At 44.5% G+C, this 506889-nt stretch overlaps 7 protein-coding genes, 1 long non-coding RNA gene and 1 pseudogene across 20 annotated transcripts; 4 read left to right on the top strand and 5 right to left on the bottom strand.

Moving 5' to 3' along the window:
* The first annotated feature begins 29777 nt into the window (after window positions 1-29777).
* On the top strand, window positions 29778-64889 carry F9 (coagulation factor IX). Its single transcript, XM_080989499.1, has 16 exons — window positions 29778-29923; window positions 38149-38312; window positions 38766-38793; window positions 40631-40744; window positions 42241-42369; window positions 43713-43885; window positions 45438-45552; window positions 46640-47178; window positions 48644-48767; window positions 57681-57844; window positions 58791-58815; window positions 60098-60211; window positions 60808-60936; window positions 61735-61949; window positions 63147-63261; window positions 63619-64889. Exons 1-16 carry the CDS (start codon window positions 29857-29859, stop codon window positions 64167-64169), a joined length of 2766 nt encoding a protein of 921 aa, XP_080845625.1. The 5' UTR covers window positions 29778-29856; the 3' UTR covers window positions 64170-64889.
* A 488-nt stretch (window positions 64890-65377) lies between these two features.
* Window positions 65378-142973, bottom strand: MCF2 (MCF.2 cell line derived transforming sequence). 4 transcript variants are annotated; one of them, XM_080990060.1, is made up of 30 exons: window positions 142468-142970; window positions 133652-133720; window positions 132693-132807; window positions 125350-125440; window positions 112378-112497; window positions 110974-111090; window positions 109222-109375; window positions 106758-106878; window positions 105577-105691; window positions 105031-105150; window positions 104388-104579; window positions 102367-102558; window positions 101851-102022; window positions 98839-98927; window positions 97144-97232; window positions 96705-96771; window positions 95378-95493; window positions 95166-95235; window positions 92438-92530; window positions 89525-89617; window positions 88377-88502; window positions 86641-86862; window positions 83774-83866; window positions 77545-77623; window positions 76612-76675; window positions 75610-75716; window positions 75079-75191; window positions 73813-73925; window positions 70773-70873; window positions 65378-67373 (listed from the first exon to the last, which is right to left on the bottom strand). In XM_080990060.1, the coding sequence occupies exons 1-30, from the start codon at window positions 142589-142591 to the stop codon at window positions 67333-67335; spliced, it is 3378 nt and encodes a 1125-aa protein (XP_080846186.1). In that variant the 5' UTR covers window positions 142592-142970; the 3' UTR covers window positions 65378-67332. The 4 variants fall into 4 exon arrangements, with proteins under 4 accessions (XP_080846186.1, XP_080846187.1, XP_080846189.1 ...); XM_080990061.1 differs by lacking the exon at window positions 109222-109375 and having other exon boundaries at window positions 106758-106882; window positions 142468-142973; XM_080990063.1 differs by lacking the exons at window positions 132693-132807; window positions 142468-142970 and having other exon boundaries at window positions 133652-133709.
* A 6512-nt stretch (window positions 142974-149485) lies between these two features.
* Window positions 149486-162770, top strand: LOC308468126 (centromere-associated protein E-like). The gene is made up of 13 exons (XM_080990110.1): window positions 149486-149528; window positions 150427-150507; window positions 150588-150706; window positions 151159-151281; window positions 151563-151644; window positions 151746-151813; window positions 152431-152496; window positions 154110-154161; window positions 155569-155656; window positions 155961-156090; window positions 159648-159782; window positions 160724-160859; window positions 161973-162770. Exons 3-13 carry the CDS (start codon window positions 150635-150637, stop codon window positions 162059-162061), a joined length of 1041 nt encoding a protein of 346 aa, XP_080846236.1. The 5' UTR covers window positions 149486-149528; window positions 150427-150507; window positions 150588-150634; the 3' UTR covers window positions 162062-162770.
* A 164-nt stretch (window positions 162771-162934) lies between these two features.
* LOC308468137 lies at window positions 162935-168013 on the top strand. Its single transcript, XR_013981479.1, has 2 exons — window positions 162935-164967; window positions 165589-168013. It is a non-coding gene; the product is annotated as an uncharacterized lncRNA (long non-coding RNA).
* A 3525-nt stretch (window positions 168014-171538) lies between these two features.
* Window positions 171539-272123, bottom strand: ATP11C (ATPase phospholipid transporting 11C (ATP11C blood group)). Of its 9 annotated transcripts, none has more exons than XR_013981475.1 (30): window positions 244967-245146; window positions 237372-237491; window positions 232327-232416; window positions 229386-229466; window positions 229095-229202; window positions 228312-228440; window positions 223993-224096; window positions 222063-222113; window positions 221684-221748; window positions 220130-220211; window positions 217856-218006; window positions 217549-217746; window positions 215458-215598; window positions 215029-215186; window positions 211378-211449; window positions 210487-210560; window positions 209431-209534; window positions 207655-207836; window positions 206219-206473; window positions 204639-204813; window positions 203900-204002; window positions 203546-203691; window positions 202292-202351; window positions 200678-200805; window positions 196883-197018; window positions 194171-194236; window positions 193853-193956; window positions 190584-190737; window positions 180681-180885; window positions 175005-175141 (listed from the first exon to the last, which is right to left on the bottom strand). XR_013981475.1 is itself a non-coding variant. In XM_080990058.1 (30 exons), exons 1-29 carry the CDS (start codon window positions 272005-272007, stop codon window positions 180684-180686), a joined length of 3366 nt encoding a protein of 1121 aa, XP_080846184.1. In that variant the 5' UTR covers window positions 272008-272123; the 3' UTR covers window positions 175005-175141; window positions 180681-180683. The 9 variants fall into 9 exon arrangements, 8 of the variants coding, with proteins under 8 accessions (XP_080846179.1, XP_080846183.1, XP_080846178.1 ...); XM_080990058.1 differs by lacking the exon at window positions 244967-245146 and adding an exon at window positions 271981-272123 and having other exon boundaries at window positions 180681-180785; XM_080990054.1 differs by having other exon boundaries at window positions 180681-180785.
* A 15326-nt stretch (window positions 272124-287449) lies between these two features.
* On the top strand, window positions 287450-292004 carry LOC308468132 (uncharacterized protein). Its single transcript, XM_080990124.1, has 3 exons — window positions 287450-287472; window positions 288268-288394; window positions 291013-292004. The coding sequence occupies exons 2-3, from the start codon at window positions 288273-288275 to the stop codon at window positions 291557-291559; spliced, it is 669 nt and encodes a 222-aa protein (XP_080846250.1). The 5' UTR covers window positions 287450-287472; window positions 288268-288272; the 3' UTR covers window positions 291560-292004.
* A 104394-nt stretch (window positions 292005-396398) lies between these two features.
* Window positions 396399-398135, bottom strand: SOX3 (SRY-box transcription factor 3). Its single transcript, XM_080990137.1, has 2 exons — window positions 398010-398135; window positions 396399-397901 (listed from the first exon to the last, which is right to left on the bottom strand). Exon 2 carries the CDS (start codon window positions 397867-397869, stop codon window positions 396871-396873), a length of 999 nt encoding a protein of 332 aa, XP_080846263.1. The 5' UTR covers window positions 397870-397901; window positions 398010-398135; the 3' UTR covers window positions 396399-396870.
* An 8372-nt stretch (window positions 398136-406507) lies between these two features.
* LOC308467877 (enhancer of rudimentary homolog pseudogene) lies at window positions 406508-406915 on the bottom strand (annotated as a pseudogene). Its single transcript has one exon. The product of its transcript is annotated as an enhancer of rudimentary homolog pseudogene (transcript).
* Window positions 406916-472519: 65604 nt separating this feature from the next.
* LOC308468121 (uncharacterized protein) lies at window positions 472520-484001 on the bottom strand (the record flags this gene model as incomplete). Its single annotated transcript, XM_080990098.1, has 6 exons — window positions 472520-473524; window positions 477720-477868; window positions 478705-478804; window positions 480284-480358; window positions 481513-481614; window positions 483758-484001. 6 exons carry the CDS (start codon window positions 483999-484001, stop codon window positions 472893-472895), a joined length of 1302 nt encoding a protein of 433 aa, XP_080846224.1. The 3' UTR covers window positions 472520-472892.
* Window positions 484002-506889: the final 22888 nt, after the last annotated feature.

Raw genomic sequence — 506889 nt, 5'->3', positions numbered from 1 at the left:
ACATACATTTACAAAGGAAGAATAGTAATAGTTGACCATATACTTCTGCCGCACAATTTCAATGAGACATTGCTTATTTTTATTGATTAATTGATTGCATTGCATTTATATTCTACCTTTTTCTCTGAGGAGCTGAAGGAGGCATGCATGGTTCTCCTCCCTCCTCATTTAATCCCCACAACAGCCCTGTGAGGTGGGTTAGGTTGAGAAGCAGTGACTGGCCCAAGGTCACCCAGTGATCTTCATGGCTGAGTAGGGATTCGAACCCTGGTCTCCCAGGTCTTAGTCGAACACTGCAAACTTTTTACCATACTAGCTCCCACATCTCCACCCTCTCCCCAGATGCTACAAGGCTTAGAATATTTTCATATTCTGGAATACTTCCTTTTACTCGGAAATGGAATGAAGTGGTTTTGGTTGGTAGTTAATAAGATTGCTGCACAAGTACGCCATTCAACTCATTATTACCTATTTTTCATTACAACACTCCAAGTCGTTGTTCTAACGGAATATTTAAATGACTGAGAACCAGGCGCAAATCCAATGATGTGAAAAAGACAGGGCAATTTAAATTCTCTTGAATTTTTTAGGAACCAATAAATCATCTGGGTAACAAGATGAAGCCTGCTGGTACACAACCATACATAAAATAATATTCTGTATATCTTTTTTTTTAAAACCCTCTAAGCAAGCAGTGTGGGGAGCATATTCATAACTCCTTTAAAACCACAGTAAGGCAACTTTCACAAAGTTCTCGCCCTAATTTTTCAGTGTGTATTTATTAACGGCTGTTGTCTTTTATTATTTTTATTACAGCGGTACCTCGGGTTACATACGCTTCAGGTTACATACGCTTCAGGTTACATACACTTCAGGTTACATACACTTCAGGTTACAGACTCCGCTAACCCAGAAATAGTGCTTCAGGTTAAGAACTTTGCTTCAGGATGAGAACAGAAATCGGGCTCCGGCGGCGCGGCGGCAGCAGGAGGCCCCATTAGCTAAAGTGGTGCTTCAGGTTAAGAACAGTTTCAGGTGAAAAAACGGACCTCCGGAACGAATTAAGTACTTAACCCGAGGTACCACTGTATTTTAAAGAAGACTGAACACTAAAGCACAAGAGCTATAGGGTTGCCATATTTCAAACAGTGAAAATCTGGACAGAAAAATTGTTGAGCTTTTTATTTTTTGGCACTACTTCTGAATGCAGTATTCCGGATATGTCTAGGAATTTCTGGATGTATGGCAGCCCTGTCTAGTCTATTATCACCAAAACCTAGAACCCCGCTCTCATGTGTGAATGGTGACACTTTCCAAGATGGAATTGTGCAGTGATATTTGGATTTCACTGGATAACACTGAGACTTAGCAGGAGGAAGTTGAGAGGCAGCAGGCAGGTGGGGACGAGGATGGTGGGGCAGAATATCATTTCCCCGAAAGGCCAGCTTCCACTGCCTCCAAGTATTAGTCCAAAACAGCAAGGACAGACTATTTCTCTACAAAGCTTTCCTTCCATTGCCTGCTTTCACCTACTCTAATACTATCCAGAAGTTTTCAGACATAAAGCATGTCCTATAACTTCCTCATCCATTCCAAGGTGAACTTAATGGCTGAGTGCAGACTATTTTTTAAACACACACACAATTTCCCACACAGCACTAGTCTACCTACCTACCAATGTTGCATCAAAGCAAGTGTTGTGCCATGATTCCCAATGCTGATTCCTATCATTGCCAAAAAAAAATCTGATATTTTGGGAAAGAGGGTTTATTGTACAAATCACTCCCCAATCCACTTTAATTACACAACCTAAACTGGGTGAGTGTATGGCATGTGACTAAATCCCACCTGAACACAGTGTCTGTCTGCAAGTTCCCCCAGCACTTCTTTAACCAAAAAGAATAGAACCAAGTAAATGTTGACTAGGCTTCCAAGACGGGGCTGGATTTAGGTTTGCTGAGGCCCTCAGCTACTGAATGTAATGGGGCCCTTTATATGTCCAGCTGTCCTTCGTCAACAACAAATTGTTGCTGTTTTTTGTTTTGAATATATGCTATATGGTAATTTATGCACCTATTAGGTATCTGAAGCCATTTGCACATAACAAAATATGTATTTTTCCATAATGGGGATATTTTGGTTCAAACCTAACTTATTAATGTACCAAACGCTGACATGTTTCCAATTTCAAGTCTTTCAGCTGTTTTCTGCACAAGATGGTTTACAAAAAGTCAAGATATAGAAATTGCTTATTTTAAAAGATTGACTCTCTGTAAATGAGGGTTTCATAAATAAATGTAATCTAAATCTTTAAAAAAAACAAAACAGCAAGGAGACAATAGGGAGCTCAGGCATGGGGTGTGGGAGGATAAGAAAAGCACAGCGATCCTTGGTATGAATCTCTCTTTTCTTATCTGTAGTATAAAAAATCATTCCTATCCTTCACATATTGTCCAAACGTAGTTCAGGATGATTGCTTCCAAACATTGCTACCCCAGACTTGACAAAGGGATCAGCATTAATCTCATAACAATGGGGAGGATTTCTTTTAACCAAAAGAAAAAAGAAAAGAAAATCAGCACTGAAAGTCAAACATGATCTAGTCTTCATTGACCTATAATCACTTAAAGCATGCCAAAGTGTTCCCCTGGGTGCTTTGCCTGATGGAAAGAGGCATCTTCGGTTATTCCATGCAGCTGGCGTTTATTCTTAGCCCAGAAGGCTCAGAGAGCTTATATTATTGATTTGATGTACCACAGGACCAGTCCCTTGGTACTTTTCAACCTCAGTGTGTTAAGTCTGAATAATTGCAAACACTTCTGGTTCCGTGCCACAGCGGTGGCTCTACCTGTGGAATGTGCCTTCCTACATGCAGAGACGTAGTAGTAGTAGTAGTAGTAGTAGTAATTTATTTATACCCCATCCATCTGACTGGGTTTCCCCAGCCACTCTGGGCAGCTCCCAACCAAATATTAAAAACATAATACAGCATTAAACATTTAAAACTTCCCTAAACAGGGCTGCCTTTAGATGTCTTCAAAAAGTTGGATAGTTGCTTATTTCCTTGACATCTGATGGGAGGGCGTTCCCCAGGGCAGGCGCCCTCTGCCTGGTTCCCTGTAACCGCACTTCTCGCATACATGTGGACACAGAAGCAAACAAACAAAATCCCCACAGGGACTTAGCAGCTCTCTTTCTGCAAACTCAGATCCACTCAGCATTGCTTACACTGACTGGCAGCAGCTCTCTGGGCCTGCATGGGGACACAGGAAGCTGCCTTATACTGAATTAGACATCTGATCCATCCGGTACAGTGTTGTCTACACTGACTGGCACTGGCTTTCCAGCATGTCAGGAAGGGTTCATCCCCCCTTCCCTACTTGGAGATGCTTGGGACTGAACCTGGGGTCTTCTGCACACAAAGCATATGCTCCGCCACTAAGCTACAGCTCTTCCCTGAGCCATCAAACTGTTATGAGGTTGTGGGGTGCGAGACACCATAAATCTATGGGTCCAATAAAAGTCAGAATTAATCGAGGCTTGGGGAGTTAATCAAGGTTTGGGGAGCTTCCCCTCCTAAATCAACTAAATAAATAAAAATACTTAACTAACTAACCAATTGTGCCACCAATTGCCCCCCTCTATCATAAAGCCTGCCCCCCAACCCCTGGCTACGCCCATGGCCTGGTGATAGCTCACTGACTGTGGGTCTTTAGGGGAACGAAGTCTGGGAGTGACCTGGGAGATGAGTCATTGTGTGGACAGGCAGAGTCCCCCCAACCCCAGGTGACTCCCGAGTGGAATAAGGACTCAAGACAACGTGCTATGGGATTAAAATTGGCCACAACTTTATCAAGTTTCAGAGGAAGGGAGACCTTGGCTCAGACATTGGGCATTTATCCTTCCCAGTCCCCAGGCGGGGATCTGGGCGACTTCAGGGTTATCCAGAATGTGTGGGGATTGGGCTGGCTCTGGAGAACATATGTTCAAGTAAAGAGCCCGCCCCCCATTTCGCCGGCGTATGGCCAATGCCTCCCCTCAAGACCCCTTTAACGGGGAACCCTGGGATCACCGCCGCAGGGAGGGTGTGGGTCACCACTTCAAGCCCCCCCCCCCCCATTTAAGAAGATAGACTAAAGGATTCTGCCCAAAGCCTGAAACTGCCAAAGTTGGGCCATTTTGCTATGGGGAAGGCAAGACCTGCCAATGAAGGGAAATTCCTTTCCGACCCTTCAGCAGTGACCCTGACGTAGCAGCGCCCACCTACCTGTGGAGAAGAGGTTAACCTGCAAAAGAAGTCTTAACTGAGGGAGGGGAGGGTGGGAGAAGCTCTGAAGCCAACTGACACTTAGCAGGTAAGATTCACCTTCTGTTGTGTGGGCAGGGCGGTGCCTCCTCTTACCTGGCCAATCCCCTGGCAACACCTCCCCAGGCGGGATTGGGCGATTGGTTGAGGCAGGCGGAGACCTCCAGGTATCCAGCCTGGGGAGGGCGAAGCCAGCCCGTACTACCGGGAGCCGCACTGGGATCCGGGGGGGGGGGGTCCTCCGGCCACGCAAAAGGCGCCTCCATTTGATGTGGGGAGCGGTCATTACACCAGAGCATTAGCAGGTGAAGAATGTTTCAAACCAGCAAACGGATGGAGCACTGTCCTGAGCAGAGAGATAGTCAGAGATTATGGGAGTTGTAGTCCAATGGTGATGGGAGTTGTATCACCAAGGCATGACGATTCCTGCAATGGAATGCATTTCCAGTCTCCCTCCTGATTTTCCCCATTTTCTTTGTCATTCAGATTTGTTTTGATGTGCATAAATTACTTTCTCTAGTTTAAGATTAAAAACGCCAATCAAGAGTAAATAAATTTTAAAAGCTTATGCAATCAGGAAATTCTCAGATTTGTGCCTGTCTGTTAAGGGAGAAAAGCAGGAAATAATGCAGGGGGGGGGGGGGAGATGAATTACAGTCGGTAACAGCTGAAATCAAAGCAATTTGCCGTGTGTTTCACAAGAGATCAGAGAAGCTCTCCAGAGGCTCAATGAGGGGGAAATGGAAGGTAAAGCTTTAGCAATAAAGCTCAGAGACAATAAAACAATGTTATTAATGGGAATATTGGGTTGGGTGGGTGGGTTGGTTGTTTAGGCATGAAAATGATTGTATCTTATTCCCATTTCCTGTTGTATAGTTACGTATTAAGATTAACAGAATAGTCCTGAGCATTATTTAAATTAATTAAAAGGTTGGTTAAAAAATAAATAAATCTAGTTCTTCAGCCAAAAACAGGTTCCGAGGAGATAGGGCACAAAAGGAAAGCAAGTTGGGAAGGAGAAGGAAAAAAGAAAACTTGGTCACAGTTTCTGCATTGCAGAGTTCTTGCAATGACTAGAGGGTTTTCAGAGAGCAGCCAAAATGTTCTGGTGTTGAAGCAGAGATGATGGAAAGGACATGAAGCACCATCTGTCTCTGATAGCCTGGTGAAATGGCTGTTGAAGATGACCACTGAAGGAGGACCACAAACCCAAGTCTCTCATAGTCCCACATGCCAATGGTAGGTGAAGCCCAAGGCAAAAATGGGTGAAGAAATTAATACAAACTTTACCTTTTTTACTGTAGGCTGTTTTCTACACATGTTCACACAACCCTCCCTGTCCTCCACTTAGGCAAGCAAGAGGCATGATCAGAATTCAAGGCCACATTCCAGCCAGGTGAAAATGTTCCATGTGCAAAGCAGGATCCATGAGAGATATGGGCTAGTGCCAGAAAGAGAGACCTGGAGGGCTGCATGTGGCTCCTACGTAGTGAGCTATTAACTATGGCTCACTGTGACGCACGGACGAGACCACAGCATCATTTGCCGCTACTATTCCCACCACTCTGAAACTGAACAGGCTCCCTTCCCTCCTCCCTCCTCCCCCCTCCCCACTCCTGACTGCCATATTAAATGGAAAGTAAAATGTTTGCTTTCTCTAAATACGTCAGAAACTTGAGCATCATTGTCCTTGTGCCGATTTTAAACAAAGGGTGGTAAAGAAGATCTGCCAATTTGCAGCAAGAGAGATCCTGAAAGCAGCTCCCATTCATCTCATTGTATCCCAGAATATCTTTGCAGTCATAGTTGGGGGAATCTTTGAAAGAAGAAGCGGGAGGGGGAGAGTTGACAGCTAACCCTTCCGCCTTGCGCTGCAGCAAAAGAAGAAGAAAAGCTTTATGGTTTTACAGAGCATAGCTAATTGAAAGCAGGAAAGAGACATTTGCTTGTCATCCTTGTCTCTCTCGCTCTCTTTGGTTCCAGCTTTTGGGCTGCTGTGAAAGGATGGATCATATCCCCAAACGAGGAACATATTTCCTGTTGCTGCTTTGAAGTCAATGGGAGGCGGCTGGGTGCAGAAGGCTAGCATCAAAGGGTTGGCTTGCTGGCATCTATACTGCAGTAGAGTTATTTTCTGCATTCGGATGACGACACCGGGGAATGTTGTTTTATCGTCAACATTTTTCATTGTAGGAGCTATTACAGGCAAGGGAGAAACATGATTAGATGGAAATTTTAGGCTATATGTCTACAGGTGGGTGGCTTCATCTATATTCAATACCCTGCTGTGCTATTTGAATGCTGGTAAAGCAGGGGTTGCCAACATGGCACTCATGGGTGCCGGTGTGTCCAGCAATACCTCCTGTGGTACCCTTGAAAGTTCTTAGTAAATATCTCCCCAAAAATCCACCTCACTGTTTGCTTTTCCTCCTCAATTCCTGATCGCATTGGCTCAGCTTCCCCTACAGTCAGCATGCCTTTGGTCTATGCCCCCTTATCAATGGAAATTTTAATGACTCTCAAGGAGAACTTTCATAATTGCATCCAATCACATAGTGAGTCTTTTTTTTTTCCTGCCCATGTTACTTGGCATCTACCACTTCCTCCCTCCATTGCTGGGTCCTGTGAGGGACAAGCCTCTTAGCCACAAATTTATATTTATCAGAATACAACAACACCCTCTTGGAGGCCCACCCTCCCATCACAAGAACATAAGATGAGCCTCACTGCTGGTGGACTACCTAGGTGGCCCACAGAGTTCAGCATCTTCTTTTCACAGAGGCCAACCTGTTGCCTATGGGGAACCTGCAAATGCTAAGTAGGTGTCATGGCCTGTGAGGAATTAACTCTTTATTGCCAATAGTACACTTACAAATTAGGAAGTAAAGCATGTTCCTCGGTCCTACGTCTCTTAGCTACCCCTAGTTGTGCACATGATGAGGCAGCTGCCACAACAGAGAGACCTCACACATACCCCATTCAGCTTATGTATCTCCTGCACCCAAGCTGCTGCACTATGCCTTAGTATAACCTGCTTTTGCTCCTCCCTCTTTGATCGTCTTCTGGTCCTGGGAGACAGTGGAGCAGAAGAGATGGGGGCAAGAGGAGGAGGTGTAGCAGCCCTTGACTCTACACCAGACCACCCATCTCTCCTACCTCCTGTACCTGCATTCCCCCCCCCCGCCTCTCATCTTCCTGCTGTTACAGGCTCCTCCAGTCTCTGACCCTCTTCTCCAGGTGCCCACTCCTTCAGTATCCAACCTCCTCAGTGTCCAGCCAGCCCCTGACAGTAAGATCCAAGCACAACAGCACTCTCCCCTTCCTGTGGCCTCCAGCAATTGATATTCAGAAGCATATACTGCCCTTGACAGTGGAAGCAAAACATAGCCATCAGAATTAGTCACCACTGAGCAGAAGCAAAGCTTTCTTTCTGTGAGCAAATGTGGCAGTAAAAAGAAAAGGAAGGAAGGAAGGAAGGAAGGAAGGAAGGAAGGAAGGGGCTTTAAGGGCCAGATTTGGGCCCCAGGTGAGGTTCCCAACCCCTGACAAACATAGTGCAAGAGGGATACCAGGGTTTGCACAAGACTTCAACTGTTGACCAGGGGGACAGCAATCAACTTGTGTGCCACCTCAGCTAATGGAAGGCATTGCGAGGAGACAAGCCACATCAGCCAAGGTAGCCTCTTTGGAGCAGTAAAGTCAGAGCAGCTGAAATTCTCCCCTGACCCTCCCAATCTGGTCTGGCTCTGGCAGCCAATAAAGGTCCCTGTTGGCCTTATATGCAAAGTCTCCTAGGCTTGGTCCCAATCTGGTCAACTTGTCTCTGACAGAAGAGCCTCTGCCTTGCCTCTCCTTACAAGAGCCTTGCAAGGGAAGCAGAGAGAGCTGAGAAAGAGTCACTGGTCCAGGATCACCCAAGTGAATTTTGTGGGTCTTCTCTGGCCCAACACAGCACCATGCCGGCTTTAATATGACTTTGGCCTCAGCTGGCTGGCCTCAAAAAGCAGCATCAGCATCTTTTGCAATGTGGAGTTTGCACGTGGGCAGGTGGGCAAGGAGGAAATAACATTCATGCATATATATGTATATGTGGGATTAGCATCTTCAAGCATTTTCTGATCAAATCTCCCCCCCCCCCAAAAAAAAGAACTTGGAGACGGCATTGATTTTTCTCCTCCCTGGCACCGATGCATCCCTCATGCATGAAGGAAAGATTCCAACAGCAGATGCCGGCAATATTATTAAACATGGCTGAGTTTAAAATACCAACAGCGTGCTATTTATAGCACAGGCAGCACCTCCCCCCTTTCTCAGTTTAGAGATAGCTTATCAGAATGAAATAAATAAAGGCAACAGTTAGGGCTGAGAACGAGCTCTCGTCTCTGTTTCCATGACATCCGATCTGTTACCTTCATCATCCCAAACAGAATTTGTGATCGGCCCCTGGGATAGCTGACCGTGGTCCTTGTTGGGTTGATTCGGAAATATCCTGTGGCCATTATGGTGAAATGGCTTCCATGAAGCCCTGGAATGAAAAGACTTCTTTTTGTTCAAGGATACAGAGGGGAATTTTAAACATCTTTACTGATTGATTCTTTTTAAAGAAAGCATAACCTATTTTTAGAAGCGCCTGCTTTGAAGGTGCATTATGGTGTTGCAGGAAAGGCATGTCATTGCTAACCGCATGAAACAGGCCTGTCACTGGGAAATGTGAAACTGTAATTTAGGCCAGCAGCAATGGGTATATTACCCTGGAAGGAAGCAACAGGGAGAGGATAGATTAATTCGGTTCCTCTGAGTGAAGCCAGAATTCAGGTAATCTAATTAATTTAGGGCACAACTCCAACACAACATTTTCTCCTTCTTGTATCTCAATAAAATTAAGAGGAAGCCTGTGCAACATCCTACTGGAATTGCTTCTATAGCACTGAAAAGAAAATATGGCATTTCTGTCTCTTGGTCATATACCACTTCACTGCCTGACTCAATTATACAAATACAGTGGTACCTCGGGTTACATATGCTTCAGGTTACATACGCTTCAGGTTACAGACTCCGCTAACCCAGAAATAGTGCTTCAGGATAAGAACAGAAATCAGACTCCGGCAGTACAGTGGCAGCAGGAGGCCCCATTAGGTAAAGTGGTGCTTCAGGTTAAGAATAGTTTCAGGTTAAGAATGGACCTCCGGAATGAATTAAGTATGTAACCAGAGGTACCACCGTATAATCCAAGCAATTGCTTGGAAGAAGGACCAACTAACTGTTCCAGTGATGGAAAGGGGAGGAGCGTTAGAGAATTGTTTGCCAAACAGTTTTCTGAAGTGCTTTCCACTCTCCATTAAAAAGCTTGCCTAGGCTGCCTGCCACCTTTGCTGCTTGCTTGCCTGTCTGCTGGTCTGTCATCATGCTGGAGTTGTCATGGCCACCTATTGGCAGCCATGGGAACCACAGCATGATACCCCGGTGTATGCATTTTTGTACCCATCATTTGACTGGAGAACTGCATTGCAGAATTCAGAGAGATGTGAATTTTGAAGATATGTTTTGGTTCTCACATTGTTTTGGAAAATGCAGATTAAGTAGGCTCACCTTTAAATGCAAACTGATCTGAATATATCCCTCCATATTTAGTCATAACATAAAATGGTTGCTCAAAACGTGCAGCAGAACACAAAATTGTTGCCGCATCTAAAAGAGCAGCAAAAGAGACAGCGCCAAAAAAATATATTTTGGAAGGCACCTACCTCACTCACCCTCACCCACAAAGAACTTCTCCTCAGTTCAAATGGACAGGTGTGGTGAGGATCCACTCCAGGCATTCTGTAAAATGTGTAAATGGTTACCGAATTTTTCGCTATATAGGACGCACTTTCCCCCCTCCAAAATTAAGGGGAAATGTGTGTGCGTCCTATGGAGCGAATGCAGGCTCCTTGGCTTCAGCGATAGCAAAGCAAATCCTCCGAAGCGCAGGAGATGCTGGGGACTGAACCTGATGCCTCCAGAACCCAGCTGGAACTCGCGCTGCGCTGTGAAGGCTTCAGGCGGCTATCCCTGAAGCCTGGAGAGTGAGAGGGGTCAGTGTGCAGCGCGAAGCCGCTGGAGTGCGGAGGGAGCGCTCCCTCTGCGCTTCGGAGGCTTCGCGTTGCTGTCGCTGAAGCCAAGGAGCCTGCATTCGCTCCATAGGATGCACACAAATTTTTTAATCTTCTTCTTGTTCTTTTCTTTTATATTTTACCTTTCATTTCTTTTCTTTATTGTGAATATTGTTTTGTAGAGGTGCAATGGAAGGGGCTCCGTTTCTCCTGCCACTTCGCTGAAGGGGCGCTGAGCAGAGAGGGAGAGAATTTTTTTTCTTGTTCTCCCCCTCTAAAACAAGGTGCGTCCTATGGTCGGGTGCATCCTATAGAGCGAAAAATACGGTAAGTGGGTGTAATCAGTATAGAAAAAGCTAAGCTGCTGCAAATGCTACCTGAGCAGGAAGAGCAATCATGCATTGTGGATTTTTGAAGCAATATGTTTGGAGACCTTTTTTCAGATCCATCTAAACATTTAAAGCAGCAGTGTGCCACAACAGTTATGGCTTCCCTCAAGGAAGCTCAGAAAGTGTAGTTTGTTAGTTGGAAACTGCAATTTGTTAACTGTTGAGAGTTGGTAGTAGATCCCCTGTTCCCCTCACAAAACTACAGATACTTAGTGCAACTTTGAGTTGAGTACAACTCTGGGGCTGCCCAGCTGAGCTGCAATGTAAACACCAGGTTCCCAGTATAGATCCAGGGAACTGGTTTTATTTTTAAAGGTAGGTAACACAAGACTGCCTACCCCGCTTTACCATGATGTATGAACTGAGCTAGTCTGTTAGTTGATATAGGACTGTGAAGCTAGCACAGAAAAGGGAAAAGAAAATTTTGGAAATAGAATGGCAAGGTTTTCTGCAGCACCACTGAATGCATGTGATGGGACCGTTTCTGGAGCTTAGGTATTTAGCAATTGTGGCTAAATTTGAAGTGTTCATTCTCCAGTGAGGTTTAATCTAAGGCTGTGATACATGTGTAAGAACGACATACCCTTTCATCTCAGTCTTCAGGGGCAAGCCAAATCCCATTAGGTTTTTCATCTTTGAGCTAGTAGTTCCAGTACCTCTCTCTGGCAGCTAGTCACTACACAGCCATTGTTGTCATGATTTGCTTAATATGGGAGGCTGGGGGAAGATGCCTGGGTTCTCTTCAGCAGATGTGGGGAAACAGCAGCAGGTGTGTACCTTTCCACAGCCTGGTTTAAACCTTTTCCCTACCAGCTCACCCCTACTATTACCTTTTGCAGAAAGAGGCATTCATTAACATTCTGCTCAAATATTCCATTACTCAAAACTGACCCACACAAACAACTAAGGCTGCACATTATTTTCTTAAATAGATTTCTTAGATGCATTTGTCAGGACAGAAGGCAGCTTACAAAACAACAGAAATTTGAAAACAGAAACAACAACAGCTTACCTGTATAATACTAAAACCCATACCACCCTGTGAAAATTAACTGAATAATTACCTGCAACTGTAACCAATTAATTAGAGGATGAGCCTTTGGCAGGTGCTACCTTGTGGAGCTCTTCTACTGACAGGGAGTTCCACAGGGCAGAACATGCCACCCTAACAGTTCAGCTCCAACTCAGCTGAAACTCAGGGTCATGGGACACTACCAGAAGTGCCCCATCAGCAGATTGTTGTGATGCAGCCGATGGAGTACAAGGGATAAGGTGGCCTTTAAGGGCCCAAATTGTTTAGGGCTTTGCAAATAAACACCAGAACCTTGAACCTAGCTTAGTAGCAAATCAGTAGATGTTCTCTGGGCAGATGAACATCCCCCTCCAATACTTGATTGCAATGCTCCCTGCGCACCAAGAGCACATGCAAACAAGTTGTGATTTGTGCTCTGAAGCACCCTTGATAATTAGGGGAAAAGGCTTGAGTGCATTGGGAAATAAAACTAAAGCCACTAGAGAATGACTCTTGAAAGCTGCTTTCTGTGTGTGTGTGTGTGTGTGTGTGTGTGTGTGAATGTGAATGAATCATTTTGCCAACACCAACCTATACACCCTGCTGAGAGTTAAAGCCTTTTGCTTTATGGCTTGTGACTGCTCAGCTTTTTCCTTTGGAATGGAGTCGGTGCTTAGAAGTAAACTGCAAGGCTCACACTTGGCTGCTATTTCCACGGAGAGCACTTGGACAATTCCCTTTCCTTGTTCCCCCAACGAAAAATTACAGAGTAGTTTTTATTCAACACTGGAGTCTCTGTGGTATGGAAGCTAAGCAAACAAGATGAGGACATTATCAGACACCAGTATGCTGGAGATGACATGTCACAAGAGCCCTGCTTGATCCGATGAATGGTCCATCCATTCCAGCATTCTGTTAATCAGATGTTCCTAGGAATCCAGCAATCAGAACATGAAAGCAAGTACTCTCTCCTGCTGCTTGGCTCCCCAACCGCAGATATCAAAATAAAGTAGCATTTGGGGGAATATTCAAGAAATGCATTTGAGCATTCAGAGCCGGAATGATGAATTTGTGGCCTTCCAGATGCTGCTGGAGTTGCAATTCCTATCATCCATGACCACTTACTGTACTAGTGGAGGCTGTTGGAAGTCCAACAACATCTGTATGAACCATGGGTTCCCTACCCAATTTAGAGTATGCTCAAGATCGAGCTCTTTGACAAGCTTTGCCAACCTGGTGCTCCTCCACTAGCCCCAACCCGCATGGCTGTGTTTTCTGTGGCTGATGCACAAGTAGTAACCCAAAAGATCTGGAGAACACAAGGTTGGCAAAGGCTTATCTAGGATAAAATTCTTTGTTAGCAAGTCCAGAGAAAAAAAGCCATCTTGACACTTTACTGTGCAAAAAACTGAACAAAACAGTGTATAATTTGAGGAGCAATAAATGGAGAGCTTTTGTCTTTCTTACATCAGGCCTTGCACTTAGCAGGCCAGCTTCTTCATGAGCTAATGACCCCCTAAGTATAGGTAACAAAGAAAGTGGCTCTGTACCAGAGGGCAAATGGGTGGGGGCCCCTCCGTCAGGTTTGAGGTGGGGGTGGGTGAGTGAGTGATCTAGGCTAGGAGCAAGCAGCAGGCATGTTATGTACTGAGTTGAATAGGATCCAAAATGCAGCAGTCTGATTGGTCCTAGAACAATAGGATTCAGAATGCAGCAGTCTGATTGGTCCTAGAACAATGCAGCAGTATGATTGGTCCACAGGAGCCACCCAATCCAGCTCCAGATGGAAGTGAATCCACTATCTGATTGGCCTACAGGAGAATCCCGGAATTAGCCAATCACGTGTAGCCCATTGTGTAAATAATGTATATAAAGCAGATATTCTGGGGAAACTTTCATTCCTCCTCTCCACTATGAGCTGAATAAGGAGCATGAAATCCACTCTCGACTCCGAGTATATTTCAAGGCAGAAGCCTGAGAGGGGGAGCCATGCTTGATTTCATCTTGAAACCAAGGGTGTGACTATGAGAGAAGCAAGACCTTCTTGGGGTGTTAACGCTGTGAGCCCCTCCATCGTTCACTCAGGTCTTATATTTGTGTAAATAAACCATATATCATCAAAGCACCACAGTCTCTGCTGTGCTGCCCTAATTCCAAGGAAAACGAACCCTAGGTAAGTGCCAGGAACCCCTGCAATCTCACACCTCTTGGAGATTGAGGTGACATGCAACAATATTATTACGAGACAAAGGAGATGATGGAGAGAATGGTGGCTGCAGTAGACACAGGCAGCAAAAGGCTCGGCTATGCAGAGGCAGCAAGCACTATATCAGCACCTCCTCTTTCTCCTCACCTGATGATTTTATTTACTCAGATTTTAGCTTACATTCTCCTGTTTCATTGTTTGAGTTTGCAGCTGCTTTTACCATGTCAATTCTTCATCCGGCTCCCTTTCAACAGCAGGCTTATCCTGTGTCAATCCTTTCTGCAGCTTGATCCATTTTAGCTATCAATTACCTTATAATGCCATTTTAATGGTAGCACTTTGCTGTCGAGCGCCGATGTGCTGATGCGATCTGCCATTCTTCACAGGCTCAATTTGGCTGTTTCAGATTTTTGTCTCGGGAGCTTGTTCTTTTTAATCATGCTCTCAAAAAACCTTGCCTAAGGTAGGTGATCATGGAGACACGACATTTTGCTGTAGTGGTTAGCAAAATGTTAGGAAAACAGGGCCATCAAAAATAAAATAATAAAAAGCTGATGAGCTATGCATTTTTCAGCCAGAGTGCCACATTTCCTCCTGGGCTACATGCTGAGGTAGCTGGGATCTTAGTATCATAGAATCGTAGAGTTGGAAGGGACCCTGAGGATCATCTAGTCCAGCCGCCTGCAATGCAGGAATACAGAGCTGCCCCATAGAGGGTTCAAACCTGCAACCTTGGCACTATCAGCACCATGCTCTAACTTATTGAGCTGTCCAGGATTAGAGGCAAAAGTGGGCATAGCAACTGTACCCCAGTACACTTGCCTGTTTTCTTTACACACTCCTCTCTATTCTCCTTTCTGGCAAAGAAGTTCAGAGAACATATTTCTAACCAGGTAAACCCCAGGGGTGCAAAACAACAAGGAGTATGGCCACTGAGGGGTGTGGCCTAATGAGATTTCTGAGGGTCAGGCAAAGGTGTTTGAAGAGCCTGAGATAGATCCAACTAGCCTTAGAGGATATGGAAAAGGTTCCCTGCAAGTACAGTGTTTGGAAATGACCGTGCTATTCATTTTCTTGATTTAGCCATCATGAAATGGCAATAGCTTGCAGCACACCAGGAAGAGGTGCGCAGACTGTCCAAAATCACTGCCTGCCTGCTTTGTCCTGGCTTCGTGAGCCTGATTTCCTGTCCCCCAGCTCTTCAATAGCAAGCCATAACTCTCTTTTGCTCTGACAGAACACTGAGTAGCTAAGGAGCTCCCAGCTGGTGCCGATTCAAGGCCCGTTCCATCAAGTGTGTGTGTAAGCAGAGCACAAGGAGTCTCCCCATGGGCACAGAGTACATCCACTCACTGACAGGCTCATCCAAGAGTGACCTTGCATGCAAGGGCCAAAAAGCAAGCCACACATCTAAAGAGCAGAGCAACAAATCACAATGTGGTGTTTTTCCTCCAGTGTTTGTCCCCAGTGTACAGCTTATTCTCCATTTCAAAATGTGATTGTATTTCTAGACTGGAGGAGTGCCTAACTAGCAGGTTCAATCCAGACCGTCTCCAGGTCTGAGAGGTTAAAAAAAAAAAAGAAGTTGACCCGACAAGCCCTAATTCTGCTCACCCTTATGTCATTGTGCCAGCTCCCTAATTAAGCACCCTAGTGCACTCTGTTCAGGACCAAGTTAACCATGATATCAATCACATAGTTTGCTCATAAATGCAGAATCAGTGGAGGACAAAGAGCTGACGCACCTCATCTGCCACACTGGGATCTGAATCTCGATTGAGCCACCTGTGAAAGAAAAAAGACTCTGAACATCAGGGCAAACCACATAACATAACACATCCTTTGTCCCCGACTTCCCCAGGTTGTCTCATTGTTTGGGCTGGGCTTGCTGATCCCTAATGTCCCACACGCCTAAGCCCCTGGGGCTGCTCTTGTTCTCTTTCTGAGAATGCCATTACTCTTTCTTTTTCATTTAGAGCAAAGTACCCCCTTCCCCACCCCTGTAGTGTTCATGCGCACAGTGCTCTCAGACGAAACCATTAAGCACTTACGCTGACGCCGAACGGCATCTGTGTATAATCAAATTGAACTGAGTCATTAGATCACATAATCAAATAATATTTGCATAATTTGCATCATTTAGCCAGATCATGGTGGATTTACGCAATTTGACTTTCCGCATCACAGCACTTGGAAGGATGATTGTTTGACTTGTAGTGAGGCCTCACAGGGACCAGGACAGCTATTGCCTCTGAAGCCAGCTCTCCTGGTGTTGGGGGAATCAGAGGGCTTGTTCTGCCTCAGGCACTGTGTGCCAAGTGCTGGGAGGATGGAGTTACCACTTTAATTGCATGGCGAGGCTACAGGTGGCCAGAGACTGTGGAGATTGGCAGTGTTAGGCTTGCCACACGTCAGGAAAATTCCTGACATGTCCTGGTTTCCGGGTGTAAAAATGGTGTATGGGGGGAATTTTGCCGAATCAGCAAAATGTCAGGGAAAACCCAGATGTATCGCAATGTGATGGGAAAAGCAGTGAATTCAGCTCCAAAAGCTTAACTTTGTGGGTTTCAGGAATTTTACTTTTTGAAATATGGTAACCCTAATGGTAAAGGTAAAGGGACCCCTGACCATTAGGTCCAGTCATGACCAACTCTGGGGCTGCGGCGCTCATCTCACTTTATTGGCCAAGGGAGCCGGCCTACATCTTCCGGGTCATGTGGCCAGCATGACTAAGCTGCTTCTGGTGAACCAGAGCAGTGCACAGAAATGCCGTTTACCTTCCCACCGGAGCGGTACCTATTTATCTACTTGCACTTTGACGTGCTTTCGAACTGCTAGGTTGGCAGAAGCTGGGACCGAGCAACGGGAGCTCACCCCATCACGGGGATTCAAACTGCTGACCTTCTGATCAGCAAGTCCTAGGCTCTGTGGTTTAACCCACAGTGCCACCCGCGACCCTATGGCAACCCTAGGCAGTGTCAAAAGGCAGGGGTCCAGAAGTGCAGTTCTTGCTCTTGTGGCGGGTTCAGAAGTGCAAGTTCCCTTCATAATAGTCCAGCCACAAACTCCTCATAGTCACACACCCTTTTAAGTTAATGCAACCTGCTAAAATTATACAATAATCTTATAATTATACAACAATTATAATTAAAGATGCATTTCAACAATCAATGCAGATCTCCATATGTTGCCTTTCAGCTAGATCTAATGTTTTCTGTGCATGTACATGATTTGGAGGCAGGGACACAGGTGGCGCTGTTGTCTAAAACACTGAGCCTCTTGGGCTTGCTGATCGGAAGGTCAGTGGTTTGAACCCGCATGACGGGGTGAGCTCCCATTGCTCTGTCCCAGCTTCTGCCAACCTAGCAGTTCGAAAACACACCAGTGCAAGTAGATAAATAGGTACTGCTGCGGCAGGAAGGTAAAAGGTGTTTCTCTGCACTCTGGCACTCATCACAGTGTCCAGAAGTGGTTTAGATACGCTGGCCACATGTCCTGGAAAGCTGTCTTTGGACAAACACCGGCTTCCTCGGCCTGAAGCAAGATGACTTTCACACTTTTACCTAAAGTATTCCAATATCTTCTTTCAGTGACTTAAGCCACATTGTCCTTTTTAAAAAAATATATTTTTTATTAAATTTTTCAACATAAATTTATACAAAATTAAACATCCAATCCTCACTTAGTCATTCTTTTAGACTTCCTTCAGCATGTCTGACAATTCTCCGTATTATCTCTTCATCTCACATTTCTCAATTTTATATTGCACTCTAATATTCTTAATTGTATCATATTTTTTTAAGCAATATTTCTATCAATATTTTTCACAGAGCTTCTTGAAAACCAACAAGTATTAATTGTTCATCACATACATTTTTGATATACTCTGTAAATTTCTTCCAGTCGTCGGTCAATCTCTGGTCTCATTGGTTCCTAATTCTCCCCGTTAGTCTATCCATTTCTGCGTATTCCATCAATTTCATTCTCCATTCTTCTCTCGTGGACAAAGCCACATTGTCCTTGAAGTTTCACTGCAGACCATTTGGACCCCTTTCAGTTGGGTTCCAGGCCCCACCATGGATGGGACTGAAGCCGCCCTGGTCAGGCTGATTGATGAGCTCTGGTGGGTTAAGGGTAGAGTTGAAAGCTGTTTCCTGGTTCTGTTGGATCTCTCAGTGGCTTTTCAAGCCCTCAACCACAATAACCTCCTGGACCACCTAGGAGGGCTGGGAGTTGGGGGCACTGTTATGTAGAGGCTCTGCTCCTTCTTCCTGAGCCATGTCCAGAAAGTGGGGGGTGAGTGCTCAGACAGCCCATGGGTGTTCCCTTGTGGGGTGCCTCATGGCTCTGTCCTCTCTCCCCCCCCCCCCATGCTTTTCAACATCTATATGAAACTTCTGGGAGAGATCATCAGGAAGTTTGGGCTGAGTATTCACCAAAGTGACAGAAAATATGAATGCAATTTAAGCTGGCAGTGAATCTTATAGTACATAAACACCTAGATCTAGCTATTCTTAAAAGCCTACAGAAAGTGAGCATGACAGTTTTGCCACAGAACCCACACTAATAGCAAGGCAATAAATAGAAGGTGAAGAGTATACCTTCACTTAAGGCAGATTGTGTGTTAATATCATGAGGAACTTCCTTGTTGGAGCTTGGAGAGCTAACCAATCATTGAAAATATAGGGTTTGTACTAATTTTAGCCGATGTATTCTAATGGAGAAGGGAGGGAGACTTTTAGATGAGCAATTCCTATAATTTCAATATTTCTATTGTTCTGTTGCTTCTGTCTAGAGTTTCCTGCCTATTTCCCATTTTGTTTATTCTGCTTAATTAAAAGTGGAAAGAATATAATCCTAGTGAGCAATGACTCCACTGGTTATCCTTGTTTGTTTCCTGTCTTAAAGCTAATTCACTGTTTGTCCATGTGGACACCATCATTTCACAGCAGGTGTTGATTAGATTTTGCTGGTAACTAGATTGCATGTGCTGCTATTTACGCAAAGTATTAGGAGTCTAGGATGTCTCTTGAGCCCTTCCAGGATGTGTTTGAGATAAGGCTGGCATCAGGGTCAATAAAGTTCATGATGGAGATCTTTACACGTATTATTCCTTGCCAACCTTTACTCATTGTATGATATACAGTAATAAACCACACACACACACACACACACACACACATTAGATTGACCCACACCTAGGTTCTGGCTAAGGTTCTGTAGGTTCTGGCTAAGAGGAAGGTGATGCAGACATTTTGCATGGAACTGCAAATTCTACTTTGGATCAAATCCTAAGCCAGTCTTCCTGATGCCCATGAGGAACCGACTTTTCTTCTTTGCTCCTTGGTTCTCTCCCAAGTACATAGAATCATAGTAATGTAGAGTCGGAAGGGATCCCAAGGGTCATTTATTCCAACCCACTGTGATGCAGGAATCTCAACTAAAGCATCCATGACACGTGGCCATCCAACCTCTGCTTATAAACCTCCAAAGAAGGAAAGTCCAAAACCTCCTGAAAAAGTCTGTTCCACTGTCAAACAGCTCTAAATCTGCAGTGATTTCCTCTCTGCTCCAGAGAGTTTGGTTCCAGGCCTCTCTTACACCTTCTCCCCTTGTTCTATTTTCAGCTGATGGGCTTCGCAGCTCAGAAGAGGAGCAGTAGCAAAGTGCCACCCCTTCAGGAAGCCAGGCCAGTGAGCAGGTGCGCCTCTTTGGGGGGAGTGGGATGGGAGAAAACTAGGGCGGCAGCTTAGGGTATTAGATAGGCAGCATCTAGTAAGACTATAGGAAGAGCTATGTCAGATCCAGAAAAGACCTTCCCTGAACTGTAAACCTAACTTTAACAATTTCAGTGACTGTTCCAGGATAAGGTATTTTTCCATTGTGTCCTGGGAACTTGCAACAAGGTGAGCCAGAGGAATGAGAAGTCTGTAGCCTACATGAAAAATCTGGCTGCCCAGGCAATTATAGTGAGGGAGATGCTGCAAGAGAAATGAAGGCAAGGAATTAGGGGAAGAGTCATATGGAAAGGAGAAGACTTGTAGGTTCTGGCTAAGAGGAAGGTGATGCAGACATTTGCATGGAACTGCAAATTCTACTTTGGATCAAATCCTAAGCCAGTCTTCCTGATGCCCATGAGGAACCGACTTTTCTTCTTTGCTCCTTGGTTCTCTCCCAAGACATCACTGGAAAAAAGTTATTTCAAAGAACCTAAGAAAATCTTGGGACTAGCAATGGAACTAAGGTATATCTTTTTTTCAGTGGGTGGGTGATAATGGTGGTAGCAATAAGGAATTTACATTGGGGCAATTTTGCACAGAAAAGGCAGCCCCTGAAAACTTCCCTCTTCATCTTTCCCATTTCCTGAAATGTGCATTCAAAATTGAGGCAAATAGTATCATTACACATGCAAGGAAATGGCTGGGAAAGATCCCTGTCTGAAATCCTGGAAAGTCGCTATTCCTATGTTTAATATGAATATAAGCTAATAGAAGTGGGGGCTTTTGAACCCAGCAATTTCCCCTCTTTACTAGCTGTAAAACCTTCCATTTTGGTCCAGAAAGATGGGTTTGTTTGTTTGAGCAAATGATTATATTTTATTTATTTTGTTTCTGTTTATTAAATTTTGGTGTGTGTTTTAATAACCCCCTCCCTATTGTTGTGAGCTGCTTTGAGAACATGTTGGAAAGAGGGCATATACGTGTCCATGTTAGTCATCGAGGGGGAAGATTACCTTTCCTGCTCTGGCTCAACTGAACTGATTGTTACAAGCTGAAAGAAAAATATTGATTTGTTAAGGGATAGTGTAGAGTTGCTTTTAATTATAGTTTCTCTTCAAGGCATCAGCCTTTTTGAGATGTCCCAGACAAGTGCCTTTGGGAGCACAGAGTCTTGATTGCTTGGCCAAATAAATGAAAAAAGGGGGCATAAACTGCTTATCCCTTCCAAGGGCTCCCATTAGATTGCAAAAGGATTAGCCAGTGGGGCATGGTGTACCTTATTGCCCGCCTCAGATCTATGAGGTCCTCTTGAATCCCAGAAACAGCACCTGTAGCGTCGAACTGATTTATGACATAGAAGACGTAGGATGTGTTTATGCCAGCTCCAATTTTCATACCCTCACCCTCCAGATCTTCCTATACTGTGTACATAAAAAAGTGCCATGCTGCAGCTGTGTCCCTGCCATGAGGTTTGTGTGCAGCACTGCAGCAGGGTGACAGGTAGCCCAGGGTGACATGTTTAATGAGGGGAAGCTGCTTCAGAAAACCACTCTCTGAAGTGCCTCTCTTCTTTAAAACAGGCGGCGCTTCTGGCTGGTTGTGAGAGGAGGGGATTGATATGGCAGGGATAGATGATGGGGTGAACAAGGTGCAAAGCGGGGGGGGTATAATGTTGGGGGAGTTGGCCAGATGTGGGGGAAAGGGGGTTGGTTAAGGGCTTGGTGGGTAGGCGGGGGACTGAAGCAAGCGGATGGCAACCCTCCATGTGTCTGTGCATCCATATCCATCAAAACATACTTCACAGGCAGAAAGTCCCACGTTCATTTCCCAGTATCGCCAGATAAGGCTGGGAGTGACGCATTTCTGAAACCCTGGAAAGATGCTGCCAGTCAGTGTAGGCAGAATTGTGCTCTACTTGGAAATGTTGGAGACTGAACCTGGAACCTTCTGCATGCAAAGCATGAGCTCTAGCAGTGAGCTACAGCCCTTCCGATAAACTCATGTGCCCCAAGCTTTTTAAGCAGTTTTGGCAAACCTACGTTAGATGCCTGTTAGACCCCAATTGCTGAGGAGACGGCTGTGTGAGAGACGGACTGGGAGAAGAATGGGAGGCGAGGTGGTTCTATATTTTGCATCCTGCACACAGCCAGTGCCATGCAAGATTCCTCTCCCTGCTGCCACCGCCAACATGTAGCCTAAGCAATTATTTCCCCCCCTTTTAAGATTCAAATACATAGAAGTAGGTCATCTCACTGTGATTAAAATTGGGGGGGGGGGGGCGGGAGAAATCTCCAGCCATGCAATCTCAAATTGCCGGTTATGGACAAGGATTTTTTGTTGTGACATTCGCCACCAGGGGGCATTAAAACAGCTTTGCAAAGTTAACAGCAACAGAAATAGAATGGAAATAGTACAGTGACAATTCTGGATTAAATAAATGGCTGTGGATTAGAAATGGCAACAAACAAAACTGCAGCACTGAATGAGTGTTTTGATCAGGTTAGATTACAGATACTTTAAAGCAGATCCTCATCACCCAGAAAGTAAGTGAAAGCTGCAGGATGTTGCTTTTTTCCTTTTTTCTTTTTGGTGGTGGTGGTGGTGGTTGTGATGTTGCTTCTTAAACTCTAGTAGGCGTGTGGATGGATCTGCCAGTTTCAGATCTCTCCGTTTCTCATTTTCCCATTCTTAAATTCAGTTCTGAACGTTTCTACAGCACTGTGATGTTTACTCATGAAGATTCTTCATTTTAGTATGAATTCCACCCAACAAACACTTTTTTGTGCGTGCAGTTTTGAATCATGTGCACATTTCTGCAAGCAATTTGTTCTAGTAATAATGCATTACTGTAAGTTATTTTCCCATAATATTCATTGTTGAGCACACTTTTACGTAATATATGTTTTTGTAAGCACTGATTGGTGGGAGAACTGCATTGCAAAATTCTGATAAGTGCAAGGCTTTCCCGCCCCCCCCCCCCCATCTGGAACTCACCAGAACTCAGTTCTGGCACCTCTCAGGTGGGCGCCATTCCATTATAAGAGAACAAGGGCGGTCCTCATGATGAGTTCTGGCACCTCTCTTTCTAGAAAAAAATAGTGCTGGTACGTGTAAATTTAGAAGGATGGCTGTGTTTTGCTTCTTGTATTGCTTCAGAAAGTGCAAATTTGATAGGTTCATCTTTAAATGCAAACTGGACTGAATTTCACCCTACCCCTATGCATTAGGCACTCACAATGGAACAACTACACTATGCTCACTTTTTAACATTGTGAACAAAAAATTACCCACCCACCCCCTTTTATGGTTACTCTGCTCAGATTCCTTTTCCCACCCCTCACAAAATCCAAGTTAATGGAATAGTGGTGCAGGTGGTTGTGTTATCACACTGTGGATTATGACTGATGGTGATTAATCTATTTATTTATTTATTTAGCTATTACAAACAGGCTCCCCTTTATTGTGAAAGCAGTCAGTCCCGGAGCCAGATTTCCTAGATTGCTTTTGCCATATCTGTCTCTATGTTCCGTCCCTTCTCTCCAAGAGTCAGCTCTTTCCAAATACAACTGCGTTTGCATCCACACACACAAACAACCCTGCTAAATTGCGACTGGGAGGGTTAGAGAATAATGATTGAGAGTAAAACCTTTTAACCACAAACTGTGGTCCCAATCAAAATTTCCCTCTCCAACATTTGGGGCTGGAGAAAAGGGATTTCCCTGATTGTTACAAGTTACTTGTCAACTCTTCTCCGATGAAAATAGGGATGTCCTATTTATTATTATTATTATTATTATTATTATTATTATTATTACCCCGCACATCTGACTGGGTTGCCCCAGCTACTCTGGCCAGCTTCCTACAATAGAAACATCATAAAACATCAAACATTAAAAATTTCCCTATACAGGGCTGCCTTCAGATTTTTAATAATAATACCAACAACAACATTTATACCCTGCCCAGCTGGCTGGGTTTCCCCAGCCACTCTGGCCAGCTTCCAGCAGAATATAAAAATATAATAAAACATCAAATATTAAAAACCTTCCAATACCAGTTGTATAGTTCCTTATCTCCTTGGCTCGGGGATCATATAACTCCACACCCTCCAACATTTCTCCAATGAAAATAGGGACGTCCTAAGGAAAAGCAGGACATTCTGGGGTGAAATCAGAAAATGGGATGGCTTCTGTAAATCTGGGACCATCCCTGGAAAATAGGAACACCTGGAGGGTCTTCAAGTCTGGAAGTGGAACCATTGTTCAACTTCCAGCTTAAAGGAGAGCAACCAATGATTTGGTGCTGACACGTCAGGAGTGGGGAATCTTTTTCAGCCATTTTTCAAAACAATTCTGGGCACTTTTAGATAAAGACAAGGACAGTGTCCCAGCTGCTGTTTAATCATTAAAAATGTCTCTGTAGGAGGAAGTGAAAGTTGGGACTTGTCAGTGAATGCCAACTTGTTCCTTAAACTGTTTGCACAGAGTCTAGGGTTTCATTTGCCTGTTTTTCTTTCCAGATGAGACAGTTACCAGCAGATTAAAACAAAATCTGAGAATGCATTTGCTTTCAGGAAAAGAAATAGGATAGAACATTATTAGCTCTCCAGCAGAATGCACCATTTGTGATGAATTAATAATTGTATTTACTCATCTCATTGGGAATCTTTCAGGCATCCTGGGTTTATTCAACAAGGGAAGCTGCCTTTGCACAGAAGAGTTTCAAAGCCGTGTGTGTGTGTGTGTGTGTGTGTGTGTTTCAATTTAATTTTTGTAGAGCCAGGCAAGGATTATGGGGTTTTTCCCCGATAGTTGCTTCCTGTAAATATTGGACAGGAGATGATGAAAGCTGGATTTGTGTTGTGAGTTCATCTGCAAGCCTAATTAAAAGAAAATAAGGAAGAGAGGAGGGGATGGTCTGTTCCCCTGAAGACAGACCCGCCTCCAGAGAACTTGGTTAAAACAACTGGCCCAGCTCATTTGATGTGCTAATTGCTGAACCCAGGGCAAAAGAGGGGAACCTGGTGCCCTTCAAATGTTGTAGGATTGCCTGCAAGAAGCCCTAGCTTCAGTCCCTGACATAGGGCTGGGGGAGACTCTTGCCTGAAACTCTGGAGAGCCATTATAGTATTTATTGTCAGAGTCACCAATACTGAGCTAGATAGGCCAATAGTCCAACTTGGTATAAGGCAGCTTCCTATGTAAAGGACTCAGCTAGATCTGCAAAGAAAAAGCGATTTACAGTGGTACCTCGGGTTACAGACGCTTCAGGTTACAGACTCCGCTAACCCAGAAATAGTACCTCGAGTTAAGAACTTTGCTTCAAGATGAGAACAGAAATCGCGCGGTGGCGGTGTGACGGCAGCGGAAGGCCCCATTAGCTAAAGTAATATCTCAGGTTAAGAACAGACCTCCAGAACGAAGTACCGTATTTTTCACTCTATAGGACACACTTTTCCCCCTCCAAAATTAAGGGGAAATTTGTGTGCATCCTATGGAGTGAATGCAGGCTCCTTGGCTTCAGCGATAGCAACGCGAAGCCTCCGAAACGCAGAGGGAGCGCTCCCAGTCCCACCAGGAGATGCTGGGGACTGAACCTGATGCCTTCTGCATGCTAAGCAGTTGTTCTACCACTGAGCTATGGCCCTAGCTCACAATATTGCTGTCAGGATAACATGGAGAAGGTGGAGGCTGAAGTGTGTATGCTCTGTGGAGGAAAGGTGGGATAGAAGTATAAGAAGGAATAAAGTATGTAAACTAGCCTATAAGGGAATCAACTACAGTATATTTTTAACTTACTCTCCTAATAATTTGTATAGAAATTATAAAAGTGGTATATAAATTTTGTTAAATAAAAAAGAGGAAATGTTCAGACTTTCAAACAGTATGTTATGCCTGAGCCTTCATTGCTGAAACTCCCAACAGAATTTTCATGCTCACAAACACCTGATGAAGGAACCATTGTGACATAACCCACTCAAGCAGAGTGAAGGGGCAACAGGCTGTAGTTGGGGGCTCCCATCTATTCAAAAGCCACAGAAAGTCTTTTCATACTGCCTGAGGAATTAATCCCTTATTTAACGTTCATAATTGCTGGATCGATTTAACAGGACTGGAGCTAACATTTGCTTGCATTGATAGGGAACTGCCTGCTGTGTCCTCCGCTTTGAAGTCACCCTGGTCTTTGGGCCTCCAGCACCTTCTTCAGCATGTCCAACCCATCTAAGAGGCGTATGATACTGGTGTTCCACTGGGTTAGGAAGAAGCCCCTGACAGAGAAGCCGTGCTCTACCATCTCGGCCAGACCTTCTGCCTCTGCACCGGCTTGCAACACTCCTCACATTTCACCCTACTTCACGAGGAGCAAGACACAACCCGCTCCGCTCAGGAGGTCCAGCAGGCGCAAGGTGCTGTGATTGCCGAATCTCACCGAGCCCAAGTTTTTAAGATCCGTCATGGGCAGCGTTGGCCGGAAGAGAGCCCGCAGGCATGGCAAGCAAAAGAAGACTCCAGCGGGAACAGGAAAAGGGGTGAGGGCTAGGCTAGAGGCAAGAAGGCTCCAAAGCTATTTGTGGGGTGGAATTGCTTTGGAAGATGCCTTCTCACAATCTCTACCCTTGAACCACGTAAGGACATAAGAAGTGCCTGCTGGATGAGGCCACATTGGCCTGTCTAGTCCAGCATCCTGTTCTCACAGTGGCCAACCAGAGGCCTGTGGAAACAAGAGCATTCTGTATTCCCTTCCTGCATCTTCCAGCAACTACTATTCACAAACGTTACTGCCACTGACTGTGGAGGTAGAGCATAGCCATCGTGCCTAGTGGCCATTGATAGCCTTTCCTGCATAAAACCATCCAAGTTGGTGGCCGTCATAGCCTTCTGTGGGATTGAGCTTCCAGAGGGGTAGCTGAGCATGCCTGCTGCAGGAAAAACAGGCATTAAAAGCACATTTCTCCCAAAGAATCCTGGGAATTGCAGTTTGTAAAGGGTGCTACAAATTGTAGCTATGCGCTAGAAGGGTAATCTACAGTTCCCAGGATTCTTACAGGAGAGAAGCGATAATGCTTTTAATGTATGGTGTGTACACAACCTCAAATTAGCTCCACCAGCTCCATAATACTAGGGCAAATATTATAATGCATATTGTTGTTGTTGTACTTTTATAAATATTATAAAACCCATTCCTGCAAGCCATGTAGTCTTGAATAAACACAGTCACCGATCCCATCATTAATTGTTCCTACTAGGTGGGGAGGGGTGTTGGATCTGCTTCCCTGCCTTGAAGAAAGGCGCAGGTCAGATGTGTGCCCAGACTTGGCCACGCTTCACAAGAGAGGTGTGTTGGTTCAAGGTCCCCAAACCCCTTCTTCCAGAGGCTGTGTTGAAGTTTTCCATCACGTGGAACACAAACTCGCAGAACTACCTCGAGGCTCAGGCAGTGGTGGAAACCCTCCTCAAGCATGAGACGCCAGAGAGCCTCTTGCAATACGAAGGGATCAAAGCAGCTGTGGAGTCTCTCCTACCATACACGGCACTTCCAGAGTCTGGGCCGGTTACTGCAGGCCTCCATGTTCCTTGATTTCATGTGACAAAACATGAAGTTGCCTGACGCCGCCAAGTGCGAAGAGGAGATGGACACGTAATGAGCTTTATTTATTTATTTATTTATTATTAATTTTATTGAGTACAAATTAGAAAAAAATACAAATATACAAAAAAAGGAAAATACATGTAACCAATAGAAAATTAGAAAACATTTTACCTCTTCTGATATTTACAATTATTTGCACCTCTACAAAACAATGTTCACAATAAAGAAAAGAAATGAAAGGTAAAATACAAAAGAAAAGAACAAGAAGAAGATAAAGAAAAGGAAGAAATAAGATCAAGAATGAGAATTTTAAGAGTAGATAAGTATTCACTATACACAGCCATTTCCAATCTATATTTATGTTCAATTATGTATTTTCATCACATCCTTATGAACGCACCTTGTTTTAGAGGGGGAGAACAAGAAAAAAAATTTCTCCCCCTCTCTGCTCAGCGCCCCTTCAGCGAAGCGGCAGGAGAAACGGAGCCCCTTCCATTTCTCCTGCCGCTTCGCTGAAGGGGCGCTGCGCAGAGAGGGGGAGATTTTTTTTTCTTGTTCTCCCCCTCTAAAACAAGGTGCGTCCTATGGTCGGGTGCGTCCTATAGAGCGAAAAATACGGTAAGTTCTTAACCCAGGGTACTGTATAGGCGTTGTATATGCAATATAACATTGTGCCGCCAGGTGGCGCTGTGGTCTAAACCACTGAGCAACTCTTGGGCTTGCCGATCAGAGGCCGGCGGTTTGAATCCCCACGACGGAGTGAGCTCCTGTTGCTCTGTCCCAGCTCCTGCCAACCTAGCAGTTCAAAAGCATGCCAGTGCAAGTAGATAAAGAGGTACTGCTGTGGTGGGAAGGTAAATGGCGTTTCCATGCGCACTGGAACTTGTCACGGTCCTCCATGCGCCAGTCCTGCTGGCCACAAGAACCAGAAAGCTGTCTTTGGACAAACCCCGGCTCCCTCAGCCTGAAAGTAAGATGAGTGCTGCAACTCCATACAGTGGTACCTCTCGTTACAAACTTAATTTGTTCCGGAGGTCCGTTCTTAACCTGAAACTGTGCTTAACCTGAGGTACCACTTTAGCTAATGGGGCCTCCTGCTGCCGCCAGAGCATGATTTCTGTTCTCATCCTGAAGCAAAGTTCTTAACTCGAGGTACTATTTCTGGGTTAGCAGAGTCTGTAACCTGAAGCATCTGTAACCCGAGGTACCACTGTAGACACCTTTGACTGGACTTAACCCTCCAGGGGTCCTTTACCTTTTTTACCTATAACATTGTGCCACCAGATGGCGCTGTGGAGTCTCATTTCTCTCCACCTGTTTTCCCTGTTTAAATCTACGACACGTTTAATTGAAACATTTCTTTGATGCATCTAGATCAAGCCTAAGTATCCCTTTGATGAAAACGTTGAGAACTAGAATCTTACTTAAGGGATGGGCCATTGCTGAGTGGTAGGGCGTCTGCTTTTCATGCAGAAGGTTCCAGCTTCAATCCCTGGCATTTCTGATGCGAGAGGCTGAAACTCTGGACAGTCACTGCCACTTGGGGTGGACAATGCTGTGCCAGATGGAGCAATAGTCTAATGTGGTATAAAGTAGTTCCTATGTTGCAGCACTGGAACATGAGTAACGCAGGGCACGCACCATCGTTTGGAAATTTAATTAGCTGCCCTTTGACAATTATCAGTACAGACTAATGCAAATTAAGCCGGATCAGGATTGCTGGGCTGTGATCTATTGTATCATGGAAGCTTTCCTTCTCATTTTGAAATGCAAATCCCAGAAATGAGGACTGAGTTGGAGGAAGTTAAATGTTTTATTAGATACTACAACAAACAACCAAAGTGGAAAATTAATATGCTTGTTTCTATTATTGCAAAGGTTTCTTGAACAATTGTTTGTTGGAGAAGGTTATTGTGGATATTGGTTCTATCTGTTTGCATCCAACAAATTATTTGCTTCCCTTGTTTTCTCACATTTGCATATACAGAAAACAAATAATAATTACGACTCCTGCAAAAGTGGTTAAACTATCCCTCTTACCATAGAACTCTGGGAGCAGTAGTTCTCTAGGGGGGCATCATGGTCTCCTAACAGCTCTCAGCAGCCTTAACAAACTGCAGTTCCCATGATTCTCTGGGCAAAGCCATGGCTATTTAAAGTGGTATGATACTACTTTGATGCTCTGGTATGGTCGTGGCCTTAGTCATTCCCCCACCTCCCCAATTTTCCTCTCATAATCAGACACCCTAAACTGTAGTTTACTTAACTTGTGCATAAATCGGCACCACCTGGAAATATTCATTCAGGGACCTTAAAGTAAGAAATGAACTGAGGGTTGAGCCCAAAATGAAATAACTTTTTACATAGGGGCATCCATTTCGGAAATGTCCTGAAATGTCTATCCAGCAACCTAAAATTTAAATATGACCTTGGAGTCAAGCCAAAATCAAAACAAATATGTACTTGCACTTCGGACCCCTAAACCAAGAGACTTCCCAGTCCACAATTCATTAGCAAACCAGCCGTGGTGCTTTTAAGAAGATGGCACTCAGCTTCTTCACCCTTGCTGCCTGTCTCCTAGGATGCCTCTTCTACGCTGAATGTGAAGGTTAGTTCATTTTAAAGCTATCTGGCCGCCTGTGCTTCTTCTGACTTGAAATGAGAGAGGAGCTCTGGCATTGGATAGGGGACAAAACATTTACAAGCAGCATGAAATCTTTAAAATCCTAGCTTCTAAAGAAAACTCAGCTGCCAGAGGAGTATCATGCAGGACCCAACTTTCATTAACAGCTAGAGCAGGGGTCAGCAAGCAAAGGCACAGGGGCCAGATGCACCCTACCGGGCTCGTTAATCCGGCCCGCAAACCTGGCAGACCCTGCCGCCCACTCGGTTAGTCCCCGCGCTAAACTGGCACTGCGCGGAGACCGACTTTCGCGACGCTGGCGCAGCTTCGGATTGGCTAAAGGAAGCTCCTGCAGCCAATCTAAAGCCGTGAGTGCCTCTGCGTGATGCTGTTTCCTTCCCGCTGAGGCAGGCCTGTATGGCCAAGAGCCGAGCGGAAGGAAGCGGCGGCAGCGGGGAGGCTGCCTCCGCCACCCAGGCCAGTGGCATGGGCACTGCACCCCATGGAATCCTAAACTGGCATAACCTGGCCCTTGAAACACCTGGGACAGTCGCAGCCACACCTAAAGCTGAGCTCTGCTGGTCCCTGCCTATCAGGGCAGAAGGAGGGGGCAGCTTTTCTGCTGCAAGAGCAGCAGCCCAGCAAAGAGGCTGGTATCCAGCCCTTCTGGCAATTACTATTACTTATTAATTTAGGTAAAGGTAAAGGGACCCCATTAGGTCCAGTCGTGACCAACTACGGAGTTGCGGCGCTCATCTCGCTTTATTGGCCGAGGGAGCTGGCATACAGCTTCCAGGTCATGTGGCCAGCATGACTAAGCCACTTCTGGTGAACCAGAGCAGCGCACGGAAATGCCATTTACCTTCCCGCCAGAGCGGTACCTATTTATCTACTTGTGCTGGTGTGCTTTCGAACTGCTAGGTTGGCAGGAGCAGGAACCAAGCAACGGGAGCTCACCCCGTCGAGGGGATTCGAACCGCCGACCTTCTGATCGGCAAGTCCTAGGCTCTGTGGTTTAACCCACAGCGCCACCCGCTTCCCCACTTATTAATTTATTTGCCACTTAATCCCTACATCATGTTCAGTGCGCCCGCCTAGGATCCAGTGGGTTCTTGGCAGGGTAGTAATATGTCATGCTTTACAGAGGAGCACACTTTATTTGAATGAGTGCTTTATTTGAAGAAGAGTCACTGGTCCAAATTCACTTTAAAGACTAAGAATTATAAGAAGGGTACCCAGCAACAGTTAGCGCTTGTGGGCTTTGCCATGGGCTTCCCCATCTTGGCAAGATGGATCGCATTCAGTGCCGGATTTACGTATAAGCTAAACAAGCTACAGCTTAGGGCCCCACTATCTTGGGGGCCCAAAAAAGAATTTAAAGGAAAAAAACCTGGATGTACATTTCCAAAATATAAGATAAAAAACAAATAAAATAAAACCTACATACAGCAACAGTGTTTTGTGTTGTGTAGGCTCCTATGATGTAAGTAATGGGCCCCACCTGCTAGCCTGCTCCCTAAAATATCACTGGTTTGCTCATTTCTATATATAGGGGGCCTACATTCAACATGTGCAAATGACTTTAGAAATCTATTAGGTCCACAAATGACCATATAGCGTATATTCAACACACAAAAACTGCGACAATTTGTTGTTGACAAAGGACAGCTGGATATATAAAGGGCCCCATTACCTTCAATAGCTTAGGGCCTTGTCAAACCTAAATCCGGCCCTGATTGCATTTATTTTTAATGCAAATTTTATGCAAGTTTCTCCTCTCCCCCCCACCCAGCAATTAGTTTGCACTAATGGACACAAGGGATGGCGCTGTGGGTTAAACCACAGAGCCTAGGACTTGCCGATCAGAAGGTCGGCGGTTCAAATCCTTGCGACGGGGTGAGCTCCCGTTGTTCGGTCCCTGCTCCTGCCAACCTAGCAATTTGAAAGCACGTCAAAGTGCAAATAGATAAATAAGTACTGCTCTGGCGGGAAGGTAAACAGCGTTTCCGTGCGCTGCTCTGGTTTCGCCAGAAGCGGCTTAGTCATGCTGGCCACATGACCCGGAAGCTGTACGCCGGCTCCCTCAGCCAGTAAAGCGAGACGAGTGCCGCAACCCCAGAGTCGGCCACGACTGGACCTAATGGTCAGGGGTCCCTTTACCTTTACCTAATGGACACAATGGCAGCAATCTCTCCCAGATAGCCACACCTCTGGTGAATTCATGGCAGCTTCTGTGGCAGCAGAACTCCCCACCCCTTCCCGATGACCTGATAAGAGTTGAAATAATTTTTTTAAATGTCCACTAGCACATTAAGAGACCAACTAAGTTTGTTCTGGGTATAAGCTTTCGTGTGCATGCAAACAAACATGCTACTGGACAATTTATTTATTTGTTTATTTATTTATTTCGACTGCGTCAGACCAACACAGCTACCCAACTGAATCTGATAAGACTTGGGCAGTCTCGCACAATCTTAACCCCCTTCGATAGCACAGAACAGGGATTGAAGTTGTTATCTGTACACATTTCATCAGAAGTAACTCCCACTCTGCTGCATAGGGTTTCTTCCCAGGTCCGAAGAACAGATATTTCTAATCTAATGTGGTCTTTGTCTCTATTAGAGTACGGATTTAAAATTGACCCACTTGCGGGGCGGATATGCAAGGAAGAAGGAAGCAGCTCCATTAAACTTGATGTCATAGATAAGGTGTAGACTAATAATAATGAAGAACAACGAACTCTGACAGCCAATGTAGTCTAGCGTCAGATTAGGACCTGGGAGACCAGGCTTCCAATCCCAACTCTGCCAGGAAGTCCAGTTTGTGACCCTGGGCCTATCACTGCCTACCAGCCTTACCCACCTCACAGGGTTGTTGTTGGGATTAAATGAGGAGGAGGAGGAGGAGGAAGAGGAAGAAAACCATGTACACCAGCCTGAGCTCCTTGGAGGAAAGAAAGGACCATGAGGGTCATCTAGTCCAACCCCTGCAATGCAGGAATCTTTTGCCCAACGTGGAGCTCAAACCCACAACCCTGAGATTAAGAGTCTTATGCTCCATTGCCTGAGCTACCCCAGGAGACATTGCCATCAATCAATAAAATAATTTTGATGTTGGAGTATGAAGCCAAATGGGTATTTTTATTTTTTAAAGGAACATCTGCAGAGAGTTCTCATTAAATCAGCCTTCATAATATCAGCTTGTTGCCCCCCTGATGATTTGGACTGCAACTCCCCTCCCATGCTAGCTGGGGCTGATGGGGATTGTAGTTCAAAACATCTGGGCAGCACCGGAGGTTGAGAAAGGCTTTGATCAAATGGATATTTTGTGTGGGTTAAAAAATTGGGATCACCTTAAAATATTGGGTTCCATGAGGTACATTGGAACCTGTCTTATACAGAATCAGACCATAGGTCCATTTAGCATAGGTCCAGGGTTTAAGACAGGGGGTTCTCCGTTCTACCTGGAATTACATTGACATCAAAATGTCAACCCGTCTTTCCCCTCTATTTTCCCTTTCTGGAGTAAATCTGGTAAATTAAAACAAGATTTGAAAAACCCTTGTTGTCAGCAACCCATTTGCATCAGAAAGGTCCCTTGGGACAGAGTAAAAAAATGCAAGAGTAGCCTTGTTTTTGATGAGGAGAGTTGAGCCCCTGTTCGCTGCAGTCAGCAGGACTAAAGAGCATATAACTGGCTCTACAGAGTGTGCTTCCGTTTTGGCAAATAAGCCATGGGTGGCAATCGGAAGTTTAATTATTACCTTAAGTCAGAGCATGGGGTAAAAAATGGACCCCAAAAGACATGGTCAGTCTGACTTCAGCTTCGCATCTGTCTTTGGATTACTCCAGGTCTGCGTTTTATAATCTTGGCATTTGTTGCTCATGAGATGTAGAATAATGTAAGATTTACATTTTACACGATGCATTTCAGTAGTACAAAACTCACAACTTTATTCTGCACTTGGGTTAATATCTGCAGGACAATCTTATCTTGGTGGAAGAGCAAATGGTTTACTTTAGAGGAACAGCTGCAGCCCAGAGGTAGAGCACCTGCTTTGAATGCAGAAGGCCCCATGATCAGTCTCTGGGATCTCTGGGCAGGGCTGGAAAAAGACTTCTGCATGAACCACAGAGGGATAATAACAGCACCTGTAGACAATGTTGTGAATATGTATGTGAATAGGTATCAAACTTTATTTCGATCATAGACCAGCATAAGATAAAACATATGGATAAACTGAACACGTAAGACTGAAAACAGGTAAAAACTTGTAATTAAGATGTGATTATATCATACATGGGACATGGGTGGCGCTGTGGGTTAAACCACAGAGCCTAGGACTTGCCAATCAGAAGGTCGGCGGTTCGAATCCCTGCCATGGGGTGAGCGCCAGTTGCTCGGTCCCTGCTCCTGCCAACCTAGCAGTTCGAAAGCACATCAAGTGCAAGTAGATACTGTATTTTTCACTCTATAACACGCACCCGACCATAACACGCATGTAGTTTTTAGAGGAGGAAAATCCGTAGGCATGCCACCCGTAGGCATTTCCTCCATAACACGCACAGACATTTCCCCTTACTTTCTAGGAGGAAAAAAGTGAGTGTTATGGTGCAAAAAATACAGTAAATAGGTACCACTCCGGTGGGAAGGTAAACGGCGTTTCCGTGCGCTGCTCTGGTTCGCCAGAAGCGGCTTAGTCATGCTGGCCACATGACCCGGAAGCTGTACACCGGCTCCCTCGGCCAGTAAAGCGAGAAGAGCGCCGCAACCCCAGAGTCGGCCACAACTCGACCGAATGGTCAGGGGTCCCTTTACCTTTATCTCATACATACTTTAAAAGATAGAAACAAGGACAAACAGTTAAATGCAAGTATAAGGGAGAGAGCGTGAAGGAGCACAGGTCTTGCATTTGGGGTCTAGTTTGTGGCACAAACAATCCTAGTTTCCCTTCAGAATGTATAATCTTTCGGGGGCCACTAGGGGGCGTATTGGAAGATGGCCGACAATACCATCTCTGCGACCCACACGGGGTAATTAAGAGGCTGTTATGGGAGTAGGCAGCCTCCGTTGTTGCCCCAAGGAAATGGGGAACACTGCCCTTGCCTGCTGTGCCCATAAATCACCCCCTAATTCGAAAGAAGGGGGTGAGGGCCCTAGGCAAAATGCCCCCGTGTGGACATCGGCTCTCCTGGACGCTGTCTCTGATCGCGCACTAGTTGCAGCAATTTGGAATAATTAATTACAAAAGAAGCAAATGCACATATTTCAAGTGAAGAAGGGGAGTGAAGTCTGCTAATTTAACTGACCTCTGAGAAAGAAGACGACGGGCTGGAGAAACAGGAATATTTTACGATGAAAATACACCAAAGGCGGGGTATGTTGACAACGGGGCTGAATGGGGGGGGGGGGGAACCTTTTTTACTTTCCTTCTATGTGATTTACAAGAACCCCTCCTCATTAGAACCGTCGGTTGAACTGACCCAAGCAGGATGATTAAGGTCTGTGTGGAGATAAACTTTAACCAAAAGTATGCTTTATGGAGACCGAGAAGCAATAAGAGCTTTTGGGAATGGCGCAGCAATTAATTCGGAGTCACCATCTTGCCAAAGGATTTATAGCCGGGAGGAAGAATGGATTTGTTTTCAGACTGCATTCCTAGTGAATCTCCTCAGAGGTTTTGAGAAAGGAGGCAGATTGGTGAAGATTAATGACGCTAAGACTGTTTTGATGTATGGAAGTGATGTTATATGGAAAACGTCTGGATATGGCTACTGGATAAAAATAATAATATCCACGCAGGATTACAAACTGTTCTAACCAGCTTGCGGAGATTATCAGAGGTCACAAAGAGAAAGGAAAACTATATGAAAATAACAACAAGAGATGTGGAAAAATAATAAGAAAGGACTGGATAGTACTGTGAACATCATAAGGTTAGATTTGTGGACATTAAAACAGCAGTAAGAAGCAAGAAGTTGATTGGATCCCTTCAGAACTTGAAATATGGGTACCCCCAACAAAAATTTAAAATTCGGCTGTGTAATTTGGAATTTATGTAATTTGGTTTGATTTGATGTGATTGGTCGGTTAATAAAAAATTATTCTTAAAAAAAAAAGAACGTATAATCTTTCACTGTTCTAGCTTAAATCAGCACTTTATTCAGAATCATAAAGGTTAGGGGGGAGCGTTTGCGCATAGTTAAACTGTGGGCCTCATTCCCACAGGATGTAGTAGTAGTAGTAGTAATAATAATAATAATAATAAATTATTTATACCCCGCCCTCCCCAGCCAAGACCAGGCTCAGGGCAGCTAACACCAAACATAAAATACAGTTTAAAAAACAAACAAAAACAATTGATTAAAATACAGCTTAAAATGCAGCCTTGTTTTACTGGCGGCCCATAAATCAAGACCATAATGGGAGGAAACATCAAATATTCACCAGGGCCAGCTATCCTGTTGGTCCTACATGGGCCAGCAAAGAGCGGAGGGAATATTTATATACAGGATCCCATATAAGGGGTTCCATCAAAAAAAAGAAAGAGGGAGTCAGACTGAGTCCAGACCAAAGGCCTGGCGGAACAGCTCCATCTTGCAGGTCCTGCGGAAAGATGTCAAATCCTGCAGGGCCCTGGTCTCCTGCAACAGAGCTTTCCACCAGGTCCGGGCCAGTGCTGAAAAGGCCTTTGCCCTGGTTGAGGCCAATCTAACCCCCTTGAGGCCCGGGACCTCCAAAGTGTTGTTATTTATGGACCGTAAGGTCCTTCATGGGGCATACCAGGAGAGGCAGTCCTGTAGGTACGAGGTCCTAGTGATGATGGCCGCCAACTTGGATGGCTTTAAAAGAGGATTTTAAGAGAGGGTGGCTTTTAAAAGAGGATTGAATAAATTCATGGACAGGCATGCCACCATGCCACTGCGATTGAGGGGGCCGGGCGACGTCATGCATGCACACTGCGGGGTGCAAGGACATGTCATGCGGATGCCCCATGGCTTGCATGTTTGGCACAAGCATAGCCCACAGCATGTGGGCACAGACACTGCTGAACTTTGAGGGGGCCTGGCATGCCTGCTCATGGAGGATAAAGCTATCAGTTGCTACAAGCCATGAAGGCTATGTTGCGCCTCTACGATCAGAGGCAGTAATACTCTGAATTTAGCTGCTATTTTCCAAAAGAGGCATCTGGTTGGCCACTGTGAGAACAGAATGCAGGACTAGATGGGTCATTGGCCTGATACAGCTGGACTCTTCTTATATACTTATAAAGCAGTAGTTCTCAAACTTTTTTTTCCCCTGGGCCACACTGTCAAGGTAAATTAATTTTTTTAATTAATAAGAACTACATTGGAAAAGGGACACAGGTGGCGCTGTGGGTTAAACCACAGAGCCTAGGACTTGCCGATCAGAAGGTTGGCGGTTCGAATCCCCGCGACGGGGTGAGCTCCCATTGCTCGGTCCGTGCTGCTGCCAACCTAGCAGTTCAAAAGCACATCAAAGTGCAAGTAGATAAATAGGTACCACTCTGGCAGGAAGGTAAGCGGCATTTCTGTGTGCTGCTCTGATTCGCCAGAAGCGACTTAGTCATGCTGGCCACATGACCCGGAAGCTGTACGCCAGCTCCCTCGGCCAATAAAGCGAGATGAGCACCACAACCCCAGAGTCAGCCACGACTGGACCTAATGGTCAGGGGTCCCTTTACCTTTACATTGGAAAACAAAACAAAAAAGCTCCTAGAAGTGCTTGATTAATAACATAGAACACAACTACAGTGATACCTCGGTTTAAGAACAGTCCTGTTTAAGAATGATTCAGTTTACAAACTCCACAAAACCGTAAGTAGTGTCCCAGTTTGCGTACTTTACCTCGGTCTAAGAACAGAATCCAAACGGTGGAAGGGCACCTGCTGCGGGAGGCCTCACTAGGGAAAGCTCGCCTCAGTTTAAGAACGGACGTCCGGAACGGATTAGGTTCGTAAACCGAAGTACCACTGTACTTTAGAATGTGATCATGGGACATCCCTGGTTCGATTCCCAGCATGGCCTGGTAGCGCTGGGAATACAGGGCTGGGAGCAGCACCAGTGATGCAATGGAGAGGGCAGGGAGGCCCCCTCCCACTCATACAATTCCAAGGGACGGGGTGGTGGTAGTGGACAACATTGGAAGCAGCCTTCTCAGTGGATTTCTAATTTCTTTTCATGTTTAAGTTTTTGTTGACAAGAATGAGGCAAATGCTCTATTGCACCGACATAAGAGGCACAATACTGGCTTACTGGAAGAAATTCTGCAAGGAAACCTTGAGCGCGAATGTATTGAGGAAGTATGTGATTATGAGGAAGCAAGAGAAGTCTTTGAAGACGACTTGCAAACGGTAATTGTGAGATCTCAAATGCTGGTCACTGAGTGCTTTGGCGAATGAGCAGGTGGGTGGGAATGTTAGTAATGTTCTTTACTAAACGCAACTAGGACCACATCCACAGCAGGGACTTGAAGCACCAGGACAGCCCCTTAACAGTCATGGCTTTCCCCCAAAGCATTCTGGGAACTGTGGTTTGGGAAGGGTGCTGAGAGTTGTTAGGAGGCTCCTGTTCCCCTCCCAGAGCTCCAGTTCCCAGAATTCCCTGGAAGAGGGATTGATTGTTAAACTACTCTGGGACATATTTCAGAAAAGATGGGCAGTGCTGACCTATGGTGTGAACCTGCCAAAATGCTTGTGAAATGCCTGGATGTCAATATTAAAGTAATACGAATGTTCTATAAACCTGTTTGCTGTTTATCTGCCTGCATTTACCATTGAGGTTAATGTTAATAATTTTTCTTGTAGATCACATTTTGGAATGCATACGCTTACGGTAAGCAGTATCTTTTTGTCTGACTTTGGTTACGTTCACCAACCCGGCTGCCTTCACCCACCAAATGCCTTCACTAACCAGATGGTTTGGACACCAACTTCCATCAGTCGCAGCTGGCATGGTGTGGGGCCAGTGAGTTTTTTGGTCCACAGTTTCTGGAGCGAACTAGGCTAACACAGGCTGCCACAGTATTCTGCGTTCATCAAATAGCAGCCCACAGACCACTGAACTGTTCTATCTATTACATGGAAGAAGTGTGAATATGCCTAGCATCACACTGAATTTCAACAATGATAGCTACAATCTCCCATGGATTTGCTTTGAATTATTTTTGACAGTAGGTGGGTGGAGACAGGTAGTCCCCAGTCTTGGTTGCAAACTACAGCAAAGACTGAAGCATATGCAGCCACTCATCCCTTGAACAGTGGTGAAAGGAAGGGGTGCGGTGGGTGCGGGCCGCCCCGGGTGTCATCACTGAGGGGGGTGACAAAAATATGAGTTTTAAAAATTTGGACTCACAAAACTTTTAGTTCAGTCAAGAAACATAATAAAATGCAGCTGGCACTGGGTGCCACACCGCAGGGGCTGGCATTTACCAGGGGGCCTGCAGCATGCCTGAGCCATACAATACGATACGATAATCTTTATTGTCATTGTCCCATACAGAACAACAAAACTGGGGGGGGGGGGGGAATCTACATAAGACATTCAAAACCCAACAAGCCTGCTGTCCCAGCTATCCCAACCTAGTTAGCCCCCTAAAAAGCCTGATACCCCATTTTTAAAATACAATACACTCCCATAGAGACTCCTTACACTGCATTTAAAACTAAAATCACATTTGGATAGAAACTGTTTCTCAGGCGGCTAGTCCTAGTCTTTATAATCCTGTAACTTCTTCCAGAAGGCAAAAGCTGAAAGAGATCATTTCCAGGGTGTGCACTATCCTGTGCTATCTCCGCAGCTTTCTTATGGCACCTGGAAGCATAGATTTGATCCAAGGTGGGAAGAGTACACTCTCCTGGGAGTGATGTGGTGGCTTGGGCGCCTGCAGGCTCTGTGCTGCCTGAAACAGCAGCATGGGGCTTGCATCTCCCCGCTGCCTCTCCCTCAGCTGAGGGGCGGCAACGGAGAGGCTCCAAGCAACACACCCCGCCCCCATGGGTGGCTCGTGCCGCACTGGGCACCTAAGCAGCTAGCTACGCCACTGCCCTTGAAACTATAAGGGTTCATAGACTCTGATTCTGCTAGATTCCACCATTGATGTCCCTATTCCCCAGATTTGTTTACCAGAGCAGAGGTTCCTTTGATTAATGAGAAGTTTAAGCCCATCACTAAACCATAATTTAGCATGACATGAGTGAAGCAGCTTGAACCTAGAGCTCTTATGCTCTCCTCTCTTCTCCTTGGAAGAGGAGGGGACTGGAAGAATCTGCTTGCTGGTTTAAACTGACCAGAGTTTCTCATTGCATCCAAACAAGAAATGACAATTAGTTTAAACTCTGCTTTGCTGAAAAAAGCCAGATACTAAACCACAGTTTTATTTCTGACTTGTTTTTAATAATAAGGCATCATTTAAGCCAACCTCAGCTATCTCTTATTTTGGATGTGACATTAAACCATAGCTAGCATTAAGCAAGGGAGTGCATACTTCCAATGTCCTCTTTGCAGTGGGGCTGGAGGAGAAGGTGGGGGGGCATGCTGCTCCTGACTCACTGCCCTGCGTTTTCTTTTATCTTTTGCTTCTGCGGTAAAAGGCATTGATAGCCATTTGTAGATCACAATATGACTCATGAATATCCTTAGTTACAGTTACAATTGAATCTTTATTTCCAAGGTGGCGAGGGATGCAAGTCAAGGCCATGCATGAATGGTGGAACATGTCAATGCAAACCCAGTGACTACCAATGTCTGTGCCTAGATGGATATGAAGGAAGGAACTGTGAGATTGGTATGTTAATGGGGAATGGGTGCTCAGTTGCCTGGAACCACGAATAAACCACTGAGCCTCTTGGGTTTGCTGATCGGAAAGTTGGCGGTTGGAATCTGCACAATAGAGTGAGCTCCCGTTACTCTGTCCCAGCTCCTGCCAACCTAGCGGTTCGAAAGCACGCCAGTGCAAGTAGATAAATAGGTACCGCTGTGGCAGGAAGGTAAACGGTGTTTCCATGCACTCTGGTTTCCATCACAGTGTTCCGTTGTGCCAGAAGCGGTTTAGTCATGCTGGACACATGACCCAGAAAACTAACTGTGGACAAACACCGGCTCCCTCGACCTGAAAGCGAGATGAGCACCGCAACCCCATAGTCGCCTTTGACTGCACCTAACCGTCCAGGGGTCCTTTACCTTTACCTTTACCTTTGATAATAATAATAATAATAGCAACCTAAACAAGTTAAGGTGTTCTTTTTTAAGTAGGGCTGTAACAACACACTAGAAAGCGAACAGCAATGCTAAAAGGTGGACCTCTTCTGGGTGGCTGTTTCATATTTGAAGTGTCACAAGGAGGAATTGTTCTGCATGCTCCAAAGCTGAGTATTTAGGAACACTGAAAACAACAGGTGCTTCAGTTTCAAGAGAATGGTGTGCAAGTTCTTCTACGCTCAATGGAACTTAAAACAACAACGTACAGTAAGCCATTCCAAAAGAAGTTATTGGAGCATTCCAAATCATTTGCCCACAGAAAAGAGTAGATGCATCTGAAAGGCAATACATGGCTATCTGCACTGATCATTTTGCAATGCATCCCTAATTATTATCATTGTATAATTATAAGATTATTGTATAGTCTTAGAATATGGTATAATCTTAGAAGGGGGTGTGGCTCTGAGGGGCAGGGTGTGACTATCACAAAGGGACCCTACGCTTCTGAATTTGCCGCTATACTACAGGCTGTGGATCTGTGCCAATGATGTCATCAGCATAAGACAATTTTTTAGATCTCAATGATATGATGATGCAATAAAGTTGAGGAGGAGTGGGGTGTTCTTTTGCAGTAAGGGTCTGATCCAGTACCTTGGTTTTAGACCTTACTGACTCAATCTGAATTCCCACAATCTTGGGTTATCAAAGTCTCTTAAAGCATTGTCCACAAATAAAGTGTTTGCTCTTCTAATGTTGTTGGACTCTAACTCCCATCGGCTACACTGGCCAGAGGTGATGAGTTCCACAGTGCCTTGAGGGCACCACACTGACTAGCCCTAAATTACAGGGTTGTTGTGAGGTTAAAACTGAGGAGGAGGAACCATGTATGTTGCCTTGAGCCAACAGAATGAAATGCAAGTTTTAAATGGAGATCATGAGATTACCATGCCAGTGTGAACCAAATCAAAAAATGTGGTTGATTTGGGGGCATCCTTGTTGCACCTGTTTCATGCCACAACTATGTTCTTGTATTTTGGCAAGTTTCAAGTAAAATTTAATTTAATTTCAACACCCCCCCATCAGACCTTACATGCTCAGCGAAGAATGGAGGTTGCAAGCAGATATGTGAGAATGGCCCTACAGGGAAGGCAGTCTGTTCCTGTGCTCCTGGGTACAGACTGATGGAAGACCAGAAGAGCTGTGAACCAACAGGTAAAAGATTTGAGCACTGTTTAGTAATGTTTGACCTATGCATCTTCTACCCTTTTAGCAGAATAAAACTCCAAACCTGGTGGGAACAGGTTCCATTGAAATAAAAGGTTCTTCCCTCCCAGGTGAGGGATTTGTTTGCAGACTACCCAAATCTGGGTGGAATGGGTACTAGCCAGTAGCTACCTGCAGTTGTCATACCAGAAGGTTTGCTAGTCAGTTGCATCTGGGATGGGATGGGATGGGGAGGAGGCTTTACTTTTTCCTGCCTCTTCATGAAGTGCTAAAGAAGCCTTAAAAAAACAAGTGAAAAGTCGGGGGGGGATGTTTCTTAGATCTCAGGCTGATGTACTATTTTGCTATTAATTATATTTTTGTCTTGGTATGTGAAATATACTCGGAGTCGAGAGTGGATTTCATGCTCTTTGTTCAGCTCATAGTGGTGAGGAGGAAGAATGGAAATTCCCCCACAATATCAGCTTTATATACAATATTTACACAATGGGCTGCACGTGATTGGCTAATTCCGGGATTCTCCTGTAGGCCAATCAGGTTGTGGATTCACTTCCACCTGGAGCTGGATTGGGTGGCTCCTGCGGACCAATCATACTGCTGCATTCTGAATCCTATTGTTCTAGGACCAATCAGACTGCTGCATTTTGGATCCTATTCAACTCAGTACATAACAGTATGTTTATCATTAAACTTTAGTATGAATTGCTAGTGAGTTGCTCAGTCTTGGTGGTATGCAATATACTGTAATGTGAGACAGCCTGTGGTAATGTTGAGTCTGTGCTTATTTTAAATCTTGCTGATACGTTCCAACTGCAATGTGCTGCAATGGATTTCCTTACTACTGGATTCTTTTCTGGCATTGTTGTGAGCTGCTTTGGTTCATAGCTGCATGGTAGAACACCTGCCTTGCATTCAAAAGGTACCAGCTTCAATCTGTGGTATATCCTACTATGTCTCAGTCAGTGGAGGCAATCCTGAACCCAATGGACAAATGGAGAAAGGCCCTAGCTCGGTGGCTGAGCACCTGTGATGCATGCAAAAGTCCTATGTTCATTCCCCATCGTGTCCCAGGAGTGCTGGAAATGCCTCCTGTCTTATTTCCTGGAGTGCTGTTGCCAGTCAATATGGAACTGATCCAATGGTCCAATTTGACATAAAGCACCTTCTTAAGTTTATGGCTTACCCTTGAAAAGCGGACACACAAATGAGCCAATGATGCTTGCAGCAGCAGCCTCACATCAAGGAAAGGCTAATCCTCAAATTCTGGCAGGTGCGCTTGTGCACCGGAGCCTACTTTCCAGCGCATGAGTGATTTTGTAGTTTCTCCACAGTGCCCTTTCCATGCGGGAGGATTGGAGCTCCAGAGGCACTGAACAACAGAAGCAGCAATGCTACCAATGACCCCAGAGACATGTCTGTCAATAAAGCCCAGATTCCTCTCGTGGGACCAACGCCTCCCAGGCCAATCAGCACAAACAGCAGGAAGGGGGAAGTTCCATGGCAGGTAATGCAACAAGAGTTCGCTGTTTTGCAAATGTGGTAGTTATAGAAGGCCCCCCATCAGGCAATCTACAGGAGAACCATTACCTCTAGTTAAAGGGGTGGGAAACATTTTTCAGTCTCAGGGCCACATTCCCTTCTGGGCAATCGTCTGGGAACCACATGACAATGGTAAAAGGAGTTTGGATTACTGCAATGCATTATACATGGAGCTGCCCCTGAAGACAGTTCGGAAACTTCAGCTGGTGCAGAATTCAATGGCTCACCAGAACAAGACAGTTAGTTTCCAGGCCAAATTCAAAGTACTGGTGCTCACTTATAAAGCCTTAAACGAATCAGGACTCCTATACCACAATGACCACCTCTCTCTGTATGAACCAGCCCAGACCCCAAGATCATTCTCTGAAGCCCTTCTTCATATGCCTCTTCCATGAGAGGTCTGGAGGGTGGCAACATGAGAACAGGCCTTTTCTGCAGTGGCTCCCCATCTGTGGAATGCTTTCCCCAAGGAGGTTCCGCTAGTGCCTTCATTATACACATTTAGGTGCCTGGCAAAACATTAATCAGGCCTTTGGCCATTAAATACTCCATGGCGTGTTAAAGTTGTGAGGTGAGGGAGACTGATACTATAATCATTATGTTATTATTATGCTATTATTATGCTTTTTATTTTTGCTTTAATTATGCTCCATGAAATGTGTTCTTAATGTTGTACACCGCCCGGGACCTTTTGATAAAGGGTGGTATAGAAATTGAAATCCAAGTTAGTGCCTATGTAAGACCAGTTGAATTTTTCAAATTCCAAAAATGATGGGTGCTAAAAAGTTGTAACATGACTTTGGAATTCAAAGGTTATTTTGGTTAAATTAATATAATTTAGTTTTGCCTGGCAAGTAAAATGTGTGTAAAATTGCATAGAAATCATTAAAATGATTGCCAAATACTTGCAGTAAATTGTTGCTGTTGTTTAGCATTACCTGACATTTTCAGAAGGTCAGATTAAAATTCTTTGGTTTTCTGAAAGCAGTTTATGTTCTTCTTCCTCAAATGTAGACTTGCCCAGTCACAAAAATAACAGCAGAATTGAATTCCTCACACCCAAAAATGTATTTTTCAGACACCTCACTGAAGAAATTGGCAAAAATTAAGTTTCCCTACCTAAAATGACATACCCTACCATCACAGCCTCTTGTGGGAGAGAATTCTACATTTTAACTAAATTGCTTCACTTTATTGCCAGGCAAATCTGCATAGGATTGTATCCTGAAACATTCACTCAAGCCTCCCTGATTCTTCATTTCTATGCAATTAGGCATAAGTAAATACACTTTACCTGCTACTGTATTTCTCTCTGTTGTTTTTTTTTTTTATATATAAAAAAAGTCTTTTGTTTGGGTTCTCTTCCATTTCTTCTTTGCAAATTTCAGCGTGCTGCTGCACCATCCAGCCTTTGCTGCCCTCTAGAGGCAGCTGCCATTAACACTACCATTGGGCTGTAACTGCATATGTACTTTAAGGGGTCGATCCTGATCTCATACTGTTTCCTTCGCTCGCAGGTTTATATGCTCAGCTACGAGAGAAAAGAACTGTGTGGAGGCACGATCATCAATGAGCAGTGGATTGCCACCGCAGCACACTGCATCGAGTATGGGCTACACACTGTTGTGGCAGGTAAGTGATAAAACAACTTTGAGGTGTGGCTGGAATTACCTTTGGCTTCATTTTTGCCTAGAGTCTCAGTAGGGCTGGTAGAATGATAAAGCTGGATACAGGTTTATTAGGGGCCTTATTCTGTTCCTAGACTTTGGGGTGGGGTGGAGAGAATGTCATTGAGCATGTACAAAGTACATTCCCTTTCCATGGGATCATTATTTATGTCCATCTATTTATTTTCCTTTAACAATGTTAATGTGCCATTTGATTGTAAGACAACCTCTAAGCAGCCCATAAAAATCTTATCAAAAATTGTTGATAAGAAACAGATAACTTAAAATATTCAAAAGACAATCAAACTTGAACCAACAGCTTCAAGATACAAGAAATGAGGTTCTGACTAAACATACAGAAAAAACAACTTCTGACAGTAAGAGCTGCTCAACAGTGAAACAGTCTCCCTCAGGAAGTTGTGGCCTCTCCTTCCTTGGAGGCTTTTAAGCAGAGGTTGAGTGGCCATCTGTAATGGATGCTTTAACTGAGATTTGCAGGGGCTGGACTGGATGACCCTCCGGGTCCCTTCCAACTCTCCTATTCTATGATCCTAATCAACAGTAGCTGAAAAGAAATAAGTATCTTAGATTATAAATATGTTGCATCCAGTCCATTAGCCTGAGGCTGATTTACTGAAGAACAGAATTAATATATCCATGCTCTCCAGTTGCTTGAAAACAAAGAACTCACACAACCAAGATGGATGCCCACAGATTAGCATATACACAGACCTGTAATAGTATCTCTTTCATGTGACTGAGCCAGCAGATATACAGTCCACTCTAATGATTAACCTGTTAGGCTGCTCTTCAGCAGAAATATACATGCAATGCTTCACAGTTCAACACAGACACGACACATTGCAGAGTTATTTTTTCCATTTCAGTGTATATTGTATACTTAACACTGGTGCCTTGAGTTCAGTGCTGGACTCGTTGCTTTAATCTGACACAGCCTGGAGCATGCTGTGTTGACAACTAAGTGTATGTCCAGAATGCCAAATTTCCCGTTTAAAGAACCTGTGTATATCCAATGGCTCTTTTATCATCAGGTGAGCACAATACGGAGGCTTTTGACCGCACTGAACAACAACGTCGGGTGGTGAAGGCGATTCGCTACCCCGCATACAACACTACCCACAGGTACCACAATGACATTGCACTTCTTGAGCTGGATTCACCGCTGGAGCTGAACTATTACGTCACCCCGATTTGCATCGCAGGCGAGAAGTTCACAAACAACCTTCTGCAGCATGGATCAGGCACGGTGAGCGGTTGGTGGAGGCCAAAGGACCAACGAAAAAGAGCCAGTGTTCTCCAGGTTCTGAACGTGCACCGTGTTGACCAGAGCACTTGTCAGAGGGATGGCGAGTCTACCCTTTTGCCAAACATGTTCTGTGCTGGTGTCTCTGCCACAGCTAAGAGAACGCACCAGGGAGGCAGTGGCGGCCCTTATGCCACAGACGTGGAAGGCACCTGGTTCCTAACAGCCATAGCCAGCTGCTGGGAAGAATGTGCATTGAAGGGAGATTATGATGTCTACACTGAAGTTGCAGACTACGTTCAGTGGATAAGAAACACAACAAAGCTTGCATAATTAAGTCAGGGGCTAGATGACTTCAGTTCCTTAAAATAATCATCTCATGGTAGTGTAAGGTAGGGGGGGATATACTCATCCTAAGGCATTGTTCTGAATTTGTTTTCTAGAATTAAAAACAAAGAAGCATAGGAATTGTTGTCCAGAAGAGTAAGGAAAGGTAAAAGGTCGTAGAAGGCCAATATTTAGTATCACAAGACACACCATTGTAAAACAAAGCTCTGTAAAGTACTTTGGGAACTTAGCATTTTAATGCACTTACCATGCTATCAGCACTTTGTGCATTTATTATGTGTATCAGAATGAAGTGCCATAAAACCACAAATAAATTACCGCATTAAAAACAGCACCATTTTGAATTCAAAACTTCACAAAACTCGCCACATGGGACAAAAAGTTCAGTGTGTATGTGTGTGAGAGACTCTTTCAACAGATAGATTTAACACATATTTACAAATATGCTAACAGTATAGTTTATATTTCAAAGTGAGAGGAAATTTTTTTGGTGTAGTTTGGAGTACCATAGTGTTATGAGTTGATGGGCAGGAGAGTCGGCTGAATGCCCTTTTAATTCCTGGATCCAGCAAGTGTTTAAATCTAGAAGTTGGAAACTGGAAGCAGGCTGGGAAGCCAGAGAGACAGAGCCATGCCTGATTTCTGTTAGAATCCAAAGCTGTGGATTCTACCCAACAACCTCCCCCCACCGCCCCATCATAGCCTCAGGTTGTACATAAAGGTAAAGGGACCCCTGACCATTCGGTCCAGTCATGACTGACTCTGGGGTTGCATCACTCATAAGCCCATGAGGCTCAGTGGTTTTGACCACAGCGCCACCCGTGTCCCAGGTTGTACATATGTATGTGTAAATAAACCATATATTATAGGGAAGCCACAGTCTCTACTGTACCTCATTCCACAGGAAACATGAAGCCTGGGTAAGTACTTGAAACCCATGGAAATTTGCAGCTGTTAGGTATTGGGGTGTGGGATTTGTATTTCCTGGAGTGGGACCTGTGACCACAGCTGAAGTGAAAGGAGGAACAGCAACACCCCTTGAGCAGGTCGACTCCAGCAACAGATGAAGCAGTGAAGCCAGCAAGACATGGGGCGGCTTGAGCACATGATCCAGCGACAGTTTGCTGAGGTGAAGCAGCTGCAAACAGTGTGTATGAAAGGCTTCCTTGGAGAGAAGGGTGTGACTCCATGCAAGTTGAGGGCCCGGCTGAATGAGATGCTACAGGGGGTTGAGAATGACCTAGGACCCAGCTGCAAGGCACCCAGATGGAAGGGGTGGCCGAAGAGATCCATAATGTGGGTGGGCAGCTGAGGTAGCTGAAAACAAGGGGGGAAGCCGCATTGGGGAAATGTGAGGTGGCTAGAGCTGAGAGGCTGCTTCTGATTGATTTCTCCACTCCCTGGAAGCCTGTTGTGGAAAAGAGGTGTGTGGGAGAAATTGTAGGTGTGTGTGAACATGCAAGAGGAAGAGCCAGTGCCTGAGGAATTGGCAGTGAAGGAAAACATGCAGGAAAATTCAGAGACCTGCGTGCAGGCACCAGGGGAGCAGCCGGGGTCTGCTGAATTGGGTGAGATTAAACCCTCCAATGGGAATGTAAAGCTTTTAAAAGTCTTAAGATTGCAATCCTAGACCTGTCTACTCAGAAGTAAACCCAGTGGAGCTTTCTCCCAGGTAAACAGATATAGGATTGCATTCTAAGACAGTACATTCAGGTTTGCAGAACCAGGCAGCTTCATCAGTAAAACTGCATACAGACCTAGCAAGATGAGATTAAAAGGCTAAAATACTGTTGCACCCCACTCTCTGAGCAGTGTGAGATTCCAGGGGTTCCAGGCGCTTACCCAGGGTTTGTGTTTCCTTCAAAATGAAGTACAGCAGAGACTGTGGTCATTAAAATATATGATTTATTTACACACGTATACAATCTGAGCCTATGATCACGGCAATAACACTCCAAGATGGTCTTGCTTCTCCCATAGCCACAACCTTGGAGTCAAACAGAAATCAGGCATGGCTCTAACCCTCTCCCTTCCCAGCCTGCTACTTCCAGCTACTTCCAGCCTTTGTCTTTCTAACTACCACTGAGTTAAGGAAGGAGGGTCCACCCATTTGTCTTCTGGCACTGAACCACTTCCTTTGTTTCCTTAATAGCCCGTACTTAGGCCATTACCTTACCAGGAAGCTAGCCTGGCTAATCTAGGAACTAAAATCTTTCCTTAGATTTTTAACAATTGCTGTACCCAGGAATTAGAAGGGTCCTGTCTTACAGACTGCTGTTTCCCCACCCAACTCATAACAATATGTTGTGTGTGTTCTGGTTGCCTAGACAAAGTATTTAGGTGTGAAATTTTAAAGTGTGTGTGAGAGAGAGAGAGAAAGAGGGAGAGAGAGACTTATTATTATTATTATTATTATTATTATTAAATTTAATATAGACATGCCTATCTTTAAAACTGTTGGAAGCCAAATATTTGCCGCCTGATAGCATCCCATCATTCAAGCGATAATGGATTCAAGGTATCATTTTCTTGTTGAGTGGTATAATACTGTTGAACTAATACATTAGAGGAACTTCAGAAGGCATTAGCAATTTAGCATTTGTAGATGCATAATGTACCCTGCAATCAGATGGCAGCTTCGCTTTAGCTCAATAAGTGTCTGCTACAACATCACCACCCAAAATAAACACGCATGTTCTTTTGCAAGCTTTGCAGTAAAACGGTGGTTCAACAGCCAAGACTGATCGTTGAAAAGAGTTCCAGCTCTCCTACAGGAACAAAACTCCAGACTTTGGGGACCATTTCAGTAATCTAAAGGTCACCAACTTGGTGCCCGTGAAGCCTCTGAGCCCTGAGCTCCTCACCCCCACTCCCTTGCCCCCTTGACCATGAGAAGCTGAGGGTGCTTGACATTTTATCCCTTGAAAAATACACAGAGGTGAAGGAGGAAGGAGGAAGTTTGTAGTTTCATTTTCAGTCTAGTCCAGTAACGTATTCCATAGAGAAAGATGCATAGCCACAGAAAACTCGTGAGTGGGCAGCTTGCCCTGATGAAGGTTTGAAGCTGACCAATCAGTTTTAAGCCTCTGGTCTCAGGCGGTCTCTCCACCACCTTGTGACTAACTACAGTATACGTTCTTAAAGGACCAACCCTCTGGACTGGTACACTTCCTTCAGTGCTGGGCTGGTAAGGTCTTGACGGGGGGGGGTGTTCTTCAGGGGAAGGTCTCATGGGGGTCCACACTCTGTCCCTACAGATGCAGAAGGTCAGTACAGGCTGGTCCATTAGGGCAGTTCGGACACAGTACACTGCCCCAGCGACCTGAAATCTGCCCTCAGCCAGTGCCCTCCTGAATAATAATAATAATAATAATAATAATTTATTATTTACACCCCGCCCATCTGGCTGGATTTCCCCAGCCACTCTGGGCGGCTTCCAACAAAACACTAAAATACAATAACCTATTAAACACTGAAAGCTTCCCTAAACAGGGCTGCCTTCAGATGTCTTCTAAAAGTTTGGTAGTTATTTTTCTCCTTCTTGCTTGGATCCAAGTGCAGGGGCTGGGGCTGGCTGCCATCTTCCTCTTCCTCCTCCTCCTCAACCTCAGTGTTGCCCTTATAGTACTCAGCAGCAAGGAGGATGGGGACAAAACTAGACTACTGCTGGCCTCCCTGCTTTCTGCCCTCCCATTGGAAATCAGCCATCACTGCAGGAGGCTGGGGGGGGGGGGGGCTCATGTTCATCAGCTTCAGCTCCTGTTTTCCACTAGCAGACTCACAGCCCTGCACCTGGTCTGATTCCTTTGGGTGGATCTAAACACAGGGAAAAACACACACTATAAATAAGTTATAAATCAAATTGTTATAACAAAAGAAAAAAATTCCTACATAAAATCGCCTAGAAATTTTTGTGCTCTTCAGCGCCATCTGGTGTTGCATGTTTATAACGCTGGGGTTTGTTTGGGTTTTTTTACTAATGTGGCTGAGTCCCTTCACTGGAATGTCTGCAGCTCCTGACTCACAAGCCTTGGCAGCTGCTGGATTCAGAAGTCATGACATTTACAGATGCTTTTCAAAGCCCATGATTAATTCTACTTTTAATCAGATCACTTGGAAAAGCAATGGGTGTGCATGAACACATTCTCTCATTCTGTTTCTCCTGGGAGGAGGCTGAGTAACCAGGGTGGTGCCTGTAGCACTCACCAAAAAAATCCAAATGTGCCTTTTGCCTTAAGAAGGTTGGCAACTCCTGCACTAATCCCTGTCTTGGATTCTGCCTTCAGTCTCGACACAGCACTTTCTCGGTTTATTGATGCCATCACAGATAAGCTTTGCACACAAAAAAGTAATGAATTATGTAAATTAATTAATTAATTAATGGGATGGGACCATTCTACCCCAATGCAAGCTTAAATAATTAAGATAACCAAAGAGTACAGCCTTACTGCAGACAGGAGCATTGCTGTTTGGTGCAAATGTAGATTTTGAACTCTGTTGCGGCATGTGTGCTCTGCAAAAAGTACAAAGTAAACTAAGAAGAACAAAGGCAGCCATGCACATCAATAAGAAGAAAAGTCAGCCAGCAGCTGGTAACACCTTTATTAAAGGTAAAGGTAAAGGGACCCCTGACCATTAGGTCCAGTCTTGGCCGACTCTGGGGTTGCGGCCCTCATCTCGCATTATTGGCCAAGGGAGCTGGCATACAGCTTCTAGGTCATGTGGCCAGCATGACTAAGCTGCTTCTGGCGAACCACAGCAGTGCACGGAAACACTGTTTACCTTCCCGCCGGAGTGGTACCTATTTATCTACTTGCACTTTGAGGTGCTTTCAAACTTCTAGGTTGGCAGGAGCAGGGTCCGAACAACGAGAGCTCACCCCGTCGCTGGGATTCGAACCGCCTACCTTCTGATCAGCAAGTCCTGGGCTCTGTGATTTAACCTACAGCGCCACCCACGTCCAAACCAAAAAGTCACAAAAAACACAACATACTTCCGGATTCTCTGGAGTTCTTCCTCAGGTAAAAGGTTACACTTGATAGGAGGTGGTTGCATGAGGGGAAATGATAATAAACACAACAGTAGAATAATTAGTTAAAGCCATGAGATGGCTCACAGATTTAGTCTAAAGCCCCATGTGCACTATGCATTTAAAGCACCACCAGTCCACTTTAAACAGTCATGGCTTCGCCCAAAGAGTACTGGGAACTGTAGCTTGTTAAGGGTGCTAAGTGTTGCTTGTAGACTCCCCACTATTCCCCTCCCATAAAACTACAATTCTCAGAGCGGTCAATTCCTGTTCCCAGGGCATTCTGAGGATTACAGCTCTGTAAATAGAGGCCTCCTCTCAGCACCCTTAACAGACTATAGTTCCCAGGGGGGATCATCTCCTTGAGGAGGAGGCATCTCTCTCTTAGAGTGGCATAATACTTCTTTAGATGTATAGCGCAAATAGGCCCCAAGACAGAGATTTCAAGCTTATTCCTTCTGAAGTGCTGAGATCAGCATGCTACATATTTGGATTACTGGGATCAAGAAGGGGGAGATGGCAGTGCTGCTCCATTTATTTGAGAAATACTCAGTTTATAACCCCATTCTTTCCCAAATGAAACCTGCGTAGGCAGGGAATAAAAGTAAGGAAAAGCATGGCAGTCTTCCCTTCCCCTCTCTAGCCTTCTGATGCCTGATGATGCAGCAATGTTGAGGAGGAGATGGGTGTGCTTCTGGGTGATGGGTCTAATCAGGGGTGTCAACTTGAATAAAATATTATGGGGGGCAAGTAATTGATGACAAGATGCAGCACACGCACGTGCACACACCATTTGATTGGCAATGCCCATCAGTTTTGGGGGGCCCCTCAAGTATTTTATTGGAGGGACTTCAGCCCCTAAGAGTTGACTCAAATGCGTCTACTCTAGTGCCCATGGTTTATAGACCTTATTGACTCACAAGCCAAGATAGTGAAAACTCACTTTGGGTTCTCTGTGAGCTCCACCAACCTGGTGCCCTCCAGGTGTTGCAGAACAACAGCTCTCCTGACCCCTGTGCTGGCTGGGGTTGGTGGGAGACACCAGATTGGCAAAGACTGGTCTGAAGACTGCCATGCTTCTCCTTACTTCTATTCCCTGCCTACACAGGTTTCATTTGGGAAAGAAAGTGTAGAGACCAACGTGCTTTGCATAGGTAAAATTTGCATCCACTGCCCCACCCACTTTGGCCACCAGCCCTGCCCACTATTTGCATGTGGGCCTTGTAAAGTTACCTAGCAGAGAATCTGAGAAAAGATTCCCCAGCCCTGCTTTTCAGAGACCCTAGCCCTTTGTCTGTGAGGTTTTATGTCATGGCCATGCTGAAACTGGTGTTTCAATATAGGGGAAGCCATTTTAGAAACTTCCGGAGGTGTCCACCCAGGGACTTCCTTTTAGAAGATGACCTCAAAGCTGAGCCCAAAACAAAACAAATATGTACTTGCCCTTTGGACCCCTTAAACTGGTGGCTCCTAGTCCACAATACATTGTAAGCAAAGCAGATGTGCTGCTTTTAAGAAAATGGCAAACAGCTTCTTCGTGCTGGCCATCTGTCTCCTGGGATGTCACCTCTGTGGCGAATGTGCAGGTGGGTTCATTTTAAACCGAATGAGTCACTTGAAATGAGACCAGGGTCCAGTAGGCAGATATGCGATCAATAATTTACAAGGGAGGAGAAACATTTCACTCTTGTCAAATGTTTTTTATGTATAGGATCTTTTTCTCTTTTTTTTAATGTAGTTGCCAGAGGAATAACATCTGTTGACCCAACTTTCATTAATTTAAAGAACTGAGGGGTGGTGGCGGCTTCATATAGCCTTCAGTTCACAGTGTAGTTAAATTAAGAAATGCAATATCTCGGTGCACATTTTGACAGATATGATTTAGCGCCTGGCTACTGTTTTATGAGTAGCTTTGATTTGTTGATAATTTTAATGTGCTTTCATTTTTTAAAAATGATACTTGCACTGTATATTTTTGATGTGTATTTATTAAAACATATATATTTATATACCACTATTCATTACAAAAATATCAGAGCTGTTTGCAATTGTACAAAAAGAAGCCTGCTACAAAAAACATGTAAAAAAAAAAGTTGAAACCAGAAATCAGCAAACCGTTGTAGAAAGATGTATTCCTAACTGCCTTCATAAACCTGTGACCAAAGAAAAATTTCAGGAGGCATTTAAACATTGAAACAGAAGGTACCTGTTGAATCACTAGAGGCAGGGTATTCCACAGGACTCAGCTGATGACAAGGAAGGCTGATTTTCCTCTTGTCAAATGAGCCTCTCTGACTCAGAGGACAACTGACTGCATTCCTGCAGACGATCTTGGCGATCAAGTTGGGATATAAGGGTTCGGGTAGTTGCTTAGGTACTTTACCTGTTCAGGGCTTTGCAAATTATTAAAGGAACTTGAACGTGGCTCGGTAGTAGATGGGCAGCCAATGAAAATGTTTTAACAATGGTGCCTCATGATATCCATCAGATGCCCTCTTCAGCAGTCTGGCCGCTGCCTTCTACACCAGCTGGAGTCCTGGGTTCTGGCAGAAGAAAAAACAATTAATATAAATAGATTAAACAAGGAAGAAGAAATTGTGACAGTTCCAATTAACCAGAGGCTGCAGTGTTGTGTTTAGAGTGTTGGACTAAGACCTGGGAGACCAGGGTTCAAATCTCCGATCAGCCGTGAAGCTCACTGGGTGACCTTGGAGTCAGTCACTCAATCTCAGCCTAGCCTAACTCAAAGGGTTGTTGTGCAGATAAAACAAGGGGGAGAACTATGTGTGCGACCTTGAACTCCTTGGAGGAAAGGTGGAATGTAATAATAATAATAATAATAATAATAATAATAATAATAATTTTTTTAAAAAAAATTGCATAGACAAATAATGATGAATGAAAATAAATATAATTATTTCCACATTTGGCATATAAGCCTGAACAGATATTTAAAATGCAATTTGGGATATTTACAGGGAGTTCACCTTAAAAAATGAATACTATTTTGTGTGGTTATTTCAAATTTGGCAGCTGATTCAAACCTTGTTTATGGAATAGATTAGGAATACAGTAAAAAAAAAAATGCATAAAATGTACTTTGATGCTTCCTTTTTCTGCATTTTAGGATGTGCATCCAGTTGCATACTTCAGGCACAATTCAGCCAGAGTTATACATGTTTAAGTCCTGTGGCTTTTGATGGATTTTGATGGGCAAGTTAAACTCTTGCTTGAACTTCTCCCACTGAAATCAGTGGTATGAATGACCACATAACTAGCTGTGTGGCTCATTCCTTAGCTTTGGCAAATAAGTCATAGGTCACAACCGGGTGTTTAATTATTACCTTAGTGAGAGCAGAGAATACAGGGACTGAGGGAGCCTCCTTCAATAGGATTTCTGTATGGCCAACTGCCTTGGATTGTGACAGTTCTGTTTTTTACAGTTCGTATCATGCTTATGATCTGTGCAACCATCCCCTCTGTTTCCGAAATAGGGTTGCCATATTTCAAAAAGTTGTTAAGCTTTTCTTGACAAAGTTCTTGGGTGGGTTTTGTTTTGTTTTTGTTTTGCCAAAGAAGTTGTTGCGGGCTTTTTTGTGAAATCTCAACAACAACAGAAATGAGTTTTTATAGCTGCCACGTGGCCAGATCTTCCTCAAGCGATTTCCACCCAAATGCTCCTTTGGGGTGGAGGTGCTGAATACTGGCTGTGTCTGAAAAATTCCAGACATATGGTAACCCTAAGAAGACAATGCTGTTATACAGCCAATTTGGAGGAGGGCGGGGTGAGAGGGTCTGGTGTAGTATTTTTATCTACCCCATTTCAAGAAGGAAAACACTTCTCTCATAGATAAGCAGTGGAGAACCTCAGGCCTGGATGGGGGCAAATGCAGCCCCCCATGTCTCTCAATTCGGCCCTCAGATTCTTCCCCAGGCTCCACCACTCACCAGCCTTGCCCTTGAGTGTTTCTGCCTGGCTGGAATGTGTCCTTGAATTTCAACCATGCCTTTTGCTTGTCAGAGTGGATGGAGAGAGGAATGCAGTTGAATGCATCCCCCTTTAAAAAGGTAAATCACATATTTTGCTCCACCCACTTTTTCTCTGACTCCACCCACCACTTACATGTGGCCCCTGGAAAGCTGCCTATGAGGGATGCAGCCCCTGAGGCGAAAATATTTCTCCACTCATGGAATGGATGTCACAGGTTTGCATTTTCAACACTCCCCGGTGTTGCAAACTCTCTGCAACCAGAAGGCCAACACTGAAGCAAAGTGGCTGCACTAGAATCTCCCAGCCTGATGGAGTCGCTTTCTACTTGCAGAGCATTTTTGACACATAGGAGCAGTCTGAACTTGTATCTCCAGTCTGCATTCTGAACTAGGTTGGGCTGGTCTTCTTCCACCTCATTTTACTGCACTCAGCCTCAGTAATCCTTACAACACACCTGTAAGCTAGGGTAACATTAATGGTGTTGGCATCCATCTGTCTTGGGACACCTTCAGGGGTAAAGTCAAAACTGTTGAAGAGTTACAGTGCCTGCTGCAGCTATAGACACCAAAATGAGAGAGACATTTTTTTATTGCAGTGGGGCGTCTGGTTTCACTGGTGCAGATGAATCATGGTTTTTCGTCTCTCTGTGCCCTCCCAGCAGCCATTTCTTCTATGGTCATTGCTGTAGATGCACAACCTGACTGTCTGTCTCCAGGCACTGTGTCTGCAAGGGTGGGGTTGATGTAGCCAGCCTTCATGTCACATTTGCAGACATCTTTGTAAAGCAGAGCTGGTCTGCGAACAGGCCTGGTGCCTGAAGACAGGTCCCCATAGAACTCATCCTTGGGGATCCTTGGTTTTGGTCATCACATTCTCCCATATCCTTTTGGAGAGGTGAGCCATTGCCATCGCTGCCTTGCCACTTGTCGAGCTCAGGGTCCATGGAAAGGTTAGACAGGTAGACAAAACTGTCTACCACCTCAAGGGTGTGATCACCAGTGCTGATACCTAGTGTGCTGGCAGTGTCCTGACCCAAGAGGCTGGTCTTTGTCAAGCTGATGGCGAGACCAAACTCGAGGCAGGCTTGGGCAAAACAGTTGATGAGTCTCTGGAAAACTTCCTCAGAGTACACTGTCAGGACTGCATCATCTGCAAACAACATCTCAGTCTGGATTTGAACCCAGGTCTTAGTCTAACACTCTCCCCTGGCACTACACTGGCTGTAATAATGTCTTGCCTACATCCATCCAGGTGAATTTGTGGCTGTGGTGAGATTTGAGTGGTGAACCTCTTGGCTTTTTCTATTTACCAGCAAGTCTCAACCTCAAGAACATCCAAGCATCCAAACAGCCATGGGTTTCAAAAGCCATCAATTGTCCCAGGGACCCTGGGTAGTTATTGTTCCAGTTAATTCTTTTGCTCATTTCGCTCTCTGACCTGTTGCTTCTTTGCAACTTGAAGTTTTTATAAACCAGGATGAGGCGAATGCCATTTTGCCACGCTACAAAAGGTACAACTCTGGGCGGCTGGAAGAAATGGTTCAAGGAAACCTCGAGCGCGAGTGCCAGGAAGAAAGATGCAGCTATGAGGAAGCAAGAGAAGTATTTGAAAATGATGAGAAAACGGTGAGTTCCAGTTGTTGGAATGCAAGATCTAGAACTTCACCATGGGTGTGCAATTGAAAAAAGAACCTGCTATGCAATCTAGAGCTGTTTACAAGGAGTCTTGTGAAATTCTTCATCCTACTGACAGGCAGATTTTTTTTATTTTTTTTTTCTGAGCGGGTTGGACTATTTAACTGAATTTCTCCCAACAGGAGGAGAAATTCTCCCATAGTTTGTTGCAAGTTAGAAAGAGCAGCCCCTCCCAAAATGTGTGTGTGTGAGAAAGGTTCCACTAGTGTGATCTCACTGAATTCAATGGGGCTTTTTAGCAGGTAAGTATGTACAGCAGCCTTAATGTGCTTTACCAAACCTCTTTAGTAAATCCCAGTGAACTCTATGATTCTGTGCCAAGGTATCCAAATTCTGTACTTAGAAAATTTTGTGGCCTACAGACAAAGTAGATGTATGTGAGTCCCCTTATTTTCCACATTCTGTCACTTTTACTTTTTTGCATAATTATTATTTTGCTGGGATAGGGAGTGAGAAGGGCTTGAGCCCTTCATTGGCTTCTGAAAAGCATATTTAGCTGCCAGTTTAGCTTTTGCACTTAGTAGGCACAACACCTCAGACTTTAAAGGATGCCTTAGTTTGGCAGCAATGAGGACTAGAATCCTGGTTTGCTTTTGAAATGAAAATAGAAGCTGACTTCCACAGCAAAAAACATAAGATGTGGGTTCTCTGTGAATGTACTATCCTGATTATTTTCGACTGTAGATGATTAGAAGGAGTTTGTTATGTACTCAGTCATGGGTTAAAGGCATTGACATCACCCTTGTGCATGATTTGAACCCATAAATCGGCGCTCGGTCTGGATCATTATACAAATGTTATATAGATGGCTTATATATGTTACTTGCTTTCCTGCTTTCATTTTCATTTGAATTCAGCTTTACCATATTTCTTGCAGATGGAATTCTGGAAGGTATACCTTGGTAAGTAGGCTTTTTTAAAAAAATGACACTTCAATTGCATTGCAGTACTTTATTCTCAAAATGAAACAGTTGCATTCCAACTGGAATCATGGAAAGGGCCTGTAAATGGAAAATGATTGACTCCTGAGCTTTAGGGCACTCTGTGTGTGGGATGTGTGTGCGCAGGGCCTTGCAGAGCCAGGCAGAGGCCCCGGGCCAGGTAGATAAGGTGCCCCCCCTTTTTTTACCCTGGGGATAACTGAAGTCTTATAAATAAGTAAGTATATAAATATGCTGACCGAGGCCCCCTTTGGAATCAGAGACCCGGGCAAAGTGGCCCATATGGCCCCCCCCCCTGTCTGGACCTAGGTGTGTGTTCGCTTTTAACATACTGTTGTACAGTTGCATGCATAAGGTCTGTCGCTACCATTCTGAAATTCAGACAGAGCAGAACCCGAAAGAAACCAGCATATTGGAAAAAACAATAGAAGAAAACTGGGGGAATCCATTAATTCCTACCTGTAAGATGTTAATTTCCCATCTCTCTCTCCCACCCCCTCCCTTTTTATGGCCCGTTGGTAGAGTCCATGCCAAAGGTTCCTTGTTCAGTCCATGACATCCGCAGGTGGGTCTGAAACTCCAGAGAGAAACTGCAAGGCAGGGTGGACAGCACCGAGCTAAATAGACCCATGATCTGGCTTCGTAGAAAATAGCTTCCTGGATCTAATGCTGTATTTGGATTGGGATAATAATCCTTGATACTGGATTATTGCAGAAATGCACTTTATGTGGGGCTGTGTTGGGACAGGTGTGGAACCTCCAGCTAGTGAAGAATGCAGTGGCAAGACTGCTGATAGGGACAGGCAGCCTTGCAAAAATATTTGTACTGACTGCCCATAAGCTCCTAGACTAGGTTCAAGGCTCTTATGCTGGTCTACAAGCCTTCAACAACTTGGCCTTCCTCTCCCAGCTTCATCTCTGAAATAATGTAGAGAAGCCCTGCATGTTACAGAGGCCTCACTAGCTTCAAATTAGTAGAGACACACTAATGATCCCTCTTGCTGGCAGCTTTTAGGAGCTACAGGTGAAGGCTGAGTGCAAGGTGGGGACTGAAGGTGGATAAACGTCCCCAGAAGAAGAAGCACAATTTGCCCCCCCCCCCCGAGATACTACCCCTACCCTAACACCCCCTCCACCCCGTCTTTTTTGCTTATGCTCTAAAGTACATGATAAAGATGGGTAAATAGCAATGTAACTGTTGGATAATGCAAGTTCCTATTACATTTCCTTCTTCTTTTCCAAGACGGAAACCAGTGTGACTCAAACCCCTGTTTGAACGGAGGTCGGTGTGAAGATGATATCAGTAACTACATATGCTGGTGTCTGGGTGGTTATGAAGGAAGGAACTGTGAATTAGGTATGTTAAGAGGGAGTCTGTCTCTGTTGCACAATGCCATAAATCAAGAGGGTGTTAAGCAACCAACCATTGTCGAGTATGGTAGTGTGTCAAAGGCCCTATCTGCACTGCACTTTTAAAGCTGTATGGCACCACTTTAAGCAGCCAGGGCTACCCCCAAAGAATTCTGGGAGCTGTAGTCTGTTAAGGGTGCTGAGAGTGGTTGGGAAACCCCTATACCCCTTCAAAGCTACAGTTGTCAGAGTGGTTTAACAATCAAATCCTCTTCCCAGAGAGCTGTGAAGGGATGAAGGAGGACTTTGGGGACAAGCTTTGAGGGGAGGGGGAGGGGTCTTTTGGGCAAGGCATAAAAGGGGTTGTGGTTGGCAATGGGGTGAGATGTTTGGTGGGGTTGGCGAGCAACATGAGCAGCAATGGCAGGCCCTAGTAGAAACATAAATGCTGAAGTCATTTTGTAAGTTTTCCTGTGTGAACCATCCCTTAATGTTGATCAGTGATGGGACTTCTTCATTGTCTCCATGTTCTCCACCCTCCACAGCCCTCTTCTGCTCTTAACCCATGATTAAATTTGATTCCCTTTACCCCATTGCAATCAGATGCTACTTGCTCCACAAAGAATGGAGGTTGCAAACAGTTTTGTAAGAATGGCCCAGGAGGGAAAGCATCCTGTTCCTGTGCTTCTGGCTATAGGCTTCAGGATGATCAGAGGAGCTGTGAGCCAACAGGTAAGTCTCCTTTTTGTTACAGCTTTATTAAAGTTTTGAGCTGTAAATCTCCCACACACTCTACATATTTAATATTTCAGGCCTCTGTTCCTGTCATGGACACATGTTCCACCAAAATAAAATAAAAATGCACATTCTTTCTATTTGATGTATTTAAGATTGGGTGGAATGGGTGCTGTCCAATAAGTGCTTGCTACCTTCACACTAGAACATACACTCATCTGTTTCATCACCTCTAGTGGGCTGTGGCTGTTCTATTTTTAAAACCTGTAAGGCATGAACTAGATTTGTCCCATCAACCTTCCCATTTGACCCACAAGGGCATTTTGGCAAAGCTACACCCACCTACCTTTCCTGTGGGATAGGGCAGCGTTAGGCAAGAATATCTTTGCAGGCACAGGACATGCAAAGCCCCTTGTGGAGTGTGGGGAGGCGGAATCTCCATAGGGCTGCAAGCCTCTTCCTCCAAAACAGTCCTTCCAAAACTTGGCCTAGCCTCCAGTTCCGAATCCCAGTTCCTGGCTTCCATATGGCTACCGTATGGTTCTCCTCCAGCATCCAGCCACTAGAGCACATCAGATTGGGGAAGACTGCTTGATGGAAAAGGCTGCTCGAAGAAACCTTTGCCCTGAGCTACCAGAAGTCAGCCAAAATAACTAATCCATGCCTACTGAGTACAGTGTCAAAACCAGCAAGTCATTACTAAGCAAGAGGCATTTGTCTGCAATGCTGTTGTGGGCCAGAGTCCCCTCTGTCAGAGGCAGGGGTGTTGTCTTCTTCTTATTTTGTTTCCCCCAGTGCCCTTCCCATGCGGAAAGGTCACAGCTCAAGAGGCAGTAAAGAAGCTCACCCGCTCAATGCCAAATACATTTGACGACTGGTTGCTCACCAACACTACGGATGACCTTGAGGAGGAGTCAGGAGACAATGCCACCCAGGTTGTTTCCAAAATAGGAGCCAGAATTCGAGTGGTTGGTGGCATGGACAGCAAGAAAGGGGAGATTCCTTGGCAGGTACTGTAGTTATCATGGTTGCTTTGTCATCTGGGGGTGCCTAACCTTGCAACTTCTTGTTCTTGTTCGCCATTAGGAAATTACAAAAAGCCAGTGTGGTTCCTTCCAGATGTTGCTGTGCTGCAACTCCCATCATCCTTCACCATTGGAATGCTTCCTTGGGGCTGATGGGAATTGTAGTCCACCAACGTCTGGAGGGCACCATGTTGGCCATACCTGCTGTAATGAACACTGGGCTTTAACTAATGTAGGAGGAGGGAAGCAACTCCTACAGCTAACCTTTCTCACTCTGAAACAAACCTGTCATCCACTCAGCACAGCTGAAATCAAGGAAAAGTTACTCATCAAATGTACAAACTCATTCCTTTTCTCTGTTCCACTCCTTAGTTTAGGGCCACAGTAAGATGGATTAGTCCTTGAGGTGACACAAAGCTCTTTGTTATATTTAAGGTGTCAGCGAGTGTCTGAAATTCAATTACTGTTGACATTTGCAAGGGAGAAAGGACAATTCCAGACACATTTTGTGAATGTCCCCAAGTCACATGAAGTCAGATATTGGCCTGTGGGCAAGGGACTGCCCACCTCTGAACTAGAAGCAGATGTTTCTTGCAGAGACTAGATATTGTATGGACGATGTACAAAATGCTGTTCATTTGTGCACATTCCACAAGTCCTGTTTGAGAATGTGCATATTTGCCAGGCAATGTGTACCCTTCTCATGGGCACATTCTCCATGAGGCACAGTGAATGTGTAGAACAGGTGGTTGATATGCACATCAACCACCCAACTCACATGATAACATACATAGATCTATAGGTATTTTCCCTTTCGCAGGGTGCCAGCGATCACATCCTGGTAACTATCAAGAGAGGCAAGCATCTCTCTGTTCAGGGGCACTCACACAATGTAGCTATGGTCAAAATCACTTCTGCATGTACAGTTTCCATAGCCTTCTGGATTGGACCAATGGTGTTCTGTTTCCCAGGGTGCCCAAACCATAGCACATATGTCCCAGTAACGTAGACAACAGACATGCTGTACACACAGTTCTGCAAGCCCCCTACTCATAGTCCTGTTCTTTGCTGTCAGGCAACCTTCACCTTCCCTTTGAAAATGAGTCTCGCCCAAAGTTGAGTAGGTCTCCAGGCTGGTTATATAAATTTCCCATGGTCTAGTCCAGCCTTCTCTGCATGCAGGTTTATATCCTCAACGAAGAGCAGAAAGGATTCTGTGGAGGCTCAATCGTCAATGAAAGATGGATCGTCACTGCAGCCCACTGCCTTGAGTATGTGCCCCACACTGTTGTGGCAGGTAGGTCACGGAGTAATGTTTGTGTGAGTGCTGTGTTCCTCCTTGCCACATTTTTGCCAGAGCAGGGACGGGGAACCTCAGGGGTATTTTCAGAAACAAGGAGGCAGGAAGAGAACAATCCAAGCTGAGTCCAGGTTTTTGGTCTGGAAAATACCTGTGGTTCTTCCCACCGTTCCTCTGCGTCCAACTAGCCCATGACATCAAACATGAAGGCAAGCAGATGGGGGGGGTGCTGGCTGAGGTTGGGGGGGGGCAGTGCCCCTATGTGCTCTAATGGATCAGCCCCCTCTTCCATCATTATTATTATTATTATTATTATTATTATTACTTTAAAAGGATGCTTTGGCTCTTTATCAGGTGAGCATAACGTCAACATCGATGACGGCACTGAACAGCGTCGCCGGGTGATCAGAACAGTCCCCCACCCAACCTACAACGCTAGCAACAAGTACCACAATGACATTGCCCTTCTTGAGCTGGACTCGCCGCTGGAGTTCAACCAGTATGCCGTTCCCATTTGCATTGCGGACAAAGAGTTCACAAACAGCCTGCTCAAGCACAGCATCGGCACTGTGAGTGGCTGGGGGAAGCTGGCGTTCCAAGGAAGGCTGGCTAGCATCCTACAAGTTCTCAAAGTGAAATACATTGACCGGCCAACCTGCCTAAGGAGCACCAGGTACCCCATCTTGCCCAACATGTTCTGTGCTGGCTACTCAGATGAAGAGAAGGATACATGCCAAGGGGACAGCGGGGGCCCTTACACTGCAGACATTGAAGGCACCTGGTTCCTAACGGGGATAACCAGCTGGGGGGAGGAGTGTGCGAAAAAGGGCAAATATGGCGTCTACACCAGAGTTTCAAAATACATTAAGTGGATAAAAGACATGACAAGTTTGAATGCAAATTAACCCAGAGTTGTGATAGGGGAAGAAGTTTTGAAAATCCTTTTAGATTTGCATTTCTCCAAATTTTCCAAAGCAGTTATCTCCAGCCAAAAGTACCTGTGCAGTAGGGTAATATATGCATGGAAATGGCAAATATATATTCAAGAAAATAACATTTTAAAAAACAAGAGCATTTGGTGAAATCAGCATTAAAATGCTGGTGGATTTTCATAAGGAATCCCTGCCCCCAGAGAGGCTGCAAATTAGAGGTGTGGAAAACTTTATTTTAAGATTGGGAATAAATGAGAAACCGGGAGAAATTGAAAATGACTGATTTGCCCATCCTTGCCGAAATGTATTCCAAAGAAACATATGATTGTGGGAAGGGGGCAACACACACCCCTTCCCCCCTCCCAAGAACTCCCCCTCCCAAGCCCCCGTTTTTAAAAAAAATAGTTTCACAAAACTGAGCACACATCTTTTAGAAAAGCGTTTACAAAGGAATTGCTACCTAGAGGTAGTGTTGGGCAATGGGTAGAATATTTGGCTTGGCTTACTAAAACTAATGTTAATTATCACGACTGTGGGAATTTCAAACAAGCCACATCCCTACCTGTGGTGTTTAAGAGTAAAACACAAGATTTTAAATGTATTGTGGAAAATTAGCACAGCGGGTGCATTAGAATGCAATCAGCATTCAGTGTGTTTATTATGAAACTGCAAATAAAATGCAATGTAAAAAGCTCCTCTGTTGTTAATTCAAGCAGCATAAAACTCCACACAAAATGAAAATGTCTCGTATATATATATTTTATTTAACAATGTTTATAATTCTTTTTAAATATAGATTTAACACATTTTTACAAGTACATTTACAGTATAATTTCTAGGCAGGGCAGAAACCCTTCTGGTTTAGTTTTGATATACATTTTACAGCTCAAGTGGTAAACCTGGCTACTCTTAAGGTGTCGTCAAAGATTTGTGCAAATTTTTCCAAAGTCCTAAGAGTACAATCCTAAATGTGTCTACTCAGAAATAAGCCCAGCGGATCTTATTCCCAGGTCAGTGGGTGCAGGTTGTAGCTTAAGACTGTACATTCAGGCTTGCAGAACTAGCCAGCTTCATAAATAAAATAGTGCACAATTCAGAACTAGAAAGATACAATTAAAAGGCCAAGGTGTGTTGTGGTTGCCAAGACAAAGTATTTAGGTGTGGAGGTTTGGGGGGGAGGGTTTGAAAAGTGATCTCCACAGCATGACTGGCTTCTATATGGCAGTAATCTACAGTAAAGAGTAAAGAAAAAAGGAACCCATTTTATATCTAACTAGTAACTAATGTAACTTTGGATGGTGCTTTATAGAATATCTGTTAAAACGGTCCATTTGGAATTCTCACAAGGGGCCCGCATATTCTAGAATCCTGCCATTGATTCTACAGCGTTGTCTTCTTGCAGAGTGGTGAACAAGCCAACAAATGGCACTGAACAGAACAATAGAATTGCAGAGTCAGAAGGAACCCAAACCACCACCTAGTCCAGTGTTTCCCAAACTTGGGTCTCTAGCTGTTTCTCCCCTCGCCCCCAATCGTCCCTGACCACTGGTCCTGCTAGCCACGGATGATGGGAGTTGTAGTCTAAAAACAGCTGGGGACACAAGTTTGAAAAATACTGATCTAGTCCAACTGCCTGCAATGCAGGAATTGCAGCTAAAGAATCCCTGAAAGATGGCCATCTAACCTCTGTTTAAAAAACTCCAGTGAAGGAGACTCAGCCACCTAATATATCACACAGTAAGTATTAGCATTAGAGGTGACTATGAAATGGATGGTTGGAGGAGAGAAACTATCCCTGCCCCCAATACACACATTACCAGTGTTTTTCGAACTTATGTCCCCAGCTGTTGTTGGACTACAACACCCATCATTCCTAGCTAGCACAACCAGTAATCAGGGATGGTGGGAGTTGTAATCCAACAATGACTGGGGACCCAAGTTTGAGAAACACTGCATGATTAGGCTGATGAAATGTGTGCTAATGCACTGTGGCAGTACAAGCTTGGAATCTGTGGTTCAGAAAGCCAAGTCTGATTTTTAAAAAAATGTGTTTCTCCCCTTCACATTGTGGTGCATAAGAAATAATAATAATATTAACTGCAGCTTACCGAGACTGTATCAGTTCTTGTTTGCAGGCATGCAACCAAACACCTGTCTTGAGCCGTTGTGAGTAGTGAGGTCACAACACCTACCCTGTGTTTATTGTTCCCATATGAAATTTGAATTACACACATTACGTAGAACTACCTGTATGGACACATGAATGCTAAGGGCAGAGATAGAATGAAGAAGCACAACAGGAAATAAATTATGTAAACTTCATTTTAAAAAGAATGAAAGAGAGGGGACATACTCTATCTCTCCTCCATTCCAGCATCACGTCATTCTCAATAACAATGCTGAAGAGTACAGTCTTAGCACAAAGAAGAACATTGCTTTTTTAGTGCAAACAGGGACACTGAACTCAGTTATGGCACGTGTGTTCCCCCCAAAAATCACAATGTAAACTTGGACACTTACTAGATCACCCAGGAACTCCAGGGAACCCAGTGGGAGTTCTGACAATCTTGAGTTGTCAAATATGATCTTGAACCACATCCTACAGATACCCTGGGCTCTGGATCAGAACCTTAGTGCAAAAGGAGACTCCACTCCTTCGCAACAGTATTGCATCATCCAGCCTATTGGAAACAGCTTATTGTGACTATGTGGTCTAGACCCAACTGAACATAGGAAAGTGCAGCCAACCGCAGTGACATGTGGCTGGGAAACACATCTTCAAGAGGAAGCATCAGGCATCTTAATAAAGGCAAAAGAAACCACCCAATTAGTTATTAAATGTAGTTCAATGGATGCCATGGAGAGGACGGGGAAAGTCCACTTCATTTGAAAACAAAATGGTACCCTATTTTCCATTGGTGGAAGGAGGTGGGAATTAAATATGCAAAAAAACAAAAATGACTTCTACTGATGGCCGTGGGGAATGTTGATGGAGCTGTGATGTGCTGCAGATGTTGATGGATGACAGATAGAGAGGTGGATCTCCAGCCATGGGTAAGTCCTCCCTCTTGAACAACCACTTCAAATCGCCACTGCAGCATTCAAACATGACATGATATGAGTTCTCCCTTTAAATTCAGGGGGAGCTTAGCTTTCTCGTCTTATACACGGCAGCGTCTATAAAGCAACAAAGAGCAACATTAGCATTAGGAGGAGTGTATTCCAAGAATACATAGGTTCTCACGACCATGCTGCTTATAACTCCTCCATTCCCGAAAGCACAAGGCAGCGTAGGACACTTATGGAAAGGAACAAGCTGGCCAGAGGTAGGCTGCCTTCTGTTCCGAAAGCCAGCAAGAACAAACAAATAAGAGAAAACTCAGTTCAACAACTTTGCATTCCACGGACAAGTCACAAATCATTAAGGCTACATAGACACGCAACTTAAAGTGCATAAAGAGTGCAATCCAGTGCATTTAAATAGCTTTGCAATTTGACTGGTTGAGGTTCTGCTACAATTCCTTTCCCCGAACAATCCCCCACCCAGCCCCTCGATAATTGCAAAATGTTATCCAGCACACTTGTGAAAAGTGGAAATAAACCCATAGTCATCTCCAGCTGCTCAGGGCAGACCCAGCACAATTAATGGACCTACGTTCATCATGTCCATTCATTTCAATGGGTCTACACTGAGTAGAACTGGTGTTGGGTGCAACCCCTCCCCTAACCGAATTCCAAACCACCAAACACCAGCTAAAAGGCAAGTTCACTTTGTTAACACAAAGCTATTGGCCAAGATCCTCCCAAAAAACAAAACTCTTATCAGAGATTTAATAAACTGGCACCAAACTGGCCTATTAACAGCTGTCAGTTCCCAGAGGGAACAGACCTAATATTCCCACTGAGATGCCATCAAGCTGGTCATACTTTCTTTCTGAGGTGCCTTAAATTCTGGACATATCTTACAATGTATTTGTCAAGGTTACAGGCCCTGGTTTACGAATTGCAGCCCATCAGGTGTTAGCTCAACTTTTTCTCTTTTGGCGCTTCTAGGCAAGACTAGGCAATCTGCAGCGTTTGTGCATTCTTTGGCATAAAAGATAATAAGGTGGGATTCATTTCGAACCATGACCGTTTAAGTGAGAACTAGGACTTTGAGATGCCAGGGCACAAAGACATGGAAGCATGGAATTAACGCAGCGTGCAAAAATTCATTTGAAAGCAGAATAGACAAGTTAACGGGGGGTGGGGGGAGATCTCTTATTAAAAGTGCTACTTCTTGGTTGAATATGATATAAAGGATGGAATATAAAGCACGTGGACATGAGAGACTGCTTTACAGCAGGTAAGGAACCAGCCACATTTTGGCCAGCAGAACAAGCCATTTGCTTTTTATTATATTCCCACCTTTTCCTCAAGGAGCTTAAGGTGCTGTGTGTGCTTCTCCCTCTCCCCTTTTTATGCTTACAACAACCCTGTAAGGTAGGCTAGGAGGCCACCCAGCGAGCTTCATGGCTGAGTGGGGATTTAAACCCTGGCCTCCAAGGTCCCAGTGTGATACTCTTACCATGACACACCAGGCTAGCTTACTGTGTCTACTATGAGCCAACTGAGCCCAATTTATTCTTCCCTGCTTAGAGTTGTATCCAAGCAAATTGTTATGGCTTGTTTCACTCCAAACAAAGCATTTAGATCAGTCCTTCCTCAAACTTGGGTCTCCAGCTGTTGGTGAACTACAACTCCTTTCATCCCTAGCTAGCAGGACCAGTAGTCAGGGACGATGGGAGTCCAACGACAGCTGGAGACCTAAGTTTGAAAAGCACTGGTTTAGCTCACCAATCCTACTTTGCATGAGCGAATGGAATCATGGTTCTTTGGTTCAGGTGTAATGGCAAGCCAGCAATTGTGTCTTGTTTCCCCCACATGCTAGTGGGGAAGAGTGGAGCTGGTAAGATTTGCTTGTGATTGGTAAACTGTGGGTTATGGCTTACTTTGATGTGTAGACACTGCCCATATATCTATATAACCAGCATTGCCTGCTCTGACCGGCTCCCTATGGTCTCAGGCAGAAGTCTTTCATATTACATATTACCTAATCCTTTAAAGAGGAGATCCCAGGAATTTAACTTGAACGTAGGAAAATCTCAGATAAAGAAGTCTTAGGTGGATTGGTTTGGATTCAAGGCTATACCATAGTTTAGCATTACAAGAATGAACTGCAGTGAACCTTGCAAATCTCTCTCCTCTGTCTGCCCTCAACCCCAGGATAGTAACAAGGTGAAGTTTGGAAACTTTTTCTTCCATTTTAGATTTTAAAAAAAGATTTGACCATGTCATCTACATGCAGACAAACAGTGATTAATCCTAATTATGGGTTAGTTGAAACTAGTCAACATCAAACCATGGTTTATGAAGCTGGCTTGCTTTGACTAACTATAATTAAGATAAACACAGTTTAGGATTTGTGTGAACCACTAAACAGTGGTTAATTTAAAATGGAAGTGAAGACTTTGGGTCTCCTCTTCCTCAGGGTCATGCTGGAAGTGAGGGGAAGTCCTTGCTCTCCTAATGCTAAACAATTGTTTAGGTTTACGTCCTAATGCAACCATTATCTCCTGGCTTTTATCTGCACTTTATCCTCTCCCAGTGTAAAAAACAATAATTTGACAAATGAACCCTTGTTTCAAAAGAGACAGTGTGCCCAGTGACAACAAAAGCCCCTGAATCGTAAGAGGAAAAGAACTGGGGAGTAAACAAAAGGTATCCCATTAGAAACAAAGGTTCCGGACAAGAGGTGAAGGATTTCAGATATGCCTCTCTGTTGAATGTCACTCCCATTCCGAGACCCACAGGTCTCTGCCTCCACCCATCCTCTGTCACTTGATATTAATATCAGCACTGGATCAAATATATTTTTTCTACTCAGAAAGAAGAAAATAACCTGCAATTAACCGAGTGCAGAGGAATGTGTAGCCATTACTGGAGCATGGATGAAAAGTCCAGCCTTTCTACATAGAATCGGGTTTTTCACACAGAATCTTAGCTGAATGTATTAGCTGTCATTTTGAATGAGCCAGCATGTTCCTAGTCCTTATTATTTGCAGAGGAAAATGTGTGTGTGCAGGTTCTGCACACTAGAGGGCTTGAACAGCCCTCTCATGAACCAGGGAACAAGTGTGCCCTGGTGGTTAGTTGTTAAGTGATTACATGTTCGCCTGGATTAGATGTTAAGTCTCCTGCCTTTAGCACTTATTACCACTATTATTATTATTATTATTTATTATTATTATTAGGCAGTTCCATATTTGCAAGAAGTAAAATCAAAGTAAGCAAATGAAAAGGAGAGGGGAAAGATTGTATCATACTACTGATAACTTTTCGAAGCAATTCAGATAATTGATTTTTCTCCCCTGCTCAGCATAATTCAAAAAAACTGTGGCGAAAGCCAGGATCTCCTCTAAGCAAGCAGCCAATGCAAAGCAGCCAGTGCCTCCAAACTCCTGCAGATTCCAGTTCCAAAGCAGTTCAGAGTGAGATACATATATATATAAATATATGCTCATCATCACAGGATACCTGCATCCCGGGCATGGCGAACACGACAGTCCCCGAGAATGATTTGCAAACTGTTGATGGGCACCCAACCTTCTGTTCTTCGGTTGAGGTTTTTGACCAGCCTTTTAAGATGATAAAAGAAAAGAAAAAATATGCATTAGAAAGGTGTACAAGAAAACAAATGTTTGCATATCTATACACAGCACGCAGGACGACCAAACTAAAGCACAGTTTTATGGCACCTTAAAGGCTAACTCATTATTATGGCATGAGCTTTCGTGGATTTACATTCTTAGGCTCATGAAAGACAAGGCAGTCAATGGCTATGAGCCATGATGGTGTTGTGCTACCACCAGTGTTAGAGGAAGCGTGCCTCCGAATACCAGCTACCACAGTGCACAAGTGGGGAGAAGACCAAGATACTCATGTCCTCTTTGCTGACTACTTATTCGGGCACCTGGTTGGCCACTGTGAGGTCAGGAATCTGGCTTAGATGAGCCTTTGGCCTTGCTCTTCTTATGTTCATAAGACTAGAGCCCAGATCTATAAGGCAAAGGCCATAGCTCAATGGTAGAGCACTTGGAGGCATGCAAAAGATCCCAGGTTCACTCCTTGATATCTCCAGGTAGCGCTGGAAATTTGGGGGAGACAACAGTGAGCTCTAGGTCCAACTCAGTTTCCTATGGAGTGGGATATCAGTTGCCAAGGAGGTGGGTGGAGTATGTAAAGCACAGAGTTAAATGTCAACAGCATGTTACAGTCTGTGGCAATCCAGTTAGAGCCACCAGGTGTCAAGGAGATAAAGAACTACACAACTTTTAGAAGACATCTGAAAGCAGCCCTGTACAGTGGACGCTCGGATTGCGAACATGATCAGTGCGGGAAGCACGTTTGCAACCTGCAGCGCCGCGCGTGCGCATGCGCGGGTTGTGGTTCGGGGCTTCTGTGCATGTGCAAAGTGTGATTTAGCGCTTCTGCGCCGAAACCTGGAAGTAACCAGTTCCTGTACTTCCGGGTTCAGTGCAGTGTGCAACCCAAAATCACGCAACCCAAAGCGTCTGTAACCCGAGGTATGACTGTATTGGGAAGTTTTTAATGTTTGACATTTTATTACTATTTTTAATACATGCTGGAAGCCGCCCAGAGCAGCTGGGGAAAATTATTATTATTATAAGTGTGCAGAGTGTAGACAATAACTGGTGAAAGAGCAATAATCTTTCAGCACTGCTGAGTAGTTTAACGATGGTAGTGAAACAGGAAGCTGTTCTCTCTATTCAAAGCCACTTAAGCTCAAATTATATTGCCATTTTCATCACCAATGCTAAGTTTAATTGCTGAAGGTTTGCTTAGCACAGCACTGAGCTGGCTGAATTCTCACAGGCTGTGCTTTTGAATTCTATTCCTATTTAACTCCAGTCTCTCATCTATCTATCTACCTACTATCTACGAATGTATGATATGTGTGTGTGTGTGTGTGTGTGTGTGTGTTTGTGCGTTGTGAGTAGATTCAACCAACCTCTTGCACTTGGAACTGGGTGTGGAGAGGTGAATGGGACACAGCTGTGGGCAGCCTGAGGAAGGACCCTCTGCCCTGTGTAGATTTTCGTAATATTTTGTCCAGGTTTTCTGTTGCTGCTTCAATTTCCTGTACACAAGAAATTGTGTACAGGAATATATTTTAAATATAGGAATTAAACAACCAAATAATCAATAAAAGTATGTATTTGGCAAATGAGGAACACACCATGAAGCGGCCTGTAGTCTAATAAAGCTAATAAAATTTGTTAGTCTCAAAAACAATTACAGTATTTTTTGCTCTATAAGACTCACTTTTTCCCTCCTAAAAAGTAAGGGGAAATGTGTGTGCGTCTTATGGAGCGAATGAAGGCTGCGCAGCTATCCCAGAAGCCAGAACAGCAAGAGGGATTGCTGCTTTCACTGCGCAGCGATCCTTCTCGCTGTTCTGGCCTCCGAGATTCAGAATATTTTTTTTCTTGTTTTCCTCCTCCAAAAACTAGGTGCGTCTTGTGGTCTGGTGCATCTTATAGAGCGAAAAATACGGTAGTTTCTTTTAAAAATAACATTTGTTAGTTGTGGCTGGCGCCCATTGGGATTGGTATGGTGTAAGGCTGGAGTCCAACAGCAGGTGGTGCCAGAGCCAAGGACTGTCTGAGCCAACTAATTCTGGTTTTGTCCCCATCACTTTCTCTGCTGAATTCTAAAGGGGCAACACTGAGACTCAACAGGGAGAAGCTGAATAGCAATGCCATCCCTGAGCTGGTTGTAAGGAGCAAAGAATGCAGGGGGGAGGCTGGCTGAGGGCAGGCCGAGGTTGGTGGGGCAGTGCCCCATTTGCCACAGTGGACCAGCTTTTCCTGTTTGTCAGTCTTTAAAGGGCGACGAGACTCCTTGTTGGTTTTGCAGCAACACAGGCGGACATGGCTACACCTCTGAAAGAAGTACCTACATATTACCAGATTCAAGAGATTGCAGCTCCCTCTTCACTTCTCATTGTTTGTGTGTTGAAGCTATTTCTATACTGCCTTTCATGTAAGAATCACAAAGCAGTGTACCAAAGTTCAATGAAATCACACCGAAACGAAACTCCAGAATAAATAAAACAGCAGCCAACATAAAGCCAAAACAAACACACTGGGCTGTGTCTGGCATTCTCTGTCTGCTATTGGGGAGTGAGTTTCAGTGCTGGTATCGCAGAGGAATCCAGTGTGACAGCTGCACTAGCAGAAACTCATTGCACCACAGATTGTGTGATCTATTTTGCAACAAAGTTATCGGAAATGTGCTTGTGTGTTCTCTTGGGCAACAACATTCCACTGGGACAAAACATTTTGCCAGCGGAACAAGCTTACAGCTGAGTGAATTTAACTTAGTGCTGCGTTAGATACAACCAATTAAGTTATCATGGGCAACAGGTATCAACATCCAGAAAGGCCTGAGAGAATAAATGAGTTTTAGCAGGTGCCAGAATGCCATCAATGTCAACACCTGCCTTAATTGTTGCTGCTACTCCTTGCTGAAAAAGAAGATCTGGGGTGCTCACCATTGTCCTTCTCCATCTTCATGCAATAGTTGAATCACATCCCCATTTTTCACTAGCAAGTCTTCTGAATCGCTCATCTTGCAGTCTGCCAGAGCTTTATATTTTCCTGGGGACTGAGACATCAGGAACAAAGATATGGCTTATTTCCAGAGAGCAGTGCCAGCCTCCCAGGATGCCAAACCTCCCCTTACAAAAAAATAAATAAATAAAGACTCTCACACACTGCAAATCTATTTAGAGCAAGGCCACATCTGCACTATGTGTTTAAAGCACTATGATATCATAACTTCCTGCAAGGAATCCTGGGAACTGTAGTTCATTAAGGGTGCTGAGAGCTCTTAGGAGGCCCTTATTTCCTGCACAAAGGTACAATTTCCCTTGGAAAGAGGTGTTTGTTGTTATTATTCAATAACAGGGAGTAGCAGCAGTACTGGGCCCAATGTCTCATGCTCTACAGAGTAGCTTCAGAAATGCACAGTTCCCAGTAACATACCATTCACCTGAAATGAATCTGGTATGTGTCTTCTGCAAAGTTGTGTGTCTGTGTCAGGTACAGTGGTACCTCGCAAGACGAATGCCTCGCAAGACGAAAAACTCGCAAGACGAAAGAGTTTTTCGTTTTTTGAGTTGCTTCGCAAAACGAATTTCCCTATGGGCTTGCTTCGCAAGACGAAAAACGAAAACGTCTTGCAAGTTTGTTTCCTTTTTCTTAAAACCATTAATACCCAGGGTGCATTGCTTGAAGAGGTGCAGTTGCGACTTGACTTCGAGGAGCAACTCATAGCACGCGGTGTGGTAGCCTTTTTTGAGGTTTTTGAAGACTTTGGCGATTTTGAAGACTTTGGGAAACCGTGCTTCGCAAGACGAAAACTTCGCAAGATGAAAAAACTCGCAGAACGAATTAATTTCGTCTTGCGAGGCACCACTGTACTAAATCTGCTATTCAAGTCATTCTTAGATAAATTGTTATAACTGGTGTGTGTGTGTGTGTGTGTGTGTGTGTGTGTTAGTTGTTGTTTTTTAAAAAATCAATTACAAACGGATTTGATATAAAGGGAAGAAACAACAATAAAAATATCAACAGTAATAACAACAATAGGTTACAGGTACAGAGCCATCACAAAAAAGGGAAAATATAACAGGAGCAAGACCAGTTGTGATTCATGGATGTTGATATTTTTATTGTTAAATCACACCAAGATGTTTTATAGGAAGTGATTCCTATGTGGAAATAAATCAATAAACAGTTCAAACGGTTCAACTAACCAACTGGTTCCCATCTTCTTCTTCCGTGTCAGAACACGTCAAGAAGTAGTTATGGCTGGACCAATCATCAAGTCCTTCGCAGATTTCCAAAGAATGGGACATTCCTGGCCAAGCTGCATGGGGAGAGAGATACACAATCATCACTGCTTACAAGGTCACTTGCAGAACATTACTACAAAATCCGGGAGGGAGAATCTCCAGCTCCTATCATCCCAAACCACTGGGCCATGCTGGCTGGAGATGATGGAAGTTAGAGCTCATCAACACTTGAAGGTTGGGCTTTTTCTGCATGCCTCCTATGGATGGTGGGTGCAACCAGAAATGGGGCATTCATCAGGGGCAGGCACTCGCTTGCCCCCCCCCCACCATATGTAGACGTGTGACCAGGGAAAACACACCAACCTAGCTGGAGAATGGACAGATGTCCCTAGATACATTTGGGGAAGAAGAGATGAGATTTACACAGGCAACACAGAGAAAATTGCACACTTGGGCCAAAGAATGAAGAAGATGCTATCAAGCTGCACATACGCCTGCTTGGCTTGTTCTGCGGTGAGGAAGCCACGCTCTCCAAGGCCACGGGGCTGGTACGCTCAGAATCATTTTCCTCTGAGCTTACGGAGGCTCTTGGTTGTTTTCTGAAAACACAGAGTCTGCTTAGAGAAACTGAAGCAACAAGACCAACCAAACTATGAGCAGGTAATCCCAGCAATACCAATGTGGTGTCCATTCCTAAGCATATGCGGTGGGGGTGTAGGTGCTGATCCCCCCTCCCATTCTGGGTCCTGATGCAATTCCTCCAAGCTCTCCACCAACTTTGCCAGATACAATCAAAAGCAGTGGGTGAGAGTTGTCTTTTGAGCACTTTACATGATCAAGCTGCTATGAAATAGGTGCACTTCAGTTTTTAGCCCCTATTCATGTGCTTTACAGTATAGATTTATTAACGGCTATGTATTCCATGATATACGATTAAGCTGTTAAGAACTATGCGCACTTTAAATTTTTTAGCCTCTGTGAACTTACGTGTTTGTTTCAATATTTTGAAATTGCAAGCTATCATATATCTGCCTTGGCAGAAATGCAGTCTATAAATCCAATCAATAATTTATATACACTTGGTTAGTTTTTGTACCATGCAGTGGCTGCTGGTTATATTATTGCTGGCATGCAATTGCACTGGAATGTTTATTGTATTTGTCATTAATTGATACGGTTTAATGATTGATAGTTTGTTTTATGATGACTTTAAAATGTTACAATGTCCATACTGAATTATTCAGTTGAAACTGAATTACTATATGTTGGAATTCTGTGTTATGTTTTGAAATTGTGTAGTGTCTGATTGTTAATGTAACGATTCACTGATTCACATTTTAGGAGCCACTTGGAGCATATTTATACAGAAAAGCTTCAAACAGATTTAAATAATAAATACATAAAAAATTAAGGAGAGAAAGGATTGAACCGGGTGGAGCCCAGCATCCTGATGTGCAGAAATTAGCTATTTTGTCTCAGGCCCTGCTGACTTACCCATCACTCAGAGGAGGGGAGAGCTGGATCTGGTCTGTACATGAAGGAGGTTGTTGCTTCTCAACTGTGAATAGAATGCAAATATGGATTAGCTTTTTGTCATGTATCAGGCGAATGTTCATCAAATTAGGTGATGGAGACCATCAGGTGCCTAGGTCTGGACTCAAAATCCTGAAGCAGGTAAGTCCTTGGCTTGATGCAGCAGGCAAATGGTTTATGGACCTCCCCTTTTAACTAGCCCTGCATGCTGACCTCATTCTTGGTAAATGTGGGTTTAAATTTAAATTTAAATTTCTCCAGTGCCACCTATTTTGTGGTCTGAAGGCTGGAGAAAGATAAAGCATGCAGATTATGGATGGAAAAAATATTCTATGGATAGAAAACAAATTCTATCTCAATCAGACTTTACCTCAGATTTGCAAAGTGGATCCCCAGTGAGTGTTTGGATATTTTTCCAGAGGGGAAAGCTAAACTGCAAATGTTTTGAAAGAGCAGTTCATTCTATTGCCCTTTCTTTTAATTTTCAAAATTGTTCTACAGCATAATTCCATCTATGCACCATTTTACAAGTTAAAACAAACCCTATTTAATATTTTGCTTTTCAGGTGCAGGCATTCAGAAGCTGCATGCCAGAATTTGAATTTCTGACCAGAATTAAACTGGGGCAGAACATACCAGGTATCTGAATCCTGGAATAAATGTCAGAATGGAAGTACATGAGTTCTCACAAAACTTTGGTGAGATCTTGCAAGATCTCACTGGAAGTCGGTGCCACACAATGCAGGAGAGAGAGTTGTACTGGTACCATTGGGGCAGCAGCAGGAGGAGTTGTTTTTCCATTTCTCCTCAAGCGGCAAAACAGGACACACCACCCCTGCTATTCACAACAGGGAAATCCATAACGTCCACCCTCCAGCCAATCCTCCAAGGTACCTTTGATGAGTTCCTGCTGCTTAAACAAAACCTTTCTTATTTCATTTAGCCATGCCATCTTCAGCTCAACTGTTTGTGCCTGACAGAAGAAGAGAGAACAATCACTTCTCTGCTACCAGAAGTTAAGAAACATGCCCCTCCCAAAAACAACCAAAGGAAGGTGTGGGAAAAAGAATAGGTGTTGACAATCCCATAATTTATTCATCTATTTTGATTGATTGATTACATTTATATACCACCGTTTCCTCCATGGAGCTTGTGATGGGACGATGAGCTGCTTGTGTGTAAAATCCTAGTCCCTCAGAGTTTGGTCAAGTTTGCAAACCTCTGTCTGTAACGGAGCCCCTTAAACATGGCTCCGTCAGTCACTGGCAGATTCCGACAGTGGTTGCTTTCGGAATCGCTTCCAACATAAAAGCTCCTTAACGGAAACACGTCTTCTGGACTCTCTGCGTGACAGTTTCCGGCGAGGAGTGGGTGTCCCTACAGGAGGTCCTGAAACCTCCCCACTGTTTTCGCTGGAAGTGTCTCTGAGCCATCCCTCCAGCTCCCTTTCCCTCAGCTCAGCTCCTCTCCCCCTACTGGTTCCCTCTTCAGCTGCTGAGTCTCTCCCAACCTGTGTGAGCCCTTTCACTTCCCTTCCTTCCGATGGCAGTTCCCTGACATCCACCTCCCCTCCAGGGCCCCCTTCATCCCCTCTCGCCCCCTCCTCTACGGGCGGTGAGGAGGCAAAACCCCGGAATGAACTTCCTTCATCTTCCGATGTCCCGAACACTTCTCTCCACCTGTTGCGGTTCCTGGTCTCGAAGTACTCCTCCTCCTCAGAGTCCATCTCCCCTTCCCCTTCCGATTCCGAGAATCCTTCCAACTCCTCCTCCTCATCGGTGGTCCCAAAGTATTCCCTCCGGAACCTCTCCACAGGCTGAGGTTTCCTTGGGAACCTTTGATGGAACGTTTCTATCAATACCTCGTCATTGATATCTTCTGCCATTACCCAAGTGTTTTCTGACTCCGGTTCTCCTTCCCACGCTACCAAATACTCCACCTGATCCCCCTTCCATCTGGCGTCGAGGATTTCTGCCACATGGCTGCTGCATTCCCTTTCTTCTATGACCGGTCCCCGAGTGGCCATCCCTTCTCGTCCCCCCTCATACGGTGACAGTAACGACCTGTGAAATACTGGGTGCAGTTTCATGTGGTTGGGTAACCGGAGCCTGAAAGCCACTGGGTTGACCTGTTGAATGACCTCAAAGGGACCCAATCTCCTGGGTCTTAATTTCTTACAACCTCCTTTGAACGGCAACCCTTGGGTTGACAGCCACACCCTATCTCCCACCCTTATGGTTTCACCTTCCCTTCGGTTCTTGTCTGCCTGCCTCTTGTATTCTTCCTTCGCCCTTTCTAAGTTGAGTTGGAGCTGACGATGGATTGCTTCCATTTCTTCTACAAAATGCTCGGCTGCCGGGACACCCCATCTCTCCCCTTCTCCCCCTGGGAAAGCCCTGGGATGACACCCATAATTAGCCAAGAAGGGGCTCATCCCTGTGGACACATTCTCGGCATTGTTGTAGGCAAATTCCGCCAGCGCCAACTTTTCTACCCAGTCATTCTCTCTGTCATTGACATAACACCTCAGGTATTGCTGGAGGACCCCGTTTGCTCTTTCCGCCTGCCCGTTGGTTTCAGGGTGCCGGGCAGTCGAAAAGTTGACCTCCACCTGCAGTAAGCTCATGAGCTTCCTCCAGAACCTGGAAGTAAATTGTTTTCCTCGGTCTGAGACCACCCTCAATGGCACCCCGTGCAACCTAAAAATGTGTTCTACAAATAACTTCGCTGTCTCTTCCGCCGTGACTGCATGCGAGCAGGCTACAAAGTGGCACATCTTTGTTAGTAGGTCTACCACCACCATGATGGCTGTTTTCCCCTTGGACTTCGGCAGATCAGTCATAAAATCTATCGACACTGCCTCCCAAGGTCGTTCTGGGGTTGGTAAGGGTTCTAATAGCCCCGCCGGTGCCCGCCTCTCCCCTTTGGCTCGCTGGCATTGCTCACACCCTCTTACATACTCCCGTACATCTTCCCTCACCTTAGGCCACCAAAATTCCCTGGTGACCAACCACATGGTTTTGTGTTGTCCAAAATGCCCCGCCGTGGGGCTGTCGTGCAACTGCTTGAGTACCCTCCCCCTTAAGTCTCCTTCAGGGATATACAGTGCCCCTTTGTAATACAAAGCTCCATTTCTTTCCTCGAAACCCCCTGGTTCCTCTCCCTCACCCCTAAGACCTCTGAGCTTATTCTGGGCGTATTCATCATTCTCTGTTTCCTCTACCAGTTCTCTTTGTCCCACCAATGCCGCCCCACACACCCAGCGGTCCTCTGGAATGACATGTCTCTCTTCGGGTGCTCCCTCCCCCTCCAAATATTCAGGTTTGCGTGAGAGAGCGTCCGCCCTAATGTTCTCTGGGCCTGGCACGTAACAAATCTCAAAGTTAAATTTGGAGAACTCCTGGGCCCATCTCACTTGCCGTTGGTTGAGCACTCGTGCCGTCCTCCAATACTCTAGGTTCTTGTGGTCAGTGCACACTTGCACCTTATGTTGTGCGCCAATTAGCAGGTGCCTCCATCTCCGGAACGCCTCATGAATGGCTAGTAGTTCTCGGTCATACACCGTGTAGTTCCTCTCGGATTTGTTCAGCTTTCGCGAAAAAAAAGCACACGGTCTCCACTCTGACTCCTCCTTCCCTGGCTGCAGAAGCACCGCCCCAATAGCTCTGTCTGATGCGTCAGTTTCCACTCTCATCGGTTTTTGTAAATCCACATGCAGGAGTTGTTGTTCCGAGGCGAAGGCCCTTTTTAGTTCCTCAAATGCTCGCTCCGCCTCCTCAGTCCAAACGAACTTCTTCTTACTGCTGAGACAGTCCGTAATGGGCGCCGTCAGGTGGGCAAAGTTTCGGATGAACTTACGATAGAAGTTCCCAAATCCTAGGAACCTCTGCACATCCTTCCTTGTTTTGGGTGTTTTCCATTCCAGCACCGCCTGGACCTTGCCGGGATCCATGGCCAATCCCTTGTCTGACAGGCGATACCCCAGGAATTCCACCTCCTTGGTATGAAACTGACACTTCTCCAGTTTCACCCACAGCTGGTTGGCTTGCAGCCTGCTCAACACTTCTCTGACGTCTCTCACATGCTGCTCCTCATTCTCAGAATACACCAACACGTCGTCTAAGAAGGCCACACAATTCTTGTAAAGCAAAGGCCCCAGGACATGGTTCATAAACGATTGAAAGCACGCGGAGCCTCCTTGTAGGCCGAAGGGCATAACTAAATATTCAAATGCCCCCAAAGGGGTGAACATGGTGGTTTTCCATTCATCCCCCTTCCTTATTCGTATCAGGTTGTACGCCCCCCTTAGGTCCAGTTTAGTAAAAATCTTTCCCTTCCTGACCCTTGTCAAAATGTCGTCAATCCTGGGCATAGGGAAAGCCACTGGTTCTGACACTGCATTTAAGGCCCTGAAGTCACACACAAGCCTCGGCTTGTTCGTGTTTTTTTTATCCACAAAAAACACTGGGCTGCCCCCCACCGCCCTGGACTCTCTGATGAACCCTCTCTTCAGGTTCTTGTCAATGAACTCTCTTAGCTCCTGCATCTCTCTGTCTGACATGGCGTACAGCTTGCCTACAGGGAGCTGTGCCCCAGGGAGTAAATTTATTTGACAGTCAAAGGGTCTATGCGGGGGTAGTTGGTCAGCTTCCCTTTCGCTGAAGACGTCGCGGAGATCTGCGTATTGTCGTGGTACCTTCACGTTCTCCGTTACTTCAGTCCCTGCTAGGGTGGCTTGGGCCCCTGCCAAACCCTTTCCCTCTTTGCAGTGTTCTAAGCAATGTGCTGAACCAAAAGAAACCACTCTCTGATGCCAGCCCACCAGCGGATCATGTAACGCTAGCCAGCTCATCCCCAATATAATGGGAGCTCCTCCCAAGGTGGCCACATTAAACGCTATCAGTTCGGTGTGCCTTGCCACCTTCATTATCATTGGGACGGTCTGCAAGCTGACTTCTCCTCCCAACAGCTCCCTGCCATCGATCGTGGTCACCTGCAGGGGGTTGCTTAAAGGGATCGTCTGTATCTGGTGTTCAGCTGCAAACTCTTTGCTCATGAAATTGCAGGAGCTGCCTGAGTCCAACAGCGCCTTTATCTTTAGAGGGTGTCCGTTTGGCAGCTCTAGCGCCACTTCTATCACTAGGGCGGGTTTAGGAGGTTCTGGCGTGGGCACTTTCACTGCTCTTTGGCCTGGCTGCTGTGCCCCGACGGTGGCAGCCAGGCGTTGGCTTTTACTTGCTTCGGTATTTCTTCCTCTCTTCCCTCCACAGCTCCTACCATCCCTTGCCATTCCTTCCTCTGGGGGCAGACTCTGGCAAAGTGACCTGGCTGTTGGCAGAGATAGCATTTCCGGGCGCCTTTTCCCTCCTTCTTTCCCCCCTCACTGGGCTTTGAAACTGCGCGCGCGCGCGCTGTTCCGATTTCCATCGGCTCTGCCGGCGGGAAAGTTGGCTCTGGAATGTCTGGAATGCGGAACTCCTTCCAACGTTCCCCCTTCCCTTCCCGCCTCTCCAATGCTCTCGCCTCCTGGCGCGCTCCTATGGTCAGCGCTGATTTGGTCAGCTGGTCCATAGACTCCGCCCTGGGCGCCCGGGAAAGTTCGTCTTTCACAGCCGAAGAAAGCCCTTCTTCAAAGAGCATTTGAATGGGTTCCGCCGATAGATCCCACCCCAATTTATGGATCAACATGGTGAACTCAGTCCAGTACTCACGGACAGATCGGCTCCCCTGTTTGCAAGCCATTAACTGTCTGCGGACCACTCCCTGTTCAATATCGCTGGAAAACATCAGATCCATGGCGCGAAAGAACTTCATCGTGTCCTTTAGGACGTCACTATTCGCTGCCATCAGGGGTCTAACCCAGTCTCTCGCCCCCTTTTCAAGATGCCCAATCACGAAAGCCACTCGTGATTCCTCGTCAGGGAATTCATCAAACTGCAGATTGAGGGCATATTGCATCTCTGTCCGAAAGCCATGATAGTCTTTGGGCTCCCCCCCAAACTTCTGCACCAATCCTGGTACCTTTCTGACGAGCTGGGTGTCTTTCCCCTTTTTGTCTGCATCCTGAGCCCTCCTCTCCTCAAGCCTCGCCGTCTGCAGCGCTAGCTGGACCTCCAACACCCGGTACCTTTCTTCCAGGCTTGGACCCGCTCCAGCTCCTGCTTCTCCGGTTCCGGCTGGGTTGCTCATGATGCCTTCTCCTGCACAAGCTGCTCACGAAGACTGTCGGAATGCTGTGATGGGACGATGAGCTGCTTGTGTGTAAAATCCTAGTCCCTCAGAGTTTGGTCAAGTTTGCAAACCTCTGTCTGTAACGGAGCCCCTTAAACATGGCTCCGTCAGTCACTGGCAGATTCCGACAATGGTTGCTTTCGGAATCGCTTCCAACATAAAAGCTCCTTAACGGAAACACGTCTTCTGGACTCTCTGCGTGACAGTTTCCGGCGAGGAGTGGGTGTCCCTACAGGAGGTCCTGAAACCTCCCCACTGTTTTCGCTGGAAGTGTCTCTGAGCCATCCCTCCAGCTCCCTTTCCCTCAGCTCAGCTCCTCTCCCCCTACTGGTTCCCTCTTCAGCTGCTGAGTCTCTCCCAACCTGTGTGAGCCCTTTCACTTCCCTTCCTTCCGATGGCAGTTCCCTGACAGAGCTCAAGACAGCATGCATAGTTTTCTCCTTCCCATTTCAGCCTCACAACAACCATGTGAAGTAGGATAGGCTGAGAGATTGTGATTGGGCCAAGGTCAACCAATGAGCTTCATGCAAAAGATTGGAGGAAGACCAGTTAGATCAGATTCTTTTTTAAAAAAAGCTGAGATAAATTCACTAAATTGGCCAGTGGAGATTATGACAGTGCAAATGAAGCTGAGGGCAGTATATCATAAGAACATCAGAAGTATTTGGCTACGGGATCAGGCCAAAAGAAGGCCCTTCTAGTCCAGTGTCCTGTTCACATAGTTGCCAATAGGATGGTCTGATCCTGCAGGGCACATATGTCTGCAAACAAGAGGCATGAATATGCTGCAGTAACTTACCTGGACATAATTTGAGGAGCAAATGCTTAACCTGGTGGAGCCAATGGTCTGGCTGGGGGGAAAAGGGAAAATCCTTACAAAAGCAAAACAAACCTGAACAACATAGACCTCTTCCCGACCGCTATACCAGATCTCAAACTTCCGATGGTCTCCTTTCACATTTTCAGTGATCCCAACAGCGCTCATCTAAAAATAATAATAATAAAAAGCACTCTTAGTGATTCAGTGATGGACAGACAATCTAGGTGGGCTGCATTATATTTCTGCATGCTTTGACATGGTCCTCCATTGGATGGGAGAGTGCATCTCTTTTACAGAGAGTTAAAGAGTCAGACTAGGACCTGAGAGACCCATGTTCAAATGCCCCACACAGCCATGAACCTCACCGGGTGACCTTGGTGGGCCAGCCACCTTCTCCTAGCCTAACCCACCTCACAGGGTTGTTGTGAGAGGCTAAAATCAGGCAGAAGAGAGAGCCAAGCACACTACCCTTGAGCTCCATGAGGGAAAGGTGGGAAATAAAGGTGCAATCAATCAATCAATCAATCAATAGTTAACAGCCTTGTCAGAAACAGAGCCCCCTGCCATGGAGGAAGGAGCTCTCAAATATTCTGCACCCTCTTGTGGAGCTCCAACATTTCATGTAGACCCAAACTCAGGGCAGCAGTAATACCATCTTCTCTGACCCCTGAAGCTAACCAGGCTCCTCATCTGGTGCCCCTGAAGCCTCTGACTCCATGTCCAGATCACTGCTAGAATTAGGGGTAATGACATTATTTATTTTTATTTATTTGTTACATTATATGCCACCTTTATCTTCCAAGGATCTCAAGATGGTCTTCCCCATTTCATCCTCACAACAGTGAGGTAATTTAGGTTAGGAGGCTGTGACTGGCCCAAGGTCACCCAGTGAGCTTCACGGCTCAGTCGGGATTCAAACGCTGCTCTCCCAAGTACTAGTCCAATACTCTAACCATTACGCCACACTGGGTCTCTCCATTCACCTTCTGGCCAGCATTATGAACTCCCTTTAAGCAGCTAGTTTACTAGATCTACATCCCCTTAGGGACCCAGGGGGAAGGGGGGGGAAGAACCCAGGCAAACCAGTTGCTCCTTATAAATATGAATAAGCCGTTTATAAATAGATGTTCAGTTTACAGTTCCCATTGTTCACCCTTAATAAAACACTCTGTGTTCTCCATGCGCAAAGAACAATACTGTCAGGTGGCCTGAGACATTAAACCAATGAGGCCACCTGGCTAAACCTTCTGTTCCTTCCTCACTGTTTTCTCTTCTTGGCATGGCTATCATCAGCTATGGAAGGCAGCCTCAGGGACACAAGAAGCCATTTGCCAATTAAGTTTTGTTTCTGCAAAATTGGTTTCCAGGCACTGCTGAGAAAACAAGCTGTACCACCAGTTTTGGGAGCTGGGGTGCCTTTTTCTCACAGCTGTGGCTACTCTTGCACAGAAATGGACTCCATGCTCTGGTAACTTCCAGACTGGGCTGTTGCCATGTGCTGTACATGGGCCTGCCCCTTAACAGCAACATGGAATCTTGAATTGGTCCAGAATTCAGCAACCAGATTATCTCACATAAACACCTGCCATGTTGGCTAGTCCTAATTCAAGGTGCTTGCATTAGTGCAGGGGTCAGCAAACTTTTTCTGGAGGGGGCCAGTTCACCGTTCCCCAGACCTAGTGGTGGGCTGGACTGCAGATGTTGGTTCTTTCATCTGCAGAGAACAGGGATCGATCAGGTATAGGAGGGGCAAAATGATCTTTCAGTTCAATTTATGGCACGTACACAGCTTAAGTTATGGTTTTCCACCCTCTTTCTGAAAGCCAACATTTGTATTTTTGTTAACAGTTTGGCTGGAATAATCTTGGAAGATAGGAAGCCTTTTACAGAGTCAGACCATTGGTCCATCTATCTCAGTATATTGTCTACACAGGCTGGCAACAACTCTTCTGCGTTTCAGGCAGGAGATTCTCCCAGTCCCACATGGAGATGCCAGTGAGTGGAGCTGGGACTTTATGCATGCAAAGCAGGTGCTCCAGCACTGTAATTAGCCTTCCCTTGCATGAAGCAGCTTTTACACTCAAAGGAAATGTAAGTAACACCAGGATTTTTCCTGGAATTACAAATCCCTGAAATGTTCAACTTGTGAGAACAAAGGAAGGACTTGACACAAATGCACACATGCCTGGAGCACAACAAAAGGCAGTTCACCAGAAAACTGCAAATCTGCAATCAGTGAGAAGAAAATCCATTGTCACAAATTCTGACAGAACTATCATAGGAGCAGACGGCTGGTTGGGCACCCAAGGAAGAAGTGAGAAGCTGATGAGTATCAAACCAGAATGAGGGTCTTTTAAAAAGAGGCTCAGAATCTGCTTTTATAGTGTCAGTTAATGGAATGGAATTGTTATGAGCTTATTATTATTGAAGCAAACTTTCATGCAAACTGCTCTGGGCACTGCCTGACATAAAGTGGTACAGAAGAATCTGAAAGAAAGGTAGATAAATAAATAAAACCATTTTGGGGAGTGGGGCAATAAACCTAGACTTTATAAATTGTTGTCTGGTTGGGAAAATTTCCTAAATATGTTCCACTTCAGATCAGCAGTGTAGCGTCTGTTGGCACTTAAAAAAAATAATTATTGGAACAGGAAGATTAACAATAACATAACACCATATAATTCTTTCCAATTAATTTAATCTAATTTTGTTCCATGCTAGCCACTTATCCACTTTTTTGTTTTTTTGGATTTGAAAAGGGAAGAGAAAGGGAGGGGGGAAGGGGGTGGATAATCTAAAAAACCCCCAGAGAAAACAATGTTGCGCTGTGTGTGTGTGTTTGTGTGTGTGTGATGCAGTGATGAAGCACTTTGCTAAAAACTGACAACAAATGAAATGCCAAACGTGGAATGCTGAATCTCCTTGAGGCTCCCACTTACCTTCAGAAAGTGCTTAAAACTGTACGAGGAGCTTTTGTCGTGGCTGTCGCCGTGGTCCTCTCTCTTCTTGCAGAAGACCAGCGCTTTCTCATAGAGGAAGAGGTGCCTTTGCATCGGCTTGAATCTGGCCAGGTCCTTCATTTTCGTGGGACCTTTCCGGTGCCCCGTCCATACACTGAAAGATCCTTGCATCAGCACTTTGCCCAGCTCACCGATGTCTCCCTGGTAAGAACAATTGTATTTTGTTTGCTTGTTTTTAATGCACACAGGGGTTTCTTATCACAAAAGTGATTTACAAAATAAAACAAAGCCTTCCGAAGACCCTTTCAAAGAGCTGCCTTGCCCTATTCCTTTGAAAAGGGCTTTATCCTGGCACTGCCAATCAGCTGAACCATGGTGTTTTCCAACACCCTTTTGGCCAAGGCAAGTCCTCATCTGCCCTGTGCCTGACATCATATACCCCTTATGGTTGTGTTTTGGCCAAAATGGTCTCCTTGCCCATGAAGAGGGAGTTGCACCCCAGGATTGCAGCCAAAGGGTTCTTCCCCAGCCCAATGTGGAATTGCCAGGAAATCCTCTCCACTTCCACGTGGGGAGGAGTTGTGGTAGACTGCGTGACCACCCATTCTCCTCTGGGGGCGGGGGATGTAGTCCCGCATTGCCCAGGGGATCTTGGCCACATCAGCGACCGGCCAGCCAATCTGCTGGCTGCGGGTGTGTGGCCGGGACCATTTAAAACGGAGGCGCAAGCTGGAGGGCTTCCTCTCTGGCTCACTTCCTCAATCACCTGCCCTCCCTCCCTATTTTGCAGGTTTTCGTTCCTTGACCTTGCTATGGACCTTGGTTGGTTGCCGTTGAGGGGCCTGGTAGGAATTTTTCCACTTGGCAAATTGGCACAGGACATTTGGTTTTTGCCTACCTCGTAGCAAGCGTCACAACTTTGTTAGGGTTGCGGTTAGGCATTGTTTGACCTTATGATGGGGGAAGGGAGGGGTGGCCATCACCTGCCCATCCAAGCTTAAGGGTATTCCGTTAAAGGAATCCAGGGGTGTCCAAAGCCCGGGGCGGGGCTTAGGGCCATGACACGACCCCGACGGGAACACCAGGGGGAACTTGAGTTGGTATGCATCGACGGGGCTCCCTCTACCGGTGGTTAACCCTTACTGGACTCCCTGTGTGATGGGCAGGAATATAGTCGGGTCCATTCAATGCCTAAGCCAATACTGCTCACATTCTGTAATCAATAAAGTTGTGGCCAAAATTTGCCCAATAACGTTAACTTAATATTTGTGTCCTTGTGTGTGTTATTTCTCAACAAGGGGGTGGCTTCGGGGTCTCGACACGCAACTGAACCTGAGACCTTCCACATAAAAGCAAGGTCCTCCCCTCTGCTCCTAGATTCTAGACTCAGTGGCCTTACTGGGGAGAGAGTGCTATTCAGATAGTATCACAGAGATGGCTGCTCCTCTATTATTATTATTATTATTATTATTAGTATTATTATTATTACCCTGCCCATCTGGCTATGTTTCCCCAGTCACTCTGGGCGACTTATAGCATATCTAGATGGACGTGTACTAAGCCAGTCTTCCTGCATTCGGAGCCCCTTCTGCTCATTCTGCTGAGTGGGGCCTCAACATCTGCCCCCCAAAGTCCTGCCCCGACAGCCCCACTGCATCCCATTCCCACTTAACAGCACAACGGATGCCTTCCCAACCAAAGAAAAGTCTACTTACATCGTAGCCAGTTATCGAAATCTGATGCATGGAGTCGTTGACTGACTTCAGCAAATCCAACATGGCGACCAGTGCCTCTTGGAGCTCCTGGACGCCTTCACAACTTGTGCTGTATTTCAGCAGCTCCTGAAAAAACATCAAAGTCAGGATTCTGAAAACATCCTGAAGTCAGGATTTTCTCTGCACTCCGGGCTGCTTCACATAAAAGTATGTCAAACATTGCATTGACTGCAATAAGAATGTCAGAAGAGGCTGCTTGCTGGATCAGAGCAGTGGCCCATCTAGTCTAGCATCCTGTTCTCATGGTGGCCAACCTGATGCCCTGAGAACAACAGTGCTCTCCTCACTTGTGATACTCAGCAACTGGTATTCAGAGCCACACACTTCTGACATCGGAGGGGCCAGATGTTCACTGTGACTAGTAATCATCAATAGCTGTATCCTACATGCATCTGCCTAATTGCCGTATTTTTTGCTCCAAAAGACACACTTTTTTCCTCCTAAAAAGTAAGGGGAAATGTGTGTGCATCTTATGGAGTGAATGCAGGCTGCACAGCTTTTGCTGAAGCCAGCAGAACGAGAGCTGCGCAGCGCCTCTTGTTCTGCTGGCTTCCCAGCGAAGCGGGAGGAGGAACGGAAGGGAGCCCTTACAGAGCCCCTTCCATCCCTGATCCCGCTTCGCTGGGAAGCCAGCAGAGCAAGAGCCGTTCTGCAGCTCTTGCTCTGCTGGCTTCAGCAATAGCTGTGCAGCTTGCTTTGGCTTTTCAGGGAGGTGGGAGAAGGGATGGAGGGCAGCCCGTCAGTCCCTTCTCCCACCTCCCGGAAAAGCCAGCAAGAGCCGCTCTATCTTTAAAGAGCCACGCCGAGCGTGCCTGCGGCTCTTGCTGGCTTTTCTTGTTTTCCTCCTCTAAAAACTAGGTGAATCTTATGGTTGGGTGCGTCTTATAGAGTGAAAAATACAGTATATTTTAAAGCCATCTAATTTGTTGGCCTTTACTACCTCTTGTGGAAGTGGATCCCAGTGCTTGGGAGTTTAGGAGACTCCCCTCACAGAGCTACAGTTCCCAGATCTACCATTCTGTGAGGGGGTGCATTCCTGAAAGATGGAAGTGGTGTAGATCCATTCTTAAGAACAATGACAGGAATACCTTCAGGAGCAGCTGGTATTTTGTTAACCGTTGCACAGGTTTGAGCAGATAGGAATCCAACGCAAGCTTATGCTCCAATTTCCTTTGGCATTCCTGCAACGAAACAGAAAGGCAAAATGTGGCACATTGCGTATGTCATCTTTTAAAATAAAAAATTATTAAATTTGGTACATGATTTTGGACTTGTGTAAAATTTTAACAAGAGGCATTGAGGTTTATAAATTAAATGATTAGTAGCAATGTAATCTTAGCACCAAAATAAGCAGAGTAAATGATTAAGATTTGGAATTTGCAACAGCAATGATCATAGCAGCCAGACTAGCCATTGGAAATCAGTTAAGTCCATTGACATTTTGAGATGGTATAAAAACCTATGGTATGTAGCACTGTTGTTCATATTGTGAAAGAGAAATTAAAGGAAGGGCACTAAAGTTATTGAGAACTGGAGTTTGCTAAGTATTGGAATGCAAAACTCAAAGACAATGTCAAGCCTTATATATTTTTGCATTCATGTGTATAATTTAACACCCAGTTTAAAATATAATAGTTACCAGGGATGCTCAAGAAGTGTATATAGCACTTTTTAATTGACTTTTGGTTTCAGAATACAGTGATATTACAAAATTATATATATAATTAATTTATAATTTATAATAATTTTTGGCAATGATTTGATTACTTTTAAGATTTGCATTTTTTAATGTTTACAAAACTTAACACTTTAAGTTTTTTTGCAGGAGCTAATCTGGATGACTGCTGAACATACAGGTCATTGGGAGGGGCCCAATGCTGCTTCCTCAGCCCCTGGAGAGCTATCACAAGGCCCAGTAGATGACAGTAGGCTAAAGAGGCAAAATCTGAAGCTTGTATAAAGCAGCTGATGAATAAATTTGTTCCTAGCTGTATTTTCAGATGATTTCTTAATCCACGTGCCAGGATCTCATTAATAAGCTGCCTGCAATCTTCTATGTCCTCCAAATGCGCCTCTCACAATCAGCATTATGGAAATGATGCAAAACTAGAGCTATCAAAATGAATGAGCAAAAAAGTTGTTGCCCAGTTTGGGATACAGATATATTTCCGGTTTGTCGAAGCAAGTCCCCTCAGTAGCGCTGGGCTGAGATATTACAGCACCTGAGGTGGACCCCAAAATGCTGCCCCACTCCCTAGTGGCAAAGCATGGGAGGGGGCCACAGGGAAGGTTGTCCCAGGTACAAAATTGTTAGGGGGCACAGAATTTCAACACATGGTGCTGCCTCAGTACAGCTGTGCACTTCCATTGCTGAGCTATGTTAAAAATGGCTTCTCTATGCGAACCAGGAAGTGACCTCTCCAGACACCAGAACAACTCTTGTTTTCTAACTTTTGCAGCTGCGATCCCCTGGGTGATGTGGATGGCATTAGGCAGTTGAATATCATGAATGAGCCAGCTCCCAGTGACGGTTTGCAACCAGCTGAAGAAAGCAGCCAGGAACAGAGAGGGTCAACTGCCAGGCAGGATGAGCATTGGCTAGTGCCAACTCCCCCACCCCTTGGAATGCCGGTTGATAAGGGAATGGCTGAGAGTGAGCCGGAACCCAGCCAATGCTCTTGAGAAGTGCAAACTGGCGCGAACAGAGAAGGAAGCAGTTTGTCAGAATGGGAAGAGATTGTAGCTGAGCCAATCCCTCCTAAGAGTACGCTGTCTCCTAGGTGGAAGTCACAAACTATACCCACAAAGGAGGAATGGGTTTGTAAACTAAACGAATATTTAATTTTGGCAAAATTAACCACTATAATAAGAAATCAGTCGAATCAAAAAAATAAAAAGGAGTGGAAATGTTTTGATGAATATATGGCAAAATATTGCTCAAAAAAAGATACGCTAATATGCCTAGATTAAAATGTGAAGTACTGGATGGAAGAAAAATTAGTAAGGAAAGATAATAAGAATATATAGATGATTTGAGAAGATTCTAGAATGCAAAGATTGTTGTAAATTGTATAATGTGGAGGAATTGAGTGGGGGCAGAGGGAAGTGGGAGGAAGGAGAAAAGAATAATATGATGGATTGAGGAAATATAAATGTAAATATATGGGGGGATGGGGAAGAAATGGTGTTGCCTTTGCTACATCTGTATTGTAATGTAATATGTGAAAACCAATTTAAAAAAAACATTGTAACAAACAAACAAAAGAGTGCGCTGTCTCATGGGTGGGCTGGCCTTGGACCACATCATAAGACAAGCCTGAAAAAAATCAGGCCAATGGCCCATCTAGCCAAGCACCCCATCCTTACCAGTGGCCAATGAGGAGAAGCTGCAAGCAGGACCCGAGCACAGCAGCAGCACTCTCCCCTCCTGCAGTTTGCAGCAACGTGTTTCCAAAAGCATTGCTGCCTCTGATTGTGGAGGTGGAGAACAGCCATTGTGGTTAGTAGCCACAGATAGCCTTATCCTCCACAAATTTGTCTAATACTCCTTTAAAGCCATCCAAGTTGGTGATCATCACTGCCCTCCTGTGGGAGTGAGTTCCGTAGTTCTTTGCTCCTCTTTCCAGGCAGATGGCGCAATAAAAATAAAATATATCTGCAAACGTATTTATTATTTCATTTCAGTGGCAAAGTTTTTATCGGTGGTTGCAAGAACAAATGATCCCTATCTTTAAGTCTGAACAAAATGCTTGTTTAACCTGGAAGTAGGCTGTCTGAATTGTGCATTGCTTTGTAACGATTTGCTGGGTCTCTAGACCATAATAAAGATTGATTATGATTACATTTCAATCCCAACCTTTCCTCCGAGAGCTCAGAGTGCCATACATGGTTCTCCTCTCCCCATTTTATCCTCACAGCCCCCCTGCAAGGTAGGTTAGCTTGCCAGATAATGACTGGCCCAAGTGAGCTTTTCGCCTATCACCATAAAAATGTGAAAATACCTGGAAGAAGAGGCTTTCTGCACACTGCCTCCACAGGTATTCAGATCGCGGCTTATTCTGACAGTATTTCTCGTACATCTGAAAATCTTCCCGCTGCAGGAGGAAGGAAAGAATGATAAATATGTAACACCCCCTTAATTCTAAGTACATCCATTGCAGGGAACTTGTATCAGACAGCCAAAGAACCTGTAGCTGTCTAATTCAAATGGAACAGCCATACACCTGACCACAGAATTGTAATAATAATAATAATAATTTTTTATTTATACCCCGCCCTCCCCATCCAAGGCCGGGCTCAGAGCGGCTCACAAGCAATAATAAAAACAAGATGAATGATTACAACTTAAAAACAAAAATAAAATACAACATTAAAATATTGGAACATTAAAATATTAAAATGTAGCCTCATTGCAGGAGGAGAAGGAAAAGAAAAAAGAAAGAGAGGGAGGGAGGGAGGGAATCAAATTGGCTCCAAGCCAAAGGCCAGGCGGAACAACTCTGTCTTACAGGCCCTGCGGAAAGAAATCAGATCCTGCAGGGCCCTGGTCTCATGAGGCAGAGCGTTCCACCAGGCCGGAGCCAGAGTTGAAAAGGCCCTGGCTCTGGTTGAAGCCAATCTAACTTCCTTAGGGCCTGGGACCACTAGGGTGTTGTTATTTATGGACCTTGAGGCTCTCCGTGGGGCATACCGGGAGAGGCGGTCCCGTAGGTACGAGGGTCCTAGGCCATGAAGGGCTTTAAAGGTCAAAAGCAGCACCTTAAACCTGACCCTGTACTCCACCGAGAGCCAGTGCAGCTGGAAAAGCACTGGGTGAATATGCTCCCATGGCAGGGACCCCGTGAGGAGCCTCGCTGCAGCATTCTGCACCCGCTGGAGTTTCTGGGACAGCTTCAAGGGCAGCCCCGCGTAGAGCGAATTACAGTAGTCAAGCCTGGAGATGACCATCGCATGGATCACTGTGGCCAGATGGTAGAGATGGAAGCGATCCCGAGCGTCACCTAGTCCAACCCCCTGCAATGCAGGAACCTGTTCTGGATCATAGAAATAGAGCACATGCATTGCATGCTAAAGGTCCCAGGTTCAAATCCTAATATCTCTAGGTAGGACTAGGCAAGATCCTTGTTTGAAACTGGGACAGTGCAGTATGACTGGGGTGGGACACCTCAGGCCTGGGGAAGACTGCATATTATTATCATCATTATTATTTATTAAAATTTAAATGCCGCCCTTCTCCTGAAGATTACAGGGCAGTTTACAACATAAAACCACAAAATGCATAACATAATGACAACGAAAACAACACACGCACACACACACACACACAAAATTGAAAAAGCCATAGATTGTTTAATCAGCCAATGACCTAGCTGAAGAGGAATGTTTTTGCCTGATGCCTAAAGATATGTAGTAATACTAATAATGATGATAATAATTTATTATTTATATGCTGCCCATCTGACTGGGCTGCCCCAACCACTCTGGGTGGCTTCCAGCAAAATATAAAACCAGAGTAATGAAGGCACCAGGCGAGTCTCCCTGGGGAGAGCATCCCATGAACACTCATCCATCCTTTTTGGCCTCTGAGTCTGACCTTGTCCACTGTGGCCCTTGGAAGGGGTCCCCAGAAGGGAATGTGGCCCCCACACTGCAAAAAGCACCGCCCCACACAGAGACGCATTGCTGCTCCTGTTTAGTGAGTGAATAGGAAGCAGAAAAGTAATGCTGTTGGTTCCAGCAACATAGGAAGTTGCCTTATGCTGCGCCAGGCCATTGGGTCAGTCTAGCTCACTATTGCCTACCTCAACAATGGGGAAGTTTTTCCTGAGGTTAGCTACATTCCCTTTGGGGCAACCAGTTGGAGGCAGGATGCTGGTGGTGGGAGGAAGTGGGGCCAAGGTGGGGCTAATCTCTCCCCACCCAACCGCCTTGTCTACCACTCACCAACCAACAGGGGAGGGACAAATTTTTTTTACGAGTGGTCTAAGTTGAACACATGAAACAGGCTTTCCTTAAATTTCATACTACAAGGCTGGGGAATGTTTTTCGACCATAGGCAGCCTTCTGAAGGCCACAGGCTGATGATGTTTGGGACCATAGGCGAAAGCAGGCAGAGCAGAGAATGTGGGTTTTACAGGGACACGGGTGGCACTGTGGGTTAAACCACAGAGCCTAGGACTTTCCAATCAGAAGGTCGGTGGTTCGAATCCCCGCGACGGGGTGAGCTCCCGTTGCTTGGTCCCTGCTCCTGCCAACCTAGCAGTTCGAAAGCACATCAAAGTGCAAGTAGATAAATAGGTACCGCTCCAGCGGGAAGGTAAATGGCGTTTCGGTGCACTGCTCTGATTTGCCAGAAGTGGCTTAGTCATGCTGGCCACATGACCCGGAAGCTGTACGCTGGCTCCCTCGGCCAGTAAAGTGAGATGAGCGCCGCAACCCCAGAGTCGGCCACGACTGGACTAATGGTCAGGGGTCCTGTTACCTTTACCTTACTTCTTAGACCAGACCATCCCTCTCCATCCTCCACCGAAACAGGTAAGAGGCATTACCCGGGTTTAAGGACACATTCAGACCAGACAAAAACAATCAGGGTGTCTAAGTAGGGACAGGAATCATGGCCTAGGGAGAGTTCTGAGGGCCAGACAGGGAGACCCGGAGAACTAAGGTTCCCCACCCCTGATCTGGAGCAAGAAGGATCATGAGCACAGCTCCAACAACATGCCTACTGACCCTTTCCAAGAAGCAATAGCCAACTTTCTCTGGGGCTTCCACGCAGCTCTCCAGATGGTGGAGGAAAATCCTGCAAGAAAAAGAAAGAGGAAGAGGATGGAGAGGGTAGGAATGAAGAGTGGGTCACGTTTGCTTCCAGAACTCATTTTTAAAGGCATGGGGTGGTAGAGGTGGGGAGAGACTGACAATGCAAAGGTTTGGCGGTGTCTTACTTGTTGTGAAAGTCGTAAATCTCTGGCATGTTTCCAAACAGAACATCTTTGCGGTTTTGCAAGGGGGGTGGCAAGAGAAAGGCCATGGTGGGGTTGTCCATCTCAGCTCTGTAGCCCTGCCGACAGCACAACCCCAAATGCAGTATTAGGCACACATCCAGATTGTCCGACCCCAAAAGGCCACGTTTAGTAGCATCATCACCTCTTGGTCCTAATGCTAAAAATCTCTTTGCAGTCGTGCACTAGCCCCAGAGGTGTGTTTGTTTGGCTTGTGTATTTTCAGAGTATTATGACAGTAAAAATACGCCTCTGGGTGGCATGTTCAACAGGAGAATGTGAATAAGAATAATAAATGTTACAACTGGAATGGAGAGTAGGGATAGATCAATCTGTCAATTTTGGTTTTGCTCAGTTTCACATCTTTCCCATTATTAAGTTCAGTTCCCCAGATTTGCACATCAGTTTGCATTTATTTATTTTTTAAAGTAAAAAGTCCTCATGAAAATTTATCAGCATCTAGTGGGCATTTCTCCCATTATACAAATTTATTTCTGCATGTGATACTGTCTAATACAGTGGTACCTCGGGTTACATACGCTTCAGGTTGCATACGCTTCAGGTTACAGACTAACACAGAAATAGTACCTCGGGTTAAGAACTTTGCTTCAGGATGAGAACAGAAATCATGCTCTGGCCGTGCAGCAGCAGCAGGAGGCCCCATTAGTGCTTCAGGGTAAGAACAGTTTCAGGTTAAGAACGGACCTCCGGAACGAATTAAGTACTTAACTCGAGGTACCACTGTATGCATATTTCAGTTTTCATCAATTTTGCATGCACAACTTTCTCCTAACACGTTTTTTGCATATTTAATCCTAATGTATATAATTATATTAATTGTTCGATGAATTTGTTTTTGCCTTATTTGTATGCTATTTTGTTTTTAATATGATTACCACAATTGTAGCATTGTCTTGAAAATATTAATGCTATTGTTATTGTGAGCTGCATTGAGATCAGCATTGTTGCTGGAATACAAATATGAAATCATTTTTTTAAAAAAATCATATATCAACATTTTTGTACGCATTATTTGGTTGGAGAACTGTATTGCCAAATACAGAGAACTTTGACTTTCTAAGGGCAGATGCATTTTGGTTTGTGTATTGCTTCAGGAAGTGTGAATTAGGCTAAAACGTGCACAAAACTGAATTCCTCCTCATCCTGCACATCTGTTAGCATCTAGCTTACTTGCAGTCAGATACAGAAGTAAAATAAGCATCCCAGATACATCTAAGGATGAAGCAAGAAGAAACAAAGGCACACTTACCATCAAAATGGTGAACAACTCTTCAACGTAAACCCGCTCAGTTTCTATAAGCTCGTTTATCACATAGCTAAAATGAAGAGGGGGGGGGAATCAAGGTTGGGTACATGTAGAAATTCCACAAAGAGCTGGGAAAAAACAGTAGCATGTGCTTTCTAAATGTGCAAGAATTTATTGGAGGAAGAAAAACATAAATATTCTACTCCTCATGTTACAAAGATGTGCTTGAAAGGGTGAGAGTAAAGCCTGGTTATTCCTCACCCCCCACCCCACTGAAGGAGCGTACATTTTGCTTTGGATGAGGCCTAATCATCACAGCAGGCCAAGGTCGTTCTTTGAATGCTTTGAGTAAAAGGAACAGAGAACTTTCCCAAGCACAAATCAGGGTTTGTTTGCATGACTAGCAGAGAAGTTGGTGGATTAAAAAGGGGCTGAAGAATACCTTTTTAATATGTCTAAACTGTCTTCACTTTCTGATATGCAGAACTGCAGCGAATTCCTTTTCTCCTGATAATCGTGCATCACTTCAATCTGGAGGGAAACAACATGCTTTAGGAAGAGGAAAAATAATAATAAAAAAAGCTTTGAAGTGACAACTTGAAGCCTGCTATTTTAAAATGATTCATGTGCTGCCCTAAATGTGAACTTGCATTTTGCAATGTACTAGTGGGGGTACATCGCTGTTAGAGGAACCTTTTGCAGCATGGGGGCCTCATTCCCCAGAGGACAACTTTATGGTGGCCACACAACTGCGGCTGGGGGCAAAAAGAAATAAAAGTGTAGCCAGAGGCAAAAAAAAGGGGGAGCAGAGCAACAGATGTGATTTTCACCTTTGTACATCATGCAACATTCCAGCAATGTAAAAAGCCAGAGGTTTCCAAGTACATAATAAGCATAATTACTGATCAAGGATTTATTGCACCTAGGCAAAAGTAGACAAGGAGGTCACAGAGCATGACCAACAAATAGGAGTCAAAGAGGGCTGGGTGGGTAGGGGCTACATTTGTCCCAGGGCTGGAGTTCCCCATCCCTTGCTTACTGTCTAGAATCTGACACAGGAGAGTCAGCAGGAGAAGGGGAAGGAAATAGTAGCAGGATGAAAGAATATGGCCTGGTTTGTGCACCACTATTTCCTTCCCCTTCTTCTGTTGACTCTCCTGAGTCAGATTCTAGACAGTAAGCAAGGGATGGGGAACTCCAGCCCTGGGACAAATGTAGCCCCTACCCACCCAGCCCTCTTTGACTTCTATTTGTTGGTCATGTTCTGTGACCTAAACCAAAGTTTAGTGCTACATGAATGAGCTTGAGTAAGCTTGCTCATCTCCTTCCCCTCTCTTCCCCTAGCACAGACTCAAGGGCTAGAAGTATCTGTTTCCTAATTTAAACAAACCACTGCCTAAAGCAGCCCACTCTAAGCTATTGTTAGCTTAAACTCCGGCTCTTTGAAACAAGAGAAGATCAAACTATGGTTTCTGAACCAAGATTGTTAAATAAACCATAGTTTAAAACAACTTCCGCACCCCAGACTGGATTCAGCAACAAACTGTGGTTAGTTTACACTCGGAGGAAAATGCTTCCGATCTCCAAGCCATACCAAAGGATCAATGAGCCATGATCCAACGGCTTATCCAGGTTAGTTTATGTAGCACTAATTTAAAGCTTGGTTTGGGCATTTCGTCTGAACCGGGCAAGTGAGTAGGCATAAGACTGCACTGATAAAACTTCTGTCCCATTTACACATTTTAGCTATGTGGTCTCCCGTCCATCTTGTTTTTTTATGCTTGTTCTGGACAAGGAGTGTCAATGCTGCATGAAAAGATGTGGTTTGAGGAGCACTTTGTTAATAGTATGCAGGATTTCCCTCAAAGTCATTCCTTTGACTATGGTATGTAGCCAAAACAGCACCAACCATGCACAACAGAGAGGAATCAAGCACAACAAGGATAGATCATGTTCCGTGTCCTTAGAATGCTCAGCATCTATTGCAAGTAGGGAGACTGAAGTTGGTGAGGAATGGAATGGAGTCCCTTAGAAAAGGGCATGGCTGGTTGGATGGCAGGTAGGAACACGGAACAGGACCATTCCACATTGATTTTGTGGACGTCACACTTGTACTTAAACATTTTTAATCACCTACCTTGCGGGAACTTTGAGATTTCCTTGAAGTCTTCTTCCCAGGCAGTGAGATATCAAATGAGAATTTCAAACTGGAATTAAAATCTACACCTTGGACATAAGAAAAAGAAGAAAGGCAGATTATAGTCTACAAGTTACAGATTACTTTTGTGCAAAGGAATTACATTAAACTACATTCCACCACCTGTTTAAAAGGTAGATATGTTCAGTTAGTTAATGCTGGAAACAAAATAGATGTGAGTGTGTTCCTGTGTGCACACATGTTTTAACAAACAGGATGAAACATTTTAAAAGAGAAAAAAAGTTATTGGGGGGATTATTAATTATATATAATTAATATATATATTAATTATAACAAAAGATTTGAAAATAAATAAATGGCGTTTAGGAAACAAAAGAATTTTTTTACTAAGTAATCACACAGAATTTGAAATGAACAAAATCTGAGATTAAAAGTTAAAAATTCATAATCTGACAAGGTACCAGGAAAAGGTCTGAAGCATCCTATTTTGCTTTACTGCCTCTTCAAGATGCATTTTTATTTTTTATTAAATTTGTATACCACCATTCATCTGCAGATCACAGGGCATTGGGTTATATCCTACTCGGAGTAGACCCATTGAAGTGGCTACATTTGGACTATTTAAATGTCACTACTCTTGACTGTTGTTAAGCTGGCCACTATTTGACTATTTGTACATAACTCTGAGATCTAATATTATCATTATTCATTTATATACCTCTTTTCACTCCAAAAGCCCCCCCCAAAAAAATAAGAGTGGCTAATAATATTTTAATAAACAACAGATAATGTGCTATATCCAGCTTTGATGGCATTTCTTGGGTAATTAAATTTCCCACGCAAACCTGCACCATCAAGCCACCATATTGTTGTGGAGCTAGCATTTATTCATGCAAAACTTTATTTATTTAAAGTACTTCTACACCAAACTTCAGCTTAAAAACACCCAGGACATACATCTATCTATCTATCTATCTATCTATCTATCTATCTATCTATCTATCTATCATCTATCTAACACTCCTAAAAAACTACAATTCCCAGGATTCTTTGAGGATAGCCATGATGTCTGTTTAGAGTGGTATAAAACTGCTTTAAACTCATAATGCAGCTGGGCCACACTGAAAAGATTTCTGGATATAACGGAAGGGTGGAAATACTGATAAGGCTACACATATCACTCTACCCAGCCCAAGTCCTTTAATACACATATTTCCTATAAAATCTAACCATATATATTTTCTATGTTAAAAAGAATCTAAAATAAGGCCCCTCAAAGGAAAGGCGATGGAGATCCTTTCCAGGAGAAGATGCAACTGAGGAAGAAAAGGAACAGTATCTAATTTTATTGACATAGATAAGTGTTGAATATCCGTTAGATAGAAGAAGCACCTTTAATGGAGTAATGGGCAAAGGATGTTGGGAGAAAAACAGACGCAGAAGAATGCAAACAGATATGAAGAGAAGCTGCCCCATCTTCAAACTGCGCTGTTGCAAAAATAAAATGGTTACAACATTACTACTTCCACAAGGTCTCATTGATGTCGGACAGCATCATCAGAAAAAAAATCCCAAATAAGGTAGAGGGTTTTAACTGCATTTGCCCGGCTGCCTACAACCTCTTAAAATGACAGGCAGCACTTCTGTGAGAGATCCCTAAGGATGTTAACTGGGAGAAACCCTAAATTAGCATATACCAAATACATAAATAGCACAATCCCAGTTTGGGCTGGACAACCAGTGGTTTGCTGAGCACAAATGACAGTTCTCAGGGGGTTCAATAAAATGATCATTTCTGCTGACAGTCTGAGATTACAGAAATCAAAACGTCTTGTTCACATGTTACACTGAACACAGGTAAAAGCTGTCTATGCATGTATAACTATTTATATGAAAGAGTGTTACACTTGCAGATTTGCACAGCTTAGCTGTATCAAAACACAGGTACACAGACTGTGGACTCATCTATACAGCTGCAAATATAATGTTTTAGGTGTGTTTTAAGTGCATTATACAAATGTGGCACTAGATGGCGAGGATGAGCTTAGGGCAAATTCAATATATTTTTCAAAACATTTTTTTTATTTAAAAAAAGCAATTTCGCAACGTTTTTATATGTGTCTAGATTCTACCTGTGTTATCGTTGAATGTCACATGTGAATAAGTGCATAAATGTACAGCTCAACTATTTGTGTACATGGATTGTTTACTCGTTGAATGTAACATGTGAACAGCCTTGGAGGGCCACCTGCAAACCAAAACACTTTGCCTGAGAGCTGTACTGTACTGTAGTTGGAGCACCCAGAGGAATGTAGTCCTCCTTTAAGGTAGAGGGACCCCTGACCATTAGGTCCAGTTGTGGCCGACTCTGGTGTTGCAGCGCTCATCTTGCTTTACTGGCCGAGGGAGCTTTTGAACTGCTTTCGGGCTGCTAGGTTGACAGGAGCAGGGACCGAGCAATGGGAGCTCACCCCGTTGCGGGGATTCGTACCGCCAACCTTCTGATCGGCAAGCCCTAGGCTCTGTGGTTTAATCCACAGCACCACCAGCGGCCCAGTAGTCCTCCTTTAGAAGACATCTAAAATCTTCAAGCAGAAGTTCCTCTCCAGCAATCACACTGCACACTTATGTCTCCCATTATGTAAAGAGTGGGCAGAAAGCAGTCACATATTAAAAGTGCAATACAGATGAATAATTCAGATTGCAAAAGGGATTCCCTCCATACTATATTAAGTGGAGGCTACGAGAGATATAAATAACAATCAGTTTGGGTTATTTTTTGAAGACACTATAGGGTACTTAAAGAACACACTTGCAAAACAGCTCTGAGGACAAGAGAAGGAAAAGACGTTGGTGCCCTCCACAGTTAGCTTCACTCTCTGATCACACATACAAAGAAATCTACGACATTATCAAGCCCATTCTCATTCCATCTTCCCCACGGTTACCTAATGAACATTTCTGAATGACGAAACTTTAAAAGCAGGTTACCATGTTTGGGGGAAAACAAAGGAGATTTCGACCGGGGTGGGTTTTCTGGCCGTGGGGCTACCAGCTGCACAGGGCGTGCTTGTTTGTCCGCTAGCTTTTTGAAGCAAGCCTGCCTGTTCTCGAACATGCTCCGCACATTCTCAAGCTTCATCTGGACCATTTGTATCCGAGCCTGCAGATTCCAAAAAGGAAAACCCCATAAGCAAATCTTGCAGAATTGGCTTGTCACATATCACGGGTGTTTGATCAAGCCCAGCTCCTGTGAAGCGGAGGTCAGTTTGAGACACAATATTGGATCTCCTAGTAGTTCAGGCTAGTGATCAGCTCTAATCTGGAAGCCTCCATAAGAGTCAGGGACCCACTTTGGCGTAAAGCCTGGGAGGCAACCCCAGCCTAGGCCAACAAGCTTAACTGCTCCAGTATTTTCAGATTGTTGGATTCAAGGCTAGCACACTGTGTAGCGGAGCTCTTGCTATCACGGCCAGCACGAATGCGATTCCTCTACCACGGGCCTACCTTTAGTTCAGGAGTTAAGATGGGCTCAAAGTCAGAGTACAGAGTTTGTGGGTCAGCATATAAATGCAGCGAAGAACTCTCAAGGAAATTCTCTATGTCTTGGAGAGCTTTCTGGGCACCTTCTCGAGACTGGCATTTATCCATCTGCTGGTTGGCTAGAAGGTAGGCTCCTTCATCGCAGCACTCCAGGGCCTGGTGAAAAAACATGAGTAGGAACAGGTTGGTGGTCATGCCCAGGGTAATGACCAACTGGCAGTCTGTAGGCAGCAGTGGACTTCCCCTCTCCCATCTGTTATGAACAGGCTTAGAGGACAGGAGGAGATTCAAGGTGGAAGTATTGTCTCCAATGTCCTCTTCCAACCAGCTCCAGCAACTGCCTAACCCTCTTATTCTGCTGCATTGTTGTCATCATGTGCTTTGCATCCAGTACCAGGAAAATCACGGGTCACCCTTATTAAGGAGACCTCCTACACTGTCCTAGACAGAAGAGGCGGCTCTTTTATCGTTCTCTGTGAGGGTGACTCCTCCATAGCTTTTCCTGTTCCACAGCCATGCTTTGACATGCAATTGCAGAATCAGCTATGAGCTCTTAAAGGGAGGGGCAGTGGAAGAGAAGGTCCAGTCTGTAAGTCTGAGTACTGCTAGGCCATAAGACCTACAAAAGCAGCCAGAAGTTCCAGGATTCCCAAGCATTTCCCAAGTGCTGTTGTTGGTCTATGGAGGACAGAAAAGGGAGCCAGCTATAACTCAGCTAGCCACATGAGAAGACCCCCTGAGGTTTCTTGCAGAGCTGAGGCTTCTTGGAGACCAGTAAGACCTGCAGTAGCAATTGGAACTTATTTGTTAATTAAATTCCAAAATACAACACCAAAAAATAAAAATAAACCTCTAAGTCTAATTTTTCTTTCTTATATTGAATTTGCTAATTGTTTATATTTTTTGTCCAATTTGAATTTATTGAATATGTTTTGTAAATTGACTTCTCTCCCCCACCCCCCAAAGCTTTTGATGATTGATTACAGGCTGCTTTGGGCACAGAGTTCACTGTGGAAATGCAGCATTTAAACGCCTCTGGTCCACTGCAGAGCAACATCTTCTGCAGCTCAGCCTGCAATTTCCTATGAGACCTGTCCAGGGTCCTGATCTGCCTTGCCTTGGCCAGATCTTGACAATTTCTACCACTTCCCCTGCAAGCCCCAAGGCCCGTGGTCCTGATCTCCCCTGTCTCTTGACATTTAACAGGCAGACTGTGTGGTTTGAAATCAACTGTGCAGGCAAAGGCATCCCACTTTGAACACCCCAGTGAGTAGCCAACTGTCAAGGCTCGCAAAGTGGCATGCATAGATCTTTCCATAGAGCTGTGCAGGATCAGCAGTACCAGCAAAAACAAACATACAAAAACACCCTTTCATTCCAGACATGTCTTTGCCTGTGCCACAGCTGGTATCATTGATGGGAATGGCTGGGCCAAATAGGGACACCTAAATAATAATAATAATAATAATAATAATAATAATAATAATAATAATTTATTATTATTTATACCCCGCCCATCTGGCTGGGCTTCCCCAGCCACTCTGGGCGGCTTCCCAAAAAATATATTAAAATACTGTAATACATCAAACATTAGGCTCCAGACTGGAGGTTCCCTGCTCCTGGCCTACAAAATTAGAATCCTGAACCAACAAGAAGTCAACTCCACAATCCAGGATGATGCAATAGTATAATTTCATCTTCTTCTACGTTATCTATTCTGGGAAGGAGGAAGGAGCTATGTGGGACACTGAAGCCTCAGAAATGCTATTTAGCCTTCCCTCTGGCTTCTTTAATTTCGAGAAGGTTTCACTCCCACACTTGCAAACTTGTAAATTAAAACTGGGGTTCTGTGGCTAGTAGCCCATCCTGCCCTCCTGCAGGATCACAGCAGATGCACAGCTCCATCCTTTGCCATGCAGTTGGACTCTGAAAGCAACGCTCTGTCATTCATTCACTGTGTCTGGAGGTCCACCTCTGGACATTACCTGCTGCAGAGAAGTGAGAAGGTCCAAGGTTCTTTGGAGCTGGTTGTGCTTCCTTTTGATCTCCTCTAGCAAGATATCCGAATGGTGCCGCAGCTCATTACACTGCTGGCAGATCAAGTTGAGGGCGTAGTGGTGGTTGGTTGCCAACTGGTGCCCATGAAGGATCACAACCTGAGCCTTCCCTGTCAACTCCTGTGTAACATCCAAATAAAAGAGGGGGTAGAAGTTATGTATCTAGACTGTGTGAGGCCTCTTTATCTAGCCCTCAAAGCTCTTTCCAGGCAACACCTTCTCTCCCCAGTCACACACTGTCCCTACTTCACAGCCTCTTTGAATGTTCTTTCCTGGCTGGAATGTGTCCTTGAACTCTGATCATGCCCCTTGCTTGTGAGGATGGAAGAAAAATATGAGAGAAAGCAGCCTACTGCACAAAGGCAACGCTTACAGTTGTTGCTCTGCCAACTTTTGTCCCTTGTGTCATCTGCTGAAGAGATGTCAGAGTGCCCCCCACATCCAGCCATCCTGGCCAATAGTCAGGGGTCTTGGAAGCTGTAGTACAGCACCATGGAACACCTCCCCATCCCTGCTCTAGGTGGGTTAGGATGGCTGTTCCTCACTGACACCAACTGGATGGCGCTCTCACCTGTGCCATTTTGTTCAAGTTTTCCAGATCCAACACCATCTGTTTTACTTGAGAGACATTATCTCCAGTATCTGGCAGCTCCCTTTGCTTCTCCATTAAAAATTCAATGGCTTTACTGAGCTAAAAGGAAGAGGAAATTTTGTCAAAAAGAAAAACAAAAACAGGAGGGGCACAATATTATTTAAAGCACACAAGGGGAACACAGAAGTGTTCTCCTCGTGTGGTCTACACATCCCTCTTTGCTCTGTTTTCACTTGAAAGTGTTGCGTTATATTTGAGCAAGGAAGACATCTGAAGCTAAGCAAGCAGAGAATGGGGGTGGTGGGGGTGGTCTTCTGCCCACCACTGGCTCCAGCTCCACACATCAAAGGAGCCACGCCCCCCATGACATCTCCTGCAGATCAAAGGCCCTTCGCGGGGGGAAAAGGTCCTCTATACCTTTCAAGCACACAGTAGCTGAAAGCTACTGTGTGGGTCGAATGAATATTAAAAAATGCCAACAATAGTTTCTTAGCCAAGGCTGATGGGATGGGGACCTCATCCTACCTCTTGGAAATGTTGCTCGAATTTCCAAAGCTGCAAATACTGCTCCATCTTCAGCTGATGTTTCTCCCAGAATCCATCAAAAGCAATTTCCATTTCATGTAACTGTGCAAGCAACCTTTTTTTCACAAGAGGGAGCTGATTTAGTAATCCATTAAAAAAAAAAGTACTATGTAACCCAAGAAAATCATTAATAAAAACAATAAAAAAACCCTCAACTGCATTTCTACCAAGTGGTCCCAAGCCATTAAAAAAAGACATTTTTACAAAGAGCTCAACCCCTTAAAAAGAAAAAGGAAAAAGCAGGCACCTTTTAGATTTCACACGATGTCCCTGATGTGGCATCGTCAGAAATTTAAATGGACTCCAGCCACCCAATGCCTATTTGGACTGCTGAGGACTGGAAACTCCAGAATCCACCAAGGTACTTTGCCAAGCCCCCACTCCCCGAAAACAACCCTTAGGTGTTGTTGCAACCTCCTTTCACCAGGGAACAAATTGTAGCTTGTCCAAGGTAAAAGAAGGCTGTCCCATTCAGAGGTGGCACAGGTGCAAGACAGGTAAGGATGTTTCCATTGCACACAGAGAAGAAGAGGTTGTATCCAAAGTGGTGGCTTGCCTGCTTGCCCCCCATAACTTTTGCCATTGCTGGGGGGTGGGTGGGAATGCACTCTAACAGAGTACCTACCTGACCCCAGGCACACGGCTGCTTTCTTCCCCAAAAGGAATGGAAGAGCATCTTCCAACCACCACAGACAACACTAAGCTAGATGGACTGTATAAAGATAATTTCATGTTCGTATTTTGGGGGGAAAGACCTATTGCTTGGTGGTAGGGCTTCCACATGCAGAAGGTTCTAGGTTCAATTCCCAGCATCTCCAGGTAGGGCTTGGACCATAGTACCCAGCCATTGTGACTAGCAGTCATTGATAGCCTTTATCCTTAAGTTCTCCTACGCATTGTTTTGCAGGAAACCTCAGGAGCAGAGAGTGCTCTTATACTCTGGTCCTTCTTATGGGTTCCCAATAGGCATCTGCTTGGCCACTGTGAGAACAGGATGCTTTACAAGATGGGTCATGGGCATGATCCAACAGGGTTCATCTTATGTTTCTATGCTTTCAATGGACAAGACAGTGATCCTAGTCAACAGCTTTTAAAATGTGCATGATGCTCAACATGCTCACCGGTTGACAGTCTCCCAGTCACCAGATCTCTCCTGTGGTTCCTCTTTGTCAGGTTCATCCATGTCAGGTTCCTCTAAACTACACAGCAGCATGTTTCCTTCTTTGGTCACTGCCGTAATATCTTCCTGCAACATGTATAATAAGCACTGCTGATTAATATGTCACCAGAACCACCATGGTGGTCTTCTGTTTCCAACTCAATGAGGTGTCAAGGACCACAATTCCAAAAGGAGCCCTCTGAACCCAACCCTCAGCTGGAATCAAATCTACACCACATCTGCAATTGCACCTGCTCAGATCAGCCCCTTGCCCCACCTTACCTGTCCCTGGGTATATTTAGCTTGCAGAAGAGAAGACTAAGGGAAGACATGGTTTTCAAATATATGGTGAGGCTGCCATGCAGAAGATGGAGCAGATTTGACCTCTGTTGTTCTAGAGGGCATAACTAGAAATATTGAGAACCAGAACCACCTAATAAAAGCTGATTATGTGTTTTATATTGATCAGCAACAGGACCAGGGGGCTGGACTCTTCCATTGTATTTCCCCATCAATTTTACTGTTTGTGTGAGTGGACCCACAAAAATCGTAGATGACAAATAGCCATAATCTGCCTGGAAGTGGGAGAAATGAGCAACTGGGACCCTGCCTGCTGTATAAGCAGCCCCCCCCCCCCCACAGCAAACTTAGGCACACTTCTAGAGCTGGTTTGCTCTCACTTTGGTTTGGGTATCATGGTTGCTTTTACAGGCAAGCCACACATAATGCCAAGCTCTCCAACAGCCTTATGTAAGGAAGCAGATATGTGCACAAAGGTCCAAGCAGCTTCTATGGAAGAGACACAAACATGGTGCTGCACCATCCATTTTGATCCATCATGGCTGCTCTGTTGTGTACCTGAAACATACCACAACTGCAGGATGTGATGCAGGTCTAGCAATACCCGTAGTAAGAGACTCAACATTAGGAAAACCTTCCCAATGGTATGAGCCATTTGACCTTAGAAAATACTCCTTTGAGAGAGATGGTGGACTCTCCTTCATTGGAGGTACTGAAGCCACAAGCTGGAATGGCCATCTGTCAGGGACAGGGATGGCTGAATCTGTCACTTTCTCTCGGTTTCTCATTTTCCCAATTTTAAATTCAGTTCTTCACATTTCTGCAGCAAACTGAAAATCTGTCCAAGTTTTAGTGCAATAATAATAATCACATTTTTGTATGCAGTTTGGACAAATACACACATTTTCGTTAAGCCGTTTTCCCTAATATAACACATTTTTTGTTTGCTGTTTTATACATACAATTATATGTATACTTTACTCTGACATGTGCATTCTGGTCTATATTACTTGGTTGGGGAACCACAATGCAAAATCCAGAGAACTGTGGATTTTGAAGGTTGTGTTTTGTCTTGGAAACTGCAAATTAGGTAGTTTCACCTTCCAATGAGAACTGAATCGATTCCCCCCTCCCCTGAGTCCCTGGTCAGAGATGCTATAGTTGAGGCAAGATCTCTATACAGAGTTCAGAGTCAGAACAGGCAACACTATTTCCTCCTCTGTAATTCTAGGATTTCCTTGCTCGTAGTCAGAGTGTAAGGTCTAAGGGGACAGAAGTTAATGCAATATTTGCTTATGAAACTTTGTATGTACCATGTGCCTTTCTGAAGTTGTAGAAATAACAAGCAAGCAACGACAGCTAGGGCCGAGACACCTAGTTTAAGAAATCACGACCAATCACTTCGAAATGGCAGGATTAATAATATAGATGTACATCAGTTTGAGCAGGAGTAAAATAATTGTGCTGAAGAATTGCTTTAATGAATGGACTGGATTTCCTTCCTCCACCCATCAAACATGGCAGCCTTTAGCTAGCAAATAGTGATTCCAGGACAATAATATACCATAGCACAGGGGCAAAAGCAAGGAAAGGAAAGCAGGACAGTGAAATGTCATTTCCTCCCTGACATCCCAACCTGTTTATTGAATAGTTGCTCGTGTGGAGATTATATGATGCTCCCCCCGCCCAACACCTGCTAGGGAACTAGGTTTGTTGCAGAACCCCTTCACATCTAAATGCAATCTGAATTTGGTCTATGGTCAGAGGCAGTAATGGTTCTGAATACCAGTCGCTGGAAACCAGGGGAGGGAAGAGTGCTCTTATGCTCAGGTCCTGCTTTCCGGTTTCTCTTGGGGGAATCTGGTTGGCCACTGTGAGAACAGGATGCTGGACTAGATGGGCCCTTGGCCTGATCCAGCAGGCTCTTCCTAGATCCTTATGCTAGTGTGCGATTGAGTCCCACCCCAAAAAAAGTCTAGAATTGCTTCCCACCCCCCGCACCAGTGCTTTACTCTAATTGTGCAAGCCTAAATCTCCAGTATGGGATTGAACCCTTCCTGCAAAACAGTTATCGAGTCTGGAGGTGACCAAAGTTTTTCACAGGATCAGGTAGTTTCAGATGCAACTTGCCTTCAGCTGATAGTATTTCTCTGTGCGCAGTGCCAGGATGCGTTCAATTGAGTAGGCATCATCTGGGAGCTCTGTTTCTGCCAGCTCCATGCCAAAGGATTGCAACATCTGGGCAATTTCCTTCACTGTTAGTGCAAAGCTTTCTATGGCCTGGGGGAGAAAGTTTTCTGTTAATCAGCTTGGCATGCCGCTTGTTGCTTAAGCTTGATAAAAGCAGCAGTGAGGTATTTATTTATATAGTTGCTTATTTCCATTTAGGAATCGCTTCCCCTGATGGATTTGCAATGGACAACAAAAAAGCATTGGCAATAAAAACATATTCAGGTCCAATACAGAACAAATTCAAGTCCAATACAGGTATAGACTGGGATAAAAACAAATCTGCACTTTAAAGGATGTTTAGAAAACCAAGGTGTTCCGTAGGCACAAAGACATAATGATGACTTTCAGACCAGGAGGCTTCCAAATGGCAGGTGCTGCCACACTAAAGGTGTGATTTCCACACAACATGCACCTCCTGGTGATATGGTACTGCAGGAGAAGGCCCTCTCCTGCAAAGTGCTGTGATTGGTTGGGTATATAAGTGGTGAGATGATGAGCTTTGTACACCAGCATGTCCTGCTAATTGAACACAATGTGTTCTCTGGAAATCGTTCATTAGGTGAGCAATTCCACTGATTGCTAGAGGGTAAATTCTAATGTGTTCCTGACCAAGGAACTTTGACCCCACCCAAAAGCCAAAGAAATCCTCAGGAAACCACAGGAGAACCCAGAAAAGTTTATCTCTGGTTTGTCTGATCACTCTCCCTCCCTCAGCCAACCAGCGAAAGGCAAACAAGGAAGTAAAAAATGCTCTCTGTTCTGATATCTGAATCAGCAGTGTGTATAGCAAAGTTCAGGTACTGTGTTTGGATATGCGAATTTTCACATAGCGAATGTTCATAGAGTGGGACCTACATACACCTACAACTTAGTTCAGCTGTTGTTGGAAGGACTGAGGTTCACCATAGCTCTGTGGCAGAGCAATTTACTTTGCATGCAGAACACTCCAGGTTACATCCCAGGGATCTCCAGTTAAAAGGGATCTAGTACTGTAGCTAATGATGGGAAGTCCCTTCTCTCTTCAGGACCCTGAGAAGCTGCTGGCAGCCAGAGTAGCCAAGCTACATGGGTAGCCAACATGCTGCACTCCAGATATTAGTAGACTCCAGCTCCCATCATCTCTGACTAGTGCCCTTGCTGAGGCTGGTGGGAGCTGGAGTCCTGGATGGTAACTTCATGAACTTCCCATTGCATGGTCCGGAATTACCCAAGGTATGTTATAATTTTGCATATATGCTAAAGCCTGCGGCACCTACTCTCTGCACTTGCCAGTGCTGTATACCCCTTTGCCTCCCCCTCCATGACCAAATCCCCTCCCTTGAATCTTTACCTCTGCTCCCTATTCCTCACAGCTTGCACCAAGCCCATTGCCCTAACACCCACTCCTCTCTCCTCAAGCTCCACCCCCTTTTAAAGGGGGGAGGCATTTCACACTTTTACTTGCTAAACCACTGTGTGAAGGGCCTCCCCGTTCTGTTAAACCTTGCTGCAGGCATGCGTAGCCACTCTCCTGGGTGTGCCTGCTGTTCCTCACACCACAGTTGATGTGGCATGTGAAACGCAGAGCATGGTGACACCTGACATTTTTATGTATATAAGAAGATATTACACACACATTTACAACAGCATTAATGGGAGGAACATACTGTTCTGAAGATGACCCATTCGCTATGGCAATACTCCAAGGTGCCCCCAAATTCAGGTGTTAACTGCTTTTCATCGATGTATGTCAGCAAGTCACTGACCGAACTCAGCATTACAACCTGGGGGAAGAGAAAAGGGGGAAATAGACTGTAGCTTAATATTCACAGGTTAGATACCTGATTCTGCAGGAGTCATTTAACTGAATATACCAGCACATGTATCCATTTAATCAGCCTTGCAGTTAGCCAACCCCAGCCCTAAAACCAAAGATTCCAGAGCCCAGGGTCACCCAATGAAGCTGAAAGGTTGGAAATTCAGGGCAGACCAAAGGAAGTACTTTGTGACACAGTGTGTGGTTAAACTGTGGAACCTTCCCCAAGGTTCATGATGGCAACCTAGTCAACCTACTACTCAGATGCCTTTAAACAGGGACTAGAGATGGGTGGATCTGCCCATTCTGGTTGCTCTTCATTTCTCATTTTTCTACTCTTAAGTTCAGCTCTCCGGATTTCCTCAGTAGTTTGCAACTTTTAAAAAGCAAAAGTAGGTACACATTTGTATGCAACGGCGCCTTATGCACATACCTTTGCAAAGCAATTTACCCTAACGTTACACGTGTTGTATATTGCTTTCATGAACACAGGCATTTTTATGTGCATTTTGCCTTCGTAGATGCATTTTTGTACACAACACTTGGCTGGAAAACTACATTTCCAAATTTGGAGAACTGCAAAGTTCGAAGGTTGGCTATGTTTCAGTTTGCACCCTCCTCCTTCCTTCTTCCCAAAGCCGACTCTGGCTCAAGGTAGAATGCATGCATTGCAAGCCAAAGTCCAAGGTTTCTCTCCTTTAGAAGAGGCAGAGCCCAATGACAGAGCCATACAAGTCAGGCAGGCAGGCAGGCTCGCCACACTCTCTTTGGGGAAGCAATCTGCAATATGGGACCCAAATGTGTGGTAGAGAAAGAACGTACTGTTCAGAGCATTCTCACTCAGAAAAACTCTGAGCTCTAGACGTATCCCAACTTTAAAGCTATAATTCAGGGGTGCAGGAGCCTGCAGCCCTCCAGATATTGTTGAACTACAACTCCCATCCTCCCTAATCATTGGACAGGCTTCCAGGGGCTGATGCGAGTTGGGGGCCCCACCCCTTTGCCAGATAAACGCCTGCCAGAGCTTTTAAATATGAACGAATTTAACACTTCACCTCCATTTTTAGCATCATCTTCTAAAGCCCATAAAATGCTCAAGGTTGGTGTTTCGTACTTGTGTGTGTGATTGCCATTTGTATTCACTGTCATTTTAAACAAATGCATTGCAGCTGAACAACAGGGAAGGAAAATTCCCTGCAGGTAAAGCTGCAGAGTACAAAAGACAGGGGTGATGCTGTGGCAGCAGGTGTGATACCGGCAGTTTGAGCAGGAAGTCCTCTTGGCTAAACCGAAATCCAATGTCGGTGAAAGTGCGCTGGAAGAATCCGGTGGGGCGCAGGACCATCACTAGGTGCAAGTTGCCGGGAAATGAGGCCTGTGGGGGGAGAAACCAGAGAGCCAGTATTACATACAGAGAGTTCTCCACTATCGAGAGGAAAGTCAGTTTAGAAAATCAGCAATGACGTTAACCCCCTGTTTTTCCAGCAATATGGCTGCAAACTTTGATACTGTTTTGTGTTTGTGCTTATTAAGGAGCCCAAGGTGGTTCTCCTGCTCCCCATTCCATCCTCACAACAAGTCTGTGAGGTAGGTTAGGCTGAGGTGACTGACCCAAGGTCACCCAATGAGCTTCATTGGCTGAGTGGGGGTCTCCCAAGTCATAGTCCAGCACTCTAACCATTACACCACACCCTGCCTTTCCATACCAGGAGATGTTTCTGGAGGGGGCATGGAAAGTGAGCGAACGACACAAAACCATATTCAAAAATTATTTTTTAAGGGAGTAGAAAGGATGCTCCCATCCTTTCTTGTGAGGGGCCATTAAGCAAGAGCAGCGGCTTAGGAGCAGAGCATCTGCTTTGCATGCAGAATGTCCCAGGTGAAATCCCTGGCATCTCTAGGTCGGGCTGGGCAGGTCCCTTGCCTGAAACTCTTGATAGACACTTACAGTCAGCAGAGACAATACTGACCTGAATGCACCAATGGTTTCAACTCAGTTTAAGGCAGTTTCCTGTGCTCTTTATTCAGAACCGTGAGGAACAGAATACTACTTTGTTGTTGTTGTTAGAAGTGCCATATCTTGGTGGGACATCTGCTTTGCATGCAGAAGGTCCCAGGTTTAACCCCTGGAACACACCATTGTTGTCAAACAGAGGCTGAGCGAGTTCAGCAGGAAGAACTGGGATGTTTTCCGCTACTGCTGCCTTCTCCCAGCAACTGCAGCCTCAGGCAGCAGTCTTGTTCTGCCTAATGATAGAGCCGGTCCTACTGATCCCAAGTCATTTAAGTTTTTGGAACAGATAAGAACCAGCAAGTTGAATTATCCCCTGTAAGCTAACCAGCAGTAGCCAGCACAGTTGGTATGAGAGTACTTCCATGCAGGAATGAGACAGGCAGCCATTAAAACTATTCGCCACAGGAATTTCCCTTCTCTAGACATTTGCGAGGGATTGAGACATTTGCAGCAGTGTGATACTGTTCCGCGTGTCTTGTTGATGCTAGTTGCTCTCAGGGAAAACCCAAGGAGAAGACACAGGCTGGTGTTTGCAGCAGACTCTACGTGCATCCCATAGCCACCTAGTTCCAGTCTTATTCCGTCCAATATGGAATAATCAATAGCCCCTTGAAATAGAGACATGCCAAATTTTTTGGCACCTGATCCTTGCAGTGTTAACAATGCCCTTCAGCAGCCGTTTTTTAAACCGCTTTCAGGTATGAGGAGGGAAATTTGATATCAAACATGGCCCTCAGCAGTCACAGCAGGAGAGAGGAAGAGAACAAACATCCTCAAATAGTCGTGGAAGTTAGGGAACAGTTCTCCAAAGATTCGTTGCAAGAATATCAATCACATCCTGTAAATTGTTGTATAGGACTTATTTATCCCACCCTTTCTTTCCAGGAGCCTGTGGTTATCTCTTATGAACACAGAAGGGGTCCATAAACTTGCCACCTGGAGGTGTGTAAGAACCAGGGTAAGCAATGTCACCAATAAATTATCCTGCCATATTGTTAACAAAATTATTACAGTAATGGATTCCTGGTGTCTGCAACTTAAAAAAATGCATACAGATTCAACCTGTACAATATTGCATTACACATACTGCATTGGAATATACTATTCCACGCAATGAGACGTGTGGCCCAAATGCAACATGTTCCCAAGAGCTATTTTTAAGATAAGCTTAAAATAATAAATGAATGCAAACTGATTGCCAAAACTCTGGCCTGAATGAAGCCAGCAGGAAGACTTCCAGGGACCAAGAACTGGCTCTTGAAGCAAGGGCAAACTGCTCAGTAGCTTGCGATTGCATAGATCAAACCCAGCAGAAATCAAACCCAGCAAAGACTTTGTGCTCATTGAACGCAATGCCCACTGGTAATGCAGTGTATGTGAGTGTGGACCACAGGATAGTTTCCTCCAAATTCAATGAGCCCCCAAACAGAATGCCACCACCACCCATTTCCATTGGAACTCATAAGCATATTTACTCAGGAAAAAAATCCCACTGAGTTCAACGGGACTTACTCCTAGGTAAGCTGTGTAGTGAAGGCTAGTCCATTAGGGCAAACAGGGCCCTGCCCCACCAATCTCATTCTTCAGGATGCATACATGGGATCTGCTGCAAAATGTTGCAGCACAGAAGAGCTTCTGCTCAAGATTCCAGGCACTCCACAACTCACAAGAGTCTGGCAGCATTCCAGGTCCACTGAGCATGCTCAGTTTGCATCAGGCTTATGGTCACCCGAACCTTCTTGTGAATTGAGCGGAGCTATTGATAATGGAACTGGCCCCATAGTCTGAACATAGGAAATAGACGGGATAGTAAATAGTTTGCTATTCTCATGCATGCAAAGATGGTTTGGTGCTTGCTGGACTTTGCACCTTCTCTCCTCTTTCCTTCGCCAGTATTACCGTAGTTTTCTGTGTATAACACGCCCCCATGTATAAGACTCGAAATTAGGGAAATGGGGGAAGATTGCCCAGAGTTATTAAGCTTTTGGGGAGGATTGACCAGACTTGTTGAGCTTTTTTGGGGGGGGGTTGGCCAAAGTTGTAGAGCTTTTTTTGTGGGGGGGTTGCCGACAATCGCTCACCCACATGACCACCACTGCCAATCGTAAGCTTATTATCTTGCAGAGTCTGGAAAACCAAGAATTATCCAAACTCACAAGAGTCCACTCAGTGAGTTTCTGTGTGAGTCCCTGTTCTGGGCATGCCATGGAATAATGGGCTCAGGCTGTACCTCAGTGGCCAGAGTGACAGAATGCTAAATCACACTTGATGCAGAGAGGTGGGAAAGTATCACCCACCCACCGTTCCAGGGAGAACAACAGCAGTGACTCACGCAGCAGCCTTTTCTGCAAGTGATTCCTTTCAGACTTAAAGACATGCAGTTTATTTGTTAGCAGTTGGCTTGCATCACTCTTTCCTGGCTCACCATTTCTAAATGAACAGCCCTAATGAGACTTGGCCCTCACTGAATTGTCAAAAAGAAATATAGCCCTTCCTTACAAGTACGTCCTCCTCATCAAATTATATCCTTACTACCTTAAATCTGCTCCTGAACACTGAGAGCGAGAGAGGGGGCGGAATGGTGAGCTCCTTCTTTTTTAAAACCCTTTCTCCTAACCTTACATAAGCAAATCTGTTTCATTCAGATCCCCCGTGCCATCCCCCACAATGGCTCTCCTGGGGACTTTTTTAATGCAATCCTGCCTTTTTCTACAGCCTTTGACTATGAAGAGGGTTTGAGCTCAAGCACGGCTAACCTCCAGCAATGAGTATGATGTATGATAAGCGCTGCATTTGTACAAACTTGATCGTTCAGTGTGGCAACGCCTACAACTTTGGAACTCCCTGCCTATTGAGATCAAGCAGGGGCCTTCATTGTATTCTCTTCAGAGCCTCCTATTTAGGCAAGCCTACCCAGATGCTGCAAAAGTTCAGGTGATTTTAATCTGTTTTAGTATTTTAACTTTTATATGTTTTAAATGTTTTAAAGCAAGGTTGCAATTTTTTCTTGATTTTACTGTTTTATCTTTTGTAAACCATTTTGAGGCTTTTTTCCATGGAAAAAAGCCTCAAAATGGTTTACAAAAGATATATATATATATATATATATATATATATATATATATATATATATATTAGTGCCCCCCCCCCGATATAAATTTTATGAAATAAATAAATAACTACATTTAGCTATCCCTCACCCATCCCTTTCAGATAATATATATGTGAAATCTTCAACCATGTTCTAAAGAACTACCACCTCCCAGCTGGGGGGAGGGAATCACCAAGGGGGGGGGGCTCTGCTCTGGAATCCCCTCCCCCCAAAAAGAGGATCTGGTAAAATGGAAAAGATTCTAACATTGATGAAGACACATTTGGCAATGCAGATAAAGTTGGCTGCTTCTAAATCCCTTTTCAAACCAACGAGAGAAAGTTATGCACCTGGTCAGCTTTTGTCCTCTAGCATTTTAAACTGGAACAAAAACACTTTAATATTAACACAAACCTACTTTTTTATTTTTAAAAGTAGTCCCAAACAAAATGTTGGCTCTTGAACCAATTCTGTTTGCAGCTTTCTCAGAGACCAGCCAGCAAAATTATTTTATCGGCAGGCCTCCTGTGGAACTGAACCTACAAACAGCCTTACTGAAAGGGACAACTCAAAAGGTCTACCTGTTGCCCACAGTGGCCAACCAGACGGCTCTGAGAAGCCCACAAGCAGGGCATGGAGGCAACAACCCACCCTTGCTTTTTGTCCCCAGAGCCTGGTACTCAAAGGTATACTGCATCTGAGCATGGGGGCTCTATTTAGCCTGAAATAACCAACATAGAGAATTCAGGGACACAAGAAGGGGCCTTAAAAATGTGGGGATAAGTCAAACCCATGGGTGAAGAAGAGATCTACCAATGGTATTAACTAATTTACTTGTGAGATATGCCCACTTCGACCTGCAGAACTGGCACCATTGAAGGGGTCACATAATTCTCATTCCATAATTACAAGAAACTAATCACTTTGTGGGCAGCACCTAAACTTTGGAACTCCCTGCCTATTGACATAAGCAGGTGCCTTCACTGCACTCCTTGCAGCACCTGCTTAAAACACCTGGTAAATCTACCCAGACGTGCAAAAACTTACATGCATTTCAATCTCTTTTTAGTTTTAGTTTAGTTTAATTATTTGTTTCCAACTGGGGGTTTCTAACTGATAATTTTAATATTTCTGGTATACTGCTTAGAGGTTTTATTTCAGTCAAGCAGTATATAAATTTAATTACATTAAAAGAACCTGTGGCAGCTAAAGAGAAACTCCTTGTTCAGCAGCAGTCTACCTGATAACAGGGGCACCAACAAGAGAAGCCTATTGCCTAAGGCATCTGTTTGGCAATGTCTGGAGGTGGACTAGATACTAGGTCTTTGGTGCAATCCAACAGGGCTCTTCCTGCATTTTTGCAAGACTGGAGAGGACAAGAAGAAATATTGGTCATTGTAGGGCAGAAAGCAAGGAGCCCAGCAGCAAGTCTGCGTTCAGACTCAGGGATTATTGCACTGCTATTCCTTCTGCTCCATCTCCCAATATTCCTTTTACACCACACTATCTGTTGCATTGTGACTTTTTGATTGATATACTGCCATTTACCGTGCTATATTTCATGCACATCAGTGTGCGTGGTGTGATGCAACAGCAGATATCACCAGCTATGTTGCCACCACCCAGTGGGTGGTGCTTCTGTCCTCCCTCCATGAAAATGGCAAGGAAGAACTCTGCGCTGGAACACCAGCCCAAACTTCATCACATGGCATGACCTATGAAAACAGTGGGAAAACTGTGGTGCAAAAATTCCCACAATTTTCCAGGTTAATGTGGTTGAAAAGAGATTTTTTTTTCCTGGAAGCAATTAGCATGGAAACAAGCACTAAACACCTGCTACATTTTCAGAAGTGGCTGTTATATCACATGGAAAATCTCCTAGAATGCAGTAATTATCAGGTAAGGAAATGTCAGGGAAATGGAACAAAGGGGCTGTCTGAAAACAGCCTAAGTGAAGGCAGAGCCAATGACAGACAGGGACAACTCATTCTAGTTTAGTCTCCATCCTCTTCCCTGCTGAGTTCTGCAAGGGCAACACTGAAGCTAAACAGGCGGAAGCTGAATAGCAGTTTTAAGCAGAGGTGTGCCTAGCGGCTGAACAAGGGCACAGGCCTGGGGGTGCAAAAATTGTGCCTCTCCACTCTGGAGTGGCTAGGAGCTCGCCCATCCACTGCAGGCCATTCCTCCGCTGCTTTGGGCAGCCAGGTGAGGTGCCTCAGCAAGTGCAAGGGAGCCTAGGTATGCCTCTGGTTGTAAGTAAGAGACCAGGTAGTTTGGGACCGGCTCAGGGTAGGTTGAGGTTGGTGGGGCAGTGCCTCCTTTGCAAGTTCTACTGCCAGAATAGGGAATTCTATGGCTTCCAATTCAGACTAGAACCGAGCAGGGGTGGAGGCCTTGCAGTCCTCCATGGGTAAGTTGAACTACAACTCCCATTAGTCCCGGATAGCACAGGCAGGGGTGGTGGGAGTTGAAACAACATCCAGCAACATCTGGAGTGCCACAAGTTCCCAACCTCTAGCTTAGAGCATCCCTGCAGGAAGGAGAAAACAGAGTCAGCCTGGCACCACATCACCCTTACATAACAAATTGTCCCTGTAGCCTATGGCAGACTCTGATTTTCCTTCCTAAAAAGCAGTAGGAGTCAGCCAATCCCACTGAGATTGACCAGAAACACAACCTGCAAACTCTTCCAGGTGGGTAGCTTTTCTTGGAGCAAAACCAAACAAGACCCTTCTGGCTCCTTAAAAGACTTAACAGAATTAATTGTGGTGTAAGCTTTCGTGGGGTCAAGCCCACTTCATCAGTTGCATCTTCACCCATCTGGAAAAGTCTGCTTGGACTCCACAAAAGCGCATGCCTTAATAAATCCTGTGAAGTCTTTTAAGGTGCCAAACTGAAAAGCTGAAGCAGTTTTAAGTGGAAATTGATTGATGACTCAAGAAGTTGTGGCTTGTCTCCCCTTTGGACAGGGCTGAGGAAAGGGTGACTCTCCAGACATTGCTGGGATTCTAGCTCCCAGTCATCCCTGACCATTGACTGCACTAGGGCGAAGCTGACGGGAGTTGGAGTCTAACAACATATGGGAGGCCACAGGCTTCGCAGCCATGGCTCAAAGTCCTGGCCATTGCAGAAGTTAACTTTTCCACATGTGCAAAAACCAGAGCCTAACAGAGCTAAAGAAATCAAGGTGTCAAGGCTATCCCTCAACATTCTAGAAGGCTAGGTACGGTTGTGCAGCAAGGACATCTTCAAATTCTCCAAAATTTCAAAGGTTAAGATGGGGGTGGGGGCTTGTAAAACCTCTATTCTCATCCCAAGTATTCCCCCACGCCACTTGGCACACTACACATCACCAAAGCTCCCCCTATGCTTGCTGAATGTTGATTTAGTCTGCAAGGGTCAGTAGCAGACCCTTCAAATGTCAGCCACGTCCTGTGCAATGGCAAAATTTGGCGCCTCCCTCCTACTTCTCGCCTTCCATTCTACATCAAAGTTGTGGCACCTCCTGCAGTGCCCCCAAGACTCTTCACCCAGTTTGACTGAACTGGTTGCACTCCCCTAAATCCACCTCTGCAAGTGTCTTGTCTGGCACTGGCTAATCTAAAGTAGTGACATGTCAATAAACTGACCATCATAGTTCTCTCTCTCTCTTTCTTTAAAGTACAAACAAGCCCCAAAACATATTGTAGAAGTTTTTCACTTATATGATGGAATTGACTGAATTTGCAGAATAGCTGAGCAACATTTGCCCTACAGATAGGCAGTACTGTTTCATTTTTGGAGGTGGGGGGGGGGATGAAAGAGTACACTATGCTAGCACTTTGCATCCATGCACAAACGCATTTCATGCATGTGTGGTAGAACTGGCCAGCATAAGTTTTAGAGAGCCAGAAGAACATGCATCTGTACTGGCTAACAGAAGAGTTCAAAGGAGTTTCCCCCTCCCTCTGCAAAAATGCCAAAAAATTAGAAACAATGGTTTTATTAAGTGCAGGTAAAAGATCAGGGCTGTCCCTGACAGAAGGGAAAGTGTTCAAGGCTGGCATTCTAGGAGTAGCTAATTTCAAAAAGCATGGCCTATTTCTTTACAGGCCCTACAGGAGGCTCCACAAAGAATGAAATATTTCTTCCTGATTTCCTCTTTCTGCCTTCAAACACCGAGGAATATATATATGCATGATGCATATGTATGATGCAATAAAGGGATTCTGAAGTCCCCCACATCTCTCAGACAGAGACACCAGACTTAGGAGCTTTGTTTAAAACTGGTGCCAACCTTGCTTCGTCAGTGTGGACAGGTGTTTTGGACAGTTACGGAAAACGCAGTAAATACTGCCCAAACATCATCCTTTCCCTTGCCCCCCCACCTTCATTTTCCAAGCGCTGTGTTCAGCAGTTTGTCCTAGAATGCTGCACTGCTAGCTAGGCTGGATGCTAGTGCTGCATCAAGGCTGCATTTGAACTTAGAAATCTGCTTTGCAAAAAAAAAAAAGGAGAAAGACTGCAGGCAGACAGAGTCCTTACCGCATTCCTTCTTCCCCTCATCTTGCCTCCTGGGGGATTCGCCTCGGCCATCTCCCTTGCAAGACAGGAACTGGCTACCTTGCCCAAATGTCAATGCGGCATCAGTGAAATAAGACCCGTGGATCTCGTGAGGTGTTTAAAAATCGCCGGGGGTAGCCGGCCGCCTGCACTGCTGCTTCTCTTCGTGCCAAGGCATCGCTGCACAGAACACACAGAGCAGCCTCCTCACTCATGTCAGTTGCACGGGCAGCGTTGATACATGTTCCCATAATCTATTCATTCCCAAACGCAAAACTGACTGGCAGATGACCTGGTCCTCTCCTCTGGCTAAAGCAGAGCAGGCAAGGGTGCCAAAACTATGAATGGCTGTTGGCTGTGCTAGCCGGCAAGAAAGGGGGGGGGAGTGCGAGGAGAGACTCAGTGGCCAAGAACAGCTATAGATTTTTAAGGTGGAATGCAGGAGTTTGAAGACGTATATATTGCCATTTATAGCTCACAGCAGCAACACACTCCGGAGCAGTGTTAAGACTCTAACGAGCATCCTTTCTGGTGTTTTCCCCCCTCCCTCAAAGATTTCCCACAGATGAGAAACAAATAATGCTTTGATGGGTGATAGCTCCTGGACAACTAATACAGAGACAGAGAGGGAAAGGAATAGGGATAAAGGGACCATTTGGTAACTTTGATATGGTCTCCATTTTTGCTGCTGGCTGCCACGGATGTGCCCTGGTGAAGAGAGCAGATCACATGCCCCCGAGGTGTTTTAGGCTAGTAGCCAGGATGGCTATGCTATCCCTCTACTGCCAGATGTGCCATGCCTCTGGATCCCAGGTTCTGGGAATTACAAGTAGGGGAGGAGCGCTGCTGTGCTCAGATTCTGCTTGCAGGCTTCCTATAAGGAGTATCCGCGTGGCCACTGTGAGAACAGGATGCTAGACAAGATTCTCCTTTGGCCTGATGCAGCAGAACTCTTCAAAAGTTCTGTCAGTAACTACAACTTCTGTTCTATCAAGGGGAAGCGGGTGGTGCTGTGGGTTAAACCACAGAGCCTAGGCCTTGCCAATTGGAAGGTCGGCGGTTCAAATCCACGTGACGGGCTGAGCTCCCGTTTCTCGGTCCCTGCTCCTGCCAACCTAGCAGTTCAAAAGCACGTCAAAGTGCAAGTAGATAAATAGGTACCGCTCTGGCAGGAAGGTAAACGGCGTTTCCGTGCGCTGCTCTGGTTCGCCGGAAGCGGCTTATTCATGCTGGCCACATGACCTGGAAGCTGTACACCGGCTCCCTTGGCCAGTAAAGCAAGATGAGCGCCGCAACCCCTGAGTCGGCCACGACTGGACCTAATGGTCAGGGGCCCCTTTACCTTTACCTATGTTCTATCAATAGCTATTGTGCGTTAGTTTAAACTATGGAACTTGCTGCCACAAGATGCAGAGAAGGGCAGCAACCTAGACACCTTTAAAGGGGGGGGGCAGTCAAAATAATGGAGAAAAAGGCTATCAATGGCCACAATGGCTATGTTATACAATCCATTGTCAGATGCTGCTGTTGTTGGCGTCCATCCGTCTTGAGATGGTTGCGGCTGCAGAGATGGGTGACCTCTCCAGGGCACTAGACTGGGCAGTGCGTATGGAGGTCCTGGGCTGCCCAGACAAAAAGACTCCCCTCTCAGCCTTGCTGATGTGGTCCAAAGGAAAGCAGAGCAATACATTTGGCACCAGCTTGGCTGCAGGAGTTGCCAGAAAGAGGGGGACTGCACTATGGATTTGCATAGGGTTTACTCCTGAACCTTTTCTTCCCCCAAAGATATCCTGCAAGGCAGCGTCATGGACTGGCTGGATGCAGAGGGGTAGTGGGAGGCACCAGCTGGGGAACCCCTAAGGGAAGAAGGCTCAGAGGGATTGGCGGTGGGATGGTGATGCGTAGTCAGAAGGAAAAGGAGGAGCAGATTGTGAAGAGGTGTCACAAGCTGAAGAGATAACAGGGTTTAGTGAGCAGGAAGAGTCTGTGGCAGACAGCAGTCCATAATCAGAGAAGCAGAGGCAAGGGCCAAGTGGCAGAGATGAGGCAGGCTGGTGAGGAAGCCTGGGTGTCTCCCCATCCTGCGGTGACCAGCTCCCCTCTCTTCTGGTCTTCCAGAATCCAAAGAGGTGTGAAGAGGGCGGATCAAAGAAAGGTAAGACGAAGGAGTCTCAGATTGCTTGGGAAGGGGAGGAGACTTAGAGAACTGTGGGAAAGCAGAGACCTTCAGTCTCATTGGGGTAAGAACTACCGGGATGAGTTGCTTTGCTCACTAGGTCTGGCCTTCTGGGCTCTTTTGCTTATTTTCATTTTTCATTTCACTTTTAGTTTGTAATACCGCCTTTCTATATTACTATGCACGGGGCGGTTTACAAGCTGAAGAAACAACAAAATAGACCGCAAAGATCACATACATAATAACAATCTGATCCAATAAAAGAAAGCCACAATAACTTTAAAATAAACAACTTATATCAAATAAAGCAATTTTCAATAATTCATTAGAATATAATAGTAAACAATAAAATTAAATATCCACAAATAATAACACTTATCAGTTACAATAAAGAATTACTAGACGATTATAAATAAAAACCACAGCAAATCACAATGCATAAAATACTACAAAACATGCAAAAGCACGTAAAAGAATCAAACTGAGAAACAAGCTCATACAACTTATAAATTGCTGGTGTTGTTTTTAATTTCCCCGAACTTCTCTTATTTGAATAAAGAGTTAACTTCACTCGCTACTGTGTGAGTTATTGCTGACTTACTCGTGACACCCGCCCTGACAGGCAGCGGATATGGAATTTTCCTTGAGGTTTACTTCCAAAGCCTTTCTAAAAAGGTGAGTCTTGTCATCTGGGCAGCCAGGACCCCCCAAACACACCGCCCAGTTCTCATTTCCCAGAAATGGTCCAGGAGGATACCATGGCCAATGGTATCAAGTGCTGAAGAGAGATCAAGGTCACACTCCCCCTGCCCTATTTTCTGCAAAGGTCATATTGGCAAAACCTATTGGTGTTTCACAATTTTCTGACTAGTTGCAGGACCTTAGCCAGACCTAGCAGAGTATACGCAGTCCACGGAAGCAATTGGCAACTTGACTGCAAACAGGATGGACGAAGCAGGAACCAGGAACTTGTAGTTAGGTGTTTATTATATACAGTGGACTATTTACAGGACCAGAACACGGATCTTTAGCTAGCTCTCTCATACAAGACTCACAACTCCTATTCTGACACACTGAACTCTGAACTAACACATTCCAGTTAGTAGGGCATTAATTATCACTCCATTGAGAGAGCTTGACCAGTCATGGAGCTGTCTCCATGCCTTCTGTATCACCAGGCAGACTTACTCCTTCAGATGATCTTTTGGCTGTCTGCCAAACCTTAATTGATTTTGTGTGAGTAGCTGCACGTAGTTTCCCAACAGGTCACCCAGCAGGACAACCAAGGGAGACACAGTTTCATGGCCAGGCCTGAACCTAGAATAGATCTATATAAATCGTGTCCTCCAAGAATTCCTGCAGCTGCCCCACCATGGCCCTTTCCACCACCTTCCCCCAAAAGGGGTATTGGCAACTAGCTGTTCAAATACAAAGGGTTGAGAGCTGGTTTCTTAAGGAACAGTCACATCACGGCCTCTTTCAGTGCAGCAAAGACCACCCCTTCATGCAGCAAAGCATTAACCACACTCTGGGCCCAAATGGTCAACCACCTTCTGCTAAATCTGGTAAGGCAGGAAGAGAAGGGGTTGAGGGGCATCCCCAACTCTCTGGCCCAGCCTCAAGTGCTGACCTTCTAATCCCATCCCAAGGTCAAGAACCTCCCTGGTTAAGGAAATCATGTCTGTATGGGCAACAACCAACCCCCTTGCCTTGACTCCCTAGTCTAGATTGCTGCAGCACTGAAAATCCAGGTGGACAGAACTGGGTAAGGGCAGGCCCACCCAGCTCACTCACCCAAGCCAGATCAGCCCACTCAAATTATGAATGAGCATGGTTTTATTATGGACTGATCTGGCATTCAGCACTAGCACCACCAGACCAAAGAACTCAGCGGATATGTCACCTTCTGGTAGAGCTCACTAGGGCTAGAACAAGACCAAACACCTAGGCCTTTTCCCCCAATGGTGGTCAGCCCCCCAACTCCCCTTCCCCTGCCCAACACCTCTGGAATTGGGGAACCAGTCCTCAGAACTGTCCCCAGGTCATACCCTCTTTAGCATCATCCTCCAATGATTTTGCCTGGCTGGAATGTGCAATAGAAATGTGGTAACGCTACATCTTTACCTGAACGGAGGGTGTCTTGGGAAGTTGTGTGTGAGAGAGAGACACAGCGTGTGTGTTTGTGTGTGCGGAAACCTCTGGCTTCTGCCTGGCCGAAATGCAGCCTGCTCTCCTGGTAAGAGTCACAGCCATTGCTCCACCCAATTCTGCCTCTAGCCTTGCCCATTTCTGGCTCCTCCCACCACTGGCATTTGTCCCCTGGAAGGTTACCCACAAAGGAATTATGGTCCTTGGGCAGATAATGACACTCCCCTTGTGCCCAGCCCACCACAGAAGAACTTACTGCTATTCTTTGCAGAGTCATTTTGACCGACGTCCATGTATCTAACCTTCTGTCCAGGATTAGGATAAATTTGGCGTCCAATTCACGTTGGCTGGAACATAAAAAAATTAAATAAAGAAGAAGCAGGGAACAGAGCTGTGCCATTCACATCCACACCAAAAGTTCACAACTGGACTTCCTGGATCTAAATCCAGGACCTTTCTACATTCTTTTTTTAAAAAAATAGCTTTCAATACACAAACATCCATTCCTATTGTGGGTTAAAAGCTCACCCTTGAAAAGTCACACTGGCAGGGCATGTCAGCTGAAGGTTTCTACAGTCACACACCACCCAGGTCCACCAGGAATATGGATGGGCAAATATGACAAACCAAGTGTCTCATTTTTCCAGTTCTTAAATTCAGTTCTCCACATATCCAATTCAGGTTGCAAATGTTGTTTTTAAAATCCTCATGAAAAGTCACTGGCATTGCAGTTTGAACCTCCCATAATATACCCATTTTTGTATGCAGCTTTGCACCCGAAACACATATTTTTGCAAATCAGAAACTCCCCATAATATATGCATTTTATGTACACGTTACTTGACTGGGAGCCAGGTACTGTACCTAAAGCAGCACCTTCCCCAGTTCCAACTATCCTGGACCCTACAATTGGCTAGGGAGGCCTTTTTGCAGTGCTGCCACTGAGGGCTGCCCCACTGGTGCAGAACCGTAACACAGCCTTTACAGGAGTGGCTCCCTGGTTGTGGAATGCCTTCACTAGTGAAGTGCACCTGTCACCATCATGATTAACTTTCAGGAGGAATTTGAAAGCATTCCTGTTCACCTAAGTGGCTGAAGAATCCTGTCCCTTGCAACCCAAACATCATTGGATGGAACAGTGTTTTTAACTGCTAATATGGTTTAAAATGAAACAGCTTTTAGATGCTTTTAACTGTAATTGTTCTTAGATTGCTTTAATTACATTATAATGCTTTTGTTTTTACATCTGTCTGCTGTCCAAGGCTCTTTTGACAGAAAGGGCAGGATATAAGTTTAGTAAAAAAAAAATTCAACAAATAATTACAAAATTCAGCACATTTTGATTTTATTTTAAAAGGGGGGGGTGGCTGTGCCTTGGTTCACATACTGTTTCAGAAAGTGCAAATTAGGCACATTTGCCTTTAAATACAAACTGAACTGAATTTCCTCCCCACCCCTAAGCCCAAGAGAGGGGACTGGCATGAGCCTCAGTGTGGTGTAATGGTTAGAGTGCTGGATTATGACCTGGGAGACCCGGGTTCAAATCCTCTCTCGGCCATGAGGCTCACTGGGTGACCTTGGGCCAGTCACCATCACTTAGCCTAACCTACCTCACAGGGTCGTTGTGGGGATGAAAGTAGAAGGAGAACCATGTATTGAGCTCCTTGTGGGGAGAAAAGGTGGCGTATAAATGCAAGAAAAATATTGCAGCTGACAATATTTAAAGAAGCAGCAAAAGCAAAAAACAAAAAACAAAAACTAAGGGCACAAAGGATAAACTGGTTTACCAGGGACAGGGACCAGAGAACTGAAACTGATGGTAGATGGGGATACTTGGAGCACGTGCTATTTATCTGGAATAAGGTGGATTCTTCTTTCTCTGTTGCACAAGTCTTTGTTCTCCCGGCAAAACCACAGAACCGCATGCAAAAACCTAATTGCACGTGCCCTAACCTTGCCTGACTCAATTACTAATTCATGCTCTTCAAGACTATAATTTAGGGGAACCCGCTCTGAATCTACTCATCACACTGTTAATGAGAGGTTTGCATGGCAGAATACACTTGGCAAATAACATTGCCTGGAGATCAGGCTGCAAACTCCAAGGCACGTTGCAAGATTTTGGTCAATTCATTCCATAATTATTTTGTTTTCTAGGATCAAAGCCACTGAATGAGTAGGGTGGGGCAGGGCGGGGGGGGGGGGAAGGGCGGACAAACAAAGGAGGGCACACACCCTAGCAATGGCTTACCAGAATCTGATGCTGCAAGACTTGCAGCAGGGTGAGATTCAGTACAGTTTGCATTTTAAAGAGAACCTACCAAATTCATACTAAACCTGTACTGAACTGAAACACATGCTTCTCTAAACAACAACACACACACAAATAATGTGGACAAGAATGCAAATATTAGATCAATGCGTGCATAAATGGAAAAAGAAACCACATACAAAAATGTTATTAAGAGGAAGAGGAAAGTTGGATATTGAGGATAAGCTTAAGAGTAAATCCCTTCCTTTCCAGTGGTATATAAATTTTATGAAACAGTAGATAAAACAGTAGATTTTGTGCACACTTTTGGGCATCTCAGATACACTGCAAAATCCGGAAAAGGGTGCAATCCAAGTGGGAGTTGCATTCCGATCAGCTAGCGAGCCTGGGAATGTCAGAGCAGGTTGGTCCATTGCGCAAAACAAGTCAAAGGAATTCTTTCCCCATCCCTAGTCTCTATAGATTATTCCTGTATCAATCAGCACCCAGCCAGCTGAAAGGAAGTAAAAACACACACACCCAGAGAAACAGGCCACTGTGATCCTGGTTAGGCAAATTTCTGCTCTGCAAATCTCTCACTGGTTGCTCCCATGGATTTCATGGTGCTGCCACCCTTGCTGTCTAGGGTGTGGTGGGTGGTGGACTGCTATCTGCTAGGGCGTTCCCTCTCTAAGCAATACTGGGAACACCCCTAAAGTGCCTTAATAAGGTGGAGCAACTCTGCAATGACTCGTTCGCCAGTACAAGAAGCTGGGTTGCACTTTCATCTTTGGAAACGGCAACCTTCAGTTCACACAGGAGATTGGTGGCAACACACCTCTGGATGAAACTCCCCCCCAAAAAACCCTCATGGTTTTTGGACAGGTGGGAATAGACTGCATTTTTTGTATCTTGCAGGAATTCCAGGAAGTGGCTGGGCTCAGTGGGTGGGAAGAATTATATATCTGAAGCTGCAGGAAAAGAGACGAAGTGGGCACAGAGTTCAAATCGAGCTCAGCTGTTCCACTGGCAGTTCAACCACTGGAACCAACAGTATGCTCTGCTCAACTTCCCTTCTGAAAATGGCCAAGATGTGCTGCATTAACATTATTACTTTGTATTATTAGGTGGTGCTTCCCTTTGCGCTTGACCTGGAAGCTGCAGCTAGCGCAGAATTCTGAGGAAATGATTGCTGGCAGGAATGAGACCCTGCCAGCAAGTGGCACCTCTGCTGGGCAGCACCTTAAATATTGCCTGTGTGCTCCCAGGCCAACCTCACTGTGGTGCATCACTTAGAGCATGGGTAGGCAACCTAAGGCCCGGGGGCCGGATCCGGCCCAATCGACTTCTAAATCCGGCCCGCGGACGGTCTAGGAATCAGCGTGTTTTTACATGAATAGAATGTGTCCTTTTATTTAAAATGCATCTCTGGGTTATTTGTGGGGCATAAGAATTCATTCATTCCCCCCCCAAAAAAAATATAGTCCAGCCCCCCACAAGGTCTGAGGGACAGTGGACCGGCCCCCTGCTGAAAAAGTTTGCTGACCCCTGGCTTAGAGTGTCATACTAGCACCTGCCAGAACAGGGTTCAAATCCCTGCTCAGCCATGAAGCTCACTGGGTGACCTTGGGCCAGTCACTGCTTCTCAGCCAAACCTACCTCACAGGGTTGTTGTGGGGATTAAATGAGGAGGGGGGAGAAGCATGCATGCCTCCTTCAGCTCCTTGAAGGAAAAGTGGGCTATAAATGCAATAACTAAATACCTAAATAACAAAAATAAGATTAGTCTATAAAGCCCTTAACAGCTTATTTGCAAGATCACCTTTCCCCCCATACAGTGGTACCTCGGGTTAAGAACTCAGTTTGTTCTGGAGGTCCGTTCTTAACCTGAAACTGTGCTTAACCTGAAGCACCATTTTAGCTAATGGGGCCTCCCACTGCCGCCGCGCTGCCACCACGTGATTTCTGTTCTCATCCTGAAGCAGAGTTCTTAACCCAAGGTACTATTTCTGGGTTAGCGGAGTCTGTAACCTGAAGTGTATGTAACCCGAGGTACCACTGTATATGCCCCCTTGGCTGCTTTGATCTGTGGAACTGGTGCCACATGATACTTGCTCCACCTTCATATGAAATTGATCCTATAGTGTGGAAGTACTCGCTCTTCTTAAGTGTGGAAGTACTCGCTCCCTGCTTAAAGGATAATTCTGCTAGCCAAGGATGGGGGCAGACAGAGATGCTGCTTAGCAACTGGGCAGAGTGGCATGATGTTTGCTAAGATGCCACATGCTCTGATTGGCTGTGCAGTTCTGAGAGTCTTCCTCGCTTCCCCACACCAGCTAATTTTGCTGAATGTCTCCCTGCTATATACAAGGCCTTGAAGTAAAATAGATAAAAACCTCTCTTCAAATTATGCACATTTTTCTCATTTATTTATCCTCAAATTGCACACTGTTTTGCTCATTTTCCTTGGTAAAGGGTTACAAGGATATCTTCTGTCTCCGCCTGCGTTATTTACATGACTTTGCTAATACTGTTTTGCTTCTCAAAAACGGATGTTTGTCTCATTAAAGCAAGATCCCTTCCTCTGTTTGTTGCTCCCAGTGCACAATACTTGGGGGTGCAGTGCTTCTGAACATAAGGTCCATTTAACTATTGTGGCAACCATGAGTTTGTCTAATATCCTTTTTTCGTCGCATCTAGGCATAGTTACCATACCGTCGACTTGTGGGAGTCCTTTTTGACTGCCATTTTACTAAATTCCACATCAGTTTACCAAAATGTATAGTGATTGAGTTAATAAATGGCACATCTAGACCATGAGTTGCCAGCTTTTTCAAGTCAAGGGGTACATTAAGATTTTTTAACAGTGGGCACCAGCCCCTTGCCCTGGATCAGCCTACCCTCTGAGAAACTGAAAGAGAGAAGGGTTGGGCACATGCACACATAGACTTCAATTTCTCAAGGGACCTAGATTCAGATCCAAAAGAATTCATCTGAGCCTTGAAAAACACCAAGAGTTGAAAGAGGAAGTGGCAAAGAGTGCCACTCTTCCCCACTTCCTCCTTCAACTCTATGACCCTTTAAAGGGAGAGTAAACCACCCTTGCCACCTCATGACCACAGGAGCAATGAGCGGAGGGGCATTCAGAGACTTAGCAGGTGCCATGCATGTTCTTGATCCCTTGGCCAAGGCCCAATATTCATTCTCTGACTTCAGCAATGAACCTGCAGATACCATCAAACTCAGAGCAGTTAATGCTGGATTCATTTACTGACCACATAGAGGCAAATGGCACTTAAACTCTCCAACAAAGAGTGGTGCCATCAAGTTAGGATTTTTTGGGCAAACATCCAGGGCACCACTGAGCAGGAGGATCCCCAAGTGTGGTAAAATGCCAGACTGACCGCAAGTATTACTGTTTATTAATTTATATACCACTTAATGCCGCAATAAGCTTCTAAGCAGCTTACGAGGACAAATAACCAATTACACAAACATTCAAATATAAACGTCAACCACTAAGATACAAAAGGGGTGGGTGGGGGAATCCCATTAATTAAAAAAAAAAAGAAATAGAAAACATCTGCAATTAAAATATGTGCTAAAACAATCCCATTGAAACAGGAGACTCAGGTCAAGTAAGGGAAGAAATACACATTGCCCTCTAGAGAGACATAAAACCATTAAGTCCAAAAGTGAGCCTCCTGCCCGTAAAACAAAGTTCTGAGCACCTCACTACTGCACTGAATATACAACCCAACCTGCTGGGCAGGTATCAAGGTAGACTGATTTATTTTATTAGTAACTTGATCACAGTTAACGTTTTTTCTTTTCCTTTCCCCAGTTCTCCTTACTTCCTGGCAGCACAGTGTTGAAGGTTGACACAGGTGAATTAAACCAACAAGTGTTTAATTATTAGGTTCCAGAACAAACATTTGCAACAAACAACAAATTCATTTGCAAATGAAACTAGTGAACATGATATATATGCTGTTATTTGGACCTCCAGGATTGTGCGTATGCATTGCTGTTTTTAAATCTAGCACACATTTAAGGGAAGGATGCACAGAATCTCTGTTTCATTTTTAAACAGCCGCCTGCCCTTTGCCAAGTTTCTAAACCTCAGGGAACATAGCTCAGTTATTACTTTCCACCAGATTTTTTTTTCCAACTGGAGATGCTGGGAATTGTATTTGCAAAACATGCTCCTAATACATAGCTATGCCGTGCCCCCCCCCCCCCATAAAAAAAGCTGCAAGTTTTCTGTCTTGATTACTGATGCAGCAACACTGCTGTTTATGATTCTGGCGCTGACATAGTTTGTCAAAGTAAGCAACAGGCAACTATCTGCTTTTTTATTATGCTGATTCTCCAGTGCGCCACAGTAGTCTGCATGCCCCCTCCACGAATATATACCTTTCATCCTTGCAACAACCTTGTGAGGTAGGCTAAGCCAGCCTCTGTCTCTCAGCCTAAGGAAGACCTGGTGGAGAAATGCCGTGGCTTTAAGAAATATGGTTTGTTTATTCACCTATTTGCACCTTCAGTCTGCATGGAGGGAGTCCAGATCTTACAGCCTGGCCCTTTCAAGAGGGGCTGGTACCCCCACAGCAGTGCAGGCAACCTTCAGGCAACCTGCCCAGGATTGATCTCAGCTCCTCTTCCTCCTCCTTGCTCCCAGAACAGTCACCCTGGCAACCTTCCAAATCCCCAGTCTCTGTTCACACCTCAGGGCAAGGGGGAAGGCCCTCTCTTGTATTGTTAAAAGGTAAAGGGACCCCTGACAGTTAAGTCCAGTCACAAACAACTCTGGGGTTGTGGCGCTCATCTTGCTTTACTGGCCGAGGGAGCAGACGTTTGTCCACTCCGCAGACAGTTTTTCCGGGTCATGTGGCCAGCATGACTAAGCCGCTTCTGGCGTAACAGAACAGCGACACCAGAGCAGCACATGGAAATGCCGTTTACCTATTAATCTACTTGCACTTTTTGGCATGCTTTCGAACTGCTAGGTTGGCAGGAGCTGGGACCGAGCAACAGGAGCTCACCCCGTCGTGGGGATTCGAACCGCCGACCTTCTGATCGGCAAGCCCAAGGGTCAGTGGTTTAGACCACAGTGCCACCCGGGTCCCATTGTTAATGTTCCTCAATTGATCTGTATTGTTCCTTGAGGAACATAGCTCAGCCACAGGAATTCTTCTGCAGCTTGCATTCTCACTTCATGTCCCAAATAATCAAAATACTAGCATTTGGTAATTTATAGGGTTTAGGGGAGTCCCCCCACCCTTAAATCTATAACAATATCAAGCTGATGTAACAGCGCAGCACCCACTAGAGTGAAATATGGGTACCTTGGAATCCGAGTTAAGTAGCTCAAAACTTTTGTCACAACCTCTTCAGGCATTTGGTTGAAATTGGAATTTTCAGGAAATGTTATGATCCAGCCGTTGTCTTTCCCTCTTCCACCTAGTTTGGAAGAGAGGGGTGGGTGGGAATAAGCAGACATCCTAAACCAGCTGCTAAGCCATTCAACACATGTGCCTGCTGGGGGAGGCAGGGTCACAGTCAAAGAACCATTACTATTTCTGCAGCAGGTTCACTGTCTCCAGCAACTTAAAGCTGCCCAATCAGTATGCAAGAAGACCTTTTCACCACAAAGAAGGAGTCTTCTCACCCTGGGTGCTACTTGGAGCTCATCTGGAATGAAAGAGATGAGTCAGCCCCTGAGAACTGTCTCCAAGGGCCCTTCTGGAGAAAGAACATGGGGAGAACGACCAGGAGGAGTTGTTCTGCATGCTCCAAAGCTAAGTGTTTAGGAACACTGAGAATGCAAGGGGCTTATGTGCAATGGGACTTCAAGGAAAACAGAACTCAAGTCACTCTGAAATAAGACACTGGAGCACTCCTAATCATTTGCCCGTGTACGTGCATAGCTCTAGCTGAAGGGCAACAAATGCAGATCCGCACTGGTTGTTGAACTGCATCTCTAATTATTATTACCATATATTGATAACATTATTGAATACTTTTTGAAGGGGGCATGGCTGTGACTATCATGAAGGGGTCCAACTACACTACTATGTGACCATGAAACTAACCTAAATGGAGCCCTTATTTATTATGCTAACTGCTGTGGACTTGCTTTTCACTTCCGTCTTAAACTGCACTGTCCAGCCCTGGTCCCAGCAGAGCCCATGTTCAGTCTCAAACTGGTCCCAGCAATGTGGGGTGGGGTTTACTTTAATTTTGTCTATTTATATCACACTTAAAAAAAATGTTTGGGACACAAAGAAGAGTTTGCCATACTCACCGGAAAGAAATGCAAATTCTTTCTTCAAGTCCTCAGCAATGTCCTTTGCACGTGTTGGAAGAGATGACTCTGGCGAAAAAAGGATCATGAAATGCATGGCTTAATCATTGCGTAGCTTGAACCTGTCACATCTATATCCCACTTTCTCCAGGCTTCTCCTTCCTGCATCTCCATCACCCATCGACTCAAATGCCTGCTCTTCCCTTTCTATATCCTCCGTGTGGGAGAGTCATAGCTCATTGGCAGAGTACCTGCTTTGGATGCAGACGGTCCAAGGCTCAAACACTAGCATCTCCTTATAGAAAAGGACTCCTGATGGAATAGGATATCATCCTCTCTGTGATATCTCCCCCATTCCAGCTGGCCATTCCAAGAACTCTGTAATTAAGGAAGCGTGTCTGAGTTTGCATTTCTCCCTCCCAATCCATTTTCCTTTTGTGTTGTGTATTGTTTTGGATTGTCAGCCTGAAGGAAGGAACTGTCTCATCGCTGACATCTGTAAGTCACTCCAGAGTAGGTCCATCTACACAACCTCGAGTTCATTCAACCTGTGAACAGAGCTGGGGCAACTCTGCACCATCAACAACCCTGCATTTTGCAGGATCCCAGATTGTTCACATAACTTATGTACTGTACACATCTAGATGTGTTCACAGCTTGAAAAACATCTAGATGAGTCAAGGCAGGGCCAGGAGGTACGATTTTTGCCCTCCTTCCTTTCGGACCGTCAGTGTTCTGCAAACAGCTACCTGCAGGCAGGCAGGCAGGCAGCCCACAACAAATCCTTTCAGAGGGCTAAAACTTTGAGCCTGGGTTTTATAAACAACAAGACCGGGGAAAGAACAGGGTCAGCAAAAGGTTATAGAGTAGGTGATGTTCTTGAGTCACAGATACAGCATGTGCAGTAATTAATGCCCTTTTAAGGAGGGCTGATTCAGTGAGGCCTGTTATTTATCTTCCCTGCCCCTCACCAGAACTGCCCACACCATTTGCAAACAGCAGGTATACTACACACCTGTCTAGCCGCCTAAAAAACTCATTACTCTTCTCGATACCAATCAACTGCTCTTTGTGGAACACAATCCCAATTGTGAACACAGCCCAATGACTAGAAATTTGAGCTTAGACCCAGGCAGCCCAAATCCCTAGAAATCTCATTGGATAACCTCAGATCAGTTGCCTCTGGCCAACGTACCTTTCAGGGTTCTTGTGAAGATTTACCGTGCGTGGGAAGGAAACTGAGCATGCCGTACTTTAACGTCTTCCCCAGGCTTCATTGCCAGGGCCAGCGGAAGGCAAGATGGTCTTTCCCCAGCCACACCCCAAATATATGTATGGAAGTCGACTACACTGGCATCTGAATCTTTCTGCAATTCTCAGCATACCCAACTACTGACCATGCTGGTCGGGGCTGTTCTTTTGTGAACCTTTTCCAGCTCTGCAACATCTTTTTTTGAGAGGTATTGGGGGGCTGCCACCAGTGAGTGATAGAGCAAGATGGGCAGTATCACAGCTTCCTGCTCCTATTTTAGGGGAAAGCCTGCAGACCAGAGCAAATGCCTTTCAAGCAGAAGTTCCCAGGTTCAATCTCCAACATCTCCAGGTTCCCCTACAACTGTCCCTGCTCTGAAGCCCTGGCAAGCTGCTGCCGGTCTGTAAGGACAATACTGAGATAGGTGGACCAATGGTCCAACTCTGTATATGTTGCAACAGACCAGAATCTTTACGTGCATTAACGCATTTTCTGTTTTAAAATAGCACGGCCAATCCGAAAACAGTTGGGTGTATCTACCACTAAAGCTCCCTTGCAGTAGTGGCTTTGGGCTGCAAAATAAGATCTGTAATTATATGTCCCAAATTTCCTCTAATCCTCTAATGGCTTTCCAGCCTGAAGGAGGAAGGCTCTTAATTAAAGCAAGTCAAACTGGATTTCCATTATTGGCCGAGATTAGCTACCTCTTTGGTTGGAAAGAATAAAATTGATGCCACTTGTGGAATGGGAGGAAAGAAGCCATGGAAGAACTGGAGGGGTTACAAGACATCCCTATGTGGCAGGGAGGGGGAGAGGCTCCACAAAGCCAGGGAATTGGAAGATGAAGCTGATGCCTCAACAGAGGTACCCTGTTGATCATTAAATGCATTGTGCAATGTCACAAATCATGTTTTCTCACAACCAGGGATATGAGAAATTCGATTCAGTTCTCATTTAAAGGCAAAGCCCCCATGATTCCCCACGAAAACAACAGGAAAGTATTGTATGCCAGTATACCACCCCAAATTTGTCACTTTACATGGAAATGATCACTAAACATGCACTATGTTCCAATAGTTTTCTGTCTTCTACATCATGTGAAAGCTCAAACATAATGCAGAAGTTAACAATCAGGGAAATGTCAGGGAAATTGAATAAACTGCTTTGTGAATGCAGCCTAAATTACAGTGGATCAGAAGCAGCACTTCACTGTTAAGGGGGAAATCCATCTCACTCCCTTGTTTGCACATCTGGATAGTCATGGTGCCGTTAACACAGAGTAGTCATCCCTTATCTTATCTACCTTTCCCATGGGTTTTCTCCTCTGTTCATGGGGATGTTTCCATTTCATCATGCCAAGGTACGGTAAATATGAAGCAGAAATGTGAGCACACTCCTAACAATGCAGAAGCACAAACGGAAAAAGCAGAAGCACAAAAAGATGGAAAGGATAAGAGCCAGGGAGTAAAGTGACACCAAGACTCAGCTGAGGGCAGCTGAGCCACATCCAGGCACAAGCAGAGGAGACTGTTTCCTCTAACAAGGGCCTTTTCTAGCTGGAGCAAAGTGGTGTAGGAAATAAACTAAACACGAGCCAGGAAAGTCCTCCTTTCAAATCCTGGCAAGAGAGCCCTGAAGTGACGAATCATAAAACTGTGGAGTTGGAAGAGACCATGAGGATCATTTCGTCCAACCCCCTGCAATGGAGGGAGCAAAAGAACTCCTGACAGAAGGCCATCCAAGATGATGTCTCAGTTGCTCAGAGCCTCTTAATTATAAAAGTCGTGGGTTCAAGTCCCGGGTTGGGGAAAAGATTGCTGCATTGCAGGGGGTTGGCCTAGATGACCCTCATGGCCCTTTCTAACTCCACAATTCTATGATTCTAAGATGGTCATTTTCTCCTTTGAAAAATGGTGATGATTGTGGCTGGCTGTTGCAAAGCAATCCCTGGTCATTCATGCAAGATTTGATCACAGACCAAACGTTCTTTGGAGGAAGAGGATCTCATTTCGGGGTGAAGGTACACAACGTCCCAGAAGGGATTTCTGCAACACAAAGGGTGTGTGTCTGCGTAAAAGTGGCACTAAATTCCCCAGTGCATGAAAATAACAACATTGGGACAAAGGCACAGTAGGTTCCTACAAGCACAAAAAAGAATCTTGGAAAAGCTTCCAATCTTTGGTGCTTAAATAGCCATTTTGTGAAAGGGTGTGGAATTTCTGCCAAAGTAGAATCTCATAATTTAACAGCAGAGCCCAGCCCTACGGAGCTGTTCCGCCAGGCCTTTGGTTGGGGTTCAGTCTGACTCCCTCTCCCCTTTCATAAGAACTTGCATGAAAGTGGCCTTCCAATTTTTCTCACAGGCTAATAGAAGTTCAGCACAAACAGTTGGGCCTGGTGAGCATTTAAGGTCCCCAACCCTAATCTGCAGGTTGCCATCTGATTGGATTTTATTCTGATCCTGATCTGATTTTAGGATGTATTTTAATTGATTGCCTGATTTTATGTTAATGTGTTATATGTTTCATGTTAGCTGCTCTGAGCCCGGTTTTGGCCAGGGAGGGCGGGGTATAAATAAAAATTATTATTATTATTATTATTATTATTATTATTATTAGTCCTGTTTCCTTTTGGGCTGTTAAGGGTGACAGCGGGGACTCTTCAGAGAACCATAAAATCCTATTCCTGGAAGCCAAAGGATCCAAACATTTGAAATGAAGAAATGATCCTAAAACACACTAGCAATAAAAGCAGATATACAGGGACCATGGAATTAAATGGCATTCCCTACTTCCCCATTTACAATCCAAAACAAATCTTTCTACCCAACACACACCTGCTGTCACTTTTTATAATTATTACAGTAAACAATTAGGACGCTGGGACCCACCACACCAGTTAATGCTGGTGTGACATGTGTAGGGTTTTAAACGTCCTGTATTGCTCTTTCAATCTGCATCTCTCTCCTGGAGATACTCTCTCCAGCTTACGAAAGCATCCAAAGCCTTTTGGGACGTTGTTGCCCTATATTCTGAAAGCTCTGTAACGGCATCTGAAGCATCTATTTTTAATAGGATGCACAGCTATGAGCTTTGGATAAAATATTTTTTTGCAGTGGGGCAGGGTGTGTGGAGAGACAAAATAATCTAGAAGGGCAATCTGGAAGATGGGGGGGGGATTTAAAAAGGTAGGACTACAAGAAATCACATATTTCCATATGGAGCAGTCTAAATCTGGACAGAGTGTATGCATACTAGGGTATTAAATCAAATGTGTTTACAATTATTTTTAAAAACACTTTTTAGGATAGAGACAGGCTTCCAAAGCAGCAAAGTGTAATTTGAACACAAAAACAACAAACGAAAAGCAAAACTTTGCCTTGTTTATTGGGTGGAATACAGATGTAGTGATAAATATAACTAAATAAAATATTCAAGAAGCAGCATTTTAAATGACCAATCATGCAGTCCTCCGCAGCTATAAAAACACAATTGGCAGTAATAAAAGAAGAAGAAGAGTTTGGATTTGATATTCCGCTTTATCACTACCCGAAGGAGTCTCAAAGTGGCTAACATTCTCCTTTCCCTTCCTTCCCCACAACAAACACTTTGTGAGGTGAGTGGGGCTGAGAGACTTCAGAGAAGTGTGACTGGCCCAAGGTCACCCAGCAGCTGCATGTGGAGGAGCGGAGGCGCGAACCCGGTTCCCCAGATTATGAGTCCACCGCTCTGAACCACTATACCACACTGGCTCTCAAAGACAGCATTAGTCATTGAAACGCCCAGAAAAGCAAAATTGGTTTCAGCAGACACCTAAAAGGTAGCAGTGGTGGTGCCAGGCAGAGGAGAGGACTTAGGCAGCTGGGGAGTGGGGAGATTTCAGTCTCAGCAACTGATACATGGGACAAAACCAACCAGGGTTGAGCTGCTGGCACTCTGATAAATCTGTGAAGATCATGTTTTTGCTAATGAAGAGTTAATTCCAACTTGCACAGTGTGATTTACTGCCCACTTGGCTCCTGACAACACTCAGCACACCTATTTCTGTATTTTTCTTAAAGGCAAGCCTTATCATTATGAGAGTTCAAAGACACATTCCACCCAGGCAAAAACACTCAGGGAGGGTTTGAAGCAAGAAGGATGAGGGGTGTGGCCCCAGGAGGCTTCTAAGGGCCAGAGAGTGAGACTCGGAGGACTGTACTTGTCCTCTAGATCTAAGGTTCCCCATTCCTGATAGTGCAAAAAACACAATAAGAAAAATTGTTATTATTACTATGTCTACATCTAAAATTAGGTCAGTTTTACCATAAACAGAATAATATTTATACAATAGTTCAGAATGTTCAAAACACACACAGAGATAACATCATTTCTCGACTTTCATGGTTAGGAAACCCCAACTAAATTTGCTCCTGAATAGTACAGTGAGCCAGGTCAAGACCTCATGCCTGCCACCAGGAAGCTGAGGAGGAATAGGGTCATGGTGGGAATCCTCCCAGGGCCAGAGGAGTGGCGATTCCCCCTCCCTGCACGAAAGCCTCCTTCTTACAAACAGCAGCTGAAGTGGCAGACCTGTGTCTGGCAGACAGCATCACACCAGACTCGAGAGCTCATACAATTGCATGATAGAAAGCAAGGAAGCCTGTGGTGAACTGTTGTTGCTTTTCTCCTCCATGCAGGAAAACGTTGTGTGGCGGATGAGCATTTCACGATGCAAGCCAGCACCTGCAGCAGAATAGTACAGCCTCTGGACAAACCTCACTCAGCTGCTGTTTGCTAGAGTAAAAACCCAGTTCTTGTCGATAGCTGCTTGCATTACATCCTTTCGCAATTGCCCAAGTTCCAGCACAGCATCCTTTCTCCCACCAAGAAGGATGCAGCCTGACAAGTCACCTGCTCTAGCAGTTTACATGTCTCACTGCCACACCTGCTCCAGGACAAGCCCCAGCATTTCCAGCAGCTTGATTCACCTGCTTTTAAGGTCAATGTTGCTGCTTCAGGTTAATTGCTACAGACTCCCAGGGAGATTCCCCAAAGCCACCCATGATCAGAGTACTGTTTTGATGGCTGCAAGCAGATCTCTCCTTAGAGGATGGGTGGGGAGCCTGTGACCCTCAAGATGTTAGGGGACCCCAACTCCCAGTAACCAACACAAGTCTGTTCACACATTCACATGACGCACTCACATGCGTGTATGAATCAGTTCACAACCGTGGACTGCGGAGGGAGTTAGCAGCTCAGTCAACAGTGACTGGCAGAGAGTTTCAGGAAGGGGATATGTACCAGCCCTACTTGGAGATGTTGAGAATTGAACCTGGGCCCTCTCAACCACCTAGCTGCAGCCCCAGTGCAGTACACAGGTAGCTGCTTCATTCAATCCAACTCAGACCATTAGTACACCAAACAACTACACCAGGGATGAGGAGCCTTTCTGGCCCAGCGGATCAGTGGATCCACTTTGGCAGCTGGATGGGACCTGCCACCTGAGATCATGGTGACACCATAAGCGAATGGTCCCTCCTACCTGTCAGAGTTAATTCATGGGGTGAGTGGTCTGCTTCCCCAGTGTGCTCACTGCAGGTAATACTGTACACTGGAGAAGATGCACCAAGCTGCATTAAACCCCTGCCTCCCATCCATCAACTGATGTGACCCAATGATGTCAGCTGATTGACAAATGGGTGTGGGTGGGAGGTTAATGGCCTCATGGGCCAAACAGGACCCCAGACAGGTCAAGAGTGACCTATGGACCAGCAGCCCACCCCAGATCTACACTGTCAGTGGCTCTCTAGGGTTTCAGGTGGCGGGGGGGGGGGTCATTCCCAACTGAACATGAAGATGGCATTGAAGACTGAACCCCCAGCAAGGTTGCACACCAATGGTTGCACACATAGTCAAGGCCCAGGGTCCCCCAAACTTCTCACTTGCACAGGAACACACACATCCTTAATTCCCAAAGTCAGTGATGACTGCTGGAGATTTTGCAAGCCCCCCCCCCCCCGCCACCGCAGAGCAAACGTTGGAATGAGAAGGGAGTTGGGAACTATCAGCCTCTGGGCCAAATCCATTCATCTGCTGGTAGTGAAAGAGGGCTACTGAAGGAGTTGGGAGCTGTGGGCCACTTTGGATGCAAGACGTCCCTAGACCACCCATCCCTACCCAGTTCCCAGAATGATCTATCAGCAAAGGTAGTCACTGAATGAGTAAGATACACTACTTGCTTCAGGACTTTCAAATTCCTAAAATGCTAAGGTGTCATGGTGGGAGAAGAACATTAACAATCACATTCCCTTTTTGGCAACTTTCAAAGGGCCACTTGCCAGCGCTGGGTGGAACCAGAAAAAAAGTGGGAAGGACAACAAATGTAAGTTTTACATTTGTACACCTTATTATTATTATTATTATTATTATTACAGTGGTACCTCTGGTTATGTACTTAATTCGTTCCGGAGGTCCGTTCTTAACCTGAAACTGTTCTTAACCTGAAGCACCACTTTAGCTAATGGGGCCTCCTGCTGCTGCTGCGCCGCTGGAGCCCGATTTCTGTTCTCATCCTGAAGCAAAGTTCTTAACCCGAGGTACTATTTCTGGGTTAGTGGAGTCTGTAACCTGAAGTGTATGTAACTTGAGGTACCATTGTATTACTACTACTACTACTACTACTACTATTATCCTTAGCAGAGTAGGCTAGTTTACACACCCACCCACCCACTACCACCACCAGCAACAGCAGCATCTTCCCAGCATGTCCAGGTAGAGCTGGGAGAAAAACCTGTCTGAAATCCTGCTGCCCGTCAGTGTAGGCAATACTGAGCTAGATGGCCCAATGTTTCTGACTCAGTATGAGGAGTTTGTGTTCCTAGGTTCCAGTTCAAGGTCACATTCTAGCTAGAGAAAACTCAAAGAAGGTGCACAGAGCATGGCTATTAAAAAGGGTGGTCCAGGGCCAGTCTGAGTGGCTTGGGGGCCACATTTGGCTGCTAGGCCTAAAGTCCCTCATCCCTTTCTGTTCACAGCACTCTGCATCCATCAGAATGGAAGCTGCTCCTCCCTCCAAGGCTCCAACACCTGTAGATTTGCACAGAAAGAAGCCCCACCAGTGAATACATAGCATTGTCAACTTCTCAGTTGCCCTCACCTGCTCTGCATGCAACAGCAGGAGGAAACCACGGTTATCTCGATGGAGCGAAGGGGCCTGAGTGGGGAAGGGCACCGGTGCACCTGCTGATTTTTGCAACTCGACCCTTCTTTAAGACGCAAGACAGGTCAGTTGGCAACCCTCATGCGTCCATCCCCCAAAATGTTATTATTAGCAGATTGAATGCTGTAGCGATGCAGCCCATCTTTAGGAGGGAAGAGGGGGTCCGTGAGAAGCCCCTCTGTAACTCCCCCACCTCCCCGTCGCGGGGTAACTTCTGTGCCTTGACGAGGACGGAGGGGGGGAAGAGGGAGAGAGGGAGATCGCCGGTAGAAATGGAAGCGGGGCGGGCAGAGGGAGGACACCCGCCCCCGACCCTCGCTGCATTGCAGCTGCTGTTGCTGCCCGGCCAGAGGCGGCGACTTACCGGCGGCGGCCAAGGACTCGGCCCTGACTGCGGCTCGCAGGAGCCGGTAGTAGAGCTCCATCTCCGCCTCGGAGATCCGAGTCAGCGGCAGGCGCAGCTCCGGCGAAGAGCCGGACAGGGCCATGCCGGCTCGGCGGCTACTCCCGGCCGGAGGAGACGGAGGCTGCGCCCTCCATAGCCCGCCTCCGCCGAGGAGTTCTTCCCGGGGCGCTCCCGGCTCCAGCTCCCTCCTTCCCTTCCCGGCGATCGGGAGACAGGAAGAGCGCAGCGCCCCAGCTCGGCGCTCTCTTGCCTCGGCGGCCCGCGAAGTCTCTCCACGACGGCGAGGCGCAAGGACCTTCGCGCCCTGGAGAGGAGGGCGCACGGGCTGGGCGGAGCGCCTGGATGAGTTTCTGCCCGGCAGCTGCTTTGGGCACCCGTGCTTCGGGTCCGCCTCGCTCTGAGCTTCTTTTTCCCGAAGGCTTGTTTTATTTATTTAAATGCACTGCATCAACCCCCCGCCTTTTCCTCCAAGGAGCTCCATGTGGCGTGCATGGTCCGCCCTTCCTCATTTAGTATCCCCACAACAACCCTGTGAGCAGGGCCGGATTTAGGTTTGATGAGGCCCTAAGCCAGGGGTCAGCAAACTTTTTCAGCAGGGGGCTGGTCCACTGTCCCTCAGACCCAGTGGGGGGCTGGACTATATTTTTGGGGGGGCGGATGAACGAATTCCTATGCCCCACAAATATCCCAGAGATGCATTTTAAATAAAAGCACACATTCTTTTCATGTACAGTGGTACCTCGGGTTAAGTACTTAATTCGTTCCGGAGGTCCGTTTCCCCAGCCATTCTCTTTTTGTTGGAATGCTATCCTTTTTCCAATAGCTAGCAATCAAAACTCTTGCCGCTGTTGTCATGTACAGTGGTACCTCAGGTTACATACACTTCAGGTTACAGACTCTGCTAACCCAGAAATAGTGCTTCAGGTTAAGAACTTTGCTTCAGGATGAGAACAGAAATCGTGCTCCGGCGGCGCGGCAGCAGCAGGAGGCCCCTTTTAGCTAAAGTGGTGCTTCAGGTTAAGAACAGTTTCAGGTTAAGTACAGACCTCCAGAACGAATTAAGTACTTAACCTGAGGTACCACTGTATAAGAATATGTTAGTTTTATCCTTTGGGATATCTTTATCAAGAATTCCTAATAGATATGCCTCTGCCTTTTTATTGTGTGATGCCCTTATCAATTTTTTTATCTCGTCATGGATCATGTCGCAAAAGGTTTTAATCTTTGAGCAAGTCCACCACATGTGGTATAACGTGCCTTTTGTCCTATTACATTTCCAGCATTTATTGTTGTTCATTTTATTCATTTTTGACAATCTGTCAGGAGTTAATTACCATCTATGATGAATTTTTATGTAGTTCTCCCTTAATAGGTCACACGCTGTAAAATTTATGTTTTTCTCACCCTTACATTGGTTTTGGATATACTGTATTTTTCGCTCTATAGGACGCACTTTTCCCCCTCCAAAAATTAAGGGGAAATGTGTGTGCGTCCTATGGATCGAATGCAGGCTCCTTGGCTTCAGCGATAGCAACGCGAAGCCTCTGAAGCGCAGAGGGAGCGCTCCCAGCCCCACCAGGAGATGCTGGGGTGGGATTGCTTTGGAAGATGCCTTCTCATAATCTCTACCCTTGAACCACGTAAGGACATAAGAAGTGCCTGCTGGATGAGGCCACATTGGCCTGTCTAGTCCAGCATCCTGTTCTCACAGTGGCCAACCAGAGGCCTGTGGAAACAAGAGCATTCTGTATTCCCTTCCTGCATCTTCCAGCAACTACTATTCACAAAGGTTACTGCCACTGACTGTGGAGGTAGAGCATAGCCATCGTGCCTAATGGCCATTGATAGCCTTTCCTGCATAAAACCATCCAAGTTGGTGGCCGTCACAGCTTTCTGTGGGATTGAGCTTCCAGAGGGGTAGCTGAGCATGCCTGCTGCAGGAAAAACAGGCATTAAAAGCACATTTCTCCCAAAGAATCCTGGGAATTGCAGTTTGTAAAGGGTGCTACAAATTGTAGCTATGCGGTAGACGGGTAATCTATAGTTCCCAGGATTCTTACACGGGAGAAGCGATAATGCTTTTAATGTATGGTGTGTAAAAAAAGGTAAAGGGACCCCTGACCATTAGGTCCAGTCATGAAAGATTCTGGGGTTGCGGCGCTCATCTCGCTTTATTGGCCGAGGGAGCCGGCGTACAGCTTCCGGGTCATGTGGCCAGCATGACTAAGCCGCTTCTGGCAAACCAGAGCAGTGCACGGAGCGGTACCTATTTATCTACTTGCACTTGGCATGCTTTCGAACTGCTAGGTAGGCACGACTAGGGACCGAGCAACGGGAGCTCACCCCGTAGCGGGGATTCAAACCGCCAACCTTCTGATTGGCAAGTCATAGGCTCTGTGGTTTAACCCACAGCGCTACCCGTGTCCCTTTGTATGGTGTATACACAGCCTCAAATTAGCTCCACCAGCTCTGTAATACTAGAGCAAACATTATAATACATATTGTTCTTGTTGTTGTACTTTTATAAATATTATAAAACCCATTCCTGCAAGACTGGGAATAAACCCAGTCACCCCTCCCATCATTAATGGTTTCTACTAGGTGGGGAGGGATGTTGGATCTGCTTCCCTGCCTTGAAGAAAGGCACAGGTCAGATGTGTGCCCAGACCTGGCCACGCTTCGCAAGAGAGGTGTGTTGGTTCAAGGTGGCCACGCTGCCTGCAACTTGCACTCCTTCCTGACGTGTCTTCCCCAAACCCCTTCTTCCGGAGGCTGTGTTGAAGTTTTCCATCACGTGGAACACAAACTCGCAGAACTACCTCGAGGCTCAGGCAGTGGTGGAAACCCTCCTCAAGCATGAGACGCCAGAGAGCCTCTTGCAATACGAAGGGATCAAAGCAGCTGTGGAGTCTCGCCTACCATACACGGCACTTCCAGAGTCTGGGCCGGTTACTGCAGGCCTCCATGTTCCTTGATTTCATGTGACAAAACATGAAGTTGCCTGACGCCGCCAAGTGGGACGAGGAGATGGACATGTGATGAGCTTTATTTATTTATTTATTTATTACTAATTTTATTGAGTACAAAAAAAAAATACAAATATACCAAAAAAAAGGAAAATACATGTAACCAATAGAAAATTAGAAAACATTTTACCTCTTCTCATATTTACAATTATTTGCACCTCTACAAAACAATATTCACAAAAAAGAAAAGAAATGAAAGGTAAAATATAAAAGAAAAGAACAGCAACAAGAAGAAGATAAAGAAAAGGAAGAAATAAGATCAAGAATGATAATTTAAATTGGCTAGAATATTTCCAACTTAAGGCTACATATGAGAAAGATATAAAAATTAGGGGATTTGGGAATAAAACATCAAAATTAGAAAGAGAGGTATTACAAAATAATCAAAAAACACTTTTGAAACTGTATAGTTTAATAGACCAAGAAGTAAAAGGAGAGAATATGCTAAAGTGGGAATGGGATCTAGGATATACAATTGATATGGAAGATTGGAAAAGTTTTGGGGGGAAACATAAATTTTACGGCCTGCAATTCAATAAGAGAGAATTATATGAAGATGCACCACAGATGGTATATGGCACCAGACAGACTAGCAAAAATGAATAGATCGATTAGTAATAAATGTTGGAAATGCAATAAGATGAAGGGCACTCTATACCATATGTGGTGGACATGTTCAGAGCTCAAAAAATTCTGGGAAATGATCCATGAAGAAATTACAAAATTAATAAAGGTTTCATATAACAAAAGGGCAGAAGCATACTTATTATGAACTTTGAGTAAGGATATCCCCAAAGATAAAATTAACATATTCCTATACGCAACAACAGCAGCGAGAACTTTGGTGGCCAGTTACTGGAAAGGAAATAACATCCCAACAAAAAGGGAATGGTTAAGTAAACTATGTGAGTATCTGGAGTTAGCAAAACTGGCGGATATAATAAGGCATAAATCTAAAACTATGGTTCAGAAACAATGGGAATGTTTAAATGAATATTTACACAAACAGGGATCAAACACAAAAGTTTGGTTGTGCTTAGACTAACCCTGTGAAAAATACAGAGAATACAAAGATTAGATGGGCTGGGTTTTATTTTTTTATTTTTTATTTTGGAAATGTACATCCAGGTGTTTTTCCCTTCAAATTTTTTTGGGGGCCCCAAGAGAGTGGGGCGCTGAGCTACAGCTTGTCTAGCTTATACGTAAATCCGGCCCTGCTCTCAATCAAAAAGGGGTAAAGGAAGGAGGCTTCGCAGCTTCTTCCGCGAAGAACACCAGCGCTTTAAAGGGCACGCATTTAATCAACGCGCTCGCAAGGCTGAGAATCCGCTCCAGCCAATCAGCAAGCGGCTTCCCTGCCGGGCCGACTCCACCGAAGAGAGACGACGGAGAGGAGGGGGGGAAAGAACGAAGGGACCTTTTTAACCCTAGCACCACCACGGCCCTTGGGAAACAAGGCGAAGGGGGAAGCCAGGGGAGTATTCCCCCTTCCTTTTCACTCATTTCCCGAGAGATAAGAAGGAGGCTCGAATCCCTCGAAACTCCCTCTGGTCCTTTATACAGGATCGGGCACTCTTTGTCTCATCGCCTCCCCCCGCCCAGGCGCCTGAGATCGATTCGCCCGCCCCCCCGCCCCCTTAGCCATTACTACGGTCCAACTTGTGGGCGGGGACTGCGAGCCTACGTCACCCGCGGACCAATAGAAAACGGCCCGAGGGGCGGGGGAAGCAGCGGCGTCTTTTGTGCTTCGGCGAGATGTGCGAGGAAGGTGCTGTCTGCGTTCGGGTTCGCCCGCTCCCCGCCAGGTGAGCTGCTGGGGCTGCGAAAGGGGAGTTGGTCGCCAGAGGCGCAGGCGAATCCCCCCGCATGTTGCTCCGCAGTAGCCCCCCCTCCGCTGTTTCTAAGTCGTCTACTCCGAAGTAAGCGCTGGACCTTAACAGGCTGGCCAGACATGCACGCGAAGCTCTGACTCGGGACCAGGGCACACACCTTTTTCCTGCGACTCCGTCTATTTCTATTTGCTTTTAACTGCTTCACTCCCCCTCTGCTCCCCGCCCGCCTCGACTGCGAGCTGTTTTAAATGCGCGTGGGTTAAAAGGGAAATTTAAATTTTTAAATTTCTGTAAGCCCGGCTTGATGGTGAAGGGCGGGTTAATAGATTTGATGTTGAAAATACGTAATCATGAAAGTCTTTCCAGCCCTGCATACCCACTCTCCTTAAAGTGGTTAGAGCAGTGGTTCCCAACCTTTTTTTTTTAACCATGCCCCACCTCTAAAATCCTAATGCCCACCCCCACCCCACCCCGTGACATATAATTCTTATTCAGTGACACCCCCCTCAATTCATGTGGAGGAAGCCTAAAAGGCCGTTGACTGTGGATAACTCGTTCTCAAATTGCCCCCCTGTGGGGCGTGTGCCCCCACATTGGGAACCACGGGGTTAGAGCATTGGACTAGGAGCTTGGAAGACCAGGGTGCAAATCCCTGCTCAGCCATGTTGCTTGCTTGGGCTAGTCATGTAACTGACAGCCTAACTTACCTTGTGGGGTCCTTGTGAGGATGAAGTGAGGCAGGGGGGAGATGTGCAAGGCCACTTTAGCTCCTTGCAGAGGGTGGCATATAAATTAAATAAGAAAATAAAACTCAGCTGCTTACAGCCATTCTCGTTCTAGCCCCCAGTTACCTTTGGGTGGCTGACATGAGATGGACAGAAAGCTTCCTTTGTTCTCCACCTAAGGCCAGGAACCTTTTTCAGCCACTATGGAGAATGCCTGATTCACTGTAACTTCACTTCTTGGGGAGGCTATGGCTTTATCTGTGAGGCTAATGGCATCCGCAGCATCTTAAAGAGTGAGCTGTGTTTCCATAGCAACCACTAGGGTGATCCTGCTCTCCAGGAAATGGTAGGCATTTGCCCACCACCTTCCCTTTGTTGGAGGTAACATCAACTTGTAAGCAGAAGAACAATAGCCAGAAGAACAGTAGGCAAACTGTAGCTAGAGTTAGTGTGTGAGTTTTGGGGTGAGCTGGATGGCTTGACATGCTGCATGGGCTAAATCCCAAAGCTCTGGCAGCAGATGGAAGGAGCAGCCCTAGAGATTTGTGGGGGAAGCAAGATCTGCTAGAGTGTTAATGCTGCGAGCCCATCCTATGCTCAGGTCGTATACAGTGGTACCTCTGGATGTGAACGGGATCCGTTCCAGAGCCCCGTTCGCATCCTGAAGCGAACGTAACACACGTCTGTGCGGGTTGCGTTTTGCCGCTTCCACGCATGCGCATGATGTCATTTTGAGCGCCCTCACATGTCCGAGCGGCGAAACCCGAAAGTAATACATTCCGTTACTTCCGGGTCACCGCAGAGCGCAACCCAAAAACACTCAACCTGAAGCGTATTCATCCCGAGGTATGACAGTAAGTGTCAATAAAACCATATAACCTAAAAATGCTATATGTCTTTTAGGTAGGCATGCATAGGGTTGTGCTGTAAATGTGAGATGCACTTGTTTTATAATCTTCAGAATGTGAAGATTATGTCTAAAATGCTCCAGAAGAGCAGCCATACTTCTAAAAGGGCATTTAATCAAATAGGAGCTGGATTTAAAAAGTTGTTCTCAGAGGGACAAAGCAAACACATACTCACAGGTGCTTCATTCCTAGGACTGGTTCCACAACCCTTAAATTTGGATACAAATATGTGCTTACAATGTGCTTTGCACATGCTCTGCACAGCAAGTTATTCAATATAACTTGCACATTGTCATAATGTTAAGTCCAGCTGCAAACATCTTTAGATATACTCTCAGGACCAGACAATTAGATAAGTGTGGGTATAAGTATTTCTTTAACACCATCAATTTCTCTATACTCTGGAATCTCTAACAGTGTTTTGTTCCTTAAACGAGAATGCAGACCTTGCAGAAGAAGAGAGTATTGTCTGGAAAACTGAAGAATGCACCATATCTCAGCTTGATGGGACCAAATCGTTTACCTTTGGTAAGCACTTGATAAACACTGAAGTACTTTGTAAACCCTCTGAGGGTTTGTTGGTTTGTTTGTTTACAATCAAGCAATGTATAAATTTTATTAAGTACTGTATTTTTCGCTCTATAAAACATACTTTTCCCCTCTTAAAAAGTAAGGGGAAATGTGTGTGCGTCTTATGGAGCGAATGCAGGTGGGAGGCTCTGCTCAGCGCTCCCTTTAAAGTGCCGCGTGGAGCGTGTGTGTGGCTCTTGGGGGCTTTTCCCCGAGGAGGGAGAAGGGCTGCCTTGCTTATGCCATAGCCGCACGCAGCCTCTCCCGGGCAGGGGATGAAGGCTCCCCTTGCCAGGGAGAGGCTGCGCATGGCCAGGCAAGAAGCCAGGATAGCCAGCAGGATCTCAGCCTTCATCCCGCTGCCCTGCGGAGGCTTTGTGTGGCTATCCCTGGCTTTTGCGGGAGGTGGGGGAAGGGACAGAGCTGCGCGCTCTGTCCCTTTCCCCACCACCCGCTAAAGCCCCCAAGAGCCATAGAGCCGTGCGGAGTGTGTGTGTGGCTCTTGGGGGCTTTTCTCCCTCCTCAGGAAAAAGTCTGCAAGCGCCGCACACACGCTCCATGCGGCTCGTGAAAGGGAGAGCTGAGCAGAGCACGCAGGCTCTGCTCAGTGCTCCCTTTAAAAAAAAATTTTTTCTTGGATTCCCCCTCTAAAAACTAGATGCGCCTTATGGTCAGGTGCGTCTTATGGAGTGAAAAATACAGTACATAAATATTGGTATACCATAAAAACATGCAAACAACTTTTTGAAAGCAGCCAGGTGTGCTTCTTTCAGTCTAGCTTACAAGTTGGCAATTTGACAAATCCTGAAGATGGAGTTTGATTTCTGTGAACTGAACCATTTTTCTTTTTTTTAAGATCAGGTGTTTCATTCTTCAGATAATACCGAAGAAGGGGTGGCTGCTTCAGTTATCAAGTCGGCTGTTCAGGGATATAATGGTACATTAAACATCAACACATTTCAATGCTTGCACTGTATGTGGGTAGTAGTCTGAGCTAACCATTGCTTTTCCTTTTAGGAACTATTTTTGCCTATGGCCAAACTGCTTTGGGGAAAATTTCCACAATGTTGGGCACTAAAGATTGCCCAGGAATCTTACCAATGGCCATCAATGATGTTTTCAATAGCATCTGTGGAGTAAGTTTTTCTACTAACTGAACTTTGTTTCAGATACCACATTAGTGCTGCAAAGCTGCATATTGAACCTGCTTTGATGATTTCCTAGCTCCACTTAGAAGAAAAGGCTGTGCAGCCACTATATAGCAGTTTCTATTTCCCACATAATAATCTTGTTGGCCAATAAGTATTGTGAGTGGAACCAATATAGAGATCAGGGATGGGAAACTCTGTTGCTCTTCAGATGTTGTTGGAGTCTGATCCCATCACATCCATCAGCTATGCTAGCTGGGGCTGATAGGAGCTGCAGTGCAGCATCCTTTGGAGGTCCATAGTTCCCCATCTATAGTATAGTTCATAAGGCAGTGGGAATGTTTTAGTGATGGCATTGGATGGGGGTGGGCAGGGAGCCATGTTACATTAGTTCTCCATAATTAGGGATGCTGATGCATGCATGCTCTTTACTTTTTCAGATTCCTGACAGGGAGTTCCTACTCCATGTATTATACATGGAAATCCACAGTAATACAGTTGAGGACCTACTGTGCAGCAGTATATGGCGAAAGAAACCCTTGGTTGTTCGTGAAGACATCAGTGTAAGTAACCATTGTTACCTTTCCAAGTCAGTGCCAAAGCTCCCACGCGGCCTTGTAACAGGAAAAGTAAAATTCTGGAAGTCAGCATGTTGTTGACAATTACCTCCTTGGACTTTGCCCATTTCGCTTCTGAATTGATTAAAATCGTTTTATTAAAGTTGACCTAAAGTTAGCTAACTGCCTAATAGCTTTGCATTGCACATATAAAAAGAGGTAACACCTAGAATCAATACAGGGAGCTGTGTGGTGTTATGTGATTTTTTTAAAAAAATCTCTTGTAGGGGTATGTCTTTGTTGGAGGTCTGACTGAAGAGGTGGTGGTTTCTCCAGAGGAAGTTTTGAGCTGGCTCCAGAAAGGTGAAAGTAAGACTTAATATTTGTTATGACTTAAACACATATAGAGCTTCCTGTGCAGCTCTGATACTTTAAATCCATCAACTTTCTCTGTGTTTTGTTCTGAATAGAAAACAGGCACTATAGTGCGACGGAAATGAATGAAAGAAGTAACCAGTCACATGCAATCTTCCGAATGGTAAGTGATCATGAATTTTATTTTACTGATTTATTTTAGTTCAGAGATCGGAAACCTCTGGCCCTCTTTGATGTTCCCGGACTCCAAAGTCCCATCAGTCCTGACTGTTGGCCATACTGATGGGAGATGGAGTCCAACAACATCCAGAGGGGGGCACCAGGTTCCCTATTCCTGATTAGTACCTGGCTATGATATCTGGCAGGATATGAGAGGGAGAGATTTGTTGTTGTTGTTGTTGTTGTTGTTGTTGTTGTTGTTGTTGTTATATTATACATTTCTACCACTGGGTGATTTACAATATAAAAACACAAAAATATGTGCCATAATAATAAACAAAAACAAAAAAACACACACACAGTTTTAAAAGGCCATAGATCGTTTAATTAGCCAAAGAGGAATATTTTTGCCTGGCACCTAAAATATGTAACAAAATCACCAGGCAAGCCTCCTTAAGCATTCTACAAGATATGCCAGTTTTAGGTTCTGTTGGTCATGGGTAGATGTGCTACAGTATACAGACCCACACATGACAAACTGGTATTAGTTGGTCTGTAATCTGTGGTGGTATAGTAAAACAAGTTCACAACTTTGCTTACTTTTTTTTTTTTTTTTTTTAGATCATTGAAAGCAAAGAGATGACGGATATCTCAAGCTGCGATAGCCCTGTGATGGTATCTCACTTGGTGAGTTCTTTGAAAGAGAGAACTGAGGTTTGTAAATGGGGGTTGTTAGAAAAAACTACTATTGAAGGATGCTGCAGCTTGTGTGCGTTACGGGAACATGAGAGGAGCCCTGCTGGATCAGACCAATGGCCTGTTTATTCTAGCATCCTGTTCTCACAGTGGTGAACCAGGTGCCTGAGACCCAAGCAGTTTCTCTACTTGTGATTCACAGCAGCTGGTAGTGGAGGTTGAACTTAGCCATCACAGCTAGTCCTTGATAGTCCCTGTACTCCATAGATTTGTCTGATCCTCTTTTAAAGGCTTCCAAGTTGGTGGCCATTACTACGTATTGGGTGAGTGAACTCCATAGTTTAACTATGTGCTGTGTGAAGAAGTTCTTTCTCTTTTGTCTGTCCTGAATTTTAGCTATGTTGGATGGCCCTGAGTTCTAGTATTATATGACAGAGAGAGAAATTGAGAGAAACTTAGCCCTGTCTGCCTTCTTGTTACATGCATAATCTTATACACCTCTGTCGGGTCCCTCCTTAAACTTGCCTTTCCTCTGAAAGCCCCAAATGCTTTGACATTTGGAGGAAAGCGGTTTGTGTGCCATATGACCCACTCTGCCCCCTAAGCTAGGCTGCTGCCCTGAGATGAAGTAGAAGATATTATTTTGCCACCAATCTGGTTGACTTTGCTATACAGAAAGAGGTGGGGAGGGGAGGTGCCATCTTCTGCTTTGGCTCAGGCAGCAAAATATATTGGGCTAGCCTTGTGTGCTTTCTGTTTGAGATCTGGCCGGCAGAGTCAAATATATATTGGGATTGTGGAAGGCTAATGAACTTCTGAAGTGTTTAATAGGGCTGTTTCTGCCTGGGAAATAGCAGCAGCAGAAATTCAGTTGCTCTGGGTTTCAAGTCTGTTTGGCACAGTATTCCTAATGCTTATTCAAAAGCAAGTTCCATTGACATTGCTGGAACATACTGAAGAGGTGCAGACTAAACAACATCCATATTATTATTGCATTTATATCCCACCTTTCCTCCAAGAAACTAAGGTGGCCTGCTTGATTTTGTCCCCCTTCATTTTATACTTACATCAACCTTACAAGGTAGGTTAGGTTGAGAGACCAAGGTGATCCAGGGAGCTTTGTGGCTGTGTGGTGATTTGAACCCTGGCCTCCTAGGTCCTAGCCACACACTCACCACTATGCCACATTGGGTCCTTGGACTATAGTAGAAATTCAGTGGTCAAAACATCAAATCGCACAGTATGCACATCCTCCTACCTTTTTCTTCTGTTGCAGACCATCCTGGATCTGAGATGCAATCTACAAATGACTGGCTCCCTTTAACACACATTTCCTCTATTCTTTCGCTTTCATGAAATATTAAATGTTGTTCATTTGAATGTATTTCCTCCCAGATGTAGTGACCAGTGCTGCACAATTTTTTTGTTGTTCCTTTGATTTAAACTCCTGGCCAAAGACCTTTTTCTGCTCATGTACAGTCTCAGGAACTTATTTTTCTCAGGCTTTCATCTGCCACTGTTTGGAATTGTTGTTCAATCAATAGATGATTTGAATAGATCTTGTGTGAGAATGGTGTCTAACACAGTCTTACTTGAATTTTCAGAATTTGGTAGATCTGGCAGGAAGTGAAAGAGCTACCCAAACAGGTGCTGAAGGTATGTAGCTGATGATGATCAAGCTTTTCTGGTAATCTGCTAAATCCTAACTTGTAAAACATGTAAAAAAACAACAACCCACAAGTAATTCCCCCCCCCCCCCAGGGTTCTTGGGCATGCTTGCTCTTATTTATGTAAGCCATTTACAGCTTAACAGTAAAATTCATCACATTTGGAACACAAGACTGATGCAGATGTTACATTCCCAACTGGTAGATTCTTGCACAAAAATCTAACTTCTCTACGGCAAGGATGAGGGACCTGTAGTGCTGTAGAAGTTGCATATGAACTCCTAGCAATCCTAGCCAGTATGACCAGTGGTCAGCAATGCTGGAAGTTGTCTTCCAACAACACATGGAGGGCCACAAGTTCCTCATCCCTGCTTCTGCAGAGACCATTGTAAAACCGCCCCATTATCCTTGAATGAAGGGTGGTATATATTAGCAATTTCACTCCTCCAACGCTGCAGATGAGATTGTTGTAAATCATATACCTGTCTGGGACGAGTCTGGGAAAGGAAGACAGTCTTACCTCTTCCGCTGCAGGTACTATTACACTGTACTTTGCTTTTATTTCTTTGTTCGTTCTCTCGGAGCTGGAGAGAACGGACACCATTATGCTTTTGTCTGTACATAGTGTGTAAATAAATAGTAGATTAGCTCTATGATGACTCACTCACTCTTGCTGTGTTATGCCGGAAGATTAGTGTGCATATACCAGCTGGTATATGTCGCTAGAAGCGCACTGTAAGAGAAGGGAGATGCCTTTTCCAGAGCTGTGTGTACCAGAGGACGCTCAGAGTTTTGGGGGGCTTGCTGGCATCCTCAGGGCATTTTTCCAACAGTATATACATTTAATGAATGTAATATTTGGTTATAGACCTTCTAGCGTTATCTTCCTCTTTTTGGCTGAAGTTATTCAACGTTTCTGAGTTAAAAGGCATAATTCATCATACCACTAATAATGTTGAAGTCTTATTGGGTGTCTCCAATGCTGTCATTTCATTGACAGAAGGAATCTGTTGGCAGAACAGGGGAGATAATATTTTTTGGGTGATTCACCCTACGCAGGACCCTGTGCCCCTCTTTGATCTGCTGCAGAGGGTTGGGGAATCACCCAGAGCAGATTTAAGGACAGAATGGGAATCGCTGAAAATTTCCTCCCCCATTCTGCCGATATTGCCTTCTGTCAGGAGACCTTGGATAATGACCAGTATTGTTATTTCACACGTATAAAGTGCCTAAAGGGCAGGTAAAAACAATACAGAAGGGGGGGGGGAGAATGGAGAATGAAGAAGAAAGCAATCAAATTCAGGAACTCTTGACTATGTTAACTCCCAATATGGTAGCAAAAGAACTTTTGTAGAAGGAACTGTCTGAAAATAAAAAACTGATGTTTAATGCCTAGGGATCCATCTCCAAGAATGCTGCAATGTAAACCGGAGCCTCTCCATCTTGGGCCAAGTGATCAAGAACCTTTGTGAAGAGCAGAGTGGGTAAGGACAATTCAGTTAAGAAGGGTTCTTTAGTTTGTGCTGTATTGAAAAGTGTTCTCACTTGATCTTAGGCCAGGCAGCCAACGTAGTGCCCATTCCTAGGTTGTTTGGCTACAACTCCCTCCACCGCCAGGCCATTGGTCATCTGTCTGGGCCTGATGGGAGTTGTCATCCAACAACCTTCGGAAGGCACCACATTGGCTGTCTCTGTCCTAGATGTAAAAGATTGGCTCTTGGGCCAGTTTTTCCTCTACTTAATATGTAAAAACTTTCTTACTTCTTTTTGATCATCCTCCTTCACCAGAGCCTACGTCAACTGCAGAGACAGTACGTTAACACGGCTTCTGCACAAATCACTTGGTGGCAATTCTAAGACTGTTATCATCTTCACGGTCATTCTGACATCGTTCGAAGAAACGCTTCGAACCCTCCAGGTAAAACTATACAGGTCCGTTTCCTTCCCCCAAAAGTTTTGCCCCAAGTAACAAGTAGGCAAGAAGGTATTTCCCCCTCTCTTTAAACTGGCGTGCTTTGTTCTGGTATACGTATCTGCAGTTATAGAACTATGAGAAATCAGACTTCCACTTCAAAGGGAAGTAGTGTAGCACTTCCTCTAATAGGTGGGTTGGATACTGACGGCAAACCCTCAAACTCTTAAAAAGGGAGCTTGTGAAGACATGGTAGTCATGGAGTCTTGAATATCAGGTGGAAAAGGAAAGGTGGGGGGAACGGCCTACTTGAGCGCCTGACAGCTTCTCTGTTGCCTTCCAGATGTTGGAGGACTCCAGCTCCCATCAGCCGTCGTCAACATGGTCAGATGATGAAAGTTGTAGTTCAACAACATCTGGAAGGCACCAGGTTGGTTAACCCAGGCTTATCCCTTCTGTAGGGAGGTGAAGGTACGCTGCAACATTTTGTTTAATGGGTACCATTTGTATTTACTGTAATAGCAAATGTTGGTTTTTATGATCCATACTTCTGTAATTTTCAAAGAGATTTTACACAAATGTCATTTTTTCTGACTCCTTCAAAGACCGATTCTGACTCCATGTGCCTATCTCTCCTAGTTGCGAATACAGCCAAAGAAATGAAAAACCGCCCTATAATAAATTACATTACGGATGAGGATGCCCTTCTAAAAAGGTATTGTTTAGAGATTGACAGCCTGAAACAGCAAATTGAAGATGTAAGTTGTCTTCTTGGAAATCTGAGTGTTCTAGGCTGGAACAGGTCAAATCGCATCTATATCTTGTTTTGTTTTGTTTTGTTTTGAAATAGGATTCATGCTCTATTTTGCCAGCAATTATACCTTAAAAGCACAACACATTTATCTTTCAGAAGTTCAAATATCCGTGGTAATCTCGAATGCTGGTGGCAATAGCATTCTTTTAGTTGGTGACTTGGATTATAGGCCAGCTGCCTATACCAAGTGAGGGGGCCGTAATCTCTGTTTAGACGCAGTCTCCGTTTTAAGAGTCTGGCCTAATTTTAATGGCAACTCTTAATAAAGTTGACAACCATTTCATGCGGGGGTTCCTTTCCCGGCCCCCACATACACTGGAGTAGCACGTATAAGTGTATTCCAGCCCTGTTACACTCTTTTCGTGACATGCTGAGCAATGTTTTTAGGTCACTTCCAGGTTCATCACCATATGCAATCGCATGTCTTTTGGATGCTACTATTATAAGCGCTTATGCACCAACACTGGATGCCGATGAAGACATTAAAGATTTTACTCTCAGCTGGATACCGTCCTATCAGAGACACCTAAGGAAGATAAAATTATCCTCCTGGGTGATTTTAATGCAAGAGTTGGGTGAGATTTTGATCTGTGGCCTGGGATTATTGGGAAAAATGGAATTGGTAACAGCAACCAGAACAGAATCTTACTTTTGACAATATGTGTAGCGCACAACCTTCTTATTGCCAACAAACCCTTTCAACAGAAAAATAAATTTGAAACTTCATGGAGGCATCCTCGGTCAAACCACTGGCACCTTTTAGACTATGTTATTATCCGTGCTAAAGATTGCTGTGATGTGCTCTTTACCAGAGCTATGACGAGCGCCGACAACTGCTGGACAGATCACCGACTAATACGCTCCACGATGGCTATCAAGATTATACCTTGACGCAGGATTCAAGAAAGGAAACCAAGGCACAAAATGAACACTCAAGCCCTTCAAGATCCCATTAAGGACCATCCGTTTTCAGAATTTCCTGATAGCATCAAGGAACACTGGACCAAACTAAAAACATGCATTATTGCAGCCTGTGAACAAACTATTGGACACCAAACCAAGAAACACCAGAAACTGGTTTGATGAGAATGACAGTGAGATTGAACACATATTTGAAAGGAAGGCCTTTCAGATCTGGCAAAGAGATAGAAACTGTGCCACTAAGAAAAAAACCTGTGCCAGTGCTAAGGCTGAGGTTCAAAGAAGAACCAGAGAACTAAAAAAACACTGGTGGATTAAAATAAGCTCAAGAGATCCAGCACACTCAGAGGGTGACCTCCAAACCATCCTAAATATTTTTGCAGAAGATTACGAAAAGCTTGGCCTATCACTCAACCTCCAAAAAACCAAAGTGCTACACCAACAAGTTCAAAATCACCCCTCTGCAGTGCCACAAATCCAACTCAATGGTGTAACGTTGAAAAATGTCAATCACTTCTCCTACCTGGGCAGTTATCTTTCCACAAGGGCCAACATTGATGCTGAAATCCAGCATCGCCTGATCTCTGCGAGTGCAGCTTTTTCCCAATTGAAGTGCAGAGTGTTTGAGGACCGGGACATTTGCATGGAAACCAAAATGCTTGTTTACAAAGCTATTGTACTAACAACCTTACTGTATGCTTGTGAAACAGGGACACTAATAAATGCCATCTCCAACTCCTCGAAATATTCAATCAACGGTGTCTCCGAAAAATTTTACACATCACTTGGGAAGACAGGTGAATGAATATCAGTGTACTGGAAGAAGCAAAGATCACCAGTGTTGAAGCAATGATTCTTCAACATCAACTTCGTTGGACTGGTCATGTTGTCCGGTTTCCTGATCATCGTCTTCCAAAGCAACTACTCTATTCCAAACTTAAAAATAGCGTAATGCTAGTGGTCAACAAGAGGTTTAAAGACTGTCTCAAGGCAAATCTAAAAAAATGTAGTATAGACACTGACAACTGGGAAACGCTGGCCTGCGATCCCTCCAGTTGGAGAACAGCCTTTACTAAAGGTGTCATGGGCTTTGAAGACACTCAAACTCAGGACGCAAGGGAGAAAAGTGCTAAGAGGAAGGCATGCTTGGCAAATCCACACTGTGATCAACTCCCACCCGGAAACCAATGTCCGCACTGTGGAAGGATGTGTGGATCCAGAATTGGCCTCCACAGTCACTTACGGACTCGTTGTTAAAACCATGTTTATGGAAGACAATCTTACTTGGCTTCGAGTGATCACCAAAGAATACGAAGTATCGGTCATTGCTTGTATGCAACCCTTTCCACACTGGGGGGTGCAGACTCAATTTCACAGAAATGACTGAGAAACTTAAATGCTTTCATTGTTTCTTGCTGATGTTTAACCTTCACAGCTGTTAGTACTTACAGTACGTTATTATCATCACAGTAATATACAGATTAACAGCCATAATCCTCGCAAGCATGGAGGGGTCTACACAAAAGCACATGGGTATCCTAGCCAATGTAACATGTCAGGGTAATTTTTTCTGTAATGTAAACTTCAATACCTTCTCCAGGCACCACACACATGGATTTGTTTTAAGGGATTTTACTACCCCAAAATAGATTGAAAATTTGACTTGGGTTAGTAAAGTATTCCCAAAAATGTGTGTAAGTTTTCAGCGGGTCGTATACAAAATCCCCCCCCCCCAATGGATTTTCCTTGCTTGGGAAATCATGTACACCTTACTATGAACAAGATTTTGTGCCTTTCGACCTTTGGTATTGATGCTTTCCCTTGGTAGATGTCATCACAATCCCAGGCGGCAGAGATTGTTGAAGAGAAGTATGCTCTTCAAAATGAGCTGCAGGAGAAAATAAAGAATCTCACTGAGATACTCGTGACGTCAGCTTTTCTTGCATCACCGCAAGAGTTCAAGGTAATACTTAAAAATTGAAGTGTTGTGGGACCTTTTGTGGAAAACTGGTGGCTCTTCCACATTTCTTGTATCAGCTGTTATTAAGTAATCAAATGGGGTGAGAGAAGCCTGGGAATGACTAGAAGGGTGTCACTGTAGAAAAGGACCTTTGATTGTGTGGAAGTTTAAGGTAAACCCTTCATAAAACTGAGTAAGAAAGCAGAACTTACTTATTGTGTGTTTCTATCGGTCCAACCGATAGAAGAAAAGTCTCTTGAACTGAGGCAACTTCTTGTCAAGACTTCCAGTACCAGAAGGACTAGAAGGGTGTCACTGTAGAAAAGGACCTTCCAATGTGTGGAAGTTTAACATAGCTCTGTTAATGCATGCATGAAGCAGGAAGTTCATATCGGGAAGCTGGTATAAGAACAGGCACCAGCGACTGTGCTGTAGTGGTCCCAGGAGTGCAGAGCGGGAGGGTGAATGGAGCCTGCTGCTCTCCAGTCCAGCCCCCATCACCCAGGGCCCTCCACAACCTGGCAGCTCGTGGAGGGTGGCATGAGAAGGCTGCCATGTGCCCTTCAGTCCCAGCCTTACCCCTGAGGACTGGGATCAAAGGGCATGTGGCAGTTGTGTCCTTCTCATGTCGCTCTCCCCGGCTCCCAGCCTCGCAAAATAAGGCTTTGTGTTGAATTCTGAAGCTACTACTTGCCACCCGACTAGCCAGTTCAAGTTGCTTATGGTGCTTGCAAACATGTTTTTGGAAAGTTTCCCCTCTCCCTTTGCAACTTTTTTTGCAAATGCTTATGGTAGAACTTACAACTAGCTTCAACTGAACTTGTCATCACTAGGCCATGTACAAATTCCAAGACATCAGCAAATGGGATTGTGCTTTTAAAAATATCTAACTTCCTTTAATTCTCCTACGTGCCTTGATTTTTATTTTTATTTTATGTTTTAAGTTTCCAAGGACATGGAAGAGGAGAGCGACCTGGTCTGCAGGAACAACATCCCAGGAAGCAGGGGAATGTCGCCTGGGAAGCTTTTTCCAAAAAGCCAAACAGTTTAAAAAACCTTGTCTAGCAGAGATGAAAGCATGTAAGTTTGTTATGCGTGGAAACTATTTTTAAAAGGTGCTATATAAAATATGGGCTGAAGCATGGTAGGTTGGGATAAGTTAGAACTTAGATAATACATTGTTTAAACCAATATCCACAGTGAGCTGCAAATAGTTAAACTCTTCCACCCATTTTGAGGGCTGTGCTTAAGCTGCATATGTTAATTATGCTGAATGTTATTGCTACATCTGAAGTTTTCAGAGAAGAGCAAGAGGGCTCTTGGCATAACTTAGCCTGCTCCATTTATCTCCTGGTTGCTCCAGAGGTCGGATTCTGACATTGATCTTTAGGCGCTAGGGAGAACTGGCTTCCTTGCAAACGCTAGCAAAGGCTAATGTAGCCAACTCTCTCGCTGCTTGCATTTGGCTGCTCGTGTGTTCTTTCTCCCATGGCAGGGGAGAATTAAACCCACTGGGCCCCAAGGTAATCAAAGCTCAGTTCCTTTCACTGCACCTTTCTGCATTTGTCTCAAGAACTTAGAGTCACAGAATTGCAGCATGGGAAGGGATCCCAAGCGTCATCTTGTCCAACTCCCTGCAATGCCGGAATCTCAGCCAAGGCATCCATGACAGATGGTCATCCAAGCTCTGCTTAGAAACCTCCAAGGAGAGTCCACAGCTTCCCACGGGAGTCCGTTCCACTGTTGAACAGCTCCTGCTGTCATGAAAGCTCTTCCTGATTGTTTAGTCAGAATCTCCTTTCTTGTAACTTGAAGCCATGGGTACAAGTCCAACTTCCAGAGCAGGAGAAAACAAACTTGCTCTATCTTCCATGTGACAGCCCTTGAGATATTTGAAGATGGCTATCATATCTCCTCTCAGTCTCCTATTTTCCAGGCTAAACATCCCCAGCTCCTTCAGCCTTTCCCCGTAAGTCTTGGTTTCCAGACCCTTGGTCTTCTTAGCTGCCCTCCTTTGCACTTGTTCCAGTGTGTCAATATCTTTCTTAAATTGTGGTGCCCTGAACTGGACCCAGTGTTCCAATGTTGGACTGACCAAGGCAGAATAGAGTGGTACTGTTACTTCCCTTATCTGCATCTTAAGTATACACGCTTTTATTGGTTAAATTTTTGGCAAAATGGGTTGTCTTTCAGCTGTATCCTTGGAATGTGACGATCAAGGGATGACAGCCAGTGTTACAATTCCTGAAGAGGAACCCCAGGGTCTGAGGTTGGTTTGGTAAGCAGTATATGTGTGTGTGGAAACTAGCCTGCTTCACCAAAGGTGAAATTTACGTTCAATTTTTCTCGTACCCCTCATGGATATGGCCCCAGAAGGTTGCCGAGAAATGAATGTCACCCTTGGAATGGAAAAGGTTCCCACTCCTCTTTCAAGGACAAAGCTGGGAGTGGGGATTATGCCCTCTGCAGGCTTCCTCCCCCTTTCTTTATTGCAACAACAATTTCTTAATTACCCCCTACTAACTATATTGGACGCGGGTGGCGCTGTGGGTTAAACCACTGAGACTAGGACTTGCCGATCAGAAGGTCGGCGTTTCGAATCCCTGCGACAGGGTGAGCTCCCGTTGCTCGGTCCCTGCTCCTGCCAACCTAGCAGTTCAAAGCACATCAAAGTGCAAGTAGATAAATAGATACCGCTCTGGCGGGAAGGTAAACGGCGTTTCCGTGCGCTGCTCTTGTTCACCAGAAGCGGCTTAGTCATGCTGGCCACATGACCCGGAAGCTGTATGCCGGCTCCCTTGGCCAGTAAAGCGAGATGAGCGCCGCAACCCCAGAGTCGGCCATGACTGGACCTAATGGTCAGGGGTCCCTTTACCTTTACCTAACTATATTGGATCGACATGACTTCTTTTACACTTGGTTGGATGGGGTGGAACTGAGGGAGTAGAGTTTAGGGGAGAGAAATTCTGAGGTTTGGAAAGCTCACCTCTCCTTGTCTTGAGACCCTGCTCTGTTTCTTCCACTGTTTGCAGTATGGCCTATGAACGCAATGGACATGGTCTTCCCTATGGTAGTGTCAAAAGAATTTCACTTGACCCCATCTCCTTTCAATGTGCAGCCAAGGCTTCTCTCCTATTTCATCAGGCTTGTTCAGATTTTGTTAGACTACCTTTACTTCACCCTTTTCAGTCTGAGACCCTTCAAGATAATTTAGCAACATGAGATTAAAACAAATGCTAATCCTGTAACTGGGACGTGGGTGGTGCTGTGGTCTAAACCACTGAGCCTCTTGGGCTTGCTGATTGGAAGGTCATAAGTTCAAATCCCCATGACGGGGTGAGTTCCTGTTGCTCAGTCCCAGCTCCTGCCAACCTAGCAGTTCAAAAGCACGCCAAAAAGTGCAAGTAAATAAATAGGTACTGCTCCGGCGGGAAGGTAAATGGTGTTTCCATGTGCTGCTCTGGTTTCGGTGTTCTGTTGCACCGGAAGCAGCTTAGTCATGCTTGCCACATGACCCGGAGAAACTGCAGACAAACGCCGGCTCCCTCGGCCTGTAAAGCAAGATGAGCACCGCAACCCCAGAGTCGTCTGCAACTGGACTTAAATGTCAGGGGTCCTTTACCTTTACCTTTAATCCTGTAACTGCAAAAAAGCAAGCAAAACTGCACTTGTTTTTGTACTTATATTGTGGTATGTAGGCTGTGCTATGAGAGGAGTGAAGTACGCACCATCTTGCATTAACAGTAAAGCATAGTTTGCAGTGACATGTGAAAACAGCCATTTTCCTGAGTTGCGGCATGGAAGAATTGCCACGATTGGATTTGAATTTATTTAAATCAGTTAGCCCCCAACTAATGCATGCTAGAAAAAGAGTGGACCTTCTGAAAAACACTTTTCAGTGTATATTAGCAGTGCGTTCTGCCCTTTTGGAGGGTTGAAAAGCCCTCTGTTAGTGATGTGACGTTAAGACTTTATTTCCCAGGGCTTCTCACCACTGTAAGCAATGGATGCTTGCAGAATTTTCTGGTATATGTTCTACAGTAAGAACTTGGCTCCACTGTGGTTTGGAGGGGAGCTGAATGCAGGGCCTGCTTGCTTTTGTGGTGCGTGACTTGCAGGTAAAGCAGTCACCTGGTCATTGTGTCTTGCTTGTTGTCGGCATCAGTCAGTCCTGAGAGGTAATGGAGTACGCCTCCAGGAGTGAAGTTAATCACACTGTTAACAGCACTGAAGTGACCTCCCTGGGAGCAAGCCTGGGCAGTGTGTATGGAGGTCCGGGGCTACCCAGAAGACAAGACCGCCGCCCCCCCCTTGACCTCACTGATGTGGTCCAAAGAGAAGCAGAGCAATACGTTTAGCACCAACATGGCAGCAGGTGTTGCCAGAAGGAGGCATGCAAGACACCATCCAGCCATCTTAGGGACTCCACTCCAGATTAGTGTAGGGTTTACTCCTTAAGCCTTTTCTTCTCCCAAAGATGTTCTGCAAGGCAGTTGTGTATTACAGCTGAACATTTTAGTGGCATGTCAAGCCATAACCCAAGGTTTACTGTACACAAACAAACTGGAGATTGGAGTGAAATAAACCATGATTGGTACACCAAGAAGAAACCTTGACTTATCATCATGGTTTATTTTTCCTTACTCCAGCACTAGCCGCGAGGAGCACAGACGTAATTTGCTCATCTACAGTAAGTCATGACTTACAATGATGTGCACAGATGGTCAGACACAAGTTCGAGTCAGTCTTTGAGAAAAACTGATATATACATGGTGTGCTAAAGGTTCTTATAACATTTTTGGGATAAAGTTAGAATATTGCCACTTGCATTGCCAGAGCATATCACTGACACCTTGCCCATTTTCCTTTTCTGAAGAAGCCACCTAGCAAGATCCAAGAGCTGCAAATAGGAGACACAGAAGAGGATAGACCTTGTATGAAAGAACAACTCAGCAAAACTCTAGAGAAGTTGAATGAAATGGAACAACTGAGGGAGAAATTGAAAGCCAGTAAGTCTAGAATTGAAGCGGAGTTAATGGACATGCTGACAATAACTCAGAAACTTCATGAGCAGGAAGAAGCAATGACAGACTTAATCCAGGAGCGAGATTACCTGAAGGACAAATTGAATTCTCTCCAAGCGGAGAGGGATCTCATTAGTAAAGAGATGCAAGAAGCGAAATCAATGGTAAAATATTATTAGTTTTTACTAAGATCCCTTTTCCTTTCTTTTTTTACTATTTACAGTTTATTGATTTTTGTAAAATTGCAAAAGTGCATCTGCCAACCAACCTTTCCTTCCCAATGTCCTTTTAATAGCTTGCACTTTCATATTTGTGCTGGTCTTTTAATGGAAGGGGAAAGTAAGCCAGAAACCTTTACCAGTTGGATATTCTACCATCGCAAGTTACAGTTCTAGGAATCGAGAGCAGATTTTCATAGACCAAATAATGCGCACAGACTGGGGGAATGTTGTGCATGCCCGTGTGAGACCAGGAGCCTGTTCAGGCAAAGTAACAGCTGGCGGAGTGGAAATGGAGCTGGTGGTCTAAAGCTGGCCTTAAATCTTGGAACAGGAGGATTTGTAAGCCATTGAGGAAAGGCTTGTGCTTCAAATCTAGTGGCAGGGGATGGGTCTTCTTGCTCCAACATATGGTGTTCCTGGCAGCAGGCAGCCTGGAGAAGGGTTTGGGCATTAGAGAATTAGGGAGCTCCAGGCCCCACCTTTCAAGGTAAACTCTTCATAAAACTGAGTAAGAAAGCAGAATTTACTTATTGTGTGTTTCTTTTTATATAAAACCTGACTCAGGTCCAACAGATAAGAGAAAGGTCTCTTGAACTGGCGCAAGTGTTTGAGTCAAAGGAAGAGCAAAGTCAGACGGAACGCAATACACAGCAGCAATCTTGATATTTTGTGGACCCTGTGGGCAAGCCTAGAATGCTGAACTGGAAATCAACTTGTGTTAATTTTTATCACTTCATACTTATTTAAAAGAACAAAATTACACATTTGCACAAATATTTGTGTTGTTGAAACTGAAGTGATCTTTCTAAAGTGTGGTGGTATAGAGACAAATTGAGATATGTGCGAGCTCATCGTGACAACCGCTCCGTAGCCACATCTCCAAGGGGAGTCCAAAAAATGTAGGCAGCTGTAATTGATCCCTGAGCTGGCAAAAGCTGGTATAGCAGTCAGCATGTTGGAATTTGGATTGGATCGCCTGGATTTGGGTTATTAATCCAGCCTTGTGCATGACTACAGTCCTGTGCACTGTTCCATGGAGAGTTAGCTCCATTTAATTCAGTGTCTGCTTTTGAATATAATAGGCTGAGCTTGTAGATCTTTAAACAAAGGTCTTCAGCCAGCCAGCAGTCTTGCAAAGTGTTTAATGGGATTTCTGCTTCATGCTAACCATTTAAGGAAGTCTCTAGCTTCTGCTCAAATCTTTTCCCATTTCCACTGCTGGATTTATGTATAGGCTAAGTAGGCTGAAGCCTAGGGTCTCTAAATCTATAGGGCTTCCCTAGCCTGCCCAACACCCAGCAGGCAGTCTCCTCTCTCCCCAAATTGCAAACCCAAGACTTCATGCGAGGGCAGGGCAACTTGGGCCCAGCAACTATGAGACTCGGGGCCAGCCAGTGGAGCCCAATTTGAAACTCTGGGGCCCAACCTGAATTTTTTTTGTGGGGCACTACTTCACAGCCAAAGTCTGCAAAATCTTACAAGATATAAATCCATGTGCTAGATCATTTTCACAAGGTCAGCAAAGTCCTTCAGAAGTCAGGTCTGTTACTGAGTTCTTGTGCAAGTTTGTACAGTTTTCTTGATTTTTAAAGGAAAATTAGAGAAGATTTTGATGAGCTTGAGAAATAGGCAAAAGCCAACTTGCCAAATGTCAATTATAAAACAAGGAGACAAAGAGTGAGGGCACGGCAAAGAAATGATAGAAGTCCACCTGATGCCTTAGATGCACTTTCTTCAAGAGATAAGTTTAGGATAAAATCCTTTATTCCTATATTCCTTTATTAGATGCACTTGAAGCCAATTTAAAAAGAGGTACTGTGTTGCAGAATTGTTTTCCATTCTTGCTATCCTGATAGCATCTAAGCAAGAAATTCAGCAAGGTGTAGAACTGTTGATGGAATATCTACCCAGAAGATATTGACCTGAAATTTCTTGATGAACTTTTGCACTTTCACCTGTATGTGAGACAAAGCCATAGTCACTGCACCACCACTGGCTTTAAACCGGAACGCTGTTCCTGTTCATGCATAATGCTGGAGACACACATGCCAGAGAACCCCTCTTTGCATCAGGCTTGGGGACAGGTTGGTGTTAGGGAGAGGATGCGCTAGAGAGGATCTTTCATAGGCTTGGATCTTCAGGGGAGGCCTGCAAGACGTCTCCAGTCTGATTTGGCCCTTATGCAGCGGAGAGCTGCATAGCGCTGTGAGTGTATGGCTTTTCCTTTAGTGTAAGGGGCTAACCGCGCATCAGAGCCACCTTGCCATAGACGCCAACTCCTATGGACCAACGAGAGATCTCCCCTCCCAATAAAATATATGAGGGGGGCAGCCCCCCCCATTGATGGGCATTACCATTCAAATTGTGTGTGTGCTGTGTCATGTGGTTGATTATGTGGGACAGGGCTTACCTGCTGCCACCCCCATTTTATTCAAATTGGCACCCCTTGTGGCAGCTCTCAAACAAAGCGCCTCTAGAAACGCAAGGTGCACTTCTTAGGTAGATACTTTGTCCACTTAGCTCAGGACTGTCTGTACTAACAGGATTGTGCGTCTCAAGAGTTTCAGGCTGGGGAGGGGGTGTTAAAAGCTGCTTTAGGCCGAGTCAGATCTCTGGCCCACCTAGGTCAGCCCTACCTGGAGATCCAGGAAACCGAACCTGTGACGCACCAGCATACACCCCTTAAATGATAATTTTAGACTCTAGTCTTCACAATGCTGAAAAGGGGAAATATTTAAGTAATCTAAGAAGCTGCCTTATGCAGAGCCAGATCATGGGACAATCTAGCTCAGTACAGTGGTGGACCTTGGGGACAGCAGCGCCCTTGTGGGCTGCCAAAATTCAGCTCCCTCCACTTCTTGCCTTCCACTTTATGTACATCATATTCAGGACTTTAAATTGTGCTTTTATATCAAATTTCCTTTTCTGCGTATACTGTAATGTTTTACTGTTGCTATGGCCATTGGCTAATGCGAATAAAGTTTTTTTTTTTATAATCTCTCTCTCTATGTACATCATATATGCAGCATCCTCGAGGCTTCGCACCCAGTAAGACCGAACCAGTTGCGCTCCCCTAAATCTGCATCTGCTCAGAACTGTCTATGACTGTCAGAGGCTCTTGAGGGTTCCAGGAAGGTGACTGGCTCAGACCTACCTGGGTTGAACCTTGGTGCCCTTCTGGATGCAGAGAGGATGCTCTGCCACTGAGTTGCAGCCTTTCCCCAAGGTCTAACCTGGATTGAGCTCCTTGCATCCAAAAGGATGTGCTTTAACCACTGAGCTCTGGTCCTCCTTCCACTTTTAACATTATCTGCAACCAAATAACTTCAGTTCAGCAGTGTGGGGAGATTCACCTGCAGGATTTCTGCCTGGCACTCTCAGCTGTTATAGAAGTCCAGAACTCCTGCCAGTAAAGGGAGGACAGCTTATGGCAGTGAGCACCATCTGTTCATCGCATACAGGACGTTCCTTGTGTCGGTCCAATGAAAGAGAGAAAGAATGTCCTAAAACACACTTCTCCTTTTAAAAAGAAACAAAGCACTTTCCCATTGCCACTCCGTAACCTCAGAACCATGTTTAGCAGCATACAAAAATAATGAAGGATAATGTATTTAAAATTCCCAACAAATATTATTGTTGGGATTTTTTTAAGTACCAACTATCCCTGCTTTTAACAGTGCAGCCCTACGCATGTTTAGTGATAAAAGGAAGTAGAACAGCCAGATGAATCACTGCACTGCTTTTCAATTAGGTATGCGCACGTATGCGCACGTTGAGTGTGCTGGCAGCAGCTGGGAATGTTAACTCTATATAGCAGCTTTGTTCCAAGTTCTATGTAAGCTGTCATTTCACATCAAAAAAGTTTGTAGCGGGAAAAGCACTTATGTCCTGCGTGGGCTGTATAATTATGCTGCTGCTTCTTTTTTCACATTAGAGGTTCGAAAATTTGACAAGCAGACACTGCCCTCATTCTTTTGAGAGAAAGTTACTATTATTTTTTGTTCTTATTCAAATGGGGTGGGGGTGGGATTTTGATCCTGTTTCCTGAAGAAGCTTTCAATCTATTGAAGCGATATACATAGCTGCTTCTCTACCCAAATTGGATTTAGAGTGGTGGTGTTCATTTTACCAAATACAGTCATGCCCCATGTTACGTTTGCTTCATGTTACGTTCTCTCAGGTTATGTCCCGCGGCAACCCGGAAGTACTGGAATGGGTTACTTCCAGGTTTCGCCGCTCGTGCATGCGCAGACACACAAAATGACATCACGCGCATGCGCAGAAGACCAAATCGTAACCCCCCCCGCGCGCACAGACGCGCTGCTACGGGTTGTGCTCTTTTCATGTTGCAAACGGGCCTCCTGTTCGCAACCAGAGGTACCACTGTACTGCTACTCCAGTCTCTTTGTACTACTCTGCGTCCATGGTCCATGGAATACACCATGTGGCTGAGCCACTGTAGTACTTGTTTGAAACTGGAGTAGAAATAGGTACTCTTCCCCCCCCCCCCCCCCGCTTAGTATTTTGCAGTTGAGCATCCCAATGTCCTGTTAAAATATGATTTTAGTTCCATCCTCCAAACTGCTCCTGGCTTTTGAACCACTGATACTTCTCTGGGTTTTTAAATATTGTTTTTTTGGGATACTGTTTTCTTTCATGCAGCTGAAACGCTGTGGAAACAGTCCTATATACAGCTGCAAAAAAGGTGAGAGAAATGAAAGGACACAGTAAGTGTTGCCTGTAGTCTTACAAATACCTTTGCAAAATTGCTAGACCCCCCCAAGAGAAATTGGCTAGCTGGCTGACCTGCAACCTAAAAATGGGGAGGAAGGGGAAGCATTTTTTCAATGCTTCTGTGCCAATAAGTGATTTTACCTGGCTGTGGACAAGAAGCTATTTTCAAGCTGGAAGATGTGATTATGGTCTGGGTCTGCAAGCGAAAGAGTAAAGTGAAGGGGGAGCAGCATTACCCACTGCCACCCACAAATGCTTTGCTAGGGTTGCCATATATCTGGAATTTCCCGGACATATACAGAATACTGCATTCATCAGCAGCGTCCAAGTGGAAATCAGCTAAATGTCTGGGAAAATCTGAACATATGGCTGCCCATGTCAGCAGTGCCGATTTTGCCAATTTCCCCTTAAAATAGCTCAAAAATGGCATTTTTGTGTGTGTGATTTGTGCTTATTACACAGAAAAGTCAGGTTCACTTAAGACAGGGGTCCTCAAACTATTTAAACGGGGCCAGTTCACTGTCCATAAGACACTGTTGGGGCCAGACTATAAAAAAAATATGAACGAATTCCTATGCACACTGCACATATTTTATTTCTAGTGCACAAAAAACAGGAAAAGTACAATATTTAAAATGAAGAACAATTTTAATCAACATAAACTTATATGTAATTTTTTTAAAAATTATTTTGACTGTGTCAGACCAATAAGTATTTCAATGGGAAGTATGGGCCTGCTTTTGGCAAATGAGACGGTCAATATCCGGTTCCATATTTGTCACTGCTAGTCGTAGCAAGTGATGCAAGTGTTCATCAGTTAGTCTGGATCTGGTTGGAGATTTCAGATGTTTCATTTGGGAAAAAGTCTGTTCACAGACATAGGTGCTGCCAAAGATGGTTGCAAATTTGAGTGCATGGTTCTGAGATTAAGATACGTCTCAGAGAGGCGCTTGATTTGAATGTGTCTCATTGAGGGTTGTGGGGAACCACAGACCTTAAGCTCTAGGGAGAAAAAATGTGGGGTGGAAATTCAGTAACTGCTCAGTCCCGCTTCGGGGGTGGAGATTCGGATGAACCCATACCATTTATTTTTTCAAAGCCTGCCTCCGCCTGGGCTCGTCTTGGATGGCAGGCAGACGTTTACTTGCAAGCAACCCGATGCTGAGTTTTCCTTGCGAGCAAGCGTGCCTTGGATCGCAGCCCAGCTCCCAAGCACTTTTCCCAGGACAAAAACTCGCTAGGATGATGGCAGCCATCTTTTTCCTTGGACGTGATCCCCAGTGGCCCCAGGGGTGTTTCCTCATGAGTAAGCACTGGAGCCCTGCGTTCCTTGTGAGCGAACTTCTTCCCCTTTTCCCTGCCTTCTGAGCATAGCTCACCATCGGTGTGGAGGCTGCCGCAGGCAACGGAGGGTGAGCCCGGCCGGAGGAGGCGGTGGTTGGGGCCGCTGAGCTGGGCTGCAAGGATAACAGGGCTGGATCAGGTGGAGAGGGCGGGGGAGCGCAGGGCGTGAGCGAGCAGCATGGTGGCTGGTGATTGAGAGACAGGCCTCAAGGCAAGGCAGGGCCAGGAGGGGTAAATCCTGACCCGCCTCTTTCCCTCCCGCCTGCTCTGCTTAAAGGCACCGTGGAGCAAGCTCTCCAAAGCGCTTTGAGTCTCCTCAATGGCTTTGCAATGGGTTCTGCAGTGGCTGGGCGGATTTATGACCCTGGCGGGCTGGATTCGGCCCGCATCCCATAGTTTGAGGACCCCTGACTTAAGACAACAAACTTCACCAAGCTCAATCAGAACATACCAAAGTTTATTGATTATTTCAAAACAAAACAAAAAAAGGTTTGTTTTCATAAGGAAAAAAAAGGAGCGAGTTGCATTCATAAAAGTTAACATTCACATTCCATTGTCATTATATAAAGCAACATGAACGTATAAAATTGCAGTTGAAGTGATAAAAATTAAGAATGCAGTCCTGCTGGGTTTTCGCAAGAAGCTGAAAAATGCATCTTAAAATCTGTATATATAATTTTACACCCTCCCCCCCCAACCCCGTATTTACAAAAACAAATGAACAAATGTATTTTCCAGAAGTTCTGCTTCAGATTTAAGTCAGGCAAGTTTCAAGATATTGACACAAGTCTCTTTGGACTGGTGTGGCACAGGTGCAAAGCTGAATTTAATTTTTTGTTTGCTTATTCCGTGTCACTGACCATATGCAAATTTTCAGCAACAAATATATTGCCATGGGAAGAGGGAGAGAAGCCACCAGCCACACTGAGTTGCTGGAAAATACAGAATGAAGTGCAGAGAAGGTTAGTATTGATTAAGGCCCGGTCTATGCAGAGAGCAGATCACCTGGGAAAACTGCAGCAGAACTATACCATGTTGGAATGAGTTTCCCATGAAAAGGCGCACATCAGGGAGCTGTTTAGGCCATTTCTCTCTAAAATCCAGTTTTCCATGTGAAGCAAGTCTGACCACCATCCCACTGGAGGACACAATGGACAGGGATTCAATTGGGAGATCCCCCATCTCCTATCTAAAGTGGCACAGTCCATTTTTTAAGCACCCACCCCAATCTTTTCTGTGTTGTAGGCCAGACCAAACCCATCATTTTACAAATGGGATTTCAAAGAAGCCATCTTTCCTCTTTTCTTCCTCCAAGCCTCTGCATAAATCTCAATGAACTGCTAGGTTTACGTTACTTTCGGGTGGATTGGGCCCTTCAGTGGAGCTGAAATGAAACTGTCTCTGAGGTGGCTTGGTATTTCCAAAAGCAACAAAATGCAGAAACCATACTTTGGTAAACTTACCAAATTAAGGTTACTTGGGGGTAGGGAGGGTGGATGGATGGGTGATAAGCTTGAGGCTTCTCCTCACTCACTTTGAAAAAGCACCCCCCCCCCAAAAAAAACAACAACAACCCAACAACAAAACCACAATAAAACCACCACACTTCTCGAACTAAAATAAATGGGGAGTGCAGAGTGAATCCTAATCACAACCACTAGGCAAAAGGCTGCCTGTAGGTGCCATCCCCCAGGCGTTATGGACCACAGCTCCCATAATCCCTTATCACTAGTCATGTGGGCTGGGGCTGATGGCAGCTATGGTCCAGTAACATCTGGAGGACTTCAAGGTTCTCCTTCCCTGATACAGAGAACATTAGAGCTGAACATTTCAGCACTAGCACTGGAGAAGTCACTAAAGCACTGATTGAAATATGCATATAAACATCCCTCCCAAATGGTTTGGCACTCAGGCCACCACTCAAGATGCCTTGAATGGACCTATCTGGACACTGCAGGTGAGACATGGGTCAAATTAAGAACTGTTATTCCAAGAGTGGCAAGAGCCACACCTCTGGTTTCTTTCCCGAGAGATGTGGGTCATTGCCAGCCTCCCCACTAACATCTAGCAATTCTCCAATATGTCCTTTGTAGGCACAGCGGAAGTGAGAAGTTCTGATTTACTGGCCCCATTTTTTTGAAAAGAGGTGGCAATGGGGAAAGAATGAGCAAAGGAAGACTGAACCTTGATTAAATGCTGGGGAGTTTTAGGAGCAGCCCCAGTCGCCACATGCCACATCATCGCAGGCTCAGATCTGCTACAAAAACATTTTAACTGGACCATACATATGCCCTACTATGTGGAATTGCTTGCTGCTGGTGAATATCCTTTGCCTTGCATAGAAGCAATGTGTGAACCGAAGCTTACACTCTTTTAACTTGAATCGTAAATTCCAAACCAGTTTTCTATAGGGCCTCTTCCACCGTTGGAGGAAGTGCTGAGGTTGTGCGCAACACTCACGGTAAAGGAGAGGGAGGGGGAACCCGTGGTGCTCTGTGTCCACTGCATGTGCCCAAACGAGCCACATCAGACACTACATGGCGGCAAACGCATGCACCCACCAGACACGTGCAGCTGAAGGCATGCTTGGCGTTGCACATGCAAAATAGCGCCAGGTGTCCACATTGAAAGGATTCTGCAGGGGACGTCTTTGAAACCTATTGTTGGAATTGGCCATTAAGATGTGCCACACTTTGGAGGAGATTGAAGGTGATGCGTCTCCTGCCTCCCTTCACAGAACAGAAGGGATAACAGTACAGGCTGTTTTAGGTTTTGCATCCCACACCTTTCAAAAAAAGGGGGGGAAGGGAGGGCTGATGTCTCATGGGTTGGACCTGCCACCCGCTCAACAGAATACGGAAGAGGACGACAAGGTTAGCACAGCAAAGAACCCATGGCTTGCATCCTTCGACGGTGCTCGGGACACTGACTTGAGCTTGTGAAGAAGTCATACATTCTAGGCAATGTGGCAACCTGCATCCAAAAGGCAGGTGCGCAAGCCCATCACAGCAGAAGTCAAAGCAGGTCAGAAAACGCAGGTCCCACATTTTCACACAGCCAAAGGACACCAATCTAGAGTTTGGGTGGGTGGGGAGAATAGGTGCATGTTCACTTTGGCTGTGAGATACCTGTTTGGTGGGAGAAGAGAGAGCCTGGACAAAGGACACATTTCAAAAAGGTGGGAATTAACCTCAGGTTTTGAGTTGGACATAGATGTCTGGGAGAATGGGTGCTTCAGTTGTTTTGTTTTTCAGGTATTCCTGATGGGTCGGATTGGATAGGAGAAAAAAATGGGGGGGGGGTGTTTTCTCTAAATGTTCACATTGTCCCTTTAAAAGGGTATGGCACAACTTTCTCATTAGAGGAACTGGGGTGGCAATGGGGGAAATGAAGATTCCGCCAACAAACATCGTTTATGGCTTAGCAACAGAATGGTTACCTACCAAAAATTCCTAGTGCTATTTTGGGGGAACTGTAACATACCACTTGTGCTATATCTTTGGTTGGAAGGGGCGGGGGGGACAGAGCCATGCACAGCCCTTCCTCTTCCTTGGACAAGGGTGAAGATGGCTGAACAGAGGACAGATCATCCATCGCAGCGGGCAAAAATCTCACACAATTTTTGTCATCAAAACAGCAAGGTTGCTTTCTCAAAACTTGCATTAGGAAGGGGGAGGAACAGATGAAAAGGATGGCACCCCCCGTTATGCTGTTTTGTTTTTTTTAAATCACAATGCAAACCAAAGGTCCTCTTAAAAAAAAAAGCCAAAAAGCCTAGCCAAAATATAGAACCATTTGTATATTTTTCTTCTTTTTCTTTTTCTGGTGGGCCTGATTTGCTTCCAAGCGTTCATTTTTGACTCCGAGAGTGCTGTTCGTTTAGCACTGTGTGCTGGGGTTAAAATCTTTGCATCTGAAGTATCCTGAGATGGCAACGTTCTGCAAAATTAGTCATGGAACTCCCTGGCTTTCCTTCAGCGGTGTAGCTGTTCCCCCGCGGTTTGTAGGACAACAGCATCGGCAGCTCCAGGGGGTTAGGCTGTAAAAAAAGGAAAGGGGGGGGGGAGAGACGGAAGGCAGGGGTTGGGAAGAAAGAGAGAGAAATTCAGCTTAAGTTGTTGTTGTGAACATGGACCAGGAAGAGAAAGAAACAGATATAGCAGTGTGGCACCATGTCAGAAATCAAGGCTTAGAATTTGCAAGGAGTTAAAGAGGTACATGATTTGGAAAGGGGTTGGGGAGGGAAAATGCCAAACCAAATTCGTAATTAAGCAGATAAGCGCGATGATTAGAATTCTGGGAGCTGTAGTTTGTTAAGGGTGCTCCCCCGCCCCCCACTCCCAGAGCTACACATCCCCGTGTGTTTTATCAATCAATCCCAGGGCACTCTGCAAATTGCAGCCCTGTGAGGGGAAACAGGGGTCTCCCAGGAAACCTCTACTCCCTTGGTGAACTACAGTTCCCACAGTTCTTTGGGGAAAGCCATTGCTCTTTAAAGTGGCATCCTAGTACTTTAGACATACGCTGGGGGTGCAGCTAGTGGGGTTAGCAAAGCATCATGTGCATTCAAACGGGTTAATTGTGCAACTCCGTTTAGGGAAGGAGCTCCGCACAGTGCTAAAACACTCTTCGCATGCTCCTTTGCTTTGCTGTGATTATCACAGGACGTTTCGTGCCTCTGTGAGCAGCCACATCCCCTTCATGAGATATGGGGACGGGATTCTTTCATTCGCCAAGCTGAGGGGCAAGGTGAGGAGGGAACGCCTGAGGCTGCCAGAAAATAAAAAGCTTGGGTGCCACCTAGCGTTGAAGGGAAGGTTTGCTCTCTTGTTTTCTTCCAAGTATGAAATCTCACCTCACCTTTCTGCTAACCACGGCAGCTTTCCACACTGCCCACTTAACAAAGCTGCCTAGATATAAATGCAAGCTTTAGAGTTCTATCTACAGTTCTTCATGTGCCTCCTCTTTGAGAGGTCCGGAGGGTGGCAACACAAGAACGGGGCCTTCTCTGTAATAGCTCCCCTTCCGTGGAATGCTCTCCCCAGGGAAGTTTGCCTGGTGCTTTCATTATACACCTTTAGGCGCCAGGCAAAAACATTCCTTTTTAACCAGGACTTTTGGTTGACATCTTAGGCCCATTTAAAATGTGGGGTTTTTTTGGGGGGGTGTTATTGGGTTGTTGTTGTTTTCATTTTGATTATGCATTTTGTATTTTATATTTTGATTTTATTCTGTGAAGATGCCCTGAGACCTGCTGGTATAAAGCAGTACTGTATATGAATTCAATAAATAAATAATAAATAAAGACAGTTTATTTTAAGGAAGATGTCACTGTGCAAATCTGCCTCACTGGTTTCCTTTGTGTTTATTTGTTTTAAGAGGCCATGGCGGAGCTATTTAACTTTTATGAGACTGATTCCTATCTGCTCTCTGATCAACAAATGATGGTATGCCATTTTATTGCTCAGTGCAAGTCACCCAAGTTACATTGTAGAATAACAGGGTGTTCTCCATGTATTTTGTGGTTTTATATCTTTATTTTGCTCTGTGAGCTGCCCTGAGACCCTAGGTATGAGGCAGTATATAGATTCAAACAACAACAAGAACAACAAGACTCTAGAGGTGGGGAACACTGGGCCCTGCCATTGCTGCTGAACAACTCCTATCTTCCTTGGCCACTGGCCATGCTTGCTTGGGCTGATGGGAGTTGTGAAGTTCAGCAACATCTGGAAGGCCAAAGTACCCCCCACGCCTTCCCATAAACTAATAGCAAACCCATGTTCCCAGGTACCAATTCTTACTTGACCGAAACAGCAGCATCCACACACAAGGAGATTCTCCCAGCTGGCCTGCAATGACTGAACTCTGGTATTGGCCTCTCTCTTTCCCCACACTTTATATTTAACTGATGGGACAGACGAGAATTTCGGAAATTGTAACAGGGATGGAGCATCCTTGGGACTCTCCTCAGTCACTGTCGCTTATTTCTGACTTTGCACCTTCCTCAGGTGTTTCTGCCTGGCTGGAATGTGTCCTGAACTCCCATAATACCTCCCTGCTTGCCTGGATGGATAGAGAGGGTTGGGTTTAGAAACTAGAGTACGGCACAAAAGGTGGCTTCATGTTCATTGCTCCACTCCCTTGTAGGGATGGTGGCCTAAGGCAAGCACAACCAGCTGAGGTTCACTAGGCCAATGTATTGGGTTGTGGCCAATGTAGAGGAGTATACTTGTTCTGCTGTTGGCAGAAGGGAATACATAAGCAGGGGGCTGGCAACTTTGCTGAACCATTTCCCACCAATGCAACGTTTGTGTTGGATTCCTCTGTTGTACAACAGTAAAACTCACCTGTCTGCAAATGCAATAATCCTTGCATTAACGAACAGAATGAAGTCCATTATTTATTATAGTTCTTAATTATCTATGGACATTCTTATAGTTGTGTTTAGCTTTTCTTGATTTGTTTTCCATTTGGAAGGCAGATTCTAGCATTTTAAAATAAATACATTTGAAAACAAACAAACAAACAATGACTTGGTGCTTCATGTCCCCAGATTATGTAACAGAGGAAAAACTTGAAAACAGAGATGACTATTATGGACATGAAATGGACCATATGCATCTACAGGGCGATATTTTAAATGGAAGTAGGAAGGTGATTGGTTTGGCATTCTTCCCTCTTTGTTACATGTGGCAATTAACACACTTTTGAGAATCAAAAACATTTAGGAAGGAGTTGCGTACAATGTGTGAAGAATACACAACAGACACAGAATCCACAAACAGATGGACTCATGTTATTCTATATCAACAGGCAATCAAAGCCAGGTGATGTCAAAATACAGAGATTTTGCAAGTCTTATTCAGATAGGAGCAGCATGCAGCTAGCAGTTAAATACCATCAAATCATTTAAACACCTCACAAGTGCAATGCCAGAATACTTGGGGAGTCAATGGAAGCCAGTTGTTCTTTCCTTCCAATTGAAATTTTCACTTCTAGAGTCACCAAGAAACCAACATATGGATTCATCGATGCTTAAAACTGAGCACAATTCTCCAAAAACCTCTTGGGGCCCCACTGAAATCCACAGAGGCACTCAAGTCTCTGTGGTTTTTGGAGGACTGTACCAACTGCAGGTTTGATTAACTCCAAAAGAAGCTTATGCTAGGGCTGGGGCAATTACTTACTTGGGGAATGAGCTGGGATTCACCTCTCCTTCTGTGAAACTTGTAATGGCTATGGGGCTCCAAATGGGTTCTGACAGTCTGCTCCACCTTAGCTTAGTGGTACAGGATTTGCCTTGTCTGCAGAAGGGCCCGAGTTCAATCCCCATCATCTCCAGGTGGGGCTGAGAGAGAACCCAATCCTGGAGAGCCACTGCCTGTCAGTGTAAACACTACTGAGTTAGATGGACCAATGGTCCGACTCAATATAAGCTAGATACCTGTGTTCCTTGCAAGCCCAGAAATATCAGACTCTGCATCTGTTGAGACACACAAGGCTCTACACACCACTTTGCACACTGGCACATTAAGTGCACTTAATGTAACAGAAAAAACAATAGAAGTGGTGTCTGCCATAAAACATGTGTGAGTGAACCCAACTGGAATAGAAGCCACACATCTCCCAATCCCAAAGGTCTCCAAGGCTTGGGTGAAAAAGGAGCTAGGTAAAGGTAAAGGGACCCCTGACCATTAGGTCCAGTCGTGGCCGACTCTGGGGTTGCGACGCTCATCTCACTTTACCGGCCGAGGGAGCCGGTGTACAGCTTCCAGGTCATGTGGCCAGCATGACTAAGCCGCTTCTGGCGAACCAGAGCAGCGCACGGAAACGCCGTTTACCTTCCCGCCAGAGTGGTACCTATTTATCTACTTGCACTTTGACATGCTTTCGAACTGCTAGGTTAGCAGGAGCAGGGACCGAGCAATGGGAGCTCACCCCGTCATGGGGATTCTAACCGCTGACCTTCTGATCAGCAAGTCCTAGGCTCTGTGGTTTAACCCACAGTGCCACCCGCGAGTGAACCTAACAGGAATAGAAGCCACACATCCCCCAGTCACAAAGGTCTCCAAGGCTTGGGTGAAAAAGGAGCTAACTTTGCTCAAAAAGCAGCTTTCCTGTATAACCAGCTGCTGAATAACTATCACCATACCAAGGTTCTTTCTAAAAGGATTAACGTACAAAGGCCATCGATATCCTAAACACAGTAACTACAATCTTGTGGCTCAGGATGTTGACATAGTCAAGACAAAATGAACGAAGGCAAAATGGGTTGGGCTTATTCACATTTTTAAGGGGGGGAAAGAAAAAAAAGGACAAACAGAAGGACCTTCTGCATAAAAAACAGATCCCACTTCCACTGGCTGTAGCTCATCTGCTGATTACACAAAATACTGGAAGGGTTTGGATAATTTGCAGTTGCCTGCTTGGACAATGGCTCTCATGGAAAAGTTGACTAAATGCTAAAAAGGCACTGAACGGACAGCAAATGGAAAATGATTCTGCAGAAATACGCCGTGCCTTTACAGCAGGGGTAAGCAACCTAAGGCCCATGGGCCACAAGCAGCCCATGGGGGTTGTTTAATCGGCCCACAAGCTGCCCCTGAACCCAGCCACCCGCTCGGCGAGTTCCCACACACTGCGCTAAACCGGCGCAGCGCAGGGACTCGCTTCCATGGCGCCAGAAATCGTGTCTGCGCAGACGACGGAAATCACAAGCGCACGCGATCTGGCCCATGGAGGGATCTCTGCTGGAGTGAACCGGCCCAGGTGAGGTAAACCTTGCCAACCCCTGCTTTATAGCATGCATATCAGAAATGAACTCAGGTGTGCAATCTCCGGGAATTATGGCAGGGTATATTAGGCTAACTTCTGCTCCTTATTCTCATGAGAGATGAGGATTTTTCCCTCCCCCTTTTATTGTATGGGGGCTTCTCATGTTGTTATACTGGAAAAATCAAATGAAAGCATTTACACAGTTAAATAATAATAACAATTGCATGCAAATTCTGTCCATCCCTTCATCTGTGTACTTCAGTTTTGACAACAAAGATTTCAGGGAACTGGGGATGTCTCATGGTTTTTATGGCCAGGGTTGGGGGTATCTGGCAACTCCCCTGGCTTTCATGGCTCCAGGAAAGAGAGAAGTAGCCACAGGTTGAGGGACCTGTGGAAAAGGGCAACGAAGACCCAGAAGTGTGCAGAAGTCGAGAAGCAAACCAGGCTCCTCTGACTTCTGGGCCTTTTTGCAGAAAAAAGATCCATGCATCTCCAAACACCTTCTAAACCTCAATCAAGATGGCCACAAAGCTTTTACTGAACGAAAAGCTTTCAATGCTCTGGCCTGTGCTAGATATCTTATCTTGCTTTTAATAAAAACATCTCCACTAAAAAAGAAGAAAATCCAAAACTCCCAAATGGCACCCGAAACCCGTATGGCAGGCATTGTACCTGGCGATGTTTGGCAAGGAGGGTTGCCAGCCAAGGGCTGAGATTACAAGAATCACATTTTAATTGATTTCAGGGATCGCTTGGTTAATCCATGCCTTCCCAGGCCCTAATTCTTGAGAACAGGATACCTGTCACAATACATTAGATTCGTCTGAGAAGGTTCTTAAAAGGAGAGGTCTGACTGACGGTCTGGTCGGCACTGAACTGGCTGCAATCCTAGGGCGCACTCTTTTCTGCAAAGGGTGAGGCAAACAGAGTATAAAGCACGTGAAAATGCAACAGATGATCTGGGCAAAGCGAGGTTAACAAGGCAACGCAACTGAGCTCCGGAAGCTAAAATGGAAACGAAAAATGTTAAAAGGAAAGGGTGGTGGGGCGGGGGGGGGGGGGGGAGAGAGACAGCACACAACTTACTGTGAGAAAAGCGGACCAGTTTGTGAAGAAGAAGAAAATCTCCTTCCCAGATATCAACTGAGAAGCATGTGGTTCCTTTTCACAACTCCACTCAATGCAGCAGAGAAAGAAAGCCTCACTCTATTGGCTTTCTGCTCCATTCAGAGTGTGGGGGAAATACAGCTTACATGCCTTCAACGACTCCCTGCTATCCCCCACCTGAGATGCCTCACTGATTCTGAGTTCCATCTTCTGCAGGACCTGCCTAGTAAATTAACCAGGATTCTCTGTGTACTAGTCTCACGGGGCCCTTCATGGGTAGGAGGGAATGGCAGGGTGCAACACTGGTCCCCATTATCACCTAGAGGTACGAAGCCTCTTGACTGGCCAGGCCTCCTAAAATGTATAGGCCACCAGACACCTATAGAATCGTGGAGTTGGAAGGGACCCTAACAGCCATCTAGCTCAACCCCCTACAATCCAGTTTGAAACCATACCAGACCCTGCTTAGCTTTGCAAATGTGCTGGAAGTTATATTGCTGCAGTCTTGCGGCTGTCCGTTCCAGCTCAACAAAAAGGTTCATGTCTATATACTGCACTTTGTTCCCGTCTTAAGTGTATTTCGAAAAGGTGTCTAAGCAACATTAATGCAAGCACTAGCCTAAGCTTAGGGAAAAAGCTATTCCACTATACAGGGGCCACCACAGAAAAGGCCGTCCCTCTAGCGACCACTGGCTATATTCCCATAGGCTTTGGCATGACAAGGCAGGCCCCACCAAGTAATTGTAATGGTGGAGAGCTTTCATCTTCCGCACCCTGGCGGGGTAACTTTGTCAGGTGGGTGGGACACCCAACTGTCAAAGGGGTGGGGGAGATGTTGCTCAAGCAGGTTTGAACTCCCTGTGTGTTACCTGATGGGCAGAGAGCTCAGCCCTGCTTTGTGCAGGCCTTGGCTGAGCCAGCCAGTTCCCAGCAGGCATTCACTAGCTCACCTGAAATGAACAGGGTTGAACTCCCTGCATCAGCAGACATGCAGGAAGTTTTCTCCTGCTTTATGAAGCTGCGTCTTTACCAGCCCAACATCTGACACAAGTGTGGTTTAGGGGGAATCTGCCTCACAGGCCAAATGGGGAGGCCTGGTGACCCAAGTCTAGCCCATGGGCTGAAGGTCCCCCCACACCTGATGAACAGCAATGATACCTGAAGTGGTGCAAAAACAAATTAAGACATTATAGGTCAGTACCAACACCTGGCCCAGTAGCTTATCTACAATCCGTGTTAATTCCTTTAAGAGTGATAGGCTGCCCCAGTAAGTAGCTTAGCGGCTGAATTTTCCATTATCTTGCAGCTTCCTGACCAGCCTTTAACAAAACTGAGTAATAATAATAACAACAATAATTTTATTATTTATACCCCACCCATTTGGGTGGCTACCAGCAGAACACTAAAAACAGAATAAAACTTCAAACATTAAAAACTTCCCTAAACAGGGCTGCCTTCAGATGTCTTCTGAAAGTCAGGATAGTTGCTTATTTCCTAGAGACCTGATGGGAGGGTGTTCCACAGGGCGGGTGTCACTACCGAGAAGGCCTCCTGCCTGGCTTCCTGTATGGAACTATGTTATGGAGCTATGGGTGGCATTTTAATAGCATATATACATTTATTTTTGCTAGGATTTTGAATACTGCGCAATCCTGCCCTGCAATCATCAGATGAAGGGCAGACTGATAGCACTAAAGTAAATGGGGTATTAGGGGAGGGGTTGTACCTCTTGTGGGGGAACATGTCATGCAGCTTCCCAGGTAGTTCATCCCCACTCTGCTCAATTTTACCCTTGGACTGCCATCTGTCCAGATTTTAATTTGCTCTGAACTCATTTTAAGATGTATTTTAACTAACTGATTGCCTGTTTTTATGTTCTTGTATACTGTCTTAGTTACATGATGTTAGCCGCCCTGAGCCCGGCTCTGGCTGGGGTGGGCAGCGTACAAATAATAATGTATTATTATTTGGGGTTCCTAGAAGTTGTCAGCACGTGACAGTGTCCACACCCTGAGAATGGCTTCAACCGGCCAGCAAAACCAGGTGAGGGCAGCTGATGGGTTCCGAACCCTCAGTGAGATAGGGACTAACTCATCAATCTGGGAAGGAAAACTCTTGATCCTAAACCTCTGCTGCCTTGCAGAATATCTTTGGGAGAAGAAAAGGCTAAGGAGTAAACCCTACACTAATTCAGAGTGGAGCCCTAAGATGGTTGGATGGCACCTTGTACACCTCCTTCTGGCAACTTCTGCAGCCAAGCTGGTGCCAAATGTCTTGCTCTGCTTTTTCCTGGACCACATCAGGGAGGCTGAGGGAGGTGGGGCTTGTTGCTTGGGCAGCCCAGGGCCTCCATGTACACTGCCCAGAGGTCACTCTGGTGATGCTAGTGCAGCAGAAACAACATGGGAGGCAGCAGTTATGAGCTACTGGCAGACGCTGTACTTCTTCAGTGGTTTGATTTCACACACCCCCCCGGGAGGTGCGCCCCACTGTCTCTCGAGACAGATCCATGCCAACAACAAACTAATGCAAATTTTTTTAAAAAAGTGTTTCCCCACCTTCAGTCTGAAATGGTACCTTTACATTAGCTTCCGCCCTGGAGCTCCACCACTGCATCCCATTGAAAGGACTGCCTGGCAGCTGACCTGGGTGAGCTGACTCCACCAAAGAGGGAGCGTGGAGGCAGGGAGAAGGAGAAAACACTGGACAGGCAGGGGTAATGGTCCTATCTGTGGTATTTGCTTTAGTTTTTGTATTTCCTCCAAGGAGCTCAAGGTGACGCACTTGGCTCTGTTATCTCCATGCTATCCTCAACCCACCAACCCTGCAATGTGAAATCGTAGAAATGTGGAGTTGGAAGGGACCTTGAGGTATCATCTAGTCCAACTTCATGCAATGCAGGAATATGCAGCTGGCACACACAGGGATCGAACCTGCAAACTTGACATTGTCACTACTATTGTCAGCAACTACTAGGCTGACAGGTGGTGACTTTATGTGTAAAGTGCCTTGAGTACCGTTGGGGTGGAAATAAATTGATAAGGATGATGAAGTTGATGATACTGGTTACTGGCTCCTGGCGGGAGTGGGGATTTGAATGCGAGTCTAATACCCTAACCATTACACCACCACTGGCTCTTCCATGGATGGTTCAACCACACAAGCTGCTCAACGCTGGCAGCTGCAATCTCCAAGCAGTCAGCTTCAGAGCCTTGTCAGGCACAAAGACAGCTGGGCTATTGGGGAGGGGGAAGATTGGGATGCCTTTGGAGAAGGGGAGAGATGGAACGACAGGAGGAAGCAATGCACAGGGAAAAGCAGAAATGCAAGGAGATGCATCTTCAAAAAGAAAAGGCAAGACACACACACACACATATTATCAAGGAGGTTATATGCGTAGAGAGAAAGGAAAGCAGCTAAGTGGCTCAAGGGCTTCCAATTATTAGAGAAGAAAGATCACCTTATTCATTCAGAGAAGCTGTGATTGCTGGAAGTTTGAGAGAGCACGAAGATAGTAGACGTTCCGGAGGAAGGAAGGCGCCTCGTTACCTGGTTCAGAAGGGCACAAAAGAAAAAAGGAGGAGATTTCAAAGAGGCAGGGAGGTAGGTGGGGGCAGAAAGGAATGCGGGGACAGGCGGGGGAGGGAGCAAGAGAGAGAGAAATTACAAATGAACTTTCCACTCAAATACCTCCTCAACACGGGGGAAGGCGCTGTTAATAACAACCAGGGAGAACAGAATATGTTGAGATAGAGAAGCACTGAAGAGTTAGAGACAAGAGAGCAGCAGTTTTTAGACAGGAAGACTTGGGGAACAAAAGCACAGCGACTGAAGCTGATTTGTTCTGAAATAGGCCAGAGGGAGGAGGGGAGGCTTTTAAAAAATCAGTTTATCCAGAGCAGGCAAAAAAAGGGGAGGGCAGGGAACATTTATCTGTATTGCATTTTTAAAAATTGTGTATGTAATCTTTTACTCTCAGGAGTCAGCCCTGCTGGCCCCAGCAGAACGCCCATCTCGTTTCCAGGCATCTTGTTTCCAAAGGTGACCAGCCGAATACTTTTGGATTGTTTCCGTTTCCTGAACAGGGGTACAGGGCTAATACAATTATTGGTGGTGTGTGTGTGTGTGTGTGTGTGTGTGTGTGTGTGTGTGTGTGTGATATATATAAATAGCTATATATATAGATATATAGATATATATATATATGCGTGCACCTGAATATGGGCACTTCCTTGGGGCTGCATTTAACTCTTGGTGCCATTGACCAGAGCATGGTCCGAAGGCACATGGTATCATCGCCTCGTCTGATGGATCTGGGACATGTCAGTGTCGGGATGGGTGTTCACTAGGGAACCATATATCCTCTGCCTTGGTTGGGTTCCATGACAGACAAAAAGGTGGAATGTAAACATGACAAAAAATATTATTATTTTTCAAAATAAAATAAAGGACCTCTCCACCTCCAAGATTTTGTCTAACCCTTAAGAGTTTCACTGTAAAAAGAAATGCAGGATAGCTAGCAAACTTTGCCATAAGGTAACCTATTACCATCCAGATGATGGACTCTAGCTCTCATCAACCACAGCCATGGTGGTCGGTGATGGGAACTACAGCCTAGCAACACCTAGAACAGCGTTTCTCACACTTGGGGGGCCCCAGCTATTGTTGGACTACAACTGTTATCATCCCTGACTACTGGTCCAGCTAGCTAGAGATGATGGGATTTGTAGTCCAAAAACAGCTAGAGACCCAAGTTTGAGAAGTACTGGCCTAGAGGTTACCACTTTGGCTACGCCTCTCATATGGAAGGTGCTGCCACAAAGGAAGGAACATTCTTTTGTCTACTGTCAACTCGATTTCATTGGGTGACTCTGTCTCTTTTCTGGGGGCAGGAGAAGGTGTATCAAACTTCACTTGCTCTCTTCTCCCAATTTTTGTAAAACTCTGCCATGTTCCTAGAACATGGGGAGAGGAAGCTGGTACGCTGAGGTGTTACTGAATTCAACTGCTGTCAGACGCAGTCAACATGGCCAGCTGGTCAAGGATGATGAGAGCTACTATAGCTCACCAACATCTGAAGGGCCACAGATTTCGTATCTTTGCTTTAGCCTTTCAAGAGGGAAAATGCTCTACCACCTCAGTTCCCACTCGCTTGGGTTGCATTTTCACACACCTTTGTTTTTTTAGATTGGCCAACCAAAGCAGTTGAATACGTCACACAATACTATACTGTGATACCAGTTGTCTCTTTCCCCCCCTGATATATCTTTCACAAGAAAACCTTCTCATTTGCCAGAACCAATAGTTTCTCTTGGGCAGACTGCATAAAGGATCAAAGGACAAAATCCTTTTCTCATTTTACAGCTTGAATAAAACAGCCACATATAATATTTATTCAAGCTGTAAAATGAGAAAAGGATTTTGTCCTTTGAACTGAAAAACCTCCTTTCTCCTTCCATAAGTGCCTCAGACTCCATACAGGGTTATATACAGCTGCATCAATTTTAGGAAGTCTGCTTCCGGAGGCACCATCATTGAATTTTGTTCCAATGAACAATCATCTCATTAAGTTCACAGGAAATCTTGGTTTGCAGAAGTTGGCTGTGCACAGCACTGACTGGCTGGAACCTGGAACATTGTGAACACCCCCTTTCTTCCCAGAGCAGTTTTGCAAGTCTTCTCCCTGCTCAACTGTGCTCTGTATAAAAAATAAATTGAAGGCACTGACTGTAATAAAAAGAACTAGAACACAGCTTTTAAGAGGGAAGTGAACTGTCTGTCTCTCTTGGACTCCACACCAAGAGAGAACACAAGCACACAACACAGCCAGTTGTGCTATTTGTTCATCCCGGTTTAATGTTGGGAACCCTAACTTGGTGCCCGGGGGCACCACGGATCCTTCTTGGTGTCTGCCAATACCCGCTATCCCACCCACCCACTCCTCTCTCCCTCTCTTTTCAAAGAATATTTTCATTTTGGGGAAAGGGTGTTTGGTTGGGCTTAGGGATGAATAAGCCAATTGCAGTTTCTCTGAGTTTTGCATACTCCCAGTCATATTTTCAGTTCTCCTCACTTCTCTTCGTGAAAATTCATCAATATTGCAGTGTCACTTGCAATATACAAGTGCTTGCACTTGTATATATACAAATATACAAATTTGTATTTGTATATTTGATATACAAATGCTTGCAATTTTACCTAATACACACATTTTGCAAAGCAATTGCCCTTAATAAACAGCATTTCACACACACAATTTACATTATGAATTTTTTAAATACATTACTTGACTGGGTAACTGCATTGCAAAATGCAGAGAAATGCAAATTTCAAAGGGTGACGGAGTTTTGGTTATTCTTTCAGAAAGTGCAAAATAGGTAGGTACGCATTTAAACCCAAACTGAGCTGAACTTCTTCCCCATCCCTAGTTGGGGTTGTGCTGAACCAAAGGTGAACCACTCCAGAAGCTTTGCTAAAAACGCCATCTTGGTAGTCAAGATAACCCCACAATTAACTGGTAGTTGCTGTAGCAAGGAGCTCATATATGTTTATATTCACTTGCTTTGATATACGCTAATTGGCTGACTTTGATGTTATCCTTATCTGTGGGCTTCGGCTGGGCTCTGAGCCCAGAAACAGGAACTCTCTGTAAGATTTGGGTGCTTGCCATCTATGTCCTCTTCTGGTCAAGTGAAGTGATGGGAAGTCCTGGCCAAAGTGACGTATGCTACTTTGTGTATAAAGGAACATATGCAGGTTTGCTTGGGCACGGACAAGCCATCTCCTTGCTGCGGTGACAGTTCCATGTCTGTAAAGGCTGGCAGGCTGATTTGCTGTAAATCTACACCTTTCTTTTAATAAAGTACTAGAACTGATCTCTCTGGAGTTTTTGGCATCCATCCTTGATACCCCTGCACCCAACCACTCCCACAACCCCTCCTTTGGGCTGGTGGATCAAGATGGGGTGATGCCTGGCTTTTTGTTTGTGTGTGTTTCAGTGTTCTGCCTTTTTCATGAAGGGGGCAGGTCTGATCATCACCAGGTTTTCTTTTGTGAACTGGACACGCTGTGATGCCCTTAACAGATTGCAGTCGTACCTTGGTTCTCAAATGGAATCCATTCCGGAAGTCCGTTTGACTTCTGAAAACGTTCAAAAACCAAGGCACAACTTCCTGTGCCTTGGTTGGAATGTCCTGCATCGGACATTCAGCTTCCAAAAAAGTTTGCAAACCGGAACATTCACTTCCGAGTTTATGGTGTTTGGAAGCCAAAACGTTCGAATCGCAGGGCGTTCGAGAACCAAGATATGACTGTATTATATCCATGCCTTTGGGGGGAAAGTTTTTAATCTGACCTCCAAAATCACTAAACAATCTATTCCTCCCAATTTAGCCAGGGCTGGTGGGAGTCAGGAATATCTGGAGGGTCACAGGTCCCCACCCCAGCTCTACAGGGTGCAGGGATGTTGCTGTGCAACAACTTTGCAGTCCTATTTGGCCATTCATCCTTACAGGGTTTGCAACTTGCCTGCTCATCAACCCCACCACTTCTGGTGCAGTGCTCTTGCCTGGTCCTGCCTCCTTCCATGGGCTGGATAGTGTGGTTTGAAGCAGGAACTAGCAGTGCTGGAGCATGCCACTGGAGAACAGCCAAGAAGGACACAATGCCCTGTGTCCCCCACAAAAAACCCTCTGCCTGGAGAGGCAACTATGTGGAAAGGTTGCCCACTTTCCACATAGACTTGGAACCCTGATGCAATTTCCCCACTTTCCCTTTTAAACCATTTTAGGAAATTGTCAGGGGACCTGCCTACTGTTTGCCCCTAAACATGCTGTTAATGTAACTTGAAAGAGGGAAATGTTGGCGCTCCCACCATCTGCCAGTTAGAAAACACAGCAGGATTAGTGGATTCAAATGTGTCAAGGGCAAGAACAACAACAAAAACATACTGTGGAGTGTTCAAAGCACCTCACATCACACTGATGTGTTTACCAATCACCCCAAAAACATACGGGTGGGGAGCTGACCCGAAGGCTGTCCTGTGAAATTGCAGTCTGAACTGGAAACCTTTGTTCAGTTTTAGCCACTACCCTCTGCTGGCAAAGCTACCTTGCATAGTACTCCTTCGACTGACAGCTGCCCATTAAAAGCGTCTACAGCCTCCACAATTTATTTTGCGGTACTTTAATAATAATGCTGTTGTGCCTTTTTTATACTTTAGCAAAGACAACTCTTTGACATGTTAATTGTGTATAAAGTTTACTGTAAAACCGCATGAAAGTACAATCTAACATAATGCACACGGCAACATTTTTCAACACGCTGTATAAAAAAAAAACAACGGAAAATATTTCTGAAGGCATCACTTAGAACTCACCAAATCCTTGTTAAAACAATGCCAACTCCAGCATTTTTTTAAAAGAAAAGTAAGAAAAGGGAGACGTGCAATTCATGAAATGGTTTATGGGCTAGAACCATATGAAACAAATATTATATGGGAGTTCTGATGCTGATGTAATACTGCTGGTCTCTCAACTAAGAAATAGGCTACCTGTTCCCTGCCCAGCTGCAATCCCAGTTTACCATCTGCACTGGCACTTACAGTGCTTAGCATTATCCAGGATTCCCTCCCAAGCTGGTTGACCAGCATTAATCCAGGTTTAAGGCTAGAAAGGCAGGGAGGGGCTACTTATGCTCAAGGGGGAAGTACGGAGCTTATGAGCTCACAGATCACACACTTCCTCACCCATGGCTAGGATTTCCAGGGAGGTACATTTGCAGCAGGCGACTGTTGCCAAGGCTCACTGACACAAAGGATGATTCAGCTGGCAGGCCCAGTCTGTCATGGATGGTGTCTGCTGGGGGTGAGTGGGTCAAAGCCGCAGCTTCTGAGCAGCAGACACTTAGCAGTGTTTTTGAAAAACTGAGAACTAAGTACTATTCAACTAGCCCAAGTGAGGGACTTAGACGGCTGGGGTTTAGTGCTTGTTAAGCATCACAGAGGAAAACCAAGCTCCCTTCCTGCTGGTCCTAACAGGTATGCTACGGGATTTATGGTTCCAGCACAAATGGCTCCTTGCAGTATCAGATTCACACAGGTACGCAATTCAGCCCTCATCAGACATAAAGGGACATAAAGAAATTGGACATCTCCTCAACTCTTAAAAAACAAAAACAAAACACCACCTTCCACAACTGCTGAAAGAGATGCAGGAAGCCCTAAGCAAAGGTCCAGCTGAAAACCTCAAAATATGGAGTCTGGGTCTGATTTGGAGTTTGGGGGGAAAGTTCTTTCTGGAAAACCCTGCTTGTGTTCTCTCTCGTCTTGGTCCAGCCTCTATGAGTTCAGGTCTAGACAGGCTAGATGGATGAAGCTGTTGTCTGCTATACACTGCCAGCTGCCCTTCCATATCCCAGAGATATCCTCTTTGCTGATCTCGACAAAGAGCCATTGGCTGTCTACGAGGCACTGCTAGATAATCTGGGCAGAGCTTTCCAAATGTTCCAAACAGCCTGCCTGCCAAAGAGATTGCTTAGAAGAGGGGGATCCACTCTTCGGGTTCAGAAGTGTCAGGCTTCTTCCGTTCGCTCCTTACCTGGTGGCGTTTTCTCTTCATGCTTTTAAAGAGTTGGACAAGGATCTCGGGGAGAAGGGCAAGTAAGATCAGGCAAAATATTGCCAACCAGACTGAGACGGAAGTCAGCAGCTGGGCAAAGACATGATACATTCTTTGTTGCTTCAAGAAAGGCCTGGCCGGAACAACAAAGAAGGAGGGAGAAAGAAAGGCACACATTAGATTTATTTAAAAAAACAAAACAAAAATAAAACCCACCCCTCAACCAAACAGGCTTGCCTCATTCTTTTACTTATCCCAAAGCATCAAGATTTATGATATATAAATCAACTATATAGTGGTACCACAGGTTAAGTACTTACCGTATTTTTCGCACCATAGGACGCACTTTTTCCCTCCTAAAAAGCAAGGGAAAATGTGCGTACGTCCTATGGAGCGAATGCAGGGGGGAGGCAGGCGGGAAAAGCCCCCAAGCTCCGTGCGCTCTTGCGGGCTTTTCCACAGGAGGGAGAAGGGACTGACTGGCCGCATCAGTCCCTTCTCCCACCTCCCAGGAAAGCCAGGAGAAGCCGCGATCTCTTTAAAGGGGTTGTGCGGCTTCTGCGGGCTTTTGCGAGAGGTGAGGGAATCCCCCCACCTCCCAGGAAAGCCAGAAGCCGTGCAGCCCTTTTAAAGTGCGCACGGCTTCTGCCGGTTTTGCGGGAGGTGGGGGAATTCCCCCACCTCCCAGAAAAGCCAGGAGAAGCCGCAATCTCTTTAAAGGGGTTGCGCAGCTTCTGCGGGCTTTTGGGAGAGGTGAGGGAATCCCCCCACCTCCCAGTAAAGCCAGGAAAGCCCTGTGCAGCGTCTCCCGGCAAGGAGAGGCTGCACGGGGCTAAAGGGGAAGCCAAAACAGCAAGCGGGATCCATCCTGCTCGCTGCCTTGGCTTGTGCCGGCAGGGAGAGGTTGTGCGCAGCCTGTACGCTGCTCTTTGGGGCTGGGGGGAATTTTTTTCTCTTCTTGATTTCCCCCCCTAAAAACTGGGTGCGCCCTATGGTGCGAAAAATACGGTAATTCGTTCCGGAGGTCCGTTCTTAACCTGAAACTGTTCTTAACCTGAGGTACCACTTTAGCTAATGGGGCCTCCCGCTGCTGCCGCACCGCCGGAGCACGATTTCTGTTCTCATCCTGAATCAAAGTTCTTAACCCGAGGTACTATTTCTGCGCTAGCGGAGTCTGTAACCTGAAGCATATGTAACCTGAAGTGTATGTAACCACTGTAATATGAATGTGAAAACTTATTACAAGCAACAGAAAGTAGCATGGAGTTCTCCAGTTCATGATGCCAGCCGGCCATGCCCTCTCCCAGGCTATTCCATTACAGTCTCCCTCCTACCCACCTGGTTTTCCATGCCCCTCCTAAACAGTCACTCAGTATTCCCAGTGCCCATTGGGCCTTCACTGAGCCATTGCAACCCACCCCCCCAATCTTGTTCTCTCAAATCTGTCAGTAGCCCCTTCATTGAACATGGATCATGCCATTTTGGCCACACAAATCTTTTGCTAGTTTGTTTTCGGTGTCTTAAGTTCCAGTGGCTGTTTGTAGGCTCTGGTGCCAATATTTGTGATTCTAACGAGGCCTGTCATTCTACTGTTATTTTAGTGGTCTGGGATTGTAAGTAGACAGGTGAGTCTTTAAAAAACTATGCATGCGTATGCAAGGATTGGCACTTGGGAGACCTGAGGCCCCTATAATAATATAGGATTACCATATTTTTCTGTGTATTAGACTATATTTTCCCCCTATTTTTTCAAGTTTGGGGAGGTTCACTTGTACATAGTGCATATGGGGGACTGGCGATTGGTTTCTGTCGCAAGCAGACTGTCAGCAGTGATTGGGTGGGTGATTGGTGGCTGTGGCCATGCCTGCGGTCGATTGGCAGCTGCTGCGGCAATTGGGCGGGCGATCGGTGGTTGCTGGCAGCAAGACAATTGGTGGCTTTGGTGACGTGAGAGATTTTCAGCATCGGTCAGGCGGGTGAGTGATTTTTGGCAATCCCTGCCCAAACCACAACTCTGGGCAGCCCCCCCCCCAAAAAAAGCTTAACAATTCTGGGCAATCTCCCCCCATTTTCTTTATTTGGAGTCCCAAAAAATAGAGGTCATGTTATACACGGGGGCGTGTTATACACGGAAAAATACGGTAATGCATTTTATACTCCAGCCCCATCTGTGCACATAGAATCACAGACCAGAGTTGGAAGGGGTCACAGGGGGCATCTAGTCCAACCCCCTGCTGTGAAGGACTCTTTTTGCCCAACATGGAGCTCAAACCTACAACCCTGAGATTTGGAGTCTTGTGCTCTACCAGCTGAGCTATCCCTATGAAGCTAACTTACACTGAGTTGGGCCACTGGTTCACCAAGACCTGTGCTGTCCACTCTTGTTTAGCCACAGCTATGCAAGATTTCAGGAAGGGGTCTTTCCCCAGCACCTGTTATCTGACCCTTTCAACTGGAGATGCCAGGGGTTGAATTTGAGGCCTTCTGCATGCAAAGCATGTACTCTACCACCAAGGCACAGACTCTTCCCTTTGGATCTCAGGGCCACTCCCTACACACAGAATTTATTCCCACAGAAATCTTGTGCTGTAGGTGGATTCATTCGCTAGCAAGGTCAGCTAGCGAATTTCATGGCCAAGTGAGAGTCTGAGCATAGGTCTTCCCACTACCTCGTCCTGAGGAAGGGTCATAGCTCAGTGGTAGGAGAGCACCGGGTTTGCATCCAGAAGGTTCCAGGAGGCATTTCCAGGTGGGGTGTAAAAGAGAGGCCCCTGTCTGAGAAGGCCGCTGCTAGCCATTGTTGACAATGCTGAGCTACATGGACCAATGACCTTGGTTAGCAGAAGGCAACTTCCTATGTTCCCATGTCCCTAGAAAGTTTTAAAATCTATTTTTAGTAGCAGTGAATAACCCCCCCCCTCCACCATCAATCTCATTATGTTAAAGGAGGCACCTCATATTTATTAAGGTATTTGTTCTCACCCAATTTCCCCCCCACTAAACTTTTGGTATTATTATTATTATTATTATTATTATTATTAGTTGAATTTATATACCGCCCTATATCTGGGGGTCTCAGGGTGGTTCACAGAGTAAAATCAAGATATAAAACCACAAAATACATAATAAGAATAAAAACAAACACCCAACAGCCACCCCTCCCCCAAATATGTACACTTAAATCTGGGGTGCAATCGGTGCAGATTACGCTGTAGCACAATAATATAAATTGAAAATAAAATGCTTACCAAATGATTCCTCCCCAGAAGAATGAGAAAAACACATAGAAGACCAAAGAACCCCAAATGACAAAGTGGGTCACCCACGTCCAGAACCGAGTGTCTAATGCCAGCTGGAGTATTTGAAAAAGAGAAAGAGATAAAAGAGAACGGGGAGCTTTAGATACAATATGTTGTAGGGCATAGTTATTAATTACTACAGCAGTTGGAGCAATAGGAAGAAAATCACTGCCAGTAACATCAATACATCAAGCTCAGTATCAGGAACTCCCCTGTACAACTAAATTGAGAGGTGGCTTTTTAAAAAATTCAAACGAGGGCACTAACCTTTAGAGTGACGGTGAACACCAATACAGTAAAAATCATTGTTCCAAAACTCCAGTTCCCAGACATCTGAAAAACAGAGTTGGCTGAGATATTTGCCTGGTCCAGATTTTTGAAAGACGGCAGGCGAGAAATTAAATAAATGATTACAATGAACTGAATAATTCATCCCCACCCCACAGGAGCAAGATACTGCAATAATCAATAGAACATTTCCCCCTAACCAAAAAGAAAAAAACAAACAAAAAAACAAACAAAAAAAAACACACCTTGCAGAGCACAACAAAATCAAACAAGTAACATTTATGGCTATCTATTGCAATTTGCTCAATGGTTCTTCTTTTAAAAAGGGAAAAAAGAAAAGAAAATGCAACCATAGTGGTCTCCTGCTTTAAAAAAACAAAACAACCGCAGGTGTGAGGAAGCAAGGTTAGCATTCCTTTCCACAAAGGTTTATGTTGGATGGTAAGGGGTCTGGATGAAAGAATGCTTTGCGAGTGTACGACAGAACTGGCACTGCAAGGAAGGTACAGTCTCTGCAGAGGATTCTGAGTAATGTTCCCAAACATGCACTCAGTCGAGGAGAGGGCAAATTAAAAAACAACAACTGATCTGCGTTTTTCGATCATGGGATGATGCAGTCTGCATCACCCCTGCCTTCATGGGGTGTGGAATTCAATATGGTGCCAAGTGGAGCTCCCCTACCACTCTCCAAAGCAGATTTAGGGGGTGCAGAGGGCACACTGAGGGTTGGGGTCCCACTGCGTGAGCAGACTTTACTCTGCTCACACAACAACTTAAGTTGAATCCCGTCCCTAGGATCCAATTCCCGAACCTCTGGTTCAGTGCTAAACAGGAGCCTGGTTCAACACCCACATGGACAAGCCTTTATGTGTGGACTGCTATCCCTCCTTTTTCACGCATCTCCTTCTTTCTTATTTTTCGGCTCTACCCGCACCGAAGAAAAAGCAACAGGCTGTGTTTCAAAGTCAGAACAATGGCAACAAATGGGACAATTTGCTTACCAAATTCTGTCAAGATCTGAATGCATACATTAAAACAGAAAGTGACATGTAAAAAGTGTTTTTTTGTTTGTTTGTTTTTAAATTCTTTTGCATTTAATGACAAACAGGCACAAAGTCAAGGTGCAGAAAGCCAGGGAACGTGATTAAATGGTCAACAAGAAGCAACTTTGCAAGAAGAAGAAGAAGAAGAAGAAGAAGAAGAAGAAGAAGAAGAAGAGGAGGAGGAGGAGGAGTAGTAGTAGTAGTTTGGACTTGATATCCTGCCTTTCACTCCCCGTAAGGAGTCTCAAAGCGCCTAACAATCTCCTTTCCCTTCCTACCCCACAACAAACACTCTGTGAGGTGAGTGGGGCTGAGAGACTTCAGAGAAGTGTGACTGGCCCAAGGTCACCCAGCAGCTGCATGTGGAGGAGCGGGGAAGCGAACCCAGTTCACCAGATTATAAGTCTACTGCTCTTAACCACTACACCAAGGATGTAGCAAAGTAGATCTACGTGGATCTCCCTTTTGGAAACTACCAAACCACTGCTGCTTCCAAAAAAACACTGTACAACGGAGTTTATGGAACACTGCAAAATCTGAAAGAGGCTTTGATTCACTGGCAGTAATAACAACCCTTGCACAGAGGCCACAAATAAACAGGTTTGATAGAAGAGATGCATCACTGCAATGGTCAAATACATAATTTGCAATTAACATTTACACAGTCACCTGAGGGCAAACAAAGGCACACGCAAGATTCCCCACAGGTTTTTGAAGTGACAATTGCAGCTGTTGGTTGGGGGAGGTGAACATTCAGATCAAGACATGGCGCATGGGGAGAGGTTTTGTAATCCTTCCCCCCTCCCCCAATGCCATTTCTCTCTATTAACTTGCACGAAGAAAAACACACACAAAAAACAAAACAAAAAACAAGTACACTGCCCACTCCACTCATGGGGTGGGGGAAATTAATTGAGAAAACAACACAAGGAGAAAGGTTAAAAAACCCTCCTGTGGACAACACAGTACTAATCCTCAATCCCACCTCCCAGCTATTCAGTGCTTCCAATACGGTTTGGAAAGTTGTTTGTATGTCTGTATGCATTTGGAAACCTCTTAAGATACTGTCAACAAATTCCACACACTGGTTCCTGAGACTAAGGAACAAGCTTTTTGTCTATGTTTGGATGCAACTGGATGCCATTTTGAAATCAAAATGGTTGAAAACTTCCTCAATTTCAACTGCCAATTTAAAAACTGTAGTCATTCATTCATTCATTCCATAAAATTTAAACACTGCTTGAGTGTAAAAAAACAAACAAAACAAAACCCTGCAAAGCCGTTTACAAAGATCTCTCATCTCACGTACACTTTGGCACAAATGCTTAATGGAATGAGGCTAGCATCCCAAGAGCGGGCTGAATTTCACACAGAAGTCTGCTTATATCCAATGGGATGTTTGGTTTTTTTCTCATTCCGGGTAGATCTGAATGCTGTTTCACAAGCTCTTTTGGAAAGAAAGAAAGAAAGAAAGAAAGACATTTCCTGCCACAATCACACAGTTTCAAAAGTGGTTTCCTGCATGACATTGAGATGCTCTTTTAGATACACACATCTGATGAGCCCGTGGGTGCGTGGAATGAGTTGCACCATTCAGCAACTCCAGGCACAGCCTGATTTTTGGTTTAAAAGGCTTTGTTCCTCTTACCTTTCCGTTGTTCTCTATAGAAGAGTTCATGAAAAAAAAGTAAGTCCCAAAGAAAAACACACAGCCGTCAAAAAGGCCCAGGAAGGTCCAGTATAAGAAAGGTTTCAACTGCAACATGGCATTGTCGGAAACGTTCCTGCCAAGGAAAATGTAACAGAAAGAAAAGGCTTTAAAACTGTGTTCACGAAAAGCAAGAAGGGGTGTGTGTGTGTGTGTGTGCACGCGCGCAGTTGCCAGATGGTGTTCTGCAGGGCCACAAAGCAGGCAGGAGATCAAAAGGTGACCTTGAAGATTAACAGCAGCACGATCCCTACACAACCATGCAACCTCACTGGGTGAACTTCTGAATAGTTACATTCTTCAAGCCCAATCCAACCTCACAGGGTTGTTGTAAAGATACATTTTATTTGGGGAGGGGGAGAACCTTGAGATCTGTAGAGGGAACATGGGATAAAAAAAAATACAATAAATAAAATCTATGAATTCTATGAAATCCCCTTCCTGCGTTAGAAGTGGAAAAGAAAGCTGCATAAGACTAGCAGGTTATGAAAAGAAACAAGAAGAGTTAATTTGCAAAGACGGTAACAAGGTGACTGTATAACGTTCAGACACTTCTCTCCCCAGGTTGTCATTCCGTTTCAGTACTTATTCTCTGCCCAGTCTGGGTCTTGCTCTTCTTTTGTTTGGCCTGACAGAATCATCTTTTAGCCAGCCACACGCTCCAAAAAGAAGTGAGGAAAATGTCTGAACTACCCTACCTGTATTGCTCTGGTGGCTTAATAATAATAATAATAATGAAAAACACAGATCTGATACCTAAAACTGCTTTAATGCTCTGTCCTTATCATTCCTATGAGGAACGTAAGACATGGGCTCCCTCTGCTGGGCTTGAAACACGCTCTCTTTCCAAAAGGGAGTTCTTGAAAAGACTGAAAAGGGAATGCAAGGAATGCAGTGGGACAGCAGGAGGATTTGGCCCAGGCAGCAGTCAACCATCAATGGCCGCCTCGTCTTCTCTGACAACTGCTCTCCACGATGTCACCAGAGGAAAGGTCTCTCCCATCGTCTCCTTTTAACTGGAGGTGTCTTTTAACTTTCACATACCTGCACACAGCTACTGCTGAGCCATGGCCTCTTGCTGCACAGCAGGTGGCATGCGAATATGGCTATTACAATAGCAAAGATCAGCTAACACAAGTCGTCTTTCATATTTCTTTGTTATACAATAAATAGCAGACAAAATTCTTGTAGGGATCAAGCTCCCCTCACTCCCTCCTTTAAATACTGTTTCCTTCCCAATTCCAGCTGTTCTGCTACAACTACTCCAGCTCATCTTATTATATGTTGTTGTTGTTGTTGTTGTTGTCTTATATCTACCTCGCTCATCTGGCTGGGTTGCCCCAGTCACTCTGGGCAGCCTCCGACCAAATACAGTAGTACCTCTGGTTGTGAACGGGTTTCATTCTGGAGGCCCATTCACAACATGAAAAGAGCGCAACCCGCAGCGGTGCATCTGCGCATGCACAGGTTGCGATTCGTTGCTTCTGCACATGACGTCATTTTGCGCTTCTGCGCATGTGGCGAAACCCGGAAGTAACCCTTTCCAGTACTTTCGGGTCGCCGTGGGACGTAACCTGAAAGAATGTAACATGAAGCAACACAGCAACACAGTAAGACATCAAGCATTAAAAATTTCCAGATACATGGCTGCCTTCAGATGTCTTCTAAAAGTTGTGTAGTTCTTTATCTCCTTGACATCTGAAGGGAGGGTGTTCCACAGGGAGGGCGCCACTACTGAGAAGGGTGATATGGGCCTTGGGATATATGAAATTGGAATGGTATGGTATGAGGTCAAGCATGTTCTGGGCCTACTGAACTGGGCATGTGGTTAAGTACCTCCCTCTGAAAGAATGGGGTTTAAAAGTGCTTAGCTTTGACAGGGACATGATCAGGAATGTTTTACTTCTGGAAACGTGCATGACGCAGAGAAAGGCGAAGCTACCTTCCCTCTCATGTTGTTTTGAGAATGCAGGGCCGATTGTAATAGCAGGCTGGGCTAAAGCCCCTCCCACCTGCTACGGCAAAGCCGTTTCACAGACAAAGCCAAACCAGGCTGCGCTAAGATTTAGGAAAGGCAATGTGCTTCAGGACAGACCGTAATGATGGCAGGGCTAACTATCCCACTGAGAAAGCATAGGGAGCCCACTGCTGCAAGCCCCGCCTGGGATTCTGCTGTTGGACCATCCCGCCTGCCCAAAGAGCAGTGATAAACTGCCTAAGTAGCAGAGCAGAAAATGGGAGAGCTGAAAAAGGCAGCAGCCTGCAAAACTGCTTTGTATTCAGGGACACATTTTCAGCTGATGAATATTCAAAGCAAGGCCATCTTATTTTTTGCAATTAGCTTGTTTTCCTTACTCTGCTCATGCAATTACGATCGCCGGGCAAGCACAGGAGCTCAATAAGCTCCTATCAAGTTATAAATAGTGGCAGAGGGGAATGCTGAGGCGCTTGGCAGAGGGAGAAGTGGGGCAGGGGTGGCTAGTCCCATTCTGGAGCAGCTCTGCTTCCGTGGCCCCAACAACCCCCCGCCCAGCCTTTTGCTACATACACAAATCCTTTGGATGCAAGCAAGGATGTTTACACCAGCATCAAGCACCCAATACTGATAACAACAGCTGGCTTGCTGGACCAGGGCCAGAGGAAGATTTTCATTTGCTGGAGCAGGTTAGCAGAGCACTCCACAGATGCGAGGCTAAGCATCTGTTGCTGTACAGCTCGGGGAGAGGTGGCGAGACAGCCGCTGACAGGGGCTTTTCCAGGGACCAGCTTCCAGTAGCACCAATCCTCCCCTGGTTTGTGTCAGTGGTGAAGACTGAGAAGCAACAGCCCACTGAAGGGAACCAGAAGGTATTAATTGCTGGAACTGGGAATCCTGGTAACGGCGCAATCCTCGTTGCAGTCAGAACTTTCTGAAAGCACCCTGAGTCAGGGTAGTCAAAAGACCCACAAGAACTGGTCTAAAAAAAAATCTTCACAATTCAGAAGTTCAGGAATCAGGCAAGATCTGCAAGGAAGCAACTGTCCCAAGCTGCAAAGGTGCGACTTGCTGATTTTGTAAGAATGCCCAAATTGAAAACAAGTGCTCCACTGGGGTTCTCTGTTCTCCCCCTGGAGGTTGTTCGGGAGGAACCAGCATCCTTGCTTCCCCTTTCTGAAGCGGGTGGAAGTTGAGGCACATTGGGGAGAGCCTCCCCACCGGCCATGCTCCCGCAAAATGAGCACCACCACCCCAGTTTCTTCCTGCTCATGTCAGGATCTGCCAACCTGACCCCAACCCCGGCAGAACTGAGGAGCTCATGACACTGACCCCTGACGGGCACTCTGCCCACCTGTCAATCACTGGAGGTGACCATAATATCAGGTAACTAATTCTTCATTTATAGTGCAGCTTGAGCCAAAGCTGCACAGCAGGCAGAGACCCAAGCTGAGCAGAACTGACGTCAAGCCCTGCTTTCTTTAGTGGGAGGGAGGCTGAACTATGGAATTCTCCCCATGGGGGACTCAGCAGCCCAGCTGACTCCAGCAGGGCTTGCTGTCACTGCTGATAAAGAGTGGGATATAAATGCCATAAACAAAGAAAAGCAAATCAAAACATTGCACCTGGGAGTGGAGTTGGCTGCTTAAGGGTACAAGCAGAGGGAAGGGAGTGCTGAATCCCTGTCCACAATCCAGCTCAACTTCTGTCACCAGCAGCCAAAGGCAGATAAAACAGAAAAAGCGCTGATGGTTACTTACAGGTATAGTTTTGGAAAGGCCATCAGAGTGTCAATAGGGACGTGTTGCTCCAGCAGACTGTAGGCCACGATTGGCATAGATGTAAAGCAGATGTTGAACATGGTAAGGTAAGCAGCATCATAGAGAGGCTTAAAAAGACAAGGAAGGGAGAAGGGGAGTCAGGAGGAGAAAGCAGCAGCCTTGTTTGCTCCTGCCCTCTCCAAAATACTCATGATGCTGCCTGCTGCAGCAGCCTCCCCTACGGCTTCAAGAGGCAACTGAACCTCAGGTTTAGCAAACTGCACTTGATCGTGGTGGGGAAAGCTTTTATGCAGTTTTTGGGCACACTTCCTGCTCGCTTTAGGCTGTCAACATGCCATTCTGGACTTCTGGTTTGCAAGAGATCACAGTCGTAATGCAATGTTACAGGTTCAAGAAGAAGGCTGAGTCCTACTCAGCCAGAAGGAACATGGGATGCAAAGAAAAATCCTGCACTTCGTAGAACTGTAAACTCAAGCATAACCTCACTCTGAACTTCTACACCAAACACAAAATTGAACTGTTGCCGGGGGGGGGGGGGGGAGAGTAACCACAAGCCAAAGAGGGAGAAAAGAGGAGAGTCAAAGGAAGCAGGCTTATGGAGAACAGCTGCATTCAAAGCGAGGGGGGTTCAGCTCATTAGCAGAATTGGTTACGGCAAAACCAGTGCTTGAATGGAACACTCAAGAAACTGGACATTGTACTCATTCAATACATCCCAAAGTCTGGTTTCAAGGAACACCGGGTAGTTTGTGAGCCTCTGGAGATGAGCCAGCAATTCCGCAAACAGGGGTTAGAAGTGGGTTTCGAGTACCACGGAAAACATCTTGAGGTGCAAAGGGCAGGAAACCAAACAGTTAGACAGCAGTTGCAGACGCTTGCTTGCTATGACGGTGACAGCTGCCAAACAGTTTCACTTTTGATTAATTTAAAAAGCTGCACACCCAGATGGCTTCAACGGCTTTTTTGCACAATGGAACTCCCCGCCTGCCCCTTGCGAAGTCCTTTCTTTAAAAAACCTCCAGCACATGAGTGTTCCTGGCGAAGGTCGTTAGCTCGATTGCCAAGTGCCTATGTTTCTGCATTTTGCAAGGGGTGCATTAAGAAATAAAAGCAGGAGTGGAAGAATGGTAGAGGGTGGTCCAAAGCTGACTGGTTTACAGAGCAGAACAAGAGAAGACACACAAGGGAGCCAGCCATCTTTCCACTGGACCTTTATCCCAACTCCTGCCCTAGCGTAGGATGGAAGGTCACTCATCCCTTCACCATATATATCTGCATCTATCTGGAAATCCAATTGGAGTAAAAGGTGCCTCCTGTGCTGTCTTTGCTGCAACTGAAACACCTAAGTGGTCCTCCAGGGCGCAAGTCTAGGCAGTGCGTATGGAACAGGTGGGAGGAAAGAGCATTTTTCTCTAGCAAGCACTGAAAGGAACAAAATAGCTTTATATAATTCGATAAAAACAAGCAGTCTGAGAATTCTGGTCGCAGAAAAGGAGGTAGCACCATAATAAAAAATTAGCAGGCCTAGAACTTCAGCCCAAACTGTGAGTCGCGATTCGGCTCACAAAGTCATCACCGATAGCAGCAACCTACCTGTTGTGAAAAGCCACAGAAGAACTGGTACAAAAATTGTGGGAAAATGAAGCAAAGATTCTAAAAATGAAACAGAAAAGCAAAAGCCATGTTATTCGGGTGACCTAAGCACGTTATTAATTTATTTTAATTTATACAGCAGAGAGCACTGGGGACCCACTACATTAGAAACAGCTATCCTCACAAAACCATTCTTGCCCTTTTCAGATTTGCTGACAAAGCTCTGCTCCAAATCCTCACTTCAAAAGAGCAGCAACGTGTTTTGCCCTCCCTCCCAGGAGGCACAGGGTGGCATATATGCGGGTGATCCCATTTTATCCTTGGAGTGGGGAGGGAGACAGGCTTGTATGTAGGTTAGACTGAGAGTGCGCAGCTTGCCCCCAGCATCACAAAGCTGCTTCTTTTTTTGTGCCACCTGTTTTGTCTTCTATAGTTCCTGAGGGTTATGTAGTCCAACCCCCTGGATCTCAGCAGTCTTTTAAAGGCTACAACTCAATAAAACAAATTTAAAAATCACAATCACAAACGTAAAACAACAAATTCAGAAGAGCCTTATTTATTTCAGGGAGGTGTGTGTGCGCTGCATCGCATGCTTACTGCCCATTTTCCTGTCCACGAATGCTCTACAGAAGAGTCATATATTTACAGTACGCTGGAAGACCAAATGGCCAGCCTCTCTTGGAAGGAAATTCTGTCACAATGGTGCAGTGATTGAGATGGCCCTAGCCTGTGCACCCACCCATGGCAATACAAACAGAGGTCTTTGTTGGCCAACTGCCAACCCACTAACACACACCTCCTCTCTCGGCATGCACACCAACAACCATGGTAAGACAGGACATAGGAAGCAGTCTTCTACCAGGTCAAACTGTTTGCAAGCCTAGCCCAATACTGTCCACTTTGGGTAGCAGTAGCTCTCAATGGTCTCAAGCAGAGACCTTTCTCATCACCTGCTAGCTCATAGTTTAAACTGGGGGGGGGGGGTGTCGGGGATTGAATTGTGGGCTTCCAGTGTGCGAAACACTTGCTCCATCGCTCAGCTATGGGACTGCAAAGCCAGGAGTGGCTGAAGGACAGAAGAGGCCAGGAAGAACCGACATATCTGTAAGCCAGGATGGGTGCCGTAGGCCACTCATCTAGGATCAGGGCTTCGGAATTTCCACCTTCCCTGAAGCCCACCAGCAGTTCATCTTGGGATTAACCAATGATTGGGAAGTGACTAAATGCGCCCTCCAAGCAGATGAATCCCATTACCTTGTAGAAGAAATACTGTACAAGGTGTGAGATTCTCACGTAGTACAAATGCCCATGAGCCAACAGCAATTTTTTCAAGTCTTTAAACTTTGGGATGGCGTAGTCACTGTTCCGGGCTGCTTGGCGGCCCTCTTTACCTTTGATACCTGGAAGCAGAGATGGAAGAATTGGTGGGTGAGGAGATCCCTAGCCAATATGTCCTGTATAAAAACCCCAGTTGCTCTTCCTCCCCCCCTGCCATACGTACACTTCTATCATGCTCCCCACACTCTTAGATTTCTCCCCCACTCACCCTGCAAGACAAGAATACTCCAAATAGTTGCCCAATGCTATGCACTTCAAGATATGCCTCACCTATGCCCACATGAGCTTCCAAGATCATGCTGACGTCGTTGGCCCCATCTCCCACCGCCAGGGTTATTGGGCTGCCCTTCGAACACTTAACCATCCGGACAATCTAAATGGGCAAAAGAGAAGCAATGAAGGCAGACCGAGAAGGAAAAAGGAGTAAAGTCCATGAACCTCTCTTGTGTTGCTCACGAGCATTACATTTAGTGTAGTGCAAAAGGGAGGGGATGGATTTGGACTTGAGACCCAACAGGAAAAGATGCCACAACCCAAAAAAAAAAAGGTCCTGCTGCGCTACAAGTCAGTTGCCTGGTGAGAATTTACTTCCACAACTCCTGTTTGTTATCCAGGTGAGGTAATTTATTATCAATCGTCGTCAAACATACAACCCTTTTACTGTTAATATTTATTACCTGCCCGTCGTTGTCTTCACCTTTATCACCTTTTGATTTGGTTTATTAGATGCCACTTTTCATTCAAATGAATCCCAAAGCGGCTTGCAATCAATAAATAACAAGAGCAAGACAGAATGTCATATCATGCCCTTCAACAGCAAGTCAGAGATGCATTTCAGCAATCTGAAATTCAGTAGTGAAAGCAGTTTTTAAAAAACTGCAAACAGGTGGGTCCTAAAACACAACACTCCTCTCAGTGCCAAAGGCCGGGGTAAAGAGGTGTGTAAACATAGCAGTTAAAATGCAGTGGTTCTCTTGTTGGTCAAAGGCCCTGCATCTCACACACACACCTGCGCTTTCTGCAAGGGAGCCATTCGACAACATAAGACTGCTGTACACTTCAGGCAGATCTGGAGGAAGATGCTTTTGTAGTGGCTGGAACGTGAATCTTGGGAAGGGTTCAGTATCAGGGCCAGGGTGGCACCGTCGATAACCAGTCCATACTCGTGACTTAGTGTCCAGCTTCTAAAACAGAAGACAACAAGCCTTGCAATAATTATATACACCTCTCCTGACATAGATCCTGGAAGAAGATAAGGGCAGCGGCTGCTTTGGCACAAGGCACCACAAGACAGACAGCTAAATAATCAGAAAGCCAAAATCAACAGCAGCTGAAACAGGAAGCTGTGTGCATTTGGTTACATTATCTGTTTTCACTACTGCATACATAATGGAACAAAAGGATGTGGACTTTTGCTTTTTGCTGTGGACATAACTGCTTCTTGTCTATACTGAGTGGCAGGGGCTCCCTCCAGGGTTTCAGGCTGGTTCCCCCCCTCCCCCCCCCCTTATCTGGAGATGGCAGGGATGAAACATGGGACCTTTCAAATGCAAATGTGATGCTTTAGCTCTGAGTTGCAACCCTTCAACTAAGCTACTCTGGGGACAGTTGTTAAGCTGCTGTTGCTCAAATGGCTCCTAGTTTTTTTACTGGGTATCTGGTAGCTGGAAGAGTTTTGGAAAAAGAACTAACATGGACTCTAGCCTTTGTGCTGAGCCTGTTTAACTGTTCGGAATTTGAAAGTGTACCGCTGACATTCTTCGTCTTCCCTACTGCTATCCTCTGCAGCCACATTCCTGCTAACTCACCCTTTGCTTCCCACTGCCCCCCCCCATGTCCTCTATCACCCACCCCTTAGCAGAACGCTCTGGTGTTTAAGACAGTTGGAAGAAACCAGCCAGATCAACTAAATATTTGCATGATTTATTTCTGTGTGCATGTCCTAGGGGGTTTGGAGAAGATTCGGAGAATACATTTGAGCTCAGGTTGAAAGGAGCATCCTAGTACAATATCCACTGAATGAAAGGTCAAGGGACATGGGATCAAGCTACTGCCTACTTGCCCTGGTATGATCTCCCAATTTCCATCTGCAGCAAACTTGCCAACAGCAATTGTTGGAGTTCGTTGCAAGTTGTGGGGTGAGGGAAATCAGGAAGGAACCAAAACAGGGGAAAGAACATCATAAGACAAGCCTGATGGATCCAGTGGGCTAGTGGTCCATCCAGTCTAGCATCCATTTCTCACAGCAGCCAGCCAGGTAGGCGCCTCCCCGCCTGTGATTCCCATCAACTGGTATTCAGAGACATATCGCTTCCAACAGAGGAGGGATAACAGAGGCATGGTGGCCAGCCTTGAGGTACACAGAAGTGAACTTTATTTCAAAGTCTGGGCACTCTTTAAAAGAAACTCTGTAATCACCAGCAAATAGTGCTAAAGGTTAAAACTGGTTGCGTTCCAGAGCACCTCTGGAAAATAATCGACTACAGAATGCCCTTGGCTGAACAAAGTCCAGTCTCTCCTCTTTGGCTGCAAAGTTATCTCAGGGCTGCCTGTCCACAGACCCTTAGAAGCTGCCTGCTTCACACTTACCTCTTTGCACTTGGGGGCACGTCGCTCACCAGCTTCTTGTGATAATCCACGAGCAGCTCGTGCAGCCGGTCCTCCTTCCGGTCTTCCCCTTCCATGATTTTGGCCGTCAGGTGCAGCAACTCCGTGTTGGTCTGGAAGAGTTTGCAGGCATAGCAGGTGGCCTGAGCCGTCTCCAGCTTGTCCCCTGTCAGCACCCAGATCTTCATGCCCGCGGTGTGCATGGCCTCAATGGTTTCAGCAGCAAAGTCCTGCAGCCTACGGGCAGAGACACCTTTCGCTTATCAAACGAAACAGCTGGTGTGCCAAAATGTTCTTTCCCCTCTACAATTTTCTTTTCTTTTTTTAAAGAGAGAACTCTTTTGAATGATCCAGAATTCGTAAAGGGTAAAAAAGGATACAGGAGAGAGATAATGACACCCTCACAACCATTAATTAATGAACTGGAACCCAGCAAAACTGGTGGGGATGAGAAAGAGAAGATAAGGCATTTTCCAGTCAACAATTCCACTATTACAAAAAAAGAAAAGACAACTGTACATTTTCCAGAATAATTCACTTTTCCTTCTGTTCTAACAGTTCAGGGGCTGATTTCTGATTTTACTTACTTTCTAGGCAGGCAGTAGGAATATTAGAACTGCCTTAGGGTTAGACTGTTGGTCCATGTAATTTAGTACTGCCTACTCTGACCGGCAGCAGTTCTACAGGGGTTTCAGGCACAGAAACGTCACCTGTTCCCTGGTCACTTCAAACGGAGATTCCTGGGATTGAACCTGTGACCTTCTGCATGCAAACTACATTTGCTACCCCTTTAGTCCTGAGGCCACCACAAAAATCTGACATAAGGTTATCAGGAGAGCAGCTGGGCCCTGTATGGCTGAGAAGGGAAAAGGCAGAGGAGACCTGAAAGAGGAGGACAGGTTCTGAAGTTGCTCAGACAGGCAACGGAGATCAAAGCCTACTGGTGCACTGACACCTCCATGCTACAGTGTCCCTCTGGCCGCTACATTCAAACCCCGTGGCAAGCTTCCTCACTGGCATTATTTTTCCACTGATGGCATTTGGTGAGAATATTCAGCAAGGTGCTCTTCTGGCTAGCTGGCATTCTAAACTGGTTGGCAGAAACACAACAGGGCTATGTAGGAGAGCCAGCCACCCCACATTCAGTGAGCGCATGAAAGAAGCGGGGTCGTGCATGTTCACAATGCACTCCCATAAAATGTGAAAGGAGGCCAACACACATGGAGGGGGATGTGCCTAGGCACATCTGGGTTCTCAGTCATGTGGTGGAGCTGTATGGATGCACTCTTTACCTTGGCGTTTAACAATATATATGTAGCCTGCCTTGGGCTCTTGCGATGAAAGGCAGGGACAAAAACATCACCCAATCTCCTTTTCCAAGTTGCGGAGGTCACGTTTCTTTTCCTGTGGACACTTACTTGTCTTCCACAGCTGTGGACCCAATCAAATGCATGTTCCTCTCAATATCGTCGAAAACCTGGGCCATCTTTGCTTCCCGGTCCTGTAGCGCCATTGTCGCTTCCTTAACCCGGGTATCAATTATGTGGTAATCATGGTGAGATATTTCTTTGTAGGCCACGCAGAGAGTTCGATACCCATCCTAAAAAAACAAGCAAGGATGTGCATTTTTCTAAACCTCAGGTCTCCCACCCAACTTCCCTCTAGAACAGCAGGGTTCAGTTGCTCGCAGGCACCTGCAAAAAAACCCAGACTTAACCTGCTGGGCCAGAAGTCATAGGTAGCCTCTCAAAGCTGCCTTAAAAAGATTGCTGGGTCATGGGTTGACGGCCATGATTCTCAGAGCCTTCCTTGCAGTAAATCCACTGATGCCAAGTGTAGTTGGTAGCAGCAGAGTGACCCTTCAGGTGCTCAAAAACCTAAGAGACTTGTGGGATCAGACCAAGAGATTCACTGAGTCCCAAGACCTTGTCTAAAAGTATGAGGTGGGTGAGAGGGGAAGCCACCTTGCTGAAGCTAAGCAGATGCAGGTCTAGTCAGTGCCTGGGTTCAGGAGACAACCTGGGAACCCAATGCACAACAGCTTGTGTTCCACAATGGAAAAGAAGTTTATTATCCACAGAATAAGCAAGGCCAATAAAGATTCCAGCGTCCCGTTTCCCACAGTGACCAGCCAGATACAAGGCATTACATCAACAGCCCTTACTTGCCGCTGCTCCCCAGCCAGTGTTCAGAATACAGTCATACCTCGGGTTAAAGTAGCTTCGGGTTGAATGTTTTCAGGTTGCGTCCTGCGGCGACCCGGAAGTAACGGAATGGGTTACTTCCGGGTTTCGCCGCTCGCGCATGTAGACGCTCAAAATGACGTCACGCCTATGGCGAATCACGATCCGCGCATGCGCAGACGTGTGTTGCGTTCTGCTCAGGATGCGAACGGGGCTCCAGAAAGGATCCTGTTCGCATCCAGAGGTACCACTGTACTGAAGCTGGAGGCTCCCATTTAACAGTACAAAATTTTAAAAGTTTAAGGTTGGGGCCATCAATATGAAACCCATTAAAACATTTGATTAGGAATAGGCAATTGGGAGCCCAATCCCGCCCCTTTACAAATTAACATCACCCTTTGTCATCAGTTGTTTTCTACCACACAAGCCAAGATGCAAGGCTTTTGGAGACAGCACCCCTTCTCCAAGGGAACAGCAACTGTGATGCAAATAGGGTTCATGCCGTTAGTACTAATGGATTCGCTATCACAAAATGCAGAAGCAGCCAACCAAATGGTTTCAGGAAGCCCACAAATGGGACCTGGGGACAATTGTGCTCTCTCCTCCTCAGATTCCCAAAAAACTGTTATCCAACTGCATACTGCCTCTAGCAGTGGAGGGGAAACATAGCCAGCCTGGCTAGCAGTTGTTGAAAACCTTTCCGTCCATGAATTTCTCTAACCCTCTCTTAAAGCCATCCCGGTTGGTGGCCATTGCTATTATCTTGCAAGTTCTGCACTATTTATCCTGGAGAGTCAGCAGCAAAGGTGATCCTGAAAGGGTGAGCTGGTGGAAAGAGCCACTGCCACCAGCCTTTGGGGTTTTAGTCCAAACATGGTCCCTGTTAAAAATCAACAGCCAATCTGGGCAAAGCTTAACGGCATTTGATTTTCCAAACGACAAGATTCTGGACTATGCATTCTCTCTATGAACAAAACAAAATAACTCATCAGTCAAAGTCAGCGTACTTACCATTGCATTGCGTTCTACATGTATCCTTGTTTTTTGGACGTCAGCTTCTGGGACCCTGGGGAAAACTGCAGAGTCTGCTCCTTTGCAGAACAGGTATATGCTTCCTAAAAACAGAGTTTGAAAAGGGATGGGTGGGTAAAATAATCAGTGATTCATAGGACGAGAGATCTAGGGCATAACATAGAATTTGATCTCTGGGAGTAATTATGGAAGAAAGATCTTCATGCTACACATTGAAAGAAAACCATATAAAAATGATACATAGAGGGTATTTAACCCTGAGTAGATTAGCCTAGATGTATAAATCTTAATCTGACTTGTGTTGGGAATGTAAAGAAGTAGCCACATTTTTTTCATCTGTGGTGGTCATGCAAAATAGTTAAAGATTATTGGGAAATGAAATACTATGAGATGAAAACAAGTTTTTAAAAAACATGCCCCCCAAAACCAGAAGCATTCCTTTTGGGAATGGTTCAGATGGAGGTACCCATGAGTCAGAAAAAATTATTTCTGTGTGCAACTACAGCAGCTCGGACTTTGTTAGCCCCCAAATGGAGTGTGAGAGAGGTCTCTAAGAAGGAGGAATGGCAACTTAAAAGGATAGAATATGCAGAGTTCGCAGACCTAACCAGTAAAGTAAGAGAACAAGAAGGTCGAGTCTACAAAGGGGAGTGGATTTTTTTTGTGGAATATCTGGAAAATAACAGTAAACAAGTGAAAATGCTAACAGGATTGAGGTAAGTTCTACAATATAATGTAGAATGAGGAAATACGATTGGGGGATTAAATGGTTTTAACGGAATATGCATTAATTATGAGAAAATTAAAAGACCCATGGAAGAGGAAGCAGGGAGGTCAATGAATGTATTATTATAATGGTGGGTATTTAATGGTGGAAATGTGTATTTGAAAACTTTAATAAAAACTATTTTAAAAAGAAAAAGAAAAGGGATTGATTAATATTTAAAGCAGTGAAGAAGTTAAACTAACAGGCCGCTGCTGGAAAAGCCAAAATAATAAATTTCATGGTGAAGAGAGAAAAGAGCTGCAACTCACCATCGTGCGATTTCACGAGAACACTCATTCGGCGACGGACACAATCAAAATCTAGAACATTCAGCAGTTCGTACCTTTTGAGGCAAGAAGGACAAAGAGCATTTAGGGTCTTGGAAGGTGGCTGGGAAACTCAAACCACTTATTACCCTCAAACCCTACACAAGTGAATCAAACAAGAACCCTGCATAAGCTTCAGTTAGCCGCTGCTCTGGAAAGGATAACAAACACTCTATATCTATTATGAAGGTATTTAGGGGTTGTAACTTGTGTAAATGAAAAGGGGTGTCTAAGTCAAACCCACCCTCCTAAGGGATGCTTATCTGGCCTCTGGGAAGAAAGGGGGCATGTCTGAAAGCAGGAGGAGGAGCAGCCAGCCAACCCTTGTCTTTTAGCTCCTTTAATAGCCTTAGCCCACTTAAGGATGCCTCCCCCACCCTCCTAAAAAAGAGAAAACTGTTTTGAGTACATTAATCGTGGATTTTAAAAGATGCTAGCACTTCTGGAATTCTAATGTGGAGCCAGCAGCCACATGCAAGGATCACAGAGAATACTTGCAAAACGCAAGGCTGGAGCTGCCCCACCTCAATTAAGCGATATAAAAAAGAGGAAGGGGGATGCAGCCCAGGTACACCTGCTGATTTCTGTACTGCTCTAACAGGTATCTGTCACAGTCCAGATGGCTCAACAGAAGCAGAAATGTGGGAAAACAGCAATGGGAACCAGGTGCTAGATTCAAGGCAGGCGAGTGATTTTTTTAAAATAAAAAACCAAACAAACATGGCTCAAAATGAGCCAATCATTTCCATCACCACCACCCAGTATTAGGGTTTCCCTAATCAGGCTTCAGCTGCCTTGCGTGATATCGGGAGGCCAAGCCGCGGTTGCGCCTACCTTTCGATTTCCTTTTTTCGGTTCTGTACATTCATGAAGTTATTTTCTTGTCCTAGAAAAGTGAAACCATACCTGTCAATGAACAAAAAGGACAGAATGGCGTTGAAAAAAAAAAACCAACACACACGCACTTCAGATTTAAAAATAAACAAAAAACTGACAGAAATTAAAATGAAATAAAAGCCACGTGGAGAAAACGCTGCTTGATAATGCAATATAGGCAGCAGTTATGTGAGAAGTTCCTTGGAAACGCAGGAAATCTGCACAAATAGTGCTGGACACAGAGTTCAACTTCCTGAGAAAATCTCAGGTTTACTTTTTTTTGTCGTTGTTGTTAAAAAGTAGGTTTCTAGTTTTCACGGATGAAAATACATTATCTGCTGAAATCTCAGAGAAGTGACTAAGCTTTCCAAAGTCTGGTGAAAGGGGTGTCATGTTCTTCAGCATTCCTTGCCCCCTTCGTAGTTCAACGAGAAGCGTCAGTATCAGGCACATTTGCTCAATCTGAATTGCTTCTCATGTTTCAGAAACCAGGCTGGACATTTAGCATCACAGGTTACCGTATTTTTCGCGCCATAGGACGCACCGCCCCATAAGATGCACCTAGTTTTTTTGGGGGGGGGGGGAATAAAGTAAAAAAAAAATATTTCCCCCCCAGGCAAGCCCGAGCTTCCCCCGACCCCAGCCCCCAGAACAGGCTGCTGCCTGCAAGCCTTGCGAGCCTGGCGGGACCTCCCGCCCGGCGCGCAAGGCTTGCGGACACCTTCCCGAAGCACGGGGCGTCCTCCGGAGGGCACCCCGTGCTTCGGGATGCAGGCTGCCGCCCCAAGCCTCACGCCCGGCAGGACCTCCCACCGGGCGCAGGAGGCTTGCGGAAACCTTCCTGAAGCATGGGGCATCCTCCGGAAGGCACCCCGTGCTTCGGGATGCAGGCTGCTGCCCCAAGCCTCACGCGCCCGGCAGGACCTCCCGCCGGGCGCGGGAGGCTCGCGGACACCTTCCCGAAGCCCGGGGCGTCCTCCGGAGGGCGCCCCGTGCTCCGGGCTGCAGGCTGCTGCCCGCAAGCCTTGCAAGCCTGCGCGAACTCCCCTGGGCTCGCAAGGCTTGCAGATAGCTTCCTGAAGCCTAGAGAGCGAGGGGGGTCGGTGCGCACCGATGCCTCTCGCTCTCCAGGCTTCAGCGAAAGCCTGCATTCGCCCCATAGGACGCACACACATTTCCCCTTCATTTTTGGAGGGGAAAAAGTGCGTCCTATAGGGCGAAAAATACGGTAGATGCTGAGAAACAGTCTTCTGGCAGGCAATCCTGCTGCTAATTTGCAGGTAATTCTTGAAGACCAGTTCATGCCAACAGGCCTATTTATTCATTTTTTTACAATTGTCCTGTGTTGTTTTTATTTTCTGAACTTGTTGTACACTTGCACGCTGGCATTTTATGTGAGGTGGCTGTCTATAAATATTTTTAGAAATAAATAAAATGTAGGACTGAGTTTGTGGGGGGTGAAGGACTTCCAATCGCCCATAGATGTTTGTGTGTGTGTGAGAGAGTGTTTAAGCAATGGAATACAGCAACCTCTGATCCTTGTATGTGGTTTGTGGGGGGGGGGGCAGAGCGTGTTCAGAGATTGCTCTGCACATTTCTTCTGTTTTGCTTGTTTTTAACTTATGGTCAATATGACTGCATCCCCCCCCCCCCAATTGCTCTCTTGGCAAGCAGCTTGTTTATTTTTTGTCCGTTAATGTGTTCCATTTTGCTGATGCCCCTGTTTCAGCTGCTTTGCAAAACAAAACTCGACCGAAGGACTTTTAAAGAATTTATCTCTGCTGTACAGAATGATCTAAACTTTTATTTATTTATTTTTATTTTTGGCCACAGTTGCAACACAGGGGAAAAGGCTGAAGGACTCTGGTTCAGCCTGCGCTGACCTTAGAAGCATCAAATGCAACTTAAAACAAACAAGCAAGCAAGCCAAAAAGAAAAGAAAAAAAGGGGGGTGACACTGTTTTTCAGCAAGAGGTAAAGGACCAAGCCCAGTTGTTGGAATGTTCCTCCACTGATGAGACAAGAGTGATTGCTGTTAAAAATCAAGACACCGCCACCCAGCAACCTACGTTTAGGCCAGGATGGGTAACAGGTGGGCTGCAACCAGCACCGAGCCCAATTTTTCACACTGTCCCACCCTGATTTTGGAAGTTGTCAGTTGACTTCCCATCTGTCTGGCCCCGGGAGATTCTGAAATGGCCTTGGTTTCAGAGAAAAGGGTGCCTGCCAGGTTCCTTAAGGTGAAGGGACCTGAGCTGTCAGCTCCAAAATGCGCAGAGGACAGGTGCAATGTCATGGCCAAGGGAGAGAAGAAGTTGGCTCTCCCCCAGTAGAAAGATTAAGAACCCCCCCCCCACATCTGCTTTACAAGCATCTTCTCCAGATGCATGCCACTGCCTCTACAATTACGCCCACACCTGTCTGAGTAGGCGGCAAAGACTCACTTCCAAGTGATTCACCTTCCTGACTCAGCTTCTTCATTTTAACGACTTGTTATAAATACTTCCAGCCCACCTTTTCACCAGAGGGGCCACAGCAAAGTGGTAGGGCACCTCTTTTGAATGCAGAAAGTCCCAGGCATCTCCAGGGAGAGCCAAGAAATATGCTATGCCTGAAATCACAGAGCTGCTGCTGCTGCCAGTCAGTGTAAACAACACTGAGCTAGATGGTTAGTGATTGTATATCCAATGTTAGTCCCGCACAAAGCAGACCAGCTGGAATTGAAGAGCTTGGGTACTTCATTTCAAAGGGTCTATTCAGAGTATGTCTTTGCAGGTTGCAACCCTATGGTCCTATTTGCATCCGTTGGCTTACAACAATTTTAATAAACCATAAAATCCAATTAGAGTTGTCCCAAGCAATTGAAAACAAAAACAAAAAATTAAAAGACCTGACAGATGCAGCAGATAAAATACAATTTAAAAAGAAGGGGGTAAACCACAAAATAATCCTCAAACAAACAGATCAAATGCCTGCAGGCAAAGGACACATCTTGGTCAAAATAATCCTTCCTCTTCTGTTACCCTCCAGATGTTGTTGACTACATGACTACATTTATGACTGCATGACAACAGCTATTGTGGCTGACGGGACTTGGGAGTCCAACTGCCCTTGCTTTCCACCATTATGGGGTAAATGGAAAAAGGCAGGAGGGAAATGGGCCAAGGAAACATCTGGGGATTCTAGGGATTCTGAGACGTGCCTCAGACTGGTCTTGACAGAGAGAGTATGCACAATAACTCTGACAGGACCAGACCAGTGGGTACCACAATGGCAGGACTTCCTCCTGTCCCTGCAATTCTGAGCTTCAGCAGGTGCCCAGCCACGGTGGCTCCTAGCATTGCTCATGCATCAAGGGAATTCCAAAGCATGGCCTAAGTCATGGAAACCTACAGCCAGACCCCCCAACAACTGCAAACACCTTTAAGCCAAATTTCACCAGGCAGTTTCAGCAATATTTTCTTTACACTCTCAGTATCCAAAAATGGAGTGTGTCCACCTGTGAGCATAATGGCCTCACGAGGAACATTTGTGTACCGTTCAATACAACTGAGTGGGAAGATAGATGTACTGGGAAGGGAGTGGCCTTGCCTCCGAAGACATCCTTACTTTTGAGCTCCTTGCAGCAAAGCAATCTCGTCTGGGGAAGCGGCAACATACTTGCTCGTGCTGCCTGTCTGCGACCCCCCTGAATCCATTTCGTCTTTCTGCTGGACCTGAACTGTGTGGCAGAGGCACAAAGCACGAAGGAACAGCTCTTCGCGGTTCTGGGGAAGGGATGTAACAAAAGGAAACGAGCACGTTAGCAAGCAGGCTTCCTGTTCCAGGGATACAAGGAATAAACACGGAGACATCGTCACAGGACCAGCTGCTTCCAGTGCAACAGCAGTCAAATTTTAGTCTTGCTCCACCCCACCCCCCACCCCCCGCGACAAGACAGTGTGCAACCCGCACATACAATACCACAAAAAGCTTGTCTAAGTACTCTTGCAGCCCTCTTGGTACAGGAAGTTGGGCTGCCCTGCACTGGATGCTTACCTTCTCTGCTTTTCCATGACCCTTCAATCCATCGACCTCTGTAATGGAATCTCCATACTTGTAGCCGTCAATGCTGCACTCAATGAACTCCATTGTGTTTTCTGTTAAAGTCCCCGTTTTATCAGAAAACACATACTCAACCTAAAAGAAAAAGAGAAATGGCTCCCAGTTAACGAGAAACAAAACCCTTTGCTCTTTCCCCAACCGGTGGCATCTATAGGAAAAGGAGGCCCACTTCACTTTTATATATGTGTTAAGACACGCTTTAGGAAGTGGCTTGAATGCTAGAATTAAAACATGCCTGTTACATTCTGATTTATGCCACACATTTCCTGCAATGGCCCCTGATTCTTTACACTGTTTTCATTTTTATCCTGCTCATTCTTCAAAGACAGATATACACTGGTACCTCCCCCCCCCCCCCGTGATGATCTAGTTTCATCTCACTGTCCAGGTGAGCAAGCAAGTTAGTTGTTTTCACGTTCCTGGCCAGAAACTAATTTTCTTGGAGGGCCACTTGGAAAATGGAAGAAAAGCAGAGTTGAGCTACAATTTCCATCAGCATTGATCACTGGCTGTGTTGGCTGAGGCCGAAAACTGTGGGAGCCTGCAGTCTGGAGGGACACAAGTTTCCCATCCCTGAAGCAAAGGGTGGAGAACCAAGGCTCCATCCCTCCATGTGGCCTACTGACAAGTCCACTTCACAGAGAACCCATTCCCTCCCCAGATGGGAGAAGACAGGCCATTGGGAGGGAGAATTTGGCCGAGATCTTCTGGCTGCTGAGCCATGCCTTACACAGCAGCAAGCAGTGAAGCCCAACTGCCCAAGAAAGGGAAAAACAAAAAAGTCAAACCAAGTTTCTATTTGCAAGAAAAACAGTCCCGCTGCAAAAGGAGGAGAAGAAGCGATTTTAAAAATTAAAAGCAGCACGACTAGGAGGATCAGCTGACATGTGAACAGCATGGGATTGGGAGCCTGACATTTCCCTGCATGGTAACAAGCACGCAAATCCTGTTTAGTGAGGCTAATTATAGCATCCAGCACTCAGGGGCCCAAAGAATCAATCTTTAGCGCTAATGCATATTTAAATACTCTAAAAAGAAATCCTGTGTTGAAAGGAACACGAGAACCTAGAAGTCTCAGGTTCTGTTAAGGCCAGATGATTACGTCTTGGCTGGCTAAACGGCCTTTTAGAGCCACTGCACTGGCAGGAAATCTCCTATCTTCTCCCTGACATGTTTGCTCGGCTTGTTTCACAACCAAGCCATGCTTTCTTTTGTTTTGATAGTTGCAATATGCTTTTCTATAGTTGCATTGTTCTCATTAGGGAGGGCAGAAATAAACAGGATCTAACTGAGAAGAGAATGCTAATGGAATATCAAAGTAAAGGTGATCTTCTACTTGGATTGATGGTCAAATCTTGAGCTCTCAGTATTTTGGAACTTGGAAGCAATTCTAAATTGATTTGGGCTACAACCCTAACCGCACCAGTAAGCCTCACTGAATTCAGAAAGACTTACTTCCAAACAGGACTGAGTTGTCAGGGTTAAGTAGACAGTTCTTTTTTGAGTCCAGAACTTTAGTGAAAAAAATGTGAGCTCTGAAGGATTATTATTATGTTGTGGGCTGGGGGGGGGGGGAGAATTGGTACTTATTTTTTCTGCAGAAAATCTGTTGTTCCACAAGGACCTTTGGAAGAATGAATGGATGCCGACTGCAGATTCAGTATTAGTCAAGCTTAGCACAGTGTGAGTTTTTAGCATTACTTATAAATAACAAGGACAATTAACTTGCTGAAGCACATCACTCACTCTCCATGGCATCTGCAGCTTCTCCAATGCAATCTGAAAACTTCACAAGCAAATTACTCTGATTAGCATGTAAAAATTAGTCCATTTTTACCTTGGGGAAATTTTCCAGTTTGGATTTTTCTGGAAAACCCATGTCACTACTGACACTTCAGGTCAGTTCTCATCAAAATTCAATACAGTGGTAGTTGAATCATTTTAACTTGGACCAACAGATCGTAAGACACTAACTGCAGTGGGGAGGAGGGAAAGGTGAGAAAAAGGAAAAGAGATGCTTCTGACCTGGCCCAGCTCTTCATTGAGGTCAGAGGTGTTCACTAAGGCTCCTTCATTGCAGCTCACATCATACATCTCTTTGTCCCATGAAATGAAGAAGGAGCCCAGGAATTTCTGCATCTCGACTGTCACGTACATGGAGACAGGGATGATGAAATTGAAGAGAACCATGAAGGACAGGAAATCGGTGAACATTTTTAAGAGCTAGAGAGAACAGAAAGATTGACTGGACTGTTGTTTTAAAAAGTACACAAGGGCAAACGCTAACGAATACAGCGGTGGCGGCAATCAAAGCTGAAGCAAGCCCAGTTACCTTGAAGGCTTCTTTGTCCTTTTGGGTTCTCTGGTTGTACCAAGGCTCGTCGTGAAATGGAACGCTTTGCCAGACGTACTTCAGAGTTGTGCATATTATAGCCTTGCCCACAAGAATGCATAAATAAACGATCAAGAACATGTTGATCGATCTGGAAAGGCAAAGTGTTAAAAAAGAATCACAGTGGTTTATAGTATTACGCAAGCAGTGGGAAAACTCTATGCTGATAGGGACCTGAAATAAACAATTCCAAGACTTATAAAGGTACAATACACCCCAAGGTTTTGCAGCCATCCAGCCTTGTTTCAAGAGAATTGCACCAGCATTAGACCCCTCACTTGAATTAAACCACATTACGCTCATGCGTATGTGAGGCTCTCTTTTGAAAAGCGTTTGAGACATGCAACTGATAGACGATGCACTGGCCTGACTGCTACCTTGAGACAGATGGCAGAGAATATTGGGGGGCAGGGGAGGTACTGCACTGGATACCTATTTATTTCTGGAGTCTCCTTCTTTGGAGGTCTTTAAGCAGAGGCTTGACAACCATATGTCAGGAGTGCTCTGATGGTGTTTCCTGCTTGGCAGGGGGTTGGACTCGATGGCCCTTGTGGTCTCTTCCAACTCTATGATTCTATGATTAATCCAAAATGTTGATGTAAACCTTAGCAGGGGTGGGGAACTGGAACTCCCCTAACCCCCATGCCAAAGCTGATGGGTAGGTACGGCAGCCCGCTCATCAGATAAGCGACATGACGCTTTGAAGCACTTACAATCATAGAATCATAGAACTGCAGAGTTGGAAGCGACCCCAAGGATCATCTAAGCCCAACCCCCTGCAATGCATGATTCTCAGCTGAAGCATTCATGACGGCCAGGCAGGACCTCAAAGCACCGTGGAGGGACCCATGCATGGTGCTCTGAAGTCCTGCTGATCAGCTGGTCACCCATGCTGCAGAAAACACTTTTGTTTCAGCCCAGCCCAGCCTCCTGCCCACCTGCCCACACGTGATTCAATCGTTTATTTATTCAGTGCATTTATATGCTGCCTTTCTGGCAAAGAACCCAAGGCAGTTTACAATTTTAAAGGACGAAAAAGAATTATTTAGCATTCGAAGTTTAAACCTGACTGGGGCGAGAAGCCAATCCAGGCTCTGTGTTGTTGTTGTTGTTACATACATATGGTCATACATGATGCCAGGTGATTTGTGGGTGGGCATGGCTTGGCCAGAACAGAGTGGAGTGCAAAACAGGGAGGCCAGGCAGGGCTGTGAAACTGGTGAGGGATACAATAGCTCCTAAACACAGCCACTGAGGCACTCCAGTTAATTTCTATAGAAATTCCAGGGAGGAAACCAAGTGTTGGGGCTTTACAAAGAGGTGAGACCACCTGGGGGCCTCAGATTCAAGGTGGGGGCAGGATGACTGCAGCATTATCAGCAATCCAGTTCGGGATCCAATGAATCCTGGGCTGGCTAAAGCCTTTCCCACCTCCAGAATGCCTTGTTCTGCTGGTAGGGATTCCTTCTACCTTCCCACACATTTGGAAGGCATGCAGAGAGGGACATGGCACAAGGTAGTCCAGTCCAACCTTACCCTTTCACACACAGCGCATGTCTTATACAGGGCGTGTGTGTGTGGGGGGTGTAAATTACCATCCCTCTTCAATTTTACAAATACCATATTTACTCGAATCTAATTTGGCCTTTTTTGGCCAAATTACGTTGCAAAAATTAAGGTGCACATTACATTCGGGCAAATACGGAATGTGTTACCACCACAAAGCTGGGCTTTTCTTCTTCAGCGTGTGCCATGTTCGAAACTCCCATTTTTCTAGGCACATTTTGCAACAGGGGATTTCATTAGCGTGAGCAGTTTCTGAGCTCTGGGTGCGATTTCAGATTAAAACTGCCACTGTTGGAAGGAAAGAAGGAGCTTTTTTCTGCCTCCCCACTTCCAGCTACTCTCTGAAGACTGGAGAAAGGATCCTCATAAGAATATTGGGGGGTGCATGCGCAGGGGAAGGACTAGACCATGTGAAAAATTAACATAGTGTTTTAGCTGCAGTGCATTCAATTTCAGAACTGCTTTCTTGTTTTTTAAAAAAGTGCGCCTAGACATTCCATTGTTGTGCCTTAGCTCCTAGCTTTCATATCTCAGTTTCCAACACTGGGTGTGTCTGAGACAAAGGAAGACAGTTGAAGTACTATATACACAATCCAATTAAACAACAGTTGACTCAAAAGAGATTTACAATATGTCCAGATAACCTACTTTTCAACTGCAGATCGCTTCTGGGATTTTCCTTGGTAGTTCAAAGCCATTTTGGTTTCCATTCCAGTATAGACTGCGACTCCTACAAAAATCAAAGCCACCGGTGAAGCGCCCTGCAAACATTCACCTACCTGCTCCTTCCTAGGAAGGAAGTTTCACAATGACGAGTCCACGTAGGCAAGTACATGGGCTCATTCATGTTCCAGAGCAACTGGTAGTCAGAGACATAATAAATGTAATAAACAGTTCATACTGCATGGAAGAATCATTCTCACTTGGTTGAAAATGAAGTCACAATTGATGAGCTTAAGCGCAGGATAGAAGAAGAAGTACAACCTTGTGGTTGCCCCCTGTCATGTTATTTTGGGAGATGAATTCAAACCAGAAATTTAGGTTTGCACGGTTCAAGCAGATTAAAGTGCTCTATCGCACTGGCACAACAAATCTGCTTAAGAATTTTTCTTTTCTTTTTTAATCACTCTTTGCGCTTAGGGAAGTGATGGGTTAATGCACTGGGAAATGTGGTAAGATCTGAAAAACCCATTAAATGCACTGAGATATGAGGTAAGACCCTGCAAGCAAATCAGAATAAAGATCAGACATCATCCAACCACTGTGCATGCTTTGTGCAAGCAAACCAAGATGGTAAAGGTAAAGAGACCCCTGACCGTTAGGTCCAGTCGTGACCGACTCTGGGGTTGCGGCGCTCATCTCACTTTACTGGCCGAGGGAGCCGGCGTACAGCTTCCGGGTCATGTGGCCAGCATGACTAAGCCGCTTCTGGCGAACCAGAGCAGCGCACGGAAACACCGTTTACCTTCCCACCGGAGCGATACCTATTTATCTACTTGCACTTTGACGTGCTTTCGAACTGCTAGGTTAGCAGGAGCTCACCCCGTCGCGGGGATTCAAACCGCTGACCTTCTGATCAGCAAGTCCTCTGTGGTTTAACCCACAGCACCACCCACATCCCTCTCAAACCAAGATAAGTGCCCATTTAAAAAGATTGCCTGTGTGAGCCCTTAAGTCAAAAGTAAATCCCACTAATTTAAAATGTGTATTACTAGTGATTAAATATGCATAGGAACCCAGCCCAAAACTTTTGTTTGGGGCAGGAAATAAACACCACACAAATTTGAGACTTCAGCCTTCTTCCCAACGGGTCCTCCCAGGAGATAAGCAGGTGGGTCCCTCTTGGTCGTTCCACCTCCATCAAAAGTTTGGGCGGGGTGGTGGTAACGGCCCAAGAGACAGCGCCTGGGGTGGCAGCCCCTAAACCTTGGGATTCCTTCCCTACAGAGATGTGTCTGGCACCTTCACTAGGCAGGATTTTGGTGAATGCTGAAGATGCATCACTTCACCCTGACCTATGGCGCCTGAGATGTGTGTTTCCAACGCCCAGCCCATTCCCGTGACTGTAACATGTTTTAACGGCCTTTAACTTCAAATTGTTGTAATGTGCCCTGGGAGAGGCTGGTGAAGGGCAGGTCTTAGATTCAATGCTAATAATAAGCATGGCTTAAATAAACTGGAAAATGTCAAACAGTTGCTTACCATAGATCCTAGGAGTGTTTTTTAATGTCGCTCCCTTCAGCAACAGGTTCTCGGGACCCAGTGCCCTAGAATGAAGTCAGACTATTAGGCCACTTACAAAAGGAAAGAAGGGGGGGGAGAGAGAGAGAGAGAAGATTCATTCTGAAAATATCAACTAATATGGCAATGGTAAGGGGGAAGCAAGACAACACCACTAAGACGGTTTCATTAATGTGCAGGGAAAGTGAAAAATCAGTGCAAGGGATAAAGAGCAGTCAAACATCAAGCTGCTGATGTCAGCAATAGCCTTTAGGGAGGCGACAAGAGGCCAGCTAATTAATTACGAAACAGAAGCCCCCCAAAGCATAGTGATAATGAACTAACAAAACAGATGACTAACCTGGCTACTGGCTCTTGACCGTCCTTGTAGATGGTAATTCGGCCCACAAACCTGCAATGAGAGATGGGCACAAGAGGTTGCTTATTAAGCCCTGCTGGTAATTTGTAGGAGAGCCGCCGCAAATGATCAATGAACAAAAGAGGAGAGAGAAAAGCAAAGATGGGTAAGGACTGCAGAGCTCTCAGAAACACCTGTTCCACAAAGCAGTGGTGGGGAATCTCATCCCTGGGGGCCCCCGAATGTGGCCCTCCTAGCCCCCCAATTGGCCCTTGGGGCATTCCCAAGGCCCCACCGTTCTCCAGGCCACACCCCTCACCTGGCTTCTCATCAGAGATTTTATTTATTTGTTTTTGTTTGTTTATTAAAATAGTATACCGCCCTTCCTCCTTAGTTCTTAGGATGGTTCACAACATGGAATTACAATATAAAAACACAATATGCGTAATAAAAAGAAGAATAAAAAGGTTTTGTGCCCCGGAACTGTGATAAGGCATTATTTCTTCCCTAGGTGGAGGAAGGGGGTGTTTGTGCGGTGTGCTTGTGTGTAGAAACGGCTGGCCTGTCAGGAAGGTAACTTACTGTAGAAAGTTGAAAGCCACATTTGCCACTCCACCCACTTTACCTGTGGCCCCACAGCTCCTAGAAGCTGGACCATGGTGGAAGGAGCCCTCAGGCTGATTAAGGTTCTTCCAAACATTTGTGCACTGTGTGCTATGCAAATCCAGCGAGTTATTCACCAATAAGTCACTCTGGGCAGCTCCCATCATATATAAAAACATAGCAAGACATTAAACCCTAAAAAGCTTCCCTATACAGGGCTGCCTTCAGATGTTTCCTAATGTTACATAATTACCCATCTCCTTAACATCTGATGGGAGGGCGTTCCATGGGGTGGGTGCCACTACCGAGAAGGATAAGGAAGGAACAATGGGGATGGATGGATGGATGGATGGATGGATATATATGGCACAGAAGTGCCAGAGACTAAATTTGTGAGAACCATGTTTTAAGGCATTTATTTTACAAGCAGTTATTCATCAGTCTCCAACCCACCATCCTCCCTAGCATTTGCTAAACGCACATCTACCAAGCGCCTGCATTTGCTAGATGCTGCAGAAAAAGATTAAAAAGGCAGAGTCTGCCTTTAACCCGTTTATAGGCTGTGAGCTCAAAGACATGACACACTTGGGAAGGAGAATCAATAGCAGGCCAGGGAAAGGGGTCGGTCCCTCCCTCCCATGCATGAGAAAGGGGAGGGGGGAGTGGCAACTGGGTCAGGCAGGCCAATGGATGGAAAGGGACTTGTTCGACATTTGCCTAAGGGCAATTAGACCAGGATCAATTTCAGAATATAATGAAGCACAGTCAACTGTGCTTCATTAAATTCGGGATTGAATCGAATTCTCAAAAAGAGATAATCTCAAATGATAAGGGTCATTTAGTAACTGCACTGCATGCAAAAGGCCCCAGGTTCAGTTCCTAGCACCTTCAGGAAGGTTGGGAAAGATCTTTGTTTGAAACCCTGCAGAGATCATAGAAACATAATCTTAAAGTTGGGTGGGACCCAAGGATCATCTAGTCCAACCCCCTAAAGCATCCATGACAGATGGCCACCAAGATGCTATTTTAAGACAGACAGATGCTGCCTGTCAGTGTACACAACTGTGAGCAAGATGGACCAACAAGGCACGATCCTAATCTCTAATCCTGGCTGCCTGATCTCCCAGGAAACGGTGCAGATCCAGCTCGCAGCTGGTTAATGCAAATAAAATAGCAAACAGAAAGCTTTGACACAGTCGAAGCAGAACCTACCATGCACCTCAAAGCCCAACTCGTGAGCCCAGTCCTGGGACAAGACAGACACATGGTGGTGCATGCCTCCAAAAAGAAAAAAAAGGCAAGGAAATAAACGTTGCGTTTCAGAACTTACTTGTAGAGGTCTGGCTGAGGCTGTTCACATTCTATTGTAGCAGTAAGGCAATCTATGGCTTGGCATGTATGGAGTTTGGCAGTATCCTGCACAGTGTAGTGAGTCTAGAAGGGAGACGGAAATGCAAAATCTGTTAAGCAGCTGTTTACTGTCCCTAGAGTACACAGACCGTTTTGCACAGTGGGCGATTCTAACAAGCTACAGAGCTCATGTGGTGCTTTGATTGCTGGAAATGCTACTAGGAATTGGTTTTAGCTGATCTGTGTTTTAGCCATCTTCGAGAGGCTCATTATTACTATCGCTACTGCTGCGTTAGCTGTAATTTTATTGCTGAGTTTTTAAAGGCCTTTTATCCCAGCTCGATCAGTGAGATCATCCAGAGGAAAACGGCTGGTTGCTTCCTGTATTACAGAGGCTTGACGTGACACCCACTAGAAATTGGGCATTTAGCGTCATCGGTCTTATGCTGTGGAATGCTCTTCCAACACAGACTCAGCAGGCACCCTCACTTTTGACTTTCCTGGAGATATTTTTACATCAACAGGTCTATGCAGCTGCTTAAAAAATCTTCGATTAGCCAATCATTTAACTATTTTTTAATATTTTACTGTATGTAATTGCTATGCACTACCATGCTATATTCTATGAACAGGTGGTATATAAATACCTTTTATAAATATAAAATAATGAACCTATTTGCAAGCTACCACAAGAATCCTTTTGGCATAAAGCAAGACACAAGTGCTTCAGTAACTAACCAACTCAGTAAACCTATTAAATTAAAATGCATGTTGAGCCAATTATTTGCTCCTACAATACAGAAATAAGCTGGAAATTTACAGATAGATCCTATGCAAAATAGATGCCTGTCTCCTCCTTGTGGGGTTGCAGTTCCAGTTGAGCAGAGTAACTCATGCAGTTCCATTTACTTGCTTTCCATGCTGAACAAAATCTTAATTCAGGGATGGGGAACCTGTGACCTTTTAGCTGCTGTTGGACTCCAGCTCCTATCAGTGATTGGCCATGGAGCAGGGATGATGGGAGCTGGAGTCTAGCAGCAGCTACAGGTGTCACATCCGTGGACTAATAGGTTGATTCCAGAGACCTGTTGAAGAACAGTCCATCAGCTTCTCCAGGTTTCATGAAAAGCTGCAGATGCTTCAACAGGTGTTCTGTGTTCCCTGTTCCCCTGAGTGCTGGCCTAGGATCTCTCAAAGGTAATCGGGTGAGAGAATTAAATGTCAGTGGAGGAGGGAGAGCTATTCTAGGCATCCCTGGCTACGCAGATACTTCTTGATTAAATTAGAAAGCAGACAAAGGGTTTAAAATTCTCCATTTTAAGAGGTTCTATTTCTAGACACTATTCGGGTGTTGTAAATCACTTCTGTCAGCAGGAGACACTGCCGTGATCCATCTTCATAAACAAAACTCACCCAGATGCTTCCCTAGCTCGTTATCTCTAAATTTTCCTCGTTTCAAGCTGGATGAGAAACAGCTCTATTGCATCAACGGTGGGAGATGATGAATGGCATTAAAAGCACAGACATTTTCACAACTTGGAGGTTAAGCTCTTGGGCTTTGCGCTTCCTTGCCAAAGATTTATAGAAAAAGCTCATTAAACATTTTAAGTACATTCCTTCTCAGGCACATCCTGTTGCACCTTGTTCTTGCAAAACAAGATACAGGACATGCTTTGGAGGAAAGTTGAAGGGGGAAAAGAGTGTGTGTGTGAGGGGAGAATCAGCATGACTTGCTTGCGGTAACAGTGGATGAGAGGAAGACGAGCTGGCTAGATCACACCAGTGGCCACTCCAGTCCACCATCCTGTTCTCAGAGTGGCCAATCAGATGACAACAGGAAGCGTGCAAGCAGGACATGAGCACTCCTCACTTTTGTGGTTTGCAGCAACCGGTGTTCAGAAGAACACTGACTCCGAGCATGGGAGAAGAGCATAGCCATTGCGCCTAGTGGCCACTGGCAGCCCTATCGCCCGTGAATTTGTCTGATCCTCTTTTAAAGACATCCACGGCCATCACTGCCTCCTATGAGCGTGTATGCCATAGTTTAACCATGTGCCAGAAAAACACCAGTGTTCTATTATGTTATAATGTCTCTCTCTCTCACACACACATGTACACCAAAGTTCAATGATATTTTATCTGGCAATGTACAGAAAATGGAATGGTTCATATGGCTGGGTGCGTGTGTACATGCACAAGAGAGAGAGAGAGAAAGACAGACAGACAGACAGACAGACAGACAGACAGACAGAGAATCTTCCATAGGATAATGGTCCCGGGCTCTGCTATCTTTCAAAAGGAAATTTGAAACAGTAAATCATAGGATGGGAGATCTTATTGCTATTATCAGCCAGACTTCATGTTATGAATCATATTGCATATGAAGTAAGATCAAAATATCGAACCTTCAGAACAACAGATATACCTGTGTTTCAATAGCTATTGCTGAGACAGTGTATAACATACACAGAGGCGCTATTGTATTTTTAAAATGGTATTTTGTACAACTATTAAAAATGGGCAGATAGTAAAATTGATTAGTTATTCACCTAGAGATAAACCTAAGCCTTCCATCATTTAACACGAGAAGCGCCTGGTGGATCAGGCCCACGGCCCATCTAGTCTAGCATACTGTTCTTGTTCTGGCCAACCAGCTGCCTGTGCAAGACCAGGGAGCAGAAGGGGAGCTCAGCAGCCCTTGGTTTCCAGGAACTGCTATTCAGAAGCATCGCTGCCTTTCAGACTTGTGATTTAACTGATTCCTGCATTTTTGCAGGGCAAATGTTTGCTCAGAATGGCAACAACTATTTCCAGTTTTATTTTATTTTTTTGTGATATCGTAATAGGCTGCAGGGAGTGGGTGCTTGAGGGCCACATGCCAATTGTGCGGCTGGGGCTTGTGCGCGCACACACACAGAGGTCTCCCTGCTGAGACTGAGAAGTGCAGCTGCTCCCAACACACACCAGTGGCAAAAGATCTCACTCTGCCCAGCCTGCATAACAGTAACTGGGTGGGCCAAGAGAAGTGCAATTTACATTTGGAGGAAGGTGCTCAGGGATGACCCCCACTGCAATCATGATCTCCTCAGCGGCAGGGGTAGGCAACCTAAGGTCCGTGGGCCGGATGCGGCCCAATCGCCTTCTCAATCCGGCCCATGGACGGTTGGGGAATCAGTGTGTTTTTACATGAGTAGAATGTGTGCTTTTATTTAAAATGCATCTCTGGGTTATTTGTGGAGCATAGGAATTCGTTCATTCCCCCCCTCAAAATATAGTCCAGCCCTCCACACGGTCTAAGGGACGGTGGACCGGCCCACGGCTGAAAAAGGTTGCTGACCCCTGCCTCAGCCCATCAAGCAGCAGTTCATAAGGCACACCCCTGCCAGACAGCAAAATTCACTGGTGGGTGGTGAATTTGGCAGTGGTGGGTGTCTTGTGCATCTGTGGCTGGCTGCATGGAAGACCTGTGAAGGTTGCATGAATCCCATGGTTTATCCACCTTTGCATTGAATGGAGAAGGTGCTCCATCAGCGGCTATTAGAGAAATCCACATTCAGAGACAAGGCGCTGCTGAATCCCCCCCAAAAGGTGCGGTGGCTTGATCTGCCCAGTGGCGTAGCTAGCTGCTCAGGCGCCCAGGGCAGCACAAATGCCCTGCACACAGGGGCAGGGCAAGCCACCCACGGGGCAGGGTAAGCCAGGGCAGAGCAGGCTGTGCGGAACCTCCATGGAGTCCACAAGCCCCACGTTGCCGTTTCGGGCAGTGCGGAGCCTGCAGGGGTCCGAGCCACCACATCACTCCTCGAGAGAGACGTGTGGCTCGGGTGCGCTGCAGGCCAGGCCCCGTGGTCACCCCCCTCAGTGATGACACCCGGGGGTGGACCGCACCCCCCTTCCTACGCCACCGGATCTGCCCTCACAGAAAACAGGATGCTGAACCTTTCATCTGACCCAGAAGGCATGCTCTTATAATCCCATGTAAGCTGTGGACCAGATAGGAGCCTGCCGTTCATGAGAGAAGGACTGTGGTGTAGCTCTGTGAGGGCCACACATGACCATACGCTCCCCAGCACAAAAATATCCTGTCATATAGAATTAGCAAGTCGGGAAGAGAGCATGGCTGAAAGGGAATGCATTACACTTTCCTTTGTGTGACAGGTACGCACAGTCAGTCACTCTTGATTCGCAGCCTAGAGACTGCGCTGTGTCAAAGCTTTGGAAAGCCAAGATTTACCGCTTCAAAGCTTAGTGAAGATAAAAGGGCTGCAGGTCAGATGTGCTGTTTACCCATTCTGTTACCTTGACATTTGATTCTCCATCCAAACTAGCTGTAGTGACATAACAACACCCGTCCTTGTGAGTTGATGCGAGGAAGATCAGGTCGCATGGGAAGGTTTCATCTGACTTTACTTCTACTATGTCGCCAACCTTAAAGACCAGAACAAATAAATGTCAACATGCTGCAGAAATGTTTGCTTAGATGTACTTATTTAGAGCATCACCCCCCCCCCCCACACTCTTCAGCTGAAAAGGCTTTATTGATATAAATCAACAACAGAGAAGTGAAGAAGGCATCTAAATCTAAAAGCTTTCTGTCGTGCTGGGAGCGGGGGTGGGGGGGAGCTCATGTAGGGTACACACATTCCTGCCTCTGAGCACCATCCCCAGAATGTAGCCTTCACACAAGTCACAATCATGCTGCATTACAGAAGAGGAAAAAGCCTTCTGCCAAGTGGAATGGCAGAGGAGGGATGAAGATCTGTCTCCTCCACCAAGCTTGCTCACTCGCCTGCACAGAACCCCTTGCTGCCTATGGCTCCCTGCGGTTGAAGGCAAGGCCCCAAACTATTTCCAACGTGCAGAAACCTCATTTGTCTTTGCTATAAAACACACAAGTGCTTCAGCCCATTCCCAGCCACCCCAACCAGCCAGAGGGGACCAGCCGGAGTCCATCGGTAAGCACGAATGCAAGGTTTTAATAACAACTCTCCCTGCACTCACACCCCGCCCTCCGCCTTTCGCTGCAGGCTCCCTGGAGCTTCCCAGTGCCCCGAAAGCTTGCTCCCCTCTTTCATACCACACCTTGATTCCTTCGCACTCCTTCTTCACTTGCTTTGCATCCTCAATCACCAGGACGGTGCTTTTGTTTACTTCTTTGTCAGCCCTGTGCCGCAGCCAATCCTCATAACCCTGGAGGGATAAATTAAGGAGCAGGGGGCGGAAGTCGTCACAATCAAGAAACAAGAGAAAGGGAAACAAAGAAAAAAGAGGTGAGGGAGAGCCCTTCCTCAGGTATTTAGAAGAGCTCTAAATTGATAATCCTCTTTTTTCAATTACTTTTTTTGGGGTAAGGGGGCGGGAGAATGAAAGTACCTGTTTAATAGCTGTAATGGTAATAACAAAGAATAGAGGAAGTCCGCTCGTGACGGGGCTGGTTGGTGTGTCTACTATGACCTGCGGAAGAGGGGGAAATGCAAGTTATTGGGGGAGATTTAAAGAAAAGGATATTTGCTGGTTTGATGTCCTCAGCTTTTATAAGCAACAAACGTAAACTGACGCTGCAACGTGGAAAACACAGGAAAACACCAGAGCGTGCATGTCATTGTCATTGCTTTTTAATGAACTGCATCTGTTTATGTGCATTTTTTTCTGTATAATAATGTATTCGGACTTCTGTTTTACAGCGTGTGGTGAATCACTGGTAGCCAGTGCCTAGTAAGTTTTGATAATGATGTGGCAAAGTTTTCCATTCATTCAAATGGCAGAGGTGTCTTCCAGATAAGAAGAAAAGCACCCATGTATATTCTTCATGCCCACTTTCTTGCTGGGAAGAGCTTGTGAAGGGATCTCTTTGGGTGTCCAAATAGAATAATGTGACGTCTGAATGCATCCTTTTCCATTATATGTCCTGCCATGTGAATCCAAGTGTGTATTATTATTATTATTATTAGTAGTAGTAGTAGTAGTAGTAAAGAACTCATTTCTTCGAAGCCAACACTCTTCAGTTTTGATTCTCCAGATGTTGTCGGGCTGCAAACAGCATCCTACCTGTTCAAACTGGCTGAGAGTGACAGGAATCTTATCCCAGAAACATCTGGGGACCCAAGGCTGATTGAGCTCTTCAGAGCCTTCTGCTACAGATAGGCAGTTGATATCAAGTATGTGCTAAGCTTGCACTGTAAATGGAGGTTTGTCACACACATGCACATTTGCTCAAGAGCTCAGCTCATGCTCCAGGAAGTCTGTTCACTAGAACAGCTATTCCAGTGGTCCAAGCTACTCGGCACTCGGAATGGTAAGAATATAAGGAGAGCCCGCTGGATCAGGTCGGTGGCCCATCTAGTCCAGCATCCTGTTCTCTCAGAGGCCAACCAGGTGCCCCTGGGAAACCTGCAAGCAGGACCTGAGTACAAGAGCCCTCTCCCCTCTTGTGGCTTCCAGAAAATGATATTCAGAGACATTTATGCTTCTGACCGTGGAGACAGAGCATAGCCACTGTGGCCAGAAGCCATTGACAGATGCAACTATGTTTGAATTATGAGGGTTAGCTATGTTATTACAACAAACAGACACTTTAAAAAAATGTTGCAGCACCCTTAAAGACTAAGGCTGCTAGTTACACAACCTTACCTGGGAATAAGCCTCGTTAAAGAAAGCAAACATGTGTAAGACCGCACCGTAATGGATTTATTATGGCATGTGAAAAAGCCTCTTGTGGAAGAATGAACACACACATTGGTGGGTAGGTGGATTTGACAGGTTCCATGCCTTTAACTGCCAGGCTCTACTAATGCCTGGCACAGGACCAATGCTTTTGTAATGTGATGCCAAACATTTGAATATAACATTAATTTCTTTCCTATGGTAATGCCTAACTGGGGTGGGCAAGGGGAGGTTTGGTACAAACAGGTAGCCATGAGATTTTTCACGGGGGTGTTCTGCTTCAGAAGATACTCAGCTGGGTTTTTTTTATCAAAGTGTGATAATTCACACACACCTCTCCATGGCCAAGTTTTCAAGTAACTTTTACTCAGAGTAGACCCGCTGATATTGACCATGATGGGTCAACTCTGGGCAAAAATCAGCTGTATGCAATTCACTGAAACATGGGGATATTTCTTCCAAAACTGCACAGCACTGGAACTGAGAGAGAAAACCGCATCCGTCCCTAGTGGCGCTATTTTGATTTGTTTCAAGTTAAATATAGCCTTTGTTCCAACCTGTTCCAAGTTAAAGCCCCACGCGCACTGGGGAGATTCCTGTTGAATTTGTTGCTCCTGGCAAGCTGAACCACACCGCCCAAGGAAGTGGAAGTGGCAGCCAGTTAGCCTGGTGCATAAGCAAGGTTATACATTTCACAACCAGCCCCGACTGCTCAGAATAGGATTCTACAGTTATCTGGAAGATGGGGCGATGCCATCTTAGCATTGCCATGTAAATTAGCTGGAGCTACTTCCTCAGAGATCATTAATGCCTCTGCCCCTGACACAAGGATGAGATGCAAATTGGCAAAGTACTCTGTCTTCAAAGCAGGCAAGATGCAATCGTCAGGAAACGCAAGCAGCAGCAGTGGCGAATTCAACGCACTCCATTTAGCAAAGTCTGAGGAAGGTTCAGGCTTATGAGGAATGAGCCAAGATGCTCTCCATCTACAATAGTGAGTGCTTTTAATATACGTCAGCAGATATGCTGCGCAAGATCAGTGGCCAATGCTGGAGGTCAAGAGCCCTTTTTTTAAAAAAACGCTGAAACACTGAAAACCCATCCGACATCAACAGAAGCTGAACCCACTCCCCTACTTTCCTTCCCTGAAACGGTAGGTCTGCAGAATGATTTTATTTTTTTAAAGAGTCTCCTGATTCAGCTGTAGCCTCTTTAATCAGAAAGCAGAAGTGAAAAGGACACAGCCCACATCTGTGGTTGCTATTCGCCTACCCACCAAGAAATGCACACTCAGAAATTTACTTCTGCATTTGTGTAGCATCTACACAACGTAACAGGGAGGTGTTTGGGGGCCTCATCACAAGCTGTTGTGTGTGCAGGAGGGAGGGGATGACGCCTCTTTGACCATTGAAGATAAGCTGCTATATAATGTAGTGTCTCTAGGTTGGAGCAAATGACACCATTGTTGTCGTGTTCTGTAAACACAAACCCACTAACTTATGCCTTGAAAATAAGAGTCTTTATTTTAGCAGGATGGCATTGAAACATTTCAATGACTGGTACTTAAACACACACACACACACACACACACACACACACACACCAGCGACATTCTCCCTCACCTTCATTGCTTTTTCTAAAGCAGCCTTACCTGTACAAGGAAAATGATAAGGAAGTAAAAGTTGGCAATTCTTCGGAACTGTTCAAAGAGATTCTTTGGAAGAAAATTCCAGACAGTGTACTGTGGGGCAAAAAAGCAAAAGAGGCAGGTATGAACCAAGACTCCGATCAGAAATGGCCTCTTCTGAACACGGTTGGCCTGAGACATTTCGGCACCTGAAGCTAACCAGAAAATGGCACGCACGCACGCACACACACAAACCACCCCCACCAGGGAAAAAGTGAGGGTCAAGGAACTACATGAGGAACAATGGGAGAATAAAGATCTACACTGGGAACGAGGATGGAAGGAGACCTGCAGGGCCTCCTATTTGCCAAGAGGCTGCTGTGGAGATGGTATTGGAGTGGCTGTGGGCGATGCAATCCTCAGAGGCTGGATCTGCTGCCCCTCTGGATTCGGCTGCCTGAGGCAGTTGCCTCACCTTCCCTCATGGGTGGAGTGGGCCAGCCCTGCCCCTGAAGACCGCACCAAAATTGGGGTACCTATCATCTGTTCAATATGTCTGTCTGTCTGTCTGTCTGTCTGTCTGTCTATCTATCTATCTATCTATCTATCTATCTATCTATCTATCTCTGTCTATAAATATAAAATGGGTGGCTTTTAAAGGGGCAAACAATTATAATGGGCACGCATGCACACACATCCACACACCCCTTTGGTGTCATTTCCAATGGAAAGAAATAAGCATCTTGCTCCGTGAAGAGCTTGCTTTGCTACCCACTCAGAAACGTTGGTTTTCCTCCTTTCATTTCTATGAGTTGTGTCCCGTGGGTCTTATGCCAGCGTCTGCAAAAGGTTCGGCGCATAACCCCACTCAAAAATTCTAGTGCCAGAAACAAGAGATGCGAAGGTTTAAAGGGGGCGGCATTTTCCCTGTCTCTCCCGCACACACAAGCCAGCTTGAAATAAGGTGAGGTGGAGAAGGCAGCCTTGAGGGCCAGCTACTGCCTCTGCATTGCTGAAGAAGCACCAGGACTTAAATATCAGAAAGTGCTTCCAAATGTAATGGCAAAATGCACCACGTCTTCAGTCGCTTGGTTCGAAACGAAAGGCTGCCAAACATATTGCTCTGGCAAGGTATGCATTTGATACAACCTCTTGGCTCCTCCTCTGCCTCAACAATACCAAGACAGTGGGAAGGGACCTGGCTTACAGAAGCCCAACCCGTTCGGGTCTTCTCAAGCTACTGATCACAATAGTATAGCCTTCAGAAATGTTGTGGCCTCCTTCACAGTGCAGTGAGAGCCAGAGTGGCGCAGCAGTTAAGAGTGTTAGGCCAGGACCTGGGAGACCAGGGTTCAAATCCCGACTCGACCATGAAGCTCCCTGGGTCCCTAGAGCCAGTCACTGCCTCTCAGCCGTGGCTTCCTCACAGGGTGGTTGTGGGAATTAACAGAGGAGGGGGTTTGCCACTTTTGAGTTCTGGGGTGTGTGAGGAAGTTGGGATATATGTGCAATATGTGAACAAATGAACTAATGGACTAACCCATGCTGTGGCTGGTTTTAAATCGGCCATAAGAGAAATTCAAAAAGCTTCCTAGGCCAGCCACATCCAGCTGCAGTAGAGACCTGGCAGCAAAAGTAATCCTTGCTACGGCTGGTTATTTTGTGTGTTGTGTTTCTTTGGTTTAATGTGGCCCTTTCGTGGAAGGGGGTTACTGTTTTCTTTTCTTTTTGTTCTTGTTTTTATTCTGTAGTTTGTGTTTTTATCTTGGTCCCTCGTACCTATGGGACCGCCTCTCCTGGTATGTCCTGCGGAGGACCTTAAGGTCCACAGATAACAACACTTTGGAGGTCCCAAGCCACAAGATGGTTAGATTGGTCTCAACTAGGGCCAGAGCCTTTTCAGTACTGGCCCTGACTTGGTGGAACGCTCTGTCACATGAGACTAGGGCCCTGCGGGACGTGACATCTTTCCGCAGGGCTGCAAGACAGAGCTGTTCCGCCTGGCCTTTGGTTTGGACTCAGTCTGACCCTTATGTTTCCCTCCCCTTATGGTTTTGATTTATGGGCTACTACTAAAATGAGGCTGCATTTTAAATTGTATTTTAACCCGTATTTTAATTAACTGGGTTTTTTGTTTGTTTTTTGATTCCTATTATGTTTTATTGTAATTTTATTGGTGTTAGCTGCCCTGAGCCCAGTTCTGGTCGGGGAGGGCGGGGTATAAATAAAATAATAATAATAATAATAATAATAATAATAATAATAATAATAATAATAATTTTTGTGAACTCCCCTGAGATGGATGGATGAAGGGTGGTATACAGATTTAATAAATAGCAACAACTCCTCTCTTGTGCTACTGCAGAGCTTTCCAAACTTTTCCTGTTGGTGACACACTTTTTAGACATGCATATTTCACGACATAGTAATTCAGTTTTACTAGCAAAATGGAGGTTAAATTAACCCCTTTCCAGCCCCAGGAGGAGTGTGGGGAGCATTCGTGCGACACACCTACACACTGTAGCCGACACGCTAATGTGTCATGACACACAGTTTGGAAAGCTCTGCACTACTGCCTGGAACTGCAAGGGCTAGAACCCAGAACCGATAGCTCCATGATCCGCCAGCCCATAAAGCGAGACAGTAGGGCAGCAGGTTGCAGCTTCTCCCTTGTAAACAGATTCCAAGGGCTGGAATGACTGTGTCCATCGAGAGTAGCCGCTGACTCTCCTCTTGCTAGCCTGGGGTACTGCCTTGGCAAGGACAACCTTTCCTACGTTGGTCCAGCTCCAGGGTCTACTGCACAGCCCAGACTTTCACCACTCAAAGGACAAGCTTCTGAATTGATCCAGCAAGCACCAAGAGCTCCACACCCACAAGAAAGCCCCCCCAAAATCAGGCTCGTCCACTAAATGGCAAGTGGGGGAAGCTGAGTTTGCACTGAGTCATTTTGCGAGGCCACGTGAAAAGTGCAGGTGGATGCTTTGCAGAGCAGAGAAAGCGGTATGGGAACCCGACCTTTTCCCGGCACACAAAAGGTACATGGAACATACAGCAGTTGATGCACAGAATCTGCTGAATGTCAACCACTAGCGGAGGTTGTCACGATGTTTTACGCAACTCCCCTTTTGCCCGCTGATAGCAGCCACCTGCTTTCCCGGCTTGGAAAAACTGTTGCCTTTTGTTCCACCTTCCGAGCTACACACAATGAGAGCAAGACTTCCCTGTCAATGCAACAGTAAATATATTAAAAGATTCAAGAGGTGCAGCTTGCGCTGTGCCTTGCCTGGCTTGCATTAGCTCTTTTTAAAAAACAAAAATAAAAAAATTGAAGCTCGGGTGCAATTTATACATTTTGTACTTTCATTCTGCTTTGCAAATATTGCTGCACAGAAGAAACGGAAATTTGTGCACAATAAAAAAATATTTAGGGTTGTCGACCCTAATATTTTATCCAAGCTCTCCTTGTATAATTCACAATCATTTTGTATTTTCTAATTATCTGGAAATTTCACCAGCTTCAGCGCTTCAAAATGGTTCTATATATGACTCCCTGTAACGGCACGCACAGATGGCGGGTGCTTGGAGGAACTGTGGCTGAGAAAATGAGGAGGTTGGATCAGCAAAAATCCCAAAGGGTGAAGAAGAAGCAAGAAAGAAAAAACCAAGGGGACAAAATAACAATAACAGCAACAGCAACAACAACACAACAGTTCAATGAGGACTGACCATGCTCAGTGTCTATTGGGGCGGGGCGGGGGGGGAGCCAGAAAACTCTGTGTGTGTGTCTGTGTGTAAGAGAGCGAAGTGCAATAGCTCAAGGACTCCCCCTCTCTCCATATGAGCCTACCCAGACCCTGCTACCCATCATCTGAGGCCCTTCTTTATGTGCCACCTCCTCCAGGAGAGGTTTGGAGGGTGACAACTCAAGAAGGGCCTTTTCTGTGGTGGCTCCTTGTGCGCAGAAGGCTTTCCCCATGGAGGCTTGTCTGGAGCCTTCATTACATATCTTTAGGCACAAGGCAAAAACGTTCCTCTTCAACCAGGTGTTGAGCTGATTAACTTTCTATGGCTTTTTGAATGTATTTGTGGGAGCGGGGTTATTGGGGGTTTTGTTGTTGTTGTTGTTGTTCCATTATGTATTTTGAATTATCATTTTGTATTTTTGTCTTGCAAACCATCCTTGGATCTTTGGATGAAGAGCAGCATACAAATTTATCAAATAACAATAATAACCAGATGGGATGTCTTGGAAGAAGATACGGTTGGCTAGCTGGAACACCGGACAATACCCTCTGTGCCATTTTATTGCAGTTCCCACTCGTAAATGTAATAAAGCCATTAGCTGGGCTACTTGTGCCAGACGGAAGAAGCTACAAAAGAGGAACTACGGGTCTTTTGTGTTTCATGCAGTTCTAAAACTGGAACACCTTGCAGGATTGGGAAAGAGTTCCTTCATGCATAGGTTTTATTCTTAGCTGTAACAAACAGAGCTGCAAAATAGCAGCAGAATAAGTGCACCAGACTGATAAAGGGTCTCACAGACTGCCTTTTTGCAAGAGATTTCTTGTTATGCCTGGAGGACCTTGTGGATGAGCTGGATCACTAACAAAGTGTAGGCTTTAAACAAAAGACACCCCGCCCCCCCCCCCCGAACAAAAACCAGGCACAGCTTGCGAGTGATCTTCATAACTCATTATCAAGTCATAAGGTTAATGACAGTCAGAGTGATTCCCAAGTTCAAAACAAGTCTGGGGGGAAAGTAACAGAACACAAAATTGCTTTTGCTGATGGCACACTCTGGAGTAGAACTGTAACCTGAATATGATCTAAGTACCGCAGGTTATGAGCAGAGTCTCTAAACCTGCTCCACTCTTCCATGATGCTCGCTGGGTGACCTGCGGCCGGCCACGTCCCTTCTGCCTAAAATACTCCGCAGGGTTGTTGTGAAGCTAAAAACAGGTCGGGTGGGCCGGTGCAGCAATTAAAGCATGGTTATTATGGTGCTCACATGAATTGTCAAGAGCTCGCATGCCATTCCCGCAACAGCATTCATGCGGCAAACGTACCTTGGAAGAGACTATTTGGTTAGAGCAGAACTTCTGCGGAATGTAAGCCTCTGGCGTAGGAAGCGGATGGTGGCCAACAAGGACAGTTCGTGTCCCAACACGTTTCTCTTCCCCGACAAGCTGCAAATAGAAGAGGAAGAGGATTAAGTCACAATAGCCTATGGGCTCATTAACACCATGGAGCTTCCATGTTCCCAAGGGCCTGTGGCATTCACTGGATGCCAGGGGCCCCTCCATGCACACAATTCATTTGTGCATTTGGGGAGCCGCTCCTAATGTTAGTCAGTGAGGAAATCTCTTGGGAAATTACACAGATGTGCAGAGAACGTGTGTCCCACAAAAAGAAATTACCATTCCAAACGTACAGAACAACCCTATTCAGAGCTTGCAGTACACAATGTACATATGCTGCTGTTTTCCTAAAGTTATATCCCAGCTACCTATTTCATTCATTTAAAACATTATATCCTGCCACAAGGCAGATAACAGTATAAAACAAGTAATTAGCATAGAATAAAAATAATAAAAAACCACATTTGTGTATAGCGATGCGGCAGCAGCAACAACAAAAACATTAAGAGCAACAGTGGAAGCAAAGCAGCAATTAGTAACTTGGAAAGCTTTGGGGCAAAACTGAAAGCCAGCGTTTTGATGCTATCTTAACATGGGAGCAAACAAATATCCCTGGGAGTTCCATATTAGACCACTCAATGGTCCCTTCCTTCTGAAGGCACCAAGAAGTGGAGGAACAACACAGTGCAGGTCTTCCAACAGGAAAACAAATTGAATCCTAAGGGAGAATCTTCTGCAAATGAGGATTTCCAGCATGCTCCAGGGAGTCCTGGAGTTCTTCCAACCTTATCAGAGGTTCTCCAATGAGAAGACCACAAGAAACCAACATACCCCTTTACGGGCGGCTAATCTCCCGCAGCAGAATGCAGCTGCACTAGGTACATCCCACAGAACTCATGCTGAAGAGAGCAAGGCCCCCAAACACATCCCACCAGGCACATCAACTCCCAAGGGCGGAGGAGTCTTTGGCCCCTTCAATATCGGATGGCAAAGAAGAGGCTGGTGCCAAGCGACTGGATCCTCCTGAGCGCAAGAGAGGAAGCAGTGCCATGCTGGGCTCCATGCGTGGCCTCCTCCCAACGATGTGATGTCGCCAAGTATATGACGTATGGCACACATCGCACACATGACACAACTCAACACACACCAGGCCCCCTCAATCTTAGGCGCAAGACGGAACCTCTGCCTCCCACAATCTCCTGCAACAGGCATATTTGGGGGCAGGCAAGCTCGTGGTGGGTGAAAGTTCCTTTTTTTAAAGTTAAGAATAGAATAGGATAGGATAGGATAGGATTAGAATAGAATAGAATACAATAGAATACAATAGAATAGAATAGAAAATATTCCACCTAAAATGAAAAATAAAAGACAAACCCGGTAACATCATACCGGATCCAATTCACAGTCCATTCCATCCAATCTACCTTCTCCAACAATGGGAAAACAAAGAAGGATGTAGAAGACCACGCAAGAACTTTTAGAAAAGTAGGTCACGGCAAAAAAAGCACATACAACACAATCAACTGATGTGAGATTGGATAATACTCCAGAGCATTTTATATGCCGAGCTCTGATAGTCACACACCCAACATTTTCTTCGTTCCTTCCAGTATGGAAAAACCTTGCTCATAACCAAGTAGTAAGGAGAGGATTTTCCTCCTATTGCAGGGGAGGACGACAGTTTAAAAATAGCATTAATGCAACTGGAGGTACATATCTATCATTGACCGGAGCTTTGTACTGGAAATTCCCAGGAGCATCCAGTGTCGGATCGGAGAGTTTCTGTACAGAGACCTTGACATAAAAAATGATCCAGGACCATGAGGCTTCTAGAGCAAATTCACATTTCTGTTTCCTTCCTCCCAAACTCTCTTTTGGGAGTGCACGCAGGGGGAAGATGGAAATAAAATGGAAAATCCTTCCAAACCTAACTATTCCCTGGCCTCGACGCAGCCATAAGCCTGGCAGTACATTTACCATTCAAAACATCTTCAGGGGTGCACTGAACAGCAAAGAAGAACTGCAACCCTGGTCTTCAATTCAGTGTGGAAGTCTGCTTGTCAAGCCCATGAACAAATCTTTGCCAGGAGCTGAATAAATGCCAAATTATATGTTGCATGCAGATGTGCGTGCTTGGGGTGTGCACAGCCTCTGAATTACAGTGGTACCTCTGGTTACGTACTTAATTCGTTCCGGAGGTCCGTTCCTAACCTGAAACAGTTCTTAACCTGAAGCACCACTTTAGCTAATGGGGCCTCCCGCTAACGCCGGAGCACGATTTCTGTTCTCATCCTGAAGCGAAGTTCTTAACGCAAGGTAATATTTCTGGGTTAGCGGAGTCTGTAACCTGAAGCGTCTGTAACCTGAAGCGTATGTAACCCGAGGTACCACTGTACACAGTGAATCAGGGCAATACTTTCCCCTCCACCACTGTATTCCTTAGGGATACATGATCTTTTTTCATCATTCATGGTCAAAGAGATCTCTCTCAGAGAGAGAGAGAGAGAGAGAGAGAGAGAGAGAGAGAGAGAGAGAGAACAGGCTGTGATTCCTAAAAATCCAGGGATGGGGGGGGGGGTGTCCTGGAGAAGCCTGCCCCCAGACATCTACCCTTTGGGTAATAGGCTCTTTCCTGGAGGGAGTGATACTTTGCTGCCCATCTGTCCTGAGGATCCATGCTCTCTTACCACTCCATGGACCTGTGATTGCTGCCCTCAACAAAACTGGGGAAAGGCCTGTCCTTGCAGCAGACCCACAGAAGATACTGTATTTTTCCATCTATAAGCCGTCCCCATGTATAAGACGCCCCCTGTTTTTGGGGACCCCGATTTAAGAAAATGGAGGAGATGTATCCGCATATAAGACGCCCCCAAATTTTTGACATTGTTTTTTAGGAAAAACACCTAGTCTTATACATGGATAAATACGGTAGTTCCAAAATCTGGCAGGCTTCATCCTCTCATAAGGGGAGAACTGCATCCAGTTCTGGCAGAAAGCAGAAAGGTTACACGTTTTCCCTTTGCTTTGTTTTTTAAAATCAAACTTTAAAAATGTCCTGTGCACACACACACACACACACAGAGAGAGACACACACACCCCTGGATGTTTCAAGCTTAATCCATTCTGGCTGTTAGGCCTATGTAAAAATTTGGGGTGGGATGCTGGCACAACTTCTGTGGGGAAAAAAGGAGGAGGAGGAGGAGGAGGAGGAGGAGGAGGAGGAGGAGGAGGAGGAGAAGAAGAAGAAGAAGTTGTTATGAAGTTATAGCAGGCTTTTTTTTTAAAGATTCTCCATTATACTGAATATGGTGGAAGAATGAGCTCAATTTTTAACAGATCTAGTTTGGCCCTGAATGACAAGTCAAATTGGAAGGACACAGAGTGACTCTGAAACACATGGGGATGATCCCCAAAGCTATGAGATGCAAGTCAAATCTTGCGGGCAGTACACTCCCCTACTATGTACTCCGAAAGCCAGTATTTATGGATTATTATTTTTTAAAGTTCAGCCTTTATTTGGAGTCCAAAGCTTTTATTTGGAGTGGAGGGCTGACCAGGGACTGACCCTTTCCCCAAAGTAATCCAACCCCAGGGGTTTACAAGACTGAAAAGAATTTGGGAGCCCAGAGGGCAGGGAGAGACCCGCTTAAGGGGATAAAGCCCCACATGTCCCCCAGCCTTTGCCCCAAGAGAGCAGCATCGAATGAAAGAGGATTGAGCCACAATTACAGATTTGTTAACAATTCTACCAAATATCGAATAGCTTGTATGGCTCAAATACACGCCTATACCTGAAGTATACCTTAATTATTACAATTATTACTATCTTCAGACAAATATGGGCTGTCTGAACAGGCTATATAGTACTTATAACTGGGACGTGTCACTGTGTCTGGCTTAGACACAGCACAATAACTCGAGTCACTCCACAACGTCGCAGGGTGTGGCCTCTTTGGGCACATCCATGATTGTACCACTGAATCATAGAGCTGTAGACCCCCTGCAATGCAGGAGTCTCAACTAAATCAAAGATGGCGGATGGCCATCCAACCTCTGCTTAAGGCTGATGCGAGTTGCAGTTCAAAACATCTGGAGGGCACCAGCTTGGCAGAGGCTGCTTTCATGGCTCTCTCCTTCCAAACTAGACTTATTCTGGACAAAGTCATTCCAGTTCAAATCTTGTCTATGGCCTGAACTCATCTGAAATGAGCAAGAGGCCAGTGTTACCAACCTCGTTTGCCAGGTTATTTTACGCATTACAAGAAATAGCATACGTCAAGTTCACTGAAACACACTGCAGTGCCCCGGAGTACAATTCCAGTACTTCAAGTCAAAAGCAGCTAATTGGATATTTTTTGAGAAATCTCATAATTCACCCGGACAACCAGTTGTTCTGAAGAAAGAGGATTTGGAAGGATCAAAGTGGTGGTCATTCTGTTGAGCCAACTGTTCCCTGTGCAAATAGTTAAATAGCTTTCCCAACAGGTTTCACAATACATTTAGGTACATTTCAAGGCAAACAACATTTCCCAGAAAAAACCCACACCTGTTTCATTGTTCATACTTTATAGGCAACGCACCTTAAAGCAGAACTGCCCATATCTGCTAGCTTAAAATCCTGAAGCTGTGAGAGATAAAGAATTTGCCAGGTTCAAGGAGATACTATTAGTATATAAACCCCTTAAAAACTTGGGACCAGTTTACCTACGAGATCGCCCTACCCCACACGTCCCCACTTGACCACTTCGGTCAACGCAGAGGGCACGATTCAACCAGCATTAAGCATTTTTAAGGGTCCCTCCTGACGTCACTTTTTATTGCTAGTTCATGATCATTTATGGTAATGATGATATTGGGGCAGTTATAAGTGATCCTTTCAATACCGTTTGCACCTGCAAAATTTTCCAGGTTTATTTCCTATCAATGTATGCTCCATAGCTGATATTCTGCAACTTTTCATGCTGTACGTGTTCCAGGAGTTTTCCTTGCTACTGTTTTTCTGTTATAGTGCAAGTGTGCTCCTCCAGACAATTGAGGTAACATTGGAATATTACAGAACTAATAAAGCCACATGACACAAAAGCCACCAGGAAAACTAGTGGACTATAGCACTAATTTGATTCCAGAAATAATCCATTTGCAGCCCTTTTAACGTGGAAAATCCCAGGAGAAAACATGAAAAATGTGGGGTGGGATGCTGGCATACAGTTCCCTCCTGTTTTCATGAGGAAATCATAGGGGGAAAAGAGCACACATGTGCGGAAAGGTCATTGCTGTGCCACAATACTGGTGAAAATGAAATTTAGCACAGCATGCCAGTGTATTTGTCAAAAAGCCAAAATTCCACAGCACACCAGGTACTTAAGTACAAAAGCAACATTGTTAGAAAACAGGACAACTGGGGAAACTAGTGCAACATTTGCCACATCTGAACGCACCCAAAATCCTCTAGAATACACTAGCACAAAAATGCCTCCCACTGATCTTTGTGGAAGAGTTGAAGTTTGTGTTGAAGCATCTCCTCTTTAAAGCAACCATGAAGATGACACACACTGTCAGAAAAGTAATGCCTATTATAGTAAAGTAAAGAGGCAAGTAAATTCTCTACTTCGGCTGATACCCTGATTAGTGACCATGCTGGCTTGACCATGCATCAGTCTGAAAGAAGTTGAGGGTGCCAGGTCAAAAAGGCTGGAGTAGACACAGGGCCGTTTTACCCATAGGTGCTAGGGGTGCAGGACACCCGAGTGCCTGGCTCTCAGAGGCGCCAGGCTGAGAGTCTGGGGCCTGAAAGTTGAGCCCGGGGAAGAGCCCGCCTGTCAGTTGGAGCACCATGGCAGGCTCTCTGCACCACCAGTTCGGGTGGCGAGCGAGATGCTAAGGCGGACGGCCAACTCTGCCCTCCAGCGCGCCTGGGGCTGGGCAACCGGGGGGGTGGTGCACCGGGTGGATCTTTGCACCCCAGTGCCGCATATGCTTAAGACAGCCTTGAGTAGACAGCATTTTGCATGCATACCTGCCCCCTATGAGCAAGTACCATAACCTGGCATTCGGCAGCTTTCTACATCCCCTAAATTCTAGTGCAAAAACATCTTTCTAAGCCCAGTTCCAACCAACAAGAAAGGCTTCACTGAATGCAACAGTTTGCAATAATGAGAGCAGGAACTGTAATCTTGACCTTCATTCTACACCCACACAAGAAAAAGCATCAGAGGAACAAGTAAAATGAACAGGAAGCTGAATATTTAAAGATCTGTAAAACACACAGGTCACTCACGCAAAGGCTTCCCTCCTCTGAGTTAAAAGGGTCCGATTTTCATAGAAACAGGCACTCCGCCAAAAAGCTCTCAAGAAGGAAAACAAAAGACTCCAGAGCAGGTGTCTCTGTTTTGTTTTGTTTTTTAAACTAATCAAAGGGAGGAAGATCATATTTACAACAGTGAGCTCTTACCTTGAAAACAACTGATCTGGCTTTTTGACCTGATGTTTTTTAAGCCACGTGAAAGAATTTGACAAGAAACTTGCATCACCTAAAAACTCAAGGAGCTAGTATGTGTAGACCCATGGAAAGCTGTAGTTTCCCCCAACCACTAGGCCATGTTACCTGGGCTAGCTTCCATTTATTATTTTTTTAACCACCTGAAACTCATCCCCAGCTTTGCTAAAAGAAAAAACCTCTGCTATGTTTCTACTTACTTGTGTTCTTTACCTCGCAAGGAATATGCCTAAATGCCATCAGCCTGGAGACAGATCTAGGTATCTGCTTGATTTTATATTTTCAGAATTTTTTTTTTTTGGGGGGGGGGGTCCAGCCACTCCTTCCTTACTTGCCCCACCAGTCCTGGGTGCAAACCAAGACTGGGATGGTAACCCAGGAGAGCCTAATCCTGTGTCCCAAAACTTCCATGGTCCAGAAGCACATTCAATAAAGTAAGAAACTGCTGTGGGCACCAAAAAGAAAGAAAAAAGAAAAACCACCACACATCTCACAAAAGAAAACCTGAGAATATTCGGGATTACAACTCATGCCACCCCCAAAACCACGGCAAAACACTTACATATGTCCTTAAACCAATAAATCACATACCAAAAAGAAAAGGGAAAGGCAGACATCCCAGACATCCTACCAACCCAAACAGCTCAATATTTAAAATTTTAAAAACTGGGACAGAAAGGGGTGTTAGGATTATAACCTTAGTCTTGCTATCTGCAACCAGACAGGTGATAATATAAACCTGCCCTAAAGGGTCATTGCAAACCTCACAACTAGAAAATCCACAGATAGCAATTTGAAGACTTGAAAACACAAGTATTATTATTTACAGTTTGTAACTCACCTTATGCCTTTGGCCTAGAGAGGTGGGATCTAAATAACAACTCCCCCCCCCCCTCACATACCAAAACACACATAGAGGGAGAGACAAAAAACAGGACTTGCATAGGTCGCATTTGTAGGGAGCAGGCAGATTATCACCCCTCCCCATGGCTTTCAGATGCCAGCTTCAAGGTCAACACGACTTACCGGTACATGAATATGCTTAGACCAGTTGGGCTGCGCATGAGAGGCTGCTGTTTTCTGCTCCATGTAGAGGATCTTGAATTTGGGGGACAGGGGTGAGCGGAGGAGAGGATCCTCTCCCCAGGATAAAGGGTCCTCAAAATCCCATTTGGCATTGAGAAGTGTTGCCACAGCAACCGCCCAGTCTGGGGACCAACTGCCATGGAATTCAAGGACGGGTGCTTAGGGAAAGTAAAGACGGAGGTTGTGCCCCAGTATCTAGTGACCGGGATGGGGTTAGGGAGAGATGGTGCCAATGGACCAGCAGGCAAAAACCCTACCCTGCTCTTCCACACGGAGAAAATATTTTCTGCTGTTAGAAAAAGCAGAGCAATCAGCAGGGAATTTCACCAAGCCACCTCAACCCCAAAGCAGGCTCTAGAGATAAACATTAGAATCACCTGCTGCCATATTTATACATCAAACTTGTATATTTTTTTAGGGGTGGATGGGAGAAATGGCAGGAGTTGTTTGAGAAGTTGGCAGCACAGCTTTTGAACTCGGTCATTACCCTCCACCAGGCCATGCAGAAGAAGGGGGTATATTCTGAAGAAAACCCACAAAATTGAATTACATTTTTATCTTGCTCACCTCATTTTGTCCTCACAACAGCCGCAAGTGGTAGATTAGGTTGAGATATTGCGACTGGTCACTGAGTGAGCTCTGCAGTGGAGGCAGAATTTGAACCCATGTTTCTCAGGAACTACTCTAACCCTCCCGGAAACTACACAACACAGGGACAATTGTGTGGAAGCAACAGGTGGGGAGCTTGATGTTCACCTAGACACATGCAATCTGGGCCCCTGCATTTTTAAATCTGTGCTTTTAATTCTGGGCACCCAGTGTGTTTTGGTTTTGCTACATCTACATTGCTTTTGTTTTCATGTCTCACTTCTTTGTATTTAAATTGCTTTCATCCCCAATGTATTCTAAAATGCCCAGAGGAAACTATTCATTCATTAGCTGCATTTCTGTTACTGCCCTTCATCCAATATCCTACTGTATTCACGGGGAGCATTCACAAGACACATGTACACACTGCAGCCAACACACTAACGTGTTGCAACACACAGGACTCAGCTAAACAGCTGCAAATATAATGTTTAAATTGTGTTTTAAGTGCATTATACAAATATTTTCACAGCATTTTTTATGTGGGTCCAGATCCCACCACAGTTTGGAAAGCTCTGTATTAAAACAACAATAAATAATGTCATGGGAAAGCACTCAAGTAAAATGGATAAATAAATACAAGAAAAAGGATTGTGGAGGAAGTCTGATTGAGAAGTCTGCCCCTCTTTCATCCTTGATGTGCTAAGCAAAGTTATTGAAGGGTAAAGTCAACACCTTCTCTCTCAAGGAGCAAAAGTAGTTCAGTAGCAGAGAACATGTTTTGAAAGCAGAAGAATGCAGGGAATCTCCAGTCAAAGGATCTCACGTACCAGGCAATAGGAAAAACCCTTCTATGAACAGAAAGAGCTGTGGCCTGTCAGAGAATGTTTCTCAAGCTTGAGTCCCCAGCTGTTGCTGGACTACAACTCCCACCACCCCTGACCACTGGTCCTGCTAGCTAGGGATGATGGGAGTTGCAGTCCAACAGCAGCTGAGGACCCAAGTACAGCAGTACCTCAGGTTAAGTACTTAATTTGTTCTGGAGGTCCATTCTTAACCTGAAACTGTGCTTAACCCGAGGTACCACTTTAGCTAATGGGGCCTCCCGCTGCTGCTGCGCCGCCGGAGCACGATTTCTGTTCTCATCCTGAAGCAAAGTTCTTAACCCGAGGCACTATTTCTGGGTTACCAGAGTCTGTAACCTGAAGCGTCTGTAACCTGAAGCGTATGTAACCCGAGGTATCACTGTATGAGTAACAATGGTAGACAATACAGAGATAGACAGACAGATAGTCTGACCTGGTATAAGCCAGCTTCCTATGGACTCTGCATAAGCCTGGAGAGCTGTCCACAACTTCACTTTGAATTCAGTGCCAAGCTTAAAGCAGGTTCTAGAGTGTGTTAGCAAGGCTAATGCTGTTTTCAAATAAATGAAGCTGTTTTCAAATAAAAGCAAATGTATACAATTTCACTGGCTTGGCATATACCTTGAATAACTGACTTTCTGTTCCAGAGAACTGAGACATGCAATGACTCATTCGTAATGCTGGGATTCCTTCCTGAAAAGTTCAATCAGTGCAACATTGCCCCTATTATTATGTATTCAGGCTGCATTTATTGAATTTTAGCCTGCTACCCAACTGTTAAAGGCCTAAGAGCCATACCAGGTAAAAGAGTGGTGTCTGCAGCCGTTGCCTTGCCAGATCTGATAAGACACTGCAATACAGTGGTACCTCGGGTTAAGAACTTAATTCGTTCTGGAGGTCCGTTCTTGACCTGAAACTGTGCTTAACCTGACGTACCACTTTAGCTAATGGGCCTCCCGCTGCCGCCACGCCACTGGAGCACGATTTCTGTTCTCATCCTGAAGCAAAGTTCTTAATCCAAGGTACTATTTCTGGGTTAGCGGAGTTTGTAACCTGAAGCGTATGTAACCCGAGGTACCACTGTACTGGTCACAGAAATCTGTAACTTTTTTTTTAAGCACAGCAATTTTAAAGGTACTAGTCCGGCTCTAAAATGGAAATGGAAAATGAGCAAAATCCCATAACTTAACATGATTGATTTTAAAACAAAATAGAAGAAAGCAACAAATGCTAAAACCCAGAGCCATTCAATTAAGCATTGGAAGATTCAGGGCAGACGACAGTAAGGACATCCACACAAGAGCGCAGTTAAACTATGGATTTTGTTATTACAAGATGTACTGGTGGCCCCTAGACTAGATGATTTTAATAGACAGCAACAAACTCGTAACCACAATGGCTATGTTATAACAACACTGTCAGAGGCAGTGAGCCTCTGGATCTCAACTTTTTGGAATCATAACTTGGGAGAGCACTGTAACACCTGGTTGCCCACTTTGGGAACCCAAGCTAGACAAGATGGCCCTTTAACCTGATCCAGTATTTCTCATACACTCTTAAAACATAGGTAAAGGTAAAGGGACCCCTGACCATTAGGTCCAGTCGTGACCGACTCTGGGGTTGCAGAGCTCATCTCGCTTTACTAGCCGAGGGAGCCGGTGTACAGCTTCCGGGTCATGTGGCCGGCATGACTAAGCCGCTTCTGGCGAATCAGAGCAGCACACGGAAATGCCGTTTACCTTCCCGCTGGAGCGGTACCTATTTATCTACTTGCACTTTGACGTGCTTTCGAACTGCTAGGTTGACAGGAGCAGGGACCGAGCAACGGGAGCTCACCCCGTCGCAGGGATTCAAACAGCTGACCTTCTGATTGGCAATTCCTAGGCTCTGTGTTTTAACCCACAGTGCCACCCGCGTCCCTAAAACATACTATGCTGTATTTTAAACACTAAACACGTAGCAGTAAATCTTCTCAGCTTTGGACGCCAATTTTACAGTGTTTGAATTGCCACTTTTTAATGCTTCATTGACTATGCAAAAGCCTTTGACTGTGTCGACCACAGCAAACTATGGCAAGTTCTTAAAGAAATGGGAGTGCCTGATCACCTCATCTGTCTCCTGAGAAATCTCTATGTGGGACAAGAAGCTACAGTTAGAACTGGATATGGAACAACTGACTGGTTCAAAATTGGGAAAGGAGTACGACAAGGCTGTATATTGTCTCCCTGGTTATTTAACTTATATGCAGAATTCATCATGCGAAAGGCTGGGCTGGATGAATCCCTAGCCGGAATTAAGATTGCTGGAAGAAATATCAACAACCTCAGATATGCAGATGACACAACCTTGATGGCAGAAAGTGAGGAGGAATTAAAGAACCTTTTATTGAGGGTGAAAGAGGAGAGCGCAAAATATGGTCTGAAGCTCAACATCAAAAAAAACGAAGATCATGGCCACTGGTCCCATCACCTCCTGGCAAATAGAAGGAGAAGAAATGGAGGCAGTGAGAGATTTTACTTTCTTGGGCTCCATGATCACTGCAGATGGTGACAGCAGCCACGAAATTAAGAGACGCCTGCTTCTTGGGAAGAAAGCAATGACCAACCTAGACAGCATCTTAAAAAGTAGAGACATCACCTTGCCAACAAAGGTCCGTATAGTAAAAGCTATGGTTTTCCCAGTAGTGATGTATGGAAGTGAGAGCTGGATCATAAAGAAGGCTGATCGCCGAAGAACTGATGCTTTTGAATTATGGTGCTGGAGGAGACTCTTGAGAGTCCCATGGACTGCAAGAAGATCAAACCTATCCATTCTGAAGGAAATCAGCCCTGAGTGCTCACTGGAAGGAGAAATCGTGAAGCTGAGGCTCCAATACTTTGGCCACCTCATGAGAAGAGAAGACTCCCTGGAACAGACCCTGATGTTGGGAAAGATGGAGGGCACAAGGAGAAGGGGACGACAGAGGACAAGATGGTTGGATAGTGTCTTCGAAGCTACAAACATGAGTCTGACCAAACTGCGGGAGGCAGTGGAAGACAGGAGTGCCTGGCGTGCTCTGGTCCATGGGGTCACGAAGAGTCGGACACGACTAAACGACTAAACAACAACAACAAAATGCTTTTTAAAAAAAAGAATGCACACACACACACAAAATCTCTCCATGCATATACATGGTCCTAAGAAGAAACGACATTTAATACAATTACCTAAGCAGTCAACTCCTAACCATGCCTAATTAAACTCAACGAGGCTAACACCCAGGTAAGTGATGTCAGGATTGTGGCCTTATTCAGGATCAGCTCTGATACATCAGTCAGTCAAACATCACTGCAAACCAGTCAACACACTAATCTAGCGTGTTTTAGTAAATCCCGTTACCTAAGTCAAACTCTGGCTTCTGCTAACTGGCATTCATTTTTTACCTTCCCCCTTGCTTCCATTCGCCTTTCCAGAAACGTCTGCATTTTAAAAACAACATATTGTTCTCTGCTGCATACTTTCCAGAGCAAACGCTGTAATTCTGAAACACTAGTTAATTTACAAATGCAATGGCTAAGCAGAAAAGCCAGTGAATACATTTGGGCTTACCGCCATAGACCACACCTTCAACCAAGTTTCTGGGGTGAAGCAGAATTCCATTTCAAGACAACAAAATGAACCAACAATCTTCTATGCAGAGGTGGTACTCCATAAAAATAAATACTTTAAGGAACTAAAATGCTGTGTGGTTTGTTGTTTTTAAAAAAGCAGACAGAAAGCAGGAAAAAGCAGGCACAAAGTTGAGCAAAGATCAAATTACATTGGACTGGAAAGGCATTCTGTTTAAAAAAGCACCTTCCAAAAGGGAGGGGAGGGGCTTGTGACCTCAACAGTTTGACTTCTGTAGCAAGCCTAGTTGACCTTAAGGCTGCAACCTTCTGTACACTCAACCAACCACAAAGGAGCAAGCCCGGGAGGTCTCAGTGGGACAAACTCACAAGTAAACATGCAAACGATCAGGCTGCCCGGGCTGTCATTCTTAAAACACTCCCTGCAAAAGTCTGCTGCAGGAAAAAATAAACCGAGAGACATGCAGTACCTTGCAAGAGGCAGTCTTGCCATCTTGTACACAAACCCCTATCAGAACTATGCAAGATGCAAATACAGTATTTATATGATCTCACCATGCCAGGGGCCCCCTTTTAACCCCTGTGTGGCTGTCAGAAATACCTGCAGAAGGCTGTGAAGCTGCAGGCAAGTTATTTTAGCATTCTTCAGACTCTTATTATTAACAGAAACCTGCTCTACAGGTTTTGTTCTGATGGGCTTTTCTGGGTGGATGAAATGGTCTCTGCCACGGGCATCTAATTTGTACTGGTGTTTTTTTTTATTTAAAAAAATGCTGTTTGTTTGTTTTTTGCTATTTGTATTATACACCGCCTTGAGACGCTTGCATACAAGGTGATTCATTAATACATAATAATTATATGGTATATAAATATTCATTTTTAAAAGTCAGTTGTAAAAATGCTGCAATAATAATAATAATAATAATAATAATAATAATAATTTATTAAATTTCTATATAAAAACAGTGTAAAACCGCAAAAGCTCACAACATAGCAACAAACAAAAATAATACCCTCACAGAAGGCCATAGATTGTTTAATTAGTCAGAAGCCTGGGAGAAGAGGATTTTTTTTGCATGTCGCCTAAAGACAGGTAACAAAGGTGCCAGGTGAGGCTCCCTGGTGAGAGCATCCCGCAAGCAGGAGCCACCCAAGAAAAGGCCTGATCTCGTGTTGCCACCCTCCTGACCTCTCATGAAGGGGCATGTGAAGAAGGGCCCCGTATGGTCAGTTCATATGGGGAGAGGCGACCCTTGAGGTATTGCGGTCCTGAGCCATTTAAGGCTTTGTAAGTCAAAACTAGTGCTGTGAATTAGGCCTGAAAACTAATTGCCACCCAGTGCAGTTGGACCAAGACCGGTGTAATATGATCAAATCGCCTTGTCCCAGTGAGGAACCTGGCTGCCTAATTCTGCACCAGCTGGTGTCTTCGAACCATCTTCAGAGGCAGCCTCACATATAACACATTGCAGTTATTCAACCTGGAGGTTACTGGAGCACAAACAACCAAAGTTAGGCTTTCTCTGACCAGACAGGGACATGGCTGATCCACCAGCCGAAGCTGATGGAAGGCTGTCTGAGGCCACCTGAATCTCAAGTGATGGATCCAGGAGAACGCCCAGGCTGCATAACCGCTCCTTCAGAGCAAATGTAATCCCATCAAGAGCAGGCAACCTCCCACCCATCCAGTCTAGGGAACCAACCATTCACAGTGCCTCAATCCTATCTGGATTGAGCTTCAGTTTGTTGGCTCTCCCTCAGTCTATTGCTGAGGCAAAACAACGGTCCAGCACTTCCACTGCCTTACCTGCAGGTATAACATCATCTCTCTGGGAAAGCCTGGATAACGGACAATACAAAGATTTAGAAGACAAAGGATAGTCATTAACATCCTGTGTTTCCTATGCACCTCTCTTAATTCCTGCAGGTGGTGGTAAGCCACAGGGCAGGTGATACTGTGCTAGTTATTAGCACCGTTTTCCAATTTATTTATTTTTTAATGCTGATGGAAAACTCTGCATATTACATGTGCATGATGAACACATGCAAAACCCACACACTTGAAAATACACCTGCAATGACTGGGATATTTGCAGGGCGCTTTCAATATGCCTTTATCGTGGGTAAATTCTTAAGCAATCTGATACAAGTCAAGTGCAGTACAAAGGTTTTTTGCACAATTACCATAAATAAGCAAAGTTTCCCTTGTTAAATATGTATCCAGAATGCACTGGGAGCATGCCAGTTCTTGCAGGGGTGTATGTGCATGAATGCAGGCATGTGCATGAATGAAGAGTTGCCTTTCAGTATTAATACTCTGTCCTGAGCCAGGCTTGCAAATGGTTGCTAGCCTTGGCTGCCTCCAGCTTTATGAAAGCAGGGGTTCACCACCACTACCCCAACCCATTTATACCAGAAGTAAAAAAGCACTGCAAGCCAATACATGTCCGCTCAAAATAAAGTCCAACTGAGTTCAGTGGGAGCAGCCTTTCAGGTGTAGCAGGGCAGTGTGGCACACACGCACACACAGAGAGAGAAGTATGGCAGACTGGTTGCTAAAAATGTTTCGTTGGCTAGCAAGCGCTGCGCACTTGCAAAGACACTCTAATCCCTGTGATGTTTGTTGTAGCTGCCATTGAATAAATGCTTCCCGGTATTCGGATGCTGGAGCTGCTGAAGATATACAGCTCTCGTTACTGAACTCTGCTTATAAAAGAAGCCAAAAAATAAACCATGATATCCTCTTCCTGTGCTATATTAGCAGCTGCGCATTGTCCAGCCAGCTATAATGACCTTTCAGTCTCATGCATTTGTGAACTGGAGCCTGGGATAAAGATATTGGCAGTAACTTGAGCATAGGTGTGAAATGCCTGCAGAATTCAACTCATGGCAGCCTCTTTCCTGGGTCTAGTGAAATGAAGGCAGGGAGGGAAAGTTCTGTGGTCCTCCGGATGTTACTGGACTCCTAACTCCCAACAGGGGTGAGGGGTGCTGCTTTTATTTTATTTTATTAATTTAAAAAATTGGTATACACTTGTGTCATTTTTTAAAAAAAAAAAATCAAAGCAGCTTACAACAATACAAACAAAACCTTGCCAAAAAAAAAGTTTAAAAAGTTAAAAGCAGGTAAAAATAGTTTAGCAACGACCGCAGGACCACAGGTTACCTGAGCTAGCAAAGGACGATGCTAGATCTCCTTGCTATTAAACAGCTTCATCTCATTCCTGCAGCTCAAGCGGCTGAAAAATGCATAGGCCCATCGGGATTTTTCTTTTTCTGTTCAGCTGGCAACCCTAAAATACTAACAAATGCTTCTCCAAGGAGATGTTGACCACTCCCGGTCTATCATTTTAGAACTGTCCTTGACACAATTGGTTTGTGTATTCCTTGACCGACCACACTTCTCTCTATTTGTACTAACTTCCTTGGGAATCGCCTTGCATTATAGAAATAAATGTTTCCCAAATCTCTGGTACCTGCCCACCCCACCAAATTGAAACATATAATTCATTCTTAACGCCAGAAGAGGTCTTGATCAGATGCCTAGGACTGGAGAACAAACCAATGGACAAGAAGCCTATTGATACCTACTACTCATGATGGTTGCATAATACTCTCCAGTGTCAGAGGCAATCTGCCACTAAATCAGAGTTGCTGTGACAGAGTTACTGTGACTTTGCTTGAGGGCTTTCTGCATTATTGTGACCATTAGCAGAGACCATACCCAGAAAACAAAATTGACTGGCCGGCCAAACCAGGTGAGGGGGACCTGATGGGTCCCTTAGTGAGTTAGGGACTCTCCCTGTGTGTGAAGACGGGCTCCAGAATATTAAACGGATGGGACTAATAGTGGGTCCAACGGTCAAGGTTTCTGCTAATGATGTGGAGGGAGGTGAGGGGCAGATGTGGCTTGTCAATCTGGGAAGGTAGCCCATCCTAAATCCACTACCTTGTGGGACATCTTCAAAAGAAGGAAAGGCTAAGGAGTAAACCTTACACAAATCCAGAGTGGAATCCCTAAGTCAGTTGGATGGTGTCTTGTATGCCTCCTTCTGGCAAGTCCTGCAGCCAAGTTGATGCCAAATGTCTTGCTCTTCTTTTCTTTGGACCACATCAGCGAGGCCGAGAAGAGGGTCTTGTCCTGGGCAGGCCAGGACCTCCATGCACACTGCCCAGGCTTGTGCCCCAGGGAAGTCACTTTGGTGCTGCTAATGCAGCAGTTTGGCTTGACCCTGGAGGCAAACTCCACTGTCTCTCAACAGATGGATGCCAGAGATCTAGCAGAGTTCCCCTTCCCCCTTTTAGAGTGTGTTCAGCTCAAAGGAGCCCACTTTCTGTGTTCCTTGAATGAGTGGCTTGCAAATACAAGCCATCCTTCTCTACACCAGGAGAACATGTTAGCAGAGCAACCTTAACTGTATCTACTCAGAAATAAATCCTACTAAGTTCTATAGTGTTTTCTCCTATCTAAGAGGAGGTGGGATTGCAGCCAAAGAAACCTAAGAACAGAAGAAGAACCCTGGTGGGTCAGGGCAAGGGGTCCCATTCAGTCCAGCATCCTGTTCTCACAGTGGTCAGCCAGATGCAATGAGGACAGAATGCAAACAGGCAGTAGAATCGGACCTCAGTGGAGGCTGACTGAGAGCAAGGAAGGTCTAAAAGGTAAAAGTAAAGGACCACTGGATGGTTAAGTCCAGTCAAAGGCGACTATGGGGTTGCGCCGCTCATCTCAATTTCAGGCCAAGGGAGCCGATGTTTGTCCACCAACAGCTTTCTGGGGCATGTGGCCAGCATGACTAACCGCTACTGGCACACGAAGGACCGTGACGAGTGCCAGAGGGCATGGAAACGCCGTTTACCTTCCCGCCACAGTGGTACCTATTTATCTACTTGCACTGGCATGCTTTCGAACTGCTAGGTTGGTAGGAGCTGGGACAGAGCAACAGGAGATCACCCCGCCGTGGGGATTCGAACCCCCAATCAGCAAGTCCAAGAGGCTCAGTGGTTTAGACCACAGCAGTAGTGGACAAATTGTATTTATACAGAGCAATCTCTGGGCAACCTACAATCAGTTTAAACCAAAACCAAACATACACATTGTTAAAAACAATGGCTATAAAGAACTAACAATAAATTAACCACCAGCCAGCACAAAACTTATCAGCAAAAACCATCAGTGTAAAACAATTAGCAAATCAGCAGCAATAGCAAACATCAAGATACAATAAAGAAAAAGGAAATGAGCAACATTTACAGTTGTTTTTTATTTATTTAGACAAAACTGTGGAATGTTTTTAATCACTCAGTTCTGCTGATAAATAATAACTGGTTTTGATAAGGAAGGAAATGTTTTTGGTTTAATTTTAAATGCATTTTTAAAAAAGTTTTAAAATATGCTAATGGATTATAACATAACATTCTGAAACAAAACAAAAAACAAAAGACCTGCCCCTTTTGGCTCCTATGAAACAATTCTCTAAGCAGTTTGATTATAAATTTGTTTGCACCTTGGCTACACAAACTTAAGTCCTCCTCAAGTCCTCAAAGCGGAAAGTGGAGAAATTCTGGACCTATGCTATGTTTTTTTAAAATGTAAATGTGTTGCTGCATTTCACCGTAATTAAAAGAGTTTATAGCCAGGAAACACAGCTATATTTGAAATGCATTGGTAAGACCAAAATACAGGCTGCAATCCAACTCACACTTACCTGGGAGTAAGCCACATTGAAACAACTGGGACTTATCCCCAAGTAAACTTGCATAGCTTGCTCAGATAACGAGTGGTTTCATTGCAATTTCAGGAGAAACTGGAGTAGATTGTGACATCACTGCTCTTGGAGTTTTTGGCAGTTCAATTCTATACGCACATCAGCTCAGAAGTAACCCCCAGTGAGTTCAACAGAACTTAACTGCCAGGTAAGGGTCTACACAGGATGCCAAACTGAAATCACACAAAGCCAAAAAATGTAATCGAGGTTCAAAAATTCTTATTTTGATCTTTCATTTTCAATCTTTTCAGCTCTGATCAGGAGAAGCTGCTCTTATTTGTTGGGGGGCACTGCAGGCCAGTACAGGATGAGACCATGGGAGGTAGCAGCACATGAGGAGAGTGGAGAGGGCACAATGCATGAACCCAAACACCTTTGAACTGGCACAAGACAGTCTGGGAAAACTTTGCAACCTGAGCAGAACGCAACCTGCATCTGCGTATGCATGGGTTGCGATTCGCCGCTTCTGCGCATGATGTCATTTTGAGCGTCTGCGAACGCGGCGAAACCCGGAAGTAACCTGTTCCGTTACTTCCGGGTCGCCACAGGATGCAACCTGAAAACGCTCAACTTGAAGCGTCTTTAACCCGAGGTATGACTGTACTAGAACAGACAATGGTCTAACCCAGTAGAAAGCAGCTTCCTATGTCGCTTTTCTCCTTCTGCTTGCTGCCTTCACACCCTGAAAAGCAAATGTTTCCCCAGGAGAAAGATAAGGAAAACGCTCCAACATAATTATACAAAACCCAAGAAAGGCCACTGGTTTAATGAATGTGGAGACATTTGGTGACTGCCATTCTATTTTATTTGACTTCTCTTTTTCAAATTCCAACCTCATGAGCTGACTTGAGGGAAGGTTGACAAAAGAGAAACCGGCCGGAGGCTTGTTAAAGATCCAGTTTAGGGTGGAACTGGAATGTGAGCATTAAAAATGCTCTAAAAAGCATGAACTTAGTAGGTTGCCAAGTACACAAGCTGGCCCTAGTGCTTCTGCTGACTGGGGTTGCCCACTTACGAAAAGCATGTTTTAAAATTCAAAATGCAATTTAACTGTGAGGTCCCACTGGGACAAAGCGAGAATTTACTTCTGAGTAAGCATGTAGAAGATTGCGCTGGAAATGCTCTTTCAAGAGTTGTTGCTGTTGGTATCCATCTGTCTCAAAAGACATTGGAGTGTGCCTTAGGGGGTGAAGTCAAAGTAAATGACCTCCCTGGGGCTAAAGCCTCGGCAGTGTGGTCATGGAGTGCATGGAGGTCCTGGGTTGTCCAGGTTGCCTCTCGGCTCACTGATGTGGTCCAAAGTAAAACAGAGCAATATGTTTGGTGCTAGCTTGGCTGCAGGAGTTGCCTGAAGGAGGCGTACAAGGTGCCATCTAACCACCTTAGGGACTCCACTTTGAATTTATGAAGGGTTTACTCCTTGGCTTTTTCCTCTCCCAAAGATAACCTGCAAGGGAGCAGAGAGTTTGGATTGGAGATTCCCTTCTTCTAGATGGGCCCCATCTGCCCCTCATGTGCAGAAACTGCCCTCTTGACCGTTGGACTCACTATTGGTCTTGTCTGATCAATCTGCCAGAGCCTGGGCTTTCCCCCCAGAACCCAAGCATGAAAAATCTCGAACCCAACTGAAAGCTGAAATTTCACTCACAACACAACTTCAGCAGCAAAGAATAGCTTTGCTTTTAAATTGCTTTATTTAATTGACGGCAAGTGGGTTGAGTTTCTTGTGGTAGTACAAGCAGCAGGTTAAGCACTTAAGATTTAGTTTGCCTCCCTACCCACTGGCGCCGATGTGACTGAACACCGGCACACGCACACACCAACAAACACAAGCCCCTAAAAGATGCACCAGACACTGAGCTCGAAGCCCAAAGACAGTCTTTTTGCGATACACACATTCCAAATAAGGTCCTACTGATTCAGAGGTATACATAGTTAAGCTGTACCCTTCTACAGTTATCCACTTGTAAAGTTCAGTGCCTTATCTGTAAGTACCACAGCTCATCTAAACAAATCAACAAAGGCACACTCTCACACAACGCTTGTTCCTGTGTAGAGACAGCTTGCACTGTGTTCAGTTGAACATGTGAGCCAGCCTGATAGCACAAAGAAAAAGCAAATCCTGATTCATGCATTACTCAGGTGTAGGGTATAGCATGAGAAAAGCCCAACTTTTTCAGGCTAGTGAGATGTTGGCGTTGTGGGATGCACTGGTGATGGAACATCTGAAGTGACAGAGACATCAAAGGCTAGTTCAGGGGGCACATTCTGCTCCTGGTCAGATACATCCTATGAACCCATGACCTCTTCCCCTGAGGATGGGGAGTCAGAGCCATGGATGGAGAGCAAGGTCCTTCCCAAGAGGAAGCCCCTCCTCTGCATCTCCAAAAAAAAAAAAAAAAAGTCTGACATCATGAGGACCAGAAGCTTGAAACTGCTGACAAAAGAGCTTTCACAAGAAGGACAACATAGTAGTAGTGATACAGAAAGATATTTTTATGCTGATGGAAAGAAGATATTTTACGTCAATGGAAGTATGTTGAAAGATGAAATCGTAACGGCTGGGTTGATGACAGGGAGAAATAGGAAACATTCTGATCTCTTGTCTCTTGGTCTTACTGGTAGGACAGAGGAAGGAAAACTCTTTTCAGCACCTCTCTATCTGGCAAAAATAAGGAAATCAAAAACAAAACAAAACAAAACCACGTGACATGTTTTCACAAAAGGCCAGTGGAAATAAAGATGGGACAGAAATAGGAGCACTTTTTCCAAGTGGGCATCTCTCAAGAGTGCAGAGAGCAAAAGCCATTAAGACTTTGGTGGGGTCCTCAAGGGTGTCTCTTTGCAGGTTTCAGTCTGCGTTGCTTCTTTTTTTAGCAAAGCCACCAAGCTACAGGAACCGATGAGCATGTTGCCAAGCCCTTCCTTTGGGGCCAGAGTAAACTCCAATGAGCCTTTATTGCTTGCTGCTGAAATAAGTGCAAAATATAGCCTTCCAAAACTCCATTGGCTTAACGTGTTCATAAAAACACACCACCACACTTAAGGCAGAATGTAAACCTTCCTCCCAGGATCTCACTCAATAAAAGTCAGCTCCATCCCTCTAAGACCAAATATGTAAACCTCAATTTGATCACACACCTCACTTTCAAGGAGCCTGATATCTGTGGGTCATCTTCATCCCATTTTGTGCTTTCAACAACCTTGTGAGGTAGGTTGGCTGAGAAGAAAGCAACTCACAAAAGGTCAAGTAGTGACCTCTGGAGCCAAGCATGGATTTGGACCAAAGTTTCCTATGAATCATAGAGCTGTAGAGCTGAAAGGGTCCCCCATGGTCATCCAGTCTACCCCCTGCAATGCAGGAGTCTCAACTAAATCAAAGATGGCGGATGGCCATCCAACCTCTGCTTAAGGCTGATGCGAGTTGCAGTTCAAAACATCTGGAGGGCACCAGCTTGGCAGAGGCTGCTTTCATGGCTCTCTCCTTCCTAACCAGACTTGCTCTGGGCAAAGTCATTTCAGGTCAAATCTTCTCTATGGCCTGAAACTGATCTGAAATGAGCAAGAGGCCAGTGTTACCAACCTCGTTTGCCAGGTTATTTTATGCATTACAAGAGTTCACTGAAACACACTGCAGTGCCCTGGAGTACAATTCCAGTACTTCTAGTCAAAAGCAGCTAACTGGATATTTTTTGAGAAATCTCATAATTCACCCGGACAACCAATTGTTCTGAAGAAAGAGGATCAAAGTGGTGGTCATTCTGTTGATCCAACTGTTCCCCATGCAAATAGTTAAATAGCTTTCCCAACAGGTTTCACAATACATTTAGGTACATTTCAAGGCAAACGACAGTTTCCACTGTTTGACCCAGGAAAAAAACCGGTTTCATTGTTCCCACGTTATAGGCAACACACCCTAAAGCAGAACTTTGACGTGCTTTCGAACTGCTAGGTTGACAGGAGCAGGGACCGAGCAACGGGAGCTCACCCAGTTGCGGGGATTCGAACCACTGACCTTCTGATCGGCAAGTCTTAGGCTCTGTGGTATAACCCACAGCACCACCCGTGTCCCTCTATTATAGCTAATTATCTGTTTAAAAAACGTACAGATTTCCTCTCTCTCTCTCTATATATAAAAATATATATTCTATTTGTTTTTGCGAAAGTATGAATTATCTTTGTGGTTGAGAAAGAAGGATTGGGCAACTTTGGGGAATGTTTACATTGCTACAAATGCCCCATATGCCAATCTAAACTGAGCATCTCTTCTTTCCTGTTTAATTACTTTCAAGATAAGATTCAGTTGCAGCGAACTGGTAAAATTGCCTCTTTCCAATTTTCAGGCTCAAGCTACATTTGCTACAGTTAAGCATTAACATTTGCTAGCAGCAAATTCCCTTTAACATGCTAGTCTGTGAAGATTTTAAGTGTGAATCCCAGCTGTTCACCCGTTCCTTAAAGTATGTATTAAACTCTTGGGTAGCACTCAACAAAATTAGTTACTGAAGACCCTGGGTGCTATGCTAGCTGTGTTCATGCGTAAGCTCCCACAATCTTCCGAGGGGTGGGCAGATAAAAATAGGGTTATAGAAAAGAAGGATGTAAGGAAAGGCTTGTGGTAATTACTCTACTATGGTGATAAAGGATCAACTCACAAGTCACGCTTTACAACAGCTGGTGTGTCCCACCACCACCACCACCACCCGCATTTCAGGGCATAGAGTTAGAAGAGAGATATCTATGTGGCCATCTAAAAGAGAAAGAAAAGTGTTAACAGGACAACATTTTTGCAGGCTTAGTTTTCGGAATTTCCTCTCCAAAAAGACATACAGTACAAAAACCGATCAGGTAGTTGGTTACTGGCTGCAATGAAAAGTAATGCTAAACTATAGATTAGTCTAGCTCCTCCAGCCCTTCACAGGCTCAGCCATTCCCTCTCTCTTCTTGTAATACTTCTGTTTTCAATTCAATGTGACACCTGAATCCTAATTGTGGTTAAACTTTCCTATGGCTAGCTTTCAATCAACTGAATATTTACTATGGTCGGCCAATCATGAAGTACAACGTATTTTTAAAAATATGTATCCTCAACCTCAGAAGCAAAAAGGTGACTAGAGCTAACCACTACAGTAGGTCTATGAGATACTACACATTTCAGCTTTATTGCCACCTATTTAGGAGCTGATTTGTTGGACCTCTCAGGGAAGATATTCAAAAGGGTCTCCAAAATGATGGTTCAGATCCCGGTCAATTTAGGGCATTTGGAAGAAAAAGAAATCCCTACCCAAAACTTTCAAGAAAACCCACATTATGGATAGCCAAGCTGCATGTTATCGTAAACTTTATTTTTTAAAAAAGTGCTTAAATTGGAAACTTTCATTTTGAAGAGGAGGCAGCTGCAGTAGCAGCTGCACTTTGAAATGTGTTCCCCATCCCCTTTATGGATGGCCCCTGGCAAGAAATGGCGCAAGGCCTCCATCCAGAACAGGAGGGTATGCATCTCAGCTTAGAGCCTTGTGGGGCTTCCACTTCATGGAAAAAAAGGGGGGGATTTTAAGCATCCTGTGTTTAAAGAATGGGTAACGTCACATGTCTCTCGGCCCCAACTGTACTCAAGCCTAGGACTTTGGATGGACTTGACCTGCACTAGAGGTCAATGGCTCCACAGCCCATGAAACCTGGACTGGCTTGTGCAACTTGTTTAGCAAACACTGCCCCTTCTTCGCAGCAGCGTGACCGCAAATGCTCCAACTGCAGAAGTGGCACACCAGAACAAACCAGCAACAACCACCCAAAAGTGAGCCACCCCATTATAATGGCACTCCAGGATGGAGACCACAGCATCCACCTGGCACCAGCATCCGCCAGTCTTTCACATTAGGAGAAGGTGGGAAGTTAATAGCTTGCACCTCTTTCCAAGCGAGGGAGCGAAATGCATTGTGGATCCAATTTTCACTCTCGCACAGCCCCGGCTGACGCTAAATGGATTCATGCCGACTCTGCGGCAACACAGCCTCCGGCCGGTTGTATTCATTCAGCGTTGATATTCAAGGTTAGCTTCAAAGAGAAGCTAAGGTGGCGGGGGGGGGGAGGCAAATAGGCAATGTCACTGCAGAGAGGCAACACAGCGTAGGGCTCTGTTAGGCCGGGGGGGGGGGGATCTCATTTGTGCTATCAGGCGCCACCCTAGGCGCTCATTCCTTCCAAGCTATTAGACAACGTAGCCCTGGACGCGCTAAGCGGTTCTTGTCCCAGGAGACAGAAGGGAACTGCTCACATCCAGGCTTCCAGCAGAGCTACATGGCAATCTAATCCTCCCTAATGCAACCAGACTCCTGATATTATGCCAGGATCAGATCCAGGGGTTTGACTAATCTCTGCGCATTAAGAAAGTGCTCTCCAAATGAGATCAGCTAGATAGCTCCTCTAGGTCAGAAGTGAGATTCTGTTCAACAGCTGTCAAAGACCAAAACGGCATTCATTAAGCACCGAGACAAATGGGATTCACACATTGACTGCATATGGACCAGCTTAAGGCACTGCTGATTTAATTTATAACGTGTATATTCCAGCCCTCAGTTCTGGAAGTTGAGGTTCTTTCCGAAACGTAACAATCAATGTGAAAGCTTTCGCAATGCAATCCTGTGAAAGTCTACTAAGAACCAACTCCCACTAAGTCCACTTGAAATCCTGCCCATTTTGGTTTCTCATTTTCCCAAGCTTACATTCGCTCAATTTTTGTAGCAAACGGTGTACTTTTCTAAAAGCATCAGCATGGAAATTCATATGCGTTTCCGTGCACCAATGCTATGTACATTTCCGCATGCAATTTTGCTTAATATACGGTACATCTTTGCACTAATACATGTATTTATGAGCAACTCTTTTGCTTGGAGAACCACATCACAAAATCTGGAATGCCGTGGATTGCAAAGGATTAACCATGCCTCAGTTCATTTGTCAGGTGGGGGAGTGCCAAATTAGGCAGGCCACCATTATAAAGGTAAACCAAACAAATAGCTCACATCTAAGCCAAGGTGGGGCAAGGCAAGAGGCCTGGGAAGAAAAAGTTTTACCTGGCACCAGGCTATGATTTCACCAGTGTTAGAAAGTGAGATATGAAAGCTAGGAGCTAAATGGCACCTTAAACTAGGTTATGGGTGTAACAGCAGAATGTCTAGGCACACTTCTTTTATAACAAGAATACAAAGCTGAAAATGAATGAACTGCAGCTAAAATCTTATATTCATTTTTCACATGGTCTAGTCCTCATCTGAAGACTGCAAAAAATAAAGCTATACCTCCCCTGTCTGCCCCCCTAATATTTTATGAGGGTCCCTTCTCCACTCCTCCAAGAGTACCTGGAAGCAGGGAAGCAGAAAAAGGTCCTCCTTTTGCCCCAGCAGTGGCAGTTTTAATCTGAAATATTAGGCGCAGTACTGCTCCCAGAGCTCAGAAACTGCTCGCGCTAATGAAATTCCCTGTTGTAAAAACGCTCCTAGGACAATGGGAGTTTTGAGCATTGGGTTTCACTCACCACGGTGACTGTTCCCACCTCCCACAACTCCGGTCAGTGTGACAAGCTCAAGCCTTCCTTCCTCTCAGCTTTTGGGCTGCAGAGGATTCAGGCCGCTGCTTTGATCAGAGTTAAGAAGCAAGCAGAGCCCCACTGGATCAAGCCAATGGCATACCTAGCCCAGCATCCTGTTATGACAGTGGCCAACTAGATATCAATGAGAAGAAGCCCACAAGCAGGACCCAAGGACAAGAGCAATTCTCCCCACTTGCGCTCCCCAGCAACTGGGGTTCATCATAAGCACACTGCCTCTGACCAAGGAAGAGCGGCCCAGCCGTGTGGATAGCAGCCACTTACAGTCCCACCCATCTGTCTAATCCTCCTGTGAAGCCATCCAGGTTGATGGCCCTTACTGCATCTTGTGGAAGTCAACTCCAAAGTTTAAGGTCAGAGTTCTCCTTCTCCTAGTTGGGTTACTTTCGCAGGTTGATGACGAGCCCCATCTGTCCCTCGCTTCCCTCCTTCTTGACCATTGCACTCACTATAGGTCTCTTCTGAAAAAAGTCGCTCTGAGCTTGGTTTTGGCCAGGGAGGGTGGGGTATAAATAAAAAATCTCCCTTCTTCTTCTTCTCCTCCTGCTCCTTCTTCTCAATCTACCAGAGCCTGTGCTTTTTTTCACCAGCACCCAGCATGTGCGTATCTGAAACCTAACTGAAAGCTGAAATTTCACTGGCAACACAACTCTCAGCATCCAATTTTACTGTTCAATATCCCCTAACTTTTCAGATAGGGAATTTCCACATTAAAATAAATAAAAACCAAAAGAGAATCCATCTTCCCTCTATTTCCTCACTCCTCCCAATTTACTTCACCCTGCCGTGATTTTTTTTGCTGTCTTGATTTATTTTACTGCATTTATATGCCCCCTGTGCTCCCCACCTCTCATTTAAGCCTCACAACAACCTTGTGAGGTATGTTAAGCTGAGAGGCAATGGTTGGCCCAACGTCATTCAATAAGCTTCACTAGGTGCTAGTGTAGCACTCTAACCACCAGACCACACTGCCCCTGCTCTCACTGGGTGAGCAAATTATTTTTATGCAATGGTTCCGAAAGATTAAGAATGCACTGACACATTCAGGGGGCACTTCAGAATACACAAGATTAGGGAATGTGTCTGAATGCTCCCTGGACACACACACACACACACACACACACACACACACACTACCCTGCACCTGGAAAGCCAGCACACTGCTAACAGGCTACTTTTCCACTAGCAACGGGAGCTTAAATAAATAGAATTCTGGAAGTGAGAACACTTAAGTCAGGGGGCTCCTTTCTTGTCCACAGAGTGAAGTAAGTATGGACCAGGAAGATTTCACCACACAGTTCTTCTGCATCTCTGAAGAACCAGCATAGCAAAGGAATGGGAGGATCAGGACTCTCTGCATGATGCAAAGAAGAGGCTCCCGGAATACAAGCTGGATCCACCCAGGCCTTTCATGAATTTCTATAAATACCAAGGTAGTTTCAGGAATTTGCTAAGTCAAAACCATGTGAGCAGAAAGCAGAGGAACAGAGCCCGCCCACCCACAGTATTGCAACTGTGCTATAAGCAGCCTGCTCTGCAGCCTTCTCGCCACCTGAGGTCCTCCAGATGCTGACACACTCCAAAGAACATCATTCTCTGACCATCAGCCGTGATGGTCAAGACTGAGCAGAGGGGGCAAAGGATTGCGTTTTGGTGCTTCCAGAGCAATGTGCAAAAGGGCAAACTTACACATTAACCCTGCAGTGAGGCGTGCAAACTCCAGGTGCAGAAACAGCTGTGCCTGAATCTGACCTCACAGGCAGGACATTCCGCAGTTCTACCCCTCCTCCCCAAACTCCTCAAGCTGCTAGCTATTATGGATTCCAAAGGTTTGAGGAGGGAGAAGAAGAAAAATCATCAGTACAATCTCAAGTATCTGGGCAAGATCTTTCAAGATCCCTTTTTGCAACCCATAATTTACAGAGGGTTTTAGGCATGTTGAAAGCTCTTTGCGTGTAAAAGCTCAGGTAATAAAAATTGTGAGAAAACCTGAAGCTGTAGCTTTAATTTTTCAGGGTTCCCTCTCCATTTTGTTTCTGGATATATTAGGGGTGGGAGGCCCAGTGAGCAATTTGGCCGCTGAATTCTGCACTAGCTGAAGTTTCCAAACTGTCTTCAGAGGCAGCCCCACGTATAACGAATTGCAGTAATCTAGCCTACAGGTTACCAGAGCATAAACAAAAGAAGTTAGGCTATTCCTGTCCAGACAAGGGCACAGCTGGGCCACCAGCCAAAGTTGACAGAAGGAATTCCATGCCACAGAGTCCACCTGAGCCTCAAGTGACAGCAAAGGATCCAGGAGTACCCCCAAGCTACAGACCTGCTCCTTCAGAGGAAGTGTAACCCCATCAAGAGCAGGCAACCTCCCAGCCATTCGGTCCATTACCAAGGCAAGACAACGGTCCAGCACGTCCACTGCCTCACCCTGCAGATGTAAAAAAGGAGAGCTCTGTGCCGTCCGTATATTGCTGACAACGTACTCCAAAACTCTGGATGACCCCACTCAGCCGTTTCACATAGATGTTAAACAGCACAGGGGATAAAACTGAACGCTGAGGAACCCCACGTTGACGGCTCCCTTAAACCCCGGAGAGCCGCCGTGCAGACAGTAGTGCGATAGATGGAACAATTGGTCTGAACTCGGCATTGGGCAGCTTCCTATGTTCCTCTATATCAGACGTATGTAGATATGCTCTCAAACCTTCTGTTGCTTTAAGAAAGGCCCCCACCCCCAGTTATGTACTTCTCAGGGCAAAGCAGATCGTGGAGTCGGTTTGAGGCCAGTTATGGTTTTCCAGGAAGCTTCCATCTGCTGTGTATTTACACAACAGAAGGGAGTAGGAAAGAACTGGCAGAGAGTGAGGAATTGAGAACGATCTGAAGAAAAGAAGGCGGGGGTGGGAGGCAGAGAAGTAGGAGAGAGGTTAAGGCATCAACCTCCAAAAAGAAGAATCCCTACTTGCAAAATGCACTTTGTTCCATGTGCTGGCTTTTAAGCAATCTGAGCCATTTGAACACAGAAGCTGCAGCCTCAAGGGCCAAACATCCTTCTTGAGAACATTCTGAGGACCACGGTGGCGTGTGAAGCAATGGGTGTATGCTCCCAACTGCTCCAGATTTTTTTTCCGGGAGCCAAATTAAGGTCCTGTTGTTTCACCTTCAAAATCCCTAAATGATAATTAGGGTCGGGGGGCCAAGCACACAGCCCAATCACTCTCACATCAGTTCTCCCTTTGCACAGCTGGAAGCAAAATAGGAAGAGAGTGTCTTTGCATTACATCTGAACTCAGGAACATGGTCCGTTTCTCCCTGATAAGCCAAGATCACCAGCCTGCTTGGTGTTGACTTATGAATCTTGTTTTGTTCGGGGGGAAACAGACTACAATCCCATCATGCTAAACCAGCCTTCCCCGACTTGGGGATGTTGGTAGACTAGAACTCCCATCGTCCCTGAGCTGCATTGGGCTGGATGAGCTCAAGGTGGGAGGTTGTGCTAAGCTACCTCCTTCGTGGTTTGTTTACCCGAATGCATAAACCTGGAAGAACTGGGCTGAGAGAACTGTCTGTTTAGATTACTTGAGGAAGGGCACTTACTCAGCAGAAGAGCATCTGCTTCACATGCAGGTTCAACCTCCAGCATCTCCAGGTACGTCTCAGAATGGTCCACCTGTGGAACCCTGGAGAGCTGCTGCCAGTCGGTGCAGAGAATGCTGGGCTAGATGGACCAATGGTCTGATTCATTTCAACAGAGCTTCCTACGTTCCTGGCTTATAGCTATGCAGCCACTGAGGCCAGGAAGCCACATGTCTTTTGCCATTTAAGCTGTTAGGAGTGTGTGAGTGTGGGGTGAGGCCCTCTCATCTGTGGCACCCAGGATATGGGTGCCCTTGTCCCAGAAGCCTCAACTGGCCTTCTTCCTTTTGAACATTACAACATCAGGCCCAAACAGTACTTTCTAAAAGGATGCTCTGCGATTAGATTTGGACTTGGCTGCTGATGCAGTATCGCTGCTGCTCACGATTTGGCAGCCTGGAAATCAAACAGCTACTTTTGTCTTGTTGGCATTTCATGGCGGTTCTTGGCTGCCCTGAGGCTCCCGGTCAGGATCCAAGTATCTAAGTGATGGAATGGACTGCAGAATGCAGATAACTATTAACTGCTGGAGATGCGGCTTCCTGCTGACCAAATATTGCCATTTATTTATTGCATTGCATTTTTATCCCACCTTTCAATGCAAGGAGCTCGAGGTAGCATCCCCTTGTCATCCTCACAGCTACCCTCTGAGGTGGGTTAGGCTGAGAGGCAGCGATTGGCCCAAGGTGCCCCAGGGAGCTTCGTGGATGAGTGAGGATTTGAACTCTGGTCTTCCAGGTCCAACACTCTAACCGCTACACAACACTGGTTCTCTCTTTGTTTCGAGAGGAGTCCAGAAAGTTTCTTTTTTAAAAAGAAAGCCATACAAAGTAAGTAAACTGACAGGTTGCTGCCTTGCAAAAGAACTGTAAACACAAATTCACAGAACAAATTATGACATACTATGAACTCTGCTCTTTTTTCCTGAAAAAGCTCTTCTAAATTATTGTGCAAGAAGGAAACCCACATTTTTCTTTATCATCAGATGTATTGGCTGCCTCAAAAAAACCAAAAAACTTTCGGCGGGGAAAAAACGGGGAAATGATGACACTCCAAAATGCCTACAATTAAAGACAAGGCAAATGAAACACGGAAAATATAACAGCTGGCTGAGCGAAACCGTAAAATTGAGAGATTGAAAACAAAATTTGAAAGGGAAGGGTGCAAAAAGTTTACAAGCATTTTTATTTTTTTTAAAGTGAAAACAACCACCAACATTAAAGTTTCTGAACTTTCGGGAATCTACAGATTTTTGTTTTAATATAAATATTTGTCTTTTTTCAAAAAGAAAGAATAAAAGAAAACTTGTTTTAAAAAGAAAGAAAGAAGCAGCAGTATAAACTGGGACTTACGTCTTGAAGTTTCCTATAGCTAGGTGTAAAGAGGGGAGGTTGCAAATTCATAAAGGATAGTCAACTGAGAGTACTTACAATACACAACTCAAGCTACATGGTAAGAGGCAGTATACCTCTAAGAATTAAATGCTGGAGTCAAGCAGTAGGGGTTGCAATCACTCTGTATTCCCTGCTCGTGAGTTTCCCATAGGCATCCATTATACACAAACCTACCAAGAACAAGGTAGAGCTGCTTGCCTTTATTCACATTCTCAAGTTATGATAAACTAGGGTTGCTCATGCCCACAGCTCAGTCACTCCCATGTCATTCCTCCCCTGTCACAAACAGGAAAGCTTGATCTGCAAGTGCTTGGGATTAAATCTGGGATCTCCTGCATGCAAAGCATGTTCTCCGGGAGCACTAAGCTAAGGCACGAGAACAATACTATACACTTAAGCCATTTCCACTGCAGGGAAGCAAGTATTACACGAGGATTTGCAATGCACAAGACTTCAGTCTCTGATAGCCCAGAGGGTTGCAACAGCAGTGCAGCATCCCAGCAGGTGGTCAGGAAAACTTGCACCAAAGGACCGCTTCCAAGAAACAATTCCCTGTTTTAAAAGTGGCATAAGGCAAGCTCTAAAAACGTCCAGGACACTTCCAATTTGACCTTGTAACATCACCTTTCTTAGCCAACTCTTTTCTACCAGAGGAAAAAAAGAAATCCTTTTCTCAAATTAGTTGGTAGACGGCTTACCCAAATACACATTTGGAAACAGGTTGCAGTGAGAGACCTTGATGTAGGCTACCACCACCACCACCACCACCACCGATCCATGCATATCTGAAATGTGTTATTTCTCAAGATGGATCAGAGGCTGAACAGTAAGGGCCCCGCAGGATCAGAAGTGTTTGACAAGTCAAATGTACTGTTTCCAATAGGGGACAGCCTATTAAGGACACAAGCTGCAAACAAACCTAAATGCACCACTGTCAGCAATTACAGTTAAATAAAGCCTGCAGATACAGAAGCAATCTATCTGTATGTACCAGGTAAAAGCAAGAGAGGGCCAGTGCTCCACCTCTGAGCAACCTGGGGCACCTCGCTGGGAACAGGAGAGTGGGCTGGATGGGTGCAGACAGATGACTTTAGGCTCTGGACTAGACAGACTCTTTAGATCAGGCTTCACCAACCAGATGCCCTCTGTATAACTCCTATCAGCCCCAAGCCACAGAGCAATGGTCTCTGCGGCTGAAGGAAGCTGTAGTCCAAAGCGCATGGGGGGGACACCAGGTTGGCCAAGGCTGCCCTATCACCACCCCTGCCTATCAGCTCAGACTCAATAGGCCCACCCAGTCCAACACTCCCTATCCCAGGGCAAGGTACCCCAGGGTTTATTGCCTCCCAGCATGCAGGTTGCAGATAACCATTCATATTAACAGCCAGCAACAGACATCTCCTCCTCCTCCAAAAACTTGCCCATTACCATCTGAGAAGCCTGGTCAGTTGTATGCTGAACGCATCAAGATTCAGGACAAGAAATGAAAGTTCTTCTTTATGCAGCGTATAGCTAAAATACAGAGCTCTCTCTCGCAGAAGGCAGAGGTGGCCACACGCTTAGGACTGCTTTAGAAGACAATTAGGAAAATTCATGGGTGATTAGGTTATCAGTGGCCAGGCTTCTGAGTATCAGTTGTTGAAAACTGCAGGAATGTGCACTGCCCTAGTGCTCAGGTCCTGCTTGTGGGAGTTTCCGAGAAGCGTCTTGCTGGCAGCTGTAGAGAGCAGGCTGCTGCATTAGCTGGGCCATGGGCCTGATCCAGCAGCGTTCTTATTATGTTCTTAAGGCAAGTTGGCTCTGCACAGCTCCAGTTTTGCCTCTGAATCCTAGTAGCTGAGATTCACCAGTGAGGAGCGTGCTGTTGCACACACAATCCTGCTTGCAACCATCCTAGGGGCATGTGACAAGCCACTGTGAGAAGAGGACCCGATCCAGCAAGGGCTCTTCTTGTTTTCAGTTCTTAAGCAGCAGAAACAGGCTGAAGCCCTTCAAACAGCACATGGCAAAAAATCGCATTTCGGAATGCCTCCCTCCATTAAAACTCCCTGCTGATAGAAACCTAGAATCATGAGCTGCACTGGAACCTTTCACCCTCATGAGCTAATCTTCTATTTGCAGAGCACTGCTTTTCTCTCCCCACCCCCTTAATGCAGTCAAATTTGTATTCCCCCGTGTAGTGTGAGGATACACAGTCTCATGGAATCATACAGAGTTTTAGAGTTGGAAGAAACCCTGAGGATCATCTAGTCCAATCCCCTGCAATGCAGGAATATGCAGTCGTCCCATACAGGGATTGAACCTGCAACCTTGGTGTTATCAGCACCATGCTCTAACCAAGTGAGTTGTCTCGTGGGTTGAGCTATTCTCCCAACCCAGTGTGGTTACAGCGTTGCGTTGAGGACGCAGGTTCAAATCCATTCTAAGCCACGTACCCCAATGGGTAGCCTTGGGCTGTTTTGAAGTCTCTCAGCCTGGCCTGCTTCACAGGGCTGATCTGAGGCTAAGATAGGGATGTGGAAATCCTCAGTGGGAAGGTGGGATATACAAACGCCACAATAAATATATTTCGGCTGTGAAGTGTGGGCCTCAACCTTAGGAAGTGCAGTGGTTAGAGTCCTCGGCCAGAGCCTGGGAGACCAGGGTTCAAATCTCCACTCAGCCATGAAGCTTACTGGGTGACCTTTGGCCAGCCACTCACTCTCAGTCTAACCTACCTCACAGGGCTGTTGTGGGAATAATGTGGGGAGAAGCACCTTGAAGGGAAGGGGGAATATAAATGTAAAAACTAACTAAATGAATCCTGGGGCAGGGAATTAGTTCATCCTCCAGCTTGTCCTGAATCTGCTCCCCATTCCTTGGCTGACCCCTTCTTCCCATGCCTTCTTGAGTTCTATTGCCAAGAGGAAAGGAGAACCGTGTTCCCAACCCACAACCCCCCCCCCAAGGCATCCTTTAAAAAAATAAAAGGGGAAGCCCTAGGGATTCAAAGCCAATCTGCAAATCCTCTGCATGTGCTTCCCCTACTTAGAAAGAACAAAAGGATGAAAAGTGATCAAAGCGGCCAATCAAACGCCATCTTTCCACCCACCCTTTGTGCAACGGGTACCCTGGGGAGACGGTTCCTTTACCTGTGAGTCTCAGCCAACTTGCTGAGCTTTAAAAATAACACTCGGGAAACAGCAGTGTGGCGGCGGCAGATTGCGAAAACAACACGGTGGCTAGATTGAAGGTGCGGGAGCGGGGGGGGGGGGAGAGTTGATGCTTTAGGCCTTGGGATAGTCGTGAGAACGGATGACTTCGCTTGGGTGCACTTGGGGAACTAGAGGGGAGCAGAAGACCGGTCACCCCCCACCCCCTATCATTCCGCAAGCATCTGCAGGCGTGCAAGCATTCGGGCACACAGCGGGGAGGGGAAGAACTGAGCATCCATCTCGTACGGACCTCCCCACCCACCTCCAAAATTAGGGTGGCACAGAGGTACTTACGAAGCGATTGATCTGCCTGCGAAGCATAGCTGGACTGCCGCAGCGCCTTGGAGAGAGGGGGGCAGTGGGGTGGTAGTGGGGTAGTCCTGGTTTCTTAGAGCCGACTGGCACAAGCACTTAGCCCCTCTGCACGGGTCCCCAAGCCTCGGGGTCAGTGGGGACGCTGCGGCGAGCGGAGAGGCGCCCCCAGCCCCCGCTCGCCGTCCCCCCAGCCCCGCGGTCACCGGCACGCCGCTCTGCCGCTCAGCCGCATCCCTCCTCTTCCAGTCGTGGCACCAACCGCAGCAGCAGCCCACGGCGGGGCTCTCCCTCTCTTCCTCCCAGAGAGCAGCCCCAGATATGGGGGCGAGTCCCTAGCTTCGCCAACACTCCTCGGCTCTGTCAGGCTGGCCGGAGGCAAGATCTGGGCAGCATGCCTCGCTTTGGTGATAATAATAATAAAACGGAGGCTGCAGGGGAACAATAGCCAAAGCAGGCAGGCCGGCTGCCAGGAAGGGGGAAGCTGCGGCGGGAAACCCAGACTGCTGGATGCAACCTCCTCTTCCCCTGCAGCGGAGGCGGAGGCAGCAACAGCCCTCCCCGCCCCCGAGGCCCGAGAGCGGCGGGAGACCGAAAAACCGAGGCGCAGCGCTACGCTCACGACTTCTGCAAGCGCAGAGCGCTCCCCGCGCGCCCGCCTCTCCCAAGCGCACGTGGCACGCTGCCTCGCCGATGCCCGCGGAGACCCAAACGACCAGCCCAGCGGCCCTTCCTGCTTCCCTGCCCCGCCACGGGCTACTTTCTGGCTTTCGCCTGGAGGCTCCACTTCTTCTATTTCTCCTCCCACCCCTCCGCCCCGCTCTGTTTTCGCAGCCGCCCCAGGGGCGGAACCTTCGGCTTCTCTCCACCCATTGGGTCCCGAGAGCAGCTTGGGAGGTGTAGTATATTTGCCCGATGTCCGGGATGGTAGGAGAAGGGAGAGCGAGGCTAGCGAGCGTCGGCCTGTTGCTCCTCCTCGTCCTCGGCCCGCCGCAGTAAGGGGAAGTTGGCTTGGAGGTTGGCTAGGCCTCCTGGGGCGCACCCAAAACAGAACCTGACGGAGAGTCACCATTGCGCCCAACTCAGCAGCACACTGACGGGCCGTGGGCTCGCTAGCATTTCAGACAGGGAACATAACCCTATCTACAGGAGCCTGGGATCTTCTGATTGCAAAGCAATAAGCGACCGCCTTTCTCTTGCCGCTGCGGCGCAAATTGGTATGGTTTCGCCTCCGAACTCACCGAATCAACTTTTAAGAGTTTCTGCACCTTTTCCCGCGAACGGAAGGACTTGTTTTTAACTGGCTTAGGCATGCGCATCAAAAGCACAAATATATTTCCTTGCAAAAAGGATGGCAGTTTGATCTCTGCCTAATGGCATCATCACAATGAATACTTTTAAAATACACGGTATCCCTCTATTTAATTGTTGCATTTCTGTTCTACATTTCCACCAAGGAACCCAAGATAGCATACATACACTGTGTGTTTATTAAATTTGTATACCACTTAATAAGTTTAATGATTCTCTCATGGGGTTGTTGTTTTTTTGGTGTGTGTGTGTGTGTGTGTGTGGATGTCTTTAAAAATACACACCATTGCCTTTATTTAACTGTTGCATACCTATTCTGCCTTTCCATCAAGGAACCCTAACTAAACGAAATTACCTAAGTGGTGAACAACATCAGAGTAACATATAAAACAACATACAATTCAGAACTACACCAGGTGGTCATGCTTTGGGGAGAGCTTGAAATTCAGAAGTTGCACGGTCCCTCCAACCTGTTCCGCCACACTGCATTTTAACCACGCAATGCCTTAGGGAGGGAGGCGATCAGGGGAGAGTCAACCATGTCAGAGTGAAGGTTTGAACTTGTGTCTCGCCAACCCTACAATGAGACTTTTAGTTTCAAATGTATTTAAGGATGGGCCTTGCTAAAACTCGCACATAAGCATGCTCAATTTGCAGGGATAAAGAACCACCAACCCACCAGATGTTGCACTCTCAACTCCCATCATCCTAGTGACCATGCTGGCTGGGACTCATGGGACGTTGAGTCGGAACAAAATCTGGAGGGGTGCAAGCTCCCCAGCCTTGCAGTAAAGCGTCACCCCAACAGAAACATAGCTCTTGCCATTCCTCACAGCATAAATTCCTGTAGCACATGTTCCTCTTTTCTGCTCCAGGAACCCAGGAAGAGAGAGTGCTTTCTGGTCCTGCTTGCAGTCTTCCCATTCAGGCACCTGACTGGCCACTGGGAGAATAGGATCTTGTATCTGATGGGCCATTGGTCTGATCCAGCTGTGCTCATGTTCTTAATACCAATCGCTGAGAGAGCACTGTTGCACTCGGTCCTGCTTGCGGGTTTCTCACATCTGATTGGCCACTGTGAGTAACCAAACAAACCCCTGTGTTGCAAAGAGAACGTCAGCAATGTCTAGGCAATGTCATCTTATTTCGAATGAATGTACATAAATGAAAATATCAAATGCTGTGGAATGTTCCACAGCATTTGATATTTTCATTTACAAACCCATGAGATGGGTTTATGAAGCAATTCTATATCCTCCCACCACGCTGACGAAGAATTCTACGAAACAGTCAATATCCGGAATCACTGTTCAGTGTTGGACATCATGTTTGCTGAATACACAAAGCTTCACAGCTTATCTTACATCGTACAAAGCCTGGTACCTTGCTTCATTTAAAGATTTTCAGAGACTTTGAGACTAAAGATTTCATTTTCTCCTTGTTATGGTTTGAAGGAATTCTATAAAGATTGTTAATTGTGTTTGTACATGGTCATCATGTTGCCTAGACATTGCTGATGGCCACTGTGAGAACAGGATACTGAACTAGATGGGACACTAGTATGATCGATCAGTTCATGTGTTACAGAAAATGGAGAACACTTCCCCTCTTTCACATAACATTGGAGCTTTAGGTCACCAGCTAGATTGGTGACTGGGCGTGGCCACCGAGACCATACAACACCGGTCCTAAAAGACCTACATTGGCTCCCAGTACGTTTCCAAGCACAATTCAAAGTGTTGGTGCTGACCTTTAAAGTCCTAAATGGCCTCGGTCCAGTATACCTGAAGGAGCGTCTCCACCCCCATCGCTCAACCCGGACACTGAGGTCCAGCTCCAAGGGCCTTCTGGCAGTTCCCTCCCTGCGAGAAGTGAGGTCACAGGGAACCAGGCAGAGGGCTTTTTAGGTAGTCACACCTGCCCTGTGGAACGCCCTATTATCAGATGTCAAAAAGATAAACAACTATCTGACTTTTAGAAGACATCTGAAGGCAGCCCTGTTTAGGGAAGTTGTTTATGTTTGATGTTTTATTGCATTTTTAATATTCTGTTGGGAGCTGCCCAGAGTGGCTGGGGAAACCCAGACAGATGGGCAGGGTATAAATAATAAATGATGATGATGTAGCTGGTGGTCAGTAGATTCAAGAAGAACAAAATGAACTCCTTCACACAATTAAACTTGTGGAACTCACTGCCACAAGATGGAGCAATGGCCACTTAGGTAACTTTCAAAGAATAATAGAATCAATGATGTGTAGGGTTGGAGGGGTTCCCATAGGCACCCAGCACAGGCCCCTGCCATGCAGGAATCTCAGCTAAAGCATCCATGACAAACGACCATCCAACCTCCGTATAGAACAGGAGTCCCCAAACTAAGGCCTGCGGGCCGGATAAGGCCTGAGGGACTCGTTTATCCAGCCCGTGGCAACCCTCGCTGCCTGCTGCTGCCACCCGCTCTTACCGGCGCTGCGCTGCACGGCTGCTCACTTCCGGGTCAGAGGAGCACCGGAAATAGCTTGTGCACATGCGCAAGCATTATTTGCACATGCACAAGCGTTATTTCCGGTGCACATCCAGGTCGGAGGAGGCCCGTGCACATGCGCACAAGCTATTTCCGGTGCTCCTCCAACCCAGAAGTGTGCCAGAAATAGCGTGTGCACACGCGTATGGGCACACGCTCCCCCGCCCTCTGGGCGATTGGCACTGGAGACACCAGCCCGAGGCGCGGTAAGTTTGCTGACCCCTGGTATAGAAACTTCCAGGGAAGGAAAGCCCACTGCCTCCAAAGGGAGATAAACAAATTCATGAAGGAGATGACTTCTATCATTGGCTACCACAGTAGCCAAATAGAACCTCCACATTGAGAAACAGTCTCTTGCTGGTGGAGGCAAGAGTTAAAAGGGGGGCAATTGTCACCATGCCCCACCCGGGAACTTCATTGTAAACTTATGGTTACCCACTGTTGAGAAGGAAGGTGCTGGACCAGGTAGATATTTTCTCCTATATTCAATTAAGCGAGCAGTGAGATTTCAGAAATTCTACGAATGTCACCCTAAGACAAATAACCAGCAAATAAATCCTCTTTGACCTCTTCTGACCAAACTTCAGATTAGGTTGCTTTAAAAAAACCTTTTTCTCAGTTCAACGGAGGCTGCCTCCACCTAGTGGCCACCAGAGGCAACGGGTGTGATCACTCAGCGTGCTCTGATGACAGAATTAGTAACTAGGCGCTCCACCAGACAACCTGTTTATTGAGCATCCATCCTGATTTGCTTGCACAAAGCTTATGTGTAGGTTAGACCATGCCCTGTCTTTATCAAGCATTTGCTCTGATTTATTTGTGGGGAGGTTATACAACAATAAGTCATAGTGATTTTTTTCTTGCATATTATACATCTCATTTGTTCATCTCACCTTTTTTTTATACATTCTCCTGTCATTTTCCTACCTGCAAAAAGCAAAATAAAGAAATACATAGTTTTGTTGTACTAAGGCACCTGAGTCCCTTAATCCACTTTAATTGCACAAACCTAAACTTCAGTGTGCACTGAACTGCAGCTACTCCAGCAAAAGTAACGACTGTTCTAATTTACTAATTTATCAGTAGTCAATGTTTGTTTCTTGCCTTTCCTCCAAGGCACGTGCTATTTTATATGCATTGAAGTGAACTGGGGGGGAAAATTACTATAATTTATATAGAAATGCAATACATGCCACCCTAGCAAGGAAGACTGTGATCAGATGTCACACACTTGTTGGACGCAGAGGAACGATGGGAGAAACCTGCTGGGGAACCCCCAGGGGAAGAAGGCTCAGAGCCCAGGAAGTGGTGGTGGGACAACGATGAGGGGGCAGAGGGAGAAGACTGGGAGGAGGAGGTGCTGGAAGCTGAGGAGGTAAGAGGACTTGGTGAGCAGGGAGAGTCTGTTGCAGAGAGAAGTCCAGGATCAGAAACAGGAGAGGAGGGGGGCCAAGAGGACACCAAGTGATCCCCTGCTTGTTCCCCCCCATACTGACCAAGTCTTTGGGGGGGGGTGAGTGTGCAGGTGGACCTGGGCTGCGTGTGTCCAATGTTACAACTTTGCACCAAGTCCAGAGAATTCCAAGTCCAGAGAATTGGTGCTTAGGTGTTGGGAGCACCGATACCTTAAGGACAAGGGAGAATTATAGCTACCCCATCTCAAAAGGTGAAGCATAGCTAGAAAATCCATAGAGAATATAGAAGTAGCAATTCCAAACAGGAATCCAGGGAGTCCACCACATGAGAAGAACCAAAAGGATTAAAGGTCTTCTCTCCTTCTCCTATTGAAAAGGAGCTGAGGAGGAGGTTGGGTTAAGTGGGATGGAGAGAGCAATAGGAAACTCTCATTATACACGACCTGGAGGGGGACCCCCTTGGAAAATTCACAGGTGCAAACAAAAGCAGGACTCCAGCACTTTTTTTTCTTTTTAACACAGTGCACAATTAACCAATGGATGGAATGTTGTGAAGGTCAAAAGTTTAATTGGGTTTTAAACAGAAGTACACAAAATAATCTTATCCTTAAAGGAGAGAGAATGCTAATCACTGTGTGAATTGCAGAACTAGCTTCTCCAGACATCTGCTAAAATTCCTGAGGATCTACGATTTCTTGGGTGTTGCTTTTTTAAAACAACAACAACCAGAACAACACTGGAGTAAATTTTTATAGTCCCTAGAGTAGCAGAGCAATGTTCAGGTCTTTAATAAGTAATAAAGGGTAATAAGTTTTTAAACTGGAACCATCAAAGTGATCCAAAATTCTACTGAAACTTCTCAATGCAAAATGAATGGGCAAATTAAGCATCAGATGTTGCTGACAAAGCACTACATGTATAAATAAGTCAGTTCATTGAGACATTATCATCCCAAATAGATTTCTACCCCCATAAAAGGTAAAGGTAAAGGGACCCCTGACCATTAGGTCGTGACCGACTCTGGGGTTGTGGCGCTCATCTCGCTTTATTGGCCGAGGGAGCCGGCGTACAGCTTCTGGGTCATGTGGCCAACATGACTAAGCCGCTTCTGGCAAACCAGAGCAGCGCACGGAAACGCCGTTTACCTTCCTGCCAGAGTGGTACCTATTTATCTACTTGCACTTTGACGTGCTTTCGAACTGCTAGGTTGGCAGGAGCAGGGACCGAGCAACGGGAGTTCACCCCATCGCGGGGATTCGAACTGCTGACCTTCTGATCGGCAAGTCCTAGGCTCTGTGGTTTAACCCACAGCACCACCCGCGTCCCTCCCCCATAAAGGATCAGGGTGTTGGTCTACCTTCCCTATAGGGAGTGGGGAGATGATCAAGCAAGGGTGGCAAACCTGTGGTCTTTCAAATTCTTCTGTCCTCCATCCACCCTTGACCACTGTGAGGGCCTAAGAAGTGGGCCTCCATTCACGATATCAGTTCTAGGGTACATATGGGAAGGAAGTGACCCTTCTGAGGTCACAGTCTTGAGCCATGAGAACATAAGAAGAGCCATGCTGGATCAGATCAGTGGTCCATCTAGTCCAGCATCCTGTTCTCACAGTGGCCGACCAGATGTTCTGGTAGGAAGCCTCAAATAGGACCTGAAGGCAACCACACTCTCCCCACTTGTGATTCCCAGCCAGAATCACAAACATAAGACCTCTGAAAGCAGAGGAAGAGCATAGCCATCAGGGTGAGCAGCCATTTCAATTAGTAGCCGATTTTAATTAGTTTTTGTACATTTCAACGGCGTGGTTCACACATCACTTTCAACAAACATGGGTTTGGAAAAGCCAAACTGTGGTGTAGCTCCCAGCACCACGGCACAAAGATGGGGGTGGTTTAAGGGAAACAATGTGCCCATAATTTTAGGAGTTTGCACACCCAACATGTTGCGTGTTTACCTGCAAACCATAGTTTATAGTTAACTATGCTTTAAATCAAGGGTGCTCAGCATGGAGCCCTCTAGATGTTGTGGGTTGATGGGAGTTGGAGTCCAGCAACATCTGGCACAGCACTGGTTACCCCTGGTTTAATGTGGCATGTAGATGGATTCATTATGTGAGCTTAAAGAGACATTATGTCATCGCACAGAGGAGAATTGAGAAATAAACCATTTGGATTTTCCTTAACAAGCGGACGAAGGAAACATGAAGGTATACTTTAAAAAACACCACATATACAGGTTTTTAAAGCAAGAAATATTGACAGGTTGCATAAATATATTCCAAGAGAGCTGCAAATGTCTATAGTGCTGATTGCAGTAATTTCCAAACACACCCACTTATCGATGAATCTATTATTATAGATGTTACCATTTCTCCTGAGTATCAGATCTGTTAGTCTCTCCACCTCTGTGAGATATAAGTACTTCCACAGTCGTTCCCAAGTGGCCACAGGTTGTGAGTTTTCCATAATCACATGCCAGTTTGCTGAGATTCACTAAACTTGCTATTAAAGATTTCATACCACTTGGTATACCAGTTTTGATCCTGTTAAACATGAAACATGGGCTTAAATCCCACTCTTTCCCCTGTATTTTCTGATACCATGAATATTATTTACCTCCAGAAATTGTGTGCTGCTGGCATTCCTATACAGGAGAATAATATTTGTGACTTACTATTTTCAGCACCTGAAGTGTTTATCGTACAGCAAGGCTGCAAATTATGCGGAAGCTATGTTCCAGGGATTGCGCCTAAAGCCAAAATGGCATATAATCAAAACACATTGGGTGCAATGGTGGGTGGGAGTTTTTCCCAGATGTCCTCTGGGTTTCCTCCACACACCCCTTCTTATTTTATTTTTTATTTTATTTTATTTTATTTTTTGCCAAACTCATAAAGTTGAATTTACAAGTTACAGTATTCATGTAACTTGGCCAGTGTTAATAATATATACTAAGCTTTGAAGGTTATAACTTGAATTTGGCCTGGAATGGACTGATCCCATCTTCTGTACTAACCACAATTACTGAACAGTCTTGAATGGCAGCCCCACATACAATGCATTTCAGCTCCAACCCAACAACAGACATCCATGGTGATGGTCACTAGTTATGGTGATTTTTATTTTAAAAGGGATTTGAGAAATCTGAGAAAGAGCAGATGAGAGCCTTCAGTGCCTATCAGCTGTGATGGCTAAATGTTTGGTGACGCAATGCATATAATATTATATTAGATTCTGCACAGCAAATGTCACCAGGGAAAAGTATGTTAAGTTGTATCCGAACAGGAAGCCCTGGATGACGGGAGAGGTTAGGAGATTATTGAAGGCCAGAAACTCTGCTTTTAGAACTGGGGACTGGGTATTGCATGGTATAGAAAGAGCGAACTTGAAGAGGGGTATCAGGAAAGCAAAAGCGGAGTACAGAGGAAAAATTGAGGACCGTCTGAGAAATCATGATACTAGACAAATGTGGCAGGGAGTCCAACATCTGACTGGTTATAAATCAAGGAATTCATCAGTGGTGGAGAGTACTGCTTCTTTGGTGGGAGAGTTGAATACCTTCTTTGCCCGATTTGAGGTGACACCAACAGTGACTCCAACTGGGATGCCAGAGCTATTGGCGTCACTACCTACAGGAAATGCTGCCAGGGTGGAAGAGGGAGAAGTGAGGTGAATATTAAAGGAGGTAAACACGAGGAAGGCTATGGGCCTAGATGGGGTAGCTGGCAGGGTGCTAAGAGATTGTTCGGACCAACTGGCAGGAATCTTTACGAAGATTTTTAACCAGTCTCTGGCCCAAGCCACTGTTCCACCCTGCCTGAAATCCACTACCATTATACCCCTGCCAAAAAAATCAAAGATAGACAGTCTGAATGATTTTCGCCCTGTGGCATTGACACCCATTATAATGAAATCTTTCGAAAAACTGGTGAGGAACCACATCATACCTTGTCTGCCAGTGGGACTTCACCCTTACCAGTTTGCGTACAAGGCAAAGAGATCCACGGAGGATGCTGTGGCAGTGGCTTTACATGCTGTCCTGACTCATTTGGAGAAGCAAGAAGACTATGCGAGACTGTTATTTGTAGACTTTAGTTCTGCATTTAATACTATTCTTCCACATAGATTGGTGCCCAAATTATTAGACCTGGGACTTCCACTGTGTTTGTACAGGTGGATATTAGATTTTCTATCGAACCGTTCCCAATGGGTCAGGTTGGGTTCCCACATCTCTGCGGATCTCATAATGAATATGGGGACGCTGCAGGGGTGCGTGCTGAGCCCACTTTTATATATGCTCTATACAGCTGACTGTGCCCCCAAATGCCCCAGTAAAAAGATCATTAAGTTTGCAGATGATACAAAGGTGGTTGGTTTAATCACAGCTGGAGAGGGGGAGGAAGGAAGTTGAGCAGTTGGGGGAGTGGTGCAGGAAAAACAACTTACTCCTTAACTTAAAGAAAACAAAAGAGGTTATTGTGGACTTTAGGAAATGTAAATTGAATATTCAGCCACTTATTATTGAGGGGAAGTGTGCGGAATAGGTCTCAGAGTTTTAATTTCTGGGAATGGAGTTGAGAGATGATCTAACCTGGGGAGAAAACAGCAAAGTCCTGATGAAGAGAGCACAGAAGAGGTTATATTTTCTGAAAATCCTCCGGAAAAACAATCTCTCAAAGGACCTGTTGATGGCATTTTACCATTGTACTGTGGAGAGTGTATTAACTTATGGTCTGGGTGTATGGTTTGGGAGCTGCACGGTCAGGGGAAAAACAATGCTGTCCAGGGTTGTAAAGACTGCGGAGAGAATAATTGGGTGCACTCTTCCCACCTTGGATCAAATCTATGCTTCCAGGTGCCATAAGAAAGCTGCAGAGATGCGCAGGATAGTGCGCACCCCGGATATGATCTCTTTCAGCTTCTGCCTTTTGGAAGAAGGTACAGGGTTATAAAGACTAGGACTAGCTGCCTGAGAAACAGTTTCTACCCAAATGCAATTTTGGTTTTAAACTCAGTGTGAGAAGAAGAGTTTGGATTTGATATCCTGCTTTATCACTACCCAAAGGAGTCTCAAAGCGGCTAACATTCTCCTTTCCCTTCCTCCCCCACAACAAACACTCTGTGAGGTGAGTGGGGCTGAGAGACTTCAGAGAAGTGTGACTAGCCCAAGGTCACCCAGCAGCTGCATGTGGAGGAGCGGGGAAGCAAACCCGGTTCACCAGATTACAAGTCTACTGCTCTTAACCACTACACCACACTGGCTCTCAAGGAGTCTCTATGGAAGTATATTGTATTTAAAAATGGGGTATCAGTGTCATCAGTGGAAGCGAAAGCCTTGAAAAAGCTCAATATGGAGGTCAAATGGCCGAAATATTGGGAAATTTTGGAACAAGATGGAGATAGATTGAAATTGCAGAGCTTTGAAAAACTAAAAAACAAAGTGCGAGACTGGCTTCATTATTTTCAGATAATGGAGGCATTTAAATTGGACAAGAAAATTGGCTTCCAGGTGGAAAAATCAAAATTAGAAACTGAACTGTTAGAACCCAAAACTAAGAATTTGTCAAGAATGTATAACTTGCTGCTGAAATGGAACACTCAGGATGAAACGGTAAAATCTGCTATGATTAAATGGGCACAAGACGTTGGACATAACATTATGTTTGCTGACTGGGAACAGTTATGGACCACAGGTATGAAATTTACGGCATGTAATGCCCTGAGAGAGAATATGAAAATGATATACAGGTGGTACATAACCCCAGTCAAGCTTGCAAAAATCTATCATTTGCCCGATAATAAATGTTGGAAATGTAAAGAAACTGAAGGTACATTTTTTCACCTTTGGTGGACGTGCCCAAAGATTAAGGCTTTCTGGGAAATGATATATAATGAATTAAAAAAGGTATTTAAATATACCTTCCTGAAGAAACCAGAGGCCTTTCTCCTGGGCATAGTCGGCCAAATGGTGTTAAAAAAGGACAGAACTTTCTTTATGTATGCTACAACAGCAGCAAGAATACTTATCGCAAAGTATTGGAAGACACAAGAGCTACCCACACTGGAGGAATGGCAGATGAAAATGATGGACTATATGGAATTGGCGGAAATGACTGGTAGAATCCGTGACCAGGGAGAAGAGTCGGTGGAGGAAGATTGGAAGAAATTCAAAGACTATCTGCAGAAACATTGCAAAATTAAAGAATGTTAGAGTGATGTTGGACTGAAAATAAGTGGCTTCTAGCTATACAGGCTTTAAAGTTATATATAGATCAAGATTAAGGATTAGGATTAAAAAAGTTAAAAGAAATGGAAATTTGGTTTTTAAGAGGTAAAAATTTAATGTTATATTATATTAGGATTAAGGATTGGGATTAAAAAAGAGGGAAAGAAACTGCTGGACAAACAAATTGAACTGGAATACAAAATAGGGAGGTACAAGGAGGTCCAGAAAATAAGTAAATTTAAAAAATGGCGAGGAAAAGGTGGTATTGTTTTTAAATGTTTTCTTTTTTGTCTTTTGTTGTTTTTGTTTTTTTGGATTATGTATTGTGTATTTTGAACTGTGTGTTTTTCTTTTTTTATTTTTAATTTCTTATTGATGTGTTCTTTTTATTGGAAACCTTAATAAATATCATTTAAAAAAAATAAAAATAAAAATGGGGTATCAGAGTTTTTAGGGGGCTAACCAGGTTGGGACAGCTGGGATAGCAGGCTTGTTGGGTTTTGAACGTCTTATGTAGATTTTCCAATTTCGTTGTTCTGCATCGGACAATGACAATAAAGATTATCGTATTGTAAACTGCCTTAAATTGAGCCAAATCATTGGTCTGTCCACCACAATCCTGCCCACACTGATTAGCAAAGGATTTCCAAGGTTTCAGGTAAGGAACATCCCTATCTCTCTACCTGGATATCCTGGGGATTGACCCTTGGACATTCTGTGTGCAATGCATAAACTATACCACTGTGCTATATGGCCCTTCCTGTAAGACAGTGATGGCCAAACTTGGCCCTCCAGCTGTTTTGGGATTACAACTCCCATCATCCCTAGCTAACAAGACCAGTGGTCAGGGATGGTGGGAACTGTAGTCCCAAAACAGCTGGAGGGCCAAGTCTGGCCATCACTGCTGTAAGCAATGAGAGAGGACTGGACTCTTGCCTTCAAGCCTTGACTTGTGGGCTTCCTGGAGGCATCTGGTTAGCTTCTGCAAAGCAGGATAGCAGACCAGATGAACCTTTGGGCCAAGCCAGATGGACCTAGATGGATCCAGCAAGACCTTATGGACAGTGGTGGAGCTTCATGCTCCGGCACCGCGGGGCGGAGAGCAGGTGGGGGCAGGGCTGGCGTGCATCCCGGGGCGGGCCATCTGTGGGGGTGGGGCACCCAGCGCAGGGGGGCAACCATGATGGCACCCCACCAGGATCGCGCAGCCGGGGGCGATGTGCTCCCCCCCCGCACTCCTCTTCCTCCACCAGTGCTTATGGACTCACCCACTTGGCCACATACCCCACCCTAGCACTGGAATAGATTATGCTGTCAGAATGTTGTTAGGAATGCTGGGGGTGTCACGTGGTTCCATGGTAGGTCAGAATAATATGCAGCCAGCATGGGGAAAGACAATGACTAAAGAAACAATGCACAGCTTTTCCCATACATTCCTATTGTTCTTCATCTTTATAGGGCCACGCTTGTGCCAAGGTAGGGTACCCGTGAGGGATGAATGCATGCCTTTCTTTCTTTCTTTCTTTCTTTCTTTCTTTCTTTCTTATGTACGTACTTACTTACTTACCTACCTACCTACCTGCCTGCCTACTTACTTATTTACTTACTTTATAAGATTTCTCACCTGCCCTTCACCGTAAGGGCTCAGAGTGGGTTACAACAATACAATACACAGAACTATTTAATAGCAGATTAAAACATTTCAACGACAAGAGGCACCAAACCTTTCCAAATGGAGCAGTACAGTGTGATTTCAGCAAAATTTCAGGTGTCTCCAACAAGACACCTTAAACTGTCAAAGGCCAGGGTGAATAGGTGTATCTTCAGTATTTGGCAAAAGCTGTACAGTCAGAGGGAAATCACCAGCTTAGGGACTGCCACAGAAGATCTCCACTTCCAGGACACCACCATCCCAAACTTCTGAGGGTGATGGAACTACCAAGAGGACCCCTTCTTTGTCAGTCTTAACATCCAAGAGGACCTAAAGGCACAGAGATGTTTTTTGAGATATTTGGGGCCTAACTTGCTTAGGGCTTCAGTCAGGAATGCGGAGCACCCTAAACTGAGAAGGGAAGCAAGTGACCACTGGTGAGCTATTAAAATATATATAACCGCTGTATTTTAATAGCCCCGCCAGTTCTAAATGGAACCTCAGCCATCACCTCAAAGGAGAGCTTTCTTAGCACGTAAGAGCCTCTTAGGGGCTCTGCATCTAACCCTACTAACCTATTCTTTTTTGACTGAAAAGTAAGGTGTTTTGACTTTCCCCATGCCAAAGGAACTTGGGGTGCATTGAATGGTGTGGGGATACCTAACATGGCTGTTGCTGAAGCTAGAGGGGTGTGGATGCGATTGGAAAACTTGCTATTTGGGAGTGGGGTGTGCCTAGGGAACCCCACGTAAAGTTGCCGCCTTTATTTTATATTATTTTAGACAAGCACCTACCCCTTCCTTGCAGCCTGCAGGAGGGCCCTTTCCAGACTGCAAACATAGACGCGGATAATGGGATTAGGCAGTACAGTAAATTGATTCAATCATTAAAACAGTGACATGATGAGAGGCGCGCAAAATCGCTGAGTCAGTTTAAAAATGCATTGGCACAGCAGAAAGATAAAAGTGATTAAAGGGGTGGGGGATCTTAAAGACTTCGCCACCCTCCTAAAATACAGAATGTAGTGTAGTGAAGGGTCTTTTCAGAACTGCAACTGGGGGTGGACAAATCAAGTCAATTTCTCTCTCCCTCCCCATTAAAGTTTTTCATAATACAGGATAAAAGGAACTAATCGAAATAAAAACAGAAATAGAGAAAGAGAAAGAGAAAACACTGCATCCTCTCCCAAAGGTAGCTCTTAACTCTTGATGTGCACAGAAAGTGGTGGACCCTCCCAGCTGCCACCTGGGAGTTTTCCTTTCTTCTCCCAATCTCTCATCCTGGGAGGTCTTCCCTTCCCTGCCTCCAGAGAGCCAGTGTGGTGTAGTGGTTAAGAGTGGTACACCCATAATCTGGTGAACCGGGTTCGCTTCCCCGCTCCTCCACATGCAGCTGCTGGGTGACCTTGGGCTAGTCACACTTCTCTGAAGTCTCTCAGCCCCACTCACCTCACAGAGTGTTTGTTGTGGGGGAGGAAGGGAAAGGAGAATGTTAGCCGCTTTGAGACTCCTTAGGGTAGAGATAAAGCAGGATATCAAATCCAAACTCTTCTTCTTCCACAAATCAAGTCAGTTTTCGAGTTCATCATTTTTCCAGCCTTATATTCAGTTCTCCATATTGCCATGGCAATCTGTGATCTTTCCCCCACCTTTTTGAAATTTTCATGAAAATTCATCAGCATCTTGGTGTGATTTTCTTCTAATACTGACATTTTTCTATGCAATTTTGACTAACACACATATTTCTCCCCATGCAGTTTTGCTAATATACTGCCATTTTGTACAGTGGAACCTCAGTTGTCAAACGTAATCTGTTCTGGAAGACCATTTGACTTCCAAAATGTTCAACAACTGAGGCACAATGGGAGGTCAGGAATTTCAATGGAGAAAATGGAGAAACGCACCTCAGAAGCTGTTTGACTTCTGATGTGTGTTCGAAAATGGAAGCATTCACTTCCGGATTTTCAGCGTTTGGGTTCTGAATCATTTGGCTTCCGAAAAGCTCAAAAACCGAGGTTCCACTGTACATGGGTTTTTAAAATGCACACTGTCTTCACTTTTGTAAGGAATGTTTGGTTGGAGAATTGCACCATGAAGTTTGGAGGAGCGCAGATTTCAAAAGGATGGCTGTATTTCAGTTTGGGGAAAGGCTGGGGACTCAGCTATACAGCTGCAAATAAAACATTTTAAGTGTTTTGTAAAGTGCATTATACAAATGTGACACTAGGTGGTGATGGTGAAGTTTTGATTTTTCAAAACTTTTTTTTAAAGTGTTTTTAACAGCGTTTTTTATATGTGTCTAGATTCCACCTGTGTTTTGGGTCACATATTGTTACAGGAAGTGTGAATTAGGTAGGTTCGCCTTTAAGTGGGAGCTGAATCAAGTTTCTGCCCCATCTCTAGCTGTGACCCACTAGGGCAGGGCTAGGGAGCCAGTGGACCTCCTGATCTTGTTGAACTCCAGTTCCCAGCAACCCCAGCAGCCAGCATGACCAGTAGTCAAGGAGATGTTATAGTCCAAAGAGAATACTGGTCTAAATTGACCAAATGGTCTGAGTTGGTAGATGGCAGCTTCCTATGTTCAGGTCCCCAGCATCTTCACATAGGCAGTGTTTATCAAATTGGGGCCTTAGCTGTTGTTGGACTACAACGCCAATCATCCCTAGCTAGCTAGACCAGTGATCAGAGATGATGGGAGTTGTAGTCCATCAACAACTAGGAACCCAAGTGTGAAACCCAGGAAAGCTTCTGCTAGTCAACGTAGACAAAGCTGAGCATGATAGACCTATGGCAGGCATAGGCAAACTCGGCCCTCCAGATGTTTTGGGACTACAACTCCCATCATCCCTAGTTAACAGGAGCAGTGGTCAGGGATGATGGGAGTTGTAGTTCCAAAACATCTGGAGGGCCGAGTTTGCCTATGCCTGAACTATGGTCTAACTCTGTATGACAACATCTTCCTCTGTTCCTAAATGAGTACATCCCAACAAATCCAACTAAGAAATTTATTTAGGAAAGATACAAAATGGGTTGAGATTCTTCCTAGATGGCAAGGGTGCCTTGGAGGACGGAACAGGGCAGGGCAGGATACAGGTGATAATTTGAACTAATGCAGTACCTCTCCTTTAAACAACCATTTGGAAGAAGACTCCATGGAAAAGCAGAGACTGAAGCAAGACCTGCTGATTGCCGTGATGTGTGTATTCTTGGTGCTCCTGATTTTGCTCATTGTTGGCTGCACTGTTCTTCACTACAAGCTGATGACAGACGACATGTAAGTTTCACCTATCACAACACACACACACACACACCAACTTGTGCATGCACCAGCATGTAGAACTGCTGTTTGAAAGGGGACCAAATCTCAGTCCTTTGCATTCAGAAGGACCCAGGTTCAATCCCCAATATCTACAGAGAGGATTGGGGAAAACATCTGTCTGAAACCAAGGAAAGTGAGGCTTTGGGGGAATGGTTGAGGGAGCTGGGTATGTTTAGCCTGGAGAAGATTGAGCAGTAGTCTGATACCCATCTTCAAATATCTGAAGAGTTGTCACATGGAAGATGCAGCAAGCTTGTTTTCAGGAAGACCCGCACCAATGGAGTTGAAGGGATTCCAACTTAATATTAGGAACTGACAGTAAGAGGTGTTTGACAGCACAATGCACTACCTTGGAAGGTGGTGGCCTCTTCTTCCTTGGAGGTTTTTAAGCAGAGGTTAGATGGCCAACTGTCATGGATGCTTTAGTTGGATGCGTTTCAGGGGGTTGGACTAGATGACCCTCAGGGTCCCTTACAACTCTACAGTTCTACGATTCTATGATTCCATGATTCTTGGTCAGTGGAGTCAATACTGAGATAGATGGTTATATTATGATTATTTGTCACTTTTTGCACTGAAGTGTCTCAAAGTAACTGTGGTCACATACACACTATACATTTAGATCTGACGGCTTCCACCCAAAGAATCATGGGAACTGTAGTTCGTTAGGGATGTTGGGAATATTAGCTTTGTGAGGGGTAGACTATAGCACCCAATGTTTCTTTCTGGGAAAGCATTTTTGCTAAAAGTGTTATGAACGGGCCATACATGTATGTTGCCCTTGCATAATGAAAACTGAAATAGCAAATGTCACCAACAGCAATAAAGCCAAGGGATTTGAGATGGTTATATAAAGCAACATCCTATGAGAAATGATGGGCGGTAGAAAAGTGGCAGGTCACTTGCTTTGCATGTAGAACAGAGGCACCACCTTCTGTGGGGGATTGAGGGGGCCTGAAGCAACATCCTAACATCACACATGGGGCCCTATGAACATTGAGGGGGCCTGCCTCCCTAAAACAAAGTTTGGGGGCATAGTGCCTTGGCCCCCAGGAGCCGACAGCCTTGATATAGAAGGTCCCAGCTTCAGTCCCTGGCATCTTTGACAGGGCTGGGAGAGACTCCTGTTTAAAATCCTGGAGAGCCCCTGCCAGGCAGATTGGATGAGACTGAGCTTGATGGACTGATAGACTGACATGGTATATTAGAGCATAGCAGCAGCAACAATTAATGATATAGCTGATAACTTAGTGCAGGAGGCCCTCTTGACTGTGCTGTAGCCAGGCATCAGTATTTGGGGTGTGCTGACATTAATTGACTACTGTAATTCGCTCTACGTGGGGCTGCCCTTGAAGCTGTCCCAGAAACTCCAGCGGGTGCAGAATGCTGCAGCGAGGCTCCTCACGGGGTCCCTCCATGGGAGCATATTCACCCAGCTGCACTGGCTCCCAGTGGAGTACAGGGTCAGATTTAAGGTGCTGGTTTTGACCTTTAAAGCCCTTCACGGCCTAGGACCCTCGTACCTATGGGACCGCCTCTCCCGTTATGCCCCACAGAGAGCCTCAAGGTCCATAAATAGCAACACCCTAGTGGTCCCAGGCCCTAAGGAAGTTAGATTGGCTTCAACCAGAGCCAGGGCCTTTTCAACTCTGGCTCCGGCCTGGTGGAACACTCTGCCTCATGAGACCAGGGCCCTGTGGGATCTGATTTCTTTCCGCAGGGCCAGTAAGACAGTTGTTCCGCCTGGCCTTTGGCTTGGAGCCAATTTGATTCCCTCCCTCTCTTTCTTTTTTCTTTTCCTTCTCCTCCTGCAATGAGGATACATTTTAATATTTAATGTTTCATTATTTTAATGTTGTATTTTAATTTTGTTTTTAAGTTGTAATCATTCAACTTGTTTTAATTATTGCTTGTAAGCCGCCCTGAGCCCGGCCTTGGCTGGGGAGGACGGGGTATAAATAAAAATTATTATTATTATTATTATTATTATTAATAAATCATGAAACATTTAATAAAACATGAAACAGTAAAAAAAAACCCAAAAACTTCCCTATACAGGGTTGTCTTCTAAAGGTTGTATAGCTACTTACTGTATCTCCTTGGCTCAGGGGTCGCATAACTCATACCCTCCTTTCTCCTTTGAAAACATTTCTCCTTTGAAAACAGGGACATCCTAAGGGAAAGTGAGGCATTCCAGGATCCAAAAAGAAACCAAGACAGCTTCTGTAAATCTGAGACTGTCCTTCCAAAATATGGAGAGAATTAGAGCAGATAGACAGTTGGGTGGCGTTTGTGAAGAGAAATTGAGTTTTTAATTGTTATTTATTGGTGTGATGAGGTACACAAAAAAGGCAGACCTGTATACATTATGGGGAACTGTATGAAACTTGTCTGACAATGCAAAAGATGTTCGGTTTTTTGTTTTTAAAAAAGGCTGGTTATTTGTTTTATGTACATGCATATCAGATGTTTTTGAACAGAACACTTGCTTAAAATAAACAAATCTGCAAAGGAAATCTGTCCGGGTTTCCTTGCTGTGCTTGTACCTCTCTCCCATCTTCTTTTTCTTCAAGCACCCTGAGGAAGGAGGTGAAGTCTTTTGCTATCCAGACACACTGCATGGAAACGAAGTTTGTCCTGTCTCCTTCCCCAGCAGAGGCATTGGAATCATCTCAGCGGATGCCATGCCTTCCACCATGCCAGGCACTATGCCTGCCACCATGCCAGGCACCAACATCCCAGGGAATGTCCCAGCCACCATGCCAACTGCCATCTTCACCACCATCCCAGCCACCAACCAAGCCACTGACCCGGCAGCGATCCCATCCAAGATCCCCACCCGCTGCGGCACCCTTGCCTAAGCCATCGAAAGCTTCACCCTCAAAACAGAAGAAGGCAAGCTCCAGGTCAATCAGCCACATTTACAGGAGCAATTCCTCCGAAAGCATTCACTCCGATGAGTCTGGAAGCATTTACTCCATGGAACATTTCCAGTGCCTCTACGGCTCTTCCAGGAGTGGATCCGTGGAATCTCTGGAGGGCAAAGGATCCCAGGGCGAAGGAAGTGGTGGAAGCAACAATTCTGGGAGCATCATGCTGTGCGCCATCCGTGAGATGTGATGGCCGAGATGATGCCAGTTCCAAGGATGGTTGGTATCATGCCTTTGCTGAACTACTCAGTGTCTTTCTTCCATGGAGATGCCTGAGCATCTGCGTCACAGCGTGCCGAGTCAGAACACCCCGAAATCAATGGATTGCATCGCCCTCTATTCCAACCCATAACCCACAACCTCAGCCCCCAGCCCCAGCCCTTCCAAGCATCAAAATGAACTGGAGGCGAACTTCCTGTCAGTTTGATTTGTTGTTGTTGTTTATAAAACTTTTTATAAAAAAGTTAACTAATCATAGCAAGAACAAAATTCCCCACAAAGTGAACAAAAACAGGGACTGATCACTGCGACTCGAAATGAAAACAAAACAAAACAAAACCCAGATTGATGATCTGGTAAAATAAATGACATTGGAGGGATTTTAAAAAATGAAATAAAAGAGGGAAGGAAAATTATGTTCAGGGGTGTGTGTGTGTTTAACTCATGACAAGAGCTGTTTGTTTTCTGCTGGTCTAATTTGTTTGGGATTGCACAGAATTTGGATACTCAGGGATGCCAGATTTTGGGGGGAAATGTTTCTGGTAGTCAATGTTATGAGGGTACAGAAACAGCTTGCACAAATGCTCAGGTATTCAGGAAGTTCAGCATCAGTGCTTGGCTGTACGCTTAACAATAAAATTGATGGTAGTAATATTTATTATTTATACAGTGCTATCAGTGTGCATGGCACTTTGCAAGGTTTTATGTGGAAAGGCACAAGCCCTAAGTGGTTCAGAAAATCTAAAACTGGCCACAGGGCCAGGGCTGGCATCCTGAGAAGCGCTGGTGGTTAGTGGATTGTCGCAGGGCTGGCCCCTGCTGATTAGCTTCACACAGATGTCTCAGGTGGCAGGCTGGGGACAGTTGGGAGGGATGACAGACCAGGAAAGGAAGGTGAAAACTCTCTGCCTGAAACCGCGGAGAGCCATTGTTGGTCAGGGCAGACCAGAGATGTGGAACCTGCAGCCCTCCACATATTGTTGGACATCAGCCTCCATCAACTCCAGTCTGCATGCCTGATGATCAGGAAGCATGGGAGATGTAGTCCAACAAAGATTTGGAGGGCCCTTCCCTTCCCTGGGGAGCTAGATGGTCTGACTTCCACTGTTCCTAAATTGGCTAATCAAATCAAGCTGTGCCCCTTGCTAATCAGTTGTCACTGTGAGCTGATATCCTATCATGCCCAATGCAAACCCTCCGATGTTGGAATGCCTTGTTTCAGAGGAAGTCACTTCTTCAGAGCTTTATAACTGGTTGGTTTAAGGATTCCTCCTCCTAGTCTGATAAGACACCCCCATAGAATTGGAAGGGGCCCCAAGGGTCATCTAGTCCAACCCCCTGCAATGCCCAACATGGGGCTTGAACCCATGACCCTAAGATTTAAGAGTCTCACTCTCTACCAACTGAGCTTTCCAGCTTTAAATAAGAACCAGAATGTGCTTTGGTTACCAGGAATTTGGCAATCACTGAATTAAATGGTTCAATAAACCAGTTAAAAGCAAGACAGCAAATTGTCCCCCAGTAGTAGCGGACTTTGGGTTTTAAAATTTCAGCCAAAATTTGGCACTCCCTACTGCTCATGTTCCATTCTGAAGCACACTTGCAGTGTTCCCTATGATGCCCCTGAGACTCTTTCTCCAGTGCAACTGAACTGGTTGTGCTCCCCTAAATCCACTTCTGCTGTGGGCAGGGTTTCTGCACTGCAGGGGGTCGTACTAGATAACCTGTGTTCCTTCCAACTCTACAACTCTATGGTTCTAAGTGAGGCTCCTGGTCCATCTAGCTCAGTTTTGCACCTGGAACCTTTTTGTGCATGCAAAGCTGGTGCTCTGCCCCTGAGCTACAGCTCCCACCAACAACTCTTGAGTATCCCTGACCACTGATCATGCCAGCTGCAGGGGCTGTTGCAGGGGGGGGGGTGTCAGGCACCAACTGAAAGGCCAAAGGTTTCCTAGCCCTGCCTGACATACAGGCACACCACCACATCCTAAAAAAAACCCCAAAATACCAAAACTTATACAGGAGATTCCCATGCACATTTCCCCCCTCTTGTTTGACCTTTACCGTATGTATTAGCAAGTAGCAATGGAGCCATGTGCTCTGCAGGAAGAGTCAAAGCAGGTCGACATTTCAAAGTGGAGAAATGCAGAGCTTGAACAGCAGAGGGTGCTGTTTTCACAGTTTGGGGTGGTAGCGAGGCAGCTGTTCGAAACTGCTCTGGATCTAAGCAGATTGAAAACATGGCAAAACTTATTGATGAAGGGCCACTTTTGACACCACATTTGCCCACTTGCGTTCTGAAAACTCATGCAGAGAGATGACCACTGATGTAACTGGGAAGGGCTGTACCTCAGTGGTAGCAAGTCTCTTTTGTACACTGAAGGTGGTAGGCTCACCTCCTGGCATCTCCTGATAGGACTGGGAATTGTCTGCAGTCTGGAACCTGGAGAGCTTTTTACCCACACTTAAATTTCCACTTTCCAGGCATGGTCTGCACTCTAAAGGGAAAACCTGCACTGAAGTTTGCTCCAACTGAGCGCTAAAAAGTGGATTTCATGGGGAAAGCTCCAGGGTGGGGGGTTGGGGACAACACTTGGACATGGAGTTTTAAAGTGTGGACATGTGTCTAGAAAGAGAGGGCAAAAGATAAGTGTGGATAAGCCCTCAGGGTATGCAATACTAAGCTAAATAGACCAGACAGATTCAGCAGAAGGTGGCTTCCAATGCGACATCAGGAGATCTGCATCGTGTGCAATCCTAGTTTAATTCAGCCCTATTAACTTCAGTGAGACTTATTCCCAGGTAAGTGGGAATTGCAGCCACAAGCAATGTGGTAGAAAGCTAAGAACACTGTACTGTGATGTGGATTCAAATAATGACCAAACCATTTGTGGCTTAGTTGGGGCATTAGTGCAATTCTACATTTAATTCTACACCCAACTGACTTCACAAGGTTGTTGTGAGGATAAGAGACTCCAATATGCCCCTATTTATTTCTTGGAGGGCTTGGACAAGAGATACTCCAGAAGAGCATTATATCCTTCAGGTACCCACTGCTTCTTTTTGCAGGTAGCAAAGTATTATTTCCCGAGCTAAGCCTTCAATGCTCGCCCACATCGTTTAAAAAGGATTCATAAAGCATTGGAGGGCATTAAAGACTGACATGCTTAGAGAAAGCTTAGAGGAAGGCAGTTTATAAAGAAAAGATCAGAGAGTTTCTACTTAGGCACTTGACTGGAGGGATTAAAGCCTTCTCATAAAGCAGAGGCAAGGATCCCTTTCTCAGCCCAAAGGCCACCTTCCCTCATAGGGAACTTTCTGGGGGCCACATGGCAGTGGGTGGCCACTCATCCACCCACCCACTCAGAGGTCTCCATCCAGGCAAGCAAGGGTTCTAGCAGTGTTTCTCAAACTTGGGTCCCAAGATGCTGTTGGACTACAACTCCCATCATCCCTAGCTAGCAGGACCAGTGGTCAGGGGTGATGGGAGCTGCAGTCCAACAACAGATGGGGAACCAAGTTCGAGAAACACTGGTTCAAGGACACATCCCAGCCAGGTCGCCTTATTCCAGTCCAATATCAGAACCCACAAGGAAAGAGGAAAGGCTGGATGAACAGACAGCTGCAGGTGAGCAACTTGCTCCAGCAAAGGTTGGCAGAGCATGAAGGCCTGTCACCAGGCTACCTTCTCTAGAACCTTGACAGGCCAACCTTCTGGGCCTTCTCCATTCCGTAGCCTCCGGTGATGTGTGGTGGCAGCTGGGATTCCCAGTTCCTGCTACAAAGGAAGAACACATGGACGTACATGAGTCAGGGCCAGTGTCAGAAAGGGTAGGCTGGGCAGGAACATCTAGAGGGTGCAGGCACCCTCAAAGGGGGACCTACTGATGAGAACCCTCAACCTGCTGTGGTGACTCACGGATGGTGCCCCCATCCTGAAGGTGTCTTGATAGCTCTTGAAAGATTGGAGCCAACACTGCGTGACACAGAAAGAACACACATGAGAAAATATATCATGAAACATGCCTAGCTAAAACTACCACCACCATCACTACTGACAAGTGTATTGGCAAGTTAGCAATGGCAATGGCTTGCCTCTTCAAAAGGTTTGGGAGAACGTGGTGCTGATGTTCAGTACCAAAATGAAGGCCTACCAGGCTTGCATGTTGAGCATGCTGCTTTATGGAAGTGAGTCGTGGACAACTTACAACTCAAGGCCTTCCACATACCCTGAGTCAGGAAGATTTTGGGCAGCACATGGCAGCACAGAGTCTCAATCAAAGGTGTGCTCTCCCAATCCCACATTCCCAGCATGTTCACACTCCTGTCTCAGTGATGTCTATGCTGGCTTAGTCATGTACACAGAATGGAGGATGGAAGGATCCCCAAGGAAGAGCTCTATGGGGAGCTGTCTTCAGGCACCAGGCCTGTTGGCAGACCAGCTCTGCTTTACAAAGATGTCTGCAAATGTGGCATGAAGGCTGGCAGCATCAACCCTGCTGTGTGGGAATCCCTTGCAGACAACGGCAGTGCCTGGAGACAGGTTGTGTATTCATAGCAGTGACCAGAGGAGGAATGACCACTGGGAGCACAGAAACGCCATGGAGCATCTGCAGCAGCACAACTGGACGCCTTCATCTTCCCCAGCTGAAACAAAACATGTCTCTCCTGTATCGATTTCTACAGCCACAGAAGGCAATGTTAGCCTCCAATGGTTTGAGTTCAACCCTGAAGGTACACTCCTCCATTGTCTCCTGAGACAGATAGATGCCAGCAATATTATTCATTTATTCTGATACAGTTCACAGGATTGTGTGACTTCTCTCTCTCAATTTATATATATATATATATATATATATATGAGATAATTTATGGATATGCTATCATGTACATATTAGCATTATGATAAATAATAATAATGGAGGGAAACCTTTTGATGAACTCATGTTCTCAGTAGCATTTAATTTTTATTCACAGCTTTTATTAATGACTCACTGCTACTTGATGGGCTACTGCTTCTCTCTTGTGATTGCTGATCTTGTAGCAAAGAGTGCTTTTAAGGACTGTAAATCTGCATTAGTGGGGGCACTACTTAGAGAAAAGCATTTTAAAAAACCAACAAACCAAGAAAGCAAGAAAGCAAGAGGTTCCTGATATTTTCTCTGATGCTTCCATGTATCCAACAGGCATGTGTGCTTGTTTGTTTGTGTGTCTGGAGAGGTATAGTGGGGGAGAAAAAATGCTTTTGCTTATGTATTTATACAATGATTTCCCCTCAAAATACAGAAGTCCAAAGTGGCTGACAACCATTCAGTTTTTGAATTGTTAAAATAACATTTTAAAAACCACTGATAGCTGGATGTGATATTTGGGAAGAGGGGTGGATGATATCTTCCCAAACTGGTCTTTTCCCACCCCGCCCTCAAGGCACATTTCCCAGTTTCTACTGGGTGTTTCCCAAAGCCTTAGCCAGAGATCTGGGGCGCTAATTTCGACAATTTTTTAAATATTTTTTTTGCCAGGTGGGGTGATAGGGAAGTGCAGAATATAGGGCTGCAAACTTAATCAGTAGATTAATCAACTCAAAGTTCAGTAGATTACCCACCCAAATTCTTCTCTCAGCCAGCAGTTTTACAATTTAGAATACTCATTAAAACATCCTTAAAATATCAATTCTCTTTCCATGGTTCATTTTGCATATCATAAATCCCTGCATATTTTACATAAACTAAACCATTCAGTATTCCATTATTACATCCATCAAAACTTATTTACACAGTTGAATATATCTTAATGCTGCCAATGTTTTCAAGGATTAGTGTTAAAGATATGCTTGATTGCTTTATTCATTTAACTTAATTATATTTTGGAACATTTGTATACCGCCCATTATTCTTTTTAGATGCCAAGGCTGCAAGCTCTTTGAAGTCTTCTTCTTTGACAATCACTCATAGCAGAGTAAGATTGTCTTCCATGAACGCAGTCTTAACAGCATGTCCATAGATGACTGTGGAGGCCAATTCTGGATCCACACGTTCTTCCACAGTGGGGACATAGGTTTCCAGGTGGGAGTTGCTCAAAGTGAGGGTTTGCCAAATGTGCCTTCCTCTTAGAAAATGTGTCCCTTACGCCCTGAGTTCATGCTTCTTCAAAGTCCGTGATGCCTTTGGAGGAGGCTGTTCTCCATCTTGCATTACCAGCCATCAAAGGGAGCCACTAGATACTTTTTCAAGAGAGATGTTATATGCACCAATTTATCCATTCCAATGAGCAATCTAGCTGCTGCATTCTGTGCTAGCTGAAGCTTCAAAGTTGCCTTCAAGGGCAGCCCTATGTATGGCACACTGCAGCATTCTAAGTTGTATTGGTTCAATAAGCAGATTAATCAACCGCTAAACAGATTAATCAACTCCTACTTTGGTTGGTTAATCAATGGGAGCTGCTGCTCCCCCTTTTAAATGGTAGGGTGGTGAATGAAGGGCACACCAGATTGGTTGTATTGATTCTGGGGTATTGCTATAATGGGATGAATAGGGCATGCCTGATGGTGGCCATTTCTTCCAATGATCCAAAGTGCTATGTTTGTTGTGACCAAGGATTTTGGATTTTGTTGTGATTAGCTGGCTCTTTTGGTTTCTTTCCCCCCTTTAGATATCAGCAGCCCCACCCAATGCTCCACCCTAAAGTGATTTTGAATGTCCTCTCCATTCTATGTCTGTGTTCCTGGTGAATGTGCAACACCCTGAGAAAGCATTGCTTTAGGGAGAGGCGGCATGAATATTCCAGCCGTGGTAGGGCTGCTTTGAGGAGGCAGTCTGCCAAATGCCCTCTGGTGGATCCCCTCCTATTCAATTGCCTCCCCCCACCCCAAAGGCAGGTTTATCTGGCACTAATGGGCAGCAAGCACTCCTTTACAGGGTCCTGAAGTGATGCTACTTTGGAGGCATGTGTGAAATTGCAATGGGGGTTCACTGGTATGTGCTGATTAAAAGGCTCAGGGGAGATACAGCCATACCTCCGCTTACGTATGCCTCTGGATACGTAAACTTCGGGATGTGAACACGGCAAACCCGGAAGCATTTTTCTGGATTTCACCACACATGCCTGCGCAGAAGCGCTCTACGCACCACGCACATGCGCAGATCCCGTTTGCAACCGGAGGTACAATGGACCTTGCCAGGACTCTCAGAGTTGTCCAAGAATGCAGTGTTTGGATGGCAGGTCCAAGCTATGATGCTAAATCCATGGTCTTCCATTTTGACCACCCAAATCAGCCCTACAAGCCTCTGGTTGCTTCTAGACCACCTGTTTATGGGGCAGTTGTCCTGATTCATTGCAGGATGTTGAGATGACTTTGGCTATTTCTCGAGCATTCATTCTGATTTGTTTGCAGAAAAACCAGATAACATTGCATCAGGCTAATGCTGTCTCGCACTTCCCAGTGCATCTTGACATCACTTTCCTTATCACCAAGCATCTGATTTGGGTAGGGAGGGGAGGGCGTTTATTGCACAAGAGCTCTAAATCTTTTATCTCTTGAGGATGGTGCTAATAAGATGTGATTGAAAGTCCAAACATCCTACACTCTCACACACACCCTGCCCTCAAATGCCAGTCTCATGTGAAACCCGAAACCTGGTGTTTTGATTAGCAAAGCGGAACTCGCTAAGTCCCTTCAGGGGAAGAGGACAGTTCTGCTTTTTCATCCTGCCATCGGGGAGATGTTATCATCACGCTGATGCCCCAGTAAGCATATTCTAACTCAGCTGTTTCTGCTCTTCCTGCCATGTGTGACTGGGGTTGCCCATTAAGCAAAATGTCTCTGGGCTCTTTAAAAGGCTTGTAAATTACTCATCTCCAACATCCCTGTGCAACTCGAGGGGAAAACTCCCTCATTGCTTTTAAATGGGATCTGGAGTGCAGCTAGCTGTCAGCTGCTTCCGTCCACAGGCTCTGATACACACATATATACTGTAGAATTGCATGTGTGGAGTGTTTTGTTCTGGACTGGACTTCAGGGCCAAAGCCTGGGGCCCCACAGATTCCTGCATTGCTGGGGGTTGGACTAGATGACCCTCATGGTCCCTTCCAATGCTACGATTCTATGATTCTAGGACTAGGCCCTCCAATGGCCCCCAGAGAGCAGAAGATGATGAGGGTGGAAGCAAAGAAGTGCAATCTCATCAGTCTCTGAGCCTGAATGGGCATATCAGTGCTAAGGAGGGCTGATGGCAGCTTCCATAGCATCCTTTATTTCTTCATAGGAACTGAACATGGGAACCAGCCTTCTATGGAGTCAGACCACTGGTCCATTTAGTTCAGTACTGTCTGCACTGACTGGCAGCAGCTCTCTGGGCATTTGGCATTCCAGGTTCATCCAGGGAACAAACCTGGGGCCTTCATGCAAAGCAGATGCTCTACCACAGAGTTACAGCCATTATTGTTATTATTATTATTATTATTATTATTTACAAATGACAAGAGAATGGCCAGTCAAGCATGTGCTTGTCTACGGATGCTAGTTCTATTATTTTTGCCTTTAAAATATAGAAGTAATTGTGTTTAATATCGGGTTAGCAGACACAAACTCAATTTAGTTAGTTAGTTAGTTAAACCAAGTTGTGCTGTGATTTCAGTGCGGATTCTTAAAATGTGAAATTTCACGTCGTCAGATAAATTCTTTAAAAATAAACAAACCAGGGTTGAATTTGTCCAAATAAAGGAAAAGTGGGAAGCGGCAACCTCTAATTTTGGAAGGATCTGAGCAATTCTCCTTTAGCTTTCTTGGGGCAGTTGCATGAATTCTATATGGAGATTGAAGACTAAAACCTACGCAGGGAGCAATTTCATGCAAGCATAGGTGTAGCACACACACACACATGTAAAATCCAGCAGTTTACATGCTTTTAACTCAATCAATCCATAAAAAGGACTTTGTTAGCATTCTCTTCCTTTTCTTTTGCTAAAAGTTGCAAAAGCAACCAAACTTTTCTAATTTTTCCCAGTTTCCCCTCCCCCCCCCCCCTGCCAAGAACGCTGCTGGTGCGATCCGTCGGATGACTCCCCACCCACAACACCCGGGGTGTTTTTGTTTCGTTTCAAACTGGGCCCATCCGAGAAAGTTAAAAATAGAAGGGGGCAATTGTTCTGAAATGACTTTACTCCCCTGGTATCCTCTACCATCTGTCTGTTCCCCTCCTCCCCACACAAACACACGTCCCTCTGTCCCTTCCCACATTGCGAGGCCACACATTGTCCGCAGTTCCCGCTTCTCAGCGGCGGGGTTGTAAGGAGGCGGCTTTTGGGTGCTGTAACAAACACCTGCGCCCCTCACAATGGGCTGTGGGTGCATGTGGGGGGAGAGAGATTGATGCTTTGCGGGCGGGGAGGGCGGGTGGACGGAGGGGGCTGTCATTTGAATCCATGTGAACTCCAGCTTCGGAGGGCAAGCTTTGATTGACAGCTTTTGTAGGTTGCCATTCTCTTTTCAAAAGGCTTGCTTTAACAGACAGTAAGTTGGGGAGGTTGGAGGCCGTTTCGGGGGTGGGGGGGGAAGCGTTGAAGGGGAGGAGGAAGGCGATCTTTCTCTGCCATAACTCTTAACAGGGCAATTGCAAACATTAAAAGATTCCCCCCCCCCCCCTTCTCTCCTGTTCTCCTCCTCTTTCCCCACTTGTTATGCATTAAGCAATTGCAGTCTTGGTATGCACACCATTAATTAGAAGTGCAGGGCAGATTCCTAAAAAGGGGGAAAGTTTCTTCAGGACAACTACAGGAGACATCCCTTGGACAAAGACCTTTTTGTTTTCTCCCCTCCCCATTACATTATCAGTGCGCTATCTAAGGTAATTGCCCTTTTAATTGAAATTAAGGGGCAAAAGATGACTAAATCGTGCCTTATTCTCTCTTTCATTGACCCCTCCTTCCCCCAAAAAAGAGAGAACCTTTAGTTTGAGGCTTACCTTTCAACTTCTTTCTTTCTTTCTTTCTTGGTCTTGTTTATATTTGCTCCATACTCTCGTCCCCCATGTGCAAGTGTGTTCTGAGGACATCTGTGTAACATCTGACTTTTATGGCAACAGCAGGGCCTTGGCCTGATCTAAGCAAGGATTGCAAACATTTTTATTTATTTATTTTGTAAAAAGAGAGGAAAATATGGAGTGGTCAGACAAATACTGACACCTATCAGCTTGCAGTTCAACTTTGTAATGTTGCTTCCAGGTGAGGGGCAGCGGGGTGTGTGTGTTAAAATGATCATTCAGGTATCACAAAGAGGACATTGGCAACAGGTGTTTGTTTTTTAAAAAAATATATAACAACTTGCTGGATTCTACGCCACCCCCCCATACATCTGGTTTAAAATGGGTGAAAACAACAGGCATTTTGATGCCAACAGTGCTGTGTGGATGATGCAAAACATTCTCTTGTGTGAAGAGTGCCTGTATGTCTCAAAACAGCCCTTGTGCAGGAGGATTACAGAAAGACCCATATCTAGGAAAATTTGCAGGGCCATCCAAAATTTGTTTAGTCAGAGGTAATTCCTGCTGCTTTCATAGGATTCCAGTTGTGCAGTGCTAGCCAGCACATGTTTAGCTTAGAAAACAGGGAGCCCCCTGATGCCAAGTCAGAGCATCAATGCATCTACCTCAGTGTTGCCTAGACTTTTGGTAGAGGGGGGCAACATCTGTTCACCTCCAGTACTCACATTGCTCCTGTTGTTGTTGATACATCTATGAATCAATTATTCACATAAGAGCCAACCATGAGTGTAGCAGAACTGAGCTATCTGCGATGTGATTGGATGGTTAGTTAAGTATTTTTTAAATTTTTACTTGATCTGGGTGGGTAGAACCCCCTGCTCCCTTCTGGCTGTACCCATGGAGCCGGGGCCGAGGGGGTCTTTGGGGGCCCCAATAAAATACTTGAGGGGTCCGGGACCCCCAAAATGGATAGGCATTGCCATTCAAATGGTGTGTGCTCACTGCATCATATGACTGAATATGCAGGGCAGAGCTTACTTGGGCCGCCTCAATATTTTATTCAAGTTGGCACCCCGAATATTCACACAGACACACACACATATCCCAAATATTTCATAGTGCCATGTCTATTAATAAATGCATTGCAGCTGTGGGGCAGGAGGGCAGAGAGGGAAGCCTAATGTTAATAGCCGTTAAATTTAGATTTAGAGTATCATTTCCAACTGTAAAAATGATGGCGATGGGAGCTGAGGAATTGAAAAATACAACAGCTCAGAGTTTCCCTCCATGGCCTCCTTGAAGGCGGACCTCAGCACCCCTTGAAATTACATAACAGAGCCAGTCTTCTTGAAGGCCTAATTAGCTAATTAATCAGGTGCTGAAACCAAATGAATAGAAGTTCTCAGGCAGACAGGCCAAGCTGTAAGAGAAGCACTCGGGCATTCCCAAGACAGAGCAGCCTTTCTTTTCCAGGGGCCCTCAGGCCCATTCAGAATTTTCTCCCTCTCTTGTTGTGGTGGTGGTGTTTACAAAGGCCAACGACAATGTCCCACCGTCAGCTGGCCCAGTGCAAATGTTTGGAAGAGGAGGAAATCAAATAAAGAGATGTCCTGTTTGGACATGTCAGGCAAATGTGTTCTGTCCTTCAGGATGGCAAGCAGTTGGAGCTGAGGGAACCTGTTGCCAGCTCAGAGCCCCATGCGCTCCTGCAAAGTTGTGGACGGATGCTTCCTGTGGCACACTCAGTTACATGTCCATATCTCGCGCATAGACTAGCCCATGAAGGATCTCCTTTCTCTGTCTGTCTTTTTTATATATCTCTGTCCCTTCTCATGCCTGTTTCAGAATTATGGATCCTATATGCATGTCAAGAAGGAGTTTTTGCTTAAATAGAGGGAACAAAAGAAGGAATAAACCTCCCACTCTCATCTGCACCATATATTTAAAGCAGATTTGATGCATATTTAAAGCACATGACTTCCCCCAAAGAATAACGGGAACTGTAGTTTACTAGGGTTGCCATATTTCAAACAGTGAAATCTTTTTTCTTTTTTTTAGTTTTGTCCAAAGTTGTTGAGCTATCTTTATGGAAAATCGGCAAAAACAGCACCACTGGACATATGGCAACCCTATGTTTACCCACCACAGTTTACCCATCCAATTACTGCAAAGTCGCCAGGGGTGGTGTAATAGTAGTAGTAGTAGTAGTAGTAGTAATAATAATAATAATAATAATAATAATAATACCCTGCCAATCTGGTTGGGTTTCCCCAGCCACTCTGGGCAGTTTACAGTATGTGTTTGTGTCCCTCCCGCCCAGTAAATTTTCCTTCTGCATTCCAAAGCATTCTGACTGCTCATACCTCCTGATGTGAAAAGTCTCTCTATGGGCAACCAGGAGATAACTTGCAGAATAAAAAAAAGGGCACACCTACACCCTCAGCCACCACAAAATTTAACAAAAATCTTGCACACATACAGCCCTCCTGTGATGAATTCACTGAAGTTTTCTCTCCCTTTTGAAATTTTTTTAATGCATTTTTTTTGCTCATTAATGGCTGGAGAAGGGTTGGGAGGAAAACACCAGGGATATTTTTTGGCACATTGCTATGCCGGTTCAACACTAATTTGCGGGTGGGAGGAAAATATGAATCCCTGTGACTCATGTATGTGGCATAAATAGCAGACGAATTGGCTGGGTGCCTGGATTCAAAACACAGGAGTTAACACACAATCCAGCAGGTGAGAACCCCCAGTAGCAGAGTTTAAACACAGAAAAGTCAAGCAGTATGGTGTTAGGAACACAGGCTGTTAGACCCTTTCATCTTCGTTAGTATGTTTGCAAACAGTGCTCCTCTCTTTCTACCTCTCTTGCAATGAACAGACTGCACACTATTAAGTAAGTTTAAAATCCAGTGGTACCTTGGTTTGCATACGTTTTGGATTACAAACACATCAAACCCGGAAGTGCATGTCCTGGTTTGCAACCTTTTTTTGGAATACAACCTATTTATTTTGGATTACGAACAAAAGTTTTTTGGAAGCCCCATTGGCGAAAGCGCGCCTTGGGTTACAACCTGTTTTGGTTTACAAACGGACCTCTGGGACGGATTGTGGTTGTAAACCAAGGTACCACTGTACTTTACTTACAAAACATTCAGATAGATGCTGGAAGCAGATGTTCAGGTTTGCAAATGTTCACGTTTTCTTTATATTTCTGTAGTATGGGGATTAACATCAAGAACAGAAAAGGGGATGTACTGAGCCCTTATGCTTTCCAAGAGACTTATACTTCAAGCTTAGAAAAATAAATACGCCCTGTCCATTTTGCAAGGTTCTGAGGACCTGTTACCTTGATGCATTTGCACATACTGGGGAATCGCCACATACACGGGGGTTCTGTTCCCGGATGCCACATATGTCACCAGGATGTGTGAAAGTGGGGGTTCCCCTATTCTACCCTGCCCTGCCCCTATCCGGCCCTATTCTGCCCTCACCCCTTTTCGGTGCCAAAAACAGTGTGTGTCAGGGATACACACACACACACACACACACACACACCATATTTTTCGCTCCATAAGACACACTTTTTTCCTCCTAAAAAGTAAGGGGAAATGTGAGTGCATTTTGTGGAGTGATTGGCACTGCGCAGAGAGAGAGAACTGCGCAGCACCCCTTCAGTGACGCACCGGTCCTGGAAGTCGGAGGAGGAACAGAAGGGACTCCTTCTGTTCCTTCTCCAGCTTCACTGAAGGGCGCTGCGCCTTCTCCCTCTCAGAGAGGGAGAACTGCGCAGCGCCCCTTCAGCGATGCGCCGTCCTGGCTTCCACCTTAGCCGTGCGCAGCCTCTTCGGGCAGGGGAACCTTCATCCCGCTGCCCTGAAGAGGCTTGGCGCGCTTATCCCAGAAGCCAGAACAGCCACACAGTATCCCAGAAGCCAGATCCCTCTTGCTGTTCTGGCTTCTGGGATTCAGAATAATTTTTTTTTGTTTTCCTTCTCCCAAAACTAGGTGTGCCTTATGGTCTGGTGCATCTTTTGGAGTGAAAAATACGGTGTGTGTGTGTGTGTGTGTGTGTGTGTGTGTGTATGTGTGTGTGTATATATATGTGTGTGTATATATATATATATATATATATATATATATATATATATGAATTAAAGCCATCTAAGTTTATGGCCATCACTGCCTCCTGTGGGTGCGAATTTTGTGTTGAACTGTGCACTGAGTGAAGTACTGATGGCTATTATATTCTCAGTGTGAGCTGACAGTGTGTATTGTTAATGTGCATGTGTTTCCTGTCTTTTTAATATATATATATATATATATTGCAAGGGGGCATTAACTGGAGTTGAGTGGGGCACTGGGAACGGTGGACCCAGATCCATGGGTTGTAGGCTGGGGAGCAGCTGCCACCCCTAAATAAATCAAAATCAACAAAAATCTGAGGTTCTGCCCCCCGTAGCAAAGATCCTGACTACACGCATGCCCAGATCCACAGCATTTCACTCTGGTTTCCTATTGGAATGTCCTGAAATCTATTTTTTTTTAATTTATTTTTTTAAAAATGAAGAAGCAGTGGGACATCAAGGAAATGGTGTTCTGTGCTTTGTGGGGGTCTCCTTGGACAAATCCTAGCTCGGGTGGTCACGGCCTTGATCAGAGGAGGACAGACTGTGATATCACCTCTCCCCTGGGGCCTTCACTTTCACGGATGGTGTCTCTGAATGGACGTGTGGAAAGCAGGCCAAAGCTTGCTAACGGTTCACATGGCGGGCTTTCAAGGGCCTGTTTCCCTCGGAGCCCAGCAGGACAAAGCTAATTGGAAGGAAGCATTCAGAGTGCTCTGTCAGCCTACAGGGCCCAAGTATTTAGCAAGCAGCATGAATGAGGATTCAAATTGAAGAGAGTCGTTGGCCCTTAACAATCTTCCCCAGGATTGGACTTGTCTACTCAACGTTTTGGACAATGCAACTTTGAGTCAGAGGGGAATTACAGGTGGGAGTAATTTACTCCTCGATTTTATGTCATTGCTCCAAGTATTAATCAAGGGCTTTCCTTCCAGTTAATCCTGGCAGTGTTCAGCATTTGGACCAGGACAAGGAAGGCTTAGCTACCTTCCTAAGCAGATGTTTGCTGAATGGGTGCAGTGGTGCCATCAGGGCTGGAATCTTAGGGCCCCATCCAGCAGAATGGGCAGGAGACCCAGCCATGTGTACAGAGTGCTTGTGTTTGCAGTGATCTGGAGACAGATTCTGTTCAGATCTTTGGGCCAATGTGGGTGTGGTCCCAGCACCCACCCTCCATACATTTACTAAACGTGTAGGTTTTATTTAGCTATGATGTCTGACAGGTATCAATGGACACCTACCCTCCATAAATGAATGGCTTGGAATAAGAGTGTTTGTATGTAGTGTGGGACCTCAGGCTGAATATGGACCTCCAGTCCTCTTGGAACTCTCCCCAGGTCACACTCCAGATACAGTTGGATCAAATCACTGGCCAAGGTGACTATCTCCATGCATTCTTTGTGAACTTCTGAAGAGGCATCTGCCTTACCTGTTGGATGCGGAACACAAGGCAGATGGATCCATGGTCTGATGCAACTGTTACTCTTGTTCTTTTGCTTCTTCTATCTAACCAGTGTGAGGCTGCATTCACAATGCAGTTTATTCCATTTCCCTGACACTTCAACATCTGTCAGTTCCCACATTATGTCTGAGCTTTTACATGGCAGAAAAGCCACTAGCAAATTTCTAGTGGAAATTTAGAGCTTATTTTCTTGTTAATTGTTTTCAGAGAAAAATCTATTTGCAGCCTCATTAGACCAGAAAATCATGGTAGTGGCAAAATCTGGGCTGCGCTGGCATACAGTTCTTTCCTGCTGAGGGAATAATGCAGGAATGAAGCATGCATTTGTGGAAAGGATGGGGGCCAATGGCATTTGTTGTTGGTCATACCAAATCTACTGGGTTGAATGAAATTTCGTGTAACATGCTGGTATATTGGTCAAAAAGGCCACAGTTCCATAATGCAACAGGCACTGCAGTATAGAAAGGAACACCAGAAAACAAGACAGAAGCACTAGCATTTGTAATCAGGAAAATGGACAATTTCCCCCAAATCTGAATGCTCCCTTAGCCTCATTTCTTGTGTGACTGTGGCTTAAACTCAGCCATGAGTTCTCTGCCAATTTACAATACAGTATAGCTTTGAGTCACCTGTAGAAGGGTGCAGAAAAGTGTCTCATTTATTTCCGTATGAAACAAAAGGTTTCCCTGAGCAAAGGTTTCAACGGTGAAGTTTACGCAAGCTTTCTAAAACCATGACATGAAGCTCTTTGGATGTCAGATTTCTAGCTGCAGGTCATTTCAATTTGGAAAGAAGCTCTGCAGCTGTGTTAGACTTTTGCTGCAAAAAACAACAACAGAGAGACTTTTGGCACTTTAAAAACTGAACACGTTTAAGATGACATACCGTAAGTTTTTGAGGTGGACTAGACTACTCTTCATCAGATGGATCAGACTTACATCTCTCACGTCCAGCCCACTTGCTGCAATGAAAGTACTCCTGAAAAGAATTTGTCTTTGTCATTAGAAATTCCAAGTTTAAATAGGGTTTGGTGTGTGAGGAGAACCAGATTGGGAGGTAATTGCTAGTTCATTAATCGGTTAAGAGGGCCAAACAAGGACGAGGGACAGTGTAGGCAGGACAATGAAATCAGGTATGTTCAAGTATAATTCTTTACGGGTTAAAGCTAGAGATCCTTTCAAAAGGCTTAGGTTTTACCTTGGCCATCTTTTTTCCTTTCTTTCTCCTTTCTCCCTGCTACTCAATTTGTAATTGTCTGTTTCCCCTAATTGGCTGATTAACCACTTATTACATGCAGACCTGGGGGTATGAAGGTCCTTTTCACCACAAGACTTTTCCTTCCCTTCCAAATTGAACTAATCTGGGAAACAGCAGAAACGGTTTTGAACAGCTTGCAGAGTTTTCTGTTGGTTCCTCTGGATGAATATGGTTACAGGGACCATATTTGCATTTTTTTAAACGGTTGCATTTTAATACAGCTGTTGTTTTAATGATTTTAACTAGTGGCACATAGAGTTATATTTATATTTCAAACTTTGGAAAGGATTGGTGCCAGCCAACTAATGGATGAAATTTCATTTCTTCCTTTAAACATATATAAATCCTTTTATGGGATTTTTTTTTTAAAAAAATACATCAATTAAAAGATCTTTTACCATCAGATATTTTAACGTCAATTAAAAGAAATCACAGCCTCACAACAGCTGCCCCTTAAGAGAAGCTGATCTGAGGCATCCTGAGCATACTTAGGAAGTCCTATTGAACACAGTGAGCTTTATTTCTGAGTAAACTTGCACAGGATTGTGAAAAGGCTGACAATGCACTACTACTACTACTACTACTACTACTACAAATTATTTATATCCCGCCCTCCCCAGCCGAAGCCAGGCTCAGAGCGGCTAACATCAAATGTATAACACATTAACATAAAATCAGACAATCAATTAAAATACATCCTCAAATCAGATCAGGATCAAAATAAAATCCAATCAGATGGCAACCCGCAGATTAGGGTTGGGGACCTTAAATGCTCACCAGGCCCAACTGTTTGTGCTGAACTTATATGTGCCTGTGAGAAAAATTGGGAGGCCACGTATCTTCTCAGAAGTAAGCCCCAGTGATCTCAGTAGGACTTATTCTTAGGAAAGTGGATTGCATCTTCAATTTTTCTTCTAAGTAATAATCAAAATCAAGTGAAATGCATTGCTTAAATTTCAAGAAGAGAAATTGTTTGCAAAAAAAGGTCCATTGGCAGTAAGATCCACTTGAAAAAGCCAGCTGCAATTAAAATCCAATACATTTTAATCAGCCATTCATGAATTATTTGAGCCTATTAATTGATTACTGCTCAGAGCCCTGTTAGAAGAATAGAGGTGTCTGTTGACAAATGTCAAATTACTCATTTGATTCTATCAAAAATAGTTTCCCAACATTCAATCACACTCAGGAGTGACCAACCCAAAGGGTAGAGGATAGAGTTATGATTACTGATTACTACCTACGTCTAAATTGCCAAGGTCAATAGGATTCTGCCCTTTAACTGAACAGTTCCCAGAGAGGAACATAACGATTTATTATACAAATCCATATGTAAAAAACTATGAAACCAGCTCTGTAAAATAAAACCAGCATGGCCAGTGCCCAGGGATGATGGGAGTTGTAGTCCATCAACTTCTAGAGGTCATCATGCTGGTTACTCCTGACTTAAAATCCCTGCTTTGTGCCACTGCCTCATGTAATGTGAATATTGGCATAACTATTATTGAATCTTAGACTCATAGAACTTCGGAAGGGTCATCTAGTCCAACCCCTGCAATGCTGGAATCTCATGCCCAACATAGGACTCAAACCCACAACCTTGAGATTAAGAATCTCATGCCCTACTGACGTATATGTATTACTCACCCTTCACCAGAAGGTCCAAGGGTGGGTTACAGCAGCAGAAATTGCAGCATTAAAAACAGTTTAAAACAAAAATAACAATCTTGCAATGAATTACAAGAGTGGGTCCATATATATATAGTCAAAGGTGAGAGTGACGAGGTCCATCTTCAACATACAACGAAGGCCGTGTACACTGAAAGTGCCAGACACACCTCTGTGGGGGAGAGAATCCCACAATTTAGGGGCTGCTACAGAGAATGCCCTCTCCTGATCACCAGCTGCCCCAAACATCTGAGGGCAGTGGACCGATGAAGAAGGCCCCCTCTACTGATCCTGAGAAGGTTTGTAGGGAAGGAGGAGTATGGCGTGCCCTACAGATCTTAAGACATGGGCTTGCAAATGATGGGGTGCATGTCTTTAGGGTGTGTGGGTTCTGGACTGTTCAGTTCAATGAGGAGTTTCAGTCTATGGCCTTCCTTCATAGCACTAGAGCTTGCGGGCATCCCGTGAATTTGAATGTTGGACGATTCAGGACATACAAAAGACAGTCCATCACACTATTGCACAATAGTTGAATTATGAAACTTGCTCCCCACAAGAGGCAGCAATGGCCACCAGCTTGGATGGATTTAAAAGAGGATTAGACAAATTCATGGAGGGTAAGATTACCAACAGGATGCTCTGAACAATGGTTGCTGAGGAACATGCGTGAGAGACATAAGCTGTTGCTATACTGCCATGCTTGTGAGCTCCTCAGAGGCACCTGACTGGCTCCTGTGAGGACAGGATGGTGGACTAGATGAGCCATTGGCCTGATACAGCAGGCTCTTCTTATGTCCTGGGTGTACTATTGATTTCTTCTTTGCAAACACTTGATTCTGTTCTTGGAAGATCTCAAACTAGGAGAACTATCCTAGCTGGTTCTGAATATATCTTCATACCCTACATAATTGGTTGATAGTGGTGACGGCCACCAGCTTAGCTGACTGCCCAAAGGGGATTAGCCAAATCCATTAAAGAGAATATGGCTGTCAATATCTATCAGTTATAATTGCTATATGTGGCGTCCAGGGTCAGAGGCAGGTTCCTTTTCAATACCAGTTGCTGCAGAACAACAGCAGAAGAAGACTATGGTGTTCATATCCTGCTTGTGGACTTTCTCAACAGACATCTGGTTGGCCACTGTGGAGAACAGGAGACTGGATTAGATAAGCCTTTGGTCTGAAACAGCAGGGCTCTTCTGCTCTTATTTCATCTCCAGCATCCAAAATTCCTACCTTCATGGGGGTCTTTCTGGGAGGGGGCGTAGCTCAATGGTAGAACATTTGCCTCACATGCAGAAGGTCCCAGGTCCAGCATCTCCAGGCAGGGCTGGTAAAGACTTCTGCTCGAGAGCCTGGAAAGCCAATCATGGTTGACAACAATACTGAGCTAGGTAGACCATTGGTTTGACTTTCCATGTTCACATTCACTTGCCTCGACCAGGCTTGCTGGCATCCACTACTCTCGTGGTTGAACCAAGTGCATCCTAAGTAGAGATCCAGCACTTGCTATACAAAGTGAGAGCCACTGTGGTGACCAGAGAAAAGGTTTTAGTCCAAGGATGGGGAACTTGTGGGCTCCCAGATGTTGAATTCCAAATTCCACCAGTCCCAGCCAGGAAGATCAATAGTCACATGTTCATACTCATGGTTTAGAACCAAGCTCAAATCCTTTTTCAGCCATTCAGCTTGCTGGGTGACCTAGTCACCAGTCACCAGCAGTGGACTTCGGTAATCTTTCATAATATGGATCCCTATGCAAGCCCAAAATTTGGCTCTTCCAAATGCATCTTCTCAGTCATGGATCTTCTCAATTTGGCATGCCTTTGGCTTGGCACCATGTGCGAGGGAATCACCCTAAATCCTGGACCGTGATCACCCTCTCTGAGGCTGCCCTAATTTACAGGGTTGTTGGTGTTGAGATAAAGTGGAATGGCATATCATGTACATCACTCTGAGCTCCCTGGAAGTAGGATAAAATGACAGTGATATGACAAGCACATGGATGCAAGTGATCCTCATCTAGGACCTAAACTTCCCTCCTCCTGAATTCAACTATTTTGACAGATTAAAAATGCTGGTTTCTAAAGGTTTTTTCCCCCAAGCCTTGAAGGATCTTGAGGAATCTGCGGGATTGCAGCTGTGTGTGTCGCAGTGGAAAGGCATGCTAAATTAAATCGATTTGCCTGTGAAAGGACCGCGTCCATTATTCATGTCACTGGTCTGTCACATCAAATTGAGGGAGGGAAGAAAACGTGAAAAAAAGGAAAAAGTGTCCAGTATTCCGGCGGGGGAGGGTGGAGGTTTGGAAATCCCAAGCCGCAATGGACTGAATTTCAAGTGGGAGAAAGTCACTCTGAAAGCCCAGGGATAACAGGAAGATGGGAAAGGATGGGGGGTTAAGTTGGCAGCTTGCCAAATGTTGAAAATAAGAAAGTGACTTAACTTTAGTCAAAACTTTTTTTCCAGCAGGAATCGGATCGGAAAGCTTTGTGCAGCAATAGCTTGACCAAAGCAGAGGCTGCTTCCCTTAGAAACTTCTTGAAAGCATTTAAGACAATGTAAAGTTAATCATTTACATGTGGTATTCCTGGATCCTTTTTATTTTATTTTAAAGAGTGTGCATTGTACAGAATCATAGACTTAAACAAAATGAAACCAACAACAGTAGAAATAAAATATCATGACATACAAAATGATTTCATTGTAATTATTTGTATTTTTGAAAGAGTTTTTTTAATATGCATACAGCTTTAATTCTATCAATGTTTAATTGCATTTTTAAAAACTATTTTTACTTGTTTTTAAATAAATGCAAATACAAATATAAATACAAGAACCGTTAAACACCCATTTACATCTAATGGTGTTTGTTTTATCCATTTTTTCTAAACATATATGCACACATTCAACATTCAAACATAATGTTTAATTGTACTTTAATGATTTATTTTTCTATTTTTTTAGCAGTTCTTGTTTTATCTGTAAGCTGCCATCAGTGTTGCCAGGGGAAAAGGTGGGATGATGATGATGATAATAAATAATAATAATAATAATAATAATAATACACTAAATTGGGCTGTAAGCACATTATAAATAAAATTGCCATGACTTTTATTTGTCTCACTGTTTCTGGGATGAATATATCAATTGAAGAATAATAACAATCACAAGCAGCTAATACACACACAACAGTTGATAGCACCCTCTGATTCACATCTGAGCAGCTGAAGAAGCTTAAACATTTCGCTAGCATTTATTTCGTTAGTCAATGAAATAAATAAATGAATATAATTTGAGGGATTCACTGCATCCTATCAGAATCCAGAGCAAACTTGTCCGATGAGTGCAACTTCCAAAAGTCTTCCTCTGTCTCCCCCACCCCCTCTTATAAACAAGTTGCAATCCTATACATACTTAATAGGAGTGATCCCCACTGAATGCATGCACAGAATTCCTCCATAAGGCTTTTTTTTAAAAAAAAGTTCATTGATGCACACGGCGCTACATGCAAATGTTGCTATTCCACCACCAACACTCTCACACGCACTCACATCACCAAAAGCAAAGGATGATTTGAGGAGTGATTAGCTGCTCCCAGCGCAACACAAGGTCCCTTGTGAGAGTCAAAGATTATTACCGGCTGAATACTCTGCTGAGCTAAAGAAGCTTTGAATTGTTTTCTTTAGAAAGCAGCCATGCATTCTTAAGATACAACTCTGGATCTGGCTTGCTGCTCTAGGTATGCATATGCTCTGATTATCCCTGGTTACCAGAGATGGTCCGTATCTTAGGCTGCTGTTCCTTGGAAAACTATGGTTGCTTATTTTGTCCCTGAATGAAGATATTATTATTATTATTAATATTAAAATGAGAGAATATACATTTTGATTTGTACATTATTTGTACATGCAGATTGTCAAGGGTTTACAGCAAATAAAAAATGCTGTCAGAATGATTCCCCCCCGGATATGTAACTTTTTTTGGTTGTTCATAATTTCTCTTTTTAAACATGCCAACTTTATAATTATTCCAGAGTCCTGGGTTTTCTCACTTGCTGAACTCTGTCTAGACTGCTTTGTTTGTTTGTTTGTTTAACAGTGAAGAGATATATAAATTTTGTGAATTTCTGTCATTGACAGGGAATTGTTCTTTTTCCATTTTTTTTTTAAGCTATACAGATTCTTGCAGCCGTCAGAGGGCTTGTTAATAGTTCTATGTCAGCCTCTGATGCTGAGAATTTCAGGTAAAATAAAACACTGTTTTAAGCTCTAAGGGTACTAGGTATCCCATCATTTTTGCTGTTGTCGCTTTTGCCTCTGGGAAAGGCCTTCTTAAAGGAAATCCTAGAGTCACTACGATTGCTGTTATTCAGGATTCACCTTCTCCCGCAGACTCCCTTGAAGTTACATATCTGAGTGGGTGGTTAGACACATCTCACCTTTAACACATGCTTATACATGCAGATGACTGGAGATTATTAATATGCTAGGTAGTGCACAACAGGCTAGGTAGTACACAACAGGCTAGGTAGTACACAACAGGCTGAGCCTTGTTTTGAAAAACAGATAGTCTGCGTGTGTCTAACAGAGATACTCATTGAACATAGTTTTTTCTCCCCAGGACTGGTAAACGCTTGTGTGTGAGTGAAAGTTTTTGCAGCAGACTTAATTTTACTTGACTTTATTTTAACTTTATTTTAGTGCCTCCCCCTTTGCCCCGGTCCTGTCCTTAGCTCTTGGTTCCCACCCACCTGACCCTTGGAGGACTGGCCAGATGTGAAGTGGCCTCCCCTCAACACCCCATTCTTACTGAAAGAACAACCACTTGGCTTATCAGACTGCAGGACAATGGACCAGAGCAGTCCTCACCAATCTGGTCTGCCCCTAGATGTTTGGGATTACAACTCCCATCTGCACTGGTCAGCATAGCTGTGTGCTATCAGGGTGCTGGTGAGAGCTGTGGTTCGCATCTGGAGGGCACCAGGTTGACAAATCCTGAAGCAGAGACTTCAGCAGTGGGCAAGGGGACAAGGCAGTGGTCCTTGGTATGCCCCTCTTTTAACCTGTGAAATGCTGGAGAATACATGAAGTTGTCTGCTGCTTTGCATTGGATCTCGCTTCCCCCTTCCTACTATCTCTCACCCAATACAGTGGTACCTCGCAAGACGAATGCCTCGCAAGACGAAAAACGCGCAAGACGAAAGAGTTTTCCGTTTTTTGAGTCGTTCTGCAAGACGAATTTCCCTATGGGCTTGCTTCGCAAGACGAAACATCTTGCGAGTTCTTGCGAGTTTGTTTCCTTTTTCTTAAAGCCGCTAAGCCGCTAATAGCCGTGCTTCGCAAGACGAAAAAACCGCAAGACAAAGAGACTTGTGGAACGGATTAATTTTGTCTTGCGAGGCACCACTGTATTAAGAAATACTTAGATATTTCCACCATGCTTTCAGTGCACATTTACATGGGGAAATAATGCTTCACATGCACTATCTAGTTGCTACTTTTATAGCTACACTGTAAAGAAAATCATTATTGTTATCTGCCATATTGCAGAGTGGCTTCCCTGAGGCCAAGCAAGTTTATGGAAGAAATAGGATTTGAACCAGCGACTTCCTGATGCCTAGCTCTTTCTCAGAGCCACTGTGCTGCCACAGCTGTTGATAGGTATGAGAGATATAGATCACAGCAGGGTAACTTGTGGTCCATGGGCCACATGTATTCCCTAACTTCATTTTATGAGGCCCCGGGCACCTTCTGAAGCCTGCCCCATTCCTCCATCCCATATGAGTACTTCCTTTCCTTTCTGTTGCCTCCTTATTGTCTTGGTTTTTTAAAAAATGTTTTCCCCTTTTTCTATGTAGTTTTGGAACAACTGGAGGGGGCAGCGGTTTATTGGATTGAAAAAGAAGATGATGCTTTTTATAGCCTTTTCTCTGGTTGTATGGTTTGAGGGAAGGAAGTCTCCCCTCCACCTCCCTGTCTGCTTAAGAACAAATTGGTAGGTTTCTGTCACAGATGTATATTATAGACATATAGACTGAAAGAGGAAGGGCACTGTCAAACTTTTCTGGAATGAGTTGGTGTCATAGTGCAGCCTGGAAGACCCTTTAGTGTTGCATTTCTGCTGCCTTGGAAATTAAAAGCCCCCTTTTAATCAAAAGCTAACAGTGGCTTCTCCACTGCCGCTGCTTCTTGCATTGTGCTGAACTGGCTTCTGTTCCAAATGCACACTTGTTAGATTCTGAATAGCATTAAGCAGGTTTTAAAAGAGGACTTCTCTGTTTGTTTTTACACTATTGTCCTATGCAAGTGGTTAGGCCAAGATTTGTCTTTCTCAATTAACTGTCTCCAACTCAGCAAGATCTCCCCCCTTACCTCCCCTTCCTGGGCGAGACATTGCCCCCTGCCACCCTGTGTCCAAAACCAGAATTTTCATGATAAAACACTGGGATGAGAAAATCTGGAGAGAGTTCAAGTTCTCTTCTGTTGAAGATTTAAACTGTCTCTGTTTAGAATGGACAAGTGTGGGTTCAACTGAGTAATTTGGCAATGTGAAGTTCTTGAATTGATCTGAAAATTACAGGCAATATAAATACAGGGCATTTTCTCTCCACCCCACCCCAAAGGGATTTAACCTCTGGAGTTGCTGCATGGGAGGAAATAAGGTGAAAGAGAAAACTGGGAGCAAATGACCACAGGCATTGTCCTCAGGAGGTAGCAGCTTCCGAATGAGAATAAAGGGATAGCAGTGTAGAGTAACAGAATAACAGAATTGTAGAGTTGGGTGCAGGACCCTGAGGATCATCTAGTCCAACCCCCCGCAATGCAAGAATTTACAGCTGGCCCAAATGGGGATCAAACCTGCAACCTTGGCATTATCAGCATCACATTCTAACCAACTGAGCCAATTGGGTGAGGTGTAGTACAGGAAAACATCACATACAAGTCCTACTAGGGCTCCTCTCCAGACAACCGATTCATTAAGCATTCATCCTGATTTGCTTGCACAAAGCTAACGTGGAGGTTGGACTAGCTCTGGTCTTTATTGAATATTATTTTCTATTGTATAGCGGGGAAGGTACACAATAATGAACCATTCATTCTGTGTTCATCCTGATTTGATCGCAGGGTGTCTCCCCAAAAAACATGCCGCATTTTTCAATGAATTTTCCCGTCACTTCCTTAACTGCAAAAAGTTGTTTCTTTTTTAAAACGTGGATTTCTTGGGTGGCATGGGTTCTTCAACTCTAATAATGCCCTGTGTTTGTCTGGGTGGAGGTCAGAGAGGGTTGTGAGAGTATGTGTACAAAGGTAAAATTTACACCAGCTGCTCAACCACTGTGGCCTTTGGCCCCATCCACCCCTGGCACATAGCCCTTGGAAGGTTACCCAGAAGGGTGTGTGGCCCTCAGGCTGAAATTTCTCCCCCATTCCTAGGCTAGCCATCCCTTCATTCATCCCTGCAATGACAGCACAACTGAAGCTGCCCTACACACACAGAATCCAGTGCTTCTAATTGCCCCATGGGGGAAATGTGCAGGTGCCCAGCCCAAGGAATTTTCCTGCTTCCAACTCTACCATTCTGTGATGTTAGGACAGCTATTAGTTATTTTTTAAAACCCCTAGATGAGCCACATCACATTTTGTTCCGTCCTTCATTCCCATCACAGCCAGTCATTATAACATATACACTTGGGAAACTTTTCAGCTCAGTCTCTCAAAAAACACAAAGAAAAAAAGAAGTTACAGCTCATTTGAAATATTCTCATCTTCTCACTTCTCATCGGGAGTTGGACTGCTTTTCCGCCTGATGGTTAAAATGAATTGGAAATTTGGGGCTCATCCATCAGATTTGGAAATGATCTTTTAATTGATGCAAATGTTTAACAGTTAATTGAGCATGGCTATTGTGGCCTCCGAAATGTTTGAAAGTGCAGAAACCCAACACCCAGATATGTGGAAAAAGACGGAAGGGAAGAAAGCCATGCCTGATCCCAAAAATGTTCTTCAAGGGCTTCAAAGAGAAGACGTGAGGACCATTGTCTGGTTTATGCATCCAGCAGAAATTGAGAAGGATAAAGTTAATGCCGGAGTGTATCATTTGAAGCTGAAGTGGGTTGGGGCGAAGGATCTTCAAATGTTCTCTGATGAAAAAGGGAGGGAGATCGTTTCAGCTTAGTAATACCTTGATCTGCTGGTTTTTTATGTGCAGAGAATTCAAGTTCCAGGGGAGCAATCAAACACTTGGGCTGCTTCTTGACTGTCACTGTTTTGGGCTGAGATTCAATTATGTACCAGCAAATTTTAGTTGTCCGATTAAAGCTGGATTTGGAGCTCTTTTGCAACACTCCCTCTACCCCCACTCCCCCAGATTAGATTTTCTGAGAGAAGGAAAGTGATGGCGAAGTGACTTGGAAAGGGTGAGATAACATTGGCATGATGCCACTTAGTCTAATCTCCCTGCAAACAAATCAGGATGAATACTCAATAAATGGGTCAGCTGAAGTTGATCATAACGTTCTCTCCCCCCCCCCCAAAAAAACACCTCCAGCAGTCTGTAATAGCTCATTCCAGGTGATGCTTAACCATGCTATTCTGTAGAACAGAGATGGCCGGACATGGCCAGCCAGCCTTCCCCATTTGGCCTGTGAATGAATTTTGGGAGCCCATGTGTGTCTGCCCTGCAATGGAGGTTCAAAGAACAGTGTGCGGCTATTTGAAATCTCTTTCCCAAGCAGCTCCACGCTACTCTTTTAACTTCCGAATTCCTGAGGCTTAAGGAGCATTGCGGTGCTGCTCCCATAGGGCTTTCACCAGCAGGGAACAGCAACAAAATGTTGCAGTATCCAGCCTCCTAAATGGTGGGTTATTGTTTAGGGTCAGAGACAGCCAATCCTTCAAAGCGGGGCATTTCCCACCTTATATTCTATGACTACTGAGCATGCTCAGCCCTCATTAGCCTGTTTGTTTGTTTGTTTTCTTCCTTTGTTTTTTTTTTTAATAATGGTTTTTGTATTTCTGCAACATTCATGGTCCCACCAAGCACGCTGATACCTCTCTCCTGTTCCTTGGGGAGATTCCAGATGGCCACTTTATTGAGCATTCACCTGGATTTGTTTTGGGGTCTGAGCATGTGTTAGCCTGCAGTTTCCTGTACATTTCTCCCATTACCTTCCTTAGCACAAAAAGTCCAATTTGGAGGCGGGGGAACAGGTTTGTTGCACAAAACCTCCAAATCAGCTATAAGTGTGCAATGTGAATTTGCCCACATGTGGCTGAATCCCACCTGAAAAATAGCAGGAATATGGAAGCCCACCCACCCCGTGACCCAGTTTTGGCTCCAATCTTTTTGGCACTCACCAACTACACCTCCCCCCCTCCACTATGCAGCTGCTCCCCCCCCCGCTCAGGCCCGCCATCACCACTGCCCCCTGCATGTCCACACTGCTTGCCCCCACCACTCAGGCCGCTTCGGCTCGCCATAGCTGCCCTGGCCTCCCCACCTGCTGTCCCGCTGCCTTACTTCTGCTTCCTGGGTTCTCTTTCAACCTCCTTCTCTGCCAACATGCTGAAGATACCACCAGCACTGTGATGAAGGGGCCACCACCTTCCTGCTACATACAGTAAGATCCTACTATTAAGATTCTAGTACAGAATTCTAGTAGTAGCAGAAGTAGTAGCAAAAGTTCTAGAAAACCCCCCAATCTACACTGAATAGTAGAAAAATGCCAATCAGAGCTTCCACCCCCAACATCCTGTATTGATATGGATATACAGTGGTACCTTGGGTTACATACGCTTCAGGTTACATACGCTTCAGATTACAGACTCCGCTAACCCAGAAATATTACCTCAGGTTAAGAACTTTGCTTCAGGATGAGAACAGAAATCGTGCTCTTGTGGCACGGTGGCAGCAGGAGGCCCCATTAGCTAAAGTGGTGCTTCAGGTTAAGAACAGTTTCAGGTTAAGAATGGACCTCCAGAACGAATTAAGTACTTAACCCGAGGTACCACTGTACAGTACAAATATTTACCAATCTTTATCCCTTTAAGAAAAAATACCAAAAAACCCTGTATATTTTAAAAAGCATGTATTTATTTATCCACCAGAATTTATAAACCACTCCGCAACCAGAGAATACCTGAGTAGTATACAGAAATGAAATATAAAACATAAAGGCTGTCACAAAGCAGCATTGAAGTGTAAAAAGGAATAAAAAGAATTTAAAACTATATAAATAAGAATCAGAGATGGAGAAAAGAGACATTTTTGACAAAAGATACCTACCAAAAGATTTTATGGGGAATGTTGCATAGTAAATACTACTACGACTCATAGTAATTTGTAGTAGTCAGATTCTGGTATAGAATTCTAGTACTACAAGTGGTAAAGATCGCATCTACATTGAGTAGAACAGATTATGTAATCAGGGCTTCCTCATGGTGTCCTGTATCCGTATGGATGTACAAATATTTACCAGTCTTCTTCTTCTTCTTCTTCTTTTTTAAAGATCAGCTTACGCGCAGTTTATCGTCAATATACACAGTGACCTCAGGGATTTCTCTCTCCTTCTTCTCTTCTTTCTTGCGCTAATGCTGTGGTATGTTGGTCTCTGTTGGGTCTCCATAGAGGGGGGGCTTGGAATGCATTAAAGAACAATACTGAGGGCGGGCAAAGAGGAAAGAATGAAGGGCAACCAAGTTTGATAACCGCATTAAAGCACTCCCAACATCTGCTCAGGCCAAAGACAACACTATCACCAAGAATTAACCTTCTGAACCACTTAATCATTAACTGCGGCCCAGAGAAAGTTCAGCAACAAGGCTCCCGTTTGTTGGCTGCGGACCCTTGAGAGATGCCGCATGCAGCAAGCAATATTTTACGGGGCACCAGCGTGAGAAGAGGCTGGACAGCTTTAGACATTTTAAACATTGGAATAGATTTCTGTGGGAAACCGAGAGACAATGGGAGCTCCCAAACAGCTGACCGGGCCCCACTTAAATCGAGATGAGTGTCCCACAGCACTTGGAAATAGAACAGCAACATCTTTGCTTGACATCTACGAAGAATTATATGCTTTTCCAGGTTTTCCTAAGGAGTAAACAGAGACATGGTGCTTCACCTGGGCTTGAAAAGTTGCCAGGATCAGGGAGAAATTTTATTCTGTTCGCTTATAAAGGCAAACCTGTCAAATTTGCCCTTTTCCAAACAATATCCAAACCTAAACGCAGATACCCCTTGAAATTTGCACCTCTCCTAATTTTGCAATCCAGTTCTCCAGATGACTAATGTGAACCACAATGCCTAAAGTAGGGTGAAGTGTGTGTAGAAATGCACATATTCATGAAAATGCATTATATTAGGGAAATCTGTTTGCAAAAAATGTGGATATTTGTCAAAACTGCAGGCACAAACAATCTTCATGTGAAAAAAAAAATCATAATAAAATGCTGACTTATTTCCATGGGGATTAAAAAACAACAACAATACAGTAAATTGTTGCAGAAATGGGGAGAACGGAATTTAAGATTGGAAAAATCAGAAAACCCGAGAACCAGAATTGATAGCAGTCCCTCTTTTCACACCTTCCAACATATAAAACAATCTAAACACAAAAGGAAGGCAGGAGGTCAGGGAAGGGGTGAGGGGAGAAGCAAAGCCAAAGAAAAAAGTGGGGGAAGTCTTCCTAAGGAGTGGAAGGCAACAAACATACTGTTTTATTTCCTATTAAAGTTCCAGCAAAATGTTACTAACAGTCATGGGCAGATGTAGGCCTGGCAACAAACAAGCAAATGGAAGAGGGTTCCAATTCAAAACAAATTTCATGAGCTGGGACAATTGGACTGGGTAAAAAATAGTTGAATTCGGGCTGTGCATTTCCAAAGTGTTCAAAACACACAGTTTTAGTTCCTAATTTTATTCCTAAACCATTATAGCTCTCCATTCAGCATATGTGAGGTGGGCTGCATACAGCTCCATACAAGAAGTAAGCCAATGCTATAGTTTATTTTGTTTAAGTACAGCAACCATGAAAGGTAGGACATTATTGTTATCCCCATATTCAGTATGAAAATTAGGTTCTCCATAGCCACCCAGTGAGTTCCTGGTCACACTATGAAGCCAGGGACATGCTCATTCATAGCTCAGTTCACCACCCTAACTACCACACATGGCTACTCAAAGGAGCTTCTTGGCCAAGTGGGAAACTGAATCCAGGTCTCTGCCAGTCCAGGTCTGACCCTCAAACCATTGCACCATGTTTCTGTCTTATTCTGTTTTGCTGTTCATATCTCTTCTTCAAATATACACATTCTGCTCTTAAGGAACAGCAGAGGACCATAGGAAGCTGCCTTATACAGAGTCAGACCATTGCTCAGCCTTGTCCACATGGACTGGCAGCAGCTTCCAAAGCCATATCTGGGGTTGCTGTAGATTGAGCCTGGAGACTTCTGCAAGCACAGTGATGGTGGCTTCAGCACACCAAGCTATGACAAAATGTTTTTAAACATCGCTTTGTGGCTCTAGGCAAGCACAGTTTTGAGTTTTCTGTTTTAAAAACAAAACAACAACAAAAACTAGCTTCAAACTATCCCCAGAATTTTCTATCTGTTTTTAACCACTCCTCAAGAGACCGGTGGGTTGTTAACTTGTAAAGCAGCTACTAATCTGACCCCAAATTGACAATTGTTAATTGGTTTCTTTTGTATGCTGGTAAGGGGCTTGGCTGGGCCCCCACAGAGACTGCCTCCCTCACCTGGAGTACCCAAGCAGACACCTGCTGGTTATAATTAAGATCTACCATTGTCATTACTTGCATATCTTCCATCATCCAAGGAAAAGTTGTTGTTGTTTTTAAAAAAATACAGCACAGCCAATGACTAAGATTCAGCCTAGCCTCCAAAACTTTGGGCAGCTGCCCCTTCCGATAAAAAAATTTCCATCGTGAAGCCATGGAGTGTCTCTATTTTCCTGTTCAATGTGCATTTTGATTGAAGCGCAACCAACACACACAACACACACACTTCCCGCCTCTTCAGGAGATAATAGCCTTTTCATTGGATAACAAGTGTCTGACAGATTGGAAGCTTCCCGGTTTACTGTTGGATTCATTAGAAGTTCCAGATTTTGTTTACTGAGGGTTGCTGCAGGGGAGGAGTCAAAGTTTGCTTTGCTTTATGTTGAAACAGCTAGCGGGGATTTTTTTCCTGCGGTGGTGGGGAAACAACTCTGCAAATTAGAAATTGATAACTGGAGGCAGGGCCGTCTTTAGCAGATGCGGTGCCGGGGTGCAAATATCCGCCCAGTGCCCCCAAATTACCACAGATAGTGTTGGGGTGGCCATAGCTGCACACTGCCAGCCATTGGGGGGGGCGCAACTCTCACCCATGCTGCTGCGGGAGAGCAATCAACCTTAGGTCCGCATATACCATTGGACTGTTACTGAAGCTGAATGTTGGGAGATTTCAGTAGAGAGAAACTAAAGCACTTTTTTTCACACAGCACATAGTGGACCTATGGAATTTGCTGCCACACGGGGCAGTGATGCCCATCAACTTGGACAGCTCCAAAAGACAAATTCATGGAGAACAGGGCTAGCCCCAGCAGCTATGCTCCAGCTCCATGGTCAGAGGAAATACACCTCTGAATATGAGTTCCTGGAAACAGCAGGAGGTGGGAGTGCTGTTGCAGATGGGACTAAGATTCAGCTCTCAGTTCAGCCAGAAAATCAATTTTTCAGGCAGAAAAATCTCCTAGGTCAGTTCTGAGTCTCTGGGCTACAGCAGACACCCAGCCCCACTCATTCCTGACACCCCAAAGCAACATAACCTCCCATTTGCTTAAGCCACTGAGATTTGTTTCCTGTACTAATGAAGCAGTGATCTTCTGGGTGTATGCTTCTTTATAGGGGACAAGCACCATCCCCTTCTAATTAAATTTCTGGTCTCTTTGCTGTAATCAGAGCCTGCCACTGGGGAAGTGGTGGTGAGGAGGAAGGAAGGATAGTAAGATGGTTAAACATTTGGAAGTATCTGAAGTGAAATTGGAAGTGAAATTATGGGGAATCCATTTCTGCTGGGGACCAGATAAATGTCTCTTATGACAATGCCACTGGGTGAAATAATTAGATTAATGACTCTTAGCATTATGTGCTTTCCTTTGTCTCATTTGCCACGAGCTGATTAACTGGTGGTTTGAAGAGTCTTTCTGGGGAATTCCATCAAAAAGATAGATAAATAGAGAGATAGAGAGACAGACAGATTCCTCTTGCATGATTACCATTGTGTGAGAAGGGAGAATGGGAGCATGCTCCCTTGGCAACCCCACCCATAGGGGAAGGGCTATACGTCATTTGCAGAGCATCTCCTTTCTGTTCAGAAGGCACCAGTCTCCATCCTCAATGGCCTCTCCAGGCAGGACTGGGAATGCACCTGGAAAGCCATTGCTAGTTAAGATGAGTGCTCAGTAAACAGGGAATCTGGGAGTGACCTTGGAGAAGAATGGGAAACGTGTAGCCTTCCAGATGTTGATGGACTTCAAATCCCATCTGCTTCAGTGAGAATGGTCAATAGTCAGGGAAGATGAGAGTTTTAGTCCAGCACCATTTAGCGACACACAGTTCCTCCATCCTTCATCTACACAATATGTTCTCTTGCATGCTTTCACAACATGCCCCACCAACATGTGACTCACAAGGAGCGCTTGAAATCCAGGTTAAGCAATGTGTTCAAAACACAATAAATTGGGCCTGTCCTTTATTGTGGATGGTTGGAGTAGGTGGGTATGATTTGGTTACTTTTTGGGGAGAGTTTGGACAGAATTAGAGGTAACTGTTTTAACAGTTTCAAATTGCTCAAATTGTTTTTAATTTGTGTGGGTAATGTTTGTGTGTGTGTGTCATCATTTTTATTGAAGGAGGGGATATATGTTTGGGAGGAGAGCAGTTGAAGAGTGCGCAGGAATGCAATCACAGTGGTCCAGGTTAGGCGGATACATAGTGTGGGATGTGGGGATGGCCGAGTAAGGGGCACACGGCACAGGCACTTGGGGATTAGGACCATTTTGGCACAGAATCTGCTTTGGTCACCCTGCATGATGACCTCTGTCAGGAGAGAGACAGGGAAATGTGCCCCTGTTAATTCTCCTTGGCCTCTTCAATACCACCAACCATGGTATCCTTCTGAAGCAGCTGGCTGAGTTGGCACGGGTGGCACAACTTTGTAAACTTCAGCCAGTGAAGAATTCAGCGGCTAGGTTGCTTACCAGGCAAGATGGTTTGAGCATATAACGTCGATCCTGACTCAACTGCACTGGCTGCCAATTAGTTTCCGGGCCCATTTTGAAGTGCTGGTCTTGGCTTAAACGGATTAGGACTGCAATACTGCAATATTCAAGGACAGCCTTTCCACATATGGACCAACCCAGACCCTGTGATCACCATTGGAAGCCCCATTGTGTGCCCCCTCCATGAGAGGTCTAGAGTGCAACACAAGAACAGGCCTTCTCTGTGGTGGCTTCCCGTTTGTGGGATGGTCTCCCCAGGGAGGCTCGCCTGGCGCCTTCATTACATATATTTAGATGCAAGGCAAAAACATTCCACTTCTCTCATGGCCTTGGCTAATTAGACAATCTGTATGGCCTTTTAAACAGTGGGATTATTGTTTGTTACTATAGTATGTATTTTTGTGTTTTTATATTGTAAACCACCCTGTGATCCTCAAATGAAGGGCAGTATAGAAATATAGTCAATAAATAAATAATCACAGAACTGTTTCCAAGGCTCTTGTGGCTGAGTGAAGCAAAATGTTGAATTTTGGCAATATAAACCTTGGCTCTGGGTCCAGTTGCTTTCAGCTCCACTGTCACGTCAGATGCTATCAGCCATAAGGTATGAATCTATTCAGCCGTGCAACTTTATGTGACTTAGAGATACAATTCAATGGCATATTTGAGACATCTTTCTGTTACGCGTTGCAGAATAACTTACCCTCCGGGGTGGAAACGTCATTCAATGATGCTGTTGTGTGTTGTTGTTTTTGGGTGGGGGTAGGGTGGGTAATGGTGTTAACCCTTTAATAATGGAAGCCTCTTTTGGTTGCCAGCCCTTTACAACTGGTTGAAATGAGATCTGTTGACTGAAGGTGCTCAACACATCCAGTTAAAGGCTCTTCCTTGGAAGTAGGAAAGCGAATGCTCTTCCTTGGGGAGGAAGGGCTGGTTATAGAGTTGAAACAGTAAGTAAATGAATGGATAGAGAAATATTTCATGCATTTTCTCCTACTGAGCTTTAACCAGGAGCCTCACAGTGAAACGATTAGTTTTCTACGTGCTTTGTGCTAACACAGGGGAATGACTGCCCACACCCAAAATTATTCTGAGTTAGCCCATTCATCTATCTATCTCAGTACTGCCTACCCTCAGCTTTCCAGGGCTATGTGCAGGGGACATTTTCAGCCCTCCCTGGAGATACTGGGGGCTTCTGCATACCACCGAGTTGAAGCCCACCTCCCTGCACCCTATGATCACCCACAGTTATACCTTATAAGAAATGCAGCGATGTTATCAGCAAAGGTCAAACAGTGACCCCTTTCTTTTGCTTTCTGAACAAAAAAGGGAATTGAGCTTTTGAGATTAATACACCCATTTTACTGTTGGTTCTGGAAGGAACACTCCACCTCCAAGGACCCCACTATTCTTCCTCCACCACTTCGAATAAATAAATCAACTGCCCTCCTAAATTCATTTCCCTTAAAGCACACACACACACAAAAATGCACACCCACCAGACCAGGAAACTGGATAACAATACTGATCTACACTGTGTGGTTGTTGTACAATATTCTCTCGCAGTGCTTCCCTGAAATATTTCCACAGCAAGTGTGAGCTACGTTGCAGGGCTAATGTAACCTACACTTTTCCAAGTACAATGCCCCACCACCGCCACCAACCTCCAGGGCAGTATGGAAAAGCTTGTGGTGGGTTTTAGTTGCACTTGGAATTAGTAGGTTATGCTTTTTAATGATATTAGGAAGGAAATAACCTTTTTTTGCATTCAGTAAAATTCCTCTCAGCTTTGGGGGTGGACCTGTCACAGCCAGTGGTGGAGCTTCATGCTCCGGCACCGGGGGTGGAGAGCAGGTGGGGGCGTGGCTGGCGTGTGTCCTGGGGGTGTGGTGCGCTGCCTGCAGGGGCGTGGCGCCCAGCATGGGGGGGCAGCTGTGATGGCACCCCACCGGGATCGTGGTGCCGGGGGCAGTGCGCTCTCCCCGCCCACCCTTCCTCCGCCAATGGTCACAGCAGCCACAATAAATACCTGGATTTCTCAACTATTTTGTCTCAGCAATCATCATTTAAGATGGAAGATGGCAAAAGAGCTTCAAAATGAGCCAGGAAGTCCCTTCAGAACAAATCAACTGATGAGGTTTTGTGCACAGAATGGGCTCCCTGGCTCCCATGGGAAGGGGGGGGTGTTCCCCATTTCACTCATTAATCACACAGCTGTGACTTACTGGCTAAAGATAGTGAAAAACAGGGGTGATAACTGATAGCCCACTTAGTCCAGCATCCTGTTCTCACAGGGGCCAACCATATGTTCTAATGGGAAGCCTGTGAGCAGGATCTGAGTGCAACAGAACATTCCCCATTTATGAGTCCCAGGAGCTGGTTATTGGGATGCGTACTGGCTCTGAATGGAGGCAGAACACAGTGATTGTGACTAGTAGCCATGAATAGCCTTATCCCACATGATTACTCCTGTAGAGCCTCTGAAAGACTTCCAGAGAACCCAGGACTTCCAAGAACAAGGCTTGAAAACCACCAAAATATAGGATAGAGCTATATGGAAGCTCAAGAAAAATACCCACTGGCTGATGAAAACCCCATTGCATCAAATGAGCAGGCAAAGAATCCCCCCTCTTTTTCACCGAATTGTGGCTTCTGGGCTACAATGGTGGGTTTTCTCTCTTTTCTTTCAGGGTTAACGTATTTTTCGAGACTTTGCAAAGTAATTTGATATTCATTTCCTACAGACAAAGGGATTCGGTGAGCGATACACCTTTCTCAGTATTCATCACAGATTTTTCCTCCTTTTTTATTAACAAAAGCTAGGCGAGAATTCTAGTTAGATATACCCCAGCGGCACTAGAATAATTGTACTTTATCTAAGTAATGCTGGTATTTTATCCTTCGGGCTAACACATTTTCTCATTAGCTATTATTATACTGAACAATAGTACCCTATCTTCGCCGTGTACCGTGATTAAGGTTGCAAGCCATCTTGTTTACCGAAAGGGACCCTACTTTAAGATAGTTCCACCATGAGATAGATAGATCGCATACATACACCTCGTTGGGTTATTTAAATAATAATGACTACTCAAACACCTAGAGCTTGCTTGTCTTCTATGTTTCAGGTACATCCAGGGAGGCTGTTGGACCATAGCTCAGTAGTAGGGTGCATGCAAAAGGTCACAGGTTCAATCCTCAGCATATCCAGGCAGGGCTAGAGAAAGTTGCTTCTTGAAACCTTGAAGAAACAAAAATTAGATCCCCCATCCCCCCCCCCCGCTAAATGATATTTTGGATAAGTTTGGAATACTCAGAAGCCAGTGTGCTGTAGTGGTTAAGAGCGGTAGTCTCATAATCTGGGGAACCGGCTTCACGTCTCCGCTCCTCCACATGCAGCTGCTGGGTGACCTTGGGCCAGTCACACTTCTCTGAAGTCTCTCAGCCTCACTCACCTCACAGAGTGTTTGTTGTGGGGGAGGAAGGGAAAGGAGAATGTTAGCCGCTTTGAGACTCCTTAAAGGGAGTGAAAGGCGGGATATCAAATCCAAACTCTTCTTCTTCTTCTTCTTCAGAATCCCCCCACCCCACTTTCTCAGTAAGCTGAACTCCCACCTTTCAGTTCCTTCTATTCACATTCATTTGGGGATAGCAAACCCCTGTACCAGGCTAACAAAACAGCAGCAGCAGCAGCTCCAACTAAAATTATGCAGACCCACAGAAAACGTTTAAACACTGGAGAACAATCAAGTACTCGTTATTCCAAATAAATCCATGGGCTTGTATCCAATTAGGGTCATGTTCACACCTTGCATTTATAGCACTATGGTACCAATCATGGCTTCCTACAAGGAATTCTCAGAGTGATTAACAATAAATCTCTTTTCCAAGGGAATTCTGTGAGGGCAATAGGGGTCTGTTGACAACTCAAAACACCCATAACAAACTACAGCTCCCAAAATTCTTTGGGGGCAGCCATGATTGTTTAAAGTCTTATGATGCTGCTTTAAATATATGGTGTGAAGACAGCCTAATTTGTGAGAGCCCAATGGGCCTATGTTAGTCATGTGGATTAAATTTCAGTGGGTCTGCTCTCAGACTCTGCAAGTATCCGGATTTTCCAGGGACAGTCCTGAATTTACAGAAGCCTTCCCAGTTTCTGATTTGATTCCGGAATGTCCCGCTTTTCCTTAGGATTTTCATCAGAGAAATGTTGGAGGGTATGGATTTATGCATCCCCTAAGCCAAGGAGATAAACCTTTAAAAGACATCTGAAGGCAGCCCTGTATAGGGAAGTTTTTAAATGTTTAATGTTTTATTATTTTTTAATATATGTTGGAAACCACCCAGAATGCCTGGGGCAACCCAGTCAGATAGGTGGGATATAAATAGTAAAATAATAATAATAATCATAATAATCATCATCATAATAATAATAATAACTGAATGGGACGTCCCTATTTTATCAGATAAATGTTGGAGGGTATGTACTCTTAGTATGGCTACCATTGGCTACAACACACATGTGGGGAGGAATGTTTTACAAAAAAAATTACATTCCTTTTTGGGGGTCGAGGGGCATTCATGTTGTCATTGTGTTGTGGCAAAGGGTTTTCAGTCTTCATTGATTTTCTTTGGAGGGATGGGGGAATCCGAAACGGAATCGGAAGAGCTTGTTTCCTTCTGCTGCTGTCACAACGTCAAATGCATCTTTAATTAACTCAACTGTGCCAGAAGGGTCCTTTACCTCTGGTATATTCCCATCCCATTCCACTCCACCCCACCTCACAGTTCGCAGAGGTCATATTGACAATGCACCCTGTGGCATTTCCTTGCTTCCTAGATAAGATAAAGCCAAGAGGAAGCCTTCAGTTCCAGGTGACTGCAAGACAGTGCAAGAAACAGGAAGCAGATAAGAGTGTTTGGTCCAGGTGGGAATTTATCGGGCACTTACCTCCAGGACCGTAGATGTGTTGCCCTCTGTCAGAACCAGAGTTTCCTGTTCCAGGCAATTTGATTCTGGGTGCACCACCTCTAGGCCTGGCCGGGTTTCATTTCTGTAAATCACAACAACTCTTATACCGGACAGAGAAGGGGGTGGAGGGAGAAAGAATCTTAAATGGACTCTACTGCCTTAGGCAAGGTTTCAGTGCATACCGTGTCCACGGCTCCTTCTGAAGTTCAAGGAAAAGTTTAACATTTCAGCGGGGCAGCTGAGATCTGCTGGCATGACAACCAAATTCTGAATGTGTGCACCTCACATGTAAAATATTAAAAGGGCCTATATTTATTTAATTCATGTTCTGCTCCAAGAAAAGCAGCCTCTGTACATTAGGAAAATGGGAAAACTTTGTAACGTATTATATGATGAGCATAGTATATTCTGAGTATTTTTATTTTGGAGCTATAAAGGGAGCTGTTGCTCTGTGCCCCTCCACCAATGGAAGGACCAAGATCAATCCTGAGCATCTCCAATTAGGACTGGGAAAAACATCTGCATGAAATCTTGAAAAGCCACTACTGGCCAGTGTAGAAAATGCGAAGCTAGATAGACTAGTGGCATAGGAGGATTAAACTCCAAGCACCACATGCCAGTGGTGAGTGTGGCCAAATTTGCCAGTGTTGTCAGGGCCACCCCACACTTGTTATCTTTTTATGCAGTACTTAAGGGCCTTTTCAGTGGTTGCACCCCAGATATGAAACAACCTCACCATATTCATACCTCTTCTATGGAAAGAGAAGCTACATTACAGTAGGCCCACTACTTAAGCAAAGGCTTGGTACCAGGGGTCAAAGCCAAAATCACACAAAGTCCCACAAAATCATACAAAGTCAAGAACCCCTGGAAACAACACCTCCCTCCTCAAGGCAGAGGGTTGCTCTAGTAAGTGAGACGCTGGGCTTTTGGAAAGAGGCATGGGGGCTATGGAAACATGCTAAAGCCCTTGATCCTCCTTCCCAAAGACGGGTAAGTGAGATGCTGGGCTTTTGGGAAGGCAGAACCACGTCCTCAAAACCAGATCAGTAAGGAAAACCTGCTGGGGGTGTGGAAACACTGCGTTTCCCCACCCACCCACCCACCCACCCACCCTCCATTTATTTATTTATTTATTTTCCCACAACCGCTGCCCATGCAAAACAGCAATTACATAAGCAAAAGCAGTGTAAGTTGCGGACTTACCATACTAAAATAAAGGTAAAGGGACCCTTGACCATTAGGTCCAGTCACGGACAACTCTGGGGTTGCCACGCTCATTTTGCTTTACTGACCAAGGGAGCCGGCGTTTGTCCACAGACAGCTTCCGGGTCATGTGGCCAGCATGACTAAGCCGCTTCTGGCAAACCAGAGCAGCTCACGGAAACGCTGTTTACCTTCTCGCCAGAGCGGTACCTATTTATCTACTTGCACTTTGATGGGCTTTCAAACTGCTAGGTTGGCAGGAGCTGGGAACAAGAAATGGGAGCTCACACCATCACGGGGATTCGAAACACCGACCTTCTGATCGGCAAGCTCTAGGCTCTGTGGTTTAACCCGCAGCGCCATCAGGGGTGTATTACATTTCATAAGCTTCAGTTGGAAGTTGGGGTCATTACAGACACAAGATATCCTTGTTGTTGTTTAGTCATTTAGTCATGTCCGACTCTTCGTGACCCCATGGACCAGAGCACGCCAGGCACTCCTGTCTTCCACTGCTGCAGTTTGGTCAAACTCATGCTGGTAGCTTCGAGAACACTGTCCAGCCATCTCATCCTTTGTCGTCTCCTTCTCCTTGTGCCCTCAATCTTTCCCAACATCAGGGTCTTTTCCAGGGAGTCTTCTCTTCTCATGAGGTGGCCAGAGTATTGGAGTCTCAGCTTCAGGATCTGTCCTTCCAATGAGCACTTGGCTGATTTCCTTCAGAATGGATAGGTTTGATCTTCTTGCAGTCCATGGGACTCTCAAGAGTCTCCTCCAGCACCATAATTCAAAAGCATCAATTCTTTGGCAATCAGCCTTCTTTATGGTCCAGCTCTCACTTCCATACATCACTACTGCGAAAACCATAGCTTTAACTATACCGACCTTTGCCGGCAAGGTGATGTCTCTGCTTTTTAAGATGCTGTCTAGGTTTGTCATTGCTTTTCTCCCAAGAAGCAGGCATCTTTTAATATCATGACTGCTGTCACCATCTGCAGTGATCATGGAGCCCAAGAAAGTAAAATCTCTCACTGCCTCCATTTCTTCCCCTTCTATTTGCCAGGAGGTGATGGGACCAGTGGCCATGATGTTAGTTTTTTTGATGTTGAGCTTCAGACCATATTTTGCACTCTCCTCTTTCACCTTCATTAAAATGTTCTTTAATTCCTCCTCACTTTCTGCCATCAAGGTTGTGTCATCAGCATATCTGAGGTTGTTGATATTTCTTCCGGTAGTCTTAATTCCGGTTTGGGATTCATCCAGCCCAGGCTTTCACATGATGAATTCTGCATTAGTATCCCTGCCAAGAAAAACCCATGGACAAAGACAACAAGATATCCTAAGGACATATAAAAAGAGCCCTGATAGATCAGAACAAAGGCCCATCTCTTCCAGCATATTCCGACGGTGGCTACTAATCGTGATGGTTATGTTCTACCTTCACTGTAGGAGGTTCTGTTTGTGGACTTTGCAAGATGTAGTTTTGCGCAATGGATGGTGGCCAAAGTCCTTTATAACAGGCTCATGCAAATATTAGGCATGAGAAAAAGCTCACCAGAAATCTGTGTTGTCAGGTGCCTCTGGGCCTAGCCTCTACAGCTTTTGTGTAACAACTGCACTAGAACAACTCTGGAGGCTGGGGAAGGCATAAAGTATGGGCTGGATCCCCCAACATTACAGCCTGCCCATAGGATTCTGGTTGGCCCCTGAGAAACCATAGTGCTGAACTAGATGGTCTTTCAGCCTGATTCTGTAGCCAGGCTCTTTCTATGTTTTGAAAAAGCTCTGCAAAGGAAAAAAAAATACGTTTTGCTCAGCCCTAGCTTTTTGCACTGAGTGCCACTGCAGCCATCTCCCACCCCTCTGTGGGACAGGAGCCAGGCCTGAGACAGTGGGGTAGTGCTCCAGACTACACATGACAGCAAATTTGCACATTTTCCTGTTCTGCTTTCAGCTAGCCCTTATCTGTCTACACGTTTTAGGGGACTGGGTGAATATTTCGCTTCCTCTCATCAGCATGCCATTGAAAACAGCATTTATGCCAAATCGTAGCAAAGGTATTACTGTCCATGCACAAAAGGAAACGCGGCAGGAAAATTGCAGCAATACCAGTGGTTACAGGTATGGCACTACTTAGCACTCCAAGGTACAGTCACCCAGAGTCACATTATTCCTGCTGCAGGCTTAAGAGAGATCACCATTCAACTTTGTTATTCTGTTTGGTAAACAGGAATAATTGGCTGGGGAACTGAAGCTAGTAGCCAGGACCTCCAATGTCAGGGGCATTAAGCCTCTGAATAACAGTTGCTGGGAACGCAAGTGGGAACAGTGCTTTAGCACTCAGGTCCTGCCTTGGGGCCTCCTGTTAGGGCATCAAGTTGAGAACATGATGAGCCTTTGACCTGATCCAGCAGGCTCTTCTTATGTTCTTAGGTAATTCTAGTTTTGTTCCCATCCTCCTTCGTTCTGCAGTCAGAAGAGAAGGAAGCCAGAAGTCTTGGCTCCTGCCCAACACACACAGAAAGAGGCTCTTACTTAGAAGTAAGAAAGAGATCTTTATTCAGGCAAGTAATGAGGAATGCGCAGGAGCAGCCACATTGCTCAGGAGACACGATTTAGGAGTTCAGGAGCGAGTCAAGAAATTCAGAACTGGGCAGAAGCAATGGAGATGTTCCAAGAAGTTTTCCTACCCTGCTCACCAAGTGTTTAAAGATGAAGGATGAAAATTTTGCTTGCAGGGCTTTCTTGCCTTGTGAGAATACTGGGATTGCAAGCATGCATTCCATTGGGGTAGGGGTGGGGTCTTCTCCCATCTGTGAAGGCAGCACTTGATTCTTTGCGACAGGACTGCACTCTCCTGCTCAGGCTCAGGTACAGCTGTTGCTTCCTCCTTTTCAGCCTTCTCCACGCCTGGCTGATCCAAGCCTCCAGCTTTGAAGGAGATGTTTGAGGGGAGAGCCAGCATCCCTGCTCCCCTTTCCAAAATGGCTGAAATTCAACACACATCCCCCGCAATTCATCTAACCTCTGTTACTTCCTCCTCCACCAGAGCCTGCCAACCCATGCCCTGTCACAACAGAACAATGGGGCTCAAGGTAAGTGTGATATGGTAAAACTACTTAGGACCCACGGTGGGGTGATCAGAAGTCATTATAAAAGCTACGTATGATGAAAGCATTTTATCTTTTGGTAATGTGTATTATTCTTATGTTGACTGTTTTCTTTTTGAATTCAATAAAGCATTTCTTTTTTAAAAACAACAGCAACACCGGGGCTCATGACACCAGCAGCCAGTGCCAACCCCTGGACTGATTGTAAGTCAGAAGGCAGGGCAGGTGAGTGATGGCTGAGGTCTGGGTGAGGTTAGTGGGCCAGTGCCCTTTTTGGCCTAATACACCAGCCTCCACTGGCAGAAACAAAGAGTTACCTCATCTGGTTTTGTCTTTGCCTCTGCCCTCCACTGACTTCAATCCTGCCCGCTGCCCAGTTGTGATCCCAAGCAGATTATCCCTGAGGGAATGCAGCTCTTGACAGAAAAAAGGAAAGCTGCCTGACCCTAGTATTTTGTTGTAGTTTATATGAGAATTCTGTCAGGTTATTGTTTATCCTGAGCTTCTGCTACTTATAAACCCAGGGTCCAACTGGTTGGAATAAGCCCAATTGAAATGAATACACACAGCTCTCGTGCATTCTAGCAAGACTTTTGCAGGAGAATTTCCCACCTGAGAGAGTGCTTGAAACAAATCTGTAAAGAAGGAGAAGGAGAAGATCCTCATCACTTCCTTTCTCTTTCTTTCTGCTTTGGGTCAATCTTCTGTAAGAGCTAATCAAAATTGCCTTTTTACAATGGAAAGATTGTTCAAGGAAAAGACTGTCAAATGCGGGAGGAGTTTGGAAAGCTCCTTTTGTCATTCTTTTTTTATATATATAAAAACCCTCTCAAAGAAATAATACGTGAAGTTCCTGTAAATCAGAAAGTTCTTCTCCAACCAATGTCACCACGAATAATCTCCACCTCATTGCTTAGTCATATTCTTTTCTGAACCACACACTTGAACAGCTTCCCCCCTCACATTTCCACAGTATTTGTCATCCATCCAGGAAGTCCTTAGTGACCACCGGACTTAAATTCAGTCCCAGAAGCCGCACGATGCTGCCAGCAAGATGATAAAGAAGTTGGTTTCTTTAAGAGCTCGCCAGCATTCTACTGTGGGAACACCAGAAGAGTTGTGAGTTGGTAGTTAAGTTTTTAGTAGAAAATAATTCCCGGAAGGAGAAAAAAAAAGGAGGTAGAATTAGCTGGGAAGAGACATTCACTTTTGTTACATAAGATCCAAATTGCATTTTTAAAAGTTTTTTGTTGTGTGTTTTTGAAGGTAGGAGTATATATATAAGAACGTTCCAAATGAAAAATAATTTGGCTGACATTTATTTAGAGGAAAGGCCAAATCAGTAGAGCATCTGCTTTGCATACAGAAGGTTCCAGGTTCAACTCCCAGCTTCTCCAGAAGGCAGGGAAATAGACTGTCCCCTGAATATTTTAGGGACCCACTGCCCATACGAGTGGATAGTACAGTGGTACCTCGGGTTAAGAACTTAATTCGTTCTGGAGGTCTGTTCTTAACCTGAAACTGTTCTTAACCTGAAGCACCACTTTAGCTAATGGGGCCTCCTGCTGCTGCCACGCAACCGGAGCATGATTTCTGTTCTCATCCTGAAGCAAAGTTCTTAACCCAAGGTACTATTTCTGGGTTAGCGGAGTCTGTAACCTGAAGCGTATGTAACCCGAGGTACCACTGTGCTGAAAAAAAGGGACCACAATGGTCTGACTTGGAATAAGGCAACTTCTTTTTGTTCCTAATAGGGAAGCAGTTGGGATAGTGAACGATGGGTGAATCAACACACCTGCTAGCTAATGGACAATCCAGAATATCCTGGAACCTTATTCCTTGATCTCAGATATGTTTTATTGGGAGGAAGGAATCATAGAATTGTAGATTTGGAAGAGATCACAAGGGTCACCTAGTCCAAGTTGGTGACTATCACTGCCTCCTGCAACAGTGAGCTCCATAGTTTAACTACGTGCTGCATGAAGAAGTGCTTTCTTCCCTTTGTCCCGATTCTTCCAATATTCAGCTTCTATACACTCCTCATCACGAAGGTTTCTACATACTCTTCACAAGCACCCACACGGCTCTTCATCCTCCATCCTTGAAAGGAAGTTTGTGGAGATATTCCAGGCAGAGAAAGGCACCCAGGGAAGGTGTGGAGCAGGAAGACCTCTTTAGGGGTGACCTTGAACCTGGAGTTCTTCACCCCTGCTTTAGACAGAACTGGGATTGGAGAGGAAATGAGGGAGGGACGAGGATGGGCGGTAAAGAATGAGCAATTAAAAGGGCTTAATGGAGGAGTAATCAGTGGCATAGCTCAGGTGCAACACATTTGTGGAGGCAACACATTTGTGGAGGTCTCAAAGAATAAAGACGTATGACTTAGGGCTGATCCAAATTTCCATTTGTCCTGTGATTTCAAGTCACGGGTCTGGCAGTTTTTTTCTTTTGTCCCCGCTGCTTTCCCTGGGAAAGCCTGCTGTTTGCTGCTGAATCAGAACGAATGCCAATGTGCAGAAAACCTGGCTGACATTTGCTCCGATTCAGCAGGGTTTTCCCAAGGAAAGCAGCAGGACAGAACTTAAAACCTCTTGGACCCGTGACTTGACATCAGGGGACCAAGGGAAGGGGTGGTGGGGCCCTTAATCATGACGAAATAGTGCAAGCTTAAGAGGCGTCTTCTTTATTTTTAAATAAAATGAAACTAGGCTTCGTAATTAAAAAGAACTTACTTTTGCATTTGAAGTTTAAATGTAAAAGAAAGTTCTGTTGTTTTTTAAAAAAAAAAACAACGGAGAGAGAAGGAGAGAGAGAGGGTCCCTCTATCTCCTCCTTTTCTCAGGAACTCTCTCAAGGCCAAGAAGAGTAAACATCTTTCAAAAGTTTCTTCTCCAGCACCTGAATGCAGCCAGCAGGATCCATCCCTGCAGAATCCACATTGTCCAGCAAAATCTGACATTTTATCAGTGCAGGGTGTTTTTCAGGACCATTACAGTAAAAAAAAAGGGGGGTGCAAATAATATTATTTAAATATCTAAACAGACAAATGAATTAAAATGTGCAGAATGAGGCCCTGTTTATGAACAGATACAATCAGTGTCCCTTGGCCACCATTTTGGGTTACCTCAAAAAAAGGGAGGAGGCAATCCCCCCCTTTTTAGCAGGGGTGAGGGATTGCCAATTGCATGTTTAAACAGTGTTTAAAGACCAACACTTTCTTGATGGGTTGCGTCTTAAGATTTTTCAATTTTCACTCTCATTTTGTCCGTATGTTATTTTCTGTTAAGAGACCCATGGTTGACGCGTACTTTAAGCGCGAATATTTCCCACTCTTCAGCTTTGTAGGAAAAATCAATATCTTGTTTTCAGATGTGTAAATGCATCCATCTCTCGAAAGTGCCCCGGTCATTTTTATGGCACGTTCAGCAGCTGCTTCCTTCTACGATTCCCAGGCTACTGGGATTGACAAGGCAGGGATAAACTGATGTGCCCCCTTGGCTTTGTGAGCTGCCCATTGTTTCCGCAGCTGAGACCCTCTGCTTATGTTTGCTTTCTCCCACATGCATTATTCAACAGCACAGGAAAAGGCCAAGAACCTCTTTTCATTCAGGAATTCTGTATTAAAATAATCAATTTCAAACTGAAACAGGGGAAGGGAGGGTTGGCTACCGGTTGGGTGTATTAATAAGACACCAGCCCTCGCCATTTGCATGGGAAACACGCAACCGGGCAGTAGTAGTACTGGACAAGTTCTCGTTTTTGCCTGAAATGACGGGGAAATTTCTTCTTTAGCATGTTAAGTCTTGGACCAGCAGATTCTGCAAAGATAGCCAAATGCACACGCTTATTATAAATACAAACACACCTTACTCTTTCTGATGGGGAAAGAACCACTTAATTTCGCATCAAAATCACAGCACAACACACATGGCACCAACGATTGCCTGCAAGAGAGGTGAGCTGTGAACTTGAAAGTGTGCAGCATTGTGGGAAAGGTGCCTCATTAATTTGTTGTTTTTTTAAAGGGGGAAAACAGGATAAAGAATATTTGTATAGGGCTTCACAACAATGCTGTAAGGTAGGGCAGTATTATTTTTATTCCCACATTACAGATGGAGGAGCGGAGGCCACAAGACTGTCGCTTTTAGACTGTTGCTATTTTGAGGTGGGGTGTAATAATCACATATTAACACCTTCAGGTGGGCACTATCAAGGTTTCTTTGAAACTTAACCACAGCAAGCCCACTCAAAATCAAGAATTTTGCAATAATGGAAGTGGCAGGAAAATGCACTGAAAAGTGTGGGATAATATTTGCTTGGCGCAACATTGTCCAACCTCCCTGCAAATGGAATGAATGCTCAGTAAATAGCCAACATCATCTAATCCCCCCAGAAATAAATTGGGATGAATGCTCAATAAACAGCTAATCTGGAGGCAATCTTTGTGAGTCAATGGTAGAGATGTGGTTTTGTTCTTTTAAGCTCTCCGTTTTGTGTCATGTTCTGTTTCTATTTCACAAAATAATTTAAAAAAACCAGATTGCCTCCTGATGACCTCAAGATAAACTCAAGGTTTCTTGGTCTCCAAGCTGTTATGCTACTGTTGGATTGGGCAAAAAGTAGACTAGGATCCCATGGTATATTTTGCAGAGATTTGCAGGAGATTGGACAGGGTTTTCTGACTCTATGTAACAATAACAATAAGGGTTTGGGGGTGTCCCCCCCTAAATTAGGGTGCTGAAACAAAGACCAGGTTGGTGGAGGAGAGGGAGGGATTTTTCTGTGAAAGGTCTGTGAGCTTAATTCTGGTAATAATAATAATCATAATAAATAATCATAAAAATCACCACCACCATCATAAACCCCCAGACCGATGATGTACTTAGAGGCACCCTGTTCCATCATTCTAAATGTCTGTCTGGTCCCATTTCCTGTGTCACTATTTTGCACCTGGCTCTGGGTGGATTTTAGGATTTGAGGGGGAAATAAAGTAAATTCAGTGGAAATTGGTCCATTGTGGCATATGGATCACTGCCCCACCAACCACAGTCTGCCTTTAGTCAGCCCCCAGATGCTTGCCTTCCTGCTTGCAGCCAGCACGTGAAATGGCCCTGTCTGTCCTTGGTCCTGGCTCCACCTACTTCTAGTCTCCTTATCTTCTGCCCCATCAGTCCCCAAGGGCACCAACTGCCACTCAAGTAGATCCAACAAGGCTGGTATCCAGGACCTTCCCATCCTAGAGCCAGAATTCTCGGTGTGGTTTAACAATCATTCCCTTTTGCTGGGGAGCTCTGGGAACCGTAGCTCTATGAGGGGAATAGGTGGGCTCTCAGCAGGCTTAACAAACTACAGTTCCCGGGATTCTTTGCGGGAAGCCATGACTGTTCAAAGTGGTATGATGCTGCTTTGAATGTATAGCACAGATGGAGCCAAAACTGCACCCACTTTTAAAACATGTGGCTATCCCTAAATAATCCTGAGAACAGTGGTTTGTTAAAGGTCATAGGAGTCAACTCCTAGGAGCTGAGGTCCCTTTGCCCCCACCCCCAAGAAAATATTTGAAAGGGCTGGAGGCCCCAAAAGGTTGATAGGCATTGCCATCCAAATTGTGTGCATGCACCATGTCATGTGATTATGTGGGGTGGGGCTTAAATGCCCCTCCAAATATTTTATTCAAGTTGGCACCCTGGTTAAGGGTTATAGCTTTGTGAGTGGCAAAAGAGAGCTCCCAGGATCCTTTGTGCATTAAATGTGGGTGTGACTTTTTTAATGTAATTTTATTAAGACTTGTCATAATACAATAAAAACCAAACTAATCTAAACAAGAGAGAGAGAGAGAGAGAGAGAGAGAGAGAGAGAGAGAGAGAGAGAAGAATGCAACGTCTTCTCTCACAGGTATATCTTAACTTTTGCCCCAGAGAAAGATGAGCCCTTCCAGCTCTCACATGGGAGCTTCCCTTTCTTCCCCCAGCCTCTCACCCTGGGAGATTTCCCCTTCCCTGCCTCTCACACAAAGTCTTCCCAATGCGGGTGTGACTTTAGTCTCACCTGCACAATGCATCTAAATGTGCATGAATGCACATTTTATTTATTTTGTGCAATCATCTTCCTCCCTTCCATCCTGAGACTCAACGTATGGTCCCTAGGTGGTCTTGCATTCCATCACTGACAGGGGGTAAACCTTATTAAGGTGGCTGCATAATGTTCCTTTATGCAGTTGTGCAAACGACATATGAAATGGCCTGAGACTATTGACTCATGTAGCTCAGGAACATCTATTCTGACTTGCTAGCTCTCCGGGGCCTCTCATTACCTGCTACTTTTGTTTTTTTAACCAGCGATGGTGGGGGTTGAACCCAAGACCTTCTACATGAAAACCGCATGCTGTATCACTGGGCCTCGGTAAACGTGCTGCAGAACATGTGTGCAGGAGTTCTGAATAATCACAACTCTCTTTCCTACCCTTAGTGGTCACTAGATGATGTCAAGGCATCCACAACCAGCTCCTCCCAAACCTGAGCAGGAATTGCTTAAGCTGAGGAGGCAGATCAGGGTCAGGAACTTTATAGGACCTGGTAAAAACTGACTGGCTCCTTAAGTAAGCTGATCATTGCTGAATTGGTTGCTGCAGTGCCACTCTCTGGCCACCATGGCAGGGCTGCTGCACAACAAGCCAGTGGTTCCCTCCTTCAGCAGGCAGCCATGACATCAGGCGCTTGGATCCCACTGCTACTACATGAAGGTCTCTAGCTATGTGCATCCAGTTAAGGTCAGCAGCAGACCCATTTGACAGCCAGGTTGCTCACCAAGGCAAGACAGTTTGAACATATTACACCGATCCTGGCCCAACTGCACAGGCTTCCAAAGTGCTGGTTTTGACCTATAAAGTCTTAACTGACTCAGAACCACAGTACCTCAAGGACTGCATATGAACTGATCTGGACTCTGAGATCATCTGAGGTCCTTCTTCATGTGACTCCTCCACATGAGGTCTGGAGGGTGGCAAAATGAGAAAGGGACTTTTCTGCAGTGGCTCCTCATTTGTGGAATGCTCTCCCCAGGAAGGCTCGCCTGGCACCTTCAATACATATCTTTAGGTTCCAGGTGAACATGTTCCTCTTCAACCTGGCCTTTGGTTGATAACTTCCTTTTAAATATGTTGCAGGTTTTTATTATGTACTTTGTTTCTTTTATCTTGTATTTTTATGTTGTGAACTGCCCTGAGATCTACAGATGAAGGGCAGTATTCAATTTTAACATTTATTTATTTATTTATTTATTTATTTTACATTTATTTAGGTGATCTATATACCATTATCTGCACAAGCCACAATATGGTTTACAACAAAGTCAAACAGGATGATGTATAGACTCCAAAAAACAACATAATCCTTAAAATAACGACACAACCTGAAATAAATAATTATGTAGCAATTACTAATAGCAGCAGAAATAGTTGATCCATTGGTCTAATTTAATAATTGATCCATTTGTCTGAATGAAGGGAGGGACAGCGCCTGCTGAACGTCTCCTGCTAGGGAGTTCCACAGGGCAGGTCCTGCTACATTAAATTCTCAGTCCCTATTGACAATCAGGCAAACCTCAGGGGTGTGGGTAGCTACTAAGAGTCCCCTTCAGAACATCTCAGTGATTGTTGGAGAATGATGGCTTTTTTTGCAACTTTAGCAGATTTGCTCCTCCCAAACCACTGAATGAACTGAAAGACAGTTCTCTTTCGAAATTTACAAATTCCCTGATGCAGTTCTCCAACCACACAGAATGCAAACAGAGATGTTTACACTGGTGAAAGGGCTTTGGGTGAAAGCACACATTGGTGAAAATTATGTACCGAACACAAATTCTGTTGGGGGCAGGCCAATACATTTTGGCACCTCAGGCAAACCTCAGAATGGCACTCCCTTGCCAGGAAAGAAGGGGTGAGTGAAGCTCTACATCAGAAAGAAGGGGGGGGGGAATAAAGATTTGCACCACGAGCAAGGCACCCTAGAGATGCGCTTAGCCTGTTCTAGAAACTAGGCTTTTAGTGTTGCAGCTCCAGTTCTCCAGATTCAATTACCATCCGAAATCAGACAGGTGCCTAGAGTGATGGTGTTCAGCAGTCTGCTGAAGACAGTTTTGATTAGGGAGGTTTCCCCTGAGGTGCAACCCATTTGTTTATGAAAAGTCAATTTTATATCTGATGGAATGATTTTGTGCCCCCTAAGAATTTTGTGCCACGGGCGATGTGCTCTGTGGCCACTGCAAGGGGGTTCTGCTTAGCCATGTTGAGAGACTCCTCCTCTATGAATTCGTTCAACTCCCATTTCACACCATCTAACTGTGACTTCCCCTCCCACCCGCACAGAACCGTAGCTAGGTGATCTTGCGCCCCTGGCTGAACCACCCAAATTGCGCCCCCCCCCCCCAGCCATGGACAAATTAGCTCTTCTTTCTGCCTCTCCTCCAACCCCCCCATTCAATTCACCCTCTGTTTAAAACCATTTATTATGAGGCAATAATCAATATTTATACATTTAAAGTGGTATTATACTGTATTACTTTAAGCAGTCAAGGCTTACCCCCAAAGAATCCTGGGAGCTGGAGTTAAGGTTGCTGAGAGTTGTTAGGAGACTGCTAGTCTCTTCACAGAGCTACAATTTCCAGAGGGGGTTATCAGTCAATCCCTCTTCCCAACTGAGTGTTGTAGCTCTTTAAGAGGCCTCCTAACAAATGCTCAGCACCCTTGACAAACTACAGTTCTCATGATTCTTCTCATGAATGTTTAAAGTGGTACGATGCTGCTTTAAATTCACAGTGCTACGCCAGTGACCACCATCACCACTTGTGGCAGCAAATGTCATAGAATAAATTCTGTTTCTGTGCAATTTGTTTCCTTGGCTCATGCTGAATCCACTGCCCCTCCACTTCAATGGATAATCCTGGGTTTCAGTACTATGAGAATCCCTCTCTCTGCCATCCTCTGTCCATACCATTGGCTGAAATGGGTCAGCTTAGAGGGGAAACATTGATGCCTGATTTTGCCAGCTACCTAAGCTGTCCCTGAGTCTCCCCCCACTTTGAACAAGCCAGATGCCCTCCATGCCTTCAGATGAACCAGATTCATGGGCATATATTAGCATCATTGGGAAGAGAGATGCTGAGCAGAGAAGCGAGAGAGAGAGAGGTGGACCGTGTCTCTACGTGTTTTTGGTGCTAATCTAAGGGCTGGACCAACTCCCAGTCCCTGGGTCACTTGTATACAAAGTTCCCATTGTGAATCCAGGACTAAGATGGCAGCCTCTTACGGCTGCTTTGAAAGTATGCATTTTTTTTTTTTAAAAAAGAAAACTTGTGTATGCATAAGCCTCTTATTTAATGAATGATTCCCTTTGTGTTTACATGTTCCACAATCCGTGGAACAAATAGGGCTTAGTCACTGGAGAGTGAAAACTTGGAGTCCTCTGGGGAGAAAGATAGAAAGAAGGTGAAAAGGAGGGGAGGAAAGGTTGGCCGGTGGGAAGAAAGCAGAGAAAGCCCAAACAGAAGAAGGTCTTTGCTTGAGGTGGCAGAAAATGAACCACGTTCCAACCTTACCTGGTCATGGCTGTGGCTGTGGGATTTGACTCACTTATGCTCAGGAAATGGGATGATGCTTCAGATTTGACACCCAGACCTGGCTGAAATCCAGTTGGCTCACCAGGAGGCTGGAGGGGGGAATGAATTAATTAGATCACACTATTCAATTGATGGGGGGTGCTGAGAAGAGGGGAGAAGGAGTAACGGGGGAGGGAAATGACTTCAGGCTGGTTTGCACTGAAGTTTTGAAATTCAAGTGGCCTTAGGCAGATCACCTACTTAACATTCACCCCAGTATCTGTTTGAAAAACAGTGCCAGTTCCAGCACTGGGGTGTGCCCTTCCGCAAGGCAACCACAGTGGTCTCCTGTAACCTGGAAGGAGCAGCTCTGGCAAAGGAAAGCTGTGTATACGTGACTTTATGCTCTAGAATCAACGGAGGCTGTCCTTGCTTTTTCCTATGTAGCCTGCATACGAGCGAGCCCTAAATAGCACTGTGCCCTGGATCAGCTCTTCTTGAGAAACTGGTTTTATTCTGAAAGTAAAAGCTCATTGCAGATTTATTCTGCGTTGCCCCATGGCCACTCCATTTGAAAACAGAGGGGACAGCAATTGGGGGTAGGGGGTGAGATCTAGCCACAGCTGCCCATTAACATTGTGGGTGGGCGTGTACCATCTAGCTGAGTATTGTCTAAACTGACAGGCAGAAACTCTCTAGGATTTCATGGGGTAGGCATGTTCTGTTCCATCTTCTGTTCTGGAGATACTGAGCTACAGCCCTTTCCCATTATTATGTTAGGCTTGTCCTTTACTAAGTTTGGGGCCAGAGTAAATCCCTGGCCTTGCCATTTCTGGTCATGGCTCTGTGCTGTTGTTCTAAAAATATTGTTTTGGCACAATTTAATCCACCCTTCCTACAAGGCAGCAGAAATAACACCACCCCTATTTTATTTTCCTTAGCACAGATACAGGTTAAGCTCAAAGAGAGAATGTAAGGCGGTAACTTAACACCCCATTATAAAAGAGGTCACAGATTTGCATTAAAATGTCCTTATTCCATTTTGCACTTACGTATAGAAATGTAGAAAGAATGGTTAAAATTTAAATAGAAATGCAATACATGACTAAAAGAGAAATTCGAACTCGGGTCTCTCCAGCCACAGTCCAGTATGTTCATCATTACCCACCCCTGCATATTTGAAGTGGCTCTGTTGAAAGTGGCTCTGATAAAGAAAAGAAATATTTGCTGTTATATATATTTCCTGGGTGATTTTGTTTTGTTTTATTTTATAGCCAGGACATGATGGGGTCAGAGAGAAATGTGTCCAAAAAGTACTGGATTCATATTATTATTATTTTTAGAGTTGTCATCAATTCCAAATGAAACTCATTATAAATTAGTTCTCAGCCTCTATGATTGCTTTATAAGAGCAATTGAAGAGACCCTCCTGTATTAATTAGCAGCCGGTGCATTTTTTAGGGGCAGAAATTATGAGGCGCCCCTTCTCTTTGGGAGCTGAAAAGCTCCGGGTTATCATTTTCTTTTAATCCTCCATCTAGAAGCGTGAATTATTTTTGTATTTCCATATTTCTCAAGTAGCACTTAATTTAATCTCGGCCCCATTTCCTTCAATAAGCCATTGTTGCATCTTTTTAAAGCTGGCCTGCTCCCTCCTCCCGGCTCATATACCCATGAAATTGGTTTAATGAAGCATAAAAGTATGAAGCATTAACAACAGTGGAATCCGCGTGGTAGCACTTCATTTTTCAGGTCCACTCACATTTCCTACCTAATTTATAAAATCAGCGCACAAATGATTTTTATCACAGCCATAACATCAGTATAAATGACTGCCTTCCTCGGGACATGGCAGTTTGTCAAGCCTTTGAAATGATATCTATTAGCCGAGATGGAGTGGGAGGTTGGGCAGGGAGGAAGAGTCTCTCCCCCCTGCGAGATTTTAGTGTGGGACACTTAGAAGTGAGAAACCCAACTAAGTGTGCTCTTTGTGGACTTCCCAACCTGCTTGGACTCTGAAGGAAGAAAGGATCCTGCAATAGATGTGTCTTTAGTCTGATCCAGCAGAATTAGGATTCTTACTTCAAAATCAACAGTTGGACAATACGTTTTCGTTTTTTTTTAAAAAAGGACTAAGGATAAAGGAGGAATTCAGTTCTGTTCACATTTAAAGGAGAACCTTTCCGAAACAATTTGCGAAATGGAAACACAGCCTTCCTTCAAAATTTGCACCCTCACAATTTTTTAGCGCAGTGCTCCAGCCAAGTAGTGTGTACCAAAGTGCATATGCTACATTAAAGGGTGCATGAAGATGCATATCAGTGAAGATAACACACCCCAAAATCCATTATATTAGGTGAATTTGCACTGCAAAAAAAATTGCTTACATTAGGCAAAATTGCCTACAAATATGTAGGCCGTAGGAGAAAATTGCACTAAAAATACTGATGAATTTTCTTGTTTTTAAAGGGGGGGGGGGATGCAATTGACACAGAAGAGCTGATATTGGAAAAAGGAGTAAATGAGAGAAACAGAAATTGGCCCATTCACCCATCCTTAATTAAGGGCAATCAGAATGTCACAGATAGCACCACAACAGGCAAAATGTTATACAAAACATGAGTTGGCAGCGAATGAGGAAACTGTGAAACAGCAGCAGCAAAAATATGCAAACTAGGATGAAGTGTGCAAATAAGGCTTGGTTGAAGAGGAATGTTTTCACCTGGTGCCTGTAGCTCTGTGAATGGGTGGACTATGGTTTCCAGGATTCAGGAAGCCATGAGAGTTAAAGTGGTATAAATGTGCATTAAATCTATGTTGTAGATGAGAGCAATGATGAATAAACCAGAATATATCAGTGACTAATGCCCTATTATCATGTTAATAACATGTTGCAGAATAATCCCATAGTAAAATTCCATTCTGGAGGCCCCCTAAGTCAAGCATGGGATTTACTAATAATGTGAGTGCTAAATGCAATGTCAACATATATCCGTTGTTGCTTGTGGTTCCATCAAGCATGCCTTAAACTGATGTATACTGATATCACCTTGTGGTTGAAGGGAAGAAATGCTTGGAAAAACAAGTCAGCGAAGCAAGGAATACCAGGAAAGGGTGGGAGCATATTTTTTCAGAAGAGTTTGTTTTCTCATAAGCTACTTTTTATGAAGTACAAGCTTTTTATTCATTTTTATTTAAAAAAGAAAGAGATCAAATATCGGATTGAGGGACAGGTGCAACATATAAATTGATTATATGCATCTGTTGTGGTTTTTTAAAAAGCCCTGAAAAGATAGCACTGATTCATCCTTCAGCAGTTTTTGAAACTCTTTAATAACTTTTAATCCAAGTGCTCCCCCCCCCCGATCCAAACCCAGATAAGGAGCAGTACCTCAGAAGACTCATCGCCCTTCTTTCTCACACAGATTCTGCTAAAGTAGTGCCAGTAATGTAAGAACGTAAGAGCCTGCTAGATTATGCCAACGGCCAATCTAGTCCAGCATCCTGTTTTCACAGTGGCTATGGGAAACAGGCATGCAGAACCTCAGTGCAAGAGCACTCGCCCCACCTGCAGTTTCTAGCAACTGGTTTTCAGAGGCATAATGCCTCCTACAGATGAGAGCATAGCCATTGTGGATATGAGCTGTTGATAGCCCTCTCCTCCATGAATTTGTCTAATCCTCTTTTCATAGAATCTTACAGTTGGAAGGGACCCCCCTCCAAAGGGTCATCTAGTCCAACCCCCTGCAATGCAGGAATCTCAGCTAAAGCGTCCATGACGGATGGCCACCCAACCTCTGCTTAAAAATCTCCAAAGGAGAGTCCATAGCCTCCCTTACTCTTACTACTTCTGACAGCTCTTACTGTCAGAAAGTTCTTCCTGATGTTTAGTCGGAATCTCCTTTCCTGTAACTTGGAGCCATTGGTTCATCATCCAAGCTGTTTATCTACTGTGTATTTTGTTTTATCTGTCTTCATTGTTCCAATAAATTAAAAATATGAAAATAACAAGCTCTTCTTCAGATGCCTCCCCGCCTCCACATTCATTACACACATTCAATTGATTAATTAATAAGGCTACAATCATAACCCCACTTACTTGGGAGTAAGTCCCATTGAATTTCATATGACTTTCTTCTGAGTAGACATGGTTAGGATTGCACTGTAAATCTATTAACCATGAAGGCCTTTGTATGTTTACTCTGAAGAAGCAAGTCATGTTATGTTCAAGAAGACTTGCATTCTACCAAGCGTGAAAAAAGTGGATAGAGAAAAGTCCCCCCCCCCCATCTCATAATACAATAACTCGTTGACCTCCAATGAAACTGAATGTTGGAAAATTCAGGACAGAAAAAGAAAGTCCTTTTCCCCCCACAGAATTCAGACTATGAAACTTGCCTCCATGGGAAGCAATGGTGACCATCAACTTAGATGCTTTAAAAGAGGACAGGACAAATTCATGAAGCAAAAGGTTATTGATGGCTACTAGCCTCAAAGGCTATGCTCTGACTCCATGGTTCTGAATTTTGCTTCTGAATGCCATTTGCAGGAAACCAGAAGTGGGGAGATTGTTCTTGTGCTTAGGTCCTGCTTGCATGTTTCCCACAGGCATCTGGGCCTGAGATAACATGATGTTTGACTAAATGGGCTTTTGGCTTGAATCAGAAGCCTCTTCTCATGTTCTTGTGGGATGTAAAACTGAAGTCAAGTACAACAGTGGACATGTTAGGGGATGCTTTGTACCACTCAGGAGATGACTTCCTTTTCCTCCTGAGCTAGGACAGACTTGAAGAGGGTGTGGTCTGTTGTGCTAGCATGGAGGAGCACACGGTCTCATGTTCTGATCAGTGTGTGTTCTCCATTTTTTATGTTGCTGTGTGTTTGGAGAAGTGACTGCTTAGTTGAAATCACTTGGGACTCACTTCTTTATGGAATAGTTCTAGTTGTTATGTAGCCTAAGCCTGCCTTCAAGGATATGTCTGTGAACCTGAATGAATCTGTGAGTAAACTACTTTTATATTAACGTTAATCAGATTCTTGTGTTCATTCTTTTTAAGAGGGATTAGAAGGGATTTTTCCAGGAAGGAATCTTTAATAGTAAGACTCAGATGAGTCAGCAACAAGGTGATCGCTGCGTAATTTAAAAAGGGCGATGTTCAGAACTCTGCTAGAATATGAAACTTGCTAGCGCAAGTTAGGAAGGATATCATTAAATAATATATCCTCTCCTGCCTCCCTAATCATTCCCAACAGTTCTTTAGACAAAGATCTCACCAGCCTAGGCTTGCCATACATCAGGAAAATTCCTGACCTGTCCTGGTCTTGGGGTGTAAAAATGACATCAAGGCAAAATGACAGGGAAAACCCTGATGTATGGCAATGTGATGGAAAAAGCAGCAGAAAAACTGCTCCAAAAGCTTAAAATCAGTATGTTTGAGGGAGGTTTCCCCAAAAACGCTCAACAATTTTGGTGGTTTCCTAAAAAAAGGCTCAACAACGGATGTCAGGAATTTGTCAGGATTGTCCTGGGATTTTAACAGATGTATTCCACCACTGAGCTAGGCTGTAATCCTAAACATACTTAACCAGGGTGTAAGCTCCACCAAACATAGCAGGACTTGCTATTGAGTGGACATGCATCAGAATGTGCTGCAAAATTTGTTTATCTGGGTGATTGCCAGAAGGCTCTTCCTTTTGCTTCCCTACCAAGTAAGAAGTCTGTCAGCTTCATGCTGTCCATTTGCCAAGCAGATGCAAAGATTATTGACAGATTAAGTGTTTTTCAGATGGAATCAAGTGTCTTGTCACATGCCAAACAAAGAGCCAGACATATGGCCTCTTGTATACACATTACGGAAGAGAAACTTAGCCAACCTGTTGGCAGACAAGGTGTTGAGAGCAGACCGTAATAAGTAGGTGAACAAAGCTAAGGCCCTATTGGTACTATACATTAGAAGCAGCACTGTGCCACTACAAACAGGAATAGTCATCCCCAAAGAATTCTGGGACGTGTAATTTGTTAAGGATGTTGAGAGTTGTTAGCAGACCCCTTTTCCCCCTCACAGAGCTACAATTCCTAGAGTTCCTTGGGAATAAGGTTGATTGTGAAACCACTCTGAGAAATGTAACTCTGTGGAGGGAAGCAGGTGTCTCCCAACAACTCTCAGCACCTTTAACAAAACAACAGTTCCCAGAATCCTTTGGGGGAAGCCATGACGGTTTAAAGGGGTATCACAGCACTATAAATACATAGTGCAGATGGGGCCTACATTTTTTTGAGATTATATTTTAGATTAACATCTGGGGTCTTGCTGGAAATAACATATCACTGCCAAACCAGTGTTTCTCCAGCAGTGGCCTGGGACCTCCAGTAGTCCTTGAGCTACTTTCAGATGGGCCTTAATGCTTCAACTTGTTTGTCCCACCCCCTAGTCATGCTACAGTCATTTACTTGGACTAGTGTCAGCACCAACAACTCGTGGTGTCCTCACTAAAGGTGTCTAGGAGACAGAGAAGTTTAGGTTGCGGTACTCAAAGGAGGAAAGTCTTCCTTTTCTGAAGGTAAAGGTTTGGAAGAGGTGTTGAAGGAAATTAGAAAGGGAGATGAGAGGCTGATGTATTATCACCATCAACACCGTCTTAGTTCTAAACACCTTAGAACTAATGTAATAAGAAGAGCCTGCTGGATCAGGCCAGGGGTCCAGCATCCAAGCAGCCACTCTGGGTGGCTCCCAACAGAATATTAAACAGAATAAAACTTCAAACATTAAAAGGAAGTTTATTGCCTCCCGTTTCATAGTTTACCTATGCACTGTGTGGAGAAGTGTGTTTTGTTTTTTTTTAAATCTGTCCTGAATCTTCCAAACAAATAGAAAGGAAGAGGAAAGCTGTTTCAGAAAGAAGTGAATGTAAAAAGACCAGAGAGGAAGGATGAAAGGAACTTGCGGTTTCTCCAAGGGCAAAGGGAAATAAGTTACAAGTTGAGTGTGAAAGAAGAAAGGGGGAAGAAATTTCAGGAGATGGATAACAATACTTTAAAAGTCACATGGGGCCAGGAAGGGAAATATATATAGAAGAGAAGAGTCTCTGGATCTGTAAATTCTGCCTAAAATACAGAGGCTGAGTCACAGTACTGTCAGAGCAAATGGCAGTGCTTAGGTTCAGGAAAGCTGAGCAGTGGAGCTCCTTATCACAAGGAAAACACAGCGGCAAATAATTTAGCAATTTCCAAAGTTGGATTAGGTATCAGTAGAAAGTACTCTCAGTTAATTGCCAAAATATTGTGTCAAACTTTGCTTCCCTCAGCCACCATCCTTGTGACTAGCTGTGTCCCTACAGAAACATTTTGTGACCGACTGGTCACCCTCAGTAATTTTCAGACATCTCGGGGGGGGGGGGCTCAGAAAGTAGAAACCTTGAGAACCTCTGCTTCACAAAGTTTTCTGAAATTATGATCCTATTATCAGAAACCCTGGGCTCTACTCATGTGATCGGCATAAGTTTAGGATGAGGCATCATAGAACTTGCACACCAACATTTTCTTGAAACAGAAACACCTTGTGCTGTCACTGTTTCTGAGTGCTCAGCTTTGGAACATACAGTGGAGCGTACAGACTCATTAATGTTGGCTGGGCTAGAACGCTGGAGACAGGAGCCATGCTGAAGAAAGGGCGACAGGTCCCCACACCAACAATCCTGGTCCACCACACCTCTGGCATTGGGTGGCTTTTTCTTTGCATTAAATAAATAAACAATAAACAAACAAACAAACAGTCCCCCCATGGGCCAGAGTTAACAGGGCTGTTTAAACAAATTAATGCAATGTAAAGTTGAGATATGGAATCTGGGTTGCTATTTATTATTATTATTATTATTATTATTATTATTATTATTATTTCCAAATGAGGAAGAGGGAGAAGCAATGGCTATACAGCTTGGTGCCCGAAGGCTCATCTTTCACCATTTTGTGCAAATAGCTTTGTGTGGTGCTCCCCCTCCCCTCGCATGGTGCATCCTTAATCAGCCAAACCTTCAGATGCATGACAGTCTGCTTAGCAATATCCAATCACTGTTCGGATTAAAGGTGAAATCAGTCACACAGGCAGAGGAAGCCGACTGCTGCTTCACCACAGTGTGGCTTCTCTAATCGGCCTCCAAGAGACAAAAGATCATAACTGATTTACTCCTACTCCCTGGGGGACAATTTGCAATAGCCTGAAGCAATCAGGAAACATTCTGAATGGCTTTCATGCCCAGGGGAAGTGCCAAAAAGAGTCCTAGGTTGTTGCTTTTCCATCCTTTGAAACTTTCTGATCACTTGGTGATGTTCAGGCAGGAAGGGAGGATTTTCCAAGCAGGAGAACATATATATTCACTGGAAGAAGTATTTATAATGTGTTTTTGAGTACAATTCATGTGTGGACACCAACACCCACAAAGCCCCATGTTAAACGCTTTTTAAATCTCGATTTCAAGTCAGGTAAGGGCCACCATGTCAATAGGAGTGCTTAGCACAGGTTGCAAACTAATCCACACCCTTTCACTTGCTGGAGTTTTGTTTTGAGTAGACATGAACAAAACTGAGGTAGGTTGCTGGATCATGTCCTACCTTGGATCGTGTCCTACACTTAGTTTTCTGATTTCTGGCTTGCTAATGACTCGGGATTATAATATTATTTCACTTCATTTGTTTCAAGAAGCTTTGGACCGGACATTTTCCTTAATGTTTTGAGATTCATGGACAACCAGCATTCAGTGCATGAACTTAGTAAGAAAGGGTCATCTGAGACAATAAGGCTGCAATGCTATATATGTATATTCAAAACAAAGTCCCACTGAATTCAGTGGGTCACATTTCCAGAGAAGCGAGTACAGAACTGAAGTCTAAATGATTCTTTCATTTAAATATGAATAGTTGTATTTTCTTTATTTAAAAAATGCTTCAAACTTATAAAGCCAGTCATTTTGGTATTATTTCAAGCCGATGGAAATGCAGAGTTGATAAGGCTTTTGTATCTGGATTTTCTTAACATCTGAATCCTGCAGAACAGTTTATATGCTGTTGTGCACACACCCCACTAGAGGCTCCAAACTTCCTGCCTCATACCTGCAGGGAAAAAAGAAATACCCCTATGCCCTGCAAGTAGAAACCTAGCACAGTAGGAAACAAAGAAAGCTGCCTTATACTGAGTCACACCATCAGTCCATCCACCTCAATATTGTTTGCACTGAATGGCAGCAGCTCTCCAGGGTTTCAGATTGGGGACATACCCAGACATCCTTGGATATGCTAGGGGTTGAATCAGCAACCTTCTGCATGCAAAGCATGTGTTCTACCACGGAACTACGGCTCTTCCACCTGAAATAAAGTATGATTTTAGTCCTCATAGGAACTAAAGGGGTTTGCATAGAATCCTGCTGAGCTGAGCAGGATTTAACCCACGCTCATCAGCTGACCTGCATGCAAGACAGATACTCTACCTGGGGGCAATAGTTCAGGGCCTAGGGAAAGTCTGTAAGCCAGTTGCAGAGCACCTGTCATGCATTCACAAGGTCCCACATAGGACTGGGAATGTCCCATGTCTGAAACCCTGGAGAGCCACTAAAGAATCTCTATAGTGTCTGCTGATGAATTTGTCTAAAGCTCCACCGAGTTCTGCTTCCAAGGGTCAGGTGCCCCTGGGGAGAGCAAAAGCAAGGTGCAAAGGCAAGAGACATCCCATGCTATTTGTTTCCAGTTAGCATTCAGGGGTAGTCTGCCCTTGGGCATGGAGGCTCTGTCCTAGCTAAGGGCTGCACAGTGCTCTGTAAATTTGTCTAACCCTCTTTTGAAACTGTCAAGGGCAATGGACATAATCCATGCCTTGTGGCAGTGAGCTCTGTAGGTTGATTCTGCATTGCACAAGGGCAGGATTCCTGTTCTCTCTCCCAAACTGAGTGCCAATCAAATATATTCCAGTTACCCCAACTCTCTGTGTTATTACTTGTATTTGCAAGAGTTTTTGTGGGTTGTTGGTTTTTTTCAACTCATATGCCTTAAACAAGGATCAGAAGTATCTATTTCAGCAACTCAGTGATTTTAATCCAGGGATTCTAATCGAGTATGCATGAATGAAAACTGAGCTCTTAATTGCCTCGTTCTCTTTACTTCAAACTGGTAATTGCTGGTGTCTGTAATGGTCATGTGATATTTTCCAGTAATGCTAGAAGTTTGGTCAATGGGTTGATGCTGTTCCAGCCAAGGACATCTCCTAAGAGGTAAACGCAGGCAAGACTTCTTCTTCAGTAAACCAGACAGCTTGCAGTCTCATTTATTAGTTTTATTTATTCGCACGAAAATTTCTGCTCCGTCCTTCTAATCCATACATGGCACAAGGGGAGGCTTTCAACAATTGCAATCACAATATCATCATAACACTGTAAGATCCAGCAAAATACAATGGAGGCAGGGAGAAAACATTAAGAAGGAAAGTCAGCAGCTGCACTGCAGGGCAACAAGGCTGCCGGTTTATTATTATGATTTTAGAATAATACTCGCAGTGAGAGGTTAATTAATCAATTTAACACATTTTTAAACTACTTAATATTCAAAAATCTCTATGCAGTATAAAACATAAACAAAGACTAAAACTATAGCATATCAGCATATAAAAAGAAATAAAAGTGGGAATTTGGGGAATTCAAATGAATAATATTATTTATTTAATGAAATGTATATACCGCTTGATCATAAAACAGCAAAAACAACTTCTCAGCAATTTACAATATAAAATAAAACATTGGATTGTCAGTTAAAAAAAGCTAATAACAGGTATTTTAAAAACTGAAAAGTTGATTAAAATAAGCAGCAGCTAAAAAGAAATAAAACACATGTAATTTTTGGAACGGCTTGCATAAACAAAATTGCTTCAAGCAGGCACCAAAAGGAGTACAGTGAGGGCACAGTGAGAGCCAGTGTGGTGTAGTGGTTAGGAGTGGTGGGCTCGTAATCTGGTGAACCGGGTTCGCTTCTCCACTCCTCCACATGCAGCTGCTGGGAGACCTTGGGCTGGTCACACTTCTCTGAAGTCTCTCAGCCCCACTCACCTCACAGAGTGTTTGTTGTGGGGGAGGAAGGGAAAGGGGAATGTTAGCCGCTTTGAGACTCCTTCGGGTAGTGATAAAGCAGGATATCAAATCCAAACTCCTCTTCTTCTTCTTCTTCTTCTTCTTCTTCTTCTTCTTCTTCTTCTTCACCTGCCTGGTGTCAATAGGCAGGGAGTTCCAAAGTGCAGGCGCTGCACTTTTGTTTTTATTTTGCTTTTTAAAATGCTTTATTAAAGATTAGAAAAAAGGTAACATAAAACAAAATTATCCATAACAATAATATTTTTTTTTAAAAAAAATTGTTACATTGTGTTAAATAGTAGGTAGACATAGCAGACGACGCAGCGATTTCTCCAAAGCAGCTCTTTATTTGTAAGCTGGAACAGAACTGAACAGCAAACAGCTCAGCCGGCCTGCTTTTATAGGCAGCCGGCTGTCAGCATTGTAGCAACAACAAGCCAGGGTTTCCCGCCTAAAGTAACTGACGTGGACCTGAGTGAAAACTACATACACAATACTCCTGGTGGCCAGGGTGAGAACTTCAATACATAACACATTGTCTCATGTTCTTCTTAAGGTTCCATCGACTTCCCGTTGACCCCTCATGCCTCTAAACATTAGTTTGATTAACGCACTATTTATTTCAGTTTTCTTTTGTTAATTGTCATAAGTATTATACTTTCTTATACTTAATCCGATGTATCACAGAAATTATTCAAAGGCTGCCACAGACATCATATATTACAATGATCCTTAAGGTATATTTTATATGTCCTATTTGCTAATAAAAGTTTGTTCAGTGTGGTCTCTCATTTTTTCTGTTAATTCTGCCAATTCCGCATATTCCATCAATTTATTTTGCCACTCCAGCTTGGTCGGTATTTCTCACCCTTCCATTTCGTAGCTGTTAATATTCTTGCAGCCACCGAGGAATACAAGAATATCTCCCTTGTGTTTTTTGGTCTTTCAGGGCCTAGTATCATAAGAGAAAAGCCTCTGGTTTTTTTTTTTAAGATACCTTAATCATTTTTAAAAGTTCATTATAAATTTCATCCCAAAATTCCTTTATTTTCTTACATGTCCACCACATGTGTAGCATTGAGCCTTCCGCTTGTCCACATCTCCAGCATTTACTTGAGTTATTCTTGTACATTTTAGATAATTTTAATGGCGTCAAATACCAGCGGAACTACATTTTCGTCATATTTTCCCTGAAAGTTTAACATGCAGTGAACTTCATGTTGACTTTCCATAGGTTTTCCCAGGCCCTCATTAGGATGTTGTACCCGAAATCTTGAGCCCCTTCAACCATAACAGATTTTACCTCCTTTTTTCCTCCAAATACATTTTGGAGAGGGTTTTCACTTTAGAATTAATCAATTCTTTTTCCAATCTGGAGGGTTCTGTCTCAAACCCTCATACCTCATACAATACCTCATACAATTGGTGGTATTGGAGCCAACCTGACAGATGTTCTCTTATTTCATTGTATTTTTTAAAATTTCAGCTGATTCTCTTCCTCTTTTAATAATAATTTTTATACTGGCCAATTCTCTTTTGTATTTTCAAACCCTTTACTGCTAATGCTTCTAGAGGGGATATCTACCACGGGGTTTCCAGTTCAAGCAGATCTTTTTACTTTACCCAGACCATGTAAAGAGATTTCCTTGTGATGTGGTTTAAGAAGTTCTTATGAATCTTAACTTTATTGTACCCTAGGTAGGCATGCCAAACATAATGGTTGTCATGTCCTTCCAGGTCCAGCAAGTGTGTATCTTGTAGTATACACCACTCCCTAATCCAGGCTAGACAGGCCATCTCATAATAGAGTTTTAGATCTGGCAGGGAAAATCCCCCTCTTTCCTTGATATCAGTTAATAGTTTATGCTTAATCCTAGGCTTTCCCCCTTGCCAGATATCGTTAGAGATGGAGGCAGCCAGTCCCCCCCTTACTCACTTCTCGCAGGCAGGTTGGGGGTCCTCCTCTGACTTCGCAGCAATTCCTCGCCATCTAAGGACACCCTCCCAAGACTTTTAGGGTTTCGCTTAGCCTTGTGTCCCCCTTTTTGCCCCATCTGATGATCGCACCCCTCAGAGAGAAGCAGATGCACGCCTGATCACAAGCATTGGCAAACCAGAAGTCTTATTCTTATGTATAACATGGAATCATATCACACAATTGTGATATCACACAATCATGAAATCATGATACTATGATAGCACAATATGATTTCACAATATGATTTCACAAAATCATGATGTCACACAATCATGAATTCATGATTTTGCAAGCATGAATTCATGATTTCGCAAAAATCACGATCTCAAAATCATGAAATCATGATCTCAAATCATGAATTCATGATCTCAAAATCATGAAATCATGATCTCGAATCATGAATTCATGATATCAAAATCATGAACTCACGATCTCGAATCATGAATTCATGATATCAAAATCATGAAATCATGATCTCGAATCGTGAATTCATGATCTCAAAATCATGAAATCATGATCTCGAATCATGAATTCATGATTTTGCATAAAATCATGATCTCCCACAAATCATGGAAATCATGATCTCTCACAAATCATGGAAATCATGATTTCTCACAATCATGAAATCATGATTTCTCACAATCACGCAATCATGATATCGCAAAATCATGAAATGATGAAATCTTGTTTTCGTGATAGCATGATTTCATGATTGTGTGATATGGTATCATGAAATCACGCAATGATGATTTAATGATGTTTACATCATGAATGCTTGTGGAATGATATGATTGCATGATACCGTATTGGCCCGAATATAAGCTCGAATTCCGACTGTGAAAAGTAAAAGTGTGGCTTATATTTGGAACCGAGCGCTGCGTACCTGCCTCCTGACACTACAGCCCTGAACGGGCGGCAGAAGCTTGGGGCGGTAGTGCTGGGAGGCGGTAGTACCGGGAGGTGGGCACGCAGTGCACTTGGAACTGAGTGCTGGCACTAGCCACCCCCTTCCCCTTTTCAGGGAGGTAGAGCCAGGAAGCGGGCATGCAGCATGCCCAGAACCGAGCGCCGGCTGCCCCTTCCGTTCAGGACGGTAGAGCTGTCTTTAATAATAAGGAAGTATCCAATTAAATCCTACTTGGACTTAATTTGTTTACAAGAAACGCATGTGACAAGATTACACAGGAAATTATTAAGCAACAAGAAATTAGGTCAAGAATTTATTTCATCAGATAAAGTCAAAAAAAGAGGAGTGGTTCTCTATGCAAAGGAGAACCTATTACCTAAATTTATCTTCAAAGATGCACAAGGAAGACTGGTCGCAATTGAAATTCAATTACAAGAAGACAGGTATTTGGTGATAGGTATCTATGCACCAAATGAAGGGAAATCGGAATTCTTCAAAAAGTTACATGAAATCTTGATGGACTATATGGATTACAACATGATTTTGATGGGAGACATGAATGGTGTCGTATCTACGAATATGGATAAGGCGCAAAGACAAACAATCACCAAGGATGGAAGACTACCAAAAACATTTTTTGACATGACTGATAATTTGGACTTAATTGACGTTTGGAGAATGAAGAATCCCCTGGGAAGAGAGGGAACTTTCTTCTCGGAGGCAAAAATGACATGGACAAGAATCGACCAAATCTGGGTAACTAGAGCTCTGGCTCCAAAGATCACTAAGGCTGAAATTTGTCCGAAGACCAGCTTTGACCATAATGCGCTGAAGATGGAAATGAAATTAATGCCAACTGGATCCTTCAGATGGAGGATGAATGACTCTTTGTTTAGGAATGATGAATTCATTAAAAAGGCCCAAAAAACTTTGAAAGATTATTTCGAGATAAATATGAACACTTCAGTGGAAAAAAGAGTAATCTGGGACGCAAGTAAAGCCGTAATGAGAGATTTTTTGATACAACAGAATGCAATTAAGAAGAAAAGGCAAAATGAGAAAAAAGATAAAATTTTGGAAAAAATAAAGGAAGGAGAGAAGAAATTGAGGGCGAAACCAAAGTCCCAGGAGATCTTAAAAGAAATAAAGCTTTACCAAGTACAATATATGAAATTGATGAACCAGGAAATAGAATGGAAGATTAAACAGATGAGACAAAAGACATTTGAATCGGCAAATAAGTGCGGGAAACTGCTGGCTTGGCAACTGAAAAAAAGACAAAAATTAAATACTATTACGAATCTGGAAGTGGAAGGAAAGAATATACAGAATCCAGTTGAAATTAGAAGGTGCTTCCAGAGGTATTTCAAACAATTATATACTCAAGAAAAGCAGAATGAAATGGACATTGATAAAATCCTGGAAATAAATGGACTACAAAAAATTTCTCAAGAAAATAAATTAATGCTTAATTACAAAATAACGGATCAGGAAGTAGAAGGGGCCATTCAGAATATGCAATTAGGTAAATCTCCAGGACCGGATGGACTGACTTCTACATACTACAGAACTTTGAAAGAATGGTTAATACAACCATTAAAGGAAGTCTGTAATGAAATATTGGAAGGGAAAAGGGCACCTGAGTCGTGGAAAGAAGCATATATTACACTTATACCAAAATCAGAGTCCGAAAAGACGCAACTCAAAAACTACCGTCCCATATCACTGCTTAATGTGGATTATAAAATTTTTGCAGATATTTTGGCTAAAAGACTAAAAAAGGTGTTAGCAGAAGAAATCCATAAAGACCAAGCGGGCTTTCTCCCGGGCAGGCATTTGTCTGATAATACAAGGAATATAATTAATATTTTAGAAAAGCTACAAGTGAAGATTAATAGCAAAGCAGTTTTGATATTTGTGGACGCGGAGAAAGCCTTTGACAATATTTCCTGGAGTTTTATGAAGAAGAATTTATCGGGGATGGGGGTTGGTAAAAGTTTTGGAAATGGTATAGGTGCAATTTATTCAGAACAAAGGGCTAAATTAATAGTGAATAACGTAGTGACGGAAGAATTTAAGATTGAGAAAGGAACATGACAGGGTTGCCCAATCTCTCCACTGCTTTTTATTTCGGTCCTGGAGGTTCTGTTAAATATGATTAGAAGGGACCAATTGGTTAAAGGCATACAAGTGGGAGCTAAACAGTACAAACTGAAAGCATTTGCAGATGACTTAGTATTGACTTTACAGGAGCCAGAATCAAGCACGAAAAGAGTACTAGAATTGATTCAAGAATTTGGTCAGGTAGCAGGTTTTAAGTTGAATAAGATGAAAACTAAAGTCCTGGAGAAAAATCTGAACGTGATTGAGAGAGAGAAGTTCCAGAGAGAGACAGGTCTGACATTGGTTAAGAAAGTGAAATATTTAGGGGTTAATACGACTGCTAAGAATGTGAATCTATTTAAGGATAACTATGAAAAATGTTGGATTGAAGTGAAAAAAGATTTAGAAATATGGTCAAATTTGAAGTTATCCCTGCTAGGCCGAATTGCTGTGATAAAAATGAATGTATTGCCAAGAATGTTATTTCTGTTCCAATCACTGCAAATTTTGGACAAAATGGACTGTTTCAAGAAGTGGCAGAGAGATATTTCCAGATTTGTCTGGCAGGGCAAGAAGCCCCGTATAAAATTTAAGATTTTAACTGATGCTAAAGAAAGAGGCGGATTTGCCCTGCCAGACTTAAAACTTTATTATGAATCAGCTGCCTTTTGTTGGCTGAGAGAATGGATGCTTCTTGAAAATATGGACGTTTTGAATTTGGAAGGTTTCAACAATGTATTTGGTTGGCATGCATATTTGTGGTATGATAAGGTCAAAGCACACAAAGCGTTCAAAAACCATATTGTAAGAAAAGCACTGTTTAATGTCTGGATAAGATATAAGGATTTGTTAGAAAATAAAACCCCAAGATGGCTGTCACCTATGGAGGCAAAGGCCCAGAAAAAACTCAATATGGAGGCCAAATGGCCGAAGTATTGGGAAATCTTGGAACAAGAGGGGGACAGATTAAAATTACAGAGCTTTGAAAAATTAAAAAACAGAGTGCGAGATTGGCTCCATTATTATCAAATAATGGAGGCATATAATCAGGACAAAAAACTAGGTTTTCAAGTGGAAAAATCAAAGCTGGAAACAGAATTGTTAGACCCTAAAGTTAAGAATTTGTCAAGAATGTATAACTTGCTATTGAAATGGAGTACTCAGGATGAAATGGTGAAATCTGCTATGATTAAATGGGCACAGGATGTTGGACATAATATTATGATGGCGGACTGGGAACAGTTATGGACCACTGGTATGAAGTTTACGGCATGCAATGCCTTAAAAGAGAATTTAATGAAAATGATTTACAGGTGGTACATAACACCAGTCAAGCTTGCAAAAATTTATCATTTGCCTGATAACAAATGTTGGAAATGCAATGAAACTGAAGGTACTTTCTTTCACCTCTGGTGGACATGCCCAAAGATTAAGGCATTCTGGGAGATGATCTATAATGAAATGAAAAAGGTATTTAAATATACCTTCTTAAAGAAACCAGAGGCCTTTCTCCTGGGCATGGTGGGCCAATTGGTGCCAAAGAAGGACAGAGTTTTTTTCATGTATGCTACAACAGCAGCAAGAATACTCATTGCAAAGCACTGGAAGACACAAGACTTACCTACCAGGGAAGAATGGCAGATGAAGCTGATGGACTACATGGAATTGGCAGAAATGACTGGCAGAATCCGAGACCAGGGAGAAGAGTCGGTGGAAGAAGATTGGAAAAAATTCAAAGCTTATTTACAGAAATATTCCAAAATTAATGAATGTTAGAAAGATGCTAGAAAGAAGTTATATGACTTTAGTAGAAATATTATAAAGAATCAAGTATGAATAGATTGACATTGGGTAAAGAGGTAAATTTAAGTTTAAAGTTGCGTTAAGTTAAACCATGGAACTAAATTTGTGAAAGAGGGAAAGGACTTGCTGGAATATTTAATTGAACTAGAATACAAAAAAGGAGGTGTGAGGAAGTCGAGGAAATAAGCAAATGAAAGATAAGGATATGAAAATATGTGGTTCTTTTGTATGTTTGTTTGTTCTTTTTTGGGTTTTTCTTTTCCTTTTTAACGCTTTTCTTTTCTTTTTTTTCTTTTTGTATTGTTGATGTTTTGTATTTCTGTATTTATTTTTGTTTTTGAGGTTTTGTAATTGTTTATTGCTCATATTTTTCTTTTGTTTTGTTTCTGTTTTTTTGCAATGTTTAAACTTTAATAAATATTTTATAAAAAAATAAATAAATCCTACTTAGAGTAGAGTAGAACCATTAAAATGAATGGGTCAGGGAAAGTCTGGGCAATACACCTGTGCATGTAAATCAGCATACACAACTTGTATGCACACTGGTTTCTTTTTACAGCCACATCCATTTCCCTGCATTCCGCATAGGAAGGCCCAGAGGTCTGTCAACATGAGAAGTAAAATCAAATTCCACAACTCTTCCCAAAGGATGCTAGATTCCATCATAAATGTTAAGAATAATGCAGCCCATTCAAACATGGCATTTATTACATTAACCTACAACTTCAGTAAGAGATTCACAATTGAAACATCAGAGTTTGGCTGCTGAGATCCCAAATATTAGATCTTGGGGCAGGTATGTGATTATAAACGATTATTTGAGGATACATTGGGGCAAAAGTTGGAAGCGAGGGCTTGGGCAATGGGACAGATTGAAACCAAGAAGGGGGTCAGCAGGGATATGATCATTAAACTACAGAAGATGCTGCTGCACTCATGTCCTGCTTGCAGGCTTCCCAAAGGCATGTGGTTTGCCACTGTGAGAAAAGAATTTTGAACTAGTTAGAGCTTTGGTGTCATCCAGTGTTCTTCTTCACATTCTTCTGAAGCTTCTTACAGATTAGTGCTCTGAAGTTCCAAGTAAAATTCTCCTTAACTTCCCTCCTCCACCCTTCTATTTTTGACCTCTCATCCCTGTCTTTGCAGGATGTTTGGGCTTGGGTTGCTGAGGACAGTTTTTGTGTAAGCATCTTTCCCACAACTTTCACAAGTGAACAAGTGCTTATGATTGTGAAGATAGGGCTGAAAGCATGAGAGCAACATGCTAGTGGAATCTGAGAGGAACCCAAGCCCTGCCATTGGTCCATCTAGTAGGGAGAGGTGCCTGGGCTTTTCCTGACTCTGTAACTGTACATCTGTCATGTTAGGAGGGGAGGCGTGGGGGAAGGGTCATGTTTCAGTGGCAAAGCATTTGCTTTTTAGGCAGAAGGTCCCAGATTCCATCCCTGGCATCTCCAGGTCGGCCATCAGATGTCAAAGAGATAAACAACTACCTGACATTCAGAAGACATCTGAAGGCAAGTTTTTAATGCGTGACATTTTAGTGTATTTTTGGTCTTTGTTGGAAGCCACCCAGAGTGGCTGGGGAAACCCAGCTAGATGGGTGGGGTACAAATAATAAATTATTATAATATTATTATCTCTAGTTGGAGAGCTCTTGCCAGTCCACATTGACAATACTGAGCCAGATGGATAAAGGGTTTGACTCAGAATAAGGCAGCTTCCTGTGTTCCTATGACCTCACCTTCAGTCATTCCCAAACATACCACTGGAGCAGAAATATCATTTCTAGGCTATTGGTACCACACCACTGCAGACTTGCAGGGTTTCTGCAATGAGATGCAAAGCACCAAAGCAAAGAAGTCTGTTTCTGGGATGTGTGTCTCTTGCAACATCTCAAGGAGTTAATTATGGATGGCTGTGTAGTTGCTTTGTGCTGTCCCAGGACAGGGTGGATAAAAAGGGGCTCAACTTAGCAGAGAGGGACTTAAACTGCAGAAGTTGCAGGTGTGATATAACTAAGATGATAGATAGATAGATAGATAGATAGATAGATGGTAGGTAGGTAGGTAGGTAGGTAGATAGATAGATAGATAGATAGATAGATAGATAGATAGATAGATAGATAGATGTTGTGGACTGATTTTGACCCTGAAAGTTCTGCCTAGTGCATGGGGTTGCTCTTATGCCCTTTCAACACTGCTTTATGCAGAGCTTTGCAGCAAGCCTGAGCCACAAACAGAGTCTGTTTTGTGTTTGCTAAACAAAGCATGAAAGGAGAGCGACAAAAGTAGGAGGAGCAGGGGTGGCCCAGACAAAAGCAGGAGGAGGAGCCCTCCCCGCAATGGAAATGCAGTTCAGTGGTCCTGAATTGATATGCTCATCCTTTAAACCCCCAGGGCTGGGAGATCACAGAGGCTGAAAGTCCATCAAAGACCACTACCCTGCATTGATCCAACCCTCAGCGGAAGGTTGGCAGGGGTCGGCTTGGTCCAGATGAGGCTGCCTCCTAGAGCTAAGAGGCTTTGCTTCTTTGGAAATTGGGGAATGGGGAGGGCCTTAAACTCCAAAACTTGAGCAGTATGCTGTTCCCAAGAAAACACACAGGCAGAGACCCGCTAAGGCCCAGTTTATTTTTAAAAATACATTGGGGGGGGGGAGGATTAGAACTTTGATTGAACAGAAAAGTAGAAAGCAAACCTTTTTTCATTTGAATGTCTCATGGCCCAATCTCATCCCAACTTTTCTAAAGAGGAACAACAAAGTCATGGCCAGTGGAAAGCAGATGTGAACATCTTGGCCAGTGCTGGGTGGCACCTGGTCATTTTTGCTCTAAGAGGTTTTCCAGGTCTTCACATAAACAATTGTTAAATGTTATTGTTATAAGTGATGGGCATAATGCATGTATTTCTTGTTCAGGAACTGAGATGCCATTGCCAGTGAGGGATTCCCATCTGTCATAATGGATGCATGTATTCACATCGCGCATGTCCCTGGAAATGTTGAGAACATGAGAACATAAGAAGAGCCTTCTGGATCAAGCCAAAGGATCATCTCGTCCACCATCCTGTTCTCGCAGTGGCCAGCCAGATGCCTGCAAGCAAGTTGGCAAGCAATAGCATTCTTGCCACTTGTGATTCCCAGCAACTGGTGTTCAGAGGCATACTGCCTCCAGCAGTGAAGGTGGCTGGTAGCAATTAATAGCAATACCTTCAATGAATTTGTTTAATCTTCTTTTAAATCCATCCAAGTTGTGGTCATCATTGCCTCTTGTGGGGACACTTTGTGAAGAAAGGACTTTCTTTGGGCTGTACATGAGAGAGAGAGAGAGGGAGAGAAATATATCTCCAGCCACTTTCTCCAAACCTTGTGCTTGTATTAGTTTACCACCCCGGTGACAAAATATGGGATTCACGTTTTGAGAAAATGCAATACTCCACAAAAAGAACAGTACTATGAAGATAGATTTCTGGTTCTGTATGTAACAAGCGGTTAACAATCAATTTCATATACAGGACCAACACCACCCCTGATATATCTGTGTTGCCCTCTGAAGTAAGGTCTCACTGCAGTGCATAGCTCTTTTGCTTTGCAGGCAATAGAGACAAGTAGTCTTAATATAATTCATTAATTGGCTTACACGTCTATCTTGGTATTTGCTGACTGTGCTATACTCTGCCTGTTCCCTCCCCCAAGAGCTGTATTGTTAAGTTATATTATTTTTGATTGCAAATTATCTTGAAGGTGGAATAAGGTGAGCTATGGCTCTTTGAAATAAATGTGCTGATGTTGCAATTATATCATTCAGAATCTTGGGAAAGCCGACTTGGAGGGGAGGGCGGGCAACAGTGTTTGGCTGGGGTGACAAGACTGCCAGATGGGAAGAGCATCTGCTTTGCATATGCAGAAGATCCTTGAGTGGAGATTTGAATCCGGGTCTCTCAGGTCCACATATGACACTCACCACTATCTCACATCTCACAGGATATCAGTGTGGAATATAAGAGTTATGAACTCTATGGGATGTCACAGCACTGACCTTTGGCTACACTACATACCAGTGTAGTGTAGTGGTTAGAGTGTTGGACTAAGACATGGGAGACCCAGGTTGAAATCCTCACTCAGCCATAAAGCTCATTGGGTGACCTCAGACCAGCCACTCACTCTTAGCCTCACCTAAAATGGGGAGGAAGAGAACTGTGTATGCCACTGAGCTCTTTGAAGGAAAGGTGGAATATAAATGTAAAAGGAAAGGAAAGGAGGAACAGAGGAAGGTTCTACTTTATGCATTAATCAAGAGGTGAGGATCCTGCACCTCTCCAAATGTTGTTGAACTCCATCTCCCACCATCCCTGACCATTGGCCCTGATGGCTGGTGCTGATGGAGTCTCATAACATGGAGGCCACAGGTTTCCCACCCTTGCATTCATCCATCAGGCTGCGCAGAAGTGCTCCCCACCCATTAATTTATTTATGGTGACAAATTAGTCCCCAACTATGCAGCCGTGGACAATATTTGATTGATTCTTTGCCTCCTTCAGTTGTTATGATTGTTCCATCTGAGGACAATGAAGACATGCCGCAATCCAATGATGGCAGGGGAAACAGGATTTAATAAGTCTGCCCCAGCCATTGTAGCATGGTGTGTATGCAAGCAGCCCGGAAAACTCCCATTCCAATGTACTTCATTTAGAGCTCATTACAGCCCCCACCTGTCTGAATAATGCAAGGAACAAGAGTTCTAATTCATCCTTTCCTTCTCTCTCTCCCTCTCTCTCCCCCCTTCTTTCTCTCCTTAGGTGCTTTGCTTCATTAGGACCTCCTTACAAAGGAAAATGAACTGGGGGGTGGGGGTAGAAATGGGGCTCATCAGATCCGCCGGTTTTTATGGCATCTGATTAGACCCCTATTTTCCCAGCGGGCTCTTTTTCTTTAAACTGTTGACTATGGATGGCTCTCTGAATGGGGTGAACTTTGAGCTGGTAAATTGCAGCATTATGGTTATTTAGTATAATTTACAGGGGTGGGGAAATGAGGGGAGTCGTGATCACCTGCTTCACGTTGCTAATGATATCCCTATTTATCAGAACAGGTGGGAGTTTGGCACATTATTCTCTCCCGCCTAGAATTGCAGAACACCGTCCAATTAGAGACCCTAGGAACCAATGTTTACCCATGGGGCAGTAATGAGTTCAGAGTTAATATTTAATAGCCTTTACATAAGCATTTATTACCATTGACCATTTGTGCTCACCTTGCATTAAAACCCCATATCTTCACCCTCCTGTTCTCTTCCAGAAGCTCTATCTGCCTTACCCACCCAACCAGCCAAATACACCTCTTTGCTGCAATTTACTAAAACTAGTCAAATAAGCACACTTTCTTCTTGCAAAGCATCCTCTCTCTCAGCAAAAGCACCCAGGTGGACAGGAACCTCAGGGCAACTGTACAGTGGCCTTTAGTGTTTTTATGGAGTTGCAGGGAAAGCCATCATAAGAAAGGCAGGCTCCTAAACAGAAACAGTTGTGGGGATGAGGAATATGAAAGCAGTCAGGACAAACAGTGCAGGCACAGTTAAGGCTTGTCCACACACATCTGAGCATTATTTAGCTGCAAATCTTCTGCCCCTGCATTTGAACTGCAGGGGTCAGCAAACTTTTTCAGCAGCGGCCCGGCCCACTGTCCCTCAGACATTGTGGAGGGCTGGGCTATATTTTTTTGGGGGGGTGAACGAATTCCTATGCCCTACAAATAACCTAGAGATGCATTTTAAATAAAAGGGCACATTCTACTCATGTAAAAACACGCTGATTCCTAGACTGTCCACAGGCTGGACTGAGAAGGCGATTGGGCTGGATCTGGCCCCTGGGCCTTAGGTTGCCTACACATGAATTATAGCAAAGTAATTCACACTTACATGTTTCTGAATTTGTCAGGCAGGAGCAACTTCAGCCTTTCCCCTTCATTCCAGTCTCTGTTCCCTTTTCTGTTTGTCCCCACCTTCATATTTGTTGGTTCTGTTATGCCACTTCAGTGTCAACTGGACATGTGCAAAGCTGCAGGTGCACCTTGCTTTTAAAATAACATTTTCCAACTGAGGAGTGTGCAAAGCACATGGAAACAAATACAGTTATTCCTCAAATTATGTGGGGGTTATGTTCCAGGGATTGAGCCCAAATCCAAAATCGTGTGTAGTCAAAATACATAGGGTGCAATGGCAGGTGAGATCGTCAAAGTCTTTTTGTGCTTTGACAGTCTCACCTGCCATTGCACCCTATATATTTTGACTACACACGAAGTACAAAAACATTGCCTAGAATTTATGAGTTTCTGCTGGAGTGGCATACAAAGGATGAAGAAATTAAAGAGGTCATGATAAAGTGGGTAATTGACATAGGTAATAATGTTGTATATGATAAATGGTTAAAGCTATGGACATAGGATTAAAATTTACTGCTTGTGTGACCCTGAAGGAAAATATATTAAAAATGATGTATAGGTGGTATCTTACCCCAGCCAGACTAGCAAAGATGTATAGAATGAGAAATAAGAACTGTTGGAAATGTGAATCAAAGGAAGGAAACTTTTTCCACATTTGGTGGTTATGTGAAAAAGTTAAAATCTTCTGGAAATATATATATATAAAGAGTTAAAAAAGTTTTTTAGGTACACTTTCAAAAAAAACACAAAAAACCCCAGAGGCATTCTTGCTAGGTATGGTTGGAGATGATATAATAAAGAGTCACCAGAAACTGTTCCTTTATGCTACTACCGCGGCGAGACTACTACTCACACAGAAATGGAAGCAACATGAAATACCCACAGTTGAAGAATGGCAGCGGAAACTCATGGAGTACGCAGAAATAGCAAAATTGACTGGAAAAATCAAAGAACAGGGTGATGAAGCATTCCAAAGAGACTGGATGAAATTTACAACACACAAAGAAAAGAGCTATACACAAATAAAAACACTCGTGGGACTGAAATAAACCTCATAATGTTTATTAAAAATCATTTGTTTTGGATTTAAGAATATTGAACAAATATGCTACAACAATTGAAGGATGTATATTTAATGAAATTTTGAATAGTATTATTCTATAGTATTAAGTACACATATAATGTAAACATGACAAATGCGTAAATATAAAGAAAATATAGAGAAACCAAAAGAAGGAGGGAGGGAAGTACAAACTTGTTTAGAGTTAAAATATTAAGGTTAAAAGGAATAAGGTATGTATTATGTATTGTGATGGTGAAAGTTGTAAAATCTGTAAAACCAATAAAGATTTTTTTAAAAGAGAGAGAGAGAGATTGTCAAAGTCTTTTGTCCTGGATGTGTGCCCCCTGCTCCCTTATAATTTCATTCATTCATTCATTCATTTGCCAAGTGCATAAAGCTGAATGCACACAAGTTAAATGCTCATGTGTTGCAGGCTTACTATAGTCTGTGACCCTGAGTGAAACAGTTTGGAGCCGCATTTCCCCAATTTATTGCATTATCTCCATATCAGATAAGCCCAAATTTACAGGGGGAAAGCATTGAGACTGGCATTGTTTGAGGGTAACGTCATGTGGACTATGCAGATTAAATGGGGATGAAACAGCTGCAAGCACACAGTAATTTTTGGTATGGACAAGCCCTTTAAAATGACACATTCTTTTAAAGTTCCTAAGATAGATGTGAAGGGAAGGGGGAGCCAAAGGCAACTTGAGATAAAGGACAGGATGGTGCCCCCTCAATTCATTGGTCTACCCATTGCTGTCTGTTGCCATCTTCACTCCTAAGACCTAGGAGACCAATGTGGGGGTCAAGGCACAAGGATCGAGATGTGGTCAGAGGAGTTATTGAGGATCCAAGCAAAGCATCTCCTGTATGAGTGTGTGTCTTCAGGCTGCCTCTACACTACTTCAGGTTCCTCAAGATCTTTAACTGGAGAAGGGATGTCCATAGGAGTCCAAGCTTTTTCCTCTGAAGAGGTCTAGGTTGGCCATTGTCCCATCTAGTCCAACTTCCTGTTCTCACAGTTGCCTACCAGATGCCCATGAGAATCCCACGAAGAGAACCTCAGTGCTACAGCACTGTCCCCATTTGTGATGGCTGGGAACCAGTATTTTGAGGCACACTGCCTTTGACAGTGGAGGCATGGCAAAGTCATCATGGTTGTGGCCATTAATAGCCTTATCTGCCATGACTTTTACTAGACCCCTTTTTAAGCCATCCAGGTTGGTGGCCATCACTACATATTGTGGCGGTGTGTTCCATAGTTCACTGTAGCTATTGATAGAATGTAAGGTGTACTTATCAATAAAGCATGAGAAGAGCTCTGCTGGAAGAGACCAAAGGGGGATCTGGTCCTGTTCTCACAGTGACTAACCAGAAGCCCACAAGCAGGATCCAAGCACAAGACCACTCTCCCCACCTGTGATTATCAAGAACGGGCATTCAGAAGGATCCTGCTGAGGTCCTTTTTTTTTTTTTTTTTTGTCAGGTTCCGCAGAGAGCAGGGGGAACTTTAAAAAACCACTGTAATTCTGTGGTCTATGTAGGTTTGGAAATATTTGAATCAGGCCAAGAAGAACAGAAACTACACAACAGAAAATGCCCCTGACATTGGAGTTATAAGTAGGTCAACTTCTCTTTCAGGTTGTACATGATACGGACATGCTGTTCACCTGTTAAAGGTGATGTATGAGATAGCATTACTGGCTGATGCAACTACTCCTGTAAAGGGATACAGCTCTTAATCTAAGATCAGTGTGGTACATAACAGCACTGATATTTATGCATTCACAAAGAAAGGCTTCCTCCTCTGAGCTGGATAATGTTGATACTAGCCCCTTCCCATATCTGCAAAGAAAAAGGACAGAGGAAGAGAAAGACATTCACTGAGCTGTCAGGGCATATTAAATGTCCTCAGGTGAGCTCAAGTGTAAAGACATGGCCATCCATGTTGCTGTTTGAAAGGAAATTCATTTATAGCAGAAGCTGTCAAACTTTGTCATAATGAACATCTCCAAATGGGAGCTCTATAAAGGATCAGCAAAGCTACCAGGCAGTTGACTGCCTTCTTCAGACAGAAGGCAAGCAAACATAAGAACGTAAGAAGAGCTCTGCTGGATCAGGCCAAAGGCCCATCTAGTCCAGCATCCTGTTCTCAAGGCAGCCCACCAGGTACCTGCCAGAAGACCACACACAGGTTCTTCCCATTCTCTGAACAGCTTGGGGGAAACAAAAATGGGGTGGCTACCTCAGTGTCCTACAAACGTTGTTAGACTGAAACTTATGCAATATGAATTCAGCTGGGTGGGGTTTATGGAAGTTGGGAAACCAACAAGTTCTGGAAGACCACAATGTTGGGGATCTGAGGTGAGATTCCCATACAGTGGAAGTTGCCCCCAATTGCTGTCCCCACACAGAGGCAACTTATGGTTGAAATAGTTTGCTGTTGCAGAAGATAAGGCTTCAGTAAAACAGATCCAGATGATGCTATATACATACAGCTTGTACGCTTTGCAGAAACATACACACATTCAGATACAGATATATACAAGTATCTCCATTGCTCCAGCAATTCAGGATGTAACACAGGCTCTGACTCACCACGTCAAACACTGAGTCAGATTCACTCACTGACCTTGGTTCAAATGAGCTGACATGCCTTAATCACTTATACAGTCCACAGTGGGCCAATGTAGCAACTGGCTTGGCTGACCTTGTGCCTGTTGGCTTAGCTCACCCATGGGCTATTTATGCTCATGAAGGAAATTAACCCCTTCCTCATTTCCAATTACTTCAACACACAAGGTGCCAACCTTGTTGGGAGCTTGCTGGTACCCTTTCCCCACCATTAGGTGAAGCTGAAGGATGAATGTTTACCAAGTTGTAAGATGACATGCAATGACTGGATGCAAAGCACTTGTTTATTATTTTGCCAAGGGGCAAGGAGGATTTGAAAACATTTCCACATCTGAGCAAAAACATAGTCAGGGCAGTAAGGTCCTCAGACCATTGAATTATAAGTTGTGAGTATTTATCTTCCCACTCAAAAAATATAAGGTTCTGTGCAAACTCCTGCTTACTCTGCAACCAATATATTCTCACTGTTGGTCTGAGAAACACTGAACACATGACATTTGCCACAACCCATATCTCTCTTGTATTTTATTGTCTCCTATTAAATACAGTGCTTTGATGCATGTTCCTCCAAAACAGCCTTGATCTGAAGCGAAAAAAAGAAAAACCTGGCTGCATTTTCATATATTCACAGTCCAAGTCTCTTCATGACCATAAGGGCCCACAAAATACACTTGCCGCTAATTCCAATACCAGAGGAATATAATTTAATAGTACACAGACATCTGCAAATATAAAGGATTTCACCAGTACAAAACTGATGTGGATTACAGCTTCAACAGAAAAAGAATACATTGCTGGACATACTCCCCATTTGCCTCAATTCTAGCATTTCTCTTGAATTGCTGATCACACATTCAGTTTGCGTGCCATTTGTGCTTTGTGTGGGGAAGGAATTTAAAATCATAACTTTTGCTTATGGAAAAGTATTTAAAAGCATCCAGACATTATAAGAGGCAGGTAGACATTGCAACCTCCACATGGAGTCTGCCACCAAGGGCTTTTCATGTGGTTCTACAGACCTACAATAATCTGGAACAAGGGACAATCCTTTCAAAACCAATAAAGGGCGAGTAGCGCTCCAGCTGTTCTGTCCTTCAAGAATTGTGTTATGTTGGCCTCTGATGATATTAGAGTTAAAATCTATACAATTCCAGAATTTGTCATCTGAGTTGGAAGCGAGAGGATGGGGGGGTGGGAGAGAATTGTATCTGCGGAAATAAGAGCCAATGCTGTAGCTCTAATAATTTATTTGGACGAAAGAGGGAAATTGTTGCATTATCAGCCTCATGGATTCCGTACTGTGTCATGTATTGATTAGTTGCCATTGCTAATTCGTCATTTTTTCCTCATAATTTTGGCCTACAGCATTACTCTCAGCGAAATTTGTCAGCGGGTCTCATGTGACTAGACATGCTGTCACCCCACACATAGAGAGCTGGATTTGATGCATGAAGGGAAAAGGTGTTAATATTGCAGTTCCCTCTGCCCACCACACTTTCAGAATAAAAATTTGCTTGCAGCACACTGATTATTTAATTGATAAAGAAATACATTGGAAAACAAAAAGAAAGAACTCCTAGCAGCACTCAGTTTATAACACAGAACACAACTACTTTATGATATGATCAGGGAGCATCCAGAAAGTGTAAAACAATGCAGCTACCGTACCTAAGAACACGAATCATTCCCAAAATATATTTATAAACAAGCCTCTTACATACGTACCTGAAGTGTGTATACAAACTCAGTGAGAGGTGTGTGCTTGCTTTTGCAAGATCTAATTTAAGTCAAACAAATTATCATCAATACAAATAAGCCTTTCTCTTTTCTGATCGTTCATATTAGCCAGAGCTGAAAATCCCTGCTCACAACAATATGTCGTGGAAGAATAGCCAATGTTCTTTGAAGAGAGGCGTGGATACAGTTTCTGGTTATCTATCTATGTATATATAATTGATACTATACTACACTGACCTACATTGAAATATTTAAATGTTGTTGTTTTTTTAAAATAATATTTATTGAGAATTTTAAGATTACAAAGAAACAAAGAGAAAAAAAAGAAGGAAAAAACAAGTAACATTTAAACAATACGAATCAATAAATAAAAAACAAGGTCAAAAAGAGAAAAAAACAAAACACATAATACCTCAAAATCAAAAAGCAAAAATAGACAAAAAATTTAAAAACAAATCCAATATTCCCAAATCATTACCTGTCATTACCTTGTTTCATCGACCTCCTCACACCTCCCTTTTTTGTATTCTAGTTGTTAATTATCTCAGCAAATCCTTTCCATCTTTCATAATATTCTGTCATTAAATTACCTTAATCTATTTTAACCTTATCTTACCATAAAAGGCCCTAAAACTTAAAACTTAAATCTTATTTATACCAGATTCTCTTAACCATGACATATTCTTACATAATTCTTTTTAACATTTCTGCTAAAGCCAAATAATTCCATTCCAACATTTTTCTAATACTCTTTACTTTTACAAGATTTTTCTAAATAAATTGTTTAAAACTTTCTTCCACTCTTCATCCAACGTCTCTTTCTCCTGGTCTCGGGTTTTGTCAGTCCTTTCTATCCCATCCATCTAGTCCATCAACCTGGTAACCTTATATCCCAGGCCCTTGGATCTCTTCCATGTCCCATCCGCAGATCTTCTTCATATTTATACCTGTGCTTTACTTTGTCTTCTGCTCCTTTCACTCGGGGAGACTCCAGCTTGACAATGTTTTTGTCCCTTCTCGACAGATCAGCCCCTTTTCCAAAGTCAACACTGAACTCCATGTGGTATTTAAAAGCATGTTTCAAAGTCCCTCCTCAGTTAAGGGCCCGCACAACTCCGAACACCTCCCGGCCCAAAGCCAGACTTGAAAGGTCAAAACATCCCTGCATAGGGGGGTCTATCCAGCCCCCCATCTCCAAGCCAAACAGAACTCTGTCTCTCCAAATCTGGCTTTCTCCAGGTTCATTCGTCAAGTCCAACAACTCATGTTCCTGCTGGGCCACAGTTCCCTCCATCTCTGCCTCACTAGGTCCAGCAACAACCTCCTCCCTCATCTGATCTGTCAAAGCACACTCCTGAGTTAATTCCTGAGTGGGTTTTAAATAAGTACCCACTGCCTGTCCAAACTTTCCGATCCCAACAGTCATCAAATCCATCTTCTCATGTAACTGTTCCAATAAAGCACTTGTCTTACAAAAGGCCAACACCAGAGCCTCCGAGTACATTCTTGTTGAAGGTCAGAGTCTGATTCCCATGATCTTAATCTATTGCAGCTGCAAAGCTCCCCAGTTCGAATTTAATAACAGTTTCACAAGCTCCTTCTAGGGGAAAAAGCTTCTATTTGTATCAATCTCTCTCTCTCTTTTTTTTATAAGCAAATCTAACAACAAAGTTTCCTTTTTCAGATATTTTGTCAATATTTTGTTCCTTTTAGATGCGAAGGGGAACAATGGAATCAATATGTTTCTCTTCTTTTAACTATCTGTTAAAAACGTTTGTCTATAGTCAATGGACTTCCCGAAGACGTCTGTCCTGACACCCGCTCCCAGGTTCAGGACGGTGGAGAATTGCTTTTCTTTACTTGTCTTCTGCAAGTTTAATCAGTCCAGAAAAAGTTCCCCCCTCTTCTCCTGCTTCCAAGGGGGGTTCAGTAATTTTAAATGATGAAAATTGATCCTTTACAAATGATTTTCTAAGCTCTAGCTTGCCGTGTCTTTGCTTCAATCTATTTACAAAAAGCGGAAGGCAGACTTCCTGTTTAGACCTTTCCGCTTCAGTGCCAAATTAAAGAAAATTTCTTATTCCAATTTTCCGTTCTACTCACGGACAGTTATTTAAGCTCCAACTGTCCACAGGAAAAAGTCAGCGCTCTCCGGCAACAGCAATGCGGCTTCACTCTGTGAAAGAAGCAGTCGATTCAAGGCACCGCGCCACTCACCCCACGTCGCTCCGGAACCCCGAAATCGGGTTTCCCCGCGAGTGGGGGGGGGCGCAAAGGTGCCAGCCGAATCCCACGTCCACAGGCTTCTCCCGCCTGTGGTTTTTGATGGGTCTCCGCCTCGCCGTGGCGGTTCAGACCCTGTTTTCCACGGAGCGGATTCCTCCCGATCGGAGGAAATCCGCCATTGCCAGAGGCGCCAACCCGGAAGTCCTTCGAAATATTTAAATGTTTCTTTGACTGTCCTTGAATCTTTCCACCACACGTGCCATCCTCTCCTGCCACACCTTTTGAAAACCACTGATCTGCCTCATTATTGCCTGCACTGACTGGCAATGGCTCTCCAGGTTTTTAGGCAATCCTACCTGGAGACATGGGTGCCACTGTGTGTTAAACCACAGAGCCTAGGGCTTGCCGATCAGAAGGTTGGCAGTTCGAATCCCCGTGACGGGGTGAGCTCCTGTTGCTCAGTCCCAGCTTCTACCAACCTAGCAGTTTGAAAGCACGTCAAAGTGCAAGTAGATAAATAGGTAGCACTCCAGCAGGAAGGGTGGGAAGATAAACAGTGTTTCCGTGCACTGCTCTGGTTCGCCAGAAGCGACTTAGTCATGCTGGCCACATGCAACCCCAGAGTTGTCCGTGACTGCACTTAACAGTCAGGGGTCCTTTACCTTTACCTTTACCTAGAGATGCTGGGGATTGAACCTGAGACCTTTCAGTTGCAAAACTGATAATCTAGCCCTGAGCTACATACAGCTGCCCCCCTTTTCACAGCATGCTCTATGTAGAGATCATATTGCAGTAATCTGAAGGCTGCCTGATCTTTGAGGTTAAAGATTTTAAATGGGCAAACTATTTTTAAAAGACAGGTGAATGAATTGCATCCTCTGAGCTGGTCTGCATGAGGATCACATGGGGGTCGGGAATCATTCCTGGATTTTTACCACTACAAGCAGGTGACTGCATGCCCCTCCCCACAAAAAACACTTCATGCACTCAGAAAACTAGGGAATTTGGCATGCTAGTTTTTTATGAGCTAGGATTAAAGAAAAAAAGGGAAGCAATCAAATATATGACCCCACCCCACCCCATCCCTCTGTTTAGCAGTCTGGGATGGTTCAGTCCAGAAGCACTTTTTGTCATGCCACCTGTTCAGACTTTTTCACTGGGTTTAGTTATAGTTGCAATGGTGAAATATTGATAAGTTCATGCTAACTTTATTCTGCCTTCAGAACTGCTCACCCCTTTCAATACCCCCCATATGATTGTGTGCACATTATTGTTACATCTACATCCACCTCCTCACCCTCATTGCCCCATGCAGAATTAGCTCCTGATTCAGTAGCCTTTTGGTTTAGAAAAGAAAGTGAGCAAGGAAGGACAGGATAAGAGGTGTCTAAAATGTAAACATGGTGTAGAAAAAGTCTCTCTCATAATGCTGGAACCCAAAGTGTGTGTGAATGTTGGGAGCTGAACGCTGGGAGATTCAGGACAGGCAAAAGAGGGGCCTTTTTCACACAGCTCAGAGTTAAGCTGGGGAACTCACTACCCCAAGATACGGCTTTAAAAGGAGTTTACTCACAGAGGATAAGCCTACTACCAATGACTACTAACCACAGTGGCTATGTTTTGGGGGTTTTTTGGCAACTCCGCCGAGACCACAATGGCTATGCTCTGTTGCTGCTGGGGGAGGCAGTATGCCTCTGAATACCAGTTGCTGAAAGTTGCAGGTGTGTAGCAGAATGCTGTTGCACTCAGGTCCCACTTGAGGGCTTCTCTTTAGGGCACCTGGTTGGCCACTGTGAGAACAGAATGCTGGACTGGATGGGCCTTTGGACTGGGCCTTTGGTCTGATCCAGTTATGATGACCTGAGTATTGCATAAGTAATATTCAAGAGCCCAAGGTGCAGTGCAGATGAAATAGTTGTAGAGATTCTGCAAACGCCTTTTCAAGTGATGGTTAGAACCTTGAAACAAATCCAGCTCAATGATGTAATGCTGGAAAGTGTCAATCACTTCTCCTACCTGGGCAGTCTCCTACCACAAGGGCCGCCATTGATGCCGAAATCCAGCATTGCCTGAGCTCTGCAAGTGCGGCTTTCTCCCGATTGAAGTGCAGAGTGTTTGAGGAGAGGGACATTCGCAGGGAAACCAAAATGCTTGTTTACAAAGCTATTGAACTACCAACCTTACTGTAGGCTTGTGAAACATGGACCACTTATAAACGCCATCTCCAACTCCTCGAAAGATTCAATCAACAGTGTCTCTGAAAATTCTTTACACATCACTTGGGAAGACAGGCGAACTAATATCAGTGTACTGGAAGAAGCAAAGATCACCAGTGTTGAAGCAATTATTCTTTAACATCAACTTCATTGGACTGGTCAAGTTGTGTGGATGCCTGATTATCATCTTCCAAAGCAACTACTCTATTCCAAACTTAAAAATGGAAAGTGTAATGCTGGTGGTCAACAAAAGAGGTTTAAAGACTGTCTCAAGGCAAGTTTTAAAAAATGTAGTATAAACACCAACAATTGGGAAACACTTGCCTGCGAGTGCTCCAATTGGAGAACAGTCTTTACCAAAGGTATCATGGGCTTTGAAGACACTTGAACTCAGGACGCAGGGGAAAACATGCTAAGAGGAAGGCATGTTTGGCAAATCCACACCATGATCAACTCCTGCCTGAAAACCAATGTCCCCACTGTGGAAGGACATGTGGATCCAGAACTGGCCTCCAGAGTCACTTACGGACTCACTGTTAAAATCGTGTTCATGGAAGAGAATCTTATTCGGCTACAAGTGGTCTCCAAAGAAGAACCTTGCTTCTCCATGGTTAGGTGGACTGTACAATTCCAGGTTGTCCCTGATGTCTAGAACCTTCTCTTTTCTACTTTCCTTATGGAAATTCTTCTGCATATGGGATAAGGCAGATAATGAGCGATTTGTCATCCAACCCTCCCCGGGGTCTTTACAAAAGGAGCTTCACTTCCGAGGCTCTCCTTCATTTTCAGGAGACGTTCTCCTCTGCACCAGGGTAAATAGCTCCTTCCCCCTTCAGATGAAAGGGACAAGTTTCTGCAATCAACCCCATTGAATTTCATCACTTCAGCATTGTGAATGTCACACATGGAAGAATAAGTAATGTAGGCAGAAAGTTTAGGTTTGTTCACTTCCTATTTTACCACCTGAAAAAGTTATCATTTACAGTATACTGAACTAATACTAATAATAATAATAATAATAATAATAATAATAATAATAATAATTCAAGGCTTTTAAATTGAGATCTTTCCCAATCTGCATTGGAATTGGAATTGTTTTAAGTATGTTTTAATATCTTCTTATTGCTTTATTACATATTGTTTGCCACCCTGGGCTCAACAACCATTTTCCTTCATGCGATTGCTTCAGGCTGAGAGCCAGTGTGGTGTGTAAAACTGGGATTAGGGAGACCTGGGTTCAAATGCCACTGGGTGATGCTGGAACAGTCAGCATCTCTTAGGGTAGTTGTGAGCCTAAGAGAAGGGAGTAGAAACAAAAAGAGCCATGTGTGCCTTTGTAGAAGGACAGAGGGGGAATAAAATTAATAAATCCACCAGTCCCACTGGGCAGAAGCATGTTACTAGCCCTCTTTATGTTTAGGATTAGATAAGCTCCAGATCAGAGACATAAATAATTCCTTCCTCCACCAATTCAAACCATTCCTGCCCTGCCATTGTAAAGGAGGTCCTTCCTTGTGGCTAATCAAAGTGAAATGGGTGTTCTTAAGATGACATGTTTTCTAGGAATGTGAGGTTTGAAAGTCAACCTGGGGCAATTCTTGAATTGTCCCACAACTTTGATAGCTCACTGACCTTGGTATCAGAAGCTATACTTCCAAGCTCAAAGCCCTGGAGGCAGGAATGCCCAGCCATTTAGGACCATTGTACTGAAATTCAACAGCTGAACCATTAGTGACTTCGAACAAGTGGTGATAAAGATGATTAAATTTAGCTCAGCAGAATGTAAAAGGATTATGCTTGCAGAACTGCCATAGGCACCTGGCTGGCCAGTATGTATCTTGAACTTCATGGGCCAGGGCCCTTCTTTAATTCTTATGCCCTGTGGGAGTTCTTACATAGAACACACCTTTGCACTGACAGCATCAGAATAGGGTGGTGCATGGAGAATAGAGTGGAGCTGCTTCAGGAAGCAGAAGATATCTGGACAGCTGCTAGAGCTAGATAAGCAAAGGTCATGGGAAGGGTCTTGTTGGGGGAAAAGCACAGAGGGAAAAGGAGTGCCAAGACCAAGAAAGGTTTTGAAGGGGAGGACCCAGGAACATAAAAGCCCTCTGCATCAGGCCCATCTACCCAAGCTTCCACCTCTCAGACTGGCCAACCAGATACCTTAATGCAGGCATATCAAAAGTCCGTTTTTGGGGCCTAACCTGGTCAGTTTAATCCAGCCCCCGTGGCAGTTTATTTCCTGGAGTAAAATCCTAAAAAAGAAGCTCAAGAGCTTCAATCATTAAAAAAGGTCAACAACTTTGGTTGGCCCTCACAGCCCTTCACTTCATCAAATCTGGCCCTCTTTGAAAAAAGTTTGGAAACCACTGTGGGAAGCCCACAAGAAGGACCAGAGAGCAACAGCACACTACTACCCTGTGGTTCCCAGCAACTGAAATTCAGAGCATGCTGCCTCCAACAGTGGAGGTGGAGCAAAGCCATCATGGCCAGTAGCTGTTGATAGCATTATCCTCCATAAATCTGTCTAAATAATCTTTGAAAGCCATGCACTACACAATGCATACATATTGTGTGCGCATAATACAAAGAGGAATGTGTAGGTTGACCCTAAGAGAAGAAAGCAAAACATCTCTGTAAATGCCAGTCTATATATTTGAAATGGATCTAGATCTGTCTGGGAACCCATTGGATCCATTAGCTTCTGAGGGTGGACCATCCTCCATCCCAATTTTAAAATTCTTTGATTCTATGATTCATAGCCCCCCCCCCCCACCTCTGCAGAGGGGCAAAAGTGCTGAGAGCCTAAATCTCAGCAGGAAGTGATCTGACATCTGACTGGTGTCAATATCCCCCAGTTTCAGATCATTCTCTTCCTGCCCAGTTGAGAAAACAAGGTCCAGAGTGCAGCCTGCCACATTCACTGGGCTGATAAATTGTTGGGACAGCTCCATAGTTGTCATGGCGGCCATGAAGTCCTGAGCCACCACAGAGCTAACTGCTTCAGCATGGAGGTTGAAAGTCCTCCAAAACCAGCTCTGAGAGTCCTCAACACCACTTCCAAGACCAGCTCTGTTAGCTCAGGCAGGGAGATTGCTGGGCAGCAGAATCCCTAATCTGTCCCTATGCCCGATGCCAGGAACAAACACTCTGTGCCTACTCAACTGGGCAGAGAGCCTGTAGAGAGAGATGGAATCTCTCCCTCTCCCCAATCCAAAAGTCTGCCCTGATGCTACACTGAGTATCCAAGTGGGCACAGCTGGGTGAGACCAGCTCCAACCTGCCCAACCAATGATACGGACCAGAACAGCCTCCTCATCCACAGGGGCACACCTGGGGATTGGCTAAGGGCACAGGCCTGGGGAGGGACACAAAAATCATGCCTCTCCACTCTGGCTCAGAGTGGCTAGAAGCCCACCCACCTAGGGTCCTAGCTCATTGCTCTTCAGGCCACTTCTCTGCCATTCTGGGAAGGGAAGGCATGCAGGCTCCTCTGGGTGCCTCAGTGGAGGAATGCAGGCACTGGCATGGGCTGTCACAGCAGCCCTGTGGTGCTCCCTCACCACTTGGCCAGCCCTGAAGGAGCATGTGAAAGGTGCTAGGTTCAATCGGTGACATATCTAGGTATGCGCAGGTTTCTCTTCATATCGTAGAAAGGACATATCTAGGTAGGGCTGCAAAAGACACCTGTCTGAAATCCCAGCAAACCACAGCCAGCCATTGCAGATCTGTCACGTCTACTCTCACTGAGATTCTTGCATAGCAGGGAATTGGACTAGATGACCTTTGGTGGTCCCTTGCGACTCTACAATTATATGAGTCTATGAGACAATCCTGAACTCAACAGACCAGCCATTGACTCCATGTAAGGGAGCTTCCACTGTGATGAAAGCTTCTTGGAAGAAAACAACAACAGACCCCTGATGAAAATAATTCCAGTTATTATTCAGAGACTTAAAAGGGTGCCTTTTCATATCTGGAAACCGGTATTATGATAATGCAAACCTCTTCTTTGGAAACAGCATGTTGTGGCCTCTATTGGCAAATACAGAAGAAGCAAAGGGACAGGGTAAATACTTAAGATTCAGTTCATGGTGCAGAAATCTGTAGAAGTTAACCACTAAACTTGGGTAGGAATACTCCCTTCCAGAAGAATGAAAAGGTTGAATGAACCGCGCGGCCAATTACATGGTCATTGAACGGTGAAAAGAGTAGCCTCCTGGAATTTTGCAGCCGTTCGCTGATTCAACAAAATCCTGTGACACCGTTTCCCAGCTATATAATCACAGTTGCAGGGGCAGAAATGTCTAACAAACAAACTGAACCCCTTGAGTCATATTTTGCTCAGGACAGCAGAATGGTGCTTAACTCTCCCACTGAAGCTGAGAGCTCTCCCCTGAATTTGCAAAACAATGGATTGACACTTCTATTTAAATTCGTCTTTCGGTTTTGAGATCTAGAAACATTGGTATGACTCCAAGCCTTTTTGCCACTATCCAAAGGGATTAGGAACTTACTTTTTCAGGAGGGGACAAGGCACAACATGTAATTTTAATACAATTTGGAAAGAAACCCGCTGTCAAACTACATGCCAACCGACTATGCATTTCTGCAGTCATCGGATAGAATAGTAAAAAGTAGGGTTGGGAAGTTAACATTAGCAATTCACTGAACCCTACTGTATATTTCTCTGGAACTAAGAGAACTAATGTGTAATTTAAAAGCAATTGAAACTGAACATTCAGGGTCAAGAGCTAGAATATCGTAACAGAGCACAAGCTTGTTTAGTTATCAGGATGATTTTGTCTATGCTTATATATGGACTAGTATACAACAAGGGTTGGGAACCTGAGAACCAAGGGGTAAATATGGCCTCTCTTTCTGAACCTTAGGACTCTGTGTAGTCCATTCTTTGGGATAGCTCTTTTGGTAGAGCATGAGACTCTTCATCTCAGGGTTACAGGTTCAAGCCCCACATTAGGCCAAAGATTCCTGAATTGCAGTGGACTAAATGGCCCTTGATGTCCCTTCCAACTCTACAATTCAATGATTCAGTGCCATGACCCAAGACCACAACCCTCACTGGTTCCAATTCTCTGATGGTGGCCCCATGGACCCTCAGTCTCATCCAACAGGGTTTTATGTCCTCCTAAGTCTATTCCAGGGATGCGGGTGGCGCTGTGGGTTAAACCACAGAGCCTGGGCTTGCCAATCAGAAGGTTGGCAGTTTGAATCCCCACGACGGGGTGAGCTCCCGTTGCTCGGTCCCTGCTCCTTCCAACCTAGCAGTTCAAAAGCACATCAAAGTGCAAGCAGATAAATAGGTACTGCTCTGGCAGGAAGGTAAATGGCATTTCCGTGTGCTGCTCTGGTTCACCAGAAGCTGCTTAGTCATGCTGGCCACATGACCCGGAAGCTGTATGCCGGCTCCCTCGTCCAGTAAAGCGAGATGAGCGCCGCAACCCCAGAGTCGGCCACGACTGGACCTAATGGTCTAATGGTCAGGGGGCCCTTTACCTTTAAGTCTCTTCCGGCATCATCTTCCCACTTTCCCTCCCCTTGTTGGTGCTGACCCATGAGAGGATCTTTTCAGCGGTGGCTCCCCATTTGTAGAATGCCCTCCCTCCCTAATGAGCTGTGACTGTCCCTATCATGGTTAACTTTTATGATGAATTTGAAAACCTTCCTGTTTAACCAAGCATTTGGTGGCTGAACCCTAAGATCACTGGTTGGAAGGATGTTTTTAACCATTTTTACAATGTTTTCAAGTGACACTGCTTTTAGATGGTTTTAGAATGTTTTAGAATGCTTTTGCTTTGCTTTCATTTTGAAATTCGGTATCTGTTTGCTACCCTGGGGTCCTTTGAGAAGAAGGAGTGATACATAGAATCATTGAATTGTAGTGTTGGAATGGACCCTGAGGATCCTCTAGTCCAGCCCCCTCAATGCAGGAATATGCTACCCCATACAGGGTACCCCATACAGGGATCAAACCTGCAGCCTTGGCATTATCACCACGCTCTAACCAACTGAGCACATATTCAATAATATGACATAAAACAGCTGGAAAGAGAGAAGAGTTTTACAGAGACATGGTAACCTTTCATCACATACACAACAGAACATCAATTGCAGGGCTACTCAACCACATCCACATTTGAAACTTTGGAATGCTCTTTATTCATAGGAATTTGAGGTGTGAGGGAGGGGGTAGGCAGGGGAACTGCTTATTAAGGAGTTTGTGCCTTTTGCAAAACCAATAAAACATGCACACAAACACACAAATGAATAAATAGTTATTTGGTGTGGAAATATCAAGCAATTGCTATAGGCCTTGCTCACTGCACACAACAAACCTCCCCCCACACACCCTGTGTGCTGGTACTTCAATAACAGATTTGCGCAAGGATTTGTGGAACTTCTCCTGTTGAATAAGAACCCTCAAATATATGGCACTTGGGAGGTGTGGGGGGGGGGGACCGACCATTCTGTTCCTTTTTCCAGTTTTCTGTCACCCTTGGCAGCAAAGCCCAAATGTCTTCAAGGTGATAAATTATTTTTTAACTCTATTATTACAGGCTCTGTCTCCATTATTTCCCTTCCTGCTCTTCCTCCATTACACAGACAAGACATTTGGGGGAACTGGTGACCCCCACTTCTTTCTCTCTTCCTACCCCAGCACTTTTCAAAAGCTATGTAGTATTGTCCTTTCTATATACACATTTTTTAACACCACTAGACATTTGTGGACATTTTGGTTGAGAGGTTATCATCAGTGGAGCCCGCTAGTCTCACTTTGTCCCTAGACCTGCAGACCTCTGGGAGGGATGATGAAAATGCTATTGAGCATGTGCCAAGCACTTTCCTTGACTGTTGCATAATGAGAACCAGCTTCAAAACACCAAGAGAAGGCATTTCCAGGGTGAATACTATGAACTTCCAGGCAGTACCTCTCATTTCATATCAAGTGAACTTAACCATTCAATCATGGATGTTTAAGTTGCCAGAACATCCACCATCCATGTACAATATACTTGATGAAGTATCACCAGTCTCCAAATAAGGACTTTAGCAGTGGAAGCTACTCCATTTGGGCAATTGGGGGCACAGCCCCACCCAATACAGTCTGCTCTCAGTCAGCCTCTGCCTGCTGACCTGTAAGAATACTTACAGCTAGCTGAGGGAGTGGTGGCCCAGGCTGCCAGCTTCCTCCATCTCCTTAGTCTCAGTGTTGCTCCTTGTAAAGTTAAGCAGGCAAGAGGATGGGGACAAAAATATAATGGGCTGGCTCTGCTTGTCATTGGCTCTGGTGCCACCCTGCCTTCTGCCCTACCAGTCACAACGCCTTCAGCTATTTGGATCCCAAGTTGTTATGAAGAAGAAGAAGAAGAGTTTTGATTTGATATCCCGCTTTATCACTACCCGAAGGAGTCTCAAAGCGGCTAACATTCTCCTTTCCCTTCCTCCCCCACAACACACACTCTGTGAGGTGAGTGGGGCTGATAGACTTCAGATAAGTGTGACTAGCCCAAGGTCACCCAGCAGCTGCATGTGGAGGAGTGGGGAAGCGAACCCGGTTCACCAGATTACGAGCCCACCGCTCCTAACCACTACACCACACTGGCTCCCACGTGAGCTTGAAATGTAAGCATCAGCGCTTTAAATTGGGTTCAAAAGCGCATAGACAGCCAACACAGAGCTTTAAGAGCAGGTTTTAAATGATGATTCTTTGTATTCCTGTCAAAATCATAACAGCCAAATTCTGCACTCAGTGAAGCTTCTGGCCTGAATCTAAGGACAGCCTCACATATAATGCGTTCACATTAATCCAGTTGTTATGATCATGATAATATATATATATATCTTTACCATGTTATGATTATGATAAAAAAAGAGTCAAGATAGGTTGTAACAAAGGGGGTTAAGAAAAACATCACAGAAAATGGGGTGGGAAGTCAAAAACAGAAAAGAATTTTTTTAATTGGAATTTGATGTGTAATTTTGGGAAACTTAATAAAAATATTATTAAAATAATAATAATCCAGATGGGAGGTTACCTCTATCCAGGTGAGTTCCAAAGTACAATATACTGTATGTTATGTTCAAGTTTTGGAAAGTCAGCAGTTATTAACTTTGTACACCCTAAATTTGCGCTTTCAAGAATCTAGGTGTGCTTTTAAAAATTGTTCGCAGTTTCATCCCCAAAGAAAACAACTGCATTTTCAAAAGCTGTGGAAGAACCAAAAAATCCACACTTGTGTGTAACATCACTTTCAGTCTTGTATGCAACCTCCCGAACGTGAGTAAAAGCAAGGAAATTCTGTGTCACTCCAGATGTTGATGTATGCCAATTCCCATCAGTTGCAGTCGTCATGGTCAGTAGTCCAGGATGATAAGAACTGGGGTCCAATAACCTCCAGAGGGTCACACATTCTCCATCCCCCCCCCCCCGATAAGAGGTACTGAATCCTTTAGCATCCTTTACTGCTAAGTGGTACAATGTTATAGAATCTGGCTGTCCACAACAGGAGTCCATTTGCAAAGCAATAACTGGAATATCAAGTGGTCTCCAAGAATGTCACATCTGCCATCTCTGCCACACAAAAATAAATAAATAAATAAATGCAGCCCTTCTGCATTGGCAAAGCCATGCTCTTTACTGCTCCATATACGTCTGAGAATATGCAGAGCCGAGACCACAAACTGTGAGCAGTGATTTATGAAAGGGATGATCCCCATACAGGTTCGGCTGGGAGAATCCAGGAGGTATGGTGCAATCACAGAGCAAAGGAACTATTTTGCTGGGGCTTTGAAAGAATGTATGCTAAGCAGCTCAGGAAACAAATGAAGATACTCAGAGAAGGCAAAAAGCCTTCAAACTTCAAATGGCAAGGTGCTCGAACTTTTTCAGCATTGTTTATTCCCAGTTTTAAGAACTCAGGGATCCGTTTTCGGAATGAGGCTACTGTAGTCCATCTAGGGAACCACTGGCCCTCCAAAAGTTGCTGGACTCTAGTTTCTATCAGGCCCAGCTAGCATGGTCAGGGAGTTAAGTCCCCAAAACAATGGGTCAGTGCAACTGGCTGTTTGTTTTTGGTGGTTCAAGCGACCCACGGATGGCTGTGGGCAGGATCCCTGCATTGAAGGGGTTGGACTAGTTGATCCTTGGGGTCCCCTTCCAGCTCCTCAATTCTAAATTCTTTTATTCTATTCCCTCTGAATAGTACAACTTTTATTATGGAACTTGTCCATCATATTCCCTTCACAGAGCTACAATTCTCAGATGGGTTTAACAACCAATCCCTCTTCTCTGGGAACTTTGGGAATTGTAGTTCTGGGAAGGAAACAAGGGTCACCTACTAACTCCCAGCATTACTGGTGAACTGCAGTTCCCACTGTTCTTTGGGGGAAGCTGTGACTTTTTAAAGTGGTGTGATACTGCTTTAAAGGTACAGTGCAGCCAGAGCCTGATAAATGAGACATGTGCAACCTGAGGGATGGCTTTCTCAGCAATGGTGCCCTGGTCAGGGAACCTCCCTTCCCTTCACAATATAGCTGGCAATGGCTCTTATGAAATTTAGGCACCAGCTGAAGTCTTGCCTTTTCACTCAGGCATTTGCTGGTCATTAGTACTGCAAAGTACTTCTCCATGCAGCATGTAAACTATGGAGCTCATTCCCCCAGGAAGTCATGATGGCCACCAATTTGGATGGCTTTAAAAGAGGATTAGGCAAATTCATGGAGAATGAGGCTGCTAAACCTCATGACTGTGTTCTACCTCCCATGTCAAAGGCAGCATGCTTCTGAATACCAGTTGCCAGGAATCACAGATGGGTAATGCTGTGGTGCTCATGTCAAGCTTCCAGGCTGCCCACGGGGATCTGAGTGGCCACTGTGAGACCAGGATGCTCGGTTAGATGGGCCCCCTTTGGTACAGTCCAGCAAACTTGTCCAGTGCTCTTAGTTTGCAAGTGCCCCTGCTTGTTGAAGTCATAGAATCACATAATTGTAAGGTTGGAAGGCACACCAAGGGTCATCTAGTCTAACCCACTGCAATGCAGGAATCCTTGGTCCAACATGAGGTTCAAACCCACAATACGGACACCATGAGTCTCATGCTCTACCATGAGTCATTTGGGCTTTCTTTTTTTCTTTTTGGCAGCTGAGGGCGTTATGTTGATTGATGATGTTTTATGGCTGATGTTACATTCTTCATTAAGCTGCTCTGGGGTTGCCGTCCCACAGAAGAATGAGTATTAAATATTTTAAATGTATGACATTGAGCAGGGTGTTGGGGCATGCCCCACAAAGTGGAAATAGAACTTCGGGCCCAGCAGCCAAATGTGACCGAGGGAGGTTCAACAACTGTCTATTGTTTTTCTCACCTTTTTACCTCTGGCACATCCACAATGCCATGTTCAACTGTTGCCCAGCCCTGCCCTATAAAGGATGTCTCCTAACCTATTAATTCCTCACTTCTGAGCTTTTTGGAGGCATTTGAGTGGCCACTGTGGGAAGCCGAACTTTACAGAAGGCTTGTGATCTAATCTAGCAGAGCATTTCTTATGTTCTGATAGCCCAAGTTGTGACCCTCCAAATGTGACTGGACTCTACCTCCAATCATCCCTGGCCACTGCCTGCGCTTGCCAGGGCTAACAGGAGTTGAACAGCACCAGGCTGATAAAGGCTTATCTTAAGGAGCAGTGTTGGCAGCAGTCCATGAGATGAGGAAGTCATGTGTGGAAAAAGATAGTGACATGTATTAATGGCAGCAGAGGGGCTTTTGTGGTACTGGAGTCTGGGCTGGCCCAATACATTCTTGGTACCTGAGGCAAACCACAAAAGGCCTACCCCAGAGAAGAAGTGGGGAGCAGATAGCTACATCAGGAACAAGGGGGGAATAAAGATCTGCAACAGGAACAAAGGGTGAGCGAGGATCTGCATCCGGAATGGGGGTCTGGATGGTCAAATCAGCCTTACCTTTCTGAAGTTGAAATCAAAGGCCATTGCTGGGTGTGGGAAGGGGCCCACTCTGAATCATGTCAGGCAGATGCAGACCCAAGGAGACCCCAGCTCTTGTAGGCTATACTGGTGTTGCTGGACTCCCTGATGTTGCTGGACTCTACTTTCCAAAGCCTCCAAGCAGCATGTCTTAATAAACAGCCAAACACCGCTTTATACATTTAATGAATAGCAGACTTCTGAATGAGGAGCTCTTATGTTCTGAACACTAAACTTCCATGGACAGCTTAGCGGGCTGCAATGTGCCTTTCCCTCTTGGCCGCTGTGACAGAAGTGAAAAGTGAGGAGAACGCAGGGAAAGATGGAATCCACCAGATAATGTATGTTGTTTACTGTGCTTCAGTTTTCAGACTTGGTTGCTTCAAAGAAATTACACTCAATGTGCAGTATAATTTGGGGAAACAATAATGGAACTATAGGGGGGAAAGGTCATAGGGAAAAGAGCACCTGGTTTATGTGCAGGTTCAGTCCCCAAAGGCAACTCCAGAAGAGACCCCTTCCTGCAGAGCTGCTGCTGGTCAGTGTAGACAATACCAAGCTATATGGACCACTGGTCTGTGTAGGCATAAGGCAGCACTCTGTTTCTATGAGTGAGCGACAGAGAGAGGGAGGAAGAGAGATTTTCATCCTTCACCAGCTCTGCGGCGAAAGGGATCTCTTTGGCTTCCAGCAGATTCCCTCTGCCAACGCATGCATGCACTTTTATTGGATTCTTCTTTCCTTTGTCAAAAGTATGCTGGCATTCCTCTCTTATTGAAATCAACAGTTTTCAGAACACAGAACACTTAAAAAAGCAAAAGCAAGGGCATTTATTTTACAGGCTTAATTTTCCTCTCTTATTTCCCCTATGTTCACTTCTTTAATGAAAGTTCTGTTGATGACAATTCCCCCCATAGCTTCAAATGTAAGAGTTACTTCTAATAATGCAAGGATAGGGTTGCATTACATGGCTACATTTTTCATAGAAGTACGTATGCCCCAATGAATGTGGTGAGACTTTGTCCTGTGGATGCTCAATTCAAAAGTGAGTAAGTCATTGTTCGGTTCTTTCCAGACTTGACCTAGACTGTTCCAGGTTTAAAGACCAATAAAAGTTAAAAAATAAATAAATCACATGGTATTCCTAAAAATCATACTAAAAATAATTGTATGATTTGCTTCTTTTTAGTGGCGCACTAATATATTATCTGAGCTTGGCTGTCTCATGATGCTAGATCAAGAAGCATAATTTTTCATTTGGTTTTGTTGAGGCTATCGAACTAATTTTACCCAGGTTGAAGGTCTTTGATTGTAAGCTAACTGGGGCAGAGCTAAGCTGCTCTAGGACATACAGTTGATGCTAGTAGTGATTGCACTCTGACTAGCCTGCAAACTTCCCACCCAAAAACAGAGAAAAGATTCCCTTGCTTCCCTGGAGCCCAAGGATGGAGAACCTCAGGCCCAGGAGCCAAATGTGACCCTTCAAGCCTCTCAACCTGGTCGTCAGAACTCTCCCCAGGCCCCACCCCTCACGGACCTTGCTTTGCCCCATTCCTGGGTATTATTTTTTGCCTGGCTGAAATATGGCTTTGGACTTGGGATAGTGCATTTTGCTTGCCTGGATGGAGGAGAGCAATGCGCTAACAGTAGCCTACTGTTAAATGATAAAAGTTTACATGTATCCCTTTGCCCGCTTCTGCCTCTGGCACCTCCTACCACATGCAGCCACCAGAAGGTTGCCTGCAAGGCAATGTGGCCCTGAGTCTGAAAAGTTTAATGATTCCTGCTGATTCTCACCCTGTCTCAGCTGAAGACTCCATGACATGGAGAAACATAGCTATGCTGTATAATCCGAGTTTTTAAAACCAAACTTGGCAACCGGTGGGTTGGGCAGATTCCCTATTCATTTTATTTTTTGCGTAGGGCAGTGAAAGCAGCAGGAGGCTGTCCTTTCCGCGTCCTTGCAAATATGCGGCTCATCTCTGCTTGGGTTAGCTGGTGTCTCTCCACGTTATCCCCAAGCGGGCTACCTTGCTTATGCTAAAGTGCGCGGCTAGGGCGATCAAATCGGGGGAAGGGGACGGAGGTTCTCAAAAACCCAGTTTACTGCAGCCTCCTCACCAAAAGCAGATTGACGAACTCAGTCTCGTCCTGAATTCGCGCGCCTTAAAAGAGTTTGAAAAAGAGGGAAATCAAAAGAGGCAAACTATTTGCTCTGAAACCAACCGCTCTTCTTTTCGAGGATAACGGATCTCTGCTCTTCCCTTAGAAGTTGAATCAAACTTCATTGGATTTTCGCAGGGTTTTTAAGCCGTGCCAAGAGGCGAGAAAGAAAAATAATTGTTGCATCTACGGGGATAAAAAGGGGTTGCATTTCTGTTTGTGTGTTAGTTCTACGGCCAGGGTAGGTGAGTTAGATTAGCAATTTAAAAAAAGAAAAGCTTCCACCCGCTCCCATACCCGTTCAATTTATCCATTAATAATTTCAAGGGAAAATGGATTTCCAGAGTCTCCGAGCGGGCGCGCAACTTTTCCAAAGTTCGTTCTCTTCCTCTTTCTCTCTCTGTCGCTCTCTTTCATGCTCTCGTAATCGCAACGAAGTTTGGCAGAGGGGGGTTTCTTTGTAGTTTCTCGGCCCACATTTCTAGCCTTTTTTATTTTATGGGGGGAGGCAGGCAGGAGAAAGTGTCGAGCCCCGACCCCCAAAGAAGTTCCAGATTTGCCACAGAAGCTCAAGCCCGGAGCTGCACCCATCTGCCTACGTCCTTGGGAATTTTAAGTTCAGTTCAAAATCCGGGCTGCATTTATTTCAATTTTTAAAAGAGCGGTGGTAGATTGAAGTTAGCATCTTTCAAGTGTATTACACAGAAATTTAAACGTTATGCAAAATAAACAGGAAAATTAAACAAAAAGACAGCCCCCCCATCTCTCTTTCTGACTGTTTTCGGGTAAAGGGTCTCTTGCTGCTTTTAAACGAGACCACGCTTCAGTTAATTTTACAGGTTTTGCAGGTAGCAGAATTCGGAGTGCAAAGCCAATTCCTTTAAATGTGGAAGCCAGGGGACATGATGGAAAGAAAGCAACAGAACCAAATCCAGTGTCTCTTCTCCGCTCCGCCCCCAGCATCCAAGTGTTATATATCCCACTAATTACAGGTGCAATAGAAAAGCCCCCCCCCCATCAGGAAACTTGGTCCAAAAGTAAGGCAGAGGATAGAGGCACCATAAAGACTTTTATAACACACATTCATTTCGGCGTAACCCTTTAGGGACCCTTCATTAGAAGCATAAAGCGCATAGCCCCAGATTGATACGTGGAGAGAGGCAGAGTAAAGGATAGAATTGTCGACTTGGAAGGGACCCCTGAAGGACGTCTATCCCGACCCCCTGCAATGCAGGTAATGGTTGGTCTAAAAGCATGCAGGATGGCTGATCGATTTTATTTTATTTTTTAAAAAGCCAAATTAACGAAAGAGCCAAATATACATTGCCATGCCTGTTAAGAAGGGTTCTTTCCCTCCCCTAAAAAAATAAGAGATGAATACCTATGGAAATCATGTTTGTTTGCAAGTTAGCAGAACTTCCCTCCTGGTTAAAAATGCGCAGTGTGCAAACTGACCCTAAACCCCTTATGAACCCCGTGGGATTTCCTGTTCCCGTCAAAATCTTATTACTCCGAGAGAGAGTAATAAAGATCTATCAAAACGAATCATAACCAAGATAATTTTAAACCCATTTTATGGAATGAACCGAATGCTAAAGTTTCAAAGCTAAATAGTATTACACCCGGCCTATCCGAACAGGTGCTGAGGTTTAGCCGGTCAAGAGAACAAACGGATTCAACCAAAGTAATCGCTTGTTGGAAAGAGAAATTCGTCTTCTTGGGGAGGTGGGGGTAGTCCCAACCTTTGTATTGTACTACTAATCCGGACCTCAAACTGATAATAAATTGAGTAATTTAAAAAAAGAAAAAGAAAACGTAGTTACAGAGACAATTCCTTTCCCTCTTTCCCACCGATTGATTTTAAGTGTAACCTGTTTCGGGGCAGGGACCCATCCATTATTCCCCTATCTCCTAGTTGAAATTAATCTACATGTGAACGGATGGTACCACATAAGCAGCGGGGGGGCGGGCGGGCAGCAGGCGGAAGGGAAGTAAGGTGCAGGTTGAGACCGGATTTTAAAAGCAGTCATTTGCAAAATTATTATTACATCTTAGAAAGAGAGACTTGATTCTCAAGATGTGTTGGGGTTTTTGTTTTTTTAATGCAACATGTTTAAAAGCTCAAAGTACCTAAAACAAACTAAACCAATGAAATACGATGATTTGCAAACACAATTAAAGAGGTTCAATTATTTAGAGCTTGCAGGCGTCCTATCCCCTAATTCATTTTTAATAGAGTCTAATTAAGGTTCCTCCAACCGGATTCACACATTTGTAAATATTTCAGAGCAAGACACGGTTTTTCCGCCCTTGAACAAGGCTCTCTCTCAGATTACTCCTGGGTTTAAGAGGAAGAATCGGAGGAGAGAGAATGAAGAGGATCCAGAGGGCGCAGTTTCCTCGGGGAAGTTGAGCGCGCGCGCGCTGGCAGGGGAAAGAATCGGTTGTAGGAAGCAACAAGTGTCAGAAGAGAACGTTCTTAGGGGAATGTGGGGAGAAAGACCTCAGCATAACATTCTATCGGCTTTCTCGTGTCCTCCAAATTGGAAAATTGCCGAACTTCAGTTCTTCCTCGCGCGCTCCCCTCCCCAGCACAAAACTTTGAAAAAGCGATCCTAAATACACTTCCTTGGGAGCAAGCCTGACCGAAATGAGAGGGACTTTGCTCTCCCGAAGAAGGATCGCTGCAAAAAGACCCCGATCCCCTCCTGCCTGTTTAATGTGAAAACAGGTCAATAAGATTTAATGCCAAATCAGCTGTATTTATGGTCACAGATGAATGCTGCGATCGTAGTCGTAACCGGGAAAAGCAAGCCTCTGCGCATTTACTACCAAGCGAACAGGCAAAAGGGATCGGTATCTATATGTAAAAAAGGCCAGTGTGCGTCTACTTTTCTCGGCGCCGTCTACTTTTAAAGCAGTCACTTCCCGATGCGCTTCCTGACTCCAAGCTGGACTCCATCAGAATTCCGGTAATGAGCAGAAGTATTATTATTATAAGTCTAAGGATGGAACGGAAACGCATCAAGCTTAAAACCATTTACTCTTCTGTAGACCCAGCATCTTAAGGAACTAATGTCAGGGGCCGAGTTCTTTTACGAAGATATCCGCCCCCTGCCCGAAAAAATAATTAAATCCTGGAATTGTAAAAAAAAGTTTTTGAATAAAAGTTAGACGTAAATTGAAGATTCCACAAGGAACGTTAAAAAAAGGAGGCGAGCGCAGCCCGCTCCCCGGCGTTCTCACAAGAGTAAAGGCTCTCACCACTCCGGTTTTAACAGAGACTTTGCGTTAAGGTTGCTGCTGCAATCTCCGCGTAATGTCTGAACTTTATTTTTTTAAAGGTGAGGAGGGCAGAATTTTAAATGGCGTTTACATGTAAACCAAATTAAGGTCTTTTTGGCATTTTAATTATGAACCTGGGAAGAAGCGAGGAACAACTGTCAAAAGAGCGGTTTAAATAAGGGCGGCGGGGAGAAGCCTCTTAAGGAAAGAGCTGGAAGCAAGGATTTCAGCCCGCTCCGAACATCCACGTTGAAGTTTTTTGTTTTTGTTTTTACTTCGTTGAAACTCCCCCCCTTGTGTTTACGTTCAACGCGGAAGCAGCGTTTTAAACCTGATTAATAAACACTTAAGTCAGTATTAAAACGCCATGCGTAAAGTTCAAACCTCCTTCGTCAACTTCAGATGCTTTGCTGCCTTGCGTCGGTCTCAGGTCCTTTGGAAGGTCGACGTCCCACAGACTTTAATGGGATTTCTAGGGTTTGCTAGCAGAATGATAACAAACCCAGATTGGGGGGGGGGGGGCTTTCGACACAGATTTGCAGCGCCATGCTTTCCAAGGTTCACTCTCAAGCCTGTGCGCAACTGGACTGGCTCGCTAATGTGGGTTAGGACCGCAGCCTTTGCCCCCATCCCATACAATTTATGCTCCTCTCGGAACCTGCAATCCTGAAGGTACTGCTGCCGTCCCTCTAGCCTCAGTAACTTTGCAACAGCCCTGCAGAAAGTTCCCTAATCCCCCATAAAGCATAAAGAGCAATAACTGTTTTCTTGGTTAAGGCTGCTGTCCACCGCACACTTACTTGGGAGTAAATCCTTTTGAACCGAGCGGTGCTCCAATCTCACGGATAGGGTCGGACTGAAATTCCCAAGCAAAACTTGCAGCCCTCTATCCTAAGCACAATTTTAATGAAGCAAAAATTATCCCGTGGTGACTTAACCCCGCATTAAATATACTTCGGATTCCACCGACAGATTTACTGTGGAATTAAAGCATGCACTGGGGTACGGGAGCGCCTGATCAACGTGGGTTGTCCCCCAAATCCTAGCCCAGCCGTAACCCGTTAAAGACACTTACTCCAGAGTAGTACCAGCGCGAACAAGGCAGAGTTGACAGCTTCAGAAACTTTTCCGCCGCTTTAAACAAGAAATACCAAACACACATGCAAAGCGCCTGTTATAAAATTTATTGATCTCTCTTAAAGTTCTTTCTTTGAGGGGAGGAAGGAGAGGGACGGGAGAGGGGGCGAGAGACATGTTCTCTTCAAAGAAACCAGAGGACACAACAAAATAAAATATTAAAAAAATCTAAATGACCTGTTTCGTGGGGTTGATATGTTCTGTTCGTCAAACTATCCCACGATTAAATCCACAAAACAGAAAATGCAGGGGAATTTACAGAAATTTACAAGCGCCACGGAGACAACCAGAAAACGTCCCCTCCTCTCCCGTTATCAGCGAATTCTTTTCATTTTCCCTCAAAAGATTAAAATCACATTATTTGCAACAGCAAAGAAAGTATTTTATAAATTTGAAATTCTTTTCCAGTTTCACACAGCCAGCTGGCAATCGGGCAACCCAAAGGCTCCCATCAAAACAGGATATTTCTACCCGCCCCCCCTCGCGAAGCAAGTTTACTCCAAAGTAAACTTGAGCCTAAAAAAGGACAGACAAACTTGCTTAACTTCCGAGTAAAACTGATGTTCTGAATTCAACCCGGGGACCCACATAGCAATTTGTATATATATATATATATCTATCTATATATTTAAAAGCGGGAAGGTGGGGCCGGGGTTACATATATTTAAATATCTTAAAAATTAAAAGACTCCAGACAGATTTAAAGAACTCCAGGCAAGAGGAAGGGAGCAAAGAAACAAAACAACTCGCCCCCGAACAGTAAAAGACAAAATGTAAACATTTAAGACCGAGGCCAGTTGGCCACGTTGCTCTCCCAACCCACCCACCCCCCAAAAAAACTTTTTAAGAACCCCCCCCCGAAAAAACTTGTATATCTATAAGGAAGTATGTTTGATATTTCACAGCGGCTTCTTCCAAGGTGAGCAGAAAATTGTGCTCTATGCAGACGTGCAACTCCCCTTTTGTGTTTTATTCAGACATCTAAAGTTCCTTTGAGTTGTTTAGTTGGGTAAAGTTCGCTTTACCTTCCTTTGGAGTTCTCCCGCGCCTCTCCCACCCCAAAGCCATAAACTTCAATGGTGTGGGAATTCAGAGTGGGAGAAGCCACCTACAACGAGAGTCAAGATGCCTGGGGAGACGTCCGCATAGGATTTGCCTTGGGAAGAAGCGTCCAAAAGACTCGCTGGTTAAGATGGAGAGCCAGCGACACCCCCCTCTGCCCTCAAACCACCTCTCCTGCTACCAAACCGTAGGCGAGACGTTCGGGGCCAGCGTTTTGAGGAAGCGGTGGTAGAGGGCGATCCGAGGGGAACACGGCTAGATGTGAGTTAGTGGCACGGTGCCGTTGACAGCAGTCCCGGCGCTCGGGTAGTGCTGGTGGACGCCGTGTAGCCGGGTGCCCTGCAGTGTCGACGGGTCGGCCGCGTCGCCCCCGGGCGGTAGGTACATGCTGATCATATCCCTCAAATCTCCCAGGCAAGCCCGCTGGGAGTGCGAGGTGATGGCCGGTGGCGGCGAGCTGGGCTCAGATTTCACCACGGAACCCATCGTCCCCAAGCTCATCGAGTGCCCCGACGGTTGCTGGCCGTAAGCTGCAGCCGCCGCCGCCGCAGCAACTGGAGACATGCTGTAAGTGGAGGCTGCCGCGCTCATGTAGGGTTGAGCGCTGGACATGATGGGGCTGTACTGGAGGCCGCTCACATCGTAGCGGTGCATGGGCTGAAGCTGCGCGTTGCTCATGGCCGGGTGCTGGCTGTAGCCCAGTTGCTCGGGCATCAGCGAGGCGTAGGCGCCGTTGGGCCAGCCGTTCATGTGCGCGTAGGAGTCCAGGCGCTGCCCGACCCCGACGGGGCTGCTGACGCCGCCTCCGCCGGCGCTTCCCGGGGCCAGCAGGTTGCCCGGCAGAGAGTACTTGTCCTTCTTGAGCAGCGTCTTGGTCTTCCGACGTGGCCGGTATTTATAATCCGGGTATTCCTTCATGTGGACGGCGCGGAGCCGCTTGGCCTCGTCGATGAAGGGGCGCTTCTCTGCGTCGCTCAGCAGCTTCCAGTCCGCGCCCAGGCGCTTAGAGATCTCAGAGTTGTGCATCTTGGGGTTTTCCTGAGCCATCTTGCGCCGCTGGCCCCGCGACCACACCATGAACGCGTTCATCGGCCGCTTGACCCGGTCCTGGTCCGTGGCTCCGGTTCCTCCTCCTCCTCCTCCTACTCCGCCGCCGCCACCCTTGCCGTTGCCTCCCGGAGCGCCGTTCCCGGCCGAGCCTCCTCCGGGGTTAGGCTGGGGCGCCTTCAACTCGCTCTCTAGTATGCTGTACATGGCTGGGGCAGGCAGGAGATGCGCCAGCTTGGCTGCCAGGTGGGAAAAGAAATATATTAGACTTACAAGAAGAAAGAGGAGGAGGGCAGGGGAAAAGACTTTTAAGTTCAGAAAGAGTCTCGGAGACCCTGGCTACTAACTTCTCCGGCAGCGGAACGAGCCCCTCTTCGTATCTGCTCTTTCTTCGGACGGCTCTCTTCTCCAACTGCTGCCAGCTCACCAAGCTCTCCGGCCCTATCCGCTGTAGCCTTTCTCTGCGGGCCATTTGATTGACGGCCTATAAATGAGAAGCCGCCGGCCAATCAGAGCGTAGACCTCGACAGGCCCCTGACGCAGGGGGAATTGACCAGGTTCCCAAGCTGCTCCCCTCCCTTCTTACCACTCACCCGCGCGCCCCGTCCAAAGTTGCAACTTTTAGAGGGTTCATTTTTCCTCTATGCCCCCCTCTCGCCTCCTCCCCCCCCCCACTATGGGCATTTATAGCTGTGGGATACCAATGCCAGTCCTTTTCTTCCTCCATCGGTAATATTGAGTGGGTAACTTAATAAAGTTATTTTTAAAAGATATACCCAAGCACTATTTCCCCTTTCCACCCTGTTTTCACAGGCATGCACGCACACGCACGCACACACACACACACACAATTTGAGAAGAAAACCGGGGGGGGGGTGTTCTGCAGCTCGGATCCTGTGCACACTCACTGAAGACGCCAAGTACTTTTCCCTGTGTAGGTATCCCTAAAACACCCTCTTGGACAGGGGAGCAACATTTAACTTCGGAGTAAGGACTCGAGTTTAACAAGCAGAGTCTTGCTTACCAGCAAACGTATTATTACTGCGATGCTAGAATTCAGCCGAGGGGCTTACTCAAGTAACCTTGCAGCCAATTCGAACTTGCGAGTTTGTTTTTCCCTCTCCCTCTTCCATTTTTCAGTGGAGAGGAAGGATGGTAGGAACGAAGAAGGAAAAACCATTTTCCATTCTGAGTTTCCAAAAAGAAAAAAAGACAGAGAGAAGAAAATGCAACTGAATTAGAGGGAGCCGCACAGGAACCCTGCCAGGGGGAAAAGTTGGCATCCTTGGGGAGAAACGCAGAGCAAACTGGCAGAGGCGAATGCACTGTGCGCTTCATGAAGGTACAGAGAACAAACTTTGGAAAACTGAAGGAGGGGACACTGGAGAGTGGGTTTCTTGGAAGGAAGAAGGCTGAATGAGCCGCCTCCTGGGACCGGGAGCAATAAAGCATTTGGGGTGGAAGAGAAAGAAGAGCATGTATGTGTGATGGGGGGGGGGGGACAGAACAGTTCCTGAGTTTCCCAAATCTCATGAGAAAAAGGCCCGCCTCCCTCTTCCCCTTGGGGATAAACAAGCAGCAATGAGACCACGGTCTCTCTCACTCCCCTGGAAGAGGGATCTTGGTGAGGGGGGGCCGGGGGCGGCGGGGCAAACCAAACCAAAGTTTACTGCTGCCCACATATCTGCCCCACCTTATTCTGAATGTATCTCCCCAATTCAGTTTTTCCACTCGCCCCCCCCCCCCGCGCACACACACTCTCAATTTCTCTTTTTGGCGCGGGGGAGTGCGGGGGGGGGGAGAGAATCCGTTTTCATGGCAACCACCCAGCAGCGCTGGCTGACGGAGAAAAGAAACTTTTGTGGGGGCGGCTGGAAGGACCAGTTCGCTGGGACTGTCAATCAAGGGGGCCTCCCCTCTTCTCTTCTCTCACCCCCCCCCGCGCACACACCTGCGAGGCCCACACCATTTCAGGCTGAGCGCACAAGCCTTAAAGGCACAGCGTCGCTTCGCTTCTCTCCTCCCCACAACCCCAACTTGGACGGAAGATCTTCTTGGCTAAGCAAATCGTTCCGTTGTGCAACTTGCCAACGCAAGTCCCCCCCCCTTTTTTCCCCTCCTAGCGGGGCACGTTTAGCGAGAGCCAGACAAGGAGCCACGAACTTTAGAGTAGCCCTATTCCGGTCTGCAGCAGCAGTAGTGAGCTCCAGGGCTGAATGTCCCTTATCCAGTTAAGAAAGCAGAGAGTTTTACGGCAAAAAAGCGGCTTCCTCCCTTCCCCCAATCTCAAAGCGTCAACAAAAAAATGGGTGGAGGGGGAAAAGCCTGGAAAAGCCTCCTTTATTATTATTGGTATTGTTATTATTATTATTTTTTAAATAGTAATAGTATTCTGAGCGGGCCTGCATTAGTTGCAAAGCTGTCACTCGGTTTAGTGGGATATGGATTTTCATTCGTGTGTTTTCCCGGGCACTTCTGGGTGGGTAATCACTATGTAAGACCTGCTACTCACATGGAGGTAAGTGGGAAAATGGGTAGTTAGAACTGACACAGGACAGGAGACTAGCAAACACAGGGCACACGCCTGTGAATGGGAAGAGTTGGGTCAAGGGAGTAGCTCTCCAGTATGGACAGCAAATAAACTTGCTCCCATGCGAATTGAAAATGCAGACTTGCTTAACAAATGTGAGATAACTTCGGAATGCCTCCGGCTGTTGCATCTGACCTCTTCCTGCGGTTTCCTGAAGCCTTTCTTAAAGTCGAGCTTGAGCTTTTCTGAAGACAGTCCTAGACACTTTAAAGACACCTATCTTTCAACGTTTGTATAATTAATTAATGCTTGATTACGTAATAATAAAAAATACTGCTAAATGAATGAAGAAACTCATAAACAGGCACAAGTCCACCAGGTTCACCTCGCTCGACCCAAGCCTATAGAGATGGAGTCAAGAGGAAAGCTTCACCCAAAGGATTTCTGTTTGCCATGGAGCGCTTGAAAGACAGGATCCTGTTTTGAGAGTGGCGGATCAAGGATCCGCAAGGATCTGCAATCCCACTACGGAATTAACAAATAACACCACAAATCGATTAATCAGTCTCATTCCAAACTTTTCCTAGAAGCAAAGGCCATTCATTTACTTCCGCGTAAAGAGTAGAGGATCCAGAGGATAAGATAGTCTCCATTCACGGCTCCTGCTTTTACGCTCGCGGAAATAATCGTCGTTATAATCGTTTATAAGCCACTTTACGTTTATTAAGCGCTGAACATACATTAAGTATAGGAGAAACTCTGTTCATAGGCTCACGATCTAACAGACATGACACAAAAGGAAAAATGAAGGAGGAGGGCAGAGGAAAGCAAACATTGTTGCAACTGCTCACATTCTGAGAAGTGCTGATTCTCTTCTGCCAGTGTGGGGATTTCCTCTCCCTCACCACAGTTACTGACTATTAATAATTTTACTGGAGGTTTATGGAAACATCTGACATATTTTACATTTACATTTTATTGAATATATATTTCAGCGATCTGTATCCATGGGCCTAGCGGGGGACGGGGACGGGGGCAGCTGCCCCCTCAATCAATCAAAATCAATACAAATCAATACAAATCAACACAAATCTGATGTTCTGCCCCCCCATAAAAGCCTGGCTATGCCCATGTCTATATAATTTATTTGTTTCATAAAATTTATATACCGCTTGATTGTAAACCCTCCCCTAAGCAGTTTACAACCCACCCAACAAACAAAAAATTGGCCTTGCTGTTAGGAAATGCACATGGTCGAGGCCCAGCCCTCACGAGTCTGTTCTGTTAGCCAGGCGGCTGCATGGTCACAGACGGAACAGGCTCTAGAGTTATGCCCAGAATACGACGGTTGTGCGGGGAAAGAGCGCCTCCCCGGCATCGGAAAGCTACAGAGCAGGGGGAGCCTCCCTCCCCATCTCTGATCTCACACTCCGCGCCCCCCCCAACCGCAAACTCTCACATTTCCCAAACCATTCATAACTCTGGTGTTCCAGATGGCCGAGGAAAGCAACGGGGAAGAGCCGTAGCTCAGTGGCGGAGCATCTGCATTGCATACAGAGCGTCTCAAGATCGATCCCCTCCAGTTCCAGGGATGGCTGGGTGAGCGACTCCTGCCTAACATCCTGGAAAGCCACAGTTAGCCATGGCCGATGATTGTTGTTAGTCGTGTCCGACTCTTCGTGACTCCCTGGACCAGAGCACGCCAGGCACTCCTGTCTTCCACTGCCTCCCGCAGTTTGGTCAAACTCATGCTGGTAGCTTCGAGAACACTGTCCAACCATCTCGTCCTCTGTCATCCCCTTCTCCTTGTGCCCTCCATCTTTCCCAACATCAGGGTCTTTCCCAGGGAGTCTTCTCTTCTCATGAGGTGGCCAAAGTATTGGAGCCTCAGCTTCACGATCTGTCCTTCCAGTGAGCACTCAGGGCTGATTTCCTTCAGAATGGATAGGTATGGCCAACGGTACTGAGCCCAATGGACCAGTAGACTACTATGTTCCAAGAAAATAAAACAAGGGAAGCAAAAGATCCCTGCACCCCCATCCCAGGAGAGGGGATTTTATCACGAGCGGTCTCTTTTACTGCTAGTCATCAGCCTAGGGAAGCTGACTCTCCTTGCATCCAGACAAGGTTTTTGTTTTAACAAGTTGAAAGATCCCAACTGAAATTAGTCGGCAACTTTCGGATTCTGAAGCACAAAATTCTCTGATCTGAATAAAGAACCGCCATTATTATTATTCTCCTCCTTCAAATTATTTTATTGCATTTAGGTACATTTCTCCAAAGTGATGTCATGGGCGTAGCCAGGATTTTTGTTGGTGGAGTCCTGGGGGCGGGGGGGGGGGACAGAACCTCAGTTAGCTATGTATTTTTATTGATTTGTATTGATTGATGGGGTGGGGCAGCTGCCTCTCCCTGCCCACCCTTGGCTACGCCCATCAGTATTTGCACACGTTTCTGCTCCATCTTCCTTCGTATGGATTGGGCAGGATTCACACGTCCCTGTTTACATTCCAAGTGATGCTATTAAGCATAATAATATAGCAACAGCCACCTCAGCTGAATGAACTGGAGGTAGGGAGGCAGACCCACCCTCTTCATACTAATTCGGAACTAAATCCCCCGCTGGGTTCAGACCAGAGGGTTTTATTCCCAAATCAATGCTCATGAAACTGCAACCTTATATTGATCCTGATTTAAATCCCACAGAGAAGTTATCCACGCTTTCAAACATCCCGAAGGTGTCTACCAATTAATACAGTACTTTCAAATTAGTTGGTGTAAAAAAATTTTTTTTGGGGGGGGGGAGGAAGGCTGAATCCGGGAGGGAAAGAAAGGATTAAGCTCGTGAGGAGAGGAGCCCCTCTAGGTCTCAGCAAGTTCCCAGCTTTCGTTTTTTTAATGCTTCTAAATAGATAGGATTAAGGTGATTCTTTCATGACTTTTTGCAAAGTTTAGTTGCTCCTTTTTGCGCCGTATTCTGATTGTAAATTGTTCTACAAGTTTTAATATTTTATTTTATGTTGTAACCCGTTCTGGGAACTGCTATGATATCATCCTCATAGTTCAATTAATAGCAGCAGCAACAACAACAACTCATTATTTTAAACACCCTTTTCACATCAACGCAAAACATTTGACATGCTTTCTGAAAGTTTTATTCTCTCTCTCTAATTTCCTAATTTCGGCCGATATTCATTCACAAAATATTTTTTCTTCTTCTCGCAGCTACGAACTGATAGGTAAATCGGAAACACCTTCTCGCAGCCTCTCCTTCTGTCCTCGGTTGCCGCTCAGAGATGAGCCCCACCGAACACAGAGGAACTTACTCCCGCGTAAGGCCACTACAGAACAAGCCACACCCCACACCCCCGCTGCAACGGAAGATGCAGCGGTGAATGTTTCATCGATCCATGTTTCTCTTCTGCAGCTCAACCCTGTGCTAGGTGTCTCTTCCCTGGAGGGTGGGGAGGGGTCGATGAGCAAAGCCTGAGAAGTTAACCCCTTCCTGAACGTGCGCGCGCTCAGTGTAGCTCAGAAGTACACCTCGATGTGTTTCGTTCCATTTAGTTCTTAGGGAGTGAGTTCCAGGGAATTCAAGATAAGCATACAGCAATGTAGAACGCACAATAACATAAGCAAACGGCTTTATAGTCAGTCAGAACATTGGTCCATTTAGCTTAGTAAGGTCTACACAGATTGGCAGAGACTAATCACTTCAGGATTTCAAGGAGGGTCTTTTCCAGTGGATAAAGTGGTTGATTTGATCGATATCCTATGCCCTTTTAAAATGTGGGTTGTGGGGAGGGGTTATTGGGTTGTTTTTATTTTGATTCTGTATTTTGTGGTTTTATATTTTGATTCTATTCTGTGAACTGCCCTGAGACCTCTGGGTCTCAGGTGTATAAATTCAAATTTAAATTCAAATGATAATAATAATAATACATAAAAGTTTATCCTGCCTTTCTCATGTCACTAGACCTGGTGAACTTCCAAAGAAGCTGAATTTTGGAATATTCAGGATGGGTAAAACAAAATGCTTCATGTAGCAGCACATAGTTAAACTGTGGAACTTGTTAGCATCATGGGCTTGTAGAGTTGGGAGGGACCCCCAGAGGGTCATCTAGTCCAATTCCCTGCAACCCAGGAATCGTTCCCACATAAGGCTGTGGAGGCAACCATCTTGGATGGCTTCAAGAGAGGATTTGGGGATAGGGCTACCAATGGCTACTAGGCCACAATGGCTCTGCTCTGCTTCCTGGGTCAGAGGCAGTACAATGCTTCTGAAAACCAGTTGATGGAAACCACAGGAGGGGGAAAGTGCTCTTGGGGAGTTTGTGGGTTTCCCAAAAGCATCTGGCTGGCCACTGTGAGAGCAGGATGCTGGTCTATACAGCCCATTGGGCTAACCCAGCACAGCTCTTATTGGCTGACCTAAAGCAAGCCCACTCCAGCACGTAATTCTGTTCCATTTCTAGACCACCGAACTAAATGTGAAGTAACATGATTGTCTTTTATCATCTATCCTTTTACACATGGTCATTAAGGAAGAAAAAAATGAAACTAAGTCCCTGCCCTCAAGGAGCTTGCAGTGGGATAGCCATGGTATTCTGGGTGGGCAGAGTTGTGGTTGTTGTTGTTTCTGAAATGAGGAGCAGAGAAGACGCCCAAAATCAGAACCCATGAACAGGACTTACATCTGTTTCTTACTCAGCTGATAAACTAGAACTCCCTTCCCTGCACTGATGTTAGTAGGGGCAGGAATGAATGCTCTCTTTGCTATTGATTAGATTTAATATATCTTTTTGGTGATTTTCATTCAAATGAATCCCTAAGCAGCTCAGAAACAATGAAATAACAATAACATGATAGAACATAATAGAACTTTATACAAATTTATGTATTTATACAAATACAGTATAAATCATATAGAATATCACAAATACAACATATTAGTAAATAATCAGTGAAACCATTACTATATAAAACACTGTTAACTATTGGAAAGTTTTTAATGTTTGATGTTTTAGTATGTTCTGATATAGAGTGGTACCTTGGTTCCCGAACGGCTTGTTGTCAAACCAATCGGCTCCCGAATGCTGCAATCCCGTAAGTAACTGTTCCGGTTTGTGAATATTGTTTGGAAGCTGAATGTCTGATGTGGCTTCTGAGGCTTCTGATTGAGTGCAGGAAGCTCCTGCAGCCACTTGGAAGCCACACCTTGGTTTTTGAACGGTTCTGGGAGTCAAATGAACTCCCAGAACAGATTAAGTTCAAGAACCAAGGTACCACTGTATGCTGAGTGGCTAGGGAAACCCAGCCAGTTGGGTGGGCTAATAATAATAATAAACAAACAACAGCTATGCAGCAACTAAAAAAATTATTAATCAGAATTAAAGCAAAAGTCATATTATATAACCGACAAATCAACACAACATTTTAAATCTATAAGACTATATTAGCAACATTGACAAAATAGCATCCAAAAACTACAAATCAGCACTGTTAAGTTCATACACACATACTCTCCACTCTCATGACTCCTAAGCTCATTTAAATATACATCCACATAATGCCCATGGCCGCCACTCCCTCCTGAAGGTTCCTCGGACTGGAGGTGGGGCAACAAAGGTGAAACCTTGGGTGTGTCCTCAAGATTTTTAGGAGGGGAAAATAATATCCCAAACTCAAACATGTGGGAAGATCTGCAGCCAAATGCATGATTGCTTGACAGTCACAAATGAGCAATGGCACCATGGAATTTCAGAACTTGTAGAGAGGAGACTCTGTAATGCCATATCCCCAAACTTGGTGGCAGAAAAAGTACAATGGTTTAATCCCTAACCTCTCCCACCTGCAATGGAGCAAGTTGTCTGTGAGCTCTCATCCATAGAGTTCACTCATTTTGAACTGGACTTCTGTAACTTTTAAGGATTATTGCCTGCCTGAATTTCATCATTAAATCCTGGCAAGACTTTTAATGTGAGTAAACTTTATTTTCTCATTTACTTAAACAGCCTGAGAGTGATTCTCTTTCTTTCTTTCGTATTCATTTAATTCTTCACCGTGACTGCCTCCAAGAAATAACATTGGAAAACCCCCCAGAGAGGGATACATACAGGGACTGTGGTAAAGCAGAACTGAAAAATCCCAAGAGTGAGGAACAAAAGTAGAACTATCTAAGCAAAGACAATTAAACTAAAATACCTGCAGAAGGCATATCCTTTCTTCTTTGAGTTTTAAACTGAGAAAGTCCCTTGGAATTCCAGCAGATTTTGTCTCAAATACACACTAACAAGAATAAACAGGAGTCTACAATACAAAACTTTCACTACAGAACGCTGTACACATCTGTTGTAAAAACCCTTCCCTCAAAACCCCCTTAACCACTGTGTCTATTTGCTTGCTTGCTGAGCTTGTCTGTGGAGAAGGACATAGGTTTTCTCCTTTATCCCCTCTTTATTGTATGGCTGGCATGTCTGAGTATCAACACAATAAACAAGGCAGCTGAGGTCAGTCAAGTCATCAATGAAATCAAATAACTAGCTAATATCATACGTAATTGAAGGGCTGTTGGGATGCATTCTCTTCACATGTTCTTCATACATTTTACAGACTCCTTCCATGCATTCATTCATTCATTCATTCATTCACTGACTCATAATCAGCAAAAGTCCTGCCTTCTGATTGTTTGGGTAGGTTGAACAAGGGAATTGTGTGAGACATGGTGACTCGTTCAGTTGGGCTCAGGCACGAAGCACCAAGTGATTTTCTTATTAAGAGGGAAACATAAAAGGAAAGGATGACCTTAGCATCCTTGGATAACATAATTGTTCTAGAAGGTTATACAACCTTCTAAACACGGATAGTGATATTAGTCTCCTGAAATACATATTTATCACACACACGGGGAAAAGAGGAAAGATAACTAATAAATAAAATATCCTCTGCTACTCATCTAGATCCATCCAACAGCAATAACAGAAGCAGCAGCAACAACAAAACTAAGACAGACCAATGAGAGATTCCTTTTAGCAGGGGCATACTTAGGTGTTGGTCAGGTTGACCCCTTCCAAGGGTGCAGGCCAGGAGGGGGTCGGCGACAAAAACTGCACCTTTCCACTCTGCTTTGGGGTGTCTAGGAGCCTGCCTGTCAGGTCTGGAGTCAGATGCAGGTCAGCAATAAAGGAACAGATCTCCATTATCAGTGAAGTTAACTATTCAAGGAAACAAACACTTCCCAGTAGGTCTTGCCCCTATGGAACAGTTGCCAGGACTGAAGGTGCCTTGGACTGAAGTTGCCTTGGACTGAAGGTCCAAGCAGGCCTCAAACTGTATTGGCGCACCTCTAGCCCATGTCCTTATCTCATTACTCATTACTTGGAGACTTGGGGAAGGGGAGCTTGTCATAGCAGGAGAGAAAGACTCTGTGGATTCTTCAGCAGTCCCTTGACATACACCCCTCCCTCCAGTCTCAGAGCCTGAACTGCTCCCTGTCACAAACTCTGCAACCAATCACTCCTATTCATCATCATCAGTCCCGGACATCAACCACCCCTCTGCACACTCTGGGACCACTCCTCCACTACTCTAGAAGTGATGGGGTGGGGTATGCCAGTATAGCTCCTTGCTAAGGGTGCAATGGAGCCTAGGTATGTGCTGCCTGTTAGGTGGATTTGTAGCTGGCTGACTGACCGAACCCAAATAGTGCTCACTAATGGTTTCTCATCATCCTGGGAAAAAGTGACAAGTGGGGTGCTGCAAGGTTCTGTCCTGGGCCCAGCATTGTTTAACATCTTTATAAATAACTTGGATGAAGGAGTTGAGAGGAAGCTCATTAAATTTGCAGATGACACCAAACTAGGAGAGGCAGCTAATGCTGAATAAGATAGAATTGGGATTGAAGATGACCTTAACAGATTGGAGAATTTGGCAAAAGGTAAGAAAATGAATTTCAATATGGACAAATGTAACGTCCTACACTTAGGCAGGAAGCGCCAGCTGCACAAATATAAGATGGGGACACCTGGCTTGCCACTAGCATATGTGAAATGGATCAATGGGACTTTGTAGAGTAGACTACAGACTTAACATGAGTCAACTGAATGTTGCAACAGCAGAAAAAGCTAGTGCTATTCTAGGCTGCATTAGTAAAAGTCCAGTGTCCAGATCAAGAGAAGCAGTAGTGCCACTCTGTTCTGACTTAGCCAGACCACACCTGGAGTACTCTGTCCAGGAATGTATGCAGAAGAGAACAACCAATAAGATCAAGGGTCTGGAAACCAAGCCTTATGAGGAACGGTTGAAGGAGCTGGGTATGTTTCGCTTGGCAAAGAGGACACTGAGAGGAGATATGATAGCCATCTTCAAATATCTTAAGGATTGTCATATGAAAGATTAGATCCAAGGTACAAAAAAGGAGATTCTGACTAAACTAAACTTTCTGACAGCAAGAGCTGTTCAGCAGTGGACGACTTTGTAAGCAGAGACTGGATTGCCACCTGTCATGATGCTTTAGTTGAGATTCCTGCATTGCAGGAGTTGGTTTAGATGACCCTCAGCATGCCTTCCTACTCTGCAATTCTGTGATTGAATCTCCAGCTTCATACTTCATACTTTCATTTCAGTTTAAAGACTAGTTTCAACAGGCACCTCTATCCCCTGAGCTTTTCTATGCCTCAGTTTGCTTTTGCTGTCCCTGTTACTTTTCCCTTTTGTGTTGTTGCTTTTTTAAGATTGTAAGTCTATGAGCAGAGACTGTCTTGTTTGAACTGATTGTACGTAAGCTGATCTGGGAGTCTTTATATTTAATTAGATGCTTTTTTAAAAAAATGACTATATACATATATACCCAAGTGTTTGTGTGAACAAATCCCTCTACATTGTACATAAAAATAATTAAATTTTATTATTTATTTGCAAAGCACCCTCCAGCTTGCACAAAGAAAACATTGCCCATATCACTCCACCCACAAAGTTTTTATTTGTCATCTAGCAATGCTCCATAGCCCTGAAGAACCACAACTCACACAGAGTTACAATAAACGTTGAGTTAACATGTCCCTGCCTTCATTAGTTTCTCCCTCAGATGTCCAGGAATTTTATAAATAAATATTAAATAGGGGGAAAAAACCAGGCCAAACAGGGCAGTGCTAATTAAGACTCCATCCCTTAGAATGCCAACTGTTCAGAAAGAAAACCTATCAGGCTTGCCCTAGTTTCATCTGCAGAAATCAATGTGCCAAAACTTTGTATAGCACGGCAATGTCTTTTACTACTTGCCATTAAACTGCTGCTAGAGGCATAGCTACAAGGGCCATTTAGAAATCTGGCAACCCTAGTGCTCTCCCTCCACCCCACTGGCCAATTATTTGTTGGTGTAACTAATTTGGCTACTGGCAATGAAAAACATGTTAAACTGAAGCAGAGGGAACTTTTGTCCAAATGTCATGGCACGGTTGAGTTCACCTACAGGTAGAGCCTAGTATAGAAATAAATGCCACTGAACATTTCTGGATAAAGAAATTACCTTTGGTTGGGAATTGTACATAAAAGAAACTTGTCACCTGTTTTTGTGTTTTTTTAATTATTATTTTTGTATCTGAAGTAAATGCAAAGCAATGCCATTTTCCTTGTGTGCAAATGGAACTCAACTTTCATTTCTGTGCTGTCCATTTTTGTTGCACAATTTGTGTGCCTATGCATTCAAAACTCAAAGTGATTTCGAGTGATTGCTTCCCCCACTCCTGTGACATTGCTTTCCTTCCAAATGGTTCACTTACTTTTGATTGTTGCCATAATGATAAATTACTGTTTTCTCTCCAGATCAAAATAAAGCAAGAAGAGACATGCAGCTTTCCCCCCTTCTAAACAACCCCCCTTCCAAAACATTATCCACCCACAATTTATAAGAACCCTTTTATGGGAAAGCTCAACCCCCCCCCCCCCGATTTCTATTTTGTTTCTGCACTGAACAACCCACAATATTTCCTAGCAATAAAGACTCACTTCTTTATTATTATTATTATTATTATTATTATTATTATTATTTCTGATTATTATTAGTGAAATCAGAAATTGCTAATTGTACAAATCTAACTTGGCGGTGGGTTGTAAGTGAACTCTCTTCATTCATGACATATTCCCCTCTCAATACATGTCAGTCCGCATACTGTGGGTGGGGAACAGTGGATTATGTATTGTTTCCCAAGTGAGCCTCCCCCAACATCATAGCAAACTGAGATCCTGAAAAGGGTTCTCTAAGGGAGAAATAATTAAAATATAGCCTACTTTAATTGACATTAGAGAGGCTATAAACGAACTCCTGCCTCCTTTTCTTTTTAAGCAAAAGAGAGAAAAGTGTGGTGGTGGTGGTGGTGGGGAAAAGCAGTTCTCTAAATAAAGCACAAGGCAGCCCACAGAATGGAGGTTGCAAGCAAATGAATAGTCATTACTACCTTTTCAGTGATGTGGGCCTTTTGATCAGGGAAGAAATTAGCTCTAAAAGACAGACAATAGAAGCCTGCCCCTGCAATAGGAAGCGAATGAGATGGCTACAGCTCTTAACAGCACCTCTCCCTGTAAACTGGGGAAGAGACTTTCCTTTTCAATTACAGCTGTTCATTTCACAGAAGGATGGGGTGGTTGAACCGGGTGGGTGGGTTTGGAGAGAGAAAGAACACAGCCTGGTATAAACCTAGGCTGGAGCATTCATCCAGATGGTCTCTGCTGCTCCTCTTACTTTTTGTTATCTTGTGGCGGTGATGGGGAACCCATGCCTGGGTTTCTTAGATGGGTTGCATACAGCAAAAGAGCCACCTCCCAAGGCAGAATGCTTCACTGTCAAATAGCTCAGAAAGTTCTTCCTGGTGTTTAGTCAGAATCTCCTTTCTTGTACCTTGAATCCAATGGTTTGAGTCCTTCCCTCCAGAGCAGAAGAAAACAAGCTTGTCTCCTCTTCCATGTGATATATCATTGAGATATCATATCTCTTCTCAATCTCCTTTTTTCCAGACTAAACATACCCAACCCCTTCAACCATTTGTCATAAGGCTTGGTTTCCAGATCCTTGATCATCTTGGTTGCTCTCTTCTGCACACCTTCCAGTTTGTCAGTATCCTTCTTAAATTGTGGTGCCCAGAACTGGACACAGTACTCCAGGTGTGGTCTGGGCAGGTCAGAACAGAGTCATACTATTACTTCCCTTGATCTGGACACAATACCTCTGTTGATGCAACCTAGAATCGAATTAGCTTTTTTTTTGCTGCTGCTGCTGCTGCTGCTGCTGCTGCTGCACCACCATACTGTTGACACATATTAAGCTCCACTAAGACCCCTAGTTCCTTTTCACATGCACTTCTGGCAATCCAAGTGTACCCCATCTTATATTTGTGCATCTGGCTCTTCCCTCCTAAGTGTAGAACCTGACTTTTGTCCCTATTGAAATTAATTTTGTTAGCTTGGACCCAGTTCTCCGATCTGTTCAATTCATTTTGAATCCCGATTCTGTCTTCTGCAGCATTAGCTACCTCTTCCTGTTTGGTGTCATCTACAAATTTGATGAACATCGCTTCCATTTCTTTGTCCAAGTTGTTTATAAAGATGTTGAACAACAATGGGCCCTGAACATAACCCTGTGGCACCCCACTTGTCACTTTTTCCCAGGATGATGAGGAGCCATTAATGGCTGGAGAAAATTGCTTTTCTTTTCTTTTGCTTCATGGGTTTAGGACTGACATTGTTTATTAATAATCCTGAAATCCTCAGGGCAGCTATTCACAGCAGAGTAGAGGTTCACATTAGGGACTTCCAGATGCACAACCAACAGCATATTCCTCTGCATTTATCCAGAAGGAAGCCCTGCTGGGTTCCTGTATAGAGGTCATCACTCAGGGGGACAGTACAGGCTTTCCTGATTCAAGCCTGGGGATCTCCAGATTCTGGAATTGCAAGCTGAAAAGTTAGCAAGGTGAAAGACGGGTCATGGGCCTTGTCAGTGGTGGCTCCCCAGTTGTGGAATGGCCTCCCTGGGGAGGTGCACCTATCTCTATCATTATTAAATTTCAGAGTGAATTTGAAAACATTTCTGGGCATCTTGTGCCTGAAGAATTCTGTTCCTGGCAACCCTGACATCATTGGAAGGAAGTATGTATCTAGCTGAAATTGCTTTTAGAAGTTTTTCACTGCCATTATTTTTAGAATATGAGTTTCAAAGTGCATTTGGTTTGGTTTTAAATTGCGTATCTGTTTTGCACCCCAGGCTCCTTCAGATAGAAATTAACTAAAAAATTAAATGAATGAATGCTGTGAAATTAATAATAATAATAATAATAATAATAATAATAATAATAACAACAACATATCATACATTGCCATTCTTGTTGCAGAATAATTTTTAAATTGCTTTCTTTTTCAGTTTCAAAGAATGCCTATAACAAACAATCTGAACGTTACCCAACCTCCAAAGAAAAATTCCATGTATATACAGTGTGAAAGTACAGTCAAACACTTCAGCTTACAAGCAGTTAGGTTTTTTCTACTCTCTGTTTTAACAGCTTGTCCCAGAGTGAGCCACAGGTAGCTGGTGGTGAGAGGGCAACACTCTCATTTCCAGAGTACTGAATAAACATGTAACATACAGTTTCAAAGTTGCCATTGGTCTTGGTGTTCCTAGAAGTGGGGGAGACAGCTCTGCAGAACCAGCAGGAAAGTGAGCTGTGTTGGGACTTCGATTGGGATTCAGGTGACTTGGACACAATTCCACCTATATCTTGGTTTCCCTGTGTGAAATACAGCTTCTGCTTGGCTTTGCTATACAGTGGTAAAGGTAAAGGTAAAGGTAAAGGTAAAGGTAAAGGGACCCCTGACCGTTAGGTCCAGTCGCGGATGACTCTGGGGTTGCAGTGCTCATCTCACTTTACTGGCTGAGGGAGCCGGTGTACAGCTTCCGGGTCATGTGGCCAGCATGACTAAGCTGCTTCAGGTGAACCAGAGCAGTGCACGGAAACACCGTTTACCTTCCTGCTGGAGTGGTACCTATTTATCTACTTGCACTTTTATGTGCTTTTGAACTGCTAGGTTGGCAGGAGCAGGGACCGAGCAATGGGAGCTCACCCTGTCACGGGTATTCAAACCTGCTTCCTGTTGAGTCTAAATTCAGTCCCCTGCTGCTATGGGAAAGCACACCTTGGTTTAAGAATGCTTTGATTTAAGAATGGACTTCTGGAATGGATTAAGTTTGTAAATCAAGATACCACTGTATAGCCCTGGGCAAATCACATCCCATACGCCTCATTTCCCTATCTGGCAAGCTGAAGCTCTAAGGAGTGGTTTTAATTTTTTCATTTGTCACCTGCATTTCATCTTCAATGAAACAACAACCACAATTGTTGGCATCAATCTGTGTCTCCAGAGGCAATGGAGTGTGTCTTGCAGGGGTAGTGATAGTTTCAAGTGAAACTGCTGTGTTAGCAGCACTGAAGTTATCTCTCCTGTGGCTCAAGCCTGAGGCAGTGCGTGTGGAGGTCCTGGGCTGCCCAGATGACAAGACCCCCCTTGGCCTCACTGATATGGTCCTAAGAAAAGCACATTGGCCATATATGTTTGCCCTTGAGGGTCTTTTATCTGCTCTGGACGTTGTGGTCAAATCTTCCTCAAACTGCTGCTTGCTTGTAGAGAGTTGGGCAAAACAGCAGAGGTTAGCTGTTTAGTCCCAATGTTTCGTCTCAAAAAATAGCTGAAGATCAAATGTGGGTCACACACACGCATGATGTAGAAAAACTCAGTGCCAAGGTTTTTGCTCTGCACATAGGAGTCAAAACTGTCTTGAGCTGCTAGCTGGGCAAATTTAGTCTCCAAAAATTGCTAAATATTAAGTGTGTGCCCATAGAGAGGTTCAGAACATTTTTAAAAGCCAGGTTTCTTGCAGTAAATTCGCAGGTGTCCCAGTTTGACCTGCTTCCAAGTAAACACATTCAGAAAACAACTGCAAAGTGACTGAGTATGTACAGTTCTTGCATGCCTTCACCCCAGTGTGGCTCCTCTTTATCACATACACAACCCAACATGACAACAACAAGAACCCGTCAATAGCATATTGAATTAATCTGGCTTACCTGACCCATTAAGCCTCCCCCCCCCACAAATGCAAACAAACCCCATTGCAGTCAACCACAGACAACCACAGACACCCTGAGCTCCCAACCTCTCTCACTATCAAGGGAATGTAACAAGCAAATAGAAAGAGAACATATCTAGTTGTAGTTGACACAAAACCACACACGTGCACTGTAAAAAATATAAATTTCACCCCCCTCTTCTTCCTGACCTTATACTTTACTCAACACCAATGTCTCATAACAAATGCAACTGATCTGTAGAAAAGACTGTACAACTTGAAAAAAAGAGAAAAGGCATGTACTTTTGTAAACCAAGAAAATCTTTAATAAAAAAATATTATTATTATTTTTTAAAAGTATGTACACTTCTGGTTTCAATGACTCTTTTTCTTTTGTTACAAAATGGATCATGACTTTTTTAGTTTTATTAGCAATATACAAGATACAAATGCGAGGGGGGGAAGAACAAACACAAAAGAAATAAAAAATACATAATTGTGCAAATAGAATATAAAAAGAACAAGCACATGGGCATGATCTACTACTCTCTATCTAACACATACAAAAGTAAAAAGCAAAAGAAGAGGGTCATGACTTTCTAGGGGAAGTCTTAGTCAGTGGCATCTGCTTTGCATATAGAAGCCCTCAGGACTGGGAGGGACCTGGTTTGAAACTCTGGAGAGTCACTCTTTGGCAGTGTAGACAATATTGGCCTGGATGGATGAAGGGTCTGACTCTGTGTAATACAGCTTCCCGTGTTCCTCTGACATTGCACATCTGGTGCATATTAATTGCTTGTGTGAGGAGAAGGGCTGTGGTTCAGTGGCAGAGTGTCTGTTTTGCATGTTTTCCCTGGCACTTCCAGACGGAGCTGTGAATGTCTCCCATCTGAAACCCGGGAGAGCTGCTGTCATCAGTGTAGACAATCCTGAGCTATCTGAACCAATGGTCCAACTTGGTATAACACATGTTCCAACATAGGAAGATATCTTATACCAAGTCAGACTATTGGTCTACCTAGCTCAGAATTTTCTACTCCGGCAGAGATGCTCCAGGGTTTGAGGCAAGAACTATTCCCAGCCCTTCCTGGAGACTCCTGGGATTGAACCTGTGACTTTCTACATACAGTGCACTATGGTTCATCCCCTATGAAGCCCTTTAATTGTCTGGTGAACTGTCAGCTAGGGTTGTATGCACATAATTGCTTGCTGACTCTAGCATGCTCTCACCACTGGTGTTTGAAGAAGCTGAGTACACATGCCATTAGTCTCAAGCCATACCTATCCTTCAGCTTCTTGAGAAATCCTGCTGTTTGATGCAAGTTCCCAATTTGAAAAAGAAGAAGCTGCAGTTAAGCTGAGGTGTGTACATTTGAGACAGCCATTGCACATGCTCAGAAGACAGCTTCAGTGAACTGAAGCTCAGGGCAGGGAGATAGGTAATGTGCATCAGATGATGACATTCCCACCACTTCTCTGGCCTGTACAGCAAGGTAAGAACGTGACTTGAAAAGCAGGACAAGGATCTTGCTGCATTTCTAGCTAATTTTACATAGCCTTGGTAAAGGAAGAAGATACTGAGTGATGCCAGAAGAGGGAGCACTGTGGCAATGCCAGTGCAAAATATGATAGAAAATGCACCTATAATTTACCAAAGACAAGTGCTATTGATGGATTGATAGATAAAATAATGGATGTATTTCTCATTCTAGAAGTGAATAGACCAAATACCCAAAAAAGAAGAAATGTATAATTTCCGGAACAAATTTTGTAATTAACAGTGCGTACATGGATTTAAGTAGATATTTTATCATGCTCAAGGTGTCTGTGCAAATGTGTTTGGTACTTTTTCCTGTTTGTTTGCTTAGCAACAGACCTCCAACCCTACAGCATATCGTGGACTGCTTTTGAAAGACTTCCCCCTCGCGATATTAAGAGTGGTGTGTTTGTGGAAAGCCCTTTACATCTCAGCCAAGGTTTGCAATCCAGTTCTGGAAACGCAATACAAAAAGAAAACAAAAGGAAGTGGGGGAAGCGGTTGAAGGATGTGAGTCAGGTTCAAAATGGGAGAAAGGGGGTCTGGTTAAGACCAGATGCAGTTATGGTCAGTTTAGACAATACTGAGCTTGATGGACCAATGGTCTGACTTGATCTGAGGCAGCTTCCTATGTTCCAATGTAATCCAAAACATTTGGAGGGTACCAGCTTTGCAAAGTCTTTTCTATTATACGTATGGTGTGTATGGGGTGTTGGGGAAGGATAGTATCTCTGGTGGGGGACACATTGTGCACTTGTGATCCTTCTGGGGTAGTTTGTCCGCCTTTGGTCCCCACCCTGCACTCAGCTCTCACCTGGGGCTCCTAGATGTTGGCAGCATGTGACAGCGGCCTCACCCTGGGAAATGGCTTTGACTTGCCAGGTAAACCAGGTGAGGGCGGCCAAATGGGTCTCACACCCTCAGTGATGGACTTCCTCTGCATGTGAAGAGAGTCTCTGTGGGTTGGGTAGACAAGACCAATTTATTAGAACCAAAGACTCTGAGGCAGTTGTCACCAACGGAAGCAACATCAATAAAAAAATAAACAGGAGAGAAAAATGGCTTACATATAGAGATCTTTTAATAGAAATAGAAGGGAAATTAAGTTTGAAAGATTTTGAAGAGTTTCAAGATCATGTTAATGATTAGTTGCAATATTTTCAAGTAAATGAGGTTTTTAAAGAAGATAAAAAGAAAGAATTTAGCTATATTCTATGTAGATTTCAAAGAGAAATTGTAGAGCATAACACTAAAATATTGAAGAAAATGTATAATTTATTGTTAGAATGGGAAACCAAAGATGAAGAGGCTAAATGTGTAGTGATTAAATGGGCACAAGATTTAGGACACAATATACAAATGAAAGATTGGGGGAAATTATGGAACGTCAATTTAAAATTTACTGCTTGCACAACTCTGAAAGAAAATTATATGAAAATGATGTACCGATTGTATTTAACTCCTGTTAAGCTTGCAAAAATGTATAGAACTAGTGCCAATAAATGCTGGAAGTGTAAAGAGAAAGAAGGTATGTTTTATCACATGTGGTGGAATTGTAAATTAATCAAAAATTTCTGGGAAATGATACACAGTGGTACCTCTGGTTGCAGAAGGGATCTGTTCTGGAGCTCCGGTTGGATCCTGAGGTTTTCACAACCAGGGGTGCCTGTTCTGTGCGTGGTGCGGTAGAGTGCTTCTGCGCATGCACGTGAGCGAGCGAAACCTAGAAATACAGTGGTACCTCGGGTTAAGTGCTTAATTCGTTCTGGAGGTCCATTCTTAACCTGAAACTGTTCTTAACCTGAAGCACCACTTTAGCTAATGGGGCCTCCTGCTGCTGCCGTGCTGCTGGAGCACGATTTCTGTTCTTATCCTGAAGCAAAGTTCTTAACCTGAAGCACTATTTCTGCCTTAGTGGAGTGTGTAACCTGAAGCGTATGTAACCCGAGGTACCACTGTATAGTTCTGGGTTTGCTGTGTGCATATCCTGAAGGATATGTAACAAGAGGTGCACGTAAGAAGAGGTTCCACTGTATAATGAATTGAAGAAGTTTAAAATAACTTTTGTTAAAAAACCAGAAGCATTTCTGCTAAGTATAATAGGACAGGAATTACTAAAAGAGCGGAAGAAGTTGTTAATGTGTGCTACAACGGTGGCTAGGACTCTCCTAGCCCCAAAATGGAAAGGGGACAAGATACCCAGGAAAGAAAAATGGCAAGCCAAACTTATGGAATATGCAGAATTGGGAAAACTTACAGAAAGAATCAGAAATAATGGCAATGAAGATTTTTAAAAAGCCTGGGAACCCTTTATGATGTATTTACAGAAATACTGTAAAGAAATGGACTCACTAGTAGGGTTTGATTAAACACTTACAAGTAAGAAAATAAGTTTAAAGGTCAAGAAATAATAATATGGAATGTAATTGAGTGCAAGATGTAATTACGAATGAAAATTTGGTATAAAAATGGTAAGAATTTAAGTATATTGAGATATAAGATAATAAAAATAAGAAAAAAATTAAGCAGAAGTAAGAAATATTTCAAGAACCAGAAGGGGAAGTTGAGGGAAGTCATTGTGTGTGTGTGTTCATTTTTGTTTATGGGAAGTTACATTGCTTTATTTGGTTGAATATTAAATTGCAAAAACCAGTTTTACACACACACACACACACACACACACACACAGCATCATTGACCATATTATATGTATGGGAAACAAAATAGCTTTAACCATATCATTGCAGAAGTGTTTTACACAATAAAATGAACAAGGGCTCTGAGACGTATTTTGTTTTTATTAAATAATCAATAAAACTTAATATTAAAATTACTTCAGATGACATTGTAACATAAGAGGGTACACTTTAACTATTCTCATGAATGTGTGAGTTATTTCAGGCTCAAAGAGATGTTAAATCTGCCCCCCAAAAGTAATGTGTAAAAAAATATTTCTAAATCAATTTATTTTATAACCGCAAAAAACACTCTCCTTATTTTTAAAACACAACAAGTACATAGTTAGCCCATTCTACAAAACAAGTATGAAACATGTGTTAGTTGTGGTTTGTGTGCTATGGCTTATTGAACCTACCAGGAATAAAATGACAAAAATTCATGTTGAATGGTCAGTGACCATTTTCTTTGGCACTTAATACCATTTTTATACCGTATTTGGAAAGAGACCACAATTAGCTTTATTTTGATACCAAAATAAGCCCAATCAGTTGAAAAATAAGCAAAACAGGAGGTTTTTTCTACACTGACGTAGAAATTGCATTAGCTTACATCACGCAAAAAATGAAATTTTCAAAAAATTCTCCTGCACCCAATTTTGGACTAAAAAAATCTTAAAATATTCTTTGAGGTTATCTCATAGGTATCTACACATAAATTTTTTGGGAAGAAAATCTTAGTCATGAGAGCACATGGCACCAGGTGATTTGGCGTGGTATGACCTATTTACAAATGCAGTTTTCTTTCTTTCTCTTTCTTTCTTTCTTTCTTTCTTTCTTTCTTCCTTCCTTCCTTCCTTCCTTCCTTCCTTCCTTCCTTCCTTATTTGGGGGCAGAAAGCAAATCTCCTAGGCTTTTTAAAGTATGCCTACAGCCCAGTCCTATACACGTGGCAGGGAAATTATTGAAATTATAGAACGAAATGTGTATGTGGAGGGCTGAGCAAGCTGAGAATTGTCTTTGCTTGAAAAGTGCATAAATAATGATGTTTGAAATACTTGGTGTTTGTAACTCCCTTACTTGGGGCGAGGCCAAACTGCATTGCAATGGGTTTAATAAAGATAATAAAGTTTAATAAACAAACTGACGTCAGGATTATTTTGGCCATCCAGGCTGAACCCATGGGTATTGTGGGGGACACCTGTTCCAATATTTTCCTGACAAATGCTCAACAGAAAGCCTGTGCAATTGATTGGCACCTTCTCTCTAAAAAGTGTGCTTTTGATTTCAACCTTAAATACACTTCTAACTGCACTTGATTTATCCCTAAAAACCCATTTAGGATAAAATGAGTGGAGAAGGAAAAGCAGATTCCTGTTCCCCTCATTCTTCTACCTGTAGATGTCCCCAGGGGTAATGCATAAAACATGCTAATGAAATCATACTTTGCATATGAATTTGCCGCCCATACAGAGTTTTAACACCTGGAAATAACGAAATGAGCCATTAGTTATTTGTTTATGTATGCACCCATTAAGCTCATATTTGCATTCAGTTGTTATGCAGATAGGAGGAACCCAACCATCATTTATTTCTTTTTCTTTTGGCATGGCTAAAATTGTCTTGCCTTAACTTGCTTTAAGTTTGGTTTCTCAAGACAGGACAAAACTGAGGATCCTTTTATTCCTGATTGAAGATCCTCATCCAATATACACTTCTGTTCAGTCAAACCAAACTCTCCACATGGCCACGAAGCTCATTGACTGATCTTGGGACTCCTTCTTTCTCTTTCTCCCTAACCTATCTCACAGAATTAGGTAAGCCATCTTGAGTTCCTTGGAGGAAGGATGGGATAAAAAAAAATGTCACAAATATAATACTGCTGATGGTATTTGGACTCCAACTCCCATTGGCCATGCTGGCTGGGGCTGATGGGAATTGGAGTCCAGCAGTGGAGTCCCCATCCTTGTCCAACGCCACATCCAGATGTCCTCTTCATTGAGCATTCGCTTTTATTTGTCTGTACAAAGTTTGCAGATAGGTTTGTGGGGAGGTTATGCAACATTATGTTGAACAATAGTTACTCCACATTTCCCAGCACATTTTCTCATCACTTTTCTTACTGCAAGGCAGAGAGGGAGGGGAAGATGGTTTGTTGTGCAAGAGCTCCAGGTCCACTTTAATTGCACGATGTTGAAATCTAGCTGTGAAAAGTAACATCCTATAAGGGCCCTAAAGTGTTGCGGTGCAAACAATAAGAGCAGTATGATACTGCTTAAAATATATAATGCTGATAAGGCCCATGTCTGGGCTTTATAGAACATTTGATTATTTGTTTAGTTATTTGCTAAACATTGTATATTGCTTTACTGTAATTAAACAACAACAACCCTCAAAGCGATTTTAAAAAAGGCGAAACAGTAAAATAAGGAAAATCTACAACCCACCTTTCAAACATACAGAAGTTAAAATACTGAAACAGGTTAACATGAAGGTGGTGGTGTTTGGCCACTGTGAGAACAAGATTCTGGACTAGATTGGCCACTGGTCTGATCCTGCAGCCAGGATCTTCTTAGATTCCTAAATGCTTCCCAGAGAATAGTATTCGGAAGTACACTGATAGGTCTTGGAGCCGATTTGCATGACAAATGGCCCATCAGTTGGGAATGAAGGCTAGTGGCCACACTTCAATAATCTTCTTGTTTTCACAGCTCACCTGGGAACAAGCAAGAAGGAGGTGTCACAGCAAGTAGCTGGCCAGCTGTAACTCCCAGAAAGACACTTAAAATGAGTAATTTTTGGAAAGGCATAAGGATTTTCTCAAAGCCCCGTTGAAGTCATCCTGCTGCCTGGCCCCTTCGCTGCCTGTATAAGCCAAACTCCGTTCAGTGAGAGGCATCGAGGGAGCCTGCCATAAATTGACATGTCCTGACAAGACAGTCTGTTTGCTTTTATTGTTCAGGAACCAGAGCCACTGACTGTCTGCCTTGCCACTTGCCTTTAATGTTTGATTAAGCACTGTGAGAATTGTCACTATTGATCAGCTTCTTGCTAGTACATTAAGCCCCCTAATCCCTTGCATTCCCTCTATCTCCCTCTCTTGCTTCATCACCAAGTTATCCTGCTCCTTCTACAAGCCTGTTTTACTACCTGCATTGAGAAACAGAAAGGTCAGAAGCAAAATCAATGCTTTGGAAAATGTTTTTTATTTTATTTTATTTTCTGCATTTATAGTCCACCTTTCCTCTCACAACAACCCTGTGAGATAGGCTGATTGGCCCAAAGTCATCCAGCAATGTTCACGAATGAGCAGGGATTCAGTCCTTGGTTTTCCGGTCTTGGTCCAATGCTCTAGCCCAGTGTTTCTCAAGTTTGTCACCAGCTGTTGTTGGACTACAACTCCCATCATCCCTGATCACTGCTAGCTAGTGACTAGCTAGGACTAGTGATGTGCAAACTTTGGTAGGTCTTGGTGCTCAGATTAATATGGGTCAACAAAGCCTATGAAACCCAGGTAAAAAAATGTTGCACCCACTTCAGGTTTTTCCCCTTCCAGGCATGCAAAATGGCTTGCAGTACTGTCCTCCCTGGCTTTGCCTGCTTCCTCACATCACTGCTGCTGGCCTTTCAGCCTTTTTGTGTTTTCAGAGCTGCCTGTCTGCAGCAGGGACCCTTGTCTACTTAGCAACATAGGAATCTGCCCATGGTCAACCAATAGTCCTTCCAGCTCAGTATTGTTTTCGCCAACTGGCAGCTGGTTCCCACGGCTTCAGACAGGACTCCCCCAGCACTACCTGGAGACCTTCTGCATGCAAGGCAGGTGCTCTATTGCAGAACTACAGCCCTCCCCTGCTTGTAGAGGTATGGAAGTTCAGCATTCTGAATTGTATGAGGAAGGAATATACCGCATTTTTCGCTCTATAAGACGCACTTCCCCCTCCTAAAAAGTAAGGGGAAATGTGTGTGCATCTTATGGAGCGAATGCAGGCGGAAGGCTCTGCTCAGCGCTCCCTTTAAAGAGCCATGGAGCATGTGTGCGGCTCACTTGGGGCTTTTCCCCGAGGAGGGAGAAGGGCAGCCACACACACACTCCATGTGCTCTTTAAAGGGAGCGTGGCTCTTGGGGGAGCCTTAGCAGCCCGCAGCCTCTCCCGAGCAGGGGATGAAGGCTCCCCTTGCCCGGGAGAGGCTGCGCGTGGCTAAAGAGGAAGCCAGGACAGCCAGCGGGATCGATGCCGCTGGCTGTCTTGGCTTCTGGCTTAGCTGCGCACAGCCTCTCCCAGCGGGGGAGGCTGTGCGTGGCCAAGCAAGAAGCCAGGGCAGCGAGCGGGATCACTGTGCTGCGATCCCGCTGGCTGTTCTAGCTTCTGGCTTAGCTGCACGAAGCCTCTGCAGGGCACGGGGAGCCTTCATCCCCGTGCCCTGTGGAAGTTTCGCGGGGCTATCCAAAAGCCAGAACAGCGAGAGGGAGTGCTGCGCAACGCTCCTTCTTGCTGTTCTAGCTTTGCGCGAAGCCTCCGTAGGGCACAGGGAGCCTTCATCCCGCTGCTCTGCGGAGGCTTTGTGCGGCTATCCCTGGCCTTTGCTCCCAGAAAAGCCCTCACACATTGTGGTGGGTCAGGGTGAGGTATGATGCCCTCACTAGAACCCCCTTCCCTGAGCAGCCCTACCTTCTCATTTACACCACCACTGCTCATTTGCTTGCCTCTTTCTCTCTACCCAATCCACACCACTGCTCCAAGGGAGAGGGAATGAGGGAAAGAGAAGTTCTCTGTTCCTGGACCTTTTGTTCTATCTAGATCTTTGTCCTCTTCATTCTCTTTCAGCTTTGTTGCTCCAAGGTGGTGAATTAAGAATCAGCAAGCTTTTCGCGTTGGTAGCCTGGGACTGTTGTGGACACCATGGCCAAGATCAAAGCCCATGACTTACGTATGAGGGATGAAGAAAGAAGAACTGTTGAAGGAGCTAGATGACCTCAAAGTGGAACTCTCTCAGCTGCAGGTTGCCAAGGTGGAGCAGTCTCCAAACTCTCCCAAGATCCGGGTGGTTCGCAAATCCATTGCCAGAGTCCTGACAGTCATTAACCAGACACAGAAGGAAAATCTCAGGAAGTTCTGCAAAGGCAAGAAGTACAAGCCTATAGACCTGCGGCCTAAGAAGTCACGTGCCATGCGAAGCAGACTAAACAAGCACGAAGAGGGTCTGAAGACCAAAAAGCAGCAGTGAAAAGAACACCTGTAGCCACCTCACTGTGAAGGCATGAGCCCTAAATGTGCAACATCCTGATCCTCTGGCCAGGTGTTTTGGCTGTGGTCACAAATAAAATAAAATTAAAGGTAAAGGTACCCCTGCCTGTACGGGCCAGTCATGTCTGACTCTGGGGTTGTGCGCCCATCTCGCTTAAGAGGCCGGGGGCCAGCGCTGTCCGAAGTCACTTCTGGGTCATGTGGCCAGTGTGACAAGCTGCATCTGGTGAGCCAGCGCAGCACACGGAAACGCCGTTTACCTTCCCGCTAGTAAGCGGTCCCTATTTATCTACTTGCACCCGGGGGTGCTTTCAAACTGCTAGGTTGGCAGGCGCTGGGACCGAGCAATGGAAGCGCACCCCACCACCGGGATTCGAACCGCCGACCTGACGATCGGCAAGTCCTAGGCGCTGAGGTTTTATCCACAGCCTTTGGCTGATGCCAGATGATGATGCTGACCTCCAACTCCAGCCCTGCATGTGTTTGCTGACACCTTCCCTAGATCTCTTTGAAACCTTTTTGAGAAAGGTAAATCAATCCTTGGAATTGACCACCAGTTTTTACTTGGCAGTTCTTCCGCTTAAGCCTCATTGCCCCAGGAAAGGAAAAGGTTATTATTATTATTATTATTATTATATTGATGGTAGTACAACCACGATAATAAATTATCAGAATTATGATAATCATCATCAGATTATCTTCCTCCTCCTCCTCATTATTATTATTTGTTGTTGTTACTCACTCATCCTTCACACCTTGTGGGTTACAACAATTAAAACACAACATTCTAAAGCAGTTTAAGACAACATAAAATCACATAAATAACATGGGTTCTAAAAATATATATCTCAAGTGCCAATAGAGAGAGTTATTATTATTATTAAAATCAAGATCATCTTCATCTTTATCATTGCCAGAGAAAATACAACAAGAATCTAGCTTGTAATTCTTTTCTGTTACCATTTCCCTTTTTCTTTTTGGAAATACTTTACTCAGCTTCATTTTAATAAAATAGGCAGCCTGTCTTTTGTCTGCAGTGTTAATAAGAACAAAATATATATGATAGAGCAGAAGATAATTGCAATGAGCTAGACCTTCCATTTTTCTCAATTTCTGCTCATTTTCCTTGGATGGGATTGCAGATGTCTTGACGTAAGTGCTGTCTCTGCCTCAACAGGACTTGATTAGTTCCAGGAGTCACACCTCCATCCTTCCAATGCAGAAACAGCATATACAGAAACAGACAGAATACCGTGGCAGAAACAGTCTGTGCAGTGAGAGGAACATTTTGCCCATTGCACTGTTCAGAGCACCATTAGTCATGAGCAAACATGTACAGTGTCTATTTCTCAAAGTAAAGTTTGTTAAACCCTTGACAGCTACTGCTGGTCGCTGTAGATAATACTGACTTACATGGACTTGGCTGTCTGACTCTGTGTAAGCCACCATTCCTATGAAAACTGGTATGTATGCTTTGAAATCCCATTGCTGAAGGTGGATCCCGGGCCTTTGAGTCTTGGAGGCCAGTGTCCCACACAATTGTTAACGGTATCACCACTTCAGTAGACGCATAAATATCAGACCTGGGCATGGTTATTTCACTTCCCAGGAGCCTCTGAGCTTGGCTTGAAAAGCATCCAGAAACTCCAGCTGGTACACAATGCATTCACTAGGTACAGGCTGGGGCAGGACTAGTTGAATGAAGCATATTTGCATAGTTGTTTGCTACTGGGCTCACTGCTGATTCTTAACTTTAAATCTCTTAATCAAGGGTAGCCAACATGGTGCCTTCCTGATGCCATTGAACTGCAACTCCATTCATCCTCTACCATTGGCCGTTCTAACTGGGACTAATGAGAATTGTAGCCTAGATTAGAACATCTAGAGGGCACTTTGTTGACTGGCCCAGCTCTCAATGGGACCTGAAAGGCTAGCTGCTCCCAAAGATGTGCTCCATTCATGTGTTCCATTCAGCATCTCAGGTCTTACTCTGCTTGCCGTTGCTGGCTCTAGTTTGGACTGCTGTCTGCCAGGAGCCTTTTCTGTGGCGTCATAAGCTTTATGAAATGCCCCCACCCCCCAGTGACAGCTGCCTGATGCTGTATGCATTTGGTGCCTTCTCCAGCTTTTTAGGAAAACATTTGGATGACTTAAAAAGAGGATTAGACAAATTAGTAGACGATAGAGCTATTAATGGCTACTAGCTATGATGGCTATGTTCTCTGACTGCTGTCAGAGGCATCATGCCTCTGAAGACCAGTTACTCGGATCCAAAGATGGGCAGAGTGGTGTTGCACTCAATTCCTGCTTGCTGCTTTCCCACAAGCATCTAATTGGCCACTGTGAGAACAGCATGCTGGACTACTTGGGCCACTGGCCCGATCCAGCTCTTCTTATATTCCCATTCCATGAGCTGCTGCTTTTTGTTTTGCTCATTATTATTGTTTGGCAATATATGTATATTTATACATATTGTTTACATTTCCATTCCACCTTTTCTCCAAGGAGTTCAAGGTGGCATACAAGGTTCTTCTTCTCCCCATTTTTATCCAGTCATGCAAGGTAGGTTAGGCTGAGGGATAGTGATTGGTCCAAGGTCACCTAGTAAGTTGGGTGGCTGGTTGAGAATTTGAACCCTGGTCTCCCAGGTCCCTCTAGCCCAGCACTCTAGTCATTGCACTATTCTTCCTCCACTGCTACATTTGAATTTTGTGGAGCTGCTGCTTTATTTTTATTTTTTCTATTTTGAGGTGGATGAGGGGAGTACTCTAGCATCTTATTTTTAATAATTGTGTTGGGCATGTTAAGTTTGTTTGAGACATTCAGATTTTTAGAATAAAATAATATTTTTAATTTGTTTTTAAGTATACCCTCCCCCCCCCCCCAAAAAAACAGATTCCAAAATATAAAGAGTATGGAATACAAAGATTCAGTATTAGGAATATATTCCTGATACAGTGTTACCTTGGGTTAAGAACTTAATTCGTTCTGTAGGTGCGTTCTTAACCTGAAACTGTTCTTAACCTGATGTACCTCTTTAGCTAATGGGGCCTCCCGCTGCCGCCGTGGCCGCATGATTTCTGTTCTCATCCTGAAGCAAAGTTCTTAACCCGAGGTACTATTTCTGGGTTAGGGGAGTCTGTAACCTGAAGCGTCTGTAACCCGAGGTACCACTGTACTGAATCTTTGTGCGTGCACACACACACAGCTGTAGCAGGAGCACAATCTATGCTTACAACTGTCAAAGGCACATGACAAGATATAAAGGCTTCAACCCTATAAGCAAGGCATATAAGGTATGAACCACGTCATACTGATGGCAGGGGGTTACCTCTCTTGGTCTGCAGAGAGTTTCTATGCAAGGCTTCAAATGCAAAGGAATAGCAGCTACCTCCCCTTCCGTCAACCTCAATTAATAGCATCTTAAGCACCTGCCTAAGGCAGGAGGTCTCTCTGGGATGCTGTGACAACCTCACTCATTAACCCAGCATTCAGCAAGCTAACTAGCAGATGCTGTTGACATGAACCTCTCTGTAATCCCTTTAACCTTGGCCTGTGAACTGCAAGCAAGTCATGACTGAGTAGGTCCCCCCCAAGCTGGTTTTAATCCTAAATTTGTTTCATGCCTGCAGACGTCTGAAACCTGAAATGCACTTTTATTTTAAATTCTCAAACCCCATAATATTTGCTTTTATGCACACTTTAGACATAATGATTGCAAACCATGGTTTGTAACTGCTGAAACTGAGAGTTTCCCAAGGTGGACTTAACAGAAGGCTGTGGTTTAAGAAACTAGAAGTATCCATCCAATATCTCAGAGGTGGGGAATCTTTTTCAGGTTTAGGGCCACCTTCTGAGGGTCACATGCTAGTGGTGAGTAGGGGTGAAGCCAACAGAGGTTGGAGCACTAAATGTACATTTTACCTTTCTGCGTAGGTTAGTTTGTACATTCAGGCAAGCAAGAGGCATAATCAGACTTCAAGGACACATTGCAGCCAGGCAAAAACACTCAAGGAATATATTATTTGGAAACAGGGATGCAGTAAAGGGTTTGCATATACAATAGGAGACCCCCAGATTTCTAAACCATCTCTGTCCCTTTGCCCTTTGTGCTGGCATGTACTTTGATATTAAGACTGTTATTCTCAGATTGCAGAATTCTCTCTAGCTCTGCACCCCTCTCAGACTTCTCTATTGGACCTAAAGCCACAAGGACATCTTGGAAAGGGGCAAATCGTGCCCTCCCTATAAGAGACCACGTGTCACGGTGAGACCTGGAGACCGACCACCTGTGTTGTGGGTGGGTTGGATTGGTTAGTCATAACACCTGATTGGTAGGTCCCACGATGTTGGGTTCAATCTGGCCAATGGGATGCAGTCTAAATGGATCGAGGGACCAATATATACCCATGCATGTGACCCAGAGCTTCCTCTTTCGGCTTGTGCATCGGAACACCCATCCACCTCTCCATAATTTTAGGGCATTTTGTGGCTGCCCTTGCTATGCCGTCGTGTGTTGTCTGTCGTTGGGACAGGGGCACGGCAGGAATTTCCCCATCTGGCTGATTGGCTGTTGTCATTAGGGTTTCGCCTGCCGCGTAGCAAATCGTCACAACTTGTAAGGTTGCAGATAGGCACTGGTTCAGGTGATAGGGATGGGAGAGCGGTCTCGCCATCCCTATGTGAAGGGTATTCCATTAAAGGAATCCAGGGACTCAGCTGGTTTGGTCAACTCCCGAGAGGGGGTTGTGCCTGTGCCTGAGTCCAGGGGGGCATCTGGGTGGTGAACAGAGTCTGTTCCTGGCTTTTCGCCTACGCAGGTGTTCACCCTTGGCTGACCTATGCTGGTGCCCTGGGTCAGCGCTGCCTGCAAGGGTGCAGGGAGCTAGTCGAACCAGAGCCTATGCAACCACTCACCTTCTGTAATCAATAAAGTTGTGGCCTAAATTCTGCCAAAAACCAAAACTAAAATTTGAGTCAGGTGTGAATTTATTTAGGGGGGAGGTCTCTGGGTCTGAACACACAAAAAGGGCCACCTGTGTTTTCTCCAGCAAATCTGGCTCAACACAGAAGTAAAAAAATTATCTAGTCAAAATCATGCATTTCCTATAATAAACAATTTTCCCCCCCTCAACAAGTATCTCTCTGTATGTGTTATTGCAACGGGGAAGCCTACTCTCTGACCAGATTCACAAGCTGATAGCCTTCACACAGATTTGAAAATATGAAACAGGACTTGTGAGAGTTGGCGGCCACAGAGAGAGGCCTGGAGGGCTGCATTTGGACCCTAGGTCTGACTTGGGTCTATCTGTCTATATTCAGCAGCCAATTTGGTGCTCTCCAAATTTTGTCAGACCACAACTCCTATTAGCCCCAGCCAGCATGGCCAACAGTTGTAGTCCAAAAAATCTACTACTACACAGGGATAGGTAACTTGTGGCCCCTTGGATGTTGTTGGACTATAGTCCCCCTCCCCCCTGCCCACCAGGGCTGACTTTGCTCAGAATTTCAGAAATAGACTGGAAAGAGAAGTTGCTTAATTGCAACTTATTATCAAACTTAAAACCATGGAGAGACCTGGTCTGAATAGAGACAATGGATTCTTATACATGATAAAGCTATTTTTAGCCATCTCACCCCTTGCTTTTTCCTGTAAGACCAATTGCAGTCATTAACAGTCGTCAACAGGTTTACCACACCCATCAGCCAATCACCCATTCCCACCACCCTTCTGAGTAATACCCCTCCCCACCCTCTCACTATATATAAGGGTCTGGTGACTTCTGTTTCAGTGTATCTGAAGAAGTGTGCATGCACACGAAAGCTCATACCAATAACAAACCTAGTTGGTCTCTAAGGTGCTACTGGAAGAAATTTTTTTATTTTGTTTCGACTATGGCAGACCAACACGGCTACCTACCTGTAAAAATAACCTCTTGTAAATCAATGGATTTGTCTTCCAGTTTTAGGTGGTTATTTGCCTTCTTATCCCCATCTGAATTATACATTTAAAGCAGTATTGTACTTTATCCCCACCCCACTCCGCCCACCATCAACAATCCTGGGAATTGTATTATTTTAAGGGTTGCTAGGAGACCCCATTCCCCTCACAGAGCTACAGTTCCCAGAGTGGTTTAACAGTTAATGCCTTTTCCCAGGGAAGTCTGGGAACTGTAGCTCTGGTCTCCTAACAACTCTTAGCATACTTAACAAGCTGCACTACCCAGGATTCCCCAGGCCACATTTCCTCATTGGCTTCACACTTGCAAGTGCATTTCACAGAATCATAGAATTGTAGAATTGGATGGGACCCTGAGGGTCATCTAGTCCAACCCTCTGCAATGCAGAACTCTCAGCTAAAATGTCAATGACAAATGGCCATCCAACCTGTGCTTTAAAATCTCCAATGAAGGGGAGTCCGCCACCTCCCAAGGGAGACCGTTCCACTGTCTAATAGCTCTTACTGTCAGAAAGTTATTTCCGAGGTTTAGTTGGAATCTCCTTTCTTGTAATTTGAATCCATTGGTTGGAGTCCTACCATCCAGAGCAGGAGAAAACAAACTTGTTCCATCTTCCATGTGACAACCCTTGAGATATCTGAAGATGCCTATCATATCTCCCTGCAGTCTCCTATTTCCCAGGCTGGAATTTCCCTTGCTGGAATGTGTCATTGATTTCTGATAATGCATCTTACTTGTCCAGATGAAGGATAGAGAGGGGTGTGCGAATAGCATCTAATCTACTGTAAACATAACATTCATTGCTCCATCCACTTTTGGCTCTGGCCCTGCTCACCACTGGTCCTCAAAGGGTTGCCCAGAAGCTGGGTTGAAAAAGTTTCCCTGGTGCAGATACGAATGGAGGTGGTCTACAAGTCCCAGTGCAAGTCATCAACTGCTAAATCACGATGGGAACAGACCCTGGATGATATACATGAGCACACAGGAACCAGCTTCAACTTTGTGAAGAAGTTAACGATTCAATTAGCAGAGAAAACAAAAGCTCTTAGAACACCATCAAATTTCAAACGATTGCCAGATATTGTTAATAGGACAGTCCATTATTTTCCATATCTTAAAGATTGAGTCTGTCACCATAGTTAATAAAATATTGCTGGCTATCACTTTTTGTCACATGTGTGAACATGCATTCTCTCTCTCTCTCTCTCTCTCTCTCTCTCTCTCTCTCTCTCTCTCTAACACACACACACACACACACACACACACACAATCCTTTGGTGCCTATAGATATACTTCCCCCCCCTTATTAAAGCTAACAATTAGAACCATAGTGTGGTACAGTTGTACTACCACTGCTAATTAAAAGGCTTCGCTGATTAGGCTTTGAGAAGAGGGGGAAAAAAGAAACAAACAAGTCTAATTTGCCAGATTAATTTCACGGCTGGTTCTATTTAGTCAAACCGCACCTTTTAGGGAAAATGACAAATCTGGATTGTCAAAGTGGGCTCGATAAGTAAGATAAAGGTCATATATTTTAATGTCACAGAAGGTCTTATTAAAGGAATCTTAATTGCGTGAGGTACCTATGAAAACATTAATTAAATACTGTCGAGAATAATTAGGTCCAGTTACTGATGGTTTAATTAAAGTTGGTTTCCTATTTTATAAGAAAAATCTGGAAGGTCCAGAGGAGCTGTCTCCTGGCAAGATAATTGATAATATGTCAGGAGAGAAGAAACCAAACAGTAACCTTGACCAACTGCAGAAGAAGGAGAATATGGCCTGCTTCAGCGGATGAAACCCCTCAGCTTTCTTGCTCTGGTTTCAGCAAATTTCAGAAACAGAGGCAACGGTGGATGAGCTAATCCTGCTCCTGCTCACCAGGAACAAGCTCCTGGTCCAGCTATAATGGCAGGCAATGCTTCTAAGAACCTAAGCATGGACTTCCAGGATCAGACCTCTGAATACCACCTGCTGGGAATCGCAAAGGGGGGAAACGTTGTTGCATTCAGGGTCTGCTTTCTGGCTTCCCATAGGCATCTGGTTGGCTACTCTGAGAACAGGATGCTGGACTAGATGGGCCCTTGTCTTGATCCAGCAGGTCCTTCTTACATTCTTAGTCCAAGGACAGGGAACTTCTGGCTTGCAGGCCAGCTTATTACCTAGTATTTTATTTGTGAATCACTTCCCTTGAAACATCCTGGGACTGACGTACCACCATCCTACTGGCAGCAGCACTGTGAATATTGGGATGGGGTGGCATGGCACTGTGGTGAGAGTCAGCAGCATGCATCTGTGGGGCTGCTACCTATCTGGAGCCCCCCCCAACCTTGTTGCCACCTTGTCGTGCTCCATTCCCAACCTGATGGGCTTGACAATTCTGCATCCATGCACCCCTCCTCACGACCCACTGCTGCTAACAATGCCCTGATAAGTGCAAAGTTCTGTGTCCCACTCGTCTGTAAACTAGTTGTCAGTCCATAAAAAGACCAATCCTCTTATCCCATCAGATGCACTCCTTCAATCCTGCATATCTATGTTCCCGGGAGCATATTCCTATTTCAGCATATCAGCTTAACGAAATAATATGTGTTTGTGTAAAACATCCTGGCCTGTTTTCATGGTTTCTTAACCAACATTATGCTAGAATTTCCTGGTTCAAAAGTAATGGGATATTGTGGCCTAATATAAACCAGGATCCAACTGGCAAAGGTGGTGTGCAAGGGGAGCACAAAGCACAAGGGAGAGGGGAGGAGTTCACAGCTTCACAAACCAGGATTGAAGAAGCCCTGAACAATCACATGAAAAATGCTAGAAGCAGGATAGGGAGGAAGATTTCCCTTTGCAGGAACATTGCTAATTCTTTTATTTATTTATTCCTGTGTCCACTATTTCCAGCCTAAACAATGTTTATTTAACTCAGGGCACATCCAGTTGGAATTTCCAAACAGAACCACTGAGATACCATAAATCAGGGGTGAACAAACTTTTTCAGCGGGGGCAGGTCCACTGTCCCCCAGACCTTGGGGGGGGGGGGCCCAGACTATATTTTGAAGAAGAAGAAGAAGAAGAGGAAGAAGAAGAAGAAGAAGAAGAAGAACAACAACAAATTCCTATGCCCCACAAATAACTCAGAAATGCATTTTAAATGAAAGGAGACATTCTACTCATGTAAAAACATCAGGCAGGCCCCACAAATAACCCAGAGATGCATTTTAAATAAAAGGACACATTCTACTCATGTGAAAACATGCTGATCCCTGGACCATCCACGGGCCGGATTTAGAAGGCGATTGGGCCGGATCTGGCCCCTGGGCCTTAGTTTGCCTACCCATGCCATAAATCCATCATGGGCAACAGTGTTTTTAAACGTATTGGATATTTCTTTTTTCTAAAAGGGTATAAATTTGGATTAAATGGAGGAAAATGTGGGCTGACAATTTGATGCCAACAGTGTTGTGTGGGCACTGCAAAAAATATATATATTCCAGTGAACCAACAATAAACCCTCTGTCTGGAAGCATCTGCGGATCCTTTGAAACATGATTAGGAAACTTAATTCTGCTCTAACGGAAAATGAACTGCACATATTGCATTCTAACCTACCTGCAGCTCTTGTGATGAAAAAAGAGATATAAATCAGATCTAACCATTTCAAATCCAAATGCAAAGCTTCTATCCCAAACAGAAAGAATCTAGACTAGTACCCATTTATTGGTTCAATGGTGATGGAATCATAGGAAGCTTCTGAGTTGCACAGAGCTGATTTTCACCTGTGATTCCAAGAATTTCAGCTCCTCTGAGACAACAGATATTTTAAGCAATACTGTGTGGCAGTAAAATGTAGGCATGAAGATAATGAGATCAAGGCTATATTATATATACTCTGATGAGAACAACAACACATGATTTTTCACCTTAAATGGCAAGCTAACAGCTCCATAGTAAATAACTGTATTTCTCACTATACATCATACAATTCATCAAGAAATTCAATACAATCATTTTGCAGGTTGAACAGAGACCAAGGATTTTAATGCATTAATTGTCTAACCATTTTTGTGTGTGAATTACCATTGTTAATTATGCAATTGCGCCTATTTGTACTTTTCTGCATTTCGTTTTCCTCTGACCTCACTGTTTACAATCCCTCCCATCAAAAAAATGTGTTATATTATATATATATATATATATATATATATATGCGCCTTAAAGTTGCCATATGGCAACTTTAAGGCACCACAGCATTCTTTGTTGATTTTGCTGCAAGAGACTAATGCAACTAACTCTCTGGAAATTATTTTTCACTTATTGCAATGAATCTATGCTCCAGATTGCAGACTGGAGCAGTTTCAGGCCCAGCAAAAATCCACACATTCTTATGTGATCATTATGTGCCTGTAGACACAAGCCACATAGGCAACCGTAGAAATGCATTGAGTAACCTTGCCATAATATAAACACATGTACAATTAACAGGACAAGGTAGGCAAGATATTCCCCTCCTCCCTTCCCTAGTTCTGCAAAAGATGAGCGCTTACCTGGTGCGCGTCGTGCAATTTGCTGTAAAGCTCCCCCCCCTAAAAGATTTTGGCAAAATGAATAATGTGGATGAAATGCAATAACGAAAAGTCGAAATATGTCCCATTATCAGTCGCTCACATTCAAGTAGGCATCCAGCCCCAGCGCAGAGGAGGAAAGAAAAGACTATAAGCCCCAGGATCGTCTCATTCAAGCAAGATTGCTCCATACAAAAGTTGACAATACGCTCACGAAATCTATTGTTGATATTCAACATATTTTAAATAGCTGAACAGAATAGACAATAAGGCAGGAAGGAAAAGTCGGAGAGCGGACTGGCCTGGACTGTAGGTTCAGCAAGTAAAAACATTGTCAAGTAAAAAAAGGAGAGAGAAAATGAATTGTCTAATGTAAATGTCGTTCCTACTTTTTAAAGAACCTGGGGGTGGGGGTGGGGGTGGGAAGGAATCAATTAAGGCCATTGTTTGCATTTTGCTGTGCTTCAAGCAATAATCATAAGGTGCTGTGGGCCACAATGACTGTATCAATGAATTGTACTGATCAATAATCCATTTATCAAATATTCAAAATTTGATTTTAAATTTTTTTTATTGAAGGTGGTGATTCCAGTGATTTATATGAAGTGGATGCTTGGATCATTGTTCATGAGATATATTGCCCAAATAATAATAAAAAATGACTTGTTTGGAATTTTCAGCAGAATTGTGTGTTTGTGTGTATCTGCACGGCAACGAATAAGGGCCATTATCAATGACTGCAGAAGCCACAATCCATGTTGATTCATTTTCTGAACTTGCTCCCCTCTGGAATATCCTCAACCCACTCAAGAATGTGTCTTCCAAGAAACCTGCAACCTCAGTAGAGTAAGGCAACTGCTTCAGGCAGAAGATGTTCTAGAGGAATGGTTACTGCCTGTGATGGCTATGTTCTGCCTCCATAGCCAGGAGTATTATACCTGAGAATACCACTTCCTGGGATTGTAGGTGGGCAGAGTGCAGCTGTGCTCAGGATGTTGCTTGTGGGCTTCCTGTAGACATTTGGTTGGCCACTGTAAGAACAGCATGCTGGACTAAATGGACCGCTGGCCTGATCCAGCCAGGGCTATGTTATGCTCTTATGTAATGTTCTCATGTAATGTTTTGGAGTAGGATGCTCTTGGCAGGCACCTTAAAGACTATGTATCCCTCCACACAGCCTTTTTGAACCTCAAGGATACTGAGGATACTGAGAAACTTTCAACCTTTAGTGAGTCTGTCTTCTATGGAGTCCATGGAAGTAACTCCATGGAGTCCATGGAAGTAACTGGCAGTAACTCTTCCTGAGGTCACTTGAAGCCAGTATGTTGTGGATTGAACTTGGGGCTTTCCATGTGCAAAGAAAATTCTCTGCCATAGAACTGGGAGTAATTGGTATCTAGAGCTCCATCTGCACTACACATTTAAGCACTATGATACCACCCTAAAGCAGTCATGGCTTCCCCCAAAGAATTCTGGGAGCTGGAATTTATAAGGGTGCTGAGAATTGTTAGGAGACCCCATGTCCCTCCTAGAACTACAGTTCTTTTTTTTATAGACATTCTTCTTCTTCTTCTTCTTCTTCTTCTTCTTCTTCTTCTTCTTCTTAACAAAGTAATAATCATAAATAAATAAGAATAAAAATGTGCACCCCATCACTGAGACCATTCCATTGTAACTATCCAACCACCCAAAATTTCAACATCTCTTGCGATGGTTTGACCCCTTTCCGTTTTAACAGAACAAATTCTACAAGCATCCTCCATCTCTTCACTCAAAGAATTTGGGCACTGTAGTGTATTCTTCTTCTTTGGTGATCACTCGTAGCCGAGTAAGATTGTCTTCCATAAACACGGTTTTAACAATGAGTCCGTAAGGGACTGTGGAGGCCAATTCTGGATCCACACGTCCTTCCACAGTGGGGACATTTGTTCCCAGGCAGGAGTTGATCACGGTGTGGATTTGCCAAGCATGCCTTCCTTCTAGCACATTTCTTCCTTGTGTCCTGAGTTTGAGTGTCTTCAGAGACCATGACACCTTTGGCAAAGGCTGTTCTCCAACTGGAGCGCCATTGTTTCCCAGTTGTCAGTGTTTATACTACATTTTTTAAGATTTGCCTTGAGACAGTCTTTAAACCTCTTTTGTTGACCACCAGCATTATGCTTTCCATTTTTAAGTTCGGAATAGAGTAGTGTATTAGGGGTTTCTGGGAATGGTAACTGTAAGGAGTAAACTACAGTGCCCATAATTATTTGAGTAAAGGAGAGTATATGAAATGTGCTTTAAGGAGATAGTATGTACACAACCTAAGGATGTTTTCATTTGGAACGGAATGATGGCTGACTATTGGGATGTGGGGTAGGGTAAACAGAAAACTGAGTAGCGGGGGGGGGGGGGAGAGCAAACTATCATAGAAAAGAGCATGGCTGGCTGGTTGAAACCCTGAACAGGAGCACTCCACACTGCAACATTTTGTTGCAAGCCCCTAATGGTTCCTTTGCTAATAATCATTTTCAATTGATTATTCTCAATTGAATATTCTCAATTCCACAGATCCTTGCATGTAGCAGTGAACTGAATGCACATCTTTGTATGCATTGACTATTTCACACCAATTTATTTTATTTAAGAAAATTTATGAATCATTAGATCCTCCAAGTTTTCCTATTTTCTAGGGACTGTCCCAGATTTACAGAAGCTGTCCTGGTTTCTGATTTGACCCTGGAATCCCTGCTTTTCCTTAGGATGTCCCCAGTGCTTTTTTCTGGGGGGACGCTGGGGTACGCATACCCCTAAACATTTTGTGAATCTTTGTACTTTTTAAACTGTATTTATTTCCCCCGATTTGAACTATAAAATGGTGATTTTCTTGAGTCAAAATGTGAGTACCCCTATACATTTTTTAAAGAAAAAAAAGCACTGGACGTTCCTATTTTCATCAGAGAAATGTTGGAAGGTATGCATCACTTGATGGTAATAAAACCTGTAAGTGGCTGAGAATAAAATAAAACATTAAAATGATCAATAAGAACAGTTGAAAACAAGTATTTAAAACATTCAAACTGTTTAAAACTGACAGTAAGCTAAAAAAAAAAGCAATTAAAACACATTTCTACTTCTGCATGTCTAGGTGGTCTTGCCTAATTTTAAGCAGGTGCTGAAAAGAGTAGAGAGAAGGCTGTTGCCTGATGTCAATAGGCAGGGAGTTCCATAGTGTGAATGCTGTGACACTAATACACACACACACACACACACACACACACACACATAGAACATGTATTATGTGGGACCTATAACAGTGTCGGTTCTACAGTTTGAAGTGGTTGGATGGGCATAAATGAGGTTGGGCAACAGTGTGAGTAAATTGGTCTCCAGCTCTTAAGTGTGTTGTATACTAAGAGTAACACCTTGATCTTGGCCCAGTAGCAAATTGGCAACCAGTGCTGCTCTCTGAGCAGAGGGTGTTATATGCTGACAGGGTCTCACTTTTTGAGATGTTTATTAGAGCTGAGTTGAGGCATCCCAGAAGATGGAACTGGGTTTAGAAAGCTTCCTGGCAGGTTAAAAAAAACATACCAAGAAGCCTCGGTTCAAATACAAATTTGGTATCCTTGACATGCAGTCTCTGCAAATGTTATAAGGACATTTTCATGCATAGCTGAACATCCTTCTGTATTTGGAAAAGCCACAAAGGCCTAACCTCCCATTGTGTCACCCACTGGGGCTCTCCAGTTGCCTGCTATAATTTAGCAGATTAGGCCTACAAGGAAATTGTGGTGCTACCCTTCTGAAGGGGCGGGAGAGGTGATATTATGCTACAGACCCATGTTCTCCAAATTGCTTTGTGAGAGGTTGCTCTTGGCGAATTCACAAACCCGCACTTGTCAGGGGACTATCGCGGACAGTGTATGCAAACCTCAATTTAACGATAACGTTACACTGTTTCTCTCTCTCTCCTCGGAGCCTGTGAATTTGTGGGAAAGAGATATTCAATACCAGGGCATTTGCGAACAATGAAGAAAATGACAGATCTCTGTTTCGAGGATATAACACACACCTTGTGCATATTTCCCTTGTATTCATTTAAAAGGCTGCCAATCCCACATTTCCAGATAACTATGGGACATTACGTGTATTCAGTGGCCATTTAAGTTATTTTAAAGTTTTAGGTTACCACCTTAATTGCAAAGTCTTAATTTCCTGCTCTTACCAGAGCCACGATATGAATTCCATTTCCATTGTTATAATTTCTTGATACAAACCAGCTACAATTTAGCACTCAACTGAATTCCATTATGAAAATTTCCCTTCTATTGCAAATAATATAGCATGGGAAATGCTTACCTAGCATGGAGACTTGTCATCCAGTTTGCTCAGTTACTACCACTGCACTTTTAAAAATGTGTGTGTGTGTGTGTGTGTGTGTGTATTTGGTAGTGGTGAGGAAAGAGTTTCTCTTTTGCAAGATAATGCAAAAGCAATATTTTCAGAATGAGTGACACCCTAGGTATCTTAGAGATAGAGAAACACGCGACCTTCACAAAAGTTAATTAAATTTGGAAGAGGGGAAGAAAAAAAAAGACAAACCAATTCTTTCTAAGAAGTTGATATTAGTGACAGTTCTCCTCTGAACTGATAACGGAGGATAAAACTCCTTTTGCTTAATCAAAGTCCCCTTGAAAATGTTCACCTTTGAACACCAGGTTTTCATTCTTCAGTTTGTTCTGAAGGAATATACTTCTCTCCATGCTACCTTCGATCAGGATGGTTTTCAATAATAGTGAAATATTGCAAATTCTCCAAATTTGGTTTTGAACTTCATAAAAAAACAACAATTTGAAGTTTTCCGAGCACTCCCCGCTCCACATATTTCTTTTGGATGGGACTTAAGGTTCCTCATGCACTTACTGGATAATCACATAGAGATAAAACTAAAATCTACTCTAAAAATGGGGGGCAGGGGGAAATTCCCCTGAATGAAAAAAAAAATCAGTTCCATAAATCTAGGTGTATTACTGGGCAAATTACAAAATAGGAACAAAGGAACTTATGTAGGTCATTGTCCCATCCAACTCAGTATTGTCAAGGGAAGACTTTGATATTTCAAATTTCAGTGGTGCCCTGTGCATGGCCAAAATTTGGCGCCCCCGCCTCTCACCTTCCATTCAACTATGTCATAGTTGTGATGCCTGCAGCGCCCCCTAGGCATGGCACCCAGTGTGTCAGAAGCAGTTGTGCTGCCCTAAATCTTGGGCTCCATGATCACTGCAGATGGTGACAGTAGTCACAAAATTAAAAAAACGCCTGCTTCTTGGGAGAAAAGCGATGAAAAACATAGACAGCATCTTAAAAAGCAGAGACATCACCTTGCCGACAAAGGTCCGTATAGTTAAAGCTATGGTTTTCCCAGTAGTGATGTATGGAAGTGAGAGCTGGACCATAAAGAAGGCTGATCGCCAAAAAATTGATGCTTTTGAATTATGATGCTGGAGGAGACTCTTGAGAGTCCCATGGACTGCAAGAAGATCAAACCTATTCATTCTTAAGGAAATCAGTCCTGAGTGTTCACTGGAAGGACAGATTGTGAAGCTGAGGCTCCAATACTTTGGCCACCACATGAGAAGAGAAGACTCCCTGGAAAAGACCCTGATGTTGGGAAAGATGGAGGGCACAAGGAGAAGGGGATGACAGAGGATAAGATGGTTGGACAGTGTTCTCAAAGCTACTAACATGAGTTTGACCAAACTGCAGGAGGCAGTGGAAGACAGGAGTGCCTGGTGTGCTCTGGTCCATGGGGTCACGAAGAGTCAGACATGACTAAACAACTAAACAACAACAACAACAACAAATCTAAGGTAAGATGTACTTCTACTGTATGCTTCCAAATACCAGTTTCTGGCAATCATGAGTTGGGAGAGCATCATTGTGATCAGGTCTGTATGGGATTCCTGTATCTCAGGGGGTTGGAGTACATGTCTGGCAGGGTCCATTCCAACTCTACAATTCCATGATTCCCATAGGCAGTTTGTTGGTCACTGTGAGAAGAGGATACTGGACTAGATGGGCCATTGACTTGATCCAGTAGGGTTCCTCTTATGGTCTCCTGGTTCAGCAATGGAGGGAGGACAGGTGAGGAGGAAGATCCTTGGCTTGCATTGCATGTGTGCCCACACTTTCTCCTCACCTCTGGTGCTGAGTATGGTTTTGTTTTTCTTGTTTCATGTGGTGCCATTTGCATCACACACATTCTTTTGCATTTTGTTTTGTTTTGTTTTATTGTGTGTTTTCATTTTGTATTTGTATGTTGTGAACTGCCCTGTGATGTTCGGATGAAGGGTGGTATACAAATTTAATAAATAAATGAAATAAAAAATAAATAAACACATTTAAAGCAGTATCATACCACCTTAAGCAGTCATGGCTTCTCCTTGGGGAATTTTGGGAACTGTTTAGGCTGCCGAGAGTTGTTAAGAGACCCCATTCCCCTCCCAGAGCTAAGGTTCCCAGAGTGTTTTAACACTCAATCCCCCTTCCCAGGGAACTCTGGGAATTGTGACTGTGCGGGGAACAGGGGTCTCCTAACAACTCTCAGCATGCTTAATACTTAACAGATTACAGCTTCCAGGATTCTTTGGAGGAAGCACAACTCTTTAAAATGCTATTAGAAGGACGGCAACAGGTAATCTGTACAACTCCTCTAATAGAAAACTACTATGATCTTATAATGGCAATGGCACCACCTGTTGTTAACTTATATGAATCGTGTTATTGCTCTATATTGTTTGTTTGTAAAAAACAGTGCTTTTTTTCAGGGGGGCGAGGTACGCATGGGTACGCATCCCACTAAAGATTTTGTGAATCTAAGTTTGGTCTCATTGAGGGGCAGTATTTCAATATGAGTAGGAAAATGAGAGTGCCCCTAAACATTTTTCTTAAAAAAAGCACTGGTAAAAACTAATAAATGCAATTTAAAAAGTTGTATGATACTGCTTTAAATATATAGTACTGATAAGGGATGTGAAACTCAAGCCAGCCATTATGGATAAGGTGCATTTAAAAGATATTGTAGAGTTAGTCTATGGTACCTAAGAACATCAGGGACGTGGGTGGCACTGTGGCCTAAACCACAGAGCCTAGGACTTGCCGATCAGAAGGTCAGCGGTTCGAATCCCCGTGACGGGCTGAGCTCCTGTTGTTTGGTCCCTGCTCCTGCCAACCTAGCAGTTCAAAAGCACGTCAAAGTGCAAGTAGATAAATAGGAACTGCTCTGGCAGGAAGGAAAACGGCATTTCCGTGCGCTGCTCTGGTTCGCCAGAAGCGGCTTAGTCATGCTGGCCACATGACCCGGAAGCTGTACGCCGGCTCCCTCGGCCAGTAAAGTGAGATGAGTGCCGCAACCCCAGAGTCGTCCGCAACTGGACCTAATGGTCAGGGGTCCCTTTACCTTTACCTAAGAACATCAGAAGCTCATCAGTAGAGCTCTCCTGGATCAGGGGACTTCCGGGTCAGCGCCATTGGTGAATGGCGGAGTTCCTCCGACTGGAGGAACGGGCTCCGTGGAAACTGGGTCTTCCCGCCGCGGCGAAGGTGGGGACCCGCTAGAAATCCCAGGCAGAGGAAGCCTGGGAACGTGGGGTTCGGCAGGGCACCAGAAGCGCCCCCCTACTTGTGGGGAATCCCATCTAGGGGCTCCGGAGCGAAGTGGGGTGAGAAGCGCGGTGCTACGAACTGACTGCTACTTTCACGGAGTGAAGCCGCACAGCCATTGCCAGAGAGTGCTGACTTTTTCCTGTGGACAATTGGACTTAAAACAAGTACCCGTGAGTAGAAACGGAAAATTGGATCAAGAAATTGTTTAATTTGGTATTGAAGCGGGAAGGTGCAAACAGGAAGTCCGCCTTCCACTTTTTTGTATATAGACTAAAGCAAAAATTTTGCAAGCTAAAGTCGGGAAGCTGTCAAAAAAGACTAAATTTCCTTTATTCAGAATTACTGAAACCCCCCCTTGGAAGCAGGAGAAAGGGGGGGGGGACTCTGTTTAACCCTAGCAGGAGAGGGAGTGAAGAAGGATAAGTTTCCACCGTCTCTAACCTGGGAACGGGGTGTCAGAGACAGAAACTGTTGGAGAGGTTCATTGACTGTGAACGTAATACTTTGACAGATAGCTAATGAAGAGAAACAAGTTGATTCTAATGTTGCCTTTTGCATTTTAAAGAAACAAAATATCTGAAAAACATCTGAAATATCTGAAAAATGAAAGTAACTTTCCTTTGTCTTAAAAAAAAAAAGGATACAAATAGTTTGTCTCCTCTAGAGGGAGCTTGCTAAATTGTTGCTGTAGTATATTTGAGACCCAACATCTGCGAGATTAAGACCGTGGGAACAGTTTTTTCTGACCTTGAACAAAGATGAGCTGGGAGGAAGACTGGGTGCTTGCTTTATGCAAGACAAATGCTTCGCTGGAACAGATGCATGAGAAGATGGACTTGATGAATGAGAAAATGGATTTGACTGTTGTGGTTAATAACTGTGGACAAACAGGGAACATTGATACAGAAATCATTCAGGAACCAACCTATGAATCTGTACTGACTGGGCAAGTGCAGATGACAATGGAGGAGGATGCGGCTGCACCTCAAATAGTACAAATGGAGAGACCCGAGGCCCTACAGGAGCATAAGCCGCTGTTATTGAAGATTGAAGTTGGAGTGGGCCAAGGGGAGTCTGGAGATGAGGAGGTTCCTAGCTTTGGAGAGATCTTGAAATTTGATTTTAAATACATTTTGGATTATATCGAGGACTGTGGGGAGTGGGACTGTGGTGAATGGGTGAGCTGGATGAAGGGTGATGGAGACAATTTTGGGTTGGAATCCCTCAGAGACCTACTCCTCAATGAGAAAGGAAAGAAACTAAGACAGAGACCAACAAAAGACAAGGAAAAGGGCAAGCACAAACAAGATGAAGAAGAATTGCAGAAGGGACATGGAAGAGACTTAAGGGCCTCGGACATAAGGCTTCCAGGTTGATGGACTAGATGGAATGGACAGTAAGGACTGACACGACCCGAGACCAGGAAGAAGAGATGCTGGATGATGATTGAAAGAGAATTTATAATGGGAATTTTTTATTTTAGAATCAGCTTAATGAATATTAGGGAAAATGTGGGAATGAAACTATACGACTCTAGCAGAAATGTTATCAGGAGCTATGTATATTTGAAAACTAAGATTTAAGTCTTAAGGTACTTAGGGGTAAGATAAGGTTAAAAAAATAAGATAATTTGAATAACAGAATATGGGGAAAGATGGAAAGGATTTGTTGAGTTAATTATTAGGTTAAATTGTTAAGATAAATTTTATAACAAAAATTGAGAAAGATGGAAAGAATTTGCTGAAATAATTATTAAACTAGAATACAAAAAGGGAGGTGTGAGGAGGTCAATGAAACAAGCAAATGGAAATTATGGATATGCAATTTGGGATTTGTGTTTTTTTTTCCTTTTTGCTTCTTTTTTACTTTCTTTTGCTGTATTGTTGTATTGGTTTTTATATTTTGTGCTTTTCTCTTTTTTATTTTTTTCTCTTTTTTTGTATTGTAGTGTTGTTGTTTTTTATTTTTTATTTTTCTCGTAATCCTGAAATTACCAATAAATATTATTATTTTTTAAAAAAAGTAGAGCTCTCCTGGATCAGACCAAAGGCCTCTCTAGCCTAGCATCATGTTTCTCACCGGATGACCCTGGGCAGCCTGCAAGGATGTCTTGAGAGCAATCACCCTCTCTAGCTGTTGGGCCAGCAGCTGGTATCCTGCAGCATTTATTTACTTAAGAGTGCACTACGCTCAGGTCAAGAAGGCTTCAGTGTACAAAGGATTTCAGCGTGAGCTTGAGACCAGGAATGTCAAAACTTGTTTGCTAGTTTTAAGCAGGGCATCCTCTATCAGCCCCTATTTGCAATATTGGAATAATAAAGCAGACCTTCCTTACAGGGTGGGTTAGAAGGATCACAAGGCTGTTCATGCAAAGTGCTTTTAATGCACCATTTGTATAAGATCTATCTAACTGCATGGAAAACCTCAGGCCTGAGAGCTGCGTGTAGTGTTCTGGTCCTCTCTGTCCACCCCAACCATACCTCTCTCTGGCCCAGCGCTCCTCAACTCTTACCTTGCTGGTCTTCAGTGCATCCCTGGTTGTGGTAACACTTCCTGCCTGCCTGGATGGATAAATATGTGTCAGCGTGAGGGGAATCCTCAGACTTTTGTGTGGCTGGAAACAGCCTCTTGTCCAGAGGTCAGAGTCATATCCTTTCCTCTGCCCCCCCCCCACATTCTTTCTGGTCAGAGGTGTACCTACAAGCCCTTGCGCCTTTGGCAAGGAGCTGTATTGGTTCCCCCCCCCCAATCACTTTACTGCAATAGCTACATGAGAAATCAATACATTTTATGTGACCCAAGTACTTGAAGTGTCCAGACAGTTAGGAAGAAGGAAGAGTGAAAAAATTCCCATGGCTTTGCACCACAGTGCAAGGTCGAGAAGTTTTTCCTGTATTTGATCTTGCTGTGACAGCAGCAGCGTGTATGTCACTACACACACAGTGTGTCATACACTCCATAGTCATGTAGGTGATTTTTGTGCCCCCTCGGGCCTCTGCTTCTGGCCATACCCACCGCTACCTCCCAGAAGCCTCCCCAGGAAGGAATTCCATTCTCAGGCTTGAAAATGTTCCTAGCCCTGCTTTATGGGTGGGTAACTTATGCCAGCACCTAGACAAAGTGGTGGAGCTTCGTGCTCCGGCACCAGGGGGCGGAGAGCAGGCGGGGGCAGGGCTGGCGCGCGTCCTGGGGGCAGGGCACCCAGCGCAGGTGGGGGAACAGCCGCAATGGCACCCTGCCGGGATCGCGATGCCAGGGGCGGTATGCTCCCCCCCGCACTCCTCTTCCTCCGCCAGTGCCTAGACAGGGGGCATGTGTCCCTGATGGTTCTGCTGAAACTCTTGGCAGCTTTCAATACCATTAACCATGGTGTCCTTCTGAACTGCCTTTCTGGGATGGGACTTGGAGGCACTGTTTTACCACAGCTCCATTTCTTCCTGGAGGGTCAAATCAGAAGGTGGTGCTGGGGGACTCCTGTTCGATGCCTTGGCTGTTGGCCTGTGTGTTCCCTCAGTGTTCTTTAATATTTACATGAAACAGCTGGGAGCCGTTGTCTGGAGATTCAGGGTTTGGTGTCAGCAGTATGCTGATGATACCCAGCCCTATTTGTCCTTTCCATCTAAACGCAAGGAAGGTGTCTAGGTTCTAACCTGGTGTCTGCCATCAGCAATGAACTGGAAGATGGTAAATAAATTTAAACTTAATCCAGAAAAAAACAGAGGTGCTCTTGGTCAGTCGGAAGGCAGAACAGGGAATAGACTGTGCTGGATGCACTAGCACTCTGAAGACACAGTTTCACATTTCCCATTGCAGAAAATGCTCCTGAACTAAGCTCTGAGCATGGACTCAGCCCTAAGCATGGATGCTCAGGTTTCTATGGTGGCCAAGAGTGCATTTGGACAGTTAAAGTCTGATTTGGCCACAGTGACATGTGTTTTAATTGCATCCCGTTTTGATTGCTGTAATGCACTCTACATAGGTTTGACTTTGGAAAGTGCTTCAGCCGACTCAAAGAGCTGCAGCCAGATTGTAGACCAGGGCTGGTTATAGGGAGAATATGACTCCTTTGCTAGAACAGCTCCACCAGTCTGCTTCCAGGCACAATTCAAAGTGTTGGTTGTGACCTATAAAGCCCTACACTACGTAGGTCCTAGCTAACTGAAAGACTGTATTCCCTCATTCAAACCTGTCTGGGTTCTGAGATCTTCCAGAGAGGTCCTTCCCTCAGCCATGCCACCCCATGGGAGATGGCCTTCTCAGTGGCTGCTCCCAGACTTTGGAACTCCCTCCCTAGAGAAGCTAGACCAGGGCTGCCATATGTCAACAATTTACGTCACCTCAACAATATTGGGATTTGTCTTTAAAAAGCTCAACAATTACAGTGGTTTCCTAGAAAAAAGCTCAACAACTTTTGGGGGGTCCTCGTTTTTTCATTTTGAAATATGGCAACACTAAGTGAAGACTTTCTTGTTCCAAAAGGCCTTTGGGAACTGGCTTCTTTTAATGAAAGGGCTGATGCCATGCTGTTTTCATTGTAACCATCTGTATAGATTTTGTATAGATATATAGTTTCACTTCTATTTATTTAATCAGTATTTAATATTGATATTTAATGGCTTTTTAATTATTGCTTTTTTCTATGTTCTCATTTCTATATGTAAGCCACCTTGAGTCCCATAAGTAAAAAGGCAAAGTATAAATAAATATGCAATAATAAAAAATATAGGATTGTTGAATGCATTACAATCCCAAATGCTGATTTTTTTAAAAAAAAATATTTTGAAAACAAATCTGCGAAGGTTGCAGAATTTTCCTTTTCTTGGCATGGAATTGAAGTTCCCATTGCAGAAAATATTTTATATATAAAGAGCAATGCATATAGACTTATCAGGCGAGCAGTAATTGTAACTCTGTGATACTCCAAATAACATAATATGGGAGGAGAAATCTTCTGGGGCACAGCTTCTTTAACATAGACTGGGATTTTCTGCCCACACTGGCACTTTAAACACTTGCTAGTGGATTTGAGAACATTAAAATAATTTTAAAGTATATGAAGATACATCTAAAACAAAATACATGTTTTGAACAGGTACCGCAAATACTAATGTAAATTGTTAATGGGGAGCAATTTTAACAAAAGATGGACGAAGCATGCTGGCCTTCCAATAGACACCTATAAGTGTTTCCCCCCTGATATTTTTTTTTAATAAAAAAGAATAGGGTGGAGAGAATGAGAAAAATTCATAATAAACAAGGGTGCTTCGAGCTGCTTAAGCACACACACACATATTTTTGCAACAAATGAAGTTGAATATCTGTGCAAACGAAGGCCAAGTTACCAATGCTGCCTATTACAATGTATTTGATTATTATTTTTAATGCAAAAAAAATAAAAAAAATGCAGATAATCTTGTCCTGTAAAAATACTGCATTTTCAAATTCTCCGGAGAGCTGACAAGCACCCTGGGTCTCTTAGAGCCAGAACTAGTACTGAGCCTGTGCTTCTTGTCAAAATTTAATGAGAGGACCAGTTCTAAAATAATTGAATTTTCATATCAGAGCAAGCCAGGATTACTCAGACAATAAAAATGCTGAGTCCTGTACTGTTACCGGCAAATACCTTTTGCTTTGCTCATGAAATCAGTATGTAAATGTTCGGGGCTTGTATTTAAGGCGTCTTATGCATTTAGAGTTGTAGTACCAGCAGTAATTTCAAATGGTACCCTTGATAAGTAGCTGTGCATTTTCTCCCTTCACCAAACCCCTTCTTTTGCTTCATCTTCTTCCTTTTTTATAATGTTCCAGCTGTAATTTGTTTGGCGATTCGGGATAAGCAGCGGGTTTATATTTTATATAAATGTTAATGTAGTTGCAGTTTAATTATGTTTCTTAACTTTTTACATTTCAAAAGGGGGTGGGGGAGAAGGTTTAGAATTTGAAGGCGGCCACTCCATCAGATCTTCAGGCATGTAATAAGTACTTAAGTGAGGAACCGTCCCTCCTCCTGACAATCTTTCTTCCACGCCAGGGTTTTAAAGGAAGGTAGAACCGTCATTAAATCCAAAGAAGGAATCTGAAGGGTATCTGACTCATCCCTTGCTTCAAGGACTCAGGCCATATCATACTGGCATCTATGTGGCTTGCAGAACTGGCGCTATTACCGGTGCCACTTAATATTCACTCCATACTTATAAGAAATTAATATTTTGCTACACTTTGGAACTCACAGCTGCTTGGCATCTGGGAAGGGTCTGCGCTCTTCTCTTTTTGGCAATGGCTTGAAACATTTTTTTAAAATTTATTTTTAGGCAAGCCTGTCCAGACATGTAGAAGTAAACATGTGTTTTCTAATCCCTTTTAATCTTACTGTCGATTTTAATTGTCTTTTGAAACGTTTTTGAATATGCATTTTTATTGATAATCACAATTGTTTCTGTAAACTGCTTGGTGTTTTTATTACAATCAAGTGGTATGTAAATTCTGTGAAACACATAAATAAGACCACAAAAAGTCCGTCCCCCCCATGGATCAGAGTAATGTAGTGCATCATTCTGTTTTTGCTGGATAGGAAGTTTCACATCTAATGATAATTGTTTTTCATAATCATTTTAACGATTTATTAATTATAATTTATATGCAGTTAAAAATGTTTTCTGGATTTTAGCTGTTACCTACGTCTTTATTGTGTGCACCACTAAGGCCCTCTTTAAGCAATTTGTAAAGCTTTCTAAAAAACACCAACACACGAACATTACCCCCCAGATTTTACTCCGTGGGGTATATCCAGGGTCATTGTCAAAGGTAAAGGGTAAAGGGACTCCTGACCATTCGGTCCAGTCGTGACCGACTCTGGGGTTGCGGCGCTCATCTCACTTTATTGGCTGAGGGAGCCAGCGTACAGCTTCCGGGTCATGTGGCTGGCATGACTAAGCCGCTCCTGGCGAACCAGAGCAGCGCACGGAAACACCGTTTACCTTCCCGCCGGAGTGGTACCTATTTATCTACTTGCACTTTGATGTGCTTTTGAACTGCTAGGTTGGCAGCAGCACGGACCGAGCAACGGGAGCTCACCCCGTCACTGGGATTTGAACCGCCGACCTTCTGATCGGCAAGTCCTAGGCTCTGTGGTTTAACCCACAGCACCACCCACATCCCTAGGGTCATTGTTAGGAGGCCCATAAAAACCAACTATTTTGCACTGACCCTCAACCTCCTGTCTCTTTCTGTCTTGAAGACTTCAGCATACAGGGACATGGGAAGTTGATTTATACCCAAGGATTGAACCTGGGACCTTCAGCATGCAAAACAGATGAGCTATGATTCCCGCTCAAATAAACAGGAAGGGCATTCATTTGTTTTGCATCATTGGCAGAGGGACGGCCACTTCCTTTCCCCCACCACTCACTGCAGTCAGGGCAGGAGAGGCTGACTCCCCCCCCTTTACCATTCCACCATTGACACAGTTTGGAGGACACCACTATGCATATCTCCCCCCCCCCCACTTTTGCAGCGTTTTGGAAAAGTAAGGTCACCTTTGGCATGATCTGAACACACCTGGGTTTCCTCTGCGTCGCCGGTGGAGCTTTCCACCAGAGTTTTGCCCCTCTTGCAGTTTCCCCCCTTTGTCCACCAGAGCTGCACTTGACCAGTTGGCTTTCCAATGCGGCATAATTAAAACTGCCTTCTTCACTCTTCAGCAAAAGACAGATAACTTATTCGCACAGTGTATAATTAAACAATGGAATTTGCTCCCACAGGAGTCAGTGATGGCTACCAATCTGGATGGCTGCAAAAAAAAAAAAAAAAAAGGATTAGGCAAATTCATAGAAGAGAAGGCTATCAAATGGCTCCTAGCCACAATGGCTATACAGTGGTACCTCAGGTTAAGTACTTAATTTGTTCCAGAGGTCTGTTCTTAACCTGAAACTGTTCTTAACCTGAAGCACCACTTTAGCTAATGGGGCCTCCTGCCGCCGCCGCACCGCCATCATGCGATTTCTGTTCTCATCTTGAAGCAAAGTTCTTAACCCGAGATACTATTTCTGGGTTAGGGGAGTCTGTAACCTGAAGCGTCTGTAACCCGAGGTACCACTGTATTCTACCTCCACAGTCAGAGGCAGTAATACCAGTTACTGAAAACCATAAGCAGAGAGTTTGCTGTTACACTCAGGGCTTGCTTGCAGGTTTCCTATTGGGGCGTGTGGTTAGTCATTCTGGTAACAGGATGCTGGGCTAAATAAGCCTTTGGCCTGACCCAGCACTGAAGCTTTTCTTAGGAACTTATTCCACTGTAGGTGTTTTGATGATTACATGCACCTATTCTTTCTGGGTTTTTTTTAATCTCCCGGATTTATAATGCATAGCCATGTTTAAGATCTGCTTTACAGGTCACGTCCATACTACGTACATTTCAAACATATGCCTTCTCCCAAATCATCCTGGGAACTGTAGCTTGTCTGGGGTGCTTGGAATTGTAGCTTTGTAAGAGGTTAGCTGTGTGGGTGGTGCTGTGGTCTAAACCATTGAGCCTTGGGCTTGCTGATCAAAAGGTTGGCGGTTTGAATCCCCGCGACGGGGTGAGCTCCCGTTGCTCGGTCCCTGCTCCTGCCAACCTAGCAGTTCGAAAGCACGTCAAAGTGCAAGTAGATAAATAGGTACCGCTCCGGCGGGAAGGTAAATGGAGTTTCCGTGTGCTGCTCTGGTTCGCCAGAAGCGGCTTAGTCATGCTGGTCACATGACCGGAAGCTGTACGCCGGCTCCCTTGGCCAATAAAGCGAGATGAGTGCCGCAACCCCAGAGTCATCCGCAACTGGACCTAATGGTCAGGGGTACCTAAAGGTCCTTACCTTTACCTAAGGAGTTAGCTGTGGTTCCCAGGATTCTTTGAGGGAAGTCATGTGCTTTAAATGCATTGTGTGGATGTGACCAAATTCTCTCTGGTGCCAGCACTAGCCTAGAATTGGCCTCCACAGTCACTTACGGACTCATTGTTAAGACCACGTTTATGGAAGACAATCTTACTCAACTATGAGTGATTGAAGAAGAAAAAGAAGAAGTTGTCATAGTGCTTTTGTTTATAGCTGTCTCCTTTAGTTTAACAGCACATTTGCTGTTCTTATGCTATCTCTTGTTCTTATGCTTTCTTCTGTGAAAGCTATTAAAAAGCAGGGTGTGTAAAATAAAGTAAATAAGCAGGACATATATCAGCTTAAAAATTAAAAAGTACAGTAGCGGGAGGCAACTGCTGCCTCCCCTCCAATGAGCACATGTAGGATGGTGAAGGTCAGCCTTTGTGGTTGACCTTACCTGACACACCTGACATCCCTTCTGTTTTTGCTGGCTTTTGCTTATGCTACCTCTGAGAGCTTAAGGCCCATCATCACCAGTAATTAGGTGTGACTGGGATGAGTGAGTGCATGTGTGAGAAAATCCTGTTGGCCCATTAGCTGGTGCTTTGCAAGTAGGCTAAAGTCAAGTATGCCTTCAGGTCAATTAGCAGCTTCTTGATTTATTCACTGGGAAATGTGAAGTTAATCTCAAACAGAAGCTGAGCTGGTTTGTTGTTTTTTTAACCTACCTTTTGCAAACCTGGAACCTGTGTGTGTGTGTGTGTTTCCGTTTGTGTTTGTATGTATATAGCTAAATCGTTTCATTTTCCCTTCTGCAAAATAGGTGGTCAAAGTGCATAACCACCCATCATGCACAATAGTAATGCCTCATGGAATATGTCCACATAATCTGCCCATGTCTTTGCCAAGGGACTGGACAAGCAGCTCTGTGAGGATTTGAAGCACCTGAAGAAGACGTGGGTGCAATAGGGTCTGCACCACTTCTGTGGGTTCCCTGTGGCCACCACACCAAAGCTGCTGGTTGCTGTGGCAAAACTGTGGGTGTCTCAAAGAAGAAGGAAATCTTTGTGCAAACTTCCCAGTCAATAATCTTCAACAGATCAATACACAGTTCACCTGGTCACATTCTGTTTCTAAGCGAGTTCAGAATTTGTATTTATAGATATAAAGTAGCATACACACATTTTATGCAAATCTGTGTCCTCTTTTTGGGGTATGGATTTTCCTTCCCACCCCTTTTTTGGCAAATGGTCACCTTAGTCAGGATTCACTTATCTGTGGCCTTCTGTCTTTTTGCTGTCACTCATTCTACCCACCCATATATTTTCAGCCAAGCTTGCTATGCTAAAGGAGGTCTAAGGCAGCTACGTATTTTTCTAGGCTTTCTCCACTCACCAAGGTCTTCCTATACTCCAAGTAATAAGATATTCAATTTTATTTTGAAAGCTCCATTTTGTACATAACATTTTGGTGTTTTTTTTTAAGTGACTGCCATCTCAGCACAGACAATATAGGAACATAAGAACCTATCTCATACTGAGCCAGACTCAGTTGGTCACTCAGGTTCAGTACTGCCTAACTCTGAGTAGCAGAGACTCTCCAGTGTTTGACAGAGAGTGTCTACCGGCCCTTATCAGGAGCTGCCAAGGATCAAACCTGGCAACCTCTGCAAGCGGGGTTCTGCCACTGAGCTATGCCTCTTCCCCAACATAGATGTTGGCACGGCCCCTTTTAGCTTACCAGTGTGGTGTCATGGTTAGAGTGATGGGCCAGTACTTGTGAGACCAGGGTTCAAATCCTCACTCATCCATGAAGCTCACTAGGTGAACTTGGGCCAGTCCTTGGCTCTCAGCCTAACCTACCTCACAGGGTTGTCGTGGGGATTAAACAAGAAGGTGGAGAGCCAAATACACTGTCTTGAGCTCCTTGGAAGAAGAGGTGAGATATGCAATCAATAAAACATACTCTCTAATATTTCTCTGATAAAAATAGAGGTGTCCAATTCAATAATAGTAGTAGTAATAGAAATAATAATAATTTCATTTGTAACCCGCTGATATGACAGCGTTGCCCCAGCCACTCTGGACAGCTTCCAACATATATAAAAATATATTAAAACATTAAACATTTTAAAACTTTCCTATACAGGGCTGCCTTCAAATGTCTTCTAAAGGTTGTATAGTTTCTTATCTCCTTGACTCGGGGGGTCGCGTAACTCCATACCCTCCAACATTTCTCCAATGAAAATGGGGACATCCTAAGGAAAAGCAGGACATTCTGGGATCAGAAACTGGGGTGGCTTCTGAAAATCCAGGACTGTCCATGGAAAATAGGGACACTTGGAGGGTCCGATAAAAGTATATAAAAGAGCTGTTTTCCAAATGTTCCTTGGAAGTTTCTTAAGAAGTGTAACTCTGTTTTGGACACTTGGAGAGAGATGTGACCATTCCTAATTTATGCATATTTTTAGAAACCCTGGTATCCCTTATAGGCAGGTCTCATATATTTGCATGGAGGTTTTTCCAGTTTGTATTTCCTCTCCCCCTCCCAGTAGTGTTCTTATAAGTGATTGCTAGCAACATCTTATAGTCTTATCTTGGCTTGTGCAGCTCCTCATTAATATTCCGTACATATGGAAGAGTTTTCTATATCATTGTCCATTAACAAGGCGGATAATCACTCATTCAGTTATCAGTTCGTCAGCTACAGCCCTCCCCTTCAGCCCCATGGAGCAGGGAATGCTGGGAGATCAAAGAAGGTTAAATGTGTCCAACATTGTGATCGTTACATTTTTATATAATTATACGTCTATAATAAAGTCGATCGAAGATAAGGAAATGGTATTAAAGTCTTTTAGGCCTAAAAGACCATATTAGCGACTCTTTACCTTTTGTGGTAATAGGACACGGGAGCTGGGGGGGGGGCAGCGGAATATATTCCAGCTGATGTATTTGAAAAAGAGAGAGAGAGAGCGCGCATTATTTCACAGCAAACAAGAAAAGGTCAGAAGTTTACAAGTAAATCATGCATTGTTTCCGACATGCATCTGTAACAGTGCAAGACCACGTGGCGTGGACAGGAGATATGTTTGCAAAGTGAGGTTTACAATAAGGTTACCAGATTTTTTTTCATGAATCCAGGGACACTTTTCAACTTCCATGGATTTTGTATGGGGACTGATTTGTAAATCCAGGGACTGTCCCCGGAAACGGGGATGTCTGGTAAGCTTAGTTTATAATAAATAAGCAGAGCTGAGCTTTGCAGACTCTGCTCTATAAAAATGATAGGGGAAAGTGTGTGTGTGTTCATGTCTATCTGTCTGTCTGCCTGTCACATGTGAAGGGGACATCTGGCTGAGCAAGGGAAGAGGGGGTGGTCCCTGCATAACCATGGAGGGGGCAGTACTAAGAACACTCTTCAAGAAACCCTCCCTAATTTGAAAAATCTAAGTAATTACTGGCCAGTTATCAATCTCCCCTTCTTGGGCATGGTTCTTGAGTGGGTGGTTTTGGACCGCATCCAGGCATTCTCAAACGAAATTCATTTTCTAGATCCATTTCAATTGGGATTTAGGCCTGGTTTTGGCACAGAACTGCTTCGGTCACCCTGTATTATGACCTCTGTCAGGAAAGAGACAGGGGAAATGTGTTCTAGTTAATTCCAGACTCTCCAAGTGTCCCTATTTTCCAGAAACAGTCCAAGATTTACAGAAGCTGTCCGATTTTCTGATTTGATCCTGGAATGTCCTACCTTTCCTTAGGATGTCCCTATTTTCACTGGAGAAATCTTGGAGGGCATATGATTCTCCTCAACCTCTCAACCAGATCTTTAGGCTCAAGGCAAAAACATTCCTCTTCTCCCGGGCCTTCAAGCTACTTAAAGAATCTATGGCCTTTAAAACTGTGCTTGTATTGTTTTTATCTGCCATTGTGTTATATACTTTTTGTGTTTTTATACTGCAAACTAACCTGTGATACTCAGATGAAGGCTGGTATAAAAATTAAATAAATAATAAAAAAAAGGGATAAATAAATAATACCTAAATAAAAAGGTAAAGGGCTCCTGACAGTTAACATTACAGCAATATCACCAAAGATCCCCAGCAACTGTTTTTCAGATGCATACTGCCTCTCTTACTGGAGGTAATAAACAGCCATCATGACTAATATCCTCAATGAATTTGCCTAATCCCCTTTAAAAGCTACCCAAGTTGGTGGGCATCACTACATCAATTAGTTCCCTCTTGATTCAGGCTTCAGCAACTCTACTCACTGGATGGCAGGGATTGGAAATAATTTTGCCTCAGATCCCAGGCAGCACCTGCCAGTCAAAGTTCTTTTTAGCATGAAATATTTTATTGGAAATGATCCTACTAATACAAATCCGAAAGCAAGGTGCAGTTCATTGTCCCCATCTTGCAGATTGATAGGAGTTGTTCCTGAGAGACAGTGTCTTAAGACCACCTTGCAGTATAGTTTACACTGAGTATTACAGGTCATGCTTGGAGTAACTTACAACAGCCCTGCAATGCTATCCTGTCGTGGCAGACCGCTATTGTATATTGTAGGTGAGAGTGTACAACACTGCAGTATTATCTGTTGTTTTCATTACCACATTACACCGCAACCAGGCAGTGTAGTTCATTTCTACTCCTATTGCAGGTTGTAGAGCAGTACTGAAAGGGAGGGAACTTCTATGTTACAGAGCCACTGATTTGTTAAACTGCTCTAGGAACTGTAGTTCTATGAAGAAAAGAGGGGGTCTCCTAAAAAGTCTCAGCACCCTAAACCAGGGGTTAGCAACCTTTTTCAGCCATGGGCCGGTCCACCGTCCCTCAGATCATGTGGTGGGCCGGACTATATATTTTGGGGAAAAAGAACGAATTCCTATGCCCCACAAATAACCTAGCGATGCATTTTAAATAAAAGCACACATTCTACCCATGTAAAAACACTGGCAGGCCCCACAAATAACCCAGAGATGCATTTTAAATAAAAGGAAACATTCTACTCATGTAAAAACACGCTGATTCCCGGACTGTCCACGGGCCGGACTGAGAAGGCGATTGGGCCACATCCAGCCCCCGGGCCTTAGGTTGCTTACCCCTGTGGGCCTAAACCAACTACAGGTCTCAAGATTCTCTGGGGAAAGCTATGATTGTTTAAAGTGGTATAATACTGTATTAAATGTTCAGAGCAGATGGGGCCAGAGTAAATTAATCTCTATATAACAGAGAGTTGGGCATTCTTTAATTGCCCAAAGCTTCAGGAGAGAAAAATGCAATTTAATATAATAGACTGGAGAAGGAAATGCTACCACTAGAACTATTGCTACTATTGCTACTACTATTACTCCTACTCCTACTTCACCTACCCCTACATGGAACTATCTATTAATTATTAATTATTATTAGCTGGGAGTGCCCAGCACTGCCGAGGAATATTTTGTAACCAAAAAAATACTGTGATTTTTAAATGGATAGAGTTTTGACCAGTCATGCCAGAAGATCAGATGAAGTCACACCAAAGTCACATTTTGGCCCACCATCTTGATTCAAAGTGGTGCCTTGCATCTAAACAGCAACAAAGTCTTCATCCTCATGACTTGGAAATGCTCATGCTGAGTTTAGCAACAGTATATTTAGACACAGCTGAACCCATGCCAAAAAAAGGGTGAAGTCACACCAAAGCCTTTTTGCTGTCTACCATATTGATTCAACATGGTGTCCAGTTCTCAAATGAAGTCCACTGCCCTCACCCTAAGGACTCTTGTGCTGGTTTGGGTGACAGTATTGCTAGAGGCATCCAAACACAAAATGAACAAACAGACAAATGGACAAGCCATTTGTCAAAACATTTATTAGATTAATTTATTTTATTGACTATATATCCTGCCCTTGCTCCCCAAGGAGGCCAGGGTGGCAAACAGATTCACAGTTTAAAAACCAACAAAGCAAAAACATTCTAAAACAGTTAAAATATTCTACAAACAATTACAAGGAAAAACACCCTAAAAACCGACTAGCAGTTAAAAACATTCTTCCATCCAATGGTTTTGGGGTGGCCAGGAACAGTATTCTTCAGACTAAATGTCAGGGTGAACAGAAATGTTTTCCAATTGCTCCTGAAAGTGAATAATGATGGAGGCAGGTGCACCTCACTAGAGATTGGGTCTTCTAGTGTTTTTGCATCTTGCGATTGTTCCCTTGAGGAAACTGCCTGCTGTTGCCTGTACTGTACCTATTAGAAGGCTCTGGCCTTCAAGCTTTCTCAGCCTGTTGCCTTCCTTTCACAAGCACTTCAACTGGCTTAATTAGTGGGGGAAGAAGAGGGAATGGGAAAACAAGAACTTTTCCTAACATTAAATGGCACTTAGATTTGCACCTTCACCTCTTAGCATTGAATGATGTCTTTCTCTTGAAGTGCCTTAATGTAACCACACAACAAAATATGTGCATTAGTGTAAAGTGAAAGATTTAGCAACATTTGAAATTAATTCAGGATGACGAGCTAACCGCTGTTTCAAAAAAAGGTAGAGACAAAGAGAGATCTCCGTGCCCTTAGTTTTTCTCTCCATCATCTTAGTAATTAAAGAATTAAAGAACTACTTAAAGATATTTTTTAAATAAGTAAGTAAGTAAGTAAATAAATAAATAAATAAAATTAAAAATACAGCAGACACAACTATAAGTTGAGATCATGGTTGCAGTACTGCCCATATCATGGGATTTACCCATGAAGTTTTAATTTTGGCTTGTTGCTTATGTCTAGGACTGCTATCCAATTTACAGTGAAATCCTGTGCATGCCTGATGAGATGCAAGTCCCACTGGATCTTCTCTTAGGGAAGAGTATATAGGACTGCAGCCTGAAAATATTTCTTAATTGTGTTTTAGGGCACAGAGCCCTCTACATGACATCCACCAGCTGAGGGCATAAAGGACGTGGCAGAATACATATAAGCTGGTGAAATGAAATATATGTAGCCTAGACCCTGGATAGCTCAGTTGGTCAGAGTGTGGTGCTGATAACACCAAGGTTGCAGGTTTGATCCTTGTATGGGGCAGCTGCATATTTCTGCACTGCAGAGAGTTGGACTAGATGATCCTCAGGGTACCCTAGCCACTCTACAATTCTATGATCCCTCTCCACCATACACCTATGGCAGTAGACCCAGGCCCATCTGGTGGGGTGGAGCTGCAGTCACCCTTCTGACATTGGCTAACAGCATTTATCAAGCTGGATGTGAAGCAATGTGAGAGAGGGTGGTGAGGGGGAAAAAGCTGTCTTGGTACTGAAGCCATTAGTCAAAAAAACATGTTTTCTGTAGTCTTAGAAGGGGGCATGGTTATGAGCATGTGACAATCGGGGTGAAGCAGAAGACTGTCTGCACTTCAGCATAATGTTACATCCCTGATCCTCTCCAACTTGTAGAAGTTTGTGCACTTGTAGGAGGATTCAAGTGTGAATTTTGATTTAGGCAATTAAAGTTAACTAAAGTGCCCGACCTAAAACTATATTACGAGGCGTCTTGTCTTTGCTGGCTAAAGGAGTGGATAAAGTTAAATAACAACAAACTACTAGATCTAGAGGGTCACGATAATAGGTTTGGATGGCACGCCTATTTGTGGTTGGAGAAGAAGAAAGTCCATAAAGGTTTCACTAACCATGTTATTAGGGGTTCTTTAATAGAGGTCTGGGACAGGTACAAAAATATTTTGGAATTTAAAGTCCCGCACTGGTTGTCACCACTAGAGATAATGTCAGTAAAAAAGATTAATATGAGACCAAATTGGATAACATATGGCGAATTGGTAGTGAAAGAGGGGGAGAAATGGAAACTGAAGCCATATGAACAAGTCAAGGACCAGGTTTATGATTGGATGCATTACTTTCAGGTAAATGCAATGTTTAACAAAGATCTTAAAGAAAAAGGTTATATAGAAAAAGTGTCTAAATTTCAATCAGATATAATTGATAAGGATGTTAAGATAATTTCGAAAATGTATAAATTACTTTTGGAATGGCAAACAAAGGACGAGGAGATTAAGTCGGTCATGATTAAGTGGGCCAGAGACTTTGGTTACAGTATACAATTAGAGGATTGGGAAAAGGTATGGAACGAAAACATGAAATTTACTGCATGCACAGCACTAAAGGAAAACATAATGAAGATGGTGTACAGGTGGTATATTACACCGGCAAAACTAGCAAAGATGTACAAGACATGTAATAGGTGCTGGAAATGCAAAGAAAAAGAGGGATCTCTCTTTCATATGTGGTGGGATTGCAGGAAGGTGAGGGGATTCTGGGAATTGATCTATTGTGAATTGAAAAAGATGTTTAAATACTCGTTTGTTAAGAAGCCAGAATCCTTCCTGCTAGGTATAACAGGAAGAGAGATAAAAAGACAGGACTACAAACTGTTCCAATACGCTGTTACAGCGGCAAGAATACTGATGGCCCAGAGGTGGAGACAGGAGGAAATGCCGACTTTGAATGAATGGAGGATGAAACTTATAGATTACGCAGAATTGGACAAATTGCCTGGAAGAATAAGATATCAGAAAGATCAAAAATTCATCGAGGACTGGGGAAAGTTTGCGGCATATCTGGAATCTATATGTGATCAACAAACAACGCTAGTGGGGTTTAAAGAGACTTTGTAATACTGTAAGGTATATTGTATGACAGAATTAGAGAGGTGTAAGATAATGGTAAATCAGCAAAACTATATAGAAAATGCGGGAAAATAAGAAAAATGGATGATTGTGGGAGGTGCTGGTGGAGGTTCAAAAACTGTAAATTTGTAATTATGGTTGTAACCAATATAAGCAAAAGGAAAATTGAATAAAAATTTAATACCAAAATAAATAAATAAATAAAGTTAACTAAAGTGCTCTGCCACCCCAGTGCACTTTGAATAAGAGAAAGGCTTCTTGCAATTAGGAAGGTGACACGGAAATGCATTGAAAACTGTGGGACAAATGAAACACCCCAAAATCAAATCAGGATGAATGCTCATTGTTGTAAAACATCCCTGCAAACAAATGCGCAGCAAAGACCAGGCTGTTTCCAGATGACCTGTTTTTTTGAACATCCATCCGGATTTGTTCACAGGGATATTGTGTTGGCTATTTAATGAACATTCATCATGATATGTTTGTGGAGAGGTTAGATGCAGCTGCATCAAAGCAAGCATCATCCCACACTTTCCAGGGCCTTCCTTTGTCATTAGTTGCAAAAGTCCGATCCCTGGGGAAAGCATGTTCATTGCGCATATCCTCCTAATCAATTATAATTGTGCGGCTTGAATTTGCCGGTATGGGATTGAATCCTACCCCCCAAAATAGTTAACAGCCTGTATACTTCCAAAGTCTTAACCCAATGTAAGCTTTGTGCAAGTAAATCAGGATGAATGTTCAGTAAACAGGTTGTTTGGAGGAGGGCCTAAGCTCTCGATAAGCAGTTAAGAGGTGACACGAGAGAAGTGGACAGAGAAAAGTTTTCCTCCCTCTTTCAGAGCACTAGAACTCATGGACATCCAAAGAAGTGGAATGCTAGGAGATTTGGGACATATGAGAGAAAGTCCTTCTTTATGCAGCTCATTATTAAGCCATGGAACTTAGTCCCACAGGAGAAGATGGTGGCCACCAGCTTGTATGGCTTTAAAAGAAGATTGAACAAATTCATGGAGGAGAAGAATATCTGTGGCTACTCTCTGTGATGGCTCTGCTCTGCTTCCACACTCAGTAATGCTTCCTAATTCCAGTTTCTGGAAATCACAAGTGGGGAGAGTGATCAGGTCCAGCTTGCAGCCTTCCCACTGTTGACCACTGTGAGAACAAGATGCTGGACTAGATGGATCACTGGCCTGATCCAGCAGGGCTCTTATGTTCTTAAAAACAAAATGTTCCCAATAGAAAATAAATAAGCAAACTCCCATTTAATTGGCCCAAGCGGGAAGAAATGACCCAGCAAAAAAGTAACTTGAGTTAGTTCAGGGTGCCAGTGATAGGTGCAGCGCTTAAGATTAAAATGGGTGAATGGCTAAATGGGTGTTTTGCTTTCACACAAAGCGCCCTGCTACTTGCAATCCAAACACTGCGCTTCATCTCCTTCAAGGTGCAATAAAGAGATATAGCAGTTTAGTGTTCTTGCTGTTGGCAAAAAGAGCCTGGGGAGATGGGGCGGGGGGGGGGGGGAGAAACATTATCCAGGGAGAGCCAATCTTTCCATAATAGTTGAATAGTGCTTGCTTTTGATGATAAAGGTTTGGGTGAAAAGATGAAGTGAGAGAAATGGGTACCTATAGCTGGCTTGAGCAAAACATTCATTTTCTATAGCTCATTTCTCTCTCGCTCCCTCCCTCCTCCCCCGCCCCATTTCTCTTTGACCCCCTTTTGGAGTGTATATTCTGAATAACCCATTTGATGCTTTAATGCAGCTCAGTGACTGAATGGGACAGTCTGTGTAGCAAGAACTTTGGGACGACTTTGTCTATGAAATGATGCACAAAGGTTTTGTCGGGTTATGCATTAGCCCCATTAATGTCTCTTTCAAAGATAATGTGTGCAGTGGCAGCAGGGCAGATAAAGACTAGATAGCACACACCACATTCGATATAAAAAGAACATAAGAAGAACTCGGCTGGATCAGACCAAAGGCTCACCTAATCTAGCATTCTAGCCTCACAGTGGCTAGCCAGATGCAAGCAGGGCGCTTTCCACTCATGCTCCTCTGCAACTGGTCTTTAGGGTCATGCAGCCTCTGATAAATGGAGATAGTACACAACCATCATGCCTAATAGCTACTAATAGCTTTATCTTCCTTTAGGGGTCCCTTCCAACTCTATGATGCTGTGAAAGCCCCCAAATATTACATATTACAAATTATTACATATTGTGATAGGACATTCCATAGTTTAACTAAGTGCTGTGTTAAGATGTACAGGCAACTCCCCATTTACATGGGGGTTACACTGAGGCACCACTGTTTAAGTGATATTGTGTATACAGTATTGGGAACACCATTGAAAAAGCCTGCAGGCACCACAATCATTCCTTCTAAGAGCTTCCTTGCTCAAACTCCAACTCTCCACAGGCCTCAACGGTTGTTGAAAGAGCTCCTGGGATTGCACTTGCAGAAGCTTGTGGGATTGCTAGACACTGTTTTTGCCATTTTCATGCTCTTTTTGCCCCTTTTCATGCCACTTCTGGGTTTGCAGCAACGTGTGCATGCACGGTCTTGCATGCCTTGAACGCATGTAAATGAGATGTTGCCTGTACTTCATTTTCTCAGTTCTAAATCTTCCAGTATTCAGTTTGAATATTGAAGAAGACCCAATGATCCCACTGGGTTTTAGTATTATGAGAGGGAGGAAAACTTATCTTTCCACTTTTCGAACAAAATGCATTTTTTTTTTACACCTCTATCGTGTACTCCTTACTCATCTTTTTAAGAAACTAAAATCACCAAAGGCTGTAAGTTTTCTTCAAAATGGAGTTCTTCCAGCCAAAGAATAATCTTGGTTGCCTTTTCAAGCAACTCAATGCCATTTTTTAAAGATGTGGTGGCCATAATTGTACACTATCTTCTTCTTTGGCAATCACTCATAGCCGAGTAAGATTGCCTTCCATAAACACGGTTTTAACAATGAGTCCATAAGTGACTGTGGAGGCCAATTCTGGATCCACACGTCCTTCCACAGTGGGGACATTGGTTCCCGGGCAGGAGTTGATCACTGTGTGGATTTGCTAAGCGTGTCTTCCTCTTAGCACATTTCTCCCTTGCGTCCTAAGTTTGACTGTCTTCAAAGCCTATGACACCTTTGGTAAAGGCTGTTCTCCAGCTGGAGCGCTCACAGGCCAGGGTTTCCCAGTTGTCAGTGATTATACATTTTTAAAGATTTGCCTTGAGACTGTCTTTAAACCTCTTTTGTTGACCACCAGCACCAGCATTACGCTTTCCATTTTTAAGTTCGGAATAGAGAAGTTACTTTGGAAGACGATTATCAGGCATCCGCACAACATGACCAGTCCAACGAAGTTGATGTTGAAGAATCATTGCTTCAACACTGGTGATCTTTGCTTCTTCCAGCACACTGATATTAGTCTGCCTGTCTTCCCAAGTGATGTGTAAAAATTTTCGGAGACACTGTTGATGGAACCTTTCGAGGAGTTGGAGATGGTGTTTTTAAGTGGTCCATGTATCACAAGCATATAGTAAGGTTGGTAGTACAATAGCTTTGTAAACAAGCATTTTGGTTTCCTTGAGAATGTCCCGGTCCTCAAACTACCAGGTTGGTAGTACAATAGCTTTGTAAACAAGCATTTTGGTTTCCTTGCGAATGTCCCGGTCCTCCCTTCAATTGGGAGAAAGCCGCACTCGCAGAGCTCAGGCGATGCTGGATTTCAGCATCAGTGTTGGCCCCTGTGGAAATATAACTTCCTAGTTTAGGAGAAGTGATCGACATTGAAGTGATCCCAGGTAGAAGAAGTGAAACGCCATCATTGGATTTGTGGCACTGCAGAGGGGTTATTTTGTACTTGTTGGTGCAGCACTTTGGTTTTTTGGATATTGAGTGATAGGCCAAGCTATTCGTAAGCTTCTACAAAGATATTTAGGATGGTTTGGAGGTCATCCTCTGAGTGTGTGCAAACTACGTTGTCATCAGCATACTGAAGCTCTATGATGGAAGTTACGGTAACCTTACTCTTTGCTTTCAGCCTGCTCAGATTAAAGAGCTTTCCTTCTGTTCGATATATGATTTCTACTTTGACAAAGTGTAGGATCATGGCAATGAAAACAATGAATAGAGTTGGGGCAATAACACAACCCTGTTTAACACCTGATCCCACTGTGAATGGTTCACTTTGAGAGCCATTGTTACCTGCGATTGTTGCTGTCATATTATCATGGAGGAGCCAAATGATGTTTACAAATTTATCTGGGCAGCCAATTTTCAGAAGGACAGTCCACAGGGCATTACGATTTACAGTGTCGAAAGCCTTAGGTCAATAAACACCATATACAGGGGTTGGTTTTGCTCTCTGCATTTTTCTTGAAGCTGTCGAGCGGTGAAAATGATGTCTACTGTCCCCCTAGAAGGCCGAAAACCATTTTGGGATTCAGGAAGGATCACCTTGGATATTGTTAAGAGACGGTTTGCTAAGATCCTTGGAAGAATTTTGCCAGCTGCAGCTAATAGAGAGATGCCTCGATAGTTTCCACAATCAGTTCTGTCACTCTTTTTAAAAGAGATTGATAATTTTGGCATCCCTAAAGTCTGCTTGGATCTCTTCTCTTTCCCAGATTTTTCCAATGAGCTTGTGAAGTTGTTGTGTAAGGTCAATTCCGCCCACTTTGAAGATTTCGGCAGGTATCCCATTAGGTCTACTGGCTTTGTTGTTTTTCATTTGGTTAATAGATGTACACAACTCTCCCAGATTTGGAGATACTGCAAGCTCATCTCTAACTTGTTTTTGCAGAATTTGTAAGAGGACCTCAGCGGCTACGGGGGAGTTGCAGTTAAGGAGATGTTGGTAGTGTTCTTTCCAGTGCAGTGCAATAGCTTCTGTATCTTTTAGAAGTGTGGTACCATCTACTGAGTGTAGGGGGCATATGCCATGATTTATTGGCCCATAAATGCCATTTTTTGAGATGTGGTAGCCATAATTGTACACAGTAACCCAATGTGGTCTCATCATAGGTTTTGTATAATGGCATTACGATATTGGCAGTTTTATTTTCAGTCTCTTTCCTAATGATCTACAGCATGGAATTTCCTTTTTTCACAGCTGCCACATTTTGGGTCAACATTTTCATCATGACCCCAAGATCTCTTTCCTGTCACCAGAAATTCAGACCATATAAATGTTTATGTGAAAATTAGGGTGGTTTTTTTTTTTTTTTTTTGCCCCAATATGCATCCTTTCACATTTGCTTACATTGTGTTGCATCTGCCATTCTACTACTCATTCACCTAGACTGAAGGGATTATTTTGGAGCTCCTTACAATCCCTTTTTGGTTCAACTCTTGAACAAATTTCTGTCATCAGCAGAGTTGGCCACCTCACTCCTCACACCAACTGTCATTTCGTGTTAAAAACATTGGTCCCATTATAGGTGGTAAGAACATAAGAAGAGCCTGCTGGATCAGGCCAATGGCCCACCTAGTCTCACATCTTCTTATCTTAGTAGCCAACCAGATGCTTCTTTTGGGAAACCTGTAGTAGGACCAGAGCACCAGAGCCCTCTCCACTCCTGTAATTTCCAGTAACTGGGATTCAGAAGCATCACTGCTTCTGACTGTGGAGACAGAGCATGGCCAAGGTGACTATTAGCCATTGATAGTTCCAGTTACAGATAGGTAGCCGTGTTGGTCTGCCATAGTCAAAATAATAAAAAAAAAATCCTTCCAGTAGCACCTTTAAGACCAACTAAGTTAGTTCTTGCTATGAGCTCTCGTGTGCAAGCACACTTCTTCAGATACACTGAAACAGAAGTTGCCAGATCCTTCTATATAGTGAGAAGGTGGGGAGGGGTATTACTCAGAAGGGTGGTGGGAATGGGAGATTGGCAGATAGCTGAGATGAGCCTGCTGACGACTCTTAACGACTGTAATAGGTCTTACAGGAAAAGGCAAGGGGTGAGAAGGTGAGAAATGGCTTAGTCATGTATAATGGGATAAGAATCCAATGTCTTTGTTCAAACCAGGTCTCTCCATGGTTTTAAGTTTGGTAATGAGTTGCAATTCAGCAGCTTCTCTTTCCAGTCTATTTCTGAAATTCCTTTGTAGTAAAACAGCTACTTTGAGATCTTGTATAGAATGTCCTGGGAGATTGAAGTGTTCTCCTACTGGTTATTGATAGTTATATCCATTGATAGTTATCATTCTTGGGAGATTCCAGATTACACTGCCTGTTGGGTAAACTGTCCATTTATTCCCACTCTCTGCTTCCTAGTCTCTAACCAGATACCAGCTGATGACCTGTCCTCCTCTCTCATGCCTGTCAAGCTCTCATGTCTATGGTGAGGGACTTTGTCAAAAGCTTTTTGAAAGTCTTAAGTAGCTGCATGAGGTTTATTGGAGTGTGGCATTCCCATGCTCAGACTCATCCACACAACCCTTAATTCTGCTAGATCAGGGGACATGAGACCTCTTCATCTAATATTATGCAGACTTCTGCCTAATTTTCAAAGATCCCTCTGCAGGAAATAAGTTCAAGCCTCTGGAAATAAAAAGTCTGCTGGATGGGGGGGGGAGAGAGAGAGAGAGAGAGAGAGAGAGAAGGATCCCACCCACTTTTTTGTCTTCCCATACCCATGTTGGCTTCTGACCAACTTTGCATCTATCTACTTTTTGCTGTTGCTCAGCTCCCAAACCTGAATCTTTGGGAGCTGTTAATGCAAATGTTGTTGCTGATATGCTAGGAGCTCTTCCTTTTCTTTCCAACCCAATCCTTAGAGGATTATGGTCATTAGGGAGTAATCTTTGGATGCCCCTTAATATGTTTCCATTGAAGGATGGCTTCTCTCTCTCTCATCACAAAAGAGAGAAAATGAGGTGTGAACAAGGACCCTTTTAGCTGCCTTTCCCATCCTCTCCTGCATCTGAAAAGTCACAGCTGGAACCAGGAAAGCCAGGCATTACATTTCCATAACCACCAGTGGTCCAAAGTTAATGATTTAGACTTATTATATGCAACAGAGTTCCCCCCTTTCTACTGTTGTTTTGCCATGGGAACACCTGTGTTCACTGGGAGTGTAGTGGTAGAACATCTGCTTTGCATGCAGAAGGTCCCAGGTTCAATCCCCAGCAGCTCCAAATAGGGCTGAGGAAGACCCCTGCCTGAAACCCTGGATAGCTACTGCCTGTCAGTGTAGGCAACACTGAGCAACATGGAACAATTTTCTGACTTGACATAAGGCAGCCTCTTATGCTCTTAAGTTGCAGTGGTGGATTCTAAGATTCATCGAATCATAGAGTTGCAAGGGACCCCAAGGGTGATCTAGTACAGGAATCTCAACATGTGGTTCCCCCATCCAATTTGAAACCATATCGGACTCTGATCCAAATAGAGATATACCACTTTTCTGGAAATGCCCCCCAGTGACCTTTGTATTCTGCATCCCATTTTACTTTTGCTCATCCTTCAAGGAAGTCAGGTTGGCATAGATGTTCCACCTCCTATGCCTTGTGATCTAGGAGGTGCTTCCAGATGACATCTTTGTTGATCATTCTTTCTGATTTGTTTGCAGGAAGGATTAATAAACTTGTTAAAGCAAGTGTTGCCTCACACTTTCCGCCCTTTCCAGCACACTAACCTATTGCTCGCCTTACCACAAGAGTCCATTTCAGGGTGGGTGGGAGTGAATATGTTGCATGAGACCTCTCAAGTATAATTGTGTCACCTGAATTTACTAGTATGTGATTGAATCCTGCCTCAAAGGTCTGTAAATACCTGAAAAGCAATGGATCCAAGTTCACCCAGGGAACTTTGGACCTGGGCCTCCGAAGCTCTAGCCTAACACTCTAATCACAATACAACCCTGCTTCTCTTAATCCCTTCACTGCTGAATCTATGATCTTGAAACACCCAAACAGTTTTGCAAGATTCAGATGTGGATGTTGACATTCACTAAACTGAGAGATAGCCAAGCATGGCTGTCATAGATGTTCCACTAGCAGACTGAATCTACTGGGGTACATAAGAATTTCTGCTGAGTTTGCAAGTGGTTGTGCATTAATTATTGGTAGTGTGGGAATAGCACAGTAAACCAGTGATGTTCTACCCCACCTGGTGCAAACTTCAATGAGTGCTCAGAGTCAGTTCCAACTTGTGGGTTTCCCATAGGCATCTGGTTAGCTACTGTGAGAACAGGATGCTGGACTAGATGGGCTACTGGACTGATCTCACAGGCTCTTATGTTTTTTTGTGTCCACAGCCACCTTCCACCTTAATTTGCTCAGAGGTCTGCATTTGCATCTATGCATATAAATTAACCTGTGCAAACTTTATGCAGATTTATGCCACAGGGCTGGTTTTTAACTACCTTGGAAACTGCTGGACTCTCCTTCATAGGAGGTTTTTGGACAGATGTTTGGTGGCCATCTGTCAGGGATTATTTAGCACTGATTCCTGCATTCCAGAGGGTTGGACAAGATGGTGCCTTCTTACTTTACAAATCTATATGACCTAGCAATACCACACTAGATGAGTGGTAAATTCTTTGAAACCGGCAGAAGACTCATTGCAGTTTCATATCTTAACATGTCCACTGTTCCAACTGGAATAGCTTACCTTCTTTCTTTTTCTTTTCTTTTTTGCACCTTGGATATTGATGCAGGAACCAGATTACTTGGCAAGACTTCTGAAGCAGGTGTTTGGCATTCAGTTATCTTAAAGACTCTCTTGAAGAATGATGGCTGCATGATATGCGTTTATCTTTAATCTCACAGAGTTTGCAGAGGATGTTTTTTTCCTCCCTCCCTCCTGACAAATTGCACTACAGTTTATGGAAATGTAACATTTTCTGTGAATGGCTCCGAGTGGCTGTGATGCATGCTGATGAGTTAGACAAAGTAGCTCGCTGCATACGAGCAACTGTCGCAGCCCTTTCCATTAGCAAATTAAAATCTGTTCAAATTTATTTACTAATATATTAGGAAGAATCTCCGGGCTGACCCACCGACCTGCATTATGGAGCAAACAACAGTGGTTGCGAAAATAATTATTACAAAGTTCGGTGCCTCCTGTTTGTTTCCTATTTTAATCATAACTTGAGGTCAGCAGCATGGCAGATTTACCATCTGCATTCTGTGCTCAGGCTACATTTACTTAAAAATTATCAATTACATTTCCCAGTAGCTTCTTCCACCGAACACCACTGAATCAGGGAAGCATAGCTTTGTTAAAAAAAATCTCCTTCTCTGCAAAACACAGCTGCCTGAAATATTTTTCCGTGGATTTATGGGGACATTTGTGACATCATGCCTTTTTCAACTGAAACTGGTGCCAGTGTGATACATTCTACGTAAGGGCCACAGATTCCAACATGGTGTTAAGGATGCTAAAGCCCTTTGATGTCAACGAGCTGAACATTTCATTGGGCTTTTGCAGCTGTGTAGATCTGGGGCAGGGCTTTGGTTGGGTGGCAGAGCATCTGCTGTGCATGCAAGAAGGTTCAAGGTTCAGTTCCCAATGGCAACACCAGGTAGTTTGGGGAATGTCCACTGTCTGAATACCTGGAGGGCCACATAGCCAGTATGAGCTAGACTCCAGTGGTATAAGGCATTTTCCTGCATCTCTGGCTAAACCCACACCTCTAAAGCTGCAGCTATCACATTCACTAGAAGCTTCCTTATTCCAGGTTGGACCACTGTGCCAAGAGCCTGTCCCCTGCATGCACAAGACCATTAAGTTCAAACTGCACTGTTCCCACTGGTCCATCGCACTTCGTATAGTTTACAGAGCTAGCCAACATGGCATTTCACAGTTGACATTGAACTACAAATCCTGTCACCCCTGACTTTTGGCTATTCTAGCTAGGGCCAATGTGAGTTGTGGTTTAACAACCTCTGGAGGGTTAACTTGTTGGGTGCCTCTTGTGAACACTGAGTGGTAGCAGCTGTCTTGGGTTTAGAAAGTCAGGAATCTTCCTCAACTCGACCTGGAGATGGCAGGGATTGAACCTGGGATTAGTCAAATTAATGCAGGATATCTGTGAGAATTAGCTATTATGGCTATATCCTCCCTCCACTGTGAGGAGCCAGCATGCCTCTAAACACCAGTCACTGGGAATCACAAGTGGGGAGACTGCTGTTGCACTCAGGTCCTGTGTGTGGGTTTCTCATGGGCCTTTCCAGGTGCCCACTGTGAGAAAAGCATGCTGGGCTAGATAGATGAGCCATTGACCTAATCTTCTTATGTTCTTAGGACTCTCATTAAAATAGAGGTCTATTACTTGTAAATTAGGACGCCTGGCTACCCAACTGCTAGATCACAATATGGTTGTGGTTTTTTGTGGGGGGAGGCAGCTATCTCTGGGCTTCAGGGGGAGCCCCAAAGCAGCTATGGAGAGACAATTGCAATGGAAGATGTTGTATTTCACACCCACACACCCACACCCACACCCACAATACATACATATAACACGCCAGCGACTTCTCCCCCCAGTTGAACACATTAAGTGATTCTGTCGAATATAGTTTCAAAGAAATCTAAACCATTTGGACAGTGTTTTAACAAATGTTTTCCAAAATATTCCAAACAAGGCTTTGGCACTGCAAGTTTCTGTTTAATACTACTACTACAAATAATGATGATTGGGGTGGGGGGTTGGGGAGAGCTGGGTGTAAGAGAGAATGTTTAGACCATGGAATTTATTTATTTTTAAGACTGAAAAACCTTGATATGAGGTTTGGGATGTGTTGTTGGTTCCCCCTAATGGCAAAGCCCAGGTATGACTTAGGAAATAAAATTTAGGAGAGGTTTGAGATAGTTTTTAAAGAAAAAAAATTGCTGCTACCTCTTTAAATGTAATGTGGGGAGCGGGTGAGGGGGAATTTACACTTTGTCATCAGCAGCTGCAAATTCCTTCAGAGGATGATCTCAGAAGTTGTATGGAGACCCAACATTCCTCTTGTAGAGCTACAATTCCCAGAGTCCCTGGAGAAGGGGGACTGATTATTTAATCCACTCTTGAGAACTGCAGCTCTGTGAGGGAAATAGGGATCTCCCAGCAACTTTAATCAGCCTTAACAAACTGCATTTCCCAGGATTTTTTGGTTTAAAGTGGTATCAGAGTTCTTTAAATGTATGGTGTGAATGTGGCTTAATTCTTTGTCACCATTTCCCTTCCCACTTAGTTCTACTTCAAGTGGAATCTTGAGACTAAGAAGGAGGGAAGCAGACAGCTAGGGCCACCTCCTGGTCTTGTTGCTAGCAGGGAGGCAGGCAGGCAGCAATATGTTGAGACGCAGACTAAGATTACTGGGGAAGGGCCCCATTCATTCTAATGGACCAGCCTCCATTCCTATTGCTTCCTATAGTGACCATTGGGATGCTTCCAGTAAGTCCATCTTGAGGGCACGAAGGCAACCACTTTACTCTGCTGTGTACTGTGTCTGGGAGACTGGCTTTGTAAAATAGCCCACAGCAGTTACTAGCTTGCACAATTAATTATGAGCTTGCTAGCAGGCTGTTATTGTTGTTGTTTAGTCGTGTCCGCCTCTCCGTGACCCCATGGACCAGAGCACGCCAGGCACTCCTGTCTTCCACTGCCTCCCACAGTTTGGTCAGACTCATGCTAGCAGGCTAGTAGCATGGAAATGCAGACTACTAGTAAAAATAACATTAGTCACCACCACCACCACCAGCAGCAGCAGCTGCTGCTTCTACCAGGTGGATGCTACAGCACTTTTTTCTTAGGTAAAGATAAAGGGTAAAGGGAACACTGACCATTAGGTCCAGTCACGGACGACTCTGGGGCGCTCATTTCGCTTTACTGGGCGAGGGAGCCGGCGTACAGCTTCCAGGTCATGTGGCCAGCATGACTATGCCGCTTCTGGCGAAACAGAGCAGTGCACGGAAATGCCGTTTACCTTCCCGCCGGAGCGGTACCTATTTATCTACTTGCACTTTGACGTGCTTTCGAACTGCTAGGTTTGCAGGAGCTGGGACCGAGCAATGGGAGCTCACTCGGTCGTGGGGATTTGAACTGCCAGCCTTCCAATCGGCAAGCCCTAGGCTCTGTGGTTTAACCCACAGTGCCACCCGCATCCCACCTTTTTCTTAAGCTTGCTCAATTTCTCAGTAGCTAGGCACTCCAGCTCATGGGCCAGTCATTGCTCAACTAGGGGGTCAGAATTTGCCCTTGAGGCCATTTTGCCAAAATGATGCCCACCAGCTGTTGTCACTGGGTAACTGTGGAATGCCTGCATTTGACACACATTTTATGGCATGTTATTGACTGATATTCTGGACTGCATCCAACAAAGTTTTACTCAGAGTAAATAAAATAATGGACTTGTTAGCCATGTCCATTAATTTCAGTGGGTTTACTCTGAGTAGGTCTAGCATGGGATGCAACCCTATATATTTAGAATAAAGAACTAATAAAGTTGGAAGGGACAATGCCAAGCCTTTAAACCCATGGTTCCCAAGGTGGGGCATGCGCCCCACAGGGGGGAAATTTGATTTTTAAAGGGGGGGGGCAATTTGAGAATGAGTTATTAACAGTGAATGGCCTTTTGGGCTTCCTCCACACTAATAGGAATTCACTTTTTGAATACAGCAGTACCTCAGGTTACATACGCTTCAGTTACTGACTCCGCTAACCCAGAAATATTACCTCAGGTTAAGAACTTTGCTTCAGGATGAGAACAGAAATTGTTCTCTGGCGGTGCGGCGGCAGCAGCAGCAGCAGCAGGAGGCCCCATTAGCTAAAGTGGTGCTTCAGGTTAAGAACAGTTTCAGGTTAAGAATGGGTCTCCGGAACGAATTAAGTACTTAACCTGAGATACCACTGTAATAAGAATTATATGTCACAGGGGGTGGGGGTGGGCATCAGGATTTTAGAGATGCTTAGGTGGGGCATGGGCAAAGAAAGGTTGGGAACCGCTGCTTTAAACAATGGTTAAGTCTCCTGGAAGACTGCTTTTCCATTTTTGGGAAAAGAGGCTCCCACTCATTACTGCAGGGAAAGCATACTCCTTGGACACTTTTTTTCAGATGTGAATTTCAGTCTTTTATATTTCATCTGTAGGTGACAGTACAAGATTCTCTGCCATGAGCAGAAGAAGTGTTCAGAGAGGAAGTCCCTCCATTGTCATCAAGACCAGGCTAATAATACAAGCGGGGTAGCCAATGTGGTGTCCCTCCAGATGTTGTTGAACTCCAGCTCCCATCATCCCCAGCTGTCTTGGCCAATGGTGCCAGGGATAATGGGAGCTGTAGTCCAGCAGCATCTGAAGGGCACTACTTTGGCTACCCCTGATGTGAGGCCACCTGTGCCCCTGCCCTCTTCACTTTCCTTTTGGGATGATGCTGTACTCCGCCTGCTCTTGACCCATCCCCATTGACCACCTGGTTCCAGTCTTTGTGCTTGCTAGTCAGAGTCTTCAGAATCCTCTTCACTTTTCCTATGTTTCACTTTTTTGTGTGAGCTTTTTTTACTTTTCGTCTCACCTTCCTTCTTCTTTTTAGAGCTCTTCTCATTCTTACTTTTTTCCTCTTTCTTATTCTTTACTTTTGATGCCACTGCCTTCTTGACCTTCCCAATGTGTTTCTGAACATTCTTGGACTTTGCGGCCTTCTTAATCTTCCCAATGTGCTTCTGAACAGTCTTGGAGTTTGCTGCCTTCTTAATCTTACGAACATGCTTCTGAACAGCCTTTGATTTTGCGGCCTTCTTAATCTTACCAATATGCTTCTTAACAGCCTTGGAGTTTGCGGCCTTCTTAATCTTACTAACATGCTTCTGAACAGCCTTCGATTTTGCGGCCTTCTTGATCTTACCAATATGCTTCTGAACAGCTTTCGATTTTGCAACCTTCTTAATTTTACCAATGTGCTTTTGCACAGCTTCTGATTTTGCAACCTTCTTAATTTTACCTAGTTTCTTCTTTATTGCATGCCTTTTCCCTTTCTTCTTTTTCTTTGCTTTTCCTTCTGGGACAGAATATCCTCCTTCCTCCTCCTCCTCCTCCTCCTCTTCCATTATTTTCTTTTTCCTTGTTTCTATAATAATGATAATAATAATAATAATAATAATAATAATAATAATAATAATAAGACACACACACACAACCCCCCCCCCCCGTAACTTGTACCCTACCCATCTGACTGGGTTGCCCCAGGCATCTGTGTGGCTTCCAGCAAAACATAACAGAACACAGCAAAACATAGCAAAACATTAGAGGCTCCCCAATACACAATTGTCTTCTAGATCCTTTCCCAACAATTCATACTTCTTAGCTCGTACAGTGGTACCTCAGGTCACAGACGCTTCAGGTTACAGACTCCGCTAACCCAGAAATAGTACCTCGGGTTAAGAACTGTGCTTCAGGATGAGAACAGAAATTGTGCTCCAGTGGCACGGCGGCAGCGGGAAGCCCCATTAGCTAAAGTGGTGCTTCAGGTTAAGAACAGTTTCAGGTTAAGAACGGACCTCCAGAACGAATTAAGTTCTTAACCCGAGGTACCACTGTATAGTCAATTCATACTCCTCAGCTACAATATAACAGAACTATCTTAGAAAGATAAAACCAGACTAGCTGCCAGTTTCACATCTAAGCCTAGTTATGATAGCTTTGGCCAAATTGTGTTATTTCCACTTAATTCCAAGAATAAGTTGGGGGATTTTCGTGAGGAGGGGGCCGGCTTCTTGGGCTTCATCAACTATTTGATTGTGCCAACTCCAGCACTCAGCAGGATGTCTGACATATGCCCCGTCTGCAATATACCGTATTTTTCACCCTATAGGATGCACTTTTCTCCCTCCAAAAATGAAGGGGAAATGTGTGTGCGTCCTATGGGGCGAATGCAGGCATTCGCTGAAGCCTGGAGAGCGAGAGGGGTCGGTGCGCACCGACCCCTCTCGCTCTCCAGGCTTCAGGAAGCTGTCCGCAAGCCTTGGAAGCCCGGCGCGACTTCCCGCCAGGCTCCCAAGGCTTGCGGACAGCAGCCTGCAGCCCAAAACCCGGGGAGCGCAGCAGAGTGCGCCCCGGGCTTTGGGCAGATATCTGCAAGCCTGGGGAGACCGGCGGGAGTTCCCGCCAGGCTCTCAAGGCTTGCAGATAGCAGCCTGTTCTGGGGGCCGGGGTAGGGGGAAGCTCGGGCTTCCCCCGCCCCAGCCCTGCGCCTGGGGGGGAAATAATTTTTTTCCCTTTATCCCCCCTCAAAAAACCCCCGTAGGTGTGCCCTATGGGCCTGTGCGCCCTATAGGGCGAAAAATGCATTGCATACAAAGCAGTGTCATTCTAGTTTCAACATCCAAACTTCCCCCCAAAGAATGCTGGGGATTGTAATTTGTTAAGGGCACTGAGAGTTGTTAAGAGAATCTTACTCCCTCTACAGAGCTACACTTTCCTGAGTGGTTTTGTGAGACAATCTGCCTCATATAACCAACATGCTTAAATCTAATTAATGCATGAAGTTATGTAAGACCATAAAGCTGTCCTGCCAGGCTTAACTTACCTTGGAAGGGACTAGGTAATCAATCCTTTGCTCCCCTCTTAGTCTACCTGGCTATTTCCTAGTTCTTCTTCTTTTATATTTTTATTTGTTTTGTTTATTTTTATTTGTTTTACACACAACAACAACAGATTAAATTCTGATGCTTGATTCGGAGACCATAGTGGTGTAGCACCCACAAACTCATAACACTATATTTCCATGATTTCCATTGCTGTAGTTTTGGTGAAATAATAATAATAATAATAATAATAATAATAATAATAATAATAGTAATTTTCTTGCTACAGCAGGTCAGCTGGGCAAACATGCACTCATATTCCAAGCTGCAGCAGTAACCTGCAGAGTTCAATGTTGTTGTTGACATCCATCTGTCTCAGGAGACAGTAGAAGAGTGCTCCACTGTGATTTTCATATTGAGAGTTAAAATTGAGTGTAAAGAAGCTGATTTTCATTTGAGTTTATTTCCTTAAAAGCGCATAAGAATTATTTGGGAAATACAGGAGGAATTATGACTAGAAGAAGTGAGTAATTTTTTTGGTTAGAATATAGAACTTTCATGTGCAAGGATTGTCTATCTGAGGTTGAGTTCTGACTTGGATTTATTTGGCTAAGATAATTATTAAAAGGTGACACTGATTTTGTGACCTGCTTTGGAGAAGAGGGGGGCAAGGTTTAAATGTATTTGGTAGCTTTATTGTTTACAAAAAAGTCTAGGCTAGCCCATCAATGTCTGAGCCACATGTGTCAATTCTGAAGCTTTGTTGTCCTCTAAGTTGTATTAAGCCTTTGTGGCATCCTTTACTGTTTTTGTGCAAAACCTTCAATGGGTAATTTTTACTCCCGAGTAAGCTTTCTTCATTTGTTTGATTATTTCAGTAAGTGTGGTTCCAGTCATTTCAGGGTCCATATGAGAGGACAATTTGCTCTTTTGCAAGGTTTAACTTAGTTATTTTTTGTGTGTGTGTGCATGCCTGAATATTGGGTACAGGAGTGTTTGTTTGTATATTGGGTACAGTAGTGTGTGCCTAGGTTTCTGTTGACTTTTGCTGAAACGAAAGGGAAGTATAAGCAAGTGAATGTTAGTGTCAGAGAAAGCTGGAAGTGTGAAATAAACGGAGCATTCAACAATGATTTTTAAGAATGGACTGTTGTGTTTTTGTTTTAAAGTTTGCATGTGTGGAGTGAGGGGTAGTGGTTAATGTTGGCACATGTGCCAATCTTCCCTATTGATCCAATGGTTTCAGGAGAAGCATCATGTGAAACAAGTTAACAGTAACACAGAAACATACATGCTTCGATTAAGCAGGAATCACTGCTTTATAGAGTCAAAATAGTTCATTTGGCCTAATGCCCCTACTAGAACTGTTCAATAGATTAGTTCCTGGACCTGAAACTTGGGGGCTATGGGAAATTCTAATTTGGGCTTAGCCTTTTGATTAGACAAGTGTACCCAAAGTGTAGGGACTGTGGGTTAAACCACAGAGCTTAGGACTTGCCGATCAGAAGGTCGGCAGTTTGAATCCCCGTGACGGAGTGAGCTCCCGTTTCTCGGTCCCTGCTCCTGCAAATCTAGCAGTTCGAAAGCACGTCAAAGTGCAAGTAGATAAATAGGAACAACTCCAGCTGGAAGGTAAACGGCGTTTCCGTGTGCTGCTCTGGTTTGCCGGAAGTGGCTTAGTCATGCTGGCCACATGACCCTGAAGCTGTACGCCGGCTCCCTCGGCCAATAAAGCTAGATGAGCGCCACAACCCCAGAGTCGGCCACGACTGGACCTAATGGTCAGGGGTCCCTTTATCTTTACCTTTACCCAAAGTGTGCCCAATTAACCTTTTTTGGCCCCTTTGGAAGGCGAGAAAGCGATTCGCCCATGGGTGCAGATCAAGGCAAGATAAAACTCACACAGAGGATGGCAAGGGGTTGAAGACATTTCTCTCAGGACGTGTCAACATCTGTGCTAGTTAGAGGATTGCTGATAATCAATGAAAGCCCTTCACAGGGATTCATTAAAGGGGAATTGTTGTGGAATAACAAAGAGATGGGGTCCAGAAGACTAATTTGACACCGGGCACAAAAGAAAGCTGAAACAAGAAAACTTCATGTTTCTTTATGAATAGACCTTCCTGCTGAGTGTAAAGCATAAACAATCATATTTAAACTAAGGGAGAAGACTTCTCCCAAAGTTCTTAAATGTCCATAAATGATTAAAAGTAATCTCATATTGGACGTTGGTCTCCTCAGATTAGTTGGATCAAGGAAGCCTTAAAAGGGGGGTTATTAGTTTCCCTCTCATTCTCTGTATCATCTTGCTATGTTGTGGCATTCAATGCTTGTAAAAATGTGTTAATAGTTTTGTAAATTAGTTCAAGAGGTAGATTAGGATTTCAGCAGGAAATTATGGGATACACACTGACTGGAAATGAAGCGGTGTGATCACCCCAAAACTTCTGTAGGTGGAAATGCTTTTTGTGTGCATGTTTTAAGGCACTAACAGTATTGAATGTGGAATTGCATAGGACCACCCTGATAGCATCATGAACAGAAAGGTGTTCAAAGGAACCCCAGTGCACTATTATTGTTGCACAATATAACCACAATAAAATTCCTGTCTGGAGAGTCCCTTATCTCTTTTGCATCTGGCACCGGTTGGTAGGTTTCTAGTAAAAATCAAAGCAGATCTGACAATACTGAAGTCTTTCCACCTCAGGTCTACAGGTGCATCATTGACAACAGTCTTACCTGTCTTAGCTGAGCCTTCATATTCCTTTTCTTCCATTAGTTTTTTCCTGCCTGCCTCTTTTTCCTCCTGGACTTGCCTCAAAAAGAAATTTTGCGCCAAAAGGCGCTTGCCACGAGCGTTAACCCCCTTCAGTCGACCTACCAATTCACTGGAAGAGGAAGCAAGTTTGTCAAAGGAAGAAGGCATCTGAAACCCCGCCTCCCAACAGCAAGTGTGTCATCACTCCTCAGAGAAAGAGATGTGAAAGCACTGTTGGCCAACACCCATTTACTACTATGGCTAATGAACATTTATCCAGCAATAATATAGGGATCTGCCTTATACCGAGTCAGACTGGTCCATCTAGCTCAGTACTGTCTACACTGATTGGCAGCAGCTCTCTAGGGTTTCAGGCAGGGATAATTCCCAGTCCTACCGAGAGATTCTGGGACTGAACCTTTGAGTTGCCACATGCAAGGGTGATGCTCAAACATCAAGCAAAAATGAAGAAGAAGAAGAAGAAGAAGAAGAAGAAGAAGAAGAAGAAGAAGAAGAAAAGGTTAAATTGTTTATGTATGCTGCTACCACAGCCAGAATCCTGTATGTGCAGAAGTGGAAAGAAGGAGAAATTCCAACAGAGGAAGAATAGATTTTAAAGTTACTGGGCTATGCAGAGATGGCAAAATTGACAGCAAAAATAAGAGACCAAAAAGATGAGAATTTTGTCAAAGCGTGGGTATTTTTTTTGGACTATTTAAGGAAAAATTATAGTCAAATGAAATTGCAAGCAGGATTTGAATTATAGGCAAGGGGAGGAGAATAAATAAATGAATATTATGAAAATAAAAGGTAGTTATGGCAGCAGATAAATGACTGCAACAGGAGCATCTCGGACATCAGAATGGGAAGTCAAAATGTAAGAAATTATTATATCAAAAGTGAATTGAATAATTTCACGTAAAAAAAACTAATTGAAAATTATTATTAAAAAATAGACATACTTACGAGAGGAGACACCACAAAGCAATTGCGATCACAAAGGCAAAACCAAAGCCTATAGAACCTTCGACAACAATCTTTGCGAAGGCGGGCCGGTTTGGAATCACTGTAAATTAAAGGAAGCACCATGACCCAGGTACCCACGACCTCTCTTACACCAGCTCTCTCCAACTTGGTGCCCTCTAGATGTTTGGGACTACAATTTCCATCAACCTCAGCCAGCAGAACCATGGTATGGAGGAAAAAGTAATATCATTTCTCATTTTAAGGTGATTCTACTTACTTCACACTGTCTGAAGCAACATGGGAACCAAAACCCAGGCACCCACTTCTTCAAATTTTGCAAGGAGGTGGACCAGGCTCCGGGATTAAAAACCCATGGGGTGGACCAAGGTGAAACCTTCCAGCTCAGTCCAATCCACTGCAGGGGGCCCCCAGCACTACAGTCTGCCTGTCATTGGCCAAATAGGGAGGGAAGCTGTGATCCACTTGCTGGCCCTGGCTGAAGCCAAATAGGGTTCACCCAAGCCCGCGAAAATCCTCTACCTCCAGTACAACTGCAATTTCCAGGGGAGGAATTGCTGCCGTCCCTGCAACGGCGCCTGACTTAGCAGTCAGAATCATTACACAACAGATAAAACTTGTACAAACGGTTTTTCAAAAATTTCTTCTCTTCTTTATGCTTCCACTACCCTCTTATTTTTATTCAACACCCCTCCAAGGCTACTACTGCCCCCTGGGTCATTCCAGTGCCCCCCAGTGGCGGTACTGCGCACTTTGGAAAACGCTGGTTTACAGAGTTTAGATGTGTTAGTGAGTGAAGTAGCAGTTCTTGCAATGAGCTACCTGAACCAGCTGGTGGCGGAAGACTGAAAGGCAACCTATACTTCCCTCACTGATTCCTTCTCTTTAAGTAACTAATTGTTGGCAAAGCAGATCACATCTTCTCACTGTGTCCTTCCTTCTTGCTTCTCCAATTTAGTTAGTCCCCGTATAAGTTGCCATGCGCCAGTGTAATTTCTGTGCTCCATCTTGGCCAGATGTAAAGCTTTGCTTGCCATGAGCAATAAACTGATGTTTTCTTTGTCTTGCCAGGCTATTTCTTTCTGTAATATATTTACCAAACCCTAGCAAGATGGTAGTGGGGGTGTGAGTGTGTGAAACATTCAAACATGAAATTTTCACACCTGGGAGGGCTGTACCACACACCTTCTCTCAACCTTTGAATCACTCCCCATTCTTGCTATCCAATTGTTCTTAGGAGTACAACAAATGCAACTTCCAATAATGTTGCATGACAATTAGATCTCAGCATAGACATATATGCATTGGGAAATTGCATGCCCTTAAAACATTATCTCCTAATAATAATAATAATAATAATTTTATTTATACCCCACCCATCTGTCTGGGTTTCCCCAGCCACTCTGGGTGGCTTACAACACATAAAAAATTGTAAAACATTAGACATTGAAAATTTCCCAATACAGGGTCTCCCATCAAACCCTTCCCACACCTTGCAGTGTTCCAGGAGACATACAGTAGCAAATCATTCTTAAAGAGGTAGTTAAATAAACACATTTACCATTGTTCCAGTTGATGGATCTTTTCAAGAGAACATGCGGTCGAGAGAGTCCAGTCTTGTGTGGGATGCTTCTGACTTCCACAAAAAGAACAGGTTGAAACAGTGCAAGACATGATCAAGAAGACAAGAAAACTATTGGACACAGGAAGATCCAAATCTAAGAAGTGCGTTAATATTAATTGAGCAACATCAAAGTGCATTAACATGCATTTTGAGAAGTTATTAGTTCAACAACAGTTAAAAGTGGCCAGTTGCTAAGGTATGGCTAATATTTTTACAATCCTTTCATGCCAGAAGACTTTTCAGTGTGCATTTCGCATGATATTGTGGGCAGTAGAAAGGCATAGGGCATTACTGATCATTTGACAAGACAATATCAGGTGAGCCCTAAGCATTCATTTTATAAAACTCTGTATCTCAGTTTCATTTTTAAAAATCCAAGTGGTACACAATGAGAAGTAGATTTTATTTATTTGTTTATTAGATTTATATGCTGCCCTTCATCAGAAGATCTTGGGACAGTTCACAAGGTTAAAATACGAGATAAAAGAACAGATAAATAGTTAAAACAGAAACAACGAAACAAGAACCCCTCTCTCACAAACACATTTAAAAGGCTGTAGAATAATAATCAGCCAAAGGCCTGGTTGAAGAGGAATGTTTTGGCCTGGCACCTAAAGATATACAAGGAAGGCGCCAGACAAATCTCCCTAGTGGGAGTAAGGAGATCCTGCAAGTAAACTGGTCCCAAGCAGTTAAGGGCTTTATATACCTATAGCAACAGCTTGAATGTGGCCAGGTAGCAGATTGGCAACCAGTACAGATGCTGCCCTCCAGTGGTCCTACCCATGTGCTATCCCAGTGACTGCCCCTGCCCCGAGGAATGTATGATTAGTGACAGAGAGTTCTGCTACTCCTTTGTTGTTGTTTAGTCGTGTCCGACTCTTCGTGACCCCATGGACCAGAGCATGCCAGGCACTTCTGTCTTCCACTGCCTCCCGCAGTTTGGTCAGACTCATGTTTGTAGCTTCGAGAACACTGTCCAACCATCTCGTCCTCTGTCGTCCCCTTCTCCTCTGCTACTCCTAATCAAAGCCATTAACCACATATTGGTCTTAACCCCACCCCCCCGGAAGTTTTAAACATTTTTGGAATGCATAGTAGTACATGGAAGTTTATTTAGCCAGTCTATTGTGGACACACACACACACACACACAAATCATCTCACCCATAAACTCCAGAAGTGATTCAGAAGTTGGCTGAGCTGTCCCAGCATTGGCCTCTGGAGCTGGAGGACTCTTCCCGAGCTCTTCGTATGCCTTGAAAGGTGCTAAAACATTTAGAGGGGGAGTGGATGACTTCACTGGAAAGCAAGCTGTAGAACAGGGGTCAGGAACCTTTTCCTGCATGGTGGCCACAATGGCTCTTTGGTAACCTTTAAGGGGCCACATGGCATCCCCCCTCCCCCATAAAAAACCACCCTCTCCATCATCCACTCAGGTAAGCATAGTTATGATTCAATTTTTGGCCAGGCAAAAATACGTAGAATGGTAGAGTTGGAAGGGACCCCAAGGGTCATGTAGGTGAACCTCCTGCAATGCAGGAATCTCAAGCATTCAGGACAGATGGCCCCCCAACCTCTGCTTAAAAACCTTCAAGGGAGGAGAGCCCACCAGCTCTCAAGGGAGACAGTTCCACTGTTGAACAGCTCTTACTGAGGAGCATGTGTAGCGGGGCTGGTGTGGGGCGTAGCCTCAGGAGAGGGGACATGGCAGGGAAGAGTCCTGAAGGCCAGGAAGAGAGACTTGGAGAGGTCCTGAAGGCCAGGAAGAGAGATTTGGCCAAAGGTTAGAGGTTCTGGTCTAGGATGTGGAGCATAATCTGATTTTTTAGAAGCAAGCTAGGACAGAAGAACAAGTTCCCAGCTCTGCATTTACCTTATAAGGCCAATGTGAGGAGGGAAACACTTGCAAGGGAAAGTCTCTTGGTAGGAGGGTGCTATCAACCTTCTGAGGAAAGAAATGACCGAGAAGAGACATGATAGATTTGTGTGCCCGCTGCTGTCTCCTTGCTGCCCAGCTTATAGGCATTGGGAACAGCTGATGAAGACAGGAACACATCAAGGCTGCATCTGCAATATACAGTGGTACCTCTGGTTGCAAACGGGATCCATTCCAGAAGTCCATTCGTAACATGAGCAGAACACAACCCACGTCTGCACGTGCGCAGGTCGTTATTTGTTGCTTCTGCACATGCGCGTGACATCATTTTGCGCGTCTGCGCATGCGCAAGCGGCGAAACCCGGAAGTAACCCTTTTCGGTACTTCTGGGTTGCCGCGGGACGCAACCTCAAAACGCTCAACCTGAAGCAAACGTAACAAGAGGTATGACTGTACTTTTAAAGCATCCAACTTCAAATACCCATGGCTTTACCCCAAAGAATCCTGGAGGCTGTTAAGGATGCTGAGAGTTGCCAGGAGAGTCCTACCCCTGTAGCGCTACAATCTTCAGAGTAGTTTAACAGTCACTACCTGTTCCCAGCGAACTCTGGGAATTGTAGCTCTGTGAGGGGGATAGTGGTCTCTAACAACCTCAGCACCCTTAAACTACTGTTCCCAGGATACTTTGGGTGAAGCCATGGCTGTTTAAAGTGTTGTGATACTGCTTTAAATGTACAGTTCAGATGTGGCTGTAATCTGCAAAATGGAAAGAAGCATGCTATTTCATTGTCAGAAGATCACACAGAGTACTAGATTCCACGTTACACAGATGGACAGAACATCATTAACCCTGCCTAAGGGAGATTAGCTGAGGAAAGTTTTCCTTTACAAACTGCTGGAAGCAATAACTGCTTAAAGTTGTTGGCATGATACTGCTTTAAATGCACAGTGCAAATAGGGCTAATATCTGTCTACTCCCCAGTTGTTCCCAGTGCAGTTGGGCAGTGGGTGTGAGGACACATGGTGGGATCTTATTGTTTGTGGAAGAATAATTTAAACTTTCCCATCCCAGCATGCTCTGATGGGTGGGTGGAGAAGGCTGTGTGTGTGTGTGTGTGCGGGAAAGAAAGAAAGAAAGAAAGAAAGAAAGAAAGAAAGAAAGAAAGAAAGAAAGATGATGAAGGCACTTCCAGACTCTTATTATTTTTGGATGGGTTCTTTCACATACTGGTAAATTCAGATCACACAATTATAGTTGACTTGCAGGTGTTGAGCAACAAACCCACTTCCCCCAAAGATCAGATGTTTTGCTTAAGGAAAGTAATGGGAAACCATACTGGGGAGAGTGGGAAAACACTTGCTTTGAAGCAATGCCTTCTGACCTTTGCTCAAGCAAATCAGGATGAATGCTTAATAAGCAGGTTGCCCTGAATAGCCCTGCATGAGGACAGTGGCTTGGCCCCACTCCTTTTGGCTCAGAGGACCTAAGTGGGTTCTGCTGCCGAGTTATGGGAAAGACCAATTTCAGCTCACCTGAAAATACATTTCTAGGACAGCATGATAACTCCACAGAAAGGATTGTGAAAAGGGATGGCACAATCTGGTTCATTGTCGAAGTGTCGCAGGTTCTTTCTGGTCTGAAGATAACGGCAAGAGGCCAAGGAATGTAGAGGTGACCAAAAGCATCTAAATGTGAAGCTATTTCCACCCCGTCATTGGAGCTGCAATGCTTCCAATTGCTGCTTTGGTTTACCTTTTCGATCTTACACATTTTCATTCCGTTACATCACAATGAACTGGACCTTTGTAAAGAATTCTAGAACTGGACCTATGGGAAGTTCTGCTAGTGATGTAGCAATGAAACTGCTCGCACATTTGCAAAGCTAAGCAGGGACTGGTATGGTTTCAAATTGGATGGTGGAACTGCATGTTGAAATTCCTGCATTGAGGGGGTTGGACCAGATGACCTTCAAAGTCCCTTCCAACTATACTATTCTATGATTGTAGGAACTGCCCATAGCAGAAAATATTGGTAAGTTTGAAATTTGACATCCCTAAAAGGGAAAACTCTCAAGTATTATCTATATTATGGATTCATAACTTACCTATGTTACAGACTCATGTAGACTTTAGCTACCACAATGGCCCACAAGGAATTCTGGGAATTGTAGCTTAGTGAAGTTCTGAGAGCTCTGGAGCTCTCTGTCTTGCCCACCACAGCAAGGAACAAGAAACAGTGTTTAAAGCCAATGCAATACCAGGTCTTTGTGCATATAAAACAGTGTTGTGGCAAGATCAGCTATAAATTCAGGATTAGCAAATGCTTGAATTAGGAGTAGGGTGTTGCACAAGAGAGGAGCTTGCCCTTTTAGCTACTGGGCTGAACCCAGACAAACTCGCTAGCATCTTGGGATAGGTTTTAGTTTCCAGTTTTTCTAAATTTCTCATTTTTCCAGTGAGTTTTCTGCATTTTCACTATTTTTTATAAAATTAGTCCTCATTAAAACTAGCATTTTGGAGTACATTTCTCTCAATACACACAATTTTTGTAATGAATTCCCCCTAATAGAATTAATTTATTGTGTGTAGGTTTTGCTAATGTAATCGTTTATATGCACAACTCTCCCCTAGTGTATGGATTTTTGAGTACATTGCTTGCCTGCAAAACTGTATCACAGAATTTGAATTTTGAATGTTAGCTGCATTTCAGTGCAGATATTGTTTCACGAAGTGCAATAGAAAGTCTAATATCCACCTGCACAAACATGGTGGAAGTCCCAGGTCTAATAATTTGGGCACCAGTCTATGCGGAAGAATAGTATTAAATGCAGAACTAAAGTCTACAAATAACAGTCTCGCGTAGTTCCCTTGCTTCTCCAAATGAGTTTCCCATTGCGAAAACTGTGGAGAAGGCAGAGAGGTGTGATTTGGTTAAAACTGGGGAAGTCAGAGGAGTGGTGGTTCTGATTAATGCAGTGCAGCCAGGATACAGATCAGTGATAGTGTATCTCCTTTGCATACAGAAAGTCCCAGATTCAATTCCTGGCACCTGCAGCTGGGCTGGAAGTGACTCCTGCTTGATGCCAATAGCAGACCCTCCAAGTGACCATATTTTCCAGGAACACTCCTAGATTTACAGAAGCTGTCACAGTTTCTGATTTGAACCCGGAATGTCCCTCTTTTCCTTAGGATGCCCTATTTACATGAGAGAAATGTTGGAGGGTATGATAGGACGTCCCTGTTTTCATCAGAGGGTGTGGAGTTTTTCTTTTTTAAAAAATATTTTATTAAGGATTTTCTTGTTTTACAGAAGTGTAGTGCCTCGTATTTTTTTTTTCATGTAACATTTTTACAAATCCGTTTCATTTGTTGAGGCATTAGGGGGAGAAGAAAAAAGAAAGAAAAAAGAAAGGGGGGTGGAGAGAGGGAAGATGGATGGGGGTGGGGTCGGGTGGCGGTGTTTCTATTATGTTTAATGTATGTAGAGTTTGGTGTCAGCGTTGCTTGTGTTGTTCACTTGTGTTCCTTTGGTGGTGAGAGAGGTTGGGGTTGGCCTAGGGTGTGATTGTTTGCTTGTGATTGGCTGTGGTGATCTTTGTTTTTGTGTGTGAGTGAGGTGGGTGGGTGTTTTGGATCAGGTTAGCCATATTGATTTGTATGCTGTTGGTGGATTATTGTCATTGTCCTGTTGGGCTGTGTATGTGATAAAGGGGAGCCATACCGGGGTGAAGGCATCTTCTTCTGTTTGTCCCCGTGTCAGTTTCAGTTTATTAGTTAATTTTTCTAGTAGGGCTGTTTCCCATACTATTTGGTACCACTGGTCCATGCTTACTCCTGACAGGTCTCTCCAGTGTCTGGTTATGGTGTTTCTGGCTGCTGAGAGCAGGTGGGTTATGAGTTCTTTGTGGTGTAAATGGGCATTGTTGTCTTGGAAGATGTTTAGTAGGGCCAATTCTGGGGTGATGTCTATTACTTGCTTAGTTATTTTACATATTTCTTGTATGGCTGTTGTTCAGAATAGTTGGATTTTGGGACACTCCTACCACATGTGGAGGTATGTGCCTGTGGAGGTGCACCTTCTCCAGCATTTTGGTGAGGTTCCTGGGTGTATTACTGCTAGTTTCCTTGGTGTTAGGTACCACCTGTAGGTGAGTTTCAGTGTGAGTTCTTTTCTTTTCGTTGATATGGATTTAAAGCGGGGTTTAGACCACATTCTGGTCCATTGAGTGGGGTTAATCTCATAGCCTATGTCATTCTCCCATTGTTTTTTGATTGCGTCTAAGGGATTTGCAGGATTTTGGAGTAGTATTTTGTATATTGCGGATACCGTCCCTTTACCGTTTCCCTTTGTTGTTAGGAGGAGGTTTTCGAAGGTTGTCAGGGGCCTAGTTGCTGCTGATTTTACTGTTGAGTTGTTTAAGAGGGCATGTAGTTGGTGTTGTGTTAACCAGGGCATTTGGGTGTCTTCTAGTTTGTCTTGTATTTCTTGTGTTGACAAGGGTTTGCTTTTTTTATAAAAGTCTATTAGGCGATATAAGCCTTTGGTTCGCCAGGTTTTTATCTTGAGGTTTTGTGCTGCATGGTGGAATAATGGGTGGTACGCCAGGGGGATTAGTGGGGATGGGGTTGGGGATAGTTTGCCTATTTGTGTTTTCCATGCTTTGAGCATGGTCTGTGTGTACCTGTTAAGTGTTGTGGGAATTTTCTTTAGTTTGTTTGGGAGGAGTGGGTATGTTGTGGTGCAGGTGTTTTCAATTGTGTCCCTCTCTAGGTGTACCCATTGTTTTGTCTCATCTTCTAGTATATATGGGATTATGTGGCGTATTTGGTTGGCATTGTAATATGCTTCTATGTTGGGGATTCCCCATCCTCCTTCTGAGGTGGGGAGGTGCAGGTATTTGGGGCTTATTCTTGGTTTTTTATGTGAGAAGATGAAAGAGTGTAGTTTTCTCTGCCAACTGCGAAGTTGGGTTGAGGGGATCCAGATTGGGAGGGTTTGGAATAGGTAGGTTAGTTTTGGGAGTGTGATCATTTTGATCATGGCTATTTTGTCTGAGAGAGTGAAGTTCATGTTATTCCATCTCTTTAGGTCTTTGTTAATTTGTCGCCACAGGGGCTTGTAGTTGTGGAGGTACAATTTATTGAGGTTTCTGGTTATTTGTACCCCTAGGTATCTGAACTTGGTGTGGCAAAGTTTTATTTTGGTGACCTTCATGAGTTCTTTTTGGGTGTGAGGAGGGGTGTTGAAGCACATAGCTTCTGACTTTGTAAAATTTACCTGTAAGCCCGACACCATTGCAAATGTGTTGAGTTCTCTGATTAGGGAGGTTGCTGTGCTTATGGGGTCTGGTGTTGTGGCCATTAGGTCATCTGCAAAGAGCCTTAATTTATAGGTTCTGCCTTTTATTTCCACTCCCTTGATGTCTGTGGCTGCTCGGATGCGGATTGGTAAGGGTTCCAGAGCCAGGATAAATAAGAAGGGAGACAGTGGGCATCCTTGTTTCATGCCTCTTTGGATAGCTATAGTATTAGAATCCATATTGTTAGTTCTGCATTTTGCTGAGGCTTGGGAGTATATTTGTTTGAGGATTTGTAGAAAATTGGGGCCAAATTTCATGTTAGTTAGTACTGCTAATATGTATTTCCACTCTAAGCAATCAAAGGCTTTGAGGATGTCTAGGGACATAATTGTCAATGGGAGTTTGGTTGCCTTGCTGTGTTCGATCAGGTTCAGTAGTTTCCTGATGGGGTCTGTTATATTGCGGCCAGGGACAAAGCCAGTCTGGTCTGGGGCTATTAACTTGTGTAGGAAGATTTTTAGGCGGTTGGCCAAGATTGATGTGAATATCTTGTAGTCTTGGTTTATTAATGAGATTGGGCGGTATGATTCTACTTTGAGGCTGTCTTTTAGTGGTTTTGGGATGGAGACTATTTTGGAGTGGGTCCAGGTTTTGGGGATGGGGCCCCCTTTTATGATGCCGTTGAATAGTCGGCCAATTGGTGCGAAGGGAAGACAGGAATTTCTTTATGTATGCGACAGCAGCGGCAAGAATACTTATTGGGAAATACTGGAAGACACAAGAATTGCCTACCCGAGATGAATGGCAGAGAAAAGTGATAGACTATATGGAACTGGCTGAGATGACCGGCAGAATTCGAGATCAAGAAGAAGGGTCGATGGAAGAAGATTGGAAAAAATTTAAAACATATCTTCAGAAATACTGTAATATAAAAGAATGTTAGAAAAGGTTGGAGAAGAATATTAGACCGTATTGGCAGACAGAGTATAATGGAATAAGTATATGTGAAGTGTTAAAAAAAAAAAAAAAAAAAAGATAGAGGAGAATTAAATACTTTTGAATGTTAAAATAAGTAAATGAAAAGAAGGTTAGAAGGATTTGCGGGAGATACGATTCAAATTAGAATACAAAGCAGAGAAGTGAGAGGAAGTCACAGAAATAAGCAAATGGGAAAACGGTTCTAATGGTTTAATTTGATTTTTTTGTTACTTTTTTATTGTGTTTTTGTCTTTTGTATTTTTCTTGGTATTGTATGTTTTTCTTGTAAGTATGTGATTTGTTTTCCTTTTTTTTTACTTTTTTCTTTTTCTGTAATCTTAAAATTGGAATAAATATTCTTTAAAAATAAAATAAAATATGATGCCGTTGAATAGGCGGGTCATGTAGGGCATCAAGGGTTCTTTGAATTTCCTATAGAATTCTGCTGTGAAGCCGTCTGGGCCTGGGGCTTTGTGTGGTTTCAGGTTTTTGAGGACTGCATCTATTTCCTCTGGGGTGATAGGGCTGTCCATGAATTCCTGTTCCTCATCAGTTAGTGTAGGCATGGATAGTCCTGCTAGAAATTTTCTGATTTCCTTCTCTGGTGGGTTATGGGAGGTGTATAGGTTGGAGTAGAATTCTGCAAATTCTGAGGTTATTTCTTTGGGGGAGAATGTTATGTTGCCGTCTTTTTTGGTGATGCAGTGTATTCTTGTTTTGAGTGCTTTTTTTCCTACATCTATTTGCTAGTAATCTGGAGTTTTCCCCTCCATATTCGTAGAAACGTTGTTTAGAGTATAGAATGTTGATCATTGTTTTGTTAATTTCTAGGGAGTCTAGTTCTCTCCTTTTTTGTTCTATAAGTTTGAGGAGTTTTTTTAGATCCTGTTTGTTTGTAGCGTGATGAGAGGGCTGTGATGTCTTGTTCTATTTTGCTAATTTTTGAGGAGGTTTGTTTTTTAAGGAATTTTTTCTCTTTTATGCAAGCTCCTCTGGTGACCGCTTTCATTGCGTCCCATAGGAGGGGGTTGTTATATTGTTTACATCACTTTCCTTGAAGTAGTTTTGGAGGGTTTTTGTGAGACTCTCTCTAATTTGTTTGTTTGTAGTTAGGATGGGACTGAAGGACCATGATGGGGTGGTTTGTGTTCCTTCTCCTATTTTAACGATGACTTCTACTGGGGCGTGATCTGTGATTTTAATGTTACCTATGTTTGTTGATTTCACTGAGGGGATCAGACCCTGTGTGAGTAGAATGCGGTCCAGTCTGGACACTGTATCATGGCGTCCCGATTGGAATGTATGGCTGATGTCTCCCGGGTTTTGCTCACCCCAAATGTCGTAGAGACCCCTGTTTTTTAGCATTTTTAGTAACTTGTAAGGGTTCCTAGTTGTTGGGGGTTTCCTTCGGAGGAAGGTTGCCCATGGGGTTGTAGGGTGGATATCTTTCAGGGATATACCTTTCATATTTAGATTGAGGTCCCCTCCTAGGATTGCTTCCCCTTCAGAGAAGGAGAGGAATTTGTTTAGTGTCTTCTGGAAGAATTCTAATTGTTTCGTGTTTGGGGCATATATGGAGCCGATTGTCAGTTTGATTTTGCCATCTAGTGTCCCTTTAGCGAAAATGAATCTGCCTTTTTTGTCCTTGAGGACTGTTGTGGCAGTGAAGTTCAGGTCTCTACTGAGTATTATGGCTACACCACGAGCTTTCCCTGAGCCTCGTGCGACCCACTGTTGACTGAAGCGGGGGTCGCTCAGGAGTTTGCTGCCTTTGGGTGGGTTGTGTATTTCTTGTAGGAAGGTGATATGTGGTTTCATGTTGTTTATGTATGAGGTGATGCGTTTTCTTTTGATGGGGTTTCCCAGCCCCCTCACGTTTAATGTAATTGCTTTTAGGTTAGCTATCTTGCTTATCTATTATGTGGGGCGATTCCCTGCCAACCCGTTTGGGTTGTCTTGTATCTCTCTCTTCGTGCTGTTTAAAGTACCAGTGGGGTTGCGCTGACCTAGGGTGTGGTGGGTGGGGGGCTAGTGGGATTAGAGTGAGGTTTGGGTTAAAGAGTAGGGGGTAAGTTGTAGGGAGTTTCCTATATGTAGTCATATAGGTGTTTGTTTGGGGTATTTTAGGCCATCTGGCATTTAGCCGGTTGGTCCTAGGTCTCAGCTGGTGTGGAAGGCCGTGTTCAAGGACAGGCCACCCCCCGTGTTGTTTGCGATAGGGGGTGATCAGTGAGACAGTGTGAAGTGACTTTGTAACGTCACTGTCAGGTATAAGGTTCAATGTTATGAGCAACATTGTTGGTGTGTTGGGGTGGGGATGTGGGTGCTGGTACGCTCTGGTGCCACCATAGTGCTGGCTGGGTATCAGATTTTAGCCTGATTGTGGGTTGTGTTATTAAGGTTGGAGGAGTTGTTTTTTCTTAGTATGGAGTATGGGGATGTTGAAGGTGTGGGTGATGGGGAATGTGGTTGAGCTCGTCTGGACTGGTGTTGGGGTGGGGATTCCTGTGGGGGTGCGGGGCTGGGGGGGATGTTGATGGTGTTAACTAAATCTATGTTTTTTGGGGGGGAGAGGGGGAAAGGGGGGGGAATCACCAGTCCTTCAGTTTGTGGTTTTTTCCTGGTTGCTTCATTCAGCTGGGGTTGTTGTTGTTGTTGTAGGGTTGTCCATCTGCGATGAATTGGTTTGGTTAATCTTGGTCTGGTTTCTTGTGTCGTATGGCTGGCGGGACGGTTCTGAGCATGATGCTTGCCTGTATTGGTTTGCGTTGTTGTGCCGCTTCTGTTGTTTCTTTTTCTTCTGTACAGTTGTCCAGTTGTTTGCTGTTGTTTCCTCGTGGTTGGGGCTGTCACTTGGTGGGTTTGTCGGTTGCCATTCCGGTGGGAGGTCGAGTTCAAGGTTCTTTAGTATTTGCAGGGCCTCAGGTATGTTGGTAGCCATGTGTTGTGTTGTGTTGTATTGGTTGTTACAATGAGGTGGAAGGGGAAGCCCCATCGGTATTTGATCCCTGCTTGTTGGAGACGCTGGGTGCATGGGCGCAGGCTTTTCCTCCGGTTTAGGGTATCCTGAGATAGGTCCTGTAAGGCCAGAATGGGGGTTTCTCCATATTGAAGGTTGGTTGAGTTTTTGAGGTGGTTCCATACCTCTTCCTTCTTTTTGTAGCGTGTGAAGCATACAATGATGTCTCTTGGGGGGGGGCGGCACTGGGTTTTGGCATAGGTTTTAGGGCTCTGTGAGCCCTCTCCAAGTCATCTGCCTCAAGTTTCAGGCTTGGGATTGTGTTTTTCAGCCAGCGTATAATTAGGTCTGCTGGGCTTTTCTCCTCTGTTTTTTCAGGAAAGTTGCGGAAGCGGATGTTACAACGTCTATTGCTGTCTTCAAGGTCGGCTTGCTTAATTTTCATCTCTCTGTGTTCTGCTTCCATTTGGTTTACCAGTTCGTCCAGTTTCTTGTTCACACGTGCGTTCTCCTCCCGGTATTGCTCTATTATTCTTTCTTGCATTTGGTTCTTGTTCTCTAGAGCTTCCACTTTGGAGGTTAGATTGTTGATTAGTACCTGCATGGGAGCCATTGTGGCCTTCAGTGTTTCTTCTAATCGTGCTTCTAATCTTGCTTCCATTTCCCTCAGATCTCGTTTCGTTATTGGGTGGTCATCATCTTGAAGGGGAGTTACCATCTTAGCATTGTTTGCCATCTCCCTGGTTGGTGTCATCTCGGTCTCCCTGATGGTTTTGGTTTGAGGTTGGCTTGGCGTCCTCTTGGGGTAGGGCGTGTGGTGGTTAGGAGTTGTGGCAGTGGTGATTCCTGGGTATTGTTGGGTTGCTGAGCTGATCAGGCTTTGTTGGCTGGTGGCTTTTACAGAGCATTTGGATTAGGTGGTCATTTGTGTCACTTCTAGCCTGTGTTTTAAGAACTTCTCTAGGGTTTCTGTAGTTGCCTCAGCGGTGCCGCCAAAGCGGGGGGGGGGGGGGAGGTAAGCAGAGATAGGTAGACTAAAGGACAGACAGTTCATATAAGGGGAGGGGGGTTAGCAGGTAGAGATGCAGAAGATTAGAGGGGTGGGGCCAGGGGAAATATGTGTTTAGGAGGGGGTTGTATATACCCAAAAGGGGTACTGGGGTCCAGTTAAGGTGGGAGTTGGGGTTGGGAGTGCGCTCAGAAACAGAGACAGACAAATAGGCCATATGTAAAGGGTGGAGGGAGAAAAAGGAAGAAGAAGAAAGAAAGAAGAAGAAGGGGGGAGACGGGGAGATTGGAGTAAAAGAGGAGCGAGAGAGAGAGAGACAAAAAGAGAGTTGAAAGAGAGAGGAGAGATGGTACAGTAATATCAGCAGTAATAGATTGCAGCAGCAGTTTTAGCTATAGTATGAGGGGGGCAAAGTATGATACGGTGATATGAATGTGTGTATGTGTTTCCTTTAGGAGAAGGGGAGGGGGGATGGAGAAAGGGAGGAGGGAGAGAGACGGAGAGGAGGAGGGGGAAGGATGGGAAAAGGAAGGAGAAGAAAAGAGAGGGGGAGAGAGGGGAGGGGGAGGGGGGAGGGAGGGTGAACTGTGGCAATGGTATGAGGGGAAAGTCTTATTTTAAAATAGGGGGTGGGGGGAAAGGGCTCCCCCCTCAAAAACAAACTGACAAACAGGCTAAAAAGGGGGGTTGATTTTAAAAAAATAAAGGGGATAGAAAACAAAGTTGGGGATGGAAAGTGAAGGGTGGGATAAAAGGAAAAAATAAGGAGGGGTGAAGAGAGAGAGAGAGGAGAGCAAAAAGGAGGAGAAAAATAAAAGGGGGGAGTTGAGGGGGAGAGTATCAATAGCAATAGCAGTGAAATTTTTTGTTTTAAAAGAGAGTGATGGTCATAGCAGGGGGCGAAGGATTCCCCCCTCAAGAAGAAGCTAACAATTAGAATAGAAAGGGCTTTTAAAAGAGGGGGGGGAAAATTGTGTGTGTTTTTTTTCTTTAAAAAAAAACTATTTCCCCCTAATTATTATTATTATCCTTTGTTTGTAAAAAAGTAATTAAAAATGTACGGGTAAAAGATAAAAATGAGAGATAAAGGTTAAAAAAAAGGGTTTTTTGTTTTTATATATATATATAGATGGATAAAGTTATTTTATTTTTAAAAATGTGTAAAGTACGAAGAGGATAGGTAAAAGAGAGTGGAAAGTCTGGGGCGAAGTGGCAGTCCCAGGAAATGACCTGTGTTGTTTCAGGGCTCTTTTCTGGATACTGCCATTTTAATTCTTAAGAGGGGAGTTTGAGGTGAAAATAAAATGAGGTTTAAATTGAGGGTGTGTGTGTGGAAAAGTGTGTCTTTAGATAGTGTGTAGAAAAGGTAGAAATAAAAATAAAAATTCAAATAAAGGGTGGCTGCAGCAGCAGTGGCCCCTCTTTTAAAAAGAATAGTGATAAAAGTAGGTATATGGGGGGGGGAGGGATAAAAAAGATATATATTTTTTTTAAAGGGGGGAGGGAGGGGGAGGAAGGGGTTAAAAAAAGGGGGTTAAAAAAAAAAGAAAGGGAAAAAAAGGTAGTTACTTCCTTTCTGTGATCTCCTTTGTTATGCGGCTTCTTGTGTTTTCCTTGCCGCTGGAGCTCCCGGTCAGGCTCAGCCACGTGTTTTCAGGCTCAGCCACGTCTTTTTTCCAGAGCCTCTTTTGCCTTCCCATGCTCACCTACCTCTCCTCTGCTTTCCCGTCGGCAGAGATGGGGGCAGCAGCGGTAAATTTGGGACTCCTTTTTCTTTCTTTCTTTTTCTTCCTCTCTCCCCCTTTCTATCTCCCTCTTTGCATTAGCTCCACTGTCCTCCTGGTTTTGGAGCTCCTCTCGGCTGTTGGGGGGGTGGTCGGGTGCCTTTCCGGCTCAATCTCAGTCGTGGGGGGGGGGTGTTGGCTCCTTTGATAGATGCCGGGGCACCCCCGATTCCTCTCTACTGGCGGTGCTGGCGGCAGCAGTCCTGGGAGCCCGGGAGTCGGCCAGACAGAGCCTTTTACTCTGACTGGCTTCAGGAGTTCTTTTCTGCTGTTGCAGCCGCCATGCTGCCTCGCCGGAACTCTGGTCCCAAGTTTTTAAGGGCTTTATTTATATACTAATAGTAACAACTTGAACTTGACCTGGTAGCAAATGGGAAACCAGTGCAGATCTCTGAACAAAGGATGTGTTCTTACATGCTGACAGGGTCTCAACTCCTGCCAGCAATTGTGTTGCAGAATCCTGCATCAGCTTCCAGATCAAGCTGAAGGGAAGCCTCACATATGGAAAATGTTTCTGTGTGCATATGGGTGATTTGGGGTGGGGTGGGGTGGGAAGAAAACACCTTGCTTGAGCTTCTTACAACTAATTATAGCAACCTGTGTTCTGGATCTGCGTGTAGCTGGTTGGTTTGGACCGTGAACAGTAGCGTTTCGCTAGGAGGTGGGGCTGTCCTTGCCCCTTTGAAATTCTGTCTTGCAGCCCTGTGTGTGAGCTTGGGTGCTGTTCTCCAAACTCAGTAAATAGGTCATGCATAGCCTTATAGTTAGCTGGTTTTATAAACTCCTTTTGAAAATGACAGGTTCTTCAGCATGGCCACTAGATGGCAGGGAAAGACTTTTTAAAGGTTTTGGAAGGTGCCTGCGGTTGGTGCAGCACATTTGAAGAAACCTGAAAGTTTCCCAGTGAGGTGACAAACAAATAACACATTTCAGATTTGAGGGTTGTAATAGCCTTCTTCAGATATTCAGTGGGAATGTGTGATGGGGAAGAGGGTACTCTATTGAAGCCATCCTGGACTCCTCAGATGACACTGTTTAGGACAGGCACACATCCCACTGAGATACAGTGGCTGAAATTTTCTTACTGATGGTGACGGTGATGATATATATATTTATATTGTCCTCCACCAGAAGAACACAGGGCATACAATATACAATGCAAATGTCACTACACAGTGTACTATCTATGCAACAACAACAGCAAAATGTATGTATTCAACCATAATAAGAAATAAATAACAAAATACAAATTCTCACAACAGCAACAGCATAAAAGGAGAAAAATCAGCAGTGAAGATGGCACAAAAATACAGTCTTCTGTCAAAGGTAGCTCTTCATTTCTGGCCATGCACAGAAAAGGACAGCTCATCCCAACTCTCACCTGGGAACTTACCTTTCCTCTTCCAGTCTCTTCCCTTTGGAGATCTGAACTTTCCTACCAACTTAGGTAAACAACACATTATGCTAGGCATGTTCTTTAGAGGATGTGTTTAAAACAAAGGTTCCCTCTCTTTCTTCCAAAGAAAGTTGCTGAAGGAAACCAGGGTCAGACTACAAAATGGAGAGAGGTGGAAGGGTTAATGATTTTCTCCCTTTGCAGATAGAGCTTTTAGGGCCTCCACATTGCTTACTGGGATCTGCAAAGAAGGGCTCTGGGGGCTCCCAGGAGATCTAATGAGAGCCTCCAGAGTCCAATAAGCAAGGATCTCTTGTCCCCCACACCCTTCCTTCCTTCCTTCCTTCCTTCCTTGGTGATCCACATAAAGTGTAAGCAAAGTCAGTGTAAGTTGCAATCCCACTGTAGTCTTGGAAAGTCTTAACCTCGAAAATATTTAATAATATTTTCAGTTGCATATTATGTTTTAATTTCCAGTTTTGTTCTGCACTCAGAGAACTCCTGTTTGGAGACACAATATAAATGCAGGGAGAGAGCTCCATTGAATTCAATATGACTTATTTCAGAGTAGGCATGGGCTGAATCTACACAGATATAAAAAAAAACGCTGTGAAAATGCTTTTTTAAAAAAGTTGTAAAGTAAATATGGAATTTGCCATTAGCTCATCAGTGTCATTTAGTGTCACATTTGTATAATGCACTTAAAACACACTTAAAACATTATATTTGCAGCTGTATAGCTGAGTTCATGGTAAGAAATAGAGCTTTAGGTAGCCACTAAACCCAATAGAATTGACTTTTTCATGTTGCTATCTTCTTATGACCAGCTATTCCATGTTGAACCAATTAAAACAAGTGAGGTTGGTTTACCTTCATTCTTTTAAAGTTTGGTTTGATGCAGCAGAATTAGCACTATCAGGAAGAGTGCCAAGTGTTCTAAATATGACTGTGCACATGAATTGCAGCCACAGAATTAACCTCATGTCTTGTTAGGTGTTGAAAAACAACTTGCTGATGAATGAGCTACAAAGCAGACAGTGAGTTAAACAGAATGGTTGCCAAAAATTAATAAATAACTTCCTTCCCCACAGTGAACGTGTTGATGCGGCCCTCTTGAATCAATAAAAATGCAAAAGCATGACCCTCCAGAGTGGTTTGAGTTTTGAATCTTTGACTAGATAATGTTTCTGGCAGCTGCTGAATATAGGCTCTAACCTGGATGCTGAACCATACTTCAAAAGCAAAGTCACCACATGTCAGAACCGCGTTTGATCCTCACGGTGTATGAATTATTCAGCCCTGTTCTCCTAATGCCACTCACTATTTATACATTTCGGCAGCCTGATTTTGACAGAATGCCTTGAAAACAAAAGCCTTCACGACTTCCCTGCAGTTTGATCCCCTCCCCAGTTATTAAAGTGTAGACATTTTTTGTTAGTACATAAGGAACCAATATTAATGCAAAAGCTAATTATGTACTTGATGCTTTGTAATTGCAGATACTTAATCCCCACTGCCGAGCAAAACATTCCCTGGAGACCCTGTCAACTTTTAAAAAATTTGTTGACAATTGTTAAACGGAATTTAAAGATTCTAACTCCATACTCTTGAGTGTAACCACCTCTCTCTCTCTCTTTTTTATTTAAATGAAATTTTCATGGCTTTAAAATCCAATTTAAATATTCATGATGAGAATGCTTCTGATTTAGGGAGAAACGCATGCATTAGTCAGCAACCTGATTAAATTCGACGCTGTTTTAATGGAAAACAGGTAAACACTTGATTAGTGGCCAGTACAAATCTACTTTAATTTACATTAAAACCACCTCCGCTCTTTGAACCCCTCACTTCATTTTCAGTTCCTTGACATAAAGAAAATTTCAATATTGTCATTCTGTCTCTAATGACATTCAGCGGAATCTTATCACATATTCCCACACAGGATTTGGAACTTTAGGACCCCCCCGCCCTTTTGAAAAAAGGAAACAAGTGAAACAGAAGAGGAGAAATAGGGAAAAAAGAAAAAGGTGCTTCTTTGAGCCCAACCTTTTCAACTATGAAAAAGGTCAGCTTTCTGCAAATGGTTCATTTTGCACTTTTTGGTGTAGAAAACGACCTTGGAGTGTAAAAAAAAGTTTTAGATGGCCAGTAGAGAATTCTAAGATGTGACATCAGTTAGGAATGGAGGAAGCTGACTTCTGTTGAGGCAGACTACGGGTCCATCTTCTCAGTGTTGTCTACATAGACTGGCAGCTGATCTCCAGGGTTTCAGACAGAGGACATGGCCACCCCTTCTTTGAGATGCTAAGGATTGAACCTTCTGCCTGCAAAGAGGGTGCTGTGCCACTGAGCCATGGCAATTCAATTAATTGCACGATTGAAACGAATGTGCATATTTTTGTTACAGTAAGTTCACAACATGTGCTCACTTTGCTTATGCGACTGCAACCTTATGCTGTTGGGGAATAAATAAATAAATAAGTGGAGAGTCAGGAAAACCCACCATTGGGTTTATGTATTCCTCCTTCCCTCAGTACATCCAGTGGGTTTGTCCCAGTAAGCAAGGCGCCAGGCTTTGGAAAGGAGAAGCGAAGGAACTGCAACACTTATAGAAGCCCTCACACCTTCTTCCCAAAGCCTGGCACCTCAGCTAGCCAGCTTTGGAAAGCACAAGGGCTTTGGAAGCATTCCAGAACCCTTGCACTGCTTTCCCAAAGCCTGAAAAGCATGACAGCACCTTCCTTACTGGCCTCTGTGAAGGAGGTATGACGGCTCTGGGAGCATCTGGGAGGAGGCCAGTAAGGAAGGCACTGCTTTGCTTATGGGGTCTGCTAACTTTCTGGACCCCAATTAGCAACCACCCCACTCCTTGGAGGTGTGATTCTGTGGGTTCCTGACTGCATGACTTTGCCTTTGAATGCAGACCCCTGTTTACACCTACCTCATAGCAATCGTCACAACTTTGTATGGCTAGCTAGGAATTGGGTAAGCCTTTGTCTTGGTTGGAGGGGATGTTGTAGCCCCTGCCTGCTCCTCCAGGGTTAAGGGTATCCTGTTAAAGGGATCCATGAGGAGCTGCTTCTGTCCAATGCCCAGACAGGGGCAACGGCCATAGCACTCCTCCAATGGGGATCCCTCGGGGGTACCCCCTATTTGATGTAGGTTATTTCTCCTGCCCAAGTGTGGTTTACTCTTAGATGCATTCCGAGCAGACAGGCTGGGGGTAATTAAATGGCTTTACCCAATGACTATGCCAAACCCTTCACATCTGTAACCAATAAAGTTGTGGTGTAGTTTGAATCCAATATATTGTTGTTGTCTTGTCTGGTTACTTCACCACCTAGGGAGTGACGGGGTCATGGGGGCTTGGGATGCAATAACCTTAAGACTGGTTTACTGCAATGCAGTAACTGCCCATGTGTCTGGTCAGGAAGCCTCATCACTGTGAGAAGGTTGGTGTTTGCCATCATTTCCATTTTAACCTTTAGTCACGCCCCCCCCCCCGTGTAATGCCACCATTAATGAGAAGAAAGGTTAGATGGCCCCTGTGGTGTTTTGCCTTTTCCTCCCCTTCATTTTGCTCCCTTCAGTCACTTTTTGGTTTTTGTTTAAAAATGTACATGACAGCAATCACATCCAAGTCAGCCCGAATTAGTTTCATATTTCATAAAACAGAATCTGTGACTGAATCTGAGTTTCAACCCAACATCTGTGTGCCTTTCATAAACTAATTTTGCCGTTGGGTAGTTCTGGGGCACAGCAAACTGCCGTCGCAAGAGACAAAGGGTTTAAAAAAAAGGGGGGGGGGATTGCAAAATCCAGTGGGAAATGTGCATATGTGGCATGAGAGGGCATATGCTAAAATCTCTTTCACAAGTGGTATTAAGAACATCTTTTTTGTCTCATGTGGGTTCTTCCAAATCTCCTCAGGCAAAATGCTGTTTTGCAGAAGAAAAAGAAAAAGTAAGAATTGCTTAGTGGATAAGTTTGCCAAAATCCAGCCAGCAGAGAATCAAAGAATGTCCTCTATTACAGGACCATCATTTAATTATTAGAAATCTCCACCACTTCCTAATAGTTTTGTGTATCATGCACACATCTTTCTAGTATTGCTCTGATGTTCTTCCACTTCATCTCTGTTACTGTTTATTGGTACAGATAAGGGCTGATATTTAGAAAATCTCATTGGGGAAGAAAAGAACCCTAGGTTCAGGTGCAGCAAAATAGGACAGCTCAAGGTCATACATAGCTTGATGTACCAGACACCTTCATTTGTACACCGTCATATTCTCCATAAGTAAGGTTATAGGTGGTAACTGCAAACCCTTCTTTTGGCAGGGGCCAACTCCACTCAGGACTTGCATATTTAAAAAGTGCTGAATTTGAATAGTTCTAGAGGAAAGTGTGTGTTTGTTTTGTGCTAGGATTCAGGCCCTACAGACAAACAGCCTATTCTCATCTTCTGCTGAACACACGTAGGCTAGGGTGGGGCATTCTAATTCTCTCTCCCATTGCATATGTTCACTCAGTGAGAGAACAGACCTGTGAGAACAAGTCTATCATCCAAACACCTTACACATGTTCAGTTCTGCACAGTGGAGCAGTCTGTGTCATTTTGATACGAAAACTCATTCATGGATGGTCCTGGATTCCCTGCACTCTTAGCAGAATCTCAAGCACTAATAGCCCACTGTGTTGGAGAGGCTGCAGAGATCTTTGTACTTACAGTGGTGCCTCGCAAGATGAAATTAATTTGTTCCGCGAGTTTTGTCGTCTTGCGATTTTTTTTGTCTTGCGAAGCACGGTGTCGGGAAAGTTTTGGAAAAGCTTCAAAAATCACCAAAGTCTTTAAAAACCTCAAAAAAGGCTACCACACCGCGTTCTATGAGTTGCTCCTCGAAGTCAAGTCACAACTGTATTAACGGTGTTAAGAAAAAGGAAACAAACTTGCAAGATGTTTCCGTCTTGCAAAGCAAGCCCATAGGGAAAATCGTCTTGCGAAGCAGCTCAAAAAATGAAAAACCCTTTCGTCTAGCGAGTTTTTCGTCTTGCGAGGCATTCGTCTTGCGGGGCACCACTGTACATTCACATGGTAGTCTTGTGAGAATATACAAGAACTCTGGAGATGGGGCTGCGCCTTATCACAGGCCAGACACTAGTCTTAAATCCCAGGATGGTGTTATTATCCATATTTGATGAGGAAAGTTAAAACGTTACAAATAAAGGCTTCTTTAAAAACTTTTAAAATATGTACTGTCGACAGCATGCTTGTCAATAGCTAGAAGACAGAAAGATTTGAGAGACAACTTCTTGCCTGAATAGTACCAGCAAATCTGGAGAATAGCATTGATGGGAAAACTGATGGGAAAGGTGAAGGCCAGGAACAATTTGAATTTTTCAAGCAACACGGCATGACTATGTGGCACTAAAGGAACGGAACAGGCAACCACCAATTATGCATCCTGTGGCAAGACTGCATAAGATAACACTGTAAACAAAAAAGGAGAATTCTGGGCATAAGTAAAGAAGAACAAATGCTTTGCTGTAAATACATAGATGAACCCCTGCTCTTAACCATATGTTATTCATATGCTCATTATATTCTGTGTTGTTTTGTCTTTGTCTTTGCATTTGTCACAAAAGCAATTTTTTAAAAACCACAGTTTTTTCCAGTGCCATTCTGGAATCTTCTTCACACATTCTTGCACACAGGGATGGCAACCAGTGGCCCTCCAGATTTTGTTGGACAACGTGTCCCATCATCCCTGATCATCCACTGGTTGTGAGGGGGCTGGGACAGGCTGATGGGAACAGGGGTTCAACAAAACCTGGAGGACCACAGGTTTCCCATCGCTGCATTAGGAGTATTCAAATTCTTAGTTTTTCCCAGACCAGACTTGATCCCATCTTGGTCTTTTCAGTTGTGTGTTGCAGGTATGCAAACCAGCAGCTTTGTGATAGAAGTTTATAAAATTATGCATGACTGGAGTAAGTGGATAGAGAAAGCCTTTTCTCCTTTTCTCATAACAACAGAACTTGTTGACATTCAGTGAAGCTTAATGTTGGATGTTTCAGGGCTGATAAAACAAGTACTTATTCATGAAGAACAAAGTTAAACTACAGGATTTGCTTCCACAGGAGATGGCCACCAACTTGGATGGCTTTAAAAGAGGATTGGATAAATTCATGGAGGATAAGGCTACCAATGGCCACTAGCCAAAATGGCTATACTCTGAATTCCAATTGCTGGAAATCACTGGAGTGGAGAGTCATCTGCTTCACTACTCCTTGCCTGCTTCCCACAGGCATCTGTTTGGCAATTATGAGAACAGGATGCTGGACTAGATGGACCACTGGCCTGACCCAGCAAGCTCATCTTATGTTCTCAGGTTCATCCAAAGAAGACATTACACCTTTGGGCCATACCTCAGTGATATGGCAAGAAAACCCGCACACAAAGTCTGAATAAACTTGACAGTGGGTGTCAAGAAGACCCTTAATGATAGTCCTGCTGTCTGTAACTGATCCCTCCTTTGAGCTCCATTTTAAGAAGCTGAAGTGGTAGAGATCCATTAAGGCACAAGTACCTGCCAACAGCATAGCACCTTTCTGGGTAAGTTGTGTTGACTTGGGAGCAGGCATACAGACTATACAAAGGTCATTTGAATGTCCCAGTGGGATAAAGTTGTGGAGACCTGGCTTTTCAAGTAGCCTGGAAACACCACCATGTTTTCCTTGAAAAAGAAGAACAGAATAAGGCTGTTTCTTTTGAGAGAGCTCCTGTAGGGGAAACAATGTTTATACCACCTTTGTGGCTGTGTTAAACCAGTTTTATTGATTGCTGTGCAAGGGATGGAGCACACAATGATCTGCCAGCTGAAAATTAGACAGACTGAGGTAGAGAGTTTAGGGATAAGTATTCCTGATTCCTACACAAAGTTTCTCCCTGACCAGCAAAAAATAAGGCAGAGTACACATGACCTTATATTCTAGCATCAAAGGATACTAAGAGTACTTGCTATTTATATGTAGTCCACACACCATCTAGATCAATTGCATGTTGTGTTTTCTTTGCCCCTGGAAAGCACTTTTTGAGACCCTGATGTCATTCCGAAAATAAAAGATCATAGCAACACACTGATTCATGTTACCCTACAGTGTGTGCATTTGAAAACGTAATGGAATCAGATGTGAACAGTCCAGGCAACGAGTATGTGCATTTTGGGTGGGTGTATACCAAGATCACAGTCACCTTTCTTCATGCAGGGTGGAAGAAATGCAGATAACCTAAGTAGACATGCATGTGTTTGCATTGTTAAAGTTCGTTCATTGGCTGTACGACAACGAGGCATTCATTTCATTAAATGCATAAAATCCAATTACATTCCTTTTCATAGTGCATTTTGCCGATGACACAATTTTCATGGACAAGAACCTCTACTAAAATGTTCTCCTTTGGAGACAGAGAAAGAAAATTCACCTGATGAAGACAAATGTATATAAAATCCTAAATGGCCAAGTGGGAAACGACCCTGACTATGAATAGAACTAAAGATTCCAGATTGTGGCTGTAAATGCATCGGAAGTGTTCTTATAATACATTATATCACTTTATAAAATTAGATATGAAATAGTCATTACTTAAAGCCACAGGACACCTTGGAAATGACAAGTCCTTCCATTTTGTTGCAAATCAATATCTAATTTACCTTTGAAAGGCTTTAAGGAAATTCATTGAAAATTACACAGGGTTTATAGTATGAAAATCAATTTCATATAAATGCATTACAATCAAAAGACACAAAAAAGCTAACATGAATAGTTAATCATGCAACATTTTATTTCTCAGTATTTATATTAATTTGGCCCACTATGTATATAGAGTAATAAGAAAGCACCCTGATATACAGTAAGGAGTGACCCCCAAGAAATAGTGAGTGGTAGTAGCACTTCTCTCGCAAAATATTTCTTTGCACCTTATGCTGAGTTAAATGTGTGCTGCAAAATCCATAGTCCTCTAATAGCGGTCTTTGCCACTTCTTTGCACCCCAACTTAGTTTTTCTGGAATCAGCCCCGCAGAAAAGGCTGTTATTTAAAATGAAATCTGTTTCCCCTAAGGCAAACAACATCCATTTGCATCATGACACCTAGAGTTCTTCTTGCCAGTTGCAAAATTCAACACTTTTCTCCGTTGTCATGTTGCAGGCCACAACTTTTTTCCAGCCGCTGTTACTGTCTAGTGGTCTTTTGCTTGCCACGCCTGCAGGCCCTCTTCCGGCCAACGCTGCCAATGACGGATCTTAAAAACTTGGGGTCGGTGAGATTCGGCAATCGCAGCACCTTGCGCCTGCTGGACCTCCTGAGTGGAGCGGGTTGTGTCTTGCTCCTCGTGAAGTAGGGTGAAATGTGAGGAGTGTTGCAAGCCGGTGCAGAGGCAGAAGGTCTGGCCGAGATGGTAGAGCCCGGCTTCTCTGTCAGGGGCTTCTTCCTAACCCAGTGGAACACCAGTATCATACGCCTCTTAGATGGGTTGGACATGCTGAAGAAGGTACTGGAGGCCCAAAGATCAGGGTGACTTCAAAGCGGAGGACGCAGCAGGCAGTTCCCTATTGATGGTGCCAAATCCAAGCAAATGTTAGCTCCAGTCCTGTTAAATCGATCCAGCAATTATGAACGTTAAAGAAGGGATTAATTCCTCAGGCAGTAGGAAAAGACTTTCTGTGGCTTTTTAATAGATGGGAGCCCCCAGCTACTGCCACTGTTGACAGCCTGTTGCCCCTTCACTCTGCTTGAATGGGTTATGTCACAATGGTTCCTTCATCAGGTGTTTGTGAGCATGAAAATGCTGTTGGGAGTTTCAGCAATGAAGGCTCAGGCATAACATACTGTTTGAAAGTCTGAACATTTCCTCTTTTTTTATTTAACAAAATTTATATACCACTTTTATAATTTATATACAAATTATTAGGAGAGGAAGTTAAAAATATACTGTAGTTTATTCACTTATAGGCTAGTTTACATACTTTATTCCTTCTTATACTTCTATCCCACCTTTCCTCCACAGAGCATACACACTTCAGCCTCCACCTTCTCCATTTTATCCTGACAGCAATATTGTGAGCTAGGGCCATAGCTCAGTGGTAGAACAACTGCTTAGCATGCAGAAGGCATCAGGTTCAGTCCCCAGCATCTCCTGGTGGGACTGGGAGCGCTCCCTCTGCGCTTCGGAGGCTTCGCGTTGCTATCGCTGAAGCCAAGGAGCCTGCATTCGCTCCATAGGACGCACACACATTTCCTCTTAATTTTGGAGGGGGAAAAGTGTGTCCTATAGAGCGAAAAATACGGTATATGTACAGTAACAGAGGGCGAGTTTAAAAGTGTTTGTATAAATGAAAGTCAACATGAAGCAATGCCCGCAAGATGCCACTTCAGCACAATGAATCTATGGCTCTGATCAATGCGGAACAATGAAATTTTGACAGAAGAATGAACGGGGCAATGGATCTTTCCTGAGCAGAATTGGTAATTTGGCTGCAAATTGATGCTCAGTACTATTTTTCTGGAAAAAGAGGTGCTGGAACTCACCATGGACGCCTCCCTGAGAGGTACTGGAACTGAGTTCCGGTTTAAAAAAGCCCTGCACATACCTGTAGACAAATTGTGTCCTCCCTAAAAGAGGGCACGTGTTGCGGTGAGACCTGGAGACCTACCACCTGTGTTGTGGGTGGGTAAGATTGGTCAGCCACAACAGCCAATTGGTAGGTCCCTCGATATTGGGTTCAATCTGGCCAATGGGGCGCAGTTTAAATGGATCAAGGGACCAATATATACCCATGCACATGACTCAGAGCTTCCTCTTTCGATGCGTGCATTGGAACACCCATCCACCTCTCCCTAATTTTAGGGCATTTTGTGATTGACCTTGCTATGCCGTCATCTGTTGTTGGGACTGGGGCACGGCAGGAATTTCCCCACTTGGCTGATTGGCTGTTCCATTTGGGTTTCGCCTGCCATGTAGCAAATCGTCACAACTTGTAAGTTTGCGGATAGGCACTGGTTCAGGTTATAGGGATGGGAGAGCGGTCTCGCCATCCCTATGTGAAGGGTATTCCGTTAAAGAAATCCAGGGACTCAGCTGGTTTGGTCAACCCCTGAGTGGGGGTTGTGCCTGTGCCTGAATCCAGGGGGGCATCTGGGTGGTGAACACAGTCTGTTCCCGGCTTTTTGCCTACCCAGGTGTTCACCCTTGGCTGACCTATGCTGGTGCCCTGGGTCAGCGCTGCCTGCAAGGGTGCAGGGAGCTAGTCGAACCAGTGCCTATGCAACCACTCACCTTCTGTAATCAATAAAGTTGTGGCCTAAATTCTGCCAAGAACCAAAACTAAAATTTGAGTCAGGTGTGAATTTATTTAGGGGGAAGGTCTCTGGGTCTGAACACGCAAACCTGCAAGCAGGACTGGAGTGTCTCTGTAGGGTTTCTAGCTTTCACCCCTCGGCCTGTGTCTGTCTCTGTCTGTCTGCTTCGCTTCTTATCCCTTCCACCTTTATCTCTCCCTCACCTCTGCTTCCCTGCGAGTCATGACAATTGAGGGAGCCCATTTGCTGCTCCTTATTCTTTCCTCCTGACCATGATCCTCAATTTTGTTTTTATTTTTAACTAGGGCTTGCCTGGGCACACCTGGCACATACCATGCACATGCCTATGCTTTTGTCATGGGTGGATACCTTTTTTCCTTGGCTGGCTATACACTAATAAACATTAGTATTCTCCAAGAACTGCTTTTTTTGCAGTTAGGTGGAAGCAGCCTTGAAAAAGAGGTTCCACTCAGCATTTTAATGGCGCACAAGATCCGCTGTTATGTTTACGCACCAGTCCTGCTCTGCCAGTGTCCCTGACAACTCCAATTAAAAGTTTATCGCTTGCAGCCTGTTTTATTACTTCCTGTTGATCCCGCCTGGAGAATTAGCGATGAATAATAGCCTGCTAATTGTTCCTTAAATAACCTCTCTCATTTGCCCCAAAGTCAATTTCTATTTCTGGTGTGTGTGTGTGTGTGTGTGTGTGTGTAGAGACTTATTTTCTGATTCTGTCCCATTTCTTTCTTTCTTTTGGACTCTTAAACAGCAAATTAGCAATTAAAAATAGCCTAAGAGAAGCTATTCAAAGGGCAATAAAGGGGCAATTCATCATCACCCTCCCAGCTGAGATCAACAGAAAGCATAAGAACAGATGGAAAG

The sequence above is a fragment of the Podarcis pityusensis genome (genome assembly GCF_964106645.2).
Source record: "Podarcis pityusensis genome assembly, chromosome: Z".
Taxonomy (NCBI): domain Eukaryota; kingdom Metazoa; phylum Chordata; class Lepidosauria; order Squamata; family Lacertidae; genus Podarcis; species Podarcis pityusensis.
The sequence above is the reverse complement of the archived record's forward strand: the minus strand, read 5'-3'. Positions and strand labels throughout refer to the sequence as shown.

What these genes read in the sequence shown, in the direction of transcription:
- ATP11C (XM_080990059.1), bottom strand. Translation starts at nt 245,029, where the DNA reads ATGGAGCAGAAAACAGCAGCCTCTCATGCGCAGCCCAACTGGTCTAAG. An exon ending in ACCAAATAGTCTCTTCCAAG is followed by an intron (nt 232,417 to 237,371) that starts GTACGTTTGCCG and finishes TTTGCCCCACAG; the next exon opens with TACACTGTCTGGAATTTTCT. An exon ending in GCCTTTCCAAAACTATACCT is followed by an intron (nt 197,019 to 200,677) that starts GTAAGTAACCAT and finishes TTTCCTTGGCAG; the next exon opens with GAACGTTTCCGACAATGCCA.
- SOX3 (XM_080990137.1), bottom strand. Translation starts at nt 397,869, where the DNA reads ATGTACAGCATACTAGAGAGCGAGTTGAAGGCGCCCCAGCCTAACCCC.
- LOC308468126 (XM_080990110.1), top strand. Translation starts at nt 150,635, where the DNA reads ATGTTGGGCACTAAAGATTGCCCAGGAATCTTACCAATGGCCATCAAT. An exon ending in CTGGCTCCAGAAAGGTGAAA is followed by an intron (nt 151,645 to 151,745) that starts GTAAGACTTAAT and finishes TGTTCTGAATAG; the next exon opens with AAAACAGGCACTATAGTGCG. An exon ending in AAACGCTTCGAACCCTCCAG is followed by an intron (nt 156,091 to 159,647) that starts GTAAAACTATAC and finishes TTCCCTTGGTAG; the next exon opens with ATGTCATCACAATCCCAGGC.
- MCF2 (XM_080990060.1), bottom strand. Translation starts at nt 142,591, where the DNA reads ATGGCCCTGTCCGGCTCTTCGCCGGAGCTGCGCCTGCCGCTGACTCGG. An exon ending in ATACTATCAGCTGAAGGCAA is followed by an intron (nt 106,879 to 109,221) that starts GTTGCATCTGAA and finishes TGTTGCAGGAAG; the next exon opens with ATATTACGGCAGTGACCAAA. An exon ending in GCTATTGCTTCTTGGAAAGG is followed by an intron (nt 92,531 to 95,165) that starts GTCAGTAGGCAT and finishes TTCCTCCTGCAG; the next exon opens with CGGGAAGATTTTCAGATGTA.
- F9 (XM_080989499.1), top strand. Translation starts at nt 29,857, where the DNA reads ATGGCACTCAGCTTCTTCACCCTTGCTGCCTGTCTCCTAGGATGCCTC. An exon ending in TTGAAGACGACTTGCAAACG is followed by an intron (nt 38,313 to 38,765) that starts GTAATTGTGAGA and finishes TTTTTCTTGTAG; the next exon opens with ATCACATTTTGGAATGCATA. An exon ending in AGGGGGAAGTTCCATGGCAG is followed by an intron (nt 43,886 to 45,437) that starts GTAATGCAACAA and finishes CTTCGCTCGCAG; the next exon opens with GTTTATATGCTCAGCTACGA.
- LOC308468132 (XM_080990124.1), top strand. Translation starts at nt 288,273, where the DNA reads ATGGAAAAGCAGAGACTGAAGCAAGACCTGCTGATTGCCGTGATGTGT. An exon ending in AAGCTGATGACAGACGACAT is followed by an intron (nt 288,395 to 291,012) that starts GTAAGTTTCACC and finishes TTTTTCTTCAAG; the next exon opens with CACCCTGAGGAAGGAGGTGA.